A 517,180-nucleotide genomic window follows, 5' to 3' on the forward strand; every position below is an offset into this window, starting at 1 on the left:
GTTAGCAACACAATCTTTGTACAACCTATAATGTGGCTACCTCCCTTTGCATCATTTCTCCAAGATTGAAAAGCAATGTGGAAGGCCCTGGCTGACGTAGCTCAGTGGACTGAGCATGGGCCTGCGAACCAGAGGATTGAGGTTCGATTCCCAGTCAGGGCACATACCTGGGTTGCAGGCCAGTTCCCGGCAGGGGACACACGATACATTGTGTGTCCTCAGCAGAGGCAACCATACACTGATATTTCTCTCCCTCTCTCCTTCCCTTCCCCTCTAAAAGATAAATAAATAAAAATATTTTATTAAAAAAAGCAATGTGGAGAGGACAACAGAGCAAAGCCACAAAAAGGGAAAAAAATGTGTTTGCAGCACAAAAATCTTATTACTGATACAAGTAGACAAATCAACAACTCTACTCACTGCAAGACATGGTCATTTTCAGAAGGGCAAAACCTAGCAGTTAAAATAACTTCACAATTTTGGGTACTTACAATGCTTCTGGCACTACCCTGTGCTTTATTCATTTAGTCCTCCGACAGCCCTGTGTGTGGGTACCATCCTACCCCGTTGCACAGGTGAGCACAGTGAGGTCCAGAGAGGTGGAGCCAACTGAGAGGTAGAGCCTGGGTCCAAACTCAGTTGGTCTGTCTACAGAGCCTGAACTAAACCCAGGCATCCCTCCTGTTACTGTGCTTCCCTTCACTGCAGTTCACAGATGTTGCTTTTTTAAAAAAATGGAAGCCAAGGCCCTCCACTTGCCAAAAGATTACGACTTGCTTTATTGCAGTGGTCTGGAACCAAACCCTCAATATCTCTGCAGTATACCTGTATTATGCCACTAAATTATCACATTAAAGAACGTTTCCTGTAGGACGACTCAAGAGACTGTACTGCGGGGTTGTACAAGATGGTGCCTCCACTTCACAAAAGTCATTGCCTTCCTTTTTGTTTACAATTTTATTATTTACCTTTTTATTGAATTTATTAGGTTTCAAAATTCTACAGGTTTCAGATGAACAATTCTACAACACATCACCTACACCCTGTATTGTATGTTCGCCGCTCTAAGTCAAGTCTCTACCCATCACCATCTACCCCCCTTACCCTCCTCCACATTCCCCTCCCCACCTCCCCCTGGCAGCCAGCACAACTGTTGTCCATGCCCACAAGTTCTTTCTCTTTTTTTCCTTTTTTGCTCAATCCCTTCACTCCCCCAGCACTGCCATGCCCCCCCAACCCCACCATGGCTGTCAGCCTGCTCTCTATTATGAGTCTGTCTGTATGAACAAAATAACTCACAAACTACAGTCATTGCCTTCTTGTGGGCCACTCCCCCTGCCTCTCCCCCGGCTTCCTTTTTCTGTTTGGATCCCGTTCAGACCGGATCCCGGTAGCAGGAGCCTTCAATCCTATCAGTGTCCTGAGACCTGACGGCTTTTCCCCCTGGACCCTTCACCAGCTAGAGCTGAGCCAGCGCTTCCTTCAGTCACCCCGGAGGAATTTCCTCTCCCCACCGAGTGTCCTCAGGCGCCTTCTCCTCCCAGGCCTTGGGCGAAGGTGACTTTTTGGGGGTTAATTGGTATAGCAAGTCCGAGGCAGGTGTTCAATAAATATTTGACTAGGATCAATGGAGGTATTTCCAAAGCTTAATCAAGCCAGAGGCATTTTCAATATTGATGGGGTTCGTCGCAGCCCTTCTAACCTTGCCCAGGATCCCCAATCGATGGCCTACAGGCATTTCCTTGTTCCCCCCAGGATGTCCTCTGGGAGAGCGGCAACACCGAGAAGCCTCAATAGGAAGGATTTTACTGGCTTAAAAATAAACAGCCAAGGGAAATAAGGCTCATCTGCAAATGTCATTAAACTAAACGTTTCTTCTTCGTTGTACCTTGTAGTTCCTTTCTGGTGCGGGTGAAAGAGAGGTCATTTAAAGGTGACTTCCCAGAAACGGCCACCATTTATACAACATGTTCGGTTGGTTTAATTATTAAGTCTAATGCTATCAGGGTGTAATAAAATCTAAATTACCCAGGGGGTTGGTGAAGAGGAGACTGGAGATATGGAATGCCCTGGCACACCCCTAATGTTAATCCCATTGATCTATGGCTTCTGTTTCTCTTGTTCAGAAGTATTAAGCCAATGAAAGAACAAAACCACCAACAAATCAGCCAATGAAGAAACAAGTTCATAAAGAAACTAGGATATCCTGGGACCAACCACAGGTAAAACGTCGCCAGACACAGTTTCACTACTACACCTGTACCATGAATTACCTTGGGGACATTCCCAGGCCAGGAATTGGGGACTCCAGCAAACCGGACTCACAGAGTCAGAGAGTGTTCGGGGCCTCCTGGCCGAGACAGGGTACCAGTGATGGACTTAGAGGAGCCTGGCTGTAATGAGTGGTCAGGACACAGGAGGCTGGCTGTGGGTATCAGGACCAGAGAGATTGCCGCGATGAGGGTCTGAGAGGCGGGGAGAGCCACAGATGAGCCAAACCCGTAGGAGCACATGGGAGGGAGGGAAGGCCGTTTGGCTGGGCTCCCCCCCCCACACTCGGCCACACAATATATTATCAAATTTCTTGAACTTTCCAAGCTAATCAGTAGGAAAAGTGAAATGTTGTTATGGTTCTCATATGTATTTTTCTTACAAGTGATGCTGAACAAACTTCATATGATCAAAATCAACTGGGACTTCAGGGCCTCTTGGCAGTTTGGGTGTTACGCGGGTCAGACCGATTCTGCAGACACGCGGTCCCGGGGGCCAAAACTCAGGGACCCAAGAGACCTGGGTTGGAGTTGTAGAAGGCATTCCACTGATGGAGCACCTACTATGTGCAGGCACACTTGCTCCTCACAACAAGCAGAATTTTTGCTCTTCCGTGGTGTTATCATTCATCTGAGAAAGGCTGGTTAAATGATTTTTCTAAGGCTACATGTCTGATGAGAAGGGGAGTCCAGTGCAAGGCAGCTGTACTCCACACCCTGCGCTCTTCCTGAGGCCTGGTTTACTAACTGCTAACTGGGTCAAAAACAGTGGATCTGAGGGCGGAACACCTGGGTATGTCGATCTCATTCACCAGCTGTGTGACCTTGGGTAAATGATGTGAACTCTGGTGTGTGGGGCAGGGAAGTCTGTTTTCTCAGTAAATGTGTCCAAAAGGTAGAACTGGTACAATCAAGTCCTTCCAGGTGTCTGACTTAAGTGGCTTGTAATATGGCAAAAACCCCGAAGTCTTATAGGAAAAAAGAAAGGGAGGAAGGAAGGAAGGAGGGAAGGAAGGAACTAGGTAGGTAGGAAGAAACAAGGGAGGGAGGGAGGAGTGAGGAAGAAGGGATGGAAGGAGGGAGGGAGGAAGGAAGGAAGGAAAAAACAAAGAGAGAGAGAGAGTCCTGGCTCATCCAAATACATCATCATCTACAAAATTCCGAGCTGATGATCTTTACACACCTCATTTAGAATCTAACCGCCACTTGAAACTTCTCCCTGAGTGCCAGCAGCACTGTGAAGGAAGCGTTTTTTCCTCTCTCATTCATCACCTTAGAAGCGTTCCTCTATTGCTTTTTCCCCTTTCTTGTTTCTTCTCCCACTGCCAATATATGGAGTCACCGCACGCTAAAGAACCACACAGCTGAAGAGAAGCAAATTGTCTTCTAGACAACAGTTCATTTGTGTGTTGTTCCTTCTTTATCTTAAACACAGAGGCTTATGGCTTTTCCTTTTTATTGTGTAATCTATGTCTCCCATTTGGCTTTTTGAATTCCCATACACTCTGGCTCTACCGTCCTGAGTACCTGGGCACCAACGGCAGCCTGCAGCCCCTTCTTGGCAGTGTGAACAGGGAGGTGGGAGGAAGCAGGGAGAGAGCCCCCAGTGACCCAGGTCACCAAGGCCCTGCAAGTCCCTTGCGAGAGGAAAGTCATCATGCTGTTCCTTAAAGTGCTTCAGGAAGAAAAGTTTGCAAATGAATGCTCACACCTGCAGATCTCCTGACTTAATGGTCATGTACCCCGTTCCCCTGAGGGTTTATGCCGAGGGGTGGAAGACAGCAGAGCAAAGAGCTAGAAAAGACATCCACTTTGATTCCAGACTAGGTGTCTAACAAAGGGCTAAGTACTTCGCTTTCTTTACCTTTTCATCTAACTTGCTCTTCATATGTAGGTAAGATAGATGAGGGAACTAACACTCAGGATAAGCTCATGGTTAGAAAGTGGAATTCAAAAAAAGATCTGTCTGATTTCTAAGCCCATGCTGTCTAGTCGATACTGTACCCAACGGCCTCTGTCCCAACTCCAGGATCCTGGAGTTCTGGAGTCCCTTCACGTCTGGAAGGAATCTCAACGTGGTGACGTCACCCCAAGGTGGAGGAAACTGCTTCCTGAAGAGGAAGGGGCATCTTACCTTAAGCACAGATATGTATGTACGTTACATAAACAAATAAGGTAAGGTGTCTATGGCATTAGAACTTCACAGTGGAGGCAATTATAAAAATAGGTCTAAAATCACTCAGTATAACGATAATTCTTTTTAAAAGGTTGGAAAACACTGATCTAGACATAGCCTTTGGTGATTTGTACTGTATCTTACTGCTTCCTATTTGGCGGTCTCTATTAGATAGACGAGCCTCTCAAAATGAAGGGTTGCTAAGCCTGAAATAATCAATTAGCAGGCAGCTTGATTTAAAATCAGAGCAGCCCATGGTTATTTATAACATTTAGATTGGGAAGCATTCAAGTCAGGCTCCATCAAGGTGCAAGCCCCTATGCCCAAGCGCCTGCCAGGCTGAGCCAGGCTTGACCAGCACTGTTTGGTACAAACCCTCTCCTCATCCCGCCCTGCCTGCTCCCCACCTCTGACTTTGTCCCCTTTTGTCTCCACCTTCCTCTCTCTCCATCTTCTCCAAAGCCTCATGGGAAATGGTTTAAACCAGGCATCAGGGGACAAGGCCAGCCCAGGTAAGTTGATTGGCACGAAAACAGTAGAGCCACTGTGGGTTCCAATTGAACTCTTTATGTAAAATGAGAGCTGAGGACATGATCACAACATAATTCAGGCAATTCCACAGGAATTTGCTGTGTGCAGAAGGGGAGTGGGGAAGGGGCAATGCTCAGGAGGTATGGGGGGAGGGGGCCTCAGGAACCAGTGGTCCCTACACCGCACGTCCCCTGCAGTCCTGGCTAGAAACATTTTCAGACTGAACTTTCTTGCCCTCTTCTGTCTGATCTCTCCCGGCCTCTTCTTCTTAACTAAAGCCCCCCCCTCAAAAAAAACCCCTCAAACTAGAACCCTCCATATTACCACCATTCTTTTAACAATTCCAAATTTTGGCCTTCATTTCTCTGAGGCCAATCTCAGTTATTGCCCAACTCTAACAACTTATTAACATTTCTTCTCCTCGTAGTGTTTCCTGCATCAGTTTCTGCATTGAAGCTGTAATGCACAGGCGACACCATTGATGTCACCCATCCTTGATTGCTGTCCTGAGAAGCAGATACACCTGTGGGTGGGATGGGGCCAGGGAAATCACTGAGGTTCCCATAACTGCTAGACTGTGAGTTCTGAGAGGCTAAAACATGGTATCATATACACCTACTTGGTCCTTCCCTCCGCTCACCAAACAACGCTGGGAATGTCTGCGGACCAAAATAGTTTCCCAGGGCAACCGTAACAGATGATCACAAACCAGTTGGCTTAAAACAGCATGAATTTATTCTCTCACAGCTCTGGAGACCAAACACCCAAAATCAAGGCGTTGGCAGGGCCATGATCTCCCTAAAGGCTCGAGGGCAGAATCTGTTCCATGCCTCTCTCTGAGCTTCCGTGTTGCTGGCAGTCCTCGGCACTCCTTGGCTTGTGGACACATCACGCTAACCTCGGCCTCCGCAGTCACACAGTGTTCTCCCCACGTGTCTCTGTCTTCTCTTTCTGCTTATAAAGACACCAGTTGCATTGGATTAGGGTACACCCTAGTCAAGAATGACCTCATCTTAATTTGAGTACATCTGCAAAGACCCCATTTTCAAGTAAGTTCATGTTCACCAGTACCAGAGTTTAGGATTTCAACATACATTTCAGGGGGGTACAGTTCAATTCACAACAGCGACTTAATGGAAAAACGGAGTGAATGATTAAATACATACTTTATGGAAGGGAGGGAGGGAGGGAGGGAGGGAGGGAGGGAGGGAAAGAGGAAGGGAGGGGAGCCCACATTCTCAGTTTCCAGGCCAGCAAAGCAAGAAGTATGGTGTCTTGAACTGTGGGCCTGAAGACAGGAGACCTGGGCTCTGGGTCCAGCTCTAAAACCAGACAATCAGACTGTCCCTGAATACCAGTTACCTTACCGATTAAAAAAGGGCATAGTATGGATAATCTCTAGAATCCCTCTTACCGCTAACATTTATTCTACCCTGGGTGTCCACTCAGTAGAGTAGATCCATGGAGACAAGAATATTTCTCCTGCCCTCCAACCAGCTAGGAAATCAAGAATCGGTTCTTAGGAGAACTTGAGCGCTTCCAACATTCAAGATGGAGGAGGACACGCCCTGCAGAAACTATAGTCCTTCTAATGCAAGGGTCCTGGCTGCCACAGGAAAGAAGCCAATCAGAAGGCTGTCTTGAATTTGAATCAGAACAATAGCCACATTACCATGTTATCTCTCTTCCAGGCAAGTCAGCTCAGTGAGTCCAGACAACAGAAACAAAATACAGTTCCTTTTTTAGGTGTTCATTATAATCATTAAGTCCTAATAGAGTTTCTTCTCCAAAAGCACTTAGACTCAATAAATGTGGGCAATCTTTAAGATATACATTGTCTGAGGCAGGGTGCTATATATATATAGTGGAAAGATTCAAAGAGACCTCAGTTTGAATCCCAGCTCTGCTATTTAGGCCCTGAAGCAGTTTAGAGTTAAGCCTGTTTCCTCGCCTGTTAAAACGAGAATGTTATTGCCAGAATAAAATGAGAAGATCTGTAGGAAGCATGAAGGGCACAGTAAACATTTAGGAAATGCTCACCTTCCTGTCCAGTAAGAAGTGTATATCCTCTCTGTGCCTTGCCTGCATCTGAGCTGACCGCACATCCGCTGATGCTCCACCGTGCTCTGTGGTAGGCATCTAGCCCCCGTTATGACAGACTGTCTGCATAAGGTCAGCTGTACATGCCCATGTACATGTTTAGCAATTCATCTGTGTGCTTGCTCCGTGCTCCCACTGAAGTCCCATTGAGTCTATAATCTCGAGAGTTATAAACGGCTCGAAGGACCATATCTGTTTACAACCACTTGCACAGCCTCCAAGAGATAAGAGGCACAGCGTACACATTAATCCAGTGGCTGGGGGAGAGACCCATGAGAATGCACATTCTTCCCGTTACCATGCAGCCGGAATTTACCGGTGGCTCCATTTCCTCCAGTTGCTGAGGAGATGACTTCTTTTGTGATCCTGTCAACTGAACGATACATTCTTCAGGACCAGGAAGCATGCTTTTGATTCTTTCTGCCCAGCCTCTCAGGGAGCACTGCCCCTAATCAATGCTGTACAAATGGTTAGTTGGTCAACTCTACGTCAGGTTGTGGTCGTTTAGTTAAACTTCAGGTTTGCAATGATAAATGCCTATTTCTGGTTCTCAAAGAGCATTTAGGAAATTTTAAAATTCATCGGTATACTTCATGTAGACCAAAAAAAAAGTGGGAAAATTTTGGCTGTATACTTATTTAGGATTTCAAAACTAAAACATTAAAAAGTGAACTAGTAAAGAGTAACACATTGTTCCTTTTTAAAATTTAGATCATCTAATAGCTTGGAAATCAAGAAAAGGCAAAGGTAATGATACGAAATTATCATGGATGTTGCAGTACACAGAACAGTGACCTGCCCGAGTACTAATTCACAGAATCTGAACTATGCTACCTCAATGGCAAAAGGAGTTGGCAGATATGATTAATAATCTTGAGGTGGTAACATGCAGGGGGTGCAGAGGGAGAAAGACGTGAGTCAGAGAAAGAGATTAACCCCTGAGGTTATGGGGACGGCCAGAGCACATCCTGAACTTTTTCTATCACAGCCTCACTATTCCTGGCCGTCACACTGCGAACTAGTGGACCTGCTGCCACATTGGCCACAATGACCTGGTACGCCACAGCACCAGCCACCACGTGTATATTTTTGCCTCCCACCAGCCATCTGTCCAGGCTACAAGCCAAGTGCTTTAGAGGCCTGGTTTCACCAATGCACCTCCTAGAACTAAAATCCCTTCAGGGGCCCTGGCTGGTGTGGCTCAGTGGATTGAGCACTGGACTGGGAAGCTCAATTCCCAGTCAGGGCACATGCCTGCATTGAGGGCCAGATTCCCAGTAGGGGGCGCACAAGTGTGTGGTTATAATTATTAACCACACACTGAAGTTTCTCTCCTTCTCTTCCCCTCTTTCTAAAAATAAATAAATAAAACCTTTACAAAAAGAAAATCACTTCAGGGATGCCTGCAGCATAGTTGAAGGAAATACCCAAAGGGCAAAGGAAGCCTGCTTCACTTAATATACAATGCAGAAAATATTTGTAGTTCCCTGAACATTAGCATAGCTATAAAAATTATACTTTATGGTATAATTATTAATGGTTTGAAAAGAAATAAACAGTATAAATGAAATATGGCAGATACTATGAAAATATAAACCATATAAATCAAAATCATAAAACAATTATTTTAGACTCAGAGGCCTACTTCATATATATATACATGAAATTTCTAACACGTATATACAATAACCCCCCCAAAATGATCACTCTGAAACTGATCTCAGTACTAATATGAAAATAAATCTTTATCTTTAACTTCAATTTTATCTTCAGCAAGAGAGCTGTGTGACTTGAGTTTATGCAAATCACATTTTGTATTAAATAATCAATGTCATATATGTCATACAAAGCAGCAAGTGGAAAAAATAAGTTATGAAAATGCATGAGGCTAAAAGTTAACAGTAAAAAACATCTACTTATCCAACATTCCTTTCTATAATGAAATTAAAATATTATCCAATGTGTCAGGATACATAAAAAAGGAGTATAGCATAATTGTGATTTTAAAAGCTCTCAAAGGCAAAATTTAGACAAGATGAGTTGCTTGCATAGAACTATGCAAAGGTATCAAATAATCTAAGTTAAAACCATGAAATACAGTCTTGTGCCACACAGAACAGACCCAAAATTCAACGGTGGTCCCATAGATTAGAATGGATCTCAAGCAAAAAGTTTGTTCACAATGTTGAAGGAAAAGGCTGGACCAACTCGGATGTTGAATTTAGTGCTCTGAGTGCTTTAAATAGAAGAGGAGACTGAGAGAGATGCCCCCCACACACACACACACGATTCTGTGTGCAAACTCAGCAACCCTCCTGTCTCTCTCTTCCCTCCCAGTCTAGCAGTCTAGGCCCCCCAGCCCTCCCCCCCCCCCCCCCGCTTTTATTGTATCTCCTCTCCAGCTTTATCTGTGCAGGCCTCTTTCCTTTCCTCTGCCTTTGTCTTTCTTCCCTCTCTGCCTTCTTCCCTCCTTCCTTCTGATGTCTATTCTCCCTCTGCCAGCACCTCCCTCCACAACCCTCCCCCATCTGGTCTCCCAACGCCTGCACACAGGCACACACACTTTATCTTATACACTGTATTTCTGCTGTACCTTTTCTGTTTAGATGCACAAATATTTACCACTGAGTTACAACTGCCTACACTACTCAGTACAGTAGCATGCTGTACAGGTTTGTAGTCTCGAACAACAGGCTACACTATACGGCCTGAGTGTGTGGTGGGCTGGTGACGCCCCCTAGGTTCGTGGAAGTGCACTCTGTGATGTTTGCACAACAAAACTGCCTAACAAAGCACTTCTCAGAATGTACCCCAGTCCTTCATCAGTGCATGACTGTATTTTTGTTCTTAATGAAAATATGCTTTCAATTTGAGAACACCTTCATGAAATCAAATGCTGGTAATAATCACAATTTGCTAGCAATGCGGCTGAAAGAGCTGTAAGTAGCTTTTCTGTAAACAAGATTGCTACCAGAGCTATACGCATCTAATTTGGATTTTGTTGCCAAAATACTTATCCGTGTTCGAGCAGTTAAAGATGACTACTTTGTCTATCAAAGGTACCTGTGTACTCTAAACACTGTGGATGTGCTGGCCCAGGTAATACTTTTGTATCAAAGGCATGCTCACAGGTACAGATGGTAAAACACAGAGAGACACTTCGGGGGAAAAGAAAAGCAACATGACAGCACCTACTCACAGCTTCGTGCAACTCCACCAGACACCCGAATGTGAGTCCCACGTGACACACGTGTCAGGTCCCTTTGAACCTGGCTCCACCGATGTCACCTAGGCAGGCGGCAGAGGCAGAACTTCCATCTCATACACCGGCAAAGTAACCACCACTCCCTCCACCGCTCAGCGTGACAGTTCCCCACAAACAAGGCATTGTTTTTCGTCAAAAACATAATATTTTCTCATAGCTTTTAACTACCAAAAACCGTGAAAGAGGAAACAGGAATGCATGTGGAGTTGTGATGGACAGATCCAACTTTTTAGGAAAAAACAACTAGATGTCATCAACAGAGAGGAAGAAAGCTTTCAAAGCCAAATGATGCTGTGGCTACTTACAATCAGTGTGTGTGACGCACCTTGTCAGCTTCCATTAAAATAAAAATGAAGTGTGATTTGATCCTAAAAACCATAAACAGGAGAAGAATTCCTACAATGAACTGTTTTAATTCAATAAAAAGGAATGTGATTAGCTTCTATGTAAAAAGCTATTATTTCAGTTTTTTCCAGCAAATTACTTGAGGCCTTGACCTATACGAACCAAGTAGGTTCAGATCGCTGGTTAGGAATACCTTAATTGATTCAGGCCACTGAAAACCAAAAACCCCAAACCCAGCATTGCAGACCTACCCCAGGGTTAGAGACACTTCAGTGGGGAAGTGTGGGAGGTATTGCTGGTTCTAGAAGGGGCACAAGACCTATTAGGTCCTTGGTGAGGATGAGTCACTAGTCACACTAATCAAAGGACTCTGATTCCTTTCCTAACCACACCTCTTTCGTTAAAGAGATGATGTGTCCAAATACCATGCATAATGACTTCTTTCATAGTTCATTACTTAAGGAAGCAAACGCTGGCAGGTAGGCAGTAAAGGAACTTGCATTATATTGGAGATTATGCTTTTAAACCCTGGGAAGGTTTGAAATACGTGTGCATACATATTCTCACTTGGCAAAAAATGTTAAATAGTTCTAAAGACTAATGTATTTTAATGAGATATAATTCACATATCGTAAAATTCACCCCTTTAAAGTACACAATTCAGTGGCTTTTAGTGTACCCACAAACTCGTGCAACCATTAACTCCACAGTGTAACCCCAGGACATTCTCATCACCCGCAAAGGATGTCACGTGCCCATTAGCGGCCACTCACCCTCGGCTCCTCCCTTTGCCCAGCTCCTGGCAGCCACTCAAAGGTATATTTTTTTAAGTGAAGAGTGACGACTTTCCTAGGCTTTGTCCTTTCCATAGGATGTGGCTTTATATGTTTTCATTAAAAATTTTAACATTGAATTTAGCCCACGGACTTTGTAAGTAGTTTGAGCTTACAAAATACCCTCTTTGAAATAGAACTATTACTATCACAAAAATGTTCTCTTCTCCATGCATAGAAAAATAAATTTTTCTGTCTCCACCGAAGCCTGAAAATTACCACTTTTTTCAGTTAAATTCTGTTCTTGTTTCAGAAGTGAGAAGAGTCAATACTACAATCTTTTAAAAGTACAAACAACTCAAGTCCTTACCAATTGTGAGCTATTGCACTCTCCCTCCCACTGCCAAAAGAAAAAAAAACACTATAGGTTGTGAGCGAGGCCCAAGGCCAAGGCCAGCAAGGATGTGTCTGAGGCCACAAGCCTAGTTAACAGCAGAGCTCGGATGATAATCCTTGTTTACTGGTACTCTAGTTCTGGCTATCTGTAGGACACGTGGTCACAGGTTGTATCAGCTACCACATGAATCTAATTACGTCCGAGAGTTTTTTCCACAGCTTCGATCTGAGCGTGTGATTTTTTTAGCACTTAAACACATTTACACATTATCTTTAAGTCTCTGGTAGGACAAGACAAGTATATTTTAACCAGGGAGCCCGAACTGTTCGTGGAAATGTAGCAAAGAAGAGTCGAGGTTCCGGAGGGACCGAGAACACAGTTCAGACTCCCACGCCGTAACTCTCCACGTGACAGTGTCCACAGGCCGCACATGAGTCCCACAGCTTCTGGGCTCCAGAAATGAAGACTTCGTAGGCCACGGGATGCAGGCTTACCCCTTGCAACAATTCTTCGTATGGATTGACTGTTTGAAACCGCTTCCAGTCAGGTTGGCGATGGATTTGCTGTCGTCCTCATCAGTTCTTTTCTTCACTTCCCTGGAGGGAGAGGTAGAGGCAGAGCAGAGGTCAAAGTGGAGGAAGAGACGGCGAGGGGGTTACTGAGGTACAGAACTACACTACAGTGGCTCTGCAGAAAGAGAAACTGCTCTGTTGAGCACACGCTGTGTGCCTTCCAGAAGGTGGTCCATGTGCTTTATATAGGCGTTGACTCATCTAATCCTCACAGGAACCGTGTGAATTTGTGGTGCCCTGTTTTACATTTTACATATGAAGAGTTCTCTGAGATCACACGGCTGGAGAAGTGGCAGAGCTGGAACTCAAACCCTGCAGGCTGGCTCCAGAGCGTGTCATCTGAGCACCAGGCCACAGGTTCCCACGCACACACATGCATGCATGCACAGGCCCACATGCATAGGAGCACACATGTGTGTACACACATGCGCAGACCCCTCTTGCTCTCTCCTATGGTTTTACATGCTTGACAGTCTGCCACACACACAGCCTGCTTCTTGTCAGCCTGCAACCTGGCCCACTGCCCCTCTCCTGCGGTCAGGACGGCGCTGTGACTGCTCAGACCCAAGGAATGCCAAGGAAGTGCTGTGCTGTGACTCAGAAGCCAGGTGGTAATGAGGCCTGGCCACTTGGAGCTGCTGTTTAAGAAGTCCAGGGTTCCTCAATGGAGTGAGGCCCGCAGAGGGACCCAGAGGAGCAGAGGACACAGGAGGAGCATCCTGGTGGCAGACATCAGGCCTGAGACAGCCCCGTGGCCATCTTACTACAAACACAGGTGACACAGGTGAGGGCAGCTGAGGAACCTTCCACCTGAGATCCCACTAATTCTGGTAATTTCCAAAAACAAAAGTGGTTGTGGTGTTAGGTGACTAAGTTCTGGGTGGTTTATTACTAAATGGTAGATACTGGGAATCAATCGCTAATGCCCAGCAAAGCCATGCTGTCCAGTAGAAATATAATGTAATCCACAAATGTAATTTTAAATTTTTAGTAGCCACCCTAAAAAAATGTAAAGAGAAGCAGGTGAAATTAAGTTTGTGACGTATTTTACTTAAGTCAGTAGAACACAAATATTATCAATTCGGCATGATATCTATAAAAATAACAGCCTGTTTTTGTCCCTTGACACCTCTATGGAACCATGTACAGGGCCTTCCCAGGCTGAGTACGCGTAACAACACAGACATTATCGAACGTGAAGCAAACAGGAAGGGAGAAAAGTAGGCACCCGCATTGTTCATCTGGCCTTCAGTTTCTTTAACTCACCAAAAATAAAGACACGTCTCACTTCCAGGAAATTAGAAAGACGAGGATTCCAAACATCTAAAACAGGTTTAACGCCGGGGAAATTAAATTACTTCGCCCCAAACAACCTTATGCTTAACAATCACATTTTAAATGGCTCAGTCTTGGAAACACGTTTACACCCAAAGGGCTCAGCAATCGTGCTGAACTGATACATCAGCTTGAGCTTCTTGTATGGTTTTCAAATTTCAGGCCATTGATCAATTAAATGCCTGTGGCACCTGAACAGACTGAAAAAAGTTTAAAGCCTGCGGCGCTGCTAACGGCAAATTTACTTACCACGGGACAATGGCCATGTGGCTGTCCTACCAGGGCTACAGGGAAATTGCAAAATTGCATTTCTAAGAGAAACTTTTCCTGGGATTGAGAGGTTTTCTGAGAAAAGGCAGAGCAGTTCATGCTGTCAACCAAACATTTTTGGCCTCCCTTTGAAAACGAATCCTTCAGACAGTGCAAATCCATAAACCCACCTTGTTCACCTAGCAAACCCATGACACGGTGTGCAAGAGACTGTGTTGGGATTGTCTTATGAGCTCTAAATCAAGAGCTTCCATGTTTTGCATTTTAAATAATATTCTGAAGAGTGGAAACCTTTTTTAAATATTCATTTAGCCTGTGGAGCCTACACCATTTCTATTTAAGACTTAGGTATGCTGACAAGCAAATCTGAAGGCAGAGTATAAAACTAATGGAAGTCTTTACATATTTGCCTTCTGTATAATTTTCATATTTAACACCAATTACTGACCTACTGGCCTCAAACCAGGCTATAATGTAATAACAACAACAGAATAAACTTCTGGATAAGGAATTCACAGGAAGTGCCCCCGTTACCAAGATGTCTCCAGGCACAGGCACTTTTAAGTAAACCCAACCTACAGTGGGAGCTAGGCCATAAACAGATCTGCAGAAGCAAATGGAGACAGACGGCTTACAGCCTCTCCTATCTTTATGATATAATAAAAAAACGATTCTGCACTCTGGGTGTGACCACAGCAATTTGGAGTCATTTACCTTTAATATGACCCTACTGGACAAGGCAGCATTACACAGTGATTGTATTATTCAGAGGATTGCAGGCTACTGTATACAGAATCACAGACTGTCAAAACAAGAAAGGTTTCGAGAGATCATTCTCTTCGCCCCCTCCCTTATTTTACAGATTAGAGATTCCTCCAGGAAGACAGGGACTTGTTCAGGACTTCACAGCTACTCCAGGGCAGATTTAAGGCTGGACTTCGAGTCTCTGACACCACAATCCTGTGACACGCTGGGCAGCAGCCAACAGCCAACAGCCACAGCCAGAGAGCCCGCTCAGCAGCATCCGCTCCTGCTCAGACACAGCAGCCACTCAGCCCCACACTGCCCAAGGCAAAAGCAGCACCCAGCGCCTGGCCAGCACAGTGCCCAGCCATGCTCTGAAGACCCTCTCTGAACACCGTCTGCCTCAATGGGCACGTCATCTCCATCCAGGAATTCTCACATACATTTTAATGAAACACAACACAACCATCCAAAAAAATTTTGAAAGGAAAACACCTACCAGCTCAGCAATTATTCCATCTTTAGTTCATATCATTGAATATCCCCCTCGCTATTTACTAAATGTATCCTGTTTGACCAAAACAGCTATGCGCCCAAAGGTGCATGAGATCCATTATTTCACTTAATTAATGAAGGTTCCTTTTAGCTCTTGACAAATGTGATATTAGCCCATGATTCTCCTAACTAATCAGAAGCAAAAAACCATGTAATTCACTTGAATGTATACGCTTAAATGTTTGTTTGCCCCTTTTCTACCTGTTCTAGGTCACAATCAAAGTTAGCACTTTGCTTTAAACAAAAATGTTTAAAGCAAAGTTAGTTTTTGCTTTAAACAAAAATGATTTCCAGATTTCCACTGTGATGGGAGCAGGTGGCTCTCTCTCTTGCACTGATGTCAAAGGAGACAATGTTCACAGACTCAGAGCTCAACCTCAAGGCATCTTCTAAGCCCTGACAAACTCATGCTAAGCAGGTATGTAAGGTCCCAGGGCTTGTTTTCTGGTTCTCTCAAGGTCTCATCCAAGCCTTCTATTAAAGGAATTCTATTCTAGGGAGCACTATAAACATCAAGTCATTCATAGAAAATCAGAATTTAAAATAATCAAAGTATTATAACTGTCAATGTGTACTAGCAGAAGAGGCCAATTATACTAAAGTTAAGATTCTTGAAAACCTCACAAGTGATCAGGAAAAGCTCTAAAAACTTAAAATTACATTTTTAGTTTGTCAGCAATTAAAGATCATTGGCCTGGATTTTGTTGGCACATATTTTGCTTTTTTTCTTATATATTCAATTCCTTTAGACCAGTACAGAATCATCTTGTTATTTGTGGCAGAAAACTAGGCAGAAGAAATAATTATAACAGACAATGCTGTTACTTCCCAAGAGTACTCTAAGGATTAAAACACACATTTACACTCAAGTTCCTCAAGAATGCAATATTTTATTCTAATCTACATCACAAAATGTGATTTATTATTAATACCACTGTGTCTTAGCTGACTAAATTACCTGCGTGATAAATTTAATCAAGTGCTTCCAACTGGCATGATACACAATTTGCTTTACTGAGGCTTTCTTTCCTTTAACTGGAAAATGCCATACTAGTTACATTCATAATAGTCTCTTGTGTTCAAAGTCTAGTTCCTGGAAATGATTCCTACAAGTCAACTGTTAGCTTTGTGGTGACATTCTGCAGAAATGGTGGTGCCTCTGATGCACCCACCCTGTTTGGCAAGTGAAGGTATTTTGCCAACGTTCACAGGGAACATACAGCATTACCAGTCCTTATCAAATCTATGTTTGTTTCCCTAACCACTGCTGAAAGGCGAGACAGTGCTTACCAATGCACAGTCACGTTGCGGCGAAGTCTGACATGCGCACCAACTTGATGGAAATTCAATCTTACACTCAGTTTTCAAATAAGAGACAAAACCTTACCGCGCAAGATGGAGAACAGCTTCCACTACGTTCGAACCGTCTTTAGCACTTGTTTCACAGAATAAAGCCCCGTAGGTCTGAGGAAAGAAACGCGCACTATTAAACAAAGCCTCTGTTTAAGTTTCCTAAAATTCTGGCTTCCAAATCAGTAAATAAAATAAAAATAGTTTCCTATCGAGTATGCTGAGAGTGACCAGTATCTAAGAAATTGGATTCAGAGTTTCAATAATTAAACAGCCTCTTTATTCCAGAAACTGTTCCTAGTCAGGGTGGTTTATAATTTGCATTTTATTTTATTTTTTTAATATTTTTTATTTATTTATCTTTAGAGGGGAAGGGAAGGAGACAGGGAGAGAAATATCAATGTATGGTTGCCTCTGGTATGTCCCCTGCCAGGAACTGGCCTGCAACCCAGGCATGTGTCCTGACTGGGAATCGAACCGCGATTGTGTGGTTCACAGGCCCATGCTCAATCCACTGAGCTACACCAGCCAGGGCTTTTTTTTTTTTATAGTTCGCATTTTTAAAAAAACCCACAATACAACATTTCAAGCTTTAAGGTGCTTGTTTTCTATAGTCACACACATGCTACACGACATTTGCTATCAAATCATTTGAGAGAAATAGACATGATAGCTTAAGATAACCACTCAGGAATTTGAAGTCCAACAAAAGTGCATCTCCCTTTGGCCGGCAGCTAACACACGATCATTTTCGATCACGATTCAGCAGCCTGCGTGTTGCTAAAGCCAATGGGCATTCCTAGTCCTTATCAGTCCACCTCCAGTGGTTATGCGTATGACCATTGATCATATCACTCTCCTGCTTCAAACCTTTCAATGCTTCCCGTTCCACATCACATAACATTCAAATGCTGTACAATGCCCTACAAGACCTAGCAGCCCCTATGAGACCCCAGCCAACCTCCCGGCTTTACCTGCCACCACGATCTCACTCACAACGCTCCCTCTACTTCCCCAATGCCCCAAAGTCCCTCTCATCTCATGATCTTTGCACCTAGGGTTCCCATTAGCTAGGTTATTGACCCTCTTCTCCAGACTGACTCCTACCTACCTTTAGGATCTTAAGTAATCCTCCCTTGAAGATTGTTTTTGAACCATGAAAAGTTCCTATTAGGTCTCCCTATTATAAAACCTCAGAGCTGCCTGCCTGTCTTCCTGCACAGCCCTTGCCACAGTTGTAACTGATGAAGTTATTGTGCACCTTAGTTTACCAAGGTGCATACGACTTCCCTTAGGTAAAAAGAAGGGCGTGTGCTGCGGCCTGTGTAGGGGTCTCACAGTCCTGGGTGGGATAAGGGGAAGATGTGATGGCTGCTCTGAGGCAGGAAGAGAGAAGAACCAAATAGTGGGGAAAACTCCACTATGGGATCTTTTCCCACAAGCGCCCGAGTCCACAGACCCATCTATAAAAACTCACAACATGAACGGGTTTCTAGTAGAAACGGGTAGTGCTCCTGCAGAGTTCTGCAGCCACGATGTTATGGGATGAAACAGAGAATGCCTCCGAGGATGCAGGAGGGTGGAAGCGATGAGGGGCAGAAGCAAGCAGACCTTGGAATCTGAGAAATTGTGGGAAGGGAAGAAACCGGCACGCAGATGGCCACTGTGAGGTCTCTAAAGCGGCATGTGGGATGGAGTCTGACATGTGATCACATGCATGGAATGTCTGTCTCTTCCAGGCAGTAAACTTGGGAAGGCAAGGACTGTTTTGGACTCTATGTAGTCTTTGCTCAGCTCACAATGAAGTACTTGTCACGTGGTGGAGACAATTAAACATGTGTTGAATGAATCTCTCCTGTGTCACTGCCTCATTTTGGTGTTTACCACATTTGGTTCACAGTTCTCAAATTTAAAACAAGAAGGATCCCCCAACTCAGAAGAGTGAAATTCAAACTTCTTTTTAAAGGGCACATGGACACGCGGCAGAGAAGTCCTTTCACGGTGCTGACGAAAGAGAATGTTGAGAGCAATGTCACATCAGACTATGCTGTCCCGTAAGAACCTGTCGTCTGACCCAAGGTGCATCTGGTTCCGTGTAGAGTAGGATGAGCCAGAGGAGGGCCACGTGGCATTCTGGCACAAGGATGACAACGGGAGGACGAACGTGGCCCACAGTCATCATTTGGACAGGAGTAAGCTATATCCTCTACACAGATGCAAGCCAAAATAAGTACAAACTATCTATTCCAAGTAAACACACATCTTACAGGAAAAAAGAAGTTTCTCTATTGTTTTTCAACCAGGTGACACATTGCACCATCTCCTGCCCTTAGGCATCATAATGCCCCTGGACTTGAACCCCTCCTTTCAAACCCATTCTTCTCCTTTACCTGGATTCCAGGACCAGAGAAGGATTCCAGGAACCAGGTGAGAGTGAGGAAGAAGGTATGATAATTCTGCCTCCTCTCTGTCAACAATAGTCAATGGGAGGAAAGGATCGAATGACCAATCTACCTCAAAGAGGGATTTAACCCTTGGTGCAATTACTTATATTCATCAAGTGGGAGATGCTGGGAGTTCCTCCTGTGCAAGGACGGAATCATTTCCATTAAAGCAGGGAGTAGGTTCATCAAAGAACCTCCTAAGCAGAAGCAGACAAAGGCTAAAGATGTCTCCCAGTCTGGACCCACTCTCACTCCTACCATGGCCAGTTTCTCTCCAAAGTATCCCGGGACGCACTTCTGTCCCTCTGCGGCTGCAGTGTCACGAAGGTCAGCTTTGTTTCCCACCAGCATGATCGGGATATTCTCGGTGGTTGCATCCTATCACAAGGAAAACAAAGAAAGGGCACACACATCAAACACCAGACAAGTTACCACTACGCCGACAGTGGCTACCAGGCTACCACTGGGTGCCGCCTGACGTATGGACAAGACCCTTAAACCTCAAAATCTCTAAAAAGAGTCAAACGGTTCCCCATTGCCAGGTGAGAACACTGAAATTCAAAGATTCCATATAGGAAGTAATAAGGGCCAGGCTCTAAATTGACTGCGTTCCTCTTCCCACCGTACATACAAACCAACAGGAATTTGAGAAGCATGACCTCAGAATTACTTTTAACTGCAGTGCCCACATCATTTTCTACAACTTTCATTCTGAACAATAGTGTTTACAAGTCAACTTCATTATCCCAGATCCAAAACACACAAGTCCCGCCCTGGCTGGTGTAGCTCAGTGGATTGAGTGTAGGCCTGTGAACCAGAGTATCGCGGTTTGATTCCCAGTCAAGGCACATGCCTGGGTTGTGGGCCAGTTCCCAGCAGGGAACTCACAAGAGGCAACCATACATTGGTATTTCTCTCCTTCCCTTCCCCTCTAAAGATAAATAAGTAAAATCTTTAAAAAACAAAAACAAACAAAAAACCCCCACACAAGTCCCATAATGGGACCACCTGCTGCTCTCTGGTTTACAGAGCAAAGCAAGAAGGCCCTGAAAGTCAACACTCTCCTTATGAGGCGTCAATTATCACTCTTCTATTATCAGCAAATGCAAACCACCACACTGTCCCACACTCTCAGTGGAGCTGGGTTGAAATGTAAGATGTGAGAGGCAGACCTGAGTTTGAGACCTCACCTCTACCACCTCTGGCCGCTCACTGGCTGTGTGAAATCAGGCAAGTCTTTTCCTGTTTTTGCCTGCATGTCCCTGTGTGTAAAATTTAGCTGTTAGTAAAAGGTTCATCCCACCTCAGCAGGCTATGATGAGCGTAAGAGAATATAACCTGCCTAGACCCGCGGGTCTGAGTCCTAAATGAGAGGAATAGCAGCCCTGGCTGAGCCACGTGGCAGTTACTCTTTGTGGTGCCTACAGACTCCCAGGTGCTTGTTCAGTTCGGTGCCATACCCGGGACAGGATAAAAAAATATGCCTTAGAAAACATGAACTCATATTTGACTTCCCTCTCTTCAGACTACTCCCCTCTAACTGAAGGCACAGAGTGTGCTCAGAGCAGAGCGGAGAGGGAATAAAAGGCCCTCTCCAAACCTACCCCATGCACCCCTTAATGTGTTAATTAATCGTGTTCTTTGGCACTCAGCTCAGGATCCAAGGGACCTCATTTGGAAGCCATTAACCAAATACGCACTTAAGCAAGCCAAGAATCCCGACATCAAAAACGCCTTCCCAAACTCACACAGGTAAACACCTCCATCAAGTCTTGACTCAAACATCACCTTCTCCTGAGGCCACCCGACCACACCCACACCGATGGCAGCTGCCGCCAGCCCACTGCCTCGCCCTGAGGCCTCCCGCCCGCCTCCTTTTTGTTCCTGGGACATTTATCACGCTCCACCATCCTATTTATTTCATTTATCTGTGTTGTCTTCTTGTTCTGTCTCCCTCACTGAAGTACAAGCCCCTCAGGGAGAGGGCTCCCTGCTTTACCAACAGGCACATCCCAGGCACCTGAACAGCACCTACACGGGGGAGGTACCCACTGTTTCTGAACGCACAAAAGTCAGGATGAGGTCTCATGTCTCAAGCGTCTCCCTTCAACTTTTACCCAAATATTCAATAAATAAACTATTCATGACAGATAAGTAAAAGGTCATCATTTTATTTTACCCATGATTTTATGACAAGATTTTGTAACCTAGTGGTTTTTGATCAAAGCGTATTAATTATTCACTCGGAGGGTCCATTCACCACTGACACTCTACTTCTTCTCAATCCTCTGGCCTATCCTGACGATAACAATTAGCTTCTAACCATACTCACAGCAGCCAAATAAACTGTCCCTACTGAATTTCCTCAAATTGGGGAGGGTGAGCCATGGCAAAGGTTCATTGCACCCATTACTTTCATTGTTTTTTCCCACTATGTATTTTTGTCTTTATTTTATTTTTTAACATTTCTTATTGTTGTTGACGTATAGTTTTCTGCCTTTTCCCCCAACCCCTCCCCACCACCCCCAGCCCTTCCCACCTCCCTCCCATTTCCACCCCCCCTTGTTATTGTCTATGTGTCCTTTATACTTGTTCCTGCAAACCCTTCTCCTGTTCCCCTGAAATCCCTTCCCCTCTCCCCTCTGGTTACTGTCAGCCTGTTCTCAATTTCAGTGTCTTTGGTTATATTTTGCTTGCTCGTTCGTTTTGTTGATTAGGTTCCCGTTAAAGGTGAGGTCATATGGTATTTGTCATGCACCACCTGGCTTATTTCACTCAGCATAATTCTCTCCAGTCTGATATAAAAGTTAAATGTCAAGTGGTCTCTGATTTTTTCTCTATACCAAATCCAATAATTCATCTTTTTTAAAAGATTTTATTTATTTATCTTTAGAGAGAAAGGGAATAAAAAAGGGAGAGAAATATCAATGTACGGTTGCCTCTCATGAGTCCCCTGCTGGGAACTGGTCTGCAACCCAGACATGTGCCCTGACTGGGAATCGAACTACGATCCTCTAGTTTGCTGGCCCGTGCTCAATCCACTGAGCTACGCCAGCCAGGGCCAATAATTCATCTTGAATGCAATTTTCTTACTCCCCAGACCCTGTGAAAGGTACTACCAAACTGAAAAGGTCTCAGCCTGTGCAAGCCACTCAGCAAACTACAGTCGTGGGCTCCGGCACTTGCTACAGTGGGTCCCTAAGAACTCTTCCAACCCTGCCTTGCCTTGTAGGTTTCTTTTTCTTGAGCATAATCCAAAGACTTATAATGAAAACCACTTCCAACAGCTTCAACAATGAAGTTTTGCTGTACTCTTAACTACCTATGTGGACCAGTTAGCTGGGACTATCCTTTACTCTGGGCTCACTGCTCCGTCCCAGGGAGCAAGTCCTGGTCCTTCTCAGTAGCTGGGCAAGTTCCCACAAGGTCAAGAACATGACTAAAGACAGCAGACGCCACTCCTTCATGTGAAGACCGTGCCTCAGAATTCCTTTCCTGACCTCAAACGCGTCTTCTCACAATCTGCTGCTCGCTCGGACGCTTTATCAAGGGAGAAACCATACTGAACCAGGAGGTCCAGTTCTGGCCCCCGCTCCAACCCTAAACTCTGAATAACCATACACCAGCACACTTTCTGTGCCTTGGGGTTCCCCTCAGGAATGAAAATGACACTATGTTTCTTCCTTTCTCAGATACGTTACAGAGATGAATATAACATGGAAAATTTTATGAGAAAGTATCATACCATTTAAGTTGTATTTCAGTAGAAATGCACGTTTATTTATCACTAAGTTTTATTGCCAATTACAATGTCACTTCTCACATGGAGTCTTCAGTTAGGTGGTAAAAAGTTCTGTTTAGCTACCCCTGTACTTAATGCCTGTTAAAAACTGTATTAGACTAGTGTTTCGGGGTTTTTTCCTCGAGAGAGTATGCTGAACCACAGCTTGAACTATAGTTTTACATTGATTAATAAGGGCTGGCAGCACCCTAACTGTGATCAAATCATTTCCCATTTTTGAACATTATTTATGATGAAACCAAAGGACATGAAAGCTCCTCAGATGAATGACACCATGTCATTTGATCAAAAGAAAGCACAGACAGTTACCGAACACATTTGAAACACCAATTAGTTTTCCAGCGGTGCCTTGGGATTTAGAAAGAGCCAAGTCACTCCCAGAACAATGTTGAGCACACACTGGCTATGGAATCTGGGCCTTGCATGTGCTCACACCAGGGGGCGTCTGACCTGCACTTCCAGTGCATAGGGAAGCCCCTGTTCACGTGCAGCTGTGCTACCCACCCAGCCACCCCAGCCTCCTTGTGAGTACGGCTGCTCCTCAGGTCACCTGCATTTCCACCTGCTTCCAGGAGGGTTCTGATTTTATCGGTAAGAAAACCCAGTTTTACTCCCATGAACTCCCTTTAGTCTTGTCCTTGACCTTGTGGGAACTTGCCCAGCTACTGAGAAGGACCAGAAGTGCTGAGTGCCACTGGGAACTCTTCGTCTAACGTCCACCTCTTTGTGACATCGTGCATCAGTGGGTTCTGATCACATTCCCTTCGATGAAGAAGAGAACCTGCATTTTCCAAGAGAGCCTAGAGCTTCCCCATGTAATGTTCCGTTTCTGTTTTGATTTCTTACCTCTATCATATCTACCCATTCTCGTACATTAAGGAAGCTCTTCTCACATGTAACATCATACAGCAGCAAAACACCATCTGCTCTTCTGAAGTAGGACTTGGCAATACTTCTGAATCTAGAAAAGAGAAATGAACTTAAGTCATGTTTCTACTCAGTCCATTTGGTGCTGCTTCATTCACCTCTTTTATGCTCACTTTTCTCTCATCTTCTCAAATAAGCCCCTACTGAAAAAAATCTGTTGGCCACACGTCACTGTGAAACAGCCATCTCTGAGGCCTAGAACGAACCAGTGAAATGTAATGGGATGCAAATCTGGGCCACCAGTTTTTCAAAGCCAATCACTTTCTCCACCAAACCATCCCAAGAATGTCTACAAATGCCAAAACATAACCAGGGCAAGACTGACAGCGTAATTTCTGGAAATTCCAGCCTTGGCAAAAACCTACCAAAACCCTTAAGTGGGACACAGAGAAAGGTGGAAGGGCATGCACACCAGAGAAAAACAACCTGGGTGTGAGAAGGACCAACAATGTGGAGCGAAACGATGCGCCCGAAGCTTCACATCCAGGGGGTGGGGCATTCACCAGGGGAAGAGCACACTGTAAAACATATGTCTTAATCTAAATCAAGTGCAACATTTTATATTGTTTTACATAGGGCCATGTCAGCCACAAGTATGTTTTAAATGTTGAAACTCTCAGTTTGCCAGAGAATAGCTAGCTGTGTCCTACTGAAAAAATTAACTGACAAATCTTAGCAGCCTCAATGGTGCCTGGTGAAGAGGCAGGTAGGCACCCCATGCATACTCGCTGAACAACTAGATGCATTCTGCTCCCAAAGAGTTAGACCTAAACATTACACTCAGTGCTTCTGATCATCAGCAATAAATGTGAGACTAAGTGCTGTCACCAAATGGGAGTCTGTTACTTAAAGTTAGTGCCTCTGCGTTTGAGCCCAGGGTTGCTGACAGGTTCTGCTCTCCGTCTTTTATTGGGTCCCAATTAGTGGCTCCTCACACTGTCACTGCATTCAGAGGTGTGGTCTCTGAATTCTTGTTAGGAGAGGGCATGCTCTTTCTCTCACATGAACATGAGCTCAGTGGAAGTTTAAGATCCCTTCCTCACACAACTGACAGATAAGTGAAGGAAGTAGGAAGTGAAAGAAAGCGAGCATTCCTGAAATTCTAATGTCCCATATAACCATATGGCATATTATAATTATACAATCATAAGCACAAAACACACCAAGTGTGCTACAAAGCCTGCCTGTGCAAGCTGAGGCAGAGCCTGAAGCTTTAAGGAAAGCACTTGCCTCTCCTGACCAGCCGTGTCCCAGAGCTGCAGAACTGTCCGCTCTCCATCGACAATGAGAGTTTTCATCTGAAAGTCGACTCCTGAAAAGAAATACAGGAGAACATGGACAATGTGGCGTAAATAATTCCACTGGTTTTCACTTTCAAGTCAATATGCCAAAGAGCCCAGTGTGGTAGAGAAAAATGAACGTGGCCTTCATGGATGGTGACCTTCACACACTAAGTATAAGCCAGAACACACAAGTGCACGCAGATGCATCACCTGCTGGTTGGCTGACTTGGGAAAGGTTTCAGTCTATGAACAAAGGGAAAATCTATGTTCTGTTCGCCTACACAACTAGATGAACTTAGTTATATCTGTGTGCACATGTACACAAGTATGTATATATGTCCATGTGTATATGTGTGCACATGTGTGTACATGTGTACATATGTACATGATATGTATATGTGCCATGCTCTCTAACAACTGAACCAGATACTGTAACCTTTTTATGAATCAAATTGAAGTGGACTTTCAGCTTTGTTATCTTGAACAGTCTAATAAAGAACCATAAATTTACAAAGATGCCCATAATGAAGAGTGTAATCAATCTTTTTAAAAACACTTCTGGTTATCTAAATAAGAACAAGTTAGATAAAGAAAAGTAATTATTAATAACTTGTATATCCTCAATTGGTTTTACTGATTATTATGCAAATTTGGGAAATCGGGACACAACTTGTCTCCTGGTTCTGAAATAAAGAACTGTTATTCTACTGTAAAGGAGAGAGAGAGCATATAAGGTCTGTCCAGAAGGTATCCAGACATGTACTATGAAAAATACAGACATTTATTGAAGAAGACACAAGATACAAGAAACACTGCACACAGGACAATGGCACCTCAGTCCCCTTCATAGTAGACACCTGGGACCTCACACAGTTCTCCCAGTCGCCATCAGCTGCCCCATCATATTTTCCTGAATCTCATCAATGATCTGAAAGCTCTTCCCTTTCAAAGGTGATTTTAATTTTGGGAAAAGCAAGAAGTCGCAGGGTGTAAAATCTGGGCTGTTAGTGGGGCTGAGTCACCTGGGTGAGTTGATGCTTTGCCAAAAAACTCTGCAGGAGACGTGAGGCAGGAGCAGGCGTATTATTGTGATAAAGCTGCCGATCACCAGTTGCCCATAGCTACAGCCTTCTGAATCATCTGAATAGTTCCACAGAGGAATGTTCAAGCTTAATGCAAAATCTGATGTAGATTCATTGTTCTACTCACCCATTTTGAATGCAATGGCTATGCAGTACACGTGCTCACTCAATGGTATCTACCACCCCCCACCCCCGCCGACTAATAAAGTCACTGTTCACACACGTGCATTCCAGTCTACTCTCCTTGGCTGCAAGGTTACACTGATGTCATGCAAAGCTTTCTCTTTATACTAACAAAGGCTAGACTTTTTCCAGATGTATCTCATACATCTAGCTATGATTTTGACCACAGTGACAACCTACCCATCAATGATGTCATTTTACCAACATCAGGTGACATCTCATCAGAAAAACTTTCCCTGGTCACCCTGTGTAAAAGTGCACCTCTTCCTAAACATTATACTTTTGGTATTTGTTTTACATCTATTTCCTTCCTTTGGGATATACGTTCCTTGCGGGTTGGGATGTAGTCAACTCCACCCAATGTGTATCCTTAGTGCCTACAACAGCATCTGTCTCACAGCAGGACACAGGAATGAATGTCCTCTCAGGCCCTAACCTTCGTAAGGTTCATCTCACGGGCTAAGTAGATACCTCTGTCCTTTGTCAGTCTTCCTTTCCTAAAGTTGGGCCTTAGACAAAACAGAAGAGGACCATTCAACAGGCAAGGAAATGCACACACATCTGTATATATATGCACAGAGAGATAGATCTACGTATCTGTGTATATAATCCCCAAAGAAAATAAAATCGAGCTAAAGAAGATCGTTTCGCCATTAACATCTGAAAAAGGAACCATACCCAGGGTGGCACTCGTATTTCCTCGAAATTCATTCTTGCAAAGTCTCATGAGGAAACTAGACTTCCCCACAGCGGCGTCCCCAGCAAGCACGATCTTGTAAGCCTTCTGAGAGCTGGAAGGTCTGCTGTCTTCCACCGTGTCTGTCTGCGGGGAAGCCACAGTGGGTGACAAAGAGAGTGCCAGTTCTCTTCCTACAAGTCGCATGACACAGAAAACTATTTGTGTTCACAGATAAAAGTGTCTCAGAAATCCCCTACCTGGGGTGAGAGTGTCAAGATGGGCTTCCTTGGAAAACCAGCAAGGCTGTCTTCACCACCAGACTCCTGGGGCTTCCAGTCTAAGACAGAAGCCACACCTTCGGAACCATACGTCTCTTCATCCTTTATATCAGGAACCTGTTAAAAAAATTAGCTGTTAAAAAAACAAAGTCATTACACATCTACATCATAGATTAAAGAGAAGAAAAATATACAGTTGAATATATAGTCAATGCTGTTATGAAATAAAGTGGCCCTGAATGACAATCTATGAGAATTTCTCCTTATTTTGGTGGAGGAAAAAAAAAACCATACTGCCTAGGTTCCATATTTAAACCTTGCAAAAATGGATTCCCATGACTGATCAAAGGCGAACGGGGTGACAGATCTCTAAAAAGACAAGGCCTAGGAGCAGTGACTTCTGGGGCTTACGTCTGCGTCTGAAGCATCCCCCAGGACACTCTCCTGGGTGCCGTGTGGCCTCTGAAATGCCCTCTGGTGTCTGTACTCCACCTCCGAGTCGTACTCATTGGAATCTCTCAGGGTGGACAAGCCGCTGTCGAAACAGCTCTCAGGCAGGCTGTCAACTTCACAATTCATCCTCTGCATAGGATCACAGAGAGCCAACGAGTCACAGTCCTCATCCACGTAGGAAGAGCGAGATGACCTGGGAAAATGAGAAGACTGCTTCACCTGAGAGCTTGCCATTCGCAAGACCACACAGGAAAGAGTGGGACAGAATGGATTCCAGAATACCGACATTTTCACTTGTGCCAAGAGCCACAGTGTAATCCATGATTAAGCATCGGGGAAACAAAATGTTCAAAGCCACATCAGCTCCTTCTCTGCAACAATCAATTAAGATAAAGACACTCTAACATTTACTAAATTGAAGCTATTTTTAAAAAACCACCTTTATTTCCTGATACAAAAGTTTCCAGAATCTAAATGCAATCTAAAGTTGCATTAAGAAAAATAAAATATAGAACATGCAAATCTTTTCACTCAAATGTGGTCAGACCACATTCTGAACAGTGTGTCCATTTCTGGACAACACCTCCACTTAAAATAGATGCTGAAAACTTGGATGGGAAAGGCAACCGCGATGACATGAGCCTCAAAACCCTCAGACAGAGAAATCATTCAGTGTAATCAGCTTAAGTCTTAATGGTTTCTCAAACCATTAATCAAAGGGCTGACACATGAAGAATATATTCTCTCAGGTTGCCCAAGACAAAATAAGGGCCAACTGTTAAACTTTTCTGGGGAGTCATATTTCTAACAAAATGGTAAAAAATGGCAGGCAGTTAGAAATGTGTGGTTTTGGAATGGTTCCACAGGTGAGGTGAGTTTTCTGCCATTAAGTGCTAACATACAGTGTGGAAAGACCCCTATAGGAGGAAAAAGCTAGAACCCCTGATTTCTATTGATCTTTCCTTTTGTGAAACTCAAACAGGAGAATCTGAAGGAACCGCACATTCCCCTACTTACTTTAGCTTTCCTATTTATTTTTGTAAGAACCTAAGTTTATATTTATAAAATATAAAAGCAATGTTTATAAAAGCAATGGCTACAATTAATTTAGTCCCCACTGCACAGTAGGCACAATCCTAGCCATCGGGCGTATGTGACCTGATCAGAAGCAGGGACTGGGCTGGGTACATGGGTCTCCAGGCATGACACGTAAGAAGAGATGGAGATGCTTAGAAAAGACAGGTGATATTAATATAAAGAAACATAAGCCATACTAAAAAATATAAGATATCAAAATATTTTGGTGCCTTTAGCACATGTTTGAAATTAACTACGAAGGTGATTTAACCACCTTACTTTGTCTAAATATGTTGCTCAAGTATGAGGTCTTTTTCCTGGGACCGGAACTTCATACCAAATCTCCATCTGTCTGGCTAGCCAGGTGTGTGTACACATTCTTTTACTATTTAATCACTTGTGAAACTCTCCTGAAACTGATTTTAGGTTAACCTGTAAGGAACCTAAAAAAACCATTCTCATTAGAATATAGTACAAACTACTTCAGCTCACGTCATTATTGGTCAGAACTTTATTTTTTAACCTATTTGTATCTTTGATAAGGAATGAAAGAGAAGTAAAATCCTGAATTGAGCAATCACCTACATGAATATCTAAACTCTAAATTAAAAATACAGGTACAGACCAGACTTTTCCAAACTCATCTTACATACATTACTATTTTAAGATTAAACTATTCTTACCCATCCAAAGAATATTTTTATTACAATTAAATATGTAAAAGTATAGCACAAGCTACATTTTATTCGAGTTCTTAGAAAAACACAAAACTAAAACAAACACGCAAGTTAAAATCCAATAAGTAACAAAATTAAGTGTATAATATTTAAGCTTTTTATGTAACTTTTAAGCTTTTATAGCATCAAAAAAAACCAGAATGTTAACTTCTCATATCACATGAATGACCTCCCCAAAAGGAACATCAGTCAGACCACCTGTCCCCCAGTTACTGTTCTTTGTGATGTACACACGTGCGATACATCGCTGTCAGTCGGAGGTTCTGCTGTGGGATGGCTTCGCCCCTTAGAATCTACTGTCAAGGGGCTCTCAGCCCAGTACGTATGAGCCTTATTCATGGTGTCTATTGTTTTCAAAAATAAATCATGGTAAAATTTCTGGAATCATTTTCAATTATCTATCTTACCTCCTATGTGCTTAAAAAGTGACCTTAGATATCAGTCCAGAAAAATAAAATTACACCCACACATTCATAACAGTGACCTCTATCTCTCCGTAAAAGAGCAGCCAGCCTATTAAAAACCAGTCAACTATTATAATTTTTTATTCATAAATCAGTGGACAATAAACACATGTGAGCGGTGGAATTTTCTTAAAAGTGATCACCAATTGCCTTGGTTACAGACCTTCCTGAAAGGGGACCTGCCCCTTTTGTTATCACCAGAATGTGAAGTTCATTATTCTTCAGCCCAAGGGTTCTCGAATGAAAAGGAAATGAACCTGAATCAGCAAGTTGCCTCGGAAGTGGAGAGATGGAAACCTGGAGCTTGGACATTCACTTCTACTTTCAAGCTTTGACATGCTCCAAAAGTAACTTTTTAAGTAGCAACACTGGATATATGTGTCACACATATAATCTTTCTGTTTTTATTGCTAAATCTCAAGTTACAGTACCACCAATATTTCACTACATTTAATTAAAAATAGGACTAAATTTTCCCTTCTGGTAAGCCTCTGTGACTTAATACAGTAGCTTGTAAACACCAGCCCTATTGCTACTTGTGTTGAACGTTTCCTTTTCCGTCAACAGGGCTGGCATAATATTATGCTGAGCTACTAAACATTTGCCATGAGTCTCAACATCATATACCACATATATCGTAACACCGACTGGTTGTCCCTGAAACACCATTTACTGACTCTACCTACCTCTGTGAAACTACACTCAATCAGGGATGAGGTAAAGGTGAATGTACACAATAGCAGGTCATGATAATATCTAAGGAAGTCACTTTGGCCTTCCCACAACATATTTACTCTAATCTTTACCTATTTCATGTTTCAAAAATGTGAAGTAAGAGTACAAGTAGAAATTAGTGCCCCAAATATACTCTCATTATTTTCACATACCTGTGAGGAAATTTACTTTCCTTTCAACTTTGATCAAGAATTCAAACGAAACGTAAGTAACATACCTGTCATAGCCCGGAGGCTGAGGAGAATGACCATTAAATTTGGGACTGCTCCTAGAAATTGTATTCCCTGGGGACGTATTATTTATGCGCTGTAATACATAAGTAATGGTGTGTTACTCCACGTAAACATTTTATTTATACATGCTATTTAAACTGTAGCACCCTAGTTAACGTCTAATGTAATTAAACCTTTGGTGTCCTTCATGAGCAAACCTGAGCACAGAAACCAAGAGGAAAACATGCAACAACCACATTCGGTACTTTCTCCTCATCATGTCGTCAGTCTAAACCCCACCATGTCGGCCATAAAGGGGCACCCAGTTCCCTAGATCTGCAAGGACCGTGCAACACCAGCCCCTAGGGATGTGCTTCCTCTCAAACCATAACTTGGCTTAGGGAGTGACCCTTCCCTATCCAAAGCTATGGCACTGGGACCCCAAATGTGAAGCTGACCCCCCACAGTGGGAGATGAGGCTTCCTGGTGCACAGTCCGGCAAAGGTCCTCCAAATTCTAAATGAAGTGTAGCTGGTTTTTGTGAGAGGGTTTAAAATCCAAGGCCTCCACTCTGCTGGTCTCACTGCCATAAAGAATACTCAATGTGTGCAGACACACTCCTCAGCCAGAGGCACCCTCTCCGCCCTTTCAACTGGGCAATATTGCATTTGCACGTCCATGGGACAGCCCGCTTTTTCTGATGTCCCTGCTATCTGCGCACATCTTAACTACCTACTACACACTCTGCAGGACCCAAGTCGCACTTTCTGTACACCTTTCTCTGGTCTCCTAGACCATCTAACAAAGAGTTGGTTACCCTCCAGGCATTTATTTCCTCAGAGGGGTAGCGTATTTTTCATTTGGGCAAAACGCGTCCCCTATGATTATATGGAATAGCTTCTCATGGATGTAAGTTCTTCCCTAATTAAATACAAGATTTTCATCAAAATAGTCTACCACGAGACAGAACGACACGTGCTGGAAAATCCTACAGCGTACCAAGGATCTGTTGAACTTGCTGTAAGTGCTTTCCAGGGCACTCCTTAGGCCGTCGTTACTGTCGTGCAGTTTCCGGTTGGCTGTCCTACAGAGTAAATAGAGAGATAAATCCATGCTGAGCAGTCCTAGTGGGAGTAAACGGCAGCACTTGCTTTTCAGACTGTGATGTTCAGAGTGTGGAATTACCACCTCTTGTAACTTGCTCTCTCTTCCCTTCACAGCTCCCAAACTGAGATCATAATTCACTACTAAATGTGCAGCTTAATGGATGTATCACCTCTCTTTAAAGATCTCGGGGCATTTTTAGGAAGGTATTAGCCATTCTATGGAACTGCTCTTCCCTCAGGTAGCTCCGCTGCTGGAACAGGTTTCACGTAGGTCCCCGATCTCCAAGCGCCTGGAGCAGGCCACCACCACGAGCCGCCCTCTATCCCCCCCGCACACAGGCTGGCTGTGGACGTGGTGTATTATACCACACTTTTTTTCTGGCTACTCCCACAGCCCACTCCTGGCCTGGTGCAGTGCCACCAGGCAATGCCATGTACCTGCTGAAGGCTCAGATGTTGACTATAGGTTCAAATCCCACCTCGGGTGTGCCCTTCCCACATGACTGACAGGAGTTATTTAACCTCGCACAGCCTCAGCAACCTCTTCTATGGAATGAGGGTAATAACAGAGCCTCTGCGATGGAGGTGGCCAGTCTTTCCCTGCCAAAGGCTTATTCATCCTTCAGACCTCAGCTCACTCGGTGTCTCCACTGGGAACACTTCCTGGGACAAAGTTCTCTACAGTATGCCCTTGGGGAGACACTTCCCTTTGACCCACCTCTCTCATTCAACACTTCATATTTCTGCAATTACTGGTCAGTTTCTGCCTTCTTCCCTAGACTAGCCCCACTAAGAAAGAGACATTTTTCCTCCTACTTGCCACCCTATTCTCAGCTCTTGGCCTACCTGATCCATAAAGGTGGTGAATGAAAATCTGCTGAATGAATGTATGAATGAATGAGATTATAGTAACACATCAACTCTGTAATTGCCACAGGTGAGACTTAACAACCACTCATAGATGGTGAAAAAAATTGTCAAGCCAGATCTTACTTCATTTGCGGGAGGTAAAAACAGCAGAAAATACTGTCTGAGTGGAAAAGAGGGAAAGGGAGGGAGAGGGGTAAGCTTTGTGCAGAAGGGCCTCAGAAAAGGGCATTGAGATTCAGCTGTGAAGTTGACAGAGCAGGTATAATATTTCCACTATGGTTTTAAAAAAACTAAGAAAAATATACCTCTAACCAAGCACAATAAACTGTGAGGGAACAGCCATGTATGCCTGGTGCTGTGACATGCACCACCGCCAGATGCCTGACAGCCTCTCGGTGGGGCTGCAGAGAAAGTCACCAAGGTCAGGGCCACTATTCTTTACAGAAGTATAATAAAGACATGCTGGACATATCATCTGACTTGCAAGGGCTTTTAGAGAATTATACTTGAGTGCCTGCATTTGAACAGTTTATTTAGGGTTAGACAGCAGGTGGTTGTGCTAAATGCAGCAAAGCTAGAAGAAACAGGTGTGGACACAGGAACCCAGTCTTCAGAATGCAGCATCGTGTGTTATGGGTGGCACATACTTTATTCACAAGAAATAAGTAAAATGTAACAAGCATTTTATATGAGAACTTACTGGAGTATTTCAATTTGCCTCTCAAGACTATTTCGATCTTCTGTGTACTCTCGGATTATTTCCAGATCCCTGTAAAATTATATTTTATGTTTGAATGAAAATTAGGCGTTCCATCCTGCCTTACCCCAACCTGCCTGCTCAGACTCTCCTGTCACCTTTACGAAGACGTGTGTCCTTCACCAGTCTCCACTCATCTGTGCTCCCACTGGGCTCCTCTGTGCTGTCTGCAGCCTCCTCTCCTCCGAGGACTCCACAAACATGCCCACACCCTCTGCTTCCCGTGCAAGGTGCTGCTCCACCTCACTGCCCACTCGGCACCCACCTGCCCTTCCATCCACACCCCACTGCCCTGGCTCTGTTCCTCACTGGCAATGAACCACTGACCTTCAGCGAAGCTTCACCTCCCCAATTCGCTCTCTCACTTGAAACCTTTCTTTGCTCATCCCAAGCCTTATACAATCCCAACCCCAGCTATTTTCTCCTTTCTCCTGATACCGCCTCCTCTCCTTGCCTTGCCCCTGCTCTTGCTCTCCCTCTGTTCCTCACCCTGAACTGCAGAGAAATCCGCAGGACTGGGCTTTCCCCATTCACTACAAACTTTGGCACACTGATTCCTCTGTGGCTTTATTATGAAGCCCTGGCCTCATTCTCAAAAAATCCACTCTGAACACTGGTCACTCATCTCCAGCCCGTATCTCATGTCAGCCCCATTTCTAAGCAGACAACCCCCCTCATCAGCTTCCAAAACTCTCAGGGTATCACATTTTGTCCACAATAACCTGCCCATTCTCTCTCTTGATAAGGCTAGAAGTTCCCCAATTGTCCACAGAAATTTAAGTTCCTTCATGAAAAATCCTGGGCCCTTACATTCTAGTGTTAAGCTAGCTTTTAAACATTTTAATTTTTTTAACGTTGCCTTTCCATTCAAAATATCTTTTTTTTCCTGCCCAGTGGTATAGCTACTGTTCCCCAGAACAGTCTCATCTGTGCCTGTGTTCTTCATCACACTGAGTTGGTTACTGCCTCACCTGGAACATCTCTAGACTTTCTCCTCCCATCTGTGAAATGGGATGAGGAAAGTCCCTATCTTGTAGGCTATTCTGTGGACTGAAGGAGTTAATGCTAGTACAGTACTAAGGACAATGCCTGACTTATGGCACCTGTGTTACTTGCTGATGTTGCTCTGCTCCCTTGACCAACACAAGCCCATCCCCCTCCCAAGTCCCCTCAAGTGTCTCCTCTCTACTAAAGTTCTTCACCTCTTCTGAACTAAAAGAGCACGCTGTCTACCATCACATGGCAATGAACCCAACCTGTGACACTGTTCAGCTTGTATGTCAACTCTGTAATCCTTTAGCTTTTTATCTTCCTCAACTAAATCTGAAATTCTCAAAGAGCAGAGACCACAAGTTTTCTTTTTTGTACACTGCACACTCAAAACTCATTTAGCTCGAGGACCAGTACATGGCAAATAATAAATGTTTCACTGCCTTCCATTATAGGACCTGGATTCTGATTAAAGTTTGCCAACAAACAAACAAAAAACGATATTTTCCTCAGTGTACATATGTGTGCGTATATACATTTATGCATATCGATGCACTTATATGCAAATATGTGTATGCATATACAAGGTCTGTCCAGAAGGTATCCAGCCATGTAATACTAAAAATATACACATTTACTGAAGAAAATGTGTGTATTTTTAGTTACAGGATACAAGAAACATTGTACACAGGACAATGACACCTCAGTCCCTTTCAGTGCAGCACCTTGGGACTTCACACAATTCTCCCAAATCACCACCAGCTGCCCCATCATATTTTCCTAAATCTCATCAATGGTCTGACATCTCTTCCCTTTCAAAGGTAATTTTAGTTCTGGGAAAAGCCAGAAGTCACAGCGCACCAAATCTGATCTGTAGCAGGGCTGAGTCACCTGGACAATTTGATGTTTCACAAAAAAACTCTGCAAGAGATGTGATGCATGAGCAGGCTTATTGTCATGAGCCTACTTTTTCAGTCATTTTGAATGTGACAGCCACATAGCACACATGCTCACTCAATGGCATCTACCGCCCCCACCGACAAGTACGTCACTGTTCACAGATGTGCATTCCAGTCCACTCTCCTTGGCTGCCAGGGTACATCCATGTCATGCAAACCATTCTCATCATGTTAACAATAGTTGGATTTTTTCTGGACAGACCTCGTATGTATATTTTACAATTGCACACACATGCATTTTCATATATATAAATACGTGCCTGTGTATGTAATGAACACCTGCCTCCGTGTATGTGTTAGGCTTCCTGTTTTAATACTATACTGCAAAACTAAAGCAGGACAAAACAAAATTACTTGCCTAAGACGCCTACTTTTCACTTCTCTTATGTTGAAGGGCCAATATGCCTAACTTCAAAGCCCTTTAATTAGCACTGACTCTTGACATGTGAGATATATTCTTCTGCTCCCAGTTAATTCAAACATTTATTAAGCCCTGCACTGTCCTACCCAGTCAATAATTAAACTAATTCATGTTTGTATAAAAAAAAATTACTAGGAAAGCTGACACTGAGAGTAAAATCTTTAGAACAAAGAACATATGAGTAAAGTTAACAAATAAGCCTTTATTATCATATAGCTGAAGTTCAATAACCATCAGTTATTGAACTGTTCAATAACTGAAGTTCAATAACCATCCCCAGGATGGTTATTGAAATAAATATTCCACTCAAACTAAAAAAAACAAATGTGAACTTTCATACCTTTCAGAATTCAGACTCTGATCAGCGTAATCACTTTTCAATGCATCTAATTCACTCTGAAGAAAGGCTATGTTCGTCTGGGCTTCTAAAAGATCTTTCTTAACCTTCTGATTTTCCTAGAGAAAGGGAACAGTGCAGGTCATTAGATTTGGTTCAGCTGGGAGATAGGAAGTCAAGTGTAGAGTATGTAACCTTCCCACACACCAGTCTCATCCAGCCACAAGTCTTCTGGTATTCAAAACATCATCAACTCAAGGTAATTTGAAATTACTATAAAGTACTACAGTGTCAATAATCTAAACATTCAAAGTTGTTATTTTTTAAAAAAATACTTGTCATTTGGTGCCAAACCCCAACACTCAAGAGTATGTCATTAGTAGTTTGGCAGGTTATTGGCATATTTATTGAAGCCAAACATTTAAACATCTGTATTACTTGAGAGTTACGAAACTCCTAATAAAAATTCTGTGGAATTTGTAGTACCTATGTCCATGGAGGCTGGCTACTTTTTTACAGTAAATCCTATCACCAAACACGTTCAAGTTTTGCACTCAAGAGTAAACTGATATAGTTAAAAATTTTCCAATGTTTTGGAAGTTCCAAAGGAGCTAGAATTTTCTAGGGATTTTTTAAAGAATTTTTAAAAATTTCAAAATTCATCTAAGAAGTTTTTCTAAAAACAGTTCATTGGCAGCTTCCAGCTCAAAATGGTGAACTAAGCACATGAATTTGTCTTCCTTCCCTTTTGAGACCCCATTAACATGAAATACCAAAGGAAATAAACCAGTAAAAGTTAGAAGAATGGAAGAAGGGCCCATCTGCAGTGAAGTGACTTAAACATTTCTGAAAAGTGGAAACTGGACAGAGACGTGCTGATGAAAGAGAGAGAGTAGAGGAAAAGGAGGTCCAGAAGTTGGTGTGGAATATTCTGCTGTAGAACAAGAAGCAGCAGTTGGCCAGGCAGAAACCCAGAGAGTGAGAGTGGAGCTGAAAACCGAGATTAAATTAGTGTATTAACTCACTCTACCCCTCAAGCCTATGCCTGCTCCTCCTCTAGGAAAGAACCGTAGATAGCCAGAATTGATTCCAAAGGCAGAAGACAGGGCTTGTCTTTTTACAAAATAACTGTATGATCTCTATAAGGAAAGCGAAGGCATCTCTCTGAATATGTCCAGAGAGATGCTTAAAGCACCTAAATAAAGCATCCATGTCCCACACATTCTGGGATTTGAGGTTCCCCCAGTCTGACAGCCAGCTTCACACACAGAGCTCCTAGGAAGACCTTTTTTCAGGGCAGAGGTCTTGAGGCAAACAGATCTATTTACCTAGCTGCACAGGACTCCTACACCAGCTACCGAGAATGATCAGAAATCCCCATCAGTCCAGTAAGAACTGAAACTTCATAGACTCCAAAATTAACACTTTAAGGAGGAAAAAATAAATTCTATGCATTAGGAAGAAGAAATAGGAAGTTACAAGCAGTCAGTGATACAGCAAAGATAGAAAAGTTTTTTGTTTTGTTTTGTTTTTCACAGCAAAAAACCAAAACCTCAACCAGGAAATCCAAGAAAAACAAGCAACTCTGCAAGAAAGCCATGATCTAAGTACACGGCCAGCTAAGATGTGGCAAAACGTGGAGCTGGCGGTGCATGGAGGGGATTCTCTTGACTGTGAGGCTGGGAACCCCTTTTCAGTGGCACAGGGCTCATGGCTAGAGAGAAAGGAATGCAATTCTAGTTCATGCTCTCTCACTTCTTGCCTCTGCAGTGAGAATAAAAGAAATGCTCATTATTCACTTTTAGAGTTAACCTAAAAACAAAATAAAGTTTTTAATGATATTAAAACAGATATAAATGTTATCAGTATTGGCAACAAAAAGACCAAAGATGTGGTCAGCAGAAGATAGAAGAGAAACAGAAAGAGGAAAGTTGCAGGAAGGGCAGGGCATTACTGCATCAGACACAGATCGGAGTGGATGCTATAAGAATGCAAGGTTAACTATTGAAAGTTTAAGGCCATGCCATTATTGCTGGGAATAAACTATAAATGTGAGTGTTCACAACAGATGGGGTATCACTGAGGGGAAAAGCCTGCATAAATAACACCTTTGGTTGAGGTATTTCAAAGACTTTCTCTGACTATAGCATTGATTTCTCTTTAAGCTTCTATTCCTGGAACACTGAAATAATAGCATGATTATGTCCAGAAAACAGCAGTCTAACAGGAAATGTATTTCTGTAAGAGGTGATTCTTACCATTGATAAATCATAAATTTGTTTCTTTAATGCAGCCACATCTTCTTTTTGACTTACATGTTTGGACTGTTCTTCCAGCTGAAAGAGCAAATAAAAGTTGCATGTTTACAGACTTTGAATTTATTGAATTACAATTAGGAATACCCTTGCATACAGAAATGGGAATTCTAAAAGTCTTCTGTTTTCAACATCATACAACTTTTTAAGTCATTAAAGTATACATAATCCGTAAGCATTTAAAATTTTGCTCTAAATAATTTCAACATTTGAAAAAGGAGTTTTATTGTTCAGTAAGTTCTCTATGAAACAATGTGAAAGCCCTTTATGGAGACTGTTCAGCTATTTAGCAACCCAATCCTTCTTTTCCAATTGCATTGCATATGAGTCTGGACCTGAATAGTCACCTGGAACTTTATGTGCACTTAACACTTTCTATCCTGTACTGGAATTATGTTCTACCTTTCCTTACTAGAGTCTAAGATTTTTTTAATATATTTTTTTAGATTTTTATTTATTTATCTTTAAAGGGGAAGGGAAGGAGAGAAGGAGAGAAATATCAATGTACGATTGCCTCTCGTTCGTCCCCTGCTGGGAACTGGCCTGCAACCCAGGTATGTGCCCTGACTGGGAATCGAACCACGATCGTGTGGTTCGCAGGCCCGCGCTCAATCCACTGAGCTACACCAGCCAGGGTGAGTCTAAGATTTTTAAAAAAAAAGTTAGTGTCACTTCCACCTATGTTTTCTTCACAGTGATTTCAAGAAATTCTTATGAAATGACTGAAATCAGTAGAATTTAAGTATGTTGTGAAGGTAGAGACATGCACACACAAAATTATATAAATATGTACATGAGCTTTGCTTACTGATTGACTCATTAGTATTTCTAGGCTCAAATGGCTCCAGAGCACTGATAACATGGACAACAAAAATGCTTTCTCTACAAAAAAGATTACGCCCCAGCCCTGGCTGGTGTAGCTCAGTGGATTGAGCACAGGCCTGCGAACCAGATGATTGCAGTTCGATTCCCAGTCAGGGCACATGCTTGGGTTGCAGGCCAGTTTCCAGCAAGGGCCAGTTCCTTGCAGGGGATGCATGAGAAGCAACCATACATTGATGTTTCCTTCTTCTCTCCTTCCCTTCCCCTCTAAAGAGAAATAAATAAAATGTTTAAAAAAAAAAAAAAGATTACACCCCGTGGGAAGTATGAGGCTTTGTGGGCGTCCATTAATTGAATACTTATACATTGATCAAAATGTATGCCTTATTTCATTAAGTCTAAGTACTTTGACACTGGCCTTTCTTCATCTTGCCAGATGGCTTCTGCTGAAGGTTTTCACACAACTATGTCTAATTGCACATAGCTGACAGTAACCAAGGACAGTCATGGACCTTAAGATGCATGCCAAATTCAAGGAAGAAAAACTGTTGGCAAAATGAGTTTTCAGAGTCATTGGCAGAAAGTAATGGCAATTATAACAACATTGTAAACTTTTCTAGAGTTCTTTAGAGCCTTTAACATGCTCTCACATAAATCATCTCTTGTCTTCTTGAAGAACAACCCTATCAAGTGAGAAGAAAGTCTGCTACAAGGGAAGAAGCACCAACTGTGTGGTGAGGACGACTCCACTGCTTGTGTGCTGTGTGACTGTAAGTTATTTAACCTCTGTGGAACTTGGTGTCTTTATTTGTCAAANCTGTTCAGCTATTTAGCAACCCAATCCTTCTTTTCCAATTGCATTGCATATGAGTCTAGACCTGAATATTCACCTAGAACTTTATGTGCACTTAACACTTTCTATCCTGTACTGGAATTATTTGTAAATGTTCTACCTGTCCTTACTAGAGTCTAAGATTTTTTTAATATATTTTTTTAGATTTTTATTTATTTATCTTTAAAGGGGAAGGGAAGGAGAGAAGGAGAGAAATATCAATGTACAATTGCCTCTCGTTCGTCCCCTGCTGGGAACTGGCCTGCAACCCAGGTATGTGCCCTGACTGGGAATCGAACCGCAATCGTGTGGTTCGCAGGCCCACGCTCAATCCACTGAGCTACACCAGCCAGGGTGAGTCTAAGATTTTTAAAAACAAAGTTAGTGTCACTTCCACCTATGTTTTCTTCACAGTGATTTCAAGAAATTCTTATGAAATGACTGAAATCAATAGAATTTAAGTATGTTGTGAAGGTAGAGACATGCATACACAAAATTATATAAATATGTACATGAGCTTTGCTTACTGATTGACTCATTAGTATTTCTAGGCTCAAATGGCTCCGGAGCATTGATAACATAGACAACAAAAATGCTTTCCCTACAAAAAAGATTACACCCTGTGGGAAATATGAGGCTTTGTGGGCGTCCATTAATTGAATACTTATATATTGATCAAAATGTAGGCCTTATTTCATTAAGTCTAAGTACTTTGACACTGGCCTTTCTTCATCTTGCCAGATGGCTTCTGCTGAAGGTTTTCACACAACTATGTCTAATTGCACATAGCTGACAGTAACCAAGGACAGTCATGGACCTTAAGACGCATGCCAATTTCAGGGAAGAAAAACTGTTGGCAAAATGAGTTTTCAGAATCATTGGCAGAAAGTAATGGCAATTATAACAACATTGTAAACTTTTCTAGAGTTCTTTAGAGCCTTTAACATGCTCTCACATAAATCATCTCTTGTCTTCTTGAAGAACAACCCTATCAAGTGAGAAGAAAGTCTGCTACAAGGGAAGAAGCACCAACTGTGTGGTGAGGACGACTCCACTGCTTGTGTGCTGTGTGACTGTAAGTTATTTAACCTCTGTGGAACTTGGTGTCTTTATTTGTCAAAGTAGGATATTTACACCTGCTTTTTAGAAAACATTTGAGATTTAGATTTTTAAAATTATTTTTAAAAGTGCTCAATAAACTGCAAAGTCAATACAATACCTTATTATGGCTAGATAGGAGACTATATTTTTAATCACATTTTACAGATGAGAAGCTAAAAGTCAGAAAGACAAAGCCAGCTGTGCGAAGTGTCACAGACAGAAACTGCCAGCCTCTGTAAGGACTCAGGGCTCATTGCTCCTGACTCTCACTGTCTGGTGCCCATTTGGTCTTCATCATACACTGTATCAGGTCAAAAAATCTCTGTGTCTCTTCTTACACACATTCTTTTAAAGATTTGGGGAGGCATGGAAATAAGTGAGGACAATGACTAGGATCATCTGTGACTCCGGCCTAAATAAGAGACTGGTCCATTCAAATTCTGTAATACAAGCATCCTATGCATAGTCTAATGATCTTTGGAAATTAAATAAAAGGTTAACATTGATAATAATTTTTCAAGAATACTGAGAATTCTTAATAATTCCAGGTGTTTAAATCACAATAGCCCACAAAGTACAGTTACTCATCACTCATCTCATTGTATATTAACACCACTGGAAGGAGTATTAACAGTTAGCACAAGAACAACCAGGGAAGCAAAGCGATATCCCCAAATTCACAATGCCACTCTCAGGATGATTATTTTTTCAGTATTCTTTTCATGTTAGCCAAGATGTTTCCATGCATTATGCAGACAATCCACATGGGAGAAATGGCCCCAGTACTGAGCCGGAGTCCGTCTGTGCCCCCAGCCAAGAGCCTGTTTTAAGCATCTCTTCCCAAATGGGGTGGGCATTCAGCGATGCCAGCTTGGTAGCTTGCAATTGGTAATGGTGGGGGTATTCATACCACAGAAATTGGCAAATGCTACAAATCTCCACCTCAGGCAGAGCCAGTTGTTAAACATCTAGCAGCAGGCCATGGAGTGAAACATTCCTATTCATTAGGACCAAACAGAACCAAGGCCAAAACCCATTCATACCTCTGCTCACACTTCAGCAAGCTCTCTCCCACCTCTGCCTAGGTCTGAGACTTTGAACACAGAAGAGGAATATTCACTCCACTTAATAAATATCCACTGAATCCCTTGCAGTATGCTGGGGCAGACACACAGGTATAGGTGACCGGGAAGCACAGTACCCTCACTGTCACGAGCAGACGGTCCACTGGACACGTGGCTGCTGAGGGCACTGGGTTGGTGAAGACTAGGGAAAGAACACTGGTTTGATGGACAACTGTATTTATTAGATCTGTGCAAGTGACAGGTGCCTTTGGAAACAGAAAAGGAAACAGAGGGCCTCAAAAAAAAAAAGTCCTGCCACTGAGATCTGATCCCATCCACTGCTTCCCTGTGATTCCTATTGTCTTACTCACTAATAACTCAGAGACGCCGGTATCCTGAAGCTATTCCTGAAAGTCCAGCCACCGCATACCTACCTTTTTCAACTTCTTTATTGTCACCTGCAGATCCCCTACTTCTGTTTCATACTGACGTCTGAGGTCACTGAGGGCTTCCTCGGCTTTGCGTTTTTCCTAAAAGAAAATAAAGGTTTTACTGATTTAAACAGGTTCATCAAGGCCCCATAAAGGAATAGTGTTTTATGTACAACAAAGGCTGATCCCGAGTCTCCTACACAGGGAGGGTAGGAGACTGTATGACTGTAGCTGGACGGCCACTTCTGGACTCGAAGCCCATTCTAAAGACGAAACAACAAAGGCTCAGAGGTAAGATTATTTTTCCAGCACCATCGATAACATAGACAGGACAGAGCCAGGAAGCAAACTAAGGTGTATGGATGCCTCTCAGGTAAGGTAACAAGACAAATGAATAGAAAAAAAAATAAAACATTTTTCCAAAAAAATGGAACCTACACTAGCTACTCAAAGAAATATGTCTATTTTTCTGTTTCCAGTGAACATTAATCACCCAGATATATTTTATTTAAAAAAAGATAATTGTTTCTTCTATGGAAATAACTGAAGGCAGCATCCAACTTTCAACTCTAAGGATTCCTATAATAAATAAAATTATATAGGATATACTTTTACATCTTCCATTATAATTTATATTCCATTATAAAACACTGAAGTTTGCAGAGAGAACTTTAATTTTGCTGTAATCAAGCTATAAAGCCAGCGGTAGGCATGGGCAGTAAGTCAGGGGCGTGCAGCACCCAAGCCACCCTGCTCTACAGAAGGCTGGCTCCACCTTTTCCCTCAGGCCTCTGCTCTCACTTCACCTCCTGTTGGGAACCGCCCTGCCTGGCCTCAGGAATTGTAACTGCCTCCCATGGCTAAGTGAGCGAACTCCGGAATGGGGGCTGCAGGAGACAAAACTTGTATCTAGCAGCAAGAGCTGCTTCTACTTCTTCCCCTGCCCCCAAAGCATGGTGGATGTCCATGGTGGGTATGACCCCTCAGAGAGGGGCAACCTAGGCCAGACACAATCACTTGGGAGGCCATGATAGAAAGACTCAGGGAGGGGGCTGTGACAAACAGGGAGGGATGGACCCTCATCTCTCCCCCGACCATTGTGACTTCCTGGCTCTTGGAAATCCACTTAAGCCCAAAAACCTGTGATGGGGAAGGCAGTGCAGCCTTGTGCTGGAAAGGGCAGGTATCTGGGGTAAATCAGGCATAAGAAAGAATATGTAAAAATCCTATGAAACCTGCTTTGTTTACAATGCTCCCATTTAAATGATAAGGGTCCAAGCAAGAACTTGGTTCCTCAAAGTTTTATGGCTCATTAGCTATCTGACCCTGACTGAGAATAAGCCCTCTGGTTCTTTGAATGTTATCTATTGTTTGATCCTTACCTGTATTCTTGTGGGAATGAACCCAATAAAAGCCCCTTGAGCAGGGGGCTCTTGGCCCTTCCCCTTTAAGGGACTGGCCACCTTTCCTCCCCAAGCAGATCATGTCTTGGTAGTTTCACTTTCATCTGTGGTGGGGGGTGGGGAGGGATGGGACTTTGTGGGCAGTTTCCCCCACAACCTCCTTGAAGTGTCCCAGGACCTCCCTGAACAGCCTTCTGTCCCCATTACTCTCTAACACACATACTGTTTCCAAACTGCACTCATCACTTTTTGAAATTATCTGCTTTGTTTATTTGATTATTTATTCTCCCTCTCTCTCCTTCCCCTACCTATAACCCAAAACGGTCACCATCATCTGGAGCCTGCACTTGCTGTACCCAGAGGACGCCCGGTGCCCAGCCCACAAAAGGTGGTCCCTGAGGACTCAGTGAATGAATGAACCCCACACACTCACGTCCTTCCGAGTCTTGTGTTCTACAGCCTGAATCCTCTGGTCCATTTCCTCCTCCAACTCACTCAGCTGCATGGCTGCCTTGTCCTGGGCTCTGAAAGTCAACAGGATGCACACCTTTTCATTATACCCTTGAACCTGCAACATGAAAACTTGGACCTAATCTATTTCAAGCCCTTTATTTCATAAATGAGGAGAAACATAACATTTAAAATAATAATCACTGTGCCTTTCACATAATAAAATGAAATCAGCAATTTGACCATTGGGTATTAGAGGATATTAAAACTAGGTATTGAATAAATGGATAGATTGGATAAAGTGGCATTAAACTAGAATGTGGCAAAGGACTGACAAAAATACCAAATTACTGGCAGGCTGTCAATAAATTCTGAAAATCCTTTTTGCTCTCATGACTGAGCTACAACTGTAGGGAAATGAATAAAACTCCAACGCAAAGAGATGGTTAGATATAATTTTGAAATTTTATTATATGAAACTCAATGTTCTATGCTACAGTTAGAAGGGAAAAAAAGAAGGGATCTCAGCAATTATTACTAATCAATTTCTTAATATCGTAAATGTAGATTCAGCTACCCCTTAAAAATTGTTTCTTTTTTAATGTAATCAATAGATCAAATTTTTTGAAGGCAGATCATACCAATTTGCAAAAAAGTTAGAAAGGAGGAAAATTTGTTGAGAAGCATTCCATGACACTTTTACCTAGCAATTGCCTGGTATGGAGACATCTGTCACTTTACAATGGTAGATGCTCCATATTAAGCCCTAAAAAAATGTGTCTTCTGTTCTCTCTCAGCTATATGTCCAATTATCTACTTTTTCACATGCATATGTCTTACCCACTCGACTAGATTATAACTGACTTGAAAGCAGCCAGCCTGAGATTTAGACAGCCAGTTCACGTGGGTCAGTGACATGCCATTAATGAAAAGTAGGAGACGGGACCTCAGGAGAAGACTTCCATCTTCCAGTTTGATGGCCTCTGCTACCCCATCCTACCCGCTTTCAACTTGAGGTACAGTTTGTTGGTACATCAGTTCAATTTCTACTTAAAATTCCAAACGAGCGTTGAGGGGTGGGGGGAGACCCCAAAGTAAAATTTTGAGTGACTACTATTTTCCGCTCCCATTGACTCCCTCCTCTGCTTACAGCCTGCCCAAGGTTACGTTAACCTCGTGCAGAAAGTCAGCTAGTTCTGGTCTGTCTATAAATACCTGCTATTTGAACCTCAGGAATTATGCATTCTCCATAGCAACTTTGGGTTGGGGATTTGCTTGTTTTTAGTGAACTCTGAAACTGTGAAGAGCTATGCCATTTACCTATCTCTCCCTTTGCTAGAACCAGCTTTTCCAGCCCTTCCTTTTGGACACCCGGCCCCAAACAGCTGAGCGCCTGGGACTGCTTCTGAATGATCCTTCTGCTTTTCTCACTTCTGAGCAACTTCCATATTTTTGGTTGGTGAGTCTATAACAACAGTGTTTGCTCCAGCAGTCCCTAATTCTAGTAAAATGTCGAAGGTATTCAGAATGTCTGCTTTATCATAGTCCAGGGCCCCTACCAGAACACTGGGAGCCCACTCTTCAAGTGCAAGGGCAGAAGACTGAGGACCTCCCCCAACTGCAAAATAGAGGTGATGATGGAGGGTCCTGCGCTAGGAATGTGCGGGAATGTTCACAGTGGTCATATAAACGCTTCAGTGAGGACCCTGAGAGCTGGGAGAGGGGCATCTATGAGGCCCAGAGCTTGGGATAGAGCCTGCCTCTGGATCCCACCCAGGGAGCACAGAGAGGACAGGAGAGAAGCACCAAGGGAGCTCAACATAAAGTGACAAACTCCACAACCAGACAGCAGCCTAGCTGACAATGAGAACACAAAGACTGTCATTCTTCTTCTCCCTAATGGGTTTACACGGTACTATCCTTGGCAATCATGAGCGCATGTGTGTGTGTGAATGTGCTTGCCTGTGTGAGGGTGTGTGTCCGCATATATTTGTGTGGGTCTGTGTATGTGTACCTGTGTGTATGCATGACAGTCTATTTTAACAGATATTCACTGGACACACTAAAAACTCACTACGTGCCTCTGCCAGTCGCCTCTCAAAGGCGTCCAATCTGGGGTTCTGACCAGCACTCCACAGTGCCCTCCAGAATTCAGAGCTCTGCAGACCAGTCTGCCCCTGGCAGGGGGGCAAGCCCTGGCAGGAAAGCCCTTGGCAGGCAAACTTGATCAGAGCCGGGAACTGAACATGATCATAAAAACCCCCTATGAACAGTTCAACTCTTACATGACTCCAGGACTATAAAAGTAGCATTTTAAAATTTTTCTCTTGTACATTTTAATTCACTTCAGTTACTTCAAAGGGTCTACTCTGCAGTTCCATCACCATGTTAAAGGGAAGAACAGACAGAGGAGCAGCCCGTGCCTGCCCCACGGCAATGGGGGCATCCTACCAGAGGGGCTGTTTGCAAGTTCTGGGCAGAGACCAGCGAGGCGGGCAGCATGCCCTGAGTTGCACACACAGCAGCGAGAGGCCTCTGCGGGAAGAACTGGGACACAAAATGCCCCCTTTCCCAGTATATGCCAAGGGACTGTGGTCCTCCCAGGAGGCAAAGAGGCTGATATTTGGACCGCAACACACATAATTCTTCTTTTGCACTGGGTTGCTGTTAAAACCAGTAAGCTATCCTGTGTAAGCTTGCTATGCCTTACACAAACTGGCTGCAGGGCAGTAAGGGCAGCAGCTTTTAGGCTTTCGGTCCAACTGGATGAAGAAAGCTAAAGAGAGGAAAAGAAGCATCGCAGACCGCCCACCATGTGGGAGGCTCAGCAGGAGGGGCACCACCCCCGGTGGCCGCTATGTCTCCACCCTCGAGGAGGAGAATATTTACAGCCTCATTTTGCAGCTGCAGAATCTTAACTCAGGGAAGTTAAGTAACCTGTCCAAAGTCACATGCCTGTCAGTCACAAGGCCAGGCTTCAAATGGACCCCTGCCTGCCTCTCTGGATGAAAAGTTTCCCATATGTTTCAAGTGGCTCCATAGAAGACACCAAATCTCTTTGAAGTGCTCTGTGTGGAATCGTGGCCTGGAAGAGTTTCTGTGACAGGATCATGGAGACCTGCTGATGGATTGCTGACTGACCCTATGAAGTACTGCCTGACTCCACTTCCCTCATTCTGGCTCAGTTCAGAAGGCTTCAGATTCCTGGGGATCAGGAAGTCCTCCCATGTCATATTGTGATAATGCAGCTCAGTCCATGGGACCCCCCCACCACCAGTCAAAGAGTAAGTTCAAGGACCCCATGTGCCACTTAGAAAGGAAGGACTTCAATACCTCTTCACCGCAATGGCCAGGTTTTCCATTTCTGTGCTTTGAAGCTTGATCTCACGGATGAAGTTCTTTATAACATGTTCATATGGCTGAATCAGTCTTGGCTCCACAAGGTTGATGTTTTGATACAAGGTACTAACTTGCTCTTTCCTTCAAAAAAGAAAGAAAATTAAATCATGTAAAAAACAAAAAGGCAAATTTTCAGAATACTTTTATGAAAGAAACCAAAGAAGAAAAAAACAGCAGTAACAGAAGGCCCAACAGGGGCTGGGGGTGGTGGGGGGGTGGGGAACAGTCAGAGATGTTGCTACATTATTCTCCGTATTTTTATAATGGAACAACAACCTTATTGCTTTTCCAGCTCTACTGAGGTATGACTAGCAAAAATTGTAGAGATTCAGGTTGTACCATGTGGTGATTTAGTATTAAAAGGTGGAGGTCTGTGGTGCAATGGAAATGTACACGAAGATGTTTTTCCTCAGTCACTGCTGAGTTTTCTATAATAGAAAGGTAAACAGACTCACAGGGGAAAAGTTAGGAACACTAAAACAATTACTTAATTCCATGTTCCACCAATTCCTAATAAGGATGTATTTCAGACTTTACAATCATACAAGCACCATGCCTATTATCTGACGGTCAGTTAAATTCACTTCATATAAATTCATGTATTTATATGTAACAATCCTCATACTCATTATCTATTAACTTTTACTAAGAGACAAATATTTCATGGTCATTTCAAAGGAAAAAATGATAAGGCTGAGCAGCTGGCTAGCTGTCCCATTGACTGAAGCTTAGGAGCTGGCATACTGAGTGAATCTAGTTTGAACTACGCATAGTGTGCCTGCAGAACGCAACCACCACCAAGGCGCCGTGAGAATCCCCCACCACATCCAAAGCTTCTCTGATCGATGGGCTTGTTGTCCTCCTGGGCCGCGGAGCTCCATCAGTGCCCATGTGGCCTGACCTCCCGTCTCTGAGCCTGGCGAGAACCACGCTTGCTGACAGTTAACACAAGCTGCGGCTACGTTGTGACAGGAGCAGTGCCTTTTTTAAAGAAGAAACATGTATGTCAGTTGAAAAAATGCCAGGAATTTAGATAACAGGCACTTATTTGGGCCTGAGATAACCTGCCAGAATATCAACACGCAGAATTCTGCCGACTCTCTTCGGTCTAGAACTGTGCGACAGAGCTATCAACACAGAGGTGCGACCCTCTTTCACATGCCGCATTCTTAAAAAGCATCTCCAGTGCTTGGCTAATTCTTTCAATCAGTATAATTTTATAGCTACTCCCCTGACAATGATAAAAGTCTCTTGGCCTTGACACAGACAGACTGCTCTTCTCCAGGTGCTTATCTGGGTCTGGTCCAGCCGCTGGGCAGGCCACCACAGGAACCAAGACATCTGAGAGCAGTCCAAGCCAATGTGGTGCCTAACACACCCCAAGTGACAGCCACAGAGGGCCACTCCGAAATCTCTAGCACCAAAGCCTTACCCACCCATTTGGCCACAACGTCTGGGCTTCCGCCCTGTTGCTCTGTTGCAGGCGGCCCGTTCCAATGCCACAGGGACACAAGAAAGAACACAATCATCCCGGGCTACAGTGATTGAAAGGCTGTGCTGCATATAACCATCTCCCAGTTGGGAGAGATGACACAACTAAGATGACATAACTAAGATTTATAGTTATAGTAAAAATATTTCTACTTAGTGAGTGCTCACTATTATACTAAGCAATTTGTATGTTAAGCATACCATATCTTTGAATACTCACAACAACCATTTAAAATGCTCTTATATACCCATTTTGCAGATCGGGCAGAGCTACGTGCCTGTTATGGCTGAGTCGTATCTCCCCAAAATTCCTATGTTGACGTCCTAATGCCGGTACGTCAGAACGTGACTGGATTTGGAGAGGCCACCAGGAAGGGCCCTAATCCAATATGACTAGTGTCCTCTAAGAGGAGGAAATTTGGACACAGGCATGCACAGAGGAAAGACCGTGTGAAGACAGGATGATGGCCATCTCCAAGGACAGAGGCCTCAGAAGAAGCCAACCCAGCCAACGCTTTGATCTCAGACTTCAACTATGAGAAATTGGTTTCTGTGGTTTAAGCCACCCAGACTGGTATTTGTTACCAGACACACCTGGGCAACCACAGCAGACAATGAGAACGCCCTTGGTCACAGAGTGACGGGGTGGCAGAACCAGGATCCAAACTCAGTCTGATGCTGGAGACCACACGATCAACCATTACACTCTACTGCTTCCCGTTGTGTTAAACCACTGAACCTTGGCAGAAGACACGGGATTGGAAATCAGTCTGTAGAACTATGAAACACTGCAAGATGTGACATATATAATTAACCTGGAAGCTAAGTTAAGCATGGCCCCAAGGTGTGTCGATACAGCTATGAACACTCCCAGGTTTGCTCATATGCATAAACTGTTCCATCTGCGCAGAGGCCAATTATGATTCAAAAGAACTGCTCAAGTGAAACAGTATTAACAGACCTGCAGGACTAAGCCACTTCCTTGGCTGATATAAGACACAGAAAGCCGCCATCATCCCTCCCATCAGAGCTGAGTAAAAACTGTAATTGCAATAATGACCCGTATTTATTAAAGGACAGTTTTTAAAAATCTCTATTATTAGACTGTCCCAGGTAATTTAAATCACAACAGGATCACTAACTTCTTAGCCTTTTGTCATTTACTGACCACCAGCAGGATACAACACATAACTGTCTTATTAACAGGAACCTGCCTGTCAGGGACAGCCATTAAGATACTGTCACTGAAAGTCCTTGTTTACTGGCCAACTGTGCAGCAATCAAATGTTTAAAAGCAGATGTCTCAGTAAATTTCCTGACTTCTGCAAATTTCTAAAATAAGAAAGAAACATAATGATTGCAAATTCCCTTGGTCTTCTGCTGGTCCTGGCATTATACAGAATTTCAGAAACAGTGTACTGTGGAATATACAAATAGATTAACAACAGACAATATCCACCACTAGCATAAAATATGTCACATGGTTAACTGTTGTGCCACAGATGACCTGCTTCTTATTACAGGGCACAAGGGGAGGACTGACTTCCCAGAACCCCCTGCAGGTAGGGTAGAGCCATGTGACTAGTTCTGGCCAATGGAATGGGAGCAGAAATGGTGTGCTGCCACGTCCATGCTTGGCCCTTACCATCCTTTTAAGATCCTTGGCTCATATCCAGTCTAATTCATTCATTCATTTTTCTCTCTGTCTCCCTCTCCCTCCCTCTCCCACCACCCTTTTTACTTCTCTCTCTCCCTCTCTCCCCTCTCCTGCTCTGACTCCCTCTTTCTCTCTCCCTCATCAGCACAGCTGAAGTGAAGAGCTCCAATATGGCAAAGCCAAGGATGGCATGTGCTTGGATCTCTGAATCATCACATTGAGGGGAACTGCTCAGGGGGGCTGCTACCTGACCTCACTGGTCTGCCCAACACGTAAGGAAAACGCAAGTCTGCACTTTATAAAGCCCCTAAGACTTAGAGGTTCTGTTATGGCCACCTTGAGCTAAAATATGGTATTATAGTCTCCTAGTTTGTTTTTTATCATGCTTTCCAGATTAAATTACTTTCTTGATAGCTTCCCATGAAGGAAGTAATAAAACTTCTCTGACCAGGCGAAGTCTTTCCCACCACCACCCACTCCTTTTCAAAGGAACAAAAGACTATTCTGAAGCATTCATACACTGACACAGACATTTATTAAGCACCTTCCATACGCAAACCTGGCAGTGATTCCGGCATTTACATGTACTACTTACTTATCCCCATGACAACCCTATGAAGAAATGATCACTAGTATCCTATTCACCACAGAGGAAACAAGGAAGAGAGAGGTAAGTATCATCAGGTCACAGAGCTGAGGATTCCAATGCAGACCATCAGCTCCAGAAGCCAGCTCTTCAGAGAGGAATCCACTCTTCAGGCCAAAAGCAAGTGCTGAACTTGTTTTCATGGATCCCAAGTGGATGGCTCCATTTAAGAAAGTTTATTATACCAAGATTTTAAAAATTATTTTGGAAGAGGATATGTATTACTGCTACAAAAACTGCCCACACCACAAAGGGACTCCTTAAAGAATAAAGGCATAACTAAGATTAAAGTGAGGTAATCTTATAGAACTCGGTTCACATAAAGCTAGTTGGGAAAAACACTACTGCAGACAATGAGACGCACCCTCCACCCCAGCCCCCTCATCTGCCTGTGTGAAACAAGAGAACCGTCTGGATTATACCAACGGACAGCAATATAGGGCACTTGATGATTTTGACACCCGATGGAAAAAAACAAACAAAACAAAAAAAGAGATCAGGGCAAGAGATAATTCAAGTTCTCTCAATGTAAGATTTAGATGCTGTGCCCTGTACCGGGCAGTTAAACACTTGCAGATTCTTCCACAGCTCTGATGTCATCACTTGGTGCCATGACAATCTTCCATTCCACTCCTGAGAGTGTAGTCACCAGCCTCCCCTGTGTCCTAGCTCCTGACAGCAAAAGTGAAACAAGCGGAGACTGCTCAAGGCTGCACACACAGCTCCACTTTCTTCCAGGCCTGTGGCACATGTGAGTTCTGAGAAGGGTACAAGGCTCGAAGCACTTTTCATTTAAGTTCAGGGCTTCCTCTAAGGCAGTTAACACTCGGACTCACAAATACCACATAGACCTCTTTATAGGTGTACTTGACGTATAGCAGGTAGAGATCAAGGGTCAAGTCATACCCATGAGTCAGCCAAGCCAAAAAACAGTTCTGCCTCTGTGCAGAGAGAGCCACTACCACTAAAAAATAATCTAATTATGTCTAAATAAAATGGATAAAAGGAAAGGCATTCAGAGAAAAATGCACCCTGAACTACCAATTTCAGATGTCTAAAATCTGAGCCTGGCCCTGGATGTCGTAGCTCAGTGGATTGAGGGCGGGCCTGCGAACAAAAGGATCGCAGTTCCATTCCCAGTCAGGGCACATGCCTGGGTTGCAGGCCAGTTCCTAGCGGGGGATGCATGAGAGGCAACCACAGACTGACGTTTCTCTCCCTCTCTCCTTCTCTTCCCTCTAAAGATAAATAAATAAAATCTTTTTTTAAAAAAATCTGAGCCTGTTCATCTTCTTGCTTGATAAACCACACAATAATCTGTCTGAAAGGCTATAGGAAAGGCTAATTACTGATAAAAAATTCACAACTTAAAGTTTTCAAATGATCCATGGGAAATGAGCATTTTAAATTGCAAAAAGTCCTATTGAAGCTGAAAGGGATATTATGTGAACTTATAAGAAAAATGAATATACTTAAACTGCATAGAAAGTTTACAAAGTCACACATAAGATTAACATTTTACTTAGGAGATCATGTGTGTACGCATGTATGTGTGTGAATCTATGTATTTGTCATGTAGTGAGGCTGGTACTTAGAATGTCTGGGCACCTATGGGCTCAGGACACCTCTGGGAAACAGTCAGGCACAGACAGCATCACTCCACACTAAGGAACACAGTGGCCCAGTAACAGTGCTAGGAAAAACTGTCCTTTACATTCAAAGTCTGGCTGCTTTAAGCATTAAAATAAGGGGCTAACTATTCAAACTATAAGTTATATAGATCTAAGGCCCCACACCATTTTCTGCGAATAAAAGTGCCAACGCCTACATCATTCCACACTAGGGGCTGCCTCAAGAAAACTGACACTATGACCCTAACACCTGAGCATGGGAAATTAAACATCCACGTCATCCAAGGGGCACCACGTTAGAGCCTGGATATAAAATGCTAAGGAACAGACTGAGTTGCTTACCTTGTAAGGCTCACCAGGAAGAGAATGCCCCAAGATGCCCTGACACCACAGAGCAGGTGAACATGGATGAGTAGATGTTAACTAGGTAGAAAGCAGGAAGGGAGTGGGAAGGCAGCCTGTCCCAGGCACCAATAACCACAGGCTAAGGGGTTTCAAGGCAGGAAAGCAGCCAGCAATTCCTGTAATTCCAAGAAGCTGGTGAGGCTGTGAAGCTCAGAGTGGGGAGGTAGCCACAGGTGTCGGTGCAAAAGGAGAAGTTAGCAGGAGCCAGATGACAGCACAGGACCTGAAAGTATAGCAGTGACACAGGAGGGGGTGGTTATTTTGAGAGGGCACAAAGCCACTACAAGGTTTAAAGAAAGAGATGGCATGATCAGGTGTGCATCATAGCTACGTCCATCTTCAAAAACTTTGGTTATAGCACAGAATTAAGCAAAGAATTTTGAAAAAGTTTTCAGAGGTAAAAGTAAATCTTAGTCCACTATCATTTAATCCAGAAATGTGGGACTTCAAGAGTTTTTATTAACTTCTTTCTTTTATTACAGAATGCGTAAAATTATAGACAATTAAAATCTGACAGTAGAGATAGATCAATGGAAAAGGATAGAGAGGTCCAGAAATAGACCCACATAGATACAGTCAACTGATTTTTGACAAAAGAGCAAAGGCAAAGCAATGGAGCAAAGACAGTCTTCTCAATAAACGGTGCTGGAACAACTGGATATCTACCTCCAAAAGCATGAATAAAGACACAGACCTTACAGACATTGCACCCTTCCCCAAATGAACTCAAAGTGGACCACAGACCTAAACTGAAAAACAAAGAATCTCCTAGAAGATAGTATAGGAGAAAACCTAGATGACCTTGCATATGGCAATGGTTTTCTAGATATAACACCTCAGGTATGATCCATGAAAGACATAATTGATTAGTTGGATTCATTAAAAAATAAAAACTTCGTGAAAGACAACGTCAAGAGAATGAGAAGACAAGCCATGGACTGGAACAAAATATGTCCAGATACATCTGATAAAGGACTATTATCTAAAACATACAAAGAACTCCTAAAACTCGACAATAAGAAAACAACCCAATTTTAAAACAGGTCAAAGCCCTTAACCTCACCAAAGAAGATGCTCTATTGTATGTCACCAGGGGAATGCAAATTAAAAGGACAAGATATCACTGTCCCCCTATTAGAATGGCCAAGACCTGGACCACTGACACACCAGTGCTGGGGAGGACGCGGAGCAGCAGGGATTCTCATTCACCGCTGGTGGGGATGCCAATGGGGCAGCCACTTTGGAAGGCAGTTGGGCAGTTTCTTAGAAAACTAAAGATCCTCTCACAATACCGCCCACAGGAGTTGAAACCTTACGTCCACATAAAAACCTATACATGGATGTTTATAACTGCTTTAGTCATAACTGCCAAAACTTGGAAGCGACCAATAGGTCCTTCAGTAGATGGATGGATAAACTATGGCACAACCAGATAAGAAAATATTATTCAGCATTAAAAAGAAATGAGCTATGAAGGCATGAAAACACAAGGAAGAACCTTAAATGAGTCTTATTAAGTGAAAGAAGCAAATAGGAAAAGGCTACCCACTGTACAATTCCTCTATGACATTCTGAAAAAGGCAAGACTTGGAGAGAGTTAAAATGTCAGTTGTTGATAGGGGTGCAAGGGTAGGAACGAACAGATGAAGCCCAGCAGATTTTTAGGGCAGTGAAAATACTCTGTAAGATACTATAATGATGAGTAGATGTCACTATGTATTTGCACAAACCCACGGAATGGACAACACCAAGAACAAACCCTACTGTTAAGTAAGGAATCTGGCTGATCGTGATGTTGTTCCATCAGCTGTAACAAATGTACCACCCTGGTAAGGGCTGCTGATGGTGGCGAAGGCTGTGCGTGCACGGGGTCAGAAGGTTAAAAGAAACCTCTGTACCTTCCTCTTAGTTTTGCTGTGAACCTAAAACGGCTATTAAAAAAAAAAGTCTTTAATTCGACAGCTTATTTCTTTGAGCGGGGGAGAGTGAATATATTCCTACTAAGTTGACACCAGCCGATCCTTCTAGATGCCCTGTCCATAAGTGGAAAGGTTTACCTTTTTCCCCACAGAAATTAAGTAAAATTTACAGATTGCAAAATGTACTTTTATTACACAGTACAATAATTCCAGAATAAAACCCAACTAACTGGAAAATAAATTCCAGCAGCTGAATCTAGCTATACTGCTAGGCCAGGGCTACATTAGTTCTCTTTCTGAAGTTCAAGTCCTTCTTTCCAGACAGGATGGGTCTCTACCCAGCAACTACCTTGAGCCAGCCTCATGCAACTGGAAATGATTCTGATCTGTGTTCTCACAACAGGTCTTACCCTCCATTAACTCATACAGAATGAGTATCTGGTTCTCCCATCTAGACGAACAATGCTCTCTTCAACGCCGTCCTGCACTCCCACAGGCTGGGAAAGACAAGCCAGTTCAGCACCCTGCACTTTCCTCCACTGCCCTGCTGCCGCCCCACCAAACAATGACTACTCCAGGTAATCAACCAGCAGTGCCTCAGCCAGTAGCCTCTGCCCAAATACATCTCCGGCAGGTAAAACTCCTTCCAGAGTCACATAATCCTGAACAATATTTTACTAGGTACTTATTTGGGTAATATTCCCCCAGAAGGTGTTAAAACAAAAACTCACCAGAAAATGGGTATCTTAACTAGATTTATTCAATACCTAGAAGCATTTCAAAGGGCAAATTGCTTCCTATTCAAAGTCACTGACATTTAGGCACTGGGAGTTTGCCAATGGAGGGGGGGAGACAGAAACAGCACGGGGCATGGGCTGCAGGTTTAAGGAAGGCATGCTAAAGCAGCTGAGGACTTCTCAAGTCCCGAGCATTTACTACACAGGGCAAGTGTAATAGCTTGGCTAAATTCAAGTGCTTCCTCACCACACCCTGGCTCTGGGACCCAGGGCAAAATCCTTCACCTCTTGTGCTTCGGTTTCCTCAGTCCTGATGTGAGTACAGTAAAGGAGGCTGCCACCAAATGTTCCAAGGGTTAACTCCCACTGCAGCTCATGCAACCACACACGGGACACTAAGGGCAATCGATGCATGTCCCCCACTGTTACGATCAGTGACTCTTCTATCCAAATGAGTTAGAAAGAAGTAGATGGTTATCTCCTGTCAGCTTCTCTGTTCTATCTTGGGGAAGATCTAGAAGGAAGCCAGCAGCGTGGTGTGGAAGCCCCATCGGCAGAGAGGTTGTCTTATGTGAGCCAGTGCAAGGAAACGTCAAAAATGAGAACGGGGTCATGTCTGAGTCAGTCTGCAAACTTATTAAGCCCGATGACCTGGCTGGTGGCTCAGTGGATTGAGTGCGGGCCTGCTCCACTGGTAGCTCAGTGGATTGAGTGCGGGCCTGCGAACCACACAATTGCGGTTCGATTCCCAGTCAGGGCACATGCCTGGGTTGCAAGCCAGTTCCCAGCAGGGAACGCATGAGAAGCAACCATACATTGATATTTCTCTCCCTTTCTCCTTCCTTTCCCTTCTAAAAGTAAATAAATAAAATATTTTTTAAAAAAACTTATAAAGTCCGGGGGTCAGCGAACCTTTTCTGTCAAGCACAGGATAGAAAGTATTAACAGTATCTGTTGCAACTACTCAGCTCTGCCACTGTAATAGGAAAACAGCCTCACATGCTGCATAAATGAATGAGCTTGGCTCTGCCTCAGTAACAACCATTATTTACACAAACAGGCAGAAGGCCAAACGGACCTTACTTTGATCCCTGCCTATTAATGTAGCATAGGAATGGAGGTGGGGTACTGCAGACCTAACACTTCCATACCCAGGAAACGGGCCTTGTCTCCGTCCTGTCCCGAGGTCCTATCAGTTTTTCTCACACATGGATATCACATCATCAGTGCTATTACATGCATACAGTGCACATGTGAGAACATGCACCTCTTTACCTAAGAATACTTACAATGCACATTCACTCTCCCCATACTGCTCTTCAATCAACTTACTTGGAATCAAGCTAAACACAGGCATAATCCAGTAAGGTTGGTGCAGGTAGGTGTATTACGGTTATTTTTTTACTGAAAATTTCTATTTTGGCAAGAAAGATGAGGCTTGGAGAGAAAATATAGTGATGTATCAGTTTCCATGCAAAATTTCCTTTTAAATGACCCCTAATACCTTCCCAGGTTTGCTGGGAACAATCACAGCTCCTGCCTATTTTTCTGTATCCTGTCTGCTTTAACATTCACCCAGAACTTTCTTTTTTAATCAAAAAGTGACATAAACAGTAATTTACTAAACTGTGCCCTAAGGATGCATTACAGTTATTAATAGTCACACAGAAAACAGGCCCGGGTGAGTTGGATCTGCACTTTTTGCTTCCAGCTTTCACCTGGTGGTGTGCAAACACCCGTGCAGTGAGGAGAGTTCTCATGAATGAGTCCCTAAGTCGGAAGACAATCAGTGATAAAGCCCTCTCCCCTCCCCTGACCCTATCCAGACACAATGTAACTAAGCCGTGCCTTTTAGGAGCAGGAAACAGAATAGTCACTGATAAAATAAATTAAGCCAGGACCAAAGAAGCAGGAGACAGGTCACACTCTTCAGGTCTCAGATAGTGGTGGAGAAAGACTGGAGGCAACTGCTTGCTGGCCACCTGGAAAACCACCTTCACAATGCTGCTAGGGAGCGGCTTGGCCCTAGCAATGGGAAATTAGGAATTTCCAGTCACAAGGACAGGAAATAGGCACAGAAAAGAGAAGTTGGGCAGTCTTGCCAGAAAGCAACAGTGAGTAACCAGAATGCTCCTCTTACTGTGACTTAACCACTGTTAGCACAGTTTCAGGTATAGAACTAGTTATTTTACTGATGGTAATGCTTTTATGTTTTGCAGTAAATAAACCCTTTTAGACCTCAAAAAGCAAAGGGGTGTGCTTCATAAAAAATAAAGTACCAAATTGCCCTTCCTCAAGAAATATGGTGATAAATGGGTCACTTGTTTGAAAAACTATCACCACAGCCAAGTGGAGCCTCAGGAGACATGACAACTAAATGTAATGTGATGCTCTGGATAGAATCCTAGACCAAAAAGAAAAAAGGACATTAGGGGGAAACAGAGGAAATCTGAATGATGCACAGACTTTACTTAATGGTAATGTATCGCTATCCATTCATTAGTCATAACAACGCAAGATACTAATAATGGGGGAGAGTGGGTGGTTATATGGGAACTCTTCACTCTACACAACTTTTCTGCAAATCTAAAAACATCCTAAAAATGTTTATTTTAAAACTGTTTGTCAGCATTTATCCTCTACCAACCATAGTGGATGAGGGCCATATCATTAACCCCATGACAACCAGAAGACGCACATTTCCTGAAGAAACCTAAGCACCTACGTCTTTGAAGAAAACTATGTTCAGAGTCTACAATTTCACTCTTGTAGCTACAGAAGGTCCATCTGCACACCGCCTGTGGGGCATGATTTTTCCCTTAGATCAAATTACTGTCCTTCTAAATCAGCAATTTTTAACCAGTGTGCTGCAAGAATTTTTAAAACATGCAACAATTGACTAGTCAGGGGCACTGACCTCTTTTCCCTTAGATTGTCAAATTAAAAAAAAAATTACATCAGCCAAAACAATGGTCATCTGGTGCAAATGAATCAAAATTATATCTATTTTTCATGAGATGAGCAGAAAATATAACATATTTTGTGATGTGCTGCGGAATTTTTAGTGGTTATTTTATATGTGCCATGCAGTGAAAAGGGTTGAAAAGCACTGTTCTAAACTGGTAACTGTGCATTTTTTACTCCAAGTTTTCTTGTACAAATGCAAATAGGTGAGAGCTGGGTATGCTGTCTCCATTAACAGAAAAACTATTTCACACAGGTAAATGAGGCTAGCTTTTTATCACTCTGACCAGATGCTTCAAACAACAAAAACAACTAGCTGCATCGATTCCAAAAGCAGCTCATTTTTTTTCCCCATCCATCGCATGGAATCCAAGTAAAGCTTTTGGAAGTTCACTGTGTTGAAGGTAAAACATCCAACCTTACTATGAATGTTACTGTAAATTCAAAAAATAAAGACAAAAACATTGTGGTACAAAATTTTTTACTACATTAAGAAACCTATGAAGTAGAAATGCACCCCAAATTGGTAGTAGTGTGTATAATAACCCCCAAACAGGCTCTGATATTATACCAATTGAAATAGAAGCTGTAACTGTTAAAATTTCAAATATATTTCTACAGTTACAGTATCTAACCATTTTTATGGTGGTTACTTTCTCTCTTTACAGTCTATCATCATTTGGGTTTTTGAAGCATTTGAATATTTGAAGAATTACTTCAATAATCATTTATGGGTTTTGGGGGATAAACTAGTCCTCTTAATTTTGATTACATTTTGTCCAAAATCTATTGGAAACTTTCATGAAATTAGTCAACATGGGAGCTAGAAAAACTACCTTCCTTCCACTTTTGAAGCTGTTAGCAGTTTGGAATCACTTGAAAACTAAGCCTGATAACAGGAAACAGGCAGATTAACAAAGTAAAGGATGAGAGATCAAATGTTGTATAAATTTATTCTAAAATTCTGTAATTATGATTTGGAACATACCAAGTCATGAGGGAAATCTTTTGATGGACTTCCTAATTTACTGATTAAATTTATATTCTGTACCAGAATATAATAAAATGGAAAAAACTTACAATTTTGGAGCATCCAAGTATGGGAAAACATTTAAAAGTCATGAATAAAGACAACGTATTTGGCAAGTCTTGTCATAAAAGGAAGAAACTTTTGAAGAAAGTACTTTGAAGGGAGGCAAAAAGGTAGGCTTTGTTGACAATTATGTACATATGTCAATATTTACACATGTCAATACCAAAAAAATGAAACTGAGAATTCCTCCATTCATCAGAATTTGCTCTGAGCTTATCTAAGCTCAGATAAATGTAACTCAAAAGAAAATTATAAGCAATTGTATGGGGAAGAGCATAAAAAGACCCCTTTGAAATAAGATACACTCTTCAGAAAGTTTCAGAGATATATATGCATCGCGACTAATTAAAATACTTGAATATTTTCCAAAACTATTCCACTTTTGTAATTTCTTAACATTCAGATAACTGATATAAATATTTCATTGATTAAACATACATAAAATTTTTACATATTTTAGAAATAACTTTATTTTTGAAAACTTAACAGAACTCAGTTGAGCCTGCACAGCGTGGATCTGAACTGTATGGGTCCACTTACATGCAGATTTTCTTCAATAAATGTCTGTTCTGTTCTTGATAAAAAAAAAGCCAACTATATGCATTGTTCTATGTCATTTTCATTGGGCACTTGAGCATGTGCACATTTTGGTATCTACGGGGAGGTCCTGGAATCAGCCCCCCACAGATACTCAGGGGCAACTTAAGTTTTGGAGGGAGTCAAAAGTTATACATGAATTTTCAACCAAACAGAAGTCAACCCCCCCAACCTTCTCACTGTACAAGGGTCAACTGTATTTTATAGGACCACATACATAATAAAAGCAATTTGTTGGACAATAAAATAATATTTCAATACAATTAGATAATTTTACTTATTAGTTCCTCTCATTTACTCACAAGAAAATTCTGGTTTGGAGAATCAATTCTATGGTTACTCTACTTTCCTGTCTCATTTCCCCCCCTTTCCCACCTCTGTGTACTCTAAGGAGCTCACTGTCTGCAAGTATTTTGTACAGTGCTTGACACACAGTTCATACAATTTCCACAAAGGAGACAAGGTTCGGATCAAACATGTTATCTTGGTCCATTTCACACACCATCCCATCCTGTAACTATTTTTTCAACTTTTGATTAGGGAGGGGAAACAGATTTACCCCTCCCTAATCAAAGTATATTTTAATATTAGTCTTTGATCAAAATTAAACCTTTTGTATTTCCTATATAGAAATCAAACCCTTTATATCAGTCAAGGTTCTGCCAAGAATCGCCTCCTCCTTGAAGCCTGACCTGACTGACTACTCCAATCACAAGAAACCCTTCTCTTCAGATCCCATGCCATGCACACTTTATCTGAAGCTCTGCTTACTGAGTATTCTGTGAGTTTTCTGTGGATATTTACCTTCTGAAGTACCCTATAAGCCTCCATATTCCTTCCAAACAGCCAGAGATCTGATCCTCAGTAAACCCTGTGTTAATGAATGAGCCTAGGAAGGAAGACTCAATGGGACATGAAGTGGCAGGTTTGTATTGCACCTGAGGGAAGCTAAGGACTGACTTAGATTGGGCAAAGAAGACTGTTGTAAGGAGGGAGCAGATGAAGCTTGCTGGACACAGGGCCAGGGAAGAGATAAACTATGGGAAATCTGACTGACAACCTAAAAAGTGGCAACCCCTCTGAACACAATGAGAAAGGAGGAGACTCCAGAAAGTGCACCAGGTTGCAGGAACACACACGGCTCTTCAGCCTGCTGGCTGCCTTCTCCATTTGTTTTTCCCTTTCCTCCTTTCATTCTGTTTCCGACAGGGGAGTGACCAATATTTACTATATAACCCACATGAACAAAGTTGCCAGGAGCCAAAATTTTCAACTTGAGAAACTGCTGGAACTTGTGACTAATATTTCTGACATGCAGAGGCCCCGCGGTTCCCTTTCAACTCAGATTTGTGCTTTTGTGGGTTGAGGTTGTTAAATGGCTAACCCAGTGTTGTGAATAGTGAATATATTTCTGCAATAATAAACAAGGGTGCATTTTTAACAAAAGAATATGTGTAAGTTTATAAAGATGGAAATATATGTGCCTTCCAAAATACAAATTAAAACCACATGATTTTATATAAGTCAACACAGACATTAAAAACTGCATTACATAAATAACTCACCACCAGCTTCTATTAAAGAAAAAAAATTTGGTCACCTTTCTATAATCTCCAGTTGACTTCTTAATATACTACAGAATCATGACTATTAGCAAAGAGCACATTTTCTTTCTTATAGTCAGTATATTAGGGATATAAATGCATTCTACCTGTCCACTCAGCAGCAAATGTATTTCTTAAACTCACATTTAATGTTTGTTAACACTCCCTAATCCCTGAGTGACTAGCATTTAACTGAAACGCGTTACTGATGGCGTGGAAGGGTAACTGGTACGGAAGCAACAGTCCCATTTTCTTCAACAATTAAACATCGACTTTATGCCAGAGTACAGATGAGACTGGCAAAAAATGTGCTGGACACTGCACACAACCTGCGCCGGCCTGCCAAAAACCTCTTTCAAAGGTTACAAGAAGTGCTCTGAAAGATCATGTAATGAAATGAGACTTTCTTTTCAATGACAGCATTTTTGAACTACCTTAAATTAAAACTATTTGTATACATGATAGTGTTTTTCGGTTGCTGTACAAAAGACATGTCCTAGAAAGAATTTTTAAAAGTGCACTTTTAATTTTAAGAACCACTGATTTGTATCTTCCCACCTTGCCAGCTAACCATCAGATATAAAGATAAATCAGTAACGTTGTTCCAGCACATCCCTGTTTTATGCAGAGATGGGCCAATAATACCAAGCTAAAGCAAAATTAGGTGTAGAGATTTTCTAATAAATTTCCTTGAACGCATCTCCCCTTTAAACTAAAATGTCCCAGGCATCTTTAATTCCGCATTTCAACCGCGAGGACCCTTTGTGAGGCTCTGGGTCTCCTTCAATGGCCCCTGGAGCGTATTTTCCGCAAGGTAGAAGCTTCCCCAGATACACTCCACTGCTCATCACCTGTCCACTTCACTGCTTTCCTGGCAACCTGCAGGAAATTTAATTACTTTTTCATTTGATTTTCTGAACAACCGAAGGGTGATTTTCTGGAATGTGATTAAAAAAAGAAGATAGCCAAAAATCCTATTAAAATCTGACTTTTTCACATTATTCCAGAATCGGCTGTCCCAAACACAAGCCCACTTCAAACTCCCAGAGCCCCAGTCCACTAAAAGAGCAAATAACCATCAGATTTGCAAACACTATCTGCTGAAGAAATCTGACCCCAACCCAGCCAGAGAGCCAAGAAAAACCAGGCCTTCTCTTAATTGAGTCATCTTAACTCAGTGGTTCATCAGATAAGGGAAAAGCAATTTCAGTGAGCTGTGTATTTACATTTAGCTCAGTTTATGTTTTTCATTCCCAACATTTACTCTTCCCCGGTTTTCTGTGATATAAGCCACTCCCCTCTCTCACTTGCAAGGATTCCCTCTGGGCAGTGCCACTGGCCCAAAAGCTACTAAACAAAATGCAAATATATGCTGACTGGTTGCTTTAAATCCAAGCACTAAAAAAGAAGCCATAATAAAGTTATTACAATAATTCACTCGAATGGACAAGAGAACCGACAAAGCAGTAGTATCTGTATACCTTCATGTATAGATCTGGAGAATTTTCCTGACTCAAAAAAAAAAGAGCATTAAAAATAATTTCAATGACCCACTGGGGGCCCGAGACATAGGTGCCAGCCTGTGTCTCGCCAGACCGCATGCCTGGCCTCATCTCAGTGTAAGCCCACAGCCTCTCGTGGCCCCACGCCTGCTTCTTACAGGTGTGTGACATAAATCCATGCTTCGTGCTTACCTTTCTTAATGGCATTATTTTTAAAAAGATCATTTAGAACTACAATGTCTACTTAGGGGGGACTTTCAACACGAACAAAGTTAACATATGAATAGAAACGGAAAAGGAATAAAACTGCAAAAAGTAATAACCATTTCAACATGATGAAATGGCACTCCAGCCACCCGAAATTTGGGAATCCAGGCACCATGGGGGACCCCAGCGAAGGCTGAGATTCGGGACAGCGTGAAAGCCTCTGGGGCACACCTGCCTGATACAGGAATAATATGCATTCAAATAACCTCATTCTAACACATTGGATTATTTACTTTCTGAATCTCCAGCAAACAAAGGGACCCAAGGAGGGAGGAAGTACTGACAATAGCACATTGTAACCTGACCGCAGAACAGAAAACGCACACAGGAATGTAAAGCTGACTTCCCACCTCCACAAATCCTAGGAACATCACTTACCCTACCGCCCAGCAAGAGGTGGACTTCATAAAGAGGTCCCTGGGTTAGCAAGGAAAGCTTAAACTTCTGCAAACAGACAGTAAAAACAACATATTGTGTGCATCCAAATGGTTACCAAAAACAAGTGACAGACCACTCACTGCAGCACTGTGTGCCACAGCCACAAAGTAGAAATTACCCACATGGTCGATAATGGTAAAATGGGTAAATTGTGAGACTTTGCACAGTGCAACCCTCTACAGCAATGGGGATGACAGGTCTACAACAACCATAACTGATTTATCCATTTCTGGAAGGCCTCTCAGGTATGCCCAGTACTGCTGGTCTGAGACTCTGGAGTAGCAACGCCTGACAAAAACATTTAAAACCAGTGTCTGCTAAGCTCCTGAGAAATGAATTATGCCTTGTCCTGAAAATATGAGCCTGGACCTAGCAGCTTTCTCATTGCTGAGTTTCAGGACCTGTATCTGGGCTTCCCCAGGCCTCTCAAACTGCATCCTGTTAGCAACAACCAACGGAGGGACAAAAACCAGTAGTTGGGGACAGTAGAATAAGCACTTGTTCCTCCTAAAAGGAATTTCTCACTGTTTCTCATTAAAAGTTCAGCCTTTGGACTTCTTAGCTTAATGCCTTTCCCATAGCATTTGCAGGAGGGAGGGAGGGAGGGAGGGAGGGAAGAAGAGAGAAGGCAGGAAAGGAAGAAAAGAAGTGAGCAAGCATGCACTTGGGTTCCCTGGGAAAGTGCAGCAATGTAAATGCTGGGCAGGCTTGCCAGATGGCCAAGGCTGCTTAAATTCAAAATGTCTCTTCTGTGAGGTGCTCAGTTTGACATTACAGATATTTTGATGAAGAACGAAACTGACGGGTGAGAATGGAAAGGTAGAGATAAGGGTAAATAATAAGACCTCTTCTCCTGGGGAGCATCTCTGAGCCATAAACACATGAAAGGCAAACATTTTCTTGGCAGATAGAAAAATGTAAATAACTTTAAACTTGCCCCGGAAATTTAGTACATTCTTTTGAAGTGTGTAGGCATTTGGAAAGGGTACAGGAGGAATATAACATATGTATAGGGATTTTTCCAGATTCAAATAAATATTTGAAAGTTTTCTGGTACATATTTTATAAGCTGAAGGCATTAAAAAATGCTCTCTGATCTTTTCAAAACTGGGAATGTCAATAACTGAGAATATCTGAAAAAGTTCCTTAGTGGTTGTGATGGTTAATTTTATAGGTTAACTCGGCTAGGACACAGCAATCAAACACTTGGTCATACAAGTCTGGAGGCTGCTATGAAGGTATTTTGTACATAAGGTTAACATTAAACTCTAAGTAGAGTCTGAGTAAAGCAGATTATCTTCCCCCAATTAGGTGAAGACTGTTAAATGAAGACTTACTTCCCCCAAAGAAGAAGGAATTCTGCCAGCAGAACTGAGGTTATTCAATTTATTGTGTTGAAGAAGTTGCATTCATAAGAACTGAATTCTTTCTCACTCAGTTGCTGAATAAGAACTTTAATTTTAAATATCATCCAACAGAGTAGGCCACTTGTTCAGGCCCGAATGCTCAGCTATACAGTAACATTTTAATTCTCTCCATGGTTCATTAGGATTCTAACACCCTGTCTGATAGATCTGTACTTTTGTGGACTGACAGATTTTTACTAGCCTGAAGGCAGCTTTATTCACAGTAATCTGTTAGGAGAGAGGCGATGCAGGATCCTTTTAGACCAGTATGAAACTTCCAGATCTGTACACACAGAAGCAACCTGACACTCACTGATGGCTTTGCGCCTTGCCTTAGCCTCACATGAATTTGTACTCAACGCTAGTTCTGCCACAAGGCATGTTCCCATGACACCAATCAGCTCATTCCCTAGGTCAACAGGCGAATTCTCGCATATTAATGTTTTGCACCTTCAAGATGCAGCCACCAAATACAAATCCATGACCACAGCTGAAGGCAGCAGGCTGCAGGTGAACACAGGACTGGACACAACGCCCACTCTCCGTGGAGTCCTCCTTTTGGCACAGACTTGTTCCACACACTTTGTGTTGGTTGGATCAGGTCCTTGCAGATTTTGTCCTTGTCCCCGTAACTCAGCAGGCACAATCCATATACCTCCTCCCATCAAGCTACCTTTACCTTAAAAAAACCTGCAAAATCATACATTTTTGTGTTTTACAACATCTAAAGGTGTTCTGGACTGTTGTATTTCTAGGTTTATTAAGATCATTCTGTGACTTTTATTTACTGTACTAATATCTTACTAGGATTGTTACTATTTTTTTAGTATCTGATTACAAAACTGTACTGCTAGTGAGTGGTCGGCCCCATCCCTACTGTTTTTTATTTGACTTGTGTGCTTCTGCAGAGTATCAGGTTTTGTGGGATGTACACTACATTAGAGCGGAAAGGCTGGCACTGTAATTCATTCACTAGCATCCCCACTCGAACCGTATCTGCCACAGTGAAGTACACGCTGTGCTGACAGACCCCCCAGGAGGAAGAGAAAGAGTATGCTGAATCACAAACACTAACACTAGTTTACAGCGTGTCCATCCAAAAATACAGCATGGGAGAGTCCTAAAACATGGATTTTCTTAGCAAACATTGGCTGACTTTTCAGGAACTCTTCCACTTCAGCCCAGAGCAGACCGGCCCTCTGTTCCATCCAGAAGCAAGAATTACGAGGTGACCATGTCACATGGGGGGGTGAAACAGAGCGAGCAGCTGCCAGCCTCAGCGACCAGCTACAAGCCAGCATGTGCCGCCACGACCTCCCACGAGCCCTCCCACCTGCACCAGGGGACACTGCGGCTGACAGCCAAAGATCCTTGCACTGCTGCAGGCAGACCTCAGCACGAGTAACTCATTCACACTTTTGTGCTATATGTGCAGACATTTAAAAAAATTCCTAGTCAAAGATGTGACTGTAACAAAAGAGCTACTTCACTACACTCCATAATTTTATAATTGTGAATGACTGAAATATTTTGGATATCATGGCTGAACATTCCCATGAAATGTCCTAAACCTAAATAAAGTAAATGGAAAATGAAGGGAGTGGTTGCCCTTGCTGTGTGCGTGGTGGGAGGGAGTTCCTAAATGTGTCATTATCTCCAGTGCATTGGCTTGTTCACATAGAAATGACAGGTGTGAGTGCATTTAAGGGGCAAAGCTGGACAGAACCTGTATTTGGGACTGGTCCCAAAACACAACACACAGAGCTTTTGCAGCTACTCAAATTTCGTCTCTCTGTAGAAAAAAAAAAACTTCCTATTCCCACAACACTTGTTTTTCTTGTGGTAAGAAACATAGAGCATGAAGTCTACCTCCCTAATAAAACTTTAAAGGTGCAATACAGTGTTGCTGACTCCATGCACACTATTGTAAAGCAGACAGCTAGAATGTTCGCATCTTCAGTGACTGAAACTCCATAACCCATGAAGAGCAACTCCCCACTTCCCAGCCCCAGTCCCCTTCAAGCAAAATGCCACGCTCTGCTTTTGAGTCTGACTACTCCAGGTACCTCTTGTATGTGGCATCGTGCAGTGTCTGTCCTTCGGTGGCTGGCTAATTTCATTTAGCACAATTCCTGTCATGCGTATTGTAGGAATTCCTTCTTTTTAAAAGTGGAACCATTGTTTGTTTGTTTTTTAAAGCTGAAACATCTTCAGCTTTATCCATTCATCTATGAAATAGACACTTAGATTGTTTCCACCTCTTGGCTGTTGTGAGTAATGTGAGTAAATCTGCAAGACTCCAATCTCACTTCTTTTGGCCGTATACCCAGAATGGGATTGCAGGGTTTCGTGGTGGTTCTATTTTTAACCTTTTGCGGCACCTCCACACTGTCCTCCACAGCGGCTACACCACTTTACATTCCCACCAACAGTTGTACAAGGGTTCCCTTTTCTCCACATCCTCAGCAGCACCTGTTTGCTTTCCGGTTTTTTTGGTAACAGTCGTCTTAACAGGTGTGAAGTAGTAGTTCATTATTGTTTGATTTGCCTTTCCATCATGATTAGGGATGTTGACCATCTTTTCATTCTATACTTTTTTTTGCCTGAAGGACAATGTATCCCAACAATGTGGTACCAGAAAATATGACCTTCTCTTAGGTAAATTCCCTCTTTTTAATCAAAAATCATTCCATTCCAATTGATTTTTTTACATGTCGTAAAAACTGTTCCAGCTTCAAGATGAAGAGAAAGGACATCTGGGTAAAAGGCATTCTGGGCATCCCGACGCATTCAGAGCTCAGCCCTGCACCCCAAGGACTCACCTGTCAGGGTGGCATAACCTAGAGACACCTGCACCCCTAGAGACAGACTACTGTTCAGTGACACTTGTTGAGCTGAAACAGGGTCACTCCAAAAGTACAATAACATCCAAGAGCAAAAAAGAGAGTAAAAACAGACCATCTGTGGGTCGAAATACTACCCCACAAACTTGCAAGGGGAAGAAGGATCTCAACTGAAGTTCTCAGTTGAGGCACCATGGGACTACACTCCAGCAGCAACACAGACCTTCAGAGCAAGATCGCACCTGACACGTGGGCTTACCGTCCACAGGCAGGGAACAGAGACTGCCAACTGGACACAGCATCTTTTTTGCCTCTGTGCTTTGACCTTCACAGAGAATGCAAAATTGGAAACTTCCACTTAACATCGGGACTTTTCACCATCTCTAGAAGTTGGCACCACTGGCAACACTGGGCCTGTATCTGGCCTGGCAGCAGCTGCTCAGTCCCCCACAGACGAAGCAGAGGCTCCTCCTGGCCTGGGCTCCTCTCCACTCCACAGGATCAGTCTCCCTGCCTGGTCCCGCAGGCCTCTGAGCGTGAGGCCCACTCCACCACCACATCAGCCACTCACAGGTGAGAGAACGGAACCCAGAGCTCATCTGACAGGGGCCTGGAGTCTCTCCCGCTGGAACTGTGACTCTACCACAACACATAAACGAAAATAACTTCTCTATCGAAGACAGGAGGAAACTCCCTGCATGTAACTGGTTTGCTTGATTTCTGACCACAGGTGAGAGCTGGATCCAGACCACCCACCCACCTCATGGTTCTCACCGCTCTCTACCCTCGCTGATGAGGTCATCTCTGGATAGAGAGAAACTGGCCGAGAAACGTTGATTTTTGACAGAACACTATTTGAAAGCCATTGCCCACTGTAGTCCCAGACATGTGTGAATACAAAAAAATGTGGAAGGGAGAGAGGAGGGAGAAGGGGAAAAGGCAAGAAAAAAAAAGTTTCTTCTGTAGAAAAATGACAAGACTGGGAAAAATTTAAGATAAATTTTTCCACGGCATTATGCCCTTTCAGAGAAGATCAATTGAGCAATGAAAAATAGAGAGACTAATGTTTTCAATCCTACGTAGTTGTTAAGGATTTCATATCCTTTTAAAAGAGTATTTCTAACACTTGATAAACATGCAGGCCTTCGTAAAGAAAACATTTCCTATGGATTCCAGAGTTGACATAAAGCATACTTACATCACTTTATCCAACTACGAACAAACATAAACCAGGTATAAACTCCTTATACTTACACCTCCAAAACTGTGTAAGACCAAGGCACATTTACAAAAACACTGAAAATACAATTAGCAACATTAATCTCATCTGACAGGGGACACGCTTTAACTGAAACTAAGTCACCACAGCCACTGCCAATCTGGTACCAACAGCCTGCACGTGGTTCTTCTGAGTGCACTTATGTGAACAAAGCCCCACTCTCCCATCACTTTCCATGGAGACTGCAGAGGACCCAGCACCGCTGTCTGTTCACACGAACGCCTCATTCACACTGTGAGCCCGCTGCTCGGCCTTCCTCACCCGCCCACAACAATGTGTGTGGTGCTGTGGGACGCTGCCCAATCCCAATCACAAGGCAGGCCGTGCAACTGTGAAGCCAAAACTGTGATGGAGGAGTCACCCAGGCAATTCCAAATGTGCTCAAATTAATTATTTTATATTTCATTAAATGAAAACAGAAATGTTTTGTCTCCTAAGATGCCTAAGTATACACGTAAAGACCCCAAAGGGTCTATAGCCCCTGGGTTGAGAAACATTCTTGACATGAAATGCGCATAGTCCTGAGTATGTGCCAAGAGGTGTTTTCCCATTCACTGCACTGCATCCCAGGTCCTTCAGGTATCAAAAACTTGAAGGTCAGGGTCAAGTCTACCAAGTCTCACTAGTGCCTAGGACACTGGCAGGCACATTAATATTGAGTGAATCCAAGAAAGAATTAAAGAAACAAGTTAGAACTACTGCATCTCTATATCTTGTTTTTGTAAAACATACAGGCTAAGGCCTCAAGGGTTAAAATTCATGTATTCCCTTTTTATAATTGACACAGGCAATTATAATTTGGAAGACCCCAAATATGTACAAATTGAAGCAGTGACACTGTTTGCAGGGGAAGCAATTCCAAGGAAATCATGTGTCACACACACTTCGCCTCCATCACCTCTCTCTGGGAATCGGTGTTTATTTTGCATTTTATCACCTGATGTGAGACAAAAACTGTCTCACAGAAACAGCCTGAATACCCATGATGATCATTTCTTCCTTCCAACTAAATAGTGCGGCCAAGGGCTCCCTAACCTGAGCAAGAGATACAAGAAGCAAGAATGTAAACTGTATCTACCATCTTAGGAGGAAAAACCCAGACATTTGGGTCACTATGGCATTTGAACCTCTCCCATCATCTGAAGATTCTCGCGTCAGTGGTCAGCTCCCACACCTCCATCCAAGGTAGAATAACATGTTGTCATTATTTGCATTTTACAAGTGAAAAAAAGACTACAGAACCAGGAAGAAATAAAGAAACAGGTAAAGATTCCCACATACTCAAAGCAATAGGAGCCGCGTGACCGTGAACCCGAACAGTGATGTGGGAGAGGAGTAAATCAGCATTTCAGGTTAAAGACAAGCTGCAGAGGAGTCTGTGGTTCTTGGAGGGTAGTCTTCCAATGACACTCCATCTTAAGCCTTTCCCGTTTTGCCTGCCCATCAGGACAGAATAATCTCTCACCAAAACCTGAGAGAAAAGCACTGGAAAATCAGCAAGATCTGAGGGCCACAGCTAGCCACTGCAAGTACAACCAAAACTGACGGTCCTCTAAGATTGGGGAGGCCAGAATACCCATCTGGGGCCAAGAGGTTAAAAAGAAATGACAGCGTTGAGATGAAATTCAAATATCAGAACCAGAAGGGAATGCCAGTAAGTGGAACCCATAAAAACTAAGCCACGCACAGACTCCTGCAAGGCTCCAAAGGTTCAAGGTAGAGCTGTGGTTTTCTCTAACAGGCTTCTCCCCCTCAGCAGCAGGGTAATGACACATGTAATTTTCCTAGAAGACATATTAAAAAGAAAAAAAAACAGGCCAGCAACAGTGGGAAAACAAAGATGGATAAATGATGGATAGATAGATCCAAACCCACCCCAGTTCTGAACCCAGAAAAGGCACTGAAGCTCTGAAAAACCTGTGTCTGATGCACTGAGATCCCAGAGCCAATGCCAAAGGTACATGTCACACATAGTCAAAAAAAACCTTAAGCCCATTCCAGGACTGAGGTCCGACTCACCACCGTGCCTTGAGACTGGAATAAATCTTTAACTCCTTTGATGAACACAGTATTAGATTCAGCATGTGTGTAACATACAAACACAGTCTAAAACACACAGATACCCACATTTTGAATATTAAGAGCTGAGATTGAACAGAGAAGAGCTGATGTGTCCATCCCGTGTCAGGTTGGCTCAGGGCCATAAACTCACTGAGTGGTAAGAGGGGAAACTGAGGCACTATCTAATCAATCATTCTCTCAATCCTGATCTTCACCCTGTCTCCCTCTCTCACTCTCTGCCTCCGGCCCTCCTCCGTGTTCATTTCTGCCTTCCTCTCTTTTCTCCCTTTGCTGTCCTCCCAGCACCACACCATGTAAGTGAGCGGGCTGCCTGAGCAACTACACTATTGCAAAAGACAGAGACACGAAGAAGACAGCATGTAAAAGAAACCCTACCCGGTACTCAAATTATGCCTCCACCTGCGTGTAGCTACTCACTTTTAAAAATGTCCCCATTAGGTGGGATTAGTGTTCAACTGTTGACCTTTTCCTCTTGATTTTAGTAATCATCATTATATGAACATACCAAACTACACTGTGTTGGCAATCTATGTACAGTTCACCCATGGATAGTTGTGGTTCTGCTCAATTAAATTTCTTCTTTTTAAATCATTAAGAAAAAGACTCCCCTTCAAGGCTATGTGTGTAGGCAGGTCACAAACCATGCACCATTGCTGACCACACAGGACAAGTCCTAGGGTCTGACCTAATCCCACCCTAACCCTGTCTGCCAGGTCACCAGCCGCACTAATGCCCAATACACTCCCCACACCTGCCCTGGGTCTCTCCCTGACCTGGCGATTGGGGCAGAACTGGTGCCCCTTCCCAAAATCTGGCTGATACCAGCACCAACCTGACCTTCATGCTTCTGTTTCTGAGAATGTAGGGTTCCAAGCTAATTTATCAATGCATAAATGACACTCGATTGCTGCAAATGGAGTTGAGAAAACTCCAAAAAGCTTCACCTCTGACCAGAGAAGAAATTAATTCTGCCGTCCCCGCCCCTGGTCAAATAATCAATGCGTGTGTGCACCCAAAGGCACACGATTCCTTCTCTCCTTGCCAATCTCTGAACACCACAACCAGCTCACACTGACAACCTGAAAAAATATGGAGAATTGACAAAAGAAATAAAAAAGGCACCCAGCATGAACTAACTGCTTTCTCAGTATATGAACCAAGGAACTGAAGACAGGTTTATTGGATTCATCCAGAAAATATTTATTGAGTCCATTTATTGAATACCTACTGGGTACAAATCTCCCTTTCACCAAGATAATGGCCCTGGCACCAGAACTTCGCTAGGCTATGTTATTACAAGTCTGCTCTCTGCCTCTACCCAGACGTTTTCTCCCCACGTCAAGGGTTTTTCTGGTATGACCTTTTCTCGGGAATTCTCTTACATAACCACATCACCTTGTCCATCCTGGTTTCATCTGCTGGCTGATCTAGTTCCAACTCACTGGAAGTATTAACCATCTGTCCTAACCCTGGATACCACGTACACATGCCCAGCTCTGGTTAACACGTCTTGTGACTGCTTGGGACCCTCCCCATCCAGCCTTTAAGGGTAGGAGTCCCTCAGTTTTTTAAGAGGAATAGAACTTAAGAATGTGTTGACAAAAGAAATCAAGGAGGATACAAACAAATGGAAACATAAACATACACCCTGTTCATGGATTGGAAGAATTAACATCATCGAAATGTCCATAGTACCCAAAGCAATTTACAGATACAATGCAATACCTATTAAAGTACCAATGGCATATTTCACAGACATAGAACAAACACTTCACAGACATAGAACAAACATTTCAAAAAAATTTTTAACGATTTTATTTATTTAAAGCCCTGGCTGGTGTAGCTCAGTGGATTGAGCGCGGGCCTGCGAACCACACTATCGCGGTTCAATTCCCAGTCAGGGTACATGCTTGGGTTGCAGGCCGGTTCCCTGCAGGCTAGTTCACAGCAGGGGATGCATGAGAGGCAACCATACATTGCTATTTCTCTCCTTCTTTCCTTCCCTTCCCATCTAAAGATAAATAAATAAATAAAAATCTTAAAAAATGTAATGAATTAAAAAAAAGATTTTATTTATTTAAATTTAGAGGGGAAGGAAAGGAGAGAAATATCAATGTATGGTTGCCTCTCGTGAGTCCCTGCTGGGAACTGGCCTGCAACCCAGGCATGTGCCCTGACTGGGAAAAACACTTCAAAAATTTATATGGAGCCATAAACAACCCTGAACAGCCTCAACAATTATGAGAAAGAAGGGCAAAGTAAGAGGGATTACCATATCTGACACCAACTATATTACAAGACCACTGTAATCAAAACAGCCTGGTACTGGCATAAAAACACACACGTGGACCAGTGGAACAGAACAGAGAGCCCAGAAATAAACACAAGTCTCTATGGTCAATTAATATTCGACAAAGGGGGCAGCAACATAAAATGGAGTAAAGATAGCCTCTTCAACAAATGGTGTTGGGAGAACTGGACAGCTACGTGCAAAAAAATGAAACTCGTGCACCAACTTACGCCATACACAAAAATAAATTCAAGGTGGATAAAAGACTTAAATATAAGCCGTGAAACCATTAAAGTCCTAGAGAAGAGCATTGGCAGGAAAATCTCAGATATTCCACGCAGCAATATTTTTATTGATACGTCCCCTAGAGCAAGGGACATAAAGGCAAGAATAAACAAATGGGATCTCATCAAAATTAAAAGCTTCTGCATGGCTAAAGAAAACATTATTAAAATAAAAAGACAACCAACCACAGGAGAAAACATAGTTGCCAATGGTACCTCAGACAAGGGTTTGATCTCCAAAATATATAAAGAACTTACACAACTCCACTCTAAGAAGACAAGCAACCCAGTTTAAAAATAGGCAAAGAACTTGAACAGACAATTCTCCAAGGAGGACATACACAGGATCCAGAGACACATGAAAAGATGCTCAATATCACTAGCTGTCAGAGAGATACAAATTAAAACCACAATGAGATACCACTTCACACGGGTCAGAATGGCCATCGTAAACAAAGCAATAAACAACAAATGTTGAAGAGGTTGTGGGGAAAGGGGGACTCTAGTTCACTGTTGGTGGGATTGCAGACAGGTACAACCACTATGGAAAACAGTATGGAATTTTCTCAGACTAAAAATGGATTTGCTTTTGACCCAGCAATTCCACTGCTGGGATTATATCCTAAGAACCCTGAAACAGCAATCCAAAAGAACCTATGCACCCCAATGTTCATAGCAGCACAATTTACAATAGCCAAGTGCTAGAAGCAACCTAGGTGCCCATCAGTACATGAATGAATCCAAAAACTAAGGTACATTTACACAATGGAATTCTATGCAGCAGAAAGAAGGAGCTCCTACCCTTTGCGACAGCATGGATGGAACTGGAAAGCATTATGCTAAGCAAAATAAGCCAGGTGGTGAAAGACAAATACCACATGATCTCACCTTTAACAGGAACCTAAAAAACAAAACAATCAAACAAGCAAAATATAAACCAAACACACTAAAATAGAGAACAGACTGACAGTGTCCAAAGGGGAGAGGGGAGGGAATTTCAAGGGAAAAGGGGAAGGGTTTACAGGAACAAGTATAAAGGACACATGAACAAAAACTAAAGGGGGTGGAAATGGGAGGGAGATGGGGAGGGTTGGGTGGGTGGGCAGGCTGGGATGGGAGTAAAAAACAGAAAACTACTTGAAGAGCAATTAAATTTTTAAAAAATGTTTTCAAAAAAGAATGTGTTGACACGCATCCCAGAGACCATTTTCATCCTTTCACAACACAATATTACTTTCTAATATCACAGTAACTGATGACTGGGAGTTTAATGCAAATTAACTTATTTGGATCTAAGAGCTTGAATGAACTTGGAAATGGAAATAGCTACCACGTCTTGCCTCCACAAGAACCAAACATTCTTACGCCTGATACCTGTTCTCAAACTGCACGTGAATATCGCCACCCCCCACCACAGACTTGGGACAGGGTGCCACCGGCAGGGAGGTGGAGTGTCAGGAGGGAAACGGAGCCACCAGATGCAACAGCACACTTTTCCAGAGAGCAAGTTCCCTTTGGAAGAAATATAATATTTTATATGAAAACAAGTTCCACTATATTATGGAGTAAAATGACAACCAAATATGTGATTTTTTAAAAGATAAAAACTCAAGACTTCAAAGAAAGCACCTGCTTGCAGCAGTCTGCTGAGCTATATCCACAATATACGGAGTTTCCTGCAAATAACTCTCTTGCCTTTAAGTGGTCTTTGAGGAAATTTTTGAAAAATGTTTCACCCACACTATGAACTTCTTGAGGGCGTGAACTACATCTCACCCCTCTCTTTGTCTCCAGGGACCTAAGACAGTACCTAAGATAGTGTCTGGCACAAAACAGATACTCGATAATGTTTGCAGAATTAATTTGGCTGAAAAAAATGGCAATGACATTATCAATAACAAAAGATTTTTATCACATTTGGATGGGAGGAAGGGAAGGACACAACTGTATAAGGAAGTGGAATAGAAGCAATCCAATTTACAAAAACAGTTATGGCTGCCATGGTAACAATCAGACGAAGCAGCTCCCGTTGGTTCTTTTCCACTTACATGAGTAGGAAAGCAAACACTGTACTTGTTAATCTCCCATCAGAAGAGATTGAGGCTTAGGACACGAGTCTAACAAGTGACACCAGAAGCCATTAAATTTAATAACCTTTGAGGAGTTTGAAAAGGTATCATGATAATAATAATATCACCAATAATAGTTAAGTTACAGTTTGTACACTGATCCTGGGAAAGTCATTTTAACCATTTAAGTGTTAAGTATCTGCTGCTGAGACCTAAAAACTGACAAAAGCAGATCCACATATATGTGCATATATACACATCAAAATAATATGATGTGAACACAGCTGTGTTACAATTCCTAAAATTGTATCTTTTTAATTGGCCAGACCCAATCCCAGTTACCAATGAAAGGTACCTCAAAGAGCATATTTTATAGCAATGTTTTAACTGTTCCTCTCCCCTGGTGGAGACACTGCATTTTAACTCCTCTGTAAATACTAGAAAAGATGGGTATCACACCCACTTTCTCTACAGACTCCCTCTCATACTGCAGTGAGTCACTCTCCAGGCCAGCGTTCCCTGTACTTTCTAAACTGGAGAGAGAACCTGGGAGGAGGTGGAAGTGAAGACTCCCTGCCTTGCAGGTCTAATCTGCAAATGGGTAAGCCAGGCCACTGCTGCCTCCCAGGGCTCCTTCCTTTTCTGAGTCTTATGTCTCAGTTATGTGAACTGCCAACCAAAACAATCTTTCAAGTTTTTTTAGTAACTGCCAGAGCCCCTTAAAAACTTCAACTAAAATCTAAGCAGAAAGCAACAAAAAAAAGTGCAGCATCCACATATTTGCAGTGCCTGAGGAAGAAGTGATAGCAGCTGCCTGAGACATACCAAGACACCAGGAACAGACAGATGCAAATTAATCTCAAAAAAATCAGATGAAAAACAAAAACAAAACAAACAAGCACCGTGAGTAGCTTCACCTCCCTGCCCTGAATCAGCAGGCACTCCTCTTTTTTGCCAAGAATTAATTTAGTAACTTTGTATTACGTTATTTCTGTTGGAGCGATAGGAGTAGAGAATTTATTGTATGATTTTATCATTTTATTCTGTTGTATATAAAGAGAGTTTTTCAATTTACAACATCTAGGATCAAATCCCTACTCTTTTATTAACTGGCCAGTCCTTTAATATTTTACAGGTATAAATTTCTGGGTCTAAGTTTCTTCATCAATCAGAGCAAAGAAAGTCTTCCTCACAAGGTTATTCTGAAAATTAAAATGAACTCTGTAAAATGTGCCTAGCACACAGTAGGTATCAATGAATATGTGCCCAGCAATATAAATACCCAACAATGTCTCTTCTACTTAGTAGTAGGAAAACAACATACGCAAAAACTGCTACAGAGAACACCAAATTGGCAAAGAGCCCGAGTCACCACCGCTCCCCCTTCCCCGGAAGTCCTCTAAGTAGGTGACATAAGCAGGTCATTGAGGAGCTGGCGCTCCTAAACCCATGTCCCGGAAGAATCTCTAGACGTTGAGGATTTCACTCTGCCCCTTGTAATTAACAAAGAGCCTTTTGCAGGGCTCAGAAATGAGCACATGAAACTTTGTCCCCTAAACCCTGATTCTGATTGCATTCTCCTTCCTTAACTCTTAGGGGATCTCGGTCTTGGAAAAGTTAGTGAGTCTGTGAATGGAGGACTGCAACTCACAGAAAAGAGTAGGGTCCAGTGGGTCAGCACAGGAAAAACCATTTTCACCGCCAGCCCTCCAACCCAGACACGCACCTGGGAATGAACTTGGCCTCTTCCCCAAGTGTCGCCTGGAAGTCCTGCCAAGCCTGGCTGGGGCCCACCGCACCCCAGGGAGCTGCCAGCGCTGCCGCTACGGACCCCTCGTTGCCTTCGTCCACCTCGTCCTCCTCGCCGTTCCCGGGGTCCGACCCAGCCTGGGACTCCGCTAGTGCGGTCTCTGGCAGCTCGCATCCCCGATGCCGCCCCTCGCGGCTGGCCCCACGGAAGCCGCGTTCGAACTCCTGGAAGGTGATGGCACCGTCTCGGTTGGAGTCCAGCCGCTGGAACACAGCCTCCGCGTCGGCCGGCCGCACGCGCAGCTCTGCGCACAATGCGCCGAACTCCTCTCGCTCCAGGCGCCCAGAGCGGTTCGAGTCACATGCAGCAAAGACTGAGCGCAACCGGGCCAGCTCCTCCCGGTCCCCGTCCGTCTCCATCCCTCCCGACGGGGCGGCCGAGAGAGCTCCGGACGCGGCGGGGCGCACTGTGCGCCCGGGCTTCGGCGACACCGAGAAGTCTGGGGCCACCTGCTGCGGGCGGGAGTCGTGGCGAGTAAGACTTGTCTAGCAGGTTCGACCTCTTGCTGAAACGTCTGGGTGGCGCGAGGCGACCGCGCGGGTTGAGGGCGGCGCGTTCCAACGCTGGCCTGGGGCGGGGACCCCTGTCGGCTGCCTACCCTCCCCGGGAGCCCGGCGAGTGCGCTTCCTACTGTGCAGGCTCCTGAGCCAGGAGCGTCCGTAGGAGACTGAGTCCCCCGTTGCGTCTGCACTGGCCGCTTTCCCAATGGGGCCGGCTCCGCCCTGCCAGAGAGGAGGAGCGCGCGGCTCGGGTTCCCAGGCCTCCAGGAGCCCGCTGTGCTTTCTGTATTGGGTTCTGGTTTGGGGCTTTTGGAGTTGGGGACCCGGCCGGAACTGGAGTTGCGATTGTAGCGTCGCCAGGTCCTTTGGCATCAACTCTCTTGCTCATAAAACCAAGAACTTAGTTCCCCACAGATAATGTTGCTGCCATGTGCGTGGTACGCTAACTCACTGGACAGAAAAGAGAAAGGTAGGGGTAGTGTTCCAAATTAATTAACCTTATGTGTATTTTATTCTTCTAATTCCAGAAAATTGATAAACTATGTATACAAGTTTTCTTACAAATCAAGGGGAAAAAATGACCCCATTCTCTGGTTTTACTGGCTCTCCTTAACACATGTCTCTCCAACATTAAGGTGCAACTAGTAGGTAAAACACAGTAGAAATCACATAGATTTTCCAGATACCCACATCCAAATAATTTTTCTCAGTTTTTGTCTCGTCAGTCTGAGAAAAAGTTAATAACCTAAATCCTTGGAAGGGAGAAATATCTGAGAATGGGGTAGTTTTAAAAAACCTTAAGGAAATGGCATATCCAAATGTATGTTCCCCTTTGATCTTAAACACTTACTTCAACAATGCTATTGTTTCTTTACTACTGTTTTATGGGTATAAAGTCTTTAAAATTCATTCATTTTGATAGTTTTTTTAAAATCTTGCCCGTCAATTTACAAAAGGCTTCATTCTGTTTTATGATTTATGTACCATATGTTTCTCACCGTGATTCTTACAGCCTGTGAAAATGCATTTGAGTTATTTTTACTTTACTTACATTATCCATTCCCTCCACCTTTTAGACTTTCATTACTGCCATTTCTATTATTTATGACTCTGTATTTCCATTTTACTTCATTCTGGATTCTCTTTATTGCTTACTACTTTGATTTTTTTAAATATGGTAAAGTAGGCGATTTGACTGACACATTTCCTCAAGCTAGTGTCCTTAAACATAAAGCTAAGTGCTAAACATCTGAGAAACTGTTTCTTCTTCAATAGTACAATAAACACCATCAACACTCACCACATCTATCAAGCTGTAAATACCACTGGTAATGTCCACCTGTAAATTTAACTGCTAAATTAGGAGGAGCCCTGGTCTTAGCAATCTAATTGCTAGGTAAATGTGTTCTTTTTTTTAATCCAACTTTCATATTCCTTTTTTTCTGTTGTTCCATTTCCATTGTTCCCATTTTTCCATTACTATCCCCAGCTCTACTCACCCCCATCTGCCACATTCAATCCTACCCTCCTTTGGGTCCTTTACACGTGTTCCTTGACTTGACCCTTCCCTTTCTTTCCCTCGCTATCCCCTTTTCCACTCCCCTCTCTGCTCACTGTCAGTTTGTTCTTTTTTCCGTGTCTCTGGTTCTGTTTTGCTCACTTGTTTCTTTTGTTGATTAGATTCCACTTATACGTAAGATCATATGGTATTTGTCTCTCACCACCTGACTTATTTCACTCAACATAATGTTCTTCAGTTCCATCCATGCTGTTGTGAAGGGTAGGAGCTCCTTCTTTCTTTCTGCAGCATAGTATTCCATTGTGTAAATGTACCACTGTTTTTTGATCCACTCATTTACTGATGGGCACTTAGGCTGTCTCCAGCACTTGACTATTGTAAATAATGCTGCTATAAACACTGGGGTGTATAGGTTCTTTTGAATTGGTATTCCAGGGTACAATCCCAGGGTGGAATCTTAGGGTACAATCTTAGGGTACAATTCCTTAGTAAATTGTGGGGTCAAAATGCAGTTCCATTTTTAGTTTTCTGAGGAAATTCTATATTGTTTTCCACAGTGACTGCACCAGTCTGCATTCCCACCAACAGTGCACTAAGGTTCCCTTGTCTCCAAAACCTTGCCATCACTTATTGTTTGTTGATTTGTTTATGATGGCCATTCTCACTGGTGTGAAGAGGTATCCCATTGTAGTTTTAATTTGTAGCTCTCTGGTGGCTACTGATACTGAGCATCCTTTCATATGTCTCTGGGCCCTCTATGTGTCCTCCTTAGAGAAGTGTCTGCTCAAGTCCTTTGCCCATTTTTTAATTCAATTGTTTGTTCTCCTGGTATGGAGTTGTGTGAGTTCTTTATATATTCTGGAGATCAAACTTTTGTCTGAGGTATCATTGCCAAATATGTTTTCCCATACAAGTGGTTCCCTTTTCATTTTGCTGATGTTTTCTTTAGTCACGCAGAAGCTTTTTAATGTGATGTAGTCCCATTTTTTTATTCTTTCCTTTATGTCCCTTGCTCTAGGGGACATATTGATGAAAATATTGCTATGTGGCATATCTGAAATTTTCCTGCCTGTGTTCTCCTCTAGGACTTTTATGGTGACACAACTTATATTTAAGTCTTTTATCTATATTGAGTTTATTTTTGTGTATGGTATAAGTTGGTGGTCAATTTTCATTTTTTTGCATGTAGTTGTCCAGATTTCCCAACACCATTTGTTGAAGAGGCTATTTTTACTCCACTTTATGCTTCTGTCCTCTTCATCAAATATTAGTTGACCTTAGAGACATGGGTTTATTTCCTGGCTCTCTATCGTGTGCCATTGATTTATGTGTCTGTTCTTATACCAGTACCAGACTGTTTTTTGTGTTCTTTTTTAAATTTTTTTTAAAGATTTTTATTTATTTATTTTTAGAGGGGAAGGGAAGGAGAGAAGGACAGAAATATCAATGTATGGTTGCCTCTTGTGGGTCCCCTGCTGGGAACTGGCCTGCAACCCAGGCATGTGCCCTGACTGGGAATTGAACCGCGATCGTGTGGTTTGCAGGCCTGCGCTCAATCCACTGAGCTACACCAGCCAGGGCAGTACCAGACTGTTTTGATTACTGTGGCCTTGTAATATAGTTTGATGTCCGGTATGTTGATCCCTCCTACTTTGTTGTTCTTTCTTTATAATTGCTGAGGCTGTTTGGGGTTGTTTATGGCTCCATATAAATTTTTGAAATATTTGTTCTATATCTGTGAAATATCTATTGGTATTTTAATAGGGATTGCATTGAATCTATAAATTGCTTTGGGTAGTATGGACATTTTGATGATGTTAATTCTAATCCATGAGCACGGTATATGCTTCCATTTGTTTATTTCTTCCTTAATTTCTTTCACCAGTGTTGTATAATTTTCTGAGTATAGTCTTTTACCTCCTAGGTTAGAGTTATTCCTAGGTACTTTATTTTTCTTGTTGCTATATCAAATGAGATTTTTTTCCTGATTTTTGTTTCTGATATTTTGGTGTCATTGTACAAAAATGTCTTTGATTTCTGAATATTCACTCTGTATCATGCTGTTTTGTCAAATGCATTTAATAGGTTGAGTAGTTTTTTTGGTGAAGTCTATACTGTATGTACATATACTATTCTGTGTATACTACATAGTGAACATATATTACTTTAAGTACACTATTATGTCATCTGCAACGACAGTTTTACCTCCTTCTTTCCAGTTTGTATGCCTTTTATTTCTTCTTATCTAATTGCTGTGGCTGGGGCTTCCAATACTATGTTGAATAGAAGTGGTGAAAGCAGACACCCTTGTCTTGTTTCTGATCTTAGTGGGAAAGCTTTTAGTTTGTGCCCACTGAGTATGATGTTGGCTATAGGTTTCTTGTATATCGCCTTTATTATGTTGAGGAATGCTCCCTCTACTCCCCTTTTGTTGAGTGTTTTTATCATAAATGGGTGCTATACTTTATCAAATGCTTTTCCTGCATCTATAGATATGATCATGTGATTTTTGTCTTTCCTTTTGTTTATGTGATGTATTATGTTTATTGATTTGCAAATATTGTACCATCGTTGCATCCCTGGAATGAATTCCACTTGATCATGATGTATGATCTTTGTAATGTATGATCTTTGTAATGTAAAAACATGGATCTGGTTTGCCAATATTTTGTTGAGGATTTTAGCAATTATATTCATCAGCAATATTTGTAGTTTTCTTTCTTTGCTGTCTCTTTATCTGTTTGGGGGATTAGGATATGCTGGCCTCATAAAAAGAGTTTGGAAGTCTTCCCTCTTCTTGGATTTTTCAGAAGAGTTTCAGAAGGATAGGAGTTAGCTGTTCCTTAAAAGTTTTGTAAAATTCTTTTGTGAAACTGTCCATTCCAGGGCTTTTCTGTGCCAGGAGTTTTTTGATTACTGCTTCAGTTTCACTAGCTGTTATCAGTCTGTTCAGGCTTTCTGCTTCTTCTTAATTAAGTTTTGGAAGATTATATGTTTGTAGAAATTTGTCCATTTTACCAGTTTCTCAAATCTCTTGGCATATAGTTATTTATAGTAATTTCTTACAATCCTTTGTATTCCTGGGTACCTCAGAAATTTTGTATCTCAGTTGTAATTTCTCCTCTTTCATTTCTGATTGTGTTTACTTGGGTCCTCTCTCTTTTTGTTTTGATGAGACTGGTTAAAAGCTTGTTGATTTTGTTTACCTTTTCAACGAAGCAGCTTGTGGGTTTACTGATCCTTTAAATTGTTCTGGTCTCTATGTGATTTAATTCTGCTCTGACCTTGGGTATTTCCTTCCTTCCATTCACTCTGGGCTTTGTTGTTATTCCTCTAGTTCTTACAGATGTAAGGTTAGGTTATTTATTTGAAATGTTTCTATCTTTTTTTAGGTAGGCCTGTATTGCTACGAACTTCTCTCTCAGAACTGCCTTCGCTGTGTCCCATAGGTTTGGGGCATTGCGTGTTCATTTTCATTTATTTCCAGAAACATTTGGATTTTTTCCCTTGATCTCACTATTAACCCATTCATTGTTTAATAGCATGCTATTCAGTCTCCATGAATTTGAATGTTTTTTGAATTTTTCTTTGAGGTTGGTCTCTAGTTTCAGGCCCTTGTGGTCTGAGAAGATGCTTGATATGATTTCAATTTTCTTGAATTTTTTGAGGCTTGTTTTGTGTTCTATCATGTGATCTATCTTTGAAAATGTTCCATGTGTATTTGAAAAGAATGTGTATTTTGTTTCTTTGGGATGAAAAGTATATATGTGTGTATCAGTTTTATATGTATACATATAAGTTTATATATATGTGTGTGTGTGTGTGTGTGTGTGTGTGTGTGTGTGTGTGTGTGTATCAGTTAAGTCCACTTGATCTAGGACACTGTTCAATGCCACAATATCCTTTTTGATATTTTTTGAAGATTTATCCATTGTTGACAATGGAGTGTTAAAATCCACTACTGTGTGTGTTTATCTATATCTTTCTTGAAGTCCTCTAAGATTTTTCTTTTTTTTTTAAAGATTTTATTTATTTATCTTAGAGGGGAAGGGAAGGAGAGAGAGAGAGAGAGAGAGGGAAATATCAATGTATGGTTGCCTCTCATGCGTCCCCTGCCGGGAACCGGGAACTGGCCTGCAACCCAGGCATGTGCCCTGACTGGGAATCGAACCTCGATTGTGTGGTTCGCAGGCCCGCGCTCAATCCACTGAGCTACACCAGCCAGGGCAGATTTTTCTTATATATTTGGGTGCTCCTACGTTGGATGCATTTATGTTTATAATGTTTATGTCTTGATGGATTCTTCCCTTTAGTATTCTGAAGTGTTTTTCTGGGTCTCTTTTTATGGTCTTTGCTTTGAACTCTGTTTTGTCTGATATGACTACCCCGGCTTTTCTTTCCAGTTTGCTTGGAATATTTTCCCAACCCTTTACTTTCAGTTTATGTAGGTCTTTTGTTCTGAGGTGGGTGCCTTGTAGGCAGCATAGGTGCATGTTTTTTTATACATTCAGCTATCCTATGTCTTTTTTTTATCCTTCGCCTTTTGATTGGAATATTCAATCAATTTACATTTAAGATTATTATTGATAGGTACTTATCCATTGCCAATTTTCCCCTTTGTAACTGTATGCCTCTTTCTCTCACTCTTTTTCTTCAGGTTCTTAAAGCAGACCCTTTAGCATATCTTACAGTGCTGGTTTGGTGAAGGTGTATCTGGGAAACTCCTTCGTGTGTCTGGGAAACTCCTTATTTTGCCTTCCATTTTAAATGCGAGTCTGCTGGGTAGAGTAGTCTTTGTTGCAGTCCTTTGTTTTTCATTACTTGAAATATTTCTTGTCATTTCCTTCTGGCTTGTAGTGTTTCTGTTAAGAAGTCAGCTGCTAGCTCTATTGGGGCCCCCTCATATGTTACTTCCTGTTCCTCCCTTGCTACCTTTAAGATTCTCTCTTTATCTTTGTATTTTGCCATTTTAATTATAATGCATCTTGGAGTGGGCCTCTTTGGGTTCACCTTCATTGGGACCCTCTGTGCTTTTTGGAGTTGTGTAACATTTTCTCTCAACAAATTAGGAAGTTTTCCATCATTACTTTTTCAAACAAGTTTTCTATTTCTTGCTCCTCTTCTTCTCCTTATGGTATCCCTATTGTATAGATATTATTATATTTCATGTTGTCCTGCAGTTTCCTTAACCCCTCTTTGTTCTTTTTCAGTCTTTTTTTTCTTTTCTTGCTCTTTACAGGAATTGTTTTCTACCTTATCCTCCAGCTCATTGATTTAATTCTCTCCTTCATCTAGCCTGCTTTTGATTCCTTCTACTGTGTTCTTCAGTTCAGAAGTTCTATTCGTCATTTCCTCCTGGCTTTTATCGATAGTTTCTATGTCTTTTTCATGCTAATGTAAAAGTTCATGTAATTTCCTTAGAGTTTCTCTGTAGTTTTTGGTAATTCTCGCTGAGCTCACCAAGCTTCCTTATAACCATTGTTTTGAACTCAGTATCTGATAGTTTACTTACCTGTATTTCATTTAGCACTCTTTCTATGGATTCCTCATTTCCTTTCCATTGGAGGTGATTTCTTTATCTCCCCATATTTGGGGAGACTCTTCTTGTTTGCTTCTGCTTCTTAAGTCAGTCTGCTTTGACTCCCTGTCCTTGTGGTGCGACCTTCTATGGTAGGAGACCTGTGTGATTCAGGGTACAATCTCCTTGATCTCCTTAACTTGATGCTCTTGGGATCAACTCCCTTTATGCTGTTTATGTTGGCTCTCTTGATGTAATTAGATTTTGATTGTTGCTGGGTCATTCTTTTGTGGGTCCTTCCCTCCAGCGGGTTGACTAGGGTCACTATGCCCACCATGTCCTATATGTAGTTGTAAAGTCCAGGAAACCAACCCACACCAGCAAAACTAACTCCTACCCACAATCCCACTATCAACAGCAAGTGAACTAGGATTAATAAAGGTTTAAAGATACTAAGACTATTATAAGACAAGAGAGCAAATACGACGTGATCTACTGAAAGAAAAATAATTTTGAGAGGGTAGAGGGAGGGGCATTAATAAGAGTAGGGAATCAGAAGAATGTGAAGAGAGAAAGTAAAATTTACATCATAAATAAAAAAGATAATGCAGAAGTGGAATGGAGTAAGAGAAGGAAAGCATATAGTATTAGATTTAAACAGAAATTTAAAGAAAAGAAAATAAAGTGAAAGAGAGGGAAAAAGGTAAATAAATAATAAAAGAACAGGAACCAAATTGGAGAAAAAGATCTACCACGACACTACAACAAATGAGCTAAAATTAATATAGGTGTATGGGAATAAGATGGAGGGGAGAAAGAAAGAAAAGCTTAAGAGATGTATAGAGGAAAAGGATGTGATTTTGAGATGATAGAGGGTGAGGGAATACCAAGAGTGAAGAACAAAATCCAGGCTAAGACAGAGAAAAATTAAAATTTGAGACAAAAAGAAAAAGAAAAAAAGGTAAAATCAGGGCAGGATTAAAGAGAAGAAAAAGAAAAAATAGGCTAAGACAGGGCAAAATTACAATTTGAGATGAGAAAAAGAGTAAGAGAGGGGAACAATAAAATTTGAGATTTGAAATACAAAGTTAGTGAAGATCTAGAGATAAAAATTGAAAAAAATGCAACAGCACCTACCCTATCCACAACCAATGAGCAAAGACTGGTAAAGGTGGAGAGAGAACACGGGTATTTTAAGGGTGGAAAAAAGAATGTGAGGTGTCCATTAACAAGAAAATTTGTTTTGAGAGGCTGGATGGGGGAGAAATACTAAGAGTGCAGAATGGAAACAAGTTGTAGCAAGAGAGAAAATAAATTTTAAAATGAAAATAAGAGAAAAGAAGAAGGTAAAATGGGGTAAGAGAATGGAGGAGCAAAAAATGTGAATTGAAATAAATCATAACATTAAATCTAGTGACTTAATATGTACAAACTTGAAGGATGAGAAATGAATGTTAAAAAGCTATGCAGGAAAGAAAATATTGCAAATCATGGAGAAGACCACGATGGATTTCATCTCAGTAGCATCTGGTATTTACGACTGTTTTTTTCTTTCTGGATCTGCCTCTGGTGATGTCACATGGTGACCTCGTCTGGCCTTAGGGAACCTGTTTGAGGAACCTACTGTCTGTGGCTGGCTCCTTCAGTTGTTAATCTAGTCACTCTGCAATCAGCAGTCGGGCTTAAGTTCCACAGAATGGGGCAGAATAATTCCTGTGGACAGGGCTATTGCTTCTCAGGCTGCTACTCCTCAGATGGGAGTGGTCTGCCTGAGCAGGATGGCTGCCGCAGTATGGGGGATGACTCAGCACTGGGATCCCCACAGCTACTCTCTCAATACTTTCCTCAAAGCCTCCATCCCCAGTCTCTCCTCAAATGTCTCTTGTCCACTTTGCTGGAACCCGAGGTAAACGACTGCAAATGAAAATTTAGGTGTTGGCCCTTTAAATGGCTCTTTTCATCTCTAGCTGTCCATCTCTGGCAGAGAGCAACCCTGCCACTTTTTGCAGCTGGATGTTATCTGTGTACTTTTCAGACTATGTGCTCTAGGCTGGGGTTTAGACCCCATACTTCTCAAGGGGATCCAGCTGCAATAATCCTCCAGAACTTAAGCTGCCATTTGTGGGTGCCCAGCCAGCCCTCTCACATCTTCACCCCAATCCCTACCAGTCAGGTTGTGCTCATGTTGTTTCTTCTGTCTGTTTGTGGTTATAGGGCTTCTCTCAATACTATTCAGTTGTTTGTTCTGGATGATTTTACCACAATTTAGTTGTAATTCCATACTGATCCTGGAAGGAGGTTAGTGTGACTTGTACTCACTCCTCTGCCATCTTGGATCTTCCCAGTGAATGTGTTCTATTCAAGTAGACAGCTAATACGTGGAATTAGACAGCTAATTTAGTGTAATATAAATTGTTATTGATTTTGAGTTTATGTGCTTTCCTGTTTATTCTAAAGATTGATTTTTCCATATGAAGTAAAAAGTAGCTAGCTTGGAATGCCTTTAAAGCTTTACAAATACACTTATTAAACTATACCTTTGAAATATTAGCAATTAATAAATATCTGTGTTTTTTCAAATACATTATTTAATATTTTCAATGGCTGAGGCAGAAGTGCTTTTTTGAAGACTGCTCATGCAGCTTCGTTCCCGAACTCACTCTGACCTTTGCACGAATTTCTAAATTCTTAAATTCTTTGACCTGCTTTCTCTTCCCCCAAGCCCCTTCTTTGAAGAGTCATCAAGAAACATGAATTATTCCAAATGTCTTGTGTACATACCTTCTCATTTCCACTGATGTTAATGTAGTCCAGACCTAATGTAATAGTTATCTATCACTGTATAACAGTATAACAAACACTTGGTCATTTAAAGCATCAACCTTTACATTTGTTCATAATTTCATTGTCATGAACTGGGACAGGGCTCAGGTGGGTGGTTTTTCCTCTGGGTTGCCTGGGATCATGTAGTCACAGTGGCTTAATTGCAGCTGTGTGGTCTTAGAGGACCTCACTCATGTGTCTGGAAGTTGGTGCTCACTGTTATTTAGACCACGTGTCTTCAGGGATTCTAGGTAGTATCGTTATAAACATCTTTGCCATAAGATTTCACATGATTAATTGGCTGCAAGGTAATTTTGCCATAAAAGATAAAAGAACAGAAATAAAAGAGGGACATGGAAAAAGGCATAATGAAACATGAAAAATTAACAAAATGTAAAAGACTTTATTTCAAAAATGAGCCCTGGCTGGTGTGGCTCAGTGGGTTGAGTGCTGGCCTGCAAACCAAAGGGTCGCCAGTTCCATTCCCTGTCAGGGCACATGCCTGGGTGGTGGACAAGGTGCCCGTAGTGGGTGCAAGAGAGGCAGCTACACATTGATGTGGTTTTTTCCCTCTTTCTCTTTCCCTTCCTCTTTCTAAAATAAATAAAATCTTTAAAAAATGAAACTACATGGTCTTCAAAGTCATTCATTTATGCATAGTATTATACTTTTCTTCGGCTTATTGATTTGTCTCCTTGTTGGCATCACACTTTTTCTCTTTTTTCCCTGATATTTCCTCCTTCATTGAGAGATCAACTTACAACTAAACAGCAATAATGCTCTCAAAGACTGTTTTATGAATTAGCAGCCTTCTCTTTTATATTTGCCATACCTTGGTAAACTTTTGGTTGTTTCGGGAGGATGACTGTGCTTACTGAAGGATTTGCAAAAATGATGTTTTTTTCTAATACACTATACAATCTGGCTAAGACTTATATAATATAAAATTGGGAGTCCTTCGAGAAGTTTGTCAATAGTGAAATGAAACCAAACTGTCAACCAGTTACTTTATCTTTTATGGTAAAATTGCCTCACAGACAATTACTTCTGCGGTGAAAATGTTTGCAGCAATGGTGTTTACAGCAACACAACCAAACATGGTTTCCACCAGGCTGGGTCTTCACAGGACGAGCATGGGTTTTGTCACATGCTAGTAAGTCCACTTTTGTCACATTAGAGTAAGTCCACATGCCCATATGCTTTTCAAGCTTCAGCTGTGTCATGTTTACTGATACTGTATTGATCAAACCAAGTCACATGCCAGGCCCTACATCAGTGTGAAAGGGGACTAACTATATAAGGTCATGGACACTGAGAGATGTAATTTATTGGAGGCCCTTACTATACCAATATACCGTACCTAGGGTACGGGACAACCTCCAATACCTTCTGCAGGTTCTATTCATCTGCACACCCATCTTCTATTCATTCTGCACAACCATAGCTAGACAGCCCTTCTTAAATACCAGTTATTCTGTCATCTAGAGCTCAATGGTTCTTACTCAGTGGTAATTTTGTTCCCCGAGAGACATTTGGCAACATCTGGAAACAGTTTGGATGTCACAGGGTAAAAAGGGAGAGATGCTACTAGCACCTAGTAGGCAGATGCCAGGGATGCTGCTAAATATCCTATGATGCACACCCCCGAGGGGTGCCAGCCTCCATGACAAAGAATTGTCTGTCCAAAACATGTAAATAGTGTGGAGATTGAGAACCTGCAGCTAGCTCATAAATCCCTAGTGGTCTCCCAGTAAAAGCAAATTAAGGGTAAACTCTTCATCTGGTTTCGAAGCCTTCTACAATCTGGTCCCACCTTTTATATCAAACATCTGTCCCTTTAGCCTCCATCAGGCTATCTGCTATCCCCCAAGTGTGACAATTACATAATTACATAATTACCTCACATAAGTATTACATAATCAACTTCACAGCTCCTACTGTCATGGCAGAATGTAAATATCAAAGTTTCCACAATTTCATTGTGACTTGTCTCGTACAAGGACATTGTTTAGCATGTATGTCAGCTCAAGTAACAGGCCAAGGAATGTTTTTTATTATCAAGTCTTTTATGTGGTTTTATTTTTTATGATGAAACTCTAATCTATCTAGAATTTATTTTGGATCAGGTGTCAATGGTAGATTCGATTTTACTTTTTTTCTGGATTTCTACCTAGTTGTCTCAACACCATTTATTCAACACTCTCTTCGTCATGGATTTCAATGCCACCTTTAGCATGTACTGAATTCCTGTATGTGTTTGAATTTATTTCTGGGCTTTCTAGTCTATTATATTGAGTAATCACTCACATTTTGAAAGGACTCTTCAACCTATAAAAAGATTCCCAAATGAGTCCTATAAATATGGGGTTGCCTTCCATATTTTTTATTGATTATACCATTACAGTTGTTCTATTCCCCCCCCTTCATTCCCCTCCACCCGTAAACTCCCTCCCCCACCATTCTCCCCCCTTAGTTTATAACCACGTGTCTCAAGTTCTTTAGGTTCTATATTTCCCCTACTATTCTTGCCCTCTCCCCTATCTATTTTCTACCTATTGTCTATGCTATTTTCTGTACCTTCTCCCCACTTCTCCTCCTCCCACCCCCCTGTTGCTAACCCTCCATGTGTTCTTCATTTCTATGGTTCCACTCCTGATCTAGCTGTCCTCTTGGTTTGCTTTTGTTTTAGGTGTGGTTGTTAATAACTGTGAGTTTGCTGTCCTTTCACTGTTAATATTTTTCATCTTCTTTTTCTTAACTAAGTCCCTTTAGCATTTCATATAATAAGGGCTTGGTGATGATGAACTCCTTGAACTTGACCTTATCTGAGAAGCACTTTATCTGTCCTTCCATTCTAAATGAAAGCTTTGCTGGATAAAGCAATCTTGGCTGTAGGTCTTTGGATTTCATGACTTGGAATACTTCTTTCCAGCCCCTTCTTGCCTGTAAGGTCTCTTTTGAGAAATCCGCTGACAGTCTGATGGGTACTCCTTTGTAGGTGACTGTCCCCTTATCTCTTGCTGCTTCTAGGATTCTCTCCTTCATTTTAGTCTTGGCTAGTGTAATTATGATGTGCCTTGGTGTGTTCCTTCTTGGGTCCAGCTTCTTTGGGTCTCTCTGAGCTTCCTGGATTTCCTAGAAGTCTATTTCCTTTGCCAGACTGGGGAAGTTCTCCTTTATTATTTGTTCAAATAAGTTTTCCACTCGTGGCTGTTTCTTTCCCCCTTCTGGTACCCCTATAATCCGGATGTTGGAACGTTTAAAGATGTCCTGGAGGTTCCTAAGCCTCTCCTCATTGTTTTGAATTCTCATTTCTTCATTCCTTTCTGGTGGGATGTTTTGTTCTTCCTTCTGGTCCATTCCATTGATTTGAGTCCCAATTTCCTTTCCATCGCTATTGGTTTCCTGTGCATCTCCCTTCATTTCAATTAGTTTAGCTTTCATATGTTCCTCTAATTTGTGACTATAATCAACCAGTTCTGTGAGCATCCTGATAAACAGTGTCTTGAACTGTGCTTCTGAGAGGCTGGGAATCTCTTGGTCGCTTAGAGTTATTGGCTCTGGGACTTTGAGTTCTTCTTGCGCCATCTTTTGGGCTGTCCGTGCCTGTTACATAGCAGGATCGGAACGCTAGGTGTTCACCAGAGCAGGGCAACTCAGTGACTGGGTTGTGACGCTGTATGTGGGGGCGGGGTCAAAGAGGAGCAATGAGGTCCTGTCTGCCGCCTCCCGCTGAAGCTGCCACCGTCACTGGGGCCTTGCGTTTCATCCCACTGCACACGAGTGTGCCACCACCGTCAGCCCTCCACCACTGGGTTCGCCCTCTGGGGCCTGTGCGGTCTGTCTCACTGTGCACGAATGTACGACCACAGTCAGTCTGCCCCACACCCTGACTGTGTCTGGGCAACCTGTGTGCCTAGGTTGGGGGATCTTTCCTGCCCGACCCTGCTGCGCTGCTGGCTCCGCCCCTCTTACCGGTTGAACGGTTGGTTGTTGTCGGACTTCCGTATAATTCAATTTTCTGTTCTTTGGCTGTGTCTTTGTTCTCCAAACCTTTGTTGTATTCAAACTTGGTTGTGGGATAAGGCACAGTGTTTCCACCTATGCCTCCATCTTGGTGGAAGTCCGCCTTCCATATTTTTTTAAGTGTTTGTTTAAGTAATTGGCAGAAAAGATTGGGGAACGATAAGGAGGAGGCTTAAGACATTTGTTAGGGACAAATACATATTGACTGTCCATCTGAAGTTTTCACGTAAATCAGTGAGAAAATATGAGTTGATTTTTGGAAAGAGTAAGGAACTTCCTGTTTATCTAAAATGGGAGATGCCTCTACAAAGCTACTTATAAGTTACTGAGGAATGCTTTTGAATATCTCCAGCAATATACTCAGGGGAAGGCCAAGGTTACAAAATCTGTCTTTAATTTTTTTCAAGGAATAAAGGAAAGAGAAGAGAAGAAAGAAAAAGCAGGCATTTCTTTTCTATTTAAGCATCCAGAAACAGCTAGCACAGAATCAGCGATAACAGAGCAGCCTTTGAGAGCCAATCAGTTGGTAAGTAAGGAGAGCTTGCCCACAGTTATCAGCATGACTTTTAGAAAGATCAGCTTCTCTGGAGCTGCTCCAGGGTTTCAGAAATCAGAGATAGTCGTGTTAGAGTGTTTCTCAAAATAGTGAAACAATATCGAAAAGAGTTTTGCCGTCAAATACATTTCCAAAACACAAATGCATTTGGAAAAAAGTCCTACTATATTACTTCGTCAACAAGATAAAGAACGCTGTTTTAATCTAATATTTCCTAAATGTAGTTAACATGGAAGCTTTCGGGTTTTGTTTCGGTTTTGTTTCTGTTTCTGCAGGCTTTTCACAGAGTAAGTGCTCCTGCGAGCATACCTTGGAAAACCCGTGTCAGAGTGATGAGTCGGGAGCAATTACCCACTGCTCCATCATAAACCGGCCCAGTTTCCTACAATGGGAAATGAGTGCCACCCCTTCACCTCCTCCTCACCGAGTCAATGGGAAAGGCTTTTAATGGAAGTGTGTTGTAATCTGCCCTATAGGATTTCCTTCAGGTACAACAGCCATCCTCAGAGCCTGACATAAGATTTTAGTTACTCTCATCCCAGAAAGAGCTGATAAGCCTGTATAGATGAAACTAGATATCCAAGTAATGGCATTGCGGCTGAGGGGCCGATTAGTAGGTTCAGGAACTCTTTCAAACATATGCACTCCCACAAAAGCTTGACTCAATTTTCTCATTGTATCTACTCAGGGCTTAGTAGTCCTAAGAAAATTATAGGGGAAAAAAATGATGATTTTACAGAGAAGGGCATGTCGGCAAATTTATATCATAGTGATTTACTTACTCTTTTTGTGATTATGATGAAAGAGGAAAGAATAATATGACACCCATATCTCCCTACCTAGAATTAGCAAATGTAAACATTTTATCATATTTTTGGATATGTCTTTTTTAAAGATTTTTTTAAAGATTTTTTATTTATTTTTAGAGAGAGGGAAAGGGAGAGAGAAGAAGTGAGACAGAAACATCAGTGTGTAGTTGCCTCTTACGCACCCCCAGCTGGGGACCTGGCCTGCAACACAGGCATGTGCCCTGGCTGGGAATCTAACTGCTGACTGTTTGGTTCACAGGCCAGCACTCAATCCACTGAGCCACACCAGCCAGGGCTGGATCGTTGTTTTTTTTTTAATACAGCATCTTACATCTGATTGAACTTTCTCTTTGACGCATATTGTTTTTGTAGTCAATGTGTAGCATTGTTGCGTGTGTGTGTGTGTGTGTTTGCAGCTGTCAGACTTTGCTATCTTCCACTGTAAAAGCTTACATATCTATAAAGCTCCAAACAGCACCAAACACCAACTTGCAAACCAGAGCAGAGTAGGTGTTCAGTACCAGAGCTGAGTGACAAGTGGTGCCTTTCAAACTTCTGATCCTATCATGTGAAGACCAAGCAAAGTTCATATATCATTTTCCCACATTAGATGTATGTGCGTTTCATACATATTGTTTCTCTCAGTTAAGACAAATGTTTGCATTTTACATATGCAGGAAGTAGAGACAGAGAGACATCAAGTCCAATGAAAACCAAAAACGAATGAATTGTGTTTTTAATTTGCATTTCCCTGATGACTAATGATGTTTACAGCTTTTTATATGCTTATCAGCCATTCTTGTACCTTCTTTTATGAAATGGCTGTTTAAATCCTGTGCCCATTTTTTTATTTGGTTGTCATCCTATTGAGTTGCAAGAGTTCCTTCAACATTTTGGGGACATGTCTTCTATCGTACAAAGGTACTTCAAAGACCTCCCATTCTGTGCTTTTCTTTGTCATATTCTTAATGGGTGTCTTTTGAAGAGCAAATGAGTTTAGTTTGGTACCAAACTCATTCAGTTTATCAGTGTTTTATTTTATGCTTAACATTTATTTTATGGTGGCCCATCTAAGAAGCCTCTATCTAGAATTGCAAAAACACTCCTTGTATTTTCTTCTAGAAATACACCAATACATCATTTATCACACCTGTGACCTATTTTAAGTTATCTTTGGAAAAATACTGTCCTTTCTCAGTTTATCACCTTCATCAGAAATCAAATGATCATATATGTCTAGTTCTGGACTTTCTATTGTGTCCTGTTCATTTGTATATCCAGCCTTTCACCAACACCATGTGGTCTAGATTAGACTGCTTGAGAGTTAAGTCCCAAAGTCAAGTAGAATAAGTACTCAAACTTTGTCATTCTTTTTCAAAATCACTTCAAAATGTTTCTGGTCTTTGGTATTTTCACATAAATTTTAAGGTCAGTTTTTCAATTTATACAAAATATGTCCTGGCATTGTAATTGTGTTTAATTTAATGGATCAATTTTTGGAGCATTGATATCTTAATACCAAGCCTGCCTACCAATGAACATGATGTATCTCTTGTTTATTTGTTGCCAACATGTGAAAATTCAACTGCTTTTGGTATTTTGATGAACATGTATCCTGAGACCTTGCCAAACTCATTTATTAGATTTAGTGGCTGTTTGGTCAAATTCTTAGGATTTTCTCCAGACACACTTACATCATCTGTGGAAAGAAAAGGGTAGTTTTACTTATTTATTTCCAATCTGTAGTTCTTTTAAATTTTCTTTTCACACTTTATTGCACTGCTTTGGCCTTCTAGTACAATGTAGAATTACAGCAGCGAGGACAGATCTCCTTGCTTTGTTCCTAATCACAGGGGAAAAATTATTCAATCTTTCACCATTAATTGTGGTGTTAACTATAGGTGCCCCCCTTTTTTGCAGATGCCCTTTATTTGGTTTAGGAAGTTCTCTTCTATTCCCACATTGCTAAGAATATTTATCCTGAGTGGATTTTACTTTTCATTAGATGCTTCCAGAATATATTTAGATGACCATGTTTTTCCTCCTTTATTCTGTTAATGAAGTGAATTATATTGACAAATTTTTAAATTGTAATCCAACTCTCTCTTTCCATGTGTTATCAGGGCTTCTTCATATGCTCTCTCCCTCAAGGTAGTTGGACTTCTTACATGGCACCTCAGGACCCCAGGAATGAGCATTCAAAGAGTCTTGGACCAAAGCATCACTGCTTCTTACAGCCCAGCCTCAAAACTCCCAGAATGTTAGGTGAGCCACCTTGAATTGGTCAAGCTAGTCACGAAGGCCAACCTAGACTCACAGGGAGGGTAAATAGTCACCACCTCTCAACAAGAGGAGTGATCAAGAATTTGTGGCCATCTTTAATCTACCAAACCTTCCTTGCTTTGAGTTTGGCTTCATAGGACACCTTTGTTGTTGTTGTTTTTTTCTTGTATCTCTATATGTTTGAAGTGGGATGGGATAGTTCTCACTTCAGCTCAGTCCACCATATTGACCAGACATCCTCATCCTCTGCTTTAGACCTTAACTTAGGTATCGTTTCTCTAACCTCCCCAAAAGAGATTAAGACTTATCCATATCTATTGCACAGGGAGGGGATACTGTTTCCCAAAGGTTAAGCACTACTTTTTAGACTCTATACTTCCTCCATTCTGTTTCCTCTGCCCAGGATCCTTTCCCCGTTTTGCCCAACACAATCATATTTAATTCTTTAAACACCCTTCATGAGATAGATTTAGAAATTTTAGAGCCAAGAAAATTAAATCTCAGATTGAGTGATATGACTAAAATCACACAGCTAATAGAATGCTATTCAATCCCAGACCACCTGATTCAAGTTTGCTGCATGTTTCCCTTCCCAGTGCATGTAGCAAATGCTTTCTTGCTCTGCCTCATCCTCTTAGATCCCCTGTGAGTTTCCTCCTGACAATCAGCCCTGTGTGACTTGTTGGAAGACTGCCCTCAGGCTGCCAGAGTTTGCTTTGACTTTGTGTCCAGAGAGCCACAGGTGCCTGGCTATTTATATTTCCTCTGGGAGTAGACCTTGAACAATGAATGGTGTTCAGGCTCCCTTGCCCTGTGTGTAGAACAACTCTAAGTTGACCTGCACAATCTTCAGCAGTGGGACTGAGACAAAAGTCAACCTACTGGCTGACATTGCTTGGTATTGATGTTGCACTGTTGTTTATTCTCCTTCCCTTTCCAGTTCTATCTTCCCTACTTGCCTAACTTTGCACATCTCAGTGTCCAAGTAACCCAGCCAGAGGCAATACCCAACTACTTCCTTTAGTGTCTATAGAGATTCAAGTCTAAGGGCATGTCATTGTGTGCAGTTTGTCAAAGGACCCTATGAGATTCATGGGCTACCTAGAAGCCACCGTGATGCCCTGACACAAGTCCTGAGGAAATCAACACATTTGACATTGTTGTAGTACATGTAAAACCCTGTGCAAGGGTACAAAAGAGAAAATATTTCTTCTAGAGTTATTGGACTTATTCCCTCATAATTCATTGAGTGACTGAAGACAAGTAGATTGCAATGTACCAATTAGTAACCTCAGGTAAAAGTTTAAATACATTATAAACAAATAATACAGTAAACAAGAAAATACCAATATTTAAAATCATATGCTTTGTACTTTATCAGTACTGGGAAGAGTAATTTGGCATACAAAAATGCATCACTTTAGTATCAGCTGCCAAAATTTCACATGCAATTATTCCTTGATTATCTGCCTTCGTCTAAACTCAAAAAATCATATCTCACTTCACTTTGGAAAATATTCTAATGAACATTTAACTAAGTAGATTTTTCAAAATCCTCATTGCTAAAACTTCTATTTTCCTAAGACTGTTAGCAGGTAAGGGCAGAAATGTCATGAAGTATTTTGATTCTTTTATAAGTTTCTTTTATTTTGAACAGGTCAGAAGTGATGGTATAGCCTTAAAGGTGGAGAATTTTCAATCTAAAAAGAAAGAAAAGATAAAACCAGATTATGTGGAAGGGATACAATCGAGCCCAGATTCTTAGCATGATAAATGCCTGCAAAGTCTATTAAATTACCTTGACTAACACTTTGTGTTTCTCAAATGAGAAACAGCATCAAAGTGGAGAGTAACATGCTTATTTTCTAAGTTCATCATGTTAGTGAGGGAGTGATGAAAATAGCTGAAAGTAAAAACCAGTTTTATTCCAAAGGTGAAGGGTATTGGGCCCTCCTGAGAAAAATTAAGTTTTGCAGGAGCACAGTCATGCCCGTTCACTTTCATGCTACAGCTGAGCAGTTGTAACAAACATGTATGACCCTTTATAGGGAAAGTTTACCAACCCTGCTCTATATGAAGAAGTAAGGGAAGCCCTAGTCTCCTAGCACAGGTTAATTTAATGCATTGGACAAGAATCTCCTTATTTTCAACCAGTCCTTTACCCTCAATGTCTCTAAAAATTCTTGAAACCCAATAAAAAATGTAGTAATTCAACTTACAGGGGAAAAATGAAGTCATCGCAAGGGAAGGGTGGTAGGATGAAGGAAGTACATGGAAATTCTATTAATGGTAACTTCCCTAATGTTTTGAAAACTAAGACAATACCAACTGACCAGAGTCTTGTACCATTTTTTTTCTAATAGTTAAAACGTTCAGTTTCTCAGTATTTTAGAAGACTCCTATGATGATTTTTTCTTGGAATGTATTAATTTTGTTTTTAATGGAGAATTACCGGTCCTCCTTTCAGAAAGCAAAAAGGACAAAGAGTTTATCTCATTTTACCTGCTTTGCCAGCAATTCCAACCTATATTTAGTGTTCAACTTCACTTTTCAGCTCGTCCTCAATTCCATTTCTACTCTTGCTCTAGCCGGTTTCTGATCAAACTTTTTTGGTATAATTTTGAATTGCTCATCTATATGTGTGTGTATACATATGATTTTAACTATAAAAAGTCTCAGAGTGCCCTGGCTGGTGTAGCTCAGTGGATTGAGTGTGGGTCTGGGAACCAGAGTATTGCGGTTCGATTCCCAGTCAGGGCACATGCCTGGATTGCAGGCCAGTTCCTGGCAGGGGACACACCAGAGGCAACCATACATTGATATTTCTCTCCCTCTCTTCTTCCCTTCCCCTCTAAAGATAAATAAATAAATAAATCTTTAAAAAAGTCTCAAAGCCATTTTGAAAGTAGGCAGGATTTATAAATTATAAATAATTGTGACAACTATTAGTATGTTCATTTTAATGTTGGTAATATTGGAATGCTAATTATGTCAATATTTTCTTGTTATTAATTTACTAATTATTTCAGATCTGCTTAGGACACAGTCAACTTCATATTCCCAAATTTATATTCTAACAATAGACAGGTCATGTTCTAAGACCACGATGGATTTCTTTTTGAGGGAAGCCAATGAATTTGATCTCAGACACTCAAAAATTACTTTTAGCTCCAGGGAGTGTAATAGGTGCATTGTTAGATCAGAGTTACATTTATATTCATCCAAAATAATGGAGAACTGTGCATTTCTATGTGGCAAGAAACTTGTTCCCAACTCTGTAATATGAGATGTTAAAATATTAATAGTTTTTAAGCTGAAAAAGATTAAAGCCTCTGTTCCCAGAAGTACAAAAGGAGACAAACTAGATCAATCAGAAAGAGATCTATGAGTATAAAATTCTAAAACCATTCCTATTCCTCTGAGAGCATTATAGAACTCAGTATTCAAAGGATGAAATATTAAAATAAGGCTCTTTTCACCAATACCATGGTGTCACAGGTTAGCAATGAACTAGGACACTATTATTTGCTAATGTAGTCATTGGAAATACAAAATCAATACTTCTAATGATGTTACATGTATTCCTTAATTTACAAATTTTTAGTGTTATGGAAGGTGAATGAATAAAATGGAAAGCTAGCTTTGAATAGCAGCAAATGGTCACACTTATACCATACAGTAAGATGGTAGAACACATCATTCTTTGTCCAACAGCACGTTTGTTGAGAATGCCATTCCTGAAGAGATGATTTTTTAAAACCGTGTATTTCATTATGTCTTTTAAGTGCTCAATTCTGTTTTCCAGTAATAAATTATTAGTTAATTTTTGTAAGATATTTATAATTGGCAAATTAAATTTCTGTTTAATTGTTTTGTTGGTTTTGAAACCTAAAAGTCCCAGGGCTTCACATAAAAGTATTTGTTCTATGGATTCTTCCATTTCATGAAAGTTGAATTCATTACAAAACCTTAGATTTCACTCAAAAACCTCAGATTTCAGAGAGTGAGCTAGCACTAATGAAATCATTTTTAAATGGTCACTTCAACTCTGATAACTCCTGAAATGTTTTTCTTTCCTTAGCTTGTATAATTCTAGTAAACAGGAGTCCAAGGTCAGGGTCAATGTAACTGAAAGGCCTCTCACTTAAGTTTTTCCAAATATTTTTTCATGACTTTTTTATGAATTACATAGTACAAAAGAAACTAATATATCCCCTACTATTTGAAGTCATGAAAACTTGGTTTAGTCTTAAATGAAGTCATTATTTTCTGGAAAATATTTAATGGTTGCTAGAACTGTGTATAAAAAAGGGAGGGAAGGGGAAAACAACCACGAGGACCTATAAAGGAGCACAAACCAAAGCACAGCTAATATTAGGGTTTTGCTTCACTTCAGGATGACACTTAAGACTAAAAGAGACACGGTGAGCCAAATCATCCTTCTCTTACCATCTACAGTTTTTGCAAAATTTTTTAACCACACCCAGGGTGACTTTCTTGCAGAAACTGAGTTTCACATTTTCCAAAGTAATATGAGAATAATTAGCCAATGAACTAATTCTCCTTTCCTCTAGAAAGGAGAAGGACAAAAAGTTATTAAAATATGTAGTTAAATGTACTTTCCAAAATTGTCAAAAAACCCTCAAATTTATCCTGACCCTGCATGCCCACTAACCACACCCCTCACCTACAGCTCTTGACCTCCCAACTACACTTGAGATGCAAATGGAACTTCCGGAAAGAAATATACGTGATGAACACATCTAATTAAAATCTCCACACCATAAAAATCAAGCAAAAAAGTAAAAATGACAGGGAAAAGATGTAAAGATGTCAGAGTTTTATTCTGAGATTCTTAGAGAAATGATTATAATATACAAATCCAGAGAATTATTAGTATTATCATTTTGATGTGTATTTAATAGTAACTAGGTGAAAATAATCATTATCTTAAATCCAGCACTAGAATTACTCCCAGAAGAAACTCCAGGGTGTTGGTGAAAAGAGTTGACTCTTATTGACTCTTGTAGGCAGAAAGAATCTGCAGAATAACATATGGTAGTTCTGCTACTTTTCTTGGACAGGGAAGGGTTTTTCTTCCTCCTGACTGGGAGAGGAGAGAGAGAGAAAAGAAAAATCAAGAGACTCTGGAGCCAGCAAAGTGAAATTGAAGTGTAACTGGAAAAGACACCAGAGTTGGGGCTGCCTGTCACTACCAAATCCAATACGCAATGACAGTGACTGAATCTTTTATAGGGGCTTTATTCAGATGGCAAAGATGGCAGGTTCATACCCTAACGAACCATCTTCTCTTCTCTTTCCTGACCAGATCTTTTATAAGGGGATGGAGAGGACAAACAAGGTTCGGTGAGGGCTTTGAGATTCAGAAGCTGCAACACTCCTGTCCTCCGTAGTTAGCTGTTCCCCAGGGGGAAGCGGTGATTTGTGAAAAGGAAAGGAAATGTTTATTTAATGCTATACAGACTTAACGTAGTAACCTAACATCTTCATTAAAGTATCAAAGTCCTTTAGGATACTCACCTATGCACACAGCGCTCCCTTCTCCCCCTGCCCTAATTCAGGGTAACGTAACTCAAGAAAAGAGCACATGTTCAGTTTTCCAGGCTGCTGGCATCGTCAGCTGTGTCGCCGTCCAGGCACGATCTCCAAAGTCATGTGGTACCTTCTCACAGTCCACTGGCAACAGTTCTTTGTACCCATTTTTCCAGGCAAAGTCTCTCCTATTTCCCAGGCCATGCAGCCAAGGGAGCACCCCCAAATCATGTGGGCCTCTTTTACCATAGCTGCAGGGATCTGCACTCTGCTAAAAGCATGTAGCTTTCTTCTTCACCTGGCTGCAGGGGTCCCCATTCTGGCAAAGCTGCATGGCTCTCCCCATCACCTGGGCAAGAGGGCGTCCTCACTCTGCCCCAAACCTTGTGGCTCTCTCTCAGTGACTGCCGTGTCTGGGTTTAAATCCTCACACCAATCTTCCTCTGTACCCTCTTTCCCGACTCCTCCCACAATCAGTTACACCTGCCAGTATTTCTGTATTACCCAAGTTTACTGGGCTGCCATCGTGAGTCTGGGCAAGTATGGCCCCATGTCCTGGAGCCAATCCTCTCCAAACTCCCACACAGGTGCTGTAACTCGAGGAACCTGGCCCCCAGTTACATCTTGGGGGGAAGTGACTTTCATCTTCCTGGCTCCAAGCCTGGCCACAGCCATTTAACATATCCAAGTGACCTGCCAAAGGCTATAGATAGGTTAAATGACTCTGCCATGGATTAGCTGCAAGACTGTGGTTGTACAAATCAGCCCTGCATGTTCCTGCTCCATGTGTCCCTTCCCCCAACTCACACCTGAGGGGGAAAGGGTGAGGACATCGTATATGTCTCTCCAATAATTCCTATACACTGTGAGTTCTGGACACCATTCCAAATCCCTTTTGGGGCCCCTCTCTTGGCTGTACCCTGTATTATACCCGTCACCCTCAAATTACTTACAGGACATATAAAACCTGTCTGATTGCTTTAAAGGACTAAGGCTTACAGATATCAACATTATTCTAGCAGCTGGTGTTGCTGATAGACTTTTCACACACATTTGCCTTACTTGGGGGTAGTACTTAACATTTCAGGTCGTAGTAAGGACACAGGAAAGACAGCAAGTTTATTTTGTATAGGGCTGCAAGCTCATGAGTTGACCCTGAAGGAATCAGGGAAACTCCCACCACCTCCTCTTGTTGCATGACTTTCAGGTAAATGATTACCTAAGGCAGCAGCTCTCCAAATGTGGTTTCTGAACTGGCAGGAGCTTGTTAGAAATACAAATGTGTGGGACCACCCAGAATGTCGTATCAGAACCTCTGAAGGTGGCCCAGTGATTTGTGGATTAACAAGGTCCCCCCCCCCCCACAGGGGACTCTCATGCCTCTCTGGTTTGAGAAGCACTGACATCAGGAATCTTTCTAATCACATCCAGGTCACTTCTGTAGTGTGCATAGGCACAGGGCTCCTGGGTCCATGATTACATCTTGGATAAGTGAGTTCATTACTGAAAAATGAAGCTTTAATCATATATTTCCCAGAAGCAGTACAAGGTAATAAAATACCTCTTTAAACTGATAGCATGCTTTAAGACATATTTCAAAAGCAATTCATATTAAAATTAATGAGTTATTTTGAAGTGTCTGCCCATGTGGCCTATTAACTTATTGCCCCATCTCCATCGAGACAGGTCAATTTGAGTTAAGGAGTCTCTTAAAATGACAAAGGAGAGTGAGTATTCAGGTGTGGGGTGTGTTCATGCTATGCATTTGTGTGTGTGTGAGGGTTTATGTTCACTCCTCTGGAACATAATGTGAGACATGATCTACACTAAATAAACGTCAGATTTTACTGACAACTGTCAGCATGGTAAGGGAACGCATACATTAGTGTCAAAAGGCCTTCACATTTTTGCAGCTTGTGTCCTTAGGACCAGTCCCTACACCTCTCTGAAGCTCAGTTTCCTCATCTGTAAAATGAGGAGATGAAATTTAGAGACGACTGTGGTGTCTGATCAGAAACTATACCTTAAATGGAAACCGAGACGGAAATGCAAGAGCGAGCTTAAGAACTAGAGTCTCGGAGAGGAGGAAGCACTTGATGGAGAATCAGGTACTACAAGTCTCAGGTACAGTCCTTCACTGTTGACTATGATGGCATCTGCGGGCCCAGCAGAAATGGTGGCCTAAAGAAAGAAAACTTAGGAAGGCATCCACATCAAAATCAAGGGAATGCTGCCTTTCTACAGTCCTCGGGCAATGTATTTGAGATGACGCTCATACCCAAGAAAAAATATAATTTCCCCTGGAATTCACCCCACCTCAGGATGCCAGCAGGATGTCTGATTGCCGTTCACTTATGACGTCTTTCAAATGCTGTTGAGCTCATTGCCTGTTCCCCACTGTTAATTCTTTCACAGAATCTGATCTCCAATCTGATCACCTGACCCTGTATCCTCATCTGTTTCCAACTAATATTGTCAGATCTTCTAATAGCAGAGCTTTGGCATTAGTCTCAAGAGATTCTATTCAGCCTTTACTCTCCTGTTTTAAAATGTAAAATGTATTATTATTCTGGTATAACGAAGCCATGAAAAGGGAGTTTGTTACACTCACCGTTCCCAAGAGAAGGGGGTTTGCCACACCACTCTGGGCCACATGGGGAAGCTCCAGGGTCAGTCAAGAGGCAGAGGGAGTGAGAGGAAAAAGTGGGCAAGAGCTTTATTGTGGTTCCCACAGGAAGAGACAGGTGAAGCAGAGTAAGCAGGCTTAGGATTGGCTCATCTGAAAAATTTCTGTGGGCTCTGGGGCATCCGGGCTGTCCCTAGTTGTCGGGTACCTGGCCCCGTGGTGATGGAGTGTAAAAGCTAGGTGAAAGGAGGGATTGGGAGGTATGGGCTTTGCATTGGTTGGTCTTCATATGAAAGACATACCTGCAGGTAAGTCCTTTACGATTTCTAGGAAACGGAGCCCTATGTAAAGTTAGCAGATATTGGCAGAGGTGAATACTGAAGTATTTCTGTCTGAAATAATATATCTGGGATTTGATGTTAAATTGTCACAGCTAACAAGAAAAGTGGAACAGATTGATGACACAGATTGACAAAATACTGGTAATTATAAAGCTGGTTGAGGGATACATGGGAATTCTTTATGCAATTTTTCTTTTGTGTATTCAGGAATATTTTCATAAAAATTTTTGATGCAACTTGAGAGATAAACCGGTATTAGACATTAGCAGTCACTGAAGGATTGCTACTAAAATGTGGCATACATTTGAGACAGCATGGATAGACCTAGAGGGTGTTATGCTAAGTGAAATAAGTCAATCAGAGAAAGACAAATGCCATATGATTTCACTCATATATGGAATTTAAAGAACAAAACAAATGAACAAACAACATAGAAACAGATCCATAGATAACAAAGAACAGACTAATGGTCGCCAAAGGGAAAGGTCTGAGGACTGGGTGGACAAAACAAAGGCGTTAAGAAGTACAAATTGGCAGTTACAAAGTAGTCACCAGTATTTAGGGTGCAGGGTGGTGGGCACCGACACACACTGAGCCCCACCCTGACTCTTGCAGACCTCAGTCACCTCTCCGGCATCCTCTGGAGTAATGCATGCTGACCCTCTCAGGTTGCTGGTTCCTACTGGGTATTTCAGAGAAGAGCCTATGCTGCCATGGGTCCATTCAAAGGGCAATGCAAGTACAAGATTCTGCCTGTGGGGCTGGTGTTGCTGGTTTTGTTCTGCTATTTCAAAATGTTCTGGCCCAACAGCACCATCTCTCAACCCTCAGCACCCTTCCCTGCTTCTGAATCTGCCACCAAGTCCACAGAATCTCCTTCCCTCTTGAAGTCTTTCTCCCAGGAACTTGCCAACCTGACTCCTCTCCTGTACTGGCCTCTGACCCCAGGAGACGAGGGGGACCTATTGGCCTCCACCAGTCCTCAGACCTCCACCTACCACCTGAGGGGTCCTGCCCAGACCACCTAGACTCTGGGAGGCTACCTGGATGCGACCCTTGTGGCCATAGAACATCAGGGCAGGTCCAAGACCCTGGTGGGAATCTGTTTCAGGCACAGCTGCTGGGTCCTGACTTGAAGGCAGGGGCCCAGGAAATGTCCAGGATCTAGTGAACAGCACATACCTGCTATTCTCCCCACTTCTGTGCCGGACAGGCCCAGGCGTGAGTGCGGCTAATCCTTTCCAATGAGGCAGTTGGAGTTCTGTGAAGAATATGGGGAAAAGGGCCACTGTTGATTTTAGAGGATATTTCTGGGGACCCACCGGAACTGAAGAGACTGTGATCCGCAATGTGGAACCCCAGACAACTGAGCAAGAGGGCCTGTCTGCCAGCACAGGGACGTGGCTTCGGGTCAGCTCTGGTTCTGTGCTCAACCCTCTACCCTGCCCTGCAACTCTTCAATTGGACACTCAAGTGTAAGTTACCTGAATGTGACTGTTCTGCTTGATGACACCCTGCTGCCGTGGAAAGTGACAGAGAAGGTGATCCCTCGGGGCGTTTCTCCAATCCAGATCAGAGTAGCAGGCACAGGAAACAGCACCCTGGCCCTGGCCCCATGGCCCCATGCTGTCCTGGGCTCCCTGACACAAAGCCCTCTGGCATCCACTATGGAGATGTGTGGCACTCACTCTCCTGCTCCAGCCACTCCTTTCCCACTGTTGACGGCATTCTAGGCTGCCTGTGTGGTCATATCATCCACATGATGGGGGACTCCACACTTCGGCAGTGCTGGGAATATCTGCGTGACACTGTGCCCTCCCCGAAGCCTGTGGGTCTATACACCACCTATCAGACAGGGCCTCTGATGGCTGTGGAGACCACTTGGAACATAGTGCTGCACTGGCAAGCCCACGCTGGCCCCTGTGCTCCCTCCGCACCTCCGCCCCAGTGGCCTCCCTGCACTCCATGGTGCAGGGGCTGAAGGGCCTGGCCAGGGGCCCCCACACAGTGGTGGGGCTGGGGCTGGGCTCCCGCTTCACCACCTTCCCTCCATCTTTGTGTGACAGCTGGCAGGGATCCGGGCAACCATGGCTGCACTGCTGGCCTGGGAACCCCACACTCTTGTGGTCATCAAACTGACCAATACCAGCTACAAGTCTGTGTATGGAAGTGACTGGTTCACCCTCAGATGACCAACTCCTCCAAGCCGCCTTTGCTGATCCCCATGTGGCCTTTGTGGACACCTTGGAAATGACCTCCAGCCTGGCCCTGCCAGACAACATCTACCCAGAACAGCTCATTGACTGTAATGAGGTGGACTTCCTCCCCTCCTTCTGTCCCACTCGAGCACTTGTGTGGTATCTGGGGTTTTGTGGACTGGAGTTCTACAGCAATAACAGGACCCTGAACTAATAGCAATCCAGAGAAGATTGGTTACCCCAAGACTTACCACTGAGAGTTCATTACTGTTAACATTTTAGAGGCTGTCCTTGCATATAGCTCTCTGTGCATAAAACATATACGTATCTAAGTTTAGATATATGAAATCTTTTACATGCCTTCTGTTAATTAATTTCTAAATTTTTTGGTATAATTGCAGATTATGCAGTTATAGGTAATAACATAGAAATCTCTCATACTCTTAAAAAAATAGAAACCCCAGTGTCTATTATACAATATTTATCTTTGCTGGTATGAATCAAAAGCTCACCCTGTTCCCTTAGACTCTTGGATTTCTACAGTGACTTGATCTTTGTAATGTTTCCAAATATCTCCAGGCTAAAATGGACTTAGGTTAATTAAGTTCTTTTTATAATCCATTTGTGTTGAGCACTAGAATTCCTAATGGTACAACTATAATCAACATGTTATGATTGTTTTATGATGAGAGGTCCTACCCAATTAGGGAATTTTCCTAATCAAAGGCCCTCCACTCTCAAGAGAGCTTCACTGAATAGCTGTTGAGGTTGCTTAATTAGTAAGGTTAAAACATCCTTCAGAAACAAGGTCAAGAATGACATTTCTATTGTGCCAAGTTGATGAAAGAATCCTCCAAATGCAGCACTTGGAAATCTTGGTGTGAAAATTCCTCTTCTCATCAGAAATAAAAGGAAAAAACACTGACCGTAATGGTATCAGTGGAGTTTTCTTTAGGTACATTATAGGTATTGAATTTCATTAAACTTGTCATATAAGCATTTCATTAAACTTTTCATAAAGTGACCAACTTTTCATTCAAGAAAACTCTTTCCCCAAATTTATTATTCTTGTCTGAAGAAATAAGAATTATTTAAAAAACATCTATGCAGTATAACTATAAGCCAATCAATGGAGGGAACTAAAAAAAGAGCAGTTCTCTGAGGGTATTCTTTTCATGATCTTCAAAGCCACTGAGAGATTGCAAGAAACACTGTCTCAGTCTGTGCAAGAAGAGGTGAACGTAAGACACCTTTTAAACAGCCCTGGCTGGTGTGTCTCAGTGGATTGAATGCCAGCCTGCAAATCCAAAGGTTGTTGGTTCGATTCCCAGTTAGGGCACATGCCTGGGTTGTGGGCCAGGTCTCCAGTTGGGGGCGTGTGAAAGGCAACCGATCAATGTACTTCTCGAACATCAATGTTTCTCTCCCTCTCTTTCTCCCTCCCTTCCCCTCTCTCTAAAAATAGATAAAACTTTTTTAAAAAACAAAATGTTTAATTAAAATGCTATATGCAACAACAGAGCACTCGATAATCAAAGTGCCTGCTAAAGGAAATGAGAGAGCATGAATCTACATGGATATACTTGGTGATATCTGTTCATTCAAACCACAACAAATTATTTCCTCTTTCTTCCCATAAAATGAATATCTCAATGATGAATCCAAACAATTCTGCATTTCCCAAATGATTACATTCTTGGTAGATAGAATCAACTAGTTTAACAGATCAAACTAGTATCAGAACAACCAGAAAGTATAAAATAAAACAGATCACCTGGCTGGTGTAGCTCAGTGAATTGTGTATAGGCCTGCAAACCAAAGGGTCGCTAGTTTGATTCCAAATCAGGGCACATGCCTGGGTTGTGGTCCAGGTCCCCAGTCGGGGGCACATGAGACGTAACCACACATTGATGTTTCTCTTTTTTTCTTTCTCCCTTCCTCCCTCTCTAAAATTAGATAAATAAAATCTTTAAAAAAATAAAATGAATCACATTAGTTAACACTTGCCCAATACCAAGGCTAGTTTACTTAGGGTGAATGACCTCTTTACATCCTTCCCACACTTTCAAACTTCACTTTAATGACAAGTGTAAGGAAATCAGCTAAGAGGAAGAAATGAAAGCCTCATATCTATTGAATTTCTATCTCATTCCAGGCAAGTAGGTATCATAACTGTCATTTTTAACCGAGGAAAATGGAGTTCAGGAGATGTTACGTGACTTACTCAAGCTCAAGCACATGTAAGAGGCTAAGTTTCAACATTGCGTGTTCTTTCTGCCTCTTTTTGCTGCTTCCAAGGCCGAGCTGAGCTTTAAATTACTGGCCAAATGGTCACCATATCTGCCACTTTCTCCCAATCTCAAAGTCACAAAGCTAAGTGAGAACATAGATCCTTGCCCTGAGAAACACTGTTAAAATTGAAAACACAAAAAAGTGGAAGGAAGCCACTGTCAAGTCTAGAGAACAGCATGAAGACTCACTGCTAAAATTAGTTTTACCTTTATCCACTCAGGGTCACTGAAAACTGACAAGGGGTACGACTTACCTCTTGCTCCCCAAGCTTATTTTTCAACTCTTAGTGCTCCTCAATGTGATTTTATTTTCACTTGATAGACCCATTAATCAAACAGAAATTAACCCAAAATAAAATTCTCTTTTCTCAACCTGAATTTTCTCAGAATTGCAAATAAACCATATGAGAAAGGCTTTGTGTTTATAAAAGGAATATGTATGGCATTGTATAGGATCATGTACTTGAAAGTACCTTGTAAACTGTTCTAAAGCCTAGAAACTCTATGAAAGTGTGTGATCCCAGCCAATGTATGCCAAGCAGGTATGCTAAGTTAGAAAAACTAAAAGTAATCATAGTCAGGAATTTTGGTTATAAGGCTGAATAACAATAAGGGTTTTAGACCATCCTATTCCTTGGCTGTAGACTTGCAGCCTAAAAGAACACCACCCAAAGTCAAATGACTGCAGACATTGTAGTCGCTGGGACTAACATCATATAAGAGTGACTGGCCATGAGGCTCAGAGCCCACTCTCCTCAAAGAGATTATCTGGAAAGCCATCACACAGTTTCACCAGTCATAGCCGGAAGATGAGTCTCTAGCCACCCATCCTCTTCTCCACCCTAATCCCTTCTGCTTGGCACTTTGGGGCCTCTGACCCATTTTCCCCATACCATCTAAGCCCTTGAGCTAAACTTTCTGGAAATACTATTCCATACACTAAACCCTCTGTCTTTGATTAATCCCTTCACCTCACCTTAAGGAAGACCCATAATGCAAATACTTTCCTACATCCCTCATAATTGGAGGCTGTTCATTCTTTCAGTCATGGAGCTCAAAACCAGGACATGGAGTGTTTTTCCTCTGTGCTCATCACTTGCCAACAAATTGTCACCTCCCCTCACACCATGTTTGACAGTCTCCCTCTTTCTCTTAGCTTTCATTCACCACCCTTCCATTTATGCATTAACTTCCCACATCCCTCAGTCACTACCATTCATGAAAGACTGGCGCATGGTCACAGCCTTCCTCTCTATCCCAAGTCCTGCCAATGTGCTGAGTGACTTCAGCAGCCACGTGGGTAGCCCATCTAACACCTTGGCCTGTGGTTCTTGATCTCTTTATCACTCATGACTTTCTCTGTGCCCTACCAGCCACCCACTTTATTAGTATGGCCTTAGACTTTGTCATACCCTAAAGTTACTAACTAGGAACCTCTCATGTCATAGACCCCAACTTATTTTCCTTCAACTTGGCAATACTTCTCTATCTATTCCCACTGTGATCATTTGTCCAGTTCATTGGGGCTCTGAACAACTGTCTTCTTTACTTTCATTCCTACCATCAGCCTGCTTATTTCTTCACTTTATGCTCTCCCTACAAGGGCCACATGTCCCACATTTATTTATGCGTTAAATGTGTTTAACAGTTCTGATGGATGTAACACCTGGTTGAAATAAAGCCTTTTGAGGAATTGAATGTTGATTACAGTCTTTCATGCAAATAGCCATATATATACACAAAATACTCACTTTCTTCTCTTGCTGCTTAAACTCCATGATTTACCATTTGACCAGTGATAGTCTAGCCAGTATCCCAAGGTCCTGCCTCTGTCGTACAGCACAATCAGAATCCATATAAACACTGTCCGTGTCCTCTGAGCTTGCACAGGAGCAAGTCATACAAAACACTTCTATTTTAAACAAAGGGTCAGCAACCTGTTACATTTGTTTGGCCGATTCACTTCTCTCTGTAAAGGGACTATTTCAAATCTATGTCATTCTTCTCTAGACACATTCTTATAGGCCCAGCTTCCCCTTTTCTCATAGTTAACGGCCTCGCCTCCTGCTTTGTGTTCAACACGCCACTACCACATCCTCCCACACACTTTAAAATCTTACCCCACCCCTCTTACACTGAGCATCTTTCATTTGGTTGAGCATATCTTTTCCTTTCAAAATCAGTTCCTAGACTTTGGATCCCATTGACTCCAGCCCTTTCCAGAACTTTTTTTCACACCATATATCCAATTATTCGGTCAGATTCACTGGAATTTGAACATGGTCAAGTCTCATAAAAGAAAAACCAAAAGACTCCTTTGAACTCACATTCCTATCCAGGTCATCACTTTCCCTCTCTTTCCTGCCCTATGGATGAAAAGCTCTATTTTAAATCTCCTTTTCCTTACTCCTATTTATTCATCATTCTGTGCTAATCTTTTTTTAACTGTCACTCCAGCAAAACAACTCTTATGAAGGGCAAAACAATCACTGATGTTTGCTAGTAGCTAAATTGAACAGACACATTTAAATCCTCATTTCACATACTGTAAGCAGCACTGGATACAGTTAACCACTGCCTATTACTTAAAATACTCTAATTTTTTATTTATTTAAAGAAACATGTTTTTCTAGTTTCATCTTTCTGGCTTTCCATTCTAAGTTTCTTTTGAAGACTCACCTTGCTCTGTCTGATCTTTGACTATTAGAGATTGTCAAGGCTAAGGGCAAGATTATCTTCTCCACTCACACTGCCATCTCTCTCTAGATGTCAGCCATGGCCAGAGTATAACAGGGAATCTGGCCAGATCACCAGGCACAGGGCAAAGATCCTTGAGGCGCATGAAAAGCTGCACTCCCCAAAGTGAGGAAGAGGTTGCAGGAAATCCCAAGGCGGCAGATTGAAACGCGGGCTGAAAAAGGTCACAACACACGCATATCCTGGAGGCGAACATGGTGACGCCCCACGTAGGACAGAGATGCCACGCCCCTGCACGTGGCTAGGAACCTTCCTACCCGCTTCCGGATCATGAATGTAGGAGGAGGGGCAGAGAGGCTGTGTGGGCGGACACATGTGCTGGACGCCAGCCTGGATTGGCTGGCAAAGTGGATTCTCCCGCAGCATGCAGGATTTGGGAGGGACAGATGTAAATGGGGCTTCAGGAACAGCAATATAAATGAACCAGGATACCTGTATTAAAAATCCGCATGTACTCAAAAACACAGATTAATCTCAAGAACGTTATGTTGAGTGAAAGAAGCCAAAAATACAAAAAATACATACACTGCTCTACTATTTCATCTGAATGAAGTTCAAGGAGAGGTGAAAACCAAGCCATGGGCGTAGAAGAGAAAGAGAAGAGTGGTTACTTCCAGCGGGAAAGAGAAAGTTATAACTAAAGAAGAACGCAAGGAAGATATCTTGAGTGATGGAAACATTCTATAACTTTATAAGGGTGGTGGTCACATGGGTGTATACACATGGGGAAATTTACTGAGTTGTACATTTACCCCAGGAGTTTATACTTCAATAAGAAAGAAAACACAAAATTAATTAAATAAAACTTATATAGGAATGTAATTTTTATAACAGGGAAAACTTGGATATACAAAAAATAAAAATTTTGGCATTTCTCCTTTACCGAATCATAATATAAGCCAGAGGCTGGAAAACTGTAGCCCTTGGGCTGTGTTGGTTTTGTAAACTAAGTTACATAAGAATAGTCACATCCATTTGTTTTCAGAGCCTAAAATATTTACTCTCTGGTGCTTTTCAGAGAAAAAAATCTGCCAACCCCTGTCCTAGGTCAATGTTCATAGCTTTTTAAAGGATTCATAATTATCTTGGAGAATAATGAAAGCTATAAATGGTCTCCTCAAGAAAAGACACAGCTTATTAAATATAAAATGTTACTTATAGTTTCAGGAGGTTCATATGCTCTCTGAAACCCAGTCCTCAACCCAACTTAACACCTCCCACTTGACGTTTTCATCAAGTTACTAAACCACAAGTTACTAAACCACTCTGCTGAGAACAACCCGGTTTGGCTCTCTTGTCTGTAAACCACAAATGACTGAACTTCCATTTCACATTCTCGTTAGCTCCATGGATCTACTCATGGCTATAGCCAATAACACATTTGCCCAGATCATAACACCTGATCCTGTATCAACCAATTTACTTTGCCCTTTCTATAATTGGCAGACTATTTAATAGTCTTGGAAAACGTTTCTGAAACTGTGTAGTATGGTACCGACGTAGACCAAGAACACCAGAAGGGATGAACTAGTGGTCCTAGCCTCAATTCTAGAAAAAAAGCACAAAGCAATAGCTTATAGACAGAGGAGCGAGCAGTGTCACACTCACATATGAAGAGTATTGGCACACTTATTCAGTAGATCAAGGTATAGGGGAAGTAAAAACATGTGGACCAAATAATGGCATGTATGTGGATACTGTGAGCTGTTTTATAGCAGGGCCACACCTGTGCGTCTGTTTGGTCCCTGCTGTGCCTTGCACATTGTGGGAATCTAATAAGCAAGAGAGATGGGGACTAATTAAGTAACTTATAAAAACAAAAGTCATTGTTTTATGAATGGTTTTTGCTTCCTGGGACCACTGCGATTGTTTGATTCATTTTGCATTACATAAAAAGGCAATTATGAGTGAGGAACACTCCCTGTGTTTTTATAATTTGGATTTCATATTAACGTGTTCACACAAAGTATATCAAAGGTCTGCTTGGTCGGAGGCCTGCCAACTTATTAGCACCATTTTTTGTCCTGAAAGAAAGCACTCACAGAAGCTGAGGATGTGACATGTTTTGGCCAATTCCTAACAAATAACAAAACAGCCTGCACACAAAATAAAGACACTCCAGTCAGCATGATCTCTGATACAATGGTAGTTCTACAATGTTTCATTATGGCCTTCCTGGCTGCTGTATGAACCATGGGTGGCATTCCACAAAAGCTGATTAATGCTGTGATTTCAACTGCTGAAAATGGAAGGACTCTACCCCATGCTGACAATTTGTTAATCAAAAATTGTCCTTTCTACCACCATGCAGGCTTTAGCACATCTTAGTTTCTCCCCAGATGCAATGTTATATACTCTGCCTGCAATGAGATTGAATGCTTTCTTTTCCAGACAATATAAAGGTTTTATAGGTTCATCAAGAGGATAAATCCCTCTAATTCCAATAAATCAACTCCCAAAGTGGAAGGAACATATTTCTGACCATACTTGCTACTTTTCATAGCAATTGATAAGAGTCCACAGGTCTCTGCTGACACTGAATATATCAGTTTATAGAAGAGGTATTTTATTGTTTACACAATTGCTGAGAATTCTTAGGATTTTGTTGGCAGCCTGTGGTTAAACCCAGGAATGCCACTTTGGAGAACCCAGCTTAAGTCAGTAAAGGAGAAATGGAAATCTCCATGCAAAAAGATGTATCTTTTAGTCAGCATATGCTTTAAAATGTTAGAAATATTCCAATTGTTCAAAGTTTGAGAGGTGGTTAATAAATTTTGCAAATCTTAAAATGATACTAATGGCAAGTTTTCAGTAATGCACAAGGTACATTCAAAAGGTACTTTCAAAAAAGGTAAACTATTTAAAGAAGCATGACCATGCATTAAAAACAACAGAAGCCAATAGTAATAGTTTTAACAAAGAAACAAGAAAAAATACACTGGAACTTTTCTGAACTAAAGCATTGACATTCATATTCCAAAGTGAGTAAAGGTGAGATTTGAAACTGTGGCTACAGGGACCATTTTGTTATTCCCTCAGAGACTTCATTTTGAGTTTTATCTTCCCATTTAATGTTGGCTTATGTCAAAATTATGCAAGAACTAGGATTATTCGAAAGGCTTGTGGTAATTCAGAGGAACCACAACTTGCTGCCAACTTATTTTAGAAATACTGACTTTCTTAATTTACTTGTATACTTTGCCAATTTGATGAGGTTTTTATTGGCCAGATAGAGCCTTTTTTATCAGAAGGGCCACACTCCTTGATGTGTTTTTCTACCAAACCAGTTATTACACAATTCACAAATTGTTGACCTTGGGAGGATTCATTTCTTTCCTGCATTGTGCTAGATCCGGTAGGTGAAAAAGCTAATCTTGCTTTTACAGTTGGCTAAGAAGAAAATGTGACTTTTATACAAATACTAGGGAACAAAAGTATGTGCTATGGGCATTCAAAGGGGGAGTCATCCATGTAGGCTGGAATAAAGTCCCATTTGTTGGGCACAAGTTAAGTACTAGTCATGAAGGATTTTATATATATTATCTCTTCTCATTTTCAACAACAGCACATCCTGATCTTCATTAGGACCCACACTTTATAAATAAGGTAACTAGGGCTCAGAAAGTGTATACTGGTAACTTCCCCCAATTCATATAACTAATGAACAGGTCAACAGGATTCCCACTCCCCACTCCCCACTACTCAAAGAAGACTTCGAAGAGAACTACAAGTCCGAGGGAAGAATGTAAATAATGTGTCCGTGGATAATGAGATAGTAATTATAATTCATCCAATACTTCTTCTTCATGACAAGTTGACTAATTACTTGAATCATTTTAGTAGAACTTTTTCTGCTTATAAAGTAGAAAGTCTGAGACATCAGAAATAACCACAGTCTTAAGTGAATATCTAGAGTCTCTCGGTCGCTCTTTCCAAAAACACAGTGTATATAAGATGATTCCTATGCTTCGTGGTTTATAAAATAACAAGGAAGAGAGTTGATCAAAGTAAAGATGTTTCCAACTGATTCTCAAGAACACATCAAACTCCCAGTTCACGCCAGGGCCACCAGGAGCCATATGCTTCACACCTCATCACATCTAATGAACAATTCAATGAAACTTTCTCAGGCTGATGGCACTGGAAAATTTTGTTTAAAAACAAATAAGCAAAAAGTTGAAGAGAAGGCAACACTCTCACTCTACAAGATGCAATATTTAAGTACAGGGAATGACCAAGATAAAAGTTCTCTTCATCCGGGGGTTGTTTATGCACAACCTACACCTCTCCGGCTTCATATTGGACAAAGCTCACTAGACTGTTTTGGAATGGCCAGAAATCAGAAGCAGACTCAAATAAGAGGCATAAAAATCTGAATCATTTCACTTCAGAAATATGGACAGAAACCCACACTTCAGTCTGTGAAGATTCTTTCTAAATGTTTTCTGCAGGACATGAGAGAAGCAGCCACTGCCCGGCGAGGCCAGACAGACACCCATCAGTAAAGCCTCCTTACCTGAGGACTCCTTGTGTCTCCTCCTGGGAAGCCTCCAGTTTCCAGAAGTCAAACCCCATCAATCTCTCTGGAGTCCTGTAGGTCTGGAGCACCCTTCTGCAGGTGCCATCTCATACTGGCCATCTTACCGTAGTGGCTTGATAACTCCTTCCCCAAATTGTGGGAGAATCATTGGATCATCTTTTAGAATGGTGGGGCAAATAAATGAATGGCATTAACTCTTTCATCCCAAGACAGTGGAAAGCAAATCACCATGGGGAAACTCTGGAGTCATTTGTAAGGAGCTTTGAGGTTCTGAACAAGAGGAGATGGGGAGACGGGGAGAAAATTTTCACAATGTTTCTTTGAGTTGTGCTAAAATACAAAGAACAATATGCTTGAAACTGGAAGGTCTAGCTTCTATAAAGTATCTGTGCACCCACCAGCAGGTCACTTAATATCTCGGAACCTCATTTTACTCTTGGCAAATTCCTACCCCAATAAGTGTTTGATGAAAACACCAAATAATGTGACGCAAATAAGACAGCAGAGTGCACTCTGTAGCTGACAGATGATACATAAATGTAAGGTACATACAAGTGAGAAATGTATCATTATTACCTGTTTTCATGCTTTTCAACTAAAGCTTTAATGTAATCTGTAAGGCTTTGTCTGTAATCTGGCATCCATCAATGGATACTCTTTGAAGGCTGAAAGTTTACCCCCCAAAATATCACATCTCAATGATGTCTTTAAAAAGAAAGCTTTCAAATCAAAAACTTGCAGTTTATTATTTATTCAAATAGACTCATAAATACCTAAAGAGGAATTTTGTTTGGTTAAATGATGTACTTTAATTTTGGTTTATCAAATTTGCAGGGGGATCAATAAATCAGCCACAAATATTGGTAACTAGATAGATAGATAAATCTTTATTTCTTGGATTTCTTTTCTTTTCTTTTCTTTGATTTTGTCTTTGTATAAAACATTTTCATTTCAATCTATTTTATCAAGGTTGTGTCTAAGGAATATGGAATGTTCCTGGGTGTGGTCTTTTAAACCATAGTTTCTGTCATCACCACCATGTTATCAAGCCAGAAATAGTTTCCTATAGAGATAAATTAAGAAAAACATATAATGATATAATGATCATTGCAGATTCTCTGTGCTCACCACTAAGCCAAACTTCAGCTCAAAACTGACAACAAAACTCTTACTTAGCACTTAGTTTTAGATTTATCACCAAATTTAGTGGATGGTAGAGAAGGGATAGATAGATTTGTGATAAAGTAAATATTTTATCACTTAATTATAGAGCCAAGATGGTGAGTGTTGGTGTTAAGCATATAATTCCTTCAATTTTTAAGTATATTCTGAGCTTTTAATTTAAAAAATATGGGGACTCCAGCCAGACCTTGGTTTGGTCTGCTTCAGCCCACACTGGCTTTGAGAGCACATCAGAACAGTGATACTGTCCTGGCCAGGTAGCTCAGCTGGTTGGAGTGTCCTGCCAATACGCCAAGTTTGCAGGTTCAATCCCCAGTCAGGAGACATAGAAGAAACAACCAGTAAATGCACAGATAAGTAGAACAACAAATTGATGTTTCTATCTCTTTTTGTCTCCCTTCCTGTCTCTCTAAAATAAGTTTTTAAAAAAGGAACAGCATTACCAATACAGAGTGGCAGGAGTGGGTGATGCTGGTTCACCTACCTACAGCAAACCCGATTTGTAAAAACTAAGATTCTAAGAGGTGTAAGTGCTCTTTTTATTAAAAGATTATTCATTTCAAATAACCAGAGGGTATTATCTGTTGGATATGCCACTTTATTCTTTCTTTCCAAGCTGAATTGGACTCCTTGAACCCTTAGAATCTCATCAGTCTTGGACCACCCCACCCTGTGTCATGGCAGCCTCATTGACTCTCCAGTAAGTGTCTGACTCTCCCTAATGCACGACAGGAGCTGCTCCCATTTTATGTAAAAAACAATGCAGAAATCAATCATTCTAGGAGAGAAGCTTATCATCCCAGACAACAGGGATTTTCTACCAGTAGAACCTGAACATTTTGAGAGGCTAAGTTAAAACTAAATTATTTGAAATCATAATGACCTTGAAGTATCTTCCCACGCCTCTGACCCATCTCTTGATTTCCCACCCCTATTCCCACTGCAACAGCACTGAAGGCTGAGGTTGGTGCGTGGCCCCCAAAGCTTCGCCCTTTCTCTGGGAGGACTCCACTGGCTGCCTGCTGTCCTGGATGGCAGCCCCCACCTTTGTGGAATTAAATAATGGGCACTGGCAGACATTCCCGGTTCACTATCAGTACCAAAAGTATGTTCAATCTTATTCTAATTAAAGGTCATTGAAATTAATTTTGTTGTGATATATCATACTTTTTTAATTTAATGACAACTGGGAATATCCTGGGACAGCAAGAAGACAGGCATGGACTCCACGCCCTGCCTATTTGTTCACATAAGGGTTCGGGCCCTATTTGTGCACTGGGCTCCTTTGCCAAGCCTATGATGAACCTGGGTCAGAATATTGTTTGTACAAGAATAAAATATGACAAATGGGATTCCCAAGGAAACTGTTATATTTAAATACAGTTATCAAAACTTTTTAAATTTTGTGATAAGGTAACACATTCACTTCTTTATTAATATAGTATATAATATGATCTAGTCACTAGTCCAGTAACTATCACACTTCTGAAGCAGTGATAGACATGAACTATAATTTGAGATTCTGCAACAACTTTAATGTGAAATGAAAATAAGTTTGCTATCTGTTGGTGACTGAGTAACAGGTGTTGCTAATACTAGGTGACTCATTGCCTATAGTCACTATAGAAGATGCCGAATTCCTGCATGGTGGAGGTGAAACTAAACACATGGATTTCTTTCCCTGCCAAGTTCACAAACATCTAGCAGCAACAAAATGAAATAAGAGACTGAAATAAGAAAGAAAGTATCAGAGCCTTTAGCTGAGAATTTATCTATCCCTCTGTTAGCACAAGCTAGGGAAGGAAAAGTAGGGAGAAAGAGGAAGACCCAGAGAGATCAGTACTAGCAATATGAGTGAAAGTGTAGTTTAGGTATGGGCTGGCAGAAAGAGTAGAGAAAGAAACAGCAGGAACAAAAATCAGAGGATAGACGAGGGACCGGAATGAGAAAGAAAGCTTCATTTCCAAGGCACCACAGGAGGGGGTTAGCCACAGCAGTGTCCTGATCCGGGGTGTGACCACTTTCACAGGCAATTCTTTGTCTGCGCTCCTATGTCTATTAGCATTTCTGAAACAGGACACGAACAGCAAGGATGTAAGAAGCCCAGCAGTTCTGCCAAGATACATACCCCAAAGCCCACAGTAGCCACTGACAAATAAAAACAAATTGAGAGATAATTTCCCTGATTTTTCATTCATTTTAATAAGAACCAAACCTGTTTGTGATGACCAGTATTTCCCACGACATTTCTTAGATGAGTTGATAATTGCTTCTATTCATTAATCTGAAACTCAAGGAACAATAGGACCAACAAATGAAGTGTTAAAGGGGACTTTTTACAAAAACCAATAAATTTGTATTCAATGCTTCCACCTTTCCTACAATTTCCTATAATTTACATAGGCATAATGTTTTCATTATGAAGCACCTTAATATTTTAAAACTCTTTAAAAATAACGATACCGGTTTCAATATAGTTTTTTATTCCATGTTATTTTGTTCTTCTAAGCCCATATCCAAGTAATTTGTTATAAATATTATATTCAAAGAAAAGAGTTCAAATAAATGGGCTTTATCCCTATATAGATTAGTTACATTTAAACAAAAACAAAGAGAAATAAATCCAGTTATGTTCCAAGTCACAGACTATATATACCTATATACTCTTCACTCTTATTGGATGACTTTTCAACTAGTGCCTATGGGGCTAAGATGGGTCTCTGATAAAATCAATAAAAATCCATCACTGGTGTGGGAGTGAATTTTTGAGTACCTTGATTTAAAGTCAGTTAGAATTTACCCCCTATCCATTCAAATTCAAATATTTTGTTATTATCCTGGACTATTTCTAAGAGAAGAGGTGCCCTCCTCTTGTTTAAGCTGACAGTTCACACAGGAGTGAGACATTAAATGGGAGCATGTCCATTATTTTTAGGATGTGTGGCCTCTCTGTAGGCAGGCTTAGCTTGAAAGCTAAGCATGTGTGGAGAACATGCGGACTGGGAAAAAATACCTATGAAGCAATGTAGCCACCTTTTGAGAGACAAATCAACAAGCTCTCTGAAATCAACAAGGTAAAGACTTCAGTGTGATAAGCTAGATATGACCTAATCCTCTGGATTTTTTGTGGAAAATCTAGCACACAGCGTTTTGGGAGTCACCTCCTGCTGGGCGCCACTGTCCTCAACCTAGGTCTTTTGGGTAAATTATTGCCTAGCAATCCCACAAAGCCCTTCTTTTTCTCTAACAGCTCATCTCACAATCTCTCCCTTCTGTATGCAAAAAAATCAACTGATTTTCTCCATGCTATTTCTTTTATATAAGTACAGTACTTTTTTATTCCTAACAATGATATGTCTTAATTTGGGTTGCCCCAAATGTAGACCCCAAATTGGGAACTTGAGTGTTGGGAAGTTCAGGAAACACAAGTCGCTCATTGATATGTTACCCAAACTTAGCTACACTACCAGGAAGCCAAGTGTAGCCAACATTCTTTAGGCCATTGTGAATTACAGTGGATCAATTCTGAACCTGCTCCAGTCTAGTCTAGATATATAAATGCCAAGTGATTTCACATAGCCTGGTTCAATTATTGATGCTGACATAGAATGTCAGAGTGTTAGCCCTCTCTGAGTCATAAAAACTATACATTTAAATGGGTATACCCTGGGATATAGGATTTAAAATAATGGTACCTTTGGGTTTACTCATGCAAATAATCTCTTTGTGAGTTGCATTTCTGGATGTCTCCAGAATTTAAGAAAGCAGATCCTTTTTGACAAGTCTATCTTTCTCCTTGGAATCAGCCCTGGTGACAATTGCCTAAAGCAACCTTCACAAAGTACGTTTCAGGAAACCAACACTGAATACATTCCATGGAGAAAAGAAGCTTCTGTGGTAGAAAAAAAAAAGTCTTTTTCAAAGATGATAGCAACCATTATCTCCAGTCTACATGCTCCTATGGAACTTTGCCACTTCATCAAAATGTGGAGTTGAAAACCCCTGTTCTTGTGATCTTGTGACTCACTTGTAAGTAACAAAATGCAGAGGAAGCAATGCCACGTAATTTCCAAGGTTAAGTCATAAATATAAGTCACTGCAGCTTTCACCTTGTGAGCTGAAAGTCTTTCACTGGAACTTTGAGCAACCATGGAACAGTCCTACTGCCCCCAAGGCAGCCATATTGTGAGGAAGCCTGATCTAGCCTACATGGAGGAACTACAAAAAGAAGCCTGAAGGTGACATAAAGAGAGATGCCCAGGCAGTCTCCAGCTGCTCTCCCCATCTGCCCCTCTAGCACCAGTCACTGCTTGACTATACTGCATGAAAGATTCCTAAGCCAGAACCACCCAGATAAGCCCTTTCCAAATTTCTAGCCCACAGAAACTATGAGAGATAAAAGAAATGATTGCTGTTTTAATCCTCTAAGTTTGGGAGCACTTTATTTCGCTAATACTACAAGGAAGTTCCATGACAAAAATTGGGCAAAACCAGATTAAAACAAACTCTATAGGTTTTTGTTTTCCTCTAGAAAATTTCTCAGAGCCTTCGTATGCTAATAGGCATGTGTAACTCCAAGACTGGCATTTAGTATGCAGCACTCCCCAATTTCTTTCAGCAAGAAACTACTTCAATAGTTACCACCAAGGGATAACTTTCAGAAATGCTGGGCTAAAATGGTATTCTCTTCTCATTTGCAGCTTTTCCTTTTTCCTGGTGACATGAACTACAGATAACAACTTCACTTCACCACGATACTAAATTACAGAATCAGCAAACAGTTATTGGCCAGCCCAGAAAGAGTCACTCCTTGGTACTACGTGTGTGTGATCTGAGCTCATTCCAGCAGTATTGCAGAGCAAACAGCATAAACACTGAATGTCACTATTTGCTGTACCAATAATAGCTCCAGGATGTGCTGTTCTCCCAGTGGTTTGACAAACATTTCGACGCGTTAAAATTTTCATAACTCTCTGGCTCTCTATCTCAGTTTTAAATAGAAAAAAGTTGCTGAGAGATGGCGGGGGTGTTGAGATAGAGACAGACAGAGAGGGGGAGAAGGGGAGAGAGAGAGACCCTAATCTGTTAAAGAGGAGTGAAGGAATTACGAAGAAAATTGTGAAAGGCCACAAATGAGAATTAAACGGCCAGTGATTAGGAAATTTGCCCACCTTGTAAGGGTTGAAAAATTAGAGCAACAGTATTGAAAACATGAGAAATAATTCATATTTCTAATCAAATATGTGAAATGAGAAATAAGGTAAAGAGATAAAACCTTAGTAAATATATAACAAGGGAGTATCACTTCCTGATTTGATTTTTTTTTTAAAAAAGGAGAGAGGAGTTGCTCTTCTGATTCCCAGTTTTTCACTGTATGCCTATCAATGTATGATATCAGATTATCTAATTGATGACTCAGTTTCTCCATGAGTAAATTGCCACTCAGGTTTCTATGCCTGTTATCTAAGGAATTCTAAATATACTCAAAGTCAGAGTTGGGACTGAGGTGAGATCAATGACGCACTCCCTTTGGGTGTAAAATGTAAGAGGATGTCCAAAATCTCAGTTATCAAGATATATAATATTTAGTGCAATATTTTTAAAAAATCAAAATTAATGTAAACAAAATCTATGACGAACAAAATGTTAAAATTTTCAGGAAAAATAGGATCCATATTACTGATTTTTTCCTTCTGCCTCAGGCTCCTTTATAGCTCAGTGTGGCATTGTTATGGAGCCCTAAAAGCCGCATAATTTGAACTCCACCAATACACCGCACATGATCATTGTGAGAGACAAGAAATCAATGTGTACATTGCTTTAGGTACCCCATGCAACTCTGAGACCTCCTTTTACATATATATTATATTATTTATTTAAACAACTTACTTGAGGACTTTGCACTAGTCAAAACTCTGATAGCCAACTATAACACATAGTTATACATGTACAGATACATGTATAGGTATAGCTGCATATCCCAACTATACTGAAATGGATTTTTTCCACCGCACACAGGCTTTCTCATCCCCCTTCCCTTGCTCCCTATTCTCAGTCACCTGGTCAGCAAAGGTAGTTTGACTGTACTTTCACAGGTAAGTGTAAGAACAACACGTGGGATAGGAACTCAAAAATTTACACAGAGGAATCCTGTAAAGAACATAGAGTCCCTACCTCTTCCCAACAGGTCTGTCATTTTGGTCGAACTATTAGGAGTGTATTCTTTCCTCCAACAAAGAATTTGTTCCTCTTTGATCACAATAGCTTCTGTATATAGGATGTAAGACAGGGTCTTTTCAAGACCAAGATGGTACTGAAATGGTTTAAAAAGCCCATTGCAATAGTCCTGTGGCTCACAGATTGGGACTCAGAGATTTAAAAAAAAAATAACTTCCTTGTATTTGAATTATTAAAGTAATATATGTCCATTAGAGATAAGTAAATGAAAGAAGGAAGTAAAAGCCACCTACGATGGGATTATAAAATGGTGCAGCTGCTCTGGAAAATAGTCTGGCAGCTCCTCGAAATGTTATAGAGCCACTCACTGTACGACCAAGCAATTCCACTAAGCATACACCAAAGAGATATGAAAACATGTCCACAAAAACTTGTAAACAAATTTTTATAACAATATTCTTCATAATAGTCAAAAGATAGAAACAAATGAATGGGTTCATTAAATATGGTATACCCATACAATATACTGTTTCAGCAATAAAAAGTACCGATGGGTGCTACATGGATGAACCTTGAAAACATTATGCAAAGTGAAAGAAGCCAGACACAAAAGACTGCATATCATATGATGCCATTTATATGAAACGTCTTGACCAGGAACATCTACAGAGACACAAAGTAGGTTAGTGTTTGCTAAGGGCTGGGGGAAAGGGAAATGGGGAGTGACTGCTAATAGGTCCAAGGTTTCTCTTGAGGATAATAAACGTGTTCTACGATTAGATGGTGGTGGTGACTGTAGAACTTAGTGAATATACTAAAAACCACAGAACTGTACACTTCAAAAGAAGACATTTATGGTTTTTAAATTATCTCTCAATAATCCAGTTCTTTCTTCAAAAGCCACCCATAAAAATAAGTAGTTAATATTTTCAATGTTGCAAATTATCTCCTAATGGGTATCCACCAGTCAGTCCACTCAAAAATGGTCCCATGTGTTGTTAATGCAGCTACAACCTGAATGCCTCTGAACTCTGTTGTCCATGAGCAGAATCATTTACTTTGTGCTTAAAATTCCTGCTAAGGTAGACAAGGCTTCAGAAACCTATTTTCCAAGCTTCCCTTCAGCCCTAAGTTGAAATTACACTTCCTGTTTTCTTGTAAATATTCATTAGTGAGTATATCAATGTCAGTGGATAGTCTGTTGGTCCATAAGTAATTATCATACCTCCCCTGGGGAACCAACAGGTCTACTAAGCTCATATGCACATATGTATATGTGTATATATGTGTGTATACATATATAATATACATAGTAGAAAAACTTTATTTTCTTAAAGCTATCATTTTAAAAAGCAGTATTAGTAAGACCATAAATCCACCACCCTGTAAAATTGCTTTTATTTCTGCATTCATGCATATTGCCTTCTACATGCTTATAGAGTTTTTTGCAGTTGCAATTGGAATATAATAATAATACATATTTTATTTATACTGAATAAACAGTATCCACGGATCTTTAGAATTAATATCATTGTGTGGTTTCATAGCATACACTTGTGCAAATGAAAATGTATATAACCATTCCCCTAATGCTAAATATTGTAGATAAAGTTAGACTGAATACCTTTCATGTAGAAATACATATTGAATATGGAAATAGTAAAATCTATTTAATATGCATATATAAAATATTTAGTCTAGGCTACTTCACTAAGATAAATTTTTGCATGGGGAATGATGCTGTCTTATTACAAATGATCATATTACCTTCCAAAATATAATCAATTCATAGAACCACTACAGAGAATGTATGCCAATTCTACTATAATATTATTGATACCTATAATTATAATATTTTTAACTATTTTAATTGGAAGATATTAGTTGTTTGCTTTATATATTACTGCAACAATGAATTTTTAGAAGTACACTTTCTATTTGTTCCCCCTTAATCATTTATTTATTCAATATTTATTAAATACCTATTGTGAGTGAAATACAAGGAAATGTACCTGTCTTCACAGAGCTCACAGACTAAGTGAAATGCATTAACATCCTTCTTTTCATTTATCCTTTCTACTTTGGCTGCCTTCTTTTAAAATGTGAATTTTAAAAAATATTATATATATCAGCCCCTTTAGGGTTTTTTAATGGTATAGAAATTTTAAATATGTGAGGGAACACATATTTTAAATACGTGTTTTTTAATGGTATAGAAATTTTAAATATGTATATTCCTGAAGTGTCAATCATCTTCCTATAACTTCATTTATTTCCTTAAAAATGAAGTTATCCTTCATATATATTGAATAAATGCTCTAAAACTTGTCCATTTTATTATAATTTGTTAGATGTTTATATTTGTATTGTATATGGATTTATCTGCAACTTGATAAAGCTGGGATTCACCTTAACTAAAATACTATCCTCTTTTTATAATACCCTATATAAAATAGTCTTTACTTAACCTCTTTAAACACACACACACACACACACACAGAGTTTTGCATACATATAATTGCCTTGTGTTGCTACTCTCTAGCCTGCTCTATTACTTGGTATTCCTATTTTTACTGCAGCAAAACTCTCTTTGGGGAATTGTTGGTTTATGGACTACCTGACAGTATGCTTTAGAAAATAATACAATCACTGGATGCAAAATGAATACATAAAATAGTTAAGTCTGTAATAAAGAAGATAGTCATAAATACTGAGGAAGTTGGAGTAGAGAGTTAAGAGTCATAGTGTATTTGCATTAAAAGTTAATCTAGAAAACGTTAGTGCTGAGTCTATCTTAAAATGAGATTTCCTGTAATAGAGGGAGGTAATTTAATAGACAGAAAACAGGACAATGGTGAGTGCTGAGAGGGAAGGATGAAGAGCTACAGGCAGCAAGACAGTAGCAGCCAGGTCCATGCTGGGAGTGAGGACAATGGAGTGGCACAGATAGATACTGAAGGGCTTGCTGACTGAAGTCAAAAGTTGGATCAGCTGGGGCAGGGGGCCTCTGGGCGTTGCTTCCTCAGACTGGTACTGAAAAAAGCATGAAAAGCACAGTTTGGGGCCAGGCAGAGTGAGGAGGCCAGAAATTCAATAGAGGGCAGTGGTGCGGCCACAAGGGATCTATATATATAAAACAACTGAAGACAATGGATGGAGAGCAGTAACCACTAAGCCGCAGGGAGAGAGGGTGGAAGGGAGGAATGGATACAGGTCCAGCTGGCAACAAACTATTGTCTCCGAAAAACAAAAGCAAAAGCTGCTGAAAAGACTGACTTCTTTGAGAGAGGATAATACAAAACTTGAACATTATCCTCAGAAGGAGCTGACCTATTTTAAGATATAAATGCAAGTTTAATTTTTAGTTACTTTACAAAGACTACACAGTATGAAAAATTAAATAACTTCAGCGATGTGACCAAGGCTCTAGAATTGGTACTTGTGTTAATCTGCTTTTTCCAAGCAGCTAAGGCCTTTAAAGCTTGCTACACTGCTTCCCTACCCAAATCCACTGGCCAGGTAATCCCAGTGGGCACCATCATTGAAACTGCCACCAATGCCTTCTAGGCCTCTCCAGCTAAATGCCTTGCAATTCTCAGCCATGACATAATGCATACATTGAGGCTGCCAATCATGAAGGTGGTTCTCTAAAGAAAATAATAGAATAAGGAAGTGATGATACTGGTGGAAAGGTCTAGAAGAGAGTGAGTGTCAAACAGGCAGGGAAATAAAAGTAGTCCTACCCTGAAAATTAGCTCCAATTTAAGTTGGTCACCATAAACATGCCCAAACTGGCAAATAAAGGACCACAGTGGGATCTATTTTGAAGGCAGAATCTTTCACATCAACAGGGGCATTAATTTTTACTAAATATTAAAACATCAACATCTCAGCTGTTCTATAGCAGGGCCAACCTTCTTAACCCTAAGTTTCTTTTCCCGAAGTTCCAAACACATTCCCGGCTGCTCTCCTAGGAAGACAGCGCTCCTTTCAGAAATCCCCGTGTGAGTTATGTGCTTTCTGGCTCTATCCTTGACCTCAAAAAAGCAAATTTTTATGGCCTCACTTGCTATAAACAAACCTCACTTCAAACTCTTAGAAGTTTTTCTTTAAAAAAAATAAAAATACATTATTGATGTCATAAAAACGATAAGCCATATCTGTGGTTGCCACCTCCTTACTCTAACAATCTCCTCCCAGATAAAAAGGTCACGAGTGTTTGAACATGAAGTGCACACAGTTATTAACAGAGCAGTCATTTGCTAACAGTCCCTGCTTTAGGGACAGAGGTCACAGATCACCAGGCCCCCGGTGAGTATGGAAATGGTGGTGCTGCCGAATTTTGCCTGAATGCTAATCCAAGTATGAATGATTTGGGCTCCATATCATGGACACAGCACACCAGCTCCCTGGTCACCTTACTGATCAGAACAGCAGTATCTACAGCAACTGGGAACTTGTTAGACTGCAGAATCTGCATTTCAACAGGATCCGTATGGGGGTCACAGGTATGCTACAGTTTTAGAAGCACTGTATGTTAACATGGAGATTCGCTGGTATAGCACACACTCCTCCTAGATATTTCTTTGTATACAAACTAGAGCAGAAAATTTATTTCTTCAGAGATTTAGGCTAAAAATTTCAATGGTCATAGAAAAAATAATCCCTCTAAATGTGAAACCACTTCATTAGTTTAGCCAATATTCAGATATTTTTAGTATACAGGAGCAAGTTGCTAATTTCCCCTCCCACTTCAAAATACCAGTGTCGTGAAACTAAGGATATACTTCAATGATGTCAATAATATTTTTGTTTTTGTTTTTGTTTTTTTAAATAATATTTTCAATTATTTGGCGGAATCAGTCCTAACAGCAATGCAGATGAGTCGTACTGAGAAATGATGGCCAGTGAGCTCATATATGGGTCTCTGAAAGAAAGTAAATCAGGCACAAAGATTCAACATTATTTTAGAGACCTAGTTCCTAAGGGGATCTTCCTTCCTAAAAAAATTCTTTCCTGGGGATTCTTTAGTGTTTCACTGCTGTGTTGACTTTGGAGCCTATGAGCCCTCGGGTGCAGCAGTGGTGCATTGTACCCTGTGGCGTCAAGTCCTGAGTGGATGGGGCAGAAGGAGGAGGCAATACACGTTGGAGACTGGCCTTAACCATGCCCTGCCAAGCAAGACCTATATGCTGATTCAAACTTGTCAGTAATAAATACATTTGCCCACAGTTAGAACACCAGGTAATGGGAACAGAAGTAGCCCTGTCTCAGTAAAATAATATTGAACTGGATCAATGTCTTCTTGACATTAAAAACCTAAATGCTAGGAATTAGTACATCTGTTCCACCTCCAGAGTAGGTGTGTATCCTGAAAAGAGAATTGTGATGGTACCCTGGTAGATGGTGAGAGAATCAAGATAAAATGTGGGTCCTATCAGCTGGCACACAGACTGAAAACAATCTTCTTTATTCAAGTTGAGTAATCAGAAAAATCATGTAATGTGCAGCATTTGAAAACTGAAGGATATCATTGCTCCAAAGGTGCAAGAAAAATTATTCTTATTAATACTGAGAAATCACATAAAATTTTAGAAAGCGCTTCTGTTTCCAAACACCCAGAAGACAATAACTGTACAAATTTTTTAAACAGTGATGAAAACAGAACTGAAGTGCCAGGCTGATATAAAAAGGTAGGTAAGGATACAAAAGAAATATAAAGAAACTAATATTGCAATCACTAACTAAAATTCATCTCAACGGCAGTGCAGAGCTGAAGATGGGTTGCAGAAAACAGAGCTAGCATGATCAGGAACTAACTGGAAGACAGAATCCCTGATGGCAGGGTCCAGCTAGAAAAGCTCCATAAGAAAACAGGGAAGACAATAAACTAAGAGAAGATAGCAATAAATTAAAGAACACAAAGACCCACTCAGCTGGCCATTGGCATCACTGAGAAAGAAATCAGAAACAAAATTTTAATTTTTTGAAAAAAGCAGAAAAACATATAAAAAGGTAAGATTTCTAGCTATAGTGGAGCGAGAAGGTCAGCAAATCATCTTCCCCAAAACAACTGTAAACAATTATTTGTGACCCGTTTAGGGTTAAAAAACAGCTGAACTTCAAGCAGCAACAGTAGGAGTCTGAGGCATTCTTGCCTAGGTCTGCTCCAACCACTCCCCACCCACTCCTGCTCAGGAAGACAGAGGTTCCACCAGGGCAGGGGACAGGCTGTGCTTCTGAGGGAGGAGATTCACCCCATTTGGAGCAGTGGCGACACCCATACTCAATGGCCTTGGTGGAACTGACATCTCCATGACCAGTGAATAGAGAGGGTCAATACTTGTCCCAGGTTGAGGTCGACCTGAGGCAAATATATTCTTGGATCAGGCTTGGCTAGGGCATGGGGGTCAGAGCGGGATTAACTACAGATGGGTACAAAGAAACTCTTGGGAATGATGAAAATGTTCAGAAAACAAGCAAAAAAACATTGAAATGTACACTTATTATGGGTAAACGTTATATGAAATTTAGATGTCAAAATGTTCTTTAAACTGTATATAAAAAGAAAAACTTTGAGGGTGAAAAAGTCTAAATCTAATGAGTTCACTATGTCCCTGACAAAAATTAATATTGCTTAGTCTTTAACATGTCTTGACAATCACTTTATTTTCATGATAAAAATTATATAAGTAATATGATCTTATTCATACAGGGGAAAAAAGCCAAATGGATCACTTGCAAAGGAAGAACAATCACACCGAACCCAGGCTTCGCCTGAGCAAAACTAAACGGCCCAGTAATAAAACAAAAAAAAAAATTATAGAATTTTAATAGGGCAATCTGAGTTTTTGGAATTAGAGACCAAGTTCTGACCAAGCCCTTGTCAAGGCAATAGAAGTATAACCAAGTATGCTAATTTGATGTACAAAAGACTTAGTTTACCATTATAATTGATTCCTTTAACTAGCAAACCACATGCATTTCAAAAGGAGCTCGATTTGTAAACAATATATTTCCTATAATACTTCACAGAAACACATCTATTGCAACACTGAAACCTCAAGTTCAATGACTTTTGGTGACAGGCAAGTAATAAACAAAGGGAGAAGGCCAGGTGTCTTACCACAGTAGGCCAAGGTCATCACTTGGAGGTTTCAGTGCTGCCCTTGACACTCAGCTCCTACATCACAGGAACTATAGGAAGTGAGGGCTTCGGCAGACTGCGGAGAGTCCCGGCAGATTGACACTTTTCAGTAACGAGAAACCGTGCTGCTGAGTCTTTTAACTTTTCAAGAGAAATCAAATATCTAGATTTTTATAATAAAAGTAGTTATGTTACTCAACTGAAAATAAAGGGTTTGTCCAGAATCAGTGGTTTTTGTACTGTTTTGTGCCACAGAAATCTTCAAATTAAATTTTCCATAAAACACATTAATATGAAATAGGAAGAACTGGGTTATATTTCAAATCTTTATCATTTTATGGCTCCTAAACAAGAGTTGACTAAGAAATGAATTTGTTATCTAGCTTGTCAGCATATTTAATGCCAATTTAACTCATCAGTTTAGCTCAGTCTAACACGTATTAAATGACTAACATGTTAAGGATCAGACACTGTGCCCAAGTCACAACCTGCACCTTTACCAATGTGCAAGCCCACAGCCAACAGCCACACATACTCATTCCATGACAGGATCTCAGAACATCACAGGGGCAGTGGAACATCCTATTTGTGGAGGAGGAGGGGGGATATGTCAGCTGAGAGGACATTGCCACTGTGCCTTAAAAGATGGATTAACTTTTTCAAAGCAGAGGTGGGACTGGTAGTGGGTGTCTGGAACAGCAGGAAGAAACACACATGTGTGAAAGTGCCCAGTACATCCAGGAAAAAGGAGACAGCTGGTGCACAAAAGGCAACAGCACCCAGAAATTAAGCACTAACCTGTTCACTCATGAATAATTGGGTTGCATTAATCAGTCACTTTCTTGTAATAATCAGCATGGAGGATAAGGAAAAATAGGGCTCAGAGTGATGAGGATGCAAATCCTAGCTTACATATATAAATCATTTATTCAATTATGTGCTTTAAAATCACAAGGATAATCTGTTACTTTAATAAACCAAATCCTCTTAACTTTTATAAATACTTAAAACACAACATGTACAGATTTTTACACAAAATAGTAATATTAATATTAATAAGTTCTGACTCTCAGCAACATTCTTATCCTAATTTATAGGATCAAAATTTATAAACTCATTTTTTAAAAGGCTGAAATCATTTCAAACAATTTTGAGTCTACTTTGCCAAGCAATCTCTAGAGCTGCATCCTTAGTTTGTTAAAACTCCCTAACAAACAGAATGACTGTCAGGCCTGCAGACTGGATTCCTCCTATTCCAAATACAGATGAGACAGAGCACCGTTTGTATCTCTAACACAGACTAGAGGACTTATTGAAGGAGGCCGTCAAACATTCCACATCCCTGGGGTTCAGTCATACCATGGCATAATTGTCAAGTCAGATTTGAGCTTATAACCTCCATCCAGGATTACTAAACCACTCGAGAGAATTCTGGATTAATTTCACTCATAACATAATTTTCAGATACACTATATTTTTAATAGGTGTCAAATGCAACAGACCTTAGACCTTGAGAGAACTCTGCATCCTTCTCATATTCCTCCTACTTGGTAGGACCCCACATGGGTTGCTTTTTTAAAATATTAGAAAAGACAGCTAATTGAATTCTCTATCTTTTAACCTTATCTTGCTGCAACTTCTCAGATGGATCTGCTGGCAGTGCCTCACATACTTTGATGTGCAGCAAATAACAGATTTGAATAACATTATTAAATAATAGAAAGGGTCTCATTAACTTCAAAATATCCATAGTTCAATAACATAAGAAATAAGGAAGGGAGAAAAGAAGAATAGACAGTGAAATAGGGCAGAAAAAATAAAATGAGGCCAAAGTTTAGGTTAGTTTACAAAATACAAGTGATCCCACATCCTACTAAAATGTTTAATTTCACAATCCTGAGTCTGAATTTCATAGCAGCCAAGGCAAAGAATAAAGCACAATCATACCTTCCATGAAGTAAGCACAAACAAGTTACCTGATGATATCCCTAGGTCCAAGTTTTCTGATAAAATTTATAAAAAAGCTATAAAGTACTCTGCCTTAAAGTTTAATAATTTGTGATGTTTGAAACAGACACACAAAGTGTTGAAAAAGCAGAGTTCTTGAAGGTGACACTCCTTGGGGAGCTGTATGGTGGCTTACAAGTTCAGTCCTCAAAGACATCCATATAAAAATGCAAGACAACTGTTGTTGTTTATAAGAACCCTCAAAACGGGCCAAGTGTACGAGCAATTGCTGGCAGTTCAGTTAATCCCTGTGAGCCACTGTGGGGTCAGTTCGAAAAAGAGGATGATGGACAGGTGGATCAGACTATATAATCCCTACGTCCCTCCTCGCTCTGAAGGAATGTTTGTGATTCTTGATTGCATTTTCACTGAGCCCCTATTATGTGCTACTTCCCCAGATAAAAAGCATTATAAAAACACACACCACATGTGCAAGGCTCTGAGTATTTAATAATTTAACTATTCTGGAAAGTAGATTTGCTGCTATTTGCCTATCGTGATAGCTGGAAAGGATCCAATATTTGCACACAAATTGATCCATGAATGCCAACAGAGAGCAGACTCAATGTCCTCCTAAACTGTTCATCTCCGAACTCAGATGAAGGTTACAAACTCTCATTAAATATTCAAAATGCTTTTCGACAGCTTCTGTTAGACTGACATTTTCAAACTAATATGTGCATGGATGCATATGCTGAATAAGGTACTCAACACTCCAGTGTTTCAAAGTGTCATTGTATTCAAAGTCCCAAAGATATTTTCACCATTAAAATCCCTTAACTGAAGACACAACTAAAATGTTGGGCTTTTGAAAAGTTGGTGTTAAAATTGTAGAGAAAAGACAGCCACCAGCAACTGGATAAGAATGAAGTGAGACAAACAAAAAATTAACAATCTTAAAAGCAATTTTGTGCCCTGGCTAGTGTAGCTCAGTGGATTGAGCACAGGCCTTCGAACCAGATGATTGCGGTTCCATTCCCAGTCAGGGCACATGCCTGGGTTGCAGGCCAGTTCCCTGCAGGGGACACACCAGAGGCAACCATACATTGATATTTCTCTCCCTCTCTCTTCCCTTCCCCTCTAAAAGATAAATAAATAAAATCTTTTTTTTAAAAAAGGAATTTTGAAAGGTAATAGTAGAATCTTCAAAGTATTTTACAAAGCATTATTTCCTGTACCTCCCAGATGCCATGAACATGTAAATATATCACATGTGTGTCACATATATGTACATGTGTGTATTTCCCATAATATTTAGGGAGGAAGTATCTGTAATGTAATGCTGATTTAGAATATTTTCAATTCCTTCCTTCCACCTCCAAAGAAGAAAACAATGTAAGAAAATAAAAAGCATATTCCAGATCATTTTCACACTGGCAGGAGCCTGACGTGTTTCTATAAGTGCTTTGCACAGTGTTGCTGTTAACAGTGAGATTTTCTAAAGATATGAACACCTTTGGCAAATTTCCAAACAAAACAAAGTGTATTCTTTCTTCAGTAAACCTGGTAGTTAACATTTCTGAGAAATTCCATGCATATTAAAACTTCGCAAAAATTACTTTAAGTGTCTATGTAAAATATTAAGTTCTCAGATAATAATAAAGTATTTTTCACCTGTGTGAAAGTCCATTTAGATATTAAAATATCACATAAGAGATATATTATGGGTTGAATTGTGATTCCCAAAACTTTGTGTATTGAAGTCCTATCCCAGTGCCTCAGAATGCAACCTTATTTGGTAATAATTACAGATGTGATAAGGCAAGATGAGATGGAACTGGTGTAGGGCGGGCCCTAATCCAGTGTAACTGGTGACCTTATAAAAAGAAGAAGTTTGGTCACAGAGACATGCACACAGAAGACGCCTTGTGAAGATGAAGGCAGAGATCAGGGCGATGCTGGTGGCACTTTTTGTTACAACAGCCGCGGCAAACTTATACCACGTGGGTGAGAGTGAGACTTCTCAGAGGATAGCTTTTTAGATCAAGTTCACTCCTGAAGCCAAGTGAATGTAGTGTCCATTCAAGAGACCACATTTTTTATACAATCCCATGCAAAAGAGAGACTGTCTTATGGGGAAGCAGGGAGAATAGTAAGTAGACAGCCGTTAGAACCCAATCCACACCACTCCTGTCTGGGAGGAAGGTGTTATGTAACGCAGAAGAACACCTCTGCAGTGATGGAAAAGTCCCTTCAGCCTACAACTGTCACAGCCTGGCCGGCATGGCAGCCGCGATGCTGAGTGAGAGCTCAGGTTGACCAGCTTGCTAAGGTTGACCGAAATGCTAAGGTTTGCCAGCTTCCGTGGTCCCCTTCTTCTATATGTGGCCCTGGGCTCCATACATCTCCTTCAGACTTCAAACACATGAAATTTCTTCCAATGCAGGGCAGGGGGAAAGTGTCTCCATTTTCCTTTAGAACTTGGATGGGTAGGAGTGGAAATACTTAATGGTACCAATGAAAGTATTCTGGAACAGACAAAATATAATTGTCTCCATTTTATACACTCAGTTCAACAGATATTCAGACAGAGCCAGCTTGGTGCTTAGATTACCAGTCAACTTCCAGGAAGATGTGGTTTCAAAAGTCCAGGACAGCAGTTTGCTTCAATGAAAAGAACACCAGCTCTGTGGTCCACCAGCCTGAGTTTCCACCCCAGGACCTGCCATTTAGTAATTACATGACCCTGGGATGCATTTACCCAACCTGGAAACATGGCAATATCTTTTGAAAAGTTAATCATATAGTGGGCATTACAAACTTATGGCCCATGGGCCATATTGAGTCCACAGTCATCAGTCCCTTGGCTCACAAAATTGTGAAAAGTTTGTAAACTCCTTTAGAGGAGCGCTGTGTTCTGTTTGGCAACTCTCGCTCCTCCCTCTGGTCTTACTCATATACTGACCTGAATCAGGAATTTGTGTTCTGTGCCCAAGCCCGAGGGCAAATGGAAGTTGGCCTTTACTTCGGGAACTCCGTGAGGGTATGAAAGCTCCTAGCCAATCACAAGCACTCAGAGAATGCTAGTATCCCCCACTTTTCAAAAGTTCACTGTATACCACTTTGTTTTTATGAAAGACATCAGTACCTGTTTTTGCTAGCTAAAAAAAGCCAAAGAGGATTTACACTGTTACTGAAAAAGGCAAGAAGTGAAAATAGCATTCAGCGTTCACCTTGTGCCAGCCATCACAGCGGCAGCGTGCTCCCCCAGCAGCGAGCGTGGCCCCACCGAGCTCCTTTCCCCAGAACTACACTCGGCACCTCGGCGTCGAGCCTCCATAGTTTTGAGCTGTGTCTGTGAGCATCTGTGCTTTATCTTTATTCACTTTCTGCATTCATTAGCCACATGTGTTGTAAGGTAATTGCTTCTTCGCTTTATGCCATTTTGGCTTAAGAAAATGTTCATAGGAAAGCTTCACTTTCTGAGAGAAGGGGAAACCTGTGTTCTGGTCCTCTGAACTCTGAGCAGTCTTTGCAACCTGGGAAGTGCCATTTTGTGATTTGAGTTTCAACTTTCAGTCTCTGGTGTTGGTTCCTATCTTCTCCCTCTTCCCCAGGATGGAGTGCCCAGGGCATTCCCTTGGGCCTCTCCTTGTCCCTGATTACAGTTACTTCTGCTGTGAGCCCATCCAGACTCATGGCTTTAAGTATGATCTACAGACTGGTGATTCCCAAATATGTTCCAGAAATGACACCTCCCAGGAACTCCAAGCTCAATATCCAACTGCCTACATGACTATCTCCACTTGACTAGAAGAGGGTGGGGCAACTGTGTGTTCAGTTCTCCAGAACCTTCCTGGTTTGCATAGGACAACCCTGGCTTGTGCATAGCATCCTGAGTGACCTAGCATGTGTCCTGAACTTTTCATTTTGATAAATTACTATCATGTCACCTTAATTACAGCCAGCTGGGATGGGTCTGTGAACTGTCCACTTTGTGCTTTCAGCCCCTGTCATGGTCTTACATACTAACATGGAGGGTGCCTGAGCGTTAAACAAAGCTCCCACTTTAACACATGGTTGCATTTGAAATAACCCTTCCCTCTTTTGCCAACCCTTCCCAGATGAAATATAACTAATACTAATACTAATTAGACTCAGACTAATTAGTCTTAGATGAAATATAACTATTATAGCTAATATAATCCCCTCTTAAATATACCAAACAGGACACTTGCTGTTTAAAAAGAAAAAAATCAACTCCTGGTGTCAACTAGTGTTAGGAAAAGTATTGGAAGTTACTGCTGCAGCCAGCCACTTGATATATCAGAAGATTTTACCATGGACACGACCCTGACCTATAAGATACACAAGATGACACAAGAAGACAGTCAGTGCGGTCATTGAAAAACATGGGAATTATACATCAGAAGGACATAAAAATGATGCAGGAAATAGAGACTGAGACCTACTCCATGCAGGTCTAGGAGTAGATTAGTCTTAGTTGATTAGTACATTAGTGGATTTGTCACAGAGATCTTGTCATTTACTGCATGGCAAAAATCTACAACTACCTATTTATTTTATTGTTTGAAAACATAGTTTATATTTTTGCAGTCAATTCTTTCAGCAGCAACGAGCCAAAAAAAAGTGTGTGTTTAATGAAAAAATTAAGCACAGGATTTACCTGGCTAAAAATATTAAGAATCAAAGTATAATTTATACAAAATGTTGACACCATACACCATGGAGTTATAGTAATATTAAGTGACCACATAAAAACCAGACACGAATCTACTGAAGAAACTTCAGCACTTATTTCAGAGTTGACTTAGTAGTGATTACAAGAAAGCTTTGTCCCTTATTTGGATCCGGCTTTTTAAAAAACAGAAATAAGATATTTATGGGATGATTAGAAGTATGAATACTGGTAAGGTATGTGATGACATTAATGAATTATTAATTTGTGGGGTATGATAATGGTATTGCAATTGTGCTTTTTAAATGTCTGCTCAGTAATCTCCAATGTCTTCTCATCTCCTTCAGAATTAAAAGCAAAAGCTCTTACAATGGCATAATAAAACCCACACAAACTGGCCCTTTACCTGCCACTTTTTATCTTCCGCTTTCTTTTAGCTAATACCTACTTAAAAGAGAGAGAGAGGGTTCAGGGGGTGGTGGAGGATGCAATCGCTAAACAGTATAAACCAGAATACACTTACAGTAGTATAAACTAAATAGTCCTTTTACCCTACTAGTATTTCTTCTCCACTTTCAGTACAGAAGCATTTATCAATCTTCTTTCTAAAATAAAACTACAATTCAGATTTAAGTTATATTAAAAAAAGAGTAAATAGGACATAAAGAAGAAGACATGCCAGGTATGTTAAAGTACAGATAAATTGCAGAATCTACAGATTAGAAAGAAAGTCAGGCTTGTCTCTAAAAGGATACTGTTAAAGGCATGGCCATTATTAATCTTCACTGAGACCACACACTGTCCCCTGAATAATAATGTGCACAGTCCTTGATTTAACCACCACATGAGCAGTAAGCATGACAGCTCTCCGTGCAGGTCAGTGTGGTCCTGTTCTCCCAGGTCAGCACCAGAAACTCGCAGCATATCCCTCTCCTGGACCTGGGAGCTGCTTGTTTAACTCTGAGTTCCCCAACATACTGTGAAGCCAAACAACTTTGCCCTTGTCCACAGGGCAAATTACAAGAGTGACTGGGCCCCCGCACCCCTGAGAGAGCCAGATGCAGACACCACCGGGGAAGGCAGCCTGTGGGACCTGGTAAAAACTCTTAATTACATTTGACAAGCAGAGTTGATAATAGAGACTGAAATTCACAAGGAAAGGGCTCTAACACCTGTAAGCCTTCTTTAAACAACCAACCAGAAAGACGAGTCCAGGAACTAGCTGGGGCTGCCCATTGACACAGAACCCAGGGAGCCAAGGGTGTAAAATAACATGCAACTTAGCTGCCATGTCAGCTGTGAGACACTGCGAGGATTGTGGTATTACCATCAGCACAACGTGTGTGTGTGTGTGTGTGTGTGTGTGTGCAGTGAGACTTCTTGAGTTCCACAGCTCTTGTTCAGGCTCCTTCAGTGGAGTTGTTCTTCCAGGCAGGGTTTTCATAAAACTGAATAAACACACACACAAACTCCGCAGCTCCTCCTCCACCCTGCCTGCCCGCCCCACCCGCTCCCTCACTAGGTCACCTGACAGATGAAGGTTTAGTTACTGCAAAGCAAACACAGCTCCTGGCTGCTGAACTCGGGGCCTGGAAGTCTTTACTTCCCAATGCCACTCACCTTTGGCTCTTTGGGAGCTCAGAGCCCTCAGTCCACTGATGTAGGGAGTGCTGCAGTGTCAGATGTCATCCCGACTAAACAGATAGAATAGGGCTCCTTCATCTCTTTTCACAATTGATGTTGATATCCAAGCTATAAGCATCCAAGGAAGAGAGGCTCTGTGCAGAGTGTGGAGGTTTAACAGCAACAGGGTCTGAAGCCAGACTCCCGAGGTTCAAATCCTGGTTTCGCCACTTTCTAGCTGTGTGACCTGGGAAAGTTAGTCTCCATGCTTCCATTTCCTAATCTACAAATGAACTCAAAGTTGCATCTTTTTCAGAGGGTTGTTATAAGCATTTAATTAGTTCATATACTTGAGCTTAGAGCAGTGCCTGTCAAAAGGCAGAGTTATTCACCATTTCCTAAATAAGGCACTTGAGGCAGGTAAATAAGAAGTGATTAGATCATCCTGGGAGAAAACTAGTGTAGTGGAAACAAGACTGGACTTGGCCTCAGGGGCAGGGGCTGGGATCTCCCACCTGCACCACAAACCAGCCAATATCTCAGGGCAAATCACTTTTAAAGGCTTTAAGCCTTATATCATTCAGCTTGGACTGGCAAGACCCATCTCTTTCCATGAGAGCTGTGAAAGCCAGTAAGGTGTTGTAGACAGCAACACTTTATAAACAAGTGTTATACAAATATTGAGGTGAGTTCCTGTTTTTCTTCCTAGAGTAACAGCATTACTGGTACACATACAACTCATACTGGTACACATACAACTCATACTGGTACACATTACTGGTACACATTACAGGTACACATTACTGGCACACATACAACTCACCTGCTCCAAGTGTATATAGTTCAAAGGCTTTTAGTCTCTTGACAGATTTGTGCAAACTCATCACCACAGTCAACTTTAGAACATTGTTAACATCCCGAAATATTACAGGAGCCCCAAACCCTTTAGCATTCACTCCCCATTCCTCACATTTTCCCTAAAGCTAGGTATTTACAATACTTTCTGCCTCTATAAATTTGCCTATTTTGGACATTTTATATAAATGGAACCATACATTGCATAGTGTTTTATGACAGGGGTGACTTAGCATAATGCTTTTAAGGTCCATCCATGTGGTATGGGTACTTTATTCCTTTATATTGCTGAATACTACTCTAATGTATTATTTATGTATAATGTACCTCTCAGAGATAACATACAGACTTGGATTTTTTTCCTACTGTGATCATTTCTGCCTTTTGGTTAGATTGTTTCATGCATTCCCGTTTGTTTTCTACATATCTTGTGTCTCTATATCTCAAATAGAGAAACATTTTGTTTTCTGCACATCTCAGGCCTTGGTTATTCCCCACTGAGCTCCAGCATCATGAATCCAACTGCCTTCTGGGCATTTCTGTTAAGACCTACAGACACATCAAATTTAAACAACACATCCAAAGTTGCACTTTTTCTCCAAAGCTTGTTTTTTTCTCTTATGTTCCATATTCTGGTTAGTTATCCCAAGTGTCTAGTCACACAAACCAGGGACCTAGGAGCTTTCCTCAGGTCTTCTCCCTTCTCTGCTCCCATTATATTATTCCAAGAGAGCTTTTCCCACAAAGTCTCTGTCTTCACTCAAGCCTGTATTGTTCGTCAATGTTCCGTCTTTCTTCACTGCCAATCCATCCCCTACAGGGCGACCAAAGTAATTGTTCTAAACCACAAATCTAATGACATCATCCTCTGCCAAGCCTTGTCATTAGTATCACTGTCATCTACAGCCACATTCCACAACTCCAGTCATCGAGTATGATCTTTGTGACTTTGGCTGTGATCACTATCGTCATCATCATCTTCATCACCATCACATGTTTATTTGCATAGTACCTACATCATTATTTGCTTAGCTAAATTTATTTCTAAAGCAAATGTGATCATTGGTGTTCTGTATCTTTATGTCTCTTTATGTCTTTATGTCAATCGACACTGAGCACAAAGGCATATATGGGTCAGGATTAACATGTATGGGTTAGACACAACATCTGTGGAATTGGCTGACAGATGTATTAATTCATATAAAATACAACTTATTTACAAAACATAAAACCTAAACAGCATCAAGAAGTATAACACAGACAGTAATATCTGTGCAAAAAAAAACCCCAAAACCAAAAACTACTGCAGAGGTGTCTCTCACACAAAGAATATGCTCCTGTCAAAGCCTTTTCTCTGAGAAACTGGCTTCTTTTTCTTTTCCGAACAATGAGTATTTCTGTTTCATCGTGTTCACCTCTTTTTCTTGGCCAGGAAAACTCAGAGTCCACTGGGCAGTGACTTTACAGTCACAAAAGGTTAAAGAGAACACACATTTCTGTGTATTTATCCTCTTCCTTTGTTCCCTTATCTTTCTCTCTGGTCCTTATTTTGCCCATATTTTCCTTTTGCTCTGATATCATTTTCTTATGCAATTAAACTTATTATATTTCACACATTTTTATAAATAGCTCAAATTATTCTAGGGAAAAGTAGAGAATAAATAAAACCATAACATAATTTAAATAAGTATTATAAGTATTTAAAAACTGTTCTTATATCATTTGCTAAAAATGAAAATTCTACGGTACTTTATGCAAACCTCTTTATACATATCCACTCCTTGAAACAGGAAAATAAAACCAGTTCAGATCATTCCCCAAGATGAAGTGTCCATTCTTATTCCTGGCTAGTTGAATTTCATTTCAGGTGACTCCTTTGGCTGCCCTGTGACCATGCAGCTGCTCAAAATATTTAGCCTCATTTGCACTATCCCAGCTCAGGAGTTTTGCTCACTATACCAAAGGGAATGCCCCCACAAACAGAATTATCTTCTGGAGAATAGGCCCCTTGTAGTACAGCTTCCCCCACTAGGTGAGTGTCCTGGGAACCCTAGATGAGTATCGGTGTGCCAGCTGGCATTGTTGTTAGAGGCTGTGGTTAACTTCAGTCTCATAAAAATATGAAGACTCAATGTATTTGCCCATTTCATGATGGGTGATTTATGAGTGCACCTGACTACACTGCACTGAGTGTTCAGTAGTTTTTGACCAAAAACGGCATGACCCTGTGCCTCACTCTCCATATTTACCGGAACTCTCCTTGAGAAAATCTTTTTTGTTTCCCCAAATGAAAAAGTTCTCAAAGGGAATGTTTTGCCAGTGTGGAAGAGGTGAAACAAAAAAATGGCAGAAGTACTAGAAGGGCATCAAAATCAATGAGTTCAAAAACTGTTTTGAGCAGTGAAAAAAATAGGTGTATTGCATTATATGGAAAGTGCTTTGAAGGTGACTGAAGTTTAAACATGTAAGAATAAGTACACAATTTTTTATAAATAGATTCCAGTTTTGGGGGTCCCCCAAAACAATGTCCCTGATGTCTGAAACACTGATGCGCTGTGTTTGAGACACATGAGTCTGCTGCTTCTAGCCATTCAGTCTTGTTCTCACAGCCAGTTAATTATCAGCTTCAAATTTCACTATGAGAAAGCCACAGAAGCCAGAATCTTTGACTAGTAGCAGGTGAAACTCAGACCAGTTGACTGATCTTGGCATTAGCTCAAATGTGTTTTGTCTGAAGTCTTAAAACTCCCTTTGAATGGATCACAAAAACAAGTTTTCCACACTTATGCCATCAGTGACTGTCACTGGACAACTCACAGCTGCACTGTAAACTAAAGGGAATTCATAATTCAATTTTTAAAATTCCAACTTAAGTGTAATTTCATGGAACAGCTTTAATAAGTATATTTAATTCAAAAGCAACTGTTTAACAAAGAATTACATCATCAGGATTAGTGTCAAGACTTAGGCAAATGTACCCATCTTTAGGTTAGATTTTAACTAATCAATTAATCAATTACAATGTCATTAGCAGAATGCTCTGACAAATCAATGGAAGAGAACATAAGAATCTAGAAAAAATAAATACATGTAAGTATTTGGGTAACTTACCATTTAAATAATACAGTTCCTAAATTGCCAAATGCCAGATGGATTAAATATTTAAATGTAGAAAAGAAATACACAAAAGTAGCAGAAGAAAATATAGGTAAATATTTAAACAATCTCAGAATTATGTTTTTTAAAAATAACAGAGCCATAAACCATAAAAAGTTTTCATTATATTAAAATTTAACCTCAGTACATCAAAACACCACCATAGAAAAATCAAAAGGCAAATGACAAACTGGGAAAACATTTGTAAAATACATAATAGGGTGTTGAAATATTTCAAGTTCAGTATCCAAGACAATCTGTGTCAATTACCCACATTCTAAAGGTTTTTAAAGGGAGTTTCTGGAAACCAGGTTTTGCAATCCTTAGCCACCACTTTAAGAGGATCAAAGGGTTGAAGAGGCTGTGGAAACTGGAGTTGAGAGAATTTCTTTAGAAGAAAGAGTCGTTGATGTATTATGGGTAACAATACAAATAATACAACAATATGGGTACCATGAAAGGGGCAGTACTTAGTTCTCTTCTCAACCCTAGAGAGAGATCATTTAAGAAGACTTCTCAAGGAGCTTGTTAAGGACTTCCCGGAGTGTGCAGGACAAGATGGATTGGTATATGACTCAACCCTGAATTTCAAAATGCCCACAAGTAAGAGACAGGCTGCTGCAAACATGCAAACAAACCAGAGAACCATCTTTGTGAAATAACTCCTCTCCTCCCAACTGCAGGTTAAAGTACCTGATCTGGACAACGGATGTGGAATCCACGGTGCGACTAGTACCTAAGAGTTCTTTTGAAAGGGATTGAGGAGGTAACATCAGGATATGTATTTTGGGTAATTCAAACCAAATTTCCCACTGAACACATAGAAGAAGCTAGCTAAAAATGTTTTTTTTTAAGGCAGCTTGGAAGTGCTAAAGAGCTAACTAAATGGCGATGAGCTACCCCACTGAAATGCTGGAAAAGCTCTAACCCAGTGTGCCGAGTCCAGCATTTGACATGGCTTTTTTCCTTAGGACATATGTCTCTCCAGCAAAGGCAGCTGAGAGGCAAGCAGTGATTGTCACAGGCTCACGGGGATAGAAGGAATCAAAAGAAAGATGCCAGGCCCTGCAAAGATGAGCAGGACAAAGTTCCAAGGGCCCAAAGCCACCATCCCTGGTTTAATCTGAGCACCAGGAGTAAGGGTGAACTGAAAACAAGCTCATCCTGGGACTTGAACTCTCCTTAGTGGTCCAAGAAAATCTCAAGCACTAAAATTGGAAATAGTTGATATCATTGTAGTAGTATCTCCGTGGGCTGAGCAGAATCAAATAAAAGCACCTGCTAGAGGAATGAAAAGCATTTCAGGCCTCAGATTTTCCCACAACTTTCCAGAAATCAGAAATAATGTTCCACATACAATGAAAGAAAACAAGGCTTATAAGTAGATAAGATAACACAAACAAAACCTAGTACAATTAAGAGACAACAGGATACAAGCTCTGAAACAACTCTAGCCACTGTATTCCAGAAAATAGTCTTGGAATGGATCTGGAAACTTTAAAAAATGAAACCACATATCTGATAAAGAAACAAACACAAATTTTAGAACTGAAAGATAAAAAAAATATTAAGAGCTGAACGCTCAGGATAATGGACCATGGTGTGCTTGAGTTTAATAGTCAAATGAAGGATTGGTTTAATATTCCAAAACCAATCAATGTAATTCATCTTTTTACCAGCATAAAAGAGAAAAATTGAATCATTTCACTAGATACATAAAAAGCATTTGATAAAATGCATTATCAATCCATGATTTTTTTAACGTTCTCAGCAAGTAGGAAGAAAACATCCTCTGTCTCATAAATGTCATCTATTAAAAACCATTAACCAAGATCATACATAATGGTGAAATATTAAACTATCTTTCCTATGATTGGGGAAAAAGTGAGAAAAAATTATCTCACTTTTTCTATTCAATGCTGTCCTGAAGGTCCTAGCCGTGGCATGAAAGCAAGGAAGTACAAGGCAAAAATATTGGAAAGAAAGATGTAAAACTATCTTTATATTCAGGTAACAGTATTATTTATATTCTCAGAAATCTAGAAAACAAATATTATAAATAAGTGAATTTATCAAGGTAACAGGATACACTGTTGATATAAAAACAATTGTATATTTTGTAATATTAGAAAATATTAGAAAAATATGTGAAAACAATTTCATTAACAGTAGCATAAAAAAACATAAAATGCTTAAGAATAAATAGAACAAAAGATATGCAACCCTGTACAATAAAATCCCTAAGACATAGCTGAGAAATATTATTTTAAAAGTGAAATAAATGTCCATGTGTTGGAAGACAGGACAGAATTAACATAAGGATAAAGATATAGCTAGTGGAACAAAAAAGAAACTCTAGAAATTGATCCATACTTACCATATTTTTCAACCATAAGATGCACCTAGGTTTCAAAGGAGGAAAATAGGAAAAACATTTTGAAGCAAAAAATATGGTAAAATATTTAATAAAGTAAATAACATAATATTTTACCAATGTAAATATAAACAGAACTCAACAGCAGCATTAACAACCATTATTCCTCCCAAATTTGGGGGGAGGAGGGAGTGCATCTTATAGTCCAAAAAATACGGTATTTGGTCTGTTGATTTTTGATAAAGATAATGGGCTATTCAGTGAGGAAAAGACAGTTTTTTTCAATAAATAGAAATAAAATGAACACCACTTAAAAATTAACTCAAAATGAGTAAATAACCTAAATGCAGAAACTAAAACTATAAAAATTCTTTAAGAGGGACTTACTATAGGAAAAAATTAAGATGGACTTTATCAAATGAAAAAAGGTTTGCTATTTTAAAGACACTATCAAAAAAATAAAAAGCAAACCACAAACTAGTACTTACGTTACAGCTATCTGATACCTTTATATCCAGAATATATAAAGAACTCTTATAATTTAATCAGGAAAACAACTCAGAAAAGAAAGAAAAAAAGAGAAAGACAGAAAGGAAGGAAGAAAGAACAAGAGAGCAAAGGGGGCAAACAACTCAAAAAAGGGGGAGGGCAAGCTATACAAAGGTAAATATACCAATAGCACATAAAAAACTACACAATATCATTAGTCATCAGGGAAATGCAAATTAAATGCTCAGTGAGATATCACTACACATATTAGGATTAACAAAAATAGAAAAGTTGATGATACCAAGTGATACCAACTGGAAATCTTATACACTGATGGTGGGAACGTAAAATTATACCACCGCTTTGGAAACTGGGCAGCTATTTTTTTTAAATATTAACATTTTTCTATGTAGCATATGACCCAGCTATTCTTCACTGAGCATTAACCGAAGATAAATGAAAACATATGTTCATGCAAAGACTCATACATGAATATCTACTGCAGCATTGTTTGCAATAGCCAAAAAATCAAAATGTCCATCAACAAGTGAATGGATAAACAAAAGGTGGTACATCCATACTACGGAATACTAGTCAGCAACAAAAAGAACTCAACTACTGCTATATGCAAGAACATGAATGAATCTCAAAACCATCATACTGAGTTCAAGAAGCCAGACACAAAAGAGTACATATTGTATGATTCCATTTGTTGTAGACCACTCTGCCTGGTTCTAAGAATTGTATCTCCACCCCTTGTGGCTAAGGGCGAGGGACGACCTTTGGAATCTGAGCCTCAGAAGACAAAGCTTGTCTCTGGCAGCAAACGCTGCTTCAGTTTCCTCTCCCTGCCCCCAAAGCTTGGTTGGAAGTCAATGACAAGTAAGACCCCTCACAGTGGGGGGCAACCTAAGCCAGACTCGATCACTTGGGAGGCCTTCACGGAAGGACTCCGGGGGCTGCAACAAAGAGCAATGGACTCTCACCCCCTGGCTTTGACATAGCCCGAGTCCGTATGTCCTCTGGGAGAAGTGCTTCCTGGCTCTAATTCCCTTAAGCCTGAATACCTGATGGGGCGAGGTGCAGCTCCTTGCCTTGCTAGAGCATGTCCTGGGGAAAAATCGGGCATCACAAAGACTTCCTGATAAACCTGTGAAATCTGCTCTGCTAATCTGTTTGCTTTCGTTCCTATGTTAAGGGTTTGAGCAGGAAACCCTAAAACTCTGTTCCTGACAGACTCTGAAGCCCTCAGATATCTTTGAAATGTTATCTACTCTTTGATCCTTGCCACCCTGTATTCCTGGGTATTACAATCCAATAAAAGGCCCTGGAGGAAGGGGCTGGAGGCCTTTTTCTCCTCAGAGAAACTGGCCACTGCTCACAGCCTTTTTACTCTGGGAAAATGGCCACTTCTCTTCCCTAAGCAGATCACATCATGTCTCAGTCATATGTACTCTCATCCGTGGCACACGGGGGGACTTGCAAGGAAAGTTGCTCCCACATCCATTCACATAGAATGCTGACTAATCCATACTAAAAAAAAGCTGCCAGGCCAGGGATAGAGGATGGGAGAGACTGCAAGGGTACTCCAGGAAATTTTGGAAGGTAAGAGAAATATTCTATATCTTGATTGTGATAGTGGTTTCATGAGTATAACTACCAAAACTCAGCAAAGCACAAATTTATGTTAAAGTGGAAAAAGCATTTTCATATAGCTTGTGCACATGGCCAACCAGTTACAATTTCACTGCACAATAAGCAGTATATTGCAAATCTTGAAAATGACAGTGTTTGTATGACACAGAGAGATCTGATCAGATCACTGGGGAAGAGCAGAAAGGGACTGTAGGAGGAGTTTGCCAAGGCAATGATAAACAGTCTAGGACAGGATTGGCAGAGAATCTGAATGCCTCCAGAGCACATGGAATTGTGGGCAAGGAAATATGAAATAAAAGAGGGGCTCCTGGGTGAGTGGGGGTGGGTTCTCTCTGGCTCCTGGGTTCTCTCTGGCTCTTTTTCCTCCAGGATACCTGGATGATCATGCTGCAGCTGCCTGCGTTTGCCAACAGATGGTTTTTTTAGATGAAAAGGAACTCAGGGCACAGCCTAGGATCAGGCTGGCCTGGTAGAGAGTGGCAGGGTTATTCTTCTTTGTGTGTTCTAGAGGGGATGACCTCTGAGGCAGAAGCCTGCTATTCTCCCAAAACTGTGTAGCTTTTGCATCTTAGGTTGTTTTAGTTTGTAAACTAACCCTATAGAAATAAGATAAAACTAACAGGGGAATGGTAGGAGAACTCAGGTGTTAGAGTTTAGCCTTAATTGATAGGTTTAAGCGATTAAACCTAAACCTAAAGAGTTAAAGAATTTCACTTTAATTGATAGGCTTAAGTGACTACTACAATTGGCAGATGTTATTCCAAAATTGTGAAGCTTTTGAATAAAGACTCCTTTTTCTTTATCACCAAACCTTCGCCTCTGGAATTTTGCCTAGAGCAGGTATATCAAACTCATTTCACCAGGGGCCACACTGGCCTCACAGTTGCCTTCAAAGGGCCAAATGTAATTTTAGAACTATATAACTGTACCTGCTCCTTGAGAGCTTGGAGCTACCACCGGGTAGAAGAAACAAGGTGGAATACACCTTGTTTTTTTGCTAAACGGGACAAAACAAGGTGGAGGGCTGGATTTGGCCTACGGGCCTTGTGTTTGCCTCCTGTGGCCTAGAGAGGGTAGTAGTGAGCAGCAGGACCCCATGATGTTCAGTAATGCGTACACAGAATTTCTTGTTACTTTTTAAATTCTTTCTATGAAAAAGTATATAACTATTGAGGGGGAGCAGAGTTTGATAGCCTAAAATATGCCTTTTTGAGATACTATTTTAAGCTGGCTATTTTTAAGACACAGAAGAGCCTTTGACCTCCTTCATACCTGCCTAAAATAACTCAAATAGAAAAACCTACTCCAGAACAGGTGATCAGCTTAACCTAATGTAAACTGCGTATGACCAACAGGGAAGAACCTAGCAATTTCTATTAGACTCCCCTCTATCACTGTTGTTCAGTGGCCTGGCAAGAATTTGTTTGCGAAATGTTAGCGCCTTCTCATCTATACCTGTAAATTGCTTACCTTCCCTTCGAAGCCCAAATCACTATCTCCCCCCACCCCTTTTTTCCTCCTCCAAGATGACATATATGCCTCAGCTGTTCCATTTGTCCTCGGGTCCATATTACACGTGTACATACAGAATTTGGTCATTTTCTCATGTTAATCTGTGAGTATTTATAAGAACTTTAACATCATAACTTGTGGCCCAATATTTGAATTTTTGCAGCTTGAGCTCTAAAGCTGCTTATAAGGCATAAGTTTGCCGTTTAGGCTCAGAAACCACCTGCAGAGCCAACAGCCCACCTGTGCTGAGTGTACTGCTTGATAAATAGTACTCCCTGTACTATCACTGTGTGATTTTTTTTAATGTTCTTCGTTTTCTACAGGCCTGGGCTGAAACTAGGGTGCTGGTAAATGCTTAACCATAGTACCCATTGTTCTCATCTTATTGATACAACACCACTTACTTGAGTTGGCCCACTGTTGAAAGTCCAGTTGCCCCCACCAATCAGAAAGTGGACAATGCAAGTTTACGGTCTTGTTTCCTCTAGCAACCCATCCTTTTGATGATCAGTTCCTTGCAACTTATGTCTTTAAAAACCTTGCCCTATCCTTCCATTTTGGAATGTGTCTCCAGTTCATGCCAAGGGCTACATCCTCTGATTTGCAAACTGTCTATAAACAAAAATTTCTTTTAATTTCTTCTGGAATTATTGTAACATCTGTCTCATGTCAATTTGATTATTAGACCAGTCAGAAGAACTTAAAAGGGTAGGCGTAAAATTACTTCCTCTCTCCACACTAGGTACAGATTAAGCCAGGCATCAGATTTTAGGTATGAAGATAGTTTACTTTAAATGGGCATGATTTTTAGAAAAATGAATTTAATCAGTAGGTTTTTCCTTCCTACTGTTAGATAGTTTGACTTCTATTAAATCATTGTTATTATCCAATTTGTTACAGTACTCCAAAGCATCCATTATCTATGGTTGAATTATAATCATTTTAAAAAGCAGCCAGGGCATTTGTACTACATAATAAACTCAGTGAAATGTTAAACTTATGGAGAAAACATTCTCATTTTGTTTTTAAAGCAAACTGCTGAGGAAATTAAAACTGTTCATCTTACAAGAGACACAAAATCTCAGTGCTTATAATGGACTGTGAGTAATTAGAGAGCAGGGATTTCCAGGGGAGGAGGAGGCAGGTCTCTGAGAGGGGTCGGAGCCACAGGCTTGCCTCAGCGTTTCTCAGAATCACCTGGAGGGCTTGTGAAAACTCAGATTGCTGGGCCCACCCCAGAGCTCCATTCAGGTCTGGGGCAGGGTTGGATATTTGCATTTCCAGCAAGGCCCCAGGAAGGCTCATACTACTGGTGCGTGGACCACGCTTTGAAAAGGGGGTTGTCACAGAAGACGAGCTGGTAAACTAGAATTGACAGATGAAAAGCTAACCTTGGACACAAGGAAATGGGGAAAGGAATGATACTGTCATCAAGGCAAGCTATTCGCTAATCACTAAAGTTGGGTATAGGAAGGAAATTTGGGCATTTTAATTAAGTCATCTGTTGCATTTGAACAGTGCCATGTAGGACTGGTAGAGAATGAAGAAAAGTGGGTTCAGATGAAGGAGATACCAGGAACAAAGGATCAGTCTTGGAAAGTATAGAAAGTTGTCAGGGAACAATGAGGAATCTGATCAAATGGAAAGCAGAGAGGAGATGAGAGGGTGGTGCCAGCTTGTGAGGAACAGGGAATACACTTCTCCATGGTCAAGGAGGGCGCACTGCTCTGCAGTGCCCCAGGGAGAAGGCTGAGCAAAGTAGAGGGTGATGCTCTCAACAATAGGCTCCCAGAAGCACATTGAGTCTCTCAAGCCTGTTTCTCAATAGATGCTGCTGATGGCCATGGGCCAGATGAAATTGCACCAGGGGTTGCTGCAAAGCAGGGAGACTAGCAGCTCTTGAACATCTGAAGTTAAACTAGGGACAGACCTCAGGGTGCTGAAAGGATAAATGCATCGGAAACCTCAGCCACTCCTCCATAAACACCTTTTACCTCAGCTGACTTCTGACAGCAACCTGGAGACTCATCCCTGCATTGTGTTGGGTTGCAGCTTCCAGGGGTTCCCTGTGCATAGCCATGGGTGCCCAAGAACTCAAGTGGTATGTTATTTTTTCCTGGTTTTTTCCCCTCTCAACTTAGTGAATGGAAAGCTGCAATGGTAATTAGAGGAGCTGCTTTAGCGGCCATCTGCAGAATAAAGGCCCCCTAAAAGTAATATTCTTTCACTCCACAGGAGGTCATTGTTTCCACCCTCCGTCTGAACATTCACCCCCATGTTGAAATGCATGCCACCTAAAATCATAATCTTAAAATGACCTTTAATTAAGGTTAACCACAAAAAAATTAAGGGATTTCCTTTTATTGTTTGCTCCACTGGAGAAAAGTTTAAATTTGAGGACCCTGTACTTACATGTAAGGTTGCAACAACAAATATATTGTATTAAATGCAAAGAAAATGCCTGTCAGGGGCTCATAGTTAATTTCTCATTGGTTTTTATAGCCACGTAGTTTATCTAATCACATGGGAGAGTAGGCAAATAAGACTTTTTGTTTTATTTTTTGTTTAATTGATGTTGTTTATTTAATTTTTTTTCATGATACTTAAACATTATAAAAAGTACTAATTAAGCCTCTAAATTTCAGGCCCAGGAGCAAAAGGGTCTACAGTATTCTCCCTCCAGAGAAACTACCTGGAAAGAGAAGGACCAGGAAGTCTAATATTTTAGACAGGAGCCAGCAAACTTTTTCTTTTAAAGTGTTAAACTTTGAATAGTAAATATGTTAGGCTTTTTGGACCATACTTTCTTTGTCACAGCTCTGCCAGTGTATCAGGTCAACAGTCCTGGGTAATACGTAAACAAGTGGGCATGACTGCATTCTAAAAAATTATTCACAGAAACAGGCAACACAAACTTGGCCCATGGGCCAAAGTTTACAGACCCCTGGTTTGGGGAATCCTATGCATTTCCTGCTGCCTAGGGAAAAAAACGTACCCAGGAGGAAGCTAAGTAGCAAAACTAAGTAACCCAAATTAAGGAACTCCTTCCTGACTACTCCCCTGGTTCTTGTGAAAAACTCACCCCTACCTTTGAAATAACAGAGCTAGACTGCTGGGATTCGTTCTCAGCGCATTACTCAGCACTGTTTCTCTAACGCTGGAATGAAGCCACAGTAGGACAAGGAAGCCACCATGTTCCTCTCCCTCCCACCAGAGACATCAGTCACTGTAGACACCTAACTCGCCATATCCAAACAGCTACCCTGTGGATTCTAGCCACAGAGGTTCCGGGGATGCATCCCTTCCTCTCTATGCTCGCTGTTGGCACTCTGCCAGCCTCTTCTTCGGTCTGAAGTGCACTCCAGACTCCAATGTAGTAGGTTTTCTTCCTATTTACAGAGTTTTCTGCCTAACGCAGGGCTGTCCAACCTTTTGGCATCTCTGGGCCACACTGGAAGAAGGAGAGTTGTTTTAGGCCACACATTAAATACATTGTGACACATAATCACAAAAAAATCTGATACTGTTTTAAGTAAATTTACAATCCAACTGTGGCCTGCAGGCCATGGGTGGGACACCCTGGTGATGTGTGTTTTGCATTGCTGTGAGACTGATCTTTCCAAAACTGTCACTCCCTGCTCAAAAACTTTTAAATTCAAATGTTCCCTGTTGTTTAGAGCAGCAATTTTCAACCTTTCTTTAATCTCATTCCACACATAAACTAATTACCTTATTTTTCAGACCATAAGACACACCTAGGTTATACAGGAGGAAACTAGGGAAAGAAAATTTTCAAGCAAAAGAATGTGGTAAAATATTTAATAACATAATATTTCACCAATGTAAATGTAAACGGAACTCAACCGCAGCATTAACAACCATTATTCCTCCCAAATTTGGGGAGAAAAAAGTGTGTCTCATAGTCCAAAAAATACGGGTACTAAAATTCTGCAGCACACCAAAGAAATGTATTTTTTGCTCATCTGACAAAAAAGTATAATTTTGATTTATTTACAAAAATAATAACAGTAACTACCTACCCCTTTTGCTCCAAGGTGACTTTTTAAAAAATCAAGTGCGTATACTCATATGTAAGGATTTCTGGTACCAAGAATTAACCAATCAGATTCAACCTTATTATGTGATGTGATCAATAAGAAGCAACTATATTATATGACCTATACATTTATGTTTCAAGACACAGCACCCACACCAGATAACTGTTGTTGTGTTGTCATTTTTTTTATTTTGACAATTTAAGGGAAAAGATGTCAATGCCCCTAACTAAACAGTCAGGTATTGCATGTTTTAAAAATTCTTATGGCACACCAGTTGAAAATTGCAGGTCTAGAGGGTAAAATCTAAGCTTAGTATAGCGCTTAAGGGACTCCCTCCCTGACCTGACACCAGCTTCCTTCTCCACATATATTCTCAACCCCACTTTCCACAGCTGTGTGCTCACACTTCTTGTCTATAGGAAGTAGTGCTAATTATCTCTCCAATACCCATGTTTCTCTTCTTCCTAACAGAATCTTTATAATGTTGGGAAAGACAATGTACACACTTAAAATGCCTGCATTTCCAACTCTACCTTATAAAAAGAGGTGGTTAATAAGAGATAAAATATCATTGTATAGGTTTTAAGAAAAAAAAGTTCAATGGGGTTACTCAGATGGTACCCACCCTTTTGCTCTTCTCTACATTTCCTACGCCCTGGAACTATGATATGAAGGTTGGAGTTCCAGCAGTCATTTCGTAGACATGAAGTGATCTTCAAGACAGCAGCCATGACCTAAGAAGGCAGAACAAAAATAGAGAAGGAGCCTGGCTCCTTGACAATGTCACTGAGCCATTAAATCAGTTCTGGTCAACTTATCTGTGGATTTCCTGTTATTTAAAATAAAAATAAAACCCTTTCTTGTTTAAACTACTGTTACTTCAGATCTCTGTAACCAGTAGCCAAATGTAATACTGAACAGACATAATGCCTCTTTGCTTTCTTTATGCGATTCAACCTCTTTAGAATGCCTTTCTTCCCTCCACCTTTCATTTCTCCAATAGAATAAAAGTACTTTGAAGGTAGGGCCAATGTCTAATTCTCATCATTATCTCCATGACACCTGGCTTATAGGTTGAATGGATGGATGACCAAAAGCATAAATTGAAGGATTATACTAATCAATGTGATAATGGCCAGGAAACTGTAATGCACTTTCCAAAGTACTTCGCTTAGATAATAGGAAATTAGAAAGCAAACTCGATGAAGTCAAGTCATATGGACATTTTCTTCCCAGTTAGGGTCCATTTGTTTCTAATACAGATTTGTCTCCTTACAGAGGCTTTCATCACTCGCAAGCTGGTAGAAGCAGTGACACACTTGTGGAAAACGAAGCAAGCTCCTTGTGCGACATAAGGAAAAATATACAAATCCATATTTCATCAGCCACTGTGAGATATCAGCATCTCTCTTGTGCTCCTACAATGGAACAAGAGGGGATGGGTGCAGAGAAGTTATACATCTCAAAAGAGAGAGAGAGAGAGAGAGAAATTAAATGCACTGCATGTGCTCAAAGTGCATAAAGCTGCACAGAGACCAGGTATTTCTTTTCTTTCCTTCCACTGACCTCAGTCCAGCTTATCCACAACAGAGGCCACATTCCAAAGTTTGGAAAACAGAATAAAAAATATCAGTTCAACAGAAGATTTTCCCACTTCCTCTGGGGTCACTGCCATGCAGTGTCACATTCACATTAGCTAACCACCATTCGGGAGGTGCTGTCCACAAACACCATGTGGCTGGCAGGGAGGAGCCCTGTTCCGTGTTGGACTGCAATCCCACAGTCAAAGCCCAGTCCACATTACAGGGTGTGGGCTCACCACCAGTGCTGCAAAGGAGTCTTGAATTGAACAGTGTTTTTGTCACCAGCCTTTGTGACCCTCCCATGGATGACACCAATTTTATTTTATTTTATTGTTGGTCAAATACAATTGTCTACATTTTCTCTCCACCACTTCCCCCCACCCCACCCATCCCCACCTCCCTCCCCTGATTTTACTCCCCCTTGGTTTTGTCCATGTGTCCTTTATAGTTGTTCCTGAAAAACTCTTCTCCCCTTGCCCCCTAATTATCACTTCCCACTTCCCCTCTGATTACTGCCAGATTGTTTGTTTTTTTTAACTTTTTTTTATTGTTGCTCAGGCACAGTTTTCTGCCTTTTCCCCCCTACTCCGCCCCACCACCCCAGCCCTCCCCACCTCCCTCCCATTTCCACCCCTCACTTTGTTATTGTCCATACATTCTTTATAATTTTTCTTGCAAACCCTTCACTCTTTTCCCCTGTAATCCCCTCCCCTCTCCCCTCTGATTACTGTCAGCCTGTTCTCAACTTCAGTGTCTTTGGTTATATTTTGCTTGCTTGTTCATTTTGTTGATTAGGTTCCCATTAAAGGTGAAATCATATGGTATTTGTCTTTCACCACCTGGCTTATTTCACTCAGCATAATGCTCTCCAGTTCCATCCATTCTGTTGCAAATGGTAGGAGCTTCTTTCTTTCTGCTGCAAAGAATTCCATTGTGTAAATCTATCACAGTTTTTTGATCCACTCATTTACTGATGGACATTTAGGTTCCAATTTCTTGAGAAATTGGTTACCATTCAGAGTAGATGAAAAGTTACTTCCCAGGTGACACTTTTGTTAGAAAGTTTTACAGAATTCCTCATTTTGGAGATTGCTCATAATATCCCCTAAGACGAGATTTCTACCTGGAACTTCTAGTCCTCAACCATGCATCTCTGAAATGCTGCAATTCCAATTTCAGCACAGTGCCCTTTCGTTTTTAGTGTAACTCTAAGAATGATCATATTTCATGTCTCGTTGTTCACTCTACAATCCTGCACACTCTGTAGACAAGGCAGATGTGATAAACTGGTACTCTGTCTTAAATCTTCAATAAATCTGAGGTGGTCACCTCCAATTCAGAATCCCATATGTTAATATAGCAAAAATGTAATCATGTGTCTCCTAGAGCCTGACCCCGTGTATCTCATTCAAATAAACATCAGTACTCTGATAAAAAATGTCTTAAACTTCTGCTTCCCTGTTTATTTCTCTTTCAAAGTTCCTCACACTGTGGAGGGGCCCCCTTGACTGTGTTTCCTGCTCTCTCTGAGCTCCCTAAATATGTCCTCTTCATCCAGTCCATTCCCACCCTGCTACCTTTCTGGATTAATTATTTCCTCTTTTTGCTAGTTTCATTCCTTTCTGATACAAAAATCTCTGTGGCCTGTCTGGTTTCCTCCAATTCCACAGTGCTTTTCCCCACAATAGTCTAACCATCAACATGCATTTCTAGGATTCAAGGAGCCAGAAAGACTATCAATTGTCCTATGTTTATAATTTTTTGGTCCTGTTATTGAAGTACTTGCATCTCAACTATATGTGAATATAAGCTCTAAGGAAAATGTGCTCTTTAAAACAGTGTGAAAAGTATACTGCATTATTCATTGAGCATATTATCTCAAAATACATTTGTCAATCATAAAAATAAGTTGTAAGGTATTTATTGAACTCTAACGAACCAATAGGTATCCACCTACACGCAAAGGAAAAACACCTGTTCTTTGATGAGCTTGCCCTTCTTTTATGTAATACATCAAATCTTAGTAGATTCAGTTTTACACTCTCAGCCCTTCATTTTACTTATTATTAGGGATTTCACAGCACTCATTTTTATTCTGTGAATGCTGCACTTTTATCTCGGTACTTAATGACAGCTACTTGGCATGTTTTTTAAAAAGCCTAAATAAGAAAACAGAATGCTGGAAAAGACCTGGCTGTTAGCCAAGGTTCCCACCTGCATTAAATCACTTGTTAATATGTGTAATTACCAATTATCCACTTTTAAGGTATTTTCACTCCAGTTCCACTAAATTCTGCTAAAGCAATGACTTCTGGGGAAAAAACTCCCCTGGCTTTAGGAAAAATTGTATTTCAGGACCCATCAGCTTCCCCCATCCAACATGATCCATGCCCATTTAATGGCTAAGTGACCTTCCTACTCAAGCAAGGTTTTTCCCATTTGGAAACACTGGGATCATTCAAAATTAGGTAACAGTAAGACTAGCATGTTGATTATTCATTCAGTGCAGAGCCTGGGGACCTCATTTCTCTCTCCACATCCTGACACACATTCTTGAAAAAAAAATTTTCAACAGACCCTAGAAGAAGAGAAGAAATTTAGTTCATGAGACCTGTTGGAAGACAAAGAACAGAGACATATCCCTCTAGTCTAATGATCAAAATGCCCCACGATCTCCAGGAGGCCACAAGTAACCACACTGCATTCAGACAGAGGAAGGTTTGGCATGGGAAGGTGTGATGAGTCTGTGGATTTTAAATTTTCAAGCACCAGGAAAACCGATTTGCTAACAAAGGCTCCAGAAAACACGATGCCTTTCTGCAGATAAAGGGCATCTTCGTTTGACTATATTTCCCCCCTACAAAGTGATGAACTGGCAGGTACCAATTATAATCCCCTGCAGAAATAGCCCTGTCCACTTCACAGCCATCCCTTTATCACTTCTTGACACACTTAAGAATAAAAGAATATCAGGTAATGCCAACAGGAAAGCTACTGGGCGAATTCACTCATTTCTCCTGAACCATTGCAAAGCACAGCTTGGTCACAATTTTTAGCCATTAATATTTAAATACTTGGAGTCTGTAGAAAAGAATCATGTGGTCTTGGATTCTATCAAGCCCTTACACACTGTCCCTTGGAGAAAATGGAAACTGACAATGTTGAAAAGACTCAAGCTTGGCCATTCTTTTCCTTCAAGGAATTATTGACTTCAAGTATCAAACTCCCGTCCCCATCCTCCCTCTCCCTCACTCTCACCTCTCTCAAAAAATGTTATGCTTCACAATGACTTGGATTAAAACTTTATTTGGAGAGAATAACATTAGAAAAATTGGATGAATGATATATGGGAATTCTGTACTATCTTTGCAACTTTTCTCTAAATATAAAATTGTTCTAAAATAAAAATTTAAAAAATGGTTAGATAATGGCAGCAGTGATAAAGACTGCTGGCCACATCAAGAGCAAATAAAGCTCATCACTCAGGTTAACTGAAGCAATGATGAATGCAATTTTATCATTGAGAAAATGAAGCAAAATTGGTAGGCATAAAATAGACAGGGGGAGGAGGCATACAGGAAATGGAGAAGCTGAAGAACATATATGTATGACCCATGGACATGAACTAAAGGGGGGGCATTGCAGAGCAGAGTGGGATAAAGGGGAGGAAAAAGTGGGACAACTGTAATAGCATAATCAATAAAATAGACTTAAAAAATAGTAATACCATGCTGAAGTGCAAACTGTTTTAGTACTATTTCTTATAAAGATGGCTTTACTGTTGAAAAACCATACAAGTGTGCCTTGAACCATGTGCCCAGGATTCTAGTGAGAAATAGGATATAAGCTCCAGAAGTTAAATGAACACATCCACCCCTATGCTAGGCCTATTTGAGGTCAAGTGCAGATGAAGGAATGTGTATGCTATTCAGAACTGCTGGTATTCCTTGCTTCTGTGGTACAGGTTCAGCAGGAGTCATGAGCAACACCGGCAAGTGGGATTGAGAACTGCCCAAACCCACCTGCCTGCCTATCAGATCACACTCTCACACTCCTGGTGGGCAGTTCTAGTGCCAGGTCCCTGCCCTGGCTGCTCCAAGGTGCCTGAACCAAAATCGGCTCCACAGGTGGACCTGCAGGAGTGCAACACAGAAACTCTGCCACATGGTGAACAATGGGAGAGAATGAAGAGTGGGTTTATTCCCCTGTCTGATGTATAACTACCTACAGTGATACAGGTTCAGAGAACACTCAAGTACTATGGACACTTGCCCTATAGAATATTTCTCCAGCCTCATGGTGATGAATGGAATTTTATACACCAAATCAGCATGTCAGTAATTCTAAGCATTTCACTGAGTTCTAGAGAGAAAACCAATTCCGGTGGTAGGCAGAATGCAAACCCTATGCATAATTTGGTTTGAATGAAACAGCACCTAACACAGTGCTTGGTACATAGCAGGCAGCCAATAAATGGCAGTTTCCTCCTTCTAAATGGCCTCATGCATATGGAGTTAGATATTAAAATCTCAGTAGGGTAGATGTTTCCATATGGAAGTGAATGTGATAACTGAGACAAAAAGTATCATAGGTATCTTTAAAAAAAACACACACAGAGAATGTAAGTTAGATAATAAATGTCAGAGGTCAGCAGTCTGACCCAGTCAGGAGGGTCTGGGGTTGTCTAGCCAGCAACAACAGGATGGTGGTCTGGGCTAGGATGGTGGCTGTCAGTGTGGCACATGGAAGAGAGAAGGAGCCTCGGATTACTCCAAGGTGTTTGGTCCTCACAGCTGGCTTGTGGAGTTGGACTTGACCAAGATGGGGAAGGCTGCAAGAGAAGCAGGTTGGAATGGAGAGGATCGGGTATTTGCTTGAACACATGTTAAATTAGTAATGGCAAGAAAAATGTTGACATCAGGCCTACAAACAACCTAGCTGTCTTCAGAACTGCCTTTAAAATGGTAGTTAAGATAAACAGGGAGTATCTTTCCCACTGTGTTGAGTGGCTCTGCGCTTTGGTTGGCATGTAGGTCTAGGCCTGCATAATTAGAATGGTGTAAAAATTAATGGGGAAGAGGAACTGTGGCATCTGTGTGTCCAGGTGAGCTCATACCCCTTGGCTCTCACTCGGCAGCCTTATGCACCTCGTGTGGGCGATGGCAAAAAGAGCTGGTCTTCGGCCTCATCAGGTAAAGACACTGTGCCTGCAGTACCTCTTGCTCTGTGTGTTTCTATAATCCCCTCCAAATGTAACATGAGATTAAAATCCATTTGTGTCTTGTGAGTTTGAGGCCAACTCAAACGTAGAATTACAGCCATGCTGCTGCATTATAAAGCCGTTACTTCAATCTCTCTGTCTGACTCCTGATGTCCTATAACAGGCAAGGGAAGAAACAGGTTAATCCTGGCCTCCCTGACTTGCCAGCACCTCCATGGGAGTGTCCTTCAGGTGGTAACTCAAAGGGCAAGATGCTAACTGCAGACATGGAAATCCACATCCATCAGATCAATTCCATCTTTATCCAGCTTTTGAAGTGATGCCAATTCTCTAGTGCTGCTCCTTTGATAAAGAACAAGTGGTTCCCTAAAGAGGAAGGGCAGGCTGGTCTTCTGGGATAGCTATTACTGACAACCCAGAACAAAATGAAGGCTGTGCTCTCCCAAGGGGCGGGGCAGTCCCTGCTCACAGGAGTTGCCCCGCCTCTTCAAGAAGCCCACCCCCCTTACTGTGTAAATACAGCCTCTGAGAACCACAGAAAGGCCAACCTGGGGAGAGGTCTTTGCTGAGGTTCTGGCGGGGACATGGGTCCATCATCACACAGAACTACTGGGACTGAGCCTGCACTGATAGCATAAAAAGTGACACTCCTGGCCTTCAGTGATGATTCCCTAGTAAGGAACTTGTAGAAGAAAGTTTTAAAAATTATTCTTGAGACCACAGACTTTAGGCGTGCTTCTCTAAAAGTGACGCTAACATGCTAGCAGTTGAAGAATCATGGATCTAAGCTTCCTTTCTTCACCCTGGCTTGTCAGCTCCTCCTGCTTTTAAATTTTAATTGGATCTGACACATGTAACTGTTCTCCCTTCGTTTCCATAGGACAGATTTGACCATTTCGCATATTAATGACTTGGCCGCCTACCAACAGCATAAGCAGTGGGATAAGTCCCAGTGGAGGTTCTCTCCTCTGCTTCAGCCAAGCTTGGTCTTGAAATGCTTTGAAATCTATAGCAATAAAAGCACAGGGGAACAATTTAATTGCTTGATTGCAGCACTGCTTTGCACTCACGTATCAGAGAGAACTGTCTGTTGGAAGTTCACGTGTACACCTCAATGTCATCGCAGTCACACCCAGCTCACAAAATCTTTCCCTAGTCTCAGAGGTGCCCCCAGAACAAAATGACTTCTTGGGCCGTTTTATTTACTATATAGTTAAGGGACCATAGTTTGCCACTCCTTTAATATGCAGCATCAGGAGTCCCCAGATAATGTACTCTTTTAAAATTTCCCCAAAACATATAATTTGGAAGTAAGAAGCCACCTGAAATCTATGACTTCATGATATTTATATTCAAGGAAATAGACCACCTGACATGCAAGTTAAGTAAAGGCATCTCAACAGAGTTCACCCCTTTTCTCTCTACTGCCTAAAAAAAATGGAACATCAAAGGTTCTGCCCCTTTTCGTGTGCAGAAGGAAACCTCTTTCCTTGTGCGTAATACACTGCCTTCCATTCTATTCTCTGCATGCCCTTCCACGTGGATGGGCCCCCATGACAGCTGCCAGTCAGCAGACCCCAGAGAGTGGCCCAGTTGCGTTAACCCTCCAGACTAATGCAGTGTCACTTGGAGATAAGGATGCCAATTACTGGGCCTCAGGTTCCTCCAGCATTTACCACCCACCATTCACCTCAGCCCAACATCTCAGGCAGAATGAGCCTATTTAATGGGCCTGGAAAACAAAGCACCGTTTCCCCTCAGCAAGCCACTCACACGGCACATTTCAGGGCCCTGCAGCCTGCCGAGTGAGCAGGGCTGCAGAAAAACAAAGCCAATGAAGGTGAGAGAGGGAAGAAGGAGTAGCTTTCTGTTCTCATAGAATTTAAAAGTTATAGACAAGTGAGGAAAGAAATAAACATAGAGAAAACATCTTACTATAGAACTAAATGAAAACCTTAAGTATTTAGACAATAAAAGAAACAAAGAGGACTGCCACAAAAGCCACCTCTGCACACGAAGAAGCAGACAAAACGTTACAAATGTCAAAAACTGGTGTAAGCACTGGAATGCATTCATCTCAAATTACTTTGGTTATTAATTGCCCCAATATTCCCAAGGCCTTCCACAAGATAAAAAAAAGAGACATGCAGGATTTAAAGCAGGAAACAAACTGGGTTACAGTTTGGAAGGTGGAGGAAAAGCAGTTGACCTTTGGAAAGATGTTTGTTAACCAACATAGTTAGTCTGCATGTGGAAAGAGCGTCATCCACTAGAGGCCAGAATGAGACTGTCCTGTCCAGTGCTGCTGAGGCCCATTCAGGGCCAGGTGGTATCATCAGGGGATTGGTTACAGGACCGCTCCCTGCCCCCACAGACACTAAAATTCTCACATGCTCAAGTCCCTTACATAAAAAGGCTTAGTATTAGCACATAACCCACACATCCACCCATATAGCTTAAATAATCTCCATATTGCTTGTGATACCTAATACAATGCAAATACTAGGCAAATCGTTGTTATATCCTACTGTTTAGGAAATAATGACAAGAAAAAGGTCTGTATGTGTTCAGTACAGACACAACCATTGTAGACCTAACTATACAGTACACGTCAGCAACAACATAACATTTTTTCAAATATTTTCACTGGCAGTTGGTTGAATGCACAGATGTGGAACCCTGGAGGGGCTATGGAGGGCTGACTGTGCAGACTGAGGGAGAAACGAAGCACAAGAATGTCAGTGAGTGACACCACAACTGTCTGTGACATGCCAACACAATACATTTCCGAGTCCTCTCACACAGAGTTTGTTTCCACAGCTATGTCAGTGAGCCAACAACGCACTAACAGGACTTCTGCTAGCATGAGCTGGCACTATTGAGGACTCAGCTGCTGGATGGAAAGCAGACAGATCTTTCCTGAACTGAAGGGGAGAAGGAAGGAAAGAGCAGACAGAGCATGAGTGATGGCGAGAGAGAGGCCTAGATACAACTCTGTGGCTGATGTGGACGATGGCCAGGGAAAATGGCCGTTCTCCAGTTCTCAGACATGGAGCTGAACTGTGAACTGGTCACAGCCTAGTACATTTGTGGAGAACTGGTCAACTACATGTAGCACATGGTACAACATGGAACACGATGCAGCCAGCAACAAATGAGGTTGAACTGTCTGTTGGTATGGAAAGACCCCTAAGACCTGCTTATGCAAGACACTGGTAGACAGGCCCTGGCAGCCTGGCTCAGTTGGTTGGAACAAAGTTCCTTGCACCACAAGGTTTCTGGTTTGATTTCTGGTCAGGGTACTTGCCTAGTTCAGGTTCGATCCCCAGTCAGGGCACCTACAGGAGACAATAAATCAATGCTTCTCTCACACATCACTATTTCTCCCAATCTCTGTCTACTCCCTTCCTTGTCCTCTAAAATCAATGGAAACCTGTCCTTAGGTGAGGATTTAAAAAAAAGAAAAAGAAAGTAGTAGCCTTTCTTATAAAAGTAGTAGGATACTCATTAATGATGGCATTTGTGAACATTTCTTAAGGATATATACACAGACACATTTTATACACAGAGGTATAAAATTCTTCCAAAAATATACACACAGTCACAAACAAACAAAAAAGACCGACAGAAAGAAAGTTCCCAATTACGGCCTGTGCACTTGCTGTTGGCCCCATTCAGCTGCGCTCCTTAATTCTTCCTTCAATTTTTTCTTAGTAAGACACCCCTGGCCACCATGTTTAAACTCACAATCCCTCCAACACTCTCTATTCCCTTTGATGCTTTATTTTCCTCCAAACACCTATTACCATCTTCCACTATTTCATGGTTTACTTACTTGTGTTTTATTTTCTATCTCACTCACCTGAGAGGTAAGCTCCAGGCAGGGAGGAATGCCTTTGTCTGTTTGGCTCACCACTGTGTCCCCAGTGCCTAAGGCAGTATCTGAACGGAATAAGGTCTCAAAAAATGTGTTAGATGAATTAGTTAAGTCAAGTCTTCTGTTGTTCCCTGAAATGTGAAAACAAGCTAGCAATTTATGGTTGCTAGGACAATGAAACTGAGGTGAAGCCGCTACTCTGGATATAACCTCTAGTTGACTCTGATCCAGAAGTGGGCCCAAGGAATCAAGGGCATCCTCTTTCTGTTGGGCCTTAGACTCGGACTTCCCACTTAAAAGCTTTCACTGTCTGGAATGAGTTTGAGGCACAGTCCTAACAGGGAAATGCCGCTACTCATGGACTTCCAATGGAAAGACGGCCCTTCCTTCCCTAGTAGTATATCATTCACTCCAGCCAGTGATGGTCTTGGGAGAATCTTGGAGAAGCTGGGGAAGAAGGACATCTGCCTGGCAAGTCAAATGAGCCTACGCCACCCTGGCTATTCATGGGGAGACAACTGCCCCCGTGTCCCTGTCTGGAAGTTCCACTTGTTCAGCCACAGACTGTGCACCAGGAAGATGCAGCGGAATGCCAGGCAACAGCCCAGCCAGGACTCTTAGCAGGGAGGAGAGTGTCCTCCTATCATCATATTTTGCTGAACTCATTTTGAATTGTGCCTCAGAAGGAGAGGATGTCAGAGCTTGTGTATTGTCTTTGCAGAGGTCTTGCTAATGGGGACACCCTCAATACTAATTAGATTCTGGGTGTAACTTCTGAAGCAATCTAGCCCTAATTTAAAATTTTTGAAAAATAGAATTGTGAGAAACATTTTTAGAATAAAACATGTACAGTCCTGTGGACCAATATAGCAGTTGGGCTAACTGTAAATATTAATGGTTTTTTTCTACTTCTCTATTGCTAACTACAAATTAGTCTCCTCCTGAAGATCTAGCTCTGCTTAGTATGTAAATAGGGAAAATTACCTGATGCAATTTCATGCATGATTTGTGTTCCCTTCAGTTCTATTTATCACATGGTCTGCATTCTATTTTAAATGCCTTCACTCAAGAATATATACAGTATGACCTCTCTTCCCAGATTATCAGACCTGTGACTACTTCAAGCATGCAGAAGCCAGTCCAGGATATAGGCGGAAAGAGCTAAAATAATACCACATCATACTTTGCTTCTTAGGTTTTCATTCAAAGCCTTATTAACTCTAATTTAACACGAGCTTAAAAAGTACATTTAATTAATTTCTACCTCTAAAGCAGATTGAGTGAAAATAAGGCTAGTTAAAGATGGACCAGTCAGGCAGCTGCAATGACTCAAAGATGTAATAGATGAAAATAACAAAAGAGCAAATAGACTATAGATATGCATATTCATAATGAAGATGAATTGTCAATAGTTCTAATGTATATTTCTAATAAGCTTTCTAATATATTTTAGAAAATTTTAACCAGAAATGGCTTTAAAAGAAAGCAGTATTTAAAAGAGAAACATATTCCTTATCTGGATTATTCCTTAAAAGAATCCAATTCTTAAAGCTAGTAGAATAGACATTAGTATACATATAAACTATATAATATATGTGTGTTTCACATATGACAATAGAGATATATTATGGTAGGAAGGTAAGAGGGAAAGGAGGGAGGGAAGGAAAGAGGAAGGGAACAGACACATGACAATTCACTAAAAATGAGGATAGCTTCCCACCCACATCATATTTATGCACTCAATGTTATACTCATTTACTCAATAAATAAATATGGAACAGAGTGCCTACTAAGGACTAAGCACAAAGTTGGTTCCTCATGAACTGGACAGATTCGATCCTGACCTTGTAGATCCTTCTTACACTGTATTATATTTTAAATAAGCTACTTAAAAGATGAAAATAGGGCACCTTAGGAACAAATAGACAAGTAGACCAGATCCAGATCTAGTCTGAGGGTGGTGGGGTGGCAAACTCCCTCGAGGCCTTAAGCTCATATCTGAAGAGTGATTATCACTGAAGTCAGGGCCTGGTGGAAGAGAGGGCACTCCAGGCAAGGTAACAAGGACAAAGGCTTGGGAGCGGGTGAGACTGCACTGCACCAGAGGACTGCAGACTGCCCAGGTGGAACCACCCTGAGCCCCGTAGGACATGTTAATGCAGTTACTCTTTTTTCTGAGGACAATGGCAGTACCTTTTAGAGTGATCTAATATGTTTGAAAAATCACTTGACGACAGTGTGGAGAACAGATCAGAGAGAGAGAGTGGCTAAACCAGGTAGGAGGCTATTGCAGTCCTCTATGGAGGTCAGAATGTGAGGGCACGAGCATGAAGAGGAGTAGCTAGATTCAAGCATAGTTGGTAGATAAAACTGAAAGGATTTGGGGTGGACCAGATATGGAAGGTGAGGAAGAAGGCATCACGGATGACATTGACATTCTGGCCTGGGCAGTTGGGTGCACAGCGGTGCCAGCCACTAGGTGGTTGATACTAGATGAAAGACACAACAGAGGAGCAGGGATGTTAGGGAATGGAGAGCAGAGACCTGGGAATATAATTTCACCCCTGCCAAGTGAGTAGCTCCAGTGTCAAGGACACTGTCTAGAATACATGGTGTTAATGACCTACAGGACTGAAGAGGACTTTGGAGAAAGAGGAATTCAAAGCAAAAGTTTTCATGTGGCAGATGGGTTGGAACACTGGCTCCGTCACGTACTAACTAACTAGGTAAGCTTGGACAAGATCCTCGCCTCTCTAAGCTCAGTGCACTCTTCTGCAAAATGGACTACTGGAAAGAATAAATGTGAGACATGGTCCATCCAAGGTGCTCAGTGGTTAAGAGCACCCCTCTGGGGGCAGGACCACCCTTCCTACAAGGGCTCCATGAGAACTAGGACTTTTTAAAGGAACTCCTGAAGAAAAATCACTTCTTTTTTAATTACCAAGGGCTGTGTGGAATAGACATCTCTGAATTTCTCACTATCACTCTCACTAGGCCAGACAGGGCCCTGACTTGAAAGAGTATATATCCCAGATACCACCTGATTTTTTGCAAGTGCCCATTTGTCCTTGTCAAAATGGTCCCAATTTTAAAAAGGGTTATTTAAAACATTTGGTAATTACTCCATGTGCTAATCTAGAACCAAGGTACTGAATTCAGCCGCCATTCACTGAGGTGCTGCCAAGCGGTACGCGCCCAGGAGGAGCAATGCCTGCACCGAGCTTAGAGAAGGAGACAGATGGGCAAACCGGTCTCCAATGTAGGGCTGTTGTCTCAAATGTGCCAAGCGATTCGAGTTTGCCCCATGCCAAGCAATACACTGATCTTTGCCCCTTATTTTTGTTCCTCTACAAAAAAGTGTAAGCACATCAGGTGCTCGTAAGTTTGTATTAACCCTTCTGAATTCCGAGAAGCTCTAGACAGACTGTGCAACTTCATAAGCCCCTATTCAACTTGAAGTAGATCTGATTCCAGTCGACAGGGGTTTCTCCTTACTGTCCCCCATTCCCCGTGCAGGGCCCCACCCCAGCTTCTCAAACCTCTATTATATGGGGCAGTCAGGCTCTTTCCCAGCTCCTTCACACTCACATGCCTGTTCTAGTTACTGAACCCAGTCCAGGTTGTTGCAAATGGCAAGATTTCCTTCTTTTTGTGGCTGAATAATATCTTGTAGACATAGATATACAGTATGCTCAGAACTGAAATTGCTAGAACCTATGGTGGTTTCATTTATTTTAAATATTTTATTTATTTATTTTTAGAGAGAGGGGAAGGGAAGGAGAAAGAGTGGGAGAGAAATATCAATGTGTGGTTGCCTCTCTCGTGTCCCCTAATGGGGACCTGGCCTGCAACCCAGGCATGTGCCCTGGCTGGGAATCGAACCAGCAACCCTTTGCTTCACAGGCCTGTGCTCAATCTACTGAGCTACACCAGCCAGGGCTGATTTTTATTTTTTAAGAGGAACAACAAAATGAAAAGGCAACCTATGGAATGGAAAAAATTTAATAAGGGGTTACCCTCCCAAATATATAAGGAACTTATCAAAGTCAATGGGAATAACAAAAATAACCCAATTAAAAATGAGCAAAAGATCTGAAAATGAGCAGAATGAACATTTCTCCAAGGAACACAGGCAATGACCAACTGCTGCAGGAAAAGGTGTTCCACATAAGGAATGGGTCAAGGAGATGCAAATCAAAACCACAGTGAAATACCACTTCGCACCACTAGGATGGCTACTGTTAAGAAACAAAATGTAAGTATGGGCGAGGGTGTAGGAGCGGGGAACCTTATATGGTGTTGGTGGAATGTAAATTGGCAGAGTCACTATGGAAAAGTCTGCCTTCTAAGGGATGAGTCCCTTTCCCCCAGAAAATTCTATGATGCAACTATCACTGACTTCAGTGACCCAGCGATCAGAAATTATTTGACACGGGATCTTCAGAAATTATTTGTCAATGTGCATAAACACATATTTAATAGAAAGTATCCAGCAAGTATTACATAGTATCAGCATTATGTGTATAGCATTTAATATTTATTATCATTTAGTAATACCTAAAAATGAATTTATCGATGAGATTGATTTCCTATTACGCATAAAGTTAAATGCAACCTGAGGACACTAAACAGGGGGAACCAAAAGGAAAAGGGGAAGGGCAGAGGTTATGCCTAGGTCAACAGAACACGACTGTTTGAATATAAGATCTTGCTTTCAACCTGAAAACTGTTCTCCAAAATCACATGCCAGTCATTGTACTTTTAATACAATAGTTAGGAAAATACACAATGTCAAAATACTCCTTCAGAAGTTGTTCTTGTGTGAGTGCATATTCTGTGGTTTGCAGTGCCTTTTGTTTACTAGTCAGGCCACTCTCACACAAGCTCAGGTAAAGATTCTCTAGCTCCCTGCTAGTAACTGTAACTCCCCCACCCCCAGGAGTCTGCAACTTTCTGCCTGGGCGAAGGCTCTTCTGGGTAAATTCTCTCATCTAGAAACTTCCTCCCATTCTGTTCCTTCTGACCGAAACACTCTTCCCTCCCCTCTGTTGGTGGGCTACCTTGGAACAGCCTCAGTCTTGGCTGAGGCATCGCGTCCCCAACCTCCAGCGGCGTCCCCAGCACCTGGAGCACCCACAGTCACACACATCACACTGCACTGTTTGCTCTTTGCTTGTCCCACGGGGAAAATGTTTATTAACCCTCCTTTTGCCCCCCACCCCCTCCCCCAGTCCCTTTCAGAGCTTCAGGGATGCAAGGAGGATCAGCGAGCAGGGCAGGGGACTTTGGGAGGCCAAAGGGCCAGGGAAGTCACGCACTTTAACCAGAGCAGTTCCATTACATCTTCTAATACTTGTATTTTCTAACAAAAGGATTCAGTTCCAATTCATGTGTTGTGTTTAGTTGTCATGTGTTTTGGGGCTCCTTCAGTCTGAAACAGCTCCTCAGTCTGACGTCAAACATGTCTTAAGGTAGCCACAGCCTAGTTTCTCTGATTCAGGTCCAAGCATCTTCAGGGCACGTATCATATGCCATGACAGCCTGCCCTAGAGCACCAAGACATTTTTATCCTCGTAGAAAATGATCCAGAAATAACTCATCAGCCAACACACAGTCAGCCAGCAGGGAAAGGTAGCCACGATCCCACTGGAATGTTAAACTGGCTGTTTTCAGCAACAACTGGAACTCCAGAAGAGCCTGGTGTTCACACTCCAGCAAAACAGAAGAACAAAAGACTTTCTGCCTCAGTTCCTGACTTCTCTCCATCCTCTTTAGAACTCAAGAACATTTCATTCCAGCCTGGCCGCTGAGGGGACCAGCAGCAGACTAACTCATCAAATAGTAAGAAACTGGGACTGTGGAATTAGTCAACAGGGCATTTGTGGTTTCAATTTTCTACCCATTTCTAACTATATTGCACATTGTCTTGAATTAACCTTATTTCTGTCATGATGCAGATTAGGATGTCATTAGGACCACAGTGGGGCAAAGACGACTTGGTTCTTATCTAGGCCAGTTGTGTTCATCACTTGTTAGAGACAGACATTCATAGCCAGAGAGAGCAGGGCCACAGCTGTGCCCGCGGCTGCCCAGTTTCAAGGGAATCCATGGCTTTTGGAAACCCCGTGCTCTTTGCACAGCTTTCCTGCCATAAACAATGATGGCACGAAGACCCATTGTCAGGAAGTTGCATGCCAGTGACTTCAGAAACCCAGAAACCAGTAACATATACAGAAAAAAAACAATAACTATGTGTGTGTGTAGTTGTCTAGGATATCTATGCACAACTGTGTAATCACAATAAAAGTAACAACTGCTAACACATAGTACTTCATGCTTTGAAAACAGAGTGCTAAGTAACTTGGCCGAAGTCACACAGCTCATAGGTGGGAGAGCTGGACTTCCAGCCCACACCTACTGGTTCCAGAGTTTTGCTCTTAATTCTTGGATATACTGCTTCTCACTTTTAATTGTTTAGTTGGCTCTGCACTGACATAACCAACATATAGCTCAAGTTGTGTTTCTAGACCCCCAAATGACAGGTGGAAAAGACAACAGCTAAATGTAAATAGGAAAAAGATCTTAAAATTACAGTTTGGCCTTACTTGAGAGTATGGGCAGAACTGGTAGTGTCAATATATGTAGACAAAGAAATGCTTGCTCTATAAGTTTGTATCTCATTTCTTGCTGAATGCCAACATATTTTTTAGACCTCAATGCTTCATTGTTTCAATACCGTTCCTTGCAACCCATTAAAATCTTCCAAGAATTAAGCCTTACCTCCCAGCCCCTCCTCAGACTGCAGTCTGCACATGCCATCTACAGGCATAACAAGATGCTGGTTTTCTCCAAGGCAGCCCACACGATTGTTCCGCTGACAGTCGTCCCTGAAAACCCTAGGAGGCAGAGTGGAAGTAGAGGCAAAGGCAAGGGAAATAGTGCGAAAACCAGCGGATGCTGGGAGGGGCAGGGGTGGGGGACAGAATATTTTTAAGAAGTGGTAACTAAACGGGAGAAAAGAAAACAAAAAGTGTAAACTCCATTAATTTAAGAGCTAGGAAAACTAGAAGAGAGTGCATCGATTCCAGACTTGGAAACAGAAGTTATCTTTTACCTAAATCCAAACCATCAGCTGCTCAGGTAAACGCTTACAGTGCCAAAGGGATTCTCCCAGGAAGATAAACCAGGAAACACAGTATAGGCTTTAAAAAATACTACATATCCACAGTAAACCTTCTGTCAATCCGACAGACTTCATTGTTCTCTTTCTGGTGCTTACATAATACCTTCTTAGGGTAAAATAAAACAAAACAGCCTGCAATTCCCTCTCAGGTGAGCCTATGACAGAAGGATCTGAGAGAGAAAATGCCTCTGGTGTTCCCAGCCCCCATTTTAAAGTGGAAGCCTTAGGATTCCCTAAGCCAGGACCCGGGTGAGGAAAACTGTCCTCTAAGTGAGGAGCCCTCTCCCAGCCTCATCACTTCGCTGGTATTCAGTCTTTCTTTGCATGCAGGGGCATGTTGACTGGCTAAAGACTAACACACCTGCAATCAAAATTTCACTTTTCATTTTCACTTAGAAAAATAATTCTACCTTCTCCTGGATCACTACTGCAACAGCAACAAGCTGTATGGTATGTGGGAAAAGTATAGATGTTGGAGTCAGGCAGATGAACTTGGGTTTAAATCCCAGCTCCACCATAGTGATCAGCGTGTTTTAACTTTAGTTTCCTGCCTCATAAAAAGAGGGGTGGGGAGAGAGACTTAGATTCCTTCCCTGTCTCAGGCTGTGGAAATAAATGGAGATAAAACATCATAGGGGACAGGCCCAGAGGAGGTCATTATAAATCTGTTGTTTCTTCTCCTCCTAATTTATAGGACTAATGCAAAAATTCTGAAGCACTCTCTTTGTTCTTACTCATTTGTCAAACTTTCCTAGGGCCCTCCTGTGTACCAGATAAAAAACTTCACAAAAATAGATGTGGTTGTCTCTGTCCCCATGAACCTATGGGGGTGGGGGACGTGCAGAAATGAAACAGCCGACTGGTAAATGAGTGGATGAATTCGCTGAAAGTAATGGTGGGGTGAAGCTTGAACAAAGGTCCCATTAGGAAAATGAAGCTAAATTTCAAGTTCCCAATGTGAGCTTGGAGGCCAGACCCTGTGTGGGTTTAGTGCTGGACTCCATCCACCGCTGGACAAGTCTCTGAAGTTCTCCGTGCCTCCCTTTTCTCTTCTGTACACTGGAGATAACAGTAGTTCCCCACAGGGTTGCTGTGAAAAGTAAAAGCAACACCTCTCCCTAACGCTTCCTACTTCTCTGTGCCCACTCCAGTCACCAACAGGCTTCCATTCAGCTTCTGGCCATCTTGAGCAGCCAAACTGTCCCAGGGAAGCATCCTGACTCAGAGGTCACCCACGCTCAAAAATAAAAGCAAATAGGCAGCCCAGCCCCACCCCCAACCCTCCTAGGACCTAAGGAGCAAAAACATGTTCTGGACCAAGCTATCTAGAGCACCTTTAGAGGATTTGCCCAGCCCCGAGTGTTGACAACCAGGAAAACCAGCACCTTCAGAAGGTGTGGTCCTCTCCCAAGGGAAGATGATTAGAATGAGCTGGGTTCCTTGACTAGAATAATTAAGGGCTTCCGAGCCCCAAGCTCAGCCCAGATGGTTCTGCATCCTCACCTGAGCCTCCTGACAGCCTGACCTCCTCCCTCTGGTTCAGCTGAGGCCACAGCCCTTCAAAAGAAAGGAAGAGCTGGAGAGGAAAGGCCCAGGAAGTCCATGGTCTGGGAATCAGCTCCATGTGGCCAGTTACTGGCAGGAATGCATAATCCACATACCTGAGTGTCTTCCCACACCCGGAAGACCATGCAAAAATAAATTGCTAAAGCAAGCAGAAATCATAGATTCTTTCAGCCAGGGGTCAATCTGCCCCAACCACTTGAATCTGAAGGTAAAATGTTACATAAAAGCACTAGAAAGACACTTACATGTATCCCCTTCCACCCTTCAAAACAGAAACAAAAAAAAATGCTTAAAGTTTCTTTTTAATAAGAAATGAGCACAAGAAATACTTAAATCAATAATTAATAAAGTTACTTCTTAGCTTGATTGTCCTGGACCAGAATCCCCCTTCTTTGGTCAGGCTGCAGCGCTGGGGCAGACAAGTGGAACCTGACACAGTGACACAGGCCGGAAAAGAAGCCGAAAGCAGCGCGGCCCGGTCGCCATGGCAACCGCGTGGTGATGGGGGCGGATCCCGAGCACGCGGGACTGTTGGCGTAGGGGCTGAAGGCAGCCGCCTGAGTGGCAGATGGGGGGTCGCTCCTCAGGAGCGACGACGTGACTTCTGGTTCCCGTGACCTGCAAGCAGGAGCTTTACGCCTGCCCGAGACCCGGTAAACGGAAAAAGACAGTTGCTTCCCAGCCCAGAATCTCCAAGTCGGCCAGGTGAGCAGAATCAGCTTTACAGAACCCAAAATGTCACTGGTGAGAAACTCAGTTCCCCGTTCCCACTCCTGGCCTGCTAAATCAAAATCTCCGCGGCGAGGATCCGGGATCTGGATTTAACCAGATGTTTTATAGGGTCTGGAGGTTGGGAGACACTGGCTTCGCCTAATCTTTTTACTCAACACCATCCCACCCCCACCACCTCGAGATGGTAATACCGCACTCCAGTATGCCCCACAGCGGCTCAAGAGGTGTGGAAGAGCGAGAGCGGAAAGCGGGCAGGAGAGAGTCCTTGGAAATGGAGATCCCCTCCTGCTTCCTTGAACTGAAGTATAAACTACGCCTTGTCAGTTTTCCCACTTGGGGGCAGCCTCGTTCTTCGCTCCTGTTCAATGAGGAAAACAGTGGTCCTTGGTGTTTTTTCCAGTTAATTCTGGCTGCAATCTCCCCAGAATGAATTCATTTAGAAAGCGGGCTTGGACGCTGAGAGATGTCTCCGTAGGAGGAATGGGGCTTTAAACGTGAGAAGCTCTTAGCTCCAATTCTTGGTTTAAGCTTAGGGATCAAAGGATCCTGGCTGGTAAAGCAGAAATGTTCTTGTTGAGAACATTGTTCTGTTGTCTAGTGCACATGCATAATGAATGCATGTGCACTAGACAACAGATTTCTCAGGCCTCTGAGCCTTATCCTGTACTGGGCAATCAGATGAGACCTCAGGATTGATTCAAACAGCCCCAGTCCTGGCTGGACTTGAACTGTAGGCCTGGGAAACCAGGTGCCTCATCTGCTCACTTGGGGGAGGCAGCATAGTGGTCAAAACGGGGAGTGGGAATCTCCACTAGCATATGGACTAATGGGAATCACCCTAGCATACTTCTCCCTGATAGTGAAACCGGGACCTGTAATATTACCACGGCCTCCATGACAAGTAGGGGGAGGCTCAGTCCAATAGGGACTCAATATGGTCTCTAGTATCCTATGCATTTACCATGCCTTTGAATGGTAACCTGTTTATAGGTCTAACTTCTGCATTATTACTGCATAACATGTAATAAGTCAGGATAGCTTGTCTTATATTAGCCTAGAATGAACTTCTTCAAACTTATAAATGTACTTCCAAGTTATACGGCATGAATCATTGTTAAAACAGGGTGAAGGGACTGAGATGACTAAAACCAAGTGAACGGACTACACAAATTGTCCTTTGGGGTGATAGTTTTACACAAGAAAAGGGCTCACAGACCAATAACTATAGAATATTTGATTACATGTATTTCTCTCTGTCAGGGCTTTTTGCAGAAGATTTCCTAAATTAGCGTGTATTGTGACTCCTTAAGCCAAGGTAACTACATGCAGCATTTCTCACACTTCCCGTGGCACCTTTTTCCTAAGAGTGATGTGCACAGCAGCTATTCTGCAGGACGTGCCTCGGGAAACACTAAGCTGGAGTAGCAGTGACCGCCCACAAAGTCTGTGTGAGGTAGGAAGGTTCAGGGCTGTTGGACACTTCTGTTTTCCAGCACGGTGCTGGCAACATAGATTGGGGCTGCCTTCTTCAGGAAAGGGATGAGGGCAGTCATTTGAGATGAAAGCAGGCCCAGGATAAAGAATTCAGTTTTCAGAAGGTCACGTCAACAGTTATGTTTCAGGTGCTTGACATTCTTTAGTTAACAGGCAGCCCTCATTTTATTGCACTTCACAGATGTTGCAGTTTTTAAAAATGGAAGGCCAGATGCTTCACCAGCCAAAAGATAATTTGCGTTATTGCGATAATCTGGCACAAACCTGCAATATCTTGAGTTTTGCCTGTATTTAATCCTTGCAACCACTTTCTGAGATAGATATCCCCACTTTAGAGAGAAAGAAACACACTAATTACTCAAACACCATGGCCAACCTTGTGTAGGCATTTGGAGCTGTATCTTCCTTTGGATGTGATAGAACCTGGGCCCAGCACCAGGGCAGCCAGCAGGGGATGGGGAAAACAGCCGGTTTCATTTTTACGGTCACCTGAGTGATCAGTGGTGAAAAATGGGAGGAGAGGCCGGTAGGCTTCTCAATAGCAGAAGAAAGCCGCCAGTGTCAGCATTGGTGGTGGGCAGGGGGTAAGCCTTTTTCAAAAGGTACATGGTCATGAAAAATTGGAAGCCTTATTAGACTTGCATCAAAGCAGTGACTTGGTGACTGACAGAATTTGCATAGCAGTCAGTCAAGTCTGACTTTGAATTCCTTGATTTTGTTGAGTTGGAGAAGGCAATGCCATCAGCCAGGCTTGGCAACAGGAGGAGAAACTTTTCAATTTTGTTTCACTATTTTGTTTTGGTGGAAAGAGAGTTAGCTTTAAATAGAATGAACCTGAAGAATCACTGGGATATTTAGGTAGACCAAAAACAGGTGTGAAATTGGGGCTGGATTCTGGATTATACCAGTTTGGATTACAGGTGCTACTTAAATCATTAGCATAGAGAGGACCAGATGGGAGAAAGTGTTTAGTGAATTAAGAAAGCAAATACTTTACGGTACCAGAAAAGAAAGCAATTTCGAAGGTGACACAGATGGTCGTTTAAACTTTTTCTGAGTTTCCTATCTTTTCCCATGCTCCACACAGACACAGAGCAAGAGCTGTTTTATGCACAAAATAGAAAATCAGCCCTGGCTGGTGTAGCTCAGTGGATTGAGCACAGGCCTGCGAACCAGAGGATCTTGGTTCGGTTCCCAGTCAGGGCACATGCCTGGGTTGCAGGCGGGTTCCCTGCAGGCCAACTCCCAGCAGGGGACACACCAAAGGCAACCATACATTGATGTTTCTCTCCCTCTCTCCTTTCCCCTCTAAAGATAAATAAATAAATAAAATCTTAAAGAAAATCAAGGCAGAGTACAGTGGGATTTCTTTGTGCTAAGACTAAATTTCCAGAAAGTGTTATAACCTTTTGGAAACCCAAAAAATTTCTTATGTTTTAGTGCACAGTCAAAAAAAGGCTGAATCCCTAGAATGAATGAATCGAAATAAACCGTAACGTAAAGTCTGTGCATCGAGCTTGCACAGCTTGCTATGCTGTGTTAACTGCTTGCTATCATGTTTTCCCTCCAGGGCTCACGGAAGGCCCGTTTACACACAAAACAAAGATGCTTTCTGCAGTTCAGGAGGCTGCGAGGCCAGCTGATAGGGCCCCTCCTCCTGTTATTGGCCAGGTCCAGAATACCTTTTAGTCTGCGGGTCTGGCCCAGAGTTAGCCAAACTCAAAGCATGTATGTCTGAGAGCGTAACCTGGCAGCATCACTGTGTGAAACTGAATAAGAAGTCCCAAGGAAAGTGAGGATCAGACATTAGGAGCTGGGAAAGGCTCACACACTCAAATGCTGAAAGAAAAGGATCTGGGGCCCACTGCTTCGTGTGTGATTCACTGGCAGGTGTAACTAGCAGGTGTCAGAAAATACCTGACAGCTCTTAGGCTTGACTAACTTTTTTATAGCATGCAGTACCCCACCTTCAAAGAAAAAGTTTCCAAAGTCATTTGTGTGTCAGTTGTTTGAACCTGGATATGCTTTCATTCTCGAAACAGATCCTCTAAATTCATTTACTCTTGTAGGCATGCATTCATTCTGAATGAACCAATAGATGCTAATAAGTACCTACTGTGTGCCCACTAGTGCCAAACAGAGCAGTGAACAAAGTAGACAAAAATATTCTCGCTGTCCCAGAGCTTCAGTGCTGGTGGGAGGAAACAGTAAATAGATAAGAAATAACTAAGAAAAGCACCTTGTATATTAGGAAAGGATACATAAAATTTAAAAAAAAAAACGAGTATGGGGAAAAGGCTAGAACCTTGTACAATGTGGTGTAGAAGGGGTAAGAGAAGACATTTTTATTTCTGATCTTTGGGAGAAAGTTCTCAGTTTTGCCCATTAAGTATGATGTTAACTGTGGGTTTTTCTTAGATGCTCTTGACAAGGCTGAAAAAGTTTTTCTTTTCTTACTTTACTAACTATTTGTATCATGAAAAGATGTTGGATTTTCATATATTGGATCGACATTGCATTCCTGGGATAAATCCCACTTGGTCATAGTGTATTATCCTTTTTATATGTTGCTGGAATTTGTTTGCTTGTATTTTATTAAGGATTTTTGTTTTTATATGCATAAGCAAAATTGGCCTGTTTTAGTATCAGGGTTACGAGTTGGAAAGTGTTCCTTCCTCACATAAATAGAATTGACTAGTGAAGCCATCTGGGCCTGGGTTTTCCTTCAAGGGAAGTTTTTGATTACTGATTCAATCTCTTTGTTATGGGCCTATTTAGATATTCCATTTCTTAATCCAGTTTGGTAGTTTCTATCTTTCTAGAAACATATCCACTCCTTCTAGGTTATCTAATCTAGGGGCACACAGTTGTTCATAGTATTCCTTTATAGTGGAATATTATGAGGTCAGAAGTAGTGTATTTCATTCCTGATTTTAGTAATTTTAGTTCCTCTTTTTTATTTACAGCCTAGGTAAAAAATTTGTCAGTTTTGTTTATCTTTTCAAAGAACTAAGTTTTGGTTTCATAGATTTTTCTCTATTTCATTTATTTCTGTTTTAATATTTATTTTCCCAATTCTGCCTACTTTGGCTTTAATTTGCTCTATTTTTTTTCTAATTTCTAAAGGTGAAAGGTTAGGTTATTGATCTGAGATCTTTTTTAATGCAGGCACTTAACAACTATAAATTTCTCTCTAAGCATCTGCTTTTATTGCATTGTATATGTTTTTGTATGACTTTGTTTTCATTTATTTGATGTATTTTCTAATTTTCCTTGTATTTTTTTTCTTTGATACACTGGTTGAAAAGTGTGTTAGTTTCCACGTATTTATGAATTTCTCACAATCTCTTTAGTTACTGAGTTCTTACTATGATTGGAGAATGTATTTTGTATGGCTTTAATTTTAAATTTATTGAGACTTGTTTTATGGCCTAAAATATGATCTATGATCTATTGTGGAGCATGATCCATGTGTACTTGAGAGAAAAATGTATGTTGCTATTGTTGGATGTAGTCTTCTGTAAATGTCAGATAGTCTAATTTATTGTATTGTCCACAGATTTGTTTTCTTGTTGATCTCCAGTTACTTGGTTTATCCATTATTAAGAGTGGGGGTATTGAAGTCTCCAGTTATTATTTTTGAACTGTCTATTCTTCAAATTTTCCAGTTTTGTTTCATGTATTTTGGGGCTTTGCTGTTAGGTGTATCTATGTTTATAAATGTTATGTTTTAATAGATTGAGTCTTTTACTATTTTAAAATATTCCTAGTCTCTACTAACAATTTTACTTTAAAGTTTACTTTATGTGATATTGGTATAGCTCCTTCATCTCATTTTGTTACTGCTTTGATGATCATTCCTTTCACTTTCAACCAGTTGTGCCCTTGCATCTAAAGTGTGTTGCCTGTAAATAGAATACAGGGGGTAATTCTGCCTATGTCTGCCTTCAATTGGAGTTTAGTCCACATGCATTTAATATGGAAAAGAGAATACTTGGGAAAAAAAGAGAATACTTGGCCCATCCATTTCCCTGTTCGTTTTCTATATGTCGTATATCTCTTTTGTTTCTCTTTCCCTCCGTTACTGTCATCTTTTGTCCTAAAGATATTTCTAGTGTACCATTTTCATTTTCTTGTCATTTATTTTCATAAATATCACTTGAGTGGTGTTTCTAGTAGTTGCCCAGGGGGCTACCATGAACATCTTGGTACATAGCAATCTGGTTCATGAGAATACCAGCGTTATTTCCGTGGCATACTTTGCTCCTGTCCAGCTTTGTGCTCCTGCCCCCACATCGGGGGTGTCGTTGCAGTACACGTGGCGTCCTTAAACGTCGTGTAGCCATCAACCCAGATTTGTAATCATCATTTTTGCAGTTTCCTTTGAAATAACAGCGGGAAAAGTTATAAACAAAAATATATGTTAAATATGACCAATGAAACTCAAATACGGAACAGGCTGACAGGGTCCAGAGGGGAGAGGGAAGAGAATCATAGGGGAAAAGGGTATGGACTCACATGAACAAGTATGAAGGACACATGGACAATAACTAAGGGTGGGGGGAGGAAATGGGAGGGAGGCGGGGAGCATGGGGCGGGGGGGGCAGGGCTGGGAATATAAGACAGAAAGCTGTACTTGAACAAGAATTAAATAAAAAAATTATTTAAAAAATATATATGTTTAATATTTATCTGATTAGTTACCTTTACCAGTTTCTTCATTTCCATTGGAATTAGCATCTAGTGTTTTTTTTTTTATTTCAGTTTGAAGAATTGGCAGTAAGCTTGAAAAAAAAGTTATAAAGAACAAAATAGAAATCAACCATAACCCTACTAGACAGGAATATCCAGTGTTTTGTAGCTTTGTATTTTTATTTTTTCAGGATTGGAATAATGCTAAATCCTTCACTGTGGGGCAAAGGGGCTGAGTAGAGGGTCTCCCGGGTGTTCTGCTTCACAGTTTCTCACAATAAAATACACTCATCTGCCTTTATCCTCGGCTTTCTGCCTCCAACATCTGCCCCCGCCACAACCTTCCCCATGGCCGCACTGGGTGCTTATTTAGGGGACATCCTCTTCTCCCTGGATGCACAGCTTCTCTCCCTTCTACACCTTCTTGCCTCCTTGTTGGCTCCAAGTATCTAATTCTTCTGATACAGAGCCTTCCAGTCCTGTCTCTGACCAGCTGTTGGCCACCCCAGAGGCCCCTTGGCATGTTCCATTGCTTTGGCCCAACAACATTAAATGGCAGTCTTCTTCTCTGCTGTGAACATTTTTGGATTCTAAACAGGCTATCAGATCTCTGGCCTCTAGCCCACAGGTCCTGCCAGTGGATTAAGTTTCCAAAAGTTTGGCCTGTAAGCCCAGATCAAGTTTAAGTTCAATGTAAATTGCTGGAGACCCCATGGGCTGCCCCTGCTTCACCCTCAAAAGTAGATTTCTGACATTGGCGAAGGTCTTTTGCAGACATGCTAATTCTTACTTGAGAGAAAGAGGCTGTGTTCTTCCAGTGGAGAGTTCCCTGAATAGCGCCATTATCTGCTCCCAGGGCAAGAGGGAGACTCTGTGGTCTATCCTCTTCTCACACATCCCTTTCTTTATAAGCAGGACCGGGCTTCCTTTGATCTCTGCCTTTTTGCTAGACTGAGGTTTTCCTTTACTTGCAACTAAGCTCCTATCACAATGAAATTTTCAATTTTTTGTGAACATACATCTTTTGAAAAAGGCTTATTACCTCCTGCCCACCACCAAAGCCCACCCTGAGGGCTTTCTTCTGCTCACTATTTGGAAACTGACTGGCCTCTCTCTCCTCCCACTTTGCACCACCAATTACTCAGGTGACCATGACAGTGAAACCAGTTGTAATCCCCACCCCTTGGTGGCAGCCCTGGTGTTGGGCCCGGGTTCTGCCACATACTGAGGAACACCTGCCTACGCAAACTTGGCCATGGTATTTGAGTAATTCGTGAGTGCCAGTTTTTCTGTTTATGACACAAAACAGAATACCAGAACGGAGAGAGTAGCAGAGAGGGAAACAGGTCTGACAAGGGTCTCTCTCAAGTATTCAGGAGAGTAATGATCACCATTAAGGACATGAGGAAGCCACTTTATAACTAGGAAAGAAGCACCCAGGGAGATTGGGAGTGGGGCCTGGCACCCACCTCAGGCAGGGAATAATGCCTGTTCCCGTCAGCAAGACGGGGAAGTTCATCTTTACAAGGCTTTTGGTAGAATACACAGAAGATTCTTGGGTCAAAAATGGGGGGTTCTTAGCTCGAAAACGAAGCTTGCTCCACTCTCTCCTAACAAACCTTAAATGCAAGACCCAAGAGATTCAAACTGTTTCTAAGAAATGCAAATTTATCTCAGAACAAAGCAAAAGTATGTACAGGCATACAGAAGTATCCAGCACCCAGCAAAGTAAAATTCACACTTTCTTGCATCAGATTAAAAATTACCTCTTACAAAATAACCATGTGTACAAAGAAGAAGGAAAATGTGACACCTAGTGAGGAGAAACTCAATGGAAACAAACCCAGCGTTGGCTGGGTGTTTGTTTTAATTAACAGTCAAGGGCATGAAATGTGTTCTATCTGTGCAACAAGAAGAGACGTGGAAGATAATTTTTTTTTAAAAATTTCAAGAGCTGAAACTACATCATGTGAGATAAAATACATACAGACAGCCCCTGACCTAAGATGGTTCAACTCACAATTTTTCAACTTTACAGTCGTAAGCTAGAACTTCTAGTATGATGTTCAAAAGTTATCCTTGCCTTGTACCTGATCATAGTGGGAAAGCATCAAGTTTCTCACCATAAGTATGATATTAGTTGTAGTCGTTTTTACTTTTTTATATATAATCTTTATCAAGTTGAGGATGTTCCCCTCTAGTCCTTGTTTACTGAGAGTTTTTATCATGAATGGATGTTGGATTTTGCCAAATATATTTTCCGTATCTATTGATATGATTATTTGATTTTTCTTTTTTAGCTTGTTGATATGATGAATTACAGTAATTGATTCTCAAATGTTGAGCTTGCCTTGCATACCTGGGATAAATCCCACTTGGTCATGGTGTTTAATTATTTTCATACATTGTTGGAGTCAATTTGCTAATATTCTACTGAGGAATTTTACCTCTATGTTCATGAGAGATATCGATTTGTAGATATCTTTTCTTATAATGTCTTTGTCTGGTTTGGGTATTAGGGTGATACTGACCTCATAAAATGACTTAGTAAGTATTCCCTCTGCTTTTAAAGATTATAGAGAATTGGTAGAGTTCGACTCTACCTTAAATATTTGATAGAATTCGACAGTGAATCCATCTGGCCTGGTGTTTTATTTTGGAGGGTTAATAATTACTGATGCAATTTTTAATAGATTCAAATTGTTTCCTCCTGTGTGCATTTGGCAGACTGTGTTTTCAGGATATTGGTTCATTTCCTCCAGGTGATTAAATTAGTGGACCTTTAATTGTTTATAGCATTTCTTAATAAAGAGAAGTCTGAGAAAGGAGCCTTTCAGGAAGCTGCCAGACAGATGCAGTAGTGACAGTTCTCTGCTAATGGGACCTTCAGGGAACTCCAGTCTCATTCTGCTCCCCACCCCGCCGCCACCACCACCACCAGTGACTACAGGCCTTCTTTTCTTCACAGCCACCAGAGGTGTGAGGTTGTTGGTTTTCAAGGGTACTACAGGGATGGTGAGAGGGAGGTAGAAATAGGGCAAGTTAAAATGCCGCAAGCTGACATTACCAAGATTCACGGGTTTTCCTGGAATAAGGTTTCTCAGTTACTTGCAAGACTTTGGTTAATTTTCAGTTGTGGAAAAGTTGGTTTTTACCATTTTTGACAGTGTTCTCAGTGCTTTTATGGAGGAAAAGATTTTCAGAGGTCTCTGGCACACTAGAAGTTCTTCTTCATCGATATAATTTTAAGACTCTATCACCTAATAATTTAACTAGCTGTTCTTTCAATTTTATTGAAGCAAAGAATTGGTGATACCCTGACCTGCAAAAAAGATCTGTTGCACCAGCGCTAGGATCATTCGTTTTCTTAGTTCTGCAGAATTATACCAAAAAGGCTTTACCAAATCCTAGATGCAGAATTTTATTTTTTATTCATTCTCTTTCATTTATAGGTACCTTATTTACCCCAATCTAATCCCCAAAGTTTGAGAAAATAAAAATATTTTCAAAAAAATAGTTCCCTCGCTTCTTTATAGAGAAAGAGTAAATCTTCTCTATAAGACAACCTCTTCATCATTATTCAGATGCTTTCAAATTCATCAAAGAAGAATTAGTCATATGTATTTGGCTTTCACACTTCAATCTTCAGTTCTGAGCATCAAGGGATTCACTTCTCATACTCCCTCCCTCCATTCTTTCAACCCATTTGGGGTCAGTGACATAATTTGCAGCTCCTAGTGAGAAATGAAAATGTGGAGCTCCTTGTCCAATATGTAGGGGGAACATGCAGTTAGCGGTACTGAAAATAAAGATTTTTCCTTTTAAAGTATTTTATTACTTACAAAACATAAAAGGGTAATAGTTATACAGGAGTAACAACATTTATGTTATAACACGTAATGTTACATATTGCAAAAAGCCAATATTTGGTGCCATAATTTTGTATCATACAATAAACAATGATACTTTATTATATGAGGACAGTCATATCTTGATTGATCATGAAATTTTTTATGGTTCACGTTTCTGCAAATGCATTTATTGGGCCATCAAAATCTTTGTATTTCAGCCGTGTTGCTTTCGACTGATGTATTTGAAAGTAACATCAATTGCTCTTGACAAATGCAAGATCACAAATAATTTTTGATAATTTTTAATTTTGAGAAGGATATTTCTGCTGATGCTAAGAGTTTTATAGGCTGTAATAACATCAGGATAAATTTCTGATAAATTATTTTGAATTATAAATTTTAGTACCTCTAGAGCTCATGATTCTTGCAGAATAGTTTTTCTAAAATCACTTAACTTTTTGCAAATAAGTTTTTGTAGCTGAGTTTATTTTAAATGTTAACAAATGTATATAGTGGCATTTTAATGTTTCCTCTGACATTTCCTGTAGCTTGCATTGGTTGTACAAGAAGTTGAAGGTTGTTTCGTGATTATTTGTATATAATTTAGAATGCCTGTATATGAATTCTAATACAGTCAGCCCTCCATATCCATGGGTTTTGCATCTGCAGATTTAACCAACCATGGATCAAAAATAATTTTAAAAAATGTAAAGTTGCTGATATGTACTATGTAGTTAGGCCTGTGATGGTTGCACCTGTACTGACCATGCACAGATATTTTTGTTATTATTCTGTAAACAAGCAGTAACAACTATTTAAAAATATTTACATTCTATTGGGTATTATAAGTAATCTAGAGGTTAAAGTATATGGGAGAATATACATAGGTTACATGTAAATACTATGCCACTTTATTAAAGGAACTTGAGCATCCACAGGTTTTGGAGATCCTGGAACCAATCCCCCATGGATACCAAGAGACAACTATACCATGTCTTAAGTCACAAGAAAAAGTAATCTTACATTTGTCTATTTGTTAATAATTGGTCCATGCAAGTTTTTATACAAAAATAGTGAGGTTTTTTTTTTCTGTGAAATGCAAGGATCCTTAAATTTAATTTCTATTTCCAAGCCTGTGGATATTTGTTTTGCAATGTTGCAGTAGTTTTTAAAACCAGACATTCTGAATTCTTTGAGGAATTTCAATAACTTTTGATGGCTTATTGTACTGTCCATGTGCACACTTTTATGTTGTAGTAAGTGACCGACGATGTTACTGCCTGAGTGGTGGCAGATCTGGCAGATCTCAGGCCAGAGTTCACATCTGTGCAGATGCTCCAGGGGTGGGCTCCAGGGACTGGTAGGCAAGCTGGCCTGCCCCCACAGCTTCCAGTGCTGCCCCTGCATGGACACCTCCTTTCGCCCAGAGCCAGCTTCTGCTGCAGCTGCCTCCATTAATCTGGATTCAAGTTCTGGTGCAGACAGTCCCCTCAGGGAACAAGTAACCTTGAAACCACCAGTTGAGATACCAGCAACTTGGATCCGGGCCCACTGCTTCAGGCCGCTGCTCAGCCTGCATGGTGCTCACTGTTGTTGCCTGACTGACCTCCAGCACGTGTCATTGTTTCAGTGGATTTCACTTGTAAAACACAAGTTCAAAGATAGAATTTTTAAGAATTTCAAGATGGTCAGAGCAGAGCATCAAACCACTCTTAGAACAGGCTCTGCAGAATTTGTAGGTCACACACCTTTGAAAGCACTCCTGAATCCAGTAATTCTCAACTAGGGGAGCTTTTGCCCATCAGGGTGGACTGTCTTTGGCTCTAACTATGCGAGATTCCAACTGAGCCCCTGAAAGCAAGAATGACAAGATATATTAGCACCCAAAGTAGGTCCTTATCAAGGTCTGGCACTCTCAAGCACAGCAGGCCGTATCCTCCTCTCTGCACTGTGGTTTGTCAGTAGAATCTCCTGGGAAACTCTGGTTCTGAGCTGTTGCTACTACCTGATTTCAGCTGCACCCTCCTTCCGGGGGGACCAGCAACTGCAGTAGTGGGAGAAGAAGTGGTGACAACAAGGGCTTGGGAATTGCTCAGTTAAGACTTTGTTGCTCAAGTAACAGTACCCTATTTAGGATGAGGTAGAGGGTGCTCTGCTCCACAGTCACTCAAGGATCCAAGCTTCTGGTAGCTCCAACACCCTAAACTGGTGGCTTCAAGGTCACTACAGGTGTTGACATCTAGTGCAAAACCTAGTTCAGGGCTCGGAGGTGATACAGACCGCTTACCATTCAATTCCAAGGGTCAGAACGCAGGAATACTGTCACACCTAAGAATGTGAGGGCTGGGAATTTTGTAGTCTAATTCTATGAAGGAGATGAAGAGGAAGTGTGAGGATCTCCTTCCAGTCTCTTCCATGAGAAATTTGCAAAACTGGGAATAAGATGTGTATCATGCATCACCAGCCCTTCCGAGACAGGTCTGTTGGGGCAGACTGCCCTAGAGGCAGCTTCCCAGCTGTGACCCTTTGTACTCATTGGCAGTATAGGGCTCACAATACAGCTTACGTTCTGGGAAGGGCAGGGGTGGAGCATCCAGTCTCAAACAGATGCCAAGCTGACTGACACTTCTCATGATAAATGACCAGCGTGGCTATTGTACCACCCTGTCTTGGGTATACTTAGTGTGAATTGGTTGCTGACAGCTAAGCTGATCATCAGAGTTCTGTATGTGTTCAAAACTGTCAAATTCAGGACCATGGAGGTAAAAGCAACACTGAGAACTTTCTCTCTACCTGCCTCACATTAAACAAGACAGCATTATAAGTAGTAAACAAATCAAGTGTGTAGCATTAAATATTCAATACTAAGCATCTTATTTAAAACACATGATATAATTAATGTTGGTCAACTTTAATCTGGTTCTCCATGGCAAGTGGGAGAGCTATGACTATAGGGCAGTAATTCTGCCCTGTTTCACCTGGTCAGTACTTTAGAAGATGGACCAAGCTGGAGGAATTGTTGAAAGAGGGCATCCAGCTCATTGGTCAAAGCCTTATGGCAGTGTATCTGGAACAGTCCTAATTGATACCTGTTGCTGTGACATAATCATTAAAAACACGCCTTCCCTCTCAAGAGTCCTGGTTTGTACAATAAATTCTACAGTAATCCTGTGGCCAGGGAGCAGACCTTTATATGCCCACCACTGTTTGCGACTTTGCAAAACCAGCAGCTCAGGGTGCTCAAGATACTCAGGCTGAGTCAGGATGGAAGGAAGCTGATTCATTCTCTAAAAATTACAGGAGACTTAGACAAGAACACTGAGTTTTTAAACTTATGAAGAACGTAACTGACAAGCAGAGTAGAAATTAATGTCGGTTTTATTAGGGTGTTCTCTTCCTTGAAGGGCACTTTCCTTGGAAAATTCAACATCTTTGTAATTATTGAAATCATAATTCTTGTAGGTGAGGAGACTTAAGATGATCAGTGTTAGTTGGAGAAGCTGCTGTAATTTGCAAGATTTATTGCAATACTCAGCACCATGCAAAGCGTACCCTTTGTCCTACTGAGAGTTTTCCTTTACAATGAGGAAAGTGGCCTCGGTTCTTTTTCCAGGGATATTGGGGTATGCATCAGGTACAGGTAAAGAATAGGGACGTACAGTTCCCATTAATCCTCTGTTCTTTGCTAATATTAAGTTCCCTCACCCATTTGCAAGGCCTGTCTGGGCTGATGTCAGTAGCAGACCAGGCCCTGTCACCTGAGGGTCAGCCAGGAGCAGCCTTCTCCACTCCTTCCTTGCAACATTGGGGGTTGCAGAGATCCTCAATATTCTTGAGTGGGCTTAGTGTGAATCACACCCCAGTTCTCATAACACAATAGACACAATCGCCAGAAGAGGATTAAAATCAGTTTTATTAAAGCATTGGAGAATACAGCTGGAATCTTCGGCCCAAGCGAAGCTTCTTTCCTCCTCTCAGCAGTGATGACAGCTGAGCCCACTGGGCAGGGCTCGCCAGACTTACCCGCCCCATCAGAGAGACTGAGGCTGGACTGTGGAGAGCAGAATCCTGGCTGCGCCCACCACGCCCACCACGGCAGCTCCTGCTGGGTCTGTTTACTGCACGGAGACTGGAAGCCCAAAAGCAGGTCCAAGAGAAAGAGAGAGAAGGAGAGAGAGAGAAGCAGGAGGACAAGTAAGCAGGGACTTTTGGCACATTATCTCCACCCAGAAGAGAAAGATGGCTCAAAGAATCTCAAATTCATCAACCACAACAATCCCAAGGTTACCCCAGGAGTGGAAACTTCTCCCCAGTACTTTCCTTCCAAGCTGGAGTGTGATTAAGAGATCTTGCCCCTGTTTGGCTGAGCAGCGAATGATAGGAATAAGGAAAAGGGTTCCTGCCAAGAGGCAAGTTTGGGTCAGGAACCTGGACCATTCAATGAGTAAGCAGCCAAGGGCCATTTTGTGTGTGCCTTCCAGTCTGCAGATACTAACCTAAAAAATGGTACTGGCCAGGGCTGCTGGAGTTGAGACTCTAGGTCTATGGCACCTCCTGCCTGAACACTAACCAGTGAATTCCTGTTCTTGCCTGTCCTCTAGAGCCTGGACATCTGAGGACTGCTGAGTATGAACTTGACAGACTTCCCTCACCTCCCACACCCCAGTGGGTGAAATGGATGAAGGTCAAAAGGTACAAATTTCCAATTATAAGTAAGTTCTGGGGATGTAATATGCAGCATGGTGACTACTGTTGACAACACTGCATTGCGTATTCGCAGTTGCCAAGAGAGTAGACCTTAGAAGTTCTCATCACCACAAAAAAATGTGTAACTGTGTGAGGTGATGGATTTTTTCCTAAACTTTATCATTGTGCAATATATACAAATATCAAATCATTGTTGCATACCTAAAAACTAGCACACTGTCATACATCAATTATATCTAAATAAAACTGAAAGACAAAAAAAAAACTTGACAGATTTAAGAGGCCACCACAGTTGGAGTACAATATGGCTGGACATGAATGGTGTTCCTGTAATAGAGTCCCTTTTGCTTCATTCAGAATAACACCCAGTGATTCGATTGCCGGGTGTGGAGTTGTCAGCTTTGTGACGGGCCATGCTGAATGGAGGGGAAGACAGAAGAATAGTGAGTCTTCCAGGCCCATGAACGGGCAGAAGTTTAGCGGCAAGTGCTGCAGCCCTGAGTCTGATGTGGGCTCTTTCTAGCACGGGAGGGCACCTTTTCCTGGCCGGAAGTGATGACATACTAATTCATAGCACTCTAAAATCTTTCCTCCTACCTGTCATGCAGAACACTCCTTTTTTTAAAAAAACTTCTCCAGTTATCTTACTGACATAGCTGTCTCTTATATTTGGGGGCATTTCCACTACCCTCAGTATTCCTGCTTTTAGGCAGGGTGGCTTCTGCAAAACATTGCTTCCATCCATGACCTGTGGTCATTTTTGTCATGCCAGCACCATTCAAAGGTGATGCCATTTCATGGTCCTCAATGGCACCTTCCTGTACTTCCCAACAGGCTATTTATAAAACTTTGCCTTGAATAAAACTAAATGATTGCAGAAATATTGTTCCCCAGAGTAATTTTATTAGGGATTTCTGCCACCAGATTAACATATAAAACAATCTGAATGTTGACATAGAAATGCAAATTTTGCTATACAAAGATAAGGCTCCAATCACATGGCCCCCATATCTCTAGTATTTCAATGAAATTAATTCATTTTGAGTTCTTCCCAGAGTTGATTTTATAAATATTAAACAAGCCACAAAATATATTCCAAATACATTACATTTTACAATATGTTCCAAGCACGGACAGAAACACAATATACTTTACCTACGTTTTTTTAATGATCTAACTTGCACTAGCACTAAAGACAAGATTGTGTGTGTATATGTATTTGCCATATATGTGTGTATATACGACTATAAACATACACAGTGATTTTTGTAGAAAATTGAAACTTTTGAGACTTTTATCGACCATGATATCTGAGAGAGAAAAGGAATAATGTCAAATTCCTCAACTGGGGAAAAGTAAACATAACTGTCTGAGCATATCAGTGGTGCATATACACACACACGTAATGCATATGTAAACATATATACCAATAATATGGAATATACATATACTCACACACTTGCTTTGAGCTCTGTATCTCACAGTATTATATGACAGGGGACCAAAACCCCCCAGAATTATCTGTCTTCTGGGGAAAGGACCCTTGTAGGACAGGCTTCCCCTGCTAGGTGAGTGTTCTAGAAGCCCATCCGTGTCAGTGTACCTTCTGGTGTTGTTGTGAGAGGCTGTATTCAGCTTCAGTGAATTTTTATGTTTTGAAGACTCTTTCAATGCATTTGCCCACTTCATGCTGGGTGATTTACAAGTGCGCCTGCCCATACCATGCTGAGTATTCAGCAGTTTTCAATTCAAAACAGCATGACCCCCAAGCCCCACCCTCCCTATTTACCTGATCTCACCCCAAGCAACAATTTTTTTTGTTTCTCTGGCTGAAGAAAGTCCTCAAAAGGAAACATTTTGCTGATGTGGAAGAGGTGAAACAAAAAAACAGAAGCACTAAAATGCACCAAAATTGACAAGTTCAAAACCTGATTTGAGCAGTGGAAAAAAATGTCTCAGTAGGTGTAGTGCAGCAAATGGGGAGTACTTTTGAAGGTGACTGAAGTTTAAAAATGTAAGAATAAATATACAATTTTTATTTAAAAATTCGGATTTTTTAGGGTCTCCCCTCATATTTTCCATCTTGGAAGCAGTTTTTTTCACTTCATTCAGGCAACTGGTAACTGTCTTCTACCAAACGCAAGTGGTATTTCTAAAAAGGCTTTTTATATCCTATCCTAAAAAACGGCATTTCAGGACCCCACTTTTACTTTTGGTGGCTATTGTTTAAATTCAGCAGACCTTATCTTATCAACTCCTTTACCTAAAAACATTTCTAGTCAATAGTCAAGTTTTTGCCAAAGAAAAAAGAGATGTTAGCTGAAAATGTTAAAAATAATGTATTACTTCTTAACATAAGTCTGTGTGGTGGACTATGTATGATATTTATCCTATCAGCATTTTACCCTATTAACATTTTATCAGCAAATGTTTTATGATGGGCATTACTTCCATAATTTAAAAATATTTGATATTATTTTAAAAGGATGAAAGCTAGATGATTTGTCATGGTTAGAAACTGAGGCATAATTAGAAGGAAGGACTAATTTATTTCAGACTACGCTGGAGGGCCCTTTCATCAGAAAGTATGACTTCCAAGCCATATGGAAAACAGGGGAAAAACCTTTCATTTCAAAGCTAGCCATTTGCAAACTTCCAAATAAACCATAGGAAATATATCTGTATATTATCAAATTTCAGGTATTAAAATGCAAAACATCACTGAAAGCACATGAAAAAGCACACTCTTCAAACTTAGTAGCAACTGTATATTAGTTTGCTTAACTGAAGGCTAGATGAGATGACTTTTAAAACTCATTTTCAAAATTAAATGTCCAATGAAGCACTCAGAGCTTCATGAATAAGTAGGACCGAAATGACCGTTTTGGAAATGACGTTCGTGTAGAGCTCAAGTGTCTGCTGGAGTCAGAGATTACAGGAAGCCCAATCTCTTTGTAAATGAGGGCAGTGGAACATTTCAATTCGTGGAGAAACCCCAAAGCTCCAAATTCTTACCTTTCTCATTTACACCACAGGACTGGTCAGGGTGCTGCATGGGAAGGCATCGGAGCCTTTCTGCCATGGATTTAGTGGTATGAAGATAGGCACTAGAGAACATTTCCCCCCTCCACTTCACCCAAGCTGAAATAGTGTGTCAACCAGTGAGTTCACTCCTCGTTCCTAACAAGAGTCCCAATTATGAATGAGTTAAGATCTTAAGGAAACCAGGAAAAGAGAAATAATGTCCACCACAAAAGATCCTTAGCTTTATCAAAAAGCCAAAATCCATTCCCTTCATTTCCTGCCCCCACACATACATACACTTCCTTGGAAATTAAGCTCTTCCACAGAATCACAATTAATGGCATGAGGGACCAAAAATGTGCCTTCAAGTTTCTCCACTTTTATTTAGATCCACTTAAACATATTCATGTCAACTTGGACAGCGAGTATACTGTTCTTTACATCATCCAACACCTTGTATCACCACCACTTCCATAAAATCGATCATTTTCCTACCACCTCTAGACTACCAGCCTCACCAAAACTTTTTTTGCTACTTGCCATTTGTCCGTTTCCCATCTGCTTCTACTCTTGGGTTAATGTACAATAACATGCAATTAACTGGCATATCTTTTCATTCTTTTTCTTTAAAGTTTCACTCTCTTTTTAAAATGTTCTCCTTCCTCAGCCAAAATATTTAGGCAGAATGCAAATGAAAGTAACTAGTCATCTTGTCCAGATACTTTGAAAAAGGGACCACCCCGTGTCTACTTGATGATGCTCAGTTTCTACATCCTCCATTTCCATCACTTGTTTTAGGAGCTTACTTACCACAGTCTTTCTACCTATTTTCTAACTCATAAGTAGCTAACAACAAATTGTGGGATTTTTTTTTCAGCCAAAAATAGTTTTTAAACAAACCAGTGCCAAAACATTAAAAAATTCCCAACATATCTTTTGTGCATTAGTCTTACAATCTGTACAATTAAATAACTCCAGGAGGGTTTTTTTTTTTTTGCTAAAAATTTACCAAAATATTCTGAACACATAAAAATATTTTTAAAAAAACAAAAGCCCAGCATAAATTTACTTGTATAGGCATTGGTTAGAGGACATTGTTTTCACTAAGGATTATATTCAAAAGCTTTCCCTTGTATTATTACTAAAATTCTGATTCTGAACCTTATAGCCTATAATGATGCTAACTGTCTAAAAGGGGGAAACCTAATTCAGCTCAATGTATTATGATATAATAGAAATGTATTATAATAGATAAAGAATATGCCATGATATAATAAAAATAAACATTTTTGGTTATTTAAAGGCCATCTTCCTGACCTATAACTAAAATTACTGTATTTGATTTAAACTTATTTAAGTGTAGTGAATTATGGAAATTTAACTTAAAGGTTTGAATAATCAGTTTTGAGCAAAGAACACCTGTTGACGGCTCCATGACCATTCAGAACCAGGCATTCATGGAAAAAAGAAATCACTAGTATTGAATATAGCCCTTAGTCATCTGAGAGATGTACTTTATGAACAACCCAGCATGTAGAGAATGAGGTTTACTTTGCCAGCCACCCACTCCTTGAGAGGACAGTAATATTCATAGTGAAATTGCTCAAACTCTGGTGTCTGGCGGATTTCACATAAGAAGGAGAGATCAATACCTGACTCCAAAAGGAGGAGGAGCAGGGGGAATACAAAGAGCAGCAGGCCCAGACCCACCACAAAGAGCCTGGAAAAACTCTTGACCAGTGGGTTCACCCGAATATGGCCGCTCAGAATGTCATAGCTCCACGACAAAGCTTGGTGAGCCTCTTTCAGCTCCTCTTCCTCTGCCATCAGAAAGGCATTTTCATCTGCTTCCAGTTCCTCAAACGAATCTGTGTCTTCTCTTTCCAACTCAGGCCGAGATGAACAGTCAAAGAGCATGTCAATCTCATCATCGTCAACTGGGGTGGGGAGCAGGCTAGCACTTGGGCTGTAGGCCAGTTCAGAGATAGTCAAAGGCTCCTCTTTTATTTTATCTTCCTCTTCACTTGAGGGCTCTTCATACTCCCGGGCTGCCTTCACTGGCGAGCTGGAGATCAAAGGGGCAGAAATGCCATCTTCTTTGGGCAGAGGAATACCTGGAAAGAGACATATTTTTTTAAATTTCAGGTTTGGTTTTCTTTTTCCATGAAAATCTGTAGATGGAAACAAACTATAAAAAAAAAACACACCTCAACTGGCTGGCAATATTAACATTTATGTGTACAATTATAACCTTCAACTTCGCTCATTTGAAAGAATAAAATGACATTAAATCACTATTATGTTATCATTTTTAGTGGTATCTTTTGAGAAGTAAACTCAAACTTTTGGTTGACTTTTAGAAGCCAACCAAAGTACTATAGGAAAATTATGGAATCTGCTATCCAATTATAATCACTTTATTATGTTATATATTGTCTTCTTGTTTGTATAATTGCAAATATGTGCACAAACATTGTAACTTAGACATTTATGTTGAAATAAACTCCCTTTTAGTATTTATGATGGTTGCCAAATTCTATTTTGTTAATACAATATTAGTTGCCTATTGGCAAACATTTAAATTGTTTCACAATTGTAAAAAAATATGCTGTAAAAGACATCTTTACATATAAATCTTTTTGTCCCTCTTGTTTTTCAGTTCATTGGCCATAGATGTCCAAAAGGAAAACAGCTTTGTCAAAAGATATATTATTTCCTAAAGTTTAATGGGGGAAACGTGTCAGTTACCTACTACTGTCAGCCTAAGGCCAGCTCTCCTAATTTTGAGCCGTGGGTACTCTGTGGGAAAGAAAAGCAGGTTCAAAGATGTGTTTTCCAGGATGATTCTACAATATAATACCAAATTGGTAACCATGTGCAGTAGGTAATTGAACACATTTCAGAATTTCTCTCTTCAATATGTGCAGGAATTGACATCACCCACATGGCAACACACGTCATTCCTGGCTTCAGTTCCCTTCACAAGAACAACAATTCATGGACAAGGCACCACTGAGAAAATCCTGGAACACAGGAGGGAGGCTGAAGCACACCCTACACCACAAAGACCAAGACAGACTGCATTAGAAGGGTAAGATGAGTGACTACATGCTGACTGCATTGCCCCCAGGCCAGCACAGCACCACACAAAGAGGTGCCCCCTGAGCCTATGGTGACATCCAGGCACCCCAGTATTGTGGGTCACTTTGTAGGAGCCTTTACTCTGGTTTCACCCCAATCTGGGATTGCAGAGGAATCTGCAGGACTCAACCAACCTCTGGGAATCTGATTGTGATGGAGAAAGGCAGACAGGCTTCCAACAACCAGCACTTAGATCTTAACAGACTGCATTCCTACATGCAAAGCAGTAGTGCCCATGAGCAGCTTTGCTTATCTGCAGAACCCAGTCAGTGGCACATCTGACCAGGGAACTCGGTGGGGAACAGGTTTGCCTCATTTGGTTCTCAGACAAGGAACCTGACATCCTGGAACCTGGTTTGACCAGGTTGAAGAACTGAGTCATATACCCCCACCCACACCTTCCGGGACAGGCTGGTGAGAACAGCTGGAAACTGTGTTAGCTAGCAATGCTCAGGCTGATAGGAGAGTAAGCAGAGGTGATAGTCCCCCAGAGCAAAACAGGTGGCCCTATTAAGCCAGGGACTTGGACCACATGTCAGATTGACTGAAGACCACAAATGAAGAACCTTAGTGGCCCTGGAGCTGCTTCTCCCATTACACCTAGGCAGGGAAACTCTTTCATGGACTCAGTCATTGCTGAATACAGCCTTCAGCCTGCCCTACCAGGGAACTTTACCAGAGCACACTGGGAGCTGGCAGCCTATCAAACAGTGCTGCTTACAATGGCACTTGAACAGGGAGCACAGCCTAAGGCTTTTCCTGTCTGCAGAGAAAAACTTTGGCCTCACCTGACCAGGAAATTCAGTGTACATCCAGTGTACACTCTTACCTGATTCTGTTCAACAATGAGTGGGGCAGGCTTTGGATCCCATTTTGTAGCTTCACCAGGATAGGAAAGCTAATTCATAGCCTCATCTACTGGTGAGTATAGACAGTCCTGACTGTATAGTAAGCCTGAACAGAGAATACAGTCTCAGATTGGCAGAGAACCAAGGCCAGCAGTCCTATGCAGCTGTTCTCAACCAGGGGGACACATCCAGAAACCCAGACTGAGCTGACTGGTGAAGAACTCTGTTCCAAAGCAAATCTGCAAATCTAGAAAAGAAGACCACTAATTCAAATACACAGATACCAACATAAGAATCAAGGACCACATCAAATCAGGTAAATGTGACACCACCAAAAGAAATTAATAAAGTGCTAGTAACTGACCCTAAATAAATGGAGATATAGGACCTGTCAGACAAAGAATTCAGAATAATCCTTTTCTAAAGAAGTTTAGTGAACTACAAAAACACATGGGAAACTAAACAAAATTAGGAAAACAATGAATAAACAAAACAAGAAGTTCAACAAAGAAACAAAAAACATTTTAAAAAACCCAAACAGAAAGCTTAGAGCCAAAAATATAATAACTAAATGGAAGAACTCAATAAAGCAGACTCAACCCTACAGAAGAATTGGCCACCTGGAAGGCAGGACATGTGAAATTAACCGGGGAGAGGAGCAAAAAAGAAAAATGAATGAAAAGGTGAAACTATTCACATTATGGGAATTCCAGAAGAGAAAGAGACAGAAAGTATACTTAAAATAATAATGTCTGGTAACTTCCCAAATGTGGGGAGAGAAATAGACATCCAGGTCCAAGAAGCCCAAAAGACCCCAAGTACATTGGACCAAATAGGACTATGCTAACATAATTGTCAAATATCAAAGATTATATTGTCGACTGTCAAAGACAAAATTTTAAAGGCACCCAGAGAAAAGGGTAAATTGTATACAAGGGAATTCTCATAAGACTATTGGTATATACCTCAAAAGAAACTTTTTAGGCCAAGAGAATGAGATGACATGTTCAAAATATTGAGGAAAAAATTGTCAACCAAGAATACTATTTATACCTTGCTAAGCGGTCCTTCAGAAATGGCAGATAAAGACTTTCTTGAACAAACAAAAGCTGAGGAAATTTATCACTACTAGAACTGCCTTATAAGAAGAAATGCTAAAGGAAGTCCATTGAATGGAAGTAAAAGGACACTAATTAATGGCATAAAAACATAAGGTAGTGTAAAACTCACTGGTAATAGTAAAAAAACAGAGTCTGTAATGTGGTAATCGTGGTCTGTAATTTACTTAAATACAGTTTAAAAGTTAAAAAAACAATTGCAAAAATAGCCATAACTACAATAGTCTGTTATTAGTTACACAATATAAGAAATGGTAAATCAATATCCTAATCAGTGAGCTAGAGGGGAAGTAAAAGTGTAAAGCTTAAGAATTATACTGAAGTTAAGTTGGTACTAACTTAAAATAAAGTATTATAATTTCAAGATATTTATGTAAACCTCATGGCAACTGCAAGGGACAAACTTGTAGTAATACACAAAGGAACATGATCAAGAAATCAAAGCATACTGGTACAACAAGACATTGAAACACACGAAGACAGCAGGATAAGAAATAAGGAAGAATGGAGTTACAGAACAACCCCCAAACAGTTAACAAAATAGTAAGCCCTTACTTATCAAAATTACCTTAAATGGATTAAATTCTCCAATCAAAAGACAGACTGAATGGCTGAATGAATAAAAAATAAGGTCCGATGATATGTTGCCTACAAGAGACACACTTTATCCTTAAAGACACACAGAGAGGAAGGATGGGGAGAGAGAATTCAAGCAAATGGTGACCCAAAATGGTAGGGGTAGCTATACTTGAATCAAACAAAATAAATCATTAAATTAAAAATGGTAAAAAATAAAGAAGATCATTATATAATCATAAGGGATCCATACATCAAGAAGATATAAATATTTATGTGTCTGTGTCAAAACTGTAGGGCCCATTAGCGCAGCGCAGGTTTGTCAGATGGTGCCGACATTTTCTTCTAGCCGGGTGCACACACACTGAGCGAGAAGAGTTCTGCTGGATGAGTCTCCAGCTTATTGACAACAATGAAAGGAATCACTGCATATGCATATGTCAAAAAAGGTTTTTCCCCCTGGAAAAGGAATATATATATACATTTATGTGCCCAATATCACAGCACCTGAATACACAAAGCAAAACCTAACAGAGCTACAAGGAGAAATAAACAGCAATCCAGTAATTGACATCAGTCCCCCAGTCTCAACAATGGACAGATTGTCTACAGACAATAAGGAAGTGGATTTGAGTAACACTAGGCCAAATGGCCCTAAGAGGCATTTACGGAACATTTTATCTGACAACAGCAGAACATATTCTTCTCAAGTTCACATGGAGCATAATCTAGGATAGATTATATGTTAGGCCACAAAACAATTCTTAGCAAGTTCAAGATGACTGAAATCAGTAACAGGAAGAAAACTGGAAAATTCACAAATACACAGATATTAAACAACACTAGATGTTACTAGCTTACCAAAGAACATTAGGTTACATTTGATCTATTATCAAGGAATACCATTTCATCAAGTAGATTAGTTTTCTAACAAGTCCACTATTAAGAGTGTACAGGGTGAATTTTACTTGGTTATTCATATTAACTTTCTTTACATGATAGATCCTCAAAGTTTCCTTCACACCTTTTCTGGTGAATTCTAACAAAAACATTTAAGGAGACCAGAAATACAAAATTAGTAAGATTATCTGCACTGCTCTACTAAATTTATTTTACTTCACTCACATATGAGAAGCCTCATGAATATATTCACAAAGCTCAAAGGCTGAAAACTTTTTTTAAGAATTGAAATGACAGTAATTTAGGAAAAGGAAATAGCTTTCAAGGTTAACTAGTTTTACGGCCCAATTAAAATTAGATAATAGCTATAAAATTTCTGACACATAAACATTCAATAAACGTTAACTATTACAATTCACTTTTTATAGTGGTATCACTATGTTTTTATATGATTAAAGAGAAATAGAATCAAAAGATACTGATGAAGAAGACTGCCCACTGATGACAGACAGGCAGTGTACCTGCCACACATATTCAGGCAGGTTGTGCCTTCCAGGCAACACCATGCGTGCAACCCCAGTGTGATGGAACTCCCTAACGACACTCCATGCACCACAACGTGATCTACTCAGCAGACTGCAGGTGGATGCTGTTACTGAAAAAGTTGTTTTTCATCTCATGGCTGAAGGCATGATAAAAAGCCCTATCTTAGTATACAGCAAAATTAGTGGAGGTAAAAATGGAATAAGGATTGCTCACATTTACTTTCAGAAATCTGCCTCTCTATTACTTCCAAGCACATCTGTGACAAAATCCAAATACTACAGCTGAAATTACCAGCACCTTGTGTCTAGAAAACAGGTAAAGAAACCAGCTAATGGTGCCTTATGTAGTTTTCCTCTGTGCTACAATCTTTATGAATGAAGCAATGCAATATTGGGTATCATCAGAACAAGTATGTCAAAATGAAGATAATAGTAACCCTAACTATCTCCTGAGATTGTGGAAAGGCTCAAAGTATATAACAAAGGAACATGTGAGGAAGCACTTTAGGGACAATATGGCAATATCAGAAGATAACAGATCACTGTCATCTACATTTATCCACACTAACCTTCTTAGCAAAGACTTTGGAGCTGGAGGTGACTTTAAATTCACTTGGCAATGCCTTTCCTATTTGGAATCTGTCATTGCCATTGCTGTCATCTGGCTGGAACCAAACTGCCTCATTTTGTAGGAGATACTCCCTCAGCTTTGCACCTTTCTCCCTTTCCCCCACCCCCACCATGGCCCCATGATGCTTGTTCTGTGAGCATCAGCTCGACCTCCATGCTGGGGGCTTTGACAAATAACACCATTGGGAGCCACCATTCTTGTTCCTGGGAGGTACTCCAAGTCACCTGTGCTGATACCCAACTATGGAATGTCCATCAAAGCTGCAGAGCTAGAGCAAAAGAAACAGGTCCCATCACCCAGCAGGCAGGAGGGTGTTTTGGAAAATCATAGAGGCTTTTTGGAGGTGTCAATGAGTGGAGGGGCTAGTACCATTTAGGAGGTGGGGGTCAGGGATGCCAGACATCCTGAAATGTGTAGGATGGCACCACAAAATGAAGACTTATTTTGCATCCCACACAACATGCAGGTGTCCTATCAAATATTATCCATGTACATTAAAAACCTGTTTTAGGGACAGGAGAAGATGGCGGTGGAGTAGGACAAAGGATTTCTCTTCCCTTCACGCGCCGGAGAAAAACCAGGCTGCTCTGCAGAGGAGCACAGCGAACACCCAGCAGGGACCCAGCATATGGGACGGCAGGACCCCAGAAAGTATAGTGGACAATGAATGACCAGAGGCTGAGGAGAGGAGACGGACCGAAGATCAACAAGGTACGAGGGAACAGCGCAGAGGCTGCAGGCCCTCCACTGGGCAGCACCAGGGCCCTGGCAGGGCCACCTTGATCCCTGAGAGCCGAGGGAGGGCAACAACGACAACCCTGGGAAAGAACTAGTCACTGGCACCCTCTCTAACCAGCAGGGTGCAGATTGGAAAACACCAGGAGAGATCGGTTTGTCTGTAGTGGCAGAGAGAAGAGTGGGCATTGGAAGCAAACCGGAGAGCTCTGATAACCCGTGGAGTCAGGCTGTGGTTGCCAGTTTGGGGAACTGAGCGGCCCCGGCATTCCCAGTAGCCTGAGCCGGTGCTCCCACAGTCTAGGGGAGCTTCAGGATACTGGCAGTGCCCCTGGAAGAGCACCAGTCACCAGCTCCCTCCCTACCCAGCCGGGCACAGACTGAGAAGCACCGGGAGTCTGGTTGTGGTTACCGGCTTGGAAGTCTAGGAGTCCCCGTGCATTCCCAGTAGCTCGCATTCCTGGTGGTGCACATTCCCGATAGCGGGGGGACTCCAGCCGGCGCTCACACAGCCTCGGGAAGCTGCGGGCTACTGGCAGGGCCCCTGAAAGAGCGCCAGTGGGGAACTGAGAGCACGGGACTTGAGCCTGGGCTCCCGCAGTCTCGGGGAGCTGCGGGCTGCTGGCATGGCCCCTGGAAGAGTGCCAGTCGCCAGCTCCATCCCTACCCAGCTGGGCTCAGACTGAGAAGCACCAGGAGTCAGGCTGTGGCTGCCAGCTTGGAAGAATTGTGAGTTGCCCAGTGTGTGCAGCCACAGCACTGGGAAAAGTCCAAGCCCAAGCCTGCAAGACCAGGAAAGCCTGGCTGGGAGTGTGTGCCCTCACGCCAGGCCAGAGCTGGGAAGCTTGGGGAAAAACCTGCTCTCAAAAGGGCACGGGAGAGCAGTGCCATTCTGGATCTTGGGAGGGCACTGGCGAGACCAGCTAAGTTCACCGAGAGGAGAGAAAGGCCACACTAATAGCCCCTCAGGCTGCTGCAGATAGGGAGACCAGAAGAAAAGGTTTGACCAGCTAGAAACCAACAAGAGGAGTAGGTGGAAGTGGAGAACACCAAGATACCTGCAGGAGACTGCACCACTGAATCTCACAGGCATCTTACCACAGAAGTTCACACCATAAACCCAGGAAACCAGAACAGATCACTTTAAGAAGCTGAAGCCAACAAGAAGAGCAACACAAACAATGGAAAGACAAAGAAACAATACCCAAATGAAAGAAAAGGAGGAAGTCTCACAAAGAATGTTAGATGAAATAGAGGCAAGCCAACTATCAGATATTGAATCCAAAGCACTGGTTATCAGGAAATTCAAAGAGCTTACAACGAGCTACCAGAAACTACAGGGGAGCTACAGTGAACTCTCTGCAAACTACACCAACATGAAAAAGGAAATAGAAACCATCAGTAAAGGCCAAGAGGAAATGAAGAATACAATTTCTGAACTGAAGAACACAGTAGAAGGTATGAAGAATAGAATCAATATGGCGGAAGATCGCATAAGTGAGATAGAAGACAGGATAGAAAGAATCTCCCAGACAGACCAAATAATGGAAAAGAGAATCAGAAAAAATGAGGAGAATTTAAGAGAAATTAAGACAACATGAAATGTAATAATATCCGAATAATAGGAATACCAGGAGAGGAAGAAGAACAAGGGATAGAAAACCTACTTGAAAGAGTAATAACAGAAAATTTTCCTAAGTTGAGGAGAGAGAAAGTCACACAGATTCAGGAATCGCAGAGAGTCCCAATCAGGTGGAACCCAAAGAGACCTACTGCAAGACACATCATCATTAAAATGGCAAACCTCCAAGACAAAGAGAAAATCCTAAAGGCAGCAAGGGAGAAAAAGGAAGTAACATACAAGGGGGTCCCAATAAGGTTGGCTACTGACTTCTCAATGGAAACATTCCAAGCAAGAAGAGAATGGCANCAGATTCTCAACCATTTTTGAAGCCTTCGTGTCACACTTTTATTTGTGCTGCACTCATTACATCATTCCCAGAAGCCTTCTGAATCATCCGAATAGCTTCTGCAGAGGAATGTTCAAGCTTGATGCAAAATCTGATGCAGATTCATAGCTATACTCACTCAGTAATTTTGAATGTGATGGTAACACAGTACACGTACTCACTTAATGCCTTCTACAGTCCCCACTGACTAGTACAGTGAAGTTGTCATTGTTCACACATGTGCATTCCAGTCCGCTCTCATTGACTGCCAGGTTACACTGGCAGTCACTGGATGTCACCCAAACCATTTTTGTTATTTTAACAGTGGCTGGACTTTTTCTGGACAGACCTCGTATATTACACTTGAATTAAAACCAAAAATAATATCACTCGTGAAGTTGTTATTTTGCTTTACAGTGAGGTGAAATCACTTAAGTGTCAAGTATTACTCAGTGCTTAGCAAATATACTGCACATATAAGACAAGGAAAGGCTGGATAACAGCTTGTTTGGATTATAACTGAGAAATCATGTTATCAGAGGAGATACATTTTGTTCACTGGTGGTTATCTGTTGGGCAACAATGTAGCCTGGCAAAGTGAGAGGTGTATCTGGAGCAGGTTCAATTTGATACTACTCCACACCCTGATATATTTCCAAAAAATTATCCATGGGAAACAGCCAAACTACCTGACTTTGTGTTGCAAGCAAAACAAAAGCTCTGCATGTAATAAAATTATGTAGATTTTTCAGCATCATATGCAAAAAAAATGAGCAGTAAATAAAAAAACTAAAAGCTACCTTGGTTGGTGTGGGTCAGTAGATTGAGTGCTGGCCTGCAAACTGAAAGGTCACCAGTTCAATTCCTAGTTAGGGCACATGCCTGGGTTGCAGACCAGGTCCCCAGTTGGGGACATGCAGGAGGCAGCCACACTTGATGTTTGTCTCTCTCTCTTTCTCCCTCCCTTTCCCTCTCTAAAAAACAACAACAAAAACTATAAGCCTGCTTTTCCATACTGAAGTAAGCTCCCAGTGAGTGAAAAGGTGCTTACATGAGTTTGGGATTTAAGCAATGTGATTACCGAAAAAAAAAGCCTTTGATATAGTGATAGCATCACTCAGTAAAGACTATTACAATGACTTCAAATAGATTATTTACATAGTGTATCTCAGCCAAATAATTGGGATCTTGAACAGAATAAACTCATCACATGAGGGCCTATGTTTAATCCTTCATTCTACACATACTTATTGGGTGCCAGTAATGTGTTGGGTGGATGGTCAGCCAAAAAGCTCTCTTAAATTTCTACTCTTTGAATAATGCAATATGCATATGATAATGCCTACATTTCCAAAATGGCCAGTGTAAATTATTTTTTCTTTCAAATTGTAAAACAAAGAATACTATTTTTCTATATACCAATAACACATAAAAGGACCCAAATTTATGGTGCTAAATAAAATTTATATAATCATAATAATGTAAACACCTAATTGATCTAGCCAAAATGACAATGTAAGTATATATTTAGAAAATGGCCATAGTTGATGTGGAAGCCATGCCTGTATGAAAGAGAGAGTCATTCTCTTCTGCTACAGAGGAAAGTCCATAGGTAGGGCCTGAAACTACAAAATCAAGAATGAATATTTGATTTCAGGGGAAATAAGGGAGGGATTTAGAGGAACCTATATAAAGGATACATGGACAACAACTGAGAAGGATGGAAATGGGAGGGAGGGGGGAGGATGGGGGGTGGGATGGGATGGGAGTAATAGACAGAAAACTGTACTTGAAAAATAATTAAATAAAAAAAATTGGACAAAAAAGAATGAATATTTGGAGATATCAAAATTATTAAAGAGAAAACCATAGACCCCAAATGGTGTTACTTGTGGTGGAAGCGTATAGTATCAAAGCTAGGCTTAATATCTGATTTAATTATAGTTTCGACCTATCCCAGAAACATAATCTTAGTCAACCAATCTGGAATTTTCTGGCCAATGCCAATGAGGTAATCTGTCAAGTGGGTCCTCTCCATCCCACCTACCACCGAATAGAAAAAAGACACTTCTCCAAGGAGGACATACAGAGGATCCAGAGACACATGAAAAGATGCTCAATATCGCTAGCTATCAGAGAGATGCAAATTAAAACTACAATGAGATACCACTTCATACCAGTCAGAATGGCCATCATAAACAAATCAACAAACAACAAATGTTTGAGAGGATGCGGAGACCAGGGAACCCTAGTGCGCTGTTGGTGGGAATGCAGACTGGTGTAGCCACTATGGAAAACAGTATGGACTTTCCTCAGAAAACCAAAAATGCAACTGCCTTTTGACCCATTCCACTGCTAGGATTATATCCTAAGAACTCTGAAGCACCAATCCAAAAGAACCTATGCACTCCAATGTTCACAGCAGCACGATTTACAATAGCCAAGTGTTGGTTGCAACCTAGGTGCCCATCAGTAAATGAATGGATGAAAAAACTATGATACATTTACACAATGGAATTTTATGCAGCAGAAAGAAAGAAGGAGCTCCTACCCTTGCAACAGCATGGATAGAACTGAAAAGAATTATGCTGAGTGAAATAAGGCAGGCAGTGAAAGACAAATACCATATGATCTCACCTTTGACAGGAATCTAAACAACAAAACAAACAAGCAAGCAAAATATGACCAATGACACTCAAATATGGAACAGGCTGACAGGGACCAGAGGGTAGAGTGGAGAGAATCACAGGGGAAAAGGGGATGGACTCACATGAACAAGTATAAAGGACACATGGCCAATAACTAAGGTGGGGGGCGGAAATGGGAAGGAGGCAAGGAGCATGGGGTGGGGGGCGGGCAGGGTTGGGAATATAAGACAGAAAGTTGTACTTGAACAAGAATTAAATTAAGAAATTATTTAAAAAAATAAAATAAAATGAGATACAAATAGGAAAAAAATTGGGGGAAAAAGAATAGTATGGGAAATACAGAATCTAAAGAACTTGTGACACATGGACATGAACAAAAGGGGGGAAATGGGAGAAGGGTGTGCAGGGTGAAGGGGAATGAAGGGGGGAAAGGGACAACTGTAATGGCATAATCGATAAAATATATTTTTAAAATATATAATACTATATATTTTATTGAGTTGACAATCTGCCAGCTATTTGCATACATTTATCTCACTTAATTTCACCTAATTAAAAAAAAACCTGTTTTAAATCATCTGAATCTAGAACCTACCTCTGTTTTACATTTAAACCTAAAGTACTTTAGGTATCATTTTAACTTATTTTGAATTTTTCAGGAATGCCACCATTGTATAAAATGAAGATTTTTGCCAAAAGTTGGTTACCTGTTCAGAGTATCACATCACTACCACCCAGAATCCCTAAGGTGTGTAAGTGTGCCTTGCTGTCAATTTCCCCCAACTGCATGCACATGGGTACAAGCATTGAATACCTTCATTCTGCCTTCTGGTGAGGCATCCCTGACAAAAACCTTTGGAGAAACACTACTTAATTATAAATTACTTTCTTCCAATTTCTCCTTAGAGTTAGATAGCATTTTTTTTTTTACTTATAAAGTTACATGTACATAAATTGCGTTTCTCTGAGTTCATCTCAGGAGGGTATAAGGAACATTATAAGATCTTTGGTCTGGTTGGTATACCTCAGTGGATTGAGTGCAGGCCTGCGAACCAAAGGGTCGCAGGTGTGATTCCCAGCCCGGGCACATGCCTGGGTTACAGGCCAGGTCCCCAGTGGGGGCGTGTGAGAGACAACCACACATTGACATTTCTTTCCCTTTTTCCCTTCCTTCCCCTCTCTAAAAATAAATAATTTTTTTAAAAACGAAGCAAGCAATGAATGCATAAATAAGTGGAACAACAAATTGATGTTTCTCTCTCTCCCTTCTGTTCTCTCTCCAAAATCAGTCAATAGAAATTTTTTCTTAAAAAAAGACCTTTGTTATTAAGTCAGACACTGAATCTAGAAGGGTAGACAACCACTGCCCAAGCACACACCACATTGTCAGGTCTCTATAGAGATCACATTTTTGTCACTTATTAACCAGAACCATCCTCCTTGAGATGGGCTAAACTCTGATCTGCTTATATTGATCAGCTTAGCCATACTGGCTCTGGAAAGTATGCTGTCCTCTTGAATTGATAGTTAAGGAAGTGTGAAGAGTGGGAGAGGAGGAGGGAACTTCTGGGAAATATGATTGAGGGAAAAGAGCAGTGGCCTGGAATTTCAGGACCTGGACTCGGTTCCCAGCTGAGCCAGAACTCTCTTGGTGCCCTCAGACATAGCACTTCAATTCTGAGTCTTAGACTTCTTGCAAATCATGCAGGCATCTCCAGTTCCAGTGTTCTGTGGCTATATCTTAATCTTTATCTATCAATACACCATCCCACTTAAAACTCTGCATATACTTTTAAGTACCAATCACTGCATAGGACAAGCAGCGTGCTTTCTCTTTTATCAGTTGAGAAACACTGTGGGAGGGGGGGAAGAGCAGGGCACTGAGATTTCCCAGGGATTTTTACAGGGCTGGACCTTTTTAACACATGATCATGTGAACACAGGAGATGAGAAAACTGAGGCTCAGAGAGATTAAGTAACTCACACGAGGTGGTGAAGCCAGGCAGCAATAGAGCAGGGGTTTGTACCCGAGCCTGTCTGACTCCAAAGCTTGTTCCAGACCACCATGTTGCCCGAAAAGAAGGGGTTCCAAGAGACCTAGAGAGCACCTCACTTCTTAACTAAGGAAGAAGAGTCTTCTCTGTTAGTAGCCCAATTTCACTTGCTGAAACCACAGTGTAATTATATGTAGGCTGGTCATCTGTCACCATTTGCCCAGGGCTCAGCTATCACTGTATGCCTGTTTTCCTAGCAGCATTACTAAAGTGCCCCTTTTGCTCTCAAAAGGTTTGCCTAACAAATTTTATGGTCTCCTAATTATGTATCAGCACCACTATGATTGTATCATAGCCAGGAGAGAGGCCAAAAACAAAACAAAAAAAAATACTTGCTGTTGTAGGAATTAACAGTATGGGTTGGAAATAAAATAAACTTTAAGATTTACTATATTCTGCCTGTGCTAACAGCCCCCAAAGTATTTTCTATCCACACTAAGTGGTATTTAAATTTCCAAAATGTAGTAAGCTACTATGCCCTTTATCTCCCACATTACTGACTCTTTTACCTTCCTTTTGTTAGGGATAAAGTGTAATCCTTCAAGAGAAGCTCATGTCCCATGGGTTTGAAGAAAGGATTCTACGAATGACATTTACTTTTCCAGAGGAGGGTTTTCACTTTCAGGCATGGCTATTGTGAAATATCTCACATTGGAAACATACCTGATGTCTCTGAATATTTTTGGGAGGCTGCCCGCCCATTCTATTTAAAACCCATGAAGAGTCATCCCAGTGACTCAGGAAGGTATAAACAAATGGAAACGCACACACAGTAAATCCTAGTGTTCTTCCAGTGCATGAACCCCAATCTCTTTTCTCCTTTGGTCATCCTCTACCAGCCTCCTGGTCTTGTCTCTGAGAGTAGCTGAATATTCGACACCTTTAGTCTTAGCTTCATTTTGAGAAACTTCAATATCTAGAATTGAAGAGGATGATTCAGTCCTTATCTTCACATTGCAGTGGCCAGGTGCCCCTTCTGGCCCACTGAAATGACTCTCAACCAGCTCTCCAGTGACCAGCATATTGCTAAAGACAATGTGTGTTCTTTTCTGTCCTCCTGCTGACCACTCAACATCTGAGACTCCACTCTCTTCTTGGTTTCCCTCCAGTGATTCTCAGTCATCTTCACAGTCTCTTCCCTCTATTTGTGGTGGGAATAACTCTCTGCTCTGGTCACTCTGTACCCTCTCTCCCTTGGAGTCAACCATATCCATGGCTCCAATATGCTCCTGAGCGTTAACTCTCTTAACTCTCTGCTCTGGTCACTCTGTACCCTCTCTCCCTTGGAGTCAACCATATCCATGGCTCCAATATGCTCCTGAGCGTTGCGCACCATGGCTCTGCAGGTAACTAGTGTCCACAAAGGCGCTGCCCGTTGTTCTTGAAGAGTGCCCTATGATGAGATCAGTTTGGAAAACTTCACACTAACCTTTTTTGGATAGAACCATTAAAGTTAAGAGTATAAGCTCTCATCAAAAAGTGATGGCTGTCATCAAAAAGATGGGAGATAACAAATGTTGGTGAGGATATGAAAAAAAAAAACACTTGTGAACTGTTGGTGTGAATGTGAATTGGTGCAGCCACTGTGAAAAACAGTATGGAGGTTCCTCAAAAACTTAAAAATAAAACTACCATATGATCCAGTAATTCCACACCTGGGTATATGAGGGTATATCCAGAGGAAATGAAAACAGTTTATTAAAGAAGTGTCTGTACTCTCATGTTCACTGCAGCTCTTATTCATAGCCAAGATATGGAAACAATCCACTTTTCATCAATAAATGAATGGATGAAGACGATGTTATATACCATGGAATATTATACAGCAGTGAGAAAGAAGGAAGCCCTGCAATTTGTGACAACATGGATGGGCCTTGCATTATGCTAAGTGAAATAAGCCAGAGAGAGGGACAAGTACTGCATGGTATCACTTAAATGCGTACTCTTTTTTTAAAAATGTCAAACTCATAGAAACAGAGAATAGAAAAGTAGTTGCCAACAACTGAAGTGGGGAACATAGGGAGAGGTTGATGAAAGGGTATGAACTTTCAACTATAAGATGAATAAAGCCTCAGGATCTAGTGTAAAACATGGTGATGATAGTTGGTAAGAATGTGTTACATGACATGACTTAAATTTGCTAAGAGAGTAGAACTTAAATGTTCAGACAAAAAAATAAGAGAGAGAGAGAGAAGAAAAGAAAAAAGAAAAGAAAAGACAAATGTGTGGGATGATAGATGTGTTAATTAGCCAGGTACAGGAGAATCAGTTCACAATGTAAATGTATATCCAACTACCAGGATGTACACTTCATATACATTACAATTTTATTTCTCAATTATAATTCAATAAAGCTGAAATTTTTTTAAAAGAGTACAAGCTCTGAAATTAACTTTCTGTATTTTAATCCCCGCCTTGTAGTAATTGTCATGTGACCATACACAAGTTACTTAATCACTCTGTTCTAGTTCCGTCACCTACAGAATGGAAAAAACTCCAGGACACTGCACATGGCAGTATTGTGAGGAACGCAATAGACAAGTTGAGGCATGTGAAGTGCCTGGCATGTGGCAAACTCTCAGTAACATCACTGGTAGCATATTAAAATGTCTGAGAGGTCCTGATGAAACCAGTGTTGGTTTAATACCTCAATATTTCCCAAATTTATTTGACCAGAGAACTTAGAATACAACTTAGTTTAAGAAGCACATGTTACTGAATCTCTGACCCATCTCAGCTCAAAACCTTTCAATCAGCTCCAGACTCACCATGCAAACTGTGTAGGCACATCAACCTCAATATGTCAAAAATCAAACACATTGTTGCCCACCCAAGCCTTTCCCTCTTCTACCTCTTACCATAACCCAGTCTCCCACATCAGCAGACTGAGGAGTGGCCTAGACCACTTCTCATTCACTGCTCATATCTAATCTGTCACCAACTTCTACAAACTCTGCCACCATATTCACTTTCAGAGCTGTCCCTGCCTCTCCATTTCTCTATTCTTACCACTGATTTCCCTGACCTCAGACTGACTCCTTCTTCATTTTTGCCAGAACAATCATTCCTAAATGTCTAATTAGTCATATGAATCCTCTTTAAAGGTTGCTCATGCCTTTCATGCTAAAGAGTAAGCTCTTTAGCACAAAATGCACTTCTCTAGCCCACACGTTTCCACCAATTCATCTAGTAGAGGTGCCCAAATGTGTCATGCTACATCATGCCTTTGCACGCTGTTGCCTCCTCCTGGAATGCCTTTCTGCACCCAGATGGCTCCTACTCATTCTTTAATACCCTGTGTGTCACTTCCTCTGGGAAGACTCTCTCGTCCCCATTACTAGTCTCATACAGGTGCTTCTTATCTGGTACTTCACATGGTTGACACCTTATTATTCATTTTTCCCCCACATGACTAAATCTAAGCCAGTTCTGGTGACTCCAGGCTGTAGGCATGTAAGCCAACCCTGAAAATGAAAAGAAGGGAAAAGTTGCTGATGAAAACAAGGAGAAACTTGTGAGAAAGATTTCTTGCTTCCAAGAAGAACATCCTGGAAAGGCACAACAGTGTGAAGAGAAAGAGTCTGTATCTGAAAGAGACACCAGGAATTCTGGCAGCCTCTTTCTGATGCTGGCAACAAATGGTCTGAGGGGACTTCTGGCCAGCAGAGAAGGGCAGTACAGAGAGATGAAATGAGCCTGGGTTCTCAAGGTTGGAATCCTTCCTGACGCAGGACTTGTCTTGGATAATAAATCACCTTATTTAAACCAGTGTTTGTTAGAGTTCTCTATTACTCGTTGCTAATGGCATCCTAACTGATGCAGCTGTCGTACCACCTTGTGAATCCCTCTGTCATCACAATCAATCATCACACTGCAGTCGGGAACATGACAAAACCCTCACTACACTTCAGTGCTATTCTGGTGGCCCTCCTAATGCAATATGACAAAGACAAAAAGTTAGAAGTGTAAATATTGGAAAGGAAGGCACAAAGCTCTCACTATTTCAAGGTGATACTATTATCTAACAAAAAAGGCAAAGATTCAAATGAGGAGCTGGGAGAATTAATCAAAATCAGTGAAGCATTTCAATGCAACATCAACATATCAAACCAGTGGTTTACTATGTACTAGCAAAGACAATATAAAAATACAGTAATATATAATCTTACTCAAAATAGCTAAGTGTACACATTAGAATAGCCACATAATACCCAGGAATATTTATAACAAGAAATATGCAAAACTTGCATGAGGACAATGTTAAAACATAGCTGAATAACATAAAAGAAAATCTGAAGAAAAATTAAGAAACGTAAAGGTTCCCTGAATTGGAGAACTTACTATTTCAAAGATGAAGCTCTCCTCTAATTAAACTAAAATTCACTGCAAGTCCAATACAAACCTCAGTATGTTTTAAAAAATGACAAATGGAAAAAGTCCACATGAAAAATTAAGAAATTTGGGGTTAAAAAAAGCTTTGAGGAATGAGTAGGGAACTTGACCTGATATCAAAACTACACTCTAATGTTAGTAATGGAGCATGAATACTAAAACACAGTTTAGAGCATACTTTTGAATATAATGATAAACAAGTTTGAGAAAATTGCTAAATTTTTGGAGGCAAAAAAAAAATGACAGATCCCTACTTTATGTCATACATACTTAAAAATGCCAGTGAAGTTAACATGTTAAATAAAAACAAATGTTAGATCAAACTACTATATGAAATTGTCGTTTTTGTAGGTTAAAAGCAGTTGAGAAGAGCAATTTCACAAAGTTCAACCTAATGCATTAATTTTGAAGAAAAAAAGGACATATTTATAATCTTCAAGAATGGAAAACTGACATAAAAATGAAATAAAACTTAGAATATACAAAAATGAAGTAGTCTTCACATACAGTTGTTTATGCATATTAAAATCTTCTGACCTGAGTCACAAGATTAATATTTTAAAAAGTTGTTGAAAGCTGAGAAATTAAGAGAAAAAAATGTTAATATTTATAAAAGGTGAAGGATTGAAATGCAGATTATAAAAGAATCCCTACAATCTATAAGGACAAAAACACAACAGAAGCATGCAAAGTAAACGAGCAATTCCCAGGAGAAATGCTAATGTTTGTCACTTGAAAAGAGGCTCACCCACACTACTAAAAGGGGACATAAACATTAAATCACTCTCATCACATTATGGTTAGTTATTACTTGGGGGAGCAGACATTTTCATACCTTGTTAGTATGTTAGTAATCTTTTAAAGGATGAGTTGCCCAGTTCCTCAAAATTTAAACTGTGTGTATACTTTAGCCCAATAATTCCACTTTTAAGAATCTATTGTAGAGAAATGCCTGTGTATTTAATTTCACTGCAACACTATCTGCCACAGCCAATAAATAGGAAATACCAATAATAAGATGGCAGTGGCGTAGGTGGAAGCTACACTAACCTCCTCACAGGACCAAACTAGAATAACAACTAAATCATAGAAAAATCATCCTGAATAACCAAGTGAAGTATAGCTGGAGAGAGGCCTTATAATCGAGTACTTACAGAAGAAACCACACCACCACACTGAGACCAGGGAAAAGAGTGAGGAAGTGTGTGAGGGTTGGCTGGGCCTCCACAGGTGTCAGCTGAAGTTCCAGAGGTGTATTTCACCAGTCAGGGGGCACCCCTCTGAGAAGTGTGGAGTCTAAACTCCAACCTGGGCTCCCCAGCCTCGAGCAGCAGAACCAGGAAAGGTGCCCACATAACAACTGGCTGTGAAAAGCACAGGGTTTCTGACCACCAAGGACAGATGGCTAAAGACTCAGACACCCTCTTAAAGGGCCAACATAAAATTTTGTTTGTAGCCACTTACTATGGGCTCCAGCAGAGAAAGGACAGAGTAGAACCACATGAAAAGAGTCTGAGGCTGGTGGCTCTGGGAGAGAGCTAACAGGTCAGTCACCAGGACCCCTGTGCTCAGTCATTCCCCATACAGCAGAGGCCATCTTTCTCGGGCAGAGCAGCCCCCTCCATGTGGCACCAGCCTGAGGTAAGCAATAGCCCAAACCACAGGAATCCCTCTCACCACACCCTGTGGAGCTTAAGTCCTGTTGAGTACAGCTGGAGTGTCTTTCAGTGTTTAAGGCTAAGAGACAGCCTACAGGCAGAGGTCGGGCTCTGAGTGCCTTGAGAATTTAGCTGATCCTTCTTCAGTCCCAGTGCAGGTAAAAGCCAGCCTTGGTGCTCAGACTGGCTCTTTCAACATGCACTCAGGCCTAGCAGAGGAAGCCACAAGCTGTGGATCACTAATAGCTCCAAACAGGTTGGTTATCCAGGGCCAGGCACAGGCAGCATCCAACATAGGTCTACACCAGGATCTTTGCAGATCTACATAATGTGTAGGAAAAACACAAAATACAGCCAAATAGAGAAGACAAAGAAACAGACCCTAAATAAAATAAAAAGAGAATTCTCCAGAAGAGCTAAATTACATGAAGGCAAGCAATTTATCAGATATAAATTTCAAAGTAATGATTATAGGGATGCTCAACAGCATGAAAAAAGATATGTAAAAGAGATACAGAAATAAAGAATGCAATTACCTGAAATAAATAATACACTGGAAGAATAGGCAGTAGGTTACATGAAGCAGACGATCAAATTAGTGATTTGGAAGAGTAGGTAGCAAAAAAAGAAATAAAGAAAGAAAGAAAACCAATCAGAGCAGCAAAAAGAAAAAAGAATTTTAAAAAGTGACGATAGTTTAAGGGACCTTTGGGGCAATATGAAGTATAACAACATTCACATCAAAGGGGATAGACTCACATGAACAAGTATAAAAGACAGATGGACAATAACTAAGGGTGGGGGGCGGAAATGGGAGGGAGGTGGGGAGCACGGGCTGGGGGCGGGCAGGGTTGGGAATATAAGACAGAAAGCTGTACTTGAACAAGAATTAAATTTAAAAAATTATTTAAAAAAAACATTCACATCAAAGGGATACCAGAAGGAGAAAAGAGAGAGCAATGGATCTAGAACCTGTTTAAAGAAATAATGAGTGCGAACTTCCCTAACCTGGTGAAGAAAAAAAGCAAAAAACACAAGCCCAGGAAGTGCACATAATTCCAAACAAGATGAACCCAAAGAGGCCCACACCAAGATACATTATATGGCAAAGCTCAAAACAAGGAGAAAAATCCTAAAAGCCAGAAAGGAAAAGCAGTTAGTTCCCTACAGGAACTACCATAGACTGTCATCTGATTTCTCAACAGAAACACTTCAGGCCAGAAGGGACTTGCATGAAATATTCAAAGTGATGAAAAAGTAAGGACCTACAACCAAGACTACTTTACCCAGCAGGCCTATTATTTAAAATTGAAGGAGAAATAAAGAACTTCCTGCATAAGAAAAAGCTTAAGTTTGTTACCACTGAACCAGTATTACAACAAGTGTTAAAGGACTTGCTTTAAGACAGAGAAAGAGGAAAAAGAGGAGAAGAAGAACAAGAACAACTACAACAAAAGAACACAGTTAAAAAATTAAATGACAATAAAGACATATTTGTCAATAATCACTTTAAACGTAAATGGCTTAAATGCTCCAATCAAAAGACAAACAAGCAAGCAAAATATAACCAAAGACACTGAAATAGAGAACAGGGGGACAGCGACCAGAGGGGAGAGGGGAGGGAATTTCAGGGGAAAAGGGGAAGGATTTACAGGAACTATAAAGGACATATGGACAATAACTAGGGGTGAAATGGGAAGAAGGTGGGAAGCACTCAGGGGGTGGATTGGGGTGGGAGTAAAAGACAGAAAACTGTACTTGAACAATTAAATAAAAAAACCCAAATGGCAAAAAAAAAAAGAGACATAGGGTAGCTGAATGAACAAGAAAACAAGATCGGACACATGCTGTCTTCAAGAGACTGACTTCAGAACAAAAGATAAACACAGACTAAAAGTAAAACAATGGGGAAAGGATTTCATGCAAATGGAAAGGGAAAAAGGCTATGGTAGCAGCATTTATATTCAACAGAATTGAATTTAAAACCAAGGGACACTTGGTAAGAGACAAAGGACACTACATAATGGTAAAGGCAACAGTCAAACAGAAGGATATAACCCTACTTAACGTTTGTACACCCAACATAGGAACACATAAATGAACATGTAAAGCAAATCATGATTGACATAAATGGAGAGATCAACAGAAATGCAGTCATAATCAGGGATTTTAACATTCCATGGACTTTAGTGATAGACCTTCCAGACAGAAAATCAACAAGGAAATGACACACTAAGTCAAATGGACTTAATTGATATCTTCAGAGCATTTCACCCCAAAGAAACAGACTATATGTACTTTTCAAGTGTACATGGAACATTTTATAGGCTAGACCACATACTAGAACATAAAGCAAGTTTCCATAAAGTTAATAAGATTGAAATCATATCAAGCATCTTCTCTGTTCTAATGCTATAAAACCAGAAATTAATCACAAGAAGAAAACAAAAATAAACAAAGACATAGAAGCTAAATAACATGTTATTAAACAGTAAATGTATTAACAATGAGATCAAGGAAGAAAATAAAAGACACCTTAAAACAAATTAAAATGAGAACACAACAACCCAAATCTGTGAGACATAGGGAAAATAGTCCTAAGAGCAAAACAAACAGCATTGCAGACCTAGCTCAAGTAACAAGAAAAAGCTCAAATAAACAATTTAACTTTCACTTAAAGGAACTTGAAAAAGAACAATAAACAAAGGCCTAAGTGAGTAGAAGAAAGGAAATAATAAAGATCAGGGCAGAAATAAATAAAATACAGTCCAAATAAAATACAAAAGACCAATAAATCCAAAAGCTGGTTCTTTGAAAAGATAACCAAGGTTGACAAACCTTTAACCAGACTGATCAAGAAAAAGAGAGAGACAACCCCAGTAAATACAATCAGAAACTAAGAGGAGAGGAAACAACTGACATCACAGAAATGCAAAGCATTGTAAGATATTATGAATGACGATATGCCAAAAAATTGGACAGCCTAAACAAAATGAACAAAATTCCTACAAACATAGTCTTTCAAAACAAAATCAGGAAGAATCAGAGAATCTGAGTAGATAGATTACAACGAGTGAAACTGAAGCACTAAGAAAAAAAAAGCCCTCCATCAAAAGCCTAGACTAGCCCTAGACTGAATGGCTTTAAAGTGAATTTTACTGAACATGCCAGGAAAAAACTAACACCTCTTCTCAAATTATTCTCAAAAATTCAATAGGAGGGAAGACTCCCAAACTCATTTTATGAAGCCAGCATTATCGTAATTCCAAAACCAGATAAAACACTACAAAGGAAGAAAATTATAGGCTAATATCCCTGATGAACATAGATGCTAAAAAATCCTCAACATAATATTAGCAAACCAAATAAAGGCATACATCAAAAAGATAATACACCATGATCAGGTGGGATTTATTCCAGAAATACAAGGCTGTTATGATATTCACAAATCAGTAAATGTGATATACCATATAAACAAAACGAAGGAGAAAAACCACAGGATCATATCAATAGATGCAGAAAAGGCATTTGATAAAAATCAGCACCCATTTATGATGAAAAACTCTCAACAAAATGGGAATAAGAGGAATATACCTAAATGTAATAAAGGCCATGTATGACAATCCCACTGCCAACATCACACTTAATGGACAAAAACTACATGTGTTCCCCTTAAGATTGGGAACAAGACAGGGATGTGTACTTTCACTTCCCTCATTCAACATAGCAATGGAAGTCCTTAGCCACAGCAATCAGACAAGAGGAGGAAATAAAAGGCATCCCCATTGGGAAAGAAGGAGTAAAACTGTCTTTATTTGCAGATGACATAACACTGTACATAAAGAACCCTAAAGATCCCTCCAAGAAACTACTGGAACTGATAAGTGAATTCAAAAAAGTAGCAGGATACAAAATTAATCCAGAAATCAGTTGCATTTTTATATACCATTAATAAACTATCAGAAAGGGAAATGAAGAAAACAATCCCTTCACAATTGCTTCAAAAAGAATAAAATATTTAGGAATAAATTTAACCAAGAATGTGTAAGACCTATACTTGGAACATTATAAGACACTGAAGAAAGAAACTGAAGAAGATGCAAATACATGGAAGCATATAGTGTGTTCATGGACAGGAAGAATCAACATCATTACAATGTCCATACTATCCAAAGCAATCTATACATTCAGTGCAAGTCCTATCAAGATTCCAATGATGTATTTCACAGAACTAGAATAATTCAAAAATATATATGGAACCAGGAAACACCCCAAATATCCACAAAATCTTGAGAAAGGAACAAAGTTTCAACTTTGATTTAATCATGCTACCATTAAATATCAAACTATACTACAAATTCATATTGATCTAAACAGCATGGTACTGGCATAAAAACAGACACATACACCAATGGAACAGAATAGAGAGTCCAGAAATAAACTCATGCCATTATAGTCAATTAACATTTGACAGAGGAGGCAAAAACATTGAATAGGCTAAAGATACTTTATTCAATTAATGATGTTAGGAAAATTGGACAAATACATGCAAAAAATGAAAACAGACCATCTTCTTACACCATACACAAGAATAAATTCAAAATGAGTTAGACTTAATAGGTAGCAGGCTGACAGCTCTGGACAGGGGTTGCTGGTGGTAAGTGATGGGATTGAGCAAAAAAGGAAGAAACTCGTGGACACAGACAACAGTGTGGTGATTGTGGGGGAGGGGGTGTGGGTGGAAATGGAGGAGGACATGAGGGTGAAAATGGTAATGGAACATAATACAATAAAAAAGAAAAAATATATAATGATACAAAAGTGTCTGGTACCATGATTGGTATAAATAAGCAGTTAATAAATTGAAATTAATAAAAAATAGGAAATACCAATTTCCACAATAATTTGGTGATTAAATTTGTTGTATCTCTAAACTACATAATATTATTCATTTTAAAAGGATATAGAGTAATACATGTTCATATGGAAAGTACTTCAATCATATAATATAAAGTAAAAAAATAAATTGTGAAATAATGTAGAACAATGTAATACATTCATGTAAAAAAATCTTACATCCTACATGCCTGTATATAATACATAGATTGGCTATTGAGAGCATTAGGGTCTAGGAAAATGGGTCTAGCATCTAGGGTTCTATATATTTGTACTTTTTAAAAATCTGCCCTGGCTGGTATAGCTCAGTGGATTGAGCGCGGGCCTGAAAACCACACGATCGCGGTTTGATTCCCAGTCAGGGCACATGCCTGGGTTGCAGGCCAGTTCCCGGCAGGGGACTCACAAGAGGCAACCATACATTAATATTTCTCTCCCTCTCTCCTTCCCTTCCCCTCTAAAGATAAATAAATAAAATCTTTAAAAAAATCTTTTATGATAATACACCATCTATTACTTATGTCATTATAAAAATACAATTAGTTCCATTTTAATTTATTTCCAAGTCAGTTCCACACGGGAGTGTGAGGTATGGCCAATTCCAGACATATCCCAGGATTTATTTTATTTTCATCACTTGAAAACGGCATACATATAGATAGCAGCACCTTCATTCCTACTGTAAGCTCTGATTTTTAGAATTTCTATTTTAATTCCTATTTCCCCCAAGGACTACAAAATGTGATATTTTCAATGAAAAGAAACTGGCAGAACATCAGTTCGATTCCAATCTCTTATAGATATTGTGTTGCACTAAAGCTCTGCTTTGAACATAAAGGGGGGTTCTGCCTCATCCGGGCAAGCATACTTGATTTTACCCTTGAAACAATGAAAGGAGGGGTAGCATGTTTTGATCCTGCAATCCGCCTTCTGCATAATCTTCCATCACTCCTGAGCACTGGGGAATGGACACACCAACACTACCGCCTTCTTAACCCAGCTGCTGCCTAAGGTGTAATTTATTAACCTTTGTGACTTCATGCCATTTTCACTTAATAAGAGAGTCAGGACGCCCATTTCAGACCCTCCCATTTTCTCTTGGCACTGGTTTACTCACTCTCCTTCCTGCCTGTCTCTATTTTTCTCCCTCCTTCTCTCCAACTTGCTCATCCTTATCACACACCTCTGACAGTAGGTTTACCCTTGGCTCCTCGCCCAGCTGCCAGCAGGAAGCTGGAAGCCTGCACCCTTCTCCAGTCGCAGAATGGCAGCCCGAGGCAGGGCACCTACCCGTATTTCTAGCTGTGATCTTGGAGCTGTGTCTCAGCAGACGGACAAACACATCACTGCTGCAGTGGTTCACCATGTGCAAGCGGAGGCCCCTCCGAGTCTGGATCCTGACCAAGCATTTTGCCATGCTGCTGCTTCCTTTTCCCTCAGTCTTCTCCGCCTGTCAGGGTCCAGGGCAGCTACCACCAGCCATAGTGGCTTTGACCTTTCACTAACTGTCCATTCTGTTTTAAATGACCTAGGCAGGTCCCACTGAATGAATCAAATGTCAGTTCCTAATGCCGCCAACAGAAATAACTCAGGAGGGATCAGCATGGGACGGAAGGAGGGAGGGGGACTCTATTTTTAAACTCTCCACTCCTCTAACAAGCAATTAAATACTATGCCTCATCCTTACTCCAGCTTTTTCTAAACCAGAGGACCCCACCCAAATGCCTTACAGTGCTCTAAGAATGGTCGGCCCCAGAAGGTAAAAAAAAAAATAACTAGGCAACTCCACAAAGGAGAAACAGCTGCCTTGATTTCCTTTAAAAAATATGTATAGAGCCTTTATTGTGTTCTAGAGCAGTGCTGTCCAATAAAAATATAATGCAATTCACATTTCAAAAAGGTATTTTAAAAGTAAAAGAAATACACTCATTTTAATAATGTATTTTATTAGAAGCCAGAATATCTAAAATAGTATTTCGTTGCATAACAATATAAACATTAACAGTTTCAATTTTTTTGGTACTAAGTCTGAAAGAGGTATGTATTTGCACACTTATGGCATATATTGATTCAGAACAGCCACAATGCCAGCTTAGTGCCCACACGGGGCCACAGCATTGGACGGCACACCTCCAGCCAAAGTGCTGAGCTCCTCACTGGGCAATCTCCATCCTCACAATGATGCTAATATTTTCTTCAGTTTATAGAGAAGAAAGCAACACCTTAGACTACTTGACCTGGCTCAATTTACAGAGTTAATATGCAACAAAGCCATGATTTGAACCTAGGTACCCAATTAACATTGATTGACTAAAAATGAGAGCTGTTAGTGCCCCAACTTCTAACCAAATGTTAGAATGTTTTAAACGCAGAATCCCGTTATGTCTAACTCTCAGCACTTTGAAAGTCCTACACTCGTACATCTGAGGCATAAAACGTGCTTGAGTCCCAGTGTAAGTGCTTGGGGAGCAAACTGGTTTTGGTTTTTCAGGACATGCCATATTTGAAAAAAATTTCAACTGATTAATAACTGTGCCCCACCTACTATCTTTGTTATATTTCTTTACTGGTATATTTTTTCACTCTCATTTTTAGAGGAAAAAAATCCCTCACACAATTTAATCATGCATGCACGCACTTTTCTGCTTTAAATAGCTACTGCAGCCAAGAGATAATTTTCTAATAAAAATATCCTTTCTTTTTTAATGTCAGAACAAAGTGTTCAGGGAAGTCACCTGAAATTCTTCATTATTATACTTTACTATGGGAATATAGATTAATTTAGCATTTCTGGAAAGAAGTTTAGCAAAATACATTGAATTTTATAAGTGTGACATTCTTTGACTCAGAAATTTCACTTTTAGGTATTTATCCTAAGGAAATAATTAGAAATTGACAAAAATTTTGTGTCTATTTCGACAAATAGATGTTGACAAAAATTTTTGGACAAATATGGTCATCAGGGTATCCTCTGTTTTTTAAAAAATATTTTATTTAATTATTTTTAGAGAGAGGGGAAGGGAAGGAGAAAGAGTGGGAGAGAAACATCAATGTGTGGTTGCCTCTCATGTGTCCCCTACTGGGGACCTGACCTGAAACCCAGGCATGTACTCTGACTGGGAATCAAACTGGTGACCCTTTGATCCACAGCGCCCCTGCTCAATCCACTGAGCTACACCAGCCAGGGCAGGGTATCCTTTATTATAACAAACAAAAAAAAAAAAGTCAATCTAATTTTCCACTGGGAAAATGATAAAATACGTGTGATGGAATATTGTACATCTATTAAAATTTATGTTTTGGAGTTTAACGATGTGAGGAAAAGCTTGCACTGTATTGATAATTTTTTATGCAGTTTATATAAGCAATATGACCCTACTATCTATACATGTACACTACAGAGCAAACTATAAATCTTGAAAGGGGAGGAGGGTGGCAGCCAGCTGTGCATGGGGAGCTGAGGTCACTTCTGGGGGGAGTGTGACCTCAGGGGGTCACACTCACAGGGGGCTCGCACTCCCCTCAACAGGTTGTCAGTTCCAGATACACGATGGCCAGTTCCTCCTCTCAGGGGGTTTGGTCAATCTCCAAACCTGAAACTTGAAAGGAAAACACCCCTAAAATCCACATCTTTACCCCTGGCAAGCCCCCTTGCGACCCAGCTTTGAGCAGAGCCCTATATAAACCAGGCACCCTGCAGGGAGGAGGGGCCCTGGGGCAGTGTCTCGTAGGCCTTCCCTTACTAACTACCAACGGTGGTTCCTGAAGAGCTACTGAAAAATTTTAGGATGCCTAAGGACAAATCAGAAAACCCTTGTTCTAGATAAATCAATGATTGGCAGTAACACAGATGAAGAATTCCAAAGATTAACACGGGCTCATCTGCATGGCAGTAGGCCCAGGCTCGGACAATGAGAAAATCTTTGCCTGTTGGGAGGGCTTATAGTAAGTCCCTATGTTTAGCATTGTGTTGAAACAACATGGAATCTGGTAGCCCACCATAAACAAACAACAGACTCAGTGCCCCCCCCCAAAAAACAGCAAGTAAAAAACCTGAAACAAAACTATATCTATACTTTATTTTCATTCTTTTCTATCAAAAGATTTACTCTCCATTAAGTGTCCATCTTAAAATCTCACCATAGTTTTAAAATGTCTCCTCCTTTCATTTTATTAGCCATAATATCTTGTATCTCATATTTTTAATTTTTTCCTCTCAAAATTGTTCTTACTCTTCACACTACTTTTCACAGATCCTCAGTAGATCCTTCCACCCTCTTTCTTCTGGGGACTTTCTGCTTTTCTTTCGAGAAAGAGAAAACCTGGAAGCACCAGCCATTTCCCTCTGCTTGGCCCTTTGACCATCCCTCTGCTCGAAGGTATGGCTACATTTCAAGAGGAGAACCAAAGAGGGGCCGGGATGTGAATGGAGCCAAAGCAAAGATTCTGTGAAATTCTACACAGGGAGGATGGTTCTTAAGGCTTAAGGTTTAAGGCTCTGTGCTCAAAAGAACCATGTCAACAGCACAACATTCAGCCGCCCTTGGATACCCTTCCTGTTAGATTCATCTGTTTGGAGAATCAGGAATGCATGTCTGAGCAGTGACAAGAGGCTAAAGAAAGCAGAGAATGTGTGAAGAAAGGAATCAGTTTTCCATAATGAGATGCCAGACACACGGATAAATCAAACGGAAGGCAAAGAGAAGAGAGCTCAATGAGAAATGCTGTTTGCAGGCCTGAATCCCATGTCCGCATCTGTGACAAAGTTCCTGAAACAGGTTTGGGGAAAACAACAAGCTGACCTCTGCTTTGTGGGTGACTTGGAGCCACTGGACAACCCGGAGCCCTGGTGCAATTGTAAAATGAAGACAGCACTCCTCCCGTGGTTGTTCTGACAAGGAAAGGAGACTGTACATGTCAACTGCTTTTTGTAGCTCTTACTCAGTTGTACAAAACAAGGTTTAGTGCATAAGCTCTGGGTTCTCCTGGCTGCAGTGTTTATTTTCTCTGAGCCTCGGTTTCCATGCCTCTAAAATGAGCATAGCAAAGGCACTGCTCATTCGCTTGTTTTCCAATGCAAGCTTGTTCCTTTCTCTCTTTTAACCTCTTAAGTGAGAGTGAGTGTTTTAAATAGTTTAGATTCTCTTCCTTCTGTCAAGTGTCTATCTCTAACATTTCTAGGTACTTCTCCCCAAACAGTGGGGAAGCAGTATTGCTGGTTGTTCTTTGCCTGACCAGCCCCATAACTTTGGGAAAGCTATGTAAGTTTGTTGGAATGCAGTCTTCTGTCTGTAGAACAATAATGATACTGACTGCTTTATAACTGGAGGGCTGATATGTAGTAAGCAGTTAATAAATGCTAGCTATTTTAATCTAAAAATATCATGTACCTTAGTACCTATTTTGATAGCTAATACCTAATGGGTATAGTGGATTCAGCCATTAGTTAAAATAGTTTAAGAAGATTCGATGAAATTTTAGCTAACTGATATCTTCAGTTATAGAAAAAAATTATAACATACATGAAATATCCTTTGCCATAAATTTAGACTGTATTCATTATTAAGAGTCCTTGGGACTATCACACACCTTAGAGAACTTTAAAAACTTCTTAAATAATAAAATATAATGATATAACTATTTTAGTAATATATTTGCCATACGATGAGTATATTCTTAGGTGTGTAGTAAGGAGAAACAGACACAGCTCCCAACGCTATGAACTGACAGACCAGGATGGGAAAGGCAGGTAGTCAATCATCCATCTAATTCAATTTCCTCATTTGTAAAGTGAGGCAACAATATCTGTCCTCTCCATTTCAAAGAGATGATCACGAGCCTGGAATTATGATAACCCTCATGAAAAAAAATACTCTGAAATGTGTAGGATGCTTTGACACATCGGATACTCTTCCTGTTATTATCCCCTTATCAGACGGAGCATTCACTGAGTGTTTCCTGCCGTGCCATGTGAACCTGGCTAGGTGGGGCAAGCATCACCATGGAGTGGTGGGAGGAAAGCCAACAAAAACCCTCTGGAGAATTACAGTGGCAGACAGAATAGAATTCAAACAGGGCACCTGGGCTCTCCTCACCACCCCTGTGGGGAAAGAGAATACACTTCTCAGAAACTATGGCCACAGAGTATTTTGGCATAGGGCGCATCCATCTGTATCCCTGATAGTCCCATATGCTGATAAGTGTGGCACCTCTAAATAGGCAGCTGATGTGAGTCATGCCAAGGGGAGAGGAGGGCAGAGTCTGGTAGGGCCCTCTCTGTCTGCTCGGGCTGCTGGTGATTATTTCTAAATGGGCAGAAAATCAAGACACAAAATGTTAGGGAAGAAGACCATCAGACCTCTGTTCTCACGTCCTGCCTCCCTGGCTCTTTTTGTCCCAGCTTTTCAGTATCAACATCTGTGGAAATAAATTTTAGATAGTGGTGGCTGTGGTGGTGGTTATTTTAAAAGCACTGCCCGCAGAGTGTAGGGAAGTTGAGAACTACCAATAGTTAGAAAGGGGATGAAGGAGATCCGATAGTCTCTCAAATTGCAACAGCCCAGAGAAAAATTGCTGTTGACATTCATATTTCTTACCAGACCTGCAGAAGCTTTAAGCGGGGTGCAAACATACTTAAAATATTTACAAGGTGGTGAGGCCCAGAGAAGCCAGTAATTGAGCATGAAATTTTAACGTTGTAGGCTAGACCAATGCGTTGCCCTATATATCCTGTGATGCTTCGACCTAAACACTTAAGAACTGAACTTTTCTTTAGGGTCTCACTGTCTGACTGCCTTTTACCAAAATCTGAGTGAGGCTTAGTTTGCCCATACTCTCCACCTCCCCCGACTCCACCCCTGCCCCTCTGACAGAGTGCTCACAACCGATGCCCTGGAAGATGCTCCACAAGGAGTCAGGTGAGCCAGTTTGCAAATGGGATGACAGTATCTCTCCAAACAGCAGTGAAGAACAAGCTTTACTGTTTTCCAATCATGGGAAGACAACTTGACATATGAATCAATGGGCTTCTCCTTCCACCCATGCTCATAGAATTCCTGGTGGCTTTTTCTGGATTTCCAGCCTGGAGACCAAACCTAACCCACCTAACAATAAAGCAATGACCACAAATCTGTTATCATGAATTTCAGAAGTCATTATTCCAAGACAGAAAGACCTCCCTCACCTGCAGACTGGACATAAGAATCCATACTCTGAGTAAAAGGACAACTGGAGGAGCCAAAGGGGAGAAGAGGGTGAGATAAGGGACCCCAGCCTCCAAGAATCAAGTACCTTCCATTGGCAGGACCGATGGGCCTCAGGGTAGTCATTACCCAAGAGGCCACCCACAGACTGTGTAACAACATAACTGTCCATCGCCTCTCTGATGTATCTACTGTAAGACACACCCTTACTCACTGACCCCAGCACTCTCAAAGCCCTGTAAATGAAGACAGGACCTGAATGCCTATGGTTACCCGCACTGTAGGGGTGGCAATATTTCCCATGAAGAAAAACCTTCCATAGCTGTCCACAGATGAACCAGCTGAAGATCTCCCTGCAGTGTCTGGACAGGGACGAGGAATTTCACAAAGACAGTGCCCTCTTCAGAAACATGCATGAGGAATTACCTGGGAGTAAAAGTTAAACCATCTCTCCAACCAAGGCTACCTATAATTCAGGTTCTTTCATCTGTTAAAAACTAAGTGTTTTTTCTCAATCCTGGTTGAACCTAGGATTTAAAAATTCTCTGACACTCTGTGACTTCCATATACCAGTGCAATCTACTGAGAGTGCAGTTTCTCTCAGATGCCAGTGCGGCTGCCGGAAGTTCCCCCGGAAGAAGAAATGGGTGACAACACTGTCCTTACTGACTCCAACTGTAATAGCATCTTTTGGTCTGTGGTTAGATCTCAACCAAGAATCTATTTCCTTTGTCTCCATGTAGGATGAATTTGCTTTTTCCATCACTTCTGCTTTACCATTTCACTCTCTCCAGGCACATATCACCATTAAAGATAAACTATTTATCTGACTAAAGAAAGTTAAATTGTGCAACATTAATAAAAATTGAGCTCTAGTTTTTTTCTCCATAATTCCCAACAGTTTTACAGATGGTTTTAAGAAATAGGGCATCACCCTGGCCAATGTGGCTAAGTTGGTTGGAGCTATAGTCCCATAGACCGAAAGGTTATGGGTTCAATTCCCAGTCAGGACACATGTTGCAGGTTCGATCCCCAAACAAGGGTGCGTATGAAAAGGTAACTGATCAACAATCAATGTTTTCCTCATATCAATGTTTTAATCTCTTTCTCGCCCCCTTCCCTCCCTCTCTTCTTCTCTCCCTCCCTTCTCTCTCCTTCCCTCCCTCTTTAAAAGCAATGAAAAAATGTCCACAGGTGAGGATAAAAAAGAAAGAGGGCATCTGTGTCTCCCTGTGGAAAAACCCACACTCTTCTGGAACTGTGTGGGCTCCTTGTGTTGCTGCTTTGTAATCAAGAAGCTAGAGGTAGCAGGACCCAAACCTTCCACCCAACATATCAGCCAAGGGCCCTTCTCACTTGCCTTTTAGTTGCATGATTAAAAAGAAATACATAAATGGCCAATAAATGCAACAAAAATGACCCCAATGACCCCGGAGATCCAAGAGAAAAGCAATAGGAGATGGTAGGAGGGTGGCTAAGGGGCAAAGCATGCAGAGCCTCCTGGGCCAGAGTGAGGAGCCTAGATGTTGTCATAATGCGATCTCCAGGGGTGGCAAACTCATTTTCACCTGGGGCCGCATCAGCCTCGTGGTTGCCTTCAAAGGGACAAATGTAATTTTAGAACTGTATAGATGTAACTGCTCCTTAACTAGGGGCAAGGAGCGCGGCACTGCTGCCAGGTAGAGACAAGACTCTGGGCCGGATAAAACAAGGTGGAGGGCTGGATTTGGCCTGTGGGCCTTGTGTTTGCCACCTGTGGTTTATGACAAAAATCACCTGACTTCTGTGTGGGGAGTATGGATGAGGGGTAAGAGTAGAAGCAGAGATATTGTTATCTCCTTAGGGAGATTTAAAAAAAGTAGCACCCAGGAGACAGTATAGAATGGCTGCAGCTGAGGTGCTGCAGTGGCAGTGAGTCTGGGGTGCATTTGAAAGGTACTCTGGGAAAGAGGACACAGCCCCAGGACACCCAAGACAAGATGGGATGTCCTTGCAGGCTGTCAATCAGCAGAGCAGGGTAAGGCACTGGGTGGAGGTCAGGAGCCTGGCCTAGCCAAGGAGAAGGGGCAGCCCTCAAGGTCCTGGGGGTATAGAGTACCAGGGGAAACAGCAACAGGCAGAGACTCGGGAAAGTGAGCAACACTGGTCTAAGAACCAGAAGAAGATAGGACAGAGCAAGAGGGAGAGCAGGGCTAGGAGACTGAGCCAAAGGGCTGGGCTTCAGCTTGGTTCCCCTCTCAGGTAAAGGAAGGCTGGTTCTAGAGTTGGAAATGGTGTCAGGCCTATATTTAAAGGGCAAACTGTGCAGCTGGCGGAGGGCTCAAGCAGGGACTAACAAGCCCATCGAGCGCAGGGGATGCTCAATATTCTCAAATGCGCATACTCCCTTCTTTAACTGCAACGTCCAGTCTGTGTTCAGATTATCAGGTAGGTCATCCTGAAAATCCTATGTACTTCTCTTTCAGCCAAAGCATCTGCCCATTTTCACATTTCCTATGTTTTAGGGGAGATTCGGGGTTTATTAAAAATTCCAGATTGGACTTGACTTCTAAGAAAAGATGTTAGGATGTGAGGGCTCTTTCAATTGGGGGCAAACAACCATTTTACATTCCCTTTTTTGCTAGCAGCAATTAATCTTCAGTTTTATGCTAGATATTTGCAACTCACAAAAAGAAAAAATTTAACCCTGCTTTTATAAATCATTGTGCACATGTTTACAGTTTCATTAACCACATTTACAAAGATGATGTTATCCTGGCCAGGTGGCTCAGTTGGTTGGAGCATCATCCCATGCACCAAAAAACTACGGGTTGAATTCCTGGTCAGGGTGCATTCCATACAGTTCCATGCCTGGTCAGGGTGTGTACGAGAGGCAACTGATCGATGTATCTCGTTCCCATCAATGTTTCTCTCTCTTCTCTCTCTCTCCCCCTCACTCTCTAAAATCAATAAATATATCCTGAGTTGAGGATTTTTTTTTAAAAAGCTTTTTAGCTTTTTTGTTTTTTGAGATACTGATGAAAAGCACATATTTAAGAACAGTAGCAATTGTAGGGGGATAATTTTTAAAGAACAGTCACAACAGAGAGGAAACTTAGAAATCATCTCATCTTGGGGCCCTGGCTGGCATAGCTCAGTGAATTGAGCGCAGGCCTTCGAACCACACAATCGCGGTTCGATTCCCAGTCAGGGCACATGCCTGGGTTGCAGGCCAGTTCCCAGCAGGGGACACAGGAGAGGCAACTATACATTGGTACTTCTCTCCTTTTCTCCTTCCCTTCCCCTCCAAAGATAAATAAATAAAATCTTTTAAAAAAAAGAAATCATCTCATTTTATTTATGAAAGAGGAACTTAGATTCAGGCAATGTCAGTGTCCAGCATGTTCCAGATAAGAAGTAAATGTTTACCAAGTAAGTGAGTGAATGAATGAATGAATGAATCTCTCTCACTCTAGGCAAAACTCCTCTGACCACCATAGAATCTCCTTTAAGGTGGCCTTATGTGTTGACTCAGAGGGTGGAGTCCAGCACCCATATAAACTGGTGACTCAGGGCCACCCCAGCACACTTCAGGGAGAGTGACACAGCACCTACCAAACAGCCTAGCAAATCCCAGACTGTGCTTGGGTGACTCATTCTGGTTTACCAGCGTGAAAGACCAAAAGCATGTCGAATGGCATCTCACCATCGTAACTAGAGCAGATAGATCTCACATCTATTTTAGGAATCTAGAGTTTTGGCATGAACAGCAATGTCAGAGTTTCAAAACATGCCCCGCCTTTTCTTCTGTGTCAACTTATCTGTAAAATTCAGAGCAGTTTATCCAAACCTTTTTGAGGGGTGGGGAGGGAGCTTGCTCCTACTTATGAATAAATGCATATTTACTTAAAAATTAGATATGTGTGCAGTTGTCTTCACATGCAGGAGTGAGCAAAAACAGGTTTACAGTTGTATGTGAAACAGTTTATTGTATTCTTACTTATCAATGATTATATTATTTGTGTTGCAATGGTAAACCTACTTTTGCCTGCCCCTGTATTATGCCCATTAATAAAACCTACACAATAGAGATTTTATGAGGAGATACAAGTAAAATACTAATAGAAGTCTGAATAGTTTTTTCCTCCATCCCTGGGGGACATTATGTAAACCTCCCATGCTCACACCACACTTGGAATCCATGGCTCTGGGGCCTCCAATTCCCCATCATCCAAACCAAGCAGGAGGCTGCAACCCCCTGTAGATGGCATCAAATGTGCACCCCTGTGGGCAGCCCCAACATCCAGCCTGTGCCAACAGAACCTCTTTTCTGAGCCCAGCTCATTCTGCCACCGACCTACCAATGTGTGCGTTCCCAAGAGCGGAACACACGCACACTGCCCAACAAACACTGTCTTCCATGTCATCGGCCCTGTGTCTTAACAGAAGAGCAGGGAGGGAAGGAGGTGCTGTGAGATTCTGCCTCACTTTAAGCCCAGGTGTCACAAAGAACATTTACTTCACACTCACTGTCAACCCACTAACAAAAACGCAAGAAAACAGAACCCCATGCTGACTATGGAAGGCATCTAAAATTCAGAGAGTTCTAGCTTCTGCTTTCTAATGACAACAGTTGGGTAATACTTTCACTTTTCCTCTCCCGAGGTTTCTCGGGGATGTGGTGGGAGTGTCGACTTGTCTAACTGCCAGGCACAATGTCTTCCCCGCCACAGACCACGCTCTGGCTGCCGCAGCCGCTCTGCTTACGCTCTCCCCTGGCTCACATCCCAACCCTCAAGGACCGTGACTGATTACCTCATGGGACACTTGACTGACATTGTTTTTTTCACCCCAGCCATATCCTTTAAGGCAATTAATTATTAACACTGACATGCAGCAGCAAAGTGCCGGCCTCGGCAGGAGCAGTGATTTGGGATGTGCCACAGTGAATTGCTTCCACTAGTAAAATGAGATCCTTGACACAGACTCTAAGGAATTAGAACTAGGCCTGGAGTGAGCCATTCCTTGTTTAATGAATTCAGCTTTAAAATCAGAATGGGATTCCCAGAGGAGAGCCAGGCTTCCTGTGTGAGTCAGTTTCCCTGCACTGGCTCTACTAGGAACTCTGGAGAGGGCATAGTCTGTCCACCACCTTCTCACCACCGGTTCTGAGGTGCAGTGACACCTTCCAGTGAGTTGCAAGTCGCCCAGGAGTCATTGGGTCCTCACCTGCTGTGACAGATGACCCAAGACCCAAACACCACCAAGAATGCAAAGGGGCTCTTCTCACTGAGTCACAGAGACTGCCTACATTTATATGTCACCTTTTGAGAATTAGTTCAATGTGGTTGAAAAACAGATGCAGTTCCTTAGGTACTGGTTCTGTTTTAGTGAGAAGGAGGTGAGCCACTTTAAATGTGTTTGAAGTCATCTCAGGTAGCTGGGCCAGAAGTTTGAGAACCAGGGTCTGACTGCAGCCCCAGTACTCACTTAGCTAGGTGGCTTTGGGTGACTGGGCCCCCTCTGAGTTTTGTCATTTGTAGAACCCTGAGGGGTCTGCTCAATCAGAGATCAGCAAACTGTCTTTATAAAGGCCCATATAGTAAAGTTGAGGCTCTGCAGGCCAAGAGGTAAAGTCAAAGGTATTATGTAGGTACTTAATATATAATCATTTAGAACGTAATCATTAGCTCTTGGGCAGGAAAAAAAAGAGAGGTGGGCGTCAGCCACAAGCCCAAGTCCACTAATTCCTGAGCTAGAACATCAGCAACATTCTCTCCAACCCTCCTCAAAAGCTGTGAACGGTGGTGTTCCTGTCCCCAAGTTCCCATTCTCAGGGAAGAAGACCTGAAGCTGTAGTCCTGGAATCTGACCCTGACATTGAGCAAAAGAATCAAAGAGTTTAGGGAGAAAGCCTTGGCGTGGTGCTCAACTCCAATTTTCTCATTTTATAGATGAAGAATATAAGGCTTCATAAAGCAGAGGATCCTGTGTCAGGTCACCCAGCTGCCTGGTGGAAGAGCTGAGACCAGAGTTCCCTGTCCCCACTCATCCAAGGTTTGTACAGAACAGAGCAGCGACCTGAAGCCCCGCTGTGTTCACACTGAGGAATACTCCTTTCACCAAGTGAACAGTTTACGGCAATTAGCCAACACAGAACTGAAATGACGCACTGCTGGCATCTTACGATGTAAAATAAAAATCCCTGCATGACAAAGTGCACTTAACTTGCATCAGAACAAGGGCTTCCTTACAGGAATCTTAATACTTAAAATTTCAAAGATCTCCATTCAAGTGATAAAACTTCTTATGAGTACTTAAGTTGTCAGTAAATACCAGAACCCCAATTCCAAAGGCAAACTCCAAAGTAAAGCACAAAAGAAGTGATAAGCTTTGAAGAGCTTACAAACATTAGAAAAGGTGAATTTGCAGAGCTCCCTGAGGCCTTTATCTCACACCCCCACTCCAAGTGGCTTTGGGAATCTCCACCCTAGAGAATGTTACAATAGATGGGATCATGAGTTCTGAATTTTGACTCTACTATTAATCTGACATAAGTGAAAGCAAAAGCTGTCCCCTGCTCCACGGAGCCTCCCAGCTCCTCCAGGAGCAGGTTCTGCTGCTGGAGATCTGTGAGCTATGGGAGACCGTAAGTGCCATTTAACAGAGTAGTGTGAGAGGCAGGAGTTCCGGCCAAGATGGAGGCATAGGCAGAAACACTGTGCCTCCTTGCACAACCAAAATTAAGGACAACAAAGATTTAGAAACAAAAACACAACCAGAACAGACAGAAAATGAAACTGTATGGAAGTCCGACAACCATTCATCCAGACCGGTAGGAGGGGCAGAGTTGGTGGCAGGCAGAGAGGGGTTGCAGCAGGAAAAAGCAGTGGCTGGCGAACCTGGGTAAGCAGGTGGTGTGGGGCTAGCAAACCCTGGTGCAGGGAGGAAACAAGCAGACCCAGTGCGGCATGAAAAGCGGCTGGCTGATCACGGTCACACATTTGCACACAGATAAACTAGGCAAAAATGGGCAGTGAGACAGATTGTGCAACCCAGGGCCCCAGCGACAGGAAATAAAACCTAAAAGCACCAACTGAAAACACTTATGGGGGCTGAGGTGCCTGGAGAGACTCCTAGCCCCACAGGAGAGTTCACTGGAGAAACCCACAGGGTCCTAGAACCTACACAAGCCCACCCACCTGGGAACCAGCACCAGGAGAGCCCAATTTGCTTGTGGGAAGCAGCAGAGGGGACTGAAATCTGAGAGAGAGCAGAGCAAGAGCCATTGTTCCCTCTCTGACCCCACCCCCACATGCAGCGTTAGAACCCAGTGACTGGGTTGACCCACCCTGTGAACACCTAAGGTTCTGCCCCTCATATGTAATAGGCGCAACCAGACCAAAAAATTATGGCTCAAATGGAAGAACAAATCAAAGCCCCAGAGCCGATACTTATAAGTGACCAAAAGATAGCCAATTTATCAGATGCACAGTTCAAAACACTGGTGATCAGGATGCTCACAGAACTGGTTCATTTTGGTCACAAATTGGATGGAAAAAAATGAAGGCTAAACTAAGTGAAATGAAGGAAAATGCACATGGAACCAACAGTGATGGGAAAAAAACTGGGACTCAAATCAATGGAGTAGACCAGAAGGAAGAAAGAAACAACCAAACAGAAAAGAATGAAGAAACAAGAATTCAAAAAATGAGGAGAGGCTTAGGAACTTCCAGGACATCTTTAAACGTTCCAATATCCGAATTATAGGGGTACCAGAAGGGAAAGAGAAACAGCAACAAGTGGAAAACTTATTCGAACAAATAATAAAGGAGAACTTCCCCAATCTGGCAAAGGAAATAGACTTCCAGAAAGTCCAGGAAGCTCAGAGAGTCCCAAAGAAGGTGGACCCAAGGAGGAACACACCGAGGCACATCAGAATTACATTAGCCGAGATTAAAATGAAGGAGAGAATCCTAGAAGAATTGAGAGATAAGGGGACAGTCACCTACAAAGGAGTTCCCATCAGACTGTCAACTGATTTCTCAAAAGAGACCTTACAGGCAAGAAGGGGCTGGAAAGAAGTATTCCAAGTCATGAAATTCAAAGACCTACATCCAAGATTGCTCTATCCAGCAAAGCTTTCATTTAGAATGGAAGGACAGATAAAGTGCTTCTCAGATAAGGTCAAGTTCAAGGAGTTCATCATCACCAAGCCCTTATTATATGAAATGTTAAAGGGACTTATTTAAGAGATAAAAGATAAAAATATGAACAGTAAAAAGACAGCAAACTCACAGTTATTAATCATCACACCTAAAACAAAAGCAAACTAATCTGACAGCTAGAGTAGGAGTGGAACCACAGAAATAGATCACATGGAGGGTTAGCAACAGGGGAATGGAAGGAGGAGAGTAGGGGAGAAGGTACAGAGAATAAGTAGCATAGACAATGGGGAGAAAATAGGGGGAGGACAAAAGTAGTGTGGGAAATATAGAAGCTAAAGAATTTATGACACGTGGACATGAACTAAAGGGGGGAAATGTGGGTGGGAGGGGGTGTGCAGGGTGGAGGGGAATGAAGCGGGGGATGGGACAACTGTAATGGCATAATCAATAAAATATATTATAAAAAAAAGAAGTTTGAGAGCCAAAGACGGGTGGCACTAAAATGATGCTTAAAACACAGTTTTGTAGGAGTCCCTTCTCGTTCAGGATAACCCCTTCGTCTGCATTTGCATTAAATATGTTCCTGATTCACTGCTGAACTACAGTTCACTTAATGATATGTTTCCAATGTTAAGCAAACAAAGCAGGAATTTAAAAGTTGCACGCCCGGGATGAGCATGATCTCAGTGGTGTTAAAATGTTCAGCAAAAGAAATTGCTGACATTAATGCTGATTGCCCCTCGTAGGTGGGACAATCTGGAGGGTGTTTTTTCCCTGCTTATTTATGTTTATTTTGTATTTTCTAAAATTTTTAGAGGGCGATAAATTCATTGAGGGACAAGTGCAATTAGATCGGGAGCTAATTGGTCTGCCGTCAGCAGGTAGCAGTAACCACAAGAGGAATGTGGCTCCACGGGCTTTATTAATAGCTCCTACTGTCTGATGGAACATAACAGCAAAGAAATTTCTAAAAGACCAGTGCATTGCTCCTAATGCACATGCTGACATGCCCTGAGATAAAGGGAAGAAACAACTTCGCACGTAGGGAAAATGGCAGGGAAGAAGGACACTGAAATAATTTTTAAAAAGAGGGTAAATCTGAGTCAGGGCCATGGAACTTCCAAAGGGAGAAAAAGGGAGGAGACTTTTCATGTCAGATAAGCCTGTAGGAGATGAGAAGGGAGCACAGTGGGCAAAGGAATTCACAATCAGTGTCAAGACAGCAGCCTCAGGCTGTTAGCAAGTTCACCAGTGATAGGACCATGACAACTGTGTCAGATGTGAAAGGCACTGCCTGGTATGGTATGGAAAGACTCCACATGGGAAAATGCAGTTGGCCCCACTAGTCACCTGTTATGTGTTGGGTGGAGGGTGGGTAGGATTGACAGTATGGCATGCTTGATGGGCGAGGACAGTGCTTTTTTTACATGCTCAAAATGCCTTCACAGGTTCACATACAGACTTCCTAGAATTTCAGTGATGCCACCATAAAGCTGTTAGGGCCAAAGTATAAACAGTCCTTTAAACACCCCCACTGCCCCTCCCACACACAGAGAGCCCCGTCTATGACAAACACACACAAACATTCACAGGGACAGTGCTAAAGAGTAGCTTGGGAGACTCAGCTGTACCAATGTCCTTAATTTCCATATATTCTTTGATACAGACCGCTTCTCATACGTAAATACAGCTTCAAGCCACCCTCTACCCAACCACGTTGTCACGCCCAAGACACTCCTTTATAGACATTCTTGTATCTCCATTATGCCAGCAGGAAGGCACCAAACTTTTTCAACTCTTGGTTTTACTTGCCAAAAGGAAGAACGCACAGTGTCCCGCCTGTTTAATTCTGCCAGCATACGCCATTGCTCTGGCAAACGAGATGATCTTCAATGGGCGTCAATAATTCCAACTACTGAATCTCACATGATTAATTTCATTCTCCTCCCTACGATACTCCAGCATTTTTCCAGAGTGAAAAATACACTCCACCAATAAAACACATAAACATTTTGGTATCTGCACTGTGAAGACCCTACTCCATTTTACATGTGAATTTATTCAGATAAATGATTCCTTAAAATGTTTACCCTAACAATTACTACCCTCAATTCTTTCTTCTCTGGGATCTTTCAAAAGCTCTAAGTGGCAGTTTGCAAGCAATTTGCCATGCTCATCCAAAGCTGACCACTGCACTAATCTACTCAGATGCTGTAACTGAGCAACTTGGGGGTAACGCTGAAAACTTTCCCGTTGCCTAGTGGCGCCTAGGAACTGATTTTGTTTTTTCTCTCCTGAGACACAGCCAACATCAGCTCTAACCCTCCAGCTGTCTTGCGGGTGAATGGGATCACACGTTCTCCCAGAATGCCATTGGGCTACTCCGGGCAATATGCTCTGCCCAGCTGTCTTTGAGAAACTTGAAGTTCTGAGAAGGAGAGAAAAATCTTATGAGACAAACGGGTGGTGGTAACCCTGGAGAGTTATGGTAGGAGCAGAGGTGCCACCACCATGGCACATGTGACACTGGTATCAGGACCTTCCCATGACTTCACAGAAGTGAGGCCTCCAAGGGTCCGAGTAAGACACTTTGCCTTCTCCCAGCCTGATTTTCATTTTTAAAAATTCCTCATCGACCACTCTTTGAATAGGACTCACACTGCCAACCTTAGCGGATTGTGGATCCAGTGACCAAAATGTGTGATTTGAAACTCCCCCAAACAAGAACCTGAGCCACTGTGTAAGATGGGAACAGAGACCCGAAGGGCGAGCAGCGCAGTCTGCGTCCCCTCCACTGCGCCTCTGACGCTCAGTGAGGCAGTGCGCAGTCCCTAACTAAACAGAAGATACTTCCGCTATCTGAACAAAACCGGTTTTGCCGCTACCTCCCCACGTGATGCTGACTTAAGCCTTCCTGTGTCTCAAATGTCTCATCTTTAGAGAGGTTAAAGTTTTTTCACTGTCAAAGTCAAGGAGACAAGGGCAAAACCTGGACAGGAGTCCACAGGCCATATACTGCCATGGAACTGGTGACTGCCTCTTGACAAGCCTGCAGTTTGTTGGCGTGAACCCCCCACGTCCTCCCTAGCCCCACTCTCACTGCCTCCATTCGGCTTATTTATCTATTCGATGGCCTAGTGCAATGGTTTCTGTGTGATTTCCATGCCTCCAACCCAGTGATTCTCAACCAGGGAGCAATTTTGTTACTCAGGAGACCTTTGACAATACCTGGAGACATTTCTGGTTGCCAAGACTGGAGGGGTACTACTGGTATCTACCAAATAGAAGTCTGGGGTACTGATAAACATCCTACAATGCACGAGCCAGTCCCAACAAAGCATTATCCAGCTCAAAAGCTCAATACTCCTGAGGCTAAAAAAATTGCTCCAGTCGTACCCGCCTCTCACCTGCCCTCTACAACCATAAATGATACAAAACCCAATTCCAATCAGGTCATTTCCATGCTTGAAATCTTCCAGTGCCTCCCAACTGCCCCAGGTTAAAGTGTCTCCAGCAAGTCATGTGAGACCATCACGGTCTGACCCTTTCCTAACTTTCTGCCTCACCTCTCACTGTTCCCCTCACCCCTCTTCCCCAAAGCCACATGAGAAACCAATGTAGGCAGATCAGACCCGCCACAACTCCCTCTGCCAGTCAGTCTTAACCATTCATTCCCTGGCCCACCAATTTTACGTCAGACATTCTAATGACACTAAAAGGAAATGAGATGCTCTCCAGGCAGCTTGAGGCTCTGGTACGTCATGAGGCACGGAGAAAAGTGAGCACACAATTCAATCAGCAAAGGCAGAGTCTCTGTGGTCCCATGGCCATTGCCCCAATGAGCTTGTGAGCCTCCAAGGAAGAGAGTATCTTCGTCTTTACAGGCCACGACAACCTGCACATACTGAGTGTGGTCTACCAGTTGTACACATTGTCTTTGTCATAGCCGTACTAAGGAGTGGATGAGTTTCTACCCTCTTTCAATTTGGCTCTTGCTCAGAAATAAAAACTTCTAAAATATCAAAATCCAAGGATGAAGCAAAATTCTTTACACTGTATGTACCCAGAAACAACAAATCCACAAAGGTGAGAACATCTTTGCTTATAGCTGTATCATTCTCAGCATCTCTTCTCTTCCTCTATCTGAAAACTAGAGATCTATAAAATAAGTATTTATCTCTATGGAATATCTAAATTCCATTGCCTGTCACTCAAAGATAAGACTCCTGGAGCAAATCTGACTGTGAAACAGTAACCCAGATATAATGCTATCAAAAGCACAGGGCCAGGTTCACTGTGGGAATCATAACTTTGAACTTCACGGTACCTATGATGACTTCGCTCTCTTCTCTAGGTTGGGAATTTCAGTCTATCTACTGGAAGTTTAACTATACTGTTGTTTCTACTTTTTTCTCTTTTAAGTCAATTCTGTATTCTGGAGGTTATGATTTGCCTAAGTTACAAAACCTACAATGATGTCCCATGAAGGGATGGATCTTTTAGGAAAAAAAAGTTTTATTAGACATTTATAAAGTTATTTTGGACATTTTGAGAAAAATACCTATCAGTTTCACTTTACAGCTGGTGAAACAATTTAAGATTCTTCTTTAAAATTACTAAAAAAAATTATACAGGCTACCATAGTGGATTCCATGTAGAGTCTACCATATGTCATGAAATGTTTGTATTTTTAATGCAATTGCTATAATGTATGTATCTCTTGTTCACACCCTTGCAGTGTTAAAGACATGTTAGCCATTAGTGGTGGAACTGCATTATAAGAAATGGAGCAAAGCAAAAGTTTCTAACTGAATGGGGTGAAGGGTCCAGGAGAAAGTGTGCCCAGTTCCCCTTTAAGTACAGGGGGTCCTGGCTCCCATATCTCCATGGTAATTGTTTAACCTGTCTGGTCTTCCAACTTTTTCCCCATCCAGGTTTCCATAGCTACAGACAAGGCACAGTCACAGTCCCATGCTTGGGTGATTCTTTCTTCCTCTTCCTTCTTCATTCAACCTTGGGACAATCGGGACCTCCAGAAAAAGTGATTCCCAATCAAACCAATATTCTAGGCATTTGGGAGGAATGAAAGCTGCTTTTACTTCACTTGAAAAACATACAAAAACAGAGAAGGTGCTGAAAAATTTAGATAAGCAACATGGACCCAGTGACTCTAAAATTAAGTGCAAAAAATTAATTTAAGTGCAAAATTAATTTGCTCTCTGTTGAGACAGAGTAAAGATTATTACTTATAGCAAGGCTGTCCTCATTATCATCATCTTGTGGTTCAGTGGGGAACAAAGGTGTCTCCTGAGACCCTGTCCTTTGTATTGTGCACGCTTTCCTTCCACCCGTGGTATTTTGGGCATCCAGTTGCCCAGTTCTAACCATTAAAGCTCTTTTTTCCTCTGTAGGAAAAGATTGACAAATTCTTTACACTTCGGTGTGAATTAGATATCTCTCCCCGAAGGGTATTTTCATCACAAGCCATATTCCTATATGAACTGAAAAGTTTTCCCCTATGGAAATAATTCTTGACTTAAAGCTGCAGGTGAAGGTGATCTTTTGGGAACAGGGTGGCCTGCTCTCTCAAAACTAACTGCCCAGTATCGAGATTTTAAATGATGAAACCAAAATCACATAAAGTTAAGGAAAGGCATGTTATGTTTGTATTTGAGGTTCCAATAACTTTATTTCAGTTGAATTGTTTTTTTAATTTACTTTGAAATTAATAGGAGTGTGAGATTTGCCTCACCAGTAACTGCAGCAAGCAAGTATGGTGAGATTCTTTCCGGAAGTAAGTTCTTAAAAGTACAAAAAATCATGCTAAGTGAAATAAACCTGTCAGTGAAAGAGAAATACTATATGATCTCACTTCTAAGTGGAATCTAGTGAAAAAAATAAACTAGTGAGCAAAATAGAACCAGAGGCATAGAATCATGGAATAGACTGACAGATGTAAGGGGTGGGGAGTGGTTGAAAGAAGGAGAAGGGATTAGTCAAAAAACACAGAAGAAGCACCCATGTACACAGATTGACTATGGAAGTGGGGGGCAGGCTGGGGAGGGGTGAAGAGGGGGAAATTGGGACAACTGTAATAGCATAATCAAAAAAGTCTAGAAGAACATATAGTATAGTCCTTAAAAATATAAGAACTTTTGCGTTGAGGCTCTACACATTTAGCTTGTAGGCAAGAACTCATGGACAAGGGAATAAAGAGGCTGGGGAAACACTGGAACAGAAAGAGGGTGACAAGTGTGGAGACACTGGAGAATTATTCTTTGTAACCACTAATTTAATTGTGGTAATAGTCAAAAACTTTACCTTCCAGTAGAGCTTTCTGCATTGATGGAAATGTTCTCAGTCTGAGCTATCCAGGCTGGCAGCCATTAGCCACATGTGACTACTGAGCAGTGGAAATCTAGCTCATGGAGCTGAGAAACCAAATTTTAAATTTTGATTCATTTAAACTTAGCTTTCAATAGCCACACACAGGTCTATTACTGCTGCTTTAATGTGTAATTTCATGGATGTTTTGTATCAATAAACCTTCCGGGAGAAACTGATAGAACTCTCAGTACAATGCAGTCTTCCAGCTGCAAACAACTTGTTTACTAAAAACACAATTTATGACTCACTCCAACCCCCACCCCAACCATTACCCAGCGTACCCAGAATTGGTGCCTTGCTCATTCCTCCAGGGTAAGCCTGCAATGGTGGCCTCTGGACATGTACTTACCCTCACCCAGGGGAAGGTCCTCTTCCTGCTCGCTGGGGGACGGCAGCAAGGGCTGCAGGGGCTCCATGTTAATGATGAGTTGCTTGTTCAAGGAGTAGGAACTACGGCTCTGGGTAATGTTGGCTCTGAAAACAGACACAAGCCAGATAGAGTTGGTTTCTATTGCAAACACCGGCCCCTCCATCTCAGTCAGCTGCACAAGCTGGAAAATGCCTCTAGACTCTCACAGTGGATTAGGCCAGTGAAAGGTGACATTACACTGAAGACACAGCCCTTTTTAACATAAGGCCCTGACAAAATGTCCGAGTGTTCTTATGCAATGCAATAAAAGAAAATGTATTTCCTTGTATGCCATGAGACTTGAGGAGGCTAGATGACACCACAAGCATTTGAAAAAGACATGGGAGGCAGGTATCATTGAACTAAACACAGAAAAGTGAATGAAAGGCATGGCCCAAACTAATAATCACACACACACAACCCTTACCAGGCAGATGGCACAGATGTTTCATAGCTATGAGCTACTGTAGTGTCACCGGATGTCCAACATTTAATGTCAATATTTAACATCCCCATTCGAACTCACACCCCAGTCACCAACCAGCCACAGAACTCTGCTCTGCTTTCTCCGTTTGAAAGGAGGACACACACGTGTCAGTGGCTGTGCCAGGCAGCAGATGGCCAGGAAGCCATGCAGGTGTCTCATCAAGAGTATTGGCTGGCAGCTGGGAAGCCCATATACACTGCCAGCTGCAGGGAACCAGCTGTCTGGCTCGACAGAGAGGGAGGTGGGGCGCCTCTACTGGGTGTTTGAGCATCCTTCCTCTCCCCCTGGTGTCTTCAAAACCCAAACCAACCCATCCTTCAAAGATGGTATCAATGTCTCCTCCCACTTCACACCCTCCTAAATTGGCCTCACAACACTGTTCTCTGCTCACTCTACTCTCCCTCCGTTTACAACTCACTGCAGTTGTCACCTCTGTCGCGCTGTAATTATGGTTGTACTAATCCCACTGAGCCCCACCTTGATAAACTCCTTCAGGGTAGAGACGGACCTACCCATTCTCTCCCATCTTACAGCTCCTCAAGTGGCACCCTGAAGGGCTGTTCAGGTTTGAAACTAATTGTAATCCTGGCTTGACGTAATTGCCATTTCAGACGGGCCAGAGTTTCTCCAGGCCTGTAGACACTGCCCTGTACCCCAGGCGGTGTTTCTGTTGGGAAGGGGGGATGGGGCGTCGGGGAAGATTGGATGCCTGTTAGCATTTCGAATTGAAAACCCTCCACAGCTGGCACTGGCTGAAAAGGAAATTTACGAGGTCTTGCTTCACCACGGAGTCCTTTTCTTTATTATTTCATTCTATAATTACTTATTTTGCGGTATGTATGTTATGGGCAGTCTGCCCTGTTCTGGGGAACTGTGGTCCTCGCCTACGTAACTTAACATTTTTCAGACTTTTTTGACTGAGACCTACAATAAGAAATACATTTTATATCACCTCTCTGTATACACAAATACATGCACGCATGCAGGAAGACACACAACTAAAACAAATGGTTCACGCAGCAATAGTAGCTATTGCTATGTGTGATTCATTGGGGTCTTTTTTCTATTCTGTTGCATTTTGCTTAAAGTGGTCTTGACCTCTGCTTTTACTTCATGACTTGTTAATGTGCAACAGCCACAGCTGAAAACACATGCATCTCATGGAGGAGGCTGATGGCTAAAGGTCCTATGGAAACACTGAGGGAGGCACCTGATCCTGACATGAGGGAGCAGACACTCAGGACTGACCCCACGAGGCAGGCAATGCCTCTGGCAAGCACCAGCAAGCATGGGGGCCCTCACAGGGAAAGTACAGACGCATATTCCTTGCAGGGAGAAGGTAGGCAGGAAGGAGTAAGGAGGGGAGATTAAAATTTCCCACAAGCAGTTCCTTCTCTCATTGAGAACGGGTCCCATTTTTTAAGCTTTCGTGGGATTTCCTCTGGACCTGTGGCCATTCATGACTGTGGTTCTAGCTCTGCAGAGGCATGGCATGTTGCCATGTTTGAGTCAACCATGTAATAGCTTTCTGACCTCTGAAAAGCTGACCTAATCCATTCTCGCACAAACTAGCTCTGAGTCGCTGTGTTTTATTGCTGACCATCCAGGCCAGCTTTGCTGGCAGCAGTCCTGTCCCCTAGAACTCACTGCATAAGCTATAACAAGGAGGGACTCAGTGATCCTTTGTGGAGGGATTTTTGCTTCTTATAACACACACACACACACACACACACAACACTCTTCATTTGGAGATAGGAAGCATCTTGCTGCTTGCCACCCAACATTTCAGTGTCTGGGCATTGCCTAGTGCTGGGATAGGCTGAGCTCCCTAGGAGTGACCGCTCAGGTGCACACCTGCTTGGCATTACATGGTCAGGAGAAAGCTGACCCAGCACCTACACTCACAGGCTACTCCTGCTTTGCTGTAGCAGAAATCCACGACTAGAGTCTAGGCTTATAGGTGCTGCCTAGAGTGAGGCAGGCGCCCCTATGGTGGACTGCAACCCTAAGACTATCCAGTTCTGTGATTCAGAGATAAACATTACTTCCCTGGTAAGTACAAGACTCAGATAAAACCAAAGGTAGATACAACTAGGCGTTTCCCTGGAGCACCAAGAATCCAGGGCTGCCAACCTCAATACCAGGCACTAGCACAGCCAGAAGGAAGGACAAGGCAAAATTAGATGAAAATGCAAGACTCCCACCTTTTCCTACCAACTCCTTTAGAATCCAGGTTACCCTGTTTTATTTCCATCATTTCACCTAACTCTCTTCTTGGCTTCTAGAGCCCACCAGTACAGTTGTTCTAATAAATATAATGCCAGGATTCAAATGGGCCTTTTAAAATTTGCAAACGGATTCGTATACGCTGTAAGATAGGCAAGAAAAATACCATATTCACAGATGAGGAACTTGACACTCAGTGAGGTTATGACTTCACTAGAGGCACTCAAATGCACAGGCTCCGGACTAGTCCTGTGCTTTTGCTGTGCTCCACACTGCCTTTCTGCACAATTCATCCTGCAGTGTCCCAGAGGGAACTCTGTCTGCTACTGCTAATGTCCTGCCATGTGTGGCTATCCAAGCTCCCACCATGTCAGGCAGTTTTCTCAAGGATGTGCCAATATTCCAATCAGCTCCCACCCTTCCCTTTAACCTGAGCTCCTGAGGTAACGGCTGCTCTGGCTGGGGTCTCCCTGGGCCAGGTGAGGGTCCACACCATGTTTCTCCACTTTTACAATGCCCTCATCAGCTGACTGTGCAAATACACACCTGGCCCACTTTGCAGCCCACAAATACGGGGACTCCCAGCACAGCACAGTTTGCAGATGAAACTGTCATTAAAAACTCCACTGAGATAGCAAGCTTCATTTGGGAACTGCAAATGTATTCTAAGATTTGGGGTTTTTTTTTAAATGATGGCATAAAACACAGTGACTAAAATGAGGCTGATGGAGTTTCTACACCATTCTTTGGAACGAAAGAAGTGCTGCTGGCCTGTCATCAAAAACTCCATCTGAACAGACTTTAACATGAACATGTCTGTCAGCTTCTAGCTCCCCATCTTTGGATAGGAAACAACAATAATATTATCACCATCTCACATAGTTATGGCTCTATGTAATTTTTAAAGCACTTTATTTTAATCCCCATAACAATCCCCATAGAAGGTGGTCAAAGTAATATTATAAATTTCGTTTGACAGATGAGTAACCTTAACCTGATGATCTCAGAAGTTCAGTGACTTATCCAAGGCCACGCAACTGGTAAGCGACACAGCCAAGATTAGAACCCATTCACGATTCCTGGACAGGGACTTGTTTTAGGTGCAAATACTATCTCTGGGTGTCCCCCAATCGTGACTGCTATGCCCAGGAGGCTCACACAGACCCTCCCTGGGCTCACCAGGCCTCTGATATGGGCAGGTGATTCTCACCAGGTAGCCAGTCCAGAGGGCTTTGATTGAGGATCTTGTCAGCAGCAAAGATCAGTGGACTAAAATTAGAGTTAGCATCGTCTCTTTTTGAAAAGAGAAATATCCCAGACAGTGTTCTCAGTCTGTCTGCATCAGTCTCTCTCTAGACACACACATCTTAGTAGAAGTAGCAGTCTGTGAACTTGTCATTCCTTGAAGAATAGAATCTCAATTGTGAGGAAAGACAGCTAACTGAAGCCTAGTTGTCACCATTCCGGACTAGCAATCATCTCTGAACACCGCCAGTGAAAGAGAGCTTATTGCTATACTTTCACTTTTGACAGTAGCATCAAAGATGTCAAAACAATTCAAACATAAAATAATTTTTCAAGAGAAACAATTTTCTACCACACAACTGGCTACTGGGAAGGAACCAGAAGAGTGACCCACGTGGCCATGGCTCCTTTTGGGAGGTAGAGGGCCCCAGGGCAGCACCTTGCACAGGTCTCAGGTCTCAGAAAATCACAGAGGTGCTGCTGTCATCCCACACTCCTAGTGCATGCAACCACTCAACAAATAAGTACTGACCTCCTAGTGTGTGCCTGGCCATGTGTTAGGTAGTGTTGGGGAATATGGAGAGCCCAAGAAAGATACAAACCTTGTCCTCTCACAGATTGCTCTGTATCATTAATTTAACAAATGCATTCTTCCTTGTATTATCAGAGATTTGAGAGATACTGCCAAAGAACATCCTGAGGATATGAACTCAATCAGCGTTGACATACACATAAAAGGGGGCAGTGAAAGGGCAAGGAGGATGCAAGACAGTATGTCCAGGCCTGTAGGTTCCTGTGTACAGTAATATCCTGGGCATTTTAGAAGATTCTCAAAAAAAGGGAAACTATAAATTGATGCCTCATTTCCCATCCCTTCTGGTAATTCGGTCCACTCCAGAAAAAAGCTTTTTTTTAGGAAGGCCAATCTGCTTCCTCCACCCCCTTTCACATTCAGCTACCTAGAGCCTGGCTACTGGAGGTGTGAGTCCATGGTCCAGCCCCACAGACATCACCTGGGAGCTTGTTAGAACTGCCTGGTTCATGAATCAGAATCTGTCGTAACAGGATTCCCAGGTGATCCTTGTGCAAGTTAAGGTTTGAGAAGCCCTGATCTAGGAAACCTGAATGGCCATAAGTTATGCAAATTTCAATTTAAAAGAGAAGTACTTTTTAAGAAGTTCTCTTCTGATCTCATTAACCATCCACAGACTATACCTAAGGGACTCTTGGAAAACTTTATGTATTTGGAGTATGTCTCTCTGAAAGTACATTGTTAGAAAGTAGCAGTTGCCTGTATCGTGTCTGTGCCATTAAGAGAACTCCCCAGCACCTCTGCTTGTTAAGATCAAACATGGAAGCTGCAAGTTGAAAAGAAAACCAAGCTGAGCTCCTGAGGCAGTCTGCCTCCCAGCTTCTAAGGGAACGCCAGAGGCTCTCGGGGTGGCAGGTGCTACAAAGAAAAGAGCACAGGCCTAGCCCTGCCCCCAAATTTATGACCTTAGATATGTCATCTAGTTTCTCCTTATCTATAAAATAGAAGAATCAAACAAGGTGATCCTAAGGTCATTTCCAGCTCCTAGATACCAGAAAAATTCAAACGATGGGTTTTATCGTTTCCTCTTCTTTGTTTTGCTGCACTGAGTAACCTCAATTTGAGGTGGAAGAAGAGCAATTTTAAAAACTATTTTTAAAAAATGGCAGTTGTTTCACTGATGGGTAGGCTGTAAGACCTTCGCAGGTATTGCACCAAGGTGCTTGCTCCCCAGCCAAGGCGCTCTGGCTTCCCACCCCACAATTTTCTCCTGCTTCTCAGAGCAAGAGAGACTGGTTTGGCAGATTTGCATGTGGCTGCTCCCCACAGGTCAGCCACAGCCGGGGATAAATTATTCTCTGCGCCTATCTGCATGGCTCTCATGCCCACAGCAGTTCTGTCCCCATGTGGGAGAGAAGTGACGTCTGCACACCTGTACCAGGCCCACTTCCGAAAAAAAAAACCCAGAAACTTCTTCTGCCCGACAACCCCAGGAGACAAGGTGAGAGGAACCTAGCTCACCCAGTCACCCTGGGAAGAGAGGGTGCAGGGCAAATCTGGGCCTCAGGGGAAGTCCTCCAAGTCCAGAGACAGGAAAAAAGGAGAGGTGCCAACCAGTGTGTGGGAACCTCCTAAAGAACACAGCTTGTGATGATCTTGTCCTCAAAGGGGGAAGCGCGATGATGAGAATGTTCATCTTTAAAAGTCCAGCATGGCCCTGGCTGGTGTAGCTCAGTGGATTGAGCGCGGGCCTGTGAACCAGAGGATCTCGGTTCAATTCCCAGTCAGGGTACATGCCTGGGTTGCAGGCTGGTTCCCTGCAGGCCAACTCCCAGCAGGAGATGCACGAAAGGCAACCATACATTGATGTTTCTCTCCCTCTCCTTCCCCTCTAAAGATAAATAAATAAATAAATAAATAAATAAATAAATAAGCTTTAAAAGTCCAGCATGTTGGAGGTTTAGGACATATAATGACTGTGTACAATGTATATTCAATGTACAAGTCAACACGGCCAAGAGAATATTTAATGCCTAAGAATTCCATATACTGCCACCTTCATGAAGATGTGTACCCTGAAACAAGTAATGACCAAGTAAGCCCTCATTCCTCCGAGTGACCCTCGGGAATAAGGAGTTCGGTGAGCTATGAGCATCCCACCCCCCCCACCCCCCGTGTGAAATAGCCTAGAAGGAGTGGGGCTGATGGGAACCAGCCACGTCTGATGAACAGAGGAACAGAGGGCAGTTCCAGGAGGACAGAACAGTGGACTCAGCCAGGGGATGACAGCACCTTGCTTCATGCGCATCCTGCCTATTCATGTGACATCAAGGGCCAGTCAAGCCGGTGGCTCGCCGCAGAGCAAATAACAAAATGGAGCCCAGCTGTGCTCACACCGTGGCCCAGCCAANCCCCCCACCCCCCGTGTGAAATAGCCTAGAAGGAGTGGGGCTGATGGGAACCAGCCACGTCTGATGAACAGAGGAACAGAGGGCAGTTCCAGGAGGACAGAACAGTGGACTCAGCCAGGGGATGACAGCACCTTGCTTCATGCGCATCCTGCTCGCCGCAGAGCAAATAACAAAATGGAGCCCAGCTGTGCTCACACCGTGGCCCAGCCAAATCTGTCTGAGAGAGATTTCCGCAACAGGAAGAGTGTCACGCCTGGAACCAGGGATAAAAACAACATAGGGCCTGGCAGCTGGTGCCCTTACACTATTTCCTGTCACAGAGGAGTTGGCGAAGCCAGTGTTTAAATCCCTCTGTCCATCCCATAAGCCTCCTGGAGCCCTGAGGGCACCCCACTCACCTGCGCACCTCCGGAGGCTCCCTCTGGATTTTGGAGCTCGCCTCCACCACCTCTTTGGCAACCTTCCCACTGCACAAGACAAAAAAAAGCGCAGATGCTCAGAAAGGAAGGAGAAGGACGAGCACATGTACTTTTTTAAACCTCAGAGCGGTCTGACCCAGCCGTAAGAACCCATGCCTCCCCTCCCTCCACGAGGGGAAGTTACTACGGAGTTTGACGGTGCCCGTGAGCATGAAGGGCGAGTGAAGGGTAAAGGGAGGACCGAAACAGGGGCATACGCCAAAGTGCACTGATTTATAAGCAAGACATTCAAACGTAAACGCCTGCCCCCACTACAACCCTACAACCATGGTTACTCACCTATATCGGAATCTGCTTCCCTTAAAAAATATCTTGCTGCTTGACACAGTCTTGATCTGACTGGATTTTGCATACCTTCAAGAAAAAGCAAAGCAAACGTGGTGGTAACACTGAAAACTCAGAGCTGGATATGCTGCAGACCAGGGGTGCCAAACTCATTTTCACTGGGGGCCACATCAGCCTCGCAGTTAGTTGCCTTAAAAGGGCTGAATTTAACGTTAGGGCTGTATAAATGCAACTACTCCTTAACTGCGGGTAAGGAGCTCAGTGCTGCAGCCAGGTAGAAGCAAGGTGCTGGGCCGGATAAAACAAGGCACGGGGCCGGATTCGGCCTGTGGGTCTTGTGTTTGTGCCTGTGTTATAAAGTGCAGAAATCGGATATTTCTAACTGCCAGAAAGAAATACATTTTATTGTGTGAGTTGGCGCACACACACAAACCTGAAAGAAACGTTTCACAAAAGAGTAGTTAACTTTCTCTGCATTTGCAATCTGATCTTTTCTGTGTTCTCTCTTTTCATGCTTTTTAAATACTGATGATCACCCATATGCTTGGTCTCATAATCCACTACTGGGTCACAACCTGCAAAAATGCCAGGCAGTATCGATGACCAGAAGGCCTTCTTTCCCGATTTTTAGTTGAAAGATACGAGAGGATGGATAGTGTCGCATGGCATCATCAAGTTCCTTGCTACAGGGGGACTTTCTTGCCTGTGCCTATACCAACGCTGCCGTGAAAAAGTTTCTTGGTGACACAGAGGTCACTCATTGTGTCACAAAGTGTGTACCTACTGGTACTGCCTGAGAAAGGGCATGAGGGACCTGTGCCCCCATGGAAATGGTCATTGGCTTCTGAGTGTTTTCCTGGGTAAGTCACCATGACCCAGTGCCCTTTGAAAGAAGCCACACTGGTAGATGCCTAAGATACATGAGGAACAAGAAGCCCTGCCAAGCCCTGATTCAGCACCTCTGAGACCTGCCAGTAAAAGCAAGCAAAACAACAACAGCATTCTGAGACACACTCCAGAACGTGGGCTGCCCACAAGCCACTCCCGGGTATTAAAGTACTTTGGTAGCCACTGTGGTGGCTGAGAATGCCTCTACGTCACTCCCTCTATGCCTGGTGCAGGTAAATCCAACAAGTTAGAAAGAATGGTCTCCTAAAGTTTGGGATTATTTTTACATATTGATAGTCACAAAATCTCAAATTAAAAAACCCACAATATGAACAATATGCTCTGTAATTCTGAGCAAAGATGTGCACCCAGCCCGGGCTCCAACTAGAAGTTTCTGTGCAGGCAGTGATCCTTACCCCGAGCCTCTGGAAACCTTCTTCACTGGCTCAGCAATTATTAACCAAACACCTAGCCTGCTCGGTGCACCACAGTACGCTCAGGAAAGATTCACATTCTCCATATCCATGGAGTGTAAGGTCTAGAGAGGAGATGGACATTAATCTAGAAGTCACACATAAAAGTAACAAATGTAAATTCCAACTGTGATGTGTGTTACAGGGAAAAGATGCAGTGAGAGTGTAGGGTGGGGGGACTGATCCAATCTGGGGGCCAGTCTAAGGAAGGGACATCTGAGCTGAGATCCAGGGCTGGGAAGGTGTTAAGCAGGGCAGGTGGTAGGCAGTGACCTGGGCAGAAGGCCCAGCATTCACAAAAGCCATGGGCCTGAACACTGGAGGAACTAAAAGGAAGATCTGACATGCATTTACCCACTGTTAGTACAGTGATTATTTCTCTCTCTCTCTCTCTCTCTCTCTGTATCTCTCTCTCTCTGTATCTCTATCTCTCTATCTCTATCTCTATCTCTATCTCTATCTCTATCTCTATCTCTATCTCTATCTCTATCTCTATCTCTATCTCTATCTCCTCGCCTGCCTCCTCTTTCTCTGTCTGTCTTTGTTAAGGATTTTGGACTTTGGCCACAGAACAATGGAAAGCTATAGTAACAGTCTTTTGCAAAGAANAGCTGAGAATGCCTCTACGTCACTCCCTCTATGCCTGGTGCAGGTAAATCCAACAAGTTAGAAAGAATGGTCTCCTAAAGTTTGGGATTATTTTTAAATATTGACAGTCACAAAATCTCAAATTTAAAAACCCACAATATGAACACTATGCTCTGTAATTCTGAGCAAAGATGTGCACCCAGCCAGGGCTCCAACTAGAAGTTTCTGTGCAGGCAGTGATCCTTACCCCGAGCCTCTGGAAACCTTCTTCATTGGCTCAGCAATTATTAACCAAACACCTAGCCTGCTCGGTGCACCACAGTACGCTCAGGAAAGATTCACATTCTCCATATCCATGGAGTGTAAGGTCTAGAGAGGAGATGGACATTAATCTAGAAGTCACACATATAAGTAACAAATGTAAATTCCAACTATGATGTGTGTTACGGGGAAAAGATGCAATGAGAGTGTTGGGTGGGGGGACTGATCCAGTCTGGGGGCCAGTCTAAGGAAGGGACATCTGAGCTGAGATCCAGGGCTGGGAAGGTGTTAAGCAGGGCAGGTGGTGGGCAGTGACCTGGGCAGAAGACCCAGCATTCACAAAAGCCATGGGCCTGAACACTGGAGGAACTAAAAGGAAGATCTGACGTGTATTTCCCCCGTGTTAGTACAGTGATTATTCCTCTCTCTCTCTCTTTCTCTATCTATCTATCTATCTATCTATCTATCTATCTCCTCACCACCCCACCCCCCACCCTTTCTCTGCCTGTCTTTGTTAAGGATTTTGGACTTTGGCCACAGAACAATGAAAAGCTATAGTAACAGTCTTTTGCAAAGAAGCCCCTTCTCCGAACCACCTCTGCAAGCAGCCTGAGCCAGCAGAGAAGGACACTGGCTACAAAGGAGAAGCAGGGAGAGTGAGATGGACAGAGAGGGGGCCTGAGCAGGTGGCTCCTGTCAGGGCAGAGCCCAGAAATCATGGAGCAGAAGCCCTAAGGACCAGTGGGAGCACATGAGATCCACATCCCAGACCATCTGACACCCAGGATGGACCTCCTGGCTGCTCCCTAGAACTGGGTGACAATCACACCTGTAAAGAGGAGAAAAGTCCCCGGCAAGCTGGCTAAGTACAAAAAAGTCCTGCTGAGCTGTCTTCCTCCTGTGAGCACTCATGTCCTGGCCCTAGAGAGCTCTGGGTGGGCCTGACACATTCCACTGGAGCCTGAGAAAAGGGCCATCCTCACCTCCCTCAGCAGGGCTGTTGCTCCCAAGTCCTCAGAGGTAAAGGGAAGAGAAACCTTGAAAGAAGCCTCTGTGCCAGGTAGCTCAGTTGGTTACAGCATTATCCTGGTACCCCAAGGCTGTGGGTTTGATCCCTGCTCAGGGCATGTGCAAGAATCAACCAATAAGTGCATAACTAAAGTGCATCAGCAAATCGATGTTTCCCTCTCCCTTCCTTGCTCTAAAATCAATCAATAAAAAAAATTAAAGGAGCCTCTATTTTTTATTGATTTTGTTGTTGTTGATAGTGTTGATCTAGGTTCCTAAGGATGTTGGGGCAAGGTAGTCTATTAACAAGAAGATTAAGAGCCTTACTTGCAGTGTTTGAAATTCAGACTCAACTCTGGGCCCAGATTTGAGCAGCTCCTGGGACCCTCATATGGGGACAGGTGGGCGGCTCCAGTTTTCACTGATTCAGACTCAGCACCCACCCTTCCAGGCCCCTCTCAAGGAGGCTGCTGCTTCTCCTGACACCCGGAATGGTGGGAGGCGTGTGCACTGGGTGGAACATAAACCCTCAAAGCACCTCGAGAAAAACAGTTCAAAAGACACATTTCACAGAGAAAGCAAGTAGCTGTCTGCCCAGGATGGGAGGAGTGAAAAAAGCGTTGGCCTTATTCTGACAGCTGATTGCCCCTGGGGATTATTCGTGTCATTTGATTCGCTCAGACACTTGCCTAAGCACGACCCTCAACACTGGTCAGCAGGCCCCACCACTGGAGTCTCATTTGGCGGGTCTGGAGAGGGGCCCAGGTTTTTGTATTTTTTACCAAACACCCCAAGGCCATTCAAAGGCTGCCCACTTGCATCTGAGAACCTCTGGGTTGCCATATTCTCCTTTAAATGGCCTGAGAAGTGGCCTTGTACCTGAAAGGGGAGAGAGCCAGGCTCCCACCTACTGTTGGTCCTGTGACCTTGGTCAAGTCATACAGATTTTCCTGAGTCCCAATTTCCCCACTAATTTTTTTAAGGGGGAGGGTAGTATAATACCTAATTCATACAGTTTGGAGGAGGGTTAAATGAGATTCAGTGATTTGAAAGCACCTAGCAAACAGCCTGCTCATTACACAATGTACACTTCCTGTCCCTCTCTCCCTAGAGCACTCCCAAAACTTCCCCATCACCTTCTCACGACGCTGCTAATGAAGCCAATTCTCTAAATCACGGAGATTCAGGAAGCTGTGTCAAACACCCTGTAAGCTAATAAACCCCAGGCTGTAACGCTAGCTGACACGTTCCAGTGCTCTGTTTCCCAGGCTCCACATCAACGAGCCCAGAGCCAAAGTCTTTTTCCCAGTGAAGGCAATGAAGTCACAACCGAGTTAAAATAGCAATTCTCTCTCCTCCAGCCTCTTCCCTGCCTGCCTGCCTGCCCCCCACTTCCATCTCCAGCCCCCCTTCAAATGTCCCAGCACAGAAACACTGACTCTTCTCAAACATCCGACCTCACAGAAACATCCAGACAGTCCCCAGTTTACCAACAGCTGACTTGACAACAACTGTGAATTTGAATAGCAGTCTGGCCACTACTTACCTTTCTGCTGGCACAGCTCTTCACCACCCCTCACTCCAGATCTGCCAGGGCAGCCACAGTGCCCAGAGACCCACGGCTCTAGGGAATTTTCCTGCCCAGCCCTGCCACTGAAGCTGTGTTTCAAATAGGGTAATGCATGTAGACATTGCCTAGGATGTGCCAAGTGTTCGCTAAGGCTGGGCATCAATGATGCACACGGCCCAGCTCTGCAGGAGCACACCTCCCCTCTGCCTGCTCCTAATTTATCTCCTCTGACACCTGCTACTACAGAGGCTGGGCATGAGGTCAGGTTAGGTGCTAGGGAGACCAAGGGCAGTGCCCTAACAGGCTGCCTCTAGAATTAACAATACAATTTCCCATGGTTTACAACTTTTGCAGTAATTGTAACAATACAAACATGTTATTCTTGAGCACCTACTGTGGGCCATGCACCGTCCAAAGCACCTTAAACATACTAATTCATTTTTTGCTCATGGTTCTTTTCTAGGAGGAAGCAATCCACACTTCTACATGAGGAAACTGAGGCACAGAGGGATTAAGTCACCTAACTACGGTTACGTGATAGAAGCTGGGGAAACCAGGCTGCAAACCCAGGTCCATCCGTATTTTTAAAAGAGTGCTTTAGTCATACAGACTCTCAGACTTCAGAGGGCAGCAGAATCACCTGGCAACCTTCAGAAAATATAAGTTACTGATTCTACAAGTCTGGGGTGGAGCCCAAGAAGGCGTTCCTACCAAGTTACCAGGAGGTGCTGATGCTGGCCCAGGGACCCTACTTTGAGAATCACTCAACTTGAGAATTTAACCCTAGATTGCATGTCTGTAGCACCTGAAAAATTTTTATTACTATCAACATCTGGACCCCTCGTCCCAGATGCTGAGTTTTCAAGTAACAGCTTTACTGAGATATAATTCACATACCATAAGGTTTACCTTTTCAGATTGTCTACTTCAGTACAGTTCATTATAATTCACAGTTTAAACATTCTACAGAAAAACATTTTCACCACCCCAAAGTACTGTCCTATAGCCAATGACAATTACTCTGTTTCCCTCCACTCCAGGCCTACACAACCACTAATCTGTTTTCTGTCTCCATAGATTTTCCAATTCTGGACATGGCATGTAAATGGAATCATGTAATATGTGGTATTCCATGACTGGCTTCTTCTACTCAGTGTAGTGTCTCCAAGGTCCGTCCATGTGAGTCATGGCCAAATACCATTCCACGGCATTCACATGTCTTTTATCCTTTCATCAGTTGATGGTCACCTGGGTTTTTTCATTTTTGGCTGCTCTGAATGATGCCGCTGCAGACCCTCATCAGCACTTTTTGTGAGGATGCCAATTCTGATTTCTCTGGGTCTAGGGCAGGGTCCCTAGTGGAGGTGTTGTCCAGACGCTCCCTCGGGTGATTCTTAATGTGCAGTCAGGGCTGAGAGCCTCTGGCTTGGAACTTTAGCATTTGAAGTGTGCTCCATGGACCTTCGGCCCAGCATTGCCAGGGAACTGACTAGAAATATGGGTCCCTGTGCCCCACCCAGACCTACTGAGTCAGAGGTCAGAGTCCAGCAGGACCTCCAGGTGACACGTGTGCGTGTTGAAGTGAGAGGCACAGGTTCTGGGATCTACTCGGGGTCCTTGTCCACCAAGTGTAACATTGTTCCTCTGACAAAATGCATACCAAACTCTGAACAGGAAACTTATCGGGGACCACCTTTATCCCCTGCACACACACCACACAAAACTGGGGACAGAGAGTCTCATTTGAGCTTCTTCTGTGTCCCCAGTTCCCAACACAGTGCACAGCACAAGCAGGTGTGGGATAAAGAGTTGTCACATGGAAACACCAGTGACCAATGAACCCTTCTGTGTCCAATGTGCTCTCAAGGGACCAGCACCCAAGAATGGACAGCCCTGGGGCTCTGGGTGTACAGCACCTAGAAAACATATGGCACAAAGGAAGCTCTGAAATGGTGACTTGGACTGTGTCAGGGATCCCATAGGGTTTGGAGCAAGAGGGAAATGTCAGAGTTTCTGCTTCCAGGCTCTGTTCCCAGGCAGCAGAGCTCAGAGCCAGGCCTATCAAACCTGATCAGTGGCCCTGGGCCAACTGACAACCAGCAACTCATTCACAAGTTGAAAGTGCACTTGGGAATTCTTGCCCACTGGGTCTCCCGGTTCCCATGGCAGGTGAAATGAAAAGGAAGGACAAAGCACCCCCAGCCCAGGAAAAAAGATCAGGGCCTTGCTCTGCCAGCCAAGATGGTTAAAGCACAGTGCCAGTCAGACAGGCCTGGAAGCAGGGCCGGGACCTATGCCCAGGAAAGGAATGGTGCCAAGGGGGAAGCAGGCTCCCACCCTGAGACTAACAGAATCAAACCCTTCACAATCAAATGGGCTGGGCTCTGCAACCAGGGGGCACTCAAAAATTTTTTTCATCACTAGAGGAGGGGGTAGTCGTGGCAGTCCCAGCAGCAGCTACTATTTATCAATGGTCCATGTGCCTGGCAGAACCAAACACGGCAAGGCAGGTGTTACCAATCACACTTTACAGATGAAAAAATAAAGGTGAAACTCAAAAACTACAAATTCTTTGTTCCAGGCTACACTGCTAGGAAGTGACAGAGTCAAGGTTCAGACCCAAGCCTGCTCACTTCCAAAGCCCACACTCGTTCACGCCAGGCCATGGTGAGACAAGCAAAGTATGCCTGAGTACCACCCCCCACCAGCTCACTGCTGAGAAGGCTGGGGCCAAAGACTTGTCCAAGGTCTCAAAACTGGCTCAGAAAAAGCAGCATCTTTCCTTCTTCCTAAGGATGGTTATGGGATACTGGAGGAACAAAAGGTTCTGGAACATCTCAGGGTCAGCAGGCATATTAGGATTAGACGTCCTATCAAGAGAGGGGGTAGCCTGGCCTAACAATAGCAGAGGTGCTGATACAAAGACATGGCCACCGGAGTGCAGTGCCACTGTGCTCACAGCTAAATGCCCGGGTCTCCTGAAGCATTTGCAGACGACTGGCAGTGATTTCTCTGATATGTCTAGTTGACCTGCTCAATGACAGAATTATCATACTGACCTCATTGCTAGCCGCCAGCTAATGACTCTCCCAAAATGTGAAAAACAGATTCCTCAGACTGTAGTTTCTTCTCTCCTTCTTTCTCTCCTTCTGTTCAGTACTGTTTTTGCCTTTGACTCCATCTACTAACTGACACCCTCATACAGGATAAACAGCCAGTGTGCAAAAGAACTAATTAATATCCCGAGCTATTCCTTGATAGAAATCCTCGACTGCACTAAACGATCTTCAATTTTTGTGCTGCTTCCGAGTAGGACTTAGCGAGCTGGCTCCAAAAGCCTGTGTGTTGGGTGTTCTCCTCTGCTACCCACCCCTTACACGTGTCTGTGGATCAGTGGCAATCAACCCCGCCTAGTATTCCTCTGCCACCTTTTTACTGATGGCTGAGCCCTCTGTATCTGGCCCCTCACCATCTCCCTATCTACTTCATTCACTACCCTCTGCTCCAGCTTTGTATAACTTTTTATCTTCTCAATGTATGCCTTCCACGTCCCATGCTGGTCCTTTACTCAGAATGTCCTTCCTCCACCTGAAAGAGCCTTCCTTCTACCTCCCAGCTCCCCCTACAGCAAGACTCGCCCCCTCCCCTGGACTCCTCTTTAGCATTTTATTTGCATTTCTTTTTTAGTCTCTATCACGAACTACAAATCTCCTGGCACAGGAACCATGCGGTATCAATTTGATCCATTCATTCTTTTTCAAATGCCTGGAGTCCTTAGGAAATACAAAGATAAACAGAACCTAGTTCCTACCCTCAAAGAGATCAGATCTAATGTAGATATAAAACTGTACAATAAAAGAATTTCACACTATATCTTCTCTTGGCTTTGTTTCAAGACTCTATCTACTAACCGCCTTATTTGCAAGACAATAGTCATTCAAAATAATTAAATGTTTTTCAATTATTATTTGACAGGAACCAGATGATTTTATTAAGAGAGTAATGGAAGAGTCCCAAAAGCTTGGGCTCCAAAACAGTTTATTAGTTTCTCAAAAAGTTAAATGTAGAGTTACCCGATGATCCAGAAATTACACTCCTAAGAATAAACCTAGGAGAACTGTCCAAAGAAAAAATCTATATGAATACTCATAGCAGCACTATTCATAATGCTTAAAAAAAGGAACCCAAATGCCCATCAATTGATGAATGAATAAACAAAATGTAGCATATCTGTACAGTGGAATATTATTCAGCCATAAGCAGTGAAGTACTGACACATGCTACAACATGAATAAGCCTTGAACGCTTCACTTAAGTGAAAGAAGTCACATACAAAAGACCACATAAGTTCATGATTTCATAGGAAACATGCAGAACAGGTAAATCCATACACACAGAAAGTAAATTAGTAGTTGCCAAGGTCTGGGGAGAGGGCGGAGATGGAGTGACTGTGGTGAGTCACTTCCTTTGAGGTTCATAAAAGTGTTCTGGAATTAGACATAGTAACAGTCACATGACTTCATGAATTAAGTTAAAACCACTGAATTATACTTTAAAGGGGTGCACTTACAGTATGTATTATCTCAATTTTCAAATAATTTTTAAAAAACAAAACCAAAAAACATATGCAGACTCCAACTGAAGACTAAGAAGACCAGTCCCTTTGTATTTCCCTTTCTGAGCTCTCACGGAGATAGAGAGGTCTAGACATGCTGATTTCTCAAAGTCCATTGGGCACCCTTTTTTTACCAGCCCCAAGCACCACCAGGATCACACAGATGCCTTGAGGTGGCGATGACTAAGGAAAAAATCTACTGATAGGCATCACCATTTCCTGTCATTGCTAGAAGCACAACATTTTGTGGACCATCTCATCCAGGGGTTTTCAAATCATGCTCCTCATAGAATTTGCCCAGGGCTGACCAGTTTCCTGGGACATGGACTCTCAGTGATAAACCTGGGAAAGTCCCAGGCAAACTGGGACAACTGGTCACCCAAGCTCCTGAAGAAATGGATGAACAGTCTCCTGTCCCCAGGCCCAACTCTGGTCCCCACCAACAACCATAGGCTTCTCCATTTTTTTTTAAACATTGGCTTTGCCTACACTTCTGTTTAAGGAAAAGAGTTCTGTGGCTGAAGAGGTTTCTAAATCATTATCTAAGACATCATTTCCCTAAAGGTCTTCATCAGCCAAAGCCCAGGAGTTCAGAGACTCACATTTTCAGGGAAGTGAGTCTAATGAGTAAGACAGAATCTTGTGGGATCTGGGGAAACAGAGACTGAGAAAAATCTGCCTGAATGAGCTCCGGGGGTTGGCCATGCTGATACCCTGAAGGCTGGACTAGGTTCTTGACTGTGTCCATCATCACCACCACCACTGCTCTGCCAATCAGCAAGTGTGTCTCAAAGAAGAGATGCTGGAACTCGGTGAAAAGATCCTACATTTGAACTCCTGTGGAAACCTGACAACTTTATGCATGGTTTCTGAAGCCCTGTCCAGCCAGCACTTTCTACCATCCTAGGCTCTGATGGCATTTCACCCATAAAACTTTGGCTCTCATCTCGATATACTGAAAGCCTCCTACTATGAACACATGTGGCTCTCTGCCAGAGGTTTCTTTTTTTGGTTCTGAGTATATATTCAACCCAAGCCAAGGTAGGCCAGAAGTGCCAGAGAGTATCAACTCCACCTCCAAAGTGGCCCTCAACCAAAATAAATGAGGAATTGCTAGATAAACAGCCCAGCCCCTTTGCCGGTCCGTGGGTGAACTCTGAGGCACATTCTGCCATCCCCCATAGCTCCTCTGCAGAGCTGAGTCCAGCTGCCCACAGTAGTGACCTGCTCCGCAGCGCTCCCTACAGGGCTCCTTTCCCTGTCTCCCTCCCCCACTCCCCAATTGGCAAGTTCAGCGATCGCCTCCCAAAGAAACCACTTGCACTGAACTCTTCTCAAGGTCTGTTTCTGAGGAGGGCAGCCAACCACATACAGATCCTGTGACATGTTGACTGGAAATAGCAATGACAAAACACACACACAGGGCAATTCCATGGGAAACACCCAACAGCGAGCTCGGGACTTGCTTGACCCAGCAGTAGTAGGGAGTCATCCTGAACAAAGCGCCAAATTCGTAATTTATTTTAAAAAATAAAAAGGACTATTACAAAAATGAACATAGAGCTGTCTGCAAAACATAAAAGGGTTCCATGGGTGTTCTCAAAAAACCTATGATTAAATAAATAAAAGCTACTTACTTATAAAAGGCCTGGTTCTCTACCCCACATTTCCAAAGATGTTTGCAGGCAGCTGGTGTTGAAGTATGAAATGACAACATGGCTTTTTTCTAATAAAAAATAACAAAACAAGAAAGGGCATGTTAAACAGAGTTGATGCTTTTCATTGTTTTCCTTCAGGTATCTACCTATTTGTATCCTGACACCTACCAAACAGATTTGAAGTAACTTGTATATTACCATGTTCTTAAAAGTGTTTTTAAAATGGTATTCCCCCCTACCCACCAACTCACCTCACTCTTTGAAGATATCACTACACTAATCTACCTAGGCCCTCTTTCTGATTAAAAAAAAAAGTAGCCTCACAATCAACTCTGCAGGCATTGCCTGATCTCAATCACACTTGGGCTAATTTTAAAACTTTCTTGCCAATGTTGAATAATTAGTGGTTGAACTGAAAACTGTGGTCAAGATTATGCCAACTTCCAGACCTAGTTCTGAGATTCTAAGTTTCAGTAATGCCCTCCTCCCAAATGTGTTTACTAGTAAACCCAACCTATATTTGGCAACTCCTTTATTTTAAGATTCTTGGTTCTTATAGATTCTGTTTATAAAACTCTACCCATCACTGGTTGGTATCTAGCTTGGTAAGTATTCTTTGTATGTTTCCTAAATCTGTACTTTGGTAAATTACAGAGGTAGGGGAAGGCCCATTTGCTAAATCTCAAGGCTATCCCAGTCTATTTTTTACACAAGGGTATTCACTCAGCATTGTTCACTAACTTTATTCTTAAATGTGCAAGCCCAGTGTTTATTTGCTTACTTCTCAAATATTCTCAAGCATATAGCTTCTATTACTGCTGCAAACTTTAAGGTCATGGTCTTTGAGGCCCACAAGGCTAAATGCACATTTATGCTTAAATCTCTCAGAGGTACACATGTACACATGCGCTCTCACACCCACAATGACAGAGAGTTAGAAAAGCAGTATCTGACCTCTTTCTGAGTGCCAATCACATAAAATGTCTTCCCTTCAAACTTCAATTTGCAGACATCTGGCCTAAGGAAAAAAAAATACCTTTGGGTGAGAGGAAAAAGCAAGTGGCAACTCACTGAGGTACCTGGCTTTCCCACAGGAACGTGGCTGACTCACACATGCCAAGCGGGCTGCACTGAAACAAGATACCATCTTATCATCAGTGAAGGCCAAGTGAGCAGTGGAAAACCCCCGAGTGAACTACACAGCAACTTTCTTCCCAAGAGAGGATCCACATGCCTTCCTCAACTATTCAATCCACTTTTTTACATTTAAGCTGCACATTTCTTTTAAGGAGCAGTAGAGGTCTCATGAACTTTAACAACCAACAAGAATGGCCAGCCCCAGGGAGAATGTGGTGGTTTCAGATTCAGTTAGTGAAATGATGTGCATTCACAACATCTGTTCTCCCACCCTTCCACATTCATCTCTGAGAAGCACACACATCACACTGTGAAATTTCATTCCTGCTCTCCCTGTTCATAGAATATTTCATTATGTATTGAGATGCTCAAAGTTGTGAGGACAGCTTGATGAATGGACATCTTAAGAAGCTGCTTGATTAAAATCTGTCTGAAATGCAGACACGAAGTCACCTTCTTGGTGAGAAAATATGTGTGAAGGGAAGAATTCTATTTTTATTCCTTTGATCTAATTCCTCCGATAGTAATGATGTGTGTCTCTGTGCTTTTCCTAGTAAATAAAGAACAGTGCAGTCACATTAAGTTGTCCTAATTTAGGTAGAAGGATTTGCAAGAATTACAAAGTGCAATGGATGATTAAAAACAAACAAAAAATCTGAGGATTAATGTGAGAAGACAATTTGTTTTAGTAACAATACATGACTATGAAAAATGCATGTGCCTAATCAAAGGCTGGGAAGGGTGGAGTTGACATCAGCGGGCCAGCATGAACACTAAGACACAGAACACAGAAACAAATGGTCAGATTGTCCTTCTCAGCTCTTCACTGTACCCAGGAAGAAAGTGAGGTCCAAGGAGGGAGAGACTTGCAATTAGTCTACACTTGAGATGTGTCCAGTTCTAACCTAACTCAAGCAATTCAAAACCTGAGGATCTATCATTCTTCAGGACCCTAACACCTTTTATAGCCCTATTGTGGAATGAAGGAAATCCTCAAATTGCCCATGCTCCCCAAAGTCAGCAGGGAATGTATTCTGGAATGGAGTTGAAAGGCAATTACAGACAGGCCAAAGAAGATATTTAGAGAAACCGGGCATCTTAGAAAGAGAGGGCTGATCATGAAAAAGACCAGAAGGTGCAGAGAGAGGAGTGGACATTTGCTGACTAATGCTAATCTAGTGGAGAAGGTTTGAAAGGAAGGGAGGTAAGAGGAGAATGCTGAGAAGGTAGGGAGAGCTCCTTGATAACGAGGTGCTAAAAGAAGTCCTGAAGCTATAGAACCATGAGACTGAGGTTCAGGTAAGTGCCAAGATATCATTTCCAGCTCAGGAGTGAGGATGGATACCCACTAGCCCATCAGGAAGAACTTCAGATTCAAGCACTTAAGCCAAAGGAGTGAATCTCCAACTCAGTGAGACATAACAGGGCTGACAAACCTGTCAGGGACTCTCAGAGAGGGAAGTGAATCAGCTGAAGGTAGGCACAAGACTACGCCTTTCCAATAACCCATCACACGTACAATGTTCAGCCTTCTTCTCTCTTTCCCAAAACCATGTTGCTCCTTGATTGGACAGAGTGGGTACTGTGGGTCACCATCCCGCCTCTTCTTTACTGACACAATCTAGGCTTTATTCCTCCTCGGGGTCATGTCTTCCTACAGATCATGCTCTTTCCAATCCCAAGAGAATGAATCTTGATTTCACCACCCAGTCAGCAGTCCCCATTCTTCTCAGGAGAGTTGCTTTAAGGAGGTACTTGTGACCCCATCCTGCCCAACCAAATACACAGGAAGTCTCCCACAAGGCTTCTGAAAAGTTTATGCTTGCTTTAATAGCAGACACATGCAAGGGCTGCTCTCCTCCAGGCTCTGGATGTTGCTGTGTAAAGATGTAAATGCCAAAGTTGCAACATGACCATGCCATTTTATGAGCCTGGGGACAAAGGCGACCACCCTATAATGGCAAATAAGAGAACGGAGAGACCCACATCCTACAGAGTGTTGTTGGACAGTTCAGTTAAAGGATCATAGAGCTGTCTGAGCTCTCTAACTTCTGCTCTGTGAGATGATCAGCCCTCTTACTGGTAAGGCACTGTAAGCAGACAGTACTGTTACTTTGACCAAAAGCATCTACACTGATAGGCTGGATAACAAAAAGTAAGTCTGCAGCAAGGGTTCAACAGAATAGACTGAAATGGATGGGAGGAACTGGGTCTTGTTGCTCAAGGAAACGGGCACCTTTACCTTCCCTGACCACCATCCCCATCCCCACGCCTGGTCACCCTCTGGTGAGAGCAGAAGCTACTGGTGAGAAAACACTGGACACCTTTTTTGGAAGCAGACCCCCTGAGCTCAGGACACACCCCAGGTCTCCTGAGTTCACTACTCAGCTAGACAAATTGGATTCCCTCCTAAGAGAGGGCAACCTAGATCGGGTTTCATTTACAGATAATAGGTCCCTTCGTAATGAAGTTCCAAAGCAAAGAAATGAATACCAGGCATCCTACCTGATATCTCAAAAAAAAACAAAACAAAAAGTCAAAGGTGGGAAAAGAACAAGATTAAGAAAAATGATAAGCCAGTTTTCAAAAGAAAATAAAGTACTCACCATTTTATCAAATGGATTCTCTTATTTCCCTGGAATACCACAAAGCCCGCAGCAGTGAATCCCAAAAACGTTGTTGTGCCTGTTGAATCCTGAAAATTAAAATAAGATGACAACATATTTGGATTGAGGGATATAAAGTAAATGGTAAGTGGTATGCTTATTCATTCTCATCCTGGGTTAATGTCAGGTTAATTCTAATGATTGCAGCCATAAACTAAATTTCTGAGATGGGACCTCTAAGGATAGTACTTCCAAAGTCTGGGCAAGGTCCAGGAACGCATAGCTTTCCCTCTGAGGACAGAACTTCTGCTCTCCAAGAATCTCCTGGGAAAGTCCAGATTAGTCATAAACCAAATGTCTTCTGGGGCTACCTGAGTCCTCATATCTGCCCTATAATGTGGACAAACCGTTCCTGGTTGTCGTTAACCCTACAACCAAAATGCTATAATACCAACCCCCTGAGCGTCTACTGTAGCTTGATTCAATCCCACACAGGATTCCTGGCCATTCTAATGTAAAGATATGTCCAGGAATGCCTATTTGCTTTCAACCTTGACCCAGAAAACTAAGCATTTCATTAATAAGTAAAGGCAGAGGAACAACAATAACAATCTAGTCAGTCTTCAAGTAATAAATAAACAGAGGGGCTCAGATTTGTAGATAAATCTAATTCATTAAATGGACTAATTTTATTTCTACCATGACTAGGAATAGGCATCTGGCAAATATTCTAAAATAAATGTTTGGACAGATCTCAAGGATGCATGTACCAGTATGGACAATTACCACCGGCTCTCAGCCTCATGTACACATTGGAATCACCTGGGGCATGTGGTCTGTTCCCCAAAAGACCCTGATGGAACAGGACAGCAAGAGTTTAGGAAGCTCCCCACTTGCGTGTAGTGAGGAACCTAAGCTGAGAGCTATGAGACTGGCACTTGACCAAATACAACTATCTGTTCCCACCCGGGTAAGAAATGTTCCAGTATGACTCAAGAACTAACTTTAAAAGTCCAACTGATATAAATGCTTAGTTCAGAATACAGGCTAGTGCCTGGCTGATGTGTACTTAGTTTAAGACACGGAATGGAAAAAACTTTTCATAAAACAGTTCCGGAATATGTGTGCATGAACATCGCCTTTTGAACCTGTACGAAAGGTGGACCTGCCAGATGCATCACCAGTGATTCTGAATCGGTAGTTCTGGGTTGGAGCCCAGGTGGTTCTGACACAAATGGCCAGATTTTATGCTTGAAAGAAACACTGTCAAAATAATGTGAGTAAAGGAAAAAGAAAAACAAATACTCCTAATGTCAAAAAATAATTTTAAATCTTTCTTTTCTTCCACTTTCCCATCTTTTCAGACTGCATTCTTGCCAGCACCAGCCTTGAAAATAAATGTTAGGACCCTGTAACTTCTTAGGGATAAAACCATCCCTGATGGATGAATTAATCCATGCATGTTAATTTAAGAATGTGTGGCTATTACATAGCAATTGGCAAGCAATTGGTTGACTCAGGTGGAGAGAACCAACTACCAAAACGTGAGACTGCAGCTCACTCTTGTTTCTTCCAATGAGGGTCAGTGGAGCCAGCTGTGGAATTATCCTAGGAGGGGTCTGCCAGGCATATACAACAATGACCTTTTGTGGGGCAAAACAATCCTTTAATGTCTACCTGCTGTGAGAAGCAATTACCTTGCATGGATGGGGGTCCACCCCATAGGTTTCCAAAGTGTGAGCTTTCAGGAGTAAGTTAAATTCAGCAACCGGTGGGCTCTGGCCTCTATAACATCACACAAGAAAAGGGAGAGAGTTAATATGGAAAATGAGAGAGACATGGAGTCACTTCATTCAATAAAATGGGATATCCTAAACTAAGTAAAGAGAGAAAATCAAGCACAAATAGTAATCAGTAACACTGATCATTATGCTTCACCACAAGGAGCCCGTTGCTGAGGAATCTGAGCTCCTGTTCCCAGGCTGAGTGTCCGTAATAAACCCGCAAGTACTCGAGGACTCCAGCAACCCGTACACTTAATCAAGGTTATCAAGTTACCAATGAGCAGGCCCTTGGAAATGTAATCTTACTATGAAGTAAAACTCAGCATCTGTTCTTTCCAACTTATTTTAAAGATTATCCAGGGGAAGTGACATTTCTTCTCGCTCAGGAAAGGAAGTGGGCAACCCTGTTGCCCCATCAACAAGCCTAGAGAGAGCCATCCAGGTTGGAACAAACTGGCGACCATTCCACTGGAAAGCCCTGGATTTTGAAAGGAAATCTCGGACACAAGTCTTAGCACTGGCATCCTGGGTGGTAAACAAGGTCTTGGCCTCAAGACGGGGAGAGGACTACAAATATAGATGGCTGTGAAAAGCCCTTTGGGGGCTAACTTCCAAACCAGGACTGTGCAGCATTTCAAAGACTCCACTTTGGCTGACATAAACATCCCACGGTATTCTAGAGGATCTGAACTACTCCCCAGGGGTAAATATATAACCCTAACAACCAAGAAGAGATTGCTAGGGAAACAGTAGGAATTCACTTTTATTTGCAAAGGTAAAACTATATTGCGATATTAAACCTATTTCCAACTAAGCTTCTCCCCAAAGAGAGGTTTCCTCCACTACCCCCTCAAGACAGTTAAGAGTCATCATCGTGCCTCTCCATCAAAACTGTGCCCCAATTTCCTTCTCGCCAAAGCCTTTCATGATGTTCTCTCTAGTCCAAGTACACTGAAGTTTCACTGTGATATGTCTAAGGAGCATCTTTATTTATTCATCATGACCAGTGCTGTGGAAGCACTTTTAATCCAACAACTCGTATCTTTCTTTGGCCATTGCTTTGATTCTTTGCTTCCCTTCTCAACTTCCTTTACTCCCAAATGCTCTTTCTCTCTTTTTTCTCCTTTGAGAGGCCGTAGCAGGTCTAGCCTAGGTCTATCCTTCATGGCTTTTAAACCTTTGTTTCATTTTTTAAGTCTCTTTGTACTATGTTTTGAATTATTCATTCAACCTTCCAGCTTGCTAATTTATTCTTCATTGGTGTGTATCCTGTTTTTCACCCCATGTATGAGTTTTTAAATATCAACTAAATATTTCATTTCCAATGTAACAACTAGAGACATAACTCAGTGTATTGTGCTTCAATTTATTGCACTTCACAGATACTGTGTGTGTGGGGTTTTTTTTTGGGGGGGGGGTTGTTGGTGTTTTGTGTTTTGTTTGTTTGTGTTTTTTTTTTTACAAATCGAAGGTTTTTGGCAACCCTGCATCGAGCAAGTCTATGGGCATACTCTGTCCAATAGTATTTGCTCACTTTGTGTCTGTGTCACATTTTGGTAATTCTTGTCATATTTCAAACTTTTTCATTATTATTATACTGGCTACAGTGATCTGTGATAATTGGTCTTTGATGTTACCATTTTAATTGTGTGGCACCATGAACTATACCCATATAAGAAGGCAAACCTAATAAATATGTGTGTTCTGGATATTCCCCTGTCTATCTTCCTCTCTTCTGGCTTCCCTGTTCCCTGAGACACAGAAATATTGAAATTAAGTGAATTAATAACCCTAAAATGACCTCTAAAATCCAAGTGAAAGAATCAATTGATGCAGCAAACTTCACTGTCATTTAAAGGAATTGTCATGGCCACCCTAACCATCGGCAACCATCACCCTGGTCAGCCAGTGGCCATCAACTCTCCACCAGCATTTTTTAGTAAACATATTCTTTTTAATTAAGTATGCACATTTTTGAGACACAATACTATTTCACACTGAATAGACTACAGTAAAATGTAATATACTATACATATACTTAATTTTGATATGCACTGGGAAACCAAAAAATTTATGTGACTTGCTATTACTCACTTGCAGTAGTAATCCGGAACCAAACTCGGAATACCTCCATGGTATGCCTATATCTGACTCTTGAAATAGTTGCTTGTTCTTATTTTATGAAAAATAAACTTTTTACTTCTCTTACATCCACTTTTAAAGTTCAACCTTGTTTGCTCCATTAACACTATTTTTTTGGTAATGGTGCTTTTGGTTTGATAAGTCAGTTTCTCATTCACTGAATTGATGTTCCTTCCCTTAAGTGTTTGGTGATTCTTGCTTGGACAGTCACCTATATATCTGATGTTATTCACTGAAGGCAACAGCCTCCAAAGGCTGTATGTAGGGAAGGATAGGATGTGCCATGTGTCAAGTGCGTGTCAGTAATTTGATGTAAGGCTGAAAGTTCTGGTTCCTTCTAGGTCTTTTCCACACACAGGGTACCCCCAGATCAAACCTGGAAGCAGAGGAAGGGGTCCAAGCTGCCCGACTGCTCCAAAGGCAATTGCCCACTCACCATGTTGGCCAACCTGTGTACCTGCTGCCTGAAGCGCCCAGAACCACTCCTCTCCTCCCATGTATGTGTTTGCCCTGTGTTTCCTGTGTCCTGTCTTACAGAGATACCTCAGGACTTCTGACCCAAAGATGGTCTTCTTTCCTGTATCCACTGTCTAATACTTTTTCTATTATCCACAGGGACCTGGAAAAGGAAGGGAAGGTAGCCACACACACTAAGCTTTTACTTTTAATAGAAGAGAGAATTTTTAAATTCATCCTTTACAGACATATTTCTGCGGAATTAATTCAAGACCCTGCTTTAGGAAGATAAAGTTTTTCTAAAGCCTTTTCAGGATTTTCTCTTTAGTCTTCGTGTTCTGAAAGCTCACTGATATACAAAGGGGGCATCTTTATTTCAGGAGTTGCTGATAAATGTAGTCTGGGGCAACCCTAGCAAACAAACTACCACTTCCTAAAAAAGCTGAAGTTGTGCAAACTCTCTGCCCAGCAAATTCCATACCTTGGTTGATACCCATGAGAATATTCAAGAGCCCATATGACTTTGTAATAGGAAAAACTGAGAAACAACCTAAATGTCTATTATCAGGAGAGTGGATATATAAAATATGACACATTAATGTGACATAAAATTAGTTACACAGAGGTAAAAATGAAGACCTAAATTATGGCCATATGCATCAATGTGGAAGAATCACAAAAACATAATGTTGATGAGAAAAAGTGAGATAGAAGAATAGAGTATGATTCCATTTATGTGATCAAAAATACGCAAAAACAAAGCAACGCATTACTTAGTGATATATATATAAAGCATATTAAGAAAAGCAAAAGAAGAGAATGAATGACTCAGCTCAGAATAATTTAGAAAAGGGAGGAAGGTGCTCTGGGTGAAAGTGAGGTGCACAGAAGAGACTTCAAAGCATCTGGTAACATTCCAACTCATTAGCAGAGTTAAGGGTCCTGGGTGGTTTTTCAGCTATTCTTTAAATTATGCATATATTATATATACTGTTTTATATAGTCTTTTATATATTATATATTTTACAATGATTAAAACAATTGGCTTTTAAATAAAAGAATTATTTGGTGGATATATTATAAAATCTATAAGCACCACTGCACTAAATGGAATTGGTCAGGAATATAATATACATGCAGAGCTATCTATCTTTTACTAAATCCTACTGTTTCAGGAAATGCATAATTGTTTTGATTACCAAGCAATACATCTTTTTTCACTTACTATTTATGAAGGAGGAATTCTTATTCTCATTTTATAGATGTAGATTCCAACACTTAAAGAGCGAAAGTAACTTGCCCAAGGCTACTTACTCTGCATGGCTACGTGCAGAAGCCAAGGGCAAGTGCAAGTCTGCCTGGTTCCAAACACTTCTTAGTGCCTGCACCACCCCCATCACCAGTCGGACATGGTCAGGAGCCACCTGCCTGTGCTCCTGGATGCCATGGCAGAGCATTTCAATACCAGGTCTTATAGAAAGCCCTTCTCATAATCTAAACATTGCAATTCATCAATGATGGCCAGCAACCCACCTCAGATAACTGGTATTTACACCTGATTAGAGAGCTGTGATGTCTCCATTTTAATCTAAGTAGAGATCCCCAAACCAAAGCCTGCATCTGCAGGCAAATCCTGACTGCCACCTCGCTGTGTACAGCCCTCGAGCTAAGATGGTTTATCATTTTTTCAGTGCTTTAATACAAATGCAGAAGAGCATCTCATGGCCCATGAAAATTATATGACATTCAAATTTCAGTGTCAATAAGGTTTTATTGGAACACAGCCATGTCCATTCAATCACAGACTGTCTAACAGTGCAGTCATGCTACAATGGCAAAACTGAGCAGTGAGAACAGGCACCCTACATCCTGCAAAACCTGAAATATTTACGGAAAAAGTTAGCTGGACCCTGATCCAGGAACTGAACACAGGAAGTGAAGCTGTGTCTCTTTGATTGCATGAAGTCAATATGAAAATAGTACCAACCTCCAAGATCCGGTGTAAAGAGTAAGCAGTTAACAGATACAAAGCAGCTGGAATAGAGCCTGGCGCAGAACATGTTCTCTTGTTAGCCCTGCATGTGACTGACAGAACTATAACACTGGGGGGAATGTCAGGAAGCGTGTCAAGATTTTTGCAGCAAAGCAACAGCCCCTCTTTAAAATAAAAGTCCTCAAATGATTATTGTTTGCTTTGGGTTTGACTGCAGATCTCCAAAGGCTAGGTGTTTAAGAGATTTAATCTAAGAAGTCACATACAGAGAAAGGCTAACTACAAATGTTCAGAACCAGTGGAGGAAAGGTAGAGACTAATGGCACTAGAAACCCTTGCATCCCCCACACTCACTGAGGAAGAAACCATGGAATGATCAGGTTTTCAGGAAGATACTAAGATCTACTAAATAGAAATGCTTTGTTTTATTCCCTTGAATCCCTCACTGGACATTTGTTTCTGGCAAAAATCTCTTGAGTAATGGAAAATAATGATTTTCTAATGTTTATATCTTGCATTAGGTACTGTTTGAAGGTTAATAGTGCCCCTGATGAAACATTTAGAAATAAAAATACAGTGATTACTCGAATTCCTTTTTAAGAGCTAACAATTCTCCAGAGGTATGCTTTGGTGATAAATTAGGTGAGGTCAAGTAATTATGTATTTAACTACACAGTTCCCTTCCACTCATCTTGAGTACTTTTTGCCAAAGGGAAGCACTTCTCTTATTGGTCAGCCTTTAGCATACAATTATCTTGAGTACAAAAACATATAGTGTCCCCAAGTGAACACAAATTATTAGTGGTTAACTGTGGAATGAAGTGTGGATCTTGCCAGCAATGACCTGGACTGCTTGGAGCACAGCTGGTAGGGCAGGGGTGCTTTGGGCTCCACCTGAATCATCTGGGTCTATGAGCTCCAGAATTAAACTCCTAGGTAGAAGACCACACTATAGTGGTCTACTGCAAAGTAGCATTCTCAACTTAAGTTAGGTTCATTTTTCTGCAACCTAATTGCAACTTAGGTCGATTTTGCTTGCCACAGGCTTCAAATGTGAGTGATCTCAGGACTTGCCCTGCAGCAGGACTTTGGTTCTTAGCAGCCAGGAGATGCCAGAGAACTCCCTACATTTTATAAAGGTTGGGTTGCCAACTTTTTGAGCTGCAGAGCACCTCCTTTGCTCTTCAGTATCACTGCTGGCTCTCTGCACTTTGCAAGAGTTGTCCCCTCCCCTGTGGTCCTGTCCCCACAGTTGGCAAAAGCTGCCAGGTTCTGGCTGAAGGTTGGGAGTGTCTCACAGGGATTTCGCTCAGCTCTCCCGTCCTGCCCAACTTCAGCACACTGCCCCTCTTCACTCAGCGAAGGGTGGGGGCTGAAGGGTGGGGGCTGAAGGGTGGTAGAAAAGTGCAACTCACTCTGTAACCAGAGTCTTTTGGGTCCCAGTCAGTCAAGTCGGTCAGCCTACTCATGGCCTAGTCCTTGACTTCCCACCACAATTCCAAAAGTGAAAGCTACTGCAGGTGTCCATTCTCCTCAGAAGGACAATCTGGATTTCAGTACCTTTGGATTTCTTTGTATTCTCAGCAATCAGATAGGTTTTACTAATATGATTTCTGCAGTTTTTGTAGTTTGTTGGTGTTACCTTGGTGTTGGGGGAGATCAATGTCTCAAGCTTTTCTACACCGTAACTGGAAGTAAAAGTCCCCAGTCTCTCACCTCTGATTCCTTACTTAGAGGGGAATGTTATCTCTTGCAAACTCCATGAGGACTATTAGGGACCACCTCTACACAGAGCACTAGATAAAACACTGCAAACTGGGGTATATGTCATGCTAAGAAGACATTGATGATGCCCTGGGCCAGTCAAGGACAAGACTTATTGGAGAGAAGCCACTTAGATGTCTGAGCACTGCAGAGGGAATCTCAGGATTCAGGCCAAGGTCTGTCACTTCAGAACTGTGGAGCCTCAGGTAAGTGAATCTCTCAGACCTCCCTTTCCTTGTTGGTAGAAGAAGGTGTGGTTCATTTGGTTGGAGTGTCATCCTCTACACCAAAAAATGTGTGGGTTCAGTTGCTGGTTAGGACACATGCCTAGATTGGGGGTTCCATCCTTGGTTATGGCACATATGGGAGGTAACTGATCAATCCCTCTCTCTGTCTCTCTCTGTTTCTTTCTCTCTCTCTCTCTCTCAAAAATCAATAAACATATCTTCAGGTAAGGATTAAAAAAAGAGGATGGTCTCAAACTCAATACCAATGGAGGTAAAAATGAACTGGTTAAGCAGGGATGGTAGTGATTCAAAGAGCAAATGATTTTTTTAAGGGTTCTGCTGCTCATCTCTAGCTGAGGGCTGCCATGTTGGGGTCAGGGCCAAGTGTGACCAAATCATCCAGTTGCCAGTAAAGCTGGAACTTAGGTAAAATAATTACATTTTTAAAAACTATTATTTAGCCCAAAGAATATTCATCTGGATCAGCGTTTAGTCCAAGGACTGTCATTTTATAACCCCTGCTTCGAACCCCAAGAGTACCTCAAGTGTAACAATTTAGCATTAAGTTTCTCTGATTTTGGCTAGTGACCTTTTGATACTCAAAGGCTATGGGTGGTAGTTGTAGATGTGTATGACTAGTAAAAAATTAGAGGAACTTCCGGCCAAGATGGAGGCGTAGGTGGAAACACTGTGCCTCGCCGCAAAACCAAGTTTTAAGACAACAAAGTTTTAGTAACAAAAACGCAACCAAAACAGACAAAAAATAGAACAGTACAGAAGCCCAACAACAACAAACCATTCAGCCAGACTGGTAAGAGGGGTGGAGTCAGCAGCTGGCAGAGTCAGGCCGCACAGGAAACAGTGGCCAGACTGACCCAGGCACGCAGGCGGTGGTTGGCAGATCCCAGGCATGGGGTGGCAATGGGTGGACCCAGTGAGGACACAAGGCGGCTGGCTGACCGCGGTCACACATTCTCACACAGATAAACCAAGCAAAAAAAACAAGCAGTGACACCGACCGAGCAAACTAGGGCCCCAGCGCCGGGATTTAAACCTTAAAAGCATTAACTGGAGAAACCTGCAGGGGTCAAGGTGCCAGGAGAGGCTCCCAGGCTCACAGAGAGTTTGTTGGAGAGACCCACAGGGTCCTGGAGGGTGCACAGGCCCACACACCTGGGAGCCGGCACCAGGGGGGCCAGGTTTGCTTGCAGGAAGCAGCAGAGGGGCCCGAAATCCGAGAGAGAGCAGAACAAATGCCATTGCCCGTCTTTGACCCTGCCCCCACATACAGTGTCACAACCCAGCCACAAGTGTTGCTTTGCCCTGGTGAACACCTAAGGCTCCGCCCCTCATACATAATGGGCATGAACAGACCAAAACATTATGGCTCAAGAAGAACAGCTCAAAGCCCCAGAGCCAATACTTCTAAGCAACCAAGAGATAGCCAACCTATCAGATACACAGTTCAAAATACTTGTGATCAGGATGCTCAGAGAACTGGTAGATTTTGGTCGCAAATTGGATGGAAAAATGAAGGCTAGACTAAGGGAAATGAAGGGAAATGCACAGGAAACCAACAGTGATAGGAAGGAAACTGGGACTCATATCAAGGAAGTGGACCAGAAGGAAGAACAAAACGACCAAACAGAAAAGAATGAAGAAACAAGAATTCAAAAAAATGAGGAGAGGCTTAGGAACCTCCAGGACATCTTTAAACATTCCAACATCCAAATTATAAGGGTACCAGAAGGGGAAGAGGAAGAGTAACAAGTGGAAAATTCATTTGAACAAATAATAAAGGAGAACTTCCCCAGTCTGGCAAAGGAAATAGACCTCCAGGAAATCCAGGAAGCTCAGGGAGTCCCAAAGAAGTTGGACCCAAGAAGGAACACACCAAGGCACATCATAATTACATTAGCCAAGACCAAAATGAAGGAGAGAATCCTAGAAGCAGCAAGAGATAAGGGGACAGTCACCTACAAAGGAGTACCCATCAGACTGTCAGCGGATTTCTCAAAAGAGACCTTACAGGCAAGAAGGGGCTGGAAAGAAGTATTCCAAGTCATGAAATCCAAAGACCTACAGCCAAGACTGCTCTATCCAGCAAAGCTTTCATTTAGAATGGAAGGGCAGATAAAGCACTTCTCAGATAAGGTCAAATTCAAGGAGTTCATCATTACCAAGCCCTTGTTATATGAAATGTTAAAGGGACTTATCTAAGAAAAAGAAGATAGAAAATATGAACAGTGAAAGGACAGCAAACTCATAGTTATTAACAACCACACCTAAAACAAAAGCAAACTAAGCAGACAGGTAGATCAGGAGCGGAGCCACAGAAATGGAGATCACATGGAGGGTTAGCAACAGGGGAGTGGGAGGAGAAGAAGGGGGGAGAAGGTACAGAGAATAAGTAGCATAGACGGTAGGTAGAAAATAGGCAAGGGGAAGGGCAAGAATAGTATGGGAAATGTAGAATCTAAAGAACTTGTGACACGTGGACATAAACTAAAGGGGGGGATGGTGGGGGAGGGGGTGTGCAGGGTGGAGGGGAATGAAGGGGGGCAATGGGACAACTATAATGGCATAATCAATAAAATACATTTGTAAAAAAATGGAAAGCAAATTAATTGTTGCTTCATGAAAATTTTTTTCAGATAAAATCTTTCAAAACATGAGGCTATGGAGGTGTGCAGATGGTAAAGGATATCCCAGCCCGGTGGCGAAGCAGCTGAAGATCGCCAAGCCAGGTCATCCAGCACTTCTGCAGCTTCCGACAGAATTTTCCTTTAATAAACATTTGGTGCATGACTGGATGGATGGATAGGTGCATGAATGGGTGGACAGATGGACAGATGCATGGGTGTATGAATGCATCAGGGATGCGTACATGGATAAGTGGACAGACAGATGGATAGTGAAATGGATGAACCATGGATGGGTGTATGAATGGATGGATAAGTGGATAAATACATGGTTACAGACTCATCAAAAGTTCAAAGAGTTTTTGATTCTAAGTATGATACAGAATCACATTTGGGGAATGATCAAAGATGTATTTAGAAATGGCTGGTTCCAGTTTTGGGTACCACTCCCTCTCTCTTTCTGCATAGCCATTTTACATGACAGTGACATTGCTCTTTCTCCCTTCAAGTCACTTCATCCAGATTTCATCTGTATAAAAAATATTGATGGCTTAAGGCAGTGCATCACTTGCCCTCAGCCCAACCTTCTCTAGAAATGTCCCTGACTCTAGGCCATATAATGCAGAGATTTTGTTTTTACAGGAAAAGTATTTAATACCAAATCATCTGTCTACCCACTTCTAATAAAGGTGTTATACCAAGTAACAATGGATAATGGGAATAGATTTGATAACCTACCAGGGAGGGAGATTTTAGGGCAGAGGTCCCCAATCTCCAGGCCTCAGATCAGTCCTGGTCCAGGCCTGTTAGGAACTGGGCCACACAGCAGGAGGTGAGCTTGAATGTAATGTGCCTGAATCATCCAGAAACCATCCCCCCGCACCCTGGTGTGTAAAAAATTTGTCTTCCACGAAACCAGTCCCTGGAACCAAAAAGGTTGGGGACCATCGTTCTAGGATTTTGGAACAAGAGACTTAAGCAGGGAAAGAACAGAGGGAGGAGGGAGAGACGACAGAGGAAAGCACATGTTAAGAAAGATTAGAGCTATAAAATAATCTGACATTTCCCCTCTTCCTTTTACACCATAAACACTCTTCTTAAAACTGCACAAAAACATTTCCTAAGGAGGCCCTTGTGATCCATTCATCAGAAGCATAGGTAGAAGGTATTATCATATCAGGCCACTTATTTCTAGAAACTGTAAATCCTTGCCAGGAAGGCACAGCATATGATCTACTGAGAATGTGGGTTTGGAGAAATGAAGAGAGATAATGACTGTGTAAAACATACTCAGTGTCATTATTCCTCCCAGCACAAAGCTCACTGCCTTAGATCATTGTGCTGGTAGATAATTGGATGATTTTCCTTTTCATTAAGGGCAAGGAATATAGAGTAACCCCCAGTGGGTGCCTGAAACTGTGGACAGTTCCAAACCCTATGCTTTTTCTTATATATACATACATACCTACACAAAGTTTAGTTGATAAATAAGGCACAGTAAGAGATTCACAATAACTGATAAACAAAACAGGACAATTATAACAATATACTATAATAAAAGTTATGATAATCTGGCCTCATCTCCTCCCTGTCACTCCCAGACTCACAGACTCTCACACACACACAATAGGTTATTGTGTCCCACTCACCCTTCTTCTTGTAATGCTCTAAGGTGGTCCCCTCAATAAAGGGATGATTCACATCCCTGAGGACGGAGCAGGACAGCATGAGATTTCATTGCACTACTCAGAACAGCAGGCAATTTAAAACTTCTGAATTACTTCTGGAATGTTCCACTTAATATTTTTTGGACCGTGATTGACTGTGGGTAACAAATTGTGGCAAGCAAATCTGCAGATGAAGGGGCATTACTGTACTGCATCAAAGCCTCTTCACCATCAACTTAGCTTTTTCAATATTTAAAAGCTAATGACCTGTGACTGAAGCTAATTCAAATACCTTTACCTCTAAAAAGAAACTTGCTGAACTGGATGTGGAAGGACTAGCTGAGTAGAAACTCTAGGAAAACCTTCAGAAAAGTGTATCAGGGTTTCTGATACTGAAATCAATCTTATTCTTGATCTTCAACACCCTCAGGACAAATGGAGGCGGTATTCCCTCTCAACCCAGAAGGCCATGATGACAGCTGTGGAAAACAGATGCTAAGAAGAGTCAATGATAACAGAACTGTCATGTCCCCAGAAGTTGTGGCAGTGACTGACTACAGCTACCAGAGGGCCCTCCAAGGAGGAATGGCCTATTTCTAAAGTAGTTCTAGTGGTAGAACCTTGTCTCTGTGTGCCAAACTCAAATGAAATCTGTAAACTAAAACAGATACTTTTTTACACATAGTTTTGAAAACAACTATAGTTCTTGTCTTAAAATTATCTACAGAGACAGAAAAACGAAGCAGAAATTGATTCTAGACCCGCTCTGCCACATGTTTAGAACAGAAGTCCACAAAGCAGAACCCCTGAGCCGAGTCTGGCCCACCATTTTGTCAATAAAGTTTTATTGAGCCCTGGCTGGCATAGCTCAGTGGATTGAGCTCAGGCCTGCGAACCAAAGCATCGCGGTTCGATTCTCAGTCAGGGTGCATGCCTGGGTTGCAGGCCAGATCCCAGCAGGGGACACACGAGAGGCAACCACACATTGATGTTTCACTCCCTCTCTTTCCCTTCTCCTCTAAATATAAATAAATAAAATCTTAAAAAAATGTTTTATTGAATCACAGCCCAGTTATTTATGTATTGTCTGTGTCTTATTTTGCTCTATAAAATCTGAGATGAGTAGCTGCAATGGAGATCATACAACTCAGAAAGCGCCGCTCCCTCCCCACCACCAACAACAAAAACATTATTAACCATCCCTGATCTAGAAGAATTATTCAGCCTCAGTAGGTTTTAGCACTGACATCTATTCAATAATGTGTATCATACATCTCCTCATCCTCTGGCTCACAGGATATGAAGAAGCCAAAAGCTGCCTCTACAAAGTCTTTCTAAATAATACTCTATTATCTATACCCTTATTAGAACAGTCAAAATCCAGAGCACTGAAAACACCAAATACTGACAGAGATGTGGAGCAATAGAAACTCTCATTCACTATTGCTGAGAATGCGAAATGGTACAGCTCCCTTATAAGACAGTTTGGTAGTTTCTTACAAAACTAAACATACTCTAACCATATAATCCAGAAATTGCTCTCCTTGGTATTTATGCAAAGCAGCGGAAACCATATGCCCACACAAAGTCCTACATGTGAATGTTTACAGCAGCTTCGCTGATAATTGCCAAAATTTTGAAGTAACCAAGGCATCCTTCAGTATGGTGAATGGATAGACTGTGGTTCCTCCAGGCAATGGGATATTATTCATCAATAAAATGAGCTATCAATGGAAAAACACATTGTTGGAACTTTAAATGCATATCGCTAAGTGAAAGAAGCCAATCTGAAAAGGTCACGTGCTGTATGGACCCAACTATATGACATTCTGGAAAAGTCAAAACTATAGAGAAAGTGAAAAAATCAGTGGTTTCCAGGGGCTTGGGGGGGGAGAAGGATGAACAGGCAGAACACAGATTTTTAGGGCAGTAAAAGTATTCTGTATGATACTATACTTGTGGATATTATTGTCCAAATCCACAGAATATACATCAAGAGTGAACCCTGCCCTGGCTGGTGTAGCTCAGTGGATTGAGCACGGGCCTGTGAACCAAAAAACCATGGTTCAATTCCGAGTCAGGGCACATGCCTGGGTTGCAGGCCTGTTCCCAGTGGGGGATGCACGAGAGGCAACCATACATTGATATTTCTCTCTCTCCTTCCCTTCCCCTCTAAAGATAAACAAATAAAATCTTAAAAAAAAAACAAAAAAAAATAAGAGTAAATCCTGAAGTAAACATGGACTCTGGGTGATGATGATGTGTCCTCCAGGCAGGTTCGTCAAATACAACAAATGTACCACTGCAGTGGGGGAACATTGATATTGGGGGCAGCTTCACAGAGGGGACATCTCTGTGCCTTCCACTGAATTTTGCTACGAATCTAAAACTGCTCTGAAAATTAGTCTATTTTTAAAACTTACTAGTTAATGATATTGTGAAGGTCATTAAGAGCTATTCACCTACTGTTTCCAGTTTGCACCTTCTGGACACTTCATAGAATTTCAGTTCCTTGCACTATGACCCTAACATGTGAGCAGTTATGGCCACAGTGACATGTATCACTTGCAAGCTGAAGCGACACCTTCCAGAGCTCTCTCTTTCCTTTGACTCAAGTAGTGGCAAATTCAAGCTTGGGGCTGCCCCTAGTGACCCTGATGAGCAGAGACCTCCTCACCCCTTCCTCCTCCACTGACATCTGGTGGACACGCCGCAGAGAAAAAAACAAGCCTCTCTTACTCTAAACCATGGAGATTTTGGGGTTGTTTCTCAGCAAAATCTGGCTTTTCATGACTGACACAGAGATGATAAATAAACTATGTTATTACACTTGCAAAACTGTAACTTCTCCCTTCCCTACCCTACCCTTCTGTTCAGTCAAAGATGAGGCACGTTTAAGGAAGGAACACTGATCCAGCCATGAATTTCAATCTTCACTCACAAATAAAAGAAGTCTGAACACTTGGTTCATGGAAACTCTTACTAAGATCTCCATCTTCTATTTTCAAGCACCTAAAAATTCCCAGGAGTCTCTTTTTCACACTTTCTTCCCCTAAAATGTCTCTTACTTGTGCCTGTCTATCAAGCCATGTTAGTTCTAATTTCAAGCAGTAGGTAGCCTCCTCAGAATGGGGAGGGTCCTCCTTTCTCCCCGATTAAATTCTCCCAAGAGTCACAGCTTTTGTTCCCTCCTCAGTGAGCACAGAAGGAGACTGATTCTAGTCAATAAAAAGGCTGGAGAAGGTTCTGAAACCCCACAGATAAAAATGTTTATCTCACTGCAAATCACCGTCACCATTTCTGCAAATGTGTGAGTTTCTCTATCACCATCTCTTGTTTTCTTTCCCAGCTGGTTCAGAAATTACACAGAAAGCAGGAGGTTATTTTCTGGGGCCACTCAAACCCCCATTCAGGCCAACTGGAATTCTCCCAGGAAGTTTCCGTAACAATAGACCAATGATCACACATTAGCCGTTTGCTGTGTGGGAGGGTCATGGGTATTGTGACAACCTGGGAGAGTAAGGTGGTAACACCTAGACACAGCTTCTAGCAATGATCTCTTCCACTTACTACTCCTTCTTGACACTGCCGGGTTTGCAGAGCAATCCAATTCCCATACAAGGTCAACACCTTCATTACCTGTATGCAAAGGGCTCACGGAACGCCCAGAGTAACCAGAGTCTCTATGGCAGCGTTCCAACTGATTCCGGAAAGCACCCACCACTCCCAGCCACACTTCAGCTTGCTCTGCTCTTATCTTCCCACCCAAACCTAAAACCTCTCTCTGCTGCACTGATGCCACAGGAAACACACGACTACTTGTGGGTTAGCCAAAGTACATAAGGAAACACTGGCTGTAGTTTTCCAGGCAGTGTCACACGATTCTAGCTGCCTCGTCCTTCTGACACACAACTCGACTTCTTTCCAAGGGTCTGTAACATTCGGATGTGACAGACACACCGTGACACACACAGAACAGCAGTTCTAACCAAGTCATGGCATTCACTTCTGGGATCTATTAAACCATGTCTGACTGGTGACCCCCTCTGTTCCTTAGGTGCACGACGACCACTTTTGCTGTGCATCAACGAATTCCGGTGGCAGCACCAGGGCTGATCTACAGCTTTCTGATTATAAACAACCATTGGGAATTTTGATTCACTCATCAGTCCAGTGGGTCGCTGAGCCCTGCAGCAATGTCCCTCGAGACTCTTTCTTCAGAGTCCTCTACTCTCGCTCTTGGTCAGGCCACAGCATCTCTCGTCTGCACAGCAGAAACTACCTGGTCGTCCCGCTGCTGGTCTCCACCCTCCGACGCCTTGGCCATGGCGATCACTGGGGAAAACCAACCTGACTGCCTTACAGTTGTCAGCATAGTGGATAAGAGCAAGTATCTTAGTTTCAGATAAGACCAAGGCTCAAGTCTTGACTCTGCTGCGAGCAAGGCGAGGCCCTTAGACACCCCAGGTTGTGCTCCCTTCACCTTGGACCGGAAACAACAATAGCGCCTACCCCACAGAACCGGGGAAGATTGAGTGGGACAATGCACATAAGACTCATAGCACGGTGTTTGGTCATCCAGTAGGTGCACAATAAATGTTTATTATTATCAGATGTTCTGAGCATTGGAGGCTTTGCAAATTCTGATCACAACAGACCTTTCCATTCCAATCTCCCCCCAATCCACACGCTGAATGTGACTCCTTTCCCTAAAGGGTCTCACCTTGTGCTCTCCAGACCCTGCTGATCCACATACCCCTCAAGTGGACATTGGAAATTCATTTCAACCTTGAGCTTGCTTGCCCCCAAAATGGAAAAAAGAGTAGTTGGAGTGTCATATGTGGTCAACAAAGCTTTTCATGAGGAGACAATACTCTAAAATTCCCCATCAAGATGCTATGTTCCTTTCTGTAACTGGTATAACTTTTTGATATCTAATCATCTTTAAGAACAACAGTCACATTTTTCCAAGCTGAAATATATTGCTAACTTAAATGCCCACGTGCGTGCTCTTCTCAGACTCACCAGAAGGGGGAGTGCCTGCATAAAGTAGGGAGCTCTAGCACTCACTCCCTCACAAGCGGACAGTAATTTGTTCCAGAATTCATAAACCAGTGACACTAATTTTTTTATAATTGCCAGAGGCCCAGAAGGTAGAAGTCTCTCAGCTCTCTCAGTTCTTCATCAACACTTGTCATAGCACAACCCAAGCTTGCTGTGTTTATCATAATGAATGCTTCTGTGATTTGCACAGATCCGAACTCTAGTTACAGGCTAGAAGACCTAAGTTACCTGAATTCCAAACTGCCGATGATTCCTGCTTGTGCCTCATTTCATTCCTGGCAGACCAGGCCAAGTGGGAGTGCCACACACTGCTTAAGAGCACAGACTCTGGAGCCAGGCCACCTGGATTCTAATCCTGTCTCTGCCTCTTGCGAGCTCTATAATTTCGAGTAAGATGCTTAATTTCTCTGTGCCTCAGCTGCTCGTCTGTAAAATGGGAATAACCATAGCACCTGTGTCCCAGGTTGTTGTGAAGATTAAATGAGTGATCATGAACAATTAAAAGAGTGTCTGGGACACAGTGGATACTGTATGTGTTTTTGCCACTCTTGCCATTAGTATTCTCGTTAGCAATTGTCCTGAAGCATCCCAGACAAGAAAAAGAGGAGTCGGTGCTGAATCCGGCACCCTGAAAGCAGCTCAGCAATGGAAACCCTGTCGGGGCTTCCACCCTACTTGGAGTCAAAGCCCCCAGCAATGGCCATGGGAGAGGAAGAGGCAGTGCAAACTTCAGGACAGAAAGGGTTACTTATTTACCCTGCATCTCACATTCAGAAACTCAGGGTGGTTAAAACAGGGCTAAGGAAATACATAGCTCTAATAACTGCTGATGATTCATAAACACCCCCCAGGGGACCCCCACTGTTGCCATTGTTACTGATGGAAGACCTCGACAGGGCCCAGAAATACGGCTGACACCCGAAACGATCTGCCCATACTCCACAAACACCCCCACTTCACCACACGGTTTCCACGCTCCCCACAGGAAGAATGCTTTCACCCCTCTACCGTGCTTACAGATCTCTACCCCTGTTACCTGAGTTCGTTTTTATGAATTTCTGCTATTTTTCTTTCCAGCTTCTGTGACTGCTTAGGGAAGATCTCAAACTCACTGATGTAATTCTCGGGATGCTCATCAGGATCATAATCACCAAGCTCAGCTACAAACAGTGAAAAATAAAGAGAGAGAGAGAAAGAAAGATTAAAAACAACAATAGGGTGTGTGTGAAATGGCTCCTGTCACCCAAAAGAAGAGCTTGGAAGAGCTCACCCAAGGAAATGTTCTTGCATCCATGGAAATACCACAGCCTGAGAGTCTAAAAGCTTAGGTTCGAGTTCACCTCTAACTGTGTGAGCTTGGGCACTTGCCAACCTCTGAGTCTCATTTCTTTATCTATACAATAAAAGGGATTTCAGTCATTATTTTTCCATGGGGCACTATTAGGGCCAAATAATTCTTTCTTGTTTCAGGCCTTCCAAGACATACTAGGGCATTCAGTGCACCTACCCTTCAGGTACTGAGTGCCAGTGGCACACCTGGTCATGGTGATGACCAGGAGTGCTTCCCCCAATATTTCCAAATGCCCCCCCAGGACAGGAGGTGGTACACTCCACCTCCAAGAGGAAACCACTGAACATCCCTCACGGTTTCTCGCACAGCTAATTTTCTCTGAGTCTAGGAGTTCCCTGGCTGGAGCTGCCTGCTCTGAGATTTCTGTATGTGTGGCTTACTCAATGCAAAGTCAAAACATGAAGGCAACCGAGAGGATTGCATTTACAAATAAATGGATTGCTCTCAAGTTAAAGAGTGTGTGTCAAAGTATGGACAAGCACACCGGATTAAAGCTGTTGCTGGATTCTAATGGAGGGCACCTCCAGAGGGACTTAAAGTATAAAAAAGAAATTCATGCACATCTCTGAGCAGCCGGGGGGCTCTAGGAGAGGCTGGACCTAGATGTGCAAAGACCACAGCCTGAAGAAGCAAAGGCGTTGCTCTGGCAGTCAGAATACATTCCGCTGGATTCCCTGAGCTTGGTAAGGAAAATGAGCTGGGCAGAGGCAAGTAGCTCAGGCAGAAAGGGTCCAGAAAGCAGATCAAAGATGGTGGGAAAATGGTATTAGAAGAATTTGATCACTAACATGACTTTGAAATAGATTTTTTAAAAAATCAAGGTGCCTTGAGCACATCTGCAAAATCACATACAACTCTGTAATTCGTCCCTGCTATCCCTTCATTGTTGAGTTCTCTAATTACTGTAAAGGGATAAGAAAGATAAGGGAAGAAAGCTAAGCTCCGTAAAGCTTCCTAACAGAATTCAAATCACAAATTTCTTAAGACAACCTAAAATGTATAACACATGAGGAGGAACTTTTAAAATAAGACCCAAATTCCCATCAACCATAAGTGGGAAATTGATTGATTTGATCATACCAAAATTTAAATGTTTTCATTCATTAAAGAACATCACAGTCAAAATAATATATGACAAGTTGAAAGAATGTATTTGCCAAATTTAAAGCTAACAAGGGCTAACAGCTAGGATAAATAAGAAATCCCTCCAAATCAATAAGGAAATTGGTAGGAAGACCAACAGGAAATTGATCAAAGGATATGAACAGTCAGTTCACAAAAGAGGAAACCCAAAAGGCTAGTGTACGGAGAGATAATCAGACTCGTCCATAATCAGAGCTTTGCAAACCACAACGACTAGCCCTATGAGATGAACAAAAAGTTGAGGAAGTCAGGTGATTTTATGTGTTGGCAACAACACAAGGAAATGGAAATACTTGCATATGTCTGGAGGATTCTTTCTGTGCCTTCTCCCCCCTTCTCCCCCTCCCACCCCCCCATTTCTAACCCTCCATGTGTTCTTCATTTCTATGGTTCCACTCCTGATCTAGCTGTCCTCTTGTTTTGCTTTTGTTTTAGGTGCGGTTGTTAACAACTGTGTGTTTGCTGTCCTTTCACTGTTAATATTTTTCATCTTCTTTTTCTTAGATAAGTCCCTTTAGCATTTCATATAATAAGGGCTTGGTGATGATGAACTCTTTGAACTTGACCTTATCTGAGAAGCCCTTTATCTGTCCTTCCATTCTAAATGAAAGCTTTGCTGGATAGAGCAATCTTGGATGTAGGTCCTTGCCTTTCATGACTTGGAATACTTCTTTCCAGCCCCTTCTTGCCTGTAAGGTCTCTTTTGAGAAATCCGCTGACAGTCTGATGGGTACTCCTTTGTAGGTGACTGTCCCCTTATCCCTTGATGCTTCTAGGATTCTCTCCTTCATTTTGGTCTTGGCTAATGTAATTATGATGTGCCTTGGTGTGTTCCTTCTTGGGTCCAACTTCTTTGGCACTCTCTGAGCTTCCTGGATTTCCTGGAAGTCTATTTCCTTTGCCAGACTGGGGAAGTTCTCCTTTATTATTTGTTCAAATACATTTTCCGTTCGTGGCTGTTTCTTTCCCCCTTCTGGTACCCCTACAATCCAGATGTTGGAACATTTAAAGATGTCCTGGAGGTTCCTAAGCCTCTCCTCATTGTTTTGAATTCTCATTTCTTCATTCCTTTCTGGTGGGATGTTTTGTTCTTCCTTCTGGTCCATTCCATTGATTTGAGTCCCAGTTTCCTTTCCATCACTATTGGTTTCCTGTGCATCTCCCTTCATTTCAATTAGTTTAGCCTTCATATGTTCCTCTAATTTGTGACTATGTTCCTCTAATTTGTGACTATAATCTACCAGTTCTGTGAGCATCCTGATAAATAGTGTCTTGAATTGTGCTTCTGAGAGGCTGGCAATTTCTCGGTCGCTTAGAGTTATTGGCTCTGGGACTTTGAGTTCTTCTTGCACCACCTTTTGGGCTGTTCGTGCCTGTTCAGAGCCCTAAGGTGTTCACTAGAACAGGGCAACTAAGTCGCTGGGTTGTGATGTTTATGTGGGGGCGGGGTCAAAGAGGGACAATGGCTTCTCGTCTGCCACCTGCCACCGCGGCGCAGCAGCCACCACCATCACCAGGCCCATGCGTTTCATTCCACTGCACGTGAGTGTACCACCGCCGTCAGCCCTCCACCACTGGGTTCGCCCCGTGGGGCCTGTGTGGTCCGTCTCACTGTGCGCGAATGTGGTACCGCGGTCAGTCTGCCCCACACCCTGACTGGTTCCGGGCTGCCTGCGCGCCTAGGTCGGGGGATCTGTCCTGCCCGACCCTGCTCCGCTGCTGGCTCCGCCTCTCTTACCGACCCCGTTGAACGGTTTATGAACCGTATGTCCAACGGTTGTCCAACGGTTGTCGGACTTCCGTATAATTCCGTTTTCTGGTCTTTGGGTGTGTCCTAGTTCTCCAAACCTTTGTTGTGTTCAAACTTGGTTGTGGGAGAAGGCACTGTGTTTCCACCTATGCCTCCATCTTGGCGGAAGTCCTGTCTGGAGGATTCTTGATGCATATAGCTCTTATAGAAAACAGGTAGGAGTATTTAGTCAAATTTATGACCCAGCAAACCCATTTCTGAGCATGTAGTCTAGACAACCTCTGGGCGTGAAAAAGAACGTGAAAGCAACTTGACTGTTCACTGTCAGTGGGAGTAATATACATGGACAATACACCCTTACAGATGCCCTGTAGCAATTAAAAGCAACAAAATAGATGTACACCCGGCAATGTGAAAGATCCCCCAAACAGTGTTCTGAGCACAAAAAAGGAATGAGCTCTACAGCTTCATTTACTTTATACAATTTAAAAATATATATACACTAAGCAATACTAATCAGTTTATAAGGCTGTGTGCAAAATCAAATATCTGTGTGAACCCAGTTGTTGCCTTTAAGAATGGAAATGGAGAATGACAACGGGGAAATCCGTCAATCCATCAATTCTCCCAAAAGGGTCAATGGTAAGAACAGGTCATAAACAGATGATTAACTCAAAATAAGTTTCAAAAGAAATTCACATAATACACCCACACATATAAACATATAAACACATAAACACATAAACACACACACACACACCCCTTGTGAGCTGGCTAGGGACCTACAATTTAGGAGATGGTACAACCCAAGGCTTCCATGTCCCACAGAGAGAGGACCACTGATATGACTGGGTCATCTTCACTGCAAATGTTAGCTTGCATAGTGGTTGGTGAGGGAGTGCTTGGTTTGTGGGGAGCCCTTCTCTCACAGGAAAACTTGGGAGGAACAAATGGACTTGTACTGCTCCACACTGCAAAGGAGCAGCCTGGAATATGCCTGAAAACCAAGAGAAGAAATGCCCCGCACAAGGCTGCTGACCAGGTAAATGCCAGCATCTCCCCCATCACAGGCCCTGCTTCCTTAGTCCCAATATCTTGTCTTTAAATCTGACTTCACCTGAAGCAAAAGGCGTTTTATAAATGATTGAGGATGTCTAAGTATTCAAATTCTGTTTTCCTCATCAAAAGGAGCTGGGTAAGAGGCCTGTGGTTCTTTTCCACACGTGACACCAAGGGTCCTAGCGACCGACAACACGCTGGATGGCTGTTGACGGGAAACGAGTCCTAGCACATTTCTAAGAGAATTAACTGTCAGGAATTAACCCCAAGAGTTGAAGCAAATGGATGAGTGCCATCGGGGCATGGCAAACAGAAAGGGCGAGCTGGCAATGGCATTCCCCCTGGTGTGGAGAGGACCTGTTGCAAAAGAACTTGAGATAAAGGATGTGATGGCCTCAAGGCCAGCTCCTTCAGGAACCTTCCCTGGCTGCCCTTGCCAGACCAGGGGCCCTCTGGAGGTCATCTGGGGGAGGGCAGGCCTCTCTAGTTAGCCATGAGCACATGTCTCAATGCCTATTTACTTGTCTGTCTCTCGCGCCCCACCCCCAGGGGCTTTGTATTAGAGTGTGGAGGTTCAATAAATGCTTGGAGAACACATGAATGAGGTAATGAACCAACCACTTTCTCCCACATACTGGAATAAAGCATACATTGGTGCAATTATTAGGCAAGTGTCCTGGTTCACTTAACATATTTAGTGGGAAACTTATGCCCACCACAGGGGTATTACAGTGAAATGAGCCACCCAGAGACCCACTTTCCATGAAATTTAGGTTCTACATGGTGGGGGTAGGACGGAAGATGCATAATAAACCCCCAAAAACAACAAGGTCACTTCAGACCTAAGTGCTTAAAAGACAACAAAATGGCTGTGTGAAAGAACAGTGTGATAACGTGATATCCTCCCTGGAGGGAGGATACTTCAGTAGTCCAAGAAGACTTCTCAGAGGAAGTGACCCCTGAACTGAGTTCTGAACATCTGCTGGTAGGAGCCACGGAGCCACAGGGGTTGAGTACAAAAGGCAGAGGAGATGAGAACAAGAATCCCACCCTGTTGCTGTTCCATAGAAAGAACAGGAAAGCTATTTTTACTGAGAAAGGATAAAGAGACCCTGAGGGTCCTGGGTGTTTGTGTTGCAATACGTATTTACGAAAGAAAAGGTGTGGCATGTGCTGAATATGCCCGTGTGTTTAGCGTGTACAACTGGCAAAACCAGAGGCGGCTGCCTGTTTTTTATGCACTCAGAATATAGGGAAGCTGACAAAGCTCCTTCAAAGAGCAGTTCCTACAAAGCAGATCTTTATCTGCATCTGTAATGATCTCCTATCTGCATTTGTAATGATCTCTAGAGCTGCTGATGAATCGCCTCAGCATCAGAGAACTTCATGAATTGCTTTTACTGGATTTGCTGCAAATGGCCCATGGACACCACTGTGTTTTAAAGCTGAAAGGGCCTTTTTAGGTCACCAGTCCATTTGCAAGTCTACTCTCCACACAATGTGTGTGTGTGTGTGTGTGTGTGTGTGGTCAGTGAGAACAGCAACCAGGCCTCACATAGGGGCCCCATCATCAGGACCTCTGGACAGAGCCTTTATGGCTTCATTTCAGACATAAAACAGAATGGAAAGTTTCCCATTACAGATCCATGGTGAGCTTGCCCTTGGAGAACTGACCATCACTCACTAATGCCTAAATGTGTTTTGAAATCCTCACATGTGGGCTGGCTGCTTGGATTAGCATCCATCCACTTTTCCCTACAAAGACAGTACTCCCTGACTAGGAGGAACTTGCTGTCTTCACGGGAAAAGTTGGGCACGAGCTTTCTACCTCCCTTAGCTCTGATGATGTCAGAGAAGCTGCTTTCAGAAGCACATGCCCCCCTCCAGACAGTTGGAAGGACCTTTCCCATCACGGTTATCACTATTGTTCTGACTTTAAACATGAATATCTCCAAGGGTTTCAACACCTCTGCTAAAATCGGCTATGCAGCACTAATATGCTCCCAGCGGAAGGGGAAAACCAACACAGACACATTCTTCAGAATTCTCAGAGAGCACACACCTGGAAACAGGGTTCTCCTCGGAATTATCTCACGGCACAGAGCATCCCCAGGGACAGGTCTGCCTGTGCACACCCCCTGGATAATGAGGGCTGTCTGTCTGTCTCTCTCCCCTCTCCCTCGAGCTGTGAATGAAGCTTGGAACTGTCCTCAGCAGATAACTGATTATTCCACATCCTTCATAAGGGTGACATGCTCACTTGGTTCTTGTTTCTCTCTCTCTCTCTCTCCTCCCACCTCCCCTACCTTCCCTCTCCTTCTCTCATAAACAGGTCATTAGCATTCACGCTCGAATGGCTGCATCACCTGAGTCCTTCTAAACATCCCCTGTGCCAGCTGCCTCCCAACTGACCCCACGGGAACAAAACACCTGAGTCACACAACAGACCGTGAGCCTAATGCCGTCCTCACCACCCTACGTGACTAGAAAAGCTAAAGAGCTAGATACAGTGTACATGTACCCACGTGAATAAATGTGTGTGTGTTAGCATTTCAGTCAAACGTTTGCATTTACTACTACCTTTCTGGACATGGTGCCCCTCTCTGTACACTCATTAGGCCCCACAGCTGGCAGTGGGAGCTCTGAGCATGGAAGACCCCACTGCCCTTCAGAGCTTCTCATAAAATCAGGCATTCTGAGCTCTACCACGGGTCTTTGAGGGCCCTTTGTTTTTGCAGAGGCCCTGTGACCACTGCAGCCCAGTTTCCCCCCAGGACCCCAGGGGCTTGTGAGGGAAGATAACCAGGGGTCTGTTGCTGAGGACCCAGACCTGCCAGGCCCCACACCACAGACATGGGTGGACGGACACGGGTGGACGGGCACAGGTGGGCGGGTACAGGTAGGGTAGGAGGGGAGCTCTGAGCAGCCAAGACTCTAGAGCCCAGTTCAACTCACCTTGAACAATACAGGCACCCAGGTAGGCAGCATCGGAGAAGGAGCAGAGCAGGCGACCATGGAAAATATCTCGCTTAATCTGCAGGTACAGAAGGTACCTGCAATACAAAAGGAGAAAGTCACCCTAGGTTTTGGCAAAGGCCTGGGAGAGACGGAAGGATGGTGTGTGCTTTATCCACCTGAATCACCAGAGCGCAGCGCTACCCAGCTCCGAGGAGTCGGCGAGACTTGCCAAGCCCCTGAGGAAGGCAAGCAGAGGGAAAGTGAGGGGCCCTCTGAATTCAAATCTGAAGTGTCTGTGTCAGCTTCCAAAGCTGGGTGATGGGCCCTTTTCAAATAAACATGAGAAGGACCAAGGAAAGCCAAAGGGCCAACAGCCACTGCTCCTGGCGGGAAGTCCCTCTCACATGACACCAACCACCGTCGCTATCACCATCACCCGCACCTTTGGTACGTGCTTCCCAAGTTCTGTGGGCAACATCAGGAAGTGGACTCAATCCATGTACAGGGACCAGTCTGCAGGGCACAGACTTGTATTAATCAATCTCAAAATGACTTTGTAATGAGGCCAGAAAGCCAATGTATCCTTAACTAGAGCTGTCATCTATTTAATGTCCTCTTCCCTACCCCCCACCCGACCCCAGCTATAGGGACAGCAAACTCAGACGCCTGCAGAGCCAGGCACACCTGATCATGAGTGACCGGGCTGGGGAAGAGGCCAGGGAAGCAGCAGAGAGCACTGGACCCGGTGAAGGGGTCAGCCATCACGCAGCTCCAGCCTGAAGCTGCCGCACAGAAAAGCAGGCCAAAGGCACCCGCTTTTGCAGAAAATCAAGGAGATTGGACTTAGAAGTTGTGAACCAAAAAGGGGGCTCCCTTGGCAAGCATGACAGCTCAGTGACTGAAAGTGACCACGTGGAATGATCTGATGATAAGAAATCCCTAAGTGAATGGGTTATGGAGGGAGGGCACATGCTAAGGCCTAGATGATGGATTGATCTCCATCTCAGCAAGCCCTGTCCATTGCTTTTGCACATCGAGAATAACATACTTAAAATGTCAGAGCCCTCTCCTCTCCAGACTTCCAAAGGTAAACACCCAGTAATGCACCTGTCAATGTCAAATAAACGTGTCTCCCCATTTTACTTTTTATCCAGTCCTAGAGATTTCCCTGCATTGCTTTCTCCCACCTCCTTAATCTGCCACCAGTGGGTTTTGTGTTAATCTTTCCTGTGTCTTCCCCTTTGATTCTAATATAGAAAAATATACTGAAAAACTGCTGTTCTCTGGAGCATTATCTCAATCCCTTGAGATTTTGCTTCTGGGACTAGCTCCCAAAACCTTGGTTCATGATACATTCTTTAAACCTTTCTTTAGGTTAGGAATTTCTTTCTTTGACAAAGTAAAATCCTGTGAATTTCAAATGTTGCAACAAATTTTGTTTTTAAAGATATTGTAGCGCCCAACGAAAAAGTGCACATGCACCCAGTTCAGCCGGGGGAGAGGGACACGCCAGCAAGCAAGCCCTGGATCACTGCATCTGTCCCTCTCTCTTCCCTGACCATCAAGGCCCTCTGCAGACCTCCTTGCCGTTCTGAGCCAGGTTGATTCCTTCATTCTAGAGACTCAGGCCTGGGTCTCTTTCTTCTGAGCAAAGTAACGTTGAAGATGTGTGCAGATTCTTTATGAGGTTATTTTAGAGTCTAACTCAGAGATCAATCTTTTTACTTGGGATGAGGCGCAGACACCACTCAGTGAGTCTCATTAACCACTTAATCCGACCCTCATGCAGCCTGTGATTTGTCATATGCACAACTCTGTTTTAAGGACTAAGAAACAGAGGCTCAGAGGGGTGATTAACACTGAGACCACACAGCTGCTGCCCGTGGAGCTTACAGATTCTGGGTGCTGGTCCCTGAGAGCACATTGGACACAGAAGGGCTCTTTGGTCACTGGTGTTTCCATGTGACAACTCTTTATCCCACACCTGCTTGTGCTTTGCACTGTGTTGGGAACTGGGGACACAGAAGAAGCTCAAATGAGACTCTCTGTCCCCAGTTTTGTGTGGCGTGTGTGCAGGGATGAAGGTGGTCCCCGATAAGTTCCCTGTTCAGAGTTTGGTGTGCATTTTGTCAGAGGAACAATGTTACACTTGATGGACAAGGACCCCGAGTAGCTCCCGGAACCCATGCCTCACACTTCAACACTCACACGCGTCACCTGGAGGTCCTGCTAGACTCTGACCTCTGACTCAGTAGGCCTGGGTGGGGCATAGGGACCTGTATTTCTAGTCAGTTCCCTGGTGATGCTGGGCCAAAGGTCCATGGAGCACACTTCAAATGCTAAAGTTCCAAGCCAGAGGCTCTCAGCCCTGACTGCACGTTAGAATCACCCAAGGGAGCGTCTGGACAACACCTCCACTAGGGACCCTGCCCTAGACCCAGAGAAATCAGAATCTGCATCCTCACAAAAAGTGCTGATGAGGGTCCGCAGCGGCATCATTCAGAGCAGCCAAAAATGAAAAAACCCAGGTGACCATCAACTGATGAAAGGATAAAAGACATGTGAATGCCGTGGAATGGTATTTGGCCATGACTCACATGGACGGACCTTGGAGACACTACACTGAGTAGAAGAAGCCAGTCATGGAATACCACATATTACATGATTCCATTTACATGCCATGTCCAGAATTGGAAAATCTATGGAGACAGAGAGCAGATTAGTGGCTGCCCCGGAAGTCTGCTCAGACAGGGGGCCTCCCACCAGGGTGATGGAATTAGGTTTCGGTGACACGGCACAGCTTCATGACCAGCCAACCCCATTTGAGTGTACGCTCTAAATCTGCCAAAAGAAACAAATACTTTTGAAAATCCAAATTGACTTAAAATAGTGGTTCTCAAATTTTGACATGCTTTAAAATTATCTGGACGGCTTATGAAAATACAGATTGCCAAGCCCATCCCAGGTCAAAGGCAGGGGCCAAATACCCAGGTGACATGGATGCTGCTGGGGTGGAGATCTCACTGCGCAAATAGGTCACACAACTTGAAATGGTCAAATCTTTTCTTTTTTAAAGAATGTAAACAACCAGGCCAAAGGCCACCAAGCTTTCTTTTCCACTTGCTAAATGTATGCATTAAACAGCAAGCATTCCTTTCCACTTTGATGAGTTTAAAAACAGAAAAAATAAAGATTCAAATGACTATTTACTGATGAATGAGAAGTCGGGTTCTAATCCCATAAGTCAGAAATCAAGCTGGACAAGAGATTCCTGAGAAAGGAAACATCAGCTCTCACAACATCCGGGCGTGCCTGGGCCCTTCCTCATTTCGGTGATCTCCAGAGATAACTGTGCATTGTTGTGGATTCAACATAATCCTCTGAGCCTCAAAAATGGCTTCAGGTGCAGGTATTCATTTTTTTTAAACACGATAACCACTAAAAAATAATGACGGTGCATCTTCCTTTAGCATCACACCTGCATGAAAGGATTAGGCAACAGAAGGATCTGGGACTTACACCACTGAGCCACCATTAATGATATTGCTTCTCTACCTGGCCTGCCTTTAAACATGGTTCTGACTAAGAAATTAAAACCAACATACTGTGATTACATTTAATCATATACACTACAGTATTTACAAAATAAGAGGATTATAAGATGCTGGCATAAATGGAGAGATAAAGGAGGATAAAAATGATTTCAAATATCCTTTTTAGCGACTATCTTTTGTTGTTTTCCTATTTTAAACCTGTCCTTTCTCTCAGTGTTTCTTTACCCCTAGACATGGTCATGAATGTGATCTTAGCTTCTCATATAGTAAATTCATCTTAAATTTTGGGTTAATCTTACAATAAAATAATTTTTCATACAAAAATAGCTAAACACTTCCAAGACAGGGTTTAAGCCCTAAGTACCTGGGTCATTCCACAACTTTTACATTGGTTTTTAACACTAAGGATGGCACTGACGAAGAAAAGTCCATCTCTACTATGCAAGGGCTGAGCATTGCCTTAATTTCCTTCAGAGACATAAAAATTTTAATGATTTTCCACTACTCATACCTTAGTTATTTAGTCTAATGCTTGCAAATGCTAGCACATTTAATTGAGAGGGATTTAACTAGGGGTATTAGCTAAAACTTTCTTTTACTACCAAATGGAACATTTGACATGTATAAATTTTTATCTTCCAGACAAGACTATGAAGAAAACAAATGACAAAAGCAAGCCATTCTGGCCCCTGGTGGATCTTCCCAATTATACTGTTAGCACCACCCAGAGTGGAACAAATCTCCCTGCCCCCTTCTCTCTCTTCTCTCTCTCTGTGTATATATATATACATGTATACAGAGTATATATATATATATATGCATATACACACACATGCATATATATACATACACACACACATTTTTTGGTAACTCAAATAGGCCCTGTACGCTGGGCTATGCAGAGAGTACTGAAGAACTTATTAAATAAATGAATACATTTTTGAGCCATCAGCAAGCCAAATATTGTATAATTCCATTTACATAAAATGTTCAGAACACGTAAAGCCACAGAGACGGACGTAGATTGGCGTTGCCAGGGGCTGGGGGCGAGGAGACTGAGCACCGCCTGCTCATGGGCACAGTGCTTCCTTGTGAGGTGATGAGAAAATGCCCTGGACCTTGGCAGTGGGGATGGTTGCCTCACCTTGTGAATGTACAAGGAGGCAGTGTGAATGAACGAGGAGGCAAACTATCCAAGAACCCAGCACATGCCCCTGCAAATGAGGATCAGCGAACTGCACTTGTTTCTCTGTTGCATTTGTACCTGTGTGGCTTATTCTGAGAGATAATTACGCAGGGAGATTTGCAGTCACCAAATCAGACTCATCCATAGCTAAGCACAGAAAGGCTCCTCCTCATCCACCGAATTGGCCCTTTCAGGATCCGGCTCCACTGCACTGGCCCAGGCTGTTCGTGGAAGTAAAACGCACAGAAAGTGGACTGAATGTGGCCCAAGCGGAGGGACACAAGAACTGAGGAGGCCTGAGAATTGGAAAATTCAGAGAGCTGGGCTGAGAGGAGCCTACAGAGAGAGGGGAAGCTAGTAGCCTCACCGTCATCTGGCAAGTGGAGCGGGCAAAGACAAACAGTCCATTCTACCAAGTGATCTTTTCCCTCCCAGGAAAGCTTAGATCCTGAAGATAGACCCCTGGGGCTTCTCTTGCTATGAATTTGCCCATATCCTAAAGACAAGTCATCTTCTGTTTATTTTTAGCACCCCACTATCAGATGTTTTCAGAGGGCACCTCCTCCTTATAACTGCTGTTTTGCCGTGCAGTTAATTACACTCCCAGTGCCCAGCGTTTGAAAAATCCTGAGACAATTAAGTGCGAGAGAAACCTTCCAAACCAGAACGCTGAGCTGAGCGCCCGCTTCCTTGAGACATTCAGCTCCAGACAGGAGGCAAATCTAGCCTGCAAGACTCGGAGGCCCAAGCTGGTTAAGGGGGCACATTCAATATAAAACAAACAAAAGATACCTTGTGAGCTCTTCTTTAATCTTCAGGGGTTCGTGTGGGTAGAATTTCACTCTAAAGCACATGGTGTATGGTGGATGAGCTGAAACGTCATAAAGAAAAGGCATGAGAAAAGCAGCAAAACCATGGACTCAAACATACACAGGAAAGTCAGCTGTGAAGCCTTACAGCCCGGCTTGTGGGTGGGGGGAGGGGGGTTTTTCTGGATGAAGCAAGTATTATGCCCAAGAAAACAAAGCCACTGTGGCAACAAAACTCAAAACTCTCGACAGGACACCCAAGCCAAATGCAGGCAGGACACAGGAGATCCAGTCCGGCAGCGTATCTTTCCACGTCACGGCTCCCCCTCACCCTCCATTCTCTCTGGGTCACAGCTTCAAGGAGCAGTCTCTCTTGTGAGTCACGACAAACTGCGCGTAAGCACCATTTAGGTTTTTGGCCTAATAAAATATCCTTTAGCCTGTGATGTGGAAAAATGTCACTGCACATGACTAGCTTTCCCAAAGCAATGGTGCCGGTGAACTAAATTTGAGATTTTTAAAATGGAGTCAGCCATGCACAGATCCTACTTGTATATTTTTCGTATTATTTTAGTGTTATCTATCTGTGAATCAGTCACTTGTATGAAAATAAATATTTTTATAAGTTGCTGATTTGCCTAAATCAAGATAGTACTATGCAGCCCTGGCCAGTGTGGCTCTGTTGGTTGGAGTGCTGTCCCATAAACTGTAAGGTCATGGGTTCAGTTCCTGGTCAGGGCACCTGCCTAGGTTTCAGGTTCAACCCCTGTTGGGGCGCATTCAGTAGACAACCAATCAATATTTCTTTCTCTCTATCTCCCTTCCTCTGTCTGGAATCAAGGAATATATCCTTGGGTGAGGATTAAAAAAAAAAAAGATAATACTATGCAGACTGAAACTGTGGTTGAGATCCATGATTCTGGAATGTTCTAATTACATTAAATATCCAGAACTTAAAGACCAGCTAACAGGATTCTACAGGATTTATGATACTTTTAATTATAAGACCACTGTTGACTTGTAGTATTAACCTAAAAAATGCACACAAGCACAGTAAAATGCATGCAGATTTCAAGTAACATAAAATGAGCATCTTACAATCAAAGAAATATGATGGTTAGTATTACTATCTCTACAGACCTACCATACCACCCACTTCTCACCTTTGTATCAGTATGGCTACTTGGGATCAGCTCTGAGTCTCCACCCATGAAACAATACCCTACTCTTCCCCAAACCTCTATTCTTCCCCAGATCTCTTTTCATTATAAGCAGGGGTTAAATCACCAGCCAGCTCTACAATGTCTGGGGCTATTCTGTATGCAGACCAATTCTTTATGTAAAAAGGACTATCAGCATGAAATATGAATGTATAATGAGGGTAATTTAATAAGGAAAACAACTCTTAAAAGTAATTTGAAAGAAAGCATCCACGTCACAAGGAAATAGCAGTACCTTGCTGGCTATCTCAGCAGAGAAAAACTGATTAAATACACACACCCATGCACACATATGTCAGAGCTCTCAATTCATTGCTCTGCTTCCCCACCAGGAGCCAGCGAACTTCTTAGCTGGTCTGGATGCTCCTAACCCAACCCTGTGTTCCCTAGATTTAAGAAAGGAAACATTTTTCTGGAACACAAGGAGAAAATGGACACCTCCTCTACAGCAACAAAACGCGAAGAAAAATACAAGTGATTCTTAAATCTTTCATGACACCTAGAAATTCAGTTTCGCCTCACAATCTTTTATCTTTACATATTCCCCAGATTCCTTTAAATTGTTTAAACAATCACCTCTAAAGAATTAAAACTAATGAGTATTTTATTATAAAACCCAAAGGTTGTCCTAAATAGAAAGGTTGAAGAAAATTTGTAAGAGAAGAACAATGAAGCAAAAAAACAGAAATGACATAAGGAAGTTTTTTCCTTCCTTTTGTTAAAGTTCTCAAAACTACACATTTATGCACAACCAATGAAGGCAGATAGGTAGACAGATGGAGAGGAAAGGGGAGTGGGGGGAGAGGGGTGAGAGAGAGAGAGAGAGAGAGAGATAAAGGTCATTCCCTTTCACTTTCCTTCATTTTGTTTCTATTTTCTCCCCATCTGTACCTCAGGTCCCTGCCCCACCTCAAACTTCCCACCACTATTAACGACTTTATCTATATTCTTGCAGCCCTTTTACATCTTCCTCCAAGTACATGCCAACATGATTACATATGTGAAAGAGATTTTTATAATTTACTCTCGCAAAACAAGATCATACTACAGATGTTTCCCCTGCTTTTCTCACTGAATTCTATACTCTGCCCAGGATGGTACAGATCTATACTAACTGCATAATAACTCATACTATGACTAAACCAGAATTTACTCCACTACTTCCCTGCTTCTTTTATCATCATTCAGGTTATTTCCACATTTTTGCAATTCAAACTACATAAATATGTATACACACATATGTTTATAAAAGAGTAAATGTATATTTATTTATATATGTGCAAGGACATAGGAACAAAGATATATATTTATAAAATATATAATTATGTACATATCATTGAGTGCTTGTGTTTTTATTTCTATAACACAGCCTCCCAGAATTTGAACTGTTGGGTCAATAGGTATGGGAACATATCTGAAAGAGGGCAAGACAATAAAGTCACAGAAGGTCCCAAGCTAAAGATGCCATTTTTTTCTCCCACCTCATCAGCATGTCTGTTTACCGTGACCTAGGCTGGCTCCAATAGTGATCTGAGCTCACTGCATTCACCCTAAGGATCAGGCAGCGAGGCTCACAGGCAACACCCCAGGCGGCATCTTTGAGGACCCCTGAATGTAGGAAGTCCTTCTACCCAGTCATCCTTGTTCCAGGACCTCGAGCTCCAGAATGGTCTGATGCTTCTCCTACACAAAGAGCTCTTCCATCCTTTGAAGATGGTACTCGCGGTCCTTCCAAGTCTTCTCTAAAATAATCCTAAAAGAATCTTCAGTTCTTTTAACTGTTCCTTCTGTGAAGCAGGTTTGAGTGCCCTTAGCTGTGTATGTTCCTGCCTACTCTGCATTTCCTCAAGCATGGGGTCCCGGGCTTGCCTCATCTGCTCAGGTAAGGGCACCATCACCAGCATCACATTGGACATTACTGTTATATGATTGAACATAACCATCACATAAACCTCTAAAGTGTCTTTCTCTCAGATTCATGGAGCATCACTGACCCCAGTAAAAGAAGGAGTTTTCCTATAAGGAAAGGAGCATATGATTGTCACACAGTGAACCACAAGCAGCACCAGGGACCAGCCCTGACAAGAAGCTCAACCCCATTGCCCAGGCCTGAAGAAGTGGCAGCAGGCTTCTCTTTGAAGAACTCACTCGAGGCACTGGATGCAAAGTTATATTACAAAGCAGGCAGTAAAGCTGACAGAGGTTTCTTCACAGGGTTGGAACAGGCTAAAAAAATAAATATTCTCCCCCAAAATGTTGATCTAATTATGGATGACTGGATTTATGAGGGCATGGACCTATATATGTCTTGTTGGGCTTTTTATCCCCAGAGTTTATTACTGATAAAAGATTGACTCTCCACTTCTCTGGCTGAATGAAAGAATGAATGACCCCCAATATTTCAGGCAAATGTCAAGAACAGCCAGCCCTGCTATCACATTCACCCCATCAAAATATTTCCATAGTCTGACTTATGATGGCAATTTCTAGGGTTTTTATTTGAAAATTGATGGTCCTACAGCTCAACTTCTGTCCTTCAATATTTGGAACAAATTCGGTGACTCTAGGGTTGGTCAGAATAGCTACTTCCAGAGAAAGGATTAATTAATTCAATCAACAAATACTTCTTGGGTACCCACTGGGTACCAGGCACAGGTTTATATGTACAAATAATAGCAACTGTAAAGAGAAAAAAATTCTGTCTTCATGGAGAACACATTCTGGTGGGATTTTATATACCGATAAAAAAATCTAAATAAATAAGATATATAAGACATTCAAAGGTCATAAGTGCTATGAAAAACAATAAAGCAAAAAGAATGTAAGTGCTGAGAAAATACCACCCCAACTTCTGTTCCCTTTTTTTCATCCTGACTACAAATCCATGAAAGTAAGTACAATTACTATTCCTAAGTACTATTTTCTACCTTGTGGGAAACCAAATAAGAGAGAAATCCAATTATTTAAAATTTTGAATTGCTAAACAAAAGGATAGGGAAAAGTTACCCCCAAATATGTTGGCACTAGTTTGGGACCAAAATCCCAGCTTCTGAGCACTGGCGTGCACCCTACCAGCTGTGCAAATGCTGAAAAAAGGGAGACTCCCTGGTCGACAGCTAGCACTCACTCCCCGGAACACGTCTAAGGTCACAATCCCCTCGTGGAAATGAGCCTGTCCTCTTCTCCAAACATCTAAGTGTCTCTTCCATTTCAGCATCCACATCTTTTTATTCTGAAGCTACAGAGAAAGGGGGATGAAGTAAAGGATGACTCTTATCTGTGCCAAACATTTGGTGCAGCATCGGTATTTAGACACGTCTAATGAAAGACTTGTCTGCAGAGCAGGAAGCACCTGGCATGGAGGTAACACATGGGCAATAAAACCACACTGTACCCTGGGGCCCCACCCCAACAGTGTCATCATGGGCAGCTCCTGTGCATCTCCACTAGACTAGACAGCATGGTCACCCCATGGGGGAAGACACTGCAGGGCATCTCCACTCTGGAACTGAAGCTCCAGCCGCAGTGACAGAAACACATGAGGTGGTGGCATCCCCAAATTTCCCAGGGGATGAGCCCCTGAATTTTGAAGGGGACTTCCAACAGTGACCTTGAGCAAGCCAGCTAACTCCTCTGTGTCTGCTCTGGAAAATGGGGCAGCACCACAGGCCATTTCTACTTCCCATGGGTATTTGAACAGATTTAGGAGGCTCTTGGCACTGGCACACAACACATTATCTAAATGGGAGCTTTTGTTTTGTGGGGATAAACACTCCGATCTGGAGAACAAAGGGGTCAGTTGAAAATGGGAGGGGGTAGATGGAGAAGGCTGCATTAAATTCAACAACTCAATGGCTGAAAAACATTTACTCGGACATGTAAGTGCTAGAAATTAGAATACCACTGAGTAGCAGAGAGGGGGAAAATCCACTTAAAAATGCCAGGAGCATATAATTGCAGGGAAAAGAACAGGGCTCCTCTCACAGCCCTCCAATACCTGCCAGACAGGGCTGGGGAGCCAAGTGTCTCCAGGGGGCAGCTCAGTGGCCCCTTTTTGTGTCAGCAGATCCCAAGGTAATTATTTGGGTAGTTTGTTAACGGTGAGAACACGGGGAGAAGAACAAGCATTTACAAAGCAAAAACAGGCTTTCTCATCTCTGCTTTGAGACCTTGCCCAGATATGGGCATGGGAATGCCAAAGGTTTAGGTGAGCAGGCTCCTAGGTATAACTGAAAAAAAAATCTTTCTGTTTTTTAACCAACAGCCATCCTCAAATGTTTCAAAAACAAATAGGGCATTTTTGTGAATGACACATCACTTAACATGCAGAGGTCTTCCTCCAATCATTGTAAATAACTACAGAAAAAGACATAACTTTGTGAACAAACATATAAAATCATAATCTCCCTCATATACATTCTGGCTGACAGCTATGGGAAATGGCCCCAACCTCCTTTAAGCAGTAGTTGAAGCACCAAGAGCCTGTGGCTCTGGCAAATGTGCAGGCAATTCCTGTTCCTGGAATATCTGTATCTTGTACCCCCTCCTCTGGAACTGCACTGAAAAAAAAAGTATGAGTAACCTGTCAGACTTTCAAAATCTGCAGAAATATTGCAAAGGGTCTGGCGTCGCAGAAATGACCACAAACACCCACCAGCAAGTAAGAGGCTTACTTTTCAAATCACCCCAAGCAGGCATCAGGGGATCCTGGCCTCTCGGCACAACTGACAACTTCCGATTCCTAACCAAATGAATACTGTCCCTCCCATGTCTTTCCAGGGGACTTCAGAGCGAGAACCGAGGAGCACACCACCACTTCTTGGATGAGACTGCTCAGGCATACGAACTCTGCGCACATGCGAAATGACACCTGGGCACCAAAATGACCAAGCATTCCTCATTCATTCAACAAACTGTAACTCTTGGTATATGTGGAAACAAACCAGCCACAGAGAACTGCTCTTGTAGGGACTGTTCTCCAAGTTAGAAATGACGATCATCATTCAGCCGCAAGTGTCACTATCATCAGCGTCAACAGCAGTAATAATTCCCCCAACACTTTTTTACTAGATGACAACTAGCAGCCTCCAGGATGTTACTGGCACTGTGTTGCCTCTACTTGCAAAGCAGAGATTTATTTTTAATGGTATTTAACTCACTCTCCTGCTGTTACAGCCCTCTCTTATGCTTTGATCACACGCAGGCACACCACACTGAGCGAAGCCACACTCTAAAAACTCTCTTAGGGGGATACTGGAGCCCTGAGCAGCTTCCTCCCAAATTCTTGTTCTTGGAGTGTCTCTGTTTCCCTACGCCATCCAGGAAAAGCCCTTAACAGGGGCTTTGGTGTCTAACATGTCTAATGTCAAGTTCACCATCTGCACAAATTGCTGTGGCCAAACTGAACCTCTCAGCTCCCATTTCCTCATCTATAAAATAAGGATAATAATGGAAACAATGACATAGAGTAGAGATCAACAAAATTTCTTTGTAAGGAGCTAGAGAATTAACATTTTGCACATTGTGGGCCTCAGGGTCTCCATCTCAACTAGTCCACTCAGCAGTTTAGTGTGACTGCAACCACAGACAAGATGTAAATAAGGAAATACTGAAATCCAAACTTCACATAATCTTTATGTCATGAAATATTGTCCTTTGCTTTTTATTCTAATCATTTAAAAATATGAAACCTATTCTTAGCCAGCAGGCCACACCAAACCAGATGGCAGGCTGGGTCCTTGGCCCAGGGGCCTGAGGTCACTGATGCCTGACACAGAGACCATTATGAGGATTATATGAGTTAATGATGTGAAGCACTCAGCTGACTGCTTGGGACCTAAGTATTCAATCATAGGAGTTATTATTACACCTGGGCCTAGGGTAGAGCAACCTGAGAATTTTAGCCAAAAAACAAACAAAAAAACTTAGCAGCTCTGGCCAGGTAATTCAGGTGGTTAAAGCATTGTCCCAATACACCAAGGGTGTAGATTCGATCCTCAGTCAGGACACATACAAGAATCAACCAATAATGCTGGGAAATCAACCTATAATGCTCTCCCTTTATGGGGAGACCAGGCCTCCCCATCAAGGGCCAATGCAGCAAATTTTCTCCGCAGCCACTCATCCTGAGCTCCAGAAGAGGGAGGGTGGCTTAGAGCTTACTAGAGTCTTCTGAGGACAGACTGGGCTGTGTGGCTTTGGGAAGAGTGCTGAGAAGTCAGCCACCAGAGTCCCTGTACTGAGTTGCTCTCCTGCACTGCTCACAGACCCCGTCTTCTCTGGGGCAAACATTCCCCTCCAATCTGCATCAGCACAAGGGCACTGCACAATCCCACCCTCCCAGGCCCACTGTAGCGCCCCTTGGGCTCAAGCCCTGTGGAGGAGTCTGCTCCCCGAGCCTGTGATACAGACGCTCTGGAAGAGATTCTGGGGGCAAACTCAAGAAGAATCAGAGTCAGAGTTGTGTGACCCTTGAGAAGGAACCGCTTCTCTCCCAGTCCACCATAAACTGGAGGACCCCAGCCCCAGGCCACCTGGAGTGCCCCACTCCAGACAGCTATAGTAGCCTTTCCAAGAACCAGCTAGGAGAGACCCCAGCAGCCCAGAGTGCCCTGTCCCCAGCAGATATAGTGGCCCCTTCCAGGACCCCACTGGAGAAGCCACAGTAGACCCTCCAAGTGTCAGCCCAGAGCACCCCACTGGAGCAGCCATTGTAGCACCTGAAAGCACTGCCCAAGGGCCCCCCAAGGGCCCCCCAAGGGCCACAGTGGCAGCATCCTAACCCACAATGGAGGTCCACTGTCCCCATCATGGGAGATGCATTAACCCTACCCTCTGAACTATGGATGGCCTTGTGCTGCTGAGCTTACAGAAGACTCTCTAGCTAATTGGGCAGAATCTGAAAAGAACCAAGCCTAACAGGGACCTTTTTTCTGCACGTACCAGACTGGCGGTCCTATGCAGAGCCCTCCCTGCACAAGGCCAAACCATAGTCTGTGTAGGCCTAATGAACACTGCTGGCCTCACCCTGATGAGTCCCTGAGACCCAGCCCCACCACAAAGGCCCTTAGACACACAGCAAGTGGCAGCCGACCTTGGTGTATCACGAGACTCTTGCTGAGTGGCCTCAAGGTCAGAACTGGCACCAAGTTTGAATGTGAATCAGTCTGGTGAACACCACTTGCCCCTACTTGGTGACTCACTGAGAGCTTCCCTCAAACAACTCATGTGCAGCCAGAGGCTCTTGCAGTAACTGAGCCTAAGAGGCAGCTAACAAGAGAGGGCAGATCTTAGGGAGTCCTGGGCCTTTGACTGACCTGCCCCTCGGGCTCAGTACTGGTGGCAATCAGCTTTGGTATGCAGCTAAACCCCTCCCATGTACAACCAACCCAACAGAGGCAGTTACAAACTGGATAGCTTTGTAACTCCAAACAGGTAGCCCGGAGCCCTGTACTGGATCCCCCTCCAAAGGATCCCACAAACAACATAACCAGTGGTACAGACCACCTCAGAGCACAATCCAAGTAGCTCCACAAGCAGCATACACAAAAGGAGATCTTGACAGATATCAGCCCCTGCTGGGGTGAATTCAGCTTTGTGGAGCCAGCCCCCGTACAGTAGCTCACATAGTGTGATCAGAGTTGATGCTTATACCATAACAGAGGGGAAACCCCACCCACAGGTGGGCCAACAACAATTAAGGCTCAACTACAACAGAAAGACTCACGTGACCACACAAGGTACATTCCTAGAACCCACAGCTCAGGTGATTAGGGAGACTGTGCCTCTGAGCCCCACAAGACAACAGCTGCTACTTAAGGACACCATACTAAGGCATAGCAGATCTACTTAATACACAGAAATAAATATACAGAGGCAGCTGAAATTGGGAGAAAAAATGCCCCAAGTGAAAAAATAGGAGAAATCTCCAGAAAAAGAACTAAATGAAATGAAGGCAAGCAAGCGACCAAATACAAAGTCCAAACCAGTGGTTGTAAGGATTCTCAAGGAACTTAGTGAGAACTTCAAAGCCATGAAAAACAACATAGAAACCATAAAAGAGAAACAGTAAGAAATGAAAAATACAATGTCAGAAAAGAAGAATACATGAGAAGAAATCAACAGCAAGCTAGATGGATCAGAGGACTGAATCAACTATTTGGAAGAAGAGGTAGCAAAACGCAATCAGAGAAGCAAAAAGGAAAAAAGAATTAAAAAAATGAAGGTAAAGATAGTCAAAGGGACCTCTGGAAGAGTATGAATCATAACAACAACCACATTATAGGGATATCAGAAGGAGAAAAGAAAAATCAAGGAATTGAGAATCTATATGAAGAAATAATGGCTGAAAACATCCTAGTCTGGTGACAAAAAGACATCTTCTTTGACCACAATGGTATGAAACTAGAAATCAATTATAAGAAAAGAACTGGATAACACACAAACAATGTGAGTAAATAAATGTTACTAAACAATGAGTGGGTGAACAATGAGATCAAGGAAGAATTCAAAACTTACCTTGAGACAAATGAAAGTGAGCACACAGCAACCCAAAAACCTATGGGACACAGCAAAAGCAGTCCTAAGAGGGAAATTCATAGCATTAAGACCTACCTCAAGAAACAAGAAAAATCTCAATCTAACTTTACACAGAAAAGAACTAGAAAAAACAAAAAAGCTCAAAGTCAGTAGAAGAAAAAAATAATAAAATGAAAGAAAATAATAAAAGAAAACCAGAGAAGCAATAAACAACATAGAAATTTTTAAAAAATCAATAAAACCAAGAGCTGGTTGTTTTAAAAAATAAACAAGATTGACAAACTTTTAACCAGAGTCATATGTATATATATGTGTGTGTGTGTGTATATATACATATATATATATACACACACATATATATATATATACTACAAACAACTACATGTCAACAAATTAGACAACCTGTTCAAAATGGATAAATTACTACAAACATACAATATTCCAAAATTGAATCAAGAATTAGAAAATCTGAACAAACTAATTATAACTAATGAAATCAAAGCAGTAATCAAAAACCTTCCAGCAAACAAAAGTCTTAGACCAGGTGGCTTTACAGGTAAAACTTACCAAACATTCATAGAACTGACATCTCTCCTTCTCAAGCTATTCCAAAAAAGTTCAAGAGGAGGAGAGACCCTAAAGCTCATTTTATGGAGCCAGCATTATCCTAATTCCAAAACCAATAAAGACACTACTAAGAAAGAAAATTATAGGCCAATATCCCTGAGGAACATAGATGCAAAAATCCTCAACAGAATATTAGCAAGCCAGGTTCAAAAATACATTAAAAATATCATACACTATATCAAATGGGATTTATTCCTGGGATACAAAGTTGTTACAATATCTGCAAACCAATAAATGAGACACACCATACAAACAAAATGAAGGATAAACATCACATGATCTTATCAATAGATGCGAAAGAAAGTATTTGATAAAATTCAGCACCAATTTTGATTAAAAAAATACTCTCTGCAAAGTGGAAATACATCTCAACATAATAAAGGCCATACATAACAAACCCACAACAAACATCATACTCAACAGGGAAAAACTAAAAGTGTTTCCCTCAAGATCAGGAACAAGACAGGGATGTCCACTATCACCTCTCTTATTCAATGTAACACTGGAAGTCTTAGCCACAGCAATCAGGCAAGAGGAAAAAATAAAAGAGAGTCAAATTGGAAAGGAAGAAGTAAAACTGGCATTATTTGCAGATGACATGATACTGTATATAGAGAACCCCAGAGATTCCACCAAGAAATGACTAGAACTGATAAATTAACTCAGTAAAGCATCAGGATATAAAATTAATATTCAGAAATCAGTTGCATTTTTATATACCAATAATGAACAGGCAGAAAGGGAAATTAAAAAACAATCCTATTTACAGTTGCACAAAAAATACCCAGTAATAAATTTAACCAAGGATGTAAAAACTTGTACTTAGAAAATTATTAGACACTGAACAAAGAAACTGAAGAAGATACAAATAAGTGGAAGCATATTCCATGTTAATGAGCAGGAAGATTTAACATTATTAACATATCCATACTACCCAATACAATCTATAAATTCAATGCAATCCCTGTCAAAATACCAATGGTGTATTTCACAGGACTAGAATAAATAATCCAAAAAATTGATATGGAACCACAGAAAAAAACCAAATAGCCTTAGGAATATTGAGAAATAACAAAGTTGGGAATACCACACTACCTATCAAACAAGTCCATAGTAACCAAAACGGGATGGTCCTGGCATAAAAACAGCACATAAATCAATGAAACCGAATAGAAAGCCCAGAAATAAATGCCCATCTATATGGTCAATTAACATTTGAAAAAGAAGGCAAAAACATGCCATGGGATAAAGACAGTCTGTTCAATAAATGGCGCTGGAAAAACTGGATACCTGCAAAAAATAAAACTAGACCACCTTCTTACACCACATACAAGAATAAGCTCAAAATGGATTAAAGGCTTAAATGTGAGACCGAGAAACTCCTAGAAGAAAATATAGGTAGTAAAACCTTGGGTGTTTCTCCTAGCAATATTTTTTCCTGATATATCTTCTAAGGGAAGGGAACAAAAGAAAAAACTAAACAAATGGGACTACATCAAACTAAAAAAGTTTTTGAACAGCAAAGAACACCACCAACAAAACAAAAAGATAACCTACTGAATGGGGAAAAATATTTGCCAATAATAAGCCCAACAAGGGGTTAATATCCAAAATTTATAAAGAACTCAACACCAGAAAACCAAGTAACCCAATTAAAAAGTGGGCAGAAAAGGGGGAAGGGTTTTCAGGAACAGCTATAAAGGACACATGTACAAAACGGAGGAGGGATGGGATCAGAGGAGGGAGGGAGGGAGGGATGGCTGGGGTGAGGGGGGTGAGGGGAGTAAGGGAGTAAAATAGAGACGACCATAGTTGAATAACAATAAATAAGTAGATAGATAGATATTCAATGGGGGGAGAAAGTGGGCAAAAGATCTGAACAGACATTTCTCCAAAGAAAACACAGTTGGCCAAATCAAAACCACAATGAGATACCACCTCACACCTGCCAGAATGGCCACCATCAACAAATCAACAAGCAAGTGCTGGTGAGGATGTAAAGAAAGGGGAACCCTAGTGCACTGTTGGCGGGAATGCAGACTGGTACAGCCACTGTGTGGAGGAAAACAAAATATTAAAAATGTGTGGAGGTTCCTCAAAATATTAAAAATGTAATTGCTTTATGACCCAGTGATTCTACTCCTGAGAATATAGCCATCGAAACCCACAACACTAATTCAAAAGAACATATGCACCCCTATGTCCACTGCAGTGTTACTTACATAAGCCAGGGTTTGGAAGCAGCCCAAATGTCCATCAGTAGATGAGTGAATAAAAAACATTGTAGTATATTTACACAATGAAATGCTACTCAGGAAATCTTATCACTTGTGACAGCATGAATGGACCTAAAGGATTTTATGCTAAGTGAAATAAGTCAGTCAGAGAAAGATAAATACCATGTTATTGCCCTTATATGTGGAATCTAAAGAACAATATAACAAAGAAACAAAACAGAAACAGAAGCCTGTTCTGTAGAATTCATCACCATATTTATGCAACGGGTTTTGTTCAGGTGTGTGATTTACTTTCTTTTTAAAGAACATGGCAGTTGAACGTCTTCCACCTGCTCCCTAAAAGGAGCATTTTGATTCTAGTATTTATTATAAACTGGTTACATGCATACCTTGTCTTAAGCCACGGGCCAGGGTAAAAAAGCTTCCAAACTATGACACAAGTATGTGAATGAGGACTTGGGACAGGTTTCCAGTGGTCTGAGATGTAGTTACTTTCACTATGGGTGTCTGCAGAGTTAAAATGTGTGACGCTTTACTGTCAGATAGATATGATCAACTCCAGAAAAAAAAGAAAACACACGCAAAGGAGAAAAATGAGCCGCAAAGCAAAAGCATGAAAGCCACCCATAAAATAAACAGAGATACTAAAGTGTGTGGGAGATTTATCTTAATGGGAGTGCCCAATGCAGAAGTGTATCCCCCAAATTTGTGTTTACTCAGAGCTTCAGAATGTGACCCTATTTGGCAGTAGAATTTTTGCAGATGAAATTGAGTAAGATGAGGTCATACTGGGTTAGGGCGCTTTCTAAATCCAATAACTGATATCTTCACAAGAGAAAGGAGAAGGAAACTTGGACACAGAGAAGCACAGGGAGAATGCGACATGAAGACAAAGGCAGAGACTGGAGTGATGTAGCTACCAGTCAAGGAAGGAGCACCAACGACTGCCAGCGACACCAAGAGCTAGAAAAGAGAAATAAGCATTGGCAAGGGCATGGAGAAACGTAAACCCTTGCGCATGGCTGGTGGAAATGGAAATTGGTGTAGTCATTATGATACAAGTATGGAGAATTCTCAAAAAAATTGAAAGTGGCACGACCCTATTTTCCAGAAATTCCACTTCTGGATATTTATCCAAAGCAAATGAAAACACTAACTTGAAAAGATAAAAGCTCCCCCATTTTTACTGCAGCATTGTTTACAAAAGCCAAGACATGAGAACAACCTACGTGACCACCAACAGATGAATGGATAAAGAAAATGTAGGGCCCTGGCTGGTGTAGCTCAGTGGATTGAGCGTGGGCCTGTGAACCAGATGATCGCGGTTCGATTCCCAGTCAGGGCACATGCCTGGGTTGCAGGCCAGTTCCCAGCAGGGGCCAGTTCCCAGCAGGGAATACATGAGAAACAACCATACATTGATGTTTCTCTTCCTCTCTCCTTCCCTTCCCCTCTAAAGATAAATAAATAAAATATTTTTAAAAAAGAAAATGTAATATACACATACAATGAAATATTATTCAGCCATAAAAAAGGATGAAACCCTGCCATTTGCACCAGTGTGGATAGGCCTTCAGGACATTTTGCTATATGAAATAAGTCAGAGAAAGACAAATTACTGAAATACTATATGATCTCACATGTGGAACCTAAAAAAAAAAAAAACAGAACAAGATACAAAGAACAGATTGGTGGTTACCAGAGGCATGGTATAGGGTGGGCAAAATGGAGGAGGGGTCAAAAGGTACAAACTTCCCATTGTAAAATAAGAAAGTCCTGGGGATTCAATGTACAGCATGGTGACTACAGTTAACAATACTGTATTGCACATTTGAAAGTTACTAAAAGGATACATCTTAAATCTTTCCATCACAAGAAAAAAATTGTGTAACTATATATGGTGATGGATGTTAACTAGACTCATTGTAATCTTTCTGCAATACGTACAAATATCAACTCACCATGTTGTACACCTAAAACTGATAGCACATATGAATTATACCTCAATTTAAAAATTTAAGAAAATTAACAGGTACAAGATGCTAGAAAATTAAAGTGTTTGCTTTAATTAAAATGAGGAGGTAGAAATAGGGCTGCAGAATGTGATTTAACTCCAGTGGATTTTCCCCTCCACAAGTCTGGTAATGGTTTATAATAACAGAATGATTTGACCAAGAAAAAAAAAAACAGCTAGAAGAGGCAAGGAAAGATTCTATTTCTCCCCTAGAGCCTTCAGAGGGAGCACGACTTTGTTGACACCTTGATTCCAAAATTCTAGTTCCAGAGCTGTGAGAGAATAAATTGATATTATTTTAAGCCCCCCAGGCTTTGTTATGGCAGCTTTAGGAAACTAATATACTCAGCAAGGGGAGTGATCAGAACAAAGTTGGGAGTCAGGCATCCAACTGACCTCATGAATATGGAGCCTGTGGCTTTTCTCCTTGTACCAGAGCAAAATCAACTCTCCTGGCACTCTCTATGCTACAGAAGAAGATATGTTCTCATTGACAAATCATTCAGCACCAAAGGTACTGGTCATTAAATTAGCTCCAAGGGGTGCTGAAAAGCTAAGGAATGACATGCAAACATGAAGGTTCACAAATAGGACCATCAGAGACAGAAATTGTCCAGGAAGAGACATCATAACTTCAGGAAGGGATCTCTGCAGCCCTCAGCTAGCAACTTGACTCAACACTGCTCCTTCTGGCTGAGTCCAACCATGTATTATGCATAGGCTGGAGGTTCTCACCGCACTGATTTGCATGCAGAAGCCATTTCCACGCCCCCTGCACCTTCAGGGTGCTTCGTAAATAGAGCAAGAAGATCTTAACTATCCTGCAGGGCTAGTCAGGCAGCAGCTAGGATTAAGCAGAGAAGGCTCTTTGGAAGAGGAAGCCTGCTTTCTCTCGTCTTGGTCTCTATTTTTACAGTACGTGGTTGATGCACAACGCACTCTGATTCTTTCTGTACTTTGTTTCTTTCCTTCTTGATTTTTGCATAAAGCCTTCTCTCATTTTCTCTTCATTACCAAATGATATCTGAAAATATTCTCGTTGTAAAATACCTGAGTAAAATACAACTATATACACTAAAATGTGAGATCGTCACTTTCCTTCAACCTCACTCTCTTCCCCAGGGGTAACCACAGTTAATACATATCCTGGCAGCCCTTCTTCTGGGCACTTTTGTATTAATATAAATAATCTGTTTATTTTCAGACAAATGGATCATTTTCTATGTGATATTTTTACTTGCTTTTATAGCTCTACAATATAGGTAATAATTCATTCAGTGTCAAAAATATACATCTGCCTCATTCCTTTTCATGACCCCTTGTATTCCACATAATCTATTTAGCTTTCCCAAAATGCTGGGGTCTTTATTGCAACCAGTTCTCAGTGTTATAAGCAATGTCGCAACAGACATCCTTGCAAAATATATACATGTGCTGGAATAAATGTTGCTTTAGGCAGATGCATGGATATTACTTTGTTGGATTAAGAGATATAGGCATTTTTAATCTTGAGATACAGCCAATTGCCCTCTCAAATGGCTTCACCCATTAATGTACTCCAACCAGAAGTGATACCCTCATATTTATCAACTGGATGTTATCAATATTTACAATTTTTTCAGTATAATAAAGAAAAATGTTTTAATTTGCACTTCGTTACTAATGATATTGGGCATCTGTTTATGAGTTTATTAGCCATTTATTTTTACTCCTTCTCTGGGTATTTTCACATTTCACTATTGAGTTGTTTATCTTTGAGTTTATAGTATCACACTTTATATATTCTGCATATTACTGCCTGCTAGGTATTTGGCATATGCTCTTTCCATTATTTTGTGTGTGTTTTAACTTGTTTGTAATTCATTGTATAGTCATTAATTCAACAAATATCTACTGTGAACCTACTCTGTGTACTGAACAAACCAAATATTCTGGTACAAAAGTTTAATTTTTGCACAAATTTGTCAGCATTTTGCTTTGTTGCTTCTGGGTTTTTAGATTTTCCTTAGGAAGTCATGTGCTACTCCACAATTAAAAAAAAATACTCCTAAACCTTTACCTAAAATGTCTATAGGTTGCTAAATATATTGAGCTTTTGACTTCATCTGAATTAATCCCATGTATGGTCTGAGGTTTGTCCTTAGCTTTTTTTCTCCAAGTGGAAAGGATGTGCAAAATCATGCCTTAAATAATCTATCTCCCTGTTTCTGGTATGAAATTTAACCTTTGTCATAGCCCACACTCTAATAATACATGAATTTGGGATATTTTTCCCACTGATTCTTTTCCTATTTCTGGGTCTATCTTAATTACTGTGTGTGTCCATCCATCACTAGTCCTCTTTTAATTACTGTAACTCATAGGCCTTGATTCACTAAGAGACAAAGGACCCTACTCTTCTTTACATACCGGGGGGAGTAGTTTTATAGTTGTTTGTGTGGGAAATAGTACAGTAACTACTAAGCAATACAAGAATAAACTCTGGCCCTCACTGGTATGGCTCAGTTAGTTGGGCATCGTTCTGCAAAGCAAAAGGTCACTGATTAGATTCTTGGTCAGGGCACATGCCTGGGCTACAGTTTCAACTCCTAGTCAAGGCACATGCAAGAGGCAACCAATTGATGTTTCTCTCTCCCATCGATGTTTCTCTTTCTCCCTACCTTCCCCTCTCTCAGAAAATAAAAAAAAAAATCCTTTTTAAAAGAAAAAAATAGTTTCATGTACTCAAAACTGTAAGCCTACTTTTGCCTCAGCCTGTATTGACTGGCTGATCTTGAGCATTTGCTTTCACTGATGAGCCATAGAATCAGTTTGCTACGTGCCATAAAGAATCTCACTGGAATTTTGATCTGAAAATTATTGCATGTGTATACTAATTTGTAAGGAATTGACTTTAACAGTATTAACCAGAAACATGAGAGGTCTCTGTTTATTCTCAATAAATAAACTAAATAAAATAAGAGAGAATAAAATAAACAGAGGTCTGTTTATTCTTTTCCATCTACTCTACAGTAACTCCACAATAAAAATTGACATCTACTTATTTACCTAAGTCTTGAACATTTCTTAATACATTCACAAAAAATTTGTTTTTTCTTGTTATTGCTGTTGTAAATTTTTGCACTTTCCCCCATTATGTTTGATAAACAGTTACTGCCTGTGTGAGAAAGCCATTATTTTAGGGTGTCAACCTAGTACCCAAGGAAAAAGCCATTATTAGTTGTGAGGAGGGGGTGTGAAAGGAAGGCAGGTGCAGACGTTGGAGAGATGCAGAGGACAATACCAAGTTTAAGATGCTACCAGAGCTCTGAGAAGGCATCCAGCACCCCTCAGTCCCCTGGACTTGGACGAATGGAGTGAGATGTAGGGGAGCAAGACAAAAAACTCTCAGAGTTGTTGAAGGAAAGTGCTGTGTTTGGAACTTTGGAGAGCACTGGAGAAGTGGCAGCGGCCGTGTGTAGGCAGAGAGGGAACATTGAGCTCAAGCACACGAGTGTCCCTGAGGCTGAAGCAGGGTCTAGAAGAGGCTGAGCAGTTTCTACTTGTCCCAGTGGTGAATACAGAAGTGTTGAAAGTCAACCAGTGAAGAGACCTGGAGTGGGGACCGCAAGAGGGCAATGGCTATAGACTTGCAAGACAAGATCGTAGCAGGAGCCACAGGCAGCAGCACACACCAGTGCACACTCAAAGGCTGCTGAGGCTAGTTACACCTGGAGAGGAGGAGTGCTAAGAAGCCAACAACCAAAGGCCAAATCACATTAGCTGGGAGGGGGAACACACAGAGGACTGCACACAAGAGAGATGTCGCCCTCGTTACCAGGAGGGTACATAAGCTTCCCCGACACATAATGCCATTCTGAGGAAGGGAATGGAGGAAAAACTCACCATGAAAACAAGTTTGATTATATCTATTTTCCACAATATTTTACAAAACAAGCACTCTCATAACATTGGCAGCAAATTACAAGCTCTTCCAATGGACATTTATCACTAAGGAAAATGTAAAATGTGTATAGCTTTTGATCCAACAATTCCACTTCTAGGAATTTGTAGAATAGATGTACAAGAACCAAGAATGTACATCCAAGCCTGTTTATCATAGCACAGTTTAAAACAGTAAAAGGCTAGACCCAACTTTGATGTCCATTAATAAATTACATGCATGCATACAACTATCAGAAAACCATTTTTTTATTTTTTTAATTATTGTTCAAGTACAGTTTTCTGCCTTTTACCCCATCCCAGACCATCCCCCTCAGCCCTCCCCACCTCCCTCACATTTCCACACACCCTCTTGTTTTTGTCTGTGTGCCCTTTATACTTGTTTCTGCAAACCCTTCCCTTTTCCCCCTGAAATTCCCTACCTTCTCCCCTCTGGTCACTGTCAGCCTGTTCTCAACTTCAGTGTCTTTGGTTATATTTTGCTTGCTTGTTTGTTTTGTTGATTAGGTTCCTGTTAAAGGTGAGATCATATGGTATTCATCTTTCACTGCCTGGCTTATTTTGCTTAGCATAATGCTTTCCAATTCTATTCATGCTGTCCCAAAGGATAGGGGTTCCTTCTTTCTTTCTGCTGCATAGAATCCCATTGTGTAAATGTACCATAGTTTTTTGATCCATTCATTTACTGATGGCACCTAGGTTGCTTCCAGCACTTGGCTATTGTAAATTGTGCTGCTATGAACATTGGAATGCATAGGTTCTTTTGGATTGGTGTTTCAAGGTTCTTAGGGTACAATCCCAGCAGTGGAATTGCTGGGTCAAAAGGCAGGTCCATTTTTAGTTCTCTGAGAAAACTCCATACTGTTTTCCATAGTGGAGAAAACCACTTTTAAATGAAATCAATCATCTATCACTGATATGGAAAGAACCTCTAAAATTATTAAGAAGATAACAAGGTAAATAATATAGAGATTTATTTTGTATTTGTTTCTAAAAGTCTTTAAATATTCTGAGAGAGCTTATATAACATAAAACATGTCCTAAAAGTACATATAAAACATTGTTAACAACAGCTACTTCTTCAGGGTGGACTTGGAGATATAAGGAGGAAAAGAAAGAAAATACAGTTCTCATTCTCAACTTTTCTGAACTGTTAGAAAAACTACAAACATTACATTATTAAAGATGATTTTTTAAAATACTAGTAAGAAATAATAATAATGCCTTTATAAAGAGCTTGTTAATCAGGACAGCTGATCTTCTGCCGACCCCGGGAAACACCATTCCTGGGAACCCCCATAGTCAGAGGAATCTTATGAGGTCAGGGCAAATGACCTGAAAGTCGGGCATCGCTCTACGGAATGAGGCCGGAATGGCAGCAGCTGTTCCTCCGAGGACTTAAGCCCTCACCGCCTACTTGAACGCAGTCCGGTATAAAAGCCATGCCCACACCCAAGCTGGAAGCTGTCTGCGGTTCTGGAACAAGATCCTTTTGATAAATTCATAAATAAGTAACCAGGAGTTGGACCCAGTTTCCCAGAGTTAACATTTTATAAGCTCTAGTTTACATATTTTTTTCTAATTACATGAAAGTTATTGTTTCTAGGACATAGGTATAAGACTGTAGAAATTCTTGATACCAAGAGACAACAATAACAACAAAATTCAGTTTGTGATCTGATAAAGTTACATAAATCTTCTTCAGTAATATCCTTAATACAACAGGGGACCGGGTGATGGGTAGGAAGACCCCTGCCAGGTTCTGGAAACAGGGAGTCACTGTGTCTGGTTTAGATATTGAATTTTACAGTTCTTCCTTCCAGATTCAGATTCCATTCATCATTAAATTGAAATTGGCCAGAAGTCAAATGTCACTCTTTATATCACTTTTGGCCAACACTATTAATTTTGTGTCAGCTGTTCAGATTTACTAATGGTAGAGACAAAGCTCTTAAGCAGCAAATTCTTCACAAGTTTTAAATTTTTCTTCCATTAAGTGGTGAAATACATCTTACTTTAGAGATAGATTTACGTTTCAAAATTGTGTGCAGCCTAAGGAAAATATTTCATGACATTTAAGAACCAAAATCAAAGAGCCATTCACTATAAATAAGTGTCCTGGGAAATTGCCTAAATATTTTAAACTATGTAAACAAAAATACCAAAACCTAATCGTTAGAGGATAAAATCTAGGCACCAGTTATTTTTTTGCTCAGACACGATAGTTCATTCTCATTATCCTGCAAGTCATTCTGTACAGAGCTTCCTAGTACTTCTGTCCTGGTGATTATTAGCTACTGGTCCCAACTCTATTCCAAAATAACTTTAAAGACAGACTCACCCCAACAAACAGACCTCCCTGGACCTCCCACGCTCACTGCTGTCCCTGTTTTCATCTCATGCATCTTTACTGTGATCTCTCTGCAGTACCCATCACTCACAGGAGCCATGGGCATTAGCTGTCTGTCTCTCCTTCACTGGCTAGACAGTTTGTTCTTGAGAGATGGGAGAGGGAAGGGGAGAAAAGGGAAGATAGGAAGAGGGAGGGGACAAAGACAATGAGGAATAAATATGCCCAGTGCTAGTGTGCCATCCACATTCAGTTTCTTCTTCCTTCCACTTAAAACCCTGCCCAGAATAATTTCTTCATCTTGGAGAAAGAAAAGAATCCCCTGAATGATGACAAGTGACATAATGTGTGCTAACCTGATCTCCGAGGGGAAACTGATTTATCACCTACATTTCAGGGCCCTGGGAAAGTTGGCATAAAGGGATAAATTAGTTTCAGGGCAGGTTATACATTTCTGAGGTGCATTTTGGAAGCTCTCCTCCAAACCATAAATAAAAGCAGGTTGACTGAGCCTGGCACAGGTAACCAGGAGAAAACATCCTGCCCACCCAGGACCACCCTGAGCACCCTCATCACAATGCCTCACGTGGACGGCCAGACATTCTAAAGAGTGGCTTTCCAACCCGACTTCTCCAAGAGCTCATCAGGGGAAAAGAATTTAATTTAAAGGGCAGGTCAGAACACCAGAGCTTGAAAACAATTACTCAAAAAGGAACCATTTATCTTAGTGAGTCTGAGGGGTGGAAAATTATACTACACCCTTCGGTGAAGTCACCAGGAAGATTGATTTCAGTTTCAAAATACACCGCCCCCAAGACTGCATGTCCCACCCTGAACCATTTTCTAACAACCCCACAACCAGAAGGAACCCAGCCCCTGGTGATTGTGTTTGACAGGTGTGTAACCATCCAATCTAATTCCCTTATTCAAATATGGATGTGAGGGTGAAATGGCAGAGAGGGAAAGACCCTGGGGGCTCGAGGAACAGGGCCTGCAAGGAGGCCAGCAAGCAAGAGAGGTCACACAGCTCTCGCTGGGAGAGACCCCACCCACCCACAGATCCTCAGCTAAAGCAATTTCTTCCCTGGCAGGAAACACTCTGTCAAGAGACAGCATCTATCTTTGGACATTTCATAGCAAAAGTGAACCCACAGATTGACACTTACATTTCATTTGCTTGAAGATGGACTTGTTAGGTTCAAGCCAGTGCTGGGAAGAAAAAGAGAGATTGTGGGTCAAATGGCTGGACCATACGATGCATACTCAATAACCACAAGGAATTTAATAAAGATATTTTTTCTAAAGTACCGGCTTGGTTCCTACACATATTCCTCAGGGTTCCACCTCTTGAAGAATGGCATGAACTATCTGGTAACAATAATACCACAGGCAAGGGTATAAATTGCAAGAGAATTAATACTTTCTGAGTAGTATTTGAGTCATAGAGCTGGTAGGAGAAAAGGACAAAAGAGAGAACATGTACTTAAATGGGATGTTCTAGTGGCTCTAGTTGACTCCTAGGTGGTTCTTTGTGCTCAATTGCCCAGGGCAAGCCACAGATAGCTAAAGCCTGTGACATATATGACCTCAGAGAGTCACAGTCCAAGACAGCATCAGCACCCAGCTCCCCTTCCCTAAGGTGGCCTCCTCTCAGGTTAATAGTGAGCAGAGCCAGCATTCACCCCATCACACACAAAGCCAGGTCTTCCTCTGCACCACAGAGGGACAAATGATTTCAAATCTCATTTCAAAGGTCTGAGGTCATCAAGAAGGAAAATCAGCTCCACCACAAAACAAAGGAACTCAAAGACCTGGGTAGCCCAGAATTATATTACAGACAGGCGTTTGAAGCAACACCACACTGGCCCCAGCAGCCAGCTCTCTCCACATTGTGTGGAGGTCGCTTCACCACGCTGAGGCCAGGGCAGTTTTCAAAAACACATGATGTGTCTGAAGCCACTTAGGGAACAGCAGGAAGGATCACTTTCTACAACTACAGTTTATGAAGACAGTAAGAGAGCTGCCACTGTGTTTCCATCAGAGGTCTGGGAGACCTCACTGATGGGTCACCTGCTTGGTACTGGAGAGCACAGAAGAGGAGGAAACTTATCAGTTGAACACTTAAATGCTTCACTCTACCTCATTTGTGTCATCCGGCAAGCCTCAAGGTTCTGTGTTATCACTATTGCTTGATATAATGCCTAACCATATCATTTAATGAGAGTTGGCTGAATGTTTACTAGGTGCCAGGTGCTACTCCACAGACCATCACCATCACCCCATTTATAGATGAGAAATCTAGGACTCAGGATGTTAAATAGTGACACCAATGTGCAGCGGAATTCCACAGCACAGGTCCTTAACTCTTGGTTCCGCAGCCTCCTGATGGATTGGTTCACTCTAAANTTCAAATCTCATTTCAAAGGTCTGAGGTCATCAAGAAGGAAAATCAGCTCCATCACAAAACAAAGGAACTCAAAGACCTGGGTAGCCCAGAATTATATTACAGACAGGCGTTTGAAGCAACACCACACTGGCCCCAGCAGCCAGCTCTCTCCACACTGTGTGGAGGTCGCTTCACCACGCTGAGGCCAGGGCAGTTTTCAACAACACATGATGTGTCTGAAGCCACTTAGGGAACAGCAGGAAGGATCACTTTCTACAACTACAGTTTATGAAGACAGTAAGAGAGCTGCCACTGTGTTTCCATCAGAGGTCTGGGAGACCTCACTGATGGGTCACCTGCTTGGTACTGGAGAGCACAGAAGAGGAGGAAACTTATCAGTTGAACACTTAAATGCTTCACTCTACCTCATTTGTGTCATCCAGCAAGCCTCAAGGTTCTGTGTTATCACTATTGCTTGATATAATGCCTAACCATATCATTTAATGAGAGTTGGCTGAATGTTTACTAAGTGCCAGGTGCTACTCCACAGATCATCACCATCACCCCATTTATAGACGAGAAATCTAGGACTCAGGATGTTAAATAGTGACACCAATGTGCAGTGGAATTCCAGAGCACGGGTCCTTACTCTTGGTTCCGCAGCCTCCTGATGGATTGGTTCACTCTAAAAGAATTCTTCTCTACAATGAACATCCACTCTCTCACCAGAAACTGAAAAATTGAGTGGCTGATCAGTTGTTTCAAATCCAGCATGTCAGGGCTCTGTGGTCTTCAAAAGACAAGAACGGAGGTCTTTTCACTATTTCAGCATCATGAAGAATCTAACAGAAAACCACACATTTCCTCCTGACAGGTTGCACAGAAAAACTGAAATAGCAAGTTTCTTTGCATAGGGACAAAATTATATCAACTTATTTTGGGAACCCTGGTTATCTTCTTTTTTCCCCTCCCCAATTTTTTAATCTGGTAAAATACATGTAACATGCAATTCACCATCCCAACCATTTTAAAGTGTGCAATTTAGTGCTGCTAAATACCTTCATAATGGTGTGCTACCATCACCATCGTCCATCTCCAGAACTTTCTTATCTTGTAAAATTTAAACTCTATACCTACCAAATTACAACCCCCCCTTTCCCCCTTCCTCCCCACCCCTAAAAATTACCATTCTACTTTTGATTTTCTCCCTAATCAGAAATTATGTGTGTCCTTTACACGGCTATGATGGAAAAGTGGAAAAATGTGTTCATTATCCACCTACTGGCCATATAACCTCATGCAAAAATGTTTACTCTGTGTCATAATTTCAACAACTATAAATGGGAATAGTAATAGTAGCTATTGTAGGGTTGTTGTAAGGATTTTAAAAGTTAATAAACATAAAATAGTTGAAAGGTGGCTGGCACGTGGAAAACAGCAAGTGCCTGTTTGCTAACAGTGATGTTACCTAAGTATAGTTTAACTGGTATACCATATCTTCCTATACATGGGACTCACAGAGAATAATAAAAGGAGTGTCTGATGATGCAATTACTTTCCTAGAAATAAATGGAATAACTTAGAACTAAGGGGAGGAAACAAATGACAGCAGCCAGAGATCCATACCAATCGCTATCATTTCACAAAGGAAAAATCACCAGTCATTTTGCCAAGAAAGTCTCAAATATAAACATCTTCTAAATTCCTCTTGCCTGGCATCCTTCTGAACTCCTTATCCCTTCTTAGCCTAACTTTAACCCGCCAGCTTTTCTCTGCCCCCGGGGATGACAAGTAAGTTTCACTCTGTGTGTCCACACCCGGTAGGAGGTGGCTGTCTCCCAGGGCTCTGAGGAGGGTCCCCGGACTGCACAAAGGCGCCAGAGGGTGAGCGCCTTGGTGAACTGGCGCGTCTGCGGTAGAGGAATGGGCAGTATCACCCAGATACTAAGAAAGCCATAAGCTGAGAACGTTTGGGAACTCCTGAAGCATGGTAGCATGCAATTCATGTGTTTTCTTTGTAAAATAAAAAGTTCAAAACCCTGTCACATATTATAAAAGAATACATAACAAACATCTAAATGTATTTTTAAGGGTCTGAAGTGATACACACTGAACTGATAAAAGTGAGGGTGGGCTGCAGAGGCAGAACAGGAATTTAGGGCCGCTGATCAAAGGAAATGATGACTTTTTATGTAATATTGTAATTCAACCTTGTACATGTATTGGTGCGTTCCATGAANCGCCAGAGGGTGAGCGCCTTGGTGAACTGGCGCGTCTGCGGTAGAGGAATGGGCAGTATCACCCAGATACTAAGAAAGCCATAAGCTGAGAACGTTTGGGAACTCCTGAAGCATGGTAGCATGCAATTCATGTGTTTTCTTTGTAAAATAAAATGTTCAAAACCCTGTCACATATTATAAAAGAATACATAACAAACATCTAAATGTATTTTTAAGGGTCTGAAGTGATACATACTGAACTGATAAAAGTGAGGGTGGGCTGCAGAGGCAGAACAGGAATTTAGGGCCGCTGATCAAAGGAAATGATGACTTTTCTGTAATATTGTAATTCAAACTTGTACATGTATTGGTGCATTCCATGAATAATTTAAAAATCAATTTAAAAAAAAGATAGATAAGTCCTACTCAGAGGATAAAAGTGGATTTCATGTCATTAGACTCAAGAGGAAGAATTTCATTGCTAATAGGCAGAGGCCGAATCCAGCTAAGCCTCCAGGGCTGACACTGGTCCAACTCAGAAGCCAGCAGGGCTGAATTCCAATCCCAGCTCTGCCGCTTACTGGTGGTGTGACCTACAACAAGTTCCTCTGTTTCCTCACTTACAGCATCATTGTGAAGTTTGAAGGGTTAATTCATTGAGAAGCCTTTAGAACAGCTGGGAGCATCGTGAGGGCCTGGTAAGCACCAGCTGGCCCCATTTCTTCACATTCACTGAGAGAGCCCCCTAAGTTGGTACAGTAGCGCCTCGTGATGAGCCCACCTTTGTCATTCTCATCCTTTCTCACTCCCCACCCCACCTTCCCTCTGCTTGACATGAGCAGCTAATTCTCCTTCTTTTATTCTTTATTTATTTTAGAGTAATGAGTTGGACAATGAAGTCAAATCTGGAAGAAAAGTAACCACCATGATGTACTTGGTAATTAGATGTAGGCTTAGAACATTTATTGCATTTCTAGTTTTCTTTCAATTGCTACTTGGAATAGATGCTGTGTTGTTTTCTTACTGGAAACTGATACTCTCTAAGAGAGGCAGAAAAAAAAGTCTACCAACCAAGAATCTGAATTCACACTTGGTTTACTGTGACTGAAACCCTCCTTTCCTCCACTCTCGTTTAAAACCAAAATTCCAAGAACTAAGAGAGCTAAAACCCAATCACTGATTCTACCCAATGAGCTCAGGAAGCAAGATCAACCAGAGGATGCACAGTAGCATGACTTGAAGTCATCAGGGAGGTGTCTGCAAAGACACTGTCATGTCTGCCCACATCCCCTCAGATAGCTTTCCCTGCAGTTATGCAACAGTCTGACTCCTCGCAGGAAGGCTGCCCTCAGGTTACTGCAGGGTGGAGAATTGAGTCTATCCACTCACACCACCCCACAGCAGGGCAGCTCTTTAATAACCGACAGGTGTGGAAGGACAAAGGCCTCTGCTCCGTGGCACGGTGCCCAGGACACGAGCTACACCGTCCCGGAGCTCCTCTGTGGGACTGAGCCCACGTTACCCTCGTATGACTTTGTCTGACAGGCAACACTCAGATCGCCTCCTTGTCTTCCTTGCCCCATTCCCCAACTCTTCTACAAGCCTTTTCCTGGAAACATTTCCTAATAAACCTGGAATTTTTATCTTGGGATCTGTTTTCCCGACAGGATGCAACATGGACCTAAGACAGTCTCCCTAACTCTCCACCAAGAACTGCCCTCCATATTTAAAAATTCTTCCCTTGGAGGTTTATTCCTTTTGCTTTAGGTTTGAACCCTGGTAACTACAAGTCTTTTGTGAGAGGCCCCAATTTAGCAGGGTTTTCAGTATTGATGATCTCGTATGACAACACTTTAAATCATTTCTTAGAACACATTTATTCTGATTGACAGCAGCTTGCAGAAAAAGGAGTGGAAGGAAGCTGCACCAAGGCAGCGAAAAGCAAGGAGATGAGATGAGAACGCCTCTAGGCCATGATTTCCTTGTATGTGACCTTGAGGGGCAGGGGGAGCAGATTCCAGGACCCTAAAATTCCTTCAGCTTTTATGTGCCATATTCTGTGAATTTGAAGTAAAAGAAACATTGCCAACAAATGTTTTTTACTTTGTTAGTTAAACCCAGCTGTACATAGTCCTAAGAGATCATTTTTCTCTGCCCTTTCATAGAAATAGTGCATTTCTTTTGTACTTTCTAGTTTTGGCTTGTCTGACAAAAAAAAAAAGAAGGTGGGTGTGAAATGGTGATTACTTGTGATCAAGTAGATTGATTTTTAATTTGGTAGCTGTGCGCATGCACGCACACATGCACACACACACACACACTCCCGAAAGTAAACAATGTAACAGTTATCTTCAATTGTTGGGCTTCTGTTGAAACTGATTTAGCCTATGATTACAGAATAAATTACACACCTTTCTGTTATCTCTCTCAAAACCCTTGGTGTCCCAGACATGAATAATCCATAAGCCCACAGAAATGTATTAAATAACCCAGTGGGGCTTTACACAAGATGAATGTGCCTCCTCCCAAACAAAAGAGTGATTTTCCCCTCAGGAGCAACCAGATCCAAAATTTGACCAATTCTCATCGTAGCCCTGAAAAGACGGCCTGATTCTCCCATCTCACCTGGACAAAGCCCCAGCGTAACCCGGGCTTTGCATTATCCAGCCAGTTCATGCCATCTCTGGGCCCTGTGGCCTTTGCTGGGAAAAAGAGACTGTCATCTGAAAGAATGCAGCTTTAACAGTGCTCTGTTAAGTTAGAAGTTAGAGGTAGGCTCTAGTCATTTAGCTACAGTAACAATGGTTTCTACTCGTTTCCATAAAATCTACTACACATGGCAACTATCACAAAAATATCTGTAGATCCAGTACATTCAAAAGTTACTGTCCTGCCCTGGCTGGTATAGCTCAGTGGATTGAGCACAGGCCTGCGAGCCAGAGGATCGAGGTTCAATTTCCAGTCAGGGCACATGGCTGGGTTGCAGGCCAGTTCCCTGCAGGCCAACTCCCAGCAGGGGACGCACAAAAGGCAACCATACATTGATGTTTCTCTCCCTCTCTCCTTCCCCTCTAAAGATAAATAAATAAATAAAATCTTAAAAAAAAGTTACTGTCCTTTTGGAAGTCAAACTGTTTAAAAAATGCATCACTTCTGTGTAGTGTTTTTACTCCTTCAGCCATGACTGCTCTTGTATTCTAGGTTCTCAGTGATGAGAAAAATAGAATAGCCTGGAGAAGAAACACTAAGAAACAGAGGTGGAAACAGGAAGGCTAAAAAAAATAAGCACCATTTTTATCCTTATAGGACCAGACAAATATTGTACGCTTTGTGGTCCACATGATCTCAGTCAGAACTACTCAACCCTGCCATTGGTATGCAGAAGCAGCCACAGATAATACATAAATAAGTAGAAGTAGCTGTGTTTCAATAAAGCTTTATTTATAAAAACAGATTTGGGAGCAGGGGCAGGGGTGGGACAGGGAGTCAGCCTGACACTTGTGTTACAAGCCCTGCTCTACATCCAAGAAATCCTGAACGTTCACTTAAAAAATTAGTAGTCAGAAAATGCAACAGAGGTTATAAAAACATCCATTGCTGTTTATTTTAAAGTACACTAGGCCCTGGCTGGTGTAGCTCAGTGGATTGAGCACGGGCCTGTGAACCAGATGATCGCAGTTCGATTCCCAGTCAGGGCACATGCCTGGGTTGCGGGCCAGTTCCCAGCAGGGGACTCACAAGAGGCAACCATACATTGATATTTCTCTCCCTCTCTCCTTCCCTTCCTCTCTAAAGATAAATAAATAAAATATTTTTTAAAAAGTACACTAGGATCCCAAAATGCAATCATAAGGGAAACTATAAAATTCCCTCAAGTTTCTTTTAATGGAATTTACCACTCTGTAACGTTTGCTGTCAAGCCATATAAAGTTAACATTGTCACCATACTGTTCTAAGGTCAAAGATCTCCTAGTTGCTAGACCCAGGGACATTCACAAACTCTTTAAAGTGTGGAATAGTAAAAAAGATCAGTTACATGTGTGATAATATGGACTAACACACTTTATGGCACAGATCCTATTAGTATCCCCATCTTTCAGATAAAGAAATGAAGGCCTAGGTTATAGTACCTGCTCAAAGTCATACAACCAGCAACTGACAGGGACTGGGATTTGTCCCAGTCTTCCCGGTACCAAAGCTCTTGGTGATAGTGTCCCCGGATCCTCCTTCCTTCCTGATGTTTGAAAACTGCCCTTGCTTCTAGAGTGTCCCTCTCTCCTCACTCTCTTCTCGGTATGGTCCTGGGGTCAGCCTACTTTGCAGGTCTCTCCTTGTGGACCATCCTTTAAAATATGGATGTCATTTGGCTGTAAGGTTCTCCTCTCACTCTATATTCTCTCCCTTATCTCTACAATTTATTCTCAGAGCTTTGAAGTAGTGAAGGCCTCAGGGCACATCTTTGTGGCCTAAACCTCTTTCTTAAGTTTCAGATCCACTGAAATTTCCACCTCAGCATCTCACCAGTATTCCAAACCCCACCCCTCCCTAAAACCTGCTTTCTTTGTACAGTTTACTTGGTAAGTGGTTCCATTTGCACTTGGAGCCCAAAGTGGCCATGTGAGAAGTTCAAACGCCCTGCTGGAGAGACCATGTAGAAAGGCCCTGAAACCACATGCACAGGGAGCCCCCCACAAAGCCCCGCTGTCCAGTCACCCCCATCAAAGTACCAGGCATGTGAAGATGTCTTAAACCTCTGAATCAGTCCCCCACTGACTATGACCGAGGGAGCCCTGTCAACAGCAGGTGGAGCAGAATAACCATCCAGCCGAGTCCTGCTCCAATTCCTGACCCACAGAATCCTGAGAGACAATGAACTTGGGTTGTTTTAAGCCACTGAGTTTTAGAGAGACTTGTCACACAGCAATAGGTACCTAAAACTCTCACTTCTTGATATGGACTGAATGTGTGTGATTTCTCCCTCCACTCCAAACTCCCATGTGGAAGTTCTAACCTCCAGTGTCACAGTATTAGGAGGTGGGGCCTTTGGGCAGTAACTAGGTATAAAATTACCATTAGGATAGAGACCCTTATAATAGGATTAGTGCCCTTATAAGAACAGGAAGAGAGACCACAGTACAAGTCCTTGCTCCCTACCCCACCTCCTTGCCCCCAGTGCCATGTGAGGACACAGGGAGAAGGCAGCCATCTGCAAGTCAGAAAGAGAGCACTCACCAGGAAACAAATTTTGTTAGCACCTTGATCTTGGACCGCCCAGCCTCTAGAAATGCGAGGCATAAATGTCTTGTTCAATCTGCCCAGTCTATGGTGTAGCTCAGTCAACCCAAGCTGACCAAGATATTCATTATTACTCTCAATGCATGTAACACATGATTACAATTGAGCCTTTGAACGATCTGCTGGAGCATGGGTGAAAAGAAATTAAGTCTGCCTCAAATGGTCATTTCCAAACCTATACTGTTTCTATTCCTCCAAGTTCTACATCGTAGGTCCGTTCTAGTCTTTTTTCCAGCTTGGCTTAAAAATTGTCTTTAAAGTTATTTTGAAACTTCAGACCTGCTAGTCTCCAGAGCTGTCTGATGTGACTGCCTGCTGGAAGCCTCCAGCGAGTGCTTCTCTCACTAATGAGGCCATTTAGCCCTTATCTCCCTAATTAATTTGTCTTCATCTAACCCAGGAGGTTCTCACCACCAAGGAGGAAGACCATCCTACCTTGGATATCCTGTTTTTCACCTAACTCAAACAGGGAGAAAATGGCATTTTCCCAGCCTCATTTATTCTTATGTCTGTTTTTTGGCCCCAAAAAGATAACAGGTTTGACTGTTTGCTCCTCCCTCCACTAAAATTATGGCATCCTGGTTGGCTCAGTGACTCCCAGATTGCAACCTGTATTTATCAGGCAACCCATCCCTTCCAGGAGAGCACATTGGATGTAGATGGAGTCAATTATGAGCAATCATTTTAGTTAAACACCAAATTCTACTTTCTGCTGAAAGAACATGACAGTTTCCCCAAATCTGGCAGTGTTCCTACCTTGGGTCACAACTGAACCACTAGACAACACATCCAGTTTCAAGCTGTTGTGATAGAGCTTTGTTTCTCACAACTTAAGGGCCCAAAGTCCTTTCCCACTAAGCCAAGTTCCTTGTTCATATCCCCCCGGAAATAGGAGTCTAAGCTGTCTTGATTTTTTACAAGAGGACTCCTTAAGCAGACAGTCATGCCCAGTGACATGAGACAGCAAGACAACCCTGCTCTTCGGTGCAGGGCTGCCCTGAATCTCAGCTATCACTCTCATTCCTAGTTCTGAGCACCTGTGAAGCCATCCCATCTAGGAGCTGGAAGCAGCTTTCAACAGCAGGAACAGCAGGAGCAGCTGGAGGCAAACAATGCTGTCTGGCTCCTTGGCATCATCCCCAGAGTGAAGCCTCAAATTATTGGACCTGTTTTTATTCCATTCCTTGTCTTTTCCAAAGGTACCTCTGGAAAAAGCAAATTGCTCCAGCACAGAAAAGGTCTCTTCCCATTAAAGTTCACTGGTAGTCTTACTAATCCCTCCTGGCTACCAACAGACACCTCAGGGCTATGATTATATTTGGGGGAGGGAGTTGTCAGGGTTTAGCATGTCCTCGCATCCATGACTTCCCAGGTCATGCAATCGGAATGCATGTCCAGTGGCCACATGACACACAAGGCCCTAACACAAGGTGCTTGAGGAGACTGCCCCAGAGACGTGGGTTTTTCTAAGTGAGCCTGTTGTCTGTAGGTATGAGTTAGAACACCACTGATGTAGCGGCAAGTGGGTTAAACAGATGTTTGGAAATGGGAAAGTTAAAATGAAAAGCACTGGACCCAGTCTTCCAGCAGACCGTAACCAACCACCTCCAACCGAGTCAGTCCTCCAGTGACTTAGAACTGGGACGTTAAGCATTCGCCTAGTTCTGAGTCACTGGAGGTGACGTCCCCAGCTAAGTGTGGAAAACAGGAAAGGGTTAAAGAACAAGAAAGAAAATTAAGGGTGATAAATATTTCATATCATAGCCATAGAAACTTGGAATTATGGAATCCAATTATTTCAGAACTTCAACTTTCACGAGAAGTTACCCAAATACCTGAGCAGAAGTGATGGAAAGAACAGGCTACATTTTAAAATATATATACCAGGACTTAAGCCAAGCACTACACCTTTTTCTTTTGGAATTGTTTCTTCCAAGACTTCTAAACTTAGAGTCCCAGTTTCCTCTATCAGTAAAATGAAGAAAGTACCACACACGTTTTCCCTAATTGAATACAACTAAGATGATATGCATTCTTCAAAAGAAAAATGTCAAGTGGATTTTTATTGACCAGCATTGACTCTGCCCCTCCTTAACTCAAATTTTAAAAATGGAAATTCTGTGCCCTTAGTACTAAAACAGCAAAAGACAGTCATTTACTGACTCAGTCCTCAGCACTCCCAGAGCATATGGGACAGGAGACATCGTCTCAAACATATGGTGTTCCAAATGTAATAGTGCTAAATATTTAATATTCCACAATGGTTTGCCACAAATCAGATTGCAAAGAGCTGTAGGCAAACCACCAACTCCCATAGCAGAGGTAAGTTCCACTTCAGCTTTTCTAAATAATTTTATTTTCTCTGTTGATTAGCTTTCTATCCAAATAATTCATTGGTCTTGTTTTCCATTGAGAAGAATATACATACTGCTAAAAAAAAAACTGGTCAATTAGTTTCTGCTCAAAACATCCATGTCAGAGTGTTTGTTCCTTTGAGTCCATTTTTCTAATCACCCAAGGCTCACTTTCACTTGTCTTTCTCCAACAATCCTCATAATAGCCATCCTGCCTTTAAAAGAAGTCAATTGCATTTCTAGGTTTTTAACTTGCTAATCATGGCCTTTTTTTCTCATGCAATTGCCTCACCTAGACCTATCCGATACAGAGTAATAAGTTAATAATGATAAAAATATAACATGCCACATACACAGTATACACCATTTGTTAAGCATTTGCATACCTTATCTCTGATTGTCATATCAACTCTACCTGTAGGTATTGTTATCTGTTTTAACAATCAGGACAGAGTCAGAGAAACTCAGTAACTTGATCAACATCACACAGCTTATTAACCAGCACAGATATGATTTCATTTACATCTTTCAGGGTACAAAGTCCACGCATTTTCGTGCAGCAACTGCTCAGAAATCCATGTGAAAGCTACATTCACATTGTAGTCTCAAAGTCAAAAGGCTAAAACAACTATGTGGTGTAGGGGAAAAATAAAACTATTTAGAAAGCCCTCTAAGCAACTGAATGGATACATCAGATAGAGTTTGTTTTGGAGGTCATGACCCACATTTTTTTCCACTAATCTACTACCCAAGTCTGATCATTGAAAATTAAGCTATACTAAGTCAAAATATAAAGAACAATGAAGCTCATCAACCTAAAAACTTTTTAACTTAAAAAATAATAAATTTGCAGACATAGAAAACTTCCAAAATGTTGTATAACCTTCATCCATCTTCCCCTAATTTCAGCATCTTATGTAACTATAATACAATGATCAAAATTAAGAAAACAATACTACTAAATAAAGTGTAGACTTAAACTGGAGTTCATCACTTTTCCCACTACAGACACTTCTCTGTTCCACAATCCAGGCCAGGACCCCACATGGCTTTAGATGCATCTCTCTAAACTGAGTTTCCCAGTCTTTCCTTTCCTTTCATGACCTTCATGCCTTTGAAGAGTACTGATGAGCTACTATGAAGAATTTTTCTTCATTTTGTCCGATATTTTCTCAGAATTTGAAGGGGGTTAGGCATTCTTATGAAGAACACCCAAGAGGCCATGCCCTTCTCAGTGCATGAATCAGGTGTGCATGATGTCGTTTCATCTTTTTACTGGTGATGTTAACCTTGATCTCTTGCTTTAAGTGACATCTGCCAGGCTTCTTCTCTGTCAAGTTATTCTTTTACCCTTTGTAATCAAAACCTGTCAAGGAGTAGGGGAGATACTTTGAGACTATGAGAAATATCCTATTTCTCCTCAAGCTTTTGCCTATTAATGTCAGCATTCATCCACGGATCTTGCCCACAACGATTATTATCACAGTGTTCTAATGGCAGTTTTTTTCATTTCTCTCATTCCTTCTACATGTATTATTTGCAATTCCACTGTAAGGAAGAGCTGCCCCTTTCCCCTCTTATTTATTTATTCAGTTAATCTATTGATATCAGTAGGAACTCATAGCACTTTATTCTAGGGATTATAATTCAATGCTACTGTTATTTACTGTTGCCACTCCTGTCGTTCCAGTTTGGAAGTTCTTTCGGGTTGGCTCTGTGCCTTTCCCAGGGCCCTATCTTCCAGCTTTATCAACACTTCCTTACTTTCTGGCACCAGAAGATGCTTCAGATTCATCTTGAGATTTCCCTATCCCAGCCTTACAATCAGCCATTTCTGCAAGGACCGCTTGTTCCTTTTGTTGGGCAATGGTATTTAGAAACCAAGATCTAAATGGCGATGGCAGGAGAGTTGACGTGGGGTGGTACATACCCAATTATAATAGACAGATGACGTATTGTAGAACTGTATACCTGAAACATATCTAATTTTATTAACTAATGTCTCCTCAGTAAATTCAATTAAAAATTAAATAAAAATTATTGATTCTTTAAAAAAAGGAAGCCAAGATCTAGGAGAGCTAAGTGTGTTCATTGCTACTGTGATGTCATTGCTTCTAGGCCACCTCAGTGGACAGAACATATAAATATATGTGTGTGTACTAGCCCACATATACACACACCTGTATTTATTTCTATATTTATGCATGTTTTTAAAATTATGAGTTCATATTGATATCTGATTCCAACTCTGAATACTTCTTCTAATGTTTTATCCAGTATCTCCCCAATGACAGAGTCAAAAGAAATGAAAAAGGCTAATGTGTTTAAGTGGTTTCCAGCTATTGTCTAGACAATGGGTTCACAAACTATGGCCAATTGCCTATTTTTTGTAAAATACTTTTACTGGAAAAAAGGGTTTTTTTGTTTTGGAGCACAGCCACATCCATTACGTTAGATATTATCTCTGGCTGCTTTCCATAATTGAAAGAATAATAAAGTAATTATGACAGAAGCTGTGTGGGTCACAAAGCTGAAACTATTTTCTATGTGGTCCTTGATAGGGAAAGGTTGAGATCTCTGATCCAGACTGTGTTTTAAATTTTCATGTGGGAGGTGGAGTGGAAAGAGGATGGGTTCAAATCCCATCCTCCCTCCAACAATTACTAGCCATGTGGCCTTCGGCAAGCCACGGACCCTCTCTGCACCTCAGTTTTTTTCCTTTCTTACAGTATTTTGGGGGAGACTAGAGGCCACTCAGTAAAATTCCTGGTACATGATAGATGCTCAACTAGTAGTACTCAGAATTACCTCTGTAGGTTGGCTATTTAGAATTTAAAATGGAATTCTGCACACAGAGAAATCTATTTTCAGGGGTGGCTCAATGACCGACAGTCCACAGACTCTGTTTGGCATGAATGAGGGTTTAAACCGTAATCCTAAGTGGAAGTACTCACTGCATCACTTACCAGCTGTGAGACCTTAGGCAACTAAGAATGTCTTTGAGCCCATTTCCCTCTCCATACAAGGGCAATGCCCTCATGGCCATAAAAGTTATATCTACGGATGTCTTTATGCCATGGTCCCCAACGCTGACAGGAGACGAAAGCTGTATTCTGTATCAAAAGCAGAATTAGGATGAGTTAGAACACATGTTCCTGGCCCTACACCCAGGATTCTGGTTCAGGACGTCGAGAATAGGGTCCACACTAAACACATTTAGCAAACACCCAAGGGGATTTTGTTGCAGGGCCAGGTCTGTGAGCCACTGTTAATCAGTAGTAAATGCCACACATCCCTTCTGTGGCCTCATGTCAGCCCTACACCCTCATCGGTGTCCTATACCTTCCTCTCACTCAGGCTTGGCCCATTAAAGGTACTACAGAAGACCAAAACCCCCTTCTGAGACACCACATTGTATTTCTTTAGAGAAGATTAGGTCTTACTGGACTCCTAAAGCTAGTAAGATGCCCCATGTTTTAGAGGAAAGTCTAATCCATTCCTCAGACAGGTTCATCCTCCACACCCCTCCCCAAAGTACATGCTTCTCCTCGTTGTATTAGGTCAGTAAACAAAATCAAGAGCCAGGTTGTGCCCTGACTGGTGTGGCTCATTTGATCCAACATTGTCCCACAAAGCAAAGGATCGCAGGTTCAATTCCCAGTCAGGACACATGCCTCCATTGTGGGTTTGGTCCCCAGTGAGGGTGCATACAAGAGGCAACAGACTGATGTTTCTCTCACATATAGATGTTTCTCTCCCTCTTTCTTTTTCCCTTCCCCTCTCTAAAAATAAATAAATAATCTTTCATGTAAAAACACCCAGCTGATGTTCTATGTTGGGCAAAAAGTTTCTCATTCTTACAGGGACACTAGTAAGAATGAGAGAAAATTAAGGAAGCCCGAGGAAACCTGTTCTACCATCCCAGACCACCCCTAGCTGAGCCCGTCACACTCTGCCCTGCCTGGCAGTGGGGCAGGGTAAGAAGCAGCTACGGGACCTCCTGACCCATACGCGGGACCTGCGGGAGGTGGTGGCAGCTACAGTGGAGATTCCTGGGCCTTTTGGAAGTGAGGGACACACATCATTTTGACATTGTGACATATGCCAAGCCTGAACACAGTTATTAGGCTGGTACACAAGCTCAGAAGGCAGGACTTCCTGCTCACTCTTAAACACCAGCAGAGACCAGAAAGGTGTATCCAAGAGCAGGAATACAATGGGGGCTGTCAAATGCAGTGGTGCTCAAGAAGCAGCTTTCAAAGTATCAGAACCCTCCAACTGCCAATGCTTTTTGAAATTCAGGTGACATTCACATAACTTAAAACTATTTTAAAGTGTGCATTCCAGTGGCATTGAGTATTTTCACAATGTTATAGCCACCATCTATGTCAAGTTCCAAACATTTCCCTTACCCCAAAAGAAACCTTTGTACCCATTAAGCATTCACTGCCCTGTTCTCCTGTGTACCAGTAGCTTTTCATACTGAGGAGTGGATTTTCTCTGTGAGATTATGTGTAGCCACTGTTTGAAGAGCTTTGGCAAACTTGGGGTTCAAAAGGCACAGGAACATTTTGTCTTCAACCAAGTGGGAGGAACTTCTGGGAGGGCCTAAGGTAAGTGTTCCCTTCTCTTGCCACACCCCATCCAGTGGGAACAATACCAGACTCTAACACACACACGCACATGCACATACACACAGACGTACCAGGCTGGTTGGTTTCACGTGGTCGATATCCATCAATAACCATGAGAACAAGAGTGCATTACAACTGGTCTCAGAGAAACCTCTTCAGTACCCCACAGCCTGAGTGGCTCCCCCAAATGTATCCAGACAGAAATCAGCTCTTACCCGCTGCTTGTCTGGGTCCACGTAACGAATGCCGAAGTAGTCCTTCTCCAGCAAGCTGTAGTAGTTGCAGATGTGGTCAATAAGAAACTGCCCTTTGGTCTCCCTCTGCGAAGGAAGCACATTTAAGTTTCAGCCACAGCTCACCTTGTGCATTTATGCTAAAATGTGCCTCACTCACCCTGATAGGTCTGTTCTTAGATAAATGGATTCACTCTCCTCTCCAGTACATAGAGAGGGGCTTCCAAATTCTTTTAACTACAATCCACAGTGAGAACATATTTCACATTGTAAGCCATGACACACATATACACACATGCCCATACCAACCAAACACCAAAAAGGACACCAAACAAAACCTTGCATAAATGAGCCCTGGCTGGTGTAGCTCAGTGGATTGAGCGCGGGCCTGCGAACCAGAGGATTGCGGTTCGATTCCCAGTCAGGGCACATGCCTGGGTTGCAGGCCAGTTCCCAGCAGGGGATGCAGTTCCCGGCAGGGGGCACATGAGAGGCAACCATACATTGATATTTCTCTCCCTCTCTCCTTCCCTTCCCCTCTAAAGATAAATAAATAAAATATTAAAAAAAAACCTTGCATAAATGCAGTGCACTCTAATATGTTCTGTTTTATTCTATTATATGTCATTTGATTTTTCTAATGCTATTTATGATTCAAAACACTGATTTCACAACTCATTACCTAGTGGAAACCCAGTTTGCAAATCCTCATACAATGCACCCAACCGCTTGCTCCCATTGCTCTGTATTCATTCATTCGACCCCTACTATCTTATGAGGAAGGTCCCAATTTTGCATCTGAATAAACTGAGGCACAGACAGGCTCTGTGGCTTGACCAAGGTCATACAACATATACCAAGCAAGGTAGGATTTCACCCAGAACATTGAACTGCAGATCCTGACTCCTACACCCACCATTTTGTCTCCCTGGAACATTGGAGAGGCTGCTGCAACTCTGCCAGAAGACAGGGTCTGGATGGCAGAGAAATGTAGTCATGGTATCTGACAGAGCGCTCCTCACAGCCACTATATTGCATCCTGAGATCAGCGCAGAAATGCATCTTGGGAAACAGGGGGGAGCCCAGGCCTGGGATTCAAAGACAACCTCCAGTGACCCTGGCGAACTCCCCAGCAGTGAAATAAGCTGGTTGTACTAGATGATTTCTAAGCTGGTTAGATTATTTTCCCTTGTAAAATTCTATAAGTGAGAGATGTGTCAGCCAAATCTGATTAAGATAAATACCATTACAACAAAACCCTTTTAACAGCAAAGACCCTTCCATACCCTCGGCAGGATATTGGATAAGATAAATTTCTGCTTCAATCAAAGTCACTGACAGACCCATGGAACGGTTTAGCGATGGAATGTGACCTATGAAAATAAATGAAGAAATTAAGTGAGCCACTGTCCCAAATCCACTAAAAGTAATTTTGGAAGATCAGTTTGGTCTACATTACATGATTACCTTTTCATTAGAAACTAGTACCATCAGCCTGGGAACATGATGAAAAAGCCACTTGCTGGCCTGGGGTGGACTGCACTGAATGAAAGACTGGGGCTTCATTATTTTAAATATTTTACATAGTTTATTTTTAGAGAGAAGAGAAGGAGAAAGAGAGAGGAACATCTATCGGTTGCTTCTCATACGCGCCTCAACAGAGGACCAAACCCACAACCCAAGCCTGTGATTTTAAACCCATCTGGTGACATGAAGTCTCAATTTCCCTAAAATTACTTGGCATTTAATTTTGAATGAGCTTTGAGTCTTTACTTTCTGAGAGAACCTATTTGATGTAGCTCAAAAATGACAAAACATCAAAATGAAATTTGTTTTGACTTCTCTAATCATTTTTCACTGAGAGGCCCAAATAACCAACTATATCTGATGACAGCTAAAGCCAATGCCCAGAATATAATCAATGGTTTTAGTTCCTTTTACAGATTTAATCTGTAATCCATCCATTTTAAAGAGGCTGCTGCAGAATTGAATCACTGGACAGAATACAAGCTCATCATTTTATGATTGGGTTACTAAGCTTTCTGCAGGATTCTCTATGGTGAACTGGCCCCACTCTATGTGCAACACCAGATACGCAGGTCAAGGCAGAGCCTTGCAATGGTGTGGGATTAAGCAAACCTTGATTTTGCATGACAGCTACTATTAGCATTTTTCCCTGAAGAAGTTACATTGAAAAGCACAACAGAGATTTTGTTAATGATTAAACACAGCAACCAATAAATACGCCCTGGCGATATCCCTTCAGACTACCTAAGGCCCTTGAGGGAAGGAAGCGCCCCACTGCAGACAATGTGGCGACTGCAGTGAGCAGGTGTGGCTGAAGCAGGGATCAACACCTTCCACAAAGCAGGTAAGGCCATTTCCCATACTTCCCGGCCACCAGGTGAGTTTTTTGGTCTCTGTTCCTCAAAGCACCTCCCTCAGCATCCCCAGGAGGGAGCTTGTTGGAAATAGAATCTCAGGCACAGCCCCAGACCTACTGAACCCACCCTACAGTTTGGCAAGATCCTCCAGTTAGTCCCATGTTCACTCAAGTTTGAGCAGCATTGGTCTAGGGAAATTACCTCAGCCTCGGAGCAGGGCAAAAATTGTGCCCGTCTCCAGGAGTCACTAGAAAATAAAAAGCCCATTTTCCTTTAGAATGATCTATTCTTCCACTCAGAAAAGTCAAAGTGTGTCCCAGCCTTGGGAACACAAACTGCTGGCCCGCCTCATCATCCCGAGATGTTTTGTGTCCCTGCTTCCCACCCAGGAAGCCAGTCTATGGCCTCACATTCTGTTCTGTTTGCCTAGAAGTCTGGACAGTGTTCTTAAGCCATTTAAGTTCCTATTATTAGCATTTCTATGCAATAAACCCAGCTCTAGCACTAAACCAAAGGCCATCCAGGCTCAGTCCCAAGGGCTGGCTATGCTCTTTCAAGGTCAGGTGTGAGACTCACTGCAGGGCAGGGGCTTGGAGAACACGGGTTCTGCCCCCCACCTCCCAAACCTGGGCCTCTAGTGAACAGACCTAAACCCCCCACTTGCTTCTTCCTGAGGCTGCTGAGGGTGGAGGCCACTGTCCCGCTGCCTAAGCTGGTGCCTGGCATACCGAATGTTACTGAATTGATAAAGCGAGCACGGCTTTCTGTCATGGAGAGCCTGAGATCTGGGACAGACTGTGAGCCACAGGGGAGACAGTCAAGTCCTCGTATTGGAGACTCCTCAAACACAGTGGAATTAGCCAACTTTCACCTAAACCCTCCAAGGTCTCCATGGGAAAGTGGTTAGCAAAGATTTCAAGTACAAGGACTTCTTTTTCATGTCAAAATTCTGTTGATTCTTTCACAAGATAGCAGTTTCAATACCAACTGAATAGCAAAAAGAAATCAGGCAGCTAATATAGATTCTTTAGAGCTGTTACCTAAGCTGTGTTCTATTAATCAAAATCCTTCATGCCTGTGAAAAACAGCAGGACATAAATACGTGGGCACCTCAAGGTGCCTCAGGCATCGTGTTCTGACAAGTCTCTAAATAAGGTTATATGGTCTCGAAAAGGCACTGACACGGTTGAAAGAGAAATCTGCTCACCACGCACATTTATACTCGCGCCCCTATGCTGGCACTCACCGCTTACAGTGCACTATGAATTGCTATTTTTAATAAATACTGTGCTCAAATATGGTGGGGAATATAGTATATTTTTTAAAATATGGTAAAAATCTAAACCAATGTTATTCTAGGTGTATGGTCTATGGGCTGTGCTGGAATGTGAACTCTGTTACTGGTCCTCCATAAGCTAAGTGCAGCAATTAAGAGTGAGTTATTTTTATTAGGTTTACAAGGATGGATCCAAACCAGACTGGGCTAATGACATCTAGTACTGGTCTCTCACAACAGAGAATTTGATACACTCTGATCTAACCTGTGCTGCTGACACTTGGGGTTTCTGTTTGGGAATTCTTTACTCCAGGAACCTCAATAAGTGAAGCTGGGTCCTCTTCTCCACCTTCTCTGCCATATTTCAGACAATTTGTTTGGGGGAGGGGGAAGTTGTATCCCTGAACTCCTTGCAATAACCCCACATTCTCTCAGAGTCCTCCCCCATAGGTTGGAATAGAAACTAATTTTTGTCATCACAAACAAGCCTTTTAAAAAAAAATCCAGAAGTACATACTAGAAAAATAGAACAAGTCACTGTGTCCCTGTCTTGTTTCCACCACTTGCCAGTTGGATGGCTTTAAGCGAGTCATGAAATCTGAGAATTTTGTGTAAAAGGGAAATAATGATGACATCACACAAATCTACCCTAAGGACTTATTTGGAGCTTCATGCATATTATTTGTTAAACACCTACTGTGCACCAAGCATTGGGATGGGGACTAGAGATAAACAGTGAGCAAAACACAATTTATAATCTCACAAATCTCAAAACCTTGCGTTTTATAAGATGTGAAAGCATTTTACATCGGCAAAGCACTATACCAATATAAACTACCACTAATATTAAGAAGATCTTAATCTTAAACCTTTATCTTCAATTTCACAGATCCTTCTAGATACAAGGGAGCTGAGAGGAACAATAGGCACCTCCCAGAATTGGACTTTGTGGGAGAAAAAATGAACAGAGAGGTAAAGAACTTGATTCTTTTGCTTAATTCCTCTTGCAGTCAATTGTTGATGTATTTTACTTCAACTTCCCAGTTCAGAGGCAAACTTAAAACCACATTTGTGCTTAAAAAGAGCAAGAAAAAAGCAATTGGCTAGTCAGCATGGCTTGTCATCATTGAAAACATATGACAGGTTTCAACCCCTACTTCCTAAAACTCTATGCCAAGACATGTTGCCCTTTTAGATATCGGTGAAGTGAGGGAAAGAGTACCAACCACCGAATGCTTAATGTAATGCTATAAACCCAGATTTAGTGTTTAAATAGCTATCCTCAGGAATAAAAGTATAGCATGATCATGACAATTACTATCTATTAAACACTTACTGTACAGCAAGAGCTGTGTTACATATTTTGCATTTAATCTCCCAACAACCCACTGAAGTAATTATATTCTCTGCATGTTACAGATTCTTTTAATGGACTCAGGAATGTTATTTGTTTGTAAGTGTGTCAAGCCCAGATCCAACACCTATGCCCAAGCTGTTGTAGGAACTCGATTTGCCTGTCTGCCTCCAGTCTCTTTGTGGAGATGGAAGAAGACAACATGTGGGCTTGGGAGGAGTTTCAAGTGCCTCAGTTATGAGAATATGAACACTGGCAGGAAGGAGCCCTGGGTGATCTACTATAGCACCAGGAGAGAGGCAGTTTTATAAAACAGAAACCAAATTATGGTTGATTGCCTGGCAACCACACACTCTTAATAGAACCCAGGTTTTGTTCAGGTATGAGCATGTGTGTACACACATAATAGATCCATAAAAANCCCAAGCTGTTGTAGGAACTCGATTTGCCTGTCTGCCTCCAGTCTCTTTGTGGAGATGGAAGAAGACAACATGTGGGCTTGGGAGGAGTTTCAAGTGCCTCAGTTATGAGAATATGAACACTGGCAGGAAGGAGCCCTGGGTGATCTACTATAGCACCAGGAGAGAGGCAGTTTTATAAAATAGAAACCAAATTATGGTTGATTGACTGGCAACCACACACTCTTAATAGAACCCAGGCTTTGTTCAGGTATGAGCATGTGTGTACACACATAATAGATCCATAAAAATACACAGAGATACATGCAAAGTCCATGAACCTCAGGAAACTATAACCTGATCCTACCTCCAGGTCTCAAGCTTGCCAGGTATAAGGGTAATCTCACCCCTCTTGTCTGATTGGCTCAAGAAAGATCACATGACCCGCATTAGGCCAATGAAGACATGAGGAGCAACTGACGTGTTTCTGGAATGGCTCTTGTTCCTTCTTCTGAAAGAGCCTTATGAAAAGGTTTTCTCTTCCCGCTGGGCATTGTTATACAAAAGTGTTAATTCTGGAACTGAGGCAGCCCCCCTGAAACCTGCTTGAGGATGAAGCCAACACAGGAGGGAGCCAAAATATTCACAGAGGAATGGAATTTGTGTTTCCAGATTATCAGTCATGAAGCTCATAGTAAGTGTGAAGTTTCAGAGACGCTTCCAAAATTCCTTGTTGCTTCAGCCAGTATGAGTTACTTAGGAGACAAGAACCTGTATCTCAGTCCAAGTAGAAGACACCAGAGAGGACGACACTCCCAGTGTGACTTACAATCACAGAGGTTGTGGACTAGTGAATCAGAGAGCCGAGTCCATCTATCAACAAGTTCTATTCGACACAAACAGTGTTTCTACACTTTCAAGTTGGGAGACTACACATAAAACTGGTGGCTGGCTGCTCTTGAAGCACTGAAAAGGCTGGAATCTGGACCACAAAGTCTGCTGGAGCTCAGTACGGGCTCCCCTCCCACAGAGCCTGAACCCTGCTGTTCGCCACAGCCCCACGTATCCTATCATTTTCCCTGTCTTCCAATGCCCACAGCTTTCTAACCCGTGGAGGAATCTAAGTTTTTTTATCCTGATCTGAAGCAAATTAATAGCTTTTGAAACAGTTCTTTGGAAGAGTTTTCCTTTGAAGTGTTTGGGAGGATCCTCAGTGGACACTCCTTTGAGTTGCCCTGTAAGACAGTGCAGCCACGGAAGTCCTAGGACCCAACACAGACCAAAGGCTCTAGGAAGGACCACCAGGATGAGGGGAGCAGGCAGCAGTCAGAAGTGAGGAGCACAGACCCGGAACCCCGGGAAGACTTTGTTTTGTGGTTGGCGCTGTGCTCCTAGGAACCCTCTCTGACAAACAGAAGTGGGACTGCTAGACCTCTTTTGTCTGATAATGAAGGTTGTGAGGTTCTTGTTCAAAGGTCCCCGTTGCCTGGCACCTTATGCTCCTGGGAAGTGTTCTTGAGAAGCAGCAGCCACCGTGAATGTACATGGAATTCACACATTTCTTGTACAAATTAAGGGCCTCAATCCATTCACATTCATGGGCAGAAGAACAAAAATATAGTAATGAGAAAGTTATTACTCTTGGTGAACCCAAGAGCTCTGCTTCTTTTGTGCAGGACAAGTATTTGTTAATTTAGGATAGATGGTGGCTTGATTGAACAGCCTAAAAACACTACCTGTTTAACCTCTGCTAAAAACATTCAAGCGTGTTTGTGGATATTCATACGCTTTGTTATGGCAGGCGCCACAGCTTTAACCAAAACAGAACATCTCTTTAGAAAAGAATTGACTTTTATAATTGGATTTAATGTTGTGTTATATATTGTTTTGTTCATTGTTTTCTCCCATTTCCAACAGTAACTGGTGCTTGAATTTGACTGTGACATAAATTCAGAAAGTTCTATCCTTCCAAAACAGTGAGGAAGGAAAAAATGTTCAAACTGTTTAAATGGGGAGAAATGTAAAAAAAAAAAAAAAAAAAAAAAAAAAAAACAAAATANAAAAAAAACAACAAGAATAAAGGGATTTCTCAGAGTTGAGTCTAGTTCTCACACAGAAATTAAAAGTTGCTCTGATTTGTTTTCTTCAAATATTTCTAGATGTATAAAAGATAAAACCACGATTTGGAGAAGTTGAAGTACCTAATTCTGAATACACATCTGTTATATAGTAATAATCAGCAAATTATTGCCAAGATAATTGAAAATATAGGCTAGAAAGATTTTGAGGCATGATAAATATTCATATGGAGAAAGGGAAGGGCATGGCTTTGACTGTAGCAGTGACCTAGAAACCAGAAAATAACAAAACAACTACCAAAGGCAGACACTCACTGGGGGAAAAAAATAATCAACAGTTGCCTAAAAGCATCTGCCTACAAAATAAAGGCAAGACACAAGTGGCTGCCTAGCCCAGCCAATCCATTTGGTAGACGGTCAAAAGCCGATTGCTCACTTCAAGTCTATGGTAGCCCCTACAAACCCTGAGAAGACAGACACATAGAGCCATCCTCATTGCAAGATGCTTTCAATACCAAGGGGAAGGTGAAAGCTTCCTAAGGAAGAAGGTAAAGAAACTGTGTCCCCAAGATGAGGCAGCCAGCCTGGGTTGGGGTCTTCTGAAGAAGTGTCACAGTTAAATAAGTACCCAGGATGGCTTGGAGTTGGTAGTGTTTCTCCTTCTTTGTTTTTCTTCCCAGTGTTTTTCACCTCCCACAACCTTCTTGCTCTGGGACTTTCATTCTAGAAGACGTCTTGTGTGTCTGTGCTCAGGCGTAGAGTCATTTCTCTTCTGACTGACACACAGATCCATCCCAGTGCTCGGGGAACCACATTCGATGTGTCAGCTCATCTTGGGAATTTCTGCCACTGCTCAGTGCTCAGAAGTTTCTTCCTTCCCCATCTTTTTCTCCCCGCCCCCTGCACACCCTGTTTCAGGGTCTAGTACCATTGCCAGGCCCAATTCTTAAAGGCACTCGCCTCCAAATAATGTTGAAGTTTTCCAACTCCAATCCTTTCTAAAATTTCAACAAAGTGGTTTTTGTTTGTCAACCTCATGCTAAGGAAACCAGTTAAGCTTAGAACCCCTCCACGGTCCTCTCTGTCGAGAGCCTTGGACAGAGGAATCCCACGATGGACACATACCCCACCCTGGGGGCAAAAGCAGTACAGAGAATTATCTCAGAATTACCTGACAGGGCAGATCTTGACCCACCTGAGATGGTGAGATAAAGCAGCCAGAACAGGAGTTGGATCGTTTATAAAGAAATTCAAAACCACCTATACAGCTAGGCTTTGCTCAGGTGGGGACAGGGTTGAGGGGGAACCCTCATCCTAGGCCAATAAAAAAAGAAAACTAAACAAGGGCAGAGAGACAAATTTAAAAGATTGTACACATGTAGCCCTAATATATCCATGGCAAGTTATATAACTCAGTCTTTGCATACCTGACACACAGTTAAAGAGGAGCAGGTCACTATCAAAAGTACTCAAAAAGAAATTCAATTCTTCATCATTGGTTTTCAAGGAACATTGAAGAGATCCTAAAGTTTAATCCACAACAACATTTTACAAAAGCCCTTTAGTCTCTTCAAATTTCCTAGTACCCCTCAGGTGCTATGAAATTCCTACCCCCAAATTCCCTCACCAACACCAAACCCACAAGGCTGCACCTTTTATCTCCTCATCCTGCACCTCTCCCCTGTTAGTATGAGCATTGGCAGCCTCATTTGCAGCAAAGAATAATCTTTCCAAACAGAGGAGAAAGAAACTGTGAAGGCCAAGGCAGAAGATGGCTTGAACACTCATGTATGCTTAGAATTACAATGGGAATGTGATTTTAAAGGGCACTTTGCAATGGCCCAATGCATTGTCATTGTTACATTCGATGTAGCTTGCCCAAGAAGCATTCTGACAAAGTTGAGAAGACTGGGAAGTGAATGGGATGGGCAGGGAAAGAGGAGACCCCAAGTGGACAACAGGTTAGTCCAGGATTCTTCCTCTCCTTTGCATGTATATTTCTAGACATGGCTACCTCACAGGGAGTTATAATTCAGTATGATAAGTAATATGACAAAAGTCACAATCACAGCAGGAATGCCAGCTATGAATTACTGACTGTTAACTATAAATGAGGGCCCATGAGAACAGCTGAACAGAGATAATGGCATTTGCTCCTTCCAGCAACCCCAGCACCAGCCCTATTTGGATGGATGACCAAGAAATGGATGATTTCTACCCACCTCCATTCCTAATTCTTTTAAGCTACATAACTGTCTCTCAAACTACTCCTTATTCTAGCAAAACGCCAAACCAGCATGGTCCATAATGTCTACCCTGTGAAGGAATAATGCTTCAAACAATAGTGTCATTCTAGACAATTCTCATATTAGTAGACAGTTGGCCCATAGCCCACACAGCCCCTGAAACAACCCTCTATGTGTTGGAGGGATTCCTACACACACATGCATGCACACACAAATGATTTATCACAAATATTCAAAGACTGAAAGGCGTAGGCTAGGTTCCCCAACTACCACACTCCCCGCTTTCTTCAAGTGATTAGGCACAAAGAAGGAAAATCATCTTGGTTCTATTTTTAGCTCTTCTGACTACACAGCAAACCAAGCCAAGGGTGTTTTTACTTTATAAAACTAAAAACACAAAGAATGATTGATGTGAATTTTAATGGTCATTATCAGCTATTATGAATTAGCTTGTGTCTTTAACTCTCTCCTGCCTCCTTTTTTTTTTGACTCTTTGCATCAGATAACAGCTTCCTAAAGGAAGGAAAATATCACATGCAATCTACCAGCTGTTTACACCCAAAGAACAATTTGGTCCACTCTTTAGCAATGCACAGAGCCCAATGGTACTATACAAACCCAGAAGAATGCACAGAAATGCTCAAAAACAAGTATAACTGTGAGAGCCTCTTCAAGATTTCACTCTTAAAAAGGCATACAAAGATATTAAAGACAATACAAAATGAAAAAATTGGAAGACTTCTGGTCAAGATGCCAGATAGTCAGACATGGCTCGCCTCTCCTCAGATCCACATCAAAATTACAATGAAAATATAGAACAACCATCACTCAGAACCATCAGAAATTGAGTTGAATGGAAGTCTGAAAACTGTGGAATTAAAGAAATCACATCCATCCAGACTGATAGGAGGGGCACATGGAATGGGCTGGTCCCTCACCTGCATGTGGTGAATAAAAATTTGGAAGGGATATCTCAAGAGCAAGGAGTCTCAGACCCACACGAGTTGCCCGAGCCCAGGATTCCAGTGCCACGAAGATTAAGTCCCTAAAACTTCTGGCTGCAAAAATCAGTGGGGATTGAGTCAGTAAAAGAAACTTCTGGAGCCCCAGGCAGTTTCTCTTAAAGAACCCACACAAAGACTCACCTACTCAGACTCACTCCCTCTGAACTACAGCACTGGGGTAGCAGCTTACAAGGTATCAGTTGTATACACGGAGAAACTGAAGTGTCATTAAGGCAAATAGAGGCCATTGTCCCTTTTCTAAACTCTCCCCTGACAGAGCCAGAAGGCTGGTGGCATATCTGAGACACCAACCACCGGACTAACACTGTTTGACTTGCCTTGGAGATCCCCAGAGACTCCACCCCACCTAAATTACAGACTCACCCAGGCTACTTTTCCACATGAATGGCTTGTCTTGGCTCATGCTTAACAACTTCCTAAATCCTATCAAAAAAGCAACAATTAGCCTCAGTGAGCCCCAGGCCCAGCACTAGCAGCAGCCAGCCTAGATTCACAGCTTGGCTTCAGCTGAGAATCTCCAAGTCCAGCACAAGTAGCAGCCATCTCAGATTGCTTTATAGCTCAGGCAGGGTGGCACCAGGCAGAACACAGGTGGGTGCTGACCTTGGCCTGTACCACCTGGAAAACCCCAGGGACAGCACACCCAGTGGACACCTACAGACCATGTCAGGCCACCACCACCCTGCCCCTGCACAGTTGATCCTCCACAGAAGGTGGAGTATGGTGGTAAGTGGTCACAGCCAATCTTTGTAGCTGGGTGGCTGAGGTAAATCTCTCCCATTGATCTCCCAACAGCAACCAAGGCTCAACTACTAGAGGGGGGTGTACTTAGCCCACACAAAGAGGGCACCTTGAATACCTAGATTGGGTGATAGGGAAGGTTGTGTCACTGGAGCATATAGGATACTTACTAAATTAGGCCACAATACCAAGACATGGACTCAAAACAGCTCTAACTAATACATGGAAACAAACACAGGGAGGATGCCAAAACAGGGAAACAAAGAAACATGGCTTAAATGAAAGAACAGATCAAGATTCCAGGAAAAGAGCTAATCAAAATGGAAATAAGCAATCTATCAGATGCAGAGTTCAAAACACTGTTTATAAGGATGCTCAAGGAACTTAGTGAGGACCTCAGCAGCATAAAAAAGATTCAGTCAGAAATGAAAGATTCACTAATTGAAACAAAGAACAATTTGCAGGGAAACCACATAACAGTGGATGAAGCCAAGAATCAAATGAATGATATGGAACATAAGGAAGGAAAAAAAATCAACCAATCAGAAGAACAAGAAGAAAAAAGAATCCCAAACAGCTTCTGAGACAACTTCAAGAAGTCCAACATTTGCATCATATGGGGTGCCAGAAGGAAAAAGGAAAGAACAAGAAGTTGGAAAAATATTTTTAAAAATAATGAAAGAAAACTTCCCTAATTTGGTAAAGGAAATAGACATGCAAGTCCAGGAAGCACAGAGAGCCCCAAACATGATATAGGCGAAGAGGCCCACTCCAAGACACATCATAATTAAAATGACAAAGGTTAAAGATAATTTTAAAAGCAGCAAGAGAAAAGAAGGTATAGGGGAGTTCCCGTGAGACTGTCAGCTGACTTCTCAAAAGAAACTTTGCAGGCTGGAAGGGATTGGCAAGAAATATTCAAAGTCATGAAATATTCAAAGTCATGAAAAGCAGGGACCTACAGCCAAGACTGTCCTACACAGCAAAAAATATCATTCAGAATCAAAGGGCAGATAAAAAGCTTTGCAGACAAGAAAAATCTAAAGGAGCTCATCATCGCCAAACCATTGTTATATGAAATGTTAAAGGGACTTACTTTAAAAATAGGAAAAAAATCAAAACTATGAACAATAAAATGACAAGACAAATCAGCAATTGAACCTAAAAAATAAACTAAGCAAACAAGAACAGAGCTAGAAGCATGGATAAGGGAGAGTGTTTTTATGTTGCCACATGGGAGGAGTAGTATTTGGAGGAATGGGTGAAGAGGTGAGGGTATTAAGAAGTATAGATAGATAGTTACAGAATACCCATGGGGATGTAAAGTACAGTATAAGAAATAGAGTAGCCAAAGAACTTATATGCATGACCCAAAGACATGAACAATGGTGGGGGGATTGCTTGAGAGACTAGGGGTGCTGGGCGGGGGGCGGGGGGGGCAAAGAAGAAAAAATCAGGACAACTGTAATAACATAATAAATAAAATGTAATTTAAAAATATAAGTTGGAATAAAAGATTTTGTTAAAATTCCTATTTTTACACATGTGCATACACATGCATTTACATACACATATAGGCAACAAAGGATAAAGGCTTAAAAGGCTAAATGGTGGTGGTATCTGTGGGAGATGAGATTCAGATTATTTTTAGTTTTTCTTTGTGCCTATTTGCATTTTCTTCAAATTATAAGCTTTATGTTGGTTATCAGTGCACTATTTATCTTTCTAATCACTTTTTCATCACTGAGCCTTAATCACTGGTTNGGGGGGGGCAAAGAAGAAAAAATCAGGACAACTGTAATAACATAATAAATAAAATGTAATTTAAAAATACAAGTTGGAATAAAAGATTTTGTTAAAATTCCTATTTTTACACATGTGCATACACATGCATTTACATATAGGCAACAAAGGATAAAGGCTTAAAAGGCTAAATGGTGGTGGTGGTATCTGTGGGAGATGAGATTCAGATTATTTTTAGTTTTCCTTTGTGCCTATTTGCATTTTCTTCAAATTATAAGCTTTATGTTGGTTATCAGTGCACTATTTATCTTTCTAATCACTTTTTCATCACTGAGCCTTAATCACTGGTTTACTTTGAAGACTCTCCTCCCATATGCCAAGGACTTGCAACTCTCAAACCAGAATTCCAGTTATTACATTATCTAGAAGTCCTGCTTTTTCCTCCAGAAAGAAACAGAAGCCAGAGACAGGAGTGTGGGTATAGTAAAGATGTCTCTGATCTGGAATCCTAGTAAAGGCTCAGAATTCCCTGCCTCTGCCAACTGATGGCCCCAGCCCCAAACTTCCTGGCCTCCAGGTGCCCAGGTAGGAACAGTGGGCTGGCCCATATGATGGTGAAGGTTCATCCCAGGCACAAAGCTCAGAGAGTTCTGGGTTTCCACACCACCTTCTCAGCAGAGGGGGCTGTCTCACACTGGCTAAGGCTAACATTGATTTGTTTGCATCTAAACACAATTAGTGGAGGGCCCTGAAAGGGGCATGCTGGGATGAAGAAGAGGCAGCTCAGGGTTAAGGAGATGTTGAAAGTGTCCATCACCCCTCCTTCAAGCCAATGACTGCAACAAGGGAAGGATCAGATCTGATGGAGGTTTTTAATGTGACAAGTTTGTTGAAAGTGGGGCTACGCTGCATGACTGGCTCTTAGCTTCTGTCCTGATGAAAATTCTCCAATTTCATTCAGTCACAGATTAAATCAAGTAGTAACTTTTTGAGTGGGGTAGATTTGGGGGGAAATGGGTAAAGGTGGTCAAAGGGTATAAACTTCCAATTATAAGATAAATTCTAGGAATGTTATATACAGCATCATGACTACAGTTAATATTTGAAAGTTGGTAACAGGGATAATTTTTGAAGTTCTCATTACCAAAAAATTATCTGTGAGGTAATGAATATGTTAACTTTCTTATAATAATAATTGTGCAATATAGACATATATCAAATCATTACTTGCCCTGGCTGGTGTGGCTCAGTGGACTGAGTGCCAGCCTGTGACCTAGGGGGTCACTGATTCAGTTCCCAGTCAGGGCACATGCCTGGGTTGTGAGCCAGGACCCCAGTAGTGGGTGAATGAGAGGCAACAACCACATTGATGTTTCTCTCCCTCTCTTTATCCCTCCCTTACCTTCTGTCTAAAAATAAATAAAATCTTTAAAAAAATTATGTCATATAACTTGAACTTATACTGTGTTATATATCAATTATAGCTTCATAAATCTGGGAGGGGGAAATAAGAAAATATGACTAATCTCTAATATCCATAGAAAAATGTAAGCCAAAAAGTAGTAACTTAAATTTTACAAAGTCAGTTTCTCACCTTTTGCAGTATTTCTATCACATTTCATTCCCTATCCCCACTGCTCACCAACTGTCCACACACATGCATATGCACACACATACATATGCACACACATACAGCGTGAAGGCGGCCAGTGACCTTCATATAAGACATCCAGGCTTAGGGATCATAAAAACAGATAAACTGTATTGCTTAGGAACTACATGTATCTTGCCACTTTATAGAGCACAGAAGATAGTCCTTCTCTGCTTCTTTTGCCTCCAATGATAGAACACCCCAACTTTCCTTGCTTCCCTCCACTTCCCTGCCCCCTCCACCCCACACCTGTTAGCTTCTGTCTTTTCCTATGAAGGGCCTTCCAGTCTTTCCTCACCTTCTCCACGCTCAAAAGTTGGAAGATGAGAAAGAATAAAAGTTACAGATGACCAAAGCTAAAGAATTCTCCAAGATGAACTAGTGTCTCGAAGGAGCAGTCTGGAAGCCTTACTTGGGGTCCAGTGCTCCACAGCAGAGTTGATGTGTACAAGCTTTGGGCAAACAAGGAGAAGCAGCACCCCAAAGGTTCCACCTAGGCCTCTTGGGAGGGAGGGAAGTCCCCATAGGTAATAATCACTGGTTACTTTTAAAGATGTTGAAAAAAGATGAGGTGTTTTTTTCTGCTGCAAGCCACGGAAAAATTTTGGTGGATGACCCTCCCAGATCAGAACACATCTTTCAACCCATGCGTACTGCTCCCCCAAATTATTTGCTGCATCTCCAACGGTGACTTCCTTGGACACTGGACAATAAACAGGATGTCAATGGTTCTCTTTTGGGTGGTCAGTAGATGATGGCCAATGTCAGTGAGGACACACTCCACTGAGGAGGGCAGGCAAATCTGGACACGTAAACTGCATGTACTTGTTGTTTAAGCAGCTGAATTCTATTTTTTGTTATTATTTATTGTTTTGGCATATTCATTTGGGGTTTGTTGTTGTGTTTTGGGGTGTTTTGCTTCACTTTCAGTATTTCCCTCCACTTCAAATACTCTGCAAAATGCCCGACAGTATGGTTTCCATTGCCCTGCACAAACAGAGCAGAGTTCCTCTCTGCCTACCAAAATTCTGTGATAAGTTCACCTGCTCCTGGTAGAGGCTGCCTGTAGAATCTGCCCCTACAGATCTACCCAGAGCCTCAAGGACACCTCTGCCCTCTGATCTCATCTAGAAATTAATGAAGTGCTGCCTTGGTGCTCTCCTTTGATTGTTGTGTATAATTATGTGACTCTGGTTTTATCACTTCTCTCAAGGGGTCTGCAGACATGAAGGTTAACTTACTCTCCACCAGGCTCCCAGGCAGTCAGGCTGCCTAGCAGAAAGGCCAGGAAGATGGTGACAGAGGGGGCTTTGCCAGTACACAATATCCAACACAGGACAAGAAGCCAGGCACGTGGAACTGAATGTCCACTCCTGACTTTGCAAGTCACCAGTTTCAGAATGGGCTCTCCTGCCTGACTCTTGCTGCCCTCGGCTTGCATTTTCCTTCTTAGCATTTCACTCCATTTCATTGGACACCCATTGCCCTCTGACTGTGGCTCTCTGCCTTGTCACACAACTTCTGCTCTCCCCCAAGGGGGAAAAACTATTAGCATAGGAAATTTCTGCCAGCTTCACCTCGTATTGGAACAAGAGCCTGTATAAGAGAATGTGAGACTCCTCAGAGTGGGCATAACATATTCTTTTATATAATTACAACCCACCAAATGTTTCAATAAAGGCAAGTATTACACATACTAGCTCATTCAATCCTCACGATCACTTTGGTGGGTACCACTGCTTTATTCCCCCAATACAGATGGGAAAACAAAGGCTCAGATAACAAATAGGAGGTGAGCCCAAGACTTGAAGTCTCTTCTATGTGCAATACTTCTGTTTTTTCCCCACCAAGTCACGGGTCTTCAAATGTTGGGTACACACTTTGAGAACAATTGTTTCTCAGTAAGCTCTTGGTTACCCAACCAATGAGCCTCTCACGCAGTGTTCCTGAGTGTTCAGTGGACTAAGTGTGAAAGTGATGGACAGATACCCATCCCTCAATTTCTACTGACAGCCTTCCCTCCAGGTTGACATCCCTCCTAATCTTGTTCTCGCCACACTAGGGACAAAACTGTCCCCATGTCTTAATGATTTTTTCATGAGGATCTTTCCTTTTACAAATGGAAAGACCAAGAAATCATAAATTCTCTTTAAAAACAACTGATATGCCCCCTTCCACTGCAGACAGAATAATGAGGCCAGGCCAGCCTGGAAGGGTGAGTTGCTTAGTAACCGGAATTACCCCAGAGGCAAATGGTGCCTTTGCTGACCCTCAGGGTGTTTCAAAATATGATTCTTAATGACACAGCTTCTCCCCAGAATGCCTGAGAAGCATTTGGGGCAAGAGTCAAAATCCTCATCTTCTCACCTTCCTCCAGGGCTGTAATATCACCTGCCCATTAGAGACCTGACTAATTAAACAGTCAATTCCCATCTGTGTCCAAGGTTTCAGGCCATTTCTTCTCCCAGACTTTTAACAAAGTCATCTTTGAATAGGTAAGGTGAGACTAACCACAATAATTCCAGTGAACATATTACAGGTTCAACTTTCTAACGTTAGCTTATTCAGCCTGTGAAGATATATTACACATCATCTGGAACTGACTTTTTGGAATATTTTTCTGTGTAAATCATTGTCCACTGATACATGGAGGAAACAGCTAGAGAGAAAGGAAGATTTTACTTATGGAGGCCTGCCATACCCAAGCCAGGTGCTTCCCCTACAGTCTCCCATCTACAATAGCAGTACTCTGAGTTTCCTCACTTTGCATCTGAGGATACTGAGGCCCAAAGAATACTAAGGAATGCCCCCAAAAGCCAGCAGCTAAATTCCAAACTCCAGTTTGATTGCATTCCCAAGCCCATGCCTCCTACATGTGTCCAGAAACTTCTCATCAGGACACTAGGAAGCAAGTGGGGAATGGAAAAAAAACGAAGGCAGGTCACAATTTTAAATAGTATGGTCAGAGTAGGCCTTATTGGCTTAATTACCTTTGAGCAAGACTTGAAGGATGTGAAGGCATTATCATGGAGATAACCTGAGGAAGAATCCCAGGCAAGGAGGGCAGGTGGGGTGAAGGTGCTGTGGCCGGAGTGTCAGAATGGGTCTGAGGAATGTCGGGAGGCTGGCAACGGGCTGGAGAAAAGTGAGCCAAGGGGCAGAAGCAGATGAGGTCAGAGAAGTGAAGGTGGACAGATCCTATAGGACTAAGGAAAAGGCAGACCACAATCCCCACCAAAGGATTCAACTCCCCACTTACTCTAACAAGGACATGAAGTATTATCTACCAATTCCCCAAGGATAGAAGGAGGAACCATTACTCTGCCAGATAGCCCTTTGTAAAACTAGGTTGCCTTTTTGTCTAGGTGAGTGCAGAGGTGGTAGGGTTTGCAGGGTAGGGCTATCTGAGAAATCTGATAAGAAATCTGAATTTCTTCATATCTTAGATGTGAAGTAAGCAGTTTTAGACACAACTATTTCACTAAAACTTATTCATTTCACCAAAGAGGGGTAAATATTAATATGCAATTTTGATCTCATTCACATTTATCCATGTCAAATTTTGAGTCTATATATGGAAATCCTCTATGAGCCAAGCTATCCATTCACATTTTAGTTCAGGTTATTCATGAGTCTTCAGAATCTGCACCATTTCTGGAATCAGTGTGTGCACAGAAATTAACTTTTAGCAGACAGTCCTCAACACATCAGGCAGGACTGTTCTAGCCGCTTTGTTTTCACATAAATACTATTGACATAACTTATATACAGTACAGTACACAGCTCTATAAACTTTTGAGTTAAATCTACACAGCCATCATCCAGATCCAACAATAAAATACATCTGGCTCCTCAAAGGCCCCTTCAGAGCCTTCAAGTCATTACCTCCCCCCAAAAGTACCCACTACTGATTTCTATCATCACGTTTGCCTGTTTCTGAACTTTACGTGAATGGAATTCTACAATACTGTTATCTTTGTATCTTGCTTTTCTACTTTTTATGGATTTGTATATTTTCTTTTTCATTTAATTTATTCGGGTGACAGTTAATAAAATAATATAGGTTTCAGGTGTACAAGGCTATATTTTCTCTATATTGCACTGTGCGTTCGCCACTGCAGGTCAAGTCTCCTTCCATTTATCCCCCCATGTGCCTGGCTTCTTTAGTTCACCATGGTTTCTGATATTCATACATGTTGTGAAAGGTCATTCATTTGTTTTATCACTCTATAGTATTTTTCTTGTATCAACATACGATTCATTAATCCATTCCACTATGGATGGACATTTGGGTAGCTCCAGTTATTGGTTATTAAAAACAAAGCTGCTATAAAGACACTTGCACATACCTTTGGTGAACATATATAGCTATTTCTACTGGGTGTGTCTTTAGGAGTGGAATTGTGAAGACAGAGTATGTGTACGTTCACAGGTAACAGACACTGCCAGAGAGCTTCCTAAAGTGGTCGTACCAATGTCCTCTCCACTAGCATGGCATGAGAGTCCTTTTGTAAACATGTTTAATTAATATACCCTTTAGATACATTTCCTCATACTGTGAAGTCAAATAGAAAGGCAACCTTTGCCACACCATTGATATGGTCTTTGCCGCGACTGACCGGGGAGTAGCCTTTGTGAGCAGCTGAACATGTTGTCTAAGGGATGCCTTGAACATATTTCAACATCAAAATATGGTCTCACTAAAATCATTGCAATTACAGACATTCTTCAATATTTAGGGGGTTACAAGTAACTGTCCCCCCAAAATCAATTAGTTCAGCTGTGTACAGCTATATTTTGAAACTAACTGATCCCATTGAGCATATTGAAGTATAAGTCCATTTCTTGAGGTGGCAAGTGGTAAGAACACTTAACATTATGTAGGACCTAAAGCCATCTTTCTCCTTGATGGTGCAGAAATCTAGAGAACCGGCCATCTATTTTCCCAGTTGTCAGAGCAGAATAGACGGTCACGTCAGGAGAGACTGCTGGCCCTACTCACAGCCCCATGGCGTCTGTGCACCAACAAGAGCTTGGCCACTGAGGGGCAGAAGTACAAGGACACAGCAGGCCCTTACATGTTCCCAGCACGTCAGCGCTGCTACTGGTGGTGTGGTGGGTACACGCAGCACATGGATTCTGCCTCCATAAACAAGACAACTAAAAGTAGAACTCATAGGAACCCAAAGCGGAATGATGGTTACAAGGGCTGAGGATGAGGAATACGGGTACATATAGGTCAAATGGTACAAACTTTCATTAGTCAAACAAGTTCTGGAGACCTAATGCATGGTAACTGTAGTTAATACCATCCTGTTCACTTGAACTTTTCAAAGAGAAGAGATCTTAGTGTTCTCACCACACACACACAAAACAAGTGAAGTGGTGGATATGTTAATTTAGCTTCACTGTGGTCATCGTTTCTCAAAGTACATGTATATAAAAACATCACATTGTCCATTTTAAATATGTGCAATTTTTATTTGTCATCTACATTTTAATAAAGCTGGGGGAAATTAGATAAAGTAAAATAAATAAGCAAATAAATAACATAGTTTTTCAGTACTTTGAGCACTCACCCAACAAAAAAATCTAACTGAAAATATTTGTGATCTGCCCTCACCAAAAGTCTGCTTCAGACTCAGGGTATTTAAAGGGACCGTACTGCCTGCCCAGTTGTTAGCTTCATTAGATTCTCCAAGTGTATTCATTTAGATAATCAGAGATTCACAGGCATAAACCTTATTATTGTAGCTTCTCATGGAAGTGATTTCATGCATCTCAACTGGGTGACAGATAATTTATTAATTCTCAAAGAAAGCCAGTCAGAGAAATAACTATTCAAGACTGACTACATTGTGGCAAGAGATAAAGCCATTGTCCATTACGTTACCCAATGCCTGTGAGAAGTCCTGATAAAAATAATTCTTCCTAGAAATGACAGAATTGTAGTCCCAGCAGGAGCCAACCAGGGGGGCCATGCAAAGGATTGAGATTCCCTCTTTCCCTGTCTTCCAGAAAACTTGGATTTAGGGTTTGTGCTCAAATGAAATAGCTACTCATCATGTGTGTGCGCACATGCACAAATTCAAAAGGCAAATCTATAGAGACAGAAAGTAAATTAGTGGTTGCCTGGGCGTGGGAAGTGACTGCAAACAGGCACGAGACTTCTTTTCTGTGTGATAGAAATGTTCTAAAATTAGATTGTGGAGATGGCTACATAACTCTCTAAATTTGCTTTAAAAATCATTGACTTGTACTTTTTAAAAAAAATATCAATCTGTGGTTGCTTATCCTGTGCCACCCCCACTGGAGACCTGCCCTGCAACCCAGGCATGTACCCTGATGGGGAATCAAACTGGAGACCCTTTGATTCATAGGCTGGCACTCAATCCACTGAGTCACACCAGCCAGGATGACTTCTACTCTTAAAATAAGTAAATTTAATGGCATATAAACTATACCTCTACAAAGCTGTTCTGAATAAATCAGTATAAGATGGATCATGGACATGAATGTGAAAAATAAAACAATAAACTTCTGGAAGAAGTTATCAAAATATTGCCACAATCTTGGAGTAGAGATTTTTTTCTTAAATAGAACACTAAAAGCGCTAAAATGAACTTTATTCCCATTAAGAATGTCTGTTAGACAAAGGCATCATTAAGATACTGAAGAAGTAAGCCACAAGCTGAGAAAAGATATCTGCTTGTAGTATCTGGACAAAATATTTATATCTGACAAGACTCGTGTCCAGAATAGATTCTTAAGATACTCGTGCAGCCCTGGCTGGTGTAGCTCAGTGGATTGAGTACGGGCCTGCGAACCACATGATCGCAGTTCGATTCCCAGTTGGGGCACATGCCTGGGTTGCAGGCCAGTTCCTGGTTCCTGTCAGGGGACGAATGAGAGGCAACCATACATTGATACTTCTCTCTCTCTCCCTCCTTCCCTACCCTCTAAGATAAATAAATAAAATCTTTTTTTAAAAAAAAGATACTCGTGCAAATAAATAAAGACAAACAACCCAATTTTTAAATGGACAACAGACTTAACAGATAGTTCATGAAATAGGATCAAACACCAATTTAGCCAGCACACACAACAAGGTACACAAATGTCATGCGCATCCCAATCCCTAGTTCTGCGTCTCTGCGCCTTTCAATTGTTTGATGGTGTTTCTCTTTGTCATATGTTTTGATATTTGTATCTGCCCAAGTCCCCACAGGAAGCAGATGGCACACTCAATTTAGTGTATTTCAAGATTTCCTTTCCAAAAGGATGGTTTGCAAGGGTGTGAGTTGGGTGGATGGGGCACCACCATCAGTAGTGAGGGGACCAGGTGAGGAGCAGCCCTGCCGCCCCAGCACCCCACAGCCAGGTGTAAAGGATGAGGGAGAAAGCGGGGGCTGGGGCCTGCTGTTGAGAGTCACAGGGAGTAGCAGCCTCCAGAAGAGCAGTGAGTTCAGGTTCGGGAACACAAGCAGCCCAAGGCCACCTCACAGGAAGGAACTAGGGAAAAAAAATATCCGGACCTTACTCTCTCATTCATTGGCCTTCTATCTTGGGCCCTGTTTATCAAACACAACTAAAAGCCAAAGGACAAGGTATCTCTCATACCAATGTAATCAGTCAGGTCAGCTTTCTGAGGCAGAGGAGGCAGGAGCAAACGGAAGAGGTCCGGCACTCCCATTGTAAGCTGCCTGGAATCCCTTTTAAAATATGCTGATAATAAATAATCAATATGTACTACAACCAGTAAAACTAGGCTGCTGGAACAGAACAAGAAGATTCTTTAGAGTCATCATGTTAGCTTTTCATATGCAATTTGCGAAGGAGAAGAAGAGGGGAAATGGTAGCAGTTTGTAATCATACACCCCGTGAAGAAATGCCCCCCGTAATTTGTTTTCTATCGACTGGATGTGCAGCTGACTCCTGGCCAAGAGGGAATTCGACATCCTCAGGAGAAAAAGGACACAGCCTCTCAGAGGGCGTCGTTTCTCCTCAAACTCCAGAGCCACATCTGGGCACTTGGGAAGGTTTCTGATTCCACAGAGGTAAAAAAGGAATCCCCTTTTCAACAGGTTCTTCTTAGTTTGAACAGCCTATAAGGGCCCTTCCAGGCTCTCGCTCCACCACAACACACTTCCTCAGTGGCCCCATCCCACGCCCTCGAGCTCACTCTCTTCTCTTCACTGCTCACTACAATTCCCATCAGTGAAGGATCCAAGATGCCATCTACATTGATTTTTTTAAAGGCTTTAGAAGTGTCCATCAAGAAGCATGCTGACACAGTCTTCCATTGCACAAGCCTCAGTGTTCAAGGTGATCTGGGACGTGGCTTAGTCACTCCCAATTCTAAGCCTCTGTTTACGGGACAAAACAAAACCAACCTGTTCTGGGCAGGAGGCTCCTCCGATCCTGAAATAACCTATTTATCAATGTCTGTCTGTTGTCTCCTTCACTAGAATGAAGGTTCTTGTGAGCAAGGATCTTATCTGTCTTGTTCACCTGGTAGCCTCAGAGCCTCACACAGTGCCTAGAACCGAATAAGTTAAATGTATGCTCAATAAACTAGTAACTGAATGTGACATCCCTTGTTTGACTTCTCCTTTGGCAGCTCTTGGCCTTAAGTCTGACACCCACTAAGTCAGCTTCCTTTGTAATAAAGAAGTTCGCCTGTGATGCATTAAAGAGACGAAGCCCCCAAAGCATCCTTCCCTCCTCCCTTTCCTCCTCCCCTCCCCTCTCCCTCTGAAAAGCTGGCTGGTCAGTTACAGGAGCAGAGTCCATCCAACTCAGTAGTCAGTCCACACACAGCCATCCGATGACACTATTTCATCTAACCAACCCACTGAATCCTCACAACCACCTTTACCAAATACCACTTTTTCTTCCTACTCAGACCTATGTAATGTTCATCACACAAGCAAAAATACCAAAGGTTCTGCCACAGACCTTGGCCACGGGTGAAAAAACAAACAATTGAGTATTGAAGGGAAAAAATCATATACTTATAATTTATGTTCAGAGGGAAATTAGAGGTCATCTGGTCCAATACGCAAATAGCTATCAAACTTCCTGACACAACCCACAGTACAATATACATTGTACACCACAACTGAGTACACATTTTTTTATCCTCAGCCGAGGATATTTTTTTAAAGATTTTACTTATTTATATTTGGAGGAGAAGGGAAGGAGAGAGGAGAGAGATGTATCAATGTATGGTTGCCTCTCATGGGTCCCCTGCTGGGAACTGGCCTGCAACCCAGATATGTGCCCTGACTGGGAATCGAACCGCGATCCTCTGGTTCACAGGCCCGTGCTCAATCCACTGAGCTACACCAGCCAAGGCTAGGATATTTTTTATTCATTGCTTTTACAGAGAGGAAGGGAGAGAGAAAGAGAAACATGAATTGGAATCCTCCTTGCATGCTTTCTGACCAGGGATCGAACCCATGACCTGGGTATGTGCCCTGACCAAAAATCAAACCCACAACTTTTCAGTCCACAGGACAATGCTCCAACCAACTGAGCCACACTGGCCAGGCCAAGTACACACTCTTTCAACAAATATATTTTGAGTCAGTACATGTACCAAGCACTGTTCTAGAGGCTAGAGATAAAACAGTAAACAAAACAAAATTTTTAAAAATCCTGCCACTCTCAGAGAGATTACATTCTAATGTAAACTCACCTCTGTGTGTGAGTCATGTTTGCTTGGTTGCTGATTGGTTTAATGCTATCACAACCCTCTAAATTATATCTTAGATTCCCTAGTGGGTCATGACCCATAGCTTAAAAACTACTAACCTGTGATTCTGACTTTGAACCCATTAGCCGAAAGTTCCTGCAGACATCCAAGTGGAGATATCTAGCAGACATACAGGTGTGAAGCTCAAAGAAGATACTTAGAATGGAGATAGGAGTCAGCCAAAGGCATAAAATGAAGTGTTGTAAAGTGCATAAGCTTTTTCTTTTTTAAAGAGTGTGTTGTAAGCTGCCCTGAGGAACACCAGCATTTAAGGGATATACCAAAAAAGAGCACCAAGACAGAAAGACTAAGGGAGAGTGGTGTGAAGAAAATTCCAAGAAGTATTCATTGTCCACATTGTAAAGAAACAAAATAAAATATGGCTGGTAAGCCTGCAGTAGATTCAGCGATTAGAGACACCTGGTGACCACCTCTACAGCAGTTACAGGGTTGGCCAAAGAGTCCATATGGATTTTTCATAAACTAGAAGACACATTTCTCATTTTCACCAATAACTTGATTGGTTTGGATATTTTGAGTATGTCAGCCATCTCCCACAGGGTATAACACTGATTGTTCTCAATGTCTTGATTTGATCACTGTCAACTTTAACCCGTCTACTTGGAATCTCCAGCATGAAACTTTGCAAAGCATTTTTGATATATTCGATCAGTCACAGCACCTTCTCCGTACACTGCACAATTATTTTTTGCATTTCAGTTATGTTTTAACCTTTCTTGAAATAAAAAAGCATAATATACTGAAAGTATTGTGTATTTTCTCCTATGTTCAATATTACAGTAGCTATGCTAAAACTAACCAATTTTTATGTTTTTTTAAATGCACACTGACATGACAGCTGCCACAATACAATCTAACAAAATTGTTTTCAATAAAGTTAAAGACAACTAAGAGCTATTAGAGCCATCTTATGGGAAAAAAACGAACTTTTTGGCCAACCCAATATAATGAGATATGGGGCAGAAGGCAGGCTGAAGAGCACAGGAATGAATGGGAGGCATTAAGACTGTGCTTTTAACAAACTTGATGGGAAAAGGCACAAGCAACACCACAATAGCTTGAGAAGTGGAAGAGATTAGAGGGTAAGAAAAATATTTAAAATAAGACAGGGATATATATTCACAAGGCTGGTGGATACAAGCCAATGGAGACGGAGAGCCAAATGTCAGAAATACCAGAGACCAGGGTGTTACAAGGGCACAGGCAGAGAGATCAGGGTGGACAGGAGCAGAATTGGGTGGGAAGAGGGGGAGCGCAGAGGCAGATGCAGCGAATTGTGATCATTTCAAAATATGCACAAGTATCTAATCATTATGATGTACACCTGAAACAACGCTGTGTTGATTATATCTCAATTAAGCTCTATATGTTTCATTACTGTACATAATAATGTTAGGATATTCAAAGCCCCTGTGACACAAGTTATAGAAAACAAGATGCAGGCTGAATGTCCCCCTTCTCACCAAGGACAGAAGAGGAAAGCCTTTTTCCTCCTGTAAAGATCTCCAAGCATTGGCCACCCAGCTCCTTCATTCAAATGGCCTGCAGCACTGGAATCCCTTAAGGAAAACCAGATGTCTTAAGGCAGCTATTCTCAAACTGTAAGTATATCCAAATCCGCCAGAAGGCTTGTTAAAACAGATTCCTGGGACCCACCTGGAGATTTTCTCATATAGTAGGTCTGCATGGGGGCAGGGAGGGTCCTAGAATTTTTATTTCTAGGGAGTTCCCAGGTGAGTTAGCTTCCTATTGCTGCTGTAAGAAATAGCCACAAATTTAGTGGCTTAAAACAACACAAATTTATTACCTTATAGTTTTGGAACTCAGAACTGTAACTCCAAACTGGATCTCACTTGGCTAAAATCAAGGTATCTGCAGCATTGCATTGCTTTCTGGGCACTCAAAGAGAATCCATTTTCTTGCTTTATCCAGCTTCTAAAGGTACCTGCACTTCTTGGCTTATGGCTCCTACCTTTCCTCTCTGGAGACGGCGGTGGCCGTGGCTGAGCATCTCTCTCCCATCACGAGGTTCTGACACTGACTGTTCTGCTGCCCTCCTCCATATTTAAACACTTCTGTGATTACATTGGATCCACCTGGATAATTCAGGCTACTCTCCCCATCTTGAGGTCAGCTGCTAAGCAGCCTAATGATGCCTACCTTAATTCCCCATGGCCATGTAACTTATCAAACTCACAGGCTCCAGGGATTAGGGTGTGGACTTCTTTGAAAAGCTACCACTCTGCCTAGCACACCAGGTGTGGCCAAGGCAGCTACTCTGAAAACCACTGGTGTAGTGTGATGCTAGATAATATTGGAAGTTCAAGGGCACAGATTCCAGAAAGGGCAGGGAAGGAAGAGCAGGTGAAGCCAAACAATGGAGGGAGCAGTGCCAACACAAGAGAGACACGGCCAGGGACGGGAGGAAAGCCACCAAATTTAAAGTTATTAGAGTGCGTCTCCCATCTCTCTCACAAAGAGCAAGGCACGGGCTCTGCCCCTGGTGGTAATCAAGAAACTCTTCCAGGTAAGAATGAAGTAGTGGCCACGGAAATGGTTCTTTCGCCAGCACGGCCCTGTCAAGGGAATTCATTAAATGTTGACAGAAAACAATCAAGTCTAAAAATATAAATAGTTTCTATGGTTCGCATTACATATACTGGGGGTACAGGTGGTAAGACACAGAAGCCAGTGCTCATTTTTATTCCAAGTTGGGAGTTTTCTATTCCTAGAGAATTTGTGTGTTGCTTTTAAATAAAATCTACAGCTAAGCTCATTTGTGCTTTAACATTTTTTTAAATTGGGAACAAGAAGCCTTGAAAGAAAATATTTGTTAGGAGTACTTTTGTCAGGCATTATGATGGGTCCCCAGTCTTGCTACATGCAAGGGAAGTTGTAATGGGTTTCATGATTATAAGGAGCTGGTGTGTGTGACGAGTGTGTGACATTGGTGTGATGTGTGTGTGGGGGGGGGTGGGTACGGCAGGGACAGAAAAGATCTAGGAGGAATGNGCTTTTAAATAAAATCTACAGCTAAGCTCATTTGTGCTTTAACATTTTTTTAAATTGGGAACAAGAAGCCTTGAAAGAAAATATTTGTTAGGAGTACTTTTGTCAGGCATTATGATGGGTCCCCAGTCTTGCTACATGCAAGGGAAGTTGTAACGGGTTTCATGATTATAAGGAGCTGGTGTGTGTGACGAGTGTGTGACATTGGTGTGATGTGTGTGTGGGGGGGGTGGGTACGGCAGGGACAGAAAAGATCTAGGAGGAATGGTTCATGTAATCTTTGCCTTATTCTATAAAGCACCTCTATCAGCCAACATTAACTCTCTCATCTAAATTTGTTTTGTTCTATCGGTATTTTAAAGCAAATGTTCATCTTTTATATCAGCTCTTGGAGGGAAAGTGATGTAAAACAACCTAAGATAGACCATAGACTAGAAACTGCAAGTTCTCTCCATGTGAATATTCACCTGTGGCCTAAAATAGAATATTTTAGAAGAAATAAAATATTATAGAAGAAATATCCTTCTCCTGTTTGTCTCTAAAAACAGATCCACCTTTGCCAAACAGTGTGGCAACGGCTCTATTCCCAAAGCGCCATGTCCAGCTGGCCCCTTTGCAGGCCTATAAGAGACCCAAGTCCCTAAACTGGCCCTTCCACCAACATCCAGGGAAGCCCGTGGAGGACCCTCCACTCCTCCAGACCCTCCCCACTCTCAGTGTGTGTCTAAAAGTGCATGGCTCCTGGTCAATCGGGCAATACGTAAGGACAAAAATGAATAGAAGATGACAAGCCCCCCTATACCTGATGACAAAACATTTCTGAGGTGTACCCAAATGTACCTGGTCAAGAAATATTTCAATTTTAGAATAGAAGTTCTTTGCTAGTGCACTCAGCTTCATTTGTATTCACCACATGACTCTGATTTCCCTCACCTCAACAGCACTCTGGGGTCCTAAAGAGGGCAGGGAAGACAGACGGTCACAGAACTCCATTTGGAGAAATATGACAGTGACCCCAGCCACAGATGCTTACATCATTGCTGAGCCACGTATCACCAGTGAACAGCTGGGAAGTGTTTTGTGTTGCCAAACTTGACAAAAGGAATTTAAGTTTGGACCAACGATCAGAGATGATCAGCATGGAGAAGGTAGAAAAACGAGAGAAGTCTTAAAGTCACAGAACATGCGTAAGTGATCACAATAACACAGGTGATATTTATGCACTAGACACACCCCTGGGCACAGCTCAGGCCGAGAGCACAGAGGAGGAATGCTCAAGCAAAGGCGTAGAAGCAAAAGTTTCTCCAGGCCTCCTCAGGGGACCATAACTATTGTACAACAGTTTGAACTGGGGCTCCCTGTGGAGGATGGGTACTGCTAAGGGAGAAAGAAAGCCAGCAAAAAGCATCCATTTATTTGGTAAGCCAGATGCATTCTAGATGAAGCAAAATAGAGGAATACGTCTTCTCTGTAGGGACTTGTAAAATCATTAAAATTACATAATTAGTAATGGGTAGTTTTCGATGTCTTGTGTTGGTTTTAGTGCAGGTGTTTGGTTGTCAAGTTTTGCTTTTTGGTTTTGGGTTTGTTTGGGTTTTTTTCCTATCCAATCCTGAGGATCCAGAGAAGGAAGTGAGAGAGAGAGAACATGCAGTTTCTAGTCTCATCCAGGAACACTATGATGAGAAAATGGCTATTTGGAGTGGCTGCCTTGGTACTTTACTTTATGACAACCCTTCTCACACCCTGAGCTTTGGATTCCCACCACAAGTTCCCCTTTGCTTCACCCCGGACACCTTTTAAAATAACCACTCGGCATTGAGAGTGTGGAAAATTAGTGAGCTCCACCCCAATGCCCTTATAAGTAACAGATGCTTACTACCCTACCCCACTGCTCTCTATCTCCTGTCACTAGGACTTGGGATGGGGGGCTGCCCTCCCCCAGCTCACTGCATTCCACTCCACCCCCATTTCTGGGATCTGTGGTACACCTTGGGACCCTCCTTCCTCTGTGTGAGTACACTGAAACGGTGCCTTCAATCAGAATAACCCTGGGTTTTCACGTCCCCAACATGGGAGCTGAGCTCAGATGCCGAGGGGGCTACCTGCTGACCCCACCTGTGTGGCTTGTGCCCCCTCTTCAGCAGGTCACAATCTACCTATTCTTCATTTAATATGCCAGCTACAGGGCCCCCCAACACAAATGTTGAGGCTCTTGGATTTATTCTGGGGACTATGCACAGATCCACAGTCATGGGCAAGGACCCCAGAAGGTGAAGCAGTACCCCTCAACCATGCCAGGAGAACTAATACTTCCTGACAGTGATGGGGAGTCAACATTACCATCACGAAGCATCCTATAAGCAAAATCTAGCAGAGTTTTGTGCCGAGCTGCCCAATTTAATAGCCATAAACCATATGTGACTAATTAAATTTGTAGTTAATTAACATAAATTATAAACTTTAGTTCCTCAGTTGCACTAGCCCTATTTCAAGTTCTCAGCCACATATGGCTAGTGTCTACCATATCAGACAGGGCAAACAGAACATCTCCACTGTCACAGCGTGTTCTATTGGACAGCACTGGCCAAGAGAAAAGCTTCCTTAACTTTAATGTGCATTTTAATCACGTTAAGAGCTTGCCAAATGCAGCTTCTGATTGAATAGATCCAGGGAGAAGGCTGGGACTGCATTTCTAACAAGCTCCCAGTGATTTCATGGTCCTGGCCCATGGACCACCCTTGAAGGCGGGAGAAGGATCACAGAGACGCAGTTACATGCTGCCCAGGGGCTGAACGGTGAACGTTTCTCCTGCTCTAACACAGAGAACACCTTCTAGGTTCAAGTTATGGTGCGACCAAAGAATGGACATTAGACAACATAGGACTTGGTAAATCCTGTTCCCCTGCCTACCTCTCCACCTTTGCACTTTCTGGTTTTAAAACATTCCAGGATTCACAGCACAAATGTGCAGAGCACTGGGTCTCTATCTTTGCCCCATTTCTAATGTCTGCAAGGGAGATTTCCTCACCAGAAAGCTTGGCCTCATGTATGTGAAGCAACTGCATTTTTAGAAGATAAGAGAAGTCCATTTATATTGGGACACAGTGTAACTCAAAGAGGAACAGTCAGGCATGAGCAGGAATTCAATGTGTCTGCATTAGATTTAAAAAAATGAAGGGGAGCCCTGGCTGGCGTAGCTCAGTGGATTGAGCGCGGGCCTGCAAACCACACGATCGCAGTTCGATTCCCAGTCAGGGCACATGCCTGGGTTGCAGGCCAGTTCCCAGCAGGGGACTCATGAGAGGCAACCATACATTGATACTTCTCTACTTCTCTCCTTCCCTTCCCCTCTGAAGATAAATAAATAAAATCTTAAAAAAAATGAAGGGGAAAAAAGAGAAGTTCTCCCAGGTTAGAAACAGAACACTGCATCACAATTTAAAAAACAGTGCCACAAGAAAATACCATATATTTACAGCACTACCACTGTTTCCAACTAGAAATAACTCAATTGGTTCAGTCTTTGAAAACCAGGAAAATGTCTCACCTATGGTCTACATCACTCAACCTTTCTCCATTATCTCAATGAACCTGCATAACTATTCACACAAAGTAGGTCTTACTATTTTCATTTTTACAGGTGTGAATTCCAACTCTCAGAGAAAGTAAGAAACTGCCTGAGGTTCACCCAAGTCTCTCTGGCTTTGCAATTCATACTGTACATCATCCTGGGCTACTGCTCCAGCGACACTGAAGAAACAAGTTTATAAATAGATGAGAGGAGGGAGATTACACCCTTTGAAAGAAATAATGATTACAGACTGGCAACCTCTTCTCCCACCGAGCTACTATTTACTCACCCACAAGTAGGATGCCTCACCCATCAGTCTATTTAAGAGTTAATACAATCATTAAGAGATCTCTGCTAAATGTGCTAAAGGAAAATATAAAGCATTGTGTTCATGACATGATCTCGCTGATTTTTATAGAATGTACAATAATTACAGGTTAAAATAGACATGTAATCCAGTTTACAGAACAACTGTCCAGATCAAATGCAAGAGTTAGCTGTCAACAAGGTCCCCTTCATGAGAATTAGCCATAACTGGAAGAAGCCTGGGACCCCACAAGTGATGTGAGATCACAACCAACCAACCAGGCTGAAAGGGAAAGCATGGAGCCATGTAGACAGGCCACAGGGATAGGATGGTCCTAGCATTCATCATTCTGAGACATTTTTGGGAGAAAAGATTAATGCTCAGTCTTTGGGAGTGCTCAGTCCCTGAGCACCCTGTTCATGAGCCATGGTGGGAGATTTGGACTTCTCCCTGAGAGCAGAGGAAGCGACCAAGAGTGTGGCATAACCCAAATTTGCATTCAGAAAGCCCACTGTGGAACCTCTGGTTAGGACAGAGAGAGGCTGTTAAATCTCAAAGACTCATTCCACAAGAAAGGAGCAACCATCCAAAGAAAGTGCTGAAGCCACAGCTAATTTTAAACCCACTAATCTTGACCTAAATGAGGCACAAAGAAGTTGAGTTCTTCCAATGCCAAAGCTAACCACCCACTCTTCAGCTCCTCCCCTGGCGAGGTCTGTTTATTACATTGTAGAAAGTGGAGCCAACCCTTCAGGGCACAGGGCACCATCTGGAAAAGCAACAGGTCATTGGCCTCAATAGGAAAACAGCCACAAACAGCAAATGCAACCTGACACATATCTGTCTGAATTGTTGGAATCATTTGTTTCTTCAACAAAGAGTAATATTTGTTGAGCGTCTCCTTGATGCCGAGCACTGAAGATGTAAACAAAGACAAACAAGGCATAATTGCTGCCCTCAAGAAACATAGACAGACAAGGCAGTCATCGCAATACAGGGTGAGAAACATGTCAGAGGCTGGCCAGGGTTACGAACACAAAGAAGGGGCGTTTACAACTCAGGGAAGAGCAGGTGAGTCTTAGTCTCACAAGTGGGGTTCCCGGACTTGGTGAGAGCCAGGAGCACCTGAGAGTTGCCTGGGAACTCAGAATCTCAGGCCCCACCTCAAACCAACTAAGTCAGTATCTGCATTTTAACAAATCCCCAGGGTACACGTTAAAAAGTCTGAGAAACACTGTCTTAAAGACTATGGATGAGTTAGCCAAACAGAGATACATGGGGGGGTGGAGGTGCATCTAAGACACAGGAAAGAGCGAAGCAAAATGACTGCTGTGAGAGCGATGGTCCCACATACCCAACTGCAGAGATCAACTTGGACAGATATAAGTAGTAGGAAAAGAAAGTGCTTCGAAGGAGGGTTGGACCAGTCAGAGCCTGTGACCCAAGGACTCAACTAGGTCTTTCCTAAGGGCCCTGGGCACCCTGGGAAGGTCTCCTGCAGGGCACATTTAAAATACATCCCTGACAGCAGAGGGGAAGGGGCAGGTTTAGGGACCATGGGAGGAAACTGTGATCCATGTCATTGTACCTAGCAGTGAGGACACCAAGGTGGTCAGACGGCCAAGGACCCACTGCAGTTGGAAGGAGCCCGGAGTCATCTGACACAGCTTGAAAACCTGGAAAGGGAAGTTTAGCTGCTTCTTTGAAACCAAGAAAACCTTTTTTCTTAGATCTCCTTGTTTTCCCCCAATTATATTGTTTCCCGGCTAAGTTTGTGCCAAATAAGTAAAAGGAAAAGCACTCAAAGACCTTCCCCACTGGCTTTCAGTTCCAGGAATGAGGCTTAAGGAGGATTTCCAGAAGTCACCCAGAAGTAGGAATTACCTGGGGCGTTTGTTCAAAATTCCGATTCCCAGGCCCTGGTTATACTCTCTAGAATCTGAATCCCAGGGCCATGGCCTGAAGAACAAGGACTGGGGAGCGCCAAGGTGGTTCCACACAGCAGGAAACCTGGGGCCTCTGGGGCAGGGAGTGGAGGGGGCCTGAACTCTCTCACTGCAGGGCAGACACTGACCCATTCCCCAGGGGGTCAGAAGGTGCTGAGTTCACAGAAGGAGCTCTTTAGAGGAGCTGCCCAGGTCCCACAATCCTTAGGGGGCAGAACATGAAAACCAGGCTTGCTTGGTACTCTATTAGAAAGGTGTCACACTTCACGCGCTAACTGTGTGTCTTTAAGGGCAAGCTTGTTTTTTCCTCCTATTTAATTCATTCAGTACTCATCATCTACAGATACCTATTTGGTACAAGCAACTAACTTGATTTTTCTCCCAGATAAAAGCATCGGTTAGTGTTAGTATGAATGGACTCTTGAACTTTGATAAACACAGGTATGCAGGTAGCTAGCTAGACAGATGCCTGGCTCAGTGCCTTCATGCATTTCCTTTTTCTTTTTGTGACTGCTTTATTGCACTTAGCATAATGTCCTCAAGGGTCAGCCATGTTGTTGCATGTGTCAGAATTTGCTTTTTTAGGGATAAGTAATATCTCTTTCTAGGTATATAATACATTTTGTTTATTCACTCATCTGTCAGTACCTTCATATCTTTTAAAAAGATGAGTCTAGAAAAAAATGGGCAATAGGCATTTCACAAAAGAGGAAATCCATAAGGTCAGCAAATGTGAAAAGATGTTCAACTAACTGATCAATAATCAAGGAAATGCTAGTAAAAGCAAGATACCAATTCATACCCATGAAACTGGCAAACATTCTAAAGTTTGGCATTTCCAGGGATTGGTGGGATTCAGAGAATCCAGAAGCTCTCATACAGGGCTGCGAGGAATGTCAATAAACACAGACACTCTAGGAAAGAATTTGGCATTCCTAGCAGAGATGAACCTGGGCATCGAGAGCAGTACTTCCACTTTCAGAGAGAGAGCAGAGAGAAGGTCTAGCACATGTGAACCAGAAGATATGCATACGAACATTTATAGTATCATGCTTTGTAATTGAGTGAAACTGGAAGCAATTCCAATATCCATCAACGAGAGAAGGGAGAAATAGGCTCACACACACACACAAACCACATGCATATATTTATACATATATCATGTTCTTGTGTTTGTCTGATGTCTTTCATAAATGAAGACATATAGTCTTCAGTGAATTTAATTATTTATTATCATTTCTACCCTTTATTAAGGCAAGTGCTACATGTTTTTCACACATTCCTAATTATAATAAAAGCACTAACTATAAGGTGTAATTATGACCTTACAGTTGGAGGATGTAAAGCAGTGCATTTAGCCTGAGATCACACCACTGAGAAATGCCACGGCTCAGATTGGAGCCCGTTAACTCCAAAACCCAAGTCCTTTCTTACCATATAACAGGGAGCTTTTCCCAGAAAACTCTCAATCACAACCATGTGTGTTAAAGCTATTATCTTGAAAATAACGTAAATACAATGACAAATGAATCCCTCCAATATTGTCCTGATATGTAGCCCTATTCTTCACTGAAGTTATGTGAAACTGAAAAACGAAACAGCCCTGGCTGGTGTGGCTCTGTGAATTGAGTGCTGGCTGACAAACCAAAACTCATTGGTTCGATTCCCAGTCAGGGCACAGACCTGGTTTGCAGGCCAGGTCCCCAGTAGGCGGTGCTCGAGAGGCAACCACACATTGATGTTTCTCTCCCCCTCTTTCTCACCCCCTTCCCCTCTCTAAAAATAAATAAAAAAAGTCTTTAAAAAAACAAAACAACTCACATGTCAGCAACTAAGAAGAGCATGCTCTCCTTGGGGGTCAAAAAATGAAAGCTAATTAAAGTCATCTCCACTTATCCAGGCTGAATTGATTTGTGTTGAAGAATCCATGATTCACAAGAATTAACATGAATGACCCATAGAAGTTTTCAGATAAAAAGAAAACAAAGACCTAGTACCCCTCCTCATGGTAGTGCACGACTGGCCATCAGCCCCCAGAACTGCCTACTCCTTTCTCATCTGTAGCTCTCCTGTGACGTTTCCCCACTGCTTGGGGCGGAGGTGCTCTGTCCAGCTTCCTTTCAGATTCCTGCCACTCTGAAGTTCTCTCTTGATCCCATCTCATGCCCCCTGCTTTCCAACTCAGTCCCTTCAATTATTTATTCCATCTCCAGCTGTCATCTTCTGTATCTCCCTCTCCCTTGGATCCTTGCCCTCAGGTGAGAAACGTGCTCCCCATGACATCCTCAGAAATGTCCTTTTCTTTCCTTCTATTATGTCCTTACCCACCACACTCTCTCACCATCCACCTTCTTGAAAGAGCCCAGCCATTCCCTCAGTCCTACCTGCTTGCCTCTAGTGGCTGACCCTGGCTCCTCATCCATCACATTGGAGTGACCTGGCCTCTCCCAAGACCCTCAGGAGGCTTCAGTGAGAACATGAGGCTCATAATGCGTTCCAAGTGGGAGCTCATTAGTTCTGTACTTCTGGAAACTTTTCTCTCTCAGATTCCATTTTTAGCTCTCTATTCTCTTTCCTGGACCTGGGTCTTTGTCTCTTATCTCTGTTTGTCATTTGCTCGGGGACCTCACCAGCCTTCTAGAACCAACTATGGCTTCTATACAAAGAAGCAAATGGCTCTCAAGCTCTATATCCAGACTGGAAATCTCACCTGTAAATCAACAGGTCCCGGGCCAAACTCACCCTCCCTCATCACACTGAACCCTGCTCCTCGCCAATTGCATCTCCTCACCACCGTCTGCCAATTTCTTAAAGTTGACACTTTGCAACTACCATGAACTCCTCTGTTGTCCCATCATGAATCACTTGACTAAATTCTGTCTTATTCTATACAATCCATGATGCTTTTATCAACCCCTTCCTTATATGAAAGCTACTTTATCATTACTCTTGGCCTCAACAACTCTAGTTGAAATAACTTCAAGTGTCTCCCACCTGCCCAATTTCTCAGCTCCTCGAGCTCCTCCCTCTTTATCTAACAAACCAGTGCAGAGAACTTCCTAAGGTGCAGTCCTCTTTCTGCCACTGCTCCCTCCTTCGGCAGCCCACCGTACCTGCCACATAGAACCCAAGATCCCCTCAGTTTGCTCAAAGAGTAATCAGTACCAAAAGCCACGACCAGGGACTGTTGCCCATGTATTTCTGTGTGAATGTAAACAAACATGTAGGATACGGACCCGGGCGCACACAGATCACAAAGACCTGCCTAATGCTCAGAGCAGAAGTGTAATTAATTAGTCACCTGAAACACTACGAGTCTCTTCACATATCTACTCCTCACAATGTTGAAATTACATAATTATCATCAAGATAAAAGAAAATTTATTTTTAGTTTCCCAAACTTGCTTGATTTTTTTAAAAAATTCATATCACACGATGGTGGCCCCAAACACTCGCTTGTTAGCCCCTTTCAAGCGCATGTCCAGAGTGAGCACCTGGGTGGCCCAGTAACCATGCCTTCTGCTGTCTAAAAGCCAGCATTAAAAAACCGCATCTCAGCCCTGGCTGGTATAGCTCAGTGGATTGAGCGCGGGCCTGCGAACCACACGATTGCTGTTCGATTCCCAGTCAGGGCACATGCCTGGGTTGCAGGCCAGTTCCCAGCAGGGGACTCATGAGAGACGACCATACACTGATATTTCTCTCCTTCTCTCCTTCCCTTCCCCTCTAAGATAAATAAATAAAATCTATTTTAAAAAATAAATAAATAATCACATCTCCCCTGCAATCTGAATACTCAGCTGAGTGGGTAACACCAGCTCAGCGCGCTCACGGCAGGGAGCTGGATCATAGCCCATGGCTGCCCTTCCCACCAGGGCACCGACTCTGCTCTCATTCGTTCGTTCAGATCACCTGTCTGGCCCCACTGGGAATCTTATGCTTTGACCTCTAGTTTAAACAGTGACGTTTTATTGATTTATATAAAATGACATTGGAGCCCTCTGATACACAGAATGTCTGCAAGTTCCCCCTGAGCAGCACTTCCCCGCACCCGTTGGAGGGGCAGCCGTGCTTCTGACGGGGCACTGCTGGCTCATGGGGCTGTCCGGCAGAGAATCAGCCACTTTCGATGCCCTACTTCTCTCACCCAGCAAGACTTCCAGCCGTAAATGAAAATGACATCGGGGTAACACAGCTCTTGTTTTACAAATTGAAACCAGCACCACATGTGCTTCCAAATGTTTACTATTCCCTGGAGAATAGTTTATTCCAGTACATTTCCAGCAATAAGGAGTTGGGGTGACTTGTTCTGCCCTCCAAGATCTCTCTGTTTTCTTAAAAACTCTGGGACAAACAATTAAATTCTAAAGTTTGAATTTACCCTAATTGGCTTTCAATGCTTTGCTTCCTCATTCTAGTCTAGGTTTTTTTCTGTTCTAACTTTTTACTTTGTATTTCACATGTTCTAATTTTAAACAACTTTGTGATTTAGCTTTGTTCCTTTTTTTTTAATACTGAGATTGAACATTTGACATTTCTGCCATTTTCACTCCTGGGAGTATCAGTTTTTGCTGAACCTGTTAAGGTGTCCAAAGTGTCACTTGCCTTGGTCTTTTCTTTCCTCTCATTTGTTGATTCTAATGCCACTTTTAATTTCTTTTTTCCTAACTTTTTTATTTTTCAATTATAGTTGACATACAATGCTATATTAATATCAGGTGTATCAGTGATTAGACATTTATATAACTTAAGAAGTGATTGCTCCAATCATTCTAGCATCCATCTGACCCCATAACTAGCTCTTACAGTAATAATGGACGATAATCCCTGTCCTACACTTCACAGCCCATGAGTGTTCTTGTAACTGGCAGTTCGTACATCTTAGTCCCTTTCCCTTTTTCACTCACACACAAGTCCCCTCCCATCCGACAACCACCAGTTTGTTCTCCATATCTGTGAGTTTGCTCATTTATTTGGTTTCTTAGATTTCACATGTAAGTGAAATCAGATGGTATTTGTTGCCCTTTCCATTTCCACAGTCTTCCGCCTCCCTTTCCCAGTTTTGTGCCTACATTGGGGTTATTTTCTCATAATCTCACCCCACAACTTGGACTGAGTTTTAATTGGAAGTCTCCATTTGCCTTTCAGGAATGAGCTCGTATCAAAAGATCACCGCATTGTAAACAATGTGCTTGCCAGCTGTTAGCACAGTGTTCTGTAGAGAGAGGACATTTTAATGCAAGGCTCTGCCTTATTCAAAGAAACCCCAGGACTCTTTAGAAGGAACTTGGGGATGCTCTAAGCACCGACAAGCCTCACTGGGCATTGAACATCCCCTTAATCACCTGAACCTTTCATCCAATTTCCCTCCCACAACGCACTCCCAAACCTGGTGCCTAAATATCGCTGCAATTCAAGGGTCTTCCCCATGCTCCCAGCCCCTGGATGCCCAGCCTCTCCCCAGGAGGATGATTTTTGCAGAAGCCACATCACGTCCTCCATGAACTGCTCTACAGCTCTGGCCTCACCAGAAGCCGTGCCTCCCGGGATCACTGTACTCCCAGGGCTATGAGGAATCCAAGAGTCCACTCCCAAGAGAACACCAGAGATCACGCCAGATGGCAAGCAGCCCGCATGCTTGCCAGGTGGCCCCAGAGGAATGTGACTGTGTGCCCTTTGTGTGGCTGCCTCCCCACAGCCTGGCCAGCCAACGCTCCCCAGCAGCCCACTCACATTCCAAGGCTTAATGTGTGAATCAAAATTTACCCCGCCACCACACCACAGAAAATGCCACCATGGCCTCCAGCCCTCTGGAACTTGCAAGGCTGTGCAGCCCAGTAGGTAAAACTTTTTAAAGCAAAAGTCATAGGTCACTCACCCCAAACCTGCAGAAATATCTGTTTGCAAGGTACAATATAAAAGGCATATAAGTTAGTGCACAATATAAGTTCAAGTGGAATTTAAAAGTGCTTGGATAATTTTATTCCTAAAATGTGTTTATGAAAAAATCTAGGAACAGTAAGAAGGTCAACAAACTGGAGCTTGTTTCATGCATTAGATTAACAAAGGACATGGGTGGAAGTGACCTTTAACCACATCATAAAATTCCACATGTTTAGCAATAATGGTAGAAGCAAAAGATTAGGAGAGACCATAAATAGGGCAGAAGAGATTGGCCCTCTCCAGGACCCAGGCCTGTCCTCTCCTGCCTTTCTTACATGCAATGCTCTTTAAAGGGGATGCATCAAAAGTCACCATGTTGCCCAGCCTCACAAATTCCTTCACCACCTCCTCTTTCTAGCAGCACCATTTGAGGCTCTGCAACTAAAGGAAAGCAGAATGCTTCTTCAGCACTTTTTTCCTCAAGGCCATAGGCTCATCGATTTGTTTTAAGAAATAACTTCTCCCCACACTAAAAAATGAATGCTACTCCTGTCTAGGTTGTTCTGTGCCTTGATTACTGGACCCTTGGCCATCTGATTCTCAAGCGGAGTTCAAGGCTATTTTTCGGATATTGTACCATGTGTCTCCTCAGGTCAGAAAAAAATAATTTGTCCTGTTGTCCCAGGCAGCAGTACTAAACAGAAAGGGACTGTAGTTCACATCCTGGCCTTGGCCCTTCCTAGCTATGTCACTTGGGACAAGCTACTTGGCTTGGCTTGAGCTTGAGTTTCCTCAACTGTGAGTTGGCACAAATGTCCATCATGAAATGAGATGGTACACATTGAGCTCTTGGCACGCTTCCTGGCCCGTGGCACAAGCCAAATCAACTTCCACTCAACCATCCCTTCCTGCTGAAATGGCAGTAGACCAGTCGGGTTTCTGGATCATTAAGTCATTTAGCAAGTTTTTGAAAGCAAACTAGCTCACACCAAAGCAGACACAGGACATGTTACTAACAATTCTCTCCCAGTGTTTTAGATGTAAAGCTTAGCTGTTCTTATGGCTTTTAATGTAGAGCAGGAGGGAAAAAGTATTGCACCATGAGCAGTAACAACCTTTCCTTGAAGAAGAACATTAGCATGAACATAAGATGCTAATAACTGAGTCACTTATTTAGTTTTCCTCATTAGGTGCCCCCTCCCCCCAGTTCTGCAGGCACCCTTGTGGAAAAAGGAACATCAGCGCAATGACGACTTTTTACCTCACCGTATGTGTATTTATAAAATATGGCCATGTTATCATACATATATATATTCACACATATTAGATCAGCCAAAAAGTTTGTGTTTTTGTCCCATAAGATGGCTCTAGTAGTGTGTAGTCATCTTTAACTTTATTTGAAAAATTCCGTTAGACTGTATTGTGACAGCTGTCACATCAGCAGGCATTAAAAAAACTCATCAAAATTAGTACATTTTTGTGTAGCCATTTTAATATTGAAAATGGATTGGGTAGACTAGTTGAAGTTGATAACAATCAAATCAAGATATTAATTAAGAACAATCAATGTCATACCACGCGTGTCGTGGACCGCTCTGCCTGATTCTAGGAACTGTATCTCGAGTCCCAGCGATGACCTTTGGAATGTGAGCCACAGGAGACAAAGCTTGTCTCTGGTAGCAAATGCTGTCTCATTTCCTCTCCCTGCCCCCAAAGCTTGGTTGGAAGTCAACAGGTAAGACTCCTCACAGCAGAGGGCAACCTAGGCCAGACACGATCACTTGGGAGGCCTTCATGGAAGGACTCAGGGGGCTGCAACAAAGAGCAATGGACTTTCGCCCCCTGGCTTTCACATAGCCTGAGTCCCCATGTTCTCTGGGAGAAACGCTTCCTGGCTCTAATCCCCTTAAGCCTAAATACCCACTGGGGAGAGGTGCAGCTCCTTGCCTTGCTAGAGCCTGTCCTTGGGAAAAATCTGGCATCACAAAGACTCCCTGATAAACCTGTGAAATCTGCTCTGCTAAGAGTGCTTTCATTCATATGTTAAGGGTTTGAGCAGGAAACCCTAAAACTCTGTTCCTGACAGACTCTGACTCATACTAAACACTCAGATTTCTTTGAAATGTTATCTACTGTTTGATCCTCGCCACCCTGTATTCCTGTGTATTACAACCCAATAAAAGGCCCTGGAGGAGGAGGCTCAACACCCTTTTCCCCGGAGAAACTGGCCAGTGCTCATGGTCTTTTTCCTCTGGAAAAATGGCCACCTCTCCTCCCCAAGCAGATCACGTCATGTCTCAGTCACATTTACTCTCATCTGTGGCACACAGGGGAACTTGCGAGGAAAGTTGCCCCCACGCACATGGGAGATAGCTGACATACTCAGAATAACCAGATCAGTAAAGTTATTGATGAAAATGGAAAATGTGTCTTTCATTTTAAGGAAAATACTAAACTTTTTCGCCAACCCAACATATATGCACACACACGCGTACCTGTGGCCCCAGACACAGAAATGCACATACACACAAGCACACCCATAGGGTCACAGAAAAGACCGGAATATGCACACTAGGTATAAACAAGCTTGATGCTTAGGTTGTAGCACGAACATCACACACAGACCTCCATTTCATTTCCCCCCAGTCGATAAGCAGTGTGTCCAGCAGCCTTCTAACCTCAAATATCCAGGCCCGCTCAGAAAATCCTCTTGTCCAGCCTCATCTGGAAAAGGGAAGTTCTCATGAAATCAAGTATCCTACTTAAGAGAAAGTTGGCACCTCACAAAACTGAGGTCTAAAGCTACTGCAAAGCAGGAAGTCAGGGTTTCAGATCCCCAAGCTCCCGCTGCGCACAGCCTCACTAGCGAGTCTTCTAGGATAAGAAAATCCTTCCCTACCCAAATCACAAACACCCTCAAGATGGCTTTTAGACATTTACTCCTTCCTATGAATTGCTTTAATCTGATCGCTTTTGTCTTAATAGAAAGCCAGGACAATGGCAATGAAAGAATGTTTCGTTTTGTTTTGTTTTTGTTTGAGACAAGGGTCAAGGGGTGAAAAGGGGAGGCAGAGTTCACACACATTCATTCAAGCAATTCTCGAATTTTTGAGAATCACCTGGAAGTTTTGTTTGAAATGCAGATTTCCTGACCCATCACCAGACTGTGGTTCCAAGTGGAAACCAGAATTCTACATGTTTTAACAACCCTCTTCCTGATGTGGACTTCAGGCCCCTACATGGAGAAACTGGAAAAGAGAAGCCTGAACACACACACGTCCAGGACTTCCCGGAGCACCAGTGCCTCCTTGGCCGTCCCACACCACACCGACCCCTCCCTGCATTTCCACGGCTGAGAGAGGAGAGGTGAGTCTCCAACTATAGTAGTGGATGCATCTATTTCTCATTGCAGTTTGGTCAGTGTTTGCCTCATGTAAGGTGACACTCTGTTGTCAGGCGCATACACATTACAGATCATTATATTATAAAAAAAGAAAAAAAACAAATACAGAAAGATTATTACAACTTCTTGGAGAATTCACCCCTCTATCATTAATGCTCTTCTTTATTCCTAATCATTTTCCTTGCTCTGAAGTCTGCTCTGTCTGAAATTAACAGAGGTACTCCCACTTTCTTTTAGCATACTGTATCATTCCTCACCTGTTTACTTTTAATCAGTATGTGTCTTTATATTTCAAGTGGATTTCCGGTAGATGATACAGAGCTCCTACCTTCTGTCTGACTCCAGCTCCCCCTGCCCTTATTCCCAACAATCCCTCTCCTAGGGTTTTCATCTTATATTTTAACTTGGCAGCACTTTCCTTGAGATTAAGCACTTCCAAAAGAGTAAAAACAAATGACCATGGAAATCTATTAAAATCGTTTGTAGTTCTGTCACACTGGGGGTCCAAAAATAGCTCCTGCAATATAATTAAATAAGTAATTGACACCTGAAACAGTCAGCACAGCAGGCATTACAAAGGATTCATGGGACTTTGCAACATTTAGCTTTTTGTAACTAAGAATCGAGGGTGTACAATTAATGACATTTTTCTTTCATGAAGTCTTAATTAGTAAGATTTATTATATGCATGGTTGTGTTTTGTGTGCCTGTGCACGCACAAAAGATCAACCCATTAACAAAAGCAAACCTCGCTTCAGGAGGCAATAAAGAGAAAATCGGAAAATTTTCAATTCAAAAATAGAAAAATGTTGCTTATAAACTTAAAGATATAATAGTCAGTGACTTTGCAAGATTCGTTTAAAGCTCTATTCTGGAACTAGGCAAAAGTACAATTTTGTTTTTAAATTATACCCTCCCAAAAATAAGCATGCCATTTAAAGATATACATTTTTATTCTGTGACTAGAGTTTTCCAACCTGGACCAAGAGTTAAAAACAAGAGAGTTGGACAGGAAAAGAATATCGATCCAGATGGTTTTCCCAGCAGCCATCATCCCTGAAAATAGTCACAACATGCCACACGGGAAGGAAAGCAGGAGAAAGCAAATGACAACATCCAGGCCCTGAAATAGCTAACCATTGAAAGTGAGTATCAAACAAGAAATCAAAAGACCGTTCAGATGTTTGCCAGAGGCCCCTCTTCCACAACGGCTCCATTATACAGTGTCAGGAACCACTATCTTAAATTCGGAAATAAGTCAAAAATATGACGAGGTGCCCTTTCATGGTCGCATGGAGCACTGTTTGACAAAGCCACATAAGGGTACCCAGTGCTTTATGGAAAGTAACTTGACTTAATATTTACTGCCCTTTCAGGTCTCAACCGTAAAGTTAGATATTAACTTGTAGAGAAGACTGATATGCTGCAAATGATTTCTGTCCCACTGCTTTGTCCCATAAGCCAAAGGTAACGGTTTTACCACCTTATATAATGTTCTGTATAATGTTCTGCATCGCAGCCGTGTTTCAGCAAATGTTACTGAGGCCATGCTTTGTTTCAATGACTATTCTTACAGCTCCCAATGCTCTTTTGAATATGCTTTGCCATCCTGATTGCTCATTAATCACGTAAATAAATGTTTGACCCATGATCACTGTGATAAGAGCCAGCATTTTAACTTCCTGAAAATTATACATTGAGACTTTACTTACCACTTGGTCTACCCTCTTCCTGTCCTGGAAATAAATCCCTGCTCTTTTCTTTCTCACTGATGACTGAGCTTGGAAGTTATTTCCAAAATACCATGAAGCCTGAGAAGGCTCCATTTGGCTCGCACAACTGTCACTGCTCCAACACCACCGGCCACGGTCACAGAGGCTCCTCCTAATGAAAGCACTGAACAGCTTGGACCCCACCATCCTCTGACCAGGTTAAGTCTCAGCATTTCACCCAGGGGCACAGATCTGGGTCTTCCATGGAAGCAGAACAAGATGCAAGAAACAGAGAGACGGGACGCACGTGTGTATTTTTAAGCCCAGTATCCTATTCCTTTTTTGCTCCAGGCACGAAGTTTGTATCAGACTTATCATTTTTTTTAAAGTGTGTATGTCAGTGGAAATGACAGAGCAAGGCTAAATGCATAAAGCAGGGGGTGTCCTCAAAAGCACAAAAGAGAGTGTGAAATGAAAGGAAGGCAGGGAAGAGAAGGAATGAGGGTATCTGAGGCCCGTGTGGGAAACACACTTCGTTTTGCAGAATCAGCCTCCACTCTCAGCCTCACCTCCCACACACTGGCTGTTCTAGTGCTATAAGCAGACTCCCAATGAGGCTGGAAGTGCCAACACAAAGCTAAAAATTTCTACTAACTTACTATTAAGCATACCAAGAAAAGATCTGACTCCAGGAAACACCTTACTGAATTTTCCAAAAAAAAAAAATGTATTTTCCAAAGCAAGCCACAAAGTATGGGATGGCTAAGCTCAGGAGGGTATTGCCCCAAAGGAACAAAACCTATAAATGCCATTTTTTAATTGCTGAAAAGAACACTTACCAGCTATTTGGGGAAAGTCATCATTGTTATTTGCAGATGTCCCAAATGGGTCTTGAACATGGGGACTCAGGAGGAGTCACAGGTAGCTTCCCTCTGTCCAGGCTACCCGTCTCAGAAGAGAGTGTTTTCCCCACACAAACGCGCCCTCCTACAGGCAGGCACGACCAAGGGCACAGCGCCCGAATGGGCCCCCTGTGACTGACTCTACAGCCTCTTTTCTCAGTACCCACATGGAATATTTCTGCCTCTTCGAGGGCAAGATGTAGAAACAGCCTTCCTCATTCTGTGCATCGCACAGAGGCCATCAGGAGATGCTCCTGCCTCCGGGCTGTACCTCAGCGCAGCACACAAGGGGCGGCTGTAAAAGGTCGCTGTCCAGAAAATGAAAACTCTTCTGGATGAAGGGCGGAAACGCCTCAAAGCCCAACACCTTTGTGTGAGCTGCGTCTCCAGACGTTTGGGAACTTTTTAAAAGGCATCTGTGATATATGCTCCCGGTGTTTGTTGCAGCATTATTCACAGCGGCCAAGACGTGGAAACGACCCAAGTGGCCTTCAACAGATGATTGGATAAAAGATGTGCACATATATACACTGTGGAGCACTACTCAGCCATAAGAAAAGATGAAATACTGCCACTTGCAACAACACGGATGGGTCTTGAGAGTATCATAACAAGCGAAATAAGTCAGACAGAAAAAATTAAGAACCATATGATTTCACTCATATACGAGATATTAAGACTGCGAGTGACAAATGAACAAGCGAGAAAAACAAGCAAATCTCGTAGACACAGACAACAGTATGGTGTTTAGCAGAGGGAAGTGGGGTGGAGGATAGGAAAGGGAGTCAAACATATGGTGACGAAAAATGATTTGACTCTAGGTGGTGAGCACACAATGCAAAATACACACCACGTACCATAGAAATGTACACTTGAAACTTATGTAATCTTATTAGTCAATGTCACCCCAATACATTTATTTTTTAAAAGGCATCCGTGAGTCAAAAAGGCATTTGCTCCTCAGACCTACCCATTCTGAGCCCCAAAACCCTGACCCCCCTCACTAAATGGAGGCCACGCCCAATCTGGGAAACTATACAAAATCGTTTATGTTTGACTAAAGATTGGATGAACACGGTAAAATGTGATTTAGGCCATGAGAGCATAAAATATTTAATGTCTATAAGTGGATAGTGTCCACACAGGCCACAGAGCAGGTTATGAGATTAGTTTCCAATTCCTCTTCCGCACACACATGGCAACATGATAGCCAATGCCCAGTGACAAAGGAAGGCCCCGGTAATGACTGAACTAGACCCTCTTTGCACAGTAACCACATGGAACATTTGTTCCTCAGGTCTGATCTACTATGAGAAGCCTACTTCCGGCTTATTCAGGACCAGAGAGAGGCCTCAGTCTTCGGTGAGCATAGGCAGTGAAAGGTTACAAAACACTGAATCCTCCGTCTTTCTTGTAATTATCTTCTCTCCACAAGGGCAGCACATTGCTGAGTGGGGAAGAAAGATAAAACTCCTCTGTGAGATCATGGAAAATATATCTCTGTATGTTGGTCTCTGCCCCTGTTCCTGGCACAGAGCTCCTAAAACTCTAATTTCCTGAGCAATATGAACACTAAGAGCATCTCTTGTTCCAATCAGGGTTTGTGACCCTGATTCCTGACACACAATTCCTAAATCCCTTGGATTTCCTGGGTGATAGCCACTGTCTTTTGTTCGAATGAGGAGACTCCCAGCTGGCTCCTGGACCGACGGCTGGCTGGTCACCAGAAAGAGCAAGCCATGAACAGAAAGAAGCTTGGAGTTTTCAGCCCCACCCCTCATTCTCCAGACAGGGGAGAGGAGCTGGAAAAGGAGTTAATAATTAATCATGCCTATGTGATGAAGCCTCCATAAAGTCCAAAAAGTATGAGGTGCAGAGAGCTTTTAGGCTGGTAAACATGTCTTTGGAGGGTGGCATAGCCCAACTCCTCAGGGGCAGAAGCCCCTGCACTCAGGACCCCACAGACCTTGCTCTGTGTATTTCTTTACGTGGCTGTTCATCGTATCCTTTATCACATCCTTGATAAGTACATGTTTCTCTGGGTTCTATGAGCTGTCCCAGCAAACAATGAAATCCAAGGAGGAAGAGGTCATAGGAACCCTCAGTTTGTAGCCAAATCAGGCAGAAGCTGCGGGTCACCTGGGGATCCACGACTTGCGTCTGAAGTGAGGGGCAGTCTCCTGAGACTGAACCCTTAAGTCATGAGATCTGACGCTATCTCCAGGAGGATAGCATCAAAACTGAGTTAAATTGTAGGGAAACAAGCTGGTGTCTGAGAATTGTTTGGTGGAGCGGGGTGCCACACAGCTGAGTCAGCAACACTGTAAGGACCAGTAGTGTGAGAGTAAAGGAAAAACACGGGAGGAAGACTGACTTTTTCTCTGCACCCTCTCAGAAGGAATTTTCTTCTTGTTTGGTGGGTAGTTAATAATGGGTCCTCTGTTCTGCAGAAAATTCCTGAACAACACCACTGCATACACATTATAAATATTTTATTAGCAGGTAAAAATCAGAATCACAAAGGGCTACACGTGGTTCGCTAAGATGTTTGACATTCACCCTGTAGGCAATAAGAAGCCTTCAGAAGATATCCAGTCAGCAAATGACAGTAAGTGTCAGTGAGTTAACAAAGGGAACACTAGCAGAGGTGTGTATAAAGTAAGAAGACGCTGGTAAGAAGACCAAATAGAAGACATCTACTAATTCAAACTCATTTCATAACAATTCTAAACATTTTTTGAAGCAGGGAATTGTTTTTCAAGATCTATCTCAAGGTCCCAAAATTCACTCACTTCCACCATACAAGGCACTATTTTCCTTGTATGAGTTGTTACGAGAACCAGAGAAGGTGGTCTTGGGCATCAGTAGGTTGTAGGCCTGTTAGTGCAGACTGGCTGCCCAGGAGAACACTCTCATCTGTACCATCAGAAGAGACCAGATCCAGACTTCTTCCAAGCTCCTGATCACAGGCCAGGTCATTTCAAGGGTAGCATTTCACGTGTACTATAATCCTGCAATCCAGGTCATACCCAAATTGTCACTTAGGTAAATAAAAAAACAAAGCTCCCCTTGAAAATATAACTGTAATCAGTGTGTTAGCCTTCGCCTATTACTCACATTGTGGTCCCTAGGGTCCCATGACCAAGGACAGTATGTATCCAGTTTCTGACTGCCTCAAAAGACTTTCATTTCCTCTCTCATCAACTCTGAACTTGCCACATCCCTACACACATGATTCAGTGAACCAGCTCCCAACTGGACACTTCCATGGGGTCATCAGCAATTGTCATTTTAAGCCTCCCAGGGCAATTTTGCCCAATCACAGGACCTATAGAAGTCAGTCACCAGAAGGATATTAACTGGCAACATTATTAGCCATGGGAAGTGTCCAGTTAGGGGAAAAGGTGAAAGTCTAGGCTGTTGAAGGCAGTAAAAGTACATAAATTTCAGTATCAGATAGACTGGATTTCAATCCCACCCCAGTGTGCCCATGGACATTTCATCTTACCTCTCTGAGTCTGTTTTCACACCTACAAAATGGAAATAAGACCCTCACCTTGCAGAATTGGGGCAAAGATGATGGATGACATATGAGAGGCACCTGACACAGTCTGTACCCAGAAGGTACAGTGATCATCAGGGCAGCTCCCACGTATTCTGATTCTCCTGTCCTTCCAGGAACATGGTAGAACTGCACTTTCAAGCTCCATCTGAAATAGGTCTTGGCCATGTGCTTGTGTTGTGCAAGGAAGCTTAAAGAGCCAATGAGATAGTCATTCCCTTCCCACTACTAGGGGGTCATGGAAGCACACTATCACCCTGAGACACGGTATAGCCATGGTGAGCAGAAAGCCCTATAGACCTACAATGTGGCATTTTAGCATGAGCAAGAAAAGAACTGCTGTATTAAGTCATTGAGATTTGGGAGTACTTTTGTTACTATAGCAACAAGGAGAATAATAACTCTAGCTTATGTGAACTCTAGCTTATGTGAACTCTAGCTTATGTGACTCTGTTTTTATTATTTCAAAATGCCACCTTGGAAAAGAAGGTGGGAATGCCAGAGAAGTCAAAGATTCCAACTGAAGTCAGTAAAAACTGATCCCATACTGGCTGCACTAGCTTGCATTCCCACCAGCAGTGAATAAGGGTCATCTCTCTTCTGGGTACCAACCCCAAAAATTTGAAAACATTTATTCACAAAGATGTATGCACTCCTATGTTCATTGCAGCATTATTCATAGTGGCCAAGATATGGAAACAACTGAAGTGTCCTTCAGTAGATGATTGGATAAAGACGATGTGGTACATATATATACTATGGAATACTATTCAGCCATAAGAAAAGATGAAATACTGCCATTTGTGACTATGTGGATGGAACTTGAGAATAGCATACTAAGTGAAATAAGTCAGAAAAAATTAAGAACCATATGCTTTCATTCATATGTGGGATATAAAACTGAAACTCATAAACACAGACAACCCCGTGGTGGTTACCAATGAGAAAGGGATTAGCAAAGAGTAAAAAGCACATGGTGATTGATGGAAGGTGACTGACTTTGGATGGTGGGCACACAATGTGAAATGCAGATCATATATCACAGAAACGTACGCTTGAAATCTACATGATCTTATTAACCAGTGTCACGCCAATTAATTTAATTTTTAAAAAAGACTGATCCCAAGACAATTCACGAGGCAAGGGCCCTCATGCACTAGTTATTACAGTTAAAAAGAGCAAAACTAAATAATCCCAGGTCCTGAATCTGAACTATGCTTCCATGAATTAAGGATTTAGAGATCACATTGAGCAGAGAAGGATAAATACGCAAAAGAGTTTCTGCAGATTAAAAGCTCTAGAGCACTGGACCCCAGGCAGAATGATGATAATCCAAGAATTGAGGTCAACAGCCCTAGAAAATAACTCTTAAGTATTCCCAGCCTTTAAAACTCCTCAATGGACCAGAAAACATCTGTTTCCTGATCTAGTGGAAAAAAGCTTCATTGCTAAATAGTAGTCAACACCCCTAAGCATGAAATCCATTGCCATTTTCCGGGGCAAACACACACACACACATTAGCCCCTCCTCCCTTGTTGTCTGCAGATGCCACCAGCTGTACAGGAGGGGCACATCCAACCCAGAGCACAGCGAGTCACTTCCCTCGCAGCTGCTGGAAAAGGAAGCTATGAACCCCCAGGCATCAGCATTCACCCCTCAGATGTACGATGCACAAGAAATGAAATATGTCAGACTACTGGATAAACCTCATCTTTTGTTTTTAGCCATTGACTGAGAGTAGTATAAAAAACATGAGCTTCAACGTCGGACAGACTCCAGTTCAAACCCATCTGTACCACCAGCTGTGTGATCTTAGGCTCATTTCCAGCTCTGAGACTCATTTTACTCAGATTTGGAATGGCAACAATAACAGCTCCCATTTGCGGGGGCCTGCTATATGCCAGGCATAAGTGTTTCACGTCCATTGCATCTTTAAGTCCTTACGACAAGCATAAGAAGGAAGAATTTATATGAATCTCATGGGTGAGAAAAATGAGGCTCTAAATTAACAGATAGTAAAGCCAAGATGCATTTTATCCTCTAGATCCTCTTTACCTTTCTACCTCTCCCCCAGTGGTATATCTGGAATAATTCTTCTGAACCTAGAATCTTCAACAGTCTTTAAAAGACTGCTGGGCCCCAGCTTGTGTGGCTCAGTGGATTGAGTGCCAGCCTGCAAAGCAAAGGGCCACTGGTTCGATTCCCAGTCAGGGCACATGCCTGGGATGAGAGCCAGGTCACCACTAGGGGCACATAAGAGGCGACCACACATTGATGTTTCTCTCCCTCCCTTTCTCCCTCCCCTCCCCTCTCTAAAAATAAATAGATAAAATCTTTTTTAAAAGACTACTGGGACATATCTTGATGTTCATACTAATCTTCCCATTAATCTATGAAGACATGAATATCAACATAAAATACATGGCTTTAGGTATGCATATATAGATATAAATACAGAGAAAAATGGAAGGAAATGTTGATAACAACTATCTGTGGGTGGTAGAATCATGGGATTTTTAATATCTTCAAGCTTTTGCATTCTGTCTGCTGAGAGTGATTTCTTTGACAAACAGGCAAAAAATAATTTTTAAAGCCATGGAAGGTGATTACTGGGCTCTTTTTAATTTTTCAACGTTTGCCTATTGGGGTGCATATTGTTTCCAAAATAAATAAAAGAATTTCAGTGACTGAAATTACATTCCTTTGGTTTTGCTTACTTTTAAAAGAATGTCCAAATGCTACAACTAATGCATAGGGGAAAAATCTCATCAGCACGTAGGGCAAATTAACTAGAGATTCCTTCAATGTTGGGAACAGGCTGCCATAACCACGGGAGACCTGAGACAATGAGCATTTACTCCCCAGGGAGGTGGGGAGGCCCACAAAGACAGCCAGAGGACCTGCTCACACAACACAGTGGGTTGGACTTTGGTCCAAGAGCCGGGTTCTTTCAAGCCCCTCCTGACAAGCCAATGACTCTCTCCCACCCTTCTCAAAGGAACCATGTTCATACATGAAACCAAGCCTAGGTCCGGCTTAGCTCCCACGTCACTCACACAATGACTGATGACTCTCCTAGAGCATCAGTGCTGCCCACATTCATCCAGAAAATTCTAGGCAGGATTAAGATGTGGCCCATCCTCTCCAAATCTTCCCAGGTGTAAAAGGAAACACTATACGCTGTCTTCCGCACATCCTTCAAAAATCATGTGCCCTTTGCCTTGGCAGAAGTGAAGTTACTTCTCAGTGTCCCAGACCATTGAGACAGCCATTGAAAGCTGTGTATTTCAACCACACTGACCCAAAGTGGGGGGCGAACACCAGATGCTGGAAGTCATATGCCAAGAAATGGGAAGCTAGAAATTTGCTTCAATTTCACTGCAAGATGTTCTTGGGGCTACAATCTCCTATTATCAGGGAAGCCCTGGAGGGAATTAAGCAATGAGAAATCTTGGCCTTCCACAGAAACCAATGAATTTTTTTCTCTCATGGTTAGACGGCATTTCCTTTTTCGACTTGCTTTTCAGGTAGCCCACAAACACACGGCCCGCCCACAGCAACTGTGCAAGCCGTACAGCCCACAGGCTTGCATTCGGCTTCTCCCATGCTCCTAACATTCCATCTACCCTGACTCTTACTTGTATTATTCTTTATGTTTTTATTCTAGCACCACTTGCTGGCCAATTCAAATCCTATATAAAATATGTTCCATATAAATTAACAAGACACTGCTGGTAGCACCTGCTACATCAAAGAGGTTCCGCCCAGAGGGTACACCCCAAGGGGCACCGGAGGGGCCTCGCCTTTCCCTCCACAACCTTGCATCAGATGCATGATACTTCACTATTTGAAACTTATTCATTTAGCAAAACTACTTTCTTCTATACTTGGGAGGTAAAGTAAATATACTGAGAAGGATGCCTCTTTATTTATCCTTGCAAAGAAGTGTATCATGATCCTACCTAACCACACATAGCTCGGCACAGGTGTGGGCTGAGGAAAAGAGAAAACACAAGGATAACTGCATTAGATGAAAGATGCAGGGAGTGTCTGGGGACCAAGAACATTTGTACAGTGGGGAATTGCTCACACATTCCAAAGCTATCTGATGCAGGAGAGGGAGAGGGAGAGGGAAGGGGCTGAGGTTCATTTACCTACTTCGTAATTTTGACAAACAAAAAACTCAAGCCTAAAAGTCTGAGGTGAAGGACCTAATGTTTATAGTAGCTAGCAATGCACAGCATTTCAGAGTTCACAGGAACTCTTTATACATATTATCTCATTCAATATTCAAAATGATGCTGAACGGTTCCATTATTCTCTTTATTACGAGTAGGTATGAGAACTGTGGCTCAGAGACATTAGTAGCCTGTCTAAGGACACACAACTGATTTAGTCTCAGAGGAGATAAGAAGAGCGGTCCTGCCACCAAAAAAAGTGGCCCATAAGACATAAAAGCACATTGCCCCGATGGAGCCCACCAGCAGGAGCACCCGGCACAGGATGCCCCATCGTGTGAGACCCAGCCTCACTGGGACATCTACAAGAGCCCAGTGGCTTCACTCCATGCACCACTCTCTGACTTAGGTAACCCTAAACACAGTTCTCTGGGCTAAAGTACAGCCCACACTCGAAAATAAAAATGCCTGCCTGCCAGCCACAGCTGACCTCCACACTCCCAGAAAACACCTGCCAAGTAGGAAAGTCCTTTTCTGGGACTTTGCACTAATTGTTCTTCCTTTACTCACGTACGGGAAAGCATTTCTGGGGCACTTGAGGAGGAGGTGTTAAATTTACCGCATTCCAAATGTTCTAATTTATTTATAATCGAGAATATGTGAAAGGGAAGGAAAATACAGCCCTGAACAGTGCATTACACCACCCTCCCCCACACACACACATTGTAAACGCCCAAACCCTCCACGCAGAGGGCAGGCCACGGTTCTCATGACATGAGATCCAGGCAGCTGCCTTCCCCTCCAGCGTGGCCCCTGTGTGGCGGGCAGTCCCCGAGGTCGTGGCTGCAGTCTGTGGGCTGAGGTCCATGCCCATGCCCAGCAGACACCCACACCAAGCGGAGAAGGGGCCAAGCCCAAGGAGACGGGACAGGCCACTAGACCAAGTCAGGAGGGATGGTGCTGGCCACAGGCCCAGGGCGCCTCAATGGCGAGGGCGAATCCACCATGGAGCAGGATCTGCTGTCAGCTTTGTCAGAGACACAGGATGTGGATGAAGACCTGGACCACAGGAAGTAGGAGGGTTAGCCCAGAGCACACAGACAGCCCCCAGCACCCCAGAGAGGGCAGAGGATACCCAGTGCTGATGGAGGAGAGGAGAGGGCCGCAGAGGCCACAAATCCCCGCAACACTGTGGTGCAGAGCAGGAGCTTCTGGCCTGGAAGGTGGAAGTCAGGGTGTCAAATCCTAATGCTGACTAAGGAAAACCCCAAATAAATGACTTGTTCTCACTGTGCCTAAGTTTATTTGTTTTCTTTTTTTTAATCCTACCCAAAGATATGTTTATTGAGTTTAGAGAAAGGATGGAGAGGGGGAGAGAGAGAGACATTGATCAGCTGCCTCCTTCATACTCCCCAACTGGGGATTGAACCTGCAACCTAGGCATGTGCCCTGACTGGGAATTGAACCCATGAACTTTCAGTGTACAGGGTGATGCTCCAACCAGCTGAGCCACCTGGCCAGGACTGTGCCAAGTTTCTTAATCTAAAAATTGGGTATGAAACGTACTTCACAGAACTGCTGTGAGCATTAAATGAGGTAATAGTTATTAAATGCCAATGCATTTCTGCTGCATAGTAGATGCTCAATAAATGCTTCTTTTTCTTTTAAGACTTTACTGGAAATAACAAAGTCCCAGTGCTTAACCCAAACTACAACCTGCAGATGTGGATTTGGTGTGTTTTGTTTTTTAGTTTAAATACCTGAAAGTTTGTTCTTATATGAGTATAAGAGTCTAATTTCAATGTTACTTGCCTGCAGCCTTCACACCTTTTTAATATTCCTGTGAGTATTCCTAAGTACACTTCTCTAAGAAACATTACATCAATACCTAAAAATAAACATCTTTATCTGATAATGGGCATGCCCCACTCTGCCACAGTCTCCACTGCTCCCTTTTGTATTGCCCCAGGCTCAATTTGCACATTTATGCTCCCTGCCTGGCCATGTAGGCAGCTGAGTTTGTGACCTTGCCCTTAAGCCAAGAATCAGAGCAGGGGGCAGACTGACTGAGGCATATAAGTGGTGAAGAGCAACAGCTCAAATAGCCCACCCCAAACCCTGTCATAGACAGCCCCAATTCCATGACAGCCACCCTACCGCTGAGAGTGGCTGCATTCCTCAGCAGCACAGCCAAACCCAGCAGAGAAGCTCTTGGTCCTCGGGTGGCACCAGGCAAGTGGTAGCCTTGGCAAGACAGGAAGGGAAAGGAGGTGCTTCAGCAACCATTTGGGGTGGCCAATACAAGCAGCAACTCAGCATCAGCTCCTCAGAATAGAAAAAATGACCCGGGTAAATGAAGGCAGGTGAGCCACCCTCCAATGACCTCCCTAAGAATTCAGAAGGAAAAAGATGCTCGAAATCTAGTTTTTCAAGCTTCCCCTTGGCTTGGGCCAAGATGACCTAAGCTATCGAAGCCTGGAAAGCGCCTCATCACCACAGATTCCCAATCATTCAGGCAGCAGTGGAGAGAGCTGTGACCAGCAGTCTTCTCGGAATTTCTTGCAGCTCTATTGACAAGCCTGAAAGAAGCAAAGGCAGACACACCCTGACAGCAGATCCAGCCTTCCTTAGAGATGCCTGCACTCCCACAGCCTGTCGTTTTGCTCAGCTCATAGTAGTGAAGCTCTTCTTATCCACGTGAAACGTCAAAGGGTTCATGAGTGGTACCAGGCTGAGCCACTGCAGGCAACAGGGAAATTAGCATTTTAAGGGGATGTGCCGGGGTTCTCATAAATGCTCGTGGGGTCTAAGAGCCACATTCAAAATATTTATTAACAGGGACAGCAAAGTGACATTGCCAACTCAGAACAATTGTCCCACCGGCCAACAGCTCCTTCGAAAAATTAGTAGCAGTTTCCCACAACTTGTGGTTTTGAAAAACAAGCACATAAATTTTTAAAAACTAAAAAAATGAAACCCCTAGGCCAGAACTGGCACAGGGCTCTATGAGTGTAATACAGCCTGCTGAGAGGCCTGGCCACCGCCTCCAGGGAGACAGAATGAGGCCAGCAAACAGCTGTATGGTGTCAAGTAGAAGAGGAACATGTGGTCTGGCTCTTGGATCGCGGAGGTTTCCTGGTTGAGCTCTGGGGTTATGGGGTTTACTGGTTTTACAGGACAGGCCATATTTCCACTGGAATCCTAATGCCGTCAAATTGTAGAATAGGACATCAGGAGTCAAACCCAAACACAGTGAGTTTCCCTGCTAGTTAGCGACCCAGCTGGTCTAGAACACAGGCCTCTGGCTCCCTATCTAGTTGTCTTTAGACAACAAACGCCCCCTGCTCAGACCCTGCTGACCCCCATGACCTCCATGACATCGCATACTGTTTGTCAATCAACTTCGCTGAGTTGAAAACAGGTGCACACACACCTCAGTCCTAAAACCATGTTTGTTGGTGGAAATCATAACCACATCACAGACCTCATCTCAGCAGCTTTCTATGAGGATTCAGGGGTATGGAAGGGCAGTGGTGGTATACTAAAATATTCCTAAAACGGTCCAGTCAAGGTTGCACCCTCCAGAGTATGCACCCTCCAGAGTATACACACACTCTCATTTTGATCTGGGCTGTTCTCTCAAGACAGTGCAGTGAAGGCATTTACTGTATGCATTCCACGCTGTAATTTTTTAAGCCGTAATATGTCTATTCTTCATAGTGAATGCCCTTTTAAAAAGCCTAAGCTGAAATTTAAAGAGATTCACAGAAGCACCCTTAAAAAAAATAACCAAGGCTGATGCAACCCAACTGACATTATTTTCTTAAGCTGAAGCAAGTAATTATATGGCAAAGCCTGAAGTGCCTGTCCCACCTCAAGGCGTGCAGTCTGCGCGCATGCGTGCACACACACGTGCAATTCCAGCTCCTCACACACAGTCTGCAGCATGCCACAGCCTCTTTCCTGGACACACACGTGCAATTCCAGCTCCTCACACACAGTCTGCAGCATGCCACAGCCTCTTTCCTGGATACATTGTGACAGCCACTAAGCTAATGAGATCCCAACTGTCACCCTCTGTTTTTACATTTTGTGTGAGTGTGTTTTCTTCCCAAGACCATTTCCCAAAAAGCAGTTATGGGTAAAATGCATAGCATCAGCCTTCTTCCTGCCCCTCTTTGGAATAGCCAGGTCCCCAGGTGGTGGCCTGAAACAAAGGGCCTCAGCTCCCTGGAAGGGAGGGGAGGGACTCCAGGGACATGGTAGAGCGGGGTCTTGGTGGCTACCAGGTCAGGTATTGATCAGCCACAGCTGCTGCCGCAAAGACCGCCTGCCCATTGTGTGGGCAGGAGAAACAGAATTGTTAAGCAACTGCCTCTCTGAAAAACACCACGCTTGACCCCCAGGGCCAGACCCAGCAACAGGGACATCTGAAAGCTTGCAATGGCGACATAATTCCAAGTGGAAGCAGTGTGGAAAAGACACTATTTCAAATAGGATGGGGGAGGGGGTTAATCTCTTCAAGTGGATAAAATGTAGGGAATGAGGCTCTAAGAAATGTCCAGTTAGTAAGTACCGACATGTGAAGTACCGTGTGCACAGAAACTCTATGGCATAAGCAATCCATTGCCAAATCACCATCAGTCCAATAGCACTGAGCACTGGTCCCCTAAGCTATAAGCAATGTGTCTGCTTGCTTTATGTGATGAAGAAAAAATATATATGTATATATATACCCTTTTAAACAAAGTCAATGGAATTTTTCATAAAGGGTTATTTTTGAACACTGGAGGAAGACAGGCTACTTTGATGATTATCTTGAGAAGGAGGATCAAGGGAAGCTATATTATCCTTTGTATGTTTCCCTATTTTCCATAATATGCATGTGCTTATCAGAAAAAGCAGTTTTTTGAACTTCTTTTAAGAGCCATAGAAGAAAACGTTAAACTGCCTCTATGCACACGCACATAGGCACACAACTACACACAGTGCACACATGTAAACATTGACTACTCCCATCGAGTTTCCATTTTAATGGGGAGCAACGATTATCTGCCTGGGCCGTTGTCTTTGAAACACTGCTGGGTGACAGAACCACTACCCAGCAGAGGCCGCTGCCAGACGAGGACCTGACAGGGAGGCTGACACGAGCTTTTCACAGAAACACCGTGCGAGCTTCCTACACAGTGTGCTGTGAAGTCAAGCTGAAGGTTTAACCTGGCAGGAGAGTGAAGTGGCAGCTGGCGGGATGAGGTAAGAAGAGCCAGTGATTCCCCTGTTGGATATGAGTGGTCCGCAGAGTCAGTCCCACAGAATCGCACTCACAGCAGCCTTGGTCCCTTCCCTGGCCCACACTCTAACAGACAAAACAGTCTGTCAGCATGTCCACACATTATTAATATATAACTATGTCAGGGGTCCCCACTGAATTCTTGGTGGTTTGTAATTTTAAGTTCTTTTCACGGGACTTGATTATTCCTAACAAGATATCAGTACAGAGATGGGAACACCAGAGACCCTGGGCCCCCTTTCTCTGGGCTCGTAGAACTTCCCAGCAGCCATACTGATGGGGCACAAAGGGGAGCCTCCCTGACTTCTAGCTAACTGGACCTCGGCGTGAAAGACTGTCCATCTCTACATCAGCTGCTTCTTGCAAGGCATGGGAGTCGTCAAATATCTGGAACAAAACCTACACTCAGACTGGTTTGCTCAATTTCACATTCTACTAGTTCAGGTTCAGTAGCTAAATTACCCAACCCCTTGTTAATGAATTTGTGAGATTCATTTAAACCATGAAATCATATTTCTATATTTTTTGAAGTTCCATTTGATTATTTGTACATGGACTCTTTGTTTTTGGTTCAAATTTATTATTTTTTTAATCTAAAAACTGGAAAGTTAGATATTACTTCTTAGGGTAAGAGCTGCATGGATTGTTTTGACCTGAGCTTAAGTATATTTGTGAAAGAATTATCATCCAGAATTTTATTCACCTTAAATCTTAGATCTTAAATCTGAGTTTTCAGAATTAGGTTCATCAAAATAGCTGTGAGACTCACTCAAAAAAATAATGTAACCCAAAGCAATATATACATCTGTTTTGTATATATTGTATAAACTAATCTACTCAAGAGTAAGCATACATCTACACTTTATACCACATACATCTTCACTATATACATCTTTATTATGTACCGTCCTCTCAAAAGCATATTGAAAAACAGATTCTTGAAGTCAAGAAAAAAGTCTAATGTTGAAATGGATAGGTAAATTCTAGCTTTGGTACTGTATTGGGAGCTTGAAATGTGGCTAGTGAAACTGATGAACTACTGTATTTTGCTGTGTATAATGCACACCCATGTTTTAGTACTAAATCCCCTGTGTGAATTATACAGGGGATTTAGTACTACCCACGTATAATTTATAATGTACATCCTTATTTTCCCTCAAAAATTTAGGCAAAAAGTGTACATTATACATGGCAAAATACCATGAATATTTGATTTTCTTTCATTGTAATTAATTTTAATTTTTAAAAATAGGTGCCTGATTCAGTTATTGGAAACTTTTTAAGTATATATGGGGCAATGTGGCTATGAGAATCTACTTTTTCAACTGTAAATTTTGTGAAATCTAAATACACATCAGCTATTTCTACTGACAATTTAGCACCTGCTGGGAGATGTAAAATACACATAAGATTTTCAAAATTCAGTATGAAGAAAAATATATAAAATCTCATTAATAATTGTTACCACTGATTATTTCATCTCTTTAATTCCATTTGTTAATGTCCTCCTAGAAAACTGTAAATTACAATATGGAGCTCACATTACATTTCTGTCGAACAGCACTCCTCCAGCTAGTGATGTACAGTAAAGTAACCGGCAAAAATAGCACAGTAGTCACTTATTTTCTCCATATATTAATACATCTCTTATAGCTATTGTAGAAGAGCCTTGTTAATTGCTTTCCCATAGCCTTTTCATCCAGTCTGAGAATGACTGACCACTGCCCTGCAGGACGAGGATTACGCTGTCACTGGCTGTGGGAGGTAGTGAACGCCACCCATCCCAGCCACTCCCATACCGCCTGGCTCCTGGGCGTGGGGATAAATACACGACAGACAGCAACAGCATTGCTGGGAGGAGGAGGAACTCGAGAGCTACACCCACATGAGCTGTCTTTCTTAAATATACAGTATTTATAAAGATGGTCGTGGAGCATGACACAAAGAAAACATCTGGTTTTACTGCAACCCATAAAAAAAGTCTTTTTTGAGCTGTGTGCTCCGGAGCACAGGTGGGAACTGAATTTTATCATAGGCCTGATCACCGAACTATATTTCATTTTTGTTTCCAGTTATTGGGAAAATTCCCAAGGTTCTTTTTCCTACCCATCTGAAGGGTAATAGACATCATTAGTTATGTCCACTTTGTTTCCGGGGGTCCCGTTACACAAGATGACATACCAGAAGATCATACAGCCCATCTGCCACAATTACAGCAGTTCGGAGGGCTCTTATGCCTGTTTAATGCATTTTCACAGGCACGTTGCAGGGCCCACCTCCTGTCAGGCTTTGTTCTAGCCAGGCTTTGTTCTAGGTGCTTTAGTGACACAACAGAGAACGGGGAAAACACAGATCATCAGTTCCCACACTATTTCTGCATCTTTTTAAGATTTCACAGAATTCTGAGTATAATTTCCCCGCAATAAATTAGAAACACATTTAACCCTTTAAACCATTATGCAATGTTTGAAATACACTAGAAGATATACAGAAAAGTACAATGACAATCGTGCACCCATCCCTCCTAAATTCCATCCCCTAGGTCCCCTTACCATGATCCACATTGAATTACTGTTTATTACATCTGTACGTTCCTTTATACTTTTACTAGAGACTCATCCCTAAGCAATGTTTGGTTTGACATGTTTTAAAACTGCATATACATGAGTGTGTTTTAAATACTAGGTGGTTTTTAAAACTTACATAAAGTTGAGATAAGTAGCTATCTTTGACCACACTTAATATATCAACAATTTACCAAATTTGCAGGCAGAAAAGTAAGTTTTCTTGGGTCACCATCCAAGGCACATATAAATGAGTATAAATTGAAATATTACATGTAATTATTTATATATGTTCATATACATAGCATACAGAGTTCACAGAAAGAATCATAGAAGAAGCTCAGTGTATTCAATAATCATTAAAAACTTTGAAGGGGCAGATTGGAAATCATTTTCATATGTGCTTTTCTCCCTAAAATAAACTTTATATCAAAATTTTTGAATGGTACAAAATAGTATACAAAAGGGTTTACAGTGAGAAAAGCCCCATCCCTTGCCCCAAGATACCCAGGAACCCTCCGCATAGGTAACCAGTATCATTTCTCAAGTTTATTTCTGAGATATTCCACATAAACAAGTGATCATGCATATGTTCTGCCCCACATCTTAACACAAATAGCAGCAACTTGCTGTTTCCATTTCATGGTGATTTCTGAGATCCTTCATATCGGTGCATATGACGCTGCCTTGTTATTTTCACTGGCAGCATCCACGGTACAGATGTGCTAGGATTGAGTTAATGTGTCTCCCATTGATTAAGAGGTAGCTTCAAAGCCTTGGAAATAAGCAGTGTTTCTCTGATATACATGGAATTTCATAATGTTCAAGAATATCCACAACACAAATTCCCAGAAATAGAACTGTTGAGTCAAACAGTGTCTGTGTGTGTACTTTATGCTTATATAAAAATGTGTGTATATATCTATGTGTATATACATAAATATACACATGTATATAACATCTTGATAGATATTTAAAAAGTATCCTCAGAAGTTACACAATTTACCTCCCATCAGACAGGCATGAGAGCATCACTTTTCCCTGCCCCTTGTCAAAACATAATGTACTATGTGCTCTGTTAATTGAGCTAAGTGACAAATGATAGCTCATTAAAATAGTAATTTACAAATGTCTTAAATACTTCTACAATTCTCAATTTTAAAAGGAATAAGCACAACTTAAAACAAAAGATACAAGCTAAGGGATCTAAGAAGCCTAATGAACGACACACTGAGTTGGTTCAGAGGAAGGTGCTGTAAAAGTTAAGGCATGGCACTACCCGATGAAAGGATATACTAGGTTCACATGAGCAGTAAAGACAAATATATAATTACAATATTAACCCACCCCTTATAATAAACCAATTCATCATGGTGACACATGTGCAAGCTTTATAAAACATTCTAGAAAGAGAACCACCCAGCAGCTGTCTACAGTTCAACTACTCAGAAATATCAACACTGTGCATGAGAGTCTGCTTTATGCTAGATGTCCCTGAACTCAACCAGTGAAAAAGATAAATGAAGAACAAATGAAGACAAAAAAAAATGTCCCTTCCCAATGTCACCCACATCCTCATTCACCCCATGAAAGTCCTGTGCTTCAGATCAACAATGAACTTAGAGTAAGGTCACACGGGTTCTGAGCAGGACCTTGGTTACTGGCTCAGTGAGTGATCCCAGCCAAGTCACTTGACACCTGTGACCTCTAACTCCTCATCTATTCAAATGAAGAGACTGCAGTGGATTCTTCTTTGAAGTCCCTCCCAACTGAAAAATACTCCTGATGCTATTGATTAATAGGTGATGAGTGGCTTTTCTAAAAATAGATAAGTACAGAGGCCTTCACTTACCTCCCTTTTAATATGCATTTGATGGTCACGTGGTTATAGGTTAGGGGTAGTCAGTAACCACTAGAACCAAAGAACAGAGATTTCCATGTGTGTTAAGAAAGGGTACTGTAACCCCAGGGCCTGTCCAAAGAGTCATGTGATAGAACACATGCTGTGTGCTCTATCACATACCATGACTGAGAGGAATGAACAAATACATTCTAAAATTTGGAATCAAGGAGCTCAGTGAGGATTAAAATCTATTTTAATGTCCCTCGATCAGCTAAACACCCTTGCAATAATAGTGGTTATTTTGCAACAGTACACACACCTGTCATAAAGCTGAAGAGACAGATTTCACTAAATGGGTGTCCAAGTCATCAGCTATGAAGCCTGTGATGGGAAGGTGGGTCCTGTGGATTTCCAGAGGGGGTGCTATCCATGGAAATGCTAAGCAAAGCAATTAAGAAAACAAAAAGATCCTATCTAGCAAACTTAAAATTAAGCAAAGTGAAAAAGTTAACAAAAAATATCCACAATTAAGATATAGTTATGACCTTGAGGGCATTATGCTAAGTGAAATAAGACCAAGAAAGGCAAATACTGTAATACTGTATGATCTCACTTACATGTGGAACTTAAAAACACCACACTCATAGAATGTTTTAAATATTGGTTTGGCTGAAAAGTTCATTTGTCTGTAAGATGCCTCTAGTAGTGCTTAGTTGTCTTTAACTCTACTGAAAGCAATTTTGTTAGATTGTATTGTGACAGCCATCATATCAGCATGCATTTAAAAAAATCAAAATTGGTGAATTTTTGTATAGCCATTTTAATATTGAAGGTGGAAGAAAATATGCAACATTTTGGCATATTATTCTCTATTACTTCAAGAAAGGTGAAAATGCAGCTGAAACACACACATACACAAAAAGATTTGTGCAGAATATGGAGAAAGTGTTGTGACTGATGGAACTTGTCAAAAGTTGTTTGCAAAGTTTTATGCTGGAGATTTCTTGTTGGACAATGCTCCACGGTAGGGTAGACCAGTTGAAGTTGATAGCAATCAAATAGAGACATTAATTGAGAGCAATCAGTTATACCACATGGGAGATAATCAATATACTCAAAATATCCAAATCAATAAAGTTATTGGTGAAAATGAAAAGTGTGTCTTCTATTTTACAGAAAAAACTAAAGAGTTTTTGGCCAACCCAATACTTTTAAAAATACCAGTATTTTTTAGAATTGTGGTTGCCAGGGGCTGGTGTGTGGGGGAAATGGGTTGATGTAGGTCATACGATGAATAAGCTCCAGGGAGCTAAGGCACATCATGGTGACCATAGTTAACAATGCTGCATTACAGCCGTGCAAGTTGCCGTGAGAGTAGAGCTTTCATGTTCTTACCACCACCACAACAAAATGGTAATTATGTGAGGTGAAAGGTGTGTTAACTAATCTTGTGGTAGTAAACATCTCACAATATATATCTATGTGTATCAAACTATCACATTGTGCGCTTTAAACTAACACAGTATTATATGTCAAATATATTTTATAAAGGTGGGGGGGAAATGCCACCATAACAGTCATCTTTATCAAAATCAGAAGCTCCCCAAGCCAAAAAACAAATGCTAAATGAAACAAGGAACTTTGAGGGGTTGGGGTGGGGAGGTGATCTAAAGAAACAAAATTAAAGATCTAAAAAAGGAAGAAATATGGTTAGTTGGCCAAGCACTGGCTTCCATTTGTGAATTAATTATTTGTTTATTTAATGTATGTTGATTATTCTAGACACTTTGTTATACTCAGCTACCTTCCTATTGCCTACCATCAATTTACTTCACTGTTAGTGAATGGCCCCCACCCAACAGTGGGAATAGAGGGGAAAATTGAATTCCTGTCAGTTGATCTTGATCAGGTAAGGAGCAACAGTGAAAGGTTGTATGACATAATCCAAAAGACAGGAAGGGGGGGAAAAATTAAATTGAGTCTTGTAGAGAATCTACAGAGTTCATTTATTCATTATTTAAGAGCCTGAATGGCCATGAACCCACATGCTTCTCCAAGGTCTGGCTACTTGACCTTGGTCTTTGACATCCCATCAATGAGTTAAGCCTGTCTACTTGTTCATATTCTGTCTCCTAAGCCTGAGCCTCCCAAACTGTAACCCCCAGCCTGGAGCATTTCCAGATGTCCACAGCAGACACTTCTGGTGTCCCAACTCACATGTTCTCAGCCTCACCCCTAATTTCAGCCAAGTTTGTCCAGGCTCCGGTTCATTTCACACTGACGGCATCTCACACATGCCCCACATCCTCGCTTCCATCCTGACACTTCCCCAAGAACATAGGTGCTACCAAGAGATGCCTAGACCTGTGCACAAGTGCAGCGCACAGCGCGGTAGGAGTAACACTCCCAGGATTCACGTGCAACCAGTGGGAGAGAGGTGCTGGTGGTAAATGCCACACTTGCCTCGTGTGCTCTGGGCTGACACTCTGAGGCCTTCTCAGAGGACCTCAGAAGAAGTGAGTGTCCATTGCCCACGGCAGTGACTTCCTCAATACAACTGACTTAGTCTGCTAGGGCTGTCATGACAAAATACCATATACTGAGTGGCTGAAACAACATGAATTTATTTTTTGACAGTTCTAGAGACTAGAAGTCTAAGATCAGCAGGGTAGGTGTCTGGTGAGAGCTCTCCCCTCAGGTCGCAGATGCCACCTCCTCTCTATGCCCTCACATGACCTCTCTTCAGGGATCTCAAGGAGAAAGCAAAAGAAAAAGAGAGCTCTGGTGTCTCTTTGCATAAGGACATTAATCCTATTGGAGCAGCTTTATGACTTCATTTAACTTTAATTATTTCCTTAGAAGCCCCATTTCCAAATACCACACATTGGGGGTTAGGGCTCCAACATGAGTTTGACAGGGACACAAACATTCGGTCCATAACAACATCCGTATGTTGGCTCTCCTCCTCCCCTGTGTTAGCTGCCCTAGGTCCTCATTCCAGCTCTCTGGGGTCACCTCCCAAATAAGTCACATGTGCATAAATTCTTTTCTCGGGCTCTGCTTTTAAGACCCAGCTAAGATGGCACATCCCCTGAGACCACACTTGGACCCCCACCGGCCAGAAACTCTCTGCCAGTCCTAGTAGTGATACCCCTCACAGGCTGGTCTTCCATTCCTGCCCTTCCCAATTTAACCCATCCCATCACCTAGGCTTTGAGTCAGCCACTGAGTTATTCATTTATTCAAAAAATAAATTTATGGGGTCCCTATTACAGGTCAGGATCCTAGTGCCCACAGGTCCGAGGCAGTTAATGCCTTTGAGTGCTGGAGGACAAGTAAAAGCCAAGATCCCCCAGTATCACACGTCCAGTGTTTTCCAGTTTCACGCTTTTCATAAAAAAAAGGGACTCACAGCTATTATGCAAAGTCTCCCAATTTTAAAAAATAATGGTAATGAATTTAAATCTATTTATAACAATGCAGAGATCACATCATCTCTTAACCCTTCCCATTTCGAATGTACAAATTTCTGAGAAGGCAACAGAAAACAAATACAGACTCAAGACTCTAAGAGTCTAAAGAAGGAGATAGCCAAAGTGAAAAGCAGTTCCCGCACGGTATGACAAGAGCACTGATTAGGGAGGGGTGGGAGGCAGAATAATCCCCCCCCCCCAAAGATAGCTGTGTCCTCATCCCCAGGACTTGTGACTATGTTAAGCTGCAGGGCAAGGAAGAATTGAGGTACTGGGTGGAAGTAAGGTTTTATCAGCTGACGTTAGGATGGCGAGTTCATCCTGAATTATCCAGGTGGGCCAAGAGTGATCACAGGCTCCACAGCTGTAGACGGAGGCAGAGGTATTAAGAGCCAGAAAGATATTTGAAGATGTTTACTTCGAAGAGGGATGAAGGGTCCACAAGCCAAGAAATGCAGAAACCCTCTAGAAGCTGAAACAGGCAAGGAAACAAATGTTCCCCTCAAGCGCCCAGAAGGAACACCTAAAGTTTTAGCCCAGGGATACCCATTTCAGACTTCAGAGCTCCAGAACATTGAGTAATACATTTGTTTCAAGCCACTAAATTTGTGACTTGTTATAGCAGCAATAAAACTAATACAGAGGGTAAACCCAGAATGTCAGGAGATACACCTAACCTAGTCTTGGGGTACAAGGGTTGTTAGGAAAAGCTTCCCAGAGAAAGAGACATTTGTTCATTTGAATGAACAAAAGGTTTGGGTATGGGAGTTCCAAGGACTGGAAGTAGTATATCCAAAGGCCCTGTGGTATCTATTCAGGGGATTTCTAGGCATTTAAGATGGCAAGATCACAGATTTTGTTAGCCAAACTCCCAATTACTTTTAGTGATCTATCAAACAATTCTCTTAGGGATTCTATTAGCCAATTCCCTCATGTTATAGATCATAAATAAGAGAACTGGAGAGGTTAAGAGACCTCAAGAACTTACATACTTTTGAGTTTCACTATCTTTATTTGTGAAATGAGCAAGTTATATTAGGTGGACCATGTACCTGTCCATGACTACTTAGCAGACAAGCTCAGGTTTGAAAGAAGTATAGTGTGTCTCTATTCTTGTATGTAAATCTGGATCTGGTCCCCCATACCATTTCCTGGAAGGAAACTCAATCTCAGTTATCACTGGTGCATGTACAAACCCTCTACTCTGGCTAGGGATGTGCCAAGCTGATGGGATCTCTGAAGCCTTAATGTTTACTGAGGATATCCCTGTAGTTTTTACCATTCAGGTCACTGGTCTCCAATGGTTACAGCTACCATGCCCATCAGCTCATGCCCTTTTTTACACCCTTTCAAAATGTCTATACAAATTGCTGAGAAGGCAACAGAAAGCCTTCAGCTCATGCCCAGTAGTTTTAGTGTCTTTAGGGTCCCAATGCTCTCTGACAAGGCTGGAAGCCCAATCCCCTAGGTCCATTGTCAATGGGCTCACCACGATGCCATCTCCTTCATGGTACTCCACCTCCCAGCACCCTTGCTCCCATGGTAACCACTCCCCAGGCTTCAGGAATCTCCCTGCTCTTATTCCCTATTGATCTCAAAAGCTCACTCCCTCATCTCTAATGATCAAGAATACTTGGAGATATCTCCTCCTAGAGCTTCACCTTTTACAGAAGAAAGGAAGATAGATCTACAGTCTTCCAGTAGTTTCTGCTCCCTCCCTAACTAGATCACAGACAAGAGTAGGTGATGGAGGGAGAACACATGTTTACTAATTACTATCTCAATGCACTGTCCTGGCACACCTATGTTTCAGAAAAGGAGATCATTATTTTGAGTGTGTGAATATATAACTCAGTAGGGAAAACAACTACTTGGGCACTCGAGGCTATAAAGTTGCCTTTATTAACAAGCATTATCTCCAAAATAAAAATAGTCTCTCAGTATCATATAGTCCAAACACGCCATTGCTTGCTTGGTGGTTGGCAGGTTCATATTAATATTCTATGCTTGTCGGATTGTATGGAAAGGGTGTAAAAATGGCACTACACTGTTTTGGGGATTCTGACAGCAAAGGAAATAAAAGCCGGTAAGACCAGAATAGGGCCTCAGAAGTTGGTCAGCAAGCATCACACTCAGAGTGTGGATTCTGCTGAAGATATAAACCTTAAACCCTGAAATAGTCAGGATTCCTTACTGGTTATGAGAAACAATAGGGTGGTTTCACCATGAATAAATGAATGGATGGACGGACAAATGACCTGTTTGGTATTTTGTTTTTGCCAAGGAAATTCATTTCTGTCTAAAAAAAAAATGTTCTGCTCCCCCATCCCCACCCCCAGGAAAGACCCATTTAGAATCAGTGTGGCATTATCTGCAAAACAGCTCACATCTGATGGAACACCTACCTGCCACTCACCTCATAAAGAAATTGATCCCTTGCCCCTAGGTGGCCAAGGTATTCATCTGAATTTTTCCTCTCTGCCGGGAAGGGCGAGAAGAGGACATGTCATCTGATGTGCAGACAGCTCTACCTGATGCCCATATCCTGTGAGACCTTATATAGCGTCCTCCTACTCCTACTGGCCCCACTGATCCCTCTTTCTGACAGGACTTCTGAGCATCTCCTCTGAACCTCAGCACACCCATCTGCGTGCCCAACTCTGATGCACACACCAATGCGCAGCTTACCACTATTCACTGGCAATCAAGGCCATCAAACTTTCTCCCATCTCCACACTTGCCAAGAGTAGCCAGCACACTTTGTACTTCAGATTGGACCATACCCATTGTTATTGCTGAAGGCAATCCTCATACATTTTTCAACAGCTCCTTTATCTGGGCTGGCAAGGAATGGCTGCTGTGATTAGAGGCTGTGCTGTCATCCAGCAATCATTTTCTGGATTCTCAGCAGACCAGGCAGATGCCTCCAGATAGGAGTCCAAATCCTCAGCCCCACCTGCCCATTCAGGAACCAGCAATCTCTCCCAAGTAGGGCCAGCCGGGTTCTGGGTTCTAGCTCTTGCTCTGCGGTATTAGCTGGTGGAGAGTAGAAGATCTCCCAAGTCATTGTCACTCCTCTGCACTAGGACATCAGATCTTCTCACTCTCCGAAGAGGTCTGGGTTATCAATGGTCAGCATTTCCTGGGGAGAGAAGGCTCTCAGAAAGTGGGCTCAAGCTACTGCAATGCACCAGGGCCTGATCGAAACTCCCAGGGCTGGTCTTTGTCAGAGAGGCCATTCACTGGTGCGCAACTCTTTCTGACTGACATGCTGCTTCTGTGTTGTGGGCTTTTGTTCCCTCTGAGAGGCTCTCTCCTACGTGGACAGTAAAACTTATCAAAGGTGAATGGGATGCCTTAGAAATGGGATTATACTCCTGGGGAGTCTATTAAGCTCAACTGGTACATTATTCTTTATTTTCACATGCTTTCCTTTCAATCACAGCAACAACTTTACAGGGTTGATGGGGTAAAAGGGAAATTTGACCAATGAGGAAATGAATGAACACACCCAGGACTACACAGCAAGGCCATGACAACTGAGCATCCTGACTCTTGTTCCATGCTCTCCCCAAAACTCCAAACTCCCCCTCCTTTCTTCCACTCCTCCTTCTTTCTTTCCTTCCTTCTTTCCCTCTTTCCTTCACTCCTTCCTTCCTCTCTAGTGTAGACACCATACAAATCCTCCTCCAGAGTACAGAAAACACCAGGCCTTTTTGCTTGATTTTCTTTTTTCCAGTGTTCTGTAAATTTATGACATTCTGTGTGCCTAAAATCATTGGGAATGGAAAATTTGCACATAAGTCACAGAAATAAAGGTGGCATTAAAATAATAAAGCTATGACAACAGGACCTGCCTATAAGCTGCAGCCTGGCAGCCAGCTGCCTTGGCTAAATTGAAATTGCATCTCTCACCTTTAAAGTCAGCAGATGGTGGGGGAGAAAGTACTAGAAAACTACTGTCTATTTTCCATCTAGTCAATTAGAGCTCTGTTCAACTCATTTAAAAACAACTTTTTTAATTCAAAAAAGTCTTAATTATGGGCTTTAAACTAACCAACAACATAACTCTCAATTAGGTTCTTGAGATAAATCATGAAATTCCTGAAGTCCCATCTGTTTAGACCATTCTGTGACTTACTATAAGAAAAGGTTACGACTTGGAAATTTCTCATCTCACTCACAACCACCAACTGCTGTGACTCAGGCAGTAACCAGGTTCCTCAATAACCTGTAACACGAGCACTGTGAGCATGCACTGTTAGGGGCCAACAAAAGAGAACAAAACAGAAGGAGACGAACAGAGCCATCAAGACTGTTAGTCCACGTGGCCATTAGTTGGCTTCCCTGTCATTCATGAGGGACCCTTGAGGGAAGCAGAGCTCCTGTCTATGAAATTATTATGACCAGTAGAGGTGGGTTTGATTTTTCCGCGTTTTGTTTCTTTAAGAATTTGCATTTTGATTTAGGCCAAACATCTCAAAAAGACATTATGCTCTTCTTCTGGCAACAAAGACTGCATATATCAGGGTGTGTACAATATTAATTTGCTGGAGCTGCCATAACAAAGTACCACAGACTGGGTGGCTTAGACAACAGACATTTACTGTCTCTCGGTCCTGGAGGCTGGAAGTCTGAGGGTTGGTTTCTTCTGAGGCTTCTTTCCCTGGCTTGTACATGGTTGTCCCCCCTGTGTTTTCACTTGGTCTTTCCTCTGTGCATGCCTGTGTCCTAATCTCCATTTTTTATAAGTCCATGAGTCATACTGGATTAGGCCCCAGCCCACCCTATGCCTTGGTTTGAACTTAATCACCTCTTTAAAGGTCCTATCTCCAAATACAGTCACATTGTTAGGTACTGGGGGTTAGGACTTCAACACATGCACTTTAGGAGGACATAACTCAGCCCATAACAGAGAAGAAAACTCGTTTCAAATCTTTGCTCTGCACAGAAAGTCTATGAGCCTGAGTTCTGCAATCCTCCTGGGCCTCAAGTACTGGGACTCTGGAGCACATTTGTTCACTACATGCTTCTGAGAAAGAAATCCCAGGATGTTCACCAGAGAAAATAGCAGGTTTATACACCGTATGCTGGGCATTTACCTAAATAGGTACTGCATCCCATGAAGCCACTCTGAGAGCCAACCTTTCTAGGTATCCTAGTTCACAGAAAGATTGCAAAGCAAATGTTCATAGCTGGTATGGGCAAATATTGAGAGACTAAAACAGTGTCTAGAATGTGTTATTTCCAAGAAGACCTCTCTCATATTGAACTTCAACTGTGATTCCCTGTGAGCCATTCTTATATCTCCCTACGTACACAGGTGTGCATGTGCACAAGGCATATACGAGAGAATAACTATAAAATGGCCAAATTGTTTAGCAAAGAAGGCAGAGATGCTGAGTGTTTGCAAGAATGTTTAAAATGGGAGAATATGGGCCACTCCAAAAGATGCTGGTACTACTGAAATAAACAAAAGGGGCTGGAAAAATCACATTCTGATTGCTGCCAGATAAGCCTCCACCTACCTTTATTCCTCCCTGCTAATCAGTAACTACCACCCACACCTAGGTTCTTAAGCAAAAGAATCTCCAATCCTCTAATCCTTTAAGAAGCTACCAAAATATTTGCCATGAAGACCTCAAAAAATAAAGTGTTAGTAATACAAAGATTTCTTTCACAAATTGTGGAGAAAATGGCAGGTGTTGCCCAAATCAAAAGGCATTACCTGGCCAATTTTTTTAAATGGTACCTCAGCCTTGATCTTGGCAGGAAGTGCGATGGTCAAGTCCCTGTTGTCTGTGCTTGGTCGGGAAACAAACCAACTTCAGCACCATTATTACCACAAGGACTTGGACAAATTCTAGTCTGAGAGGGAAAGATAATAAAACAGACTTCTGGCTGGTTTTTGGTGGTTGATAGACCACCAAAAGACCATTAAGCAGAATATAAAGGTTCCTGACAGCAACCTGCCAGAAGGTCTCCACAAGAGATCCTCCAGAATTTCATCTCTCCTTCTAATTTGTTTAAGTAAAATAATGCAGAACATTGCATAGCAGTCTATGGCATACATTGTGGTAAATAAAGATACACCTGAATTGATTACATTTTACCTGACTGACACTTACTTTGAAAGTTGGACAAGCAAACCTCCTTTTGCCTTGACAAGACAGGTTGGGGTTGTGGGGCCATGATGGGCCAGCACACTAGGGTACTGCTCTCCTGTCCTCTGTCCCTGGAAGCTACAGGACCCCACTTCAAGCTTTCACAGAGATCTTGTGGCCAACAAAGTCCTATTTCCTAATTTTTATCACAGTAAACAGTTTGATGGTTTTCTCAAGGATTAGCAAACATGAGGGGCTTTTAATCGCTCAAGGGCCATTGGACAGTAAGATGCAAATTTTACCATCAGACATCACATAGGTATGGGTCATGCTTAGGTCTCAGTGCCAGCTACCATTTGGAAAAAAATCTCAAAAGTTTGGGAATACAGATATCAGTCAGAAAGCACCTAATCCTAAACTATTGTCGGTAATACATCTTGTTAGACACCAGGTTAAAATGACACTGCACAGAGCTCGGCCATTTGGTGAAGTGTAGTTTGGGGATCACTTCCATGAGAAATTAAAATACAGGTTCTGTAATCATTTCTACAAGAAGGAGGAGACAGACCCAAGCAGACCCCTTACAAACTTCATTTCCGTAAGAAAAGAGACTTCAGTCATTCCTATTTGTGTGTCTTTTCCAAAATTATCAACCACCAAAAACCATGACATCCACCTGAAGCTACATTCTCAAATTACATAAATGAATACTTGCTAGATGGAGAGAAGTAACCAAACCAAAAATTTCAGGTGGGCGGAGTTCATGACCAATGGTTATGGAAGCACATGCCGCATGGAGGAGCAGAAAGAGGTGAGCAGAGTTGGTCCAAACTTCTGATTCTGAAAAGGCTTGTCTCTTCTCTTTACTCACCATGAGGAATGACTTAGACTCAGGCCCTAAATAAGTCAGGTCGTGCTCGATTTAGATCCTAGCACTAACACCAGTTCCATGAACCCCTGTTACTCCAGATCCTTCAGAAAATCTGAAGCTCAGTAAATTGTTCCCACCCTCCCCAACAGCAGGATTAGTGAGCTTGGGTAATTAGCAGAAAGGATGAACCCAGCAATTGCTCACCACAGAGTTGTCAGTTCCTGACCTTTACCCCAGCTCTGCGACAAGGGAGGAGGAGGTACCTGTCAACACAGGGCCTGGAAAGTGAGCAGAGAGGGACAGGGAGGCTCCTCTTTGGGGCCAAGCCCATGACAGCAGCCAAGCAGCCAAGCAGCCAAGGAATGGCCATAGTTTGGACTTCCCTCCCCACACGGAAGCCCAGAGATGGCACAGCGACCAAATGAGTGGGGTACCCAAGCCCTCCAGTCTGATAGAAGATGTCAGCACTGGAAATGCCCAGAACCGAGAGGCAGCCACCCCTGAGCTAATTCAGGCACACCGCGCCAATGTTTTATCAATGTCCAACTGCACAGCAGCATTCAAAAGAGGTTAAACTAAAATGTGACAAGATATTGATGTCAGCAGGGATAAGGAGTCACACTGGCTGGAGACAAGCCGTCACCATGTGAATCAAAGCCAGCTAAGTCAGAGACAGAGGCAAACAAACATTAAACTCTGGTTTGCCTAAAGCCAGCTGGAGACAGAATCTCATCTCCACAGCTGGTAAATTGCAGCTCACTGCCAACGGTTAGTATTATTTGGGTCACTCTAACAGAGCTCAACTGTGGCAAAAATCAGTCTGCCCCATAACACCAGTTCTAAGAAAGTTAGCATGCTTCTTGAATAATCACAGGATGGTTTGTCTACAGGTCAAGCGACTCAAATATTTCTCCCCTGCCATGGAGCATTTGAATTTCCACAGGCCAAAATAGCAAAGGCAAACTGGAGAGTACCAGGGCAGCAAGGAAGTGCCTGGTGAGAGAAAGGAGCCATATCTTATTCATGAGGCTATCACTTGTGGAAGGGAAACTTAAAACCAAGTAACTGCACCATCTCAAAGTCGCTGCAAAAGATAAAAATTCATAAACCACCCCACTGAAAACATGGAGTTAAGTAAGAAGAAGAACATACTTTTTACAAAAATAAAACACCAAAAATAAAAACAAAACATTAAATTGGAGGAGAACACAATGGCTAGACTCAAAGCTAAGATGGAAATTAGAAACCAGTTGTCAGGTAAAGGCTCTGCGGTCCTACATAATTAAAATGCAGGTGCCAGTGCCTCCTCACCCATAGGATGTCTTGGAAAACTAAGATGGGGGTGGGGAGGAAGCCCGGGTGCTTGAGTGAGAAGGGCCAGAGTGAGTCATTTCAGGCCCACCAGTTCTCAAACTCAGATGCACACTGGAATCCCCTGGAGCTTTGTGAAAGCAGAGAATAGGGACCTCTGGGGATAGGACTGGGCATCTGCGCTTTCTAAAGTGCAGCTGGTCCAGCGTGTTGAAACCATTAAATCTGGATGAGAGAAGCTATGAGCTCATAACCACTTCCAGTTTCCCAGGGAAAAATGGGTGCAACCAATTTAAAACGTTTGTTTTCTAAAAATGAAGGGAAAGATCTTACATCCCCAGTCCCAGCTGCCCCAAAGCTCCATTCACAGTTCTCCCTCCACCAGAGCCAGAAAGCACCTAGAAGAGCCCAGAGAAGGTTCTGGATCTCACCCTGCTGCACGACTCCTTAGAGAGGGAGTGATGAGGTCAGATGCTGGACTTGGGGCTCTCATTCTGGCCCTGACATGTCCCAAATAACCTTAGGCAAGTTCCCTGACTCCTCTGAGCCTCAGTTGTCTCAGATCCACTATAGAGGGTTATTTTGAGATTTACATGAGAGAATCTACACAAATCACCTTGCATGGTTACTATACAGAACAGGGGCCTAATAATCTTTCTGTTGTTCATTCATTTGAGGGGCTATACTATTACCAGAAAGCAGATTTTTAAGCTCAAAACCCCTTGCTAGTGACAACCCAGCTGTCCAAGTCTATGGCACACCAGTATATGCCTAGCCCAAAGGGAAATGCTACCTTCTGACATCCTAGGAGGGTCTGGAGTTATGAATGGAATGCACAGCTTGATCTGCTAGGATTTGACACGATGAGTTTCAGTGTGCAAGATGTTGCACATTGCAGATGAGGAACAAATGAAGATTTGAGAGCTGGATGGCTCGAAGAAGGCTTAGAGATAAACTGTGAGTTTCATTTGGGGGTGATTCTCCTTTCCCCTCATTTTCAATAAAAGTGACGGAAAGATAGAGTCCTAAGCAAGCTGGAACGCTTTCCCCGATCTGTTTAAGCTCTAAATCTTTCAAATAATCAACTGTTACTAAAAGCACATCGAAGTGAACAACAGTAGAGAGCAATTTCATGGTCCTGCCTAACTGCTAAAGGAAAACTCACATCTAATTCTCTCTCATTGAGCTCCAGTTTTTGGAGAGAAATGTGCCATCTTTCTGCCTGTCAACAGGTAAGAAGAAACTGAGAACATGAACTCAGAACAGAATCAACAGCACAGGGAGCTACTTGGGCCGTCTGCTTTCCTGGCCAAACAGGAACAAGTGCTGAAAAGAAGAGGCAGGAAAAAGAAACTAAAATAGTCTGAGTACCCCAAAACTTTCCAGACCCACCAGAGAACCATGAACCCACCAAGCAACTGGAAAAACAGGGAATCATCTGCCTGTTCTGTTCCATTTTCTCATGTCAATGTTCAGCCTTAGGCTGTGATGCTCAGGAGGTGACTGCATCCACTTTACCATCCCAAACTATTATTCACAGGGGAAGGGCCTGAGGACGTGATGGTGGATCGGTGAGGCTGGGCTGGGTACCAGCCCTGGAAAATTGAAAGCAAGAAGGTAAGGGCTGAATGAATGAGGCCTCACTGCTCTTGCTGCAAAGGAAGAGAGGTGTCAGTATGCACTTGACCCCCCACAGGAAAAGGCTGAAGAGAAACCAGTGCAAATTCAGCTGGTTCAAAGCTTCTTTTCTGATCACAAGGAACAGACCGCCTCTGAAAATACCAGGGAGGTATAGTTTACCAACAGAGATATTTGAATTGGTTTAAGTGGTGAAGCATGAAAGCTTTGTGATGAAACAGCTGCTGTCTTATGGACAGAACCCAAAACTCTCCCTGGAGAGCTAGCAAATGGTCCCACATTGGACTTGGGGTTGATCTGGACTGCAGTTCTGACCCTGCCATTTCCTACTCGTGGAACTTCAGACAAGCATCCTAATTCATCAGAGCCTGTTTCCTTAGATACACATAGGAGGGCTTATTTTGAAGTTTGAGTGAGAATTCATGTGGACTCCTCTGCACATTGAGAGCACAGAGCTGTGGCCTCAGAAACCTGTATCTGCTCACTCGTTGAAGGGACTTTGCTGCTATCATGGAGGCCATGAGGAAGAATTTTGTTTCCCAAATTCGATTAGTAACTGCAAGGGATTGTAATGCAAACACAGTGTTTCACGGCCAAATATTTAAATACAGGAAACCAATGTCAACCCATTTTCTTTGTTTGCTCACCTTCTCAGAGCCATTAACATGCTAATGTGCCCTGTGATCTTCCTAAAAGTCTCAGGGCAGGGAAGAAAATACACAACTTTTCTCAAACTAAATTCTGCAAGAAACTCCTTTTCTGACACACACATCAACATCCCAGTAGAGCATTCCATGGTCCACAGTTCAGGAAATGCTCATCTGGAACACAGGTCAGAAATGCACGAGAGAGGTGGCTCACCCAGTGGCCTATGGCATTTTCTGATTGGCATTAGCCCAGGCACCATGATGATGGAGGAGACATCCAGCAGTCAGGAATGACAACACCATTACCAGGGAAGGAGAACGCCAGCCGGAGGAGCTCCACACCAGTCCACATGAGGCCACAAGTGTCAGTCCGCGGGAGCCAGGCCCAGCCCAGCTCCTACTTTTCAGAGGCCTGACTCAATATCCAAAAGCAAAGTGTTTTGTTTCCAAGTGACCATGAGGTGATAGTCACCTCATTGTATGGGGAGAAGAAAGGGCTTAGGGTTATTTCAAAAAATTTCCCATAAAATAATCTTTGTCAATATTGGTATGCTGTACTACCTCAAATGTACATAGTTTATATTTGCATAAAATGCCAATAACCTCTACTGGCAATCAGTCACCAGTGTTCTTTCTAAAACATTCCCCAGTCTGCCTCTTTATCTCCCCTTTCATGTCGCCAACCCTTACCACACTCTCTGGGATCATAGCAAAGCCTCCTATCTTCAATGCCTTCAGTACATCCCCTACTGTTAGCTTAACTATCCTAAAACCATCATCACCTTACTCCCCGATTCAGAGACCTCTGAAGCACCCCCCCCGACCCTTGCTGATGGGATGTCCAAACTCAACCCAGCAACTGACATTTGAGGCTCTCTACCATGGGACTTCAGCCTCTCCACCCACATTCCCCACATGTTTATACTGACACTCTGGAAGCTCCGAGTCCACCTTGCTCCTTCCCAACTCCAAGCCTTTGTGCACATCAGTCTCCCTGACAAAGATGTGAGCCTTGCTCCTTGCCAACTACACCTCTACCAGAACTCCCGGTCCTCAAGTCGACGGAATCTTTCCACATGCCTCCAGTGCAGTCCTCCTTCTCATCAAATTTCTCTAGCAGGGTCTGTACTCTCCATTTAGCACTTTGTTTTTAATTAACTTCTGTTCCTATTTAATTTTTATATTGATATTTAATTTTTCCCGTATATTTGACATTCCACGCAATTAAATTTCATGTTTCTCAGAAACAGAAAGCATATGATCTGCTTTGCCTGTAATCCCACTAATAATAATAATAATGAGAGGAAAGAGAGGGGGAAGGAAAAGACTAGTCAATAAGCTGGAGTATGAAAATTCACCCCTCTAAAGGAAAGCATTCGTGCCACCTTCCAGTCTCCAAAGAAAGCAGGCTCCTTCCCCAAAATTACCACAAGAAATGCAGCTTGGCTTCTTTCAGGTTCCAGGTTCATTGTTGGGGGAGAAGGAAGAAGAAAAAGAAACACACTGGGGCAGAGGTACATGGTCCAGACAAGACAGCAAGGTGATGAAATCTTACAGCCATAATCTCCTCCCAGAGTTAACAACCTGTTGGTTTAAATTTTCTTTCCTTCCCCAGAAGTTAAGATTGAGGAGCACTTATGTTTTTGCATTCAATCCCCTCTTCAGAATATGGGATTGTATACTCTCTGTGTGTTTATATAAACACATTATCTATATGCAGACACAGATAGCATTGAAAACGCTTCAAAACTTGTTACCATATGCTCAACAGTACAAACCCTCAAAAGTACAAAATACATTAAAAATATCATCAAGGCAAGACCACTAGTAATCACCATGGTTTTTCCTTCCTCTGCAGAAGAGCTACACGCTTTGTTACTGCCTGGGGATCAGATTAGGAACATGAGTCTCCTGAGTTCCCTTTGTCTCTATCGTTTATTTTAACCCATCCCCCGCTACATAAAGCTATCATTTTACATTTGATAATGTATATACTATTCAATTCGCTCATTCTCAGGTTGCCTTTTCAGAATGCAAAGCAAAAGTTGTGACATGAGAAAAGCCAAAGGTTCCTGTGAGATGAGCAAGTAGCAGCTAGCCTGCAACTCAAGCAGAAACCTCCATCTGGACATCCGAATGGCACCTGCTTTATCAGAATGCATCTGATAAAACGAACACCAGGCTTCTTCCTGAAATTCCAAAGCTTAAAATAAAGAATAGGTGTCACCTTCCAGCAAGGATAGGCAAACACACACAAAAAAACCTGGATAAAATTTAAAAACAAAACAAAAATCATTTATTTGAAGGAATCTAAGAGTTAACAAGACAACCAGAACCTGAAAGGCCAAATTCCCAGAGGACGGGAGCATACAAATTGTGCCAAGCTCTCTCCCCACCACTCCCACTTAGGCATTTGATGATTTGTAAATTTCACAGGCAGATGGGAGAGAAGCAGAGCAGAAAACAGCTGCTACAGAAATGATCAACTAAGCAGAGCTGTCACCACTAACAACGATATAATTGAAGTTCACAGCTCACCAAAGTGGAGGAGCCCTGGATACACACTAGGCTTTCAGTTAGGACCCCTGAAGGGTTATGTCTTCTAGGTAAGCCAGAATGAATTCAGATAATCTGCTCTTACTCTAAAACTCTTCCTGCTAACTGGGAGCTAAAGAAAAAGAGCCTCCATAGTTCTTCATTTACAGTGCCCAACATTTAATTTAAAAAATCACCAGGCATACCAAGAAACAAGACCAAAAGGAAAAGAAAAACAGACAATAGAAACCATTTCACAGGTAATCTAGATAGTGTGGTTATTAGACACACACTTTTAAATAACTGATAAACATGTTAGGAAATAGATGAGCCCTGGCTGGTGTGGCTCAGTGGATTGAGCATCATCCCATGGACCAAAAGGTCATGGGTTTGATTCCCAGTCACAGCATATGCCTAGGTTGTGGGTTCGGTCTCCAGTTGGGGTGTGTGTGAGAGGCAACTGATTGATGTTTCTCTCTCACATTGATGTTTCTCTCTCTTCTCCTCTCTAAGCATGTCCTCAGGTGAGGATTAAAAAGAAAAAAAAGAGAAAGAAAGTACATGATAGGATGAGACTCTCACATACATATATATACATACATATATATAATATATATGTAAAGAAATAGATGGAAATTCTAGCGCTGAGATTAATTTTAAAAATTAAGAATGCTATGGGTGAATTTACAACAGACTAGACCCAACTGAAGAGAGAACTAGTGCTCTGGAAAATGATGATTCAGTAAAACACATCCATAGTGGAGCATGAAAAAGAAAAGAAAACCAAAATGAGAATATCTCACTCTATTGAAGGCAGCAATACCTTCCTAGAAAGCTACTGGGAAAATTCAATGAGTTAAGGTACCTAAAATATGTAGCACAAACACACAGACTAAATCAATGTTAGCTCCCTTTCCTCCTCCCCCACATCCTATTCAAACAGCATTCACCACCGAGAGGGCGGTTTATTTGACTTGGGTCATTCATCAAGCAAACGAATGTAATATACATGATATACACCTATTTCAGATCCTGTGAGGAAGCGTGTGCTGCATCCTTGGGCCAACAACGGGAAAGTCCACATCACCTAAAAGAAAATGCTGGGTTTTGCCTGATTGGCTTAAAAAGAATAATGTTCATACTGTCAGAAATACAGAAGAGCTGATTTGGTGAAGAGGTTTTTGACCCAGAATGTGCTGGATTTAGAGGCTAATGTGTTTCCTAGTTGATACGTCCAATAATAGTTCCAAACCTGAACCTGGAGCTCAGGCGAGAGACAGAAGTGGAGACTGGGTGGATAAGGAAAGTCAAGGCTGAGGCCGCCATGGGAAAATGTACAGCAGGAAAAAAGGGTCAATATACTAAATATAGCCAATACTTTTGGAAGCTGGTGGAAGAAGTCAACAGGTTCCCACAGTCAGAGTGAGCCGTCAACACACAACATGGGTCTCCTGGGGCCACTTTACCTCATGAGTCACCATCATGTCCCACTAACTAGATCAAGACTCCCTATCACAGTGGTGTCATAGTGGCCTGTATTTTTCCTCTGTGGCCCTAATTAAAATTGTATTTCAGTAATCTTTGTGAAATAATGGGTTTATTGCCTTTACTCCTAGATTTTATAATCCTTGAGGGCAGGGCTGTCTCTTTCTTATTCACCATCACATCCCCAGAACCTAAGTAGCAGAATGTCTTTCAGGCAGGAAGCACCTTTCAATAAATGCGATAAATAAAAGAATAAGTAAAATCAGCTCAATAGTTATGAGCCTAGAATACTGCTGCTCAAAATGTGCTCCCGCATCACCATCACCTGAGTGCTTGTTAGAATGCAAATTCCCAGGCTCCACCCCAGACCTACTATATCATAACCCACAGCTGATTGGTGTGCACATAAAATTTGAAAAGCACTGACCCACTATATATACTTTTGATAGCTAAGCAAGAAACCTGACCCTGAGTGAGTGGCAGGTTATAAAGGAAATGATTTCGAGTCAACAGTCTGGTTTCAACCCAAATTATATGAGAACTAATTTTTTTCAAAGACAACTAGGATGTGTAATGACAATATGACTGTCTGCCCCTAAATCACAGGTTCTCACTCTGGCTCCCTATTAGTGTCACGAGAGAGTTTTATGAAATATTGATGCCTGTTTCCCATCTCCCCTCCTCAGAGATTCTCATTTATTAAGTCTGAAGCATACTGGGCCACAAGGATTTGTACAGCTTCTCTGTGCCTCTAATGCACAACCCAGGTTGAGAATCACTGCTCTAGGAAGTTCCAACTCCTACAGCTGAGGCCTCTTAACTAGGTGTGCCCCAGACTGGGACCCAGCCTCTCTCTAGTCACGGGTTATGCCAAGCCCTAAAGCAGTGAATGATCAAGCCTTGAGCTAGCTGGCTATTGGTCTCACTCAAAACCTGATCACTTTCTGATCCCATTCCTAGAACACAAAGGCTTTGTTGCCAAGTTCTTCAAGAACTGTACTTCTCCTAGCCAATTATCAAGACTTTCCCATGTCAAGGTTTTATTGCTCATTGAATAAAAGGTTTCTGTCTCACACACCAGTACCATTTCATTGAGCCTATTGAGCAGCAATTTTCAACTCGTGTGCCACAAGAGCTTTTTAGAAGATTTTTTAAAAGATTTTATTTATTTATTTTTAGAGAGAGGGAAAGGGAGGGAGAGAAACATCAATGTGAGAGAGAAACATCCATCAGTCGCCTCTTACATGCACCTTGACCAGGAACCAACCCTGCAACCCAGGCATGTGCCCTGACGAAGAAACAAATTAGAAACCTTCCAGTTTGCAGGAAGACACCCAAACCACTGAGCCACACCAGTCAGGGTTGCCACGAGAATGTTTAAAACATGCAATACCTGACTATTTAGTCAGGGGTACTGCCCTCTTTTCCCTTAGACTGTCAAATTAAAGAATTACAACAGAAAACACAACAATAGCCGTCCAATGGGAATGAATCCAAATCATACCTATATTTTTTGTCAGATCAGCAAAACATATATTTTTGGTGTGCCGCAGAATTTTAGTAGTTAGTTTATGTGTGCCATGAGATGAAGAAGAGTGAAAATCGCTGCTGTAGAGCAGAAGCATTCTTCCCTGCCCTAGTGGCGTCAGCAACATCTGTGCCTCCGCTTGGCCCTGAATCCTCGCTCCCGTCTCTGCCTCAGGCCCCCTCGATGCCACCCACCCAGACTTCCCATCGTCTACACTTCAAGCTCCATCTAGACATACCACACCTTGGACCTTGTTTGGATCTTCCCTTAAGAGAATTCACATACTGCTTGTCCTTTCCCACTGTGACTTGAGTTCCCAGTATGATAACCGGCATCAGACTCACCTTTCCTAAGAGTTCATCCCCAAATACCAAATGTTTGCCCTGTTCTAAAGTTTAGACTAATTTCTTTGCCCCACAGCCTTACTCGTGTTCCCAGAACTGTCTTCTCTTCTTTCTCTTCTCTCACCCGAATGACTACATCCTGAAGAATGAACGCTTCTGTGTCCAAAGACTTATATTTCACTTTAGAGCTCTCAATTCCTCACATTTCTTAAGCAGTTAAAACTATTGACGCCATCCTGTATAGCAATGGTTTAGAGAAAGCTATCTAACCATAATATTAACCACCTAAGAAAGGTTCTGAATCTGGGCCTGTGACTCCACATATGAGCTTCAGAGACCCATGACGTCCTCCCCTGGGTTGTTATGCAAATACATATGGTGAGCATACATAAACGTTTCTGTGCAGAAAGTCCATAATTTTCATAAGATTTCAAAAGAGTCCTGAAGCAGATAGAAAGATGCTCAACATCACTATTCATTTGGAAAACGTAAATCAAAACCACGAGATACTACTTCATGCCCATTAGAATGGCTAATAGTTTTTTAAATCTTTTTAATTAAAAATACAGTTTGGCGAAGATGTGGAGAGAAACTGGAACCCTTGTGCATTGCTGGCAGGAACAGAAAACGGCACGGCTGCTGTAGAAAACAATATGGCAATTCCTCAAAAAACTAAACATAGAATTACCATATGATTCAGCAATGCCTCTCCTAGGGATCGATTCAAAAGGACTGAAAGCAGGGACTCAAGCAGCAGGTATACGTATTCCCATGTTTACAGCAGCATTATTCACAAGAGCCAAAAAGAGGAAACAACCCGAATGTCCACAGGTAGATATATTTATTTATTAATAAACAAATGTACATAATGGAATATTAGTTGGCCTTAGAAAGGAAGGAAATTCTGACCCATGTTACAACATGAGTGAAATGTGAAGACATCATGCTTAGGAAATATGCCAGGCACACACAAAAAATACTGTGTGATTCTACCAACATGAGGTACCTAGAATAGGCAAATCCATAGAGATAAAGTAGAATAGAAGTTAGCAGGTGCCAGGGATGGGGAGTAGGAGGGATGGGCAGTCGTTCAATGGTACAGTTCAGGTTGGGATGATGCAAAAGTTCTGGAGGTGGATGGGGGTGATGGTCGTGCAGCATTGTGAATGCACTTAATGCCACTGAACTGGACATGTAAAATGGTAAGTTTTATGCTGTGTATATTTTATTGCAATAACAAAGAAGCCTGAACCCCCCCAAATTATGTCTTCACAGAGAAGATATTCTCAATATACATAATAATCCAAAGATTAATATGAAATTTATATAAAGAACTAAAAATCAAAAGTTAACACAAACAACACAATAAAAAGGGGGGCAAAAGATACAAACAGGCACTAGGAGAAAACAACTATGGCCAGTACAAAATAAGAAAAAGAAAACAAAAGCAACCAAAATCAGTACAGATTAGGAGACATGCAAGTCAAGACTACAATGAGATGTCATTTTAAATGATTCAGCTGGAAGAAATTTTAAAGTTTGACAATGCTAAGGGTTAGAGTGATATGCTGCTATTAGTTATATCAGTTAATGCAACTCTTAGGGAAATAGTTTTCTATTATCTTCTAAACAGAACATTCTCGCCCCAGCAATTCCTCTCTTAGACGTGCATCACAAGAGATTACTGTTTAAGTACATCAGGATACATGTACCAAAATGTTCCTAGCACCACTTATCACAGCCCTGAAACCTAGGGAATGATCACAATGCCCATCAATAGGCCAGTAGATGAAGAAACTGTGGTCTGTTCATACAACAGAATATTATTCAGCAATAAGGACAAATGAATTAAAACAGCATGAAACACTCCTCTCCGTGGCACCATAATATTAAGTGAAAAAAAAAGATAAGTTCCCCAAAATTACTCAGAGCAGGATATTGAAAACCATTGAATTTTTAAATACTTTATTAGAAAACATATAGATTCAAGGAAACTAAATAAAAAGAAAGGCAAAGGAATGATGAACTCAGAATCCAGGATGATTCTGAATCAACTGGATTCTAGACTCCACTACCAAATCAAATAGTATAATAATACCATCAAAGAAAACCTATGTATGATCATATAAATTTACACTTAAAAACATGGATGGGGGGACAAATCACAGGAGAAAGAAGTCCAATGCTAACTTATTCCAAGGTTAAGTACCATCATTAATTTAAACCCCAATTCCATGTATAAAACTTTAATTTGCCCCAAATACAGGGTATTCAATTTAAGAATAATTCTATGGGATATTCAAAAGTAATCTGGAAAAGAGGGAGCCCCAGGCTAACAAACAAGGGAAACATTGAAGGCTGGATAAAATTAAACCCGTTTCTTCTTCCCGGAGGGCTTCCGTGAGCTCTTTCCATGCTAATGTGCACTGTGATCACCGCGAGGGGATTGTAGTGTTTCCCCAGGGTGTTTGACCAGAGAACCAATTTTGCAGAAAGCCAGTCTCCTGCCTACAGAACCCACTTGAGAATTGCTGCTGCTGTTGTTTTTTTAAGCATGTTCGCAAAGACAATGAAGGAAGGAAGCCTCACCAATCAGACATGAAACAAAGCAAACAAAAGAGAAGACAGCACATAGCTTCCAGTAGCCACCTTCCCTGTTGGGACGGCTGTTGGGCCTCAGCCATTGCTGATGAGGCCTGTGCACGAAGCAGGTGCCCATTTACAGGGAGTTCTTCCCACGTACATTTTCGGCAGTCGCCCCCCATCTGTTTGAAAACTTCAAAGAATATTTATTTGCTGCATTCTGGATTCCCTACCGGATGATTTCCACAAAAGCTGTCAGGCTTTTCATAACTACGTGTGACTCACAGAATAATAGTGGACAAAAACTTGGCCGGTCTATAGGGTGGTCAACAGCATCCATTAATCATTTACTTTTTAGATAGATGCTTGAGGGGTCGGTGGGATCTTCCAAGAAAAATCTCAGTTTCAGTGATTATAGTTCTTTTCACCAACAAATACACAGAGTGGGGCAAAAGAAGGTTCACAGTTGTGAGTACATGCAACACAGAGTTTATTCTTGTATTATTATTTATTTTATTAATTCTTATATTATTTTCCAGATGAACAACTGTAAACCTACTTTTCCCCAAACTGTTTATGTCACATACAGTAGGTTCCACTAGATTTAGGGGATGAAAACAGGTATAAATGTGGAGTTACAAGCTACTCAGAAAGATAGGACATATAAACTGAATATTCTAACAAGAGAATGACTGGTGTATACAATAAGCACTCTGTTAGAATGGCCATCATCAGAAAGACAAAAGATACCAAGTGTTGGCTAGGATGCGGAGAAAAGGGAACCTTGCTGCAATGTTAGTGGGAATGTAAATTGATGCAGCTATTATGCAAAGCAGTATGGAAATGCCTCAAAAATTATAAATAGAACTACCACATGATCTATAAATCCCACTTCTGGATATGTATCTAAAGGAAATGGGATCACTATCTTAAAGAGATATCCTCACTCCCACGTTCATTGTAGCATTGTTCACAACAGCCAAGGTATGGAAACAACCTGAGTGTCCACTGATGAATGAATGGGTAAACTGCTGTTTATAGATTGACAAGTAGGTAGATAGAGATAGATTTATAGTTAGATAGATACATAGAGATGTTATTCAGCCTTTAAAAAGGAGATTATATCATACACAACAATGTGAATGAACATAAAGGACATTATGTTAAGTAAAATAATCCAGACACAGAAAGAAAAATACTTTATGACTTCACTTGTATGAAACCTAAAAAGTCAAATTTCTAGAAATAGAAATTAGGATGGCAGTTGCTAAGGGCAGGACAGGGAGGTGGAAAAAATGGGGAGATGTTGGTCAATGGGTACAAAGTCTCAGTTATGTAGGATAAACAAATCCTAGAGACCTACTGTACACTAAAATTTCTCTAAGAAAGTATATCTTAAGTGTTTTTACAACAAAAAAAAAGTTAACTATGTGAGATGACGGGTATGTCAATTAGCTTGGCTATAATAATCATTTCACAATGAATCCATATATCAAATTATCACATTGCATACCTTCAATGTAAACAATTTTTATTTACAGGAAAAAAAGGGGGCTGTAGGACATTAAGAAATAGGAAAGTTTCTGAAGCCAGAGTCAACTGAGGATGGACTGTTGGAAGAAGTAAGACACATTCGGCTATGTGCCAAAGAAAGGCTGATGGAAATCCAATCAGAAGGGCAGATATACGGGACACGGCAGCCAGGTGAAAGGGCACGTGCACCCACAGGACGGAAGGAGCAGATGCCACCAGCAGACCAATTTGAGTCAAAGAACCCACCCAGGAGCACAGCCGTTACACCCTCCCCTGAGGGTCACGTGCACTGTGTTTGTAAGAGTTAAGAAGATGGCAGAGAAGGTACGATTCTGGACCAGGAGGTGTTGGAGGGCTTTCCTGGCATGGCAGGCTGCGTCCGATCATGGCAGAAAGAGCGGCACCTTTGGCCGTCTGGTTCTACAGCATGGGTTTGGAGTCATTCCTGGGCGCTCAGCCCAGAATCTGTTTTCAACCCTGCCAATGAGTCTGTGAGCTATCTACTGCACTTAATAAGTCCTTTTGTGTTTAAACTAGCTAGAGGGGATTTTAATGTCTGCAACTAAAACCTCGTCCAATACAAATGTAAACTGTGGCACAATGTGAATTTTAAAATGTGTCCAATATAAAGCATCCAAGTGCATGTACTGAGCCTGCACACACCCTTATGGACCATGGGAAACTGTTTCAGAAAATGCCCTGACTCTAAGTGTACCTATAGGCCCTCAGACTCACTGGAGAGGATTTACTCTGTCCTCACCAGAAGAGTACATTTCTGATGAAAACTTCAAAGCTTAAGGATAAGCGCTTTTCCTTAAGAGAATATATTAAAACATCTGTTTAAAAATCAGTGCAAAATCCCTTATCAACCTCTTTTTGAAAGAGTTTACTTAGCTGTAGTGCTCATTATCTGTTTCTACACCCACTGTGGGAAAGGATCTCGTGGAAGTCTGGGGTGCAGATTTGGCCGTGTTTCAAAATGATACTCCTCACCAGTACAGAATACAACACATGTACTGACATCTTCCCAAGTCATAAACTCTCCCCATCAATCAAGAGGAAATGTGGCAAAGGACAGAAGGGTCAGGTATAGACATGGATATTTTATAAATTTGTGATCAGTTTTGGAAGGGGTATGAAATATCAGTGATTAGATAAACAAAAGTCTTTACACTATTAGAAGAGAAATGATTGAGGAATGGGAAATATTATTGGCATCCTAGTAAAATTGAAGCAGTTATAAAAAGAAACAATATAGAGGAAAGCTGTATCCCGCAGGCCTATCAGTCTAGAGACACAGATAATCAAAAATAAAAGAAAGTCCAGTGCTATGGATATAAATAAATGAATTCCAATGACTTAGCTTCCATATGAACTGGGGGACTGCTGTGATTCTGTCCCTAGGGCCTCAGCCAGAGAAACAAATATCAATGACTAGCTCTGTCTGGGCATCCACTAATAAATCCTCATTGATTTAGACAAAAGCAGACAAATGAACCTAAATGAGAATTCTACACAGAGGGGCTGGGGAGGATTATACAGAGACAACAAGCCTGAGTTACGCTGTTTGCTCCCTGTTATGTAGAATTATATGTACTCATAGTCTATAATACTGGTGTTAAAATGCCCTTCGGTAAGCTGATGCGGAAAATCAGCTGGTTTGCCTTTGCACTAACATACATCTCATTAGACTACAGGGTAATTTGTAAGTAATTTAATAAGCACATGACTAATTTTCCAGTTCTTTTTTCATCTATAACAGATGGCAGATCTATAAACAGCATGTCATTCTTTACTTTTGCATAGCACTTAATTACATTAAGCAATTTTTTAATCCTTACCCGATTATATGTTTATTAATCTAATAGAGAGAAGAAGGGTGGAGAGAGAGAGAAACATCCACATGAGTGACAAACATCAGTCGATTGCCTGACGTACACACCCTGATCATGGATTGAACTTACAACCTAGGTATGTGTCCTGACCGGGAATCAAACCCGCCACCTTTTGGTGTATGGCATGACGTTCCAACCAACTAAGCCACCTGGACAGGGGAAGCAATTTTATTACAGCCTCCCAAAAATAATTGAGAAATATTTAAATTCTTCAGGTCATTAAATTCTGAACAAGAGATGTATCTCACATCTAAAGCCAGCTTTCCTGCCAAGTCCCTTCAGGTGCCATGCAACCTGATCCCCCATTTCAGAAACAGATGGGGAAACTACCCCGAATCATGAAGAGTGTGCTTTGGGGATTCCCACTTCCCAGACGTGGCTCAAGTCGGGCAGAGTAGGGCAAAGAGCAAGTTAGTGTGAAATCAGTAAAAACGTTAGGCCAGGCATTAGAAGACCTGAATTTCATTCAGCTCCTATTCAGGCACGAACATACCATGTGATTCACACACACACACACACACACACATACACACAAAGATTGCTTACCTGTAAAAATTTAGTGAATTTAACCAAGACAGTACAAAATTCTCTTACAGGCCAATGATTCTTAAATACCTTCAAAATCTTATAAGGGGAAAAAAGCCCTCTAACAGATTCTAATATATTAATGTATATCCTATATAATAGACAGTGCATATAATAGGTAGTATTATAAATGTATAATATAATGCATATGCTAATATATTCATGTATAATTCTATAGCAAAAAATTACTGCCTCCTTACACAAGTACGTATTTATGTTGATCAATAGCGAATAATATCCTATGCATATATTCACTAAATTATAACCAGAGGCACAATTTTAAAACTTGAGGCCAGTGGGGACTATAAAAACCTCCTTTGCCTATCCACTATGCTGAGAACTCACCGAGGTTGACCAGCACCAAGCATCTCTTTCAGGCTACACAGTAGCCTAAGGTCTTAATCACCAGGACTTCCACTGCCCCTTGGAAGAAGCTACATTCAGTGACCAGCTGGCCACAGAGAAAAGACAAGTACTTTCCCAAATATGGCACTCGAGGGTGCCTGCCATTCCAGTGCCCAAACCCCTCCCCAGTCCATCTTCTCAGCTTATGTATTCTTCAAGGTGAACCCACCTGGTTCCGCATACCCATGAATCTATGTCTAAGCCATTAAACCTGTAATATAATGGGGCTTATTCTGTACCTTTGCTTAATGGAACATTAGTTAATGTTTCAATTCACACACATTCAATTCGCACACACCCCACTGAGTGACTTGACTAAATGTTCAGCTCTATGCCTGGGTTTTAAAATAGGAGAAACTGAACTAAACAGGTTCATTAGCAATGACATCATGATGCCAGGGACTGATAATAAATATTCTCCCAAGAGCCACTGTAAGCGTGTTTAGCCTAAGCATTTGTTAGCAGGGGTCCTTGCCAATACCGCTTGCGTGGCAAACAGTGATATTTCCTCTCTAACCCCTGCCATTCCTCTTATTTGATGTGCTGTTTGTTTTCAGTAGAGCAAGGAAGAGAATATTAATGTTCTCACCAATGTTATCAACAGGATGTAAAATTTATGCCCGTGGTCTCAACTTTTCGGGAAAAATACCATGAGAAATGGATTGTAAAAGGTCACTGAAAAGCCACCTTCCAAAATCAAGCAGGTTTTGTTAAAAAGCACTTCTCATTTTTCTCTTGCTCCTAAAAACCAACATTTCCCCACCTACCTCTCCTCCCCACCCAAGAGCCTACCCATCTGTGGAAGAGATGCAATTTGTAGTATATTTCTCTCTACTTAAGAGCTAAATGCAATTTGCAGTATACTTCTCTCTACTTGTAGGAAATAGAACTTTAATACAAACCACTGTTCCTCATCTGGGAAATCTGCTAAAAGGCTCCTGAAGACATAGGTTGGATGTGATAACAACCCTCCAGAATGTCACTGGAATTGGTAAACTTCAAACACCACAGTAGTTGTTAGGCTCTCAGCAAACACATTTAATGCAACAAATATTTACTGAGCACTGCCCCTGTGGCAGACTAGGGAACGCATGTGTCCTAGGAGAGCCCTTGATCAGGCTCGACTCGGGGAGAGAGATTTAAGCAAAGAGGACTCTGTAGAAGGCACAACCATGAAAATATGAACTAGCACAGAGGAGAGAACAATTAAGCACTTCAGGGAGAATCTGATGGGAATTCCCAGGGCTAACTACACATCAGAGGGACTTTGGGAAGAAGGGTAAGCTCAGGGATCCAACACCCCCAAAATGATCAGAATTTCACCAAATGTCTTCCCCAGAACCTTACTGTGGATTTAACCGCCCGTCACAGCAACATAAGTCTAGGTGAAAATAAATTTTCATTCAAGTTCCAATTAAGATCAACAGAGGCTGAATTTTCACAAATATTATATTCCAGCCAAAATACAAATAGACCCCAAGCTATTACCTCTGACAATTTTCCTATGAGCATCACTAAGTATCAAAACATATACAGCTTTTGCTTCCTTTTGAAAGAAGCTCACTTAACCACTGAAGTTTTCCTGCAGCTCTGCTACAGTTACACAGTGCAACACGACTAAAGAATTGGCACTGAGGATGCACAAGTATCTCAGCAACAGGCTCTCCTTCCACTCAGCCTCAGAGGGAACATACCAGTGCACACAAGGAAGGAATGATGGGCAAGTATTTTGTTTGAATCCCCTGGAAACCTCTCACTCTGCATGCAGGCCTGAGCTAACATTAATTTCACATGAGCCCACTGCCTTAACAATCTTTTTTTAAAGATTTTATTTATTTATCTTTAGAGGGGAAGGGAAGGAGAGAAGGAGAGAAGTATCAATGTATGATTGCCTCTTGTGAGTCCCCTGCTGGGAACTGGCCTGCAACCCAGGCATGTGCCCTGACTGGGAATCGAACCACGATCGTGTGGTTCGCAGGCCCGTGCTCAATCCACTGAGCTACACCAGCCAGGGCAACAATCTTTAAATGCAGATTTAGTCATGGACACTACTCAAACCCGAGTCGAAACTGATCCACAGTGAAAGGAATACTCATCTGCTTAAAACTATGGATTAGGACACGTGGGATGACAAAAGAAGATAAATGGTCAATGAAGCCAACAGCAGAATGTCTACAATTCAGAAAAGGGGACTCCTGATTATTAGCAAATTGAACTCAATACGTTTGCTTTCTTGATATTTGAATTATTCTCCTCATTTCATTTCACTTTCAAAACTCACTTTCCCCATGAAGACTTCTCTGGCTATTCACAGGGGTCACCCACATGACGGTGTGATTTTACCAGGGTAGGCATTTGGTCTCACTCAGATCTCCTTCCCACTCCCCAAACGTTACGCTGGACCATCCACATCACCCCCTCTAAATGTCTGACTAATTAAAGAATATGAACGGAAAATGAGGTAGGCTATGAGAGAGGAACAGATTGTCAAACCATCAGAGAGCCCCCACCCCACCCCACCCCCACATTTTCCCTTCAGCTGGAGCTCAGCCCCTTGGACATGGATGGGTATTTTTTAAATGACAGGAGGAAATCCTGCTCAGGTTTCTGGCCATTTCAACAATCCCCTCAAGTAGCCCTGCTGTGGCCCATGGCAGGAGCCCACAGGTTGTATATCAGGGAAAAAGAGGAGGAAGAAAAAAGAGGATTCCAATTGCTGTGCTACAGGGTCTTGGTATCATATTTTAGGGACATTTGAGAGATGGGCATTTAAAAAATAAACTGATCTAAGCTCATCATGAAACTCGGCAAAACCAGTGTGACAGTCTGGCTGCCATTTCCCTTCGTCTCAGACATTGTGTCACTGGTCTTATATACAACCATACTGAACTCACCACTTCTTAAATTATTCATTTCCATTCAGCTTTTAATAGCTGTAGAAAATGATTTCTAATAGCTACTGTTTAAAATAATAATGTTCTTAAAATTTTGTAACTGAATGCCATTAAAAATAAAAGTTCCTTGCAGTTATCTTAGGTAGATAATTTGCTTATCAAAATCTCAGTAAATGAAACAACCAAGTACAATAAACACAGAGAAGCAAAGGGACTCATGTCTTACATTCAGTCTCCCCACATTAGACAGACACCCCTGTGGCCAGGTCCCGGGATTTCAGATAAGAGGGCAGCTGAACTCTGTTGCAATCCTAACAAATGTGATGTATGTGTTCCTGCCCTGCTTCTCAGTTCCCCAAACTCTAAAATTCACTAATGCCCGCTCTCTTTTTATTTTTCATCACCTTGCTTTTTATCTGCTCATGGTGCCTTTCCCCGAAGTCCGCACAGGAACGGCAGAAACCACTGCAAAGCTGTCGAAAGCACTCGACCATTTGCAGGAGAGTTCATCCAGAGATGGACACTCCTGGGAAAGGCTGCAAGGGAAAAAACAAACAGGACTTTTTCTAACTTCCTTTTGCAGTTCTACATTGTGTAATGGAATTAAATGTTAATCTATTTGGCGTAAAAGAGATCTGGAGAATGTAGGAGATGTGGATACTAGGAAAACAATACTCATTTTGAAAAAAAATGCCTTTAATGAACTTCATATAATTTGCAGACTGATAGATTGATTAACCAGTTTGCGAAAGACCCAGTTTCTCTCTCTCTCTCTCTCTCTCTCTCTCTCACACACACACACACACACACACACACACAGTTCCTTATTGTTGCCAGGAGCGGCCATTTAAAGAAAAAGCATAACAAAGTGGAAAATGCATGGAACATTTTGAGCCCATCATTCCATGAGATGGTTCATTTTTAAAAATTTGATGTTAAATGACTTTGATGATCACCACACATATTTTTACTCTTGGAGAACCACAATAAACGGCATACACAAAGCTCTGTGAAGTCCTGCTATTTAATAAAAAAAAAAGGTAGGGAGAGAGTTTAACCCTGAATTGCTCATGAAATCCCTTTTTTAATGAAATACCTATAATATTTCGGGAAATCCTATTGCAACCAATTTGTAGCCTCTTGTCTACCTGGATTACATTTGAGTACAGGAACTCGAGACCAGAGGAAACTTGGTAATCAGCGCACTGCTCCACTGGGGAGACGGGGGGCAGGGCTGCAATAACAAATTGAGCCCTGATCAAGAAAAAAGCCATAAGTGTAATTGGAGACAATATAAAGACAATGCTTGTCGCTCCCTGACACTTTATGTTCTCTAACTGGTGCCAGGGGGAACATGTACACTGAAGAGTCCTGTCCAGCAGTCACTCAAGCCCTGCCTGAGAGATGACACGTCAGGACACGCCAGCCAGTAATGCCTGCACCCCACATTCGTCTCGGTGAGAGACACCACTCACGCTGAGGCACCGGCGACAGCATTCCCAGTCTGTGGTAAGCATCAGGGGTCACCTGTCGGGGAGGTTCTGCCACATCAGCAACTCCAGAAGTTTCCGTCGACCCTCGTCCTTCCACACAAATCCTCGTGGGGCCAGCACAATGGAAAAAGGAAGGTCAGCCAAGAAAACCACCTTGGAGGCCTCCTGACCCCGACCCATGGGAGGAAGGTGATTACATTACACTCAGTCAGGAAGTGGTATTTTGAGCTCCTCTCTTCTGAACTGGATGCAAACGCCTGGAAAAGTTCTGCTCGGCAAAGTGAACCAGCATGCATCTGAAACACCAAATTCAGGAAGGAGGTGACGCCGGGGTGGGAAAAAGAGATGGGAAGGGACAGGTGTCCACAGGAGGCTGTGTATTTGTGATGCTTTGTAACCCATTTGTTAACGTGCTGCTTCTCAAGCTGGGTAGGTCACGGTGTTTGTTGTTATCTACTTTGTATGCATTTGTGAACTATATAATTTAATTTTTAATATAAAACTGTATACACACCACACTCTGGGATCCCAAGGAAACACATCTCACATACCACAAGAGCAAATCACAATTTCTGTTTCTGCTAGGTCACTCCAGGACAATATAGCTCTAAATTAACTAATGCCCTAAATGGAAGAAAGTTTGATTAAAGCCTCTTCCCACTGGAACCTAAAACTGACACTCAAAGAGCCTTAAATGAAAAGATGACAGCCACACCACGAGTCCCGGTTGACATGGAAACACTTTGAGGAGGAGATGGTAATAAACCAGATTCAAACCATCCATTAAAAATCCCATCTTACCCTGGCTGGTGTGGCCAGTTGATAAGAGCGTCATCCTATAACTGAAGCATTGCAAGTTCGATTCCTGGTCAGGGCACATGCCTAGGTTCCAATCCAATCCCCAGTCCAAGTGCATACAGGAGGCAACCAATCAATGTTTTTCTTTCATATTGATATTTTTCTTTAAAAAATAATGTAATCAGAAGAGGATTTTTTAAAAAAGCTTCATTGGGCTACAAACATGGCATCGGGTTTGGTTTGATTTTTCGCCCCAAAACTGGTCCCAAATGTCTTGCATCAAACTCAGCTTTTCTACTGATTCCCTTAAAAATATCTAGATTCTGCCCTGGTTGGTGTGGCTCAGTGCACTGAGTGCCAGCCTGCAAACCAAAGAGTTGCCAGTTCAATTCCCAATCAGGGCACATGCCTGGGTTGCAGGCCAGGTCCCAGGTAGGGGGACACGAAAGGCAACCACACACTGATGTTTCTCTCCCTCTCTTGCTCCCTCCCCTCCCCTCTCTCTAAAAATAAATAAATAAAATCTATTCTAAAATTATCTAGATTCCACAATATTCCAGTCATTCACAAGTATTAGAACAGGTTCATGTAGGTATTTAAGACTCAGTCCTGATCAGTTAAAGAGTTCAATCCCAAGTTCAAATCTAAGCTCATGACTCCAGCAGCACAGCGTAGAAGGGTTCCTTCCACACCTGGCCCTCGTTTCTACCCCTCGGCTAGTCAGTGATGCCTCTGGAGGACAGGAGCCCCAGTGCTCAGTGTTAATGGATTCAGTGAAAGGTTCTGCTGGGGTTTCCCCTCCACGCTGTTCCAAGACACAGGAGATCCAGCTGCGTGTCCACCTCCCCAGCCTCCACCATTCACAAGAGTTCACCAGGGTCTCCTGGCCTCATGGGCGGCCCAGATCCAGCTCAGCTATGTTCTCAGTAACCCAGCTGATCAATGGAAAAAAGAAAGAGAGAAAAGAAAATGAAAAAAGTCAACTGACAGATACAAATAAAATATAAATGCTTGAATTTTTTAAATATTTTTATTTATTTATTTTTACAGAGAGGGGAAGGGAAGGAGAAAGAGTGGGAGAGAAGCATCAATGTGTGGTTGCCTCTCATGTGTCCCCTACTGGGGACCTGGCCTGCAACCCAGGCATGTGCCCTGAACTGGGAATCGAACCGCGATGGTGTGGTTCACAGGCCCGTGCTCAATCCACTGAGCTACACCAGCCAGGGCTAAATGCTTGAATTTTGACAAGTTTGCATGTCAAGCTTATATTGGCATAATTCAGTCAACAAGTTCATAAACCAGCACCTCAAAGGCAAGAGACCTTCTTACTGGTACAATGAATTACTTCACACTGTCTTCCCCAAATACAGTGCATGCTCCACAGTGAGTACCTGAAATAACTTTAAGTGGTACACAAACTTTTCTTAATATAAAATCATGATTTTGCAGCATAAAATCTCCAATTTAAAAAGCTGTCTTATGCAATTGAAGGAAAAATATGAAACAACTGTACAAATGGCATGAAAACATGTAACAATTGTAGAAATGGCAGAGTGATGACTGAAGTTTGAGAAGCTGATGAACTACAACTCAACATGTCTATTACTCTTTGTCAAAGACACTCACTAGTGTTTTGTCACTAACCGTACTTATATGACAAGAATATTGCCCTCAGTCTAACAAGAATCCGACCTCTCATCCTAAACCAGCTTTGTGACCTTAAAATAAGATAAAGCAGAATTCCTAAGTCATCAAAAAGTAATTATTAAAATATTTATTCCTAGACAACACCTATCTAGGATCACTGAAAACAGTGAATCTACATTTTTAACAAATGCCCTGCTGAATTCTATGCTTGGGAATTTGCAACAGAATTACAGGAAGTATATCTATATAAGTTCCAAGTGATAGCAGAAAAAATTATAGTTGAGGAAAAAGGTGTTTTAGGAAAAATAGGGTGATTTCCCTAAGTTTGACACTTTAAAGCCTATGAATGAAGAATGCATTTCACCAGGATTTGTAGTACACTAGGTTTTGCAAAACTAAAAATAAATAAAACAAAGCATAGCATGCTTATCAAATGTCATAGATAGCAATGCTCAAGTTCAGGACAAGCTTGAGGGAATTATGTACAATACTCTTCCCATTTGGATTTCAGTTCACATACCAAAAGATGTAAACTAAAATTGTTCAAGTGGATAATGAAATTGTAGCTTTTTTAAATTTATGAGCACCTGTGCCCTGAGGATCTCAAGGAGAATTAGCACTGTAAGAGCAAATGTTAAAAATGAAATAGAAGTCATATCTAACAAGAAATGGAGCATCCAAGTAAATTCCAAAGTGGGACTAAAGCCTGAACATAAAATAGTTTGCACAACCTCCCTAATCATATCTAAGTGGCATAACAGAAATACGTTAAAAATCCAAAATATTCTAAAATGTTGGAATTTTTAAGTGCAAAGGGTCTGGTATGGAAAAACTATTTACTACTTACCAAATATTCATGGGCTGCTCCACATCCCCCAGTCTACTCGCATAGTCAGGATCAAGTTCGAGCTCAAGTGCTGACCAGTGGAGTGTGAGCAGAAGGGATTAGGTGATTTCTGAGTATAAATATTTAAGAGCTGGTGTGCAACCTTCTGACACTCTCTGTTTCTCTCCTGCAGAGATCATGGTGGCTTCAACAATGAAGGAACAGCTGGGATTGCTGAGCCACCGCATGAAGGACACATGTCCTGAAGAGTTTTCCAATTGCATTACCTCTTGAAGGAGCAAAAACTGAGCTTTTGTTAAGGCCCTGAGATTTCTAGGTGAATTTGGCACCACAGAATAATCTAGCCAATCCTAATATACTTGGCAGTCACCTGACTTCTCTGGTTCCCGAATCAGAATTCTCCGGAGCAGTGGGAATTCTGTCCATGGCTCTGCTTGGGGCACACCCACCACCGAAGCTAGATATCCTGACACTGTGCTCGCCGTGTTTCTCACTATAGGTGGGAAACTGAAGCTCAGAGTTACTGTTTTTTGTCTGGGGCCACAATGCACACTGATGGAAAGACAAACTTCCTATTCCTCAAACTTTCTATGTATTATTTAGAAACTTCTTGAGAACCACATAGGGCCAGACATGGCACAGAAAATCAAATTAAGAAACATTTTAAAGTAGTTATTTCAAATTCCATGATGGAAGATAACAGGCTCAAAGTTTTTCAGATTTAGTTTAGTTCCACTTCCCATAAAATCTCTGATTCTGCTAAAGGAAAGAGTTTGTATACTCCCCTACATTCTCAGCCTCACCAGCTGCATGGGGTATTTAAATTAATTAGAACTAAATAAAAATTTTAAATGGCTGCATTTCATATGCTCAACAAACACATGTGGCTAGTAGATACCATAGTGGACAATGCAAATACCTTTCTATCATCAGAGAAGTTTTACTAAACAGTGACAGTCTAGAATACAACAAAGGCCACCCCCCAAAATAACAAAATAATTTCCTAAACTATATATATACACAGATGTGTGTACATAATGAAAAATAGTGCACTTGTCTTGTAAAAACTTCTCCAAGAAAAGATTCCAAACCCCCTCTCCCAACTAATATAATCAGAATTTTAATGGGATAAAACTGAAAAAGGCAAAAGTTGGAAGAAGTACCTATGAGATAACAACAGGCTTTACCCTCAGGTCTGTCATGTTAGCTTTCCAAACAGAGTTTTGAGTTGGGACATAATAGTGGCACACGTATGATAACTTTAAGTGGTAATATCCTTGTAGATTTACTGGGTCTTCAGTTTTTATCACCAAGGTGCAAAAATCGCCCTAAACCAGGCAGCGCTGGTGAAATTGATGATCGGGACTGTTACTGAGGCTGAGTTCCATTAGGGCAGCAAAGCGCACTCAGCCCAGATAATGCCACGGCTTGTCTATGCAAACACAACTCTGTCTGAGGGGCTGTCCAAAATTACACCGGGAGACACCTGGCAGCAAAGTGTCTTTCCCCTGAGGGCAAATCAGCTGCACACTCATTGCACTGACAATAAGATGAAAGTCCCAAAAGGACCAGTTCTTTAAAAAAAAAACAACTGGGGAAGCATGCGTGCGGTGACAGCTACAGGGGAAGGGGGCTAGGCATAGGTGGAGGTGGGCAAAGGAGGGGAACTGGACATGGAAAGAGACTTTGCCCAGGGCGATGGGCGCCCAATGCAGTGTGCAGATGGTGTTTGGTTAATCGTACACCTGAAACCTGTATGGTGTTGTGAACCAAGATCACCCTAGCAAATTCAATTAAAACATTTTTACATAAAGAAATAAAACTGAGGAATTGTGAAGGATATGCTGTGGGAGAAAAAAACCCTCTTTGAACAAGGGAGCAAATGAAAGAGCCTCAAAGAGCTCTCGCCACTCTGACACTTGACTGAAAGCAGCTACATTCATGAGTAAAAACAACGGTGAAGAAAATGACTTCCTGAAACACCGGGACTCAGAATGCAGTAGGATGTCACAGCTTCCTAATCCTGCCTCCCTATGCAAGGCACTTATGAGATGCACAAGCTCAGGAGGTTTGTTAAAAATTATCCTACAAAGAGATACCACTGCACCCCTACTAGACAGCTAAAATCCAAACTGCTGACACCAACTGTTGGTAAGGATGTGGAGTGTGGGAACTCTCACTCACGGAGGATGGAAAGGCAAAGTCTTGCAGTCATTTTGGAAGACAGTTTGGCAGTTTCTCTAACCCTAAACCTTAACACAGGAGGCAGCAACTGTGCTCCTTAGTTACGCATATGGTAAGTGACTCAAGTGAACTTAAAACTTATGTTCACATTAAAAATCAGCACATAAATGTTTATAGAAGCTTCATTCATAAATGCCAAAGTGTGGGAGCAACCAAGATGTTCACCCATAGGTTCATGGATAAACAACCTGTGGCACATCAAGACAATAAAATATTACAAGAACTCAAAAAACTAAATTTTAAAATATCTAAACCAAAATAAAATAAAATAAAATTTTATTATTCAGTGATTAAAAAGAAATGAGCTGAAAGGAGTCAAGAAGTACATACTTCCAGTTATAAAATAGGTAAGTCCTGGGAATGGCTATACAGCACAGTGACTAGAGCCAACGATGCTTCATTGCATATTTGATAGTTGCTAAGAGTAAATCTTAGAAGTTCTCATCACAAGAAAAATTCCTGTAACTATGTGAGGTGACAGGTGTTAACTATCCCTATTGTAGTGAGCATTTCACAATATGTACAAATGGAATTATTACATTGTACAAATGAATCTAACATAGTGTATGTCAGCTATACCTGAATTAAAAACTTAAATTGAAAAATAATAAATAAAACATGCTTTTCAAAGAAAGGGAATAAAAGAGGAAGGAAGGGAGGGAGGGAGGAAGGAAGGAAGGATCAATCCACAAAAAAACCATAAGGAACCATAAACGCATATTGCTAAGTGAAAGAAGCCAGTCTAAGAAGGCTACAGAATGTTGGAGTCTAACTATACAAGAACCTGGAGAAGGCAAAACTGCAGGGACAGTGGTAGAAAGATCAGTGCTTGCAAAGGGTTTGGGGAGAGGAAGGGAAGAATGAATTGGCAGTGAAACTATTCTATACAATACTGTAATGGTAGATATATGACATTGCACACTTGTCAAAACCCATAAACTACACAGAGTGAACCCTAGTATCAACTACAAATTTTAGGAATAATGTATTAGTATTGCTTCAGTAATTGTAACAAATGTACTATACTAATGCAATATGTTAATAACAGGGGAGGGGAGTGAATAGGAAGAGAGGGAAACTGCATTTCTAAACAGTTTATATACATGTATATACACACTCATAAAACTACTTTAAAAATAAAGTGCATTTGTTTTACTTAAATAACCCTCAGTGTCCATTTCCTGGCATTTCCAGCTGTCAGCACATGCACAACATATGCATGTGTACATGCACACACAGTGTCAATACAGTGTGTGCACCCACACACACACAGTGTCAATATAGGGTGTGAGCACATTTTAAAAACTATTGATCCACAGACTCATTCATTAAAGGGCAATCCTCTAAATGAAGTCACTACCTCACTATCTCCGCGCTAGTGTCCTTGCAGCACTGTTCACAACAGCTAAGTCATGCAAACAACCTAAGTGTGTCCAACGATAGATAAATGGATAAAGAAAATGTTATCTATATACAAATATTCAGCCATAAAAAAGAAAATCCTGACATTTGGGACAATGTGGATGAGTCTTAAGGGCATTATGCTGAGTGAAATAATATAGAGAAAGACAAATATTTTATGGTCTCACTTATATGTAGAATCCAAAAGAAAACAGCAGAACTTACAGAAACAAAGAGTAGACTGGCGGTCGAGGCCTGGCGGGTGGAGGGGGATGAAGAGATGTTGATCAAAGGGTATGAACTTCCAGCTATGAGATGAGTAAGTTCTACAGATTTGACATACGGCGTGGCAGCCATACTGTTAACCATACTGTGTGAGTTGAAAGTTGTTAAGAGAGTCGATCTTAAATGTTCTCAGGAAAAAAAGTAATTGTGTGAAGTGATGCATGGGTTAACTAAAAAAATGTTCTTTTAAAAAAGGTGAGGCTCCTGTCTCATGGAGCCTTCTCCTCTCTCCATCTCTTCTGCCGAGATCTAACTCAGGAGGCGCAGTGCACATTTGCTGAATGACTGAGTCAATTAATTAATCAATGCAATTGGCAGAAAAGGTTGCAGAATTAATCTCTTTGGACTCTAACAAGATGCAACTATCCAGAGACAACAAAATATGGATTTGGAAGAGAGGATACATGTAGAGAATATGAGTTAGCTTCTCTCTAGCATTTTATAACTGTAAGTTACAATCATTTCTAAGTTCAGTATTAGGCACACTACTGGGAGAGATAACAAAGGAAGCAAGCCTTAAACTAAAATTCCCTATCTAGAATGATTGGGTTTATCTTTTATATTACCTTGCAAAGTATGTGTGAAATATATTATGTCCAGATCAAAATGATCAAAAACAGACTCATAGCTTATTCTGATATTTATCAAACAATATTAAAAGTCAATGAACAATTGTTTTTCTATTCCTGCTTTTCAGCAGAGCTTATACAACTAAAGATTTTCCTTTGGAAATTCTGCTTCAAAACTGTACTTCTTTACATATCACAGGAATCAGCAAATATCTGTTGAAAGGTGAAGACGAAGCAAAACTCTTTATTTTACATACAAGGTACCACATAAATGTTTCAGAGAGCAGAACTACATACTAAAATTTTTATAAATGTGGAATGTGCTTTCATGGGAAATAACGATGCATTCCGGTTATACAGCTGAGCTACCAAGCTAGGGGCAATTTCTTACAGACATAATTACCTATATTTTTCTATAGGAAAATGATACACATGTGCCAATAATTACATTATACAAAACTATGCATTTAAACCAGGCAAGAATGTTAGAATACTGCAGTGCCTATCCACCATGAAAATCCGTATTTGCTGCCTCCGGGTAATAAGGTGATTGCTCTGTAACAAGCAGCAAGGCAGCCACATCTCCTATTTGTTCTTGGAAGGAATGCCTTCTCATTGTTAGTGAGGCCGCATTTCCATCCCTGCAGCGAGTGCCCACATTGAGAGATGCATCTGATTAAGTGACTCCCTGCACTTAAGAGAAGGAAAACCAATTCCAAGTTTAACATGATCCTTTTTTCTCTGTAATGAATTAACCTCCTCTTTTCTGCTCCAATTCTAAATGAGGTACAATTTCAACCAAGCACCGAAATTTGTTACTTACGGAAGCAACCTCTCTCAAGTACCTAAATCATTCTCTTGCTTTATTTATCTATTCATGTGCCTTGTTCTGGAAAGGATTAAGATAGAAAACATTCACTGTTTCTAGGTAGGAACCCAGGGGGATGGCTCACAAGACTGGGCGGTGTCAGCCAGGGAGACCACGTGTCAGCCTTTTTAGAAGAGAAAAGTTAAGTGTTTCAGCCAGCAAAATCAAGCTTCTTCAGGAACAGCAGAGGGGTTGCCATTCAGGACAAGCAAGCTCTGGTGAACCATAGACAAGTCCTCAGAACAAGGAAGAGCTATTCTTTCATAGAGGTAAGGAAGAAAGAAGTTGCAGGAGCAGAGCAGTGGCTGTTTTGAACAAAAGTTCATTGGAGGAAAGTAAGAACTTGAAGTGGAGGCAGCTTTTCACTGGCAGAAGGGGGGACAGCTTGCTGTTGCTGGCCAAGGGGTTATCTTCCTTTCTCCTACGCCAGCTGCACGGACTGGCACGTGTGTGAGGGCTCTCCCTTCAGGACTTCCTGACTCCATTTTGAATGGGATTTCCTTTACTCATTTTCACACATGCAAACTCCTAAGCAGGGCCACATAGACTTCAGGACCAAAGGAGCTCACACCCCATTCATTAACTATTTACTGGTTGCATCTATATGTGAGGTGATGTGCTCGGATCTGGGCACACAGCAGTGAGTACAACAGAGAAGGTTCTCACTTTTGATGGAGGCTACATGCTGAAAGTGTTCCCCGCACCGGAAGTAGAGGTAATGGGCCAGGTTGCCTGGCAAATCTGGAGTCGAGTTGGAGAAGAGATGTTCTGAGACTTGATATCTGCCTCTAAATATCTGAGTGACCATCTTTCCTATGAGAAAAGGCATTTGGTATGGCTCTGAGCCACACATGAGTACAATGGGTGAAATCAGAAGGAAGACAATATGGGCTGATAGAAGAAAGAATTTTTAATGAGTAGACCTGTCCAAGAATGGAATGGACGGCACTGTAAGGTAACAAGCTCCTGATCATGAGAAGTTCCAGCCAGGGTGGCAAGACTCATGGGTACATTACCAGGAAGTTGGCTGTGACAGATAAAAACAGAAGCACAGGGACATTGGAGGTTACTACTCCCAATTTATGATTCAGGAGACTCCAAATCAAACCCAGAAAGTACCTTGAACATCCAGGTCCTCATAATTTTAGCTTTAATGGGAAGGTTTAATGACCATATAATGATATAATAAGCCATAATTTCCTTGTTTCCTGGCCATTTGAACAGAAACACTAAACATTAATTTCTGATCACTGTGCTGGGTTCTGGGGCACCAATGGCTTCAAAATGCCAACTGTCTCTCTAATAAAGGAGGAACTCAGGTTCTGGAAATAAGAGCACACTGCAGTAATTGTGAGGGTACACCAGTCACGAGAGAAAAGACAGTTCTGCAACAGCTACTGATATTGAAAGTGAAAGAGCCTGTCAGGGTAGGCAGAATGACCCCTAAGGACATCCTGCCCTAGTCCCCAGAACCCATCACTATGATGAAAGGGTGCTCCTGTGCTTACACTATGCTACATGACAAGTTTCAGATAGGGAGATTAACTTGGATTACCAAGGTGGGCCAAACATAATCACATGAAAGCTTAAAAGGAGACGTGCCTTCTCCAGCTGGTGGCAGAATGGAAGTGAGAGAGAGACAAAGGGTAAGAAGAATTCAGAGCACCATTGCTGGCTTGAAGATGGAGGGGACCATGTGACAACAAATGTGGATGACCTCCAGGAGCTGAGAGCAGCTCCTGGCCAATGAACATGGAAACTTCAGCTCTACAACCCAAATAACTGGACTCTACCACTAAACTGAATGACCTTGTAAACAGATTTCCCCCCCAAAAATCTAGCAATTGAGCCCAACACCTTAATTGCAGCTTTGTGATTCCCTGGATATAGAACGAAACTGAGCCGACCACACTTCTGAAACGAATAAACAGGTGTTTTAAGGCACTCAGTGTGTGTCATTTGTTACTCAGTAATAGATAACTGATACAGATTCCAAATAGATGAAGCCCTGTGAACCAGACATAGGGTTGGAATGGCCCCAACTCGAGGACCAGACCTCCAACAGCTAAGTGAACCAAGTAAGTGCAGATCCAGAGAAGTCTGAGGAAAGAACTGCCCCAGTGGGTTCAGTCAAAATCATGGCCAGAAAAGGCCCACTTCTGCCTCACACCTGTTAGAAATGCCATCGTCCACAAGACAAGAGGTAACAAAGACATGAAGACAAGGGAACCCTTGTGTGCTGTTTGTGGGAATATAAATGGGGGCAGTCACTATGAAAAACAGACTGCAGTGTCTTCAAAACAATAAAAAATACAACATCCATATGATCCAGCAATCCCAATGGTGGGTATACACCCGAAGGAAAGGAAAACAGGATACCGAAAGCTATCAGAATTCCCATGTTTATTGCAACATAATTCACAGTAGCTAAGACATGGAAACAATCTACATGTCCGTCAACAGATGAATGAGTAGAGAAGATATGGTGTATATACATAATAGAATATTATTCAGCCATGAGAAAGAAGGAAATCCCGCCATTTGTGACAGGCATGAATGGACCCTGACGGCATTGCATTAAGTGAAATAAGTCAGACAGAGAAAGACGAATACTCTATGATCTTGCTTATGTGTGGAATTTTAAAAAAAAGAAGAAGCTGAACTCCTAGAAAAAGAGAGCAGAATGCTGGTTGCCAGGGGCTCGAGGGGTACGAAAAATGGGGAGATGGTGTTAAATGGTATAAACTTGCAACCAAAAGATGAATAAATTCGGAAGACCTGAGGTACAGCATAGGGATTATAGCCAACAACACTGCATTACATACTTCAAAATTGCTAGGAAAGTACCATATTTTTCAGAGTATAAGACGCACTCCCCCATCCAAATGTGGGAGGGAAATGGGGGTGCATCTTATAGTCCGAATCTAGCTTACCTGGCTTGCTGGAGCGGGGGGGGGGGGGGGGGGGGGGGGNGGAGGGCAGTGGCCGGTGGCCTATGTTATTAAATATTTTACCACATTTTTCTTCAATTTTTTTTCTATTTTCCTCCTCTAAAACCTAGATACGTCCTATGGTCCGGTGCATCTTATAGTCCTAAAAGTATAGTAGATCTTAAGTGTTTTCACCCCAAAAAAGAAATGATAATTATGTGATGTGATAGAGGTGTTAGCTACTGCTAGGGTGCTAATCATATTGCAATGTACTGATGTATCAAATCAACATATTATACACCTTAAATATAACACAATGTAAATGTAAATGTAAACATGTAAACATGTAAATTATATCTCAATTTAAAAAAGAAAGAAAAAGCATAATTTGTGCCAGCAAGAAGGGGAAGAGTAGCTACGGCTTGTGGAGGCCCTGTGTGCGTAATGCCAGGTGAGATCCCCCCTGCTCCTCAGAGGAGGGGCTTCCCCGCAACTGGTGACACTAGGGGGTGGGTAGTAAAGGAGGAGGAGGATGCACTCGAGTTCCTGCTGCAATTTCAAGTGTGTTTCAAGGGTTGCTGACACACAGATGTTACACGGCTTTGCTGGGGGTTGTGCCCTGTGACACTCTATGGTGAGGGCCCTTAGAATAAAGAGGGCCGAGGCTGGGGCCCAGGGAAGCCCTTGCCAGCTCCCTCCCCAAGGCCAGGCTGGTGTTTATCCCCTGAGTGTGAAATTCACACACACACACACAAGTAGGATAGCACATTTTGGACCAGGGAACATTCTGGCAGCTTTGGGCATTCTAAAGATTCTCATTACACAAGGGCACATCTCTCACCTGGAGACATGTACTACCTCCTGAAAGTCTCCGTGCTTTTGCTCCTCTCTCCTTACGGCCTGTTCTCAACAGAACTGAGTGATCCTCTAAAAACACATGTCTGACCAGGCCATCCTCTAGAAAATGCTTCCAATGGTTTCCAAAGTGCTTCCAGTGGACTGTAAGACCCTCAGGGTTGGCCCACCACCACCTTTCTCGGTTTCTCCTCCAGCTCCCCATCCTTGCTCACTCCACTCAAACACGTCACACTCCCTTCTGCATCGAGACTTTGAACCTCTTATATTTTTCTGAAAGTCTCTTCCCAATATCCGAATGGCTCTCTCCCTCACTTCCTGCAGGCCTCTGCTCTGAGTGACCTTCTTGGGCCACCCTAGAAGGCACACTACCTCATCCTTACTCTACTTCCCTCTCCAATCCCCCTTTATTCAACTTTATTTTTCCACAAAGAGCTCATTGCCACCTGTCAACATTTTTATCTGTATGAGTGTTTGGTTATTGTCATCCCCTTCTCACTAGAATATAAGCTTCATGAATTTATAATGTTTTGGTCACTGCTGTATCCCAAGATCCTGTGGCGGTACCTTGTGCAGTAAACACTGAATGAGTGAGCGAGAGGAAGTCTTCTAGGAGATGTTGAATGGTCAGATCGGGCCAACTGGAGTCAAAGAACAAGCAACGTTGGGTTCAGGAGTCCCCCGTACAGGGGGATGTCAGTTGCCGCAGAAAGTTCAGAGAGATACTCTCCTCATTTATTCTTTCAGCAATACCCACACATCCACTCTGTGAGAGGTGTCCATACCTATCATGAAAATTTCTTCTACACAAGGAGAGCACCCTTCATATGTTAATGCAGCACAGAGCTGGTATTTTACAATGATTCTCACAGAAGCCATGGAACAGTCTAGAAATACCTATACTGGTGGGAAGTCCTATAAAATCCAGCATACATCTATGAACAGGTGAGAACATTCAGAACTGCTAACTTGGAAGGCTGCCTTGTCTCTTGCTTTTTCCAGCCCAATTATTTCCTAAGTTTGCCTGCTTATTTGTGTCCTTGGGCTCCTCAATTTAGAATGAGTCTACAAGGAGGAACTTCCCCCTCCTGTCAAACGAGAAAGCGCTCAAGATGGACAAGGAGGCTGTGTAAGCTCTAGCTGTTGAGCTTGGAGTGTTCTAAGATTAGCCAGGTGCTGAGGCCACCAGATAGACAGCTGGGGCCTTGTTGTTTACCAAGAGGATGACTTACAGATGTGTGCTCGCTGAGCAGAGGGGCAACAGGACAGGTGGCAGGAGAGAGCCGAGAGAAATGGGACAGCCACCAAGGTCCTCCTAATGAAGTGATCAGATTTCTATCTCATGACTCCACAGCTGCAAAGTGCACCTGGTCTGCATTTTCAGCACAAGAACTGTATTTTTCAAAAAAGGTCAGCTTCAAAATCATCGAAAAGTGATGTGCTCAGGGTGCTGCTGGAACACTTTGTGAAGAATATTTGCAAACACAGTTTTCTCTTCTCTAGGCAGCTTCCACCTTGAGCTGCCTAAATATTTAAGCTCCTTGCTAGGATGTGGGAAGAAAGTATCACGGCCTCAGAAGTGGAGTCTTCCTGCAAGGCGGGTTTAAGGTTTAGACAGGGCAGGTGTTCTGTGGTCCCACAGATAATGGCTGAGGAAGAGCTCACGAGAATCCCTGAGGCCCTACCACAAAGAGGCCCTTTCCAGAACAGGCAGGCAAACATCTGCTAGAGGAATGTCAACAGGCAAAGGTAAAGTGTCCCCACAATAACCCAAGCCAACCACACTAACTCCCGATGAATCTCCACTGCGAGGCCAAGGCCCGTGGGCAGCTGTGGCACTGACCGGCTCTGACCCTGAGCCACAGCAGGAAGGCAACTGCCTGGACAAGTCTGTGAATATTCCAGGCCTACCTTGTTATCAAAGATTTGTGACTGTTTTCCAAAAACTCCAAAAGCCCCTAAATATTTGGCTAGCTCTGCGTCTGTCACTTAAGAGGTTTTGTTTTTTTAAGTTAAAACTAACAAAGCGTTTTGCAATGGCCCAAACTGGAAATAATCTAAATGTCTATCAACAATAGAAAAATGAACTGAATAGCATATTCACAGAACTGACTCACATATATCAGTGAGATTTAAAGAATTATAACTACAAGCAGCATTAAGAATGAATCTCAAGAAGGGGAAGGGTCAAGTCAAGGAACATGTATGAAGGACCCATGGTCAAGGACAACAGGAAGGAGGATGGAATGTGGGAGAGGGGGTTAGGCAGGGCAGGGGAGAGCAATGGGAGAAAAATGGGGACAACTATAACGGAACAATAAAAAAATTTTTTTTAAAGTGTGAATCTCAAAAACATAATATTCAGCACAAGGAACCAGACACAAGAAGACAACAGAGGGCGCACACATTGCACAATGCCTTTTATGAAAAATCGTGCCAAGTTCAACTGTGGGCACAACTAACCTGTGGTGTCAGAAGCCAAGATGGTGGTCACCCTGCGGGGAGAGTGCCCAAGCAGAGGCATGAGGAGGGCTTCTGAGGTGCCAGTCATGTGGTGTTTCTAGATCCAGGTGCTATCACCCAAGAGTGTGCACTTTATGAAAGTGTCATGCTGTGCACTTGCAGTTTTGCCTACTTTTCTGTATGCATGCCATTCTTCAATTTTTAAAAGAGCAGTTCATTGAGTATTCTCTTGAGTATTCTTAATAAGCATGTGTTGAGGAGGCATTGGCCTGCAAGCCCCCCAGGACTGGCCCTACCGTCTTCCTCACCCCATCTCCTACTGCTCTCCTGCTTGTTCACCCAACCCTTACTGCCCTACTCTCAAGCCAGCCACCAGCCCACCTCCGGGCCTTTGCACTGGCTGTTACTGCTCCTTAAAATGCTGTCCCCACAGATATCCACAGGGCCGGACTTCTCACCTCCTTCACATTTTTTTATTCTAATCCCAAAATTGACAAACTGCAGCCCATGGTCAAACTCAGCTTACTGCCTATTTCTGTAAATGAAATTTTAGGGAGCACGGCCATGCTCACTCCCCCATGTCATGTCTAGGGCTGCTGTTGCACGGAAAGTTATTGAGCAGCTGACCAGCAAAGTTTAAGATAGGTACTATCTCACCCTTGGCAAAAAAGGTTTGCCAACCCCTACTCCGCAGCCACCTTCCCGGGAGGTCTTCCCTGACCTTGTTTAAAACTGTAATCCACTGGATGTGGAGAAAAGGGAACCCCCATTCACTAGTGGTAGGATTGTGAACTGGCCAGCCACTGTGAAAAACAGGATGGAGGTTCCTCAAAAAATTAAAAACAGAACTATTATCTGGTCCAGCAATTCCGCTTCTGGATACTATCCAAGGGAAATTACATCACTACCTCAAAGACATATGTGCACCGCCCCCCCCCCGCCATGCTCATTACAGTGTTATTCATAGTAGCCAAGACATGGAAACAACCTAAGTGTCCATCAACAGATGACTGGATAAAAAAGGTGTGGTTCATATGCAATGGAATATTAGCCATGAGAAAGTCGATCATTTGCGATAACATGGATAGACCTTAAGAGCATTATGCTAAGTGAAATAAGTCAGGCAAAGACAAATACTGAATGACCCCATTACACAGGGTGGGGTGAAAGGGGGTTTACAGTTGTGAGTATGCAACACAGTTTATTCTGGTGTTGTTATTTATTCATTATTATATTATTTTCCACATGAACAATTATAAACCTGCTTCTGCCCCACCCTGTTGTGGTGTAATCTAAAAGAAGGAAAAAACCTCACAGATAGAACAGATCCTTGTTCACCAGAGGCCCCAGAACCATTTTGTTGTGGCAAAATGAGTGAAGGGGTCAAAAGGCACAAACCTCCAACTAAAAGACAGAGAAGCCCTGGGGATATAATGTACAGCATGACATTAAAGGCTTTTTTAAAAAACTGTAACCTTCCCACTCCCTTCCCCCTCCTCACTGTGGCCTCATCACACACACACACACACACACACACACACACACACACACACACTGCATTTTAGCCATAGCATTCACCAACTACTGGCATCCTCCAGTTTTACTGTGTTGCTTCTGTGTTTAGTTTTTTGGTGTCCCCTCAGGAGAATGCAAGCTCCACACGCAGGGATCCCTGCATGTCTTGTTTTCTAATTACACCCAAGCACCTCAAGCAGGGCCTAACACAGACAGAATTCTATAAGCATATGTGGAATCCACGAGAGCACCAAACTCAGGTGATACCCCAGGTACTGCCCTGGCCGATTTTGTAATCTTTAGCTCATCTACATTCTTTGCCTCACTTAGATTTTTTTTTCTAGTGTGGGTAGGTCTAAGTTAAAAATGAGATCTTTTGAAGGCTTAATTTCTTTTACAAGTTCAACAGATTAGGGGTGGTGACAGCTACGGTGGCATAAGAGATTCAGTGTTAGCAACTGACCCTTAAGAAAGGGGTGAGAAGGAAGAAAGGGTTAGTGTCAGTAGGTTTGTCTACTTTAAGCCAAAATAATTCACAAAGCTGAGGAGATGCTATCAATAAATAACCACTCTTCAGGAGCAGCTCATTTGATGGTGGGGTCATGTGCTCCCCACCCTGGGAAAAGCAGGGAGCAGACGGCAGTAAAAATAGTTTGAATTCTTGGCACGCTTCCAGAGTTATTTTCCAGTCCCCGAGTAAATCACTTTCTCCCACGGCTAACCAGTTCCAAGGATGGGATCTCTCCGTATTACTTCTTAACAACTGCAGGTGAATCTACAGCTATCTTGAAATGAAGAATTTAATTAAAAACACATCTCCAAGGATTTGGCGTTGCTTATCTATTCACTCTGAGGACACAGGAAAGCTGAAAGCATGCACATTCTTCTGGGCTGTGGGCTTGACATGCAGCGTCTTCACAAAAACACTTGTGACCTTAGAAACTCTCATAGTTTGGGTCTGTAACTATGACAAGGCAACATCTGTAACTGACTTTTAAAAACAAATTGCTCTAAATTGTCACGTTTCTTGTGGATCATGTGGTGATCACAAGTGGCCAGTAAAGCAGCAGATCAACTGGGAAGGTGGCTAACAGAGTGAAGGTCATGGTCCCCACGTGCCTCCCCGCAGCCCAGATGAGACAGGCTCAAGAGTGAGGGATGCACTGTGAACCTGAGGCCGCCTGAGGAGACTTGTGCTCCAGAAACTGCCACGCTCTCCCCTCACCTCTTCAAATGTCAACCCCCTGGCAGAAGGCTCAGCCACCTAAGGAGAAAAACTATTGTCAAGGCGTAGGTTGAAGGCATCAGGGAAATGCACAATCCACTCCTCCATTTCACCTGCTAAGGATGTCTACAATCAAAAAGTCAGACAATGGCTCCGGCAGCATGGCTTGGTTGGTTGGAGTGTTGTTTGTGAACCAAAAGGTTGCTGGTTTGATTCCCGGTCAGGGCCAATGCCTATGTTGCACGTTCGATCCCCAATTGGGGTGCATATAGGAGGAAACCCATGGATGTTTCTCTCTCACATTGGTATTTCTTTCTCTTTCTCTCTCTCTCTTCCTCTATCTCAAAAACCATTGGAAACATGTCCATGGATGAGGATCTTTTAAAAAAGTCAGACAATAACAAGTACTGCTACTGCAGACACTGAGAAATCAGAACTCTCATACAGTGCTGGTGGGAATGTGAAATGGTGCAGCTGCTTGGGGAAGCAGTCTGCCGCTCCTCAAAGTTTAAACGTAAAGTTACCACATGAACTGGCAATTCTGTTTGCTTGTAGGTAAATGAAAACCTCTGTCTACACAAAAATGTGTACACACATGTTCACGACAGCACTATTTATAATAACCAAAAGTGGAAACCGCCAAATGTCCATCAGCCAGTGAATCAATGAATAAACTGTGTTATATCTGTACAAAGGAATATTATCTGGCAGTAAAAAGAAATTAAGTATAGACACACACAACAACATGAATGAACCTGAAAAAATGTGATGACATGAGGACAGTGCTAGTCACAAAGACCACAGAGTGTATGATTCTGTTTACATGGCATGTTCAGAATAGGAGAATGTAGAGAAACAGAGGAGGTTAGCGGCTGCATAGGGCTGGGAGAGGGGCAGTGTGGTTGGTCCCTCTGGAGGTGACGAAATGCTCTAACATAGACTGTGATGCTGGCTGCCAGCTCTGTGAATATTCTAAAAAAGGACCAAGTTATGCACTTTCAATGGGTAAATTGTATGCCACATGTATCATATCTAAGTAAAGTTGTTCTTTTTTTTTTTTAAGGAGCCCTGGCTGGTGTAGCTCAGTGGATTGAGCACGGGCCTGCGAATCACATGATCGCAGTTCAATTCCCAGTCAGGGCACATGCCTGGGTTGCAGGCCAGTTCCCAGCAGGGGACTCATGGGAGGCAACCATGCATTGATATTTCTCTCCTGCTTTCCTTCCCTTCCCCTCTAAAGATAAATAAATAAAATCTTTTTTAAAAAAGGATATTAGACTGAACAGTACTGACCCTCATTAAGAAGGTCCCTCTTAAAAGTTTTGCCCTTGCCAGGTTTGCTCACCAGGATAACCCTTCCTGGTTCTCCTCCCTCCCTGCTTAGTGACTTAAGGAAATGACCGATACACTGAATAGGAGGCATTTACAAAATACAATGTGCTGCATAAATTCATAATAATAGGCACAACTGATCCCCAAACAGCACAACAGCTGAAGAGGAAAAACAGCAGGGAGGCCCAGGGCGGACCCAGAGCAGGAGGGAACTGGCCTCGGCCAGGTTTGTAGGCCTCTTACCTCTCTCCGCTCAAGCTCTCCTGGTAGGAAAATAGATCATATTGAGTGCTCTCTGGGCACCCAGAATGGTGAAAATAGCTCTGTTATTTTGCAAAATATGACATAATAAAAATAAAAAACTCCCAAGCACCCAGGGGCCACTTGGAGAGCCAGGAAAGAGTAACAAAAGGTGAAACATATGGCCATTTGCTGAAGGGTCATTTTTTTCTCCCCCATTCATTAATGGAAAAAAATAAACAAACATCTGCCGGACCTCTCAGCTTTCATTTCATGCACAATGTTCAGTTAGAGTTCCACGCCAGGAAGTATTTCTGCCTCAGCACCTAAATAATTCACAACTGCTCAAAGTATCTACCAGGCACCGGCATCAGGGATGAGGCTGCACTGTGTCAACAGGGCGTGTGGGCCTCCCCAGCTCAGTTCCTGAAGAGCAGGAGCCTGGGCTGCCACCAAGCGCCTCACACGCACCTGGAAGACGCAAACCTGCTCCTTGGTGGAGTCTCTTTCCGAAGTAACCGCTCAAGGTTGACATCTCTAGGGATTACACCTTAACCAATTGAGCTTCCAGGTCTTAGACAGGCAGGGTTCAAAGCTCAGCCCACTGCTTACCGGCTGGGTGACTTGGGGCAGGATCCATCTCTGTGGCCCATTTTCCTAATCTGTAAATTAGGGGTATTAATTCCCACTTCATAGGGCTGCTTCTGGGGATAAATGAAATGGAAGGTGCTTAACACAGGGGCTGGCACATAGTAAATGCTCATCAAATAGTAGCAATCACTGTCGCTATTATCATTATTATTTCATAAAGTGTATTTATTTCTGTATTCTCTCCGCTAACCGATATTTGTATTGCACACCTACAGTGTCCCAGGCACTGGGATGCAGCAGCGCTGTCCTCCTGCAGCTGCTGGTTGGGAGGGGAACGCAGACAGCCAGCAGGCACCTAATTGAATGAATAAGTTAACCAACTGCCATCAGTGCTACGAGAAAAGTACCGAGCAGCAATGTGACTGGGACTGTCCCTTTAGAGAGAAAGCTCAGGTAGCGGGTGTCATGAGGCATTAAAATTTTGTTGATTTAGCAAAGCTTATTGGCTGAGCAACTGATCATTTGGACAACCCACCTAAGCCCTCCAGCAAAAATGAGCACAGCAACTATGAGGTTGTATACGCACCCCACCCCTCACCACAACAACGGCTCACACACACTACCTAAGCAAATTTCTGGGCTTTCCCTTTCTGCTCTTCTCCTGCTGGAAACCAGCCCCTCTTTCCTCTTGCCCCTCACTGTCTGCCCCCCCTCCAGGATCTAAGTAAGTCTTAATTCCCTGGAAGGAATTTTACACATCAGATGTCTTTCAGCATCTCTGACTGTTCTTCACACATCACTGAGAAAGTGGAATTTTAAACAGGGCCCTTGAGAGGAAAGGTCCTCTTTGAAGACAGTCTAGTCTGCAAGACGTGATGGTGAGCAGAGAAGGGGGTAGAACATGGAAGGATTCTTCATTTATTCCACTCACACTGCAAAGCAGAAAATAAAATGAGGCGATGGAAGAAGCCGTGAGGACACACCCCCAAAACTTGGATGTGGCTATCAATCACCCAGCAAGAGATCAAGCCCACCAAAGAGAATAAAGGCCCTTAGAGCACCATGAAGCAGGCTCCACCTTTTCTGGAGGCATTCAGGACCCAAGACAAAAACTCGACATGTCTTTTCCCTAGTTCTAGAAGTGTCAGCCAAGCTAACCCTAGAACACCATCCTTCAGATCATGTGGCCCATACAAACCACATCCCAATGGGGCTGTTATTTCTCCCTAATAAAAGGTGGTCAATATTGTTTTATGAAAGAAAACAGAAAATTCTAGAAGGATGCACCTAAAAAGTTTGTGGAGACTAGTGGCCTCTGAGGAGTATACCAGGTGTAGGACAATGATTTGTTTTTCATTAAATAATCTTTTGTATTATTTGAACACTTACTCTGTGCTCTACAATAATTATTAAAGAGAAAAGATGGAATTGTGTTGGTCAAAAAGTTCATTTGGTTTTTTCTCTGTAAGATGACTCTAGTAGAACTTAGCTGTCTTTAACTTCATTTGATGCAATTTTTTTAGATTGTATTGTGATAGCTGTCACATCAGCATGCATTAAAAAAATCTTATCAAAATTGGTGAATTTTTGTGTAGCCAGTTTACTATTAAAGATGGAAGCAAATACACATTTTCAGTATATTATGCTTTATTATTCCAAGAAAGGTAAAAATGCAACTGAAATGCAAAGAAAGATTTGTGCAGAGTATGGAGACGGACTGTGACTGATTGAACGCATCAAAAGTGATTTGTGAGGTTTCATGCTGGAGATGTCTTGCTGGGCGATGCTCCACAGTCAAGTAGATCATTTGAATTGATGGTGATCAGTTCAAGACATTAACTGATTACAATAAAATGTTATACCACATGGGAGATAGCTGACTTACTCAAAATATCCAAATAAATAAAGTTATTGGCGAAAATGAAAAAAACATGTCTTTTATTTTACAAAAATAAAAAACCATGTGGACTTTTTGGCCAACCCAATATTTCCAAAATAAATGATGGAATGGAATTACTGAGATGCTATTTATTTCCAATAATTAAGAGTTCTATGAATGAACTTCCTTTGTCTAAATCATTAGATGATGAAGGTGGGTATGGGGGAGAAAATTAAAAATGAATAAATCATTAGATAATCTAACAATGTACAAAAAGAACTACATGCCACAACCAAGTGAGATTCATTCAGTATGCAAGGCAGGTCCCACGTTCAAAAATCAATTAATGTCATTCATTACAAGAGCAAATTAAAAAAGAAAAATCATGTGATCACATCAATAAGTACAGAAAAAATATTTGACAAAACCCCAAGGCCATTCATAATGAACATTCTGAGTATACTAGGAATAGAGAGGAACTTTTTCAATGTGATTTTTAAAAATCTACCAAATACCTACAGCTCATATCGTACTTAATAGTGAGAAACTGTAAATTCTCCCACTAAGATCAGATACAAAACAAGGATATTCAGTCTTCCCACTCTTTTTCAAGATTGTGTTGGGAGTCCTTGCTGATGCAAAAAGGCAAAAAAATGAAATAAAAGATATACAGATTGGGAAGGAAGCAATAAAACTGCCTTTGTTCACAGATGACATGATCATCTATGTAGAAAATCATAAAAAACTGTGTGTCTCAGTTGGTTGGAGCAGCATCCCACACACCAAAAAGTTTGTGCATTCAATTCCCAGTCAGGGCACACACCTAGGTTGCAGGTTCCATCCCCAGTTGTGGCACGTACAGGAGGCAGCCAATCACTGTCTCTCTCACACACACACATTCTCTCTCTCTCTCTCTCTCTCTCTCTCTCTCTCGTTCTCACTCTAGTTCTCACTCTCCCCTCTCGCCCCTCTCTCTAAAATCAATAAAAACATATCCTCAGGTGAGGATTTAAAAAAAAAGAAAAGGACAGTCAGAAAGAATAAAAATTTAAAAAATAAAACTCCTGAAACAAATATGCAATTACAGGTATAACAAGGTGATACAAGGTAAATATACAAAAGTCAATTCCTTTCCTACATACATACCAGCAATGGAAAGTGGAATTTGAACTTAAATGATTATATGCCACTTATTTCTAGATACAAAGTAAAAAACTAGCAAAACCTAGCAACATTAACCAAGCTCACATGAGCAATGCCTTATCGTGAAGCCGAAAGAGCTATGAAAATGGAAGTCTGAGGCCAGGTCCCCGACCGATAGTCTCTGTCACTCACTAAGTTAAGTGAGACCCTTCTCTTCTTTGGACTTCAAGTGCAACCTGAGAAAGACGCAGGCATCCCTTCTCAACACCCCCCCCCACACACACACACACACACATTAAGGGCCACACAATGCCTGTTTTCTTTTAAAACTCATCTGAGACATCATTTCCTTCGCAAGACCTTCCCTGTCCTTCCTAGGCTCATTAGGTGCCCCTGTGGCTGCTCCAGAACTTCTATATAGGAGACACTTGAAGGTGCAAATTTGGCAGAAATCAGGGAAGAAGGCATGTGACTTTCCTTAAAATCACATTTTCAGCAAAATACAATTTTGATGAGATATTTACAAGAAGATCAAAGTTCTTAGAGATGTTCTTACTTACCTAAATGAGAGTCAGAAAATATTAATGATCTGCCCTTCCTGGTGTGGCTCAGTGGATTGAGTGCAGTCCTTTGAACCAAGGGTCACCAGTTTGATTCCCAGTCAGGGCACATGCCTGGGTTGGGGGCCAGGTCCCCAGTGCAGGGCATGTAACAGGCAACCACTCATTGATGTTTCTCTCCTTCTCTTTCTCCTTCCCTTCCCCTCTCTCTAAAAATAAATAAATAAAATCTTTAAAAAATTAAAAGCAAAATGAGAATCCAAAAAATATATATTAGTCATCTGTTTCAAAAGAATATCCTTTTGAGGGTAGTGACTTTGGAAGAGAGTGACTGGAGATTAAGAGAGGGCTACATCTTCCCCCAGGCCATACCTTGGCCCTACTGTTGGCTTCTCTATGTAGTCCGTAATATCCTCGAGAGTTCTTCCTTCATAATAGTACCACCTTGAATCTGCTCAGTTATCTGTCTTCTGCACTGTAAAGGACCATATTCTTATCTATCTTTGTATCTCTGGTACCCAGACCAGTCCTTAACAGAGGTCCTCAATAAATGGTTGTTGGCTGGATGGATAGACAGATGGACAGGTGGGTGGATAGGAGAGTGAAGGAGCAGGCAGGTGGGTGGGTTGACAGATGTATGGTTGGATGAGTGGACAGATGGCTGAAAAGATGAGAGGAAACACTTTCTTTACCTTCAATTTTACCTTCAGACTAAATTTTCTAAAGGAAGAAGATGTTCAATGTCAAAATCTCAAAATCTCTCTCTCTATCTCTCTCCACTTCCAGTAATATCAAGAAAATGTTTCATATTTAATAAGTGCTCAAAACATTCAGAGAAAAAAACCTGGCATTTCCCACTCAGTGTACTAAAGTGTACTAAAGAAAGACTGGGGGAAAGAAGAAATCGTTAACAATAAATATTGGATAATAGCACTAAAAGCCTCGCTTTCTCTAATGGAAGTACAATTTGGAGATAAAACTAAACCACCTTCTTCTCTGTGGCATATGATTAAAATCTGCTTTGTTCTTCTAATTTGCTGTTCTCAAATTACCACACCGCTGCTGGCGCTGCAGACTCAGACTCCACGGCTGCCCTTGAATTACCGTACAACTTCTCCTGCTCTTTTTTGTTTTAATCAGCACCGAACCAAGAAAGTGCTATCTACACCTGGGGAGAAGCTATGTCTCCAAATTTGGAGAAAAAAGGTGTCATTCAAGGTCCCTCACCCCCCTACCCGCTCCCCATACCACAAGGCCCCTCAGCAGAAATACATCTCCCATGAGATTTGAGAACACAAGAGGTGAAGTTATCCTTGACAAGGCTCCAGGTGGTAAGAAGTGTTTTCTTTTACCCCTGACTCCAGAGGTATCATTACTCTCCTGCCTAAGCCTTCAAAACAAAGAGAGTCCAACAGGATGTAGTAGGGCCTGACAATGACAACAAAACACATTTTCATATTTTTCTCAAAGTCATCTAAATATCGTGGTCTGGGATGGCTAAAATTTTAATTTCCAGAGTCAATTTCAAAACTAAGAAGTAAATTACCTTAAAAAATAGATAGAAAATTCTGTTAACTTTATTCTTTCTCTTTTTTTATTTTCAATATCTTGGGTGTTAGTTTGAAATTTCAGACCAAAAGCAATGTCTATACCACGCCATACCATGCTATGTGAAATGACAAAGTATTCATTAATACATCATAAGTTGATTGCAATTTTTATTCAGATATACAATGAGCTACATGTTGACTAAAAGAAAGTAGAGAAGAACTAAAACTCTGTCCTTAGATGACTGTTGTAAGACATCAATAGGCTTGTTTTTCCCAGACGTATGATCAGTATATGGTTTTTCCCTTGAGTTATTTAGAAAGTTGTCAGTGGAAAAGAATTACATCATTAAGACTATCAAGGAAGATTCAAAACTAAAATAATGGCAATATTGAGTACAGTAGGAGCAAACCTAAAACTCAAGATACCATATTCCATCCTAATTATGCTAAGTATGCAACCTTAGGCAAATCACATAACATCTCCAGATCTCAATCAACTGCCTAATACACACTATTAACATACCACTCAAGGATACACAGGCACATGAGTGAAAAGAAGGGATGCTGGTAAACAAAGAATTGCTAAATACCCACCACATCATAATTGCAGCCAACACCCCCACACAGATACAGATCACAAGGACTAGCACTATCTTCAGCACAATGGACAGTAATATGTATATAAACCAGCCCTCAAAATAAAATCAGTTAGGAACAGCAAGAAAGAATTATCAACCAACTTATTAATTAGTTTATATCCTCTCTCTTCTATTACTGAAGCTGATTAATCAATTTTAAGACTACTTAATTTTTTTACTGATCATTAGTAAATGATACTATATTTGAATTTTTACAGTTTGGGTGTGAAGACTCTGGTTCAGTCCATCCTTTCAAGACCAACATTTACCACCAAGGCCTAGCATGTTAAAGCAAGAAGTTTTGCTTCTGATGAACGAGATAATAAATCAAACCTTGATCTGTTAACATAGTAACTCCTTCCCCTGCTACAGAATAATCACATTTCAAAGCTTAGCATAATACATAGATGTATTCTGACAAAACTCTATTATACATCTAAGATCCAGATTATTATGTTACTAATATTAGATTTCCCTTTTAATGGTTTTATAGAACTTGAATTTATTTTAATTAGTACTCACAATAACCCCTGGAAATTAAGTAATAAAATTTGCCATAAAAATCTGAGATATAAATATTAATTAAAGGATAAAGTATTGCAGCATAATTTGCAAACCTGCTCTTCACAGACCATGTTTACTTCAATGCTGTACCATGTTAATAGAATTTTAAAACGTATTATCCATTTAATGTTCATGACCCTGTTTCAGAGGGTAACTTCCCTAGAGTGAAAATCCTATGCTTTGTAACTCAGAACCTTAAAGCTGAGAAAGGACCTTTTATCATTTGCTAGTCCGAGCAAAGAAATGAGGATGGAAAGCAGGAAAAGGCTTTCCCATGGATGTCTCTGACTTGGCTGCACTAGTTACAGATGAAAATGGGGAAGCTCTCACTCCATTTGTTGCCTAACAAATGGAAAATAATCAAATACCCTTGGAAAGAATTCCAAAGCTAATAACCCATTGATCTGGCTTACAAGGAGGACCCAAACGGAAACACAGACAGAAAAGGGAGACTCATCACAGTGGTTTCATTCATGCCTCGGGGTCTCTACCACCACTTGCACCAACACTGAAGACCCTTTTACCTGTGTCTCCATGGCAGACTGCTCTGCTGACTTGAACTCTTTGTACCCAGCTGCCTGTTGGAAATTCTCCCCTGAGACACCCTACAGGCACCTCAAAGTCAACATGCCCACAACGATACTCATCATCTCCCCCACCAAACTGCTTCACCTTTATTCCATCTTCTCAGGGCCAGCCTCATGGGTGTATGACCTATGCTTAGAAGAACCCCACAGTTGGTGTAATGGTCTGCTGTCATGATCCTTAAAATCTTAGTAATTTTGAACAAGAGGTCCCCCACATTTATTTTGCACTAGGACCAAAAATTACGTGGCTGGTCCTGTCTTTCCTGGAGTGGCATCATCATAACCTTTGTCACTGAACTCAACCACTGGGACTCTCCCCAGAGGCTACCTTCCTTCACTTCCACATCCAATCACACTACGTCATGCCCAGCAAGAAATCACCTTTTCTGTAATGCCTTTCCCCACTTCTTCAAAGAGTTACCTTCCACTTTTTCATGATTAATCAAGATTAATCTATAGCACAGATGGTTCTTGCTGCCCCAGTCTGATACAAATGCCTCCTCTTGGTCCTCCACCTGCATATACCTGTCCCTGCCTCTGACATTTTGTCCTTTGTCCATCTTTTCTCTCTCTCTACAAACGACTGTGAACCTCTTTATGGCTGATTTTATTTTTTTAATCTCCCATTCCAGGTTCTGTGCTTGGCATAGAGAAGACATTTTTAAATGTTTATCAAATAAGATTAATGATATTTCAAAAAACTTTACTAATTTACTTTGGGGAAAAAATAATTTCTTAATCTATACAAATGTTCTTCCCTTTTAGAATGGGCTTTATTCTTTATTCTAAAGTATCCTCTCATTTGCCTCCTGCACCTTCAAGGAAAATCACCAAAGGAAACAGCTCCAGAGCTTATGTTACACCCCAGATGCACTTTTCACTGTCCTCCAGGGTCACTGTCCCTCAGCGTCACTTCTGCTAGTGAGAACAACTGGGATCCCTCTGTTGCTGGGAGTTCCCAGGCACTGCTAGCACAGACACAATGATTTGTTTGTGATGAGAAGTTGCCCAAGTTCCTGTGCCGTGGCATCAAGGGTCCAGGATAGGGGAGGGCAAGAGTGGGAAGTGTGGCCCAGAGAAACAAGAAGGCCCTCGCTGCCCGCAGGCCCCCATGTCTTCACCGTCTTTCAACACTTCATCTCATCTGCCATTCCAGGCAATCCTGCTTGAAAAGTAGCCTCTTGATTTGACTGGGGTGGGAGTCCAAAGGGATCATTCCGTCCCCAGCATCAGCGCCTAATCAGCACTTTGGTCTATTGTGATAGACACACCTAGGTGATTTTTTTTTCTACTCACTCACCCAGTCACTCAAACATCCATTGAACATCTGCTGAGGGAAATGTGCCAGGTGAGGCATTATCAAAGGAAATGTCCCCACCCCCAAGGAAACTGTCCCCACCCTCAAGGAAATTAAGAAGAGCATTACAAAAAAGATAAATTCCACAAACGCCTGAGTTGAACTATTCCCAGTGTGGTTCACAGATGAGCAGCAGCGTCACATGGGAGCTCTGTTGCAAATTCAGGGTCCTCCTCAAGACCTCCTGAATCAGAATCTCCATTTTAACAAGACTACAAAAGATCCACTGGAACATCAGAGACTGAGGAGCATGTATACATCCCTTCCAGAGCTGCCGCTTATGTATGCAAAGCTCAGATTCTCCGTGAAACATATTCTGATATTTCCATCCCTGCAATGTTTTCAAGTTGTTCCAAAATGCCTACTTGGAAAAGGAAGTAACAACTTAAGAATTCAAGTGACTAACGAACCTGATTCAAGTGGCTTACATTTTAAACACCCAATGTATCATGGCCCATAACCAAAACAGGGGTCTCAAAATAAACATGGCTTTATCTAATCATTAAAGTTGAAAAACCATACCTCAGTTAGATAGCAGGTGCAACTGAGGAATGCTTACCACAGCAGAACCTGGCCCCGCCTGTCTACTTTTAACATCAGGTGTACGATTACTACTCAGTGTTCTAAATACATATATGCTCGTCCATGGACACATTGGGTGTTTTTTTTAAAACAATGATGGCAACAATATCTCTACCCAGGTAATTCCAGTGAACATTTTTTAAATATTTTATTTATTTATCTTTAGAGGGGAAGGGAAGGAGAGAAGAAGAGAAACATCAATGTATGGTTGCTTTTTGTGCATCCCCTGCCGGGAACTGGCCTGCAACCCAGGCATGTGCCCTGACTGGGAATTGAACCGCAATCATCTGGTTCTCAGGCCCGTGCTTAATCCACTGAGCTACACCAGGCAGGGTGGGTGTTTTTTATTTAACTGATATCATTCCAAGCACTTATAATTTGCAATCTTGGAGGCCCAGGATGCATGGAAGTTCTATTTTGTTTTATTTGGCTTTCATTTAAATTTTTCGGGAAGTTCAATAAATTGGAAGTCACCAAAACCAACAATTCTTAAGCTTGTTGGCTTCCAGACTCCATTACACTATTGAAGGTTTATAGGACTTTCATTGTTGTATATATCAATATTTGCTGAGAATTTTTAGTCATTTTTGACTCATTTAAAAATAACAATAAACTCACTACACATTAACATATGTTACATATTCTATTTAAAAAATAACTTATTTATAAATAATAACTAATTTAGTAAGAAAGGAATCACTGTTTTGCATTTTTGTGAATATCTTTAATGTCTGGCTCATTAGCAGATAGATGGATTCTCAGGTCTGCTTCTGCACTCAGTGTGTTGCGATATCACATATCATGCAGCCTCTGGAAAACTCCACTGTATGCTTGTGAGATAGGAGAAGGAAAGGCATGCAACACCTGAACAAAGGCAACAAAACAATTAAACAATTAAAAATTGCTTTTTCAACAAATGGTGGTGTGACAGCCAAATAAAAAGCAAAAGAATGAAGTTGAATCCCTACCTCTCACCATACACAAAAATGAACTCAAAATGGGACCAGAGATGGGAGTGGCTACTAATGGGTACAGGTTTATTTGGGGGATGATTAAAAAGTTCTGGAATTAGATAGTTGTGTAACATCCAAAATGTTCTGCAACTAGATGATTGTACAAAGTTGTGAATATACTGAACTCCAGTGCATTGTGCACTTCAAAATTGTGAAATTGATGGTATGTAAATTACACGTCAATAAAATAATAAATGAAATACCTAAACATAAGAGCTAAAACTGTCAATGTTAGAAGAAAACAGGCATTAATTCAAAATCTTGCATTAGGCAACTGTGTGTTAGCAATGTCCCAAAACCATGAGCAATAAAAGAAAAACTAGATAAATTGGATTTCATCAAAATGTTTCAATTGTTGACACCTTCAGAAAGTAAGAAGGCGACAGAGTGGGGAAAAATATTTGCAAGTCACTAATTGTATGGAGTTTATATCCTGTATAAAGAACTTTCACAACACAATAATAAAAAGAAACTCTAATTTTAAAATGAGCAAAGGATCCAAATAGACAGTTCTTCAAAAAAGATACACAAATAGCCAATAAGCACAGAAGAGGGTGCTCAACATCATAAGCTATTGAGGAAATGCAAATCCAAACCACAATGAGCCCTGGCTGGTGTAGCTCAATGGACTGAGCGTGGGCCTGCGAACCACACAATTGCGGTTCAATTCCCAGTCAGGACACATGCCTGGGTTGCAAGCCAGTTCCCAGCAGGAGACTCACGAGAAGCAACCATACATTGATATTTCGCTCTCTCTCTCCTTCTCTTCCCCTCTAAGATAAATAAATAAAATCTTTAAAAAAAACCACAATGAGACAACACTTCAAACCTACTAAGATGGTTATAATCAAATAGTCAGAAAATAACAAGTGTTGACGAGGTTGTGGAGAAATTGAAACCCAGAATGTAACATGGTGCAGCTGCTTGGGAAAACTGTTGGGTAGTTCTTCAAAAGATTAAACAAAGAGTAACCATATGACCCAGCAATGTCGCCCCCCAAGAATGTACGCAAGAGAAACAAAATGTGTCCATGCAGCAGCTTGTACAGGAATGTTCACTGAAACACTACTCATAATAGCCAAAAAGTAGAAACAACCCAAATTTTCACCAACTGATGAATTGATCAAATAAAATGTGATCTGTCTTTTTCAATGAAATAGTATTCAGCAGTAAGGGAAATACTGACATAAACTACAATGTGGATGAACCTTGAACACATTATGCTAAGTGAAAGAAGCCAGTCACAAAAACCTACATATTATATGATTCCATTTGTATCAAATGCCCACAATAAACAAACCTTTAGAGACAGAAAGTAGATCGGTGGTGACATAGGGCAGGGAGATCTCAGAGGAAATGGGATTATGACTGCCAAAGGGCACGGGGCTTTTTTGGGAGATGAAGAAACTGTTCTAAAAATTGATTGTGGGGATGGTCGCACAATTCTGTAAATATATTAAAATTGTACACATTGAGTAGATTTTATGGTATTACATCTCAATAAAACGTACCCCCAAAAGATAAACAACATCTGGAGAATTTTTTTGAAAATAGTTTGAACCTCATAGACTTTCTGAAATGATCTCAGGGACTTCCAGGGTCTGTAGACCTATTCTGAGCACCACTCACCCAGACAAAGCACCTGGAATAGATACGGTGGGTTATCTTCCTAGAAGCCATTTCTCCCTTGCCCCTTCCTCCTTCCTCCTTTCTGAAAAGAGCCCTGGTTTTTAGATACCGACCCCTCTTCCACGCAGAACACCACCAAGAAGGAAGTTAATTCCACCCTGAGTCCCAGGCTCAAGTTCTGGTCGCCATACACTGATTAGAAGATTCCCTTCCACTGACTGCAGTCACTGGTTCAGGGGTGGACTTGTGACCTAGGAGGTCCGATCAGAATGACGCAGGACTTTTGTTTCTAACGCTGAGTTGGAAGTAGTTTCTCTGTCACTCCGAACAGCGTCCTATAAAAATGTGACAACTGGAACTACTACAACCTTTTTACTATCAGTTCAAAGATAAAGCCATCACAAAAAGCAGGACAGTCCTTGAATTCGGTTCTTAACTCAGGACTTCTGGATACATAAGCCAGTATATGTGCTTGACGTGAATGCCAGCTTGAATTAGAATTTGCTAGATGAAGTTAAAAGCATCCCACGGATATAGTGTCCAAATGACGTGGAGCTAACAGGATTTCATTCTCCCCACAGTCAATACACTTCGAATTTGCTCTGAGGACATCAAGAGATAAGATCTTAGCGGACCATTGAAATAAGATTACTTTATTTTTCAGAATATACTTAATACAAAGAGCTGGCCCATGTATTCTCGCCTAAAAACGTCAGCACTGGGCCACGTTATTTAACAAACTGCCTCTCCTTTCTATTCCTTTTGTGTCTGATTTTCCGTGAACTCTAAATGGCATTCTAGATGAGTTTGACAGAGAAAGTGTTGGGCTGTTACTAACAAAAAGGTGTGGCTGTCCTCTAAATCTAGCTTGGATTTCAGCAGCAGAATCATCCTGGGGCCTGACATTTAGTATGTGTGTGTGTGTGTGCCTGTGACCATGCAATTCCTGTGCCCACAATTAAGAAATCTGGGGAGCAGTACACCACTACTACCTTTAAAAAAACAATAAATTGATTAAAATAGTACTCTACATTTGGGTATATTTTAACAATTACACCATGGTTTTATATACATGATCTCAACAACCCAGGGGAAGATGGCAATTGAGGAATTATTACGCCCATTTTACAGATGAAAAACAGGAGACTCAGTGACTTGCTTAAGGTCTCAAACAAACACAAAGTGATGGAGTTTGGGCTTAAAGACATTAGATTCTAAGCCAAAGCCTTCCCAGTACTTGGGATTACTTCTAATATACCTGCGCACAATATCAAGATATCAATATTTTTTCTGCTCTTACTCTGGGCCAGGCACTAAGCCAAGTGTTTGACATATATTCTACATGGAGTCCTTACAAGAAGCCCATGAGGTCTGTGCCATTATGATCTCCACTTTACAGACGAGGAAACTGAGGCCCAAAGAGGTACAGTGACGTGCCCAAAGTCACCTGGCTAGTCAATTGCACAGCCAGGGTTCGAACCCAAGCGAGTAGCAGTCCAGAACCTAAGGTCTCCACCACTTCGCCACACTGTCACTTCAGCAAGACTGGAGACACCTGCTCTGCACAAGACAGCTGTGGCTGCCCAGAACCCGCCAGTTCATGGGACTGAATTCATTTTTAATAATACAAACTACAAAGGATTATCCAATAATTTTTCTTGTTCTGAAATGTGACCACACAAAGATGATAAAATTTGCCTAAAATAAGCCAGGATTAAGATAACATCTTATTAAACCCTTCCGATAATTTTATTATAACAATCTTTGTAACTCAATTTGATTTATTCGGAAAGACACTCTTAGTTGCTTAGTCAAAAGCCAGTCCCTGCCCTCCACAACATGCGCACACACACTCATACACAAACCTTCCTTCTATACTGGCAAAGCCCACTGCTTACTATAGACAGTAAAAAGTGAAGACAATCAGATGTGCCTGTTCCTAGACTTTTTTGCAGCAAGGCCACGGGAATATGACACGATCCTGGCCAATGGGATCCGATGATAACACTCACGGGACCTCTAGAAAAAGTGTTCTTCCATGACTTAAACAAATGGATGGGGAAATGCCCCCTCTAATATGGTGGATGTGGTAGTGCCTTACTGACATCCAGAATTTCTGCAGCCACCTTACAATCATGATGATATAGTTACATAGCCAGCATGCAGGACAGCAGAACGGAAAGCCAGACAATGCCTGCGTCCACACAAAGCTGCTGAATAACCTTGAAGCTTTCATACCTTTGGACTTCTCATCCAGTAAGATAATAAGTGTCCTGGTAATTTAAGCCACTTCAGTGCGGCTACTGTCTTACTTGCAGCCAAAAGTATCCTAACTCTCAAGTTTCAAGAGGCAGTGCTGCAAAGAAGAAAGAGCTCTGGATTTTGAGTCAAAATACCCAAGTTCTAATCCACTTTCTTGCCATGTGATCTGAATTACTTACTGTCTCTGAACCTCATCTTCCATATCTGTAAGTTTGAGGTAACACTCCATAACATCAATATAATGTAGATTATGCAGGATAGTTATGAAAATCATGTGAGATGATGTGTATACAACCAATCTGTCATCAGCAATGTAGTTGGTCTTGGGTAATAATTAAACTATAGACTTGTTAAACTGAAACCATGCATCTAACCTAGCTCCTTTATTTTACAAGAGAAGAAACATTGACTCCAAATACAAAATGACTCGCTCAATGCCACATAATTGCCTGATAATGTGATTAAACCACACAGCTCCTGATTCCAAAGCTGATATTGTCCTGCTAGCTTCATGTTGATAGGTAATGAGCTAGATTAAATATTGAGCACTCATTCATTCAGCAAGTGTTTAGTGAACACATACTATATACCAGGTGCTACCCGACATATTGGGGACTCCTTCATGAACAACAACAAAATGTTCTTATTCTCATGGATTTAACAGTCTAGAAAGGAAGAGATCCAATCTACACTATTTTTAAAAAAATTATTGACTACTATGTTCTAAGCTCTATGCTGGGATTTCTGTTCAAATCCAAATCCAAATTCCCAATAATTATCAATCATGCTTACCAGGCTTTGCTAAAGAATGAATAATAATGTGAAAAGGCTATATTGTACTCAATAAAAGTCACTATTAAAAAATGAGAAGCTCATTAGAAGGAGTTGTGAATAACCAAACTAGCTTCTGAAAACATGGACAGAATGGGAAGGAATGCTAGGACTCCACTCTACTTGAAGCAGCAAGATTGAGTGAAACAGGTTAGAACTATGCCATGTCCTTCCCTCCACGGTCTCCTGACTTCAAGGATTGGCTCAGTTGGAAAGCCCAGTAGGAAGCATTCAGCAACTCCTCCCCTTCTCCAGGCCTCTGTCTGGTGCCCTAGACTTTCTTTTGACTCACAGTCTATGTGGAGTTCCTCTTCCACACTACCTAAAATAAACAATCACGCACAAGTGACATGATGGGATGGTATCCCAGACCTCATAAAACCAGACTGAGCTAGTGACTTTCAGCATCTCTGACTGGAACCAGCTATTCAGCTGCTTAGACTGGGCCATTAGTTTGTTTGTTTGAAAGTTTGATTTGCTGAAATTACATAATTTGGAAAAGGAATATGTAAAAGCCGTTCTTTTTCAAAAATTCCATAACCCACATTTCGTATGAGTTATTAAGGAAAAGTGTGTATAACACTGTTTAACAGTCCATATACTTTGTGTGATTCCATGAAACAGGAGGAAAAGGGAAGGAAGGAAGGAAGGAAGGGAGGGAGGGAGGGAGGGAGGAAAGATGGCTTCCCCAGGGCATATACTGGGGATTCTGAAAGAATCTTTTAAAAATAAATAAATAAAGCATTTTGTTCTCCCTCTAAACAAATGGCAAGAGTTTTTTCTGCATATGTGTGACATCATACCTAGATGTACAATTTTAATTCCTGGGTTTGGAATGCCCTAAGAAGTTTCATGATTATCAAAATAAAATTTTTAATTCACTTTAACTAGTTAAATAATAATCACCTTTTGGGGGCAGAAGGGGCAGAAAAAGATGTGCCACAAAAATAAAACATTTTTTAAGCAATGCCAAAATCAACATTTTTAGATTGTATCATTTTAACCACATTGGCATCAGTTGGGCCATACAAAGGCTAACTTTCCAACTCTCATTAGACTGGCTACAGCTTTATGTCCCAGAACAGCAGACTACCAATGCATGTCTTTGAGGAACACTTATTTATTCTAAGGAAGACTTAGTCTGGAACCAGACAAAAACAGTGGCATCAAATCCGAGTGCTCACAGGACAGAGCAGAGGAGGACTCAGGCCCACTCCCTGCTACTAGCCCCTCCATTAGCTATGTATACAATATGGATTAAAAGACTTGTACATCCACTTTATGATGTAAAGCAAAGTGCACCAACAAACTGCCTTGGGATCACAAGACAATACATGCCAAACGTTTCGGTGCAACCAACTCTGTAGCAGCAGAAAAACTGCCTATCCTACTCATCTTTTTATTAGTAAGTTTAGCAGCAATACTTAGCTCAGAATGAAATTCAAGATCCTCTAGAAAATTCGGGGGCAGCCTACTTTCCTGGGAGATCATGGGGCACCACATTCCTGCCTTGAGACTCTCTAGCTGCCCTCGTGCCACAAGCTTCCACCAGAAAAAAATAAATGGGAAAGACCTTTCATTCATTCCTTTATTCATTCTTGGTTAACCCAGCCCAGAAGCATTCCTGTCGTTGGGAGATGCTGCCCCCATTCACCTCTCACCAGAACTGCCTTGAGTGCCCTGCAGCTGAAGCTCAGTCCGGGAGCTTCATTGAAGACTGGGGTAAGTAAGAAAAGAAAATCCCAGGGTAAATAGCTTCAGAAGTCAAAGGCAAATCATGGTGAGCCCAAACTGGACCTTCCCAAATTGTGCGCTCCCCGTGGGTCGTGGGAGAGGGCACACACCTGCCTACATATACGTGCACCGATAGCACACACTTGCCCCTCATAATAGCTCTCCTGCAAGCCCAGAGGCAGTTACTACCCAAGGATGGGGCTGCCCGGCAAAGCTGCCTTTGCCTAAACAACTTTCGCCTTCTCCAGCTTGGGCAAGAGCAAATGAATGTCCACCAATACTCCAAGGGGCGATTTTTTTCGCTGGGACTCGGGTGCTGCTGAGATTCCCTGAGCCCTGAACAACTCTGCCGGCCTCACAACGCTTTTCCTTTCTCTGAAACACCCAGATTTCTCACAATTCCTTTTGAGGTAGCTCCAGTTCCACACAGCGCGCACCCCATCCCTCGAGGCTGGAGCCCGGGGCTGCCCAACCCAACCCTGCTCTCCCTCCCAAGAAACTTCTCAGCCTCCTCCCCTCCTGCCCCCACCAAGGGAAGGGAGCTGTCTGGGAGCCGGTCGTCGGGTCTGATGGCACCTTAGGAGCCCGAGTGCAGAAAAGAAAAAGGAGTGCATGCCTTCTCCACGTGGAGGAAAGGAGAAAGAGTGGGCGATGTGAAGGTGCCCCCTCTACGTTCTCGGAACTCCCATTTCCTGGTGGGACAGGGGGCAGAGGGGTTTTTCTCCCCAGGAGAAAACTGTCCGCTGCTCCCAGCCTGAACACGGCCAGCCTAGCGCCAAGCGTGCATGCCTAAAGGGGCTTGGGCTCGGGTAAGATTCTCCTGGCGCCTGCTGGGAACAGTGCCCCCATCTCTGGGTAGAGCTCCCTGCCTCAAGAGGCGGAGGAAGCGAAATCTGGCTTTCTAGCAAGGCCCTGGGGTAGGTTCCACACAGCTTCCTCGTGCACGCCCACCCGCAGAGGGCTCCGCACAGCCAGGCAAACCCCACTTCCCTCGCCCCGAGCTGCCCGCACCTGGATGTGGCAGGAGATCTCCGAGTCGTCCAACAGTCGGATGGTGCATTTCATTTCTTGGCTGAGCGATTTGATGCTGGAGCTCCGAAAGTGGATCATTTTCATGGTCCTCCTGCCTCTCGGCACACAGTGGCAAGAGGCGAACATGCACCGCGGCCAGGAGGAGCGAGCTGGAGGCTCGGGGCCGACTCGGCGCTCGCCCTCAGGGAAACACACACTCGAGCACGCACCGTCCTGGACACCTGGGTGCCACTCAGCTCCGGGACAGCAGTGGCGACAGGCGCCTGCAGCCACACTTGCCGGGCTGCTGGAGCGTAGCGGGCGGGTCCCTCCCTCTTCCTCCTCCTTCCTCCTCCCTCCTCCTCCCTCTCCGCTCCCTCTCCAGCGCCTCGCCCAGCTCCTTTCCCCGCCTCCGCCCAGTGTACGCGCTCCTGTGCCTCCCTCCGCCTGGGCTCCCTTGCAAAGGGTGCCCCCAGCCCGTAATCCCCAGGCAAGCCTGAGATGCAGTCACTCCCTCGCGGTGCCTCGGGAGAAGGCAGAGAGACTGCTGGTACTGGGAGCTGGTCGCCCAGCAGTGGCCTGCTCCTGCCGCTGCGTCAAGCTGGGCCCGGCCACCGCCTCCTGCTCCCACCTCGATAGCTGTAGCTCCGAGGAGCGCCGTCCCTGCCCCGGCTCCCCGGTGCGCCCGACAGCCCTGCTTGGCCCCAGGGACCTGGCTGCAGACAGGGGATGGCGGGTGACCCTAACCTACAACTGCAGGGAGGATTCCAGCACGGGAGAGGATTGTTGGACCAAGGACGAATCCCAGAGAGTGACATGAAATGCTGGCACAGCTACACCAGGAATGCCGCTAATAGTTTCAGTCTCTGGTACTCATGAGGATATTTTTAACCCTTTATATTATTTAATATTAACTGTAGTGAATCTCCTTTGAAAAATTCAGAATCTCCCTTAAATTCTCATGTTGATGCCTCCCAACACTTCAGTATGATCTCTGAGGGCAGTACTTTAGACCTGAGGGAGGTGGCCCGACCCTGCCCCGCCCCCTTTAGGGACCTTGCTCCCCATCCCCTTTTAGGCCCGCCTCTGGGTACTGGGGACCCTGGAATTCCTGTCGGCCTCCAGGGTGTCAGGGATCTCCTCCCTCTCTGCCTTACCCAGGGTGGTTCAAGCACCCGCGTGCTGTGCCCATGGCCCAAGCGTAGCTGTGAGGCAAGGGGGTGGAGGTTGGATGAGGAGACCAGGAGTCCAGAAGTGGGAAAAGAAGGAGGGCCCCTGGTTCTGCTGCCCTTTCCTGGGTTGTTATTAAGGAATTAGAGGACGGACTTGTTGCTCAGCTGTCAGCTCTTGCTGCAACTACGCAGAACCCCTCATCCAGAGGCTCCCCCTGTCCTGGGGCTGGGGCAATCATGGCCCATCCTTTTTACCGAACCTTGGTGTGGTCTAATGGGCACACAGGCTCCAGGCCGCCCTGTGGGGTCGGCTGGGTTTCAGTGGAGCCTGCATTGCAGACGGACTTCTCCCCCTGCCTGCTCCCACTTCTGCTCTGTGCTGATCACTAAGGAATACCCTGCAGGCCAAACTCAGTCTCGGTATCTGCTTCTGCAGACTCCAAATGTGACAACTGGTGAAGACAGAAGTATAGAGTATATTTTAATACAGATTGATTGTTGCTTTCAAACTGTTAGACAAGAGTACGTGAGCATCCCTGTGTACTCTGGCGCTGGGCCTGCGAGTATCGCTGCAGGTCCTGATAGGGTCTGGGAAGATGTGGATATGATTCTTCACCCAGCTACCAGCCAGCCCTGGGGATCCCAGGGAAGTCTTCATTTCTGTTCTTAACTTCAAAGATGAACACGTCCATGTTTGTTTTGCCTGTCTCACAGATGGCCAAGAAGCTGGGGATAAGGCAACATGAGTGGAGGGGGCCAGGTTACGGCCTATAAACTATAAATCCCCACATGCACAGAAGAGGTGGCACTGATAAGATCGCCCCAGTCCAGACTCCCAACCCAAAGAGCAGATCTAAGATGGCCTGGAGATGAGGAAAAGTCCTCAGCCAACACAATCCACACCTTTCTTTAACGAAAGAAAAGATCCACACCCATCCTTGTTATAATTGCTTTTGGTTCCAAAAGAGCCATGCTCAACAGTCTAAAATCACTATCTCAACTTCCGAGAAAACAGATTGAGATGAACAAGGACGGTAGGAAAAAGAACAAAGGTCACCCGTGGTTGGAAAATGAGAAGTATCTGGGATTGGTTATCTGACCTGGCTTGGAAAGAAGGCTGAAATTCAGCTAATATAAAGATATGGGTGAAAGCCCTTAGCATACATGCAAACACCAGCTAGGTAAATTACCACATACCGTCACCTGGATGGAAGTACCCATTGAAGATAAGGCTTTGGGAAACCAAGTGGCCAGGGCCACATATATATCTATATCTGTATCTATATCTGTATCTGTACAGATTCACATACATATCAAGAGGAACTCAAAGAAGAACTCAAGAGATGAGTTTAAAACTGGACCACTTAAAAAAAAAGCCATAAAACACTCAGATTTCTAAATTCTCAGCTCAAGACTTAAAAATCTGTATTCTTTACCATATGACTTCACTTATATGTGGAATCTAAAAACCAAAATAAATTATTAAACAAAACAGAAACAGCCCTGGCTGGTGTAGATCAGTGGATTAAGCGTGGGCCTGTGAACCAAAGGATCGTGGTTCAATCCCCAGTTAGGGCACATGCCTGGGTTACAGGCAAGTTCCCAGCAGGGGATGCACGAGAGGCAACCATACACTGATATTTCTCTCCCTCTCTCTTTTCCTTACCCTCTAAAGATAAATAAATAAAATCTAAAAAAAAAACAAAAACAAATTCACAGTTACAGAGAACTGATTGGAGCACATTACGAGACTCAGTGAAAAAGATGAAGGAATTAAGAAGTACAAAATGGCAGTTACAAAATAGTCAAGGGGATATAAAGTACACCTTAGATGATATAGTCAATAATATTGTAATTAGGTATGACGCCATATGGGTTTTAGAATTATTGGGGTGACTACCTTCTAAGTCATATAAACTATCTAGCCACTATGCTGAACACCTGAAACTAATATAATATTAAATGTCAACTGTAACTGAAAAATTTTTTAATTTTTAAATTAAAAAAATCTGCACCCTTTCTACAACAGAGCTAATTTCTATTAAATGACCCACAAGGCTAAAATAACTGAAAATTACTCAAAATTTTGTCAACAAGTTGCCAAATTACAAAGCCAATTGAATTATCAGCCTCACCAGACTTCATGTGTAAAAGAGTTATCCTCAGGAAAGAGTAGGTTCTGGGAATAAAAATGGGACCCTAGCCCTGGCCAGTGTGGCTCATTTGGTTGGAGCATCATCCTATAAACCAAAAGGTCTCAGGTTTGATTCCCAGTTGAGGCACATGGCTAAGCTGTGGGTTCGGTCCCCAAATGAGGGTGTACAAGAGGCAACATATTCTCACATCAATGTTTCTCTCCCTCATTTCCCCTCCCTCTAAAGAAAAATGGGACCATAAAATAGAATTTGGATACTTCCTAGTAACTCAAGCCCCCAAGTCCTTCTTGGTAGCACAAGCAAAATCTGTTCTTTTATATCCTGAGAACGTTTCTGCCTTGTTTGAAGACCTCATCCTTACCTCACCTGAAGCAGTTACCTCTGAAAGGAAGCTAATCTCCGTGTGCCTTGCTCACCACCTCTGACTACTCTCTTAACTCATAATACTTGAATCAGATCCAGGTACACCTGAGAGGCCAATTACAAAGTCAGCCCCAGAGGTAGAAAAAATTACAAGGCTCTGCTAACTTAAATTGAAGAATATATGTGTGGATAGCCCTGGCTGGTGTGCCTCAGTAGATTGAGTGCTGGCCTGCAAACTGAAAGGCTGCTGGTTCAATTCCCAGTCAGGGCACATGTCTGGGTTGTGGGTCAGGCCCCCAGTTGGGACATGCAATAATCTGATGTTTCTCTCCCTCCCTTCCTCTCTTTAAAAATAAATATTTAAAAAGAAAAAAGTGCACCCTGGCTGGCGTAGCTCAATGGATTGAGCACAGGACTGTGAACCACACAATCACAGTTCAATTCCCAGTCAGGGCACATGCCTGGGTTGCAGGCCAGTTCCCAGCAGGGGACTCACGAGAAGCAACCATACATTGATGCTTCTCTCCTTCTCTCCTTCCCTTCCCCTCTAAAGATAAATAAATAAAATCTTTTAAAAAAAAGAAAAAACTGTATGTGTGAATAAATGTAAATTTGTCAATTTGAGCATACTTTTCCGTAACTCTGCTTCCAACATATTATCTAAATTAATTGACCTCTAGACTCAGTTAAAGAAAAATATGGATGAAATCCCGTAGTATTCTACAGGAAAGAATCCAAAGAATCAAGGAGAAAGAAATACTGAAGTAGACTTTCTTTTTTTTTTTTTAAAGATTTTTATTTATTTATCTTCAGAGAGGAAGGAGAGAGGGAGAGAAATATCAATGTATGGTTGCCTTTCATGTGTCCCCTGCTGGGAGTTGGCCTGCAGGGAACCAGCCTGCAACCCAGGCATGTGCCCTGGCTGGGAATCGAACCGCGATCCTCTGGTTCGCAGGCCCGCACTCAATCCACTGAGCTACACCAGCCAGGGCCTGAAGTAGATTTTCACATGTAGCCAGCTCACCTCTCTTGTAACCATTTCTCCCAAGGGTGTCTCCATCAAGTCTTTCAGAGAACCATTGGTGAAAGAGCTCTATCACCTTTGTAAAGCTCCACAGTGGCTATGAAAGGTAATGCAACCGAAAGGAGCTCCCTGGTTAAACGGGATGATGGGAGCCTGGATTAGCAGAGAACAAGTAATATCAAGGAGGGAATGAGTAATGGGGACCAAGTAGAGTTTAGAGTGATGTGACACATGGGGAGTACAATATTGGATCTGTAGGGTGACAATATTTCTAGGCCTAGTAAACAAAAGCCTAATAGAACTCCCCTACAAAAATCCCCAAATCACAACCTGTCCCTACAAATGACCAGGGACATCTGAGTAAAGGCAAGATGGGTCGACCTGAAGGAAGAAAATACTAACTATAGCAGCAAAGAACTGACACAATCCAGTTCTTATTACAGGAGTAGCAGTGGGAGGGACTGTAACGTGTCATGGTCAGCAGGAGTAGGTGCTACTCCTTATCAAAAAACTTCCGCTCCCCAACCCATGAGTCACAGCACTTTGTCAAGCCATAGGTGGAAAACAGGTGGCCTGACCATAAAAGACTGATGGTTGTAAATTCTGTATATTGATTAAAGTCTTTAAGCATTTTACAGCCATTAAAATTGATAATTAAAATAAGAAATACTTAGGCATAAATCTAACAAAATATCTACAAGATGCATATGAGAGAAACTACAAAAATCTGATGAAAGAAATCAAAATAAATACATAAATGGGGAAATGCCAATTTCTGGATAGGAGGACTCAACATACTTAGGATGTCAGTTCTTTTCAACTTGATCAATGCAATTCAAATTGTAATCCCAGAACATTATTTCATGGATATCAACAAAATTTTCTATAGTTTGCATGGCAAGGCAAAACACCCAAAATACAACACAAGATTGAAGAAAAATGAAAGAAAAGACTAACACTACTTGACTTCAAGACTTAATATAAAGTCACAGTGAACAAAGACAGGTGGTACTGGAAAAAGAATACAGCCTTAAGATAGACCCATATATAGTCAACTGATCTTTGACAAAGAAGCAAAGTCAATCCAATGGGGAAATTCAACTACCCTTTGTTTGTGCTGGAACAACTAGATATCCACATGCAAAAAATAAATGAATCTAGACACAGAACTTACATTGTTCATAAAAAAATAACTCAAGCCCTGGCCAGGTCGCTCAGTTGGTTAGAGCACTGTCTCACACAACAAAAGGCTGCGGCCTTGATTCCCAGTCAGAGTACAGGAGGCAATATTTCTCTCCCACATAAATGTTTCTTTCTCTCTCTCCCTCTCTCTCTGTAAAATCAATAACAATAAAAAATATCCTGGGGTAGAGATTTTTAAAAAATGTAACTCAAGACGAATTGCAGACCAGATTGTAAAGTGTAAAACTATAAAACTTGTAGACTACAGGAGAAAATTTAGGTAACCTGAACTTTGCTGATGACATTTCAGATTTAACACCAAAAGCACAATAAGTTGGATTTCATTAAAATTAAAAATTTATCCTCTGTGAAAGACACAAGAGTAAGAAGACAAGCCACAGACTGGAAGAAAATATTTGCAAAACACTTATTAGACAAAGGATTTGTATCCAAAAGATAGGAAAACCTTTTTAAAACTCAAAATAGCAAAACAAATAATCCAATTTAAAATTAAGCAAAAGAACTGAATGGATACTTCAGCAAAAGATATACAAGGTGGAACCAAAAAAACCCCAGAATTACCTTCTGGAGGGTGGGCCCCTTGTAGTACAGGCTTCCTCTGCAGGTGAGTATTCTAGGAACCCATCTGTATCAGTGTACAAGCTGGCATTGTTGTGAGAGCCTATGTTCCACTTCAGTGAATTGTTTTTGAAGACTTTTAATGTCTTTGCCCATTTCATAATGGGTGACTTACAAGTGCACCTGCCCACATCATGCTGAGTGTTCAGTAGTTTTTGACCAAAAATGGCATGAATCCTGTGCCCCATCCTCTCTATTCACCTGATCTTACCCCAAGCCACGTTTTTTGTATGTTTGTTTCCACATACAAAAAGAAGTCCTCAAAAGGAAATGTATTGCCAAAGTGGAGGAGGTAAAACAAAAAATGGTAGAAGCACTAAAAGGCATCAAAACCAAGGAGTTCAAAAACAGTTTTCAGCAGTGGCGGGGAAGTCTCAATAGGTGTATTGCATCAAATGAAGACTACTTTTTTTTACTAAGGTATTTTATTTATTTATTTTAAATTGTTGTTCAAGTTCAGTTTTCTGCCTTTTACTCCCATCCCAGCCCACCCATCTAGCCCTCTCCCCTCCCATTTCCACCCCCTCCTAATTTTTGTCCATGTGTCTTTTATACTTACTCCTGTAAACCCTCCCCCCTGAAATTCCCTCCCCTCTCTTCTCTGGACACTGTCATCCTGTTCTCTATTTCAGTGTCTTTGGTTATATTTTGCTTGCTTGTTTGTTTTGTTGTTTAGCTTGCTGTTAAACGTGAGATCATGTGGTATTTTTCTTTCACCACCTAGCTTATATCACTCAGCATAATGGTTTCCAGTTCCATCCATGCTGTTGCAAAGGGTAGGAGCTCCTTCTTTCTGCTGCATAGAATTCCATTGTGTAAATGTACCATAGTTTTTTTGACCCATTCATTTACTGATGGGCACCTAGGTTGCGTCCAGCACTTGGCTATTGTAAATTGTGCTACTATGGACATTGGGGTGCATAGATTCTTTTGGATTGGTGTTTCAGGGTTCTTAGGGTATAATCCTGGCAGTGGAATTACTGGGTCAAAAGGCAAATCCATTTTTAGTTTTCTGAGAAAATTCCATACTGTTTTCCATAGTGGTTGTACTGGTCTGCAATCTCACCAACAGTGCACTAGAGTTCCCTTTTCTCCACAATCTCTCCAACACTTGTTTGTTGCTTTGTTTGTGATGGCCATTCTGACCAGTGTAAAGTGGTATCTCATTGTGGTTTTAATTTGCATCTCTCTGATAGCTAGAGATATTGAGCATCTTTTCATGTGTCTCTGGATCTCCTGTATGTCCTCCATGAAGAAATGTTTGTTCAAGTCCTTTGCCCACTTTTTAATTGGGTTGCTTGTCTTCTTAGAGTGGAGTTGTGTAAGTTCTTTGTATATTTTGGAGATTAAACCCTTATCTGAGGTATCACTGGCAAATATGTTTTCCTATATGGTTGGTTCTCTTTTTATTTTAATACTGTTTTCTTTAGCTGTGCAGAAGCTTTTTATTTTGATGAGACCCCATTTGTTTATTCTTTCCTTTATGTCCCTTGCTCAAGGGGACATAAATTAAAATGTTGCTGTGTGAAATATCTGAGATTTTCCTGCCAATGTTTTCCTCTAGGACTTTAATGGTGTCATGGCTTATATTTAAGTCTTTTACCCACCTTGAATTTATTTTTGTGTATGGTGTAAGTTGGTGCTCGAGTTTTATTTATTCATTTTTTTTGCACATAGCTCTCTAGTTCTCCCAGCACCATTTGATGAAGAGTCTATTTTTACTCCATTTTATGTTGCTGCCCCCTTTGTTGAATATTAATTGACTGTAGAGACTTGGGTTTATTTCTTGGCTCTCTGTTCTGTTCCACTGGCCCATGTGTTTGATTTTATGCCACTACCAGGATGTTTTGATTACGGTAACCTTGTAATACAGTTTGAGTTTGGTATCAGGTATTGTGATTCCTACTACTTTGCTCTTCTTTCTCAAAATTGCAGCAGCTATTTGGGCTTATGGTTTCATATAAATTTTTGAAGTGCTTGTTCTATGTCTGTGAAATATGCCATTGGTACTTCAATAGGTATTGCATTGAATCTGTAAATTGCCTTGGGTAGTATGGACATTTTGATGATGTTAATTCTTCCAATCCACGAACACGGTATATGTTTCCATTTGTTTGTGTCTTCCTTAATTTCTTTCTTCAGTGTTGTATAGTTTTTTGCACACAGGTCTTTTACCTTTTTGGTCAAGTTTATTCCTAGGTATTTTATTTTTCTTTTTGCTATATCAAATGGGATTTTTTTTCTTGATTTCTGCTTCTGCTGTTTCATTGTTGGTATACAAAATGCCTTTGATTTCTGGATATTGACTTTGTATCCTGCTGTTTTGCCAAATTCATTTATTAGTTCGAGCAGTTTTTTGGTAGAGTCTATAGAATTTTCCATGTACACTATCATGTCATCTGCAAACAATGCCAGTTTTGTTTCCTCCTTTCCAATTTGGATGCCTTTTATTTCCTTTTCTTGTCTGATCACTGTGGCTAAAACTTCCAATACTATATTGAATAGAAGTGGTGAAAGTGGACAACCTTGTCTTGTTCCTGATCTTAGTGGAAAAGATTTTAGTTTTTGCCCATTGAGTATGATGTTGGCTGTAGGTCTCTCATATATGGCCTTTATTATGTTGAGGGATGTTCCCTCTGTTCCCACTTTGCTGAGTGTTTTTATCATAAATGGGTGCTGTACCTTATCAAAAGCTTTTTCCGCGTCTATTGATATGATCATGTGGCTTTTGTCTTTGCTTTTGTTTATGTGATGTATTACATTTACTGATTTACGAATATTGAACCATCCTTGCATCCCTGCGATGAATCCCACTTGGTCATGGTGTATGATCTTCATAATGTGTTGTTGGATGTGATTTGCCAATATTTTGTTGAGGATTTTAGGGTCTATGTTCATCAGTGATATTGGCCTGAAGTGTTCTTTCTTTGTTGTGTCTTTATCTGGTTTTGGAATTAGGATGATGCTGGCTTCATAAAAAGAGTTTGGGAGTCTCCTATCATTCTAAATTTTTTCGAATAGTCTGTGAAGGATAGGGGTTAGCTCTTCCTTAAATGCTTTGTAGAATTCTTCTGTGAAACCATCTGGTCCAAGGCTTTTGTGTGTTGGAAGTTTGTTTATTACTGCTTCAATTTCATTTGCTGCTATTGGTCTATTCAGGCTTTCTGCTTCTTCTTCATTGAGTTTTGGAAGATTATATTTTTCTAGAAATTTGTCCATTTCACTTAGGTTTTTGAATTTCTTGTCATACAATTCTTCATAGTAATTTTTACAAACCTTTGTATATCTGTTCTGTCAGTTGTAATCTCTCCTCTTTCATTTCTGATTGTGTTTATTTGGGTCCTCTCTCTTCTTTTCTTAATGAGCCTGCTTAAAGGCTTGTCAATTTTGTTTATCTTTTCAGAGAACCAGCTCCTGGATTCATTGATCCTCAGAACTGTGCTTTTCATCTCTATGTCATTTAATTCTGCTCTGATCCTGGTTATTTCCTTCCTTCTACTTGCTCTGGGCTGTCTTTGTTGTTGTTCCTCAAGTTCTTGCAGGCATAGGGTTAGGTTATTTGTTTGAAATGTTTCTATCTTTTTTAGGTAGGCCTGTATTACTATGAACTTCCCTCTCAGTACTGCCTTCTCTGTGTCCCATAAATTTTGAGCTGTTGTAAGTTCATTTTCATTTGTTTCCAGAAACTTTTTGATTTCTTCTCTAATTTCAGTCTTGACCCATTTATTGTTTAATAGCATGCTATTCAATTTCCACAATTTTGAATGTTTAGGGGTTTTTTTCCCTTGGGGTTGGTTTCTAGTTTCAGTCCCTTGTGGTTGGAGAAAATTTTTGGTATGATTTCAATTTTCTTGACTTTGTTGAGGCTTGTTTTGTGTCCTATCATATGGTCTAGCTTTGAAAATGTTCCATGTGCACTTGAAAAGAATGTGTATTTAGCTTCTTTGGGATGAAGGACTCTCTCTATATATAACAGTTAAGTCTATTTCATCTAGGGCATTGTTCAGTGCCAAAATTGTTGATATTTTGTTTGGAAGATCTGTTCATTTTTGACAGTGAGGTGCTAAAATTCTCTCCTATAATTGTGCTGCTGTCAATATCTTTCCTGAGGTCCTCTAGGATTTTCTTTATATATTTGGGTGCTCCTATGTTGGGTGCATATATATTTATGATGTTAATGTCTTCTTGATGGATTCTTCCCTTGAATATTATGAAGTGACCTTCTGGGTCTCTCTTTATGGCTCTTTTTTGAAGTCTATTTTGTCTGATATGAGAATTGCTACCCCAGCTTTTTTTTTCTTGTCCATTTGCTTGGAAAATTTGTTTCCATCCTTTCACTTTTAGTCTGTGATGGTCTTTTGTCCTGGAGGTGGGTCTCTTGTAGGCAGCATATGTGTGGATCATGCTTTCTTATCCATTCAGCTATTCTATGTCTTTTAATTGGAGCATTTAATTCATTTATGTTTAAGGTTACTATTGATAAGTACATATTCATTGTCATTTTTTTTACCTGTGATTCTCTCTCTCTCTCTCTCTTTTCCTTCCTTTCCTTAAGGCAGTCTCTTTAGCATTCATGTCTTGCAGAGCTGGTTTGGTGGTGTATTCTTCTAGACTTCTTTTGTCTGGAAAGCTCCTTATTTGGCCTTCTATCTTGATTGAGAGCCTTGCTGGGTACAGTAGCCTTGGTTGTAGCCCTCTTGTTCTCATTACTTGAAATATTCCTTGCCATTCTCTTCTGGCTGGGAGTGTTTCATTGTGAGGTCAGTTGCTAACCTTATTGGGGCTCCCTTGTATGTTATTTCCTTTTTCTCCCTTGTTGCCTCTAAGATTCTTTGTCTTGGAATTTTGCAATTTTTATTATGATGTGTCTTGAAGTGGCCTCTTTGGGTTCCTCTTGATTGGGACTCCCTGTGTTTCCTGGATTTGCATGACTTTTTCTCTCATCAACTTTTTCCATCATTACTTTTTCAAATAGGTTTTCTATCTCTTTCCCTTCCTCTTCTTTTTCTGATATCCCCATTATTCAGATATTATTAGATTTCATATTGTCTTGTATTTCTCTTAATCCCTCTTTATTCTTTCTGAGCCTCTTTTCCTTTTCTTGCTCTTTCTGGGTGTTCTTTTCTACTTTGTCCTCCAGCTCTGATGAGTGCTTTGAAGGTGACTGAAGTTTAAACATGTAAGAATAAATACACAATTTTTTATAAATAAATTTCAGGGGGTTTGGGTTCCCCCTCTACAGATGGCAAATAAGCACATGAAAAGATTCTCAACTTGTTAGGGAATTTCAAAATTAACCATATTGAGATCCTGCTGATCACCTATTAGATAGTTGAATCCAAAACACTGACAATACCACATGCTGTTGGTGATGAGGATAGACAGGAATTCCCAGGCATTGCTGATGGGAATGTATAATGGCAGCTACTTTGGAAGATAGTTTCTTAAACAGCTAAACATAGGCTTACCACACAATCCAGCAATTGTGCTCATAAGCATTAGCCCAAATGAGCTGAAAATAATGTCCACACAAAAAAACCTGGACACCTATGTTTATAGCAGCTTTATTCATTATTCCCAAAAATGAAAATACCTAAGATGTCCTTCAATGAGTGAATGGATAAACAAAGCATAGTAGATCCATATGATAAATGTTGCTCAGTCATAAACACAAATGATCTATCAAACCCAAAAAAGGCCCGAAGGGACCTTAAATGCACAGTCCTAAATAGAAAAAGCCAGTGTACACACTGTACAATTCCAACTGTATGACATCTATCTGGAAACGGCAAGGATAATAATAGAAAAAACTCAGGGCCAGAAGGGAAGGAAGATATATAGAAACTCTTTGTACTTCCTGCACAACTTTCTGTAAACCTAAAAATGCTCTAAAAAGTTGTGGGGGTTATTTTTTTTATTGTATTGATTTCATTACCATTTAGTCCCCTTATACCCCCTTACCCCAACAATCACCCCATTGTTGTCCACATCCTTGAGTCCTTTTTCCTTTTAGCTAAATCCCTCCATCCCCTAACCCTGCCCCCCTTAGCTGTCATCCTGTTCTCTATCTATGAGTCTGTCTCTGTTTTGCTTGTTAGTTCACTTTGTTCATTAGAGTCCACATGAGTGAAATCATATGGTATTTGCCTTTCTCTGACTGGCTTATTTTACTTAGCATAATGTTCTCCAGGTCCATCCACGCTATTGCAAAGGGTAAAATTTTCTTCTTTTTTACAGCTGAGTAGTATTCCATTGTATAAATGCCCCATAGTTGTTTTATCCACTTATCTATTGATGGACACTTGGGCTGCTTCCATATCTTGGCAATTGTAAATAACAATGAAATGAACATAGGGGTGCTTATGTTCTCTAAAATTAGTGTTTGGGGTTCCTTTAAATATATTCCCAAAAGTAAAATCACTCTGTCAAAGGCAGATTCATGTTTAAATCTTTGCAGTATCTCTATACAGCTTTCCATAGTGGTTGCACCAATCTGCATTCCCACCAACAGTGCAAAAGGGTTTCCATTTCTTCATATCAGCACCAGCACTTGTTGTTTGTTGATTTATCAATTATAGGCATTCTGACAAGTGTAAGATAATAACTTACTGTGGTTTTAATTTCAATTTCTCTGATGATTAGTGACATTGAGCATCTTTTCACATGTCTATTGGTCATCTGTATGTCCTCTTTGGAGAAGTATCTATTCAGGTCCTTTACTAATTTTTTAATTGGGTTGTTTATTTGTTGGGTGTTGAGTTTTGTAAGTTCTTTATAAATTTTAGATACTAACCTATTATCAGATATATCAGCAAATATGTTCTCCCATTCTGTGGGAGTCTTTTTGTTTGTTGTTGTTTTCCTTTGATTGTATACTATGATCAAGTGGGATTTATTCCAGCAATGCAAGGTTGATGCCACATTTGCAAATTAATAAATGTTATTCACCACATAAACAAAAAGAAAGATAAAAACCACATGATCAAACCAATAGATACAGAAAAAGCATTTGATAAAATTATGATAAAAACTCTTAGCAAAGTGGGAATAGAGGGAACATACCTAAACATAATAAAACCGTATATGAAAAACTCAGTGTAAGCATCATACTCAATGGGCAAAAACTAGAAGTGCTCCCTTTAAGATTGGGAAGAAGACAGGGATGTCTGCTTTCACCTCTCTTGGTCAACATAGTACTGGAATTCCTAGCCACAACAATCAGACAAGAAGAAGAAAACAAAGGCATCCAAGTCAGAAAAAAAGAAATATAACTGTCTTTATTTGCATATGACATGATCCTGTACATAGAGAACCCCAAAGATTCCACCAAGAAACTACTAGAACAGATAAATGAATTCAGAAAAGTAGCAGGATACAAAATTAATATCCAGAAATCAGTTGCACTTATATGCCAATAATGAACTAACAGAAAGGGAAATTGAGAAAACAATCCCATTCACAATTGCTTCAAAAAGAATAAAATACCTGGGAATAAACCTAAACAAGGATGTAAATGACCTGTACTCCAAAAATTATAAGATACTGAAGAAATTGGAGAAGATTCAAATAAATGGAAGCACACGCCATGTTCATGGATAGGAAGAATTAACATCATTAAAATGTCTATACTATCAAAGCAATCTATAGATTCAACACAACTCCTATCAAGATTCCAATGACATCTTTCATAGAACTAGGACAAATATTTTAAAGATTTATATGGAACCACAAAAGGCCCCTCATACCAAACAGCAATCTTGAGAAAGAAGAACAAAGTTGGAGGAATCACACTACCTAATATCAAACTATACTATAAAGCCATAGTAATCGTTAAAAAAAGCATAGTAATGGCATAAAAACAGACACGTAGATCACTGGAACAAAAGAGAAGGTCCAGAAATAAACGCACACTTTTAAAGTCAATTAATGTTTGACAGAGGAAGTAAGTACCTACAATGGGCTAAAGATAGTTTATTCAAGAAATGGTCTTGGGAAAATTGGACAGATACATGCAGAAAAATGAAACTAAACCACCTTCTTACACCTCACACAAGAATAAATTTGAAACAGAACAAAGACTTAAATATTAGACCTGAAAACATAAAAATCTTAAAAGTAAACATAGACAACAAAGTCTTGAATATTGCTCATCACAGTATTTTATCAAATATATCTCCCCAGGCAAGGGAAACAAAATAAAAAAATAAATAAGTGAGACTACATTAAACTAAAATTAAGTTTATTTAAAAAGTGATTGACCTCCATCAGGTGAGAACACAGGGAGAAGACAGTGGTCATCTGCAAGCCACAAAGAGAACTCTCACCCAAAACCAAACTCACTACCACCTAATTTTGGACTCCCAGCCTCCAGAACCATTGGAAAACAAATTTCTGTTATTTATGCCAAGAAAAAGATCCTTGAAAATATTTTGGACACTGTTTATATGGCTCCCTCTCTGAAATTCCAGCATTCAGTAAATATTACTTGGGGGCATATAACTCCATGCATCACTGACTTGTTGCCAGAGAGCAGTCAACAGTGGCAACACCCCAGGGTGTTTACCCATGACTTTGACAGAACCACAGCAACTCCCCTGGTGGTTTGTTTAACTGTAATTTGTGTTTTGTCAGTGAGATGCTTTCTCTTACAGATGAATTTTAAATATTTTTTTCTTTTTAAATTAATTTTTATAATTAACAATTGTTGCTACTTGTATAAAATTACATTGGGTTTTTCATTGTTGCTATTATTTACTATTAAATTACTGACTTTAATTAATTCTTTTTCTTGTTGTCTCTTGTTTATTTTTTGTGTGCTTTTGAAATTTTCAATTTGGCAAATTCAGGTTGTTGCTGGAATTTCCTTGAATTTCTAGGGGGAAATTAATAAATATAATTTAATTAATTAAGGTACCTTTCCAATTTCAGGGAATATATTTTCAAAATATTTAATGATATTTAAAGGTAGTAATATTTATATTGTGTCCTTTTTTAGAATTTTTGTTATTTTATCAAGTGAAAATCAAAGTTTTAATTTTCACTTTGTTTACTGCATACTTCATTTCTTTGATTTTTTTGTTATTTAATTTCTTATTGTTGGAAAATACACATGACATATAATCTACCAGCTTAACCATTTTTAAGGATACAATTTAGTAGTATTAAACACTTTCATAATACTATACAAACATTACCACTATTCATCTTCAGAACCCTTTTCATCCTGTAAAACAGAAACTGTGTGCTCATTGAAATAACACCCTATTCCTCTCTCCTATTGCCCCTGGTGACCACCCTTCTACTCCATGTCTCTGTGATTCTGACCACTCAATGTACCTCATATAAATGTAGTGATATACAGTATGTGTCTTTTTGTGACTGGCTTATTTCATTTAGCATGTCCTCAAAGTACATTTATATTCTAGCATATTGCAGAATTTCCTTCTTTTTAAAGGATGAATAGTGTTTATAGTTTGTATACTATTCTTTGCTTACTCATCCATCCATTGAGGGACAGTTGAATTGCTTCCATATTTTAGCTATTGGTGGATAATACTGCTATGTACATGGGTGTACAAATATTTCTTTGAGACCCTACTTTCAATTCTTTTGCGTATGTATCCAGCAGTGGTAATTCTACTTTTATTTTTTTAAGGAACCACCATACTGTTTTCCACAGCAGCTGTACCATTTTATATTCCCACCAACAGTGCACATCCTCTCCAGCACTTGTTTCTGTTTTTTTATTTTTTTTATTTTTTTAAATATACTTTATTGATTATACCATTAGTTGTTCTATTCCTCCCCCTTCATTCCCCTCCACCTGCACACTCCCTCCCCCACCATTCTGCCCCCCTTAGTTTATAACCACGTGTCTCAAGTTCTTTAGATTCTATATTTCCCCTACTATTCTCGCCCTCCCCCCATCTATTTTCTACCTACTGTCTATGCTATTTTCTGTGCCTTCTCCCCACTTCTCCTCTTCCCACCCCCCTGTTTCTAACCCTCCATGTGTTCTTCATTTCTATGGTTCCACTCCTGATCTAGCTGTCCTCTAGGTTTGCTTTTGTTTTAGGTGTGGTTGTTAATAACTGAGTTTGCTGTCCTTTCACTGTTCATATTTTTCATCTTCTTTTTCTTACATAAGTCCCTTTAACATTTCATATAATTAGGGCTTGGTGATGATGAACTCCTTGAACTTGACCTTATCTGAGAAGCACTTTATCTGTCCTTCCATTGTAAATGAAAGTTTTGCTGGATAAAGCAATCTTGGCCGTAGGTCTTTGGACTTCATGACTTGGAATACTTCTTTCCATCCCCTTCTTGCCTGTAAGGTCTCTTTTGAGAAATCCGCTGACAGTCTGATGGGTACTCCTTTGTAGGTGACTGTCCCCTTATCTCTTGCTGCTTCTAGGATTCTCTCCTTCATTTTGGTCTTGGCTAATGTAATTATGATGTGCCTTGGTGTGTTCCTTCTTGGGTCCAACTTCTTTGGGACTCTCTGAGCTTCCTGGATTTCCTGGAAGTTTATTTCCTTTGCCAGACTGAGGAAGTTCTCCTTTATTATTTGTTCAAATAAGTTTTCCACTCGTGGCTGTTTCCTTCCCCCTTCTGGTACCCCTATAATCCAGATGTTGGAACATTTAAAGATGTCCTGGAGGTTCCTAAGCCTCTCCTCATTGTTTTGAATTCTCATTTCTTCATTACTTTCTGGTTGGATGTTTCGTTCTTCCTTCTAGTCCATTCCATTGATTTGAGTCCCAGTTTCCTTTCCATCACTATTGGTTTCCTGTGCATCTCCCTTCATTTCAATTAGTTTAGCCTTCATATGTTCCTCTAATTTGTGACTATAATCAGCCAGTTCTGTGAGCATCCTGATAAACAGTGTCTTGAATTGTGCTTCTGAGAGGCTGACAATTTCTTGGTCGCTTAGAGTTATGGGCTCTGGGACTTTGAGTTCTTCTTGTGCCATCTTTTGGGCTGTTCATGCCTGTTACGTAGCAGGATCAGAGCCCTAGGTGTTCACCAGAGCAGGGCAACTCAGTCCCTGGGTTGTGACGCTGTATGTGGGGGTGGGGCCAAAGAGGAACAATGGCGTCCTGTCTGCCGTCTCCTGCCGCGGCCCCCACAGGTGCAGCAGCTGCTACCATCACCGGGTCCACGCGTTTTATCCCACTGCATATGAGTGTGCCACCGCCATAGCCCTCCACCACTGGGTTCCCCGATGGGGCCTGCACGGTCTGTCTCACTGTGCGCAAATGTGCAACCGCAGTCAGTCTGCCCCACACCCTGACTGAGTCCAGGCTGCCTGCACGCCTAGGTGGGGGGATCTTTCCTGCCCGACCCTACTCCGCTGCTGGCTCCACCTCTTTTACCATCCCCGTTGAACGGTTAGTGGTTGTTGGACTTCCGTATAATTCAATTTTCTGTTTTGTGGCTGTGTCTTTGTTCTCCAAACCTTTGTTGTATTCAAACTTGGTTGTGGGAGAAGGCACAGTGTTTCTACCTATGCCTCCATCTTGGCAGAAGTCCTTGTTTCTGTTTTTTTATAGTAATCACCCTAATGGTGGAAGGTGGTATCTCACGCTGTTTTGACTTACACCTCCCTGATGATCAGTGATGTTCAGCATCTTTTCATGGGCTTATTGGCCATTTGTATGCCATCTTTGGAGAAACATCTATGCATGTCCTTCGACCATTTTTGAACTTGATTTTTAGTTTTGTGTTTTTGAGTTTAGTGGTTCTCTATATATTCTGGATATTAATCTTTTAGTAGACACATAATTTGCAAATATTTTCTACCATTCTGTGGGGTGCCTTTTTACTCTATTGATAGTCTTTTGATGTACAAAATTTTAAATTTTCATGAAGCTTGATTTGTCTAATTTTTCCTTTGTTAGCTGTGGTTTTGTTGTCACATCCAAGCCCATTGTCCTCTGGCTTCCAAAGCTTCTGATGAAATATTTGCTGATTTTCTTATTGAGAATCCTTCATATGCAATGAGCTACTCTCTTGCTACTTCCAAGATTCTCTCTTTGTCTTGAGCTTTCAAAACTCTATGTGGTGAGACAGATTCCCGGTACTTCCTAAACCATCATCTTCCCAGAATCCTTCCCTGTAATTTGTTTTAAAATACTCTAATAGCCCTGGCTGGTGTAGCTCAGTAGATTGAGCGCGAGCCTGCGAACCACACGATCGCGGTTTGATTCCCAGTCAGGGCACATGCCTGGGTTGCAGGCCAGTTCCCGGCAAGGGACACACCAGAGGCAACCATACATTGATATTTCTCTCTCTCTCCTTCCTTTCCCCTCTAAAAATAAATAAATAAAATCTAAAAAAAAAAACCACTCTAAAGAATAAAGATAACCTAGGAATGTACTAACCAAGGGATTTTCTGAAGCCATAAAAAGGCCTCTAGTTCCACTGTTTTACATTTAAGTATTTATTTTTATACATTCTTATGGAAAAGTTTTTAATTAAGTTCTAAAGATGTTAAATTCATAAAACATTCACAGCAGTATAAGATAATTTTGAGTGACTAATTAGGAGTTTATAAGGAATGCCCTGATCTGTGGGCCCAATAAATCCTCTTTCTCAGCTTAGATGTTATATTTTCAGTTAGCAAAAAAATCAATGGTCCCTGCAAACTACTCCAACACCTGAGCCAGAGTTCTCCATATGAGACAGCAAAAGATACAATGATTTCTATGAATTGGGTGTTCAAAATGAGAAATGACATTCTTTACAAGATTGGTACAATATCAGAACACTGGTTACAAACTCATGAAATTAATAGCTAAAGTTAAAATGCCTCACACAAACACAGAATTGCTCTTTTTATCTGCCTGCATAATTATTACCCACAACCTCACTGGGACCACCACAGGTAGAGTGAACAGAAAAAGCCCCCATCAGATGAGAGATGATAGATGACAGATGATACTATCAGCAGACACATGGATGACATTTCCTACAATGGGGAAACACAAATTCAGAAGTTTATCAATTGAGTAACTGTTAGTTAATGGCACTAATTAGAAAGCCCAAAGAGAAATGCTTGGAGGAACACAATTTGTTCCACAAGCAAAGTGACAAATCTTACTGCAGATGAATTATTTGAGGTAATCAATAAAGATTTTCTAAATGAAATATGATGGAAACACTGTGTTTGTGCACTTTTGATTTTACTGCAATATCAGGAAGATGTAAAGGCCCTGTACAGCATGAATTTTGTCTAAAATCTTGAGATTCAAATAACATGTTTTATTCAGAGAGAAGCTCTCATGTGTAAATGTTTGTCTAGAGCTCTAAATTGCACATTAAATAATTAAACCAAAATGGGGAAATCTAACAAAATAAAAGCTCCTAGAGTCCAACTGGTTTCAGCTTTCAGTGAAACATGAGATCAAAACACCACGGTTTTTCATTCCAAAGTGTATGGCATCCAAAGTAAGAGTTGTCAGGAATGTGTGAGATGACAAGATGGATAAAAGACTTAAATATAAACTGTGACACCATAAAAGTCCAAGAGGGGAACATAGGCAGAAAATTTTCAGATATCACATGCAGCAATATTTTCACTGATACATCCCCCGGGGCAAAGGATATAAAGAAAAGAATAAGCAAATGGTACTTCATCAAATTAAAAAGCTTCTGAGCATCTAAAGAAAACATCAGCAAAATGAAAAGGGAATCAACTATATGGGAAAATATAATTGCCAATAATATATATCTCAGACAAGGGTTTGATCTCCAAAATATAGAGAGAACTCACATGCCTTCACACCAGGAAGACAAACAATCCAATTAAAAAATGGGAAAAGGGGCCTGGCTGCTGTGGCTCAGTGGATTGAGCACCAGCCTGTGAACCAAAGGGTCACTGGTTTAATTCCCAGTCAGGACACATGCCTGGGTTGCAGGCCAGGTCCCCAGTAGGGGGCATGTGAGAGGCAACCACACACTGATGTTTCTCTCACACTCTTCCTCTCTCCCTTCCCTTCTCTCTCAAAATAAATAAGTAAAATCTTTAAAGAAAAAAATGTTTAAATGGGCAAAGGACCTGAACAGACACTTCTCCAAGGAGAACAGGCAGAGGGCCCAGAGACACATGAAAAAATGCTCAATATTGATAGTCATTAGAGAGATGCAAATTAAAGCCACAGTGAGATACCACTCCACACTGGTCAGAATGGCCATCATAAATAAATCAACAAACAACAAGTGCTGGTGGGGATGTGGAGAAAAGGGAACCCTCCTACCCTGTTGGTGGGAATGCAGACTAGTGTAGCGACTGTGGAACATAGAATGGAATTTCTTCAAAAAACTAAACATGGAACTACCTTTTGACCCAGCGATCCCACTGCTGGGATTATACCCTAAGAATTGCAAATCACCAATTCAAAGGAACCTATGAACTATAATGTTCATAGCAGCATTATTTACAATAGCTAAGTGCTAGAAACAGCCTAAGCACCCATCAGTAAATTAGTGGATTAAAAAAAACTATGGTACATTTACACAGTGGAATAGTATGCAGCAGAAAGAAGGAACTCCTACCCTTCACAATAGCGTGAATGGAACTGGAGAGCATTATGTTAAGTGAAATATGCCAGGTGGTAAAAGACAAATATCGTATGATCTCATCTATAAATGGAAGCTAATCAACAAAACAAACAAATGAGCAAAATAGACCCAGAAATGTGGAAATAAAGAACAAACTGACAGTGACCAGAGGGATGGGAGAAGGGGAATAATGGGGGAAAGAAAGGGAAGGGGCAAGTCAAGGAACACAACTAGAGAACTCATGGGCACGGACAAAGGGGAGGGACTGACTGTGGGAGTTGGGGTGGGGGGGACAGGGCAGGGGAAAGCAATGGGGGAAAAGGTGGGATAACTCTAACTGAACAACAATAGATACAATTAAAAAATAAAAAATAAAAGTATGTGTGAGTTGAAATGAGGATTTTTCTACAAATGAATCTCACTTTGAAGATTTGTTGAAGAATATTCCTAGTTTAAATGAAATAGCTTACTTTCTAACACTTTTGCTTACCTGAAGTTAAATTGAAAGCTGTAAATTTTTAAATTTAAAAACATGTGAAATATGTGTTAATAAATATTACAGGTTCAAAGCAAAATTCCAATTCTGATGAAGTTAAATTGTTTACATATGATACTTAGCCAATGTTATTAGTGAATTGTTAAGAAAGTATGCTGACATCAATATGTAATGAAATAAAAAGCTTCTACTTTATTTTGAAATATTTAATTAGACAAAGTTTGATTAGATTAGGTTGGACCACATAAAACTGCCATTTTTGCAGGTCAGAAATGACCTAGCACTTGCAATTTTATATGGTTCGAACTATTATTTACTACTGTTATCACAAGAAATTTCCACAAAATTTTAAAGTAGCCTTTTTAAATATAAAATTTTGACATCTAAAAGAATCTTTATGTACCAAATTATCAAAAGTCATCAAATTGTAAAGATGTGGACTGTTCACCTCGAACCTGTTAGACAACAGAAAAGTTCTGTATTCTTTAAATCACTGGATTTTTAGCACATGTACTACAACCATCTGTTTTTACCTTTACTAATGGAGTTGAGAAACTGCTTTCTCTGAGAAGTTCTTTGATGTTATTGCTGGAACCTTAGCTCCAAAGCTGCTTCTCTAGCCCCCTCTCCTGTGATTTTGTGAGTTGCCCAATATCCTTTTTTTTAAAGATTTTATTTATTTATCTTAGAGGGGAAGGGAAGGAGAGAGAAAGAAAGAGAAATATCAATGTACGGTTGCCTCTAGTGCATCCCCTGCCGGGAACCGGGAACTGGCCTGCAACCCAGGCATGTGCCCTGACCAGGAATCGAACCGCAATCATGTGGTTCGCAGGCCTGCGCTCAATCCACTGAGCTACGCCAGCCAGGGCTCAATATCCTTTTAATATCAGTTCCTTTCTGGCCAATCAATAGAATCAGCTTCCAAAACTTGCTTGTGACATAGCAAGCAAACAGATAACATAAAGGGAGATGAAAGTACTGTGGGCCTTTCCTGTCAAGTTTACCTGGAAAAGTTTATAGCACCCATCATGACCAAGCTCCTGCTGAACTTTTTCACATGAGGCCTTCCAAACTCCTCTGAACCTCCCTTCCTCTTTCATTCAAGCCTATCTAATTCCTTCCACTCTTCCCTCATTCAACAAACACTTATGGAGTAGCTACCATGCACTACTAGACAGTGGGGTACAAAAACAAATAAAAGTGTTATCAGTCAGAATTCACTAGGTTATGCTGCAGTAACAAATGACCCTTCAATCTCAATGGCTTTAAACAACAATTTATTTCTTAGCATGACCAGCATGCTAGTTCCACTCCAGGACCCAAGATGATATGACAACCTTGAATGGTCGCTGGTTGCTATGACAAAGGGCCAAAGAAAAGAATATAACAGACCATGTGCTGGATTTTTGAAGCATTTGATTCAAAATGATACACCTTATTTTACTGACTCAAGCTAGTCACAAGGCTGAGGCTGTCATTAAGAGAGGAAGGAAATATAATCCTTGAGAAGAATAGTGCGTATTTGCAAACAAGAGCACAGCCTACCACAAAGAGCAGCCCACTCTGCCCTCTTCTCCTCTGTGACTCTGTTACTTATTTCTCTAACTGTACTTACTATGTTGCATCACAACTGTACAGGTATCCACCCCTTCTCCAGTACTATGAGCTTCACAAGGCAGGCATCGTGTCTTATGAATCATCCCTGCCTAGCTGCACTGCTTGCTACTGGGCAACTATTGCTTATTTTGAAAATAAAAGAGTAAATGAGTGGATGGAATCAAGTATTCCTAGTCTAGAGAAAGTGTGAGATAATACAAGGGCACATGCACAGAACAATCTGACTAGATTGTTAGGAAGTACTAACGGAATGACATCAGCTTCAATTCAGCAGGCTTCTTCACCCAGAAGGTGAAGAGCACCTCTACATGGGGATGAGTGTGGGCACATAATTGGCGTTTACATGAGTAGGTTCTTGGATGTGTCATGTTTTACTACTTGAATTTGTTGTCAACCTTTGAAGGAAGCTGGGAGTCAGGGAAGACAAACTAGCATGAACTGGGGCAAAGGCAGAGACTGTGGAAGCTGATGACCAAGCAGGCCACCACGGTGACCTCACAGCTGGAGGCTGCCCACAAGCAGCTGGGAGGCTCTCACTCTGGCGTCAGCAAGCTGTGCTCCGGAGAGGATTTGAAAGCTTAAGAGAAACTGCATCCGCAAGCAGACCACCACAGTGCTCTCAGAAGCAGTGCTCAAGGTGACTTCACCCAGAAATAAATACGGGAACATGAGATTCCACCCCCAGGCCGCCTGGAACTCGGTTGTTTTCTACGCCTTAGCTGCCTTCTCCACCAGGCCTGGCTCCAAATGACCTTCAGCCATTTCCAAATATTGAAGCCAATCCCTTCAGGCAAGAAGGTACTGTCACTGAGCCACAAGCTCTGAGAAAGAAGGTGGGTGGGGGGGATTATGTAAAACTTGAAATAATAATACAATTACAGAACGGCGGAACTTGGAGACCAGTCTCTTGGGCCGCCTCATTTTGGAGCTCTGGGCTGGAAATTCCTTGAGGACAGAGCCTGGGTATATTTGTGTATCCAGTGTCCAGCTGGGGTTTCGCCAATGAATGATGCTCAAAAAATGTTTATTAAATAAGAAATAAAAGATTAAGGATATAAATTGTTAAAGAAAAAATGAATGAGAGGGTGAATGAAAGAAAGAATGAATTGATTAATGCAGTATGGAACCTGAGACCCAAAGAAATACAGTATTTACCCAAGATTACACTGTGTATTAAAAGCCAGGGCCCCATAGCATCCAGCCAGGTGACAAGGCTGTATTCACCACTTTCCCAGCTCCAGGGCTTCCAAGTTGCGCCCTCTCAGCTCCCCACATCCACACTTCCCAGTAGAGTTTTGGGGACTTTTGCTTCCTCCCACTCTCACCTGCTGGTTGTCTAAGACCCCATGCTACTTCTCTCACATTATGGGTGAGAGTGAGAGACAGCGGGGTAGAGGGACTGTCCCCACAATGTGACAATCCTGCAGCACAACCTGTGTAAAGCTGGTAGCTATGGAAGTGAAGCTTCACAGACCCCAACAAAAAGCTGGGTCACCCTCACCAGATGATGAAGGATGCTCACTCCAGGGTGACCACTGGCTTGGTTCCCAGCTGGTGCCGGGTGCACACACCACGCCCACAGGCCCCTCCTGGTGGACCCCAGGGAAACCTCCTCCCACTGGCTTCACTGACCACCTGTTCTCTCAGCCCGCAACCCACCCCACCCCCGCAAGGATCTGTAACCCCTCTTCACCTCACCACAGGCTGCCTATTCTCCCATCCTCTCCAGGTCACAGACAGTGTGGACTTTGGAAATGCAAAGCCAGGAAGAAGCCTTGTTTTCTCTGCTTTCCAGTAAAGAGGGAAAGACAAAACCAAAAACAAATGACAAGGCACCGGGCTGGGGGAGGAGTCAGTATAGCAAACGTTGTCCTGCCACAAAGCGCGGAGGGCCTCAGGCAGGCTTCACCAACCTTGTTTCGTTGGACTATGAGCGTTCAAACAACGACACGTTTGCTTGTATGCATTCTGACATGTTTATGGAAAACTCGTGTCCTGATGGCATTCCTACCTCGACCTCTCATGTCACGTCATGGCCATGGACCCTTCCTTAGTCTTGAAATTCCTTTTCACAGCACTCGAGGGCTGTTGCCAGGGCTCAGTCCCAGAGGTGCTGGGGCCCAGTCTCTGCCCGAGTCAGCCCTCCGGCATCCGGAGTACAGAGGCCACATCAAAAGTGGAAACCACAATCAAAGGTTTACTAACTGACTTAATGAGAAAACTCTTCTAATTTTTAAAAAAACAATCCCCACTGCTATATGGACCTTCAAATGTCTCCACTTGTTGCCCAAATATTCCTTTCCAATGTTACTCCACATGAGTAGGTAGAAAGGGAAAGAGGAAGGGAGGGAGGAATTCTCCAAATCCCTGGGAAACACCACGCTCTGAACTGCCCCAGGACAGCAGCGGGTCAGGGCAGCCGCCTCACTCCCTCCTTAAGTCTGCACACCCGCCTGACTAGGACGTCTTTCATTCCGACCAGACAGTCTAAAACCTGACAGCGTGTGAAAACCCACCCGAGGGCAGCGTGAGAATGCACGGGCTGTCTTTCCTCACTGAAGCCCGGGAGAAAACTGAGCTAGCTCTTTACCCGGCGCTTCACGGGGCGCACACCCCTGGTCCGCAGCAGCTATCCACGCCTGCCCGTGCCCCGGACTGCGCTGAACTGCCGGCGCTGGACCTCTCCTAGAGAGAGAGGAAAACACCCATTGCCACGCTCAGGAGCCACCACTTCCATCACCCAGGATCTCTGAGTGTGGGCCCAAATCCACCTATTTCTTTAAAAACCTCCCCTCAGTTCCTCAAGAGAGGAGGTGAGGGGACCCGTAGGGGTGCTGTCCAGGAAGCAGGCAGGGACAATTATTTGCTTTTTAACACCAAGCACGGAGGCCTTCAGGTGGGGCTGGCTGGCCAAGTTGTTGGTACTGAGTGAACCACAGTTGGAAAATAATTGCCTCAGTAGGCAGAGGCAGCAGGTGCTGGAAACACGTTGGATTTAAGGTTTTCTGGCTGGCCAGTTGGAGCTGGCTGGTGGTCAGCCTGTTGACACGAGGAACATTTATCTTAATCTTTCCCCTCGTGAACACTGTGTGAACCCTCCCACCCACAGAGCCCATTTCCTGGGAACAATCATTATAATGAGATTTTAGCACCATGTACACGAATGTTCCGCTGAAACATTCCAGATGCCGCTGATGCTGGTTTTGAAGTGGAGGCACAGGGCAGAAAGCACTGCCCATCACACAGGCAGCCCACTCCTGTCCAAGTATCTACGATGCCCCCCAACCAGGCCATGGCAGGTGGATGGAAAAGTACCTACAGGGGGAGATTTTCTATAGATTTCACTGTCATTGTGGATCACTGAGAACACGTGATAACAGCTCCAAACAGGACTATGAGGAAGAGCAAGAGCTAAAGGAAGTTGTCTTCTCAGAGGTGGAGTTTAAGAAAGCGGATTTCAGGGGTGGGCCCATTCCCACCCCCTTCCACCCCTTGACCTGAGACTCGTCCATCTATCTTTTAAATTTATATTTGTAAGAGAAACCCCATTTGTAAAGGTATCTCCCTGTATGTACCAAGAACAGGGGGATGACCTCAGTTCTAAAAACTCTCATCAATGCCAAAGGACACTTAAATCTGCCTAACGGCCCTACCTGTGTTGACTGGGCTTTTCCTGGAAGCGCCCCATACCTGACTCCCCTCACTCCCAACATCTCCTTTTGTCTTCAGCTGAGGATGGTATTAAAGGTGGTCATCGCTTCAGCCATTTCAACGTGTTAGTTTTACTGGGTCCCTCCCATGCATACCGAAGGTACTCACGTTATTGAGTACCTTTTGTTTTTCTTCCGCTAATTGTCTTTTATTATAGGGATGTCTCAGCCAAGAACCCAAAAGGGTAGAGGGGGGAATTATTTTTCCTCTCCTACAGAGCAACAGGCTGTACCACCCACCCCAGGTAGGTAGTAGGCCATCCCATCTAAGTCTGTGCAAGTGCCCTCGATGGCGTTGGCACAACAATGAAAGTGCCTAATGACGCATTTCTCAGAACGCATCCACCGTAAAGTAGTGCGTGGCTTTATGCATGATTCTGGGGTTAGGGCAGAGGTATAGCTAGGATAAAAATCTAGGAGTCTGTCGCTAGTATTTGAAACCACGAAACCGGATGAGATCACCAGAGGGTGATTTGAAGACAGAACAGAGAAAAGGTCCAAGGACTGAGCCCTGGGGTGCTCCAGTGTTTATGGGTCAAAGACATTAGAAAGAATCAGCAAACGAGACTAGAAATATTAGTCAACGAGACAAAAACAAAAACCAGGCCTATGAAGACCTAGACCTATAAACATCTCCTTTTAGCAATTTGTTCCTTCCTGGCACTACAAGATGCTCCAGCTCACCTTGCAGTTTCCCATCTCAGCCGTAATATCAGCCACTTGTCCAGGGAGCCCAGTTCCTTCCACTGAAGAACAGTTGGGACCTCAGTTCTCAAACTTAATTCATTCCGGAAGGCTGGCTGAGAAGCAATTTGCTCGAAAACCAAATCAGTTGTTCCCATTAGAAATAATGTAAATTGAATTAATCCATTCCAGACCCACCAATGATTCCCTATTTAACCTTTCACATATACAGCACGTGTCTAAAGTACTGTTTAGTCCATAAATAAACACTGTAAAAGCAAAAGGGGCATAAAATGTAAATGTAAATGAAACTTTTAAAAAAGGAAGTCAAATGTACAGTGGAAAATAAAAATTTACGTACACACTTTAACTTACCCTTTACACTGAGAGCTATTGATGACCGAACATGGGGAGGAGGGATGGAGGGGTGTTCTCATTTGGAAAAGGAGTCCCCTTCCCTCCAAATGGCAGGTTGCTGTTCTTCTGAGCTGCTTCCTCTCTTTTGTCTCTGCTCCCCTAGAACTTGCTTCAGGCTCATTGGGCCTCATCTCACTAAAAACCTATCCAATGAAGCTTGTTTTTGCCTGTGTTTTAATATTTGCCTGAAGTGAAACACTGCATTGTCATTGAACTAGTTTATTGCATGGGGTGCTAGTTTGTCAGGGTGATACTTCTCAATGACACCTTGCATTTCTCCCCACTTCCCAAGCATTCCCTTGACTAGTGAAGTAGGAATATCTTCCCTTCCCTTCTCCTCCCCTGAAGGGAGCTCTTCAGCTGCCGTCTGTTGCTGCTCCCTCTAAGGTCTGGGAGTCCACGGCCAGCTCAGTGTTGTGGTCCTCCACCAACTCTTCTGCATCATCACCATCCACCTCCAAGCCCATGGATCTGCCCAGAGACAGGGTAGCCTTCGCAACAGACACAGGCTTGTCCTCAAAGCCCTCAAAGTCTCATTCAGCAACAGACTCAGGCCACAGATTCTTCCAGGCTGATTTCATGGTCCTGGAAGATATATCACCCCATGCTTTGTGTGTGAACCTCAAGCAAGGGAGGCTATTAGAATGTAACTTCCAGAACTCCCTGGGTGTTACATTAGTTTCAAAGGTCACCTCAAAACCCCTCTGAAACAGTTCCTTTGTGCAGAGTTCCTTAAAATTAGAAATGGCCTGCTGGTCCACGCACTGCCTGGGAGGAGTGGCGTTCGTTAGGCGGCAAGAACCTAACAGTGATGAGGCTATCCACCTCCCCCAGCTTGGCCTCCAGGCCTGGAGGCTGCCAGGAGCACTGCCCTTTACGAACAGTGCCCTGAGTGGGTACTGTTTTTTTGCAGACGTATTTCTTCACACTTGAGGCAAACACTTCATGAATCCACTCAGTCAAATATTTCCTGGTTACACAAGCTTTGCTATTAGGTCTCCACATCACATTCAACTTGTTTCTTATGACATCATTTTTTTTAAAAAAACTCACAGGTTTTCAGAAACAGTAGATATGTAGAGGCTTTAATTTAAAGTTCCCACTCACATTGCCACACAACAATATCATCGGCCTGTCCTCCATCAGCTTGTGTCCTGGCAACGACTTCTCCTCCTGTGTGCTATAGGTCCTCTTCGGCATTGTCTTCCTAGAAGAGGCCTGTCTCATCACAACTGAATACTTGCTGGGAAGAAAAAGTCCCTTGGTCTCTATGTATTCTTGAAATTCTGTCATGAAATCATCAGCAGCTACTTTCATAGAACTGGCAGCCTCCCCATGCCTCACTACACTATGAATGCCATTGCTTTTCTTAAATTTATCACGCCCTGGCCAGTATGGCTCAGTTGGTGGAAACATCACCTCATGGCTGAAAGGTTGCAGGCTCAGTTCCCAGCCAGGACATACACCTAGGTTGCAGATTCAAGCCCTGGTCTGGAAGCGCACAGGAGGCAACCAGTCAATGTTTCTCTCCCACATTGATGTTTCTCTCTCTCTCCCTGAAAGCAATGAAAAATGTTCTCAGGTGAAGATAAAAAATAGTAATCACCATACCACCCCATGCTGGCCTTAAACAAGTCACTACCAGCACTCATTCCAGGGGTGTCTTCCAGGAGGCCAGCATGCAGCATTTTTGCTTTTCTCATATCATTGCCTCCAAAATGTTCTCACCAGCTAACTGCCTTTCGTTAATCCAAATCAACAATAATTTTCCTACCTCTGATTGTTGTTTCACAAGTACTTTCACACCCGTAGCAATATCAGCACTCTTGATGGCCTTTTTATATCTTAAAATTGAGCTAATCATCAATTTTACCATGCCATACTCAGTAGCCAGACCAGACACACAAACACCTCTATCATACTTGGCAATTATTTATTTTTTTAAACTCTATCATTGTTCTCGCAACTTTCCTTTTCTCTCTGTTGCTATCACTAACCTTCTTAGGACCCCTGGTCACTTACTGTACACAGTTCATAATAAAAAGCAGCAACAAAAGCAAAAAACACAAAAACATTTACAGCAAAATTTCCTGAGATGTTAACAACATGAAGCTTAGTGGTAAACTAATACTTGCCCCTTCTCTCATTCGTCACCTGAGAGGCTCAGAACTGCTCATACAGGCATCAGTATGGAAGGTTGTTGGGCCGAGACCTGAAGTTTTGTTCAACAGCGGCCACATTTTTTCCACGAACAATTTGGTAGAGAACCGAATTGCTCAAGATGGGAGACGTTCAAGAACCAAGGTTTGACTGTATCACCTAGGCCGTGAGTATGCTGCTGGGATGTCTCTGCTCCTATACCCTCTCAGCGGCGGACAGAGCCAGGGTGTGTTGGAACCTACCCTGCACAGGTAGCCTAGCAGGGAGCCTAGCACAGATTAGCCTGTGGGGGTGTCCAACCTTCTGGCATCTCTGTACCACCCTGGAAGAAGAACAGTTGTCTTGGGCCACACATTAAATATATCACAACATATAATCACAGAAAATATCTCATAATGTTTTAAGTAAATTTATGATTTTGTGTGGGGCCGCATGCACAGCCATCTTAAGCTGAATGCGGCCCATGGGCCACAGGTTGGACACCCCTGGAAGTGGTGTAACTTTGCCTCAATTAACCAGTAATTCCACATAGATCACTCTCAAATGTATAAGGTTTGTGGAATACTATCTTGCAACTCTCTGAGAAGTTTCACAGAAAGACTATTAAAGAACAGAGAGAGTTTATCTGCCTGGCATTAGCCGGTCCAGACACTAAACGCCAAGAATTGCAGTTGAAGAAAGAAAGGTCAAGTTTTTTATTGACGAATGGCATCATTCAGGAGAGCAGGAAGCTAACGCTCAAAAGCCCCAAGTTGCCAGTTTGGCTGCTAACTAATGAGCCTTCAGACCAGATTCAGTCTAGGAAAAACCCGTGCATGCATATGCTTATGCATGTATACACACATACCTGTCATTATTTTCTGTTTACCTATCTATATGTGTGTACACTTATATTAAACTAAACATACGTTCATACTGCTGTCTCTGACTGCGCTTCAGTACCTCAGGGTTCATTCTAGCCTCTTGTCTCGCTTACCTGTAACTTTCCTCTCTGGTAATAAGTGTGACTCCCACCAACAGAGGTTACTTTTGACCTTGACAGAGCAGTTTCTATGGAATGCAGGAATCTAAAGCTTGGCTGGAATGTGTTTCAGAGAGAATGAGAAAATTTGGAATCAGCAACTTCAGTATATGCTAAAGAGTGCCTCTCAACTTTCAGCATAGCTCAGACTCACCTGGAAGGCTTGCTAAGGCGCTGGCCCCACTCCCAGAGTTTCTGATTCAGTAGATCTGGGGTGGAGTCCAAGCATTTGCAATTCTAACCAGCTCCTAGGTGATGCTCATGCTGCATCTCATAGTGCACTTTGAGAACGGCTGGACTAAGAAATAATGCTCAAAAAAGAAGGTAAGAAATGGAGTGGTAGGTAGACAGTAAAGTGGGTCACGAGAAGTTTTTGGGGTGTGTGCATGCATATGTGTGTGCATGTGTGTGTGTTAACAAAAGAAATTGTGAACAAAAGGGGGGCTATACAATAAACTCAACAATGCCAAGGTTGCAGGTTCAATGCCCAGCCAGAGCACATACAAATATCAATGAATGAATGCACAAATAAGTTGAAAAACAAATGGATGGTCTCCTTCTCTCTTTCTCTCTCTCTCTCTCTCTCTCTCTCTTTCTCTCCCCCCACTCCCTAAAATCAATAAAATAAAATAAACCTGATGAGCTCAGGGGGCCACATCGCAGGCCTGACAACTCACAAATTCCTAACTGGGCAGGTCACAGCAGGTAGTCATGTACGGAGTCTACAGCTTCCTTAGCAAAGGTCAATCTTTACCTCAGGTGAGCTCTGCCCATTGTTCTTACGCATCCAAGATAACATAACTTACAAATGCCAGTTTTCTTTTCCAGACTGCTCCAAGACATAAGGACAGGCACCAGAGTGCAAGACCAAAGGCCCACTCCCGCACTGTTATCTAGCCCCCGGAATGCTATCGCCTTGTGCTGTAAATGTTCATTATTATCTGTCCTGTGCCTACCAATGTAAGCAAAGTGTGTTTCTCCATTTTGCCTTTTACCAGATCCTAGAGATTTCCCCACCGTGCTTTCTCCTGCCTCACTAATCCACCACCAATGGATCTCATGTAACACTTCTTATCTCCTCCTTTGAATTTGATAGATAAAGTAAGCTGCCAAACTGCCATTCTTGGGAGCATTTTCTCACTCCATCGAGATTTTGCTTCCCATATGTTGTCAGTTTGGCTCAAATAAACTCATAAAAATTCTCTACAGATTTGGATGTTTTTTACACCAACAAAGTAATGATATATTTTCAGCCTAATGAGAAGAGTCTGGTAAAAAGGAAAATAATAGTGATGCAAGAAATAGGGTGGTGGGGTGGCAGGAAACTGCTGGAGCCAAATCCTTGAGCCCCTGAGGCAGAGTGGACTCAGTACCAGGTAAGAACCTCCCTTCCAGAGGAGTATGTTCAGATCATTCATAGCAACAGGAGCAAAGGCAGGATCTGTCCGAACAAATGGAGGGAAATAAGGTGGAGTGGTCTTGGGGTCTTGTAAGTTTTCTTCTGATTATCTTTTATTTCTCAGTGAAAGAAAGTGCAAGGTCATCAGCTCACGTGGAGCCTGGGGGAGACGATGTGAGAAGCTGGAGCTGGACGACTGAAGCAAGCGCCTAGGAGATGGAACGTGCCTCAATTGAGGAAATAGGCAATGATGGCGGCATAGCATCAGGGCCCTCCCTGGATTAGCGGTGAGGAATGGGAAGCGGACAGTCAGTGTGGCGGTGAAGTCCTTCCGGCCACATTCAGATGCACAGGTGTAGGCGTGGTGGACGGAGAAGAGCTGGATTTGAGCAGACTGTGGGTTTGCAAAGGAAGGCCGTGCGGCGGAGAGGGGCGCATCTGCCTTGTTGACTGTGACGAAAGCACTTTCGATTTCTGTTTGCCTTATGAAATAGTATTCAATATAAATACTTTCTAAATGTATCTTTCCCATTATTAAGGCAGTAATAATAGCAATTTTGAAGGCTGTGAACATCACACAAATGTGTTTATACTACATTATTATTGAAAAAAGTAGCATGCAAAACTAGGTCTGTCTTGGGATTACACTTAAATATAAATGCTGACACCCCTGGCCAGGGTGCCAGGATGGCTCAGTTGCCTGGGCATCATCCTGTAACCAAAAAGCCGCGAGTCTGGTTCCCAGTCTGGGCACATACCTAGGTTGCAGATTAAATCCCTAGTTTGGGTGGATATGGGAGGCAACCAATCATTGATGTTTCTCTTTCAATATTTTCTTCTTTTTTTAATGTTTTAAATATTTTTATTTATTTATTTTGGGGGGTAGGAATGAAGGAGAAAGAGTGGGAGAGAAACATCAATGTGTGGTTGCCTCTCATGTGTCCCCTACTGGGGACCTTGCTTGCAACGCAGGCATGTGCCCTGACTGGGAACCAAACTGGTGACCCTTTGCTTCACAGGCCCATGCTCAATCCATGAGCTACACCAGCCAGGGCAATATTTCCTTCTCTATCCATCCCTTTCCCCCTCTCTTTCCCTCTCCAAGGTCAATAGACATATTTTTAAGAAAAGGAAGGAAGGAAGGAAGGAAGGAAGGAAGGAAGGAAGGAAGGAAGGAAGGAAGGAGAATCTGGATCCAGAGAGAAGTGAAAATGATTTTATTCACTTGGCAATGGGATTTGGAGGGAATTTCTTACTTTCTTTTTTATTTATGTTCAGTTCAATTATTAAATATTAGTTGAGCATCTGTTGATGTTGGACACTATGCTAGGCTCCAAGGGCACCAAAAAGGAGAATACAAAAAAGGAAGAGGAGGGAACATTATACTTCTTTCATGTAAGGAGCTGACAAGCTAGGAAAGATGTTGCTATGTTTTTGTTTGCATGACAAATCATTATATTAAATGTATTACCACATTAGTCTCTTAGGATGTTAGAAACATAGGACATTAGTCTTAATTTAACAGACTGAGTGAGTTTACACTGTTTTGATTGCGAGTAGAAGAACCTGTTAAAATTAACGAAAGCAAGAAGGAATATCTGACTTAAGAGCTGGATCACAGAACCCATGAGACACTGGGACCCAGACGCAAGCTGGAGGCAGAGACCTGAGCACAGTCTCTTTCTCATTTCGAGTCTGCTCTTAGTGTTGCCCGCATTCCCCTCTCTTCCTCGCTCTCCTCGTCTACATGGTGGAGAAATCCTTCCCATTCTTTCTCTTTCTCTCTGTCTTCCTCTCTTCCCACCCCTAACTTGAGCCAGAGATTCATTACTAACCTGATAAAATAGCAAAATGGTCTAAAAAAGGGATTTGGGCTAAATCTGAGTCAGATGGCCATGCCCAAACCAATCAAAAGTGGCCAAAGGGCTGCTATAATCCCCAAACATGGCTGCAGAGACCCCACCTCTGTAAGCAGGTGGAGGAAGGGGAGAGGCCATGACCAGAAATAGCAGGGCTGTCATCTCAGTGGCACCAGTGACATTCCCTTCCTTTTCTATCTAACACACCCATAGCATCTTCCACTGAAAATATAAATGTCCAAAATGGCCCTCCCTAACATAATAACAGCTATCTCCTCCCCACTGGCAGAGTCCCACACAGCGCCTGCACCGAGAGATTTCACAGAGACCCTGCTCTTCACCCAGGATCTCGCATTATTTCTCTGGTGCAACCTCAGTCTGGGCCAGGGACGAAACGTACTCATTTTGCAACAACTGGGACATGACCAATGGAACCCACTCCTACACAGTACATAATGATGAAAGAAAAACAAAACCCAAAACAAAAAAAAAAAAATCCCATTGGTCACTTACCCAAAATATACCTCTTACCTTTTTTTGTTAGACATGGTAAGGTATGTAAAATATCTGGTATATCTCATGGATTATTAATAAGTCCCATTTGAGAAGAACTCCATTTGACAATACCCCATGACACAAATACTCCCCTTACCTTTAAAGCCCTAGATCGCCTAAACGGCACCCTGGAAACAGGGCCACGTCCAAACAGCTTCTGTATCCTAGCAGAAACACTGAGGAGTCTGCCCATCCCCTTCGTAGTCACAGAATAACCGTGGTCTGGGGCCACAGGAAGTGGCGCTCCTCTATAGCTACATTGCAGAACTGTGCCTGTGCCCCGGGCTCTGTCCTCGTCCTGGAAGCTACATCCTTCGGCCCAACGTGGGACCTAGAAGAAAGTGCTACAGGGGGACCTACATCCTCCAAGACTTCTCTCTTCTAGTTGCCAGGTCATCTGTCTTCTTAATCAGAATTTTCAGTCCCAATCTTCATTTTAAAAGTTGGAGTATGTCAAAGAATATAGTTATTATTTTTCACGCAGGTGTGTGATGTTCTGATCTTAAGTAGCCTCAAGTCTATAGCCAAGTGGCAGCCCTAATCTATTGTTCCGTGTCTACTTTCAGCCAGGCTTTGGGAACTGAAGCTCACCACTGACTGAGACACCACATTGAAAACACAGAATGCAGCTTGTCTGCCTCCACTTACACTGTCCACTCCCCAGGACCCAGCTCTCCACCTGTCAAGACTCTGTTCATTGAATTTGGAAGATGTCTCCCCAGAGGATGTTAAAAAAGAAAAAAAGACTGTGAGACTGGGGAATCATTGGCAAGGATACAATCTACAATCCAATTTCAGTAATATCAACTGAAACCGGGGGTTTAATTCTACTCAAGCCTCTGTCTCCCACATTTACTCCACCAGGCAGCTCCATGGGTGCCTCCCATTGTAGAATAGATTTCTCTGTTTTGCAGGCAACAGAACGGCAAATGTGGCTGCTAAGAGTTCTTTCTGCACTTACATGTTACTGGTCTATTTGGCTGGGAGAAAAATTGGTCTTTTTCAACTCCCAGTTGGTCAGATGAACCAATCAAGTGTAGCAAGGTAGCCTGGCTCACACCTTCGAATGTGCCTAGGGAACTCAGCCACCATAACCACAGAGAGTGTGGGTGGACAGTTTGCCGAGAAAAGGCGAGGATACTCTTGGTCAACTAATAAAACTGTATGCCAGCCAATTTAGATGACTTAGACAAAATAAACTCATAGAAAGACCCAAACTATCATAAATGACTCAAGAAAAAAAATAGAAAATCTATCACTTCTCAGCCTTTTGCCTAAGATCAAGTGTAAAAATAGGAAATCTAAATAAACCTCTAATGAGTAAAGAGATTGTATTAGTAATTTTCAAACTTCCCACAAAGAAAAATCCAGTCTGGCATGGCTTCACTCATGAATTCTTGCAAGTGTTTAAGGAAGAAAGTGCCAATTCTTCCCAAACTCTTCCAAAAAAAAATAGAAGAGAAGGAAACACTCTCCAATTCATTCCAAAACCTGATTGGAAACCTGATTGGAGACTTGCGACCTGATTCCAAACCCAAGACATTATAAGAAAATTAAAGTTCAATATCTCTTACAAATATAGACACAAAAACGCAGAAAATATTAGCGAATCAAATCCAGCCACATATAAAGGACTAATCTCCATGACCAAGTAGGACTTATCCCAGGAGTGAAAGTTTGATTTAACAGCTCCAAACCAATTAACATAACACACCACATCAATAGAATAAAGGACCATTTCACAAGAAAATCTCAGTTGACCTACAAAAAAGCACTTAACACACTCTAACACCTTGTCATGATAAAAACACTCAGTAAACTAGGAGTAAAAGAGAATTTCTTCTACCTAATGAAAGGCATCTACCCCAAAACCCACAACTAACATCGTGCTTAATGGTATGGGACTGTATGCTCTGGCCCCAAACCAAGAACAAGACAATGATGTCCATTCTCACCACTTCTGTTCCAGTTGTAGAGGAAATTATATCCAGTCAAGAAAAAGAAACAAAAGGTAACCAGATTGGAAAGGAGGAAATAAAACTATCTGTACTTTGCCATGATTTTCCACACAGAAAATTCTGAGGAATCCACCAAAAACCCTTTAGAACTAACAAACAAGTTCAGGAAGGTTGCAGGACCCAAGAGGAATATACTGAAATCAGTTATATTTCTGTACACTAGCAATAATCAATCTGAAGTTTTAATGAAATGATTCCATTTATATTAGCATCCAAAAATTAAAATACTTAGGAATAAATTTCTTAAAGGTATATAAACTTTGAAAAGTACAAAACATCATTGAAAGAAAGTAAAGGGAGTGAATAGGAAGACATTTCATCCCACATCAATGAGTAGGAAGAACATTGTTAAGTTGGATAATGCTCAAATTAATGCACAGATTCAGTAAAATTCCCATCAAGATTCCAACTGACTCTTTTTTTTGCAGGAATTGAAATACCTATTCTAAAACTTATATGGAAATAGCAAAAATCGAGAATAGCCAAAACCATCTTGAAAATGAGCAAAAATAGAAGACTCATAAATTCAAATTTCAAAACTTACCACAAAGCAACAGTAATCAAGACAATTGCAGGGGCAAAAGAATGACATAGGTCAATGGAACAGAATCAGAATCCACAACCCTTGGCTGGTATAGCTCAGTGGATTGAGCACAGGCCTGCGAACCAGAGGATCGCGGTTCGATTCCCAGTCAGGGCACATGCCTGGGTTGCAGGCCAGTTCCCGGCCAGTTCCCAACAGGGGACACACAATGTATTGTGTGTCCTCGGCAGAGGCAACCATACATTGATATTTCTCTCCCTCTCTCCTTCCCTTCCCCTCTAAAGATAAATAAATAAAATATTTTTTTAAAAAAGAATCCATACACCAACCTTCACATTTACGTTCCATTAATTTTCATCAAGGATGTCAAGCCAACTCAATGAGAGGAAGAATAATTTTTTCAACAAATTGTGCTGGAACAATTGAATATCTACATACAAAGGAATGAATTTGGACCCACACATCACATATAAAAACTCCAAATGGATTGTACACCAAATGCAAAAACTAAAACTATAAATCTCTTTGAAGGAAATGAAAGTGTAAATCTTGGTGACCTTGGATTAGACACCAAAAGCATTAGGAGCAATGAAAAAAATAGATAATTAGGCACAACCAAAATTTAAAATTTTATACTTCAATGAACACCATAAAAAAGTGAAAAGATAACCCATAGAATATAAGAAAATATTTGGAAATTATATATCTGATGAAAATTATATAGAGAATGTATAAAGAAAAATTCAATAATAAAATACAAATAACCCAATTTAAAAACTGGCAAAGGTGTGAAAAATAGTTCTCCAAGGATACACAAGTGGCCAATGAGCACAATAAAAAAGCACTCAACATCACTAATTATCAGAAAAATGTAATTCAAAACCACAGTGGTGTGCTACCTCACAAGCACCAGGATGGCTAAAATGAGACAGACAATAACAAGTGTTAATGAGGATGAGGAGTAATTGGAACTGTCATACGCTGCTAGTAAGAATGTAAAATGATGCAACCCCTTTGGAAAACAGCCTGACAGTTTCTCATAAGATTAAACATAAAGTTACCTTATGATACAGCAATGCCACTCCTAGGTGTATATCCAACAAAAATGAAGACATACATCCGCACAAAACCTCTACACAAATATTTCTAAAAACATCATTGAAAATAACCAAAAAGTGGAAACAACCCAAGTGCATAATATGGTGTATTTACACAGTGGAATGTTATTTGGCAATAAAAAGTGATGAAGTGTCAATACATGCTGTAACATACATGCAAGGTTCATGAATGAACCTTGAAATATCATGCTAAGAAACCAATCACAGATGACCACATATTATATGAATCCACTTATATGAAAGGTCAGATGGACGGGGATGGTTTGGGGGGGACTGTTAATGGGGAGAAGGCTTCATTTTGGGGTGATACAAATTTGCCACTTTTAAATTTAAAGTGGTATCGCAGCATTTATTTTCTCTTAAACTTGATATATTAGGGAATTGAGCACTTGTTTAAGCTTAGCTATGTTAATAAAGAGCTGTCTTTGTATTTTAAAATTTCAGGATAGGAAAAAATATTAACTCTCTAATACTGAATTCCCACCCGCCCCGCAAATCACCAACTTCCACACATGACAGTACGCTCTAATTACAACCTTGGATAAAGTAAAAAACTCTCCAGAGGGGAATCTGATAACCAAAACAAACAGAAACCCAATGGAACTTACATCACATGTCCTTTAATGATAAACTTAATGGGACTTAACCAGTGGAATGAAATGCAGGTCAGATGCTCCGTTTTAATTTCAAGGCCCTGGACTTGGTAGCACGTGAGGAGATTTCAAAAGTCATCTAATGGTGTCGGTGAGTCAGTTCTCAAACGGAAGTTTCTCTTGGGACCTACAGTTGAGATCCGGTATTTAAAGCAACTGAGAAAACTTATCAAATATATCCAGAAATCAGTCTCAAATTGTAAGAGAAATTGCAACGGAAGCAGACGGGCCTGTGGCCTCTCTGCTCACCAGTTTTGAATGTGGAACCCATCTCACTCACAAAAAAGCTATGTACTTTAAAATTAAAATTATTCCAGTAAACAGGACATGCTTTTCAGGTGCTACTTACAATCCTCACTGGTCATGACTTAGGACTCATTTCCAGAGCCAAATGTAATTATTTTCCATCTGAAATAATTCTGTGACTTTCAAATATCCTCTATTTTCAAGAATTCATGTCAGTAAAAGTATGCTTTTCTATTTGCACTGCCTTTTCTGCACACAAGCTTGTTCTTGTAAAAATTTTCTTTGTTCAGATTATTCCCCTTCCCCCCGCCTCAAAAAAAAAAAACATGCCCGCTGGAGTTCACCTTGGAAAACTCCTCCGAGGTTAAGACAGTAACCCTGTACCACCCTGTATCACCCAGTATCACCCCGTATCACCCTGCTCACACTTCATTCCCAACACTGAACTAGCCACTTCCCATTCTCACCACCAGAGGGAGCAGCAGGTGTCCTTTCTAGCAGCGCTGTCAGCAATTTTAAAATGCAAAGCTTTTCTTTTTCTTTTTTCAAATTTCCCCTTAGCACTGGGCACATTTCTATCATATGGTTTCAAGGAAAAGTAAATTTTATCATTTTGCCTAAAGAATAATTTAAACGTGGTACCAAGTCCACTGGACACACGTCAGTACTCCTACTTGTTGCTCTCTGGCGCAGTGGAAGGTTAGTGGCTCCCAGGAAGCTTTCTTTTCCCTCCCTCTCCGGCCACGCCTCCTCATTCTCCTCGTACTGACTCTCCTGCCTGGCTTTGGGGACGTCGCAGGCTCTGTTCAAAATGAAGCTCTTGACCCTCTTGATCCTCCTCCTCCTGCGCTCTTCCATCTCTTAGTAAATAGCATCTCCACCCACCTTGTTTCTTAAACTAGAAACGTGGAAGTCATTCTTAACTCCTCTCCGTTCCTGTCTCCACATCCAGACACTCGCTGTGTCTAATCCACCTATCACCACCCCTTAGGCCACTGCCACAGGCAAGGCTGTGCTCTTCTGGAAGGCTGGGGTGGGTTTACCGTATGATGAATAATTATTTTCCCTACCCTGTCCTGGCTGTCAAGGAGCCTATAGCCGCAGCAATGAGAGGGCCTTTGAAATGTCCCCTGTGTGCTCACACTACTCCTAGTTTTACCTTATTTTCCTCATACTTCCCCTTACCCCAATCTCTCAGCTATTTCATTTTGTCCTCTGGTACATATGCTGGGAAGCTCCTCTTTGAGGATCCACTCCCCTTTTAGGATCTAGGTGGTGGAGGGTGGCGGGTGAATAAATAAGGCAGGCAGTCCTATTTGGATGAGGGAGGTAGTCCACCGAGATGGAGAAAGACTGCAAAAAAGTAAAGGCTGAGCAGACAATACTCCAAAGATGATGTATGACAGCCAACAAGCATATAAAAAAGACGCTTAACATCACTAATCATTAAGGAAATGCAAATCAAAACCACAATGAGATATGGCCCCATACAATTTAGGATGATTATAGAAAGAAGGAAGGGAAGAAGGAAGAAACTAAGTGTCAGCGAGGATGTGGAGCAAAGGGAACACTTGTGCACTGTTGGTGAGAGTGTAAAATGGTGTAGCTGCTTTGGAAACAGCATGAAGCTTCCTCAAACAGTTAAAACTAGAACTATGAAGGGTCCAGCATCCCACCTCTGGGCATATATCCAAAAGAATTGAAAATGGGCTTCAAAAGATATAGACAAATGAAAACCACAATGAGCTATCCCACCAGTCAAAATGGCCATCATCAATAAATCAACAAGTAAGTTCTGGCAAGGATGTGGAGAAGGGGGAACCCTCGTGCACTGCTGGTGGGAAAGCAGACTGGTGCAGCCACTGTGGAAGGCGGTATGGAGATACCTCAAACATTAAAAACTGAACTGCCCTATGACCCAGCAATTCCACTTCTGGAAATATATCCAAAGAAATCCAAAACACTAATTTGAAAGCACATATACACCCCTATGTTCATTGCAGCATCATTTACAATTGTCGAAATATGGATGCAGCCTAAGTGTCCATCAATAGACAAGTGGATAAAATGGAATATTACTCAGCCATTTAAAATAAGAGAAATCTTACCATTTGCTACAGCATGGGTGTCCTAGAGGGTATTATGCTCAATAATATAAGTCAGATAGAGAAAAACAGATACCATAGGGTTTCACTCATGGCTGAAATCTAAAGAACAAAATAAACAAAAGAGTCATAAATGCAGAGAAGAGAGTGGTGGTTGTCAGAGGGGAGTGGGGTGGGGGCTGGGTGAAAAAAAAGGAAAGGATGAAGAAGGACTGATTGGCAGTTGCAAAGGAGTCCCAGGGAAGTAAAGCACAGCAGCGGGCATGTAGTCACTAATACTGGAACAATGATGTGTGGTGCCAGGTGGGCACTAGACTTACTAGGGGAATCACTTTATAACGTATATGATTGTCTAACCTCTATGCTGTACACCTGCAACTAGTACAGAATAATATTTAATGTAAATTGTAATTAAAAAATACAATTTTAAAGTTTTTTTAAAAAGCACTATTTGCACACTCATGTTCATGGCAGCACTAGCGTGCAAAGAAGCAGCAGCCGAGAAGCAGAACTAACCCAGATGTCCGCCGAGTGATTAATGGGTAAACGAGACATGGTGTATACGTTCACCATAAACTACTACACTCAGTCTTAAAGGGGAAGGAAAGTCTGTCATAGGGCACAACACGGGTGAACCTTGAACATTATCCTACGTGAAGTAAGCCAGTCACAGAAAAGACCCGCATTGTATGATTCCGCTTGTATGAAGTATCTAAAGTGGTTAAATCCTTAGAAACAGAAAGTAGATTGGTGGCTACCAAAAACTGGGGGGAGGGGGAAGGGGAGGGGGAGGGGGATTCGTTATTTCACGGGTCCAAAGTTTCAGTTTGGCAAGATGAAAAGTTCCGAAGGTGCCTAATCCAATGGAACTGTACCCTTAGAACTAGTTAAGATAGTAAATGCTGTGTTGTGTGTAGGTTACCACAATTTTTTAAGGACAAGGAAGACAAGCTGATCTTTTCACAGGTATGCTCAGTGTGCTTCCCGATCTCAAGCCGAAAGAAGCTGGCAATTGGAGTCTGTGGCCTCCTGACCCTGACGCTCAGGACAGAGGGGAGGCACTCTGCCTGCAACCAGGGGAGTAAGAAGACACTGAATCTCCTGGTTTGGATGTCAATAAATATTCAGAATTTGAGCGAAACCCCCTCACTTACATGATCGTTTGTCTCAGATTTCTTTTTTCGAGTGGGGTTGCCAAAAAACTTGTAAGTGCTCTCCTTGAATGCGGAGTCAGACCCACGTTTATGAGACAGCACTTTTTGTCTCCCTACTTCTCTTTCAACGTCTACCCCCTTGATCTCATGTGCTAATGACAGCATGCCTCCCACACACAGCTGAAGACAAAAACTTTAAATGAAGTCTTTTGTGTTAAGGATCCAAGTTATCTAACGTACAGTGTAACTAAAGCAGGTTCATGGTGGGAGCTGAGAGGAATATAGGTCAGTGAGTCAACACGTTCCCAGTTCATCTGAGGCCTCGCTGCCTTTCTGAAGGACTCCTGTTTCATTCACTTTTATTCAGTGACAGCTTCTTCGCTTCTGCTTTCCCCCCCTCTGTAAAGGCCGCACTCAAGGGCTTTGAAGTGTTGTGTGAAGGTCAAACATAAGTTTGGTTTCAGTGTCACAAAAGCCAGAAATTAAACCAAGAAACAAAACTAATGAGAATGTATAAAATAAAGTGAGTTTTCCAGCAATTTACCAAGTGAAAAACTGTTCATTCCACCCGCCACACATCACCCTACCTCCAAGTGAGTTAAATTCAGATGGTAATTATACTTGCTCTGAGACCTTAGCAAAGCCTTTGTCTTGCATCTAATATTTTCCACCCATAAAATGATCATTAATAATATAGCCTTCTGACTCAAAACAGCCAACTGTGTTTAAAGGAGAGAAGATGAACCAGGGTTGCCAGGAGCATTGAAATTGCTGTCTGGTAGACCAGCCACCTGGAGCCTTATTTCCCAGGTCAACGATCATGGCAGTCAAGAGGCCTTCCCATCTGATGCCCAGGGTAGAAAAAGATTTCATTCCAGTGATGTGGGGTGTGTTCCTCCAAATAGTATCGGCCCTGGCTGGTGTGTTTTAGTGGGTTGAGTGCTGGCCTGCAAACTGAAAGGTTGCCAGTTCAAATCCCACCCAGGGCACATGCCTAGATTGTGAGCCAGGTCCCCAGCTGGGGGCATGCAAGAGGCAACCAATTGATGTTTCTCTTGCACATCAGTGTTTTTCTCCCTCTCTTTCTTCTTCCCTTCCCTTCTCTCTACTAAATAAATAAATAAAATCTCCAAATATTATCCACATACCTAGATGGTCTCCAAAGTCTATCAAGCAGTCTTTTGATAGTATGAGTGTGTCAGAGGAAAATGTGAGCAAATAATTTTGCTTATATAGATTTCAGAAATTTGAAATGTAATATTAAATCACAATTTTTACAAATATCCTACTATCTTTTTAAAAATATTTTTAAATTTATTTTTAGAGAGTGGAGAAGGGAGGGAGAAAGAAACATCCATCAGTTGCTTCTTATACACACCCTTACAGGAACCAAACCTGCAACCCAGGCATATGCCCTGACCTGGAATCAAACCTGCAACCTTTCACTTTGTAGGATAATGCCTAACCAGCTGAGGCACACCAATCAGGGCCCTACCAACATTTTTAATACTCATTACATTTTTGAAAAGTCATATACCATATTTTTAGGACTATAAGACACACCAGACCATAAGATGCACCTAGGTTTTAGAGGAGGAAAATAGAAAAATAATTTTGAAGCAAAAAATGTAGTAAAAGATTTCATAACCTGTTTTCCCGCTCCATGGCCAACCCCACCCCACAGTGAGCAAGGTAAGCTACATTCAGACTATAAGACACACCCCCGTTTTCCTCCCAAATTGGGGGGTGCGTCTTATAATCTGAAAAACACAGTGGGTGGGTGTGTATATATATGCATATATATATTTATATATATATAAAAGATTTTCTCTAATTGATCTTGGAATATTTTCAACTCACTAGCATGATACTATTGATGTAATATAGTAATAGCTAATTAAGTAGTTAAGAACAGACTTAAAAACTGAACAATTTTCTTATAAATTGGTATCAACTCATATATTTTATCAATTAACACCAACATTATCATTTCTGTAACATTGTGCAGTTGACAAATGCTTTCAGCTTCATTTCAAACACCATGAAGTGGACAGAGCAGTGCTCTCCCACTACGTGGAGGGAACGAAGCCTCCGAACTACACGTGGCGTGCCCCAGGGTGAGAGAACACCCGGTGCACGCCTGGCGGCTCCGCAAACCCGGAAATGTCCTGTAAGAGAACAGAGACACTACCATCCTTTTTTACAAAGTGCATGATTTAGAGGTCTTGGTTCTGTTTTTCTTTTAGCACATGACGAGGGAGTAATTCCATTTAAATGCCATCAACATGGATTTTTTGTTTCATTACACGATTTATAAATTATCTCATGCATAATACTTTGTAAATAAAAAGGATTACTTTATGACAATGCAAAGTAAGGATGGTTTTTATTATTTCAACTGGCCTGCTTCATGGTTCTAAAGTGAATCATTTTACCTAATGCTTCAGGACCAAAATTTCTCAAGTTTTAATATGGAAAAAAAAGGAATATCAAGCTCCTTAAGAATAATGGGCCAGGAGAGGCCAGGAAGATGGCGACAGAGTAGGTCGGAGCGGATTCCAGCTCCTGTACACAAGGAGAAAATCCTGGCAGACTTACTGTGCAATCAACCAATGGTTCCTCAGCATTTATGAAATTAAGAGACCAGAGACTGTGACAGACGCTGAAGGACCAGACAGCGGCAGGTCAGTGGGGTCTCGGGGACTTTGAATAAAGACAAGAGCGGTGGCAGGAGCCAGTGCCCGGGGTCAGGCAGCCCCGGTGCTACCACTGCATCGGGTCCAGAGGCATCAGTCTGGGACCAGCGCCGGAGGCATCTGCCACTGAAGCCCAGGCACCCAGAGGCCTCAGTAGGCGACCAGCGCAGGTCATCAGCTCCTTCCCTCCCCATCTAAGCAAGGTTGGGCAACACGGGGCAGAGACCTGTCTGCTTGAGTTTACAGAGAGGGTAACAAGACAAAGGGCCAAGTTCAACTGCAGACTCTGTGGTCACCAGCCCCGAGAATTGAGAGGCGCATTGTCATCACGGGTCTGGCAGGGGACTGGGCTGGGTTGAGAGGCAGGCTTTCTGGAGAAGTTTTTTGGGGGGCAAAGTGGACTGAGGTGTTCTCCTGCAGCAGCGCTTGGCTTGCTTCCCACCCAGCCTGGCAGCAATGCAGAGCAGGGGCGGAAGCACTTGAGTCCCGCCATAGGACTGGGAAGGACCGCGCCAGACCCCTCGGGACCCAGGCAGCCTGCCGGGTGTGCGGGCGCCTGCACCCCAGCCCTCACAGAGGTCCTGCTGCAGCCAGAAAAACGGGTTTGGACAGTTTGAAACCAACAAGAGAAGGTTTGTTTTTTGTTTGTTTTGTTTTTTTAGCAACTTTTTAAAAGTAATCTTATATTTTTTTAATTTTATTATTGCTTTATCTTTCAATACTTTGTCTCCTTTCTTTTTTCCTGGTTTAGTCCTTCTTCCTTTCTTCCCAAACTTATTGCTTTTTCCTCCCTTCTCCTGCCTTTTTGTTTGTTTGTTGCTTTGTTTTCTTTTACCCACAAGAGACACAAACAACTGGGAATTGCGAAAGGACCAGAGTGAGACCCATAGAGGGGCCATCTCAACAATACAGACAGAGAGACAAATTTTACTTTGCTATAGCAGAGAAGCCTCAAGTTGCTGCATAGTTGTATTATTATATTTTCATTATTCTCACTTCTTTTATATTTTAATAGTATCTTTGCATTCCTCCTTTTTCTGTATCAGCTTCCTAGTCTTGGCTGGTTATATTGTATTATTTGACAGGTTTCCCCTGTTCTTTCCTCCACAGTGTATTGCTAATTTTCTATACTTCATGCCACTTGCTTTCCTTTGGCACACTACCCAAAGCTCTATACCCCCTATTCAAAGGGGGTATATTCAAACAGATCACATAGAGTCCATCACATGATTGTTGCTCTAATATTATTGTAAATAACAGCTGTTCTATACCACTGTAAATACTTCACAGCACACCTCCCGGATCTTAGCCCACTTTACAGGTTCCTGAATTCTATTACTGTAGTGATTAACACTATTTGCTCACACGCTACACGTATTTACTATTCTTTACTCTCACCTTACCTCAAAATCTGAGCACCCACAAACTCACTGCTTTCTAGATACAACTCACAAGCCTTCCTTCCCCAACAAGAGACTTATCTTTTGTCCATCCTTTCTTCAAAATGGCAAGTTGGGTTGAAGATTATGGTTAACACTATATATAGCCTAAAGATCTTCTATCTCTTCTCTACCAGCTGTGACTGTAAATATCATAAAATTCTCTTCTGTCATAAACCATTTTGCCTCCCCCTCCAACTGATCTCACACACACACACACACACACACACACACACACAAAAGGAGTAGGTGGAAGTGGAGAACATCAAGATACCCAAAGGAGACTGCACCACTGAATTTCACAGGTATTCTACCACAGAAGTTTACACCATAAACCCAGGGAGTCAGAACAGATCAATTTAAAAAGCTGAGGCTAACAAGAAGAGTCTCACAAACAATGGGAAGACAAAGAAACAATCCCCAAATGAAAGAAAAGGAGGAAGTCTCAGAAACAATGTTAGATGAAATAGAAGCAAGTCAACTATCAGATACTGAATTCAAAGCACTGGTTATCAGGAAATTCAAAGAGCTCACAATAACCTACCAGAAACTACAGGGGAGCTACAATTAACTCACTGCAAACTAGATCAACATGAAAAAGGAAATAGAAACTATCAGCACAGGCCAAGAGGAGATGAATACAATTTCTGAACTGAAGAATACAGCAGAAGGAATGAAAAGCAGGATCAATACAGCAGAAAATTGGATCAGCAAGTTGGAGGACAAAGTAGAAAGAAACTCCCAGAAAAAGCAAGAAAAGGAAAAGAGGCTCAGAAAGAATGAAGAGGGATTAAGAGATATGCAAGACAATATGAAACGTAATAATATCTGAATAATAGGAATACCAGAAGGAGAAGAAGAACAAGGGATAGAAAACCTATTTGAAAGAGTAATGATGAAAAATTTCCCTAATCTGATGAGAGAAAAAGTCACACAAATCTAGGAAACACAGAGAGTCCCAATCAAGAAGACCCCCAAGAGGCCCACTTCAAGACACATCATCATTAAAATGGCATAATTCCAAGACAGAGAGAGAATCTTAAAGGCAGGAAGGGAGAAAAAGGAAGTAACATACAAGGGGGTCCCAATAAGGTTGGCTAATGATTTCTCAACGGAAACATTCCAAGCAAGAAGAGAATGGCAAGAAATATTCCAAGTAATGAGAACCAGAGGCCTACAACCAAGGCTACTTTACCCAGAAAGGCTCTCAATCAAGATAGAAGGCCAAATAAAGAGCTTCCAAGACAAAAGAAGTCTAAAAGAATATGCCTCCACCAAACCGGCTCTACAAGAATTACTAAAAGGGCTGCTTTAAGGAAAGGAAGGGAAAGAGAAAGACAGAGAGGAACACAGGTACAAAGATGGCAATGAATAAGTACCTTTCAATAATAACCTTAAATGTAAATGGATTAAATGTTCCAATTAAAAGATGTACATTAGCTGAATGGATAAGAAAGCATGACCCACACATATGCTGCCTACAAGAGACCCACCTCAAGACAAAAGACCATCACAGACTAAAAGTGAAAGGATGGAAACAAATTTTCCAAGCAAATGGATAAGGAAAAAAAAAAGCCAGGGTAGCAATTCTCATATCAGACAAAATAGACTTCAAAAAAATGCCATAAAGAGAGACCCAGAAGGTCACTGCATAATATTCAAGGGAAGAATCCATCAAGAACACATTAACATCATAAATATATATGCACCCAACATAGGAGCACCCAAATATATAAAGAAAATCCTAGAGGACCTCCAGAAAGATATTGACATCAACACAATTATAGTTGGGGATTTTAACACCCCACTGTCAAAAATGGACAGATCTTCCAAACAAAATATCAACAAAGATATTGCAGCGTTAAACGACACTCTAGATGAAATGGACTTAACTGATACATATAGAGCCCTGCATCCCAAAGAAGCTAAATACATATTCTTTTCAAATGCACATGCAACATTTTCAAAGATAGACCACATGATAGAATACAAAACAAGCCTCAACAAATTGAAGAAAACTGAAATTATACCAAGCATTTTATCTGATCATAAGGGACTGAAATTGGAAACTAACCCCACAGGAAAAAACCCAAAACACCCAAAATTATGGAGACTGAATGGTATGCTATTAAACACCAAATGGGTCAAGACTGAAATTAGGGAAGAAATCAAAAAGTTTCTGGAAACAAATGAAAATGAACTCACAACAACCCAAAACTTATGGGACACGGCCAAGGCAGTCCTGAGAGGGAAGTTCATAGCAATACAGGCTTACCTAAAGAAAATAGAAACATTTAAACAAACAACCTAACCCTATGCCTGCAAGAACTCGAAGAACAACAAAGACAGCCCAGAGCAAGTACAAGATCAGAGCAGAATTAAATGACATAGAGACTAAAAGCACAATCCTAAGGATCAATGAATTGTTTTGGATCAATGAGTTGTTTTTTTGAAAAGATAAACAAAATAGACAAGCCTTTAAGTAGGCTCATTAAGAAAAGAAGAGAGAGGACCCAAATAAACACAATCAGAAATGAAAGAGGAGAGATTACAACTGATACCACAGAAATAGAAGGGATTGTAAGAAATTACTATGAAGAACTGTATGCCAAGAAATTTGAAAACCTAGGTGAAATAAACAAATTTCTAGAAAAATATAATCTTCCAAAACTCAATGAAAAAGAAGCAGAAAATCTGAATAGACCAAAAACAGCAGATGAAATTGAAGCAGTAATAAACAAACTCCCATCACACAAAAGCCCTGGACCAGATGGTTTCACAGGAGAAATCTACAACGCATTTAAGGAAGAGCTAACCCCCATTCTTCACAGACTATTCCAAAAAATCCAAAATGATGGTAGACTTCCAAACTCTTTTTATGAAGCCAGCATCATCCTAATTCCAAAACCAGATAGAGACACAACAAAGAAAGAACACTTCAGGCCAATATCGCTGATGAACATAGACACTAAAATCCTCAACAAAATATTGGCAAATCGCATCCAAAAACACATTATGAAGATCATACACCACGACCAAGTGGGATTCATTGCAGGAATGCAAGGATGGTTCAATATTCGTAAATCAGTAAATGTAATACATCACATAAACAAAAGCAAAGACAAAAGCCACATGATCATATCAATAGACGCGGAAAAAGCTTTTGATAAGGTACAACACCCATTTATGATAAAGGACTCAGCAAAGTGGGAATAGAGGGAGCATTCCTCAATATAATTAAGGCCATATATGAGAGACCTACAGCCAACATCATACTCAATGGGCAAAAACTAAAATCTTTTCCACTAAGATCAAGAACAAGATGAGGTTTCACTACTTTCACCACTTCTATTCAATATAGTATTGGAAGTTTTAGCCACAGTGATCAGACAAGAAAGGAAATAAAAGGCATCCAAATTGGAAAGGAGGAAACAAAACTGTCATTGTTTGCAGATGACATGATAGTGTACATGGAAAATTCTATAGACTCTACAAAAAAACTGCTCAACCTAATAAATTAATTTGGCCAAACAGCAGGATACAAAGTCAATATCCAGAAATCAAGGGCATTTTTGTATACCAACAATGAATCAGCAGAAGCAGAAATCAAGAAAAAAAAAAATCCCATTCGATATAGCAAAAACAAAAATAAAATATCTGGTAATAAACCTAACCAAGGAGGTAAAAGACCTGTATGCAGAAAACTACACAACACTGAAGAAAGAAATCAAGGAAGACACAAACAAATGGAAACATATACCATGTTCGTAGATTGGAAGAATTAACATCATCAAAATGTCCATACTACCCAAAGCAATTTACAGATTCAATGTGATACCTATTAAAGTACCAATGGTATATTTCACAGACATAGAACAAACACTTCAAAAATTTATATGGAACCATAAAAGACCCTGAATAGCAGCTGCAATTTTGAGAAAGAAGAACAAAGTAGGAGGGATCACTACTGTAATACAGTTGATATCAAACTGTATTACAAGGCCACTGTAATCAAAACAGCCTGGTACTGGCAACAAAACTGGCATAGACCAATGGAATAGAACAGAGAGCCCAGAAATAAACCAATCTCTACAGTCAATTAATACTTGACAAAGGGGACAGTAACATAAAATGGAGTAAAGATAGCCTCTTCAACAAATGGTGTTGGGAGAACTGGACAGCTACATGCAAAAAAATGAAACTCAAGCACCAACTTACACCATACACCAAAATAAATTCAAGGTGGATAAAAGACTTAAATATAAGCCAGGAAACCAATAGAGCCCTAGAGGAGAGCATTGGCAGGAAAATCTCAGATATTCCAGGCAGCAAGATTTTTACTGATACATCCCCTAGAGCAAGGGATATAAAGGAAAGAATAAACGAATGGGATCTCATCAAACTTAAAAGCTTCTGCATGGCTAAGGAAAACAGTATCAAGATAAAGAGAGAAAGCAACTGTTTGGGAAAACATATTTGCCAATGATACTTCAGACAAAGGTTTAATCTCCAAAATATACAAAGAACTTACACAACTCCACTCTAAGAAGACAAGCAACCCAATTAAAAAATGGGCAAAGGACTTGAACAGACAGTTCTCCAAGGAGGACATACAGAGGATCCAGAGACACATGAAAAGATGCTCGATATCACTAGCTATCACACAGATGCAAATTAAAACCACAATGAGATACCACTTAACACCAGTCAGAATGGCTACCATAAACAAAGAAACAAACAACAAGTGCTGGAGAGGTTGTGGGGAAAAGGGGACCCTAGTTCACTGTTGGTGGGATTGCAGACTGGTACAACCACTATGGAAAACAGTATGGAATTTTCTCAGAAAACTAAAAATGGACCTGCCTTTTGACCCAGCAACTCCTCTGCTGGTATTATATCCTAACAACACTAAAACACCAATCCAAAAGAACCTATGCACCCCAATGTTCATAGCAGCACAATTTATGATAGCCAAGAGGTGGAAGCAACCTAGGTGCCCATCAGTAAATGACTGGATCAAAAAATTATGGTACATATACACAATGGAATTCCATGCAGCAGAAAGAAAGAAGGAGCTCTTACCCTTTGAAACAGCATAGATGGAACTGGAAAGCATTATGCTGAGTGAAATAAACCAGGTGTTGAAAGACAAATACTATATGATCTCACCTTTAACAGGAAGCTGAACAACATAACAAACAAGCAAGCAAAATAAAAACAAAGACACTGAAATAGAGAACAGGGGGACAGTGACCAGAGGGGAGAGGGGAGGGAATTTCAAGGGGAAAAGGGAAGGGATTTACAGGAACTAGTATAAAGGACACATGGACAACAACTAAGGGGGGTGGAAATGGGAGGGAGGTGCAGAGCATGGGGAGGTGGCCTGGGATGGGAGTAAAAGACAGAAAACTGTACTTGAAGAATAATTAAATTAAAAAATGTGTTTTGTAAAAAAAATAATAATGGACCATGTGCAAACAACTGATTGTGGACTTTGGCTCTTTCACAATACTTGGTGGGTCTTCATTTGTTCGAGAATAAAACCAGAGGCATGTTTTGGGGCATATTTCCACACCACATGCAAATGCTTGTAACAGAACGTGAAGAGTGACTTTCCAAGGCTAAATGAAGCCAGATTGGAATCCTTCTCTGTGGCAGCATATGCGAGCCATGTTAGCTGGGTTAGCATCTGAATGCGGTCACCAATGAGCTGAACATCATCTCTGGGCGGTCCAGCCCCATCTGACAGCACCCCCTGCACGTGCCCTGACCCTGCCCGCTTAGCATTGCGAATTCGTGTACACTAAGCTCATGGAAGGCAAGTCTCCTGTGAAAGATATCAAATGATGTCATCCTTCCCATCAGTAATAAACCATTAGCAGTTTTATCACCAATTTTAAAGATCCAGTTTTATGTTTACTAACTTAAAAACTCATGGCAAATATATTTGTTAACCAAATGAAAAATTTTGGTCCCCCTGTTTCTTGAATGCCCATTAGAGGAACTACAGAGAGAAAAAACTTTGAGAAATATGACATAGGGTTTGCCACTGTATTTACAAGGAACAATGAATGTATTTACATTCATTTTTCCCATGCAATGGACCAACTG

At 42.0% G+C, this 517,180-nt stretch overlaps 2 protein-coding genes, 1 long non-coding RNA gene and 1 pseudogene across 5 annotated transcripts; 2 read left to right on the plus strand and 2 right to left on the minus strand.

Annotated features, from left to right (window-relative positions):
- Positions 1–10,808: 10,808 nt before the first annotated feature.
- RASEF (RAS and EF-hand domain containing) lies at positions 10,809–80,290 on the minus strand. Its single transcript, XM_037035919.1, has 17 exons — positions 79,227–80,290; positions 48,231–48,377; positions 44,881–44,971; positions 43,048–43,143; positions 38,738–38,815; positions 36,483–36,598; positions 33,716–33,784; positions 32,039–32,123; positions 31,045–31,133; positions 27,773–28,007; positions 27,341–27,478; positions 27,083–27,227; positions 25,087–25,168; positions 23,776–23,890; positions 19,386–19,505; positions 16,721–16,797; positions 10,809–12,453 (listed from the first exon to the last, which is right to left on the minus strand). Exons 1-17 carry the CDS (start codon positions 79,667–79,669, stop codon positions 12,348–12,350), a joined length of 2,232 nt encoding a protein of 743 aa, XP_036891814.1. The 5' UTR covers positions 79,670–80,290; the 3' UTR covers positions 10,809–12,347.
- Positions 80,291–106,336: 26,046 nt separating this feature from the next.
- Positions 106,337–109,015, plus strand: LOC118979683 (NXPE family member 3-like; annotated as a pseudogene).
- A 65,477-nt stretch (positions 109,016–174,492) lies between these two features.
- LOC118979653 (uncharacterized) lies at positions 174,493–226,208 on the plus strand. 2 transcript variants are annotated; one of them, XR_005064962.1, is made up of 5 exons: positions 174,493–174,660; positions 189,326–189,436; positions 195,383–195,546; positions 206,206–206,377; positions 225,419–226,208. It is a non-coding gene; the product is annotated as an uncharacterized LOC118979653 (long non-coding RNA). The 2 variants fall into 2 exon arrangements; XR_005064961.1 differs by lacking the exons at positions 206,206–206,377; positions 225,419–226,208 and adding an exon at positions 200,726–200,759 and having other exon boundaries at positions 189,326–189,416.
- FRMD3 (FERM domain containing 3) lies at positions 188,749–464,414 on the minus strand. Of its 2 annotated transcripts, XM_037035831.1 has the most exons (15): positions 464,081–464,414; positions 332,741–332,845; positions 316,804–316,846; positions 294,693–294,771; positions 289,158–289,255; positions 281,936–282,059; positions 264,858–264,945; positions 263,161–263,249; positions 260,372–260,435; positions 259,397–259,485; positions 248,351–248,425; positions 247,991–248,059; positions 240,632–240,756; positions 194,108–194,569; positions 188,749–188,853 (listed from the first exon to the last, which is right to left on the minus strand). In XM_037035831.1, the coding sequence occupies exons 1-15, from the start codon at positions 464,225–464,227 to the stop codon at positions 188,840–188,842; spliced, it is 1,671 nt and encodes a 556-aa protein (XP_036891726.1). In that variant the 5' UTR covers positions 464,228–464,414; the 3' UTR covers positions 188,749–188,839. The 2 variants fall into 2 exon arrangements, with proteins under 2 accessions (XP_036891726.1, XP_036891724.1); XM_037035829.1 differs by lacking the exon at positions 188,749–188,853 and having other exon boundaries at positions 191,447–194,569.
- Between the last annotated feature and the right edge of the window lie 52,766 nt (positions 464,415–517,180).

This window comes from Sturnira hondurensis, unplaced genomic scaffold, assembly GCF_014824575.4.
Source record: "Sturnira hondurensis isolate 20B ecotype Veracruz unplaced genomic scaffold, ASM1482457v3 Scaffold0022566, whole genome shotgun sequence".
NCBI lineage: Eukaryota > Metazoa > Chordata > Mammalia > Chiroptera > Phyllostomidae > Sturnira > Sturnira hondurensis.

Bases quoted from the DNA above. Each gene is read 5' to 3' on its own strand.
- FRMD3 (XM_037035829.1), bottom strand. From the start codon at position 464,227: ATGTTCGCCTCTTGCCACTGTGTGCCGAGAGGCAGGAGGACCATGAAA. The intron at 264,946-281,935 runs GTAACAGGGGTA...GTGATGTTATAG, and splicing joins ATTCATAAAAACGAACTCAG to AGGCCAGAGCCCACCGGTTG. The intron at 260,436-263,160 runs GTGAGTACTTTA...TTTTTTCCTTAG, and splicing joins AGAATCCATTTGATAAAATG to GCCAGATGTCTGCAAATTGA.
- RASEF (XM_037035919.1), bottom strand. From the start codon at position 79,669: ATGGAGACGGACGGGGACCGGGAGGAGCTGGCCCGGTTGCGCTCAGTC. The intron at 33,785-36,482 runs GTATGAAAGTTC...ATAATTTTACAG, and splicing joins CAGAGTCTGAATTCTGAAAG to GGATCTGGAAATAATCCGAG. The intron at 23,891-25,086 runs GCAAGTGCTTTC...TCTCTTTTCTAG, and splicing joins GACACGGCTGGTCAGGAGAG to ATTCAGAAGTATTGCCAAGT.